At 39.4% G+C, this 536,626-nt stretch overlaps 3 protein-coding genes across 5 annotated transcripts; 1 reads left to right on the top strand and 2 right to left on the bottom strand.

Moving 5' to 3' along the window:
• Positions 1–1,805: 1,805 nt before the first annotated feature.
• On the bottom strand, positions 1,806–3,440 carry SOX21 (SRY-box transcription factor 21). The gene has a single exon (XM_019737190.3). It carries the CDS (start codon positions 2,772–2,774, stop codon positions 1,944–1,946), a length of 831 nt encoding a protein of 276 aa, XP_019592749.1. The 5' UTR covers positions 2,775–3,440; the 3' UTR covers positions 1,806–1,943.
• Positions 3,441–3,577: 137 nt separating this feature from the next.
• Positions 3,578–6,245, top strand: LOC148755123 (uncharacterized). The gene is made up of 2 exons (XM_088792853.1): positions 3,578–4,130; positions 4,365–6,245. Exons 1-2 carry the CDS (start codon positions 3,600–3,602, stop codon positions 4,368–4,370), a joined length of 537 nt encoding a protein of 178 aa, XP_088648979.1. The 5' UTR covers positions 3,578–3,599; the 3' UTR covers positions 4,371–6,245.
• Positions 6,246–238,180: 231,935 nt separating this feature from the next.
• On the bottom strand, positions 238,181–484,302 carry ABCC4 (ATP binding cassette subfamily C member 4 (PEL blood group)). 3 transcript variants are annotated; one of them, XM_074329431.2, is made up of 32 exons: positions 483,808–483,929; positions 481,625–481,716; positions 439,266–439,376; positions 438,612–438,732; positions 424,266–424,490; positions 403,561–403,650; positions 402,367–402,530; positions 401,109–401,234; positions 399,515–399,764; positions 389,385–389,486; positions 385,678–385,767; positions 384,281–384,472; positions 376,085–376,179; positions 375,762–375,848; positions 369,682–369,778; positions 366,125–366,334; positions 364,612–364,752; positions 364,164–364,201; positions 363,667–363,761; positions 361,734–361,880; positions 321,964–322,043; positions 296,879–297,029; positions 291,332–291,451; positions 290,025–290,135; positions 288,994–289,094; positions 287,740–287,931; positions 278,752–278,907; positions 268,381–268,470; positions 262,610–262,782; positions 262,075–262,180; positions 250,257–250,391; positions 238,181–240,066 (listed from the first exon to the last, which is right to left on the bottom strand). In XM_074329431.2, the coding sequence occupies exons 3-32, from the start codon at positions 439,319–439,321 to the stop codon at positions 239,959–239,961; spliced, it is 3,849 nt and encodes a 1,282-aa protein (XP_074185532.2). In that variant the 5' UTR covers positions 439,322–439,376; positions 481,625–481,716; positions 483,808–483,929; the 3' UTR covers positions 238,181–239,958. The 3 variants fall into 3 exon arrangements, with proteins under 3 accessions (XP_074185532.2, XP_019592738.3, XP_074185531.2); XM_019737179.3 differs by lacking the exon at positions 481,625–481,716 and having other exon boundaries at positions 483,808–484,302; XM_074329430.2 differs by lacking the exons at positions 481,625–481,716; positions 483,808–483,929 and adding an exon at positions 451,154–451,290.
• Between the last annotated feature and the right edge of the window lie 52,324 nt (positions 484,303–536,626).

Raw genomic sequence — 536,626 nt, 5'->3', positions numbered from 1 at the left:
GCAACTTTCCCCTCTTAAAATGTTACTGGAAACTAGTGAAATGCTTTGAACGGTCTGGATGTTTTCAATGAGCTCTGTTCTACTGGTTCATGAATGCCTTTTTTTCCCCAAGATAATACAACTACTTGGGTTTTTTTTTATCTTCTTTCCTATTCACGATTAAAAAATGTGATAAATCAGGTTTTTGGCTCTGAATAACAATGGCTTGATTTAGATTTCCTAGTAAATCTATTCAAAAGTGAAACAAAGGCTGCCTTTGGAGGATACCTTACACTTCACCTGGACCAGGCACGTAAGGGCAATTCAGATAAAAATCTTGTTAGGAACTCAACAAGAAATAGAGGATTTTCTCTTTTCCCTGGTTCAGGCTTTATTTAACTCTTTGTTCAAAAAAAATGAACAGAGTGATAGTCGGATTCTAATTTACAGATATAGTTTAGACGTCTAATATTAAATTAGAAGATCACACAAGAAAACCATTTACACATGAAGGTTAAAACCAATACTTAAACTTTTTAAAACTTTATATTACATAAAGCCAAAAGGAAACTAAATACATGTTAGCCAACTTCATTCACAAACATTAGTCAAAATATATACATTTAAAAAAGAAACAAAAAAGCCATAATTGAGGAAGGTTCTTTCCTCTAAAATGTGTTTTATCGTAATTTGCAAATCAATTGCAGATGATCTAAAAAATAAGCTAATTAGGGAGGGAACTCCAAAACACATTTAAACGGTTCAAGTTGTGGAGAAATGCTAGCTGAAAACGAGAGACATCTGTCAAAACAATTCTGTGGGTTTTTTTTTTTCAGTTTTGCTAAATAATAAATATATAATTACCACTCAGACAAAAAAGTCTGATTTAATCTAAGATAAAATTGCGATTCTGAAACAGTCCCGCAATTTTTAGAAGTTAACTTGGACATGTGCTAAAATGCTTTAGAGTCTAAAACTGACTCAAATTTAGGACAACGTAAATAACACATTCTCAGACTCAATGTTTTCACGGACATATACACATTTACAATCTTAAGGTGAATGCAGCCATAAGGGGAAAATAGGAACAGGGCCTTAGCATTTTCTGTAAACTGTGTCAGAAATCCAAGCCAGTGGACTCAGGGTGACTTCTAGCAGTTTTGGGTTTTGTTTTTTTTTAGGGAGAAAATCCAACTGACAACTTTTCATCTTGCACATATTTCTTGTTTGCATTCCTTACTCTTGAGAAAGAGCTCTTGCTCTGATTTGCATATGGCATGATAAACAAAAGAAATCGTCATCATCTCACATACAAAAGGCCAGATTCGAGCAGGTCACTGGTCAAGAATGGATCCAGTCTGGGGGTTCTGCTTGAAAGAACAGAGATTTGCAAAGTTCAAATAGTACAAATAGGGAGCAAGTTTGCTCAGAGCCATCCTGCTCCGAGAAACTAATGACACAGATCAACTTTTCCCCTGTGCCAGCCATTTCAGACCTAACTTTTGAACAGAGTGCATGCAACACAGACCAGGAGAAAAAAAAAAAAAAGGAGAGAGGGAATGAGAAACAAAAACAAAACCGACAATAAACTTCCAACAAACAAAACAGCAGAACCCAACATGTCAAAAAATTACTCCTCCACCTCAGTGGGCCAAAACGCAACAGGTTCCGAAGTGCAAAACAAACACCAACTGCTGCAGGATACAACTGCCCTCTTTAAAGCTGGCTGCCGAAGTGCAGGTCTGAAATGATCCTGTGAATTCACACGCACACTCTCCCGCGCACTCGCGCGCTTGGCCACTCGCGCCCCGACTGGCATCTCTGCCTCTGCCTGATACCTATACATCTTATGTATATACAAACCGGGGCCCCGTCGCGGGAGGGCGTACGCGGAGGCCGCAGACCTCGTACCTATACATATGTACACGTGTGCACACTGGTCCTCGCAAGGCGGCCCCGCGGGGTCATAGAGCGGCGGCGTAAGCCGCGGGGTAGGGGTCCAGTTGCGGCTTGCCCATGCCCGGCAGCAGGATATAGGCGAGTGGCGGCTGCAGCCCGGGGCTGGGCCACGCGCTGCAGTTGCACGGAATCATGTAGCCCGGGTTGCCCGGGCTGGGGTGCGAGTGCGTGTGCCCCCCGGCGGCAGCGGCGGCCGCTGCAGCCGCTGCAGCCGCACCGTGGAAGGCGCCCGCGCCCGCGGTCGGGTACCCCAGCGACGACGCGTATGGGAGGCCGGACGACGACGAGGAGATCTCTGCCATCTTGGAGCCCAGGTCAAGCAGAGAGTAGGGGCTGCCGGCTGCGGCAGCGGCTGCTGCTGCTGCGGCGGCGGCGGCCGACTGCGGGAAGAAAACGCGCGCGGCGGCGGCGGCGGCGGCAGCGGCCGCCTTCTCGGGGTTGGCGAGCAGCGACTCCGGCACCAGGCCGCCGCCCGCGCCCGCGTGCAGCCCGGCGCCCGCCTTGAGCGCCGGATGCTCGGCGTCGGCCACGCCGCCCAGGCCGTAGGGCACCGGGAAGGCGAACTTGTCCTTCTTCAGCAGCGTCTTGGGCTTGCGCCGCGGCCGGTACTTGTAGTCGGGGTGCTCCTTCATGTGCATGGCGCGCAGGCGCTTCGCCTCGTCGATGAACGGCCGCTTCTCCGACTCAGTGAGCAGCTTCCACTCCGCGCCCAAGCGCTTGCTGATCTCCGAGTTGTGCATCTTGGGGTTTTCCTGGGCCATCTTGCGCCGTTGAGCCCGCGACCATACCATGAAAGCGTTCATGGGCCGCTTGACGTGGTCCACCGGCTTGGACATGTTCTCGCCGTGCCGCGGCTGCAGTCCGCCGCCGCCCGGGCCGTCGCCCTCGGTCCGGAGGAAATCAATGTTGGCTGTCCGCGGGGACCCGTTCGGCCCGCCGGCTCTCGCTGTGCCCCACTTCGCGCTCCGGCGTCGCTCCCGCTCGGGAGGAGGGGGCCGGGGGACCAGCCCAGGTCCGCGCCGCGCCCCGGGCCGCCCTGATCTTTCTGGCCGAGCGCTTGGGAAAATCCTCTCCAGAACACGGTAACTTCTAGGGGGTGCCCTCACCCCACGGTAGCAGTTTGCCCTTTTCTTTCTTTTTGTCTTTTCTCTCCGATGGCTTTTGCTTGCGAACTCCCTGCAGGTAGTCGCTACCCGGCAGAGCGCTCGTTCTCCTCGGTCTTTTAACTGCACAGCAGCGCGGAAAGTTGCGTCGCGGAGTCTCCACCAAGTTGATTCCAGGCGCCCGCCGCCGCGTGCTGCCAAGTGCCAAAGGGGGCTCTCGGCGGCAGGAGTGTTTGGGTTCTCGGTGACTTTCTCATTTGACAGTAGCAGATGGGGATGAGGGAGAGAGGGAGGTGGCCCCAGAGGAGGAAGAGGAGGGGGAAGTGGAGGAGGGTCCGGACGCACCACCGGAACGCAGAGCACAGCAATGGGTATCAATACAAATACAGCAGCACCAGCCGGTCTTCCTGACTCGGGGCAGGGTGCGCTGATGGAAATCCCAATCGGCTGGGTTTTGGGGGTGGGGCGGGGAGCTTTCCGCGCCCCCAGCACCTGCCTCGAGGGTCTTCCTCTCCAGCTGACGATTCGGGAAGGATGTTGGATGAGGCTTGATCAACCATGGGGTCGCAGGGCCTCAGAGGAAATTCTCCAGGCTCTCCGAGGCGCCGCGTCTCGCCGTCCCCTGGGCCATGCCAGCTCCGCTCGCTCCTAGCCACTGCAGGCGCGCCCACTCCAGCTGCCCGAGCGCACCGAACGTGGAGGGCGGCGCTGCCTCTGCGTGGCGCGGACCGGCCGCGTCCCCTCCTTGCTCTTCTTGGCCGCCGCCCGGCACTTGCAACTAACTTCGCCCAAGTTTCCTGCACCACCGCCGCCGCGCCCCTGTCGGCGCTTTTGCTTCGCAGCGTGCGCCCGCCTGTGCGCCGAGCCGAGGGCCCCTCTCTCCTGGGTTCTCCCGCCAGAACCCAGCAGGTGCGGAGGCGGAGGGGCTGGAGGAGGGGATTTAAGGAAACCGCGCAGTCACCTCAGTTCGCAGGTCCGCGCTGCGGCTGCTTCCGCTTCCCCGACTCCCGCAGCACAGTGGGCCCCTTCGCGGCCCAGACCGCCACTCTGCAGCTCCTGACTCGGCGGGAGCCCTGTGCACGGTCTCAGGTGAGTGTAGCTACCTGCGTGTGCACAAGCCTGCAGCCGGCGATGGGTGTGCATGTCCAGCCGCGGTTGAGAGTGTATATCTGGGGGCATGCGGAGGAGGTGGAGCCCAGGACTCCAGGAGGGAGGAGGGACCAGAGAAGCCTCCTCCCGCTCCCACACCCTTAGGACCTCGAATTAAACAGGATCCCCACCGCCCCCCTCCATACTCCTCCTCCTCTTTTCTCTTGAGAGCAGGTTTAGGCTAGTGGAGATCATGGAGCGCGTCGCGGAGTCTGCGCACTGCTTCGCGTTGGCAACCTCGGTGTCTTCCGGGCTACCCTGGCCGGCCGGAGCTGCTCTGCTGGTGGCTCTGGGATCCTCTGCCTGAAGGAAGGAAGCGCGCCAGGGAGAGAACCTCGCGAACTACGGAGGAAGAGGGGACGCACCCTAGAAAATGTTGGAGACTTTTCTTTGTAAGAAAGGGCTTATTTTCCTTGGAGGTCCAGATGCTACTTGCAACAGATGCTTCCCGCATTTTCTTGCACTGGTGATGCACCCAGTTAGAGGTAGTGGAGTGAAAAAAAGCTGAGGACGGACTGACTGAGCGTCCTCTTGGCAACCCTTTCGAAAAGGAGCTAGCCCAGGCTGACAGTAGGCATCCTTGGCTGACTATTCCGCTCTTTAAAATTTGTTTTGTTTCTTTTCTGGTCGTCAGAGCCATCTATATGCTGATCTCTTGAGGGTACAGTTAACTTACAGTATCTCAAATAATGAGAGGATGGTGTTCAAAACGAATAAGAAGAGTGAAATGTTTCTCTGAAAGAAAAAAGTGAACTATACCAATCATGCCATACTGGAATATTTCAGTGTTAAGCACAATTTTCTTTAGTAAGAACAGGTTGTTGTTTTTTATAATTGAAATGATGCAAACATCAAACAGCATGATTTTGTTTGCACATTTTTCTCACTTCTTGGTGTGCTGCAGCATACTTATAACATGATCCAGTCTGGAGGTTTTATTCACAAGTTGGCCTGCCCTGCAGGGACGACTTGCTTGCCTTCTTTCTTTGGGAGTTTAGATTTGACCTAGCCATGTGGTGTGTGTGCAAATAGGACGTGCTATAAGCAGTTAACTCTTTAAATCTTCCCTGCTATGTGTGTTTCTCTCTCTCTCTCTCTCTCTCTCTCTCTCTCTCTCTCTCTCTCTCTCTCACACACACACACACAAGCATTGATTGTAGTTATGAACTTAAAAACTGTTTTAGGTCATCAGATTTATTTAAAAGTTAGGCTTGTTTTATTGCTCATTGCAATACAAATTAGTGATTGTTGCTTTAATTTTAGTTGCTGTGATAACGTATAGAAATGTAAATCAGCAGTGAGTCTATTTTTCTTAAGATAGCATCTTTACAAATGTTTACTTTGTATCAGTTATGCCCTTGGATTGCTAAAACAATTGGACTGACTTCTTAGAACGATATTTCTTTTCAGGCTCTATAAAGGCACTGTCATTAACAGACTCTGGGTGGAGAAACATTAAAACACTAGCAAGTGTAATTACGTAGACTAGAATATTAAATATACTGTTTTGTGATGATAAATTACAAAATTATCATTCCTGAGCTTTTAACCTACTAACGTGTATAATAGGTCTGAGACAAAAATATTATACACTGTCATACAAAGAACATACATGTATGGGGGAGCAAGATATGAAAAACTAAAAATTGTCAATAAAGTTGAATCTAATTATAAAAATTATCTTGACATATAAAAAAGGACAAGGATTGAGAAAGATATTTTATATTGATTGGTTAAATTATACTCTTTTCAAATTTAAGTTTAAAACTCTATTGCAGTAAATTAATACCATGGAAAGAAATGTTTGTGTGTGGGATTGAAATGTACGCTTATATATGCAATATAGTATGACAAATAAAATACATAAGCTTCCTTGGATATAGCTTTATAAATTGTGCAATAAATATCACCTGTTTAGTGATAGTAAATAAACAAAATTTGGAAGTTCTTAAGTCCAAGAATGTTAAACTGTGCAAAACAAAGGTGCTTTCCATACCTAAAAAGAAAGTGGCTGTTTGTCTATTCACCAAATAAAATTTTACATATTTCAAAATAGCAGAGATTTGGTTTTTGATTTCACTTTTTAGGGGATCAATATTTTAGGCCTACAAGAGGAGGTAAGGCCCTTACAATAAGCTGTGCGTGTGAAAGGAAGGCAGTGGGTACTGCTGTTTTTAACTATCACATCTCTTGCCTGAATCTGGTTGAATTTTTCACAAAGTAAGTTTTCTTGCCATTCTCCCTCTTCTGTGCCAAAATGTAAAGTCAGTTTTAATTTTCACAGATTTTATGTTTTACTTGATAGAATGTTATATTTTCATTCTTGGGTATTTTTTACCTAAAAATGAAAAATACCAAGATATAGAAAACAGTGTGTGGTGTGTGTAAAGAATGAAGGAAAATAAATTGAAAAAGAATTGTAAGTTCCTTCAGCTATATGTTGTCAACTCTTGATTGTGAGTACCCAGTGAACAGTGTACCTTTATCAGTAGTCTGAGTGGACTGTGTATTTAACCTGTGGTCACAGTAATACCTGTACTCACAAATACGTCTAATCAGAAACTGAGAGACAGGCACTGTCTCAGAAAAAGTTGGTGAGTCTGTGTAAATTCACCCCCCCCCCCTTAAATCCACCCCAGTAAATGATCATTTTCAATTCTAGAACTTTCACTAGGAGGCAGCATTGAGGTTGTTGGGGAATAAAAACTTTGGCAACACCATATTGACTGGCTCTCTTTCTCTTTCTCTCTTTTCTATAAAAGAGGGGAGACTTTTTGGGTCCCAAAGGAAGAAGATAAGGGATCACAGTGAATCAAATCATTTTCCTCCACCCTTCCTGTCTCCACTCTCTCACTGGATTTTTACCCAGATAGCTCACTGTCATATTTTTCTAGAACCATGGAAATGGTCAACTACATGGAAGTGACTGAACAGTAAAGGTGATGCATTCAAAGTCGAGGCCAAGTCATCACACCTGGAGCAGGCACCTATAGTCAGAGAAATTTGGGGTGCTGGCCATAAGCAAATGCAGTGGAAGAATTCATAAGCTTTCATACCGGCAGAGAAAGGTAATACAGCCTGTTTGTCCTGTTAAGGAGGAAATGAATAAACTGTGACAAAAGCCAACCTTAGGCCGTGTCACGGTTCTCTAGTCCTATTTTTCCAGCTCCCTAATTCTATCAGTCCTACTCCCATCAGCCCCCCAAAGGGAAAAAAATTCCAAAGCCAGAGAGAGGAGGCAGAGTTGAATCAGACAGCCATCGCCGGAAGAAACTGCTGCACCAGTGGCTCTTCACTGGTTACTACTAGATTTTCACCTTTGTGACATTTCTATACCTTTATTCTCACTGCTCCATCCATACTTGGAAAGTGGGACTATGCAGATCAATAACAGACACACCTTTCCTCATTCTTTTTTAGGCTGACATTTTCTAAAGGAGCTTTACCTAGATGATAGAGCAAGAAAAACAAAAAAACAGCTTCCTCTCGCCACCTTCTCCCCTCTAAAAAAAAATCCAAGGAAAAAAGATTACAAATAATCCAAGAGAGACAACTTCACCAAATATTGATTTCAGGTTCCAAGAACCCCATAAAAGTAATGCAGAGACTTACTTCTTGAGGGATTGGTACTTTTTTAAGTGGAAGGGAGCTAGCTGTGAACAAACCCAGAAAGGAATGAGGAAGTTTGGACAGTCATCACATCATATGGCCCGTGTAATGAAAAATCCTTCTAACCCATGATTTTCAAGTGAGGAGACTGGGTTCTGGTATGGTGGACTTACTTATGAATTTCACCACTAGACATGCTCTGGTTGATTTTGAGAAGGAATAAACCTGAGCACGGGAGTACCCCTTAAATATTCCAGCAGGGTGGTGAATAAGCCATGATTTCAGCTTTACAATGTCCCTGTGTCTGGCTGTCCACCCTTCCGGCTTCCGGAATGGCCTTCCCTGTGTGCTTCTCCCTCTCAGATTCAGTTTTCTATCTAAGAATGGGTCTCCTTTCAAGCCCATTAGCTGAGCTGGTTCATGATTATTTTAGAGCCATCATTTATTGCATTCTTAAGATACCATATCTTTTACATACATTATCTTATTTAATTTTTCCTCCTTGAGGAAAACTCTCTGAGGTAAGAGTTACCTCAATTTGCAATTGGGGAACTGAGCCTTAGAGCTGATAAATAAGTAATTTGCTCAAAGTCACACAAACAAAAGTAGAAGAAACGGGATTTGAACGAAGCTGATATTCTTTACCACCTCCATTCCAAGACCCTGTCGAAGGCTCAGCCCCTTTCTGGCTTAGATTCTCAATTCCATCTACTTCCTCAAGCCTCTGTGACTCGTTCAGTGACACTCCCTCAGAGAGGGAGTGGCCCAATGATAATCTCTCCAATAACGAGTTCCAAACCCACAACACCCTAATCACCAGAGAGAGTCTCTCAAAGTCCTGTCCGAACTGCTCTGCAGCCAGGCTCCCTCAGCTCCCGTGGTTGTCAGCACAGATTTGGTCTCAGCTGTAATCCACTCTCCCTCAATGCAGTGGGCCTCCCACCACAAACACTGATCAACTGCCAGCCCTGAAGGAACCCTATCCCTCCCCTTTCTCTGATAGCTAAGGGCTGCTAAAAGGAAACCTCCTAACAATGACTTCTAATCTCAGTCTTTCTGTTCCCCCAATACTAGTTGTTCATCCCACCCTTTCGCTTTCCCTCTTCACTTCCCTCCTTCACCCCTCTCTTTCTATCTTTCTTTTCAAAACTCCAAGTGCTCAAAATTGGTTTAATCACAATTCCTGATTCATGATGCACTCTTGTGATTGCTCCATCGGTGGCCTATTTGTTTATTTAATAATGTTGCAAATACCTATGAATCCACTACTCAAAAATAAAGTCTGCTGGTAAACCTATATATATCAAACCAAATGATCTCCCAGTCAACTATATACTTGCCTCCCCTAACCAATGTAATCATTTCCATTCCCTTGATATTTTTATTTAGTCATATAGCTATTATCATCTCCATGTATTCTTTAAAAGTATGTTTTCATTACGTTTTTAACTTATAAAACCTTTTATAAGTTAAAACTTTTGTACATAATCTTTACTGATGAAAAGTTTCATTTAATTATATTGTTTGGACTCAATTTTACTGCATGTCATTGAGTTTATTCATCTTAGGTGCTATCAAATAGTCAATGGCATAAATATACCACTGTCTATTTATTTATACTCTCCTGTTTCCAGTTTTTAACCATGTGTACTGGCTGCTATAGGCATTCTTGTTCATGTCTACTGTTATATATGTGCAAGAGATTTTACAGGCAAAAAGCTTTAACAATGTAGGAAATTCCTCTAGTGCTGTACCCTTTTTCCAAGTGGACCCCCTTGCATTTCTGTTTGCTTTTGATTTTTCTCCAGACATTCAGAGTTGTTTTCTATATTTTGTCCCAAGGTTATTATTATTATCCATAGAAGGGTTGGTCTTAGAGGAGCTATTTCTCCATTTCCAGAATCCATGTGAGATTTATTTTTGTATACCGTATGAGTTTTGATTACTTATCATATGGGTACTCAATTTTCTAAAACCATTAATTGAAAAGAATGCTTTTTATACTGCTCACTAGTGCTATCTTTGCCATATGATGTGGGTTGGTTTCTGAGCTCTATATTATGCTTTATATTTTTCAGTTTTTGCACTCATATTACACTATCCTAATTCTAATGGAGTAATTCAAAAGTGTCTTGGCTACTCTTGGACTTTGCACTTCCATATAAATTTTTAGAACAGATTGTCAAGTTCCAAATAGTCTTGAAAAACACAAATATCTTAATTTTTAATTTTTAATTGAGGTATAATTGACATATAACATTATATTAGTTCCAGGTATACAACATAATGATTTGATATTTGTATACATTGTGAAGTGATCACCACAATAACTTTAGTTAACATCGTCACCACACATAGTTACAAAATTTTTTTCTTGTGATGAGAACTTTTAAAATTTACTAACAGCCAAATATTTTAAAATAGGCTTTTAATTGAGATTGCTATGAATCTCTAGGGAGAATTGACATCTTTACAATATTAACTCTTCTAATCCACGAACCTAGCATCCTTCCATTAATTTTATTGTTTTTTAATTTCTCTGAGTAACAGTATCTTATAGTTTCCTGGTAGAATTCTTACTCATCTATTATTCCTAGGTATTTTAAACTATTTTTTGATACTATTATAAGTAGCATATTTTTTTATTGAAGTTTATTGGGGTGACAATTGTTAGTAAAGTTACATAAATTTCAGGTGTACAATTCTGTATTACATCATCTATAAAACCCATTGTGTGTCCACCACCCAGAGTCAGTTCTTCTTCCATCACCATATAATAAGCAGCATATTTTTAAGATATCTTTTTTAAAATGATAATATCTTTTCACTAATTTTATTTTCTGTTTGTTGCTGGAATATAAAAATACAATTGATTTCTATATATTGATTTTGTAAGTGGCAACCTTGTGAAAACATTTGTAAATTAAGTAATTTATTTGTAGGTTCTCTTGGATTTTCTACATACAAAATCATATCATCTGTGAATATTGAGAGTTTTTTCTTTCTTCCTTTCTAATTCTTAAACATTTTATTTCTTTTTCTTGCTCTACTGCACTGTCTAGACTCTTCAGTTCGTTGTTGAACAAAATTGTAATGGAGAGCATTCTGGGTTTTCCTTACCAATGGATGGCATAGTTACGGGGAGGATCATGGGACTCTTTTCAGAGCTTGGGGCTTTTAATGATCTAGTTCAGCCCTGGTCTCACTGCCACGCAATGACGCACATTGACATATTTTCCTGGAATTCTGTTTGGTTATGCTTTTCTTACTTTAGACAGTTAGTTGACCAACCAAGCCATCCAGTCTTTATCTCTACAGCAAGAACTCAACCTGGTTGGGTCCACAAACTTTGCACTCTAGAAGGAAAACCCCATTGGTATAAATTCCTCCATCTGCCATTACTTGATCAGCCTAGCAGAGGTTTTGTCAAATATAGTTGCTCACCACTTGCCTGGTTATCACGTTAAACTATTTGCCCCAACCAGTTTTTATGCCACTATGCTATTTGCACCTTGCATTGGGAATCGTAGCCTCTGGGCTTGTACCTTTAGGGGCAAGGAAGTGGGGCCTGTTTTCCCTAGTTTCTTACCCTACCTATAGACACAGTGACTACCTGGTCCAGCTTGATGTGTTGAGGACAGACACTCCACACAGTTCATGCCTAAATGAGGACGTTTGTTTTACCCAGCAGCATAATGTTCCCATGAAGGGGCAAGGTAAAATAACCCACGAGCAAGCAAACGCCATCATTCCTTCTTATTTTTGTGACTTGAATGTAATAAGAGGGCACAGGCAGGAATTCAGAAGCATCAGAGTGGTGGCTGATCTGATAGCAATCTTCACTAATCATTCCAGCTGCCTGGAAAGTTGACTCATGACCTCATGGACTTATCACCCCCTCTGGTATTTGGAGGGCCGCATTGTATTTTATGCTTTGTTTGTGCACTAAAGTGTTTCTATACACTAACTTCCTATTTGACGTGTCCTTTTGTTCATTATCAGCCTCCAATTTCACATTCCATTCAGTTGTCAGGAGTGGCCAGACTCTATAATCATAGGCATGCCTGCAGCGCTGCTTTTCAGTGCACTTTTAAAACAGTATTTGACATTTATGCATGTACATTGTCTACTAGCAAATACATCTATTGCTGTCAAACAAAGCACTGTATTTGATAAAATGTGTCTTTGTTTATTTTCTTGAGGCAAGGCGGGGGCTTTCGTTGTGTCACAGGGCTTGCTTTTTAATAAAATTCTGTCTTTACATTTAGGACACATGGGAGTGAGTTAAGAGGCTGGCACCAACCTGCCAAGAAAATATTATCGGATTGATTCATTAATAATAATTTTGAGTTGCTTCTTCTATAAACATATATCCAAGAGGTTGCATTGACTACTCTTTGCTTTATGCTTCTCCATACCCTGGAACAACTACTATTCTAGTGCCAGTACCTCTTGCTTGCAACAATTAACTCATGTGTTTCCCTACTTAACTGTAAACATCCTACGGGCAGAGACTATATCATATTGATCTTTATTATCTCAGCACCTAGTGAGGCTATTGGCATTGAACAGACATTCAATAAATTGTTGAATGAATGAATCAGCCACATGCTCCAAGCCTGTGTATGTACAGGCAAGGAAAGACTGAGGATTTAACTGCATGATTCAGGTACAGGATTATTAAGCTACCTTTAATTAATTATTTAATTAATTAACCTTAATGCAGTCTAGTGGGGTGTTGGAAATGAGCTGACTTAACGATTCTGAGGCCCCTAGTAAAAACTCCCACATTCTTAACCTTCTGTTATCAGGATATTTCACATATAGTCTAGTGCTCCTACCCCTGAATAATTGGTCATTGTTTAAGTCCTTAATCTTAAATTGCTATTTAGGACATGTTTGTAACAAAGACAACAGCTTTTAAATTTCAACTGTAGAACTAGTTTCACCTCTGTTTTTAAAACTCCTTGACTATAAAATTCAACTTTACAGTTGACTTAAATCAACAAATGCTTTTATATTTTAGTGAAATGAATAGAATACTACTTAAAGGACTGCTACATTTTTGCTGGATACATTCTAAAAATCACATTTTTTTTTCAGTGCTTTTACATGAATGATACACTTTCTCCTCTAAGAGTTCTTTGAACTTGGAGCAGTGTCTTGGGCTCTCAGTTGTGCCAAGATTAGTCCCTTTTGAAAAGCTGCATTGGAGTAAAAAAACAGGTGCTTGAGAAGAGGGCAGGTGAAGGAGATTTTGTTCTGAACCTCTGCAACAGACTGCCCTGAGTTGTGACCCCCTCCCCAAATTCATGTATTAAAGCCCTATGCCCCAGTGTGGTTGTATTTGGAGATGGGTCCTCTAAGGAAGTAATTCAAGTTACGCAAGGTCATAAGGGTGGGGCCCTGATCCTACAGGATTAGCATCCTTGTAAGAAGGAACGCTAGAGACCTTGCTCACTCTCTCCCTGTGCAGTCAGAGGAAAGTCCACATGAGGACAAATCCACAGCCTGCAAGCCAGGAAGAGAGAACCCCGCTGAAATCTTGATCTTGGATTTCCCATGCAAGTCTCAGGTATTTTGTTATGGCAACATGAGCTGACTCAGGTTCAATATATATATATGTATACTTCTATAGTATTTTATATTTTACACCAAAAATTTACTTTCGTATTATGTTTAATCACAAGAAAAGTCAATAAATAATACCCTCACCTACTGACAAATTTGCTCCACCTCATTCCAGAAACAAAAGTTTTCATTCTGGGGTAGATAATGTCCTTCATTATTCTCTGAGTATGCTGGTTCTATTTATAAGTACCAAATAGTTTAGTGGCATAAACTGAGAACTGGTATATTTTGGATCTCTTTTCTTAGATAAGCAGGGGTCCGGGATTCTGAGCTGGGACTGAGGAAATCTATGTGGGAGTCTGAGGCAGGGGTCTCTAAGGCAGGACAATACTTAGGCGACTCTACAATGAATAGGGTGATGAACAGAGAGTCAAAACGGGATGGGAGAGGAAAGCTACTGTGAACATTCACACTGCACTACCTTTAAGAAATTACAGAGAGCAAGTCTACATGGATATGGGATGACAGATTGAGGACTAAGTGTGTGAATTTTTCATTTGGGGCTACCATAGACATTGAATTAGCTGTTTTCAGCAACCTGTGCTTAAAGGCGACAGACTTTATGGTAGATTAAAGATTGAGGCAAATTGGTTTTTAATTCACTGAGCGGTGAAGTCTAATAACTTACCTACGAATCTGGGCTTACCTTAGTGACTTGCTTAACCAACAGGACACAGCAAAGTATCATCCTGAGACTTCTGAATCTACGTTGTAAGAAGCCTTGCAGCTTTTACCTGCATCTCTTGGTCTCTGGGACTCATGAGCTGCCATGTCAAAATTCCATCTACTCTGAGACCACCCGTTATGCTTTGATAAACAATCCCAGTTGATTCAAGCCTTCTGGCCATCCCCACCAGCTTGCCGGACACAAGAATAATGCTGTTTCAGATCCCCAGAGCAGCTCATCCACCACCACATGACCTTTGTCATGCCATGGGGACAGAGGAATCTCCCAGCTGACCCCTGCCCTACGAAATCATGAGATATAATAACATATGCTGGTATTGAGCCACTAAGTTCTGAGATAGCTTGTTCTATAGCAGTAGATAACTGGAACAACCATCTGGACATCAAAGTCCAGAGTTATAATAATTAACTAAACAAACCGATCTACTACTTTACAAGTTGATTCTGTGGAAGATTCCTTAGTTTCCTTCAACCTAGAGAAGTCAGATTTAAACAAAGGTGGAAAACACACAGATTGTAAAGCCTGCAGGGGGAAAGTTTTTATTAGTGCAAAAGGAATATCTCAACAGTTGAGAAATTCTGTAGTTGAAAGCCTCCTCCCCTTCCCTTATGAAATTACTGGAAAGATGACATGTTTTAGCAGAGGAGGAGGGAGAAGCTATGAGCCCTTATGCAAAGCTGGACCACTCTGTTGTAAGCATTTCTGGTTCTCAGTAATGGACCTTAATTTTCAATCCTGAAAAAAAATTAGCCTCTTCTCAGTCACTATTTAGATAAAATTAAGTCTTCTCTTCCAGTTTTTCCAGGAGTAGCCAGTCAGGCATAAACACTTTGCTTTTCACGAAGGAAGAAAGACAAACTTTCTATGACCACGTATTTCACTTTTCACTTGTACGATTATAGTTTAAAGGAAATTCTTTAAAAAAATTAATGCTCCAAATTTAGAGTATTAAAATATCTTAATTAAAAAGACACACAGACTTCACATTTTTCTTTGTAATATTTGTCTAGTGTCACTAACCACACCTGAAACCTATGTAACTTTACTAACAATTGTCATTCCAATAAACTTTAATTTAAAAAATAAAAAGAATGAAAAGAGACTAATACAATTGGAAAAACAAGAAGATTCTAGAATCACTAAACATAGCCCTAGTTTTAGAGGCTATGTTCAGGATTACATTTATTTTTGTTTTTGAACTCTTGGTTTTTTCTTTAAAAATATATGTGAATAAATTATCTTCGTTGGACTGAAAAAATAATCTGTTATTTAATGAGTCAATTACACATCTAACAATGGTACTGTTGATAAAAAAGAGAAGCAGCAGAAGACACAAAAACTAGAGGACACAAAATCTTTACTAAAAAATTAACATGTAGCAATACACTTCAATGACATTTATTTGTTGGGATTCCACCCCCTTTGCTCTAGCCATGAGCTTTTCACTTTCATCTCTTTTCGAGGATATGTTCCTTAAGGAAAATATTAGTAATGTCTGCAGAGATGGATTAATGAATTCCATAGCTGACTGGACTCCCACTCAATCTGGTGAATCAGTGGTTTTGTGGTTTCTGACATCAGTAGAGCCCATCAGTTAAAATACATACTGCAATTAATGAGTTTTCATTATAAACACTCTGAATAGGACAGTATCATAGAGATAATCAATATGTATTAAAAAGGCAGGTAGGAACAACACAGCATAAGGAACACTAAACTGGGAATCAAACATTCTGTGTTTGAGTTCCACATGGCTTTGTACCAGCTGCCAGACAAACTTTTGGAGCTTCAGTCTTCTTATTTGTAAAATGAAAATAATAATACCTGTCTTAGCTAACTGATAAGGTTGTTGTGAAGACTGCAACAAAATGAGGCAATGCAAATAAATGGTAAGTGTTAATTTTTCAGATAAAACCCTGTTAACTGGCTAAGCCAAGAGTAGAGTATATCCAGTTGACCTGGGGCCATGGGAAAAGATGGCTGGACATTAGGACTAGTCAGAAGGGTGAGTTGGCTAGAATTGTTAATGCTGTTTCCCTGCACTCAGGAATTTTTAAAAACATTAAGGCACATTATAAGTCTTGTTTACTTTTTCTCTACAACAATCACTCTGATTTTCAATACCGTCTCTTTTACTCATTCAAGAACTCAGTCATCTACCAAAGTAAACTGTTATGCATACGAGGAGGATTGCTATTTATTATAACTTCTTTATTAAGATATAATCTACATACTGTATAATTCACTCATTTAAGGTGTACAAGTCAATGTTTTTTGGTGTAGTCACAGAAATATGCAACCACTACAACAATCAGTTTTAGGCCATTTTCATCACTACAAAAAGAAACTTTATATCCATTAGCAGTTGCGCCCTATTATTCCCTAGCTGCCTCATCGCCATGCTAGACAACTCATAATCGCTATGGATTTTCTTATTCTGGACATATCATGTAAATATAATCACATAATATGTGGTCTTTATGAGAGGCTTCTTTCACTTAGCTCAATGTTTTCAAGGTTCCCGATGTTGTAGCATGTATCAATGCAGTTTTGTTGTTGAATAATATTTCATTGTATGGATATAACACATTTTACTTATCCATTAATCAGTTGATAGACATTTAGGTTTTTTACATAACTTGGTTATTTTAAATAATGTTGCTATGAATATTTATGTAGACGTTTTTATGTGGACATACATTTTTACTCTTCTCTTATAATTTTTTAAATGTTTGGTAGAAGTCAACAGTGAAGACTGGGATTTTCTTTGTGGGAAGTTTTAAAATCATTAATTCAATCTTTTCATTGTTAAAAGTCTACTCAGATTTTCTATTTCTTCCTAGATTAGCTTCTGTCTTTCTAAGACTTTATTTTGTCTTTCTAAATATTTTCCATTTTATCTAAATTGTAGGCATAGAATTGTTCATAGTATTCCTTTATAATCCTTTAACTTTTATATTCCATTATTACTGTGAGACTGGAAATAATGTTCCTGTTTTATTCTTGATTTTAATAATTTTAGTCTCTCTTTTTTTCTTGGTCAGTTTAGGTAAAGGTGTGACAATCTTGTTGATCTTTTTAATGAAATAATTTTTGGTTCTGTTGATGTTATCTATTGTTTTCTAGTCTCTTATTTCACTAGTTTTCATCCTAACCTTTATTATTTTCTTCCTTCTTATTGCTTTAGGATTAGGTTGCTTCCCCCTCACCCAGTATCTTAAGGTGGAAAGTTATGTTATTGATTTGAAATTTTCCTTCTTAATATAGGCATTTACAGCTATGAATTTCCCTCTAAACCCTGCTTTAGCTGCAAGCTATATTTTGTTATGCTGTGCATTTTATGCATTATAAAGTATATTCTAATTTCAATATGTCATTCAATTTCCCCATATTTGTGAATTCCCCAATTTTCATTCTGTTAGTGATTTCTAATTTTACTCCATTGTGGTCTTAGAACATACTTTGGGTGATTGCAGTTCTTTTGAATCTATTGAGAATTGATTTTTGACTCGAACATTTGGTGTCCTGGAGAATATTCCTTATGCACTTGAAAAGAATGTGTATTCTGTTGTATAGATGTCTGTTTGGTCTACTTAGTTTATAGTATCGTTCAAGCTTCCTATTTCTCTGTTGAGCTTCTATTTTTATCCATTAGCAAAAGTGGGGTAGTCTCCAACTACCATTGTTTAATGGTCTATCTCTTCCTTCAATTCTGTCAGTTTTAGCTTAATGTATTTTGGTCATTGTTATTTAGGTGCATATGTATTTATAATAGCTATATATTCCTGATTGATTGACTCTTATCATTATGTAATGTCCATATTTAACTTTTTTCTTTAAATTCTATTTTGTCTGATATTAATAGAGTCACTTCAGTTTTCTCAAGGTTGCTGTTTGCATAATACATCTTTTTCAATCCTTTAACTTTCTACCTATTTGAATATGTGGATATGAAGTGTGTCTCCTATATACAGCATATACTTGGATCTTGTGTTTTATTTTTTAATCTACTCTGACTATCTCTGCCTTTTGATTGGATAACTTAACCAATTAGAATTTAATGTTATTAGTGATATACTTGGATTCATGTCTGCCAATATACTTTTTGTTTTCTTTATGCCTCATATCTTTTCATTCGTCTATTCCTTCTTAACTACTTTTGTACTAACCGAATATTTTCTAGTCTAGACTTTCAATTCCCTATATTAAATTAATTGCCAATTGGGATGGGGCTAAGAAAGGATGATGCATATGTATAAATCTACCACTACTATTGGGTGAATTATTTAGGCACTTTCTATCAATGGGGAAGGAGATACTATTAGGTAAAAAATAAGAGACAGCACTATTATCAGGGCATGAAAGAATACAGAGAGGAAATACAGACCTTATTATATGAGACAAGAAATTGTGCTTGAAGATTAAAAATATTGTGATTGAATGTATTGAGAATTAACTTAAGAAGGACTATTTGTCTGTGGAAAGTTGACATATAATTTATAAAAGCTATAAGAACCCAAGTTACTAGTTGGCATAATTATTATCTTAGAGCTGGGGTAATTTATCAATGTCCATGGAATTCTATGGAATCTCCAAGGATCATATTTCAAAATTAGAGGTAGATTCTAGATATACCTCTGCTATGTTCCCTCACTCGTTTATTTACTCATTATGCTTAATACACTTAGTAACTGTGAGGAACTATGTGAATTTTCTTAAACAAACTATTTAACTTCTTTATTCATAAAATAAAAAGATTGTATTTGGCCATTTTATTTTGGGGGGAGAAGGGGAACAGGACTTTATTGGGGAACAGTGTGTACTTTCAGGCCTTTTTTCCAAGTCAAGTTGTCCTTTCAATCTTAGTTGTGGAGGGTGCCTTGCAGCTTCAAGTTGTTGTCCTTTCAGTCTTAGTTGTGGAGGGCACAGCTCAGCTCCAGGTCCAGTTGCCATTGTTTCTAGTTGCAGGGGGCGGAGCCCACCATCCCTTGTGGGAGTTGAACTGGCAACCTTGTGGTTGAGAGCTCACTGGCCCATGTGGGAATCGAACCGGCAGCCTTCGGAGTTAGGAGCATGGAGCTCTAACCGCCTGAGCCACCAGGCCTGCCCTGGCCATTTCTAAGGATATTTTTTCTTCTCTAAAATCCCATGATTATAAATGACATAGTTGAAGTAATCATTTCTTCATTAATTCATCAAATATTTATTGATTATCTACTAAGTATAAAGCATTTGGTACAGTGAACATGGTAGACATATTTCCTACCTTCATGAAAGTAGCAGATATTTAAACAAATCATAGCAAAAATGGTGGCTTTCATGAAAGATAAAGCATAGGGTACTATAAAGATATAAGTAAGGATCTTCTAACTAACAGTGGTAATATAGGGAATCTTTCAAAAAAGGTTTTCCTGAGGAAATAAAGTTGATGCTGAAACTTGTAGTATAAGAGTTAACTGAAATGAGACAGTTGAAAAGAGGATGATGTAGGAAGAAAGTTCTAGAAAGTAGTAAAAACATATTCAAAGCTCACAGACAAGAGATAGCCTAAGGAGTTTGAGGAACTCATAAAAGTCCAGTATGGCCATAATTCAAAGCAGAAAATGGATAGAAATGAGGTTGGAAACGGAGATCACAGAGAGTCTTCTATCAGCCACTTAAAGAGATTGATACTTCACCAATGGACATTAGCACCTATCTAAAGGTGCTAAACATTTGTCTTTAAAAAATTATTATGGCTGTGGAGCAGAGAGGAAATTGATGGTCTATGAAGTATCCAGATGGTCTGTACTACAGTGTGTGAGGATGGAATGAAGTAGATGGTTTGAAAGATATATACAAAATTAAATGGATAATTTTTGTTAATAGATTGGATGTGGAAGCTAATTAACTAGCTAATAAATTTAAAACTTTATTCTGTGCTTAAAATGATTTAATACAACTTACAAGATGCTTACAACTTAGCTGGACAAAAATATTTACATGCATTCTAAACTGAGGACAAGGGAAAATAAGAATTTAAAAAGTAGCAGCCAGAAGAAAGATTAGTCCTTGAAATGAAAGCCATAAATTCCTATTTTTTTTAGAAATGGATAACAAATTTGGGAAACTTGGGCATATTTGTGATTGGCTGGAGAATTAAGATGCAAGAAAGTGCGTTTGCCTGAAGAGATGGTTTTTAATAATGATATAGTTGGTTTTAATCTCAATTGCTTTCTTTGGTATATAAGAAATACTTCTCTCTGTTTTCTATGAATAAAGTTGTTCTAGGCTTTGAGGGCAGCCAGGGTGGCAGGACATTTAACATTAGTTGGTGTGGGCATTTCATCAAATGTCTGGGTTTTGTGCAATACTATTCATCCCTTCAGATTCAGGGGCTCTCTGTGGTTTCCATGTGTTGGGAGTTAGGAATCTGAGGAAACTATGGGATCTATGCCTGGGACTCAGGAATGTGAGTGAAGTCAGGTCTCATCAGGAAAACAGAAACCCTACTAGGTTTTTCAAATAGAAAGGACTATTGATATGGAATTTGTTACACAGATGATGAAAGACTAAAAGAGCCAATGGGGATCAATGAGTGACCAGAGATACTAACTGCAGGAAGCCACTACCATGCTTACAACTAAAAAAATGAAAGGAAAATGGGGGCTACCAGAATCTAGGAGTCTGGGAGGGGTCCAGCAGAGTTGGTTCTCAGACTTCTAAGTAGGGGGTACCACTGGTCTGCTGCTGGTATCTCTGGAATGATGAGGCTGGTTCTGGTTGCATAAAAAGAAGATAGAAGCTGAAGCCAACTGCTGTTGTTGGGGTCATGCTGACAAGACTAAAAGAAGGGGGGTGAGGGAGATTTTTCTTTCTTCCTTTGATCTTTCAAGCTGCCCCTAGGCCTCCTATTGGAAGACTGTAGCAAGGATGCCAGTGGACAAAGGAGACTGGGAAATGAAATTTGCAGAACCCCTGTTCCAGCATCATAGGTAGAATATAGAAGGGTGATTTAGAACTGAGATGCATTAAGTGAATAACAGCCTTCCTAGGGGACCATGTTCTTGGTGGCCTTGCTGCTGTAGGACGCTTAAGCCTGTCTCCTTCCTACAGTCCATTCTCTCCCCTCCATCTATGATCATTGGTTTCTGTTACTGACTTTTCAAAGTCTATCAAATGCTGCTTCAACTCTGTTCTTCCTTGTGATCATCCAGAACCAGATGTTCATTCAGATGTTCATTAGAACCAGAGCCTGAATCATTCACAAACAAAAGACTAGTTCTTTTCTTGAGGACAGATCCAGGTGAGGGTAAACATTTGCATTCTGTCCTTCTTACACAGAAAAGAAGAAGAAGAAAAACAAGAGGTTACCTTCTGTAATATAGCAGATTAGCCAACAGTGACCACATTCATAATATTGGCTGTTGTAGAATGAATAATGGCCCCAATAATGTCCAAAATCTAATACCTGGACCTGTGGATATGTTAACTTACATGGAAAAAGCGTTTTGCAAATATGATTGCTAGGGACTTTGAGATGAGGAGGTTATCCTGGATTATCTGGGTAGGCCCAGTGTAATCACAACAGTCCTTCTAAGAAGGAAGCCGGAGGGTCAGAGTCAGAGAAGATGTGACCACAGAAGCAGAAGCTGGAGTGATGCCGGGACAAGAGTCAAGGAATGCAAGTGGCCTCTAGAAGCTAGAAAAGGCAAGGAAACACTTCCACAGAACTTCTAGAAGGAAGGCAGCTCTGCTGACACCTTGATTTGAGCCCATAAGACTCATTTCAGACTACTACTATGCAGATAAGATAATAACTTTGTGTTGCTTGTGTAAGTTTGTGGCAATTTGTTACAGCGGAAAGAGGAAACTACTATACCAACCATTTACTGTGTGGCTACAACTGAGCCTCATTCCTTGGGCTGGAAGCTGCACAAGCACCAATTACATTTAATTCACTCAAGAACTCAATGAGTTGGAGATTATTATTCTCATTTCACTGATGAGAAAAATGAGACATAGAGAGATAAAATGAGTAGACCTCATGTTCCATCTGAGCGGTATGGTCAGTATGGATGGAGTTGCCATTTGGAGGCCATTTGGAGACGGCAAAGCCTGCAGTTCTAACCGTTATGAGACCTGCCTATCCACTGCATCTTGTTAACAGAACCTCAGGAGAAGGTCCTCCCACGCATCCTTTAAAGAATAGTAAAGGTAAACAGTTTGGTGTATATATAGACATATTTACATATTAGCAATTAAAGCAGCAAACTGCTAAACATATCAGTTGAAATGGCACCTTGGAATTTTATTTACAATATTAATTTTTGAAGATCTTTTTGAAAAAAGATGTTGGCAGAGGTACATTTTAAGCAGAGTAGTAAATTTTAAGAGGTGGATTTATCTATAAACTCAGAAATAGTAGAATTGGATAACATTTAATTCCATCTTTAATGCACTGATATCATACTTGTTAAGAATGTAAGTTTATGCGGAATATCATTATTTTGAAACTTATAGGAAGTGAAATATTGGTATAAATCAGGAGTTTGATATATATATTTTTGAGGATTACAGGCTTTTTTAAAAAAAAACCTACTGCTTAATCCAAAAATGTGTGGGTGGGTTTAATTACTAAGTCTATGTTCCAAAATTAATACAAGATGAAAGATTTTGAGATTTGTGACAGGGACACAAATTTACTTACTCTATAACATAGATGTATGTCAAAGATATAGTTTCTTTATTCTGTTTAAAATCAATCTAATGATCTCTCACCTCCTAGGATTTCTAATCTGTTTTAGACACTTGACCAATAATTTAAGCAATTCCTTTAGATAATGATCACTCCTCTGAGGTAATTACATAATGTTCCCACTTTCTGTGCTTCTCTGTAGAATGGCAACTGGGTTTATTGGGAAGCAGGGCTCATATGATTTCATAAAAACCAAGTAAAAGGATTCTTCTATCTAAGTGGTCTTTAGTCTTCACTTGGGCAAAGAAACTTGAAGAGATACATCACAAAGGAGGAACTCCAAAAGGCCAATATACATGTGAAGAATGTTCAAAGTCATCAGCACGCAGGAAATACAAGTTAAAAGTGACAATGAGATACCACTGCACACCTACCCCCACTGCTAACATTTAAAAAAACTGACAATTACCAAGTACTGGAGAAGACACCAACTTCTGAAACTCATCCATCTTAGTAAGAGAGTAAATGGATTCAACTACTTGGAAAATTTTTGTAGTATCTACTAAAATTCAGTATCTACCTACCATAGACTCAGCAATTTCTCTTTTAGGTATTTACTCAACAACAACAAAAAATACGTATGTCCACTAAAAGACATATTTATAGCAGCTTTATTTGTAACAGTTCTAAATGGGAACAATTAAAATATTGATCAACAGTAGAATGAATAAATAAATCATGATATATTCATAAAATGGATTCCCACACAGCAATAAAGAGGAATGAACTGCTGCTACAGGCAACAACTTGGATGAACCTTACAGACATAATACAGAGCGAAAGTGTTCAGCCACAAAAGAATTCAAATACAGAAAATTCCATGTTGTTTGTTTCTGTGTAGATGAAATTTAAAAATCTAAGATGTGATGTAAAAAGTCAAGATTGTGGGAGGTGGGAGAACATATTGATTGGAAGGGTACAATGAGGGCTTTTAGTGGTGCTGGTGCTGGTAATGTTTTATTTCTTGAAGTCTATGGTGTTACAGAGGTGTATTTAATTTGTGTAATTTATTAAGTCATGCTTAGGACCGGTGTTCTTTCCTGTATGCTTCCAGGGAAAAAGTTAAGGAAAGAAAAACAATCTGGGATGCTACATGAATGCACAGTGTGCCTTTGGAAAAACAAAAGATAAAAACAATTTCCACCTTCAGAAGCAATAATTCCTGAAACATTGCTTAAAACTGTCCAGCTTACGGTGGCATTTGAATAGTGCAGTCCTTGTTACTTTAAAGATTGCAGCAATAAAGCTACCAGGAAGTGGCAATAGTGTTCACTGAGCATCATTTAAGGACAATTATGTATATATGTATGTATATGAATACACACACACACGCACACACACACCACATACAAGGGTGCCAAACTTTGGTCAAAATTGCTCAAGCAGTTGTTCACCATAATCACAAGTGTCTGGACTCTGATGGTAACCACTTTGAGCACCTCTTGTAATTACAGAAGTCAAACGTGACTTGTATTCATCTTTTGTCATCGGTATATATTGAGCATTACAATTTTAATAGTTTTCCTTTCTTAAAATATATATACATTTTTGGGGGCACCCTCTGTATATATATTACCAATTAGAGCAGCAAAATGCTAACAATAACATTTAAAATGCACCCTGAAATTTTGTCTGAGATGTTAATTTTTGAAGATCTTTGTGAAAAAAGTTGTTGCAGAGGTAAATGTTAAGCAGTTTGGATTGATCTATACTTCAGAATCAGTGGACTCTCATCACATTTGACTAAGCTATGAATGGTATGGTACCATTAGAAGGGTGCTTTTGACAGACTCCATTAAACCTGGAGGGAGTCAGGTTTACAACAACATCGGTACTAATGGCCGTCGAAGACTGATCTCCAAGGGGAACTCATTGTGGTTCAACTGAAGTAATACGGTGGAGTAAGGGGCTGAAACGCACTGAAATAGGGTGTCTTGGGCTCAGACCCCAAGGCAACTTCACAAAATATGGATGAGAATCAAAAAGTGTGTGACAAGGTCAGATGTAGAAAAGCAGGGCCTAATCCCATGAGGGGAGCCACGAAAAAGAGAATGAGTTTTGAGGTTAGAAGGTAGCTTTAAGAACAAATTGGGGTGTAAGGTATGGAGTTGAACTGACAAATAGTTCAGGGCTAAGCCAGGAACAGGGATAGGTGCTCTTAGGTTAGTCCAGTTCTTCTCAGCTAAAAGGGTCTCAGTTCAGTAAGAGGGAAATAGTAAAATTTGAGCTTTGTCCTAATGTACTTGATCATCATGCCGTTTAAATTGTACTCATATATGTAATATAACCTACAGACAATTAGAAAAAGAGAATGCACCCTCCGTAATCACTACGCAATTTGAGAAGTGCTGGCTATTAGAAAGCATTTTTTTAAAGTTCAATCTGTTACACTCACGTGGGTCACAGGAAAGCATTGTGTCACATGTCTGGAAGGGGTGTACAACAGTATTTCCATAGTGATGTGGTACAGAGAAAGGTATCTGATGCAGAGAACATTCACACTCTTTCCCACACAGGAAGAGCGGAGTTTTGTGATTGATTGCAGAATGTGTCAGCACATCTGGCTATTGATAAAAATGACTTGAAAGCTTTTGGCTTCTCTGAAAATTACAATGAAAAAGAAAAAAACGCTGTTGCCATATGTCGTAAGATTTGTTATGATAATTGTGACGTCTGAACCAATTATCTTTCTTATATTTTCTAGATGGTTAAGTTTTTTTGCTTCTTAGAATTTTAAATACCTGATACATATGTATACATATATGTATATATATGAAAATTCATATACATATTCATATATATATTCATCTATAAGAAAGAGACCCAGACTCTGAAAGTCCAGGTAAAAAATTCTAAAATATGGGAGGAAAAACACAGTTCATACTGTTTATATAGTCTAGCTCCAAATTTACCCATTTACCAAAGCCTCAACATTTAGATAATGAGCTACAGCCTTTATTATTTTTTGACTCCTCTGACAGAACTATTGACCAGGGTATGGCCAGACAGACAAACAAGTTGTTAGGACATGAATCAGACAATCTGGGGACATTTTCCTTCCTCAGTGCATAGGGAAGGTGAAAGCAGGCATTAGAGATCAACTCTGTGACACTCTATGACACTTTATTCATAGTGAGTGTACAGGATCTCAGAGAGAAGGTGTGGTTATCTGTCTTCAGCATCATGTGGTGAACATCACAGTTTTCTTCAGTACAGCCCATGGCTCCCACCTTTGAGAGATTGGCAGCCCGACCTTCCATCTTCAAAGAGACAATGATACATACCAAATGCTGCTATGCCCATAAAGGGAGATGCTTTTAAAGACAGAAATACCAACTACATGGGCTGAGAAGTTAAACTGTTTTAAGGAGGGGTATGGAAACCTGTTTTAAGGAGGGGTATGGAAACCTAGAGTGAGGATTGGTAGGCATGGGACAGACTAATCTCATTTTCTATCCACAAGGACTCCACCAGAGTCCTGAGGTGTGGCTGCGTGTGAGAGATCTGCGGCGTGAACGCTCAGTGAAGGTGTTAACCTTTAACCTCACAGCTAGTGTTTGTTCTTGTTCATTATACTGTTTTATCCATTACCAACAAGTTGTCTGGAGAAAGCTTTGGTTGTTCGGAAGCTAAGCAACATGGTCCTGAAGCTGGAGGAATGCTAGAAATGTATCCCATAATGATGTCAGTAGAGGAAGAAGCTGAGCACTTGCCTGAGAAACGGCAGCCATGCAGCCACTGTGCTTCTGTCCTCTAACGATGGACCTGGAAATAATCACCCATCCTACCTTTCCTGCCAGCACCACGGGATTCTACTCCTGGCCTGGAAGATTGACAAGAGTTTTAGCTATTATTTATTTTTAATCTTGTAGTACGAAAATTTTCAAACATGAACAAAAGCAGAGAAAATAGTACAATGAGCCCATCACCCAGCTTCAATAATTATCAACATTCTGCCATCTTTTTAAGTCTAGATTATCCCACTTTTTTTTTTTTTGTCCATTGTATTTTAAAGCAAATCCAAGAGACCATGCAATTTCACTAGTGATATTTTAGGACACATCTCTAAAAAATAGACATTTTTTTAGTTAGCAAAACTATGATATCTTAGCATAGTCAATAACATTAGTAATAATTATTCAGTATAATCTAATGCTAGTCTATATCCATTTTTCTCTCAGAAAACATTTTTTTAAATTGTTGATTTGCCCAAATCAGAATCCCAACAAGGCCTGTTTTTGCATATGATTGCTGTGTCTTTAGTGTCTTTTAATCTAAACAGTGTCCCTCTCTCTTGTTTTCATGTTGCTTGTTGTTTATTTTCATGCTGCTTATTTCTTGGGTGGTTTGCTTGGAGAGGAATTGGGACTGGGGATGACAACCAAGCAATTTGCAGAGATAACTGAATTCATTTCCCATTTTTAATTTTATACCTTTAAATGGCTGATAAATAAAATTATTTTGCCTGTTCACATCTCAAATATTATGTACTTTGTCATCATATAATGACTTTAATTACAGTTCAGTTAATATTGCTGTATTGTTTTGAGACTCAATAACAGCCACTTGAAAGATGTTTTTTACATTTTATGGTTTTTATAAAGTGATTTGCGCGTATCGCCACATCTTGAGTTTATAACCCCCCCTTTTTGTTTCAACTTCCATGTAGGTATTCATATTTTTTAAAACATAATTTATAGAGTTTAATCATGTTACTTTGTATTGATCAAATTCCACCATATCATATTGGTGTATCAGTCGCCATTGTTTTATATTTTCTTAATTATGATGGCATTGAATTCTCTCATTAGATTGCTCAGAATATTATGAGCAAATAAAAGTGCAAGGCAGATGGTCTCTGAAACATGTGTAAAGGTAGCAAATGGAACATCTTCTAAACTCATGGTATATTTTAGATTTGATATGAAGACATTAAAAAATTATCAGGAGTCACTTGTGTACTGAACATAGAACACAGAACATGACCATGATCTGCAGAAACTAAAATCCTTATACATTGCTCCTTTCACCACCATCATAAACACATGCCGTTCTATTCCAATTAGTACTACATATATCTACCCTCCACCCCTGCTTTTACAGCCTGGATCTATTTCTGATGCACTTAACATTTATGATTTTATTCAATTTGAGAAGTTTTCATACCATGAACATTTCCTTCTATTATAGGCAGTACCATTATCCAGTAAATGAAACTAACACAACAGCTTCTATGTTTGACTTTTACATAATCAGTTTTCATTAAGTACAATATTATTGATCAAGTAACTGTAAATATGCAATATAGATGCTACGGGAAACACACATATAAAACATATCCAAACTTCCTTATATATAGGGAGTTAAGAAAGAGATCACAGGAAAGCAAGGAGGTGCAATTCAGAAGCATATTTCTCTTTGGCACTCTATTCTTTATCTACTCTCCATGTTTCCAGTATGTTTGGACACAAGGCAATGCTGTTGAAAGCTAATGAAATAATGCTTGTTACAACTTCATTTAGTTAGGGGGTCAGAGAGGGGCTAAAGGAAGAAAGAGAATAAGGCTAAAAAGAAGAGAGTGAAGAGAGATTATGAGTAAATAATGAGAAAACCAATGGAGACAAGGACTATGAGGAACATAAAGTACTGTTAGCATGGACTTGAATTTCAGGAAGAGTAACTCAAAAGCTCACTAACAAAAGTTTATAAGTTGCAAATGTTGGGTTTGATTAAAAGATAATTTTTGCTAAAATCATAACAGACTTTTCTTTATTTTATGCTCCTGTTTTAAAGTCCCATTGTGTTTACTAGCTCAGCTTTTCATTATTTTTAAGAAAAGAAAAGTCAGAATTTTCATTGGTTACAAGATTATTTTGTTTTGTAGATATTATGTTATAAATGTAACCTTGGCTATCTTTTATTATTATTACTCACATCAAATAATAAACAAAATATTGAGTTATGGGGAAGACATCGAAGATGATGAAGTAGATATACACTGTACCTGCTTTATTCTGTGAACAAATTAAAATTATAACTAAATTACAGAACAGTCAACCTGGAGAACCATCTGAAGTCTAGCCAAACAGAAGTTTTATAACTAAGGATATAAAGGAGAAGCCATGTCAAGACTGCTCTGAAGGGCAGAGACTTGGAACCAGCTAACCCCAAACCTCCATGTGGCAGTTGAGAACCAGGAAACAACCACGCAGTTTCCCCCCAGAGGAGCAAGGGACCCTACCTAGCCTCACACCAGCATCCCCAGCCCAGAGTACAGGTTCTGGGAAGAGGAACCCCCATAACATCTGGCTGTGAAAAACAGTGGGGATTCCAACCATCTGGATAGGACGGAAGATGGCGGGAAACCTACACATCCTCTTAAATGGCCCACGCACATTTAAAAAAAATACAATCACTTGCAGGCACTTACCTTGGGCTCTGGTGGAGGGGCAGTAGCTTGGGGAATGTCGGAGGCATACAGGGGGCAGACTGAGTTATGTTGCTTTGAATTAAGGGCTGGAGGACAGTTACCATTTTCACTGCGAGGGGTCCTTCTCCCATGCAGCCAGCAGGTGGGCACCACCTTTGCTGTGTTGAACCCTCCCCACAAGTCAAATCTGAATCTGATTGGTCTGGAGAGCAATGCTGATCCACCCTGCTGACTCACTGGGACCCTGACCCACCCAACTTCCCCAATGCTGGAGGCACTTTCTTGGCAAGCAGCCAGCCACACCCACATTGCATTCTTTCTTGAAAAACTATCAAAGTCTTCAGGACTCAGGTGGGTGGCAGCTGGCCTCTGTATGCTCTGAGACTTTTATTGTGTAGCTTCAGGCTCAGTATTGGCACCAAACTAGATCTACATTAACTTGTTGACCACAACTTTTCCCACTCTATTGACCCTGCTTCGCCCAACTTGTGTACCATATGAGGCTTTATCAGGGGCTGAAACTTAAGGGAGCCGGCAGTTGGCAGCAGGCATTGGGGTGTCCTGGCTTTTGGAGGAACTACCCCAGGCCTGGTACTGGTGGCAGCTGTCATCAGTTCACAGCGTGGCCTCTGCACATGCCTCCAGGATTAGCACAGGCAGAGAACAACCATGTGTCGGTTTGTAGCTCCTACCAGGTAGTTGCCGGCCAGTCACAGACAGTGAGTGACCTGGGTCTGCACTAGAGCAAAAGGCTCCAGAACCAAGATACTTGGATGTTGGCTTCAGACTACAGGTGAGCACCACTCAATTAGCCCCAGTAGTGGCAAACACAAAGGGCAGTCTCAACAAGCACCAGAGTTCACTGGGGTAAATCCCACTCAGTGGGTTAAGCACCCTGCACAGCAACCTATAAACTGCAGACATAGCCAAACCCCATAGCCAATCAGCCTGAGGGTCAATCCCACCCACTGACATGCCAATAGCAATCAAGTTTCAACTATAATAGGAAGGCACACACAACCCACATAAGGGATACCCCTAAAGCACCCAGAGCAGGTGACCAGGGAGAATGTGCCAGGGCTCCACAGGGCACTACTACATAAGGCCACTCAGCCAACACTGGGAGACGTAGCAGATCTACCTAATACATAGAAACAAACCCAGAGAGGCAGCCAAATGAAGAAACAAAGAAATATATCCCAAATGAAAGAACTGGAGAAAACTCCAGAAAAAGAACTAAACGAAATGGAGGCAAGCAACCTACCAGAGACAGAGTTCAAAACAATGGTTGTAAGGATGCTCAAGGAACTCAGTGAGAACTTCAACAAAGAGATAGGAAGCATAAAAAAGGACATAGAAAATATAAAAAAGAACCACTCAGAAGTGAAGAATACAATAACTAAAATGGAGAATGCACTAGAAGGAATCACCAGCAGACTAGGTGAAGCAGGGGTTACAAATCAGCAATTTGGAAGATAAAGTAGCAGAAAACACCCAACTGGAACAGCAAAAAGAAGAAAGAATCCCCCTACATGAGGATAGCTTAAAAGACCTCTGGGACAACATGAAGTGTAACAATATTAGCATCATAGGAGTGCCAGAAGGAGAAGAAAGCAAGGGATTGAGAATCTATTTGAAGAAATAATGATTGAAAATTTTCCTAACCTGGCAAAGGAAATAAAAATAGAAACTCAGGAAACACAAAGAGTCCCAAACAATATGAAACCAAACAGGCCCACATCAAGACAAATTATAATTAGAATGCAAAGTTTAAAGACAAAGAGAGAATCCTAAAAGCAACAAGAGAAAGGCAACTAGTAACTCATAAGGAGCTCCCATAAGATTGTCAGCTGATTTCTCAACAGAAACTCTGCAGACAAGAAGCGATTGGCAGCAAATATTCAACCTGATGAAGAGCAAGGACCTACAACCAAGATTACTGTACCCAGCAAAGCTATCTAGAATTGAAGGACAGATAAAGAGCTTCCCAGACAAGAAAAATACTAAAGGAGTTCATCACCACCAAACCAGTATTACAAGGAATGTTAGAGGGACTTCTTTAAGATGAAAAAAAAATAAATAAATAAGATCAAAATTATAAATGATAAAATGGTAATATCTATATAATTACTTTCAATGTAAATGGATTAAATGCTTCACTCAAAAAACATATGAGGGCTGAATGGATAAGAAAACAAAACCCTTATATATGCTGCCTACAAGAGAATCACTTCTGATTGAAAGACACACACAGACAAAAGTAAAGGAATGAAAAAAGATATTTCATGAAAAAGGAAACAAACAAACAAAACCCCTCGAAAGCTGGGATAGCAATATTTATACCAGACAAAATATACTTTAAAACAAAGACTATAACAAGAGACAAAGAAAATCCCACTTCCTGATATTTATCTGAAGAAATCCAAATGCTACATCAAGGAGACCTGTGCATCCATATGTTCATTGCAGCATTGTTTATAATGGCCAAACTGTGGAGGCAGCTTGGGTGTCTGTTGATGGAAGAATGGATAAAGAGTAGTTGGTACATATATACAATGGAATATTGCTCGGCCTTCGGAGGGGACAGGTTCTTGCAGCGGCATGGATGGACCTGGAGGGTATTGTGCTGAGTGGAGTATGTCAGACAGTGAAAGAAAGATGCAATGTGATTTTGCTTATATGTGGAATCTAAAGAATAAAATTAACAAACAAAGCAGAAACAGACTCATAGATACAGAGAACATTTTGATGGTTGCCAGAAGGGAGGGTGTTTGGGGTGAGTGAAAATGGGGGCGATTAAGAAGTACTAATTGGTTGCTACATGGTAATCATGGGGATGTAGGGTACAGCATAAGGAATATAGTTGATAATATTGTACTAACTATGTATGGTGTTAAAACAGTACTAGATTTGTTGAGGTGTTAGATGGGAAGGGGTTGGGGGGCAGGGTGAAAAAGGTGAAGGGATTAAGAAGTTCAAACTGATAGTTACAAAATAGTCATGGGGATGTAAAGAAAACAGAGGGAATATAATCAATAATATGGTAATAACTATGTATACTGCCAGGTGGGTACCAGACTAGTCAGGGGGATCACATCTTAAATTATATAAATGTCTAACCTCTATGCTGTACACCTGAAATTAACATAAAATAATATTGAATGCCAACTGTAATTAAAACATTTAAAAGGGGAGAAAAAGTGAAGGGGAAGAAAAGGTCCAAATTTCCAGAGATAAAACAAATAAGTCATGGGGATGTAATGTACAGCATGGGGAATACAGTCAACAATATTGTGATAACGTAGTACAGTGTCAGATGGTTGCTGGACTTACCACGGTGATCACTCTTCAGGTATATAAATGTTGAGTAACTATGGTGTGCCCCTGAAACTAATATAATATTGTATGCTAGCTATTTTTTAATAAAAATCTTTAAAAAAATAAAACAAAATATTTAAAGGGGACTTTTTGCTATTTTACATTATATTTATCCATCTTTACCCTTTGTTAGACAAACACACATGTGCATGCAGATCCTAATGCATGTACAAATCATTTTCACTCTTGCTGACATTAAGAATTTGGTCTGGCATTATTTTTTAATATTATAGGTGATTATTTATAAATATACTCTTAATTAGGTATGATCCATGATTTCTTCTTTATGTAAAAATTAAACAATAATTTGTATAAACTGTAAATTAGAATTGAAGCTATTTAACTTAGCCAAGCCTATAAAGTATAATTTACGCATTCTTGAGCTATCCATAAGCTAGTTTTCAATACCCTGTGTTATAGAAGGATTAAATTATAGCTTTGCAGTAGATTAGGTTTCTTTGTATTATTGTATTTATACATCTGGTTGGTCTCTTATGCATTTTCTTCCTACTATCTTATAAACTGATTAGGACATAACTACCTCTCTATTGTAAGAGGCTACCATAGCAAAGATTTAAAAAGCAAAATTAAATACCCAATATCTCTGGCTTAGAAAATCATTGGTTCTCTATTGCTGCATTGTAATTCTGCCTATAGATCTACCTACCTACATTGAGTTTTAAAAACAAAATGCAGTTAAAGACACAGATTGCCTTGAATGGGGAATTACATTCTATCAACAGTAATGAGTAAACTTTCTCCATTTCTGACCCCGATAGGCCATGTTTGAGGTTTACTATAGAAAGACTTGGATGATACTCTTATATCTTAACACAATACATAATGTATAAGCATGTTCATAGACCAGTTGGCATTTCTTTTGGCTTTAAGAAGCTGAGTCTTTGTCTTAAAATCCTTGAATGTGCTGTGTGGCCAAAAAAAAATGAAGCATGTTCTCTTAGTCTGTTGAAGAGTCAATACACAGTATGAAAGTGATGTGTTTAGTATTTTACTAAGTGATAAAATGTCATTCAAGTTATAATTCCCTTTACCATTTAGCAGTTTCTGACTTTCATATTTAAGAAAAAAACAGACTAGATGGACTGACTAGTTAAATCTAGCTAAAGGTAAGGGAGCTTTGAAAGCTCTTCCTTATAGTGTTGACAATCTGGCTACAGTCTGCTGAACTGGGTATGTCAATTTAGAACTGCAAGCTGGGCAGAAATGGGCACTGGTGGAAGTTTGGGTATGTAGGAAAATATGCCTGGAAATGGGCCTAATTTGTAAAATCCAGGGACATTTTCATTTGCAACAATGAGAAGTGTGACTTTAAATGTTTCTGGTGTCCCTCCCTGGGGCTTCCCACTGCCTCGTGATTGTTTCCTTACTTGCTCCTCTGCCCTGTTACTCTGTGAACTCCTTCAGGGCAACGATCCAGTTTATATCACAGTGGCTGGTTAGTGCCAGGCACTTAGAAGGTGCTTGTATTAGGTTGGCGCAAAAGTCACTGTGGTTTTTGCAATTATTTTTAAACTTTTAAACTGCAATTACTTTTGCACCAACCTAATAAAATGTTTGTTGAATGAAATGAGTGAGTGAATGAATGAATACTACGAGCTTCTTTGGAAATAATCTTTTACATCCACCTATGAGCTCCATGGATCAAGCCTTTCACGGTACCTAGCACATCATATACACTCATAAATTTTTTGCTTGACTCACGGAAGGGAGTATCCAGAGCATTCAGATGGTATTAGACGCATTCAGATTTGTAAAGTGGAAACTAAAAGTGACCAATATTTTACATGCTTTTGCTTTTTATGACTTCAAATATCTAAATATAATTGCCTCAAAGTGTTTTTAGACCATACCCACACACACTTATGTTCTTAGAAAGGACATGTAAGGGCCAAAGTGTTGCCTTATTAGCTTATGCTGCTTTCCTTAGCTGCACAAAAAGCCTGGAAAATTATAATTAGTGTTGAGAGGTATAAAAAGAGAGTTACAGATGAAGTAATAAATAACCCATATTATTTTATTTCTACTCAGTCTTCCTCCTTTACTCTCTCCCCTTCGTTTCCTTTCCCATAACCTCCCATCCCACCCTATGTCTTGTCTGCCTTTGACTGTAGGAGCTCCTCTATCTATGAAAATGCGCATTGGACCGTGATCTGTGCAGTCCCCAGAATTGTTCTCAGGGTGACAAACCTTCATGAGCATTAGAAACAATATTTCCATTTCAACTAGACCCAAAGCTTTGTGAGTGGCAAAGATGTAAATTTATTTTAACTTTAAATCTAAAGTATAATTTTAGTATGTGGGAAACAAGTCGTAGGAGCCTAGTGTGATTGGGAGATACATTTCAATTAATTCTTCCACCAACACCTTATCTCTTCTGAATCAGAACCTTTTATAGTGTTAAAATTAACAATTATGCAGCTGATGGCTGGCTAAATCCACCAAGGGACTCGGAGAGAGCCTCAGATAACATGACACTTATAAATCATTCAGGAGAACAATTCATGAAAGAAAAGTTATCTGTGTTTGGGATGACATTGGAAGAACTAAATAGGAGTCAATTTGAAGAAGGGACATTTAGTTCCATTGTCCAGCTTGCCTTTTTCTTTTTCTTTTTCTAATTGTGTCATAATATACATTTTTAAAATTAATTATCCATTAGTGGCAAGATAAATGTCTCTTCTTGTGCTAAGGAAATAGTGGCCTCATTGGTGAAAGATTATTTCACATGAGTAGCACTCGTAAAGAAAGCTGTTACCGGATAAGGTGGCAACCGTTCTTTGAAGAAGCACAATGAAGGGTGATAGGCAAGCCCATGTTTACCAAACTGAAGAGAGGACTGGCAGATTTCAGCCCACCGATCACTTACAGAAGCAGAGGGAACCAGGTCTGGAATGATGTCACACTAGACCACATAGATCACCAAGTAGTAAATACTTTGGAATGTAACAACCCATGAAACTGGGTCTTAGGGTACCAAGCACTGTTTTCAGGGTTTCTCCCTAGCAAACATGTTTTGTAAGTGTCTCTAGAATTGACTCCGTGCTTAAACCTTCAGTCACCATAATAGATAGCTATTCCAGTTTATTTTATAAATGTATTATTCTTGATGCAGGGAAAATATATACACATACATACATTCTAGAATAAACTGGAATGTAATAAGACCAGTGGCTAAAAACTCCAGTCTTGCAAGTGATCTGTTTTGTTTATTCATATTTTTATTTTTACTTTATTTTTATATACAATTTATTTTTTTGATACTTTAAAAGATCATACCTGTGTGTGCTTGATTCATCTTTCTTAGCTACTGGTTTTGAATTTTAAACTTCACTCATAGTTAACATACATATTTAACTTGCAGTTTCCACATATGGAATAATAACCAGGTTAAAAGCTTTAATAAGCACTGGAGTGACAAAATTGTAATTTTCATTGCTTTAAAGTAATTTATTATTTTCCCCTCACTCCCACACTATGCTACTAATATGCAGAAGAAATAAAAATCATGAGAGGAGAAAAAAAGATATGGGTTTTGACAAGGTTCAATAACTATGTCACAGTTTGGTGAACTTTTTACTATTCGTTATTCTTTAGTGAAGCATGAATTATAGTTGACTTAATATTTATTTGCATCCAAAGTACCTGGGTAAAATTTATTGCTTTGTTTTTCTAATATCTAAAAGTGTTTATGATGACACACAATGTTTTTAATTATTTGCTCTGATGAGCATATCAATTATCATTTCATTCTGGTATTTAGTTCCTTAGGAAGACATAAATGTTTGTGATCAAATGTTGACAATCAATAATGGTGCCAAGATGTCATTGATTTATGTAACACTTTCATTAAAATGTAGAAAATAATGGTTAGGATATAGACATAATGATTCCAGAACATGTGTCATGAAGACACTAACAGTGGGACACATAGAAGAGGATCGACAGAAACAGAGAAGGCAAACAGAACAGAAACTGGCCCTAATTGGGCCTTATAATTCTCCCTATCAGCCTTTCAGTGAAGAGAAACTGAAGGTAAACACCAAAATCCACTCTATAATTTTTAGATGCTAACATATACTTTATATATAAGTATACATATAGATATAACAATATTTTGTACATATAGAGCGACAATATTTTATATGTAATAAAATATTCTTTATCTTCTTTACATACATTGTAGTTTGAGTCATTTACTATTGCTAAACCCTTTTGCTGCCTCCATAATTTCAAGCTTAAAAACTCCTCCAGGTTTTGTCCCTGAAGAAGGGTTAGACTGGGTAGACCCTGCCAGAGTGTTTCTCTACTTCACCCATACCAATTCTGCTGGACCACTTTTCTTTTCTGTAGTTATGTTCCAGACTATTTACACACACACATACTTATATAGTTACATATATATACACACACATTTATATAAACACACACATATATATATACATATATAGATGTATATATACACATATATATGTATATATACATCTATATATAAAATAGTATAGATATATAGTACATTATATATGGGGAATGGTAATAAAATAGATTTCATGAAGATACATGAGAGAAAATGAAACACAAACTATCATTTAGAAACTCATTAAGAAAAACAACAGATAGAAGGTACACATATGTTACTAAGAACAAGATTAAAAATTCTTCCTTAAAGGGAGAGTTTAATTTTAAGTCTCCCAAAAGAGGAAAGGAAGGAAGGAAAAGGAAGAGAAGCAAAAAGGAAGGAAGGGGAAGGAAAGGGAGAAATCATGCATAATATATATATTGTGTATGTTATAGTATATGTTATATATACTGTATATATAATTTATATATAAATATAATATATTTATATATAGCATATATAATTTATATACTATATATGTTACATATAATATATACTATTATATAATATATATTATATATGTGAAATATATAATATATAATAGTATAAATTGTATATGTAATAGTATCTACAGAGGGTGACAAAAATGTATACACATTTTAAGAAAGTAAAAAACTATATCAAAATTGTAATACTCAATATATACCAATAACAAAAGATGAACAAGTCACATTTGACTTCTGCAATTACAAGAGGTGCTCAAAGTGGTTACCAGCAATGATTTTAATACAGTTTTTTCCTTTCTTAAAATGTGTATACATTTTTTGGTACCCTCTGCATATAATAGTATTTATATAATATGCATATCTATAAATATATATAATATATAATTATATAATATGTAAATATATAATTCCTATTATATAATTATGTATTATATAATTACATATTATATAATTACATATTGTAATTATATAATAGCATATATATATAGTATTTATATATAGTATTATATATACTATATATAGTAATTATTTTAATTATATAATAGTATATATAGTATATTTTATATTACTAGACATCCTAAAATTCTACTCTCTTTCATATTGATTTTAAATATTTCATGTTCAAAGGTTGCTTTTAAATTACTCCCAACTCTATCATCATTTTCCAAGACACATATGCAATTCCTTACCATATGTGTGTGTGTCCTAGCACAGACCTGGGTTATAGTAGATGCTTAATTAAGAGATGTTAAATTTGAAATCTGATTCTTTTCTCTTCCCCAATTCTTATTAATGATCTTATATCTTACCTGATCTTACATATTTTTAACACCAACATTTCAACAACTACTTTACCTTCATTTCCTGTACTAAAGTTTACATTGCAGACTTATCTCTATCTTTGAGACATAATTTTTACATAGTATTAATATTAAGATGGATTGCACCTTTAAATTACTCCTTTACCATATTTTGTGATTTCAAACAGCTCTCTTTGCTTTCTTCTTAAAATTAGTCTGGGTATTGCATCTCTTCTCCTTACCTAGCAGTGTGCTATTTCCCGTGTTCTTTCTTTTTCTGGGACTCAGATTTTACTGTATTAGACTTGTTTTGCATGTTCTTTTTTTTCCCCCTTTATTGATGGCTTCCTCCCTTTAACTCCCCTCCCTTCTCTTTTGCTTCTCCTCCTTTTCCTTACTTCCTTTTCTCTTTTTGGAGACTTAAGATTAAACTCTTCCTTTATGGAAGCATTTTTAATCTTGTTCTTAGTAACATGTATGTACTGTCTATCTATCTGTTGTTTTCTTAACTAGTTTCTAAATGATTGCTTGTATTTCATTTTCTCTCCTATCCCTTTATGAAATCTATTTTATTAACATTCCCCACCACTGTACCTCGTGCTCTTCTCCGTTTCCTTCTCTTATATCCAGGGAACTTCCATGTACTTCCTTCGGTTTATGTCACCTGTTTTGGTTTTTCTTCAACATTTTCCTTCTGGGACCTAAGTGCTCGCCTGGCAAACCTGCCTGGGTTTAGCAGTAAACCTGTGTCCTTTTTTATTACAAAGAGCAGACACATCCTCACGCAAAAGCATTCTGGCAGAAGAATTTCTTTATGTGTGGTTTTCTGCATCAACTTTATTCTTTTGCTGACTCTAAAAACTAAACCAAATCAAACAAAACCACAAGACAACAGAAAACTGACAAATTTTTAACAGTCATAGTCCCACTTGCCTCAGTTCTGTTTTGTATCCATATTTCCTTGCTTCAATCAAGTGTTTACTGTTATTTTTACTGTAATTGTTACTGCAACAAAAAATATCTTTTTACTGAGGTCACATTTCCCCATAGCCATAGTTTTGCTCTTGAAGACAATGAATTGCATTCTAAATTTTTAGAAATGTCTTCCCAAAGTACTTATCTTTTTCTCCTAATGTTGCATCCACAATAAATGCTTGTGTTTTTCCTGATTATTTGAATCACCCATTAAACGCTTTCCTTCCTGGGATTTGAATTGTAAAGGTTCTTGCATAAAGTAAAAGCTCAATAAATTTTTGCTGGGGGAATGGCTAAACCTTAATTTATCTCATGGCAGTTGTAATAATTATATCTTCATCTCCACCACTATTACAGCAGCTTTACCACAGCAGCTAACATTTACTAGCACTTGCTATGTACCGGAACTAACCCTTTAGAGGCATTGTCTAATCATAGCAGCTGCACATAACTTTGTTTTTCTTTAGAATCACTTAATCTAGATTTCAAGACCCCGTTCGACCACGATTGTAGATGCTTCATCTTAGATACTTCAGGATTCCGCCTTTCTCTGGGGTCATTTTTAAACTTCAAAGTTGTGACAGATACTGTTATTAACCAATGTAACTCACCCAGCTTCCTTGTTAACAAAATGCTGGTATTATACTGGGCAGCAAGGTGTCCAACTTACTACTTCCTTTTTCTGCCTCCTTTGCAGCTGGGATAACCAATTTTGGCTAATGAGACATAAGAGGAAGCGAGCTGAAACTTTCTACGAAAGCGTTTGCTTCCACTTGGGCTGATGCTAGCTCCTCCCTCCCTCCTTCTTCCTGCTTTCATCTCAGATGTGATGCCTGGAGTGGGAACAGCGATCTGCGACCATGTAGGAAATGTAAAAAATTACAGACAAATTACTGAACTGTAGAACCAGTTTGAGTAATCATCTATTTTTGAATTTCCTAGAAGAAATCCAAAAAAGTAAATGAGAAAAATAAATGCCTATGTTAAAAGTCCCTAAAATTGTCTTTTATGCTACTTGCAGCTGAATGTATTCCTAAGTAACACAGGAGGAGCTATAGAGCGCTATGAGTGTGAGGGTCCTATTACTGTTCAGTCACTAGCACCCCATCTAGTCCTCCCAACTGTCCCATCCCAATCGTCATTTCACGTAGGTATCACTGAGGTCCTTTGTGCCTGGCTACTGATTGTTTTTAAGTCCTGCAACTTTCTGTTCTAGCTCTTTGCCTTGATGGTGTTGTGATTCGTTACAAGGGTCTCATCTGTTTTAGTGCCACTCGGGGATATGAGGATATTTGCGAAGCGGACCAAGTAAAGCAGGAGAACTTGGATAATTGGGGAGGTATTCTAAGAAACTGATAAACTGCCATTGCTGAAACACCATGGAAAGAGTTGGAATTCAAAAATAGCTAATAAGGAATAGTTAAGAGAAAAAAGATGATAGGAAAAATGTTTGAAGTGAAAAATAAATTGGTACTTGAATATGATGCATGCAAAAGGGGGAAAAAAGCCCACAAAAGAGGTCTTAAGGAAATTTGAAAAAGCCCTGGAGATGAAATGTTATATAAATATTGCTAGTCAGTTATAATCAACCATGGCAAAGCCACATGTTTTGTAACTGAAAGAACTGACAAAAGCAAAACGACCAACTCAGCATTGGATAAAGGGAAAAGAGCATTTATTAATTGCAAAAAAAACCCCAAAAAAAGATAGAAAGAAAGAAATAGAGGGGATGGTATTTAGGACAGGTGAGAGAAAATATTGAGAGAAAATATAAGGAAATTGTGGATGGCATATAATGTGGAGAAAGTAGAATAAATGCTAAACCAAAAGAACTGGAAAACAGTAAATTTCTCCATTAGAGTTATGCTGGCATTAAATAAGAACTAATTATAATGAACAGTTATAGCGAAATTCAACAAGACTTAGAAAAAGAAGAGCCTACCAACATGTAAGATCGAAAGAATAGTATCTGTGGCAGGTAGTGGAATACAGATAAAATTCTTAATACCATTTCTATCAGGTCAGTTGCCTGCTTAAAACCCTCAGTGTCTGAGGGTGTCTGTGCTAAATTATCCAGTCCCACCTCCTCCAGGAGCTGTATTTCCACCAACCAGAACCCTCCAAACAGGCAGAACCATGGTCAGCCTGCACTGCTCAGGGCTTCTGCCTTTTGCCTTTTTATCAAGATCTGTCCCTCCACCCTGAATAAATGTCCTCTCCTCATTTCAGTCTTTATATCAAATATATGTCACATCATATTCTCCACTATTAATTTGTTGAGAAAATACATATGGACTGCTTACTATGTACCTGGAACTTTTCTACATTCTGGGACACAACCGTGAAACAACAAATAGAAACCCTTGTTCACACAGAGCATATTTTAGTGAGGGGAGGATGGAGAAGACATCGCATGAATAAATAAAGAAGTAAAATAATGTTCATGAAACTGTTTCCCATGTCACCTGTATTAGTTTCCAGGATTGCTGTAGCAAATTACCAAAAACTGGGTAACTTAAAATAACAGAATTTCATTATCTGACCGTACTGGAAAGTCTGCATGGAGGTGCTGGCAGGACCGCACTCCCTCTGAGGGCTCTTGGGGAGAATCCTTCCTTGCCTCTTCCAGTTTCTGGTGGCGGCCAGCATTCCTTGAGGCCATGGCACTCCAATCTCTGCCTCAGTGATCACGTTGCCTGCTCCTCTCCTGTCTGTGTGAAGCTTTCCCCTGCTTCTCTCTTATAAGGACACTTATCAGTGTATTTAGGACCCACTCTAAGTGAGATCTGGGATGATCTCATGTCAAGATCTTTAACATGATTACACCTGCAAAGGCCCTTTTTCCAAATAAGGTTACTTTCCAGGTTTCAGAGATTTGCAGTGGACATCTTCTGGGGGGAGGGGTGGGCAGTCCATGTTTTGGACCACATCTACTAAGTCTGTGTAGAAGTTTCTAATTTTATTGAAAGTGCGCAATCTACTTATTTCATTTTTTATTTATGGACTTGTTTTTTAAATCACTGCTTCCTTTTTCCTCCCACCACCCTCATGTAATCCAGCAGCAGTTCCTTTCAGTTCTCCCTTCAAAACAGATTGTAATTTCTTTATGTCTTTCTTTGCTGCTCCCACTATGGTCCAAACATCATCGTTTTGTACCCCTATGCTTGTCATAGCCTCCTCTCTGTCCCCCCCCACTCATTTTGCCCCTCTGTAGAGCCACCTCCTCACAGCAGCTGGAATGAAAGCTTTTCCAAGGTTCCAAGAGTACGCCAGAGCCTCTGTGGGTCCCCTGCTCAGATACGCTTTCCCAGAAGACACTAGTTAACCTTCAATATATCATGATGAAAATGATTATATACTTGTGGTTTATAGATTCACTGTCTCCCTGCACTGCACTAGAATGTAAGTGCCACTGGATCACTGTATTTTTGTGTGTGTGAGGAAGTGAGGAAGTTAAGGTGGATATCAGGAGTGTAGGTGTCATGCGGGAGACCCTGCTCGCTGCGCCATTTGTCGTGCCGACCCTGCTCGCTGCGCCATGTGTCGTGCAGGGAGGCCTGCGGGGTCTCTGCTCCCGCTCCCCATACAAGAACGCAGGACATGGTGAGGCCAAAAAGGAACACCCACGGAGCCATAGATAGGGGAGTCATACTTAGTATATTCTCGCCGGCGGCACTGTACTCTCACTGGAGGCTGGATCCACACTGTCCGCAACCAGCCATCCTAACTGCAATCCGCGCTTGCCAGCCCAGCCACCATCTTCTTGCTAGCCCCCATTTTCTTCTCTTCTCTCTCTCCTTCCTCGTAGCCACAGCAGTTATATTGTGGCCAATGGCTCACTGGTTACAGCTGACGGCCAACTAGCCACAGCTGATGGCCATGCAATCACAGTTGGCCATTTACTACCTGAGCCAGCACCTGTCTATGTGAGGCCGAGAGCCTGGAAACTACTCTCTGGGGCTCCGCCCCCACAGTAGGATTTAAAACGAACTTCTCTGGTAGCTCCTGGAATCTGAACAAAAGCAGCCCACGTTCGGGTATCATCTCCATTTACAATTTGATGAAACCCTGGGTGCCTTCAGAAGCATCGCCTGGGCATGTGAAATGCAGGGACTCAGCTCCTGCTCCGCAGGATATGGTGAGGCCAAAAAGGAACAACAACAGAGCCATAGAGAGGGGAGTCATACCACTATATTCTCAATGGCAGCTGGTAGAGACACAAAAGCAAACATCCGCTAGTACCTCAATGAGGGGTCTCCCTGCACCCCAGTTTCGCTGGTGGCCCGGGGCGGGGGCAGGGGCACAGGAAGTAGGAGCAACATGATCCGCAATCCACAATTCACTTGCTAACTGCATTTGCTAGCCCCAATCCATGCTTGCTAGCGTAGCCACTGCAGTTATGTTAGTGGCTAATGGCTAAAGCTGATGGCCATCCGATCACAGCTGGTGGTCATCTACTACCAGAGCCAGCACCTTTCTATGTGAGCTTGAGAGCCTGGAAACTGCTCTCCGGGACTTCGTCGTCCCTATAGCATGGCAAGATCCTCACTCAGCAAAGAAGCCCTCAGTTAGGTTGACAGCACTTCATTTTCTTAGGTGGAAAGGGGATTAACACCTTTTGGAAATATTTCCACAGGGATCAAATAAGGAATTTCTGGCTGACCTTTAATCAACCTAAATTTAAATAATTATGTTATTGGAATCTTTAAGCACTCAGTTAGGTTTTGCTCTACTCTGGTGGTTCCTAAATTGTGGCCCTCAGACCAGTGCTATTAACATCACCTGGGGCTCAATAGAAATGCAAATTTTTGGGTCCCACCCCAAACTAACTGAAAGAGAAGCTTTTGGGGTGAGGTCCACCCTGGCTGCTATGGCTTAACAAGCCCTCCAGTTATTTCTGATTTTTGATAAGTTAGAGAACCACTGCTCTAAATGATTTTAATGACTTGAACCACTCTCATTGTGTTAGGCTTTTTCTTTTTTTCAATTACAGTTGACATATACTATTATTTTATATTAGTTTCAGGTGTAAAGCATAGTGGTTGACCCACTTCTGCATATTTATCTGAAGAAATACAAAACACCAATTTGAAATGGTATATGCACCCCTATGTTCATTGCAGCATTATTTACAATAGCCAAGACTTCTGCAATTACAAGACGTGCTCGAAGTGGTTGCCATCAGCGTCCAGACACTTCTGATTATGGCGAACTACTGCCTAAGCAACGTTGACCAAAGTGTCCACTTGTATACATTTTTTGGCACCTTCGGTATGTATGAATCACGTATACTATATGAATATATGTAATATATTTATTTATATAAGATATAGAAGAAAACACTGGACATATACCAAAGTGTTGTTCATAACACAATTTAGGTGATCTTTTTTTTTCTTTACATTTAGAAAAATGTAATAAATATTAAAAAAACAAAACATTATTTTTCTTTGTACTACAAATTAGTTGACCTGAAGGAGCTCTTTGCTTAAGCTCCCATGGAGTATTCTTTCTTTCTTTAAAATTATATTACTTTTTTAAAAGTTATATGAAAAAATGGAAACTCAAATAGGTGTGATATGATTTTCTTTTCTTTTCTTTTTTAATTAATAAATGTTGCTCGGACCATGGTCTAGCCATCCAAGCAACTTGGATTCTCATGCTTCACAGTGTAGACCTCAAAAAAAATTCAAAAGGACCAAAGATCTACGTTAACAACTGAAGTTATAGAAGTGCTAGAAGAAAACATTCAGAAATTCCTTTATACACTTGTAGTAGGGAACTTCTTACTAATTATGACTCAAACTCCAGAGCCACTAAAAAGAGATGAACAATTTCAACTCCATTTAAAAGAAAACCCCACAACCTACTGCTAGATGTGTTTATATGTGATGTTCCATACAAATAGCAAACCAAAACAAAAAATGCAATTTGCAATTAATAAGACAAAGGGCTAATCTCCCTAGTTTAAAGAAAATTATGGCCATCTCAGTATGAGGAGGTTAGAAAGATCTTATAGGATTCAGGCTTATATTAGGTGATTTTAGGGAGAGTTCAGGATGCTGTCAGGAAGAAGGGACAATTCTATGATTGGAATTTTCTCATCAAAGGTGGCATAAAACATGCAAGACTAAAGCTATTGTTGGCAAAGAAGCAGCAGTCGTTCATATTAGCCAGAACAGAAGATGTTCAGATATTTGTGTGGTTTTGACAATATTCTTGTTTCTGTTTGAGTTCAGACATGATTACAGAGTGGTCTTGTGTTTGTTTTGATCTATCATGGTCACACGGTGGCCTTGAATGACATTGGTGTCCAGTGAAATTGCTTATGTTCAACAGGAGAGCACCGTGGACTCGCTGAGTGTCAGGCCAGCCGGAGTTAACTTGGGGCCTAAGTGATAGTATTAGGCTTGCTCTTACTGGTGGGGGCTGCTTTTCTCTTAGTATGAGCTCTCCCAAAAATGTTACTAATTCACTTTCTCAGTAATTAGCAATATGTGTTTGTTTTTCTATTCAACTAACATTTATGGAGGACCTCCTATGTGTTGGGGGTATAATAGTGGTCAAAGAAGACATTAGATTTTTTGAAAATTGGAGCCACAGGGGCAGACGACAGAGGGAAACAGGAGTTTACATTAATTAAACAATATTAATTAAAAAAACAAATATTTAATTATGAGCTGTGATAGCTATTATGAAGGAAAAGTACAAAGAGTTTTCAAAAGATGTAACCACAGAGATCATCTAAAGAGTCAGAAAATAATGTTTAAGCAGAAATCCAAATAAGTGGGAGTTACCATGTTTCTCTGAAAATAAGACCTAACTAGAAAATAAGCTCTAGCATGATTTTTCAGGATGACATCCCCTGAACATAAGCCCTAATGCGTCTTTTGGAGCAAAAATTAATATAAGATCTGGTCTTCTTTTCAGGGCAACATGGTAGCTAGGTGAAAAAGGTGGGGATGGGAGGTGGGAAGGGCCTCCTGGGGAGACTGAATATCATCTGCAAAGGCCCTGAGGCAGAGAGATTTTGGAAAAACCAAAAGAAGGCCAATATGGCTGGCTCCCTGCTCATCTGAAAGCTATTTCCAAGCCTTCTCTTGGACCAAATAATATTTATTGTAATAGTCTATATTCTAAATAATGAGTTAAAAAACCCAATATCCTGTTTAGAAGCCAACTGACTTTTAACTGAAGAAAACTGCCATAATGGTTTGTAAGAGTTAATATTGCTTCCAAAAGTGGCAGTTTTATTATCTGGGAATTCATCAAAACCTTCCAATTTGAACCTAGAACGTTGGTGTTTTCACACTACTTGGTCCATTCCATCTTCTCTTCTCTTAGATCTTAATTATTTATTTTATTCCATGTTTCTCATTAAATGCCTCGTCCCTCTGAGGGTGGGATTCTATCCTATTCATCTTCTCAAGCTCCCCTAGCACCTTGCTCTAGTAGGTTTCGTCAATTTAACTAACATTTATACTCTTTACTAGGATACAAAATCTAAAAAGATGGATCTCTGCCCTCAGGCAGTTTAGAGCTGTTGCAAGAATCTGATCCATCATCCTAAAAAATTAAAACACAACTTTTTGGCTACTTTATCAAATTATTCAATAAGAATTTTCACAATTGCTTCTCCTATGATAAAATTTTTATTTTATACTTCAGAGTCTAAGAAGCTACTTTTAATCATTTTTGGTATTTTAAAATAAAGTTTGAAGATTACAAGATGGTGTTACTGTTGTTGAGATCAGATGACTTAATTGTGTTCCCATTTATAATTGATGCTTTCACCTCGAGGTATTTGAAAATGAGGTACATTTCCTTTTATCTTTCCAATTGCAGCCCCTTGTAATGCTTGTGTGAGCACAAGACTAAGAATTAGGAACTCTTCATTCTGCCCCTGACTCACCAGGTTACCCAAATTAACCTCACCATTCCTTCATCTGTAAAATGGGGATAATAATACTTACCTCTCTCACTGAGGTGTCATGAGTATTAATTAGTGTTTGTCAAATACTTTGAGATCTTCAGATGAAAGGTCCTGTGGAAGCCCAGTATAATGTATTATTATATAAAAGCCTCCCCACCTCCCACTTTCACTGAGCACTGATTACCAATTATAGCCAACTCTAAATGGCCATAATGCTGCATTCAGACACGACAAGGCAAGTTTTATTGGTCCATTAGGACATACCTATTTGAGGGAATTAGTTTTGTGAAAATGGTTACTATGCCAAGGACTTTTATTTTAAGCAGTTGTTGGTCTTAATAGTTAATAGTTAAAAATTAAGCCATTTGGAAAGGTTAGTTTCACATTTCAATTGGGAAGACAGGCCTTCATGACCATGCCTAAAGAAGTTTAGGCATGTGGTGTGGGAGAACTTACTTCCCATAAAATGAAATTATATTTATAGGGAAGGCCAGCTTCAGTTTCTGAGAAAACAGCTGGATAGTGAAGACAATGTTCCCCACTTAATTAGAAAAGGAAGAAGTGTCTCCCACATATAATTTTCTGGATTCCAATTTCAAAGGATTCATAGCTTGCAAAAAAATTAATTCTCTCATTAGAACCATATTTAATACATGGCAAGGAACTAAATCAATTCTTGGTAACTTTTTTCTCTCTCTCTTGTGGATCAGTGTGGGGACAGAGACAGGAGTGCAGTTTCCAGGCTCTCGGCCTCACGTGAAAGGTACTGGCTCAGGTAGTAAATGGCCATCAACTGTGATTGGATGGCCATCAGCTGTGGCTAGTTGGCCATCAGCTGTAACCAGTGAGCCACTGGCCACTAATATAACTGCTGTGGCTACGCTAGCAGAAAATGGAGGCTAGCAAGAAGATGGTGGCTGAGCTAGCAAGCGCGGACTGCAGTTAGCACAGTGGAGTGTGGGTAGCAGATTGCAGAGAAGTGGACTGCAGGTTGCAGATAGTGTGGCTCCTGCTTCCTGTGTCTCCAACCCAGCTGCCAGCAAGACTATAGTGGTGTGACTCCCCTGTCTATGGCTCCGTGGGTGTTCCTTTTTGGCCTCACCATGTCCTGCGTTCTTATGTGGGGAGCGGGACCAGAGACCCCACATGACACCCTGCATGACAATCAGTATTTGAGAATTAGCAGACTAGTGTTCAACTTCAGAAAGGGGGCACACTTCTTACAGGTGATTGCTCGGTTGAAATAACATATGTTCTTTGAAGAATTAAAGCACCATTAATTTATCTGGTTTATTTGCTTGTTTTTTGATCTACCACCAGGTTTAGCATTTTCCTGGTTCAAAAGTAACTGTTAATTTCTTTTTCAGGAAGCAGGGTATTAGCTAGATAAGTCTATTTTGAAAAGCTACAAGTTGTTAATGTGATGAAGAGCTTATCTAAAGGTTAGATCACACATTCATGTTTTGATGATTATAACATTTCTTTTTAGAATCACAAAATAAACATTCCATAAAGAGCCACAATTCCTCAATCATTGCAAAATTGTGTGTTTTTAAAATTTTCCTGAAAGGCAAGACAGAAAAAAATGAAGTGACAAAATTTTACCAGATTTTTCATAGAGAAAGTAATAAACTATTGTCCTCTTCTGTAGATCACAATGTAACATTTCATCGTGAAATGAATTCATATCATGTTTATAAATGCTGTCTGACCTCATTTGGATTCATTTCTAATTTGTGATAATTTGGGTGTGAAGAGAGAAGTAAAACCACCATTGTGTTACCCATGAAAACAGAACTCCTTAAGCAAACTCATTGTGTAAACAAGGGAAATACTTTCTTTATTTCAGAGTGAGGTCTAACATTGTCTAGGGCCTGAGAAACCAGTTAGTGGCATTGTTGGCATACAAAGAACATGCCAATTACCAATGATTCTTATCTACCTATTAACAGACTTAGCAGACACTCTTTAACACTTATAGTCCATTATCCTGACCATAATTTTGCTATGTTTGCTTACTAAAATACACACACACACAATGTATCTTTTTTAAAAATCACAGATTTAAGTTATCTAATGAGTTTTCCCTTATGTACATTTTGTTATTTTAAAAATCTCTTCATTAACACTGAAAATCATTTATTCAACAAACACCACACCACAGGATGCCATTGTCCTGGAGATGGAAGGGGAGAAAGACTACTACAAAACAATTGTGCAGTGTGACAGGAGGAGAATCTTATTATGCTGGTGAATTCTGGGGAGGGTAGATGGTAGAAAGGGTGATGCCAGACTGCATCTTGCAGGGAAAATAGTATGAAGTTGTGGGGAGAGGGTAGGAAGGAGGCAGGAAGGAAGGAGGATGAAAAGAATTGAAGGGGTGGTTGGAATGCCTGGTGGGAGTGGGAATACAGCACAGATCAAAATATGGCCTCACGGTTCATGCTAACTAGGTTAGATTTTATCCCAAAGATAATTGGATGTCATGGAAGGGTTTTAGTGGTGTGATGTGATGAGATTTCTCAGGCAATCCCTCTCAGACCCTCCCAAACGTGGCCATTATCAGAATGACTGAAAAACACAAAACAAGAAGCATAGTATGGAAAATTCATATTGTCATCAGGATAATATTTTGAAAATTTTCATCCCAGGTGTATTCTATTCCTGATAAGTCAAGTTTCGTGATTACAGCCCCAAAGATGGGGAAAAGGAAGGAGGAGGAGATGAGACAGGAGAACACAGGTAGAGCAAGTACAGGCAGAAAGGGGCTTTGGTCCCGTTTCTCCCAGGTGGCAGGGGAGGACCTGGGTTTGGTCCCCAGGGTGTCTCTCAGTCAACTGTGGAAGCAGGGAAGTTACCCCAAATTCTCCAGGGGCCTGTGGAGGGTTGCACATGTTGGCCGATGGACTGCCTGTAAGCCTCCTTGGCGGTTACTGTGCTAGAGTGATAGGCCCTTGATTTGGTGGTTTCCCACGCAGACCCACCTACAACAGAGACCAATTGCAGCCATGTCTCAGGAATGCCACAGCACACAGAGCTCAGAGGAGGACTTCTCAACGGAAGGAGATCCGGGCCCAGGGTGAGCCACCTGAGCCCCCAGTGCCAGGAATGGACATGGGGTCATTGATAGACCCAAGCTTCTGCTCTTCCGTCACCTTGATATACACACTTAGCTGCCATTTTGGACAGGAGAAGAGGGAAGGACAGAAAATCTGAAAAATCAACATTTATCTAAAAGAGACCTTAAGCATATGCTTAGGTGAGTGCATCAGGCTGAGTTTAATTGTATTGCCAACAGTGAAGAGCAGAATGATTATAGGGGGAGAAAGAAGAATCCATTTTTTCCATACCTAATTAATATAAGTACATTTGCACCTCTACTACAATACTATTTGCGGTTTTTATACTATGTGGGATTTCATGCTTTTCCCAAAACCAGAATATTCAAAGAGGACTAAGAGAGTTTCGCCCAAGGCTCAGAAAAACGCCATTAAAATATGCAGGTCAGAGAAGAACTGAGTTGATTACAGGTATGTTTATTAGCTCCATTTCATAAAGGTGGGAATTAGGAAGGCTCTTAAAGTATTAGAAGGCCAGTAGTAAGATTAGTTTTAGAACTGCCACTCATGAGGTTGGCCATTCTCTCCTTAAGATCTTTCTCTTCTTATTTTACTTATCACTTTTGTGGTGTCTTTTTCCTCCTTTTGTATTTTACTATGAAGGTGTACAGAAAGTTGTTTCATTAATAGCGCTTTGCAAATAGTGGTAGTCCTAGATCCCAAAATGCCAGGGGCAATGAGAATTGGGCAACCTGAATCTCTGCCACCTAGGTGGAGAATTTGCTGCATTGCTGATGACAGATGGCTGACAATTTTTTTTTTTCAAGAAGTGAACTGCTTGCTTTGATTGGCATATTAGAGAAATCATTGTCCCTTTAAGGCTAGAAGAATTCATGCTGCTCTCAACACGGATATGATTCCTTGGTAGAAAATATTGACCCCTGAGAAAATTTACTTTTCAGCATAGCTGGTTTCCTAGACATACTCTTTCCTTCTGAGTGTGATAGCTACAGTGACAATTTCCAGATCAAGGTCCAGAAACCACTCACATATCGTTAAAAAAAAGTCTGATCTGCAGTGTCCCCAAATAGCTTATTTTGTTAAGTGTGGCACAAGATATGGTATAAAGAACAGACAAAAGTTTTTTGCTTCGTCTCTAAAATATTTATGTGGTTCAGAATTTGTCAGTAAATAAGGTGTACCATATAGAGAGTTTGATATAAATTATTTGATCACGAAGTTCATGTGGTTCTTAGGGAAATGGCTTAATTGCATAGTATTTTTTATTAGGTATAGTTGTAAGATTTTGTATTATGTAATTTGGTTGCTGCTGCTGTTCAATAAAGACTTTTAATGTTAATGTAAGCCTTGAGTATGTGGTGATGCCAAAGGCTTTAACCATCAGATGTAAGTATTATTGGACCAATAAAACATGCCCCTAATGTCTCCTAGTACAGACATTACCTTTTTCTGTTTTTTAGGAAAAATAATCTTAAGAAAAATTTTATAAAGAAAAACTCTTTAAAATAACATTTTTAGTGTAGGACAAATAATTCAGAGAAAAAATAAGAGACAATTATGAATTAAACATTTCAAGTGAAGAAGTCAAGAATTTGCTACAGAGAAAAAAGATGGACTAGATAGATGTACTAATAATAATTGTTTAATTTTGAAGTTATTCTTTCTATATAGGTGTTTTTATGTTTTGAGTTCTTTTCTGGAAAAAAATCTGTTTTGTTTCTGAAACCCTCTTACCCTGAGATATCCTTTCACCTTAATGTCAATCTTTCCCTCTTTTTCTAAATACAAAAGCTTTCACAGATGCTAAGTCTGCATTTTCAATTTGTTCCCTGGTAAAGTAAAAACAAACAAACAAAATTTTAGCTATGTAGTGAAAGTTGCCCAGATGCTATGAAAGTTGACATTTTAGGGGGAAAATTATACATTGGTTAGCATTTCAAAAACTTCTCTTAGATTTTCAGTTTTCAAAATGGATTTCTCCTTTTCAGTACACTTTGGAGGCATTTGGGTGGAGATGAGGAAAAACTGAACTACTTGTCAAATTTATTCCCTGCAAGAGACTATGGTGTTTTGGGATCTCTACACCTTGGGCAAGTTTCTACAAGTTGGGCAGAGGCCCATTAATCACACAAGGAAATGGATAAAGTGCTTGCCAATCTTTGTGTGAACTGATTGATATCATAACTAATATTTATTGAGTGACTATTATTTGCCAGATCTGTCACCGGCGTTGAGGACACAGCGGTGGGCGTGGGAATTCTGATGGGATTTTACTCAGAACTGGGCACGTGAAATTCACATTTGATGAATCAGAAAGCAGGTTTTGAACTGGAACCATCAATTCTTTCCCAATCTTTGGGAGAAAAGAAACATAACTTCTTTTTTAAAATGTAATTTGTAACACTTCCAAACTTTCATCTTTTTTTTCTAGCTCACCCATTCAACTGGGTGATAATGGGAAAGCCATTTATTTACTTTGGGCCTTGTTTTCCTCATCTAAATGTAGTGCATCCATTGGAACAAAAGAACTCAAAGGGGTTCTCAAACAGCCATGCACAGTGTCATCATTGGAGGGCCTGATAACAACCGTACCGCTGGACCTACTCCCAGCGTTCCTGATTCAGTCGGTCTGGGATGGAGCTGAGAATTTGTATTTCTAACAAATTCCCAGGTTTTGCCCACCCTGGCACCACACTTTGAGAACCATTGGTCTAGAATACTTCGATCTACCCATAACGCTGACTTTCAATGTGTTTCAATATGACAGGAACATGAACTTTCCCATTTCTAACTTCCTCAGAAGAGTTTTCCTTATGATAATTCCACTTTAGACTGTGCAAACTAGCATCTAGAAAGTTTATTTGATATTCCTTCATCCCAGTGTTGATTTTTGAAATTTCAACCCTGCGAGAGTCAGAGCAGCTTTCTCACATCGAAGAACACATGAAAGTCATTTTCATTTCTGGATCCACGGTTTATTTAAATTAAGTGATAATCCAGCTCTACTCTGCTTCAACTTTTAGCTCCTTCCCCCTCCCACCTTCTTGTCCTGTCCTCCTGTCAGATCACAAGTCTTTGGGGGAGAGGGGAGAGAAAAGTATTTCCTTAGCACATAAAGTTGGGCAGGAACGTTGATAAATTGATAAAGCCAGTACAATTCTGGTCAGATCGAAGAGTTTTTATATAATCTAGCAGGTTTTAAAAGTCAATCTGTGGGCTCTGTATATAGATGTTTTGATTTCTTTGTGGAGCATGGTAACTCTAGAATGAAGCTTTATACATGCCACATGTGAGCAGAAACTGGAGAAATTACTGTGACCAGATCAACGTCCTTTGGCTTGTTTTGTTCTCTGATTTTCATACTCATGTAAAATTTCCCTATATCCAGTCACAATCTCCTGATCAACACCGGGCATGAAAAGTCTTTAGCTGTCTTCATTGGTGGCGCAGAGGAATCTTGAACCCTGAGCAAGTGACAATGTCTTTCCCTTTAACATTAATCCAGTCACATTGCAAAGCATCTGGGCACCTTTCACGAATTTCACTAAGTTCTTAGTCTCCTGGATCAGGACCCAGGAAGCTGTATTAGACTTTGGATGGTGTGGAAGCAGTGGGGCTTCCTCACAGCCTCCAATACACCCAAAGCTGCCAGGAGTCCCAGGTCAGGCTGCATTTTGCTTACCTGTCATGCTCAGTTTGACAGGTACTTCCTTCCTAAGCCACATATTTATCAACTACAGCATACGTGATACTGACATTCACATCTCACCTTCCTCTTGTGATTTTAAACAGGAAGGGAGGGTGTTCCCTTGTAGCCATGGGATCATGAGTTTAGAAATCATCTATTCCAAGGATTTGCAACTTTGTCCAAGAGTACTGCCGTTCAGAGGGTGCCTTTGGGGCCACCACGGATCAGAGTAGGTAGCAGATTGGACAGACCTCCTCACTCAGTTTGGGTTTTCTGTTTTATATTAAGGTTAGGGTTTTATTAAAAAGACATAAGCAGCCTTAACAGCAGCAGTCTGAAAACCACTAATTTGGTAGAAGATACCATCGTACAGTAGAGAAAATAGACTCAGAAATTAGCCCAAGATCATGCAGTTACAGTTAGTTGAGTGGAAGGTATGGCCTCTACAGAGTCAGGTAATCTGCTTCATACGTCTGTCCTTGGGAACCAGGTGGTGTGGCTAAGATTCGTTTTCAGATGCCCAGACTCTTTATTTATTATTATTTTATTTAGGTAAGATTCACATAAAGTTAACCATTTTAAAGTGTATAATTTAGTGACATTCTGTGTCCTCACAATGTTGTGTAACTATCACCTCAATCTAGTTCTAGAATATTTTAATCACCCCAAAAGAAAACTCCAAACCCATTAAATCAATTACTTCTCTTTCCCCCACCATCTCTACCCCCTGACAACCACAAATCTGCCTTCTATCTCTGTGGTCTTACCTGTTCTGGACATTTCATATAAATTAAATCATATAATATGTGGCCTTTGTGTTTGGTTTCTTTCACTTAGCATCATGTTTTCAAGATTCATACACATTGTAGCATGTACCAGCACTGCATTCTTTTTTTATCGTTGAATAATGTTCCACCATATGCATATGCCACCTTTTATTTATTGTATTTTCTTTATTTTTATTTTCTCTTCTAAGACACTCTGTTCTTATTTCTGGAAGTATGTTGCCTATACTACTGAATCTGTGAGTTGGGAACATATGAAGATAACAGCCAAATTGTTGTACTCAAGTCCTTGTACTCAATCCTCCAATGGCCGTTGCTGGTCCCCGTAGCAACTAGCTGGGTACTGACCTTGAAACAGTCACTTAATGTTCCTGTGCTTCAATTTCCTCAGCTATAAAATAGATTTGATGACTACTTGCTACCAACCCAGAAGGAATAATGAGTTAACGCTCCCTTAAAACGTTGAGGTTCTCAGATGTTGGGTACCATGTGTCAGGTGTAAATACAATGTAGCAATATAATAAGCATCCACCATGAGTGCAGTTTGTTTTTTCTAGCTACCTTTTAAAAAATAAATGACAAACATCAGTCAGCTTTCCCAGGCATGCTGTCTATAGTCTTCCTCTTTCCAGAACATGTCTTACTCCTAGGCAGAATAGGGTACCTAAGGGGCTCTTGTCTCTGCTTCCTCCAGGACGTTACCTGCTCATTAATTCTTGAAAGAAGGTAGGGTGCTAAAGGTTACAGAGCACCACCATATGCTAAATGTAAGTCCTTTGGTTCTACAATCTCATTTGATGCTCACAGCAGCCACTGTGATAGACATGTTACTACACTTCGAATATGAGATTTGTGAGAGCCAATGACACGATGGGGCTTGTGCCAAGTCCCAAAGCCAGGAACAAGCGGAGGTAGGATCCAACCATAGTTGTATGAACTCTCTACACTCTGTGCTGCTTCACCTCCTAAATTGACTTCTTCGTTTCCTGAGAAGGTTTGTGTGGCCATGTTGGACCCTGTGCATCTGCAAGGCCTTGGCAGAATTGTACAATGGAATGGGAGAAGCAACTGCACTGGGTTGAATAGTGTTTCCCCCAAATTCATGTCCACCCAGAATCTCAGAATGTGACCTTATTTGGAAAAAGGTTCTTTGCAGATAGAATTGGTTAAGATGAGGGCATACTGTTTTAGGTTGGCCCTACACCCAAGTAACTTGTGTCTTTATAAAAGAAAGGAGAGGGAGATTCAGACACAGAGACGCACAGAAGGAAGATGTCCACACGATGACAGAGGCAGAGATTAGAGTGATACAGTTACAAGCCAAGGAACACCAAGGATTGCTGGCAATCACCTGAAGTTCGGAAGAGGCCAGGAAAGATTCTTCCCTAGAGCCTTCAAAAGAAGCAGCGCCCTGCCGAAACCTTGATTTCAGACTTCCAGCCTCCAGAACTGTGAGCCAATAAATTCCTATTGTTTTAAGCCATCTAGTTTATAGCAATTTGTTACAGCAGCGCTTGGAAACCAATGCACAAACCTTCCTCCATAAATTTGTGTGTGTACTCTTCCAATGGACTATTAATCTCATAAAGTTACAGTTGAATGAAAAGACATTCTGAACTGAACTGCCCAGATGGTTAAATTAATGGAAAATTGAAACTTTGTGGAAAAGAAAATCACGTGCGTGTACATCCTTTAGCTACATGGCTATATGCTTGTCAAGAAAGTTTGATGTAAGTGGAAGAGAAAAAGAAACAAATGCCAAAAATCTGTACGTGTTGGGATTAAAGAGATAGATTAGAAACATAGATTGGGTATCCAGGGAAGTGAAAATTACTAGTGTTTTAAACAGTTTATTCAATAAAGGAGGAGAATAAACTGAAAACAAAATACTCAAGAAATATATTGAAGAACAAAAAAGATGTGAAAGTCTGTCTGAATTTAAAATCTTGATTAGTACATGTTTACCAAGACTAGTTTCTTGGTTAATGAGTCTGGAAATTGAAGGTAAACTGGATTTTTTCTCTTTGGGACAAGTATAGGGATTAATTGAAGGCAAATAAAATTTATCAAAGCAACACAGATTGGCTGTGGGGGCTTCTGGATGATCTCTGCTTGTGTCGCTTTATATTAATCAGTTCATCCTACTTTTTACTGCTGAAGCCTATAGAGAGGCTGGTTGCCAAAATCTCCTAATTTCCAGGCTGAGGGTTGGGGAGTCAGTCATGATTTTCATTCAGTAGAGCAGAATGAACAGAGGATGGTGAGCTGAAGTTCTGATTTCTAGTCTAAATTCACTTCAACTAGCCTGTGGCCTTAGGTAAGACCCCAGTCTCCACAAGTCTCAGTTTTTTCCTCTGTTCCACGGAAGTCCTGAGCAACATGATGTATAAAACACCTGCATACACTAAAATACCGCTTCTAGGTAAATGAAGAAGCCAAGAATGATAAAGTTGCTACAGGATGCACAGGGATGGGGGAGGAGCGAGACCAAAGAGCATGGGCGAATGTGCTCTTCATTCTAAGCAGAATTAAGGATTTAAGATGAGGTTTCATGAAAGCCTAAGTACATATGTCAAATGAATTCTATCAATTAACTTGATGATAGTCTATTCATTGTTGTAAGTGCAGGTCCAAAAGATGTACCATATCCCCTTGATATCCTGCATTAGAAGAAACTGACATAAAGAGTAAAATGGCATTCTTAAAGAAACAGATTAATGCATTGATATTTTGTACCAAAACTTCTGACCTAGACAAAAATTGCTATTCAAAAATAATGAGAATGGGGCTAGACCGATGCATTTAGTAAAAAGTTGTATTATTTTTAGAACCTATGCACAAACACATACACACAAAACTTTCAAACTGACTTGCTTTTGGTAGATGCTCAAAAAAGATTGGTTGGTTGGATGAATACGAGTAGGTACTTCCCTTTTCCGTTACATCAGTCCATTTTTGGTTTGTTCTTATTTTTATTTTTTGGGTTTTGTTTTGTTTCATGTTATAGATTTGGGAGCAGCATTATAAGAAATTGATCACCTAGGCGCCTTCCTGTTCCTTCCTTGACAGTTTCTGTTTAGTGGAAGAGTTCCTAACCCATCCATTCAGCTAAGCTTTTGATGACCCACATGAAACTCTTCCATTAAAGATCCCCAAGACTTCATTCTGAAAATAGAAGTATGTCTGTTCATGCCAATTGCAAACTAATAAAAAAATACCCAATTCAAATTTTCTTTAAGTTAAACCAATACTGAAAATAATTTTTCAGGGCCAAATTTTTGGTGTATTGAAAGTTGAGGGTATCTACAGGTTGGATTTGGGCCAATTAGGACAAAGTTTCATTTCCTTGGCAGAACTGTTTTTATGGGAAACTCTCATAATCAGGGATTTCTTCAGCAATCACTCCTAACACAATTCCTGAATTCCATAGAACTGTCAGCCATTGTCTTTGTCAATTTATAGTATCCTGGCAATCACAGGCCATTCAATGTAATGGAAAACAGAGTTTACAGTTAAAATTTGGTTGGAAAGCTAGAGCTTGTCATTTATTCCTTTTGTGACATCCTATCTTAAACCTGTTAGAATAATGTTATCATCAAAAGTAGTTCAGTTGCTTTTCTGCATACTGTGAATATTCAGCTCACAAGAATGTCATTCATAATGATTATAAAAAGAGTTTTCAGATTCATGGATAAAAGGCATGAGATAAGTATAGAGTATTATGATTATTAATCATGATTATTGTTATTATTATGATTGCTGGTTATTATTATAGTTTTATTGGAACCTCTCAGGAGTAATGGCTATGCTGATGATCTTACAGTTTCTTAAGAACAGGATGTTTAGCTCCCCTTTATCAGTCCTAGTTGATCTATACCTTTGTTTAAACTATTAAGGATTTAAGCCAATTGATTTATTGGAGCTTAGTGAAAATAGCTCTAGCAGAGTTGGAGTATAAACGACATCAGCTTTTGTGAACAAGATGCAAGATAACCCTCAAAAAAAAAAGTGAAAGGTTCTCTTTATGTCTCTCTTATCACTGTGCTGAGACAGAACATTTTTACTCTATGGAAATCAATCATCTTTTAAGGAAAATAATTTGGCAAAAATCTACTCTGTTGACAGTTTATAGGTTTTGATTCTCACTTCTCTAAATTTATATATCCAACTCAATGAGATATTTTTAATGGATATTATCATTTTTCCATATTTCTGTATTTCTAGACTATTTATCAGTCAGTCTGCAGAATGAAAAATAGTTTACGTACATGGAGTTTCTACCCTCAGTAATTCCCACCCTAGTTGGAGAGAAGAAAAATACGCCAACAATTAAAATACTTTATGATAAGTACTGTGGTAGAAAAACACATAGAACACTAATGGAACTCAGAGGAGAAACGCCTAGACTTTGGAGCAGGGGTACCTGTTGCAAAGAGATGATAAGATAGGAAAAGCGAGGGAAGAGGTTCCCAGAGTAGATGAACCGAGAAAAGAAAGATGTGTAAGAGTTAGCTAGGGAAACAAGGGTGCTGACTTTTACGACACAGTTTAAGATATTTGGTGTGTCTGAAGAACAATGAGACTTAAGGGAAATAGTAGTAAATGAGACTGTTCAAACGATATGGGCCAGAACATAAGAGCTTTGTATGCCATGCCAAGGAGCTTGGATTTTATCTTAGAGGTAATAAAACTCATTAAATAATTTTAAGTGGAGATTTAGAGAACACCATTTGAGAAAGATCATTTCAACTGTAAAGGATGGCTTGAAGAGGGTAGGGATAGAGAAAGATTGGAATATAATAATCTTCTTCCACATCTAATATTTAATAATTTTATAGTTTTTTTCAAAATACAAGGTTCCATAGAAGTTAATAACACTGACATCCTAAGTTCAAATCCTGGCGCCACCACTTCTTAGTCAAATGGCTTGGGAAAGTCATTTAACTTCTTGTATCATGGTTTTCTCATCTGGAAATGGAGGTGAAAATAGTAATTACCTCATAAGTTTGCTGTGAGAATGGAATAATTTAAATGTATATAAAGTACTTAGGAAATCAGCTGGTACATAATAAGTTGTGTGAAAATGTTAGCTATCATTATTATCATCATCAACTCTATTTCTCATAAGGAGCACACACTATTAATTGGGTAAATTTAAAAACTTAAGAAGGTTAAACAACTTTTTTTCAGTCAAACATAGTTTAAGCTTTTCGTTGATTAGAAAAACATAATAAAATTTCATAAAAGAACCATGACTTTATTATTTGTGTTCTGAAGTCTCTATCTTCCCCTGAAATCAAATAAGGTTGCGTATGTATCTTGAGGAAAGAATGTAGACTTGAGGGGAAAACTTGTTCCTATCTAAAGTGTATTTAAAAGAAAAAACTTGGCAAAGTACCAGTGAAGGAGTGGTGAGTGATTGTGACATGTGTGAGGTTTTACTTCCTGAAGAGAATACCTCAACATGGCTAAGGATGAGAAATGTGTTTTGAAAGAAAAAATAAAGCCAAGGGAGAAATTGTCATTTGAGTTTTGGAGGTAAGGATTTGTTCACTTAAATATTTATGAAATGTATAAGATGACACAAGCTTTAGGAAGGCAAAGATGAAGAATCAATGGAATGATCAATAATTCCTGTCCTAGTTCTCCAATAGTCCTTTAAAATTCTTTCCATTAATTGCGAATAGTTGTGTTGAGTAGAGTAGCACTCATTTAATAAATAAGAAAACTGAACGTGTATAGATATACAGAGTTGGTTTGAAGGTTTGGATGGTTCCAGTCTGTTCAGGCACACAACTAGTTGATAATAAGTTAGGCTCAACTTAATAAAAATGGCAAAACTAACTATGGGAGATAGAGATGTAGAGTATTAATGAACAGTTGTGTATAGTATGTTCATAATATAGCTAAGAAGGATAATGTACCTTTAACGGCAGCCCCAGAAAATTCCTACAATGTCCCGTCACCAGTTAGAATGTTTAGGAGTTATAAGTTACTGTTTCTATCCTCCTTCTTTACCTTGAGAGCCCTCCCCCAACACCCACTCCCTAGGTTGCGGTCCATATAGTTACCTGCTGGGACAGTTAAATCTTAAACTCAGATTCTAAAAGAAATAAGTAAGGCAGAGATGGCTATTGGTATACCAAAATTCATGTTCTCCTTCCCATAGGGTAATGTTGACACTGGAAAATAGCTGGTGAGCTGGGAACTACATTTTCCAGCTGCGCTTGCAGCTAGATAGAGCCATTGCTCACTCATGGTATGCGAGTGGAAGTGAGGTGTGTTTCTTTTGAGTCAAGGATTTTAAGATGTTGTGCCTCATCCACACTCTTTCCCCTTTGCTGCCTGGATGTCAATGGCAAGGTCCTAGGGTATGGTGGAGTTGCCGAATAGAATAAGACTGTCCCTGAATCACCACATGGAGGAGAGGCACCAGGCACACTCACCTTGGCCTGTATGTGAATGAGAAATAAACTTGCATCGTGTAAAGACACTATAATTTGGGGGCTTATTTTTTTCAGCAGTTAGTGTTTTGTTTTTTAACTATAACAGTAAACATCATTTTCTTTTTAGTAATCATTTGTCTTGTGAAAAATTTTTTTTTAAAGAGCCAAACATAGAGTTTGTATTGTTGGCTGCTTTCTGTATATACTTGGAAGTCACTTAACCTTGCAAGCCGAATGATTTTATCTTCAAAATCGGAATGAAGATAAAATAAAATCATATCTGTTCAAGTGCTTTCAAACTATGAAGAGCAAAAAAAGTAAAATATTAAGATCATGAAAGTATTTCTAAACTGTATGACAACACACATGCTGTTCATTTTGGAATGTCCTCATTCCACTTCTTTTCTTAGAGCTTTCAACTTGATCCATCAATTTCAAATCTTCGCACTGTCTTTTCTCTGAACACTTTTCAACACCTGGTAAAGGCGTTTTCTCTTTCTCCCTTCCTGCCCCAGCAGTAGTTAATTGTTCCCTTCTCCTAAGCATTATGACCATTGTGACTAATTAACTCAACAAATATTTATTAATCACCTACTACGTGCCAGACAGTATTCTAGGAATGGGTGGAAGAGCAATGGATAAAAGAATGAAAGTCCTTGCTTTTATAGCATTTATAATTTGGTAGGGGAAGGCAGACAATAAACCACTAAATCAATTTTTTAAAAATTCTGGGATAGTGAAAAGTGCTGTGAAAAAGATATAGGAATGACATGAGAGACTCAGAGGGAGGAAGGGAGCTGTTTTCCATCATGCGGTCTAAAGCAGCCTCTCGAAGAAGGTGATGTTTGAGTTGAGACCAAAATTAGAAGAAGAAAGGGGCTGGGTGAAGAGCTTGGGCAGCAGGGGGATGGGGGAGGAGGAAGAGGGGAGGGTTCAAGCCAAAGGGATTGAAGCTTCAAAGAAAATCCATACCTCATAGTAGAGAGCATGGGGCGAGTGGTCCAATGGTCCAAGTTGGTATCAGAGGGATAGGCAGAAGCTGGCTCATGTAAAGGCTTGTAAGCCACAGTAATGGTATGGGTTTTGTTCTAGTTGCAATGGGAAGTCATTGTAGAATTTTAAGCAGGGAGAACAGTGCGTCGATATATGTTTGGGGAAGATCAGTTCAGCTAATAAGAGGAAAATTGATGGTAGTGAGTAAGAGCGGAAGAGGTTAAGAGGCTAGTGCAAGCATCTCAGAAAGAGATGATGGTGCCTTGGATAGCATGAGGCAGAGGAGAGAGAATAGTGGCTAACCATGTCATCAGCTACATAAGCAGGTCTTGATTCAAATCCCATCAAGCTTTGTGACTTTGGAGTAAGGGCTCAATGTTTGAGGCTATATTCACATCTGTAATACCTATCTTAAAAGGAAGGTAAGGATTAGAGAAAATAATGTATATGACCTTTATATGGTAGTTATGGACTAAATTGTGCCCCACCCTCCACCTCCCCAGATTCATAGGTGGAAGCCCTAACTCCCAGTGTGACTGTATTTGGAGATAGAGCCTTTAAGGAGGTAATCAAGGTTAAATGAGGTTATAGGCTGGGACTCTAATCCAATATGACTGGTGTCCTTCTAAGAAGAAGAGACACCAAAGAACTCTCCCTCTACATAAGCACAGAGGAAAGGCCGTGTGATAACACAGTGAGAAGGCACGGTCTGCAAGCCAAGGAGAGATGTCTCATCAAAAATCAGTTCTGTAGGTACCTTGATCTTGGATTTCCAGACTCCAAAACTCTGGGCAAACAAATTTCAGTTGTTTATGCCACTTAGTCTGTGGTATTTTATTATGGTACCCTGAACAGACTAATACAATTATCATGATTTTTTCAGAAGCCTTCTCTCTCACAACGTTATGAGCATGCTCAAGGCTGTAATGGTGTCTTAGTCCCTTCTGTACCCAGGAGTCCAGCTGATATTTGTCACGATGGTAGAGTGACCTACTGCCTGTATGTTTAGCTATGCAAAAATCGGTCTATGTAGATTTCAATATGGAACCCAAGACTGTTATTTCAGGCCAAGATAAAAATTTTAAATTGCATCTTTAAAAAATAATTTTAAAAACTATGAAATACTTAGAAGAAAACTTAGGTGTAAATCTTTCTGACTTTGGATTAGATATAATAAAGCATAAGCTATATATATATATATATATATATATATATATATATATATATGTCTGTTCAGGGTACCATTTATAGATCTATACATGTATATATAATTGCATATTATATATTATATATAATGTATATATTATATACATTATATGTATTAAATACAATTGCATATAACATATATATAATATTTGCACTTCTTCAGAATTGAAAGTTTTTGAATAGCAAAGGTTACTATCAAGAAAGTTAAATGACAACTCACAAAATGGAAGAAAATATTTGTAAATCTTATATCTGTTAAGGGTCTAGTATCCAGAACACATAAAAAACTCTTATAACTCAACAATAGAAAGACAACTAACCCAATTTAAAAATTGGCAAAGAATTGGAATAGACCTGTCTCCAAAGAAAAATGGCCAATAAACCCATGAAAAAATGCTCAACATCATTAGTCATTAAGGAAACGTAAATCAAACCACAATGAGATACCACTTCACACCCACTAGGATGGCTATCAAAAAAAAAGAAAAAAAAAAAGAAAGAAAGGACAATAACCAGTGTTGGAAAGCATGTGGAGAAATTGAAGCCCTTATACATTTCTAGTGGGAATGTAAAATGGTACAGCCACTGTGGAAAACAGTATAGTGATTTCCTCCCCAAAATTGAAAATAGAATTACCATGTGATCCAGCAATACTGCTTCTGGGATTATACCTAAAAGAATTAAAAGCAGTAGCTCAAAGAAATATTTGTACACTCATGTTCAAGGCAGCATTATTCACAATAGTCAAAAGATGGAAGTAACCCAAGTTTCCATTGATTGATGAATGGATAAACAAAATGTGGTATATAGTACATAAAATGGAATATTATTCAACCTTAAAAAAGAAGGAAATTCTGATACCCACTACAACATAGATGTACCTTGAAGATATTACGCTAAGTGAAATGAACCAATCGTGAGCGGACAAATATTCTATGATCCTGCTCATATGAGGTACCTAGCGGAGTCAAATATATAGAAATAGATAGTGGAATGGTGGTTACCAGAGTTGTGGGGAAGGTGGAGTTGCTGTTTAATGAGTATAGAGTTTCAATCTTGCAAGATGAAACGAGTTCTGGAAATTGTTGCCCAATGATTTGAAAGTACTTAACACTAGTGAACTACACACTTAAGATGGTGAATTTTATGGTATGTCTATTTTGCCACAATTAAAAAAAAACTTTAAGGGCCTTAGCCATCACATGTGCATGCACAGACACATACGCACATATGTACACACACACACACACACACACACACACACACTTTCCCCCTTTGATTTAATTCATCATCAGTGTGAGGTTCAAAATGGTTCCAAGTAAAACAAAAACACAAAATTAGTCCAAATTCAGGTCCATGTGCAAGTCAAGTCCACTCTTAACCTGCTTTAGATGACAAAAGGAACAAGGTTACAAAACCTCAACTTTTGCACAGGGTTTTTTGTTTTAGAACTCTGGGCCTGAAATATCAGCCAGAAGCAGTCCTTTTTCTTACCCATAATGGATTGTCTTCAGCCTGTCTTCTGCTATAAGTGAAGTTTGACTCAATAGTAACAAATGGTTGGAGTGTTCTGAGGCTGTACTTGACAGGCTATAATTAGAAATACTTTACTTGACCTTTCATAAGCCATGATCCCCAACAAAATTGTGCCAAATCACATTTTAAAAATGCTCTTGCATCTTTTGTGAGTATGGGCGAGATTACAGGATACTTTTATTTTAGAATAATTACATACTGACCTTCAGAGTTATTTGTAAAGGTCATATTCTCTTCACATACCCTTGATTTCTTTTCAGTTTTTCCTTTTGTCCCAGCAGACATAAATTTAGCGAAGGAAGAAGAAAGAGAGAATTTTTTTCTCTGTGGATGAAAACTGAAGAAGATAGTTCAAAGTCCCCACAGGCACTCCGAGGGCTGTGGGCTGATAGGCTATTTTCTACCATTTAGCTCCTGCATTATCACTACTCCTTTTTCTTCATTATTCTCCCCTTATCACATGCAGCATCACTGCAGAGCCCAAATAGAGAGTTGTAATTACCCAGCTGCCACCTGATAGTACCCCTTCTATCATCTTTATCTCACTAGGCCTTGCTGTTTCATCATTGGATAAAACTTGCCCACGGCAATGCCTGTGATAGTGCATCTCAGAGATACATTTAAAGTTTACTCATTTATCGCAGAAAAATGCTGAACCCAGGCAATTATTAGATACACTTGCCAGTTTATTTGTTCCGTGAGGTTACTTTCACTCCCTTTTGTATCAGCCATTTTTTCCTTTTCTTCTTGGAAATACCGAAGTCACAACTGGCTACTGAAATGAAATCGCCCAGCACTGAGAATACCGAGTCTGCCTATGCGTGTTGGGTGTGTGCATGCACACACGTGCACACACTCTGACACCAACAGGCTGGCCGCTGAATTTACGCATTCTTCTTGTCAGGTACACCTCAAGAGGACCGCACACTGCTCTCCAGGGGCTCTTTGGCACTTGGGAAAGTTGCTATGTACCAAGACCTAAGGGAGTGTCACGCTTTTGTGAAAGGTTGGCCTGCTGGTGATTAAAAAAAAATCAAAGCACAGAAAAGGTGATATCTAAAAAAGTACCGTGTTTCCCTGAAAATAAGACTGGGTCTTATGTTAATTTTTGCTCCAAAAGACACATTAGGGCGTATTTTCAGAGGATGTCTTATTTCTTCGTGTACAACAATTTACATTTATTCAAATACAGTCATGTCGTCTTCTGGAACATCGTCATAATGTACTAAATGTGTCTGTCTGGCTGAGGATCTTAACTGCAGCTTATTTTTGCGGTAGGTCTTATTTTCAGGGAAACACAGTATAAAATATCCTGGGCATCTCTTTGACAGATTCCTTGAGCTTTTTGTTTCCTTGCCATCAGGGACTGTTTCAAGAAAAAGGCAAGTTTCAAGAATAAGTGGGGTGTGTGTGTACCTGTGCCGCACATGCATTTTCATTCTGGTTAATGCAGTTAGAGGGATATGCACATTTCTATTTTATATGCCATCATTTATTTCACTGATGGCTAGTGTCCTCATTAAAGTCGACTGGAAATTCAAAAGGCTGTTTTTTTTAAAACAACTTTATTGAAGTATAATCGCTATTAAAGATGTAGATGTTTAATATATACAATTTGACAAGTTTGGCCACATGCCTACACCGTGATACTCCCACCTCAACAAAGTAATACACGTCCATCATCTCCAAAAGGTTTTTTGTGTCCCCCTTTTTTTTCTTGCTTGTGCTAAGAACGCTTAACATGAGAGATACTCTCTCAGTAAATTTTTAAATGCACAATATGTGTTAACTGTGAGCACCGTGTTTTCCAGCAGGTCTCTAGGACACATTCATCTTGCGTAACTGAGACTTTGCACCCATTGAACCAAAAAGGGTATTTTTTACTCTGGCAGAAAGTCCAATTAGGAAGAAAAGAAATTCTAGGGATGATTTTTGTAACACTTTTATATATGCTGAGTGGTAGTAGTGAAACTAGTTAATATTAAATAACGTTCATTTAATAAGTGAAGAACGAAATGAGCAAAAATTATTTAATTCACTTTCAACAATGGCGATTGCATTTAAGTAGACTTTTTTGGGGAAAAAAACACTGAAAGTTTATTTTTATAAATAACAGCTTGAAAAATCCTCCTTTACCTTGCAGACAAGTTTGCAGGCAATTCTGCCCGTTATGGACAAAGCAGGTTTGTGTGTAGTGTTGGACATCAGTGTGGGAGAAAATGTGTCATGCAGGATACTGACAAAAGGTGCACGTTTCCCAAGTGTTGGATTTAAAATGTGGTTTTACAGATGTGGTTTTTAAAATTATATCCTTCATGAATATTTAATCTGGCTTGATTAATTTTCTTTATGGGATGATCTACGTAAAACAACAAACAGTAATTCCTCATAATAACCATTCCCTGTCATCTCCCTGTGAATATATTCTCTCTCTCTCTCTCTCTCTCTCTCTCTCTCTCTCTCTCTCTCTCTCTCTCTCTCGCACACACACACACACACACTCACACACGCGCACATTGACAGCAATGTACCTTTACACAATTTCCCACTTTGTTTAAAAGTTCTTCTGCCCCAGGATTTGGTTTCTGTTTGATATCAAGATAAATTAGAAGGGTGCTCTGCTCGTCTGTAAAACAAGTCTTTCACACAGTATTTCTGAAGGAAGGAGGCATGAGAGAAGTTGTGTGGAAGCACCATCAGAAATAAAAACTACTACAGACCCATGAAGGTTTATTATTTATTTTAAATAATAAATTTTGTTATGATTATTATTTATTCTTTTGGTGGACATAATAGTTATCAGCAAAGAAAGTGGCGGAGACAATTAGAATGGGTGTTCTGTGAAAGGGAGAGGCTACATGTTCTTAAAAAGGAATAAAAGAAAATAATTAGGTCTGGGGGCTCATATAGAATAAGGATAAATTCCATCGAATCCCATTTTTTGATATTTTAACCTTTATTTTTTGTTTCTGTTGCAGTAACTTACTCTATGCTAGTTTTTGGATTGCCTTATACTTCTTTCAGGAAAAAAAAAAAGAAATTGATTTTATGTTTCTCAGTTCAAAAATAATTTAGTCAATGGCAAGATCATTTACTATGACTTAAAAGGAATTTTCTGTAAAGAAAAGAAATAGCAAATTAAAGCCTTCCATAGGGTATGCAAAACATCACTACACATTGGGGATTCTGTTTTTACCTTCTACCAAATAGAAATAGGAAAAGACACAAGGTCCACAGGACTAACACACACCTTATGCCTGTGTTTCTCCATTGGCTAGAAGAGAAGGTCTACTTGGCATCTAGGTCAACTTTCTGTGTAAACCACTGAAAGGTTTTCATCTCCTGTCACTGGAAACCTAGACCAGGGAAAGCATGGGAAAGCAGTAGAGTGATGGCTAAATTTAAGTCATACAACCTCACTTACTGATGTGGGACCTTGAGGAAGTTACTTAACTTCACTAAGCTCAGTTTTCCTCATCTGTATAATAGGCAGAATAGGCAATCTTAACTGGAGGTGGTAGACTGAGTACATTGACGGAAGCTGACAGTAAGCACTCAACAATTTATCACTCTTAACTATTTTCATCTGTTAGTAGAATCATACCCTGGGATGAAGGGGGAATAATATATGGGCCAGTAAAGCCAGTGGGCTTTATGGCTCTGCATTTAATGAGGCTGTGTTCTCCATGGGTGGGGCAGGTTTCCCCGAAGCACAGTTTATTTACTGAATGGCCTACGTCACGTCACAGAAGACTCTGTTTCATGAGGTGATTATGTCACACATGGTGGTGTTTTTGACAGGTAAGAAGAACATCCTGACATTCCATTTGTCCTATTAATCAGAGTTTTGCTGAATATTGTATGTCTATAAGAAGAAGAGGACATTGGCTTTCATATATTAAGAAGCCAAACCAACATCTGATGTTAAGATTAGAAACCTGGATTTTACTTTGGGTTTAAGATTCAACCAGAAAGCTTACATTAAAATTGAAAGAATTTTATTTTAATCTAACACTTCCTCCAGAAAAGCTTCTTTCAGTGAGTAAAACAATTTTACCTAGATACACATGCCCTTTCTTTTCCTTACAATGGACTATGACTGGTTGGGAGCAGGGCAATAGTAGGCAGGCCTCAGAATAAACTTTGTTATGGCCACTGCCTAAAGGTGGGGTAGAGAAATACATAGGACTTCCTCCAGAGTCAGAATACAATTTAGGTGAAGCAACACTTGGCATGCTGACCAGCCAGATAGTTATGAACTCACTCCTCTGTTTAAGCTATGAATCATGAACAAAATACGTTTCAGAGTTAACGCAGGTCTAGAGTAACTTTAAAGGCTTATCCTTTTTCCTCGTTCAATGTTACTGGGGAATATTTGGAGGGGATCTTAACTGGAGGTCTACATGTATTTCAGAGTATTTGTGGATCTCAAAATTTCTACAAAGTTTTTGGGTTTATGCTCATTTTTCTACATAGTTTGGAACAGATTTTCAAAAGGGATTTGTGTCCCAAGAAAAGGTGAAAGATCACTTATCTACAACGAATTTTCCAGGAAGGGAAAGAACAGAAAATCTGATAGGAGCAAGACTGAACAGTATATATAAAAGGGAAGAAAGAACAGGACAGAGGTTTTCAGAGCATGGAAAAGTACATGCCATCTTATTCCTCCTTTTGTGTGACCTTCTCTCACCCCTTGGTTGGCCTTGGCCAACCCTTCCCTGAGCAGGAGTGGCATGCAGAGGTTTTTTGCAAACCCCCACCCACTTCAGAAACAAGAGCCAGGTCATTAGTTTGAATTGGCTCAGATTTTTCTTTCTGTTTCAAAGAGCTATGATTTGTGTTACGTGCACCCTGACACAAAACAACATGTTGTATCATGTGCATTTTAGCTCAAACTTCATTGAGCCTGTATGTGTCATCCCTCCTGACTACCTTTTAGCACTTAGAATAAAAGTATAGGTATTATCATGGCAGCTGCTGAAAGCAAGTCTATTGATCTATTAAAAGAAGCACTTTTAATTAAGCAATAATATGTGGTTGACTCAATTGCCAAGTAGTAAATTTCTATGAATGACTGCCAGGGGAAGACATTGCAGAAACTGATATGAGTTATTTGCCAGATTTGAAAGCTGTTCTTCCAAGAAAACTTTTCTCCTTCATTGGGAAGCCAATCTATTTGCAATTTTTATGTTTTTATGTTTTAAGGACATCAAGCTTGAAATCAGATGCATTTCGAAATGGAAGATCTTGTTTGACTTCTGCTGGGATGTCACCTTACAGATTAGAGCTTGTGCTTAATTTTGAAAGGAATTTCTCTCTAGAAGACAATTTTCCCCTGTACCTTTTCTAAACAGAGACAAGGCTAATAAAGGAACAATTACAATAATCTCATGTTGCCTATTTAAATATTTTAAAATCCTTTACAGTTAGAATGGCAGATCTGCTAGGTATCAAATAAACCCAGAATGAAGCCTTAGAATCATTGGGTTCTATCCTTGTTGCCCGACTCCTTCAGTAGCTTGAGTGTCCCAGTCTGTAAAAATAGGTGTATTTCATTCCATAATATCAAGGTCTTTCTTAATCTTAACTGTCTTATCTTGTAGTTACCTCCCCAGCTGGTAGGATCTTCCATTTCTTTCTTATCTATTTAGATTCTAGCACATCTTTTCCCTCTCAAAACTGTCCCACTTTGATGATAAATGATACAGTCACTTGAATCATTTATTGAGCACTTATTATATACTAGTCATCAATATAATATATTATTTGCTTTGATTTCACAACAACCTTATGAAGCAGGTACTCTTTTTAGCCCCATTTTATAGATGATGAAATTGAGGCAGAGAGTTTAAGAAACTTTTCCATGGAACGCACTTGCACTTGGCAAGCTGGGATTTGAACTCAAGTAGTCTGGCTCCATAACCCAAGATCCTACTACTTCTTACACAGAAAATATGAGGATCTATAGCCCATGATTTCCAAATATCGGGTACATCATATTTTCATTCTACTGGGAATGCGTGGATCCCTCACAGTTTTTATTTTTCCATCCAGGGTCCAGGTGTAGGAAAATGGGAGTCTAGTTAATTGCAGCCATTTTAATCTTTACTTTGTTGTCCATCTCACTAATAAATGAGCTTCTTTTCTTATTAAGAGACTGGCTATAGAATGTTTAATTCAGTTAAATCACAAGAGCCGGATTAAAAAGAACTGAAAAGGCTGCAAATTATTCAAGGTGACTCATGGGAGTCATTTTGCCATACTGCCATCTTTAAACAAACCACCCTTCTGTTAGTCACAGAGGTAAATTGCTTCACACTTGCCTTTAATTGTTGCCCCACTCATAAGGCATATTGTTATCCAAATTTTACAGTTGAAAAAATGTACTGGAGAGCTTAACTGACTTGCCCATGCTCACCTAACTAATAACTTTAAATGCTGGAATTTTCAACCAAGTATCTAACTTCAAAGTCCATGACCTTTTTTTACATTTATTTATTTATTCTCCCCAACTTTACTGAGGAATAATTGACAAATAAGTATACAATGTGATGATTTGATATACATATACATTGTGGAATGATTAACAAGATAAGTTAATCTTGTCTATCTATCACATCTATCACCTCACACAGTTAACTTTTTTGTGTGTGTGGTAAGAAGCTTAACATCTACTTTCAGCAACTTTCAAGTATGCAATACCAAATTATTAGCAATACTTGCCATGCTGTACATTAGATTCTCAAACTTACTCTTCTTATAACTGAAAGTTTGTACCCTTTGACCTACATCTCCTTAATCGCCACCCCCAGCCCCTTGCAACCACCACTCTAGTCTTTGTTTCTATGCAGTCAGCATTTGTTGTTGTTGTTTCTCATATAAGTCATATCATACAATATTTGTCTTTCTCTGTCTGGCTTATTTCACTTAGCATAAGTGGACCTTCCAGGTCCATCCATGCAGTCACAAATACCAGGATTTCCTTCTCTTTATAGCTGAATAATGTTTCATTGTGTGTTTTTGTAGTGTGTGTGTATGTGTGTGTCACATTTCTTTATCCATTCACCTGTGGAAATGATTTTTTGACCTGCTACTGCCTACCATATACTCAATAACTGATTAAATGATATGTGAGTATTATATATACATAAACTTTCTCCTGATGGCTAACACAAAATTACGTACTGCTTGCCTTTATTCATTTACTCATAAAATGTTACTTGAGTACTTTCTAAATGCCAGGTCCCATGCTTGGCATTCATGATTGAATGTACTAAACAAGACCTTCCTTCATGAAGTGTGTATGCTTCAGAAATGGGAGAGACAGACACACAAAATGATCTATTATAATGTGATAAATGCTACGAGGTAATGAAGAAATGAGAACGTAATGATGGAAATGATTACTGTTCTCTGGGAGAGTATGGAAGAGGTGATAGAGAGTGGTGGTGGGAGATGAACCAAAATATAGGTCAAAACTAGATGGTGAGAGAAGTTATATGCCTCATAAAAATTTGTAGATTATGTTCATAGGAAGATACGCAAGGTAATTATGCAGAGGAATCACATAGTTACCTTTGTAATTGGGGGAAATGGCTGGAGTAGGTAGAGAAAAAACAACAACACTGGAAGCAGAAGGTATGGAGGCAGACAGCAATTAAGAGGTTATTGGAGTGGTCCAGTGTGGAGATTATTGGAGCCCTTTCGTAAGATAAGAAAGAAAATGTCTCTTATTTTAGACCAACTTGGAAATATGAATCAAATACTATTAAGAGAGGCGTTTCCTGAAGAAATGGGTTGAAAATTATTTCCGAAGAGGTGATACTCAAAAGTGCAGTAGACAAAGCTTCTACCCTTGTTTGATTGGTGAACATTCCAACATGGCAGGCTAATGAGCCAAAGGCAGCCCCAGGGCTGGTTTGGGTAGCTTGTGTGAGCCTACATACTATTCCTGATTTCGTAGGGACTAACTTCCAGGGGAGAAAATTAGGTTGTTTTGCAGCTGCACTTCCCAGTTGACATCACTTACAAGCTAGAGGTGCAGGTGGTCCTGTTCCAATTCTGAGCCTCTGCAAAGTAAGACTCTAGACTCCAATACATTCAAGGAGAGGCAAGGGCTGATCCAGAAGTCTGTGTCCCATCCAAGTTAGACCTCAATCTCTGAGCTGAACTTCTAAGAATTAGCCAATGCTCTATAAAGTGCATCTAAAGTTGTGAAGGCAGTTTAAGAGCTGTCCTTCCTGACAACACTGCTGAATCATGGATCCCACCAGCAGTTCTAGAGCATTAGGACACTTTCCTTTGTGTCTTCACAAGACAGAAAAGTGTGTGGCCGCTTCAGGTGCCTTGAAACCTGTTGTATACACTCCCTGGAGCCTGCAACTATGGCATCTCCATCGTCCATAGGCCATATCTCCAAATTTGCTCTTTCTAAATATAAAGTGTGGGTGCAGGTTGATTCACGTTAGCCTCTCTATCAGAGGTAGTTTGGCAGAAGGGAAAGGAGGCTAACCGCAATTTTCTGAATCCTGACACTACCATTGATTGTCTCTGGGTTTTAGGCAAGTAGTTTACCTGCTCTGTGCCTGCATTTCCCATATATGAAATGGAGGCAATAATAGCACTTACCTCACAGGATTTCATCAGACAATCTATGTAAAGTGCTTAGAATAATACCAAACACATTGTAAGCATTAGATAAATATCAGCTGTCATTATTTTTTATACAAGGTTTAGATTGTTCCACTGAGTAAAATAGCCAGGCCTGATATTTTTTCAGAGTATCCATTCCGAGGGTTGCAAGATTTCTGTAACTCTGGAGACTCTTCCCATTTTCAGTAGAGATGTGCCTATAGGACAAGTAGGACTTTGGTTGTGTGAGGGCTTTGAAATGACAGGTCAGTGTATTCATTTTTCCAAAGTACTTTAGTTTGGCAATTCCTCTATCACTAAAAGAAGATTAACACTTGACATGATAAGGAAGTTAGATCAACAAAAACCTCTGATTCAGGAGATAGGATAAGATAGAAAGTCACAGAATTCTATGAGCTAGACATGTAACAAGTCTGACTTCCAGCAAAATGCCTGCAGATGACTCAGTTCATCTGTAAAAGATGAATCAGGCAGAGGCTAATCATGAAAGAAATGGATTAATAGTATTAAAGATTAGATAGGAAGGAAAGGCATTAAAGGAAGCGATTGTCCTGGTCAATAAGAATAAGGAATAGGATGACCCCCGCCTGCATAATCTCATCTGATCATTTGGTTGATGGGCTGCTGATGGGAAAAGATTGAAAAGCAAAGAAAAGGAAGTCAAAGGACAGACAAGTCTCCATCTGTCTGGCTTTCAATCTTTCCTTGACAAACTGTGGGGGTTGAACTAAATGACCTCTATGGCTTCTTCCAGTGTTGTCATTGTATAATTGTACAATTGTACCATGGAGAAAAAGAGAAAAGTCCAGGGCTGCTGAATTATTATATATGTACACACACACACACACACACACACACACACACACACACACACAGAATATCTATTCATGCACAACATCACAGCTATTTATTATTTTCTCAATTACTAAATTTCAATTTCATATCCTTTGTCTGTCTATGACCCTTTAGCTTTTTGTTCACTCTCAGCTTTGCTTCTCAGCAGTTATGATTTTAATCAGTTAGAAGCCATAGACTGTGAGACTTCGCTATGTTTGCTATTTTTGTCATTCCCTCTTTGTTTTGCTGTAGCACCTAGAGGGAAGAGCCTGCAAATGAAATGAGACCATGTGCTTGTCTTTAGACGCAGCTAGGCAGTGGGAAACATGGGGGGACTGGCTACCCTGCAGCCTGGTTGGGGGAATCGCACCTTACAGGATGGCTGGATGGTGTTAGTTACCAAGAAGAGAAAAAAGCAAGTTCTGTTGGAGGATCTATGTGTAAGCATTAGAAAAAAAGAAAAAAAAGAGCAAGGACCACTGGCCTGCTCTACAGCAGGGCTCTGGAGCCAAGACCTATGTGTAATGATTCTATATTATAAAAGAGCCCTTTGTAAGCTTTAAAAATATCTGCAGAAAAATTGCCTTTGACATTTTGAGGTGCAGCCACTTAGCAGAGACAGATGTTCTCTGAATTTGTTTTTGTTTCGTTTCATCTCAGACACACTCAGAAATTTCAGCTTTTTTGTGTGCACGGGTTCATCAGTTAACCATTGGATTCTGGAAATTGTCCGCTTCTAATTTTCTATTATTTTGAACTAATTTTTGCTTAAATCTGTCCATTTCTTCAAAAAAGGCCTACACAGATAGGAGAATTTGTACACTGTAAAGCACTCAAAGCTCAGAAGTGAGTATATTTGTTTCCTAATGTAGCTGTAACAAATAGGGGCTAAAACAACACAGATTTATTATATTACAATTCTATAGGTCAGAAGTTTAACTAAGGTCTCACTGGGCTAAAATCAATGCTAGCAGGACTGCATTCCTTTCTGGACACTCTAGGGGAGAATCTGTTTCCACGCCTTTTCCAGCTTCTACTAGCCACCTACACCACTTGTTCCTCTCTCCCTTTCCTCCCTCCATCTTTAAAGTCAGAAACAATGCATCTCTTAGGCCTTCTTTCATCATCACATCTCGCACTGACCACAGGCTGGAGAGGTTCTTCAATTTTAAGATCTCACGTAGTAGGATTGGATCCGCTTGGATAACGCAGGATAATTTCCCCATCTCAAGGCCTTTAATTTAATCACGTCTACAGTGTCTCTTTAAACATGGAATACAAAATCTTTAAATTAGCATGGCTTTATTAAAGTATTTCCTCACGATTCTGTTTTAATTTTCTCACGTCCATGAGTGATTCACCCATCATTATTCCTAATTTTGGTTATTTGTACCTTTTCTTTTTGCTCTTTATCGGGGTACATAGTGATTTATTCATTTTTTTCAGCTTTATTGAGATATTATTGAGATATTTTTTCAGCTATATTGACATATAACATATATAAGTTTAAGGTGTAAAATGTGATGATTAGATACATGTATACATTACAAAATGATTACCACAATACAGTTAAGATAACTAGTGATTTATTAACTTTCTTTTCTTTTCAAATAATTATTTGACGTATTGCATAAAAGGTACAGTATGACGAAATCCAGTCAAACTTACACTCATAATTAGAAGAGTCTTAACAAGGGTGAGATTAGGGAACTAAATAGTCCAAGAAGATATGGTAGGGCTCAAATGGCCCCAATGGGAAAATAGACATTCTGGGCTTAGCTATTTTCTCCAAAAGACAAGTGTATGGTAGGAAAGTCTAGTTTAAAATTGAGTATGGAATTGTGGTTCTTCATGGAGTGAGGTATAAGGGCCAGATTCACTTTGAAATCTCATATTTTCAATCTTTTTTTCCCCCTAACTTGTCTTCCCTGCTCACTTGTCATCTCCCCATCTTCTTTGGCCAAACAATTCATTTTTTTCTTGTATTTAGTCTATCGAAGCTACAAGAAAAGTTTGCAATCAGCTATTTTATAGAATGTCTAGATACTGCTAAACTATATTCAACCTGAAGATTCCATGTAATTAGGGGTCAAATTTGAAACAACATTTTGAGAAATGTCTTTTTAGCTTTCAAAAAGAAACATAAATAACCTGATAACTGTACAGTTTCTTATGTTATGAATATCAACATCAATACGTTTTACACAAATGTGTTAATATTGCTTGATTCAGATATAATATAATATTTCTGAAACAAAACTAATTTTTTAGAGACATGAAAGGAGTTAGTCTTTTGTTCTACTCAAACTTTATTTTTTGGACTGTCAATGAAGTTTGATTTTTGCATGCAAGCCATGCTCTTGGCAAATGTATTCTTCTGACATTTTGCTTTATGTGTACATAAGGGTTTTCTTTTAATCCCTTGTTCATCACATGAATGCTATTTAGATACAAATAAATTTCTTTTCCTGGAAGAGTCCATCTTTACCTACTAAGTTTGGAGTCTATATGGTCTATTATTGAGAAACATGTGTCCCTCAACCCAGCCATTGAGCACAAGATCATTGCCTCTGGTACAAATTCGAAAATCTGTTGGTGATGAAAGTTAAAAACATAAATCTACCATGGCATCCTGAATCAGGACAAGGGACCTATTTAGCAGTAAATGTTCCTGAATCAAAGATCATTTGAGATTTTCTTGATCTAATTACAGGCATACCTCAGAGATACTGCAGGTTTGGTTCCAGACCACTTCAATAAAGAGAATATCACAATAGAGTGAGTCACACAAATTTTTTAGTTTCCCACTGTATAAAAAGTTATGCTGACACTATACTGTACTCTATTAAGTGTGCAATAATAGTGTTATGCCTAAAAAACTACAAACATAATTAAAAAATACTTTATTGCTAAACAATGCTCATCTGAGTCCTCAGCTGGTCATAAACTTTTTGTTGGTGGAGGTTCTTGCCTCAGGGTTGATGGCTGCTGACTGATCAGAGTGATGGTTGCTGAAGGTTGGGGCAGCTGTTGCAATTTCTTAAAATAAGATAACGTAAAGTTAAAATAAGATAAGTAAAGTTTGCCACATCAATTGACTCTTCCTTTCAGAAACTACTTCTCTGTAGCATGTGATGGTGTTTGATAGCATTTGACCAACAGAAGAAACCCTTTTAAAATTGGAGTCAGTCCTCTCAAATCCTGATGCTGCATCACCAATTAAGTTTGTATAATATTCCAAATCCTTTGTTGTCATTTCAATAATCCTCACAGCATCCTCACAAGGAGTAGTTTGCATTTCGAGACACCATTTTCTTTGCTCATGCATAAGGAACAGCTCCTCACCTGTTAAAGTGTGCACAATTCAGTTACAGTTCTCTTGCTATTTCTACTTCATCTGCAGTTACTTCCTCCACTGAAGTTTTGAACCCCTCAAAATCATCCATAAGGGTTGGAATCAACTTCTTCCAAATGCCTGTTAATGTTGATATTTTGACCTCTTCCCATGAATCACAAATGTTCTTAGTGGCGTCTAGCATGGTCAATTCTTTCCAGAAGGCTTTCAATTTACTTTGCCCAGATCCATCAGATGAATCACTATGTATGGCAGCTATAGTCTTATGAAATGTATTTCTTAAATAATAAGACTTGAAAGTTGAAATTACTCCTTGATCCATGGGCTGCAGAATGGACGCTGTGTTAGCAGGCCTGAAAACAACATTAATATCATTGTTCGTCTCCATCAGAGCTCTTGGGCGACCAGGTGTGTTGTCAATGAGCAGTGATACTTCGAAAGGAATCGTTTTTTCTGAGTCATAGGTCTCAACAGTGGGCTGAAAATATTCAGTAAATCATGCAGTAAACAGATGTTCTGTCATCCAGGCTTTGTTGTTCCGTTTATAGAGCAAAGGTACAGTTGATTTAGCATAATTCTTAAGGGCTCTAGGATTTTCAGGATGGTAAATGAGCATTGGCTTCAACTTAAAGTCAGCAGCTGTATTAGCCCCTAAGAAGAGAGTCAGTCTATCCTTTGAAGCTTTGAAGCCAGGCATTGACTTCTCTCTAGCTATGAAATTCCTAGATGGCATCTTCTTCCAACAGAAGGCTGTTTCATCTATATGGAAAATCTGTTGTTCAGTGTAGCCACCTTCATTAATTATCTTAGCTACATCTTGTGGATAACTTGCTGCAGCTTCTGTATCAGTACTTGCTGCTTCACCTTGTACTTTTATGTTATAGAGAGAGCTTCTTTCCATAAACCTTATGAACCAATGTCTGCTAGTTTCAAACTTTCCTTCTACAGCTTCCTCACCTCTCTCAGCCTTCAGAGAATTGAAGAGAGTTAGGGCCTTGCTCTGGATTAGGGTTTGGCTTCAGGGAATATTGTGGCTGGTTTGATCTTCTATCCAGACCACTAAAGCTTTCATCATATCAGCAGTAAGTCTGTGTCCCTTTCTTACCATTCATGTACTCACTGGAGTAGCACTTGTAATTTCCTTCAAGAACTTTTCCTTTGCATTCACAACTTGACTAACTGTTTGGTGCAAGAGGCCTAACTTTCACCCTGTCTTGGCTTTTGACAAGCCTTCCTCACTAAGCTACTCATTTCTAGGTTTTGGTTTATAGTAAGATACGTGTGACTCTTCCTTTCACTTGAACACATAGAGGTTATTGTAAGGTTGTTAATGGGCCTCATTTCAATATTGCTGGATCTCAGGGAATAGGCAGGCTCAAGGAGAGGGAGAGAGATGGGGGAATCATCAGTTGGTGGAGAAGTCAGAACACACACAACATTGATTAAGTTTACCGTCTTTATGGGCACTGTTCGTGGCACTTCAAAACAATTACAATCGTAACATTAAAGATCACTGATCACAGATCACCATAGCAAATATAATACTAATGAAAAAAAGTTTGAAATATTGCGGGAATCATCAAAATGTGAAACAGAGACATAGTGGGCAATTGCTGTTGGAAAAATGGCACTGATAGATTTGCTTGATTCAGGGTTGCCACAAAACTTCAATTTGTAAAAATCACAGTATCGGCAAAGTGCAATAAAGCAAAGCACAGTAAAATGAGCTGTGCTTATATTTCCTTCAATTTGGGGTGAATTTTAATTTTTATAGCACTGTATTTTGTTTATACATTTTCAGTGGTTCACAGATAAGTATACAAGAAACTGTCATGTTGTGCACTTGACCAACAGGCCTTCTTGTCCCACTTATCATCCGTCAATCATCTAACCAGTGTCTGCTGTAACAGATCTCAAATGCCAAAGGCACCCAAGAAGAAGTATTTGCAAATATTCTGTTTCCATTATTCTTGTGCTCAAGCCTAATTCCGGCTTTCTAATAGGTGTTGTTGTAATATTGATAACCATTGATCTAAAATTCAAAATGTCAACAATAATAATAGCTATTGCTTAGTTACATCTACTAATTTCAGGCTCTTTTGAAAGCTTTTTACATATACAACTGGGACAAATACCACATCACACAATCTCACAGCTCCTGCATCCTTAACTGTAGGTCTTTCTAAGCCTGCAAATGTTAGCGACAGTCCTTCAATCATGCAAAACGGTTACTATGTTAATCATGCAAAACTGTCACTTTGTCAGGATTTAAGTTCCGCCTCCAACTCCCACTTTGCCCTCTAGCAGAAAAGCCTTGTCTAGTTATTTCTAGGTAAATTCACCCAATCAGGATTTAAATGTAAGGTTCTGTCCCTCCTTCCTCCCCAGAGTGACATCTAAACTCCGAGGGCTGGTATTATGGTATCTGGGGAAGAGACAGCTGACCAATATTAATTTTCAATCCATCACTGGTGTTAACTTCTTCAGTGTTCTTTGTCAATGGCCACACGGTCACTGTTCAAGGCCAGCAGGCCACCCTGCCTTCTGGCCCATGAACTTCACTCTGCCTTTGCTGCTGCTGTCCCTTCAGCACAACTGCAGGACCTTGCAGTCTAGAACCTCTGCCAGCCTTTGTGGGACCCTTTCTGGGCACAGAACACCCTTGGGTGTGATTCCACAGCTTGCTGGGATTGTGGGAGAGCCCCTCTGCATAGACAGGCCTGGCTGTCACTTGTTCCTAGTCGCTTCCACACTGTCCCTAGCTTTACTTGGAAAGTAAGAATTATGTTCTTGCTGTTCTTGGAACTCCCAAGCCTATTTGAGGTTTTAATCTTCTCCCTCAGGACTTGAATAGTATTACATCTCAGAGTGCCTCCCCAGCATTGAATTATATTATTTTCCTTTTCCATCTCAACTCTTCTTCCTCTACTCAGACCGTCCCAAACTCTACCTCCTTTGGGGAGGAAAAAACTGGCTCTTACACCACTAGGCATCTTTCTAACACTCGTGTTTATGGTACAAACTTTATCTCCCTGAGTTCTTTAGATCCTTTACTGTTTGTTCTTCAAAAAAACATTTCTATTTCCGAAGCAAATAAAAACACATAAAATGTTTTTTATGGGCAAAAACCCTGGCCATCAAAACTTGTTTCTGAAACACACACACACACACACACACACACACACACACACACACACAAACCCCATTGTGGGGTTTCAACATTTATGCTGGGAGTCATATGACTGTTTTGTATTTGGTCTCCAGGAGGCAGTGAGCCTCACCCTCAGGCGTGCAATGAAAGGAAAAGGGCCGATGAGTAGGAGTGGGGTTCCTGTGACTGAGATACCAATGGTTAACAGTTCAAAATATTGTTCTCTCATAAATACAGTGCCTCATTTAATTCTTACTGGGCCAGATAAGTATTACCATTCCTTATTTGTAGATTAGAAAATTTAGGCAACCTGCTTAATTAAGGTAGCCAAATAGATGCAGGTTTTCCTTTTTGTTTCCTTTTGTGCTATGTAGTCTTTCTCCCTGAGATCCAGAAGGGGTTGGTCAGTATTCAAGAAACAGTGGCATCATTCGTCTTGTAAAAAAGGGCCTTTATTAGTCTCTGCAAATGCCATTGACTATTATCAGTGCACAATGGTTTGTTGTCCCTCAGATAGACCCAGTAAGAATTACCTGTAAGTATATGATTCAGGAGCTTTAACTATCCCATGTGTATATATACATACAGTATAGATATGTACTTAGAGTCATGACTGTTAGGTATCATCTACTAGGGAAATTGTTTCTTGACACTTCTCTCCATTCTCACCAGTTTGCCCCACCATAGGACAGATGGAAGCTCCCCCTTCTCTAACAGCACTTCCACATTTTATTATATAATTTTTGGGGTGCCCTTGACTTTAATTCCTACTAGAATAAGAGTAACTAAGTACTTCCATTGCTGTATTTCCACCATTTCACCATTTTCACAGTTCCTGGCACATATTGGAACTGAGTATATATATATATATATTTGCATGGATAAAACACTTCTTTTACATGTTCCAATTACTCTTTGAAATTAAATTGGAAAGACCTAAATTTAGCTTTCTACTTCATGCATTACATATAAAAAATTAACTGAAAATAATCCTTTCACACTAGAGACATTTATGATCATTTACAAACTATAAACCGATTAAGAAGAAATGCAATAATTACTTTTAATTTGGAAAATCCAATCGGCAGAGGAAGACTAATTCAATATGACATAAACGAAAATGTTTGCCAGTTTGGGACCATTTTCCATCCAGATTGTTAGCGTGAATAAGAGCGTCTAAATCCAAAAGCATCTACCAGTTTAGTAAGATCATTTGAATGAACCCTCAGACAGTGAAAGGCCTGACACAAGCTATGCACTGTAATTGCATATCTGCTAAATCTGTGAATGATACAAAATTAACCATCTTTTCCCCACTACTTTGAAATGCCACCTTAGCCAATACCAATTTTCCAGATGTTTTTGAGTCTATTCCTGGACTTTGTTCTGGTCCATTGATTTGTTTATTCATGCTAATTACAGTAGCTTGAAAATATATTTTAATATCTGGTAGGGCTGGTCCCTCTACCTTACTCTTCTTTAAAAACATTTTTTCAGTATTTTTAAACACATACTTTTCTATATGGTATTTGGAAACAGTTTAATTAGTTTAAAAAATCCTGGTGGCTTTTTAAGTGGGGTTGTGATAAGTTTGTAGATAAATTATGGGAGGATGGTTGTATTTAGAATAGTAAACCTTTCTGTACAAAGATTGTTTCTGTCTTTGCATTTATTCAAAACTTCTTCATGACTCTCAGGAGAAATTTTAAGTATATATACTTTAACACACACACACACACACACCTGAACTTACAATGTTGTATTGTTAATTTTTTGTCTGTCATTTTCCTTCAATAGATTGTGAGTTTTTTAATGGTAGCTATTTATTAATTATTGTATTATATTATTACCCAGCACTATGGGCCATGCTAACATATGAGGTCTGACAATTAAGTTCGCAAACTTGTTGCGGCAATTTTGCTAAACTTTTCTGATATCAGAGGGATTATTCATTATGAATTTATACCAACTGGACAAACAGTCAACCAAGTTTACTATTTAGAAGTGCTGAAAAGCCTGAGTGAAAAAGTTAGATGACCTGAACTTTTCACCAACAAATCATGACTCTTGCATCACGACAATGCGCCAGCTCACACAGCACTGTGTTTGTTTTAGCCAGTAAACAAAGAACTATATTGGAACACCCTCCCTACTCACCTGAGCTGGCCCTCAATCACTTCTTTCTTTACCCAAAGATAAAGGAAATATTGAAAAGGAGATATTTTGATGACATTCAGGACATCAAGGGTAATACGATGACAGCTCTGATGGCCATTCCAGAAAAAGAGTTTCAAAATAACTTTGAAGGGTGGAGTAGGTGCTGGTGTCGGTGCATAGCTTCTCTAGGGGAGTATTTCAAAAGTGACCATAGTGATATTCAGCAATGAGGCATGTACTTTTTCTAGGATGAGTTCGCGAATTTAATTGTCTGACCTCATACAGTGGATGTTCAATAAATAAAAGGATGAAATAACTAAAATGAATAGTGAATTTCCTTTGATCATTCCAAGGCATTGAATACGAATGTGAGGAGGAAGAGAAGATAGAAGCTTTTATATAATTACTGTGCACCAGTTCTGAAAACGAAATTTTGTCCCACTTCCTCCTATCCCTCACCCCACGGTTCCCAACCAGAATTGAAAATCCAAACTAACCATTCGAAAGACAAGTGACACTCTATGTAAATAAAAATTTCAAAAGTACTGTAAAGCAGTCCCCCCTTCATATTCCCTTTCCTTTAAGGGACAAAAGAAAATTGACTGCCAGAGACGGGCTCTTTACTAGATGCATTCTTTATAGCAAAGGCAAAGAGATTTTCAACAACGTCCTCAGCTCACTTCTCTTTTGTCTCTGGTGATAGAATGGGGATTCTGTGTTCAAACAGCTCTTTGGGGAAAAACATAAACACTCCAAAATTTAAACTTCACATAGCTGCATTCAAATTAGTAAAAGCTGGAATTGTAGCTGTTTCCAGGATGGGATGGCTATTGTGGAAAATGCCTCCTTAAGCACGTCTGACAACCAGTCTCCTGCACAGAGCAGTCCAGAGAACACCCGTGCCTTCCCAGCTATGGGTTCATGTCTCGGCGGGAGACCAGACGACTCACCAGTGAGTGGCCACAAGGGTTCTCTACCAATGCAAACCTCTTGAGTCTCTGTCTTTGGAAGTTATAGCCACATTATAAGAATTAAAATCAACACTTGGTCCTGCTGGGAAAATGGAATGGACGACCACTGCTTCCAACTTAAGCAAAACTGGAAGAGATCTTTCGAAAGGTATTGGGCTAACTAAACATACATAATGAAATTTTATAGCATACTTTGTTTTGAATTTTTGCAAGCATGTATTGATAACTATATATGTTCAACTTCTTTGTTTTATATATCAAGAAGCTGAGACTCAGAATTGAAATGACTCAGTATTAGGTTGGTGCAAAAGTAATTGTGGTTTTTTTCAATTATTTTCAATCGGAAAAACCACACTTACTTTTGCACCAACCCAATAGTTACATAGCTAGAGACAGAGCTGGAATGAGAGCTTGGGTCTTCAAGCAAATAGCCTAATGATGTCCTTTCCATTCTGTCACATTGCTATTGCTTAATCCCAATACACCTTGCATTTGAAGGCATTTTTTTATTCAAAATTATTTGCTGTTAGATTACTTGGTGAAAATGAATCCAGGCTTCAAAGTTGTACTATAAATCTACTTTTAGAAAAATTACTCTTCCCTAGAATGCTTTCAAAAATGTATTTTAGCATACCTTTTCAGCTTAGAGTATTTTATGTCAGAGTTAAGGGAAATAGCAACTGTTGGTCAACAATATTATTATCCTAGAGAAATTCAAGCTATTAACTGTCACTTTATGCCTAGCACAGGAATATAGTGACAAAAATCACAACTTTAAAATTTTTTCTTAAATCACAAAATGAGTAAAAAATTCTCTTTTTGGCACTTTGAATGGTGATAACACACCTCTCCTCTCAACCACATTCATGAAACTTTTGACAAATTTAGGTTAGTCTGGCAATTCATTTTAGAAGGTTTTGGTGCCTGGACCATGGAAGATTTCATTATGGGAATCTAAAAATCATATTGTAAAATGTTACATAATAAACTTGTTTGCAAAAATTTAGCTTCAGTTTACATTCCCCAAGTTATAAACATTGAACTCAATAACACTACAAATAGAAATGGCCAGTTTTCATATATGCATTCAAGATTTGTTTATTCATGATTTAGTTGTACATTTATTCACTTCAATGTGTCAGATTCGGTGCTAGGGATAAGGATTTAGGGGTGACTAAAATAGACATGATCTCTACCTTCCAAAAGTTTACAGTATGGTAAGCTTGAGAACTGTTGTAATGACCGATTATAATATGCCCTGGGAATGTTACAACAAGGAACTGAGGAGAAGATTTCTTTCAGACTTGAAGGATGGGTAAAAATAGGTAAGGAAGAGGGGTACATGACAGAAGATAGAGTGAATTAATAGGAAGAGTAAAAAAAAGTCTTTCCAAACTAAAAAGTTTTTTTCACAGCAAAGGAAACCATCAACAAAACAAAGAGGCAGCCTAAATGAATGTGAGAAAATATTTGTCAATAATACATATGATAAGGGGTTAATATCCAAAACTTATAAAACACTCATTCAACTCAACACCAAAAAAACAAACAACCCAATTAAAAAATGGGCAGAGGACATGAAGAGACATTTCTCTAAAGAGGATATACAGATAGCCATCAGACATATGAAAAAATGCTCAACCTCACTAATCATTAGAGAAATGCAAATAAAAACCACAGTGAGATACCACCTCACTCTGGTCAGAATGGGTGTCATCAATAAACAAACAACAAGTGCTGGCGAGGATGTGGAGAAAAGGGAACCCTCATGCACTGCTGGTGGGATTGCAGATTGGTGTAGCCACTTGGGAAATCAGTATGGAGGTATCTCAAAAAACTGGAAATGGAACTGCCTTAAGACCCAGCAATTCCACTCTTACTGTGTTTTCCCGAAAATAAGACCTAGCGAACCATCAGCTCTAACACGTCTTTTGGAGCAAAAATTAATATAAGATATTATAAGATTATATTATATTATATTATATTATATTATATTATATTATATTATATTATATTATATTATATTATATTATATTAATTATATTATATTATATTATATTATATTATATTATATTATATTATATTATATTATATTATATTATATTATATTATATTATAAAGACCCGGTCTTATATTATAGTAAAATAAGACCGGGTCTTATATTAATTTTTGCTCCAAAACATGCATTAGAGCTGATGGTCCATCTAGGTCTTATTTTCGGGGAAACACAGTAGGTATCTATCCAGAGAAATCCAAGACGTTGATTCAAAAAAATATATGCACACCTATGTTTATTGCAGCGCTATTCACAATGGCCAAGACATGGAAACAAATGAACTGCCCATCGGTAGATGACTGGATTAAGAAACTATGGTACATTTATACAATGGAGCATTACTCAGTTATCAAGAAGAATGAAACCTTACCAATTGCAGTGATATGGATGGACCTAGAGAACATTATGCTAAGTGAAACAAGTCAGTCTGAGAAAGACAAATACCATATGATCTCACTTGTATGTGGAATTCAAAGAACCGAATAAATGAGCAAAGTAATCAGAAATAGTCTCAGAAATATAGAGGAAAAACTGATGGTTGCTAGAAGGAAGTGGGGTAGGGATGAGAAAGAAGGGGAGGGGATTAGAAAGCACAAATTAGTAACTACAGTATTGCCCTGGGATGTGAAAGACAGTTTGGGGAATACAATCAATAATGTTGTAAAGATTTTGTGGGGTGTCAGATAGGCTCATGTCTTATGAGGGAGACCATTTCATGGACAGTGTAGATGCTTGACCACTGCACTGTACACCTGAAGCTGAAGCTGAATAATACTGTATGTCAACTATAATTATATATATATATATATATATATATATATATATATATATATATGGTCACGGGATATGGAGTACAGCATAGGGAATAGAGTCAATGGAATTGTAACAGCTATATAAGTTGTCAGAGGGGTAGTAGATTGGGAGAGGGAGGTTATCACTTTCTGAGGGGTGAAATGTCTAACTATTACATTGTATTGTACACCTGAAACTAAAAAAAAAAAGAGAGAGAAAGTCTTTTTCTCTCTTTCTATCTGAAGTTTCCTCATATTCATATGCAGTATTTTTCTCCCTTAAGAATGAATAGGCATTGGCTATTTCCAAAATTGTCATGAGAATAATTTCTATAATGAAATTTCTATGTTAAATTAATTGTACATTTTTGGGATAAACTCAGTTTGTTCATGATGCATTTGCATTGTACAGGATTTTTGCATCTGTGTTTATGGATGAGGCAACTGTTTTCCTTTTAAAATTTTATCTTATCTAGGATGTTGTTTATTGAAAGTCTGCTAGCTTAGTCAGATAAGTTGGGCAATAGTTCCTCTTTTCTTTTCCCTGAAAGAATTGTTACAAAATTGAAATAAAACGTGTTAATTTGAACATTTGTGAAACTTACCTGGACTTGATATTTTCTATGTGGAAAAAAAACAAAACCCTAAAGTTATTAATTCATATTCTATAATAATTACTGGGCAATTCGCACTTTCAATTCTACTTGTACCAGCTTTTCCAAGCTATATTTTTCAAAGATGTATATTATTACATTTAAGTTCTCAAATATATTGACATAATTGTTCTTAGTATTCCCTTATTTTCTTTGAAATCTCTTCTTATATCTGTAGTATGTCCCCCTTTCAGTCTTAGTATTTTAATTAATACCTTCTCTCTCTTTTTCTTGAACAATTTTACCGAAGGCCTGTCAATTTTATTACCCTTTCCAAAGTATCAACTTTTGGCTTTATTAATTGTTGTTTTCATTAATATTTGCTCTTACCTTTACTATATACTTTCTTCTACTTTTGGAGGGGGAGGATAAGATACTGTCATTGTCTAACTTAAATTGAATGCTGATAGCTTTATTTTTCAGCCTTTCATTCTAATACATGCATTTAAGACCATAACTAATAGAAAAATATACCTTATCCTTCAATACTACTTTTTTCTGCAGGCTAGATTGTATATGTATGTGTCTTCTATTTCTACCATTTTATTTTCCCTTAAGAAAAACATGGTTTATGAAAAGTTTTAAACTTATAAAAAAGTACAGAGGGTGCCAAAAAATGTATGCACACTTTAAGAAAGGAAAAAATTGTATTGAAATTATGCTGATCATAACCACCTTGAGCACCTCTTGCAATTGCAGAAGTCAACGTGACTTGTATTCATCTCTTGTTATTGGTATAGATGGAGTATTACAATTTTAATACAGTTTTTCCTTTCTGAAAATGTGTGTACATGCTTTTGGCATCCTCTTTCTGTAGAGAGAATAATGTAATGAATCTCTATGTATCTATTAGGTTGGTACAAAAGTAATTGCGGTCTGAAAGGTTAAAAATAATTATAAAAACCACAGTTACCTTTGCACCAATCTAATATCCTGCTTCCAAAAATTATCAACTCATGGCCAATTGTGCTTCATCACTACTTTCCTCACTACTCCCCCACTAAATATTTTGGAGCAAATCCTAGCCATCTTATTATTTCCTGAATACTTGGGTACATTTCTCTAAAATACCAGAATTTCAAAAGTACATATAATTTAAAACCATTATTACATTTAAAAGTTACAATAATTTCTTACATCATTAATTACCCAGTCAGTATTCAAAGTTTCCTGATTATCTTATAACTTACTTTTACAGTTTGTTTATTTAAACCAGGATCCATAAAGACCATACATTGTACCTGGTGATATGTCTTTAAAGTCTCCCCCTCCATCTGTTGTTGGTGGGTTGTTGTTGTTTTTTTTTTCCCTTTACAATTAATTTAGAGAAACTGGATAGCTTGCTTGGTAGAGTTTTCTACAATCTAGATTTTGCTGAGTGGTAACTGTGATGTTGTGAGTTCTTCTGTTGTTTATATATTAAATTGGTAGTTAGAGCTGGAGGCTTGATCACAGTCTCTGGTGATTTTATGGCAAGACTACTTCAGAGGCAGCAGTGTGTACTACCTTTCTTTTTTCTTAAATATATTTTTAATTATAGTTGACATACATATTATGTTAGTTTCAGGTGTACAACATAGTGATTCAACATTTATGTACTTCGTGAAGTGATCACCACAATAAGGCTAGTAGCCATCTGTCATCGTACATATTATTATCATGTTATTGACTATCTTCTCTACGCTGTGCATTATGTCCCCATGACTTATGGCCTCTCTCTTTTTGTAATGTGGCCAATCATTGATAAATATTGCTTAGATTCCTTAACTCGTGAGAGGGTGCAGAAAATTTTAGTATTCTAATTCTATCATTTTGTCTTCATGTGTTAGTTGAAATTCTACTATAAAAAAAAAATTTCCCACACCAGTTATTTCTTTATCCTGAGGTATATATAGTGCATATAGAAAAGCAGGATAAATGCTTGATCCCTTCCCTGTATCTTACCAAATTTCAAAACAATGACATAAACTTTGAATAAGTAACTTTAAAATAAATCATATTTTTATTTCAAAAGATATCCCCCATTATAAATGATAAATATCTAACTATTACATTGTTTTGTTCACCTGAAACTAATAAAAAAATGTTAAGAAAAGATATCCCTCATTGATAAAACTGTTCATAGGGATCTCCTCTTTTGATTTTGTCATCAGAGTAAATTTCTATGACATAAAAATCAATTTTGTTACTTTATATTTGCATTGGTTTTCATTCTTTCCCAATAAAAGGATTAGTCACATTGGTTACCCAACATATTTACTTATGTAATTCTGCATGAGTCTTGCTATTTTCCAAAAAAGCAAATCTGTTGTCCAAAAATGAAGTGTTTTTATATTATCAATGAAACCATTCAAAATGATATACAGAATTAAAATTTCTTTTCCATCCCCAAACTTCCTGTCTCTGTCTCTGTCTCTCTCTGTATGTCTCTCTGTCTCTCTCTCTGTTTCTCTCTCTCTCTCTCTGTCTCTCTCTCTCTCTCCTCCCCTTCCGTCTTCCTTTCTTCTACCTAACACCTACCTATTCTATGTTCATAAGGTCATTAGCACACATTACCTCATCTGCTATGACTCAAACAAGGTGGCCCCTTGTTTTCTGGTGTCAATACATTTACCAATGCCACATGCTAAACCAGTTGAAAACAGGTGCTCCCACAGATGCTATGATGACTCACTCCTTGCAGCAACAATTTCTCAGGAGGTCTTTTCCCAGCAGGTATGTTCACCTGCAGTCATCATCTGACACTTAAGGCTGGACCAAAGCTAGCTTTAAAGTTAAAACTCCTTAATTTAACCCACTCTTTCAGCTGTTGCGGCCAAAACATGCACCTGTATTTGGGGGTGCTGACCAGAGGGGCTTTCAAACTCAGCCCTCGGCTTTTAGAACAAGCGTTCCTGACAAAACAACCCTGGTCCTGCCAAATGTGCCCGCCCCTCTTTGGCCACCTTCCCAACGAGGAATATTGAGAGAGGTCTGCTTTGTCAACATATAAAAATATGGCCTATAATGTCTTTCTTTCCAGGACAACGCACGTCTACTTGCCTTACAGTTCTATAATTAAGAAAAGTCATTAACGTGATTCTTCCCAAAACAAATAATTTCTTCTAGGTGATTAACTGAATCCACCTCTAGATTTAGAAGCAGCTGACAACTTTTAAATTGAGTTTTGCTCCACAGAGTGGATTATTTTTCTTTGTGAGTGTATGTCCTCGCTGCTCAACTAAATGTTAAGTTCTTTAAAGTCTTTAGTGCTTTATACAGAGTAAATGCTCAATAAATAACTAATTATACTAGCAGTATGGGTGGAGAAAAACCACTCAAGACTTAGAAGGGTAGATGAATGGACAGCTCTAGCCCATGGAAATCTCCTCTGTGCTGAGTTCAGATATGATGGACCCCAGGGATCAATAGCACTGCACTCCGCATGGTCTCCAGACCAGCAGCACCAGCACAATCTGGGAAATTATGTGCAATGCAAATTCCTGGGCCCCACCCCACACCTACAGAATCAGTATTTTGGGGCGTGGGAGAGTGGCCAGCAGGATCTGTTTTTACAAGCCCTCTGGGTGATTCTTATAGATGACAAAGTTTGTGAACCACTGGTCTACAGTAGCCCAGCACTGGCAGGGCTGTATCAACACGAGATGAAATGGGGACTACTTCCGCCCAACAGTCCACCAACCATGCTAGTTTTAGGCCAGAGCATGATAGATGCAGGTGATGATTCCTGACCCTGAGTAATCAAGAGATGGGCAAACATGTCTACGAAAACAGACAGGTGTGGTTACCTACAAGTGATTATCGTCCATGGCCCTCCGTCATTGATTAGTAGTATTTGTAGGACCTCAGGCTTAAGATGATGTTTAAAAACAAACCCGTGGTTGTCCATTGTTCTGCAGGCTTTGACAAAGAACCTGGTTTTTCTTCTTCAAAAAAAGTAAGACAGAATAAGCCAGGAAGACACAATGGCTATGCAAAGCCTATCTGCACAGGGCACGTCTACGGGTTTTTTATATGCAAAGTAGGGCCTAGAGACAGCTCCAGAAAACAACAGACTTATCTGACACCCAGGCCTTCTCTGCCGCTCTAGACCAGGGGTGGGCAAATGTTTTCTGCACAGGACCAGATAATAAATATTTTAGGCTTTTCAGGCCATAAGCAGCTGCTCGACTCGTCGTGTGAAAGCAGCCATAGATAATATGGAAACAAATGAGCATAGCTGTGTTCCAATAAAATTTTATTTATGAACAATGACATTTAGAAGTTACATAATTTTCACATGTCACAAAATGTCATCCTCCTTTTGTTTTTTTAACCATTTAAAAATGTAGGAACCATTCTCAGCTTGGTTCATAATTTACCAACCCTGCTCTAGACTAGAGGCTACCAAAGGCTGCAGGAAATATTTTGCATGTGCCCAAGTATGTAGAACAGAATAAATTAGGAGCCAGACAGAAATTATTAATACAAGTCTGGGAGGGAGACAATCTCCACCATCTATACTCACACAGGGAAACCTAGTAGTGAATGTCCACTGATGACCACCATTCCCCTTGAGGTTACAGTCAGCAGCAGAAAACTCTGGGTGGCCCCCCTACTTATAAAGCATGAAAATCAGTAGGGTTATAAACTGAAGTTCCTTCTGAGGATGACAATGAAGATGACAACAATGGCAAAAAATTAGAGGGAAAGAATTGACGAATCTGTTAGTAAGACTCCAAAGCATGAACATAAGAGTCCTATTCGTTCATCCCTTTATATTTCCCAACCTGTCCCTTTTTGTTTCATCTTTCCAGTTCAAAAAAACAAAAAAAGAGGCATAAATATACACACAAAACACAAGTCCTCACTTCTTTGATAAATAGCATACTGTTTATACTTTTTCTACCTTGCTCTTGTCCCCCCTCAATAATGTATCTTGCAGACCAGTCACTCCACAGCAGTAGATAGAAATGTTCTTTATTCCATTTTATGACTGTACATACCCAATCATTATGGTGTGGATTTACCATAGATTATTTAACCAGTCAGTCATCAGTGGACATACGGATTGTTTCCTCTTTTGCTATTACAAATATAGCCATTGCCATTATATATCTGCAGCTGGGTGTGTCAGCTCTGGACATTTTACACGAATCATCCTATTTAATTCTTACAGCAATCTTGTGAGAAGGGGTTGTGATCTCCCATTTACAGGTAAGGAAACCAAGGTTTAGAGAGGTCAAATCACATGCCAAGGGTCCAGCAGCTGTAAGCAGCAGAGCAAGGATACTTGGCCTCCTGACCATGTGTCCGTCCAGGCTCTTGGCCTGCTTGCTCCTCCTGATAGGTCCCTGTGGGGTACCAGTGGAGACCAGAAGCCTCTCTCCCTGACTTGCCACAATCCTTGTGATACCAGTTCACATTTTTTTTTTTTTTGCAAACTGATCAAGACCATGCTTTCTAGCTCTTCTAGCTTCCAGCCCTCAGCTAGGAGTGAATTTGTTAAACTGCTGCACAAGGTTTGGAAAGTTGCCCAGATGTCCCCATCCTGACCAAAAAAAGAAAAAGAAAAAAAAAGAGTCATACTGCACACACAAGAGATTCCTGTCTCATCTTCATTCGTTCTGGGTCTCTAAGGATTGCCCTATATGCCTCAGGCTAACATGTTTCTCCAGAAACATTCATTTTGAAGAGAAAGGAGGAGCATGACGTGCTGGGCCAACCTCTCCCTTCTAAAGCCAAAGGCACGCAATGGTTTTTAAGGCATTGTTGCCTCTTTCTCCTCATCTCTTTCCTAAAATGACCTATTTCCCACCAGCCAATCAGGACAGGGAGATGAGTTTGGGAGACCTGTGAAGCAGGTTGTAAGGAGGATGATTAAAGCTTCTTCCTTTGCCCCTGGCCTGAATGTGGGTAGAGCCAAGAATATCAGCCCAGGGGTACCCACAGAACTGTGGGGGTGTCAGGGGGTTAAACAGCAGCAGCACCTGGGCACAGGTCACAGAGGCCAAGGCTGAAACTTGGGATGGGGACAGAGGGACTGAGGCTGCTACTCTGTGCTTAAAGCAGAGCTACGGCTTATAGTGCCAGGGAAGGAAGCCATATGTCTGTCCTAGATAATGGTCCTTAGTGGTAAACGGGACTAGAAGGAGGAAGAGGGAAATGACACATTTCAGGAGTACATGACTGGTCTTTAAAACTGGGTCAAACTAACATTCCACTTTGGAGCAAAAAAAAAACACCCGTAATGGCTCATGTTTATTGTGCGTAAGCACTGTGATAAAGATTTCACCTACCTCATTTCAGTTAATCCTTATGGTAATCCTAAAAGATACAATTCCCAACTTACAGATGTGAAAATTGAGTCTCAAAGAGCCTAAGTGATTGTCCAAGTTTGCAAACTTAGTCAGTAGTGAATACGATTCAAAGTCAGATCTCCTGATTGCCAAGTCCAGGTACTTAGCCATTTTACTATGCTGGAGTCTTTGCTTCATTTACTCATTCAAGCAATATTTATTTAACATCTACTATGTACTAAACACATGTTATGGGGGTACAATGATAAATGACACAGACATGGTCCTTACCTACATGGAGCTTTCTTCTCGTAGGGGAAAAATAAACAAGTAAAGAATTCAACAACGTGATTACAGCCATGATAATGCTATGGCTCCCATCTAATATTTGAGATTGTTTTAAAATGAAGTCTTTTTTTAAAGTATCTAATAATCAGTGGAAGGGCGGTGGTACTTTATAAACTCTTCTTACATTGAACTTGTCTATTTAATGTGTAGTATTTTAAGAGGGCTCCTTTACACTTAGCCATTTTATTTAATCTGAGTTCCTCCCAGGTTGAGCCAAAACTACCGTTTCACTGTTAGTGTTTTAAAAAATGTTATGAATTCAATGTTTCCAAAGTCCACTTCAAAGGATCTGGGTTGACGTAATCTAACTCTGTGAAATGCTTAGAGGGATGTCCCCGGGAAAGTTAAAATTATACCCTAGGAGGAACGGCAAAAGGAACTACATAAGGTTTTTCAGCAGGAGGAGATGACTGTCTCCTGTACAATATAACTATCTTTACTTCCATGTGTTGGAGCTGTGTGAAAATCTGCCATGAAAGAAGACGGGATATGAATTCAACCCATAATTTGAAAGACAAGCATATCAGATGAAAAGTGATCTAAACAGTATTATTATATTCAACCATTATCATTGTTCTTCCATGTAGTTAGAAGATTTAAATCTGAGCTATCTTTTTTTCTTTATGTTCACAAATACCTAGGAGGAAGGGAGGTGGCAGATGTTAGTATTCCCATCATTTCCTAAACAGCATTTAAATTAAAAATACCTGTCCCTTCCTTGTTTGACAGGGGCCTGGAATTTAATTAGATTAGCATCTCTAAACTGCTTTAGGTTTCCCAGAGATAGGCATTAGGTAAACATAAGGTATTATTATTATTATTATCAGAGTGTCATTATGTTATTGTAATTGTGTGGATTCTCCCATAAAGCTGTACAGGATGGGATCCAAGCCCAGACCATTATTTGTCTAGTGCTTTGAGCCTAGATGAAAGGCAAGTACATGTTGTCTTGTGTTAGCATCATTGCTGTGATTATTGTTGCGTTTATGACTATTGAAGAATGAACCAAATTTTCAATTTCATCTCAAAAACTATCCCCATTTTTTAAAACGTTTCCTGTGTGATTGCAATAGTGTACTCCTCCACATCTGTCTGATGTCCTGGGGTAAGAGAGCTTCTTGGGTTTCTGATACTGCCTAGGGCAAAGGGGAGACAGGCGCAGTCTCCTAGGATGGGGGTTTTTATCCCTGTTGAGCTCGAACATGGTAGAGAGGGTACAGGCCCCGGACCCATTGACAGCCACACTCAGGTAAGTCATTCTGGTTAAAACCAGCTTTGAGTGACTCTTCTGTCACATTTGCTACCTTTAGGAGCCACAAGTGGCTATTCTGAGAAAGATTAAGATGGGATCTATTTCAAAAAGAGGAAGGAAGAAGAGCTATAGAGCCAAAAAGTACACGAGAGAATCATTTTATGAAATTAAAGTAGTTGATTCATTGCTAAATAGACCAGTTGGTAAAGTTGTACAGATTATTTTAGGAGGGTATTAATAAATCCAAAGATTTATGTTACCGGTTATGAGAATTTTATTCTGGAGTTTGTGACTTTGGGACCTGCCTCATTTTATCTTGCTATATTCTGACAATGTCATACTCAAAGGTCATTTCCATTGCATTGTATTGTTTCTTTTCCTCAGTGAATTCTACTCTTATTAATCTCTCAACTGTGTTTACAGCTGTGGCGTAAATTACCGTGTTTCCCTGAAAATAAGACCTAGCCGGAGAATCAGCTCTAATGCATCTTTTGGAGTAAAAATTAATACAAGACCCGGTCTAATTTTACGATAATATAAGACCGGGTCTTATATAAGACTGGGTGTTATATAATATAATATAAGACCCGGTATAATATTATATAATACTGGATATTATATTAATTTTTGCTCCAAAAGACGCATTAGAGCTGATTCTCCGGCTAGCTCTTATTTTCGGGGAAACATGGTACTTACATTAAAGCTTCACCCGTAAGGTTTGCATTTTCTCTGATTTCCTCAACTGAAAATCCAATGTTTTACGAGTATACTACCGGAGAATCTGAAAAACCGCATAATTTATAAGTGTACGATGATGGATCCCTTTATCTATTTCCCATCCCATAGTTGTCGTTCTCTGCAGGGCTGAATATCATCACATTTAAATGAAGAAAAAAACCTCCCCATTGATGAGCCAGCTGTTCACCAAAATTTTTATAACTATTCAGGCCTCAGACTAATACAGTTCTGCATGATTTATTCAACGTGTTTGTAAACAGAGTTATCACTCTCTTAGCATCCGATGATTGGTTCTTGGGCTGGTGTTTCCTGTGGTGCTGAGATTGTCATAGTGGAGGAAGTATTTTGTTCCCTGAGGAGCAATCCCTGCCTGGTTCTATGTGTGGAGAGGCCAGGCTACTAGGGTGCTGAAGAGGGAATATGCGTGGTTATTGGTCAGACCTCAGCTTTGGATGCAAATAAATGGACAAAAAAGTGGCTGTAACTTGAACTGCTATTTCTCATAGAATTTGTGGGAGCATTTCACGCGCAGCCACAGGTTGCAGCTGGTCTGGCTGAGTGCTTAGGCCGGCACTTTATTATCAGAACAGAACAAATCTCGGCTGATGCGCGTGTAAAGAATCCCAGGGCGCCTCAGTGCCTCATTCTCTGGCCATTCTTTCCAGGTTTTCTGCTGTTGCACTCCGGATAATTGCAGTTTAATTGGGTGACATGAAATGAAAACTGTGTCCACATTATCCAGGATTATCTCTTTTTCCTGAAGCCTGCCACCAGTTGAAAGGAGCCCATTTATCAGACCAAAGAGCTGCACTCGGTTGCTTTTACAAGCAGGGAAGAGTGTAAGAACAGGCTGGGAAAGGGAGAAAAGGAGCTGACAGCTAAGAAAAATTATTTCAGTTGTTTATCATGAGGAAAGTTTATCTGATTCTTTACAAAATGATATGGAGGCCAGCGAGTCGAACCATGAGTAACGAACATTCACCAAGTTTGCCTCCTCCACTAGTCGGACCCAGCATTGCCTCTCCTTTGTGTGTGCACAGATCAACTTTAAAAGCTTCTTTCAGGCAGCATGAATGCACTTCATTTTACCAAAAAGAACTTTGTATTGATAGCTAGAAAAAAAGAAGGTTGTTTAAAAAGGAAGGGTAGACAATCGGGACAAAATGAGGAGCTTTCAGTTTCTATTATGAGCATGTCGCTCCATTCTTCTCATCTGTTTATACATTCCCAGCACAATAATGTCTCTTTGCAGTAATATGTTTCCCCTTTTACACTATTCATATTGAAAAAGCCCTCACATCATGACCATGGTAATAAATACCATAGAAATGTGGGTATAATTTCAATTTGCATTTTGTGAGAAGATCAAGGTAAACCTTAGGGCCAGAAGAATATTCTGCTAATGCTCATTCATCATCCTCCAGATCCAGGTAAAAGAAGGACCTTGTCATTCCATTGCAAACCGCTTCTGTTGCTATTGCATTTGTGTGAACATTTTAGCCTAATGCACCAATTGTTAAGTAGAAAGATCAGTCTTTGAAATTGTCTATTGCGCTCAAATCCCTAGCTGCACAAGGTCTGGGCAGGAGGCGTTTCTATTCAGAAAGAAAGAGAAGGCTTTATAGTTCAGTAAGCACAGTGTGGTTGAAGGTTACAGAGGATATTGTATGTTTTTTACATAAAAGGTTTTGAAGGGGGGAAAACATTATCTATAATGGCAACAGTGAATATGGAGACAACATCTGGCGAAACAGTAGGCTCTGTGGCTAAAGTCCTTGCATTTGGTGTTACCCATTGACGGCTAGTTGACATCAGGATGTCCTACATGTGCCAGGTGGAAAGTTTTTCACGTTGTGGAAATAAATAGTCACACGTATTAGTTATTTGGGAGACGTGCATTGTGTTATCACACCCATGGATTCTGTACTGTCTGGTGTTCAATTTGATATTGACCTTCACAACTCAGGAGAGGAAAGGCTGTAAGTTTGTAGGAAAGAGCAAATCACATATTAATTCTATTCATTGATTATGTATTGAGGTCACACAACGCAGCTACCTCTAGAATCTGGCCTTTCCTTTCTCTTGGCTCCAAACAGATATTAAAGTGTCAATAAGAATCCCGAAGCTATGATTTTTCTGTAGGATTTAGATGTTTCTTTGTATTGTCCATACTGACCAGAGAATAAATAAGTCTAGAGAAGCAGGCATTTGAAAGACAGCTGTAATTCCCTGAAGGTTATCTTTTTCTGCTATCTTAAAAAATACATATTATTAGAACAATAATTTGCAAACATTTTGAATGAGAGGTATGGTTTTAAAATTTTTTATTACAATTTGTTATTCTCATTCCATCCAACCCCCTCAGAGAAGTTTAAAGTCAAATCTTTTCTCTTGTGATTTGTTTCCCTTTGTCCTGCATCTATGCTGTATGTAATTAAATATATTCCCAGGGGCCTCTCTGCTTGCATGGATTTGATTTCCATTTGAACTATTATCCTTTTATGTTTATTTTCAATAATGTGTGATTTATTCCAAAAGAAAAATATTATATGTCAATTATATCTCATTAAAACTGAGAAAAAAAGAAAGTTTAAAAGGAAGACATCACATTTAATTTTTGCCAAAAACATGAGCACAAAACTAACTCTATTTTAAATCCCTGAATCTTCCTACATGTAGAAGAACTCAAATAAAATGGAGGCATAGCCTCTTCATGTTTTAAGAGAATTGTCCCCAAAACATATTATCATCTTAATTTAAAATTTTAATTTATTCCCTTGTTCTTAAAAAGGATCTGCTACCCTGTATACCACATTGGCAGCCATCACCCAGAGCAAGAAATTTTGACATTAGGTTATTTTAAAAGGGTTCATTCACTTCTTTCCAGATACAGAAGAAATAATGCCTGTCTGACGCATCTTTGCCCTTCTGGCAGAAATGACAAATACACACACAGACAACAAACCCCACGTCAGACTGATTTATAAAAGCCTGGAGATGAGTGTTGTGGAATCAGAAACCTATTTGTCAAATAACCGTGCCTACTTACGCTGCCTTCCTCCCCTTCAGCAAGGAAGACGTCTCGGATTAGGTTTAGGACGAACACTGGCACGCCTTTCTTTACATTACATACCAGAATTCTGGATGTATGTTCAAATATACTTATCCTCTGAAAAAGAGGTGGGTAATCACAAAAAAGTGAGGATGTCACGCACAGACTGACAGCATCTGTATGAGGCTCGTCCACTGAGGCAGCCAAAAGAATCACGTACATTCAGAGCGCTGACCTGGGTTACATACTGCTGCATGCTAGCACATGGTATGGACATAGAAAGAGAAAAATATGAATGATAGCAAAACAAGACATAACATAGTGAGACAGACAAGCCAACCAACCCAGAAACTCCAGAAAACTCAAAAGGCTGCAGGAGAGGGCCTCGGTGCTCTCCTACTCACTGCTGTATACGTAGGTTTTAGACAAACACTGAGTAGTTTTCTAGTTACTATTTTCACTCAGTTACCCATTCAAAGCTCTACTGGGAACAGAATACAAATATCCTTTTTTGAATCTGGATGAGGAGACAACAAAACAGTGGTGTGTTTTCATGCAACTGCAAGGTAATGCTTATCTAAGAAATTATCTCAGGTCCAGGAAGTTGCTATAAATGGTCCCCCAGAGACTGACCCCATATACAACTGCAATAAAAAAATAGCAAGTGGGACTCTTTCAAAGAAGTACTGAAAATGAAATAAAAACAGGTTCATGATGAGAGCTAACATTTATTGAATGCTGGCTATGCTAAGCGCTTTATTTGCCTATTATCTCACAACAACCTTAAGTCATAGGTATTAGACATTAAGGCATAGAGACATAAAATAATTTGTTCAAGATAATAGAATGTTACGGGTTGAATTGTTTCTCTCTCTCCACCTCTGCCATAGTCCCTTGATTCATAGTTGACATTCTAACCCTCAAGAACCTTAGAATGTGAACTTATTTGGAAATTGGGTCTTTACAGATGTAATTAGTTAAAATGAGGTCAAACTGGCATAGAGTAGGCCTCCACTCCAATATGACTGGGTCATTATAAAATGGGGAAATTTGGACATAGACATATACACACACAGACCATGTGAAGATGAAGGCAGAGATTAGGGTGATGCTCCTTCAAGTCAATGAACAACAAAGATTGTCAGTAAATCACCAGAAGCTAATGGAGAGACATGGAATAAATTCTTCCTCACAACCCTTAGATGAAACCACCACTGCAGACACCTTGATCTTGGATTTTTAGCCTCCAGAACTGTGAGACAGTAATTTTCTGTTGCTTAAGCCACCCAGTTGTGGTACTTTGTTACAGCAAACTAATATACAGAATTAATAGGTGGCGAAGTTGGAACTTGCACTCAGGCTTTCTGACTTAGGCCATACGTAGGCTTGGAATCACACTACTGTATTTCTCCTCTGAAGTTCTGTGTGCAGTTCTGAGCACCTTAGCTAGATAAGCTCTAATAGGACCCTAGGGCATTTCAGCATGAAATCCAATGTGACTCTTGCTCTCCAGAGCAAAAAAAATATTTTTTCCCACTATTACTTGAGATCATGGAATGTTAGACTCAAAGGGACCTTAAAGATATTCTCGAGCAGTGGTTTTTCAAAGTGTCCCATAGAACGCAAAGGGGGTACCACAGGGGCTCCTGCAATGTCAAGGCGGGGATGGGGGCAGGCAACCTCCAGGACTCCCACTCCTATTTCACCCTGACCACTGTGCTTTTACAGACTTTGAACTTTGTACTTACACTTAGATTTTGTTTGAAGAAAGGGTTTTGCAGCTTAAAAAATGACAACCATTGATCTAGTCCAAATTCATCCTTTTCCTGATGAATACACTGAGGTCAGCCAGGAGGGCCTGAATTCCAGCTCTAGTAACCCTGAGGTAGCAGTGGTGTTTTTGGTCAGGGCCAGCAGTAGCAGAGCCCCGGCTTGGCAAAAAACAACTATATTGATTCAATAAAACATGTAAAATGCCACTTGCCAATTAGCAGAAAAGTTTGGAAAAGGGTGAACCCCAAGGAATTGGGGTTCCCACATATGCAGGTAAGGGATTAGAGTTTTGGGAAGTTGGATATTCATGTTGAGATGACTGTATTTGTAATACAGGCCAACGAAGCATGGGGCATTTGGGTTACTATTACTTTTTAATGGGCATGATTACAGAACAACTTATTCCTTAAATAGTAATTTCCAAGACCTCAGTTAGAAGAATGAAATTCGAATTCGCTCTCCCCATAAAGTCTTTGTACTTCTAAAAATGAGTTCTAGCTTCTGTATACAAGATGGCAAAATAAATATATTTATTCTCCTTTCTCCCAAAATACCATTGTGATGACAACAAGGAAAAACAAAAGGGAATAATTGAACTTGAGAGAAAGGAGAAGAAGAAACATCAGCAGACCCAAGAGACTGATGAATTTCTGGAAAATGGGAAGGAAAAGGACTCATACTGAGTGATATCTTGGAGTGGAGTGGGACAGCTCAGCAAGTTCCTGAAGGGCAGTGGGTGTGGGAGGCATTCTCGGTAGGTGAGCGAGAGAGAGGCTCCAAGCACAGGGGTGGAAAGAGATCAGGCGTGAGTGACAAATAGGCACAAATGAAGTGGTTTATTGAAGGAACATTTCTGGAACACTTAGACAAATGCACCCTTTCTCCTCCACCCCCACCCACCCCAAGTGGGGAGGGCCTTTAGTCTCAAATTAAAATCAGCTGGTTGCTCTCTAAAGAAAATGTTGCTTGGGGAGATCTAGGGAGCTGAAAGTGGCTGTGAATGCCCAGAGATAAGACCTCTTTATTTTGGCATAATAAAAAGAGATGTTTTGCCAGCTCCCTGCCAAGATACCCGAAAGAGAACCTGCCAGGCGACATGCCCTACAGGCACACACATTCCTTCCAGTCAGCCCTTTCTTTTTGGGATAAGGGTTGGAGGGAAAACAGGACAATTCACATCTAGAAGCCACCCAATCCACACAAGTTTTTTCTATTAGGCTACTGTGTGAATGAGGGTGGGATAACAAGATGCCTAACATTTATTCAGTGGCTTAAGAAACATAAAAGTTTTTCACTATCTAGCGGCCATCCTGTCAGGAGATGGCTCTTCTCATGAATCACTCTGGGAGGGCAACTCAACTATCATCAACTCATGGTGTCCAGTATCACTTCAGCCTGGAGAAAGAGGGAAAGAGATCATGGAGGAGTCATTCTCATGCTCTTAAAAGCACCCATCTGAAAGAGTCTCATTACCTTGGGTAGCATACTTACCTACAAGCAGATCTGGGAAATAAAGTCTAGCCATGAACCAGGAAGAAGAGCAGATTTTGTTGGACAGAGAGTAGCATCTGCACAGATACAACAAAGGACCCCCAGACATTCAGTGATAAACAATGGCACCAGAAAGAAGGAACAAGATAGAAAGAGAGAATGACCAACCTCAGAGCTTATTCAGTGAACATAAGTGATGCTTCAGGAATTCTGTTTTACAGTTGTGAAAAGATATTGCATCCATTAAAAAAAATTAGGCTGCTATGAAAAAAGAAGAACTCAAAGAACAAGAAAGAGTCATAAATTATGACAACTGAAAATTCCACAGAAAGGTAGATGATAATATCAGTTGTTGGTTTTGAATTTTTAAAATAAACTTATAGAAAAGCCCAGACTTAATTATAGTTAAAGAACAGAATATGAAAGTCATGAACATTGTGGGTAGAGAAGCATTATAGGTAGAGAAGGGACAGGTATGGTCTCTAATTTCCTCACATCACATGGTAGGTGGTCAAGACATACTGTCTAAAGCTAGAGGAATCAAAAAAAAAAAAAAAAAAAAAAAGAGAATGAAGTATGTTCTTTTAATAGATAAAATTAACCAATAGAACTGAAAATAAATTTGAGTTTGAAAGGGAGTGGTGAGAGAGAAGAGAAAGTAATTCAGGTGAGCATTTTTTTCTCAGTTGTTTGATACAGCTCAAAGTTGACAAGTCCAGAAAGACATGTAAAGCAAAAACATCCAGAAGTATGGAGGTAACCACCAGAAAAAAATAAAAGAGAAAAGTAGTTAAAAGTAATTACCTTTGACTAATGGGACCAAAATGCAAAGGAGGTGGAAGATTCGCTTTTTATGTTATATCCTTAGATATTGTAAATTTTATTGTCATATTTTTCTTGTATTGAATAAGTTCTGGAAGAACACGAATGGCTAACAGTGGTTATAGTGAGTTGGAGAGAGAGATGTGTGGTAGGGGTAGGAAATTTTAGTTTTTTTTCATTATTTACTTGTCTATATTATACTTTTACAATAACAATGATTATTTTGTACTAAAATATTATATTAAAATTGTAACTATCACCCTCCCCCATATTTCAGGTAGTTTATGAGAGGAACAGGCTCTTTTGAACTGGAAAGAGCCTCAGTGCACATACCACAAGTCTATAGGCAATCCATCCAAAATTCTATCATGGGATCTCTGAACTTCAACTTTACCACTAACTACATCTATTTTTGTACAGAATGGATTCTCAAAGAATCCTGGGTCTAACTTCTGGTGGGCACATTTTACAACTTTAATTGATTAGTTTTGCCAATATAGCTTATTGCATTATTATGTCCTGTAAAGTCTCTACAGGTGTACACTGTTCTTTTCGGGTGCTATCACCCAAGAGCATGTAGCACAAGATTTTTAAAGAATTTTATTTAAATTGTATTTTACTAATTTTTCAACTGTTAACTTTTAACAATTTATTTCAAGCTGTGATATGCATGAGGAAAATCGAATGCCAGAGAGCTAGCTTTTATGGTTCTTATTTTAATAATTGTATGGTAATATTTTTATCAATACCATCTTTGTAACCAAAGCTGTGACTTTGACTGATTTTTGTTTAATGACCATACAACTTCCACAGATATCAGGACCTATATTAGGCCAGAAAAGATTCGAGAGTTCAGAAAGGAGAAGCTGCAGGAAGCAAAAACACATTTTGTTCACTGAAAAATGTTTCTTGCTTGCTAGCAAATAAATGTGATCTCTATATTATAACTGCCAAAAGTTGATGAGATCATGTGACTCCATTTCACTACAGTGGAAGTCCTCTGAGGACAAGGAGGGGTGGGCCAGGGGTCTGCTAATCTCCCTGGTTCTGGCACTCTGGATGTTCAATAAATATTTGTCGGATGAATACATGTATATATAAATGAGTGGATGATTAACAAATGAGTCATTAGGTGGACTTCGGTTTTCGAAGTATTTGTTTCTTATGCAGAAGTCTACACCACCTCTCTTCCTATCATAGCCGAAAGATCACCAAAGTGAAATCTTAAAAGTTTAAGGCCTCCAACAGCAAAGACTGACCTCAGAAGACTTATTTTCCGGTTTTGATCAGATGAAGCCATAGGGACAGCCTCACCTCCTCCATGAGTGGCATTTATGCCAAATAGATTTCATATACTAGACAGCCCATTCTTAAGTGTGTGAAATTTTTTCAAAGTTTAGACTGTAAATAGGGCACCACGGAAACCATAAAAATGAAGATATGATGATTTACAGGAAGATGTGTGCTTAAATCAGAATATCTCCTTAGGTGAAAACATATCACCAACCAAATAGATTTTATCAAGGGGCAGACTCAGAGGTAATGATGGGCTGACTGGTGTGAGAGATAAACCTGAGTAATGGCTGGCAAATCTATTGAACTTGGACATTCATGAGGATTTCCTTCCAGCAAATCCTTCTAGAACATGCCCCAAAGGGAAAACTGCTCTACCACCATGGTATCTGTGAACCTCTGCAGTTTTGCAATGAAGTTTTTAGAGAGCAGTACTAAAATAAACTTAACTCCTCTGAGGACCCCCATTTCCCCAGCAGTGTTCCAGACCTCTCTTGCTGGGGATGGCAATGGAAATCATTTATTCTAGGGACCCGAAAGCCACAACAAAACTGGAGGCCCCTTTTCCCAAGCTTGGAGGGGAGAGAGGATGCCCTGGAGCTTCATTTGTGGGAGCCTCAAACTTCCCACTGGGCCCCTTCTCTAGGTCTCCAGTGAGAATATGGCAACATGGGCCTTGCCCTGCCAGGGACTCCTTGGTTTGCCTTCCGTAACCTGGGAACCTGGTTACAAAAGATACTATAGTTGGTGGTACATTGTAAAGAGAAATACTAGATGTGTAATAAGCATTTTGAGTTGTATTCTAAGGTGAAACTCCTTCACCCTCCCATCCTTCAATTAATCTGGTAGGGGGGGATCTGACAAGTTTACCTCTACACAGAGGCTCCTTGGCATGCCTCCAAAAGATGCAGGAGGGCACACCCTTAAATATAATGTAGTCAAAGTGCTATTAAACTAATTATAGCATTTATTATAGAACTATTTACAAGGTAAAGTCATACAACGTAAAACATTAAAGAAACATAATTACACAGAAATGGAAGGGAGAGTAGGCTAACAGATACAAGGCACTTGATTAATAAGTTGGCTCTGAGAATGGGTTAGTTAGGCTTACCAGATGAACACAGAGATGGAGCCTACCTCCTTGGGAAAAGGTCAGACATCTTCGGGGTTAGGGGCTTGCTAGATCTTTATTTTCTCTTCATTTTACTGATAAAAGAAATACATATTTTTTTTCCTTTAAAAGAATGGAATCTTCACCTGGAATCATTGCAATTGTCAATCATCTGTATCTCTCCAAATCAAGATGAAAGATACTACTAACTGTTAGCAACGGAGATGGTATCTTAGTGCATAGAATAGATACCAATCTTGTTATCCTTTAATTTAAAGGAAACACTACTGGCTACATTGCAATATTTCCTGTATACAACTTCCAACCATCGGCAGGGTTTGTTTAGAATGACCAAGTGTTTTGTTGCACCATTTATTCTGTCCTATTCAAGTCTCCAAGTCACTGAGGACAAGATGTTTAGACTTTATTAATTTGATTCAGTCACAGAGGGACTATTGTCTCCCTCATTTTTTAAATTAAATTTACTGGGGTGACATTGGTTAATAAAATTATATAGGTTTCAAGTGTCTCCTTCAATTTTTAAGGTTTTTCAAATATGCCTCCAATTCAATATCTTTCTTCCTATTTTGATGTAATTTGTTCACTCAAATTACAGCAACTCATTCTTCTAGTTACACTAAAAATCAGGAATCACCTGACTCCCCCTTTTTGTTACATCCCACATCAACTCCATTAAGAAGTTCTATTGTTTCTACCTTCAGAATATATCCAAAACATGTGTGGGTAAGTTACTTAATTTCTCAGAGCTTCAGTTTTCTTATCTGCAATATTGGAATAATAGTTTTATACCCACCCTCAAAGAACTGTTGGGAAGATTAAATAACATTGTAACAATGCACGGTATCAGATACCTGGTAAATGTTCATTAACTATTAACATCTGTTCTATGACCATTACTGAACTTGCATGACAACTAAAATTATATTGTATGTGTCATATTTCCATGAAATGTTGAAAAATTCAGAGGAATAGCAAGAAAGAGTCATCAATAAAGCATCAACTAATAAAAGAAATGCTAGTTTGGTAAAGAATATGAAAATGATGCAAAGCTATTTAAAGTTCAGAAAATAAAATTAGCCAAGAGAAATACATAGATATTCTTAAAGAGACAAGTAAACAAAACATTAAAAAATAATGTTAGCAGCCAGGTATTTGCAATGTCCAAGCCAGGGACATTCATGGAAAAGCAAAAAACAAAAAACAAAAAAACAAACAAAAAAAACTTATAAACTTCAACAAATTATTATATTTTAAAAGAATATATCCAAAACCTGAGTACTTCTCATCACCTCAGTTAATGAGTTATTCTTAGAAAATTCTACTTCTCCACATTTTCTGAATTTTTTATAAAGAATATATGTAACATTTTCAATCAGAAAAATACGATTAAAAATACTTGATTTACCAAAAAGGTAATAGCAGCCCTATATTTTGTAGTTACAAAGATTCTAATAAAATAATAAAAAACTTCAGGTTTAACCTAGTTTGTGTTTATTATATTAAAGTATGAAGTTTTCAAAGGTTAAAAGCTGAGCCAGTTTCCACCCAAGAAAAATAAATATCAATATACTTGTTACATGAATGTAAGGGAAAAATATCAACTTTGGGGGATTAATAATTTACACTTATTTTTAAGATGAAGCTTATCCATCTATATACAAAATGTTATAGAGGTTTCCAGGGAAAGGGATCTGTTTTTATAGCATGTTTAGTTGTTTGGTTTCGGCTTGTAAGTTATATTATTAAATATGTTTATAAAAGTTTGGGGTATATAAAACTAATAAAAATGATCCTCAGTGTGGGGTTTCCCATAGATTTGCCTTTGAAGTACAGTGCTGTGGTCGAGGTAGTTTCGACGCTATATTTATTCTATAATTTTAAAATATAAAAGTTAATAACTTAATAGTAGCCACTTGAACTATAATTTTAATTGTGAAACTGTTTTTCCTCTTGACATCACAATTCAATATAGTTAGGTTCAAAAATCAGACCACAAAGAAAGGCAAATGCACTCAGATTCTATTCTTAGATACTATTCTATGGCAAATGATTTTCATGCCCTTTGCCCTGAGAACTCTCATCAGGTATGTCGGAAGCCTGAACTTGCTACCAAATATCCCAAAATGAAACAGCAGCCATCCTAGGTGTATACTATGTTGGGTGCTTGCAACTGTGTAGGGATAAGAGAATAAATACGCATTCTCCAAGTTGTTCTTTCCAAAATATTTACTGAGCTCCCACTTTGTGCCAGGGGTCCTGCGGGTTGTTTCTACCCACATTACATCAATACCTGTGAATATTAAATCTGAGAGTAAGGAGTTAAAGTCACCATATTTCTCAGAGGGACAAAGGAAGTGGCACAACCCGGAACTGGACCCCAGTAATCTAAATCTAAGCCCATTGCATACCATTCAAATGCTTGAGTGAAAATGAATTTAGGAAGATGAGACAATGTGACCAAACTATAGGTCACATTTCAAAAGAACACACAACAGAGCAGGACACGCTATCATTCTGAAGATAGCAAAGTAAAACAAATTGAAGTCTTGCAGGCTTGTCTGTAGTGACGCTGGTACATTATGCCAGTAAACGGCTTTGCTCCCAGTTCTCTTTTGGTTATTGGTGGGGCAAGAAGACAACAGTCAGGGAATGGACTACTCTTCTTTGGTCAGTCAGCCACCCCTATTGCAAGACCACTGCTAAGAAGGGAAGGGACATATTTCAGGACCCCAGAGCCTTGCGGAGCCCCTATAGGTGGGAGGCATGGGGAAGCCCATGACCTCAGTGGCCCAGGCATTGGGGTAAATTATATGCAGGATCAGGTTTCAGGGAGCAGAAATGTGAAGTTCAATTGTTTGTGTTTTAGATGTTAGAGCAGATTCAATTTCTCGCTTTCTAACAAGAATCTTGGTGCTGCCAGGGGGCACTTTCCTGGCAGAACTATGAGCAGTAGAAAATGGCCTTTTATTAAAAGAAAGATCCTAATGATGAGACTCATGCTGCGTCTGCTGTGAGGATATTGTCCACTACACTGCACAGAAAACAGCTTTCCTATTTTCCTGGGTAGAATTTTTTTTCCCTTGTCTTAGTATCAGAAATGGTTGGTTGGTTTTTACTATGGACAATGTAAATCATGTAACTTGTCAGGCTTCCCACTTTACTTTGAAACTTAAAAAGTTAGAGCCAGGAACGGCTGGGTGGCTCAGTTGGTTAGAGCAAGTGCCCTGATCAACAGAGTTGCCGGTTCGATTCCCACATGGGCCAGTGAACTGCGCCCTCCACAACTAGATTGAAGGACAACGACTTGGAGCTGCTGGGCCCTGGAGAAACACACTGTCCCCCAATATTCCCCAATAAAATTTATTTTTAAAAAAGTGCCAAATTTAGGGCCTACATTAATTAGCAAGTGTACAGAATTTTTAAATGTTTTGATGTTAGCCTCATTCCTAGCTCCTAATTTTTTTATTTCCCATCTAAATACGTTTTTGTTTATTTTACTGTATTATTGTAATAAAAGGGAACTGGCACCGTAAGGTGCTTAGCCATATTGCTGAGAGGACTATGGATGGAGCTGGGCCCTTTGTTAACGCTCTAGTCCTGACAACCTATTAAACTTTGTGGTAACTTCCGGGGGAGAGATGCGAATAAAGGGGGAAGCCATGTTGGTCTTAGGGCTTTTTCCACAGGGGTGCCCGTTTGGGACACCAGCCCGCAAGTGTGCGTACGCACACTCCTTGGTGGCTTTGTTTCTTTTTCTTTTCCGGAAAAAACATTCTTTGGGTGGATTACCTGGAGAATTATTTGGCCAGTCAACAGTTGGAAAATCCTTAAGTTGCTTAGGATGCCTTTGGAAACAAGACAAGATACAAATGCGTACAGATATGCATACATACAAACATGTTGCTGATCTGAGAAGGTCCATGGGAAGGACTGAGGCTGACTTGTGGCTGACTTCCCCTCACTGGTGTCCCTCCTCATATGCCTTCTAAAGAAGGCTTGGGCATTTGCTCTTACCTTTCTAACACCCTCAGAGGAAGTCATCAATTTGATGATCCAATGAGGTAGTCATGTCCCAACGGGTCATAATATTGGATTTGGAGGCCACTGTGGGGAACATGTGAAATTACAGAGAAGCAGAAGGAAGGCTCCCATCTGGCTTAACTGAATCTCAGCTCTGACACTTCGCATGAGTGTGGCCTTGGGAAATTCCCTAACCTCTACTAGCCTTGGTCTTCTTTCTAGAATAGGACAATAACAGTACTCTGTCTTATAGGATTGAGACAAATGAGATAATATTTATAAAATGCTCACCCCAGTGCCTGGTTCATGGAGAGTAATAAATATGTATTACCATCAGCAGCAGCATCACTAACCCGCGGAAGAAAAATTGATGTTTGCAGAGTTCCAGTGATTTCATTTTATATGTGTGTATGTACACACACACACACACACACACACACACACACACGCACATGTCTCTAGAACAAGTTTATTACAATAGGAAGACCCATCTCTGTCCTCAAGGGTCTCACTGTGATGCAGGGAAACAGATATGCAAACAAGTGTGCTCCGATAAAACAGCTGTGAACAGCTCTGAGAAAGTTGTAAAGGAAGCAAGTCTGGGGAGGCAGGGCTGGGTATAATTAGCTGAGGCAGAAACAGAGGAGAGCCCAGCTTATTTTTTCAGATATGATTTTTTAAAAATGTGGTCATTTACATATATTTGAGACCCACAAGAAGAGAACAGACTAAATGGACCCTCCTACACCCTGATTTTATGCAAGGTCTGGCCCAGGTGAAGCAGGACTTTACTTCCTCCAGCAACCTCTGCTGGCCTCGTTTTCACTGAACCTCACAGATAGGACAGTGTCCTGGTTGCCCAGCTTGCCAGGAAGAAGACTCCAGAATAAGCTGGGCTTCCCAAGCGCTCTTCCAATTACCCTTGTCATTCACCGAGGAGCAAAAGCAACTGAAAGGCGTTTTCAGTTATCAAAATGAGAATGTACCTCTGTGGCATCAGGCTCACATCCTGTAGAACTTTCCTCCCCACGTGTCCTACCCTGCACACCCTCCCCTACTCCCTACCACGTCCCAAATTCCTCTCTCACCAACACATAGAAATATACAACAAAATTATGTCCAGTATCTCGTCCTTGTTGCTCTCGCCATTACATTGAAATAAATAGACATTAGTTAATGCATTCCTGGCACTCCTGAGATATTCTTTTTCTATTTCTTAAAATATAAATCTCAAGTGTATTTTTTCCTATTTTATGGTGCTCAGAAATAGAGAACAGTTAGCCATTTTCTTGTGCCAAAGAGCTTTTTGAACATGGTCACACTGATTTTAGTAAGATCTGCTGAGACTTGAAGTACTTTGAAGGAAAAATTACTACTTGATATCGTAAACTTAAATTTATAAATTTACTTAAAAGGGTAGAGTGGTTTAAAATATCTGATGGGTCTCTATGTTTTATACACACTTACTACATAGGCAGACATATATGTTATAGCTACCCACTTCTAGCAATATCATTGGATTATGGAGTTTAAATGGTTACAATATATAAGAAATTAATATACATTTATCCACATCACCTAGCTGATTTTTAAAATGTAAACTTTTGCTTTATATATTTCCTGGAGAAATTTTATACTTTATGAGAATTTAAAAAGTTAAAAGCAAAAGAGACTGGAAAATGTTGGAGGTAAACCAACAATTTAAAAGTCATTGGAATGTAGATAATTAAGAGTGTTATTATGCAGATATTGCAATAAAACAATATTTGCTTTGGTGACTCATAATAACATTAAGCATTTGAACTGAAACCAGCGAAATGTTATATAATGGGAAAAACAATTCATCTTAGTTTTTATGTGTGCATACTCATTCATTGCCTGGAGTTTGTTCTTGTGAAATAAAGTTCTTTACACCTTTTAAAAAGTTGTGTTGCATCTTGGCAAATTAATAGTTTAAAATAATTATTCCCATCACAAATGTAATATGGCTCTACTGAATAGTACTATGCAATGTTAGCCGTAATAATTGCAAAATATAGCAATATATTTAAGAAAAAATATAGGAGAATCATAAGTAAATTTTCTGAAATTGTTGGGCTATATTAAACTTTTAAAATTGATTAATAGTAATATGATTTTCTTCTTTTTTCTTATGGTTTTGTTTGAAGAACTCTGTTACATTTTATTTTATTTTATTATTTTATTTTATTTAACTCAACTTGGTTTTTACCAGGTCACCATGTGTTAGAAAGAATAGAATTTTATGATTTTAAAGGAACTTATTAATCATGAGGTGGGAACTGAGGGTGAGTTTGCTTAAAGACGAGAAACGAGATCTGTGCCCTCTAACAATTGTGCATATCCAACACTCTTAACCATGGTTTATTAAATGTTTAAGACAATCCATACCATAAAATTTCTATAGACTATTACTTGATATTCTAAAGGATCAAAGTAATATAACAAGAAAACACACATTGTTTCTGCATTCTAGTCTGTGTATAGGTGTGTGTGAAAATACTACTGCAACACAACTTTTGGTGATTTCCTGTAACTAGTAGCTAATAATTTATCAGACCTAACTTTTATAGACTGATACTTATTTTCCATATTAAAAAACATTATTTACTGAAATGTAATTATAACCTTGGAGTTTTGCCCAGTGCAGTTGCCCCAAACGTTGAGGTATGGTGCAGAATAGTTGAGCCTGATCCACCAGTACTTATTGAGTGAACAAACGGAAGAAATTATTCTAGAAACTGGTTAAGCCTGATGAACCACATTTCTGTAGTCAAAGGAAAAGGAAAAGTTAGGTACTTTTTCTAAGCAATTTAAGCAAAAGTGATTGTGGATCGGGAGGAAAGAGGGCACGAGAGAGAAGAGCAGAGTGCTGAGAGAAGGTAATCTGAATGATTTATTCATTCGTTCCTGGTGCTTTACTCTTTGGAAACCTGGCTCTAATATGGCAAATAGGCAGCATGTTAAATATCCTTTTGGACTCTAGGTCCGTTGCAGCTTCCATCAAATTCCACAGCCTCGGGGGAAGCCCCATTCATTCAGGGATTCAACCAATCTTTTCAGTGGGTGCCATTATCCAAGCCCATTCATTCTAGATTCATGACTGGGAGAGAGTCAATATTCATTCAGTATCCTTTCAGTTATGCGGTGAGGGCTACATACCAGAAAATCTTTAAGCCCAGCAGTTTACTGTAGGCAATTTTCATAGCACACCTTACTATCTGTTTATTTATTAACATAAGCTTGGACATTGACTGACCTGATCTATGCCCTGATTGCAGGTGAATACCCATTGTCTAAGTCAGTGCCAGGGGTTATGGGAGAAGTCTGATACATATTTGTTGAAGGAACTGAAAATGAAAATATCGCGGGCTGGGGCACGCACACACACACACACACACACACACACGCACACACACACACACTCACACACGCACACACACACTCACACACACCCTTCTCCTCATCTTCCTCCCTTTCCTTGACTGAGAAACAGCAGCAGGGCACAGTGTCCTCTTAGGGACACATCTTTTGGGGTGTAGCTCAGACATATCTTTAGACTGGACACCTATCTTGAGCCCGTTGTCTCAGGGTCATGAGTCTATGGTGGCAGCTCTTTACTTAAACAACTAAATCCATGTTCAACGATTAATGGGTAATCATGTGTCACCATATTTCCCCCTCTGATATAACCACTGTAATGACAGTAACCCAATTCAAAGTGGCATTCTAAAGCCACTCAGAGCCTGTTGCTTTCTCCACTGAGTTCACTGAATGGGCATAATTCTTGTGCCCCACTGTCTTTGCCACCTAAATTGGGAACTCCTAAAGAAGACACTGTTGTTGTTTTTAAGTTATGTTTGGTCACCTGTGTAAACCCCTAACACAGCTCTTTGTCTATCAGGAAGTAATCTTAAGAAGCCTCTTCCTGAAAGGTTGTGATGTATGTACCTGGCACAGCACATCCATTCTCTAATCCAGACAATAGTACACCCAGGGTGATACTAGTATCTCCATTCCCAGATAAGAAAACTGAGACTCAGAGGGTTTAAACAACTTGCCCAGGGTCGAATAAATGTAAGAGCTAGGACTAAAATCCAGATCTATCCAATCCAAAGCCCTTGCTTTTCCCATTTCTTGGAGGAGTCAACCCTATATCATGGATGCCTCCCCACAGAGTGTTTTTATGACACAGTACATTCTAGGCACTTAGGGAATAAAATAACATTATAACATGGTCATCCTCGGGGAGTTTTGGCCTTGGTATTTTCTGTGATTGGACACTTAAGATACAGGCCAGGGTCTACCAGAATATAAGAACTTGATAAACACTAAATTGCAGAATGACACCCTCACCCTCATTTCTATTGGAGAAAACAGCTGTGTCAGGAACCTAAGCATTATTCAGACTATCCGGATAGAATTGTATTTTGGTAACAAAACAGCAGGCCATGGTTGAAATAAACCTCTAACTCAGGATGACTGTTAAAAGAAGCCAGCCTTGTCTGCTGCTTGCTATTACCAACGCCACAAGGTTCCTTTACCATGGCTGCTGAATGGAAACCACGATAGATTCTACAGTACAGCAGGAGTGCTGTCCCCAGTGAGTAAGGGTGGTTTAAGTCTGTACCATCTATTAACACTTGATCATCACTTCCTGGCTGCTGTAGGGGAATCAAACACTTGTTACTTACTTGCTTTTTGTGACTGAGCATTCATTGGGGAAGAAAGCAAACCTTAAAAATAGATATATATCCAAATTCAACTTCAAGGCGTTTAACTGAGGAACAAGTACAGACATCAAGAACACACTTGTACCCAAATGCTTCTTTTAGAGAGCCAGAAGTTTTTGAACAAACTTTTAATTTTAGAACAGTTGTAGATTACAGAAAAGTAGCAGAGATATTACAGAGAATTCCCACCCACTCGTCCTCCACCTTCCTCTATTGTTAACATCTTACATTGTTGTGTTTCTTTTGTCACAACTGTGGGAAGACTACCCACTTGGTAGCAAAAATATGCCCAAAATAGGGGTTTTATGCAGGAGCAGTGACTAATAGACCCAAGCAGAGCCTCATTCAGGGAGTTTAAATTTAAGGCAGAGAGAAAAGAGTTCAAAATGGACATATGAGAATGACTGAGAAGTAGAGAAGGCGGGAAGTAAAAGGCACAAAGCAAATAAGCCAAGAGTAAGTAGAAATCAAATCAACTGTCTATCTACATGGAAAAATTGAATCTTGGCATCTACCTCAAACCATATACATAAGTCAAGTCCAGTTGATTTTTGGTATAAATGGGAAAATTTAAAAAACTGCTACAAGATAACAAAGAAGAGTATCTTGATTTTGGAGAGGCATAGATTTCTTAAAAGGAACATAAAGGAAAATATTAATAACTTGGATCTCATTGAAATTAAGAACTATTGGTCATCTGAAGACATCACCTTAAGAGTGGGGAGAAAATATTTCCAATTAACATATTTGACAAAAGACTTATATCCAGAATATATAAAAACCTCATGAAAATCTATAAAAACAGGAAAGACAACCCAAATTTCTAGAAAATGGACAAAAGACTTGAATACGTTCTTCACAACATAAGGAGAGCCAAGTAGCAAATAAACATATAAGACAACCTTATTATTCATGAGGGAAATACAAATTAAAGCTACAGTGTGATACTATACCATGTTTCCCTGAAAATAAAACCTAGCTGGACAATTAGCTCTAATGTGTCTTTTGGAGCAAAAATTAAAAACCCAGTCTTATTTTACTACAATATAAGACCAGGTCTTTATCATATCATATCATATCATATCATATCATATCATATCATATCATACCTGGTCTAATATAAGTCCAGGTATTATGTTAGATTTTGGTCTTACATATGACCCAGTATTATATTATATAATATTATATTATATTATATTATATTATATTATATTATATTATATTATATTATATTATATTATATTATATTATATTATATTATATAGACCAGGTCTTATATTAATTTTTGCTCCAAAAGACACATTAGAGCTGATTGTCCAGCTAGGTCTTATTTTTGGAGAAACACGGTATATACCCACCAGAATGAAAAATTGTTTGGAAACTGAGAATTCCAAATGTGGAACATGGATGTGGGGCAAATGGAACTCTCACGGACTTTTTGGGAAAATGTGAATTGGTAAAGCACTTAAAAAAATTGTTAGACCATATCTACTAAAGATGGTTATATGTATAATCTGTGATCCAGCAATTCCACTTCTGGGATTATACCCAACAAAAATGTGTAAACATGTGTATGATAAGAATGTTTAGAAAATTCATAATGACACTATTCCAAAAGTTGAAAATAACCTGAAGTAGGAAATATCCCAAACAATCATCAAAAGTAAAATGGAGAAATTGTGGTTTATTAGCGTAATAAACTAATGAAAATAAAACACAGCTACACACCATAATATGAATGAATCTCACAAACAGTGAAATAAGCCAAACAAAAAAGAGTACACATTGTATGACTCCATTTATATTAAGTTAAAATATATGCAAAACCAATATATTATGGTGGTAGAAGTCAGAATAGTGGTTGCTTTTGGTGAGTAATGACTAAGGGGGACATAAAGGAGACTCTGGAATTCTAGCAGAGTTCTATTTTTTAAATGTAATGGTTACACGGGTGTCTTCACTTTGTACAAATCCATCCAACTGGACACTCATTGATTTGTGCACTTCTTATGTACTTGTAGAACTTGAATGCTAGGATCAAGCTATGACACTAATTTGTGAAAAACCTCCAAATGAAAAGTTTATAAAACTCATTAACCTATGTTAGTGTGATCCAGAAAGCATATATTTATGGTCATACCCTTTAATAACAAAATTAAAATGATAAACAATGGGTCGGACATCTTTTTTTGATAAACACAGAACATTAGGCTGCTAAAAACCTGAAACAGTCACGTCTGATGCACATGCTGCAGTCCCACCCATTAGACCTGAGAGAAGAAAAGATACCATGTCTTGGCTGGGGTAGCTCTTATTCCTAAACCCAGAGGATCCCAATGACTCCCGTGTCTTGTAATCCCTAAGACTCAGAAAAGACAGTCACATGGACACAGAGTCAGAGAGAATCTATGGAAACAAAATAAAACTCCTCTTGTCCCCTGATCTGTTTCCTATGCTTCTTTTCTTCCTTCACAATCAGTGACCATCATCTGAAGTGACCATAGTATGTCATTATTTCCCGAAATCTTAAAGAGCCTCACTGAGACAGAAAGTGATGAAAGAGTTGAAAGAAGAGAGATTCTGAATCAGATTCTGTAGAGGATAAACCTGGGAACCTATTATTTTCATAAGCATTCCTGATCGTCATGGCTCTCATCAACTTCCATACTATAATCTAGGAGGTTCCAATTATTTTCAAGTCAGGGGATTATATTCTCCTTTTCTTCATTGTTGAAAATAATGCTCCACTAAATAGTTTTATATTCATTTTTGTATTCTCTGATTTTTCTTTTAAGACCGAGTCTTATATGATAAAGCAGTGCATATGGCATGAATATTTGCTTTATTAAATGTGTTAATAATATTTATTTTTCCAGATTGTTCACTTAAAAATTGAACTTATAAACATGCAAATATTTAGTGAGTATTCTTATTTCACTACATTTTCACCAGCATTAACATTTTAAATGTTTGCTTATTGGATACCTCAAACGGCATATCATTCCTTTGTTTATGGGTTAAGTAGCACACTTTAAGAAACTTTTTTGATGTTGTTTAAGGAAATAATTGAAACATTATTACATGATGCCCTTGTGAGGAATATTTCAGTTAGAACTGATAGATCAACAAGGATAAACTGGAAGAGGAGACTCATATTTGTATGACACCCATAATTTCAGAAAGAAGATCATTTTATTTACTGAAACTTATTCTTTTTGCCTGGACAATGGCCTCCAGCATCTCTTGGAGGGCATTACAATGAGTCTTTTAAATACTTATTCAGAGTGTTTGCCGGGTTTGCTTAAGTCACGGTGGATATTTTTAAATTCACCTTACAGGGAAACATTGATTCATGCTATTTTCTTTTTCCCCATAATTTCAGGGTTCTGAAATTTATCTGAGAACTCAGAGAACTAGCAAAAATACAAGAAAATGCTTCCCCAAACTGCCATGTACAATTTACTTGTCCATAGAAGACTCTCTTCATAAGACTGTTTGCTCTCGCATTTCAGACAAAGAGAATATAAACAGCTGTTTCTTTTCAGAAATTTATAAAATAAGCCTAAGGAAGAGTTGGCAGTTTCCTAAGTAGTTTATTCATAGAATGTACTCCTAATGGAAAAGCTCACCAACCCATTTTTTAGAGTCATTTCTTTCAGAATTCCATGGACATAAGCTTCATGGAAAGGGTACAAGGCATTCAAGGCCATAACAGCCCACTTGACAGTGAGAAATGGGCTCTGCTGTGCTTGTGGACAGAGAGGTGAGGAGGCTGCTTTCCTGACCACATGTCTACAGCTCTGAAGGTAAATGTGTCCTCTGGCCTGATCTCATACTTGAAGTCCCCCAAAGGATGCTGACCCTGCATGTTAAGTGGAGGCACAGGTTAGGGCAAAAAACAAGTCCCAGAAAACAGGGCTTGGTGTTTCTTCTGCCCCGTTCTCCTGGAGGAAATAGTTACTCATGTCTGAAGCCCCTTTCTCCCAAACACCTTGCCCACAGCAGGACCATGATGTAAGAAGCTAGAACATTGCATATGTATACAGAGAGAAACCCAGAAAGTTCTCTCCCTAGTGCCATGAGCAGTGGTAATCCCACCACCGCCTTGGCCAATAGGATCATTTCACAGGTAGGATTTTTAGAATAAAAACTTTGTCAGTTAGTTGTATATTCTCAAGAAACACACGTACACACATGCATGTTATCTACCACCATTAGAGTGATTGGTTGGCTGCATATGGGGTGGTCCCTATGCATTGAAGACTGTGCAGCTACCTTTGGGGTGTGATTTGAAGACTGAGAAGGACATTCAGTCCCAGTCCCAGAAATAACCCCCATTAGAATAACTTCTGGTGAGGGTGTTGGCTCCTGAGAATCTTCTCCATGTGTCAATGTGCCGGCCAAAAGGAGAGGGCAGTACATTTACTCGTCAGCATCCCACTATCACCACCTTCCCCAGTAACACATTTACATGTTAGTTTGGCTAGCTGCTGCCAGGCATGAGGAAGAACAGGCAACTCCTTCTGGAGCTGGGGCAAACCCTGTAGGTGTATGGGGCACCTGGAGTACCAGTAGGAAAGCTTTGTAGGACCAACATCTCTTTAATGACTTTCTTTGGGCTAATCCCAGATGTCCATTTTAAGTCCATCAAGTAAATAAGGAATAATCGTAATTCGTCCTCTTAAATTCTTCATAGGAAAAGGTGTCTATCTTCTCCATGTTTAATACAGTGAATTATCTAGAAGGCTTTGGAATCTGCTCAAGTATTGAGCACAGCAAGTCTGTGTCCCCGGCTAGTTTATGGGATTCTGGGACACTTCTGCTTTTCCTGTTTTGTCTTCCCACCCCATTCAATAGAGACACATGTTATTGTAAAGTGCACTGTGTGCAAATCTTGTATGTACCTTTACTTATCATGCTAACATGCAAACATGGCCCACTCTCTGTTCCCCATTTCCAACCACAGCCAATCCAGCTGGGGTCCTGCAATCCAGTTCCTGCTCTTGGTGGAGAAGAGAGTAGGGAGACAGGCTGCACCAGGGAACACCAAGGGCCTGACCCTATGGGTCATTTAAGCATTTCATTTGCTCTGGACATAGCCATTAGCACACAGGAACTACTGAACTAAATTCAGAACTATTACTGAATGCAACTAAAGTCATCCTCAATTCTCCAGTCCACCCACATTTAATTATTTTTATTCTTAAGCCCAAGTTGCTTTTCCCCAGAACTCAGTGAGTTTCTGAGTTACCACTGCCTCCTTTCCCAGCCAACATCATTACAGAGAAATGTATACTTGCTTAAAAAAAAAATGTAGTTCAATAATAAAAATTGAAAAGCCAGCTATAACTTTCTTTTGTTATGTGGTTTGGTGGCACATCAACATCAATTTCTAAGAACAACCAAGGACAGACTTGATTAAACCAATGGATTTCAATATTTTCACTTTATGTTTTGTTTTGTTTTTATTTTGCTAATGTGTCAGCCAGTACAGAAATATGGTAATTTGCCAATACGGTAGGCAGGTAAAAAAGTAATCTATGTTGATTCATTCAAAAATGATTTGTTGAATAGCTACAGTAGAGTGTGGGCTGGGTGAGGCCAGGAACTATGCCTGCCTTGATCACTGCTATGGATTTAGCACATAGGACAGTGTCCAGCCTGTAGGGAGGCACTACAATCACTTCTGAATAAACAATACTTTGTAGATGCCAGGGATGAAGAGAGAGATGCTCTCAGGAGGTTCTGAACCTAGAGGCAGAGAAACATGCTTTGAACTAATTTTCCAAACTTTCCTCAGGTAACCCAGAAAACAATATAGAAATCACAAAGATAAGAAGACGTGGATGCCAGAACTGCTTCTCTCACAAACCAGTACTGTGCCATCTGACCTGGTCCGTTAAAAGGGTCCAGTTTTCCCTTTTTTAAAAATAAGAGTGCTAGCTTAGATAAACCCAAAGAACCTTTCTAAACTTTTTCTGACTGCACGAAATGAATCAAGTTGGACTCAAATAGGTTCAGTGACTTTTATGCTTTCTATAGCATTTGGATGGATTTGCAGGATTTGGATGAATTGATGAAATGCTGGCCTGCAAGCAGAGGCACGTGTGTCTCTTGGCTGGGCAATTCAGGGACCAGGGGCTGTGTCCTGAGGAAGTCGCTGGCAGGAAGGCCTGATGTAAGCACTTTGCGGAAATGTTGGTGAAGTGAGATGTTTTCCCTCCTCCTGCAGCTCTGTGTTGCTGGGCAGCAGGTGGCCAGCTGTCCCTGCAGTTATCACACAGGACAAGTACTAGGCTGCCCACCCCCTGCTGCAGCTGCACCAGGGAGAACTGTCCACAGCATCTTTCTCAGCCTTTGGAGTCAGCCCAGGGCTGTTCCCATGAGAGATGCATTTCCCACCTGCATCTTTTCCTTAGCAACTTCCCTTTGCTGCTGCCCCACAGAATAGAGACCCTGCATGCCAGCGGAGGAAGGTGGCAGGCCAGGCTGTCCCCAAGTGCAGGCTACCACGGGATGAGAACTGCATTTTCACTCTCATTAGCATCAAATCACACCAATCTAATTTAAAACAAAAGGCTGAGAGTTTGCCATTCTTGTACCTCTGCCCGACAAATGCCCCATAAAGCTGTATGCAAGGCATATTCCAAAATAAATGGCACTGTGCTTATTAGCAATTCAGCCCTAAATTGTTAGTCAAATGCTGGGTGTGCCACATCATCTGATGCCTAGCACCTCACTTCCAAAATTGAATTTTGCCCCAGCTTGCCAAATGAGCCCATTAATTATAACGTCAGAAAGTCCTGAAATTTCCTGGTTACTAAAGAGGGTACATTAAACAAACAGAACAAATCAGGATGATATCTGGATTTGATTCCTGGCGTGGTTTTTAACATCTCAGTTTCCCCATTGGTAAAATAATAACCAAAGTATCTCAAACACCCAAGCAGAAACCTGCCACAGATGTAGCTATTATTGTCGCGGTGTCATTTCAGCAGGCACCAAAACCATGAAGGAACATCACATTTTCATTCAAACAGGAGTTAGGTTTAGCAATGTCATCACTTAGTTTCTGCTGCAAGATTAAAATGTGATGGCTGCAAAAATATCAAAAAGTGCCACAGAATTAGAGCTAATCAAACATACACAACTGTAACGTACACACACGTACTCGATGCAGTAAACCTGTGGCAGGCAGACAAGACAAGGGAAATGTGTCAAAGGAAGAACCATAGGAAAAACTGCAAGACCAAACTAAGCATCGCACGTTCAGGTTAAACGTGAAAGGAAGGCTTGGTGACGCCATTCCTGAAAAGCCTTCCATCTTAAAAGAGATGAGAGTGATTTTAGTGCTTCTGTGTTGCCAACATTTAATGACACGTTATACAAAGTTCCACGTTACATGGCCTCTGTTGATTTTTAAAACAGAGAAAAGACCCGCGATGCTGGTTTGAATAGCCATCATCACAAATACAGTCATGTGAAGTGGGAGTTAGAAAATGTGGGTACCAGTTAAAGTGATTGCATTCTGTGTTTAATCCACACGGTTGACTTCTGCCAAAGGGCTCCTTGGTGTGCGTGGAAATCTCTTTTCAGAAATAGCACATTGGAGTCTACCTTTACTTCTCTAAGCCTTTGAAATTAAAAACATTTTTCTGGACCTTCCTATTCTTCTTTGTTCCTTTCGTCTGCTGTTTTGCAGTTTTGTTTTATATATAGCAGATCTTAACACATACCAGATAGGTCCCAATAGTGAGGGACGGAGTCCCCTCTGTTCCTCTGGGGTTTTTTTTCTGGAAGATCAACTTTCTTTTTTGTAGCAAGCCTGCCAACTTTCATTCAGTGATGAATCAACATCATGAACTCTCAAGCCTACTCAAAATAAAAACTAAACTTCTTGCATAATTAGAAACTATTAGGTTGGTGCAAAAGTAATTGCCGTTTTTGTAATTCTTTTTAACTGTTTAAACCACAATTACTTTTGCACCAAACTCATACTTCAAAAAACAATTTATATTTGTTCTAGTGTCAGCAGCCACAAGAGAGAAAGTAGGGTCATCTGCCAAAGTCAAGAGGGTTAAGGTATCTAAAGGAGCAGAGCAGAGTGGACCTTCGGTGTGCTTCCTGGAGCCTGTAAGGAACCCTATGAACATTTGTGTTCAGAGCATGACATTGTACTGTCAAGTTCAAGGGCAGGCAGACAGGGGTTGTATTTTGAAAAGTGAAAGCAATCACTTGAATATTATTTAGCTGTCCAGGTGTGAGTGCTCCTTCTCTCTACCCTCTGGTTCTCCTGTGTTTGTTGGTTCTCTGTGCAGCTGCTAAATTTCACCCCAGGCTACCTGTGAATGACATCTCCTCATTTCAGACAAGAGAGCAGACCTCGACCCCATCCTTCCAAGCTCAGAGTACAAGGCAAAAGCAGTAGGCTCTAATTCTAATTTTACAATCCATATAAGATGGCTCACAACTTTCTGTATTACCAAAATAATTCATCTTTTAATTCAGTAATGACTTTTAAAAGTTGAGTTATGGGAAGGCATCTACCCACAGTGACAGGTAAGTCACTTCAATGGATCATTACCTCTTAACCGTCTTCATAGTTGGACAGCAAGAAAAATCAGAAACTAAACACTAATAATATGTATGTTCTCTAAAATCAGTGACTTTTATGATGTTTGAATACAGAACTTTATAAGTTGGAAATAATACATATGCTACTTATTTTATACATGGCACTACAAAATTAGCCAGTCAGCACACTTTGTAAAAATGCATAACATGAAACAGGAAAACCTCTGGGACATGGGGCAGAAGTAGAAACAGATCCTGCCTTTTATGTTCAATGTGAAAATATTTATTTGTGCCAACAAAGCATTACTAGTAAGACAGATTCAGGGCTGTCACATTTGAGATAAATTTCACATCTTGTCCCAGCCTTGCATTTTCCCTCAAGGTGGGATAATTTAAGAATAAACATCCCGAAAACATTGTATGTATTTGGAGAGCCTCTGAAATGAACTGTTAATAATCACGTCCCCTGGATTCTCCTGGATATGTATAATTTTCTTTGCCTGCTCTTACAAATAATTATTCTAAAAATTCACATCAGGAAAAGTTACAGGTACTAAGAGTGTCACAGAGGAAAACATGCTATTCAAACAAAGCTATTGAGAAGTTTCCTGATGAGACACGAAAAGGGGAAGAAAGTGCTGTCTAGCTGTCTGTGAGAGCTCCTTTCTCTCTCCTCTGGTTCTCCCGTGTTTGTTGGTTCTCTGTGCTGCTAAATTCCTCCCCAGGCTATCTGTGAATGATGTCTCTTCATTTCAGACAAGAGAGCAGACCCCAGCCCCATCCCTCCAAGCTCAGAAGGGGACCAAATTTGAGGTGAGATTCAGAGACCATCTGCTGACACTGGCTCACCAGGGCGGCCTCATCTTCTATTTCTCCTAATTTTACTGTGGCAGTACATAGAGGACTGCTCTAACCTCCCAACTCGGCCCCACACAGCAGAGGGGCAGATTAGGTTTGCATAGCACCCTGGGATTATAATCCTGGTTTATGGTAATGACAGTTAGAGAAGGCAGTGGCAGCTTTACTCCCCTGGGTGGCTGCGGTTGGGACATGCAGGCTTATTTGCAGCAGGGGTTTGTGGCAGTAGCTGCTCAGGTGTGTCCCCTTGTCTTTTCTGCGTGTTCTCTGTGTCAGCACCCAAAAGCAAACGGACAGAAATGGTAGCTCTGAGGTTTGTTTGATGTTAGGGTTCTTTGTTTATTTGTTGCTACTGCTGTTGCCGTTTCTAATCTCCATAGGCAGAATTTATTTCCCTTGTGGAGTGTTAATATTGTCTTTAAGTTTGTTTTAATTTCTCTGTGTTTTCTCAGGCTTTCTATTACAGTGTTATTTTTATAACAAAAAACGAAAAGATTTTAGAATAGCTTTTTGTAGACCTAATTTCTGAATCATTAATTAATTTCTTTAATGAATCATTGTTCTAAAAGGAAATGGTAAATCAAGAAGATGTTTCTTGTTATCAATTTGCTGACTTCTAATTGTTAATATAAACTCTGCCCATGATGTATACACAAGCATTCATATGCATACATGTACATACATACATACATCATTTGGCAAGGGTCAAATTGAGTCCTATGATACTGTACTTTCTGCCTCCAAAATGTTCCCTGATTCCTGGGAAGAAAACAATGTACAGCCCTGAAGTGCACCTGAAGCTCTGAATCTAAGTGTCTGATGTAATTTCCTACACAGTCTGTGGACTGTAAACTCCAGAGAAAATTAGCAACATGGTAAAAAAAGTTACATTGGTTTTGTTACCCTGAAGCTTCCTGACTTGAGAAATAGTCTTTTGGGGCAGGGGAAAAATACAAAAAGCAATCCTCTCTTCCAATCTGCACAGACTTTGGATGTAATTGATGTACCAATTCAATTTCACCCAAAAATGCTCTACAAAGAACTTATCTAAATGTAGCTCTTTTGGTTTAATGCCATCTGCATCTTTTTTAAATCACTTAGAAATACTCACCAAGATAATTAACCTCTGCTGTCCTGGAATTTTTTTTTTTATTATTATCCAGCTGAAGCCTGGGAACATATTTTTTAGAGTGTGTGCTTTTTAAAGGGTTAAGGCTGGAAATGTTTGAAGAAAATCAGCTTAAATATGTTGTACAACAAAACATGTTATTGCGGGTATTGGAGTTAGGCTATGATAATGAATTTCAGACTCAAATATTTTCTTTGATTGTCACAAAAATATGTGAAGAGCCAAGGGTTTGCTTTCGTGTTCAGCATGAAGTTGGTTGCATTTCATTACCAGAGGCTAATTGTACAAAAACTGTTTTCACATCCAGAAAGCCTGATATGGTAATGGGGGTTGGGGGTGACAGGGAGACTACTGGGAACCCAGACACCCTGTGTGGGTGATTATTTCAAACAGGAAGGATTAGTAGGGGCCCTTGGTATTTAAACACTTTTTAAGTGTGGCTCAGAGATTAATGCTGGTCCTCAAAATGACACCCATCTGTGGTTAGAGCCCTGCCCATGGGCCACTTGCTTCTAAGTATCTTGATAGGCCTTTACCAGAGGATATGGAAATTTCTTTTGAGGTCCTTAAGAGTTCTCCAGAGATCATTAAGCATGTCAATAATGTTGAATAATAAAACTGGAAGAAAATATGCTATCAGTCCTCTTCTTCCAGAGTGTTTACTTATTGTAATCATTCATCCCCATAAGCCTGCAAGGTTACTTATGCTTTTTAAAACATTGGTTGAGGTGGTGCTATGCCTTGGTTAAACACCACACAGTACGTGAACACAACAAACCTAAGAGAAAGATGGGCAAATTGCCTGATAAAGGATTACAGTGGAAGTGAAAGGCTGACCTACAGTCAGGAAATGTTCATCATTTTTACACCAAAGTGAGTGTAACGTTTCTATAGGGAAATTACTTCAATCTGGTCAGTGCAAGGAGCAGTTTGTATAATCGGATTGCAAATAAGGTTTGATCACATTCCAGCTTAATCTACTCTCTGAGCACCATTTACGACACTAAATCAAACCCAGGGAAGCTGCCGGCACGGTTTTACAGTCATTACACCCAAGGGGCAGGGACTCGGTAATAAACAGCAAATAAATTGAAGCACTGACTTGCCTGCTACAGGGCATTTCTAATTATCCTCTAGTTTAGCTGGAAATTGTCATGCTCTCATCACAGTCTATTTTAACTGCTGCTGAATAAGTGTGATACTTTTAGGCGGAATTAATTGAGAATATGAGGAAGTGCAGATTGTACTCCATCCGCCGACACCCCCCCCCCCAAACCCCACCTCCCAACCCTGACAACTCATTGTAGGCACTTAAGTAGACCTGAGAAACACTATTTATTCGGTCTCTCTCCTTCCTCTGTGAGGGGATCAGAAATGTAATGTAACCAAAGCATACCTCATTTGTTTCATTTACAGCCCGAGGAACCACCAGAATGGACAGCACTAATAAAGATAACCTACAGGTCCTCCCAGATGGGCTGGTAAGCTAATGATGGTTAGTTCCATCTCTGAGCTGATGGGCAAGTAGAGTTACCAATCTGTGGATCACATGATGGAATCTGATTGAGTCAGAAAAAGTAACTGGCCAATGGGGCCCCACAGTGGCCTCTGGTCTACCTCCACCACGGATACACCCAACCGTCCTGGAAGCAGTATCAGAAAAGCTGAGGTTCTGGGGAAGAACAAGCTCATGACTGGGTTTTGAGCATCTTACGAATCGCTTGTTTGGGTAAATTCTGTTGGGAGGTGAGGCTGGGAAAGGTTTATATTCACTTGAAATGTAAGGCATTGAAAGCATCCTTTATGCAAAATGACCATGAGGGTTGAACTATTAAGGTATAAGATCATCATCTCTCCTTCAAGTTCAAGGACTGTGACTCTCAGGTAAATGCTCATTCTTGGCACCCAGGCAGACTTAGTAGTGCAGGGGCAGTCTCTTCCTAAATGGGAGGTGACTTGATGATTCTTTCTAACTGAGCTTTTAAAGTGCCATGAGAGAAGAGGATATGACCTCTTCAGGAAAGCAGAAAGTTCTGAGCTACACAGATCTGTCCCCAGCTTCCGCTCTCCCACCAACCTCTGCCTGCCTTCCTACCTTTAGAGGGAAGTTTTTAAATGGATTTGTTGGCTCCCCTGGGAATCTCAGCCTCAAGGATGAATAACATCCTGTATTTGTGAAGCTCTCTGACTTCGCTCCCTATCAGACAGCACGGGACGCTCTCCAGGTCCACCCCTTCCAGCCCGATACAGCAATTGGACAGCCAGTTAGTAAGGAGAAAATGTCTCTCTTTCCACTCAAACCAGTATAACTTGGAAATAACGAGAAACTTCTCTTCCACCACCCATGCAACCAAGGTAGGGTTTTCCACAGCAGTCATCTTACATTGTAAAATGATCTTCTGCTGATGAATTTCAAAATAACTTTCATTACATTTGTATATTTTCCAAAATGTGAAATACAAAGTATTAAAAGCAGGTATTATCTGGTGTTTTTAAATAGAAAGAATTTCTTCATGGTGTATTCATTCTCTCCCCGCAAATGGCAGGAAAGAGTTGCCCCTATAACTTCTCTCTTTGGGAACTCAGAGGGGCAATTTGACTGTCAGCCTCCCTCCCTCCAAACTGCCTGCCCTTGCAGTGGGAGGTGAGTTCATGACTGGCGAGTCGTCACAATGCACCACCTGTTATCTCCTCACCTTCTACAGGACTGGAACCGTCAAGCACGCAGCCCAGGGCACAAGGGAGAGCCTATTAGAGAAGGGTCCGGGAATCCACAGCGAGAGTGATGCTACTCTCTGTTCTTAAGGGCTGTCACTGTGGCCCTTGGTAATACTAGCAAAATTCTTGGTGATATTTGGGAAAAAATTTCTCGGAGAGGAAAGCAGAACTACCATATTTTGAGGATGGCTGCAAAAATGTACAGTCCACTGGTGGTGTCAAGCAAGGTGACCTCACATTAGGCAAATTAGGACCCTCTGGACCTAGAAAAAGATAAAAGTGTATTGTCTACTCAACAAAAGGATTTTTCTCTTTAGAAAGCTTATTCACAGACTTTCTTTATATTCCTAGAGAGGACACAGTTCCATGGCCTGGTGCTGCCACTCTACCGTCTGAGTCTTCCTGGACAGATTTGTTGACTCAGTTTCCTTATCTCTAGCGTCAGGGGCTGAGCATGCCCATCTCACAGGGTTATTGTGAACAGTAAAACTCAATACAGTTGACCCTGAACAGCATAGGTTTGAACTGTGTAGGTCCACTTATAAATGAAATTTTTTTTTTTCAATAAATACCTGTACTGTTTTCAATCCACAGTTGGAAATCTGCAGATGAGGAAGGCCAACTATATGCATTTATCTATGCCACTAAATATAGGGGACTTGAGCATCTGTGGAATTTGGTACCCATGGGGGCATGTCTTGGAACCAATCCCCTGCAGATACTGAGTGACATCTAAGTTTTTGGGGAGTCAAAAGTTATATGAGGATTTTCAACTATGCAGGCAGACAGCACTCCTAACACACAGGCTGTTCAAGGGTCAACTGCAGATCCAAATCAAAACCACAATGAGATACCACTTCACACCTTTTAGGATGGCTATTAAAAACATAGAAAGGCTGTGGGGAAATCAAATCTCTCATGCATTGCTAATGAGAGTGTAAAATGGTACAGGCACTATGCAAAACAGTTTGTCGGCTCCTCTAAAAATTAAACATAGAATTACGATATGATCAGCAATTCCACTCCTATGCACATACTACCCAAAAGAATCAAAAGCAGGAACTCAAACAGATACTGTACGCAAATGTTCCTAGCAGAATTATTCACATTACCCAAAAGGTGGAAACAACTCACATGTCCGGTGAAATAATGGATAAACAAAATTGGTGTACAAGTACAATGGAATATCATTCTGCCTTAATAAGAAATGAAATTCTGACTCATGTTACAATGTGGATGAACCTTGAAGACATTATGCTCAGTCAAGTAAGCCAGACAAAGAAGGACAAACATAAGTATGACTCCACTTATCTGAGGTATCTAGAGTAGCTAGATTCATAGAGACAAAGTGGAATAACAATTGCCAGTGGCTGGTGGGAGAAGGGAATGAGAAATCATTGCTGAATGGGTACAGAGTTTATATTTAGGGTGATGAAAAAGTTCTGGAAATGGATAGTGGTGATGATTGCACTTTGAATATTTTTACTGCCACTGAATTGTACACTTAAAAATGGTTGAAAGGGTAAATCTATTTCACCACAATAAAAAAAATGCCCCCAAAATACTAAATAGATAAAAAATAACCTTTGGTACATGTTTCCATATATGTTAGTTATATCTGAATAATTTGATTTCTACAAATAATTGCTTGCCCAAATTTTTAAGAGCTCTGCTTACTGCAGGTCCTTCAGTGGGTATCACCCTGGCAACACAGTAGTATTGGGACAACACACTTTTAAAACATACCAGTGTCTAGGCCTCCACCCAGAGGGTGTCCTGTGAGGGCTATCATCTGTTTATCCCAGGGTACTGCACAAGTATTTTCATCTTCTACATGTGCCATGATGTAAAAGCATTGGGAGGCACTGCTTGGGTAAGGTCGACCTCTATAATGAGCCAGGAGGGGCTTTCAGCTTCAAGGCTGCTGGTGGACAGACACGCCGAGACCTAATAAACATTGAGGGGTAAACATGGGAACTAATATTTATGGAGCAATGACAATATGCCTGGGTACACATATTATCCCACTGAATGTTCTAGAACCCCATTTTACAGATAAAGAAACTGAGGCTCAGAAATACTAAGTAGTCTGCCCAGGTTAACTGTTAAAAAGCAAGTACGTGGATTAGCCTGAATCCATCTCCAGGTCTGACTCCAAATCCTTCAGTTTTCCCACTCGTCATCATCAGTTTTCCCACTTGTCTTCTTCAGTGTTCTTTCCTCTGAGTCTGTCTCGTGTAGCAACATGAACTTCAAAGTGGACTAGAACCAAATCCTGAATCACTGTATGGCCAGTAACCAGAAAATGCCACTTTGAGGTCACAGAGAGGAGCCCATGCTCTTCCTTCCAAGGCCCGATATGCTATTTCTTGTGCCTAGGTCACAGGCATAATACCCCATCACAAACGGATGCCACTCCACCCTGGTGCCCTTTCCTCTTACAAAATAATTTAAACGGGGTCACCCTGAAAAATGAAGCCGCACATACCCAAGACCCATGACCTGTAAACCACTGCTTTATCTGACCAATCCCACCTGGCTCCCTTTACTGCCAGGCTGGCTAATGAATATGCTTACTTAGCTCCACTATTAATGATCATTTCCCCCTTGCTGATGACATATACAGTGGCCATTAATTTAGTTATGTTTTAGAAATACACACTCCTGGAGCAGACTGTACACAGAGGCATCGTTTATGTAGGTCTCCTACAGAAGGGAAGTTTGTCCCATGCATTGCTGAGTGCAGGCTGACAGACATAACTACACTACATAACTAACTCCACATCCACTTCCATCAGGTACCTTCCTTTTCTAGGGGTCCAACTTATGGGATTTTGCAAAAACCCAGGATAAATTTTGCAAAAGGGTATGCTGTACCTCTGGGTCAGGAATAGAGGTGACAAATGCATCAAGACGAAAATCCCCAACCCAGTTCTCTGTGGCACAGAAACTCCACTGCAGGAGCCATGCTTATTTTTTATGTGCTGAAGATAATAAGCCTAGACAAAGTCACAGTTGAGCGTCAACGTTCCCAGTGCACTCTTGTCTAAAGTATTTAATTGAAACTAGACAAATTCTGGGTCTCTGACCACGTCATTGTCATCTTCGACTGTTAGCTGTGTTCATTTTCACATCCCCAGTTATAATCTAATGTCATGTTATTTGCTGTATGATGCTACGTGGAACTCCAGAGCTCTGTCTCCTCTTAGTTTCGCAGGCAGCAGTGATTGCTTCTGTCACCTGGCCTAAGCCAGGAATCATTCAGCATTAGCAGGAACATGAACTTTACTTGAAAATGGCATAGACTGACTACTATGGATTGAAATATGTCCCCACCAAAACATATGCTACCATCTTAACCCATGTTATCTATGTATGTGACCTTATTTGGAAATAGGGTTTTTGCACACGTACTCAAGTTAAGATGAGGTTATTGGGATAAGCCCAAATCCAATAGGACAGATCCTAATACGAAGAGGAGAATACTTTGTGAAGACAGAAACACACCGGGAGAACACCATGTGACAACAAAGGCAGCAATTGGAGGGACACAGCTGCAAGCCAAGGAACATCAAGGATGGATGGCCTTCACCAGAAGCTGGAAGAGGCAAGGAAGGATTCTTTCCAGTCTCAGAGGGAATGAGGCCCTGCCAACACCTTGATTTAGGACCTCTCCCCTCTAGCACTGTCAGAGAATAATTTCTGTTGTTTTAAGCCACCCAGTTTGGCATACTTTGTTCCAGCAGCCCTAGAAAACTCACACACTGCCCTTTTCTTAAGAGACTGTTTGGTATGGTTTCTGTATTTATTGTGTCTACATGTTGTGGATGAGCTATGCTGTTCTATACTGTATTCTTCCTTCTGGTTTTGAGGCAAATTAATTAACATGGTACAGAAAAGGGAGAACACAAATGCTGAAGCCCTCACTTTAAGCCCTTATACTCTTTTGTTCTCCATTATTGCACCAAATTATTTAATTGGATCTCTCTGATTGTGCTCAGACACAGAAGAGAACACAGTCTATTATGAGACGCCCCACAACCATAATGCAATATCAAATTCAATTCCCATCCAAAGTGCTTGCTGCTAAAAGCCTGTTCTATGGCTGCAGATTAATGAAGATCTGCATTGAGCAAAGTGGTGGTCATAGAGACATTATTTTCCTCCAATAGAAGTCCTATTCTTGAAGAACAATAAAAGCATAGAGAAGCGTTAGTCTGCTTATGGATAGAAATAAAATGAATAAGAGGCTTGATGGAAATAGTCTGAAAGCAGCAGAGTGGAATTCTGAAAATATTGTTTTTGTTTTGTGAGGACATTTTCTTTCCTTCCCCTCCTCCTCCCGCAGAGACCCTCGTAAAATGCTGCTGGGTGCAGGATCAAAAGCTGTGGAGTGAAGGACAGATCTGGATATTTGAAACCCAGTTATAGATAGTCAACATTTTATAAATGCAAACCGAGCCAGCCTTGTTGTTTGTACCCACAGTGGGGAGACAACGTGAGGGGTTCCAGGCAAGGTGTCAGTTTGAGCTGGGGGAGCCACACCCAACCAGGCAACAGTTGTAATGATGGTGAGCAGTAATTGTGCTGCTTTCAGCTAATTGTACACTGGATCGATTTTTGATTCTCTGCTCCCTTTGTCCTTCGAATGTTGGGGTTTTTTGCTCCTTTCCCTTCTTTTCTCCCTCCCAAACTTTTTTGCCTTGAAATAGCCTATTCTTACCACCCCTCAATCCTAACTTTAAGCCCTATCCTAAATTCCCAAATAATTTCCCAACCTGACAACATCACCCTTCATTCATTTCTGCCCCTTCCCAAGGCACATATTATCTGTATTGCACCTTTGACTCAGGTGCGTCTTGAACTATATATACCTGAGCTGTCCAATATGGTAGCCACCACGTGGCTATTGAGCACCTGAAATGTGGTTAGTCCAAATTGAGGTGTTCTGTAAGTATAAAATGTACACTGGATTTTGAAGACTTATTACAAAAGAAGAGAATGAATTATCTCAATAACTTTTAAAGTTTGATTACATATTGAAATGATATTTTGGTTATAGTGGATTAAATAAAACATATTATCAAAATTAAGTTCCCCTGTTTCGTTTTGCTTTTTAAAATGTATGTACTGGAGAATTTTAAATGGAGTATGTGATTCATATTTGTGAATTGCATTATATTTTTATTGGACAGTGTTGCTATGTACAATTTAAGATGTGGCAATCTAAGGCAATATTATAAATACAGGACGAATTATGTATTCTAACAAGATACCAAGCTTTCCAAATGAAAGTCAGATCCCAAGCATCCTAGCACTCACCTCTCCATGGCGCCTGCTCTTTCTAAGCCCTGCAAAGACTGCTTTTCTAGCCCAGGCAGATGGGCTTGTCCTTGCATTGTCTTTCACACCTGCAGCCTTCCCCTTTGCTCCCCTTTCTTCCTTGGGAAGCATTTCCATGCTCCATCCTTTGATGCCCAATGAACTCTTGCACTATCTCCATTGCATCTTATCAAAGATCCATTCACAGTCAATGTGAATGAATGATTATGCTTAATGTACAGCCTCCTTCAAGCCATCATCTTTTTAGCAAAGGCAGAAACCTCTGAGTTGGCTTAGGCCAAGTGAAGTTCTGACTGAGTGACCACATGCAACAGGCAGCCAATTAGGAAGGCACTGTTTTAAACATGAAATCTCAGGGAGGTCTCTGAAGTCCATGGGGGTTCAGAACGAGTCACCCCAAAATGTGCCTCAGTGGTATACAGATTGTTTTAAACTAAAGGCAATTTTAGCTTTAGCCTCAAGAGAAACTTCTGCCCCTCCCTTTAACTACCTGAAGAACTTGAATTAAAGGGCTTGTCCATAATAAGAGATTATCGACGATAATCTCTTTTTGATCCACCTATGCGGCAGGGCAAACATCTGCTTTCTTATCATCTTGCTATCGATACTTTGAAGCCCCCAAGTTATACCGTGTTTCCCCAAAAATAAGACCTATCCGGACCATCAGCTCTAATGCGTCTTTTGGAGCAAAAATTAATATAAGACCCAGTATTATATTATGTTATATTATATTATGTTATTATATCATATCATATCATATCATATCATATCATATCATATCATATCATATCATATTATAGAGCTGGCTCTTATATTATACTAAAATAAGACCGGGTCTTATATTAATTTTTGCTGCAAAAGACACATTAGAGCTAATGGTCTGGCATTACCTCATCCCTCGCTCAGGATGTCTTTATTCCTAGATTCCCCTTTCTATGACTGAACATCTCATACATGTGGGGTGTCTGCCTCTCCCACGTATGTGGGGTTCCCATACATATGTTGCATTAAATTTGGTGATTTTCTCTTGATAATCTGTCTCATCTATCTGGTTATTACCCCAGCCAAAAAGAACCTGGAGAGTAGAGGAAAGTTTGTTCCTCCCCAACAAGTCCCACCGCCCTTCATTGTCTTAACTGCCCTGTGTACCAAACAAAGGCATTCACAAAAGATTCTGTATGAGCCTTTGCAGGACTCTCCTCTCTGACCAGAGGCTGCTTGCTCTACCACAGCTATTTATTTATTTATTTATTTATTTATTTATTTATTTATTTATTTTTACCACAGCATTTTAAATCACCATTGCTCCCTTATGTCCTCTCTCTGCCTAATTAAAGTGTAAATTGACTCTGCCAAGGTCATATAGCTGCCATTCAAACCCAGAATTTTGGACTTCAAGTCTAGCATTCATTTTAGAATACTATACTGCTTCATTTTGTCTGACAGTTATTTGTGTCCTTGTTGTATCCCAACTAATATACTGTAGGCTCCTTGAAAGCAGGATTATGAGTGTAAAAGTTATCCTTGTTGGAAAGCGTTGAATGTTCTTTGGACAGAGCAGTAAGTAACCACCAGAACTGGATTTACACATACCCTAATTGATCAATGAGAATTTTGCATCAGTAAAGAGGCTTCTGAAAGTCGGCCAGTCCACAACAGCTTCACTCTATTGGGCATATTTCAGGTCAATCAGCAACAGTCTCACTGGAGTATCCACACTTCCACAGCTAAATCTCAAGCAATTCCTAAACACTCTCATTTGGGGAAAATCCACCAATCTCTGAACATCTCTATTCTTCCCAAAGCCCCTTAAAAAAACCAGGCATCAATCTTATAGTCAGGCCATGAATACATTTTCTCAGAAAAGTCCCATAATGTAATATGGATTTTTCACTCCCCCCCCCCTTGCATTTCTACCAGTTTTTGCTTCATATATATGTCAGCTATGTCATTTGGTACAAAAAAGGTTCAAAGTCATTGCATCTTTTGGTTGATTGTACTTATACCATATGAAATATCTCTCTTTGTTCCATTTAATGCTTTCACATTGAATTTGATTTGGTATGATATATAGCTACACCATTTTATTTGTCTTCTCATGGACCTGGTATCATGATTTTATTTTCAATTTCTTCAGGTATTGTTTTAAGAGATGTGTTTCTTATATATAACATGGAGCAAGATTGTGTCTTTTTTTACTCACTCTGAAATCTCTCAGTTAACAGAGAAATTTAATTTATTCATATTTATTGTGATTTCTGATATATTTGGGTTTACTTGTGCCATCTTATTTTATGTTTTTTGTTAAGTGTATTTTCTTGCTATTTCTACCCTTTTCTACTGTTCATTTGATCAAGTTTTATTTTCTTTTTGTTTTTTGTTTTTTTCCTTCCAGCTCCCACAGTGGTTTGTGAGTTTTGAGAGAACAGAGAAAGGAGACTGACTTTGGGTTTAATGGGTGATTAGGGGATGGGGCCAGGAGGAGGTTTCCACATGTGATTTGAACTTCTTGCCAGCCCCAAAGGAGAGTGCACCCATATTTTTTTATCAGCTTTATCAGATGTGAGGTAGAGGGAAGGAAGAAGGAGTGAGGTTTCAAAGCTGTCAGCAGTCCAATAAAAGATGGCGTCAGATTCCATTATATTGGTGCTGCTCTCTTTCTGGGTATGCTCCTTAGAATAAAAGCACTTAATGCCATCATCAAACAAAGCTTAATACTTGCATTCTCTTCTTTTCATCTACCGACCACACTGTGTCTGACCAAGTAGTTTAAACCCTCCTTACTATTCTTGCAAACTCAATCTCAAAATGGTTCCCTGGAAGTGAGTTTCTAGAGTCCACGTCATCTCTACTCTCCAATTCTTCAGCACAGGGCCATTGCTCAAATAACTTGGCTGGAATTCTAGGGTCTGTCATCAGTCCACAGTGCAGAGAGCTACATACTACACAAGGATCCTCAGGAATCCCAGACGAGCCCCCACATGCATGTATCAGGATGACTCAGTCTAGAAACTTAGGAATGCAACACATTAAATTCTATTTTTCTCTATACATTTAATTTCTGTGTTAAGTCCCTATTCCATGGGAGTTATAAAAATCTAATTTCACTCCATTGGGGTCTCTCCCCTTTCCTGAGCTCTGGGAGGCTTACATTGTGCCCAGGCATTGGGGGCGCAGAAGGTGCATGTCAACATCCTTAGCAAAGCCCCTGTTGAAACATTATTTAATGTCTTCTATGTAATAACAAACATCTATCTGTGCTCCCAAGTCATATGCATTCTCTCACTTCATCTTTTTGATGGAAATGGCTAGGGGAAATATAGGGTCTTGTCCAAAACGTTTTTATCACACAAGATGGAAACTTATCCTAACGTGTTTTCATTTTTTCTTTATATTTTGAAATCTCAGAAACAAATTTACTGTCGAATTAGTGAAACAATTTTATTCCACTACAGTGTAATCTCCCTGTGAGCAGGACGATACCACTTTTGTCCCTGAAGGCAAGCACATTGCCTGGCACATAGGTGATCAATAAATATTTGTAGAATAAATAAATAAATACATTTTCTGGTTGGGGTACAATTGTCTTACTCCTAATACTATTTCTGTACTACACTTGTATGTGTTATTGCATCACTTCAAATCCCTTTTTGCAATTAGGTATGAAATAAGGAAGAAAGGAGATGAGAAAATAATGGAGACAGGGAAGTAGGGAATGAAAGTGCAGTGTGAAAACATTCTCTGTGCAACTTCAGTAGTAGACAATTTAACACTTCTCTTTTCTTCTAACTTTTTTAGCTATATCTTTTTTTATATCCTCTTCTACTAATACATTTTTTAAGTGAACCAAAGCATTGAGTATTTGATATATGCAAAACAGATAAAAAAAACAGATTTAGATACAATGGGATTCATCTCCCCACCCAAAAACCATTAACTGGGCAACTATCACTGGAGATACAAGCTGGAATAAATGAGATTCTAGAGGATTCTAGTGCTTACTGTCTTCCTCTAGGTGGGAGAAACATATAAACAATATAGTGACAGGGGTATGTATAGGGTATAGTGAGATACAAAGGAATTGTGGCATTGCAAAGATTATGTGAGCTGAGTCCTGAAATATAAGTAAATGCTTGCCAGGAGGAGAAGGAGAAGGCTAGAGAGCTGCTGGGAAGCAAGCTGCTAGGGAAAGTATGCTTCTTTCCACACCCTTTACAGCAAGGAATATTTGGAAGTTTTAAATTCACACACAAGGCTGATTGGCTTAAAACAAGAATCATTTAAATTTAATTTAGTTTTGTGTTACCCAAAGGTATACTTAGATTTTAAAGATACAAATTCATTTGATCAACAGATTTGCTTCTGAAACTAGGTACACAAAACCCAAACATCTGGAGAAATGGTTTGCTTTTGAAAATTCCTCAGATTGTACTCTAAGTGCTTTGAATTCAACTAACCATGAGAAATCTCCTTTTAAAAATAGTCATTAAAAGTTGGATAGTGTCACTATTTTAAAATATTCTTTATGAAGAAGTTGATTTTTTTGAATAAAATATTCCTTTATTTCCCTTGGGGAAACACTCTTGATAATTGAAACTATTTTTTACAGCAAATAATCTATTGCTTTAAATTCATTTAAATTGATTTGATAATCTGTTTCAACTCCTGTGGCAAATTTCCATTTGGAAAAAAATTTTAATTAGTAATAAAATAAAAAAACAAAAGTAATACATGCATATGACTTTAGAAAATAGTAGAAAGAGCTTACAAGGGAAAGAAGCATTGCTGGCCCAACCCTCCCCATCCTCAGCTACCTCCCTAAAGAGGTAGTAGGGGGCATGGAAATCAAATAATCCCTACTTTTAGTACTTCCAGTGGTTACTTTCATATCTCTGAATAATATACTTCACCTCTTTGGGAAAATTACTTCACCTCCATTTCTTTAAAGATTTGGCTTCATTTATATCCCTAATATCTGTATTTTAATATTACTATGTTTTACATCTGTTTACTTTTGTAAATTAACAAATATGTTTAAATTTGTATTTCTCATTCTGTCACCTGGAGACATCTTAACTCCTAAGTTTGTAAGGTGAGGATATTAACTCCTCTGTCCTTCTCTTTAGCTCTCCTCTGTAACTTTCACCTCCCAATTTATGCTGCTCAGATTGTATTTCTAAAAACTAAAAAATTTAAAAACACGATCAATATGTAAATATTGTTAACTGCAGATTCAAGTGCTGGTATATGATTCCATTTTCTTATCTATAGTTCAAAAGTGATTATGCAGTTTTACTCAACAAATATTGTTAAAATGGAATCATTTTCATTATATTTGATCACATTTTAAAATCTGCTATAGTTTGTTTTCTTTGGAGTCATATCATGCTTTGCACTTATTTTTAATTTTCCATGAGGTTGACTGACGCTTTTGTATGGTTGAGAGAAGAATCATGTGCCTTCTTATAACATCCTTAGTATCTTTAGGCTTCTTACTCATTTTATCTATTACTTAAAATCAGTTTTATTCTTTTTCATGTCTACAGATTTTCTCCACTAATTAAGACCAGTGGCTTCATATTTGGACTATCACTTTCTTTTATATGGCCTTTTTTTCCTCCCATGAAGTTTTTAGGCCCCATTTTATCTCACACATTCTATACCTTTAGTAAATCCTCAAGTTCTTCCACTATCTCAATTTTTCTACCATCCAGTGGAGTCCCTTCATTCCTGGAGATCTCTTTCATGGAGCACTTTATCCACTTGCATCTGGACTGACTATTTTCTAGGCCTCATGCACAACTGTCTTCCTGGAACTTCACTTCTTTGCTCTTCTGGATTAGATCTTCAGTTTCCCGCATTTCCTCTCTTCCCCCTTTTAGGTTTACTTCCTCGTTTTACCAAGTATATCCTCAAATAATTTTCCCAAAGAAGGGTAAAACTTCGCATATGTCTGACAGTACATATATTCTGTTCTTATCCTTGATGAATACTTTGGCCAGGTATAGAAATTCATTAAAATGCATTCTTTTTCAAAACTTTGAAGGCACTGTTATTTCCTCTTAGCATTCAGATTGATGATACGTCTGATGATAGTTTGCTAGTCTTTTGTAAGTGATCCATTTATTTTTGTCACTAGAAGTTTTAAATATACACTGTTATTCTCATTCTGTAATTTTATAATGATAGTCTAGGCGTGGGATTTTTTAATGCAAACGATTTAGATCTCAGTAGTCCCCTTCAATGTGAAGATTTATGCCCTCATTAGCTCTGGGAAATTCCATTGTGTTTTTGTTGTTATTGTTTTTTTGCTAATTTCCTCATCTGTGATTTATCTGTACATTCTTCTTTGGAACTCTTATGAACTGTATATTGTCTCACCTGACTTGATTCTCTATATTTTTATCCTTTTTTTCCCCTTATTTCTTGGTTCTACCTTTTTTCTTCAATTTTTAATTCTTCAAATATCCTTCAGATGTCCAATTAGTATTTTTAGTTCAACAATCAACAGTTTAATTTGTAAGAGTACCCTTTTTTCATGATATATTAGTATACTTTTCTAGATGTATTATCTTCTATTTTTTCTGGTCAGTTTTTCTGTTTGTTTACAATTTTCTTTTTAGGCTTTCTTCAAATATCTAGTGATTCGTATTTAAGAATGAAGCCACAGGACAGCTTGGGGGAACTCTGTATGGATGCACAGTACTTGTCAGCTAGGAGACTTCTTGAGTAAAGTGGACATATACCAATAATTAATTCCTTGTTGTAACTCACATCTCGCAATGGTCCGCTTCTATAACTGTGTTCCCCCGAAAATAAGACCTAACTGGAAAAAAGCCCTCGCATGATTTTTCTGGATGACATCTCCTGAACATAAGCCCTAATGTGTCTTTTGGAGAAAAACTTAATATAAGACCCAGTTTTATTTTCAGGGAAACACGGTACCAGCTTGCTTCATTCCCTCCTTGCTGTTGTGTCCTCCACACATAGTATGGACAGCAGCCCGCTCTGTGTTATGTCTTGGTCAGTACTTTCCACTTACTCTCTTTCATTCAGAAATGTTTTCAATCCTTTATTCACTTACAAACCCCTTCAGTTTCTCTTCATTCCATGGAATTATACTTTTAAAAAAATTATTTTCATTTTAAAGGAATCTGGGAAATACATGTGCTTAGTTCAAAATCTATTAAAATCATTAAAAATTTTTAATCTGTGCTCATATTGGGTGTGGACTCATTAAGAAAAGAAGATGGGTTTCTTTTTATATTTTATTAGCTTGAGAGTATATCTGTTAGGAAAGTCTTTGATCTTAAGTAGTAAAAACTCAATTAACATTGACTTAAACGAGTAAAGGGTTATTTTTTTTTTTTTTCCATGAAAAGAAGTTTGGAGGTAGGTAACTGAGGTGTCCATTCAACTTTCCAATGATGTTATGGGGAAACCAGTCCGTTTCTGACTTTCTGCTTTACCTTCTCTACCAGTTGCTTTTGTTCTCATGCTTGTCACCTCAGGCAAATGGCTCCTGCAGTTCCAAGTACCACATAAATATCTAAAGCAGGAAAAAGCAAAAGATGTCCTGCTCCTCCCCCATCAGACATACAATCACGTCTAATTGGGCAAAACTGTTATACGGCCACACTTACATTGGTGGGATCTGGAAAACTGAACACTCTCCTTAATTAGCAGATCATTATATTGTACAAAACTGGAGCTAGCAAGGAAGGAAATGGAATAGATTTTGGATAGCAGCTTACAGTGTCTGTAGCAGGGAGCAAAAGATTTATTTTTTAAATAAAATTTTGCCCAAAAAAAAGCTATACAATTAAATGTAAATTATAAGATGTAATATAAGTGATCACCAATAAAATTCCAAGAGTACGCATGCAAATAACATACGATGCAACTTAAAACATTTTTACATTTTTAAATCAAGATTTCTGTGTTTGTGGAAACCATCTGGCAATCCAGAGTGCAGTATGAAAACTTGCTAATGTTAACATGTTTCTGAGTTATGATCAAATTGCAGAATGGTCATTGATGGACCATAGACTTCTTCCTCCTCACACATTCGAAAACAATATTTTCTGTGGAAGAAATGGTCTCAATTTTTCTCGAAGGTTGCTACCCCTTCCAGCTTGCCAGTCAGTGTCTCCAGGGTCAGGGCTATCCTACAGGTGAATGAAGGACCCATGGCAATCAACACTTTTTTTAAAAGCTTAAAATAAAACTCAAGGATTGTTTTTGACTTATAAATGCCTGGCATGTTAAATATTTTTTTTATAACTTAATATATAAATGTCTCTCTCAGCCAAGGCCTTGGTTTTTTTGTTTGTTTGTTTTGTTTTTTGAGGTATCTGACACAGCAGACATTCCTGGAACTACAATATCTTCTTCAGCAAACTCTTTTTCCACTTCAAAACATTTTTTAGAGAACATTTATTTTCAAAAATGTTTTACGGCATATGATAAAAACCTGAAATAATAGTGGCTTGAACAGTGGCTTATGTTTCTCCACTATAAAAGAACACCAAAGATAGGAAGTCCAGGGCTAGTAAAAGCAGTTTCATAAAGTTGTCCTGATCCCAGGGCTCCTCTTATGCACTGCTTTACTCAGCATGTATCTCCCCCTGATGGTCCAAAATGGCTGCTTGAGCTCCAGTCATTACAGCCACATTCTAAATGCCAGAAAGGAGTAAGGAACACTCTCAGAACACTTTCTGGAAGTTGCACATGACATTTCCTATAAACTATTGGCCCAACACATGGCCACGCTTAGATGTAAAGGAGGCTGGGAAAATAGTCCTGATTTCACGTGGCCAGTTAAACACCAGGTGTTCTTTTAGAAAGGAAGAACACACATTGGGGTCAACCATCTTTGTTACAACAGGAAACTGACCACAATTAACAATGCTTTTTGTCCTGTTGCGCATAATGTCCTAAGTGTTCTCTGCATATATTAACTTATTTAATTCTCATAACAACTCTGCAAAGTAAATGTTGCCATCTTTATCTGTAGCTGAGAAAATGAGGTGTACAGAAATTCTTCTATTTGTTTGATACCTAGTATAGAGCCTATCTTGCCCTTAAATACTAATTAATGCCTTTTGATGACCTTGACTGACAGGGAAAATGTACAGGTCTGTGAGAGTCTGATTTAAAACCTGTTACTTTGGGTAATTATGTTTGCAAAGGGATATAAATTATAGATATTTATTTTCTAAGGTTCCTGCTGGGAAGCATGTATTGCAAAGCTGTGTGCTTGAATGAAGAGCCTTCGTGATTAGACTTGGCTAAATATCGCAAGGGGACTGGAATCTCCAGCTGATGATTTAAATTGCTGGGCCTTGGGGTGCAGCATGTCCTGACTATATGTGCAGTTGATTATTAGTGATCTCGCAGAGCTTGGAAAATGGATCTAGAGCTGGGAAAGACCAGAATTTAGAGGTGAGGCAGGAAAGGATACCTGAGGACTATACATGCCAGAGTGGCTAGTAGAAGGCGGGCTGGTTGTCATCTTTTTGTGTTAGTGTTTTCCTGTTATTTTCTAGGGGAGAGGGGAGTCCTTTTAATTCCTGGAAGTATAATATGACAAATAGCCTTTTATTACTAGGGCAATTTGACTGAGAAATATATAAGCAAAATCTACATTTCCAAAAGGCACGATCATTTATATTTATTCATTTTCTAATTGCTCTTTCTATGGGTTACTCTCATTACTACTTTCACATTACACAATGATGACAGGTCATGGGGCTTTTCTGATCGTTTTGCTGTGAATTTTTAAATAGTTTGTGTAAACCATGGACTGTAATGCTTATTATAGTTTCCTCATCCTATCGGATGTTTGCCAAATAAAATATCAGGAAGAAAAGTCTGAAAGATTTTTATGTGTAGACCTTTCTTAAAAAATATATTTCCTCCCTAAGCAACAAAGGCCTTAGAAAGCTTTGTACTGTGTTATAACTTTCATATTACCCTTTCCACGGCCATTTTTCTTTGGCTGCATGGTGTATATCATTCATTGCAAGTTTACTTCATTCCCCTGGATTCCTAGCTGATGCTCTGTGGACCATAAAATTTCAGCTGCAAAACCAGAACATCTCATTATTTCTGAAATATCAAGCTTGTATCTTCCTGATAAATAATTCCTACTAGTATAATGTATCAGACTAAAACATATTTTCTGAGGCCAGTGAGGTTAAAGCGGCAATCTCACCTTTTTTAATTTTTTTGCCCTGAAGACAGTGATTTCCATATATAGAGTGACCCCGGTTTGTGTTGAACACGGGGAATGAGGATGAAGCATGAAACGACACATATTGCTGTCAGAGATTTGAAATGAGGCCTGCTAACCTGTAGGCAGCCTTCCAGACTCATCAGCCCCTCGCATTACCAATGTATTCAGATAGCTGCATACTTTAAGCGGTCTATGGGCTGGGACGTTTTCCCTTTCTTCTTTTTCTCCTTTTTTTTTTTTTTTTAATCACAGCCATTGACAAACATTACATTTTAATGCAATTCTTCCATCTCTCTTCTACTCTACTGCAAAAAAAGAGACAGTATCCATTGACACCATATCTCTGAGACACTTGTCTCATCTGGCTTCCCTGATGCTTGAAAAGTGGGTGCAACTGTTTGGATTTGCTTTTGAATATACATCAGTCAGCAGTGCTTAAACAGGTGATAACATTTTTACTCTTTCGGTTGACAACAGTCAGCGCTCTGGAATTCAGCCACTTACTAAAGTTGGCTGCCTGTTCTAACACAAGAAGTTTTTTAAGGAAATCATGTCACCACTCAGAGTTTTGTTTGTTGTACATGCAGGGTAGCAACACTGGAAATGGGAAGAGGTTTTTTTAAAAAGACTACTTTGTTTTCTCCTTCCTGAAGTCCTCTCTTTTAGTATCTGTTTCATAAATAAGAAAATCTGCCAAAGTCTTGCCAAGAAATATCTCTGTCCAGGTCTGCTACTGAATGATGATAGAATTATGCACACACACACACACACACACACACACATATAAATTTAACATATGTATATATCTAATATGTGTAGATATGTATACACACACACACATATAAACACAACTCAAGTGACTTAAAGTAAGTTATTTCAATGTCAACTATTCCACTATTTATTAGTTGGGGCTGTTAGCCGTTCTTATAGCCGTTGAGGATGTCAGGAAGCACCATCACGATTTCCTGCTTTGGTCAGAACTCATTTTCTATGCTGAAACTATAAGCAGTAATAGCTACAATAATGGTTCCAACCTGTGGGCCTTGGCCCTTGGTGGACCAGGAATTATTTCAAGTGGTCTTTGCATCTATATGCATACCAAACATTTTCAAAAGACTGAATCAGCAATATGTATATGTATAAGGACTATTTTATAAAAACATACAAGTACTATTATGATGATTAAAATTCTAAACTCACTTAATAGCATTACTGAATGTATGGTATCTATGTGAGCATATATTTCTCCATTTAAAGCACAATTATCTTTCAAGTAAGGGATCTGATATTTTGCTCTTGAAAAAACAGCTTCATACAAACAAAAGCCTAGAAACCAATGAGCCAATTCAGTGAGTTACCTAGATTCATATCCACAGAGGTGTGGCCTGCAGGAAGCAGGGGTTGGAATCAGAGGACAACTACCCCCAGCTGACAAACAGTTACATTGACGTTTGACTCCTAGGGCCTCCATGGAGTGAAAGCTCCATCGTATGCACCCCTAATAGAGTAAAAATGTCAGGTGATCAAATCATCCAATAAATAACAGCTTTTTATAGTTAGATTCTGGGCAGCCATGTTTTCTTGACAGGCTTTGTCATCACCTACTTCAGTGGAAAACATGTCAGCTTACTGAAGAAGAACTTAGATTAGTACTTTCAAGCTTAAATATGTAGAGACTTTTTAAGAGGAAAACTATATCATCAAGGGTTGACACGTGATTTTGATTATTAATGTTTTTAAAAATCTGCAAACATAAAACTAGGTATAACTTCCTAATGCTAATGGTCTTGTTATAAATCAAGTATCATAAAAAAATAAAATTCCAATTAGCAACATTAATCCATGATGTTATTTTTCTAAAATACTATTGAAAACTTGTAATAAGAAAATAAGCTGACTGCCACAACACAGATTTTTTTTTTTTTTTTTAAGTTTGGCTTCTAAAGCCTACCATATGCTATTTGATAATTCAATTTTCCACCATTTTTCTCCTTTTAAGCTTAAGCTATTTTAATTTTACAGTACATTCAGTTATAATTTTTTTAAAAGACTATAAAATCGTTATGGAGTACACCCAGACCTCCAAGAATACACCTCCATGCATCTGAGGACCCCAGAGACAGAAACACTATTTTAGTTACATAACATGCAATTGAATGAAGGAAACTTTGGAGCAACACCTTGAGCAAATATTTTAGGCAGAACGTCATCCAAGATAGCAACATCTATTAAAAACAAAATTCACTATTGGAGATGCAGTGACAGAGTTCAGCATTAACACCTAAAAGTTAGTAAAAGCAAATCAACCTTTAAAATAAAGAAGACAGTTTTATTTTTTTTGGGGATATGAGATAGGAATTTGTGACAATTTTATGAAAATTTTTCTAAATAATAACTTTTCCCATTTACCAGAAAGCTTGCTCAGTCTGACATTTGCATTTTTTTTAATTTAAAAGTTAGGAACAAAAATTTCATAGGAAAGAATATTTCAGTTCCTTCCTTTTATACCCCTGAACTCCTTCCTTTCTAAATTATGAAAAGCGTGATGCAAAGCATCTGTCCTTTGTTCAAACCAACTCATACAATGTTCTGTAATAGGCGCAATTCATTCCCAGTGTGTTAAGCAGCCACAGTCTCTGCAGCTGGCAGCTAGTCCAGTTTACTTACAATATTTGGGGTGATTCGGCTTGAATACGATCTATAAATTGCCAAGGATTTATATGTTCACTGTTTTACATTCCCAGAGAATTGCTAGCCAAACACGGCTACCTGTATTGCTCAATAATCATGTAAACTGATTTTGACTTTTTGACAGCTGTTTATTTTATTTGCTTTTCACTGGGGAAATTTTTTTTGGATGCTTTCAGTAATAATCTCGAACTCAAGCGCACAAATACTCAAGGAATTTCCATCTTTTGTTGCTTTCAAGAGTTTTTTTGTGTGTTTTTTTCCCCTCTCCCTTAGATTTTTACTGGCATTTTTCTGGAGTTAATTCCACAAGGAAGAAATACCTCCAGGGATCCAGAATTGCAGTCATAAAAGATGTGGGCTTTCTTTCTCATTTCAGGTGTTTTTTAAAACATACTCAGATTGGTCATTTAGTCTAACAAATTGGGTGATTGTATTAATAATCTAGAAGGCATTCTGAATATGTGATGAACTACCAATTTACTTATATTTAAGACAGCTGGGTTAACTTAATGACATTGAGTTTATACAATTGTCCCTATAATTTGTTTGGTATTTTTTTCATGTTTTATTTCTAATTCTACCTATAATCCCCTGGGAAAGATTTTTGTAAACATATTTAAGGAGAGAAAGCAAACTCAAAAAGATAAATTTGTTCAGCTTATGTCATTTCATAATTGCTGAGCCAAAATTCAAACTGGAGCAGGATTCTCCAGTAATCCCACTGTACCTCACAGAATACGGACTGTCATTACTGCAGATTCTGATGCTCTGAGCAAAGGTGCAGAGTAAAGGTACAAATAGAAGAACATAAATAATTTTGTGACATTGCATTCATTCTTTCAACAAATATTTACGGACCAACTATAACAGAATACCCTGATCTAACTGTTGCAATTAAATGAGGCATCTATGCTGAGCTACAAATCAAGTCAGAAAATTTCACATAATGGATGTAGGATGTACATAGAACATACAGTATATTTTCTGATAACAGTAGCGTTGAGCTAAAACTCAAGAATCTAACTATGAAACACTGAAATATTTGGAAATTACTAAATACACTTCAGTTAGACATTTTCTTCAGTGAATTGCCTGATTGTATCCTTTGCCTAATTTTCAATATTTCACTAATCTTTTAAACATCAATTTGTGCAGAATTTTTATATATTCAGAATATTATTTTCCATATATAAGGAAAATAATTTATCTCAGTTTGTGATTTTTATTTTAGCTTTATTTTCTTTTGTCATTCAGAAGGTTTTCACTTTTATATAGCCAACTTTGTCATTTTTCTCATGATTTTTATTTTTATACCTTATTTAATAAACCATCTTCCTTGAAATCTTAAAATTATTCTTCTATAATTTAATATTTAACTTTTTGAAGATTCAGGTCACTAATATATCTGAGGTTCATAATGTATGGAGTGGAAACCAAATTTTTATTTTTGGTTCCAGGTTCAACACAGGCAGCAATCAATTGCACATATTAATAGCTTTGTAGCTCCTACTAGGTAGCCCCGAGCCTGTCACAGACAAAGCTGAAATTGGCCTGCATGGCAGCCCCTCTCAAGAAGCACAAGAAACGACACACCCAGAGGCTGACCTCAGATCACACCAGAGCACTACCCGATTAGCCCCACAAGTGGCATATCAAAAGGGTGGTATTAACAGGCACAAGAGCCCACTAGGGCAAATCTCTCTCCGAGGGGTCAGCCCCCACACAGCAGCTCATACACTGTGGGCATAGCCAGTCCTCACAGCCAGTCAGCCTGAAAGTTAATCCCATCCACGGCATCCAAATTGGGAAGGAAGAAGTAAAACTGTCAATATTTCAGATGACATGATACTATACAGAGAGAACCCCAAACATTCCACCAAAAAGCTATTAGAACTGATAAATGAATTTAGTAAAGTAGCAGGATACAAAATTAACATTCAAGAATCAGTTGCATTTTTATACACCAAAAATGAACTATCAGAAAGAGAAATTAAGAAAACAATCCCATTTACAATTGCATCAATAAAATAAAATAAAATACCTAGCAATAAATTTAACCAAGGAAATAAAAGACCTGTACTAAGAAAATTATAAGATACTGAACAGAGAAAGTAAAGAAGATACAAATAAATAGAAGCATATATCACGCTTATGATAGAAAGAATTAATAAAGTTAAAATGTCCGTACTACCCAAAGCAATCATAGATTTAATGCAATCCCTATCAGAATACCCTATCAAAATGGCATTTTTTTTCACAGAACTAGAACAAATAATCCTAAAATTTACATGGAACCATAAAAGACCCCAAATAGCCATGGCAATTTTGAGAAAAAAACAAAGCTGGAGGTATCATGCTGTCTGATAGCAAATTATACTGCAAGGCCGTAGTAATCAAAACAGCATGGTGTTGGCATAAGAACAAACACATAAATCAATGAAACAGAATACAGAGCTCAGAAATAAATCCATGCCTATATATGGTCACTTAATCTATGACAACGGAAGCAAGAATACACATGGGGGTAAAGACAGTATGTTCAATAAATGGTGCAGGGAAAACTGAACAGATACATGCAAAAAAATGAAACTAGACCATCTTCGTATTCCATATACAAAAATACACTCAAAATGGATTAAAGACTTAAATGTAAGACCCCAAAACATAAAACTTCTAGAAGAAAACATAGGCAGTAAACTCTCAGACATTACCCTTAGTAATATTTTTACTGATATATCTCCTCAAGAAAGGGAAACACACGAAAAATAAACAAATGGGACTAAGTCAAACTAAAAGTTTTTGCACAGCAAAGGAAACCATCAACAAGACAAAAAAACATCCTACTGAATTGGAGAAGATATTCACCAATGACACATCTGATAAGGGGTTAATATCCAAAAATCTATATAAAAAAACACACATACATCTCAACACCAAAAAAAAAACCCAAATAATCCAATTAAAAAATGGGGCAGAGGACCTGAATAGACATTTCTCCAGAGTACATGCGCATGGCCAATAGACACATGAAAAGATGCTCAATGTCACTAATCATCAGAGAAATGCAAATTAAAACCGCAATGAGATATCATCTAACACCTGTCAGAATGGCCATTATCAATAAATCAATAAACAATAAGTGTTGGTGAGGATGTACAGAAAAGGAAATCCTCGTGTCCTGTTGGTAGGATTTCAGATCGGTGCAGCCACTATGGAAAACAGTATGGCGGTTCCTCAAAAAATTAAAAATAGAACTACCTTATGACTCAGCAATTCCATTCCTCGGTATTATCCAAAGAAATCCAAAACACTAATTTGAAAAGATACGTGCACCCCGATGTTCACTGCAGCACTATTTACAATAGCCAAGATATGGAAACAAACAAAATAGCCATCAATAGACGATTGGATAAAGAAGTTGTGGTACAGGGGAGATCCAAGATGGCGGAGTAGATGAACATTGTGCTTGCCTCATCCCACGAACACATCAAAATTACAACTAAATTATAGAACAATCATCCTGGAGAACCAACTGAAGTCTAACTGAACAGAAATTTTATAACTCAGGATATAAAGAAGCCATGCCAAGACTAGTAGGAGGGGTGAAGATGTGAAACAGGCTGACCCCATATCCCCGTGTAGCAGTTGAAAATTGGGATGTCTCAGCCACAAAGGTTCCCAACGAAAGAGTGAAGGACCCCAGCCCCGCACACCAAGCTCGCCAGCCTGGAGTTCTGGTGCTGGGAAAAGGAGCTCCCACAACTTCTGGCTGTGAAAAACAGTGGAGATTTTGACCAACCGAGTGGGACGGAAGGCTGTGGGAAATGCAGACGTCCTCTTAAAATGCTCGCGCAGGCACTTACCTTGGTCTCCAGCGGAGGGATGTTGACTTTGGTGTAGGAAACATATGAGGAAAGACTGAGTTGTGTAACTTCAGAGTGAGGACTGGAGGGACAGTCCACATTTTCCCCTATGTTGGGCCCTCATTCTCTGCAGCCAGCAGGCAGGTGCCATCTTTCTTGCGTTGAGCCCGCCCCCACAGGCCAAATCTGAATCTGATTGGTCTTGTGAGCTATACTTGCTCCACCTGCTGACTCACTGTGACCCTGCCTCACCCAAATTGCCTACTGCAGGAGGCTTTATCAGCGGCTGAAACTTGCAGAAGCTGTCAGGTGGCAGCAGGCAGGCCTCGGGAGTGTCCTGGCTTTTTGCAGAGCTACTGCAGACCCGGTACTGGTAGCAGCTGTCCTCTGTTCATGGCAGCAAGAGAAAGGAAACTAGTAATTTATAAGGGAGCACCCATAAGATTGTCAGTTGATTTCTCAACAGAAAGTTTGCAGGCCAGAAGGGATTGGCACAAAATATTTAACATGATGACAAGTAAGGACCTACAAAGAGCTTCCTAGACAAGAAAAAGCTAAATAAAGGAGTTCATCACCACCAAACCAGTGTTACAATGAATCTTAGAGGGACTTCTTTGAGATGGAAAAACAAAAGATCAAAAATATGAATAATAAAATGGCAATAACCATATACCTATCAACAATTGCTATCAATGTAAGTGGATTAAATGTTCCAATCAAAAACAGTTGTGGCTGAATGGATAAGAAAACAAAACCTTTACATATGCTGCCTATAAGAGACTCACTTCAGATTGAAAGACACACACACAGACAAAAAGTGAAGGGATGGAAAAAGATATTTCATGAAAATGGAAACAAACAAAAAGCTGGGGCAGCAATACTTACATCAAAATAGACTAAAACAAAGGCTATAACAAGAGACAAAGAAGAACCCAGTAATCCCACTTCCTGGTATTTATCCACAGAAGCCAAAATTCTACTTCAAGGGGACGTGTGCATCCGTATGTTCACTGCAGCATTGTTTACAACAGCCAAGATGTGGAGGCAGCCTGGGTGTCTGTCAATGGAAGAATGAATAAAGAGTAGGTGGTACATATATACAATGGAATATTGCTCGGCCAGGGAAGAGAATGGATTCTTGCCATCTGTGGCATCATGGGTGGACCTGGAGGGTATTGTGCTGAGTGGAGTATGTCAGACAGTGGAAGACAGATGCAATGTGATTTTGCTTATATGTGCAATTTAAAGAACAAATTTAACAAACAAAACAGAAACAAACTCGTAGACATGGAAAACATTTTGATGGTTGCCAGATGAGAGGATGTTTGGGGGGTGAGTGAAAATGGGGATGATTAAAAAGTACAAATTGGTTGTTACACAGTAATCATGGGGCTGTAGGGTATAGCATAAGAAATTTAGTCAATACTCTTGTAATAACTATGCATGGTGTCAGATGGGTACTAGATTTGTTGGGGTAATAGATTGGAGGGAGTTGGGGGCAGGGTAAAAAGAAGGGATTAAGAAGTACAAACTAGTTATTAAATAGTCATGGGGATGTAAAGTAAAACACAGGGAATATAGTCAATACTATTTTAACTATGTATGGTGTCAGTTAAGAAGGGATCACTTCTTAAATTATATAAATGTCTAACCATATGCGGTACATCTGAAATAATATAAAGTAATATTGATTGTCAACTGTAACTGAAAAATTTAAAAGGGGGGAAAAGGTGAAGGGCAATAAGTCATCTAAATTTCCAACTATAAAACAAATAAGTCCTGGGGATGTAATGTACAGCATAGAGAATATAGTCAATAATATTGTGATAGTGTGGTATGGTGTCAGATGGTTGCTGGACTTATCATAGTGACCACTTCTTTAGGTGTATAAATGTTGAATAACTATTGTGTATACCTGAAACTAATATAATATTGTAGGCTAACTATATTTTTAATAAAAATCTTTTAAAACTTGTGTTACATATATACAATGGAATATTACTCTGCCATAAAAAGAATAAAATATTACCATTTGTGTCAATATGGATGGACTTAGAGAGTATTATGCTAAGTGAAATGAGTCAGACTGAGAACGACAAATACCGTATAATCTCACTTATATGTGGAATCTAAAGAACAGAATAAACGAACAAATAAAACAGAAACAGACTCACAGATACGGAGAACAAACTAATGGTTATTAGATGGAAGGATGTTGGGGGGCTGGGTGAGAAAGGTGAAGGGAGTAAGAAGTACAAATTGGTAGTTACAGGAGAGTCACGGGGATGTAAAGTACAGTATGGGAACCATAGCCAATAAGCTTGTAAAAACTACGTATAGTGTCAGATGGGTACTAGACTTATTGGGGGATCATTTCATAAATTATATAAATGTCTAACAACTATGCTGTATACCCAAAACTAATATAATACTGAATGTCAGTTATAATTTAAAAAATAGTCACAGGGATGTATAGTGCAGCATGGGCAATATAGTCAATAATGTTTTAATAACTATGTACAGTGTTGAGTGGTAGTAGACTTGTTGGGGTTATCACTTTGTAAGTTATGTAAATATCTGATCGTTGTTCTGTATACCTGAAACTATTGAAAAAAAAAAAGATGAAAAGATTACTAACATATAGTAAAGCCCTCAGTAAATGTTATCTGTTATTGTCATTATTATTATCAGCCAAGTGGGGACTGTGGTAGTGCCCACTTCATTGGATTGGGGCAGACCTGAACAAGTCAGCACATGTGAAATGCTTGGCCCCTTGCTAAGCACCTCCCAGGGGCTCCACAGGTGTTGCCAGAATATGGAGGCCATAGGAAAAGTAAGTTTGTTGTGGTTATTGTTTGTTTGTTTGTTTACAATAGTTAAATAGCTCCTTTACCTTCCAAGTACTTTGATGGATAGTAGCTATTTTTAGTGTCCCACTAGTCCAGTGAAGTAGATCCAGACAGGGATACATATTACAGCTAGGTCACCATAGGTGCACTACTGAGTTTTGTTCCCAGGCCCTGGTTTCTCCTTATAAGAAGCAATGTTGACTCCTCTCCAAAGTGCTTACTGAAGATCTACTGTTTCTGGGTACTGTGGGGGCACAGAGGTATGGACTCTACTGCGGACTTTAAGAGAATTTAGCTGCATTGAGGTGACATGCCACATACTTCAATCGTGTACTTACCAGCATTTATCCTGTGCCAGGCGTGAGCGTTTCTCACTTAATCCTCAGAACAACCTTACAGATAGGCAGGAGAAGGAGGAGGAGGAACAGAAGGAGTAGTCCCATTTTATAAACAAAGGAGATGTTGATCTCCAACCCAGAATCCTAAAACCCTTCTGCTCGAAAGCTGGTCCCCTAACTCCCACCTCCTCTGTAAGGCATTGTTAAGCTGGGTTCCTGACCAAGGAGCCTTGGAGGGAGCACGTGGAGCGGCATTATCTGTGTGAAAGGCTTTGGTGACAAGAATAGCACTTTGTCCAGCACAGTCTCAGGAAAGTGGCAGTGTCCTTGGTAGGATGGGCAGAGCAGTTCACAGGGAGGGTCCTGAGCCAGCCCTGGGGGGAGCTGTGGCAGGCCCCGCATGGGTGGGTGAAGGTGCCATGAAGTCAACAGTCAATAATGTTTTAATAACTATGTACAGTGTTGGGTGGGTAGTAGACTTGTTGGGGTTATCATGTTGTAAGTTATATAAATATCAGGTCTTCTGAGAGCAAAGGAAAGAGAATCTTTAGCAAATTTATTCTCATTATTTTTGTCTATGCAAGTGGTAGGTACTCCTGTTGGCGTTTTGCCTCTTGGCCCCTTTTAGATTTAATTTCTAATCCCTCAGTGTCCTTAATCACATCTTTAGGTGTTTCTGGTAATCATTAAATGTTCATTTCAGGTTATAATTTTCTATTTATTACAAAATGTTAAATGTTTAGCATCTAATGTAATGTAGGGGAAGATCTATATGATTAAGCTCTCAAAGCGGATTATGACCAGACTGAGAGGTTATGTAAACTGCTGTGTGAGGCAGTGAAACAGAATTTGGGTATTGAAACATAACTTGACAGGTAAAAAATTGTTTAAAACAAAAGAATTTTACTCCCGCTAAGGCCTCACTTACCAAGATGGGAAATTGCTCACCTTTGAGAGTTGCAATAATATCTTTTTACCTGCATACTCATATATGAAGGTACCATTTCCTCTACTACATGGCTCTCATCTGTAAAGTGGGGTGAATTCTGTCTACTGCACCTACTTCACAGAGATGTCGTGAGGATCCAATGAGATCATACTCATTGGAGCGCTTTGAAAAAGAGAAAACAAAATAGAAAAATAAGATGGCATTACTATTGTTGACTTGAAGAACAATGGTAAAGAAGATTATGCTTTTTTTCTTTCTTTTTCCAGGATGAACAATCTGCCATACGGTCTGCCTGCTGGCTGGATACTGACAGTTCATTATTGGAGTGTGATTCCTTCTCTTCAATGTTTTTAGTTTTAATTTAAACATCATCTTTAGCAGGTGGTCAGACTTAGCCTATTCTTAGCTATTTCTGTCTCTGTAAAGATGAAATGTGGAGGGGGCTTTCCTGGTCCACATTTTATTCCCCCTCTGGGGAATCACAGATAAGTGGAGAGGATGGCATAAACAGAAGTGTCATCAGAACCTACATTTTAATTTAGGTGGTTTGACGCATCGAGTAAAACCTTCAGAAAAATCCTTTTTTTTTTTTGGTTAGGATTTTTTTTGGTCATCTCTCAGTTTCAGAGAGAGACTAGGTATGATGTTCCAAATTTCTAAAAATTCCCTTCCATAATAATTATGTGCCAGGTAACAGTTACAACACCCGCCAAAGAAGTTTTTCTCACCTCCATTTATAAATAGGGAAACAGATCAGAAAAGCCAAGTGATTTGCCCAAAGTTCATGTAGAAGTATCAGGTGCCAAAGCCAAGTCTTCTACCTTTGGTTTCTGTGGAGGATGGAATTGGTCCACCATGTTAGCCCACATGTCCTTACCTACTGCATTCACAGCTTCCCTGCAGCCGTGGTTCTCACCTCGTTTGCATATTAGAATCACCTACAGGGCTTCCTAAAAATACTGATGCCTCAAAACCATAGTGAGATACCACCTCACGCTTATTGGGATGGCTACTATTAATACAACAACAATAAAAAACAAATAGAAAATAACAAGTGTTGATGAGGATGTAAAGAAATGGGATACTTTGTGCCCAATTGGTGGAAATGTAAAATGGTGTGCCTTCCAACATGAAAAATAGGATGGAGGTTCCTCAAGAAATTAAACTATATGTTCCAGCAATTCTCCTTCTAGGGATATACACAAAAGGATTGAGAGCAGGATCTCAAATACATATTTGTACACCCATGTTCATTGCAGCATTATTCACAATAGCTGAAAGGTGGAAGCAACCTAAATGTCTAGCCACAAGACGAATGGATGAACAAAATGTGGTCTGTCCATACAACTGAATATTATTCAGCCTTACAAGCAAAGGAAATTCTGACATATGCTATAGCATGGATGAACTTTGAGAACATTATGCTAAATGAAACAAGCCAATCGCAAAAGGACAGATACTGTACGATTCACTTATATGAAGTACCAAGAGTTAGTCAGATGCATAGAGAGAGCGCCTCTGGATGCAAGGGGTTGGGAGGAGAGGTTATAGGGAAGTTACTGTTAATGGGTATAGAGCCTCAGTTTTGCAAAATGAGAAGGATGGTGGTGATGGTCGCACAATGTGAGTGTACTCAATGCCGCTGAACTGCACACTTCAACATGGCTAAAGGTTTTGCTCTAGAACCACGGGCCCCTGCACCTGCCCCTGCCCTACTTTCTGGGAACACTTGCCTTTGGGACCAAAATGTCATTTGCTACTTTAAGCCAAAATAAAACAAAAATCATTGGCATCACTTCCTGCGAATATTCTCTTGAGCATATTCTTCTTGGAGAAAAGAAAAGCAGCTTCTGTCTTGGGTTTGCCAACAAGAAAGAGTCTTCTGTGTGCTTATTCTATTCTGAAACAAACCTCAGTCTGAATTCTCTGACCCAGGAAAAAAAGCACTGGTATCTGGAGAAAGCAAATGGATCCCAGGCTCCAATCAAGGGCAGAATGCCTGGGGAATCAGACGAACATGATGGTGTTGTATAAATTTCTGGTGAGGTTTCAGCCTGAAGCATTGTCCTGAATTCTATGCAAAACACCAGGGATGCTGGTGAATTGGAAGGTGACTTGGATAATCACGGGCCTCGGGCCTTACTGTGATGATGAAGTTAGGGGGGAAAAAATAGGTTTACAGTCAGAGGAAAAGAGAAAATGAAGGCAGAGGAGGTTTACGGAGGGTGCTAGAGGAGAAGAGAGTTTGTTGCAAAGCATCTGAGAAGATGATGCTACACTCTAAAACAATTAAGTGTGCATTTCCTTTTGCAAAGAAGTAGCATGGAATTTGGTTTAGGTCTGAGAAAGGGAAGGACTGATGGGGAGACTACAGCCCTTGAAGTCTTTTATCTTTCCTACCAAGGTGGGTGTGGGGTGTCTCATTCTCATTCTGGATTTTTTTTTGGTTTTTCCACACTGGTAAGTCGGTGCATTGTTTGGGGCATTACTGTCCAATAGAACTTCCTGTGATGATGGAAATATTTCATGGTGTGGGGGAACAGGTTTTTACTGGCTTGTGGAGTTGTTTCATTTTCTGGAATTTTGTGATCTAGTTGTTAATCATTGTCATTATTTCAAAGTTAAATTGTATAACATCACTAAATATTATATTTAAAATAAAGGTAGTAAATACTCAAAACGTATTGCTTCTTAATTATTTTACTACATTTTACTATTATGTATGCACTGAGGTTTGCACAGTCCAACATGGTAGCCGCTAACCACATATCACCATTGAGTACTTGAAACTGACTAGTGTGACTGGAGAATTTTAAATTTGATTTCATATAAATTAATTTACATTTAAATAGCCACGTGGGGCTAATGACTACTGTGATGGAGAGTGCAGGTTTGGGGCCTTTGCAAAAAGCCATATATCTCCTTGATGACTGCTATGAGAAGAGCATTTATTTCGGTTGTTTACTGAGTATCTTCTCTTTCATGACAATGATTTTTGTTCTTATTATCAGATCATTTGGACCTGAAGTTACTTGGGAGGGCAGGGATAGAGGGTAGTGGCGATTGACGGAGAGAGAAAGAATTCATTCTGTTTGGATTTTTGATGCCTTGTGAGATTGCATGCTAATGCCAGCAGAAATGCTTTCGCTCGCTATTGTGTGAGGCCATGAGCAGAAGCCAGTAGTACATACTGCCTGGTCCAGAGCTGACTTTGGATGCTGGATGACAGGTATTTGTGGGGTTCACTTAGAGGTCAGGAACAATCCTAGACTGCTCAGATTGAGAGGGGATTCCAACTGGGATCCCCTACTTCCAATACTACCACAATTTGACTCAGTTTGCAAGTGAGTGACCTCGGCTTTCCCAAGCTAAGGGCATCCTGGTCATACTGCGAAGTTCTGGACAATTAGCACTTAAAGCTATTGCCTCAGATGTACCCAACCCATTTCCCTGTCCCATTCCCCCCAGGTAGCTCCCTGCTTTAATTTCCATTCAGGTTTCAGAAAGGATGCATTTAAATTATAATCACTAGCTGTTTTGTGAGCAGCCTTTTGTGACCTATAATGACTGCAAATGAGAGACAAGAAAAGGGGAAAGTGGGATGATTGAAGCTCCCTGGGACGTTTTTGCTCAGCTGTTTGTAAAGCAACACAAACAGACAAATGGGGCCCTTTTTTGCCCATTAATTTGTATCTGTGTTTTCATTTGTGACTGAAAGGTGAGCCTGTTAGGCGTCTGCTAGACAACAGAGAACATGTCACTTAACCTAAGGTGGGATCTTAGAGACAGCAAGAGTCACATGACTCTACCTGCTGCAGCACTGACTTTGTGCGCCCTGCTATTTGATTAATCTAAATCTGGGACTCTTTCCATTAAATCTTTGACTTCCTGATAAAGCTGTCCCTTCCTTCTTAGCCCTAGAGCTCCAGGCTCTTTGTGCTCATTGGACCATTGAAACAGCTCCTAATATCTTCCTTAAAAGGTAGCGCTCTAATGGTCTTACTCCTATGGTCTAAAATCTTCAGTGGTTCCCCACTACTTGGAAGCAACTGAAAATGACCTTCAAGGACCTTTGCTGGGCAGACTTCAGGTAACTATGTAATTTGATCGTGAGTTCTCTGAGAGCAGAGACTATGTTGCTCAGTTTTTTAATCATAAGAGCACATAGCAAAGAGCCTGGACTTAAGAGATCCGTAAAATCTGTTGGATGAGATTGACTCTAAAGCAAAAACAAAAAGAAATTCTCTTTTCATTAGGTGCAGTTACCTAAATATATAGACTTAAAAAAAGTAAGAAACACACAAAAGTTTGCATCCTTTCCTAGAGGAATCATTTTCAATTTTTTAAAAATAGCATTAACATTATAAATTGTTGATGCCTGCTATCAAAAGTTGTATGTCAGAAATTCTGTATCTTGGACCAACACAGTTTCCTGAGGTACCTCGGAGACCACACCAATGCCAGCAGAGGAATTTTTATCTGAAAACTGACTTAGAGTAAGAAAGAGAACTGGGCTGGAAGGAAGGCAATCAGATTTTCCTCCTTGCTCTGCATTAACTAGCAGTATGAGCTTAGATGAGTTTTCATTCTCTGGATCCTATTTTCTCTTCTGCAAAATGGAAATGGGGCTTAATGGTCACCAGTGTCTCTCAGCTCTAATATTCTATGATTTTAAAAGCTGAAATAAAGTTTTCCAAGGACACAGAAACCCCAAATACATTTCTTTCCATTTGTTTGCCTGTGATTCTTACAGATTAAAGGTTTCAGCACAAGTTCCATTAGGGTTTATTCACTACCCATCGGCTAATCCATAGACTTTGAAGGGTGATCCTGTGTCATTGCTGATAACTCTGCTAACTTCTTGGTGGCCTCCTGTTCTTCATCCCAGGCTTTCAAGCCCCCTTGTGGCACAATACTAGGAAAGTTGCTTAGACAAACATTTGTCAATCCTTTTTCCTCCCCAAGATACAATCCAATGTTAACTGCTGATTGGAACTTATTCTGAAGAATATACATCACTGTTTCTGCAGTGGACACTGTGATGCATCAGCAGGTCCCCTCTTTAGATGGCACATGCAACCCCCAGCTCCTGGGAAGATCAGCTGCTGATGCTTTACAGCTGCATCTCTCACTGGTGATTCTCCAATGCCGTAGGGAGTTGCTTCATCCACAGCTGTGCCGTGTGGTAGAGCTAAATATGGTGGCAAATTTTGTGTTACTCCTCCCAGTGTGAAGTGTAGTTGAATCCCACCCCATGCCCACCTTGAAATCTGGGCAGGTTCTGCAATTGCTCTAATCAATAGAATTCAGCAGAAGTGATGTTCTGCCAGTGTCTTGGCTCCCGACATAAGAGACCAGCAACTTCCTCTTTGTTATTTGAAAGACTCCCTAGGAGCCGAGAGCTACTATGTAAAAAGCTCAGCTACTCTGAGACCACCAGGCTGGGGAACCACGTGTGAGTGATCTAGCTGACAGTCTCAGATCAGCCTGGCTTTCTAGTCACCCCTGCCAAGGGGACAGACATGTAAGTGAAGTTGTATCGGACCCTCCACACCAGCCTATCTGTTAGTTTAAGACCACAGAGAAACTCCTGTCGATGATATGTAGATCAGAAAAATCAACCAGCCAAGCCCTGTCTGATTTCCTAACCCACACATTTGTAAGATATAATAGCATGTTTGTTGTTTTAAATTATCAAGTTTAGAGTAGTTGTTGCATAGCAATAGATAACTGGAATGCGTTCCCCTTCTGCAGGAACAGTTCACCGTCAATGAGTAGGTGATGAGAGATACTAAAGCCAGACCCCTTGCCTTGCCTCAATCTTGGAGACCCTGAAGGACTGTCTCAGCTCCAGAGCTTCATGGATTGGCTGAGGCCTCATATGCAACCGCCCTGTGAGTCAACATCTCTTCAGCCTAAGCCTGTCTTCCTTCCTTCTCCACAAGTGTATCTCCCCAGAAAATCTTGAACACAATACTCCATCTCAGCATCTCTTCCCAGGGAACCCAGTCTAAGACACCTCCACATTTTGCTTTCTTCAAGTGAATTTTCTCAGTTCCTCTTTCTTTTCTCTTCTCCATTTGGGTTTGAGTTGTGTTACTAGAACAAGAACTCTAACTGCTCTAATATTTGGTGTCTTTGGGATATTATCCAGTGAATTAATATTTGTTGAATAAATTTTGGTTGAATAGAAGAATCAGGGGGAGTTAGTAAAAATAGTAAATTACTTACTTTTTCATGGTTGCTTGTGGGGTAGGTTGAGAGAATTCTAACTCCCCACAATCCCATTCATGTCCATGAATCTTTCATTTACCTAATAACTTCAAATGTTGGTTGGGGGCTGTAGAAATCAGTGTCTTATTGATTGAAATAAATGCAAAAAGAAATGTGGGGTTTTCAGAGTAGAGAGTTCCAAGTAGGGTAACCAGACTGTCCAACTGAGCAGAATTAAACATCAGTTTAGCAGAGCAATTAAGAAATTCATAGACAAGCATTTGGGCGAGGCTACTTTGTTCCTTTCTGCACCCTGAGCTAGAGCACACACTACCAGGAGACCCCAAATTCAAGTAAGAGGTAAGATCTTTGTTTCCAAAGCTTTCCTCTAAATGCACAAAGCAAGAAGAGAGTAGTTATAGAGTAGCACATTATCCAAGGAAAGAAAAGAAAATACAAACACTTGACAGAAACTTGAAAACAAAGGAAGGGTATATAATCAGCATTGTGTCACACACAATGCTTATAGAATTTACTCAAATTCTGTACAAATTCTTACAGAATTTGAGTAAAGTCTACCTACTGCTTTACTTCATATAGTCACAGTGTCCATGTACTGAAATGATTTCCTGAATCTACTTTTTAACTCTTCCCTTCTTTAGCCTCCTGCTCACTATTGCTTAGGAAACACCTAGGATGTGATGGGTACCACATAAATTCCTAGCAGAGAGACCACAGAGTAAATTGCCCCCAATCAGCTCTGCTGCCTTCAGGCAAAATATTTTTCTTTTTTTTCCCCCTGTAATTTTGTATGTTCCCATAATATCAACAACTTAAGACTAGAAAAATTCCTAGGCATAAAAATAAAATTTAAAAGTTGATGCTGTCTTTCTACTTGGATACTTTACCCAAAGGTTTGAGAACGCATATTTGGTCCTTGAACAATGAAAAATAATGTAAAATATAAAACTTTTCATCTTACATTGAGGGGAAGATGCTAAGAAAATAAGTCATTGAAGAATGACTGTAACCTAGTCTTCTTGGGCCTCCCCAATAATCTGGGTTAAACAAAGTCACTAGGTTGGGAGGTAGAAAAATTCTCAGGGCAGCTCTTTGTCCAAGGAGCTAAATATGAGGTAACAACTTTCATGGCATTTTTAGGATGGCGAGTGTCACTGTTCTAGCTGCTACCACATTTCATTTTACCTCTAATGAAAGTTTATTTAGTCTCCATCCTGGGTTGAGTTTTCTTTTCTTTTTTTTCTAGGTTTCAGGCTAACTCTTCGTTCAGAGATTACTAGAACTAACTCCAGCCACACCCACAGTTTTCTTGGTGATGGGTGAAGGGAGAACATCTGGCAGAACTCGGTATAATCCTGACCTGTACCAGGCTCTGGTTCCTTCTCTCTGGCTACACTGTTGTTCAAGGACATTGAGTTTCCAGAACAGGCATCAAGAGTCGAAAGTCCCAAAGACCCTACAATAACGTGATGCTCTCGAGGCCCCCTGAGAAACCCAAAAGTCTGCCTCCCAAACATCTTTAAGAGAAGCCCTCCCGAAGTACAAGCTCGCTGAAGCTCCAAGGTAGGATTTCCCAGCTCTCCTTATGTGACCTCTCTGGGTGTGTCTCAGTGTGCCTACCAAGGCACTACATATATTTCAAAGCTAAGGTTATTTTTAGTCCCTTGAATTTCTATAAATACGTATGCTCTATGATACAATTTGGGGAAGATATGGCCTAACAGATAATACCAAGTTTCAAAGAGTCCTGGAATCAATGTCACAGATTTTTTCTCTCCTCTGCACAGACTTCCTTAATCCCTTAATCCCACTTTCCTAGAAAACAAAGGAAGGGAGGGAAACAGGTCTGGGTTGGGTGGGTGGGGTGGCGGGGCAGGACCCAAATGCCTGGGAGACAACCACAAGTGTTTTCTCAGGAATAAGGAAGTTAGCAGTCTTGATCAAACCAGACCAAGCACCTGCCCAGAAGTTACTTTGCAGCATCTTCTGCTAGAACCCTGAGATGTACCAGTTCACACCCATTCACCGGGGTTATCTCTGATGAGTTCCTTGGTGAACAGAGTGGCCTTTCTAGGCTGTGCACACTCCATATGGCCTTACTGCTCAAAGTGCGGTCCAGGATGGGCAGCATGGCGTCACCTGGGAGCCTTGCAAACAGGCACAATCTCCGTGGCCACACACCCCTCCTGAATCAGAATCCTCATTCTCACAAGTGCCCTGGATGAATCTCGTGCACCGTAAAGCTTGAAAAGCACTGGCGTATAGGATCTCTCCTTACAAATCACTCCTGTGCTACTTAGAAGCCTGCAGTACCTCCTGCCGTTGCTGTATTGTGGCCTCTACGCCCGCCCTGCCTTCTCTATGCAGCAACCTACACAACTTTCTGCCACCTGATATTACCATTCACCTTCATCACTAGTATCACACATTAAAGTCCCATTATGTCTCCTGAGCCTGGCACGCGGGGTCCTCTGAGATCTTCATCCCACTCCACCTCCAGCCTCTCTGCCATCACTCCCAGAATGACTGACTGTAGCTTTGTGGCCATGCACATTCCAGGTTGATGCTGCCCTTTGTGATTAGCTTAAAAATGCCTTTCCTGCCCACCCTGCCCATCCTTTAAGACTCAGCTGAGATCTCACTTATCTTAGGAAGACATCACTGGCCGCTCTCTGCCTAATCACCGGCACACGCACATTCACAGGCACACCAAGCTGGGTCAGGCGCCCCTCCCCGTGGTTCCATATTGATGCCCGGAGCACGGTGCTGTCACTGCATTCCATACTGTTTTATAATGGTCCATCTCTGCCACGAGACTCTGAGGCCCTGGAACAATGCTACAGTTTTAGAGTCAGTGTAGTGTAGTGAAGAATATGCACGCTGAAGCCGGCTCTCTGGGTTCTCAGCTCTGCCACTAACTATGTTACTTAACCTTGGACAAGTTACTTAACCTCTCTGTGCTTTAGCTGTAAAAAGGAATAATTTGAGGCACTTGCTCCATGAGGTTGCTGTGAGGGTGAAATGAGTTGGTACACAATATATGTACGATGTAATCATTTGCACTCATTTTTAATTATTCAGTGATTGGCGGAGTGCCTGACATAAAGTAGGTGCTCCATAAAAAAAACATTGACTGACTGAATGTACTACAGTGCTTATTTAGGTTTCACCTTATTTAACTAACCAAATCCAGTACCTCCGTGATGTCCCTAACGTTTGTATTATTAGTCCATGTAATAAATGAGTAAGGGGCCTAGACAGGTGCCCTTGCCTAATACCTCATAACTAATTCAAAGCAGGGGCAGGGCCAGAGCTAGAGCTCTTGCCACTTGTGTGGGATCAATACCCCGATGTTAAATCTGCCTCACAGGAACATTTTAAGGGCGGGCATTTAGTCATAAAAACTTTTCTCCTAAATTTCTTATTGCCAAAGACCAGTGACCATGTCCACTTATCCGAAGAGCAACAGTTCACTCCATCCTATCACTTAGAGGAGTCTTCTGCCAATTTCCATTCCAATTTCATAGCGTCTGGCAGTCAAAATCCTGAGGACGCACATGCCAACTTAGCAATTATTTATTCAAATGCTAGGGATAAAAAAAATAACTATAGACTGATAAAAACTGCATTTTCTAAATATTAATGGTGTGCATTTTCAATGTTGCCAAGAAAATTCTTCTCACAAGCACAATGTCTAAAATAACACAGACCTTATTAGTTTATTCACCTTAAATTCATTTTTGTTCCGAGTATGAAAATGAACAGTCATACAATATGACAACAGCAGTAAATACTTTGTTTTGTTTTTACTGAAAGGGAAAAAAAATCAACTTTAATTTGAATACTAAACCATCCAGAATATCTAGCTGAAAACATGTTTTTATTATTTGCATTCTTAGGTTTGGCTTGTTATGCTTTTGGCATATCTACTGATATCACTCACAATATTTTTTTCATTTCATATATTAATATTTAATATTCTTTAAACATTGTTCAACCTTAATGGTTGTCTAATTTCTGTTTTTCATCCACAGAAAAGCTATTAATTTATGAGCATATAGGGCAGTAAGTAATAATTTGCATGAATGCCTTGAGCAGATATGCTTCCATAGGCGGCCCATAGCATAGACTCTGGAAAGGATGATACCATCTATTGGCTAAGCTCCAATGAACATTGCTTTACAAGAAACAGAAAAAAAGTTTTTTAATCCATAAAGAAGTCTACTAAGTGAAAAATCAACAGAGTTGACAGGAGCCAGTTTGTTTCTGCTCCTTTTTTTCTTTCGTGTGCACTCTGCATTTCCCTGTTGGGAGAGATTAATAAAATGGCAAGGCAAGAAGCCGAAGTGCTTTGAAGATCTGGAGACCAGCTCCTCCTTAATCTGTGTCCAGAACTTCTCGCTTCTCCCGATAACTGAACTCCGTGTACGTACATTGCCAGCTGAGCTAACCCAAAATGAGGTCATTTGGGTCAAAAAAATTCATTGATGAGTCAGTCAAACCAATGGCTTAGCAATATCTAGACAGCTGAAATCTGCTCAATGCCCCACTGCATTGGTGATGATATTTCACATTGTGTAGGTTTGACACATGGTTGGGGGCAGCACAATAGTGCCAGTGTTAAATGTTAATCTTGGAGTGGGAGATACAATTGCACATTCAGAGGTGAGATGACACTTCATATTTGAAAAGGCATTAGGTTAATTGTCCTCAAAGCAATCTCAATAGTTTTCCTCCTCCAAATAGGTGTGGGGTTAGTTCCCCTTGGGCTAGGAAGTCAACAATGAAGTCAATCACGGTTCCCATACGTTCTGAACTAATACTCACTGGTGCTGATGTTAGTCTTCTAGTGTTACTTTTCCTAAAATCTGAGATTTACAGTCATCTTAGGACTGACGCCTGGCTGGCCCCCTAAGGAAGATAATTAAGGTAGTTACCCAGACAGTTTAGAACAGACAAAATAATTTTTCCTCAATTATCTGCATATTACAGTTAGTCTTTTCTTTTCAAGTAGCTACGTGATTGTTATAATTCTCTTAAAAAAATTTTTTTCCCCACTTTGAATAGCATTACAGGTAATAGCAGAAGTTTAATAAGATTTAGGATTAGTGCCCACACTAATAAAGACTCATCTTGTAATCTAGTATTTTGACATTCAGAAAACATTTAACTGAAGCAACGATTTTCTTAGCTGTTCAGGAAGTTATAGTACCTATTCTGATGCAGGGAAACCCAAGCCCCTGTGTTTTAAACCGCGCTCTAAAAAGTCATCCCTGATCTTTATTTTTCTTGGTGCTGAATTTACACCATGGCTACAGACTTTCCAGGTGTGTTTTTCCTTATTAAAATACTGAAACAAAATTAGCAGTCTTAAATTCTGAGCATACATTTTTAAAGCCTCATTATTTTGGATTGGGAGGGGTGGTGGTGGTGATTTTTGTTGGTTAGTTGCTTTAGGCTAAAATTTTTATGAACCAAGAAAGCATATGCAGGTATAAATTTATCTCTGAATGAACTGCATGTTGCTGAATATACAGTAAACTGTGACATTACTGTCTCAACCCCATGCTGATTTATTAATAAAGAAAATTTTGCCACTTGCCATTATGTAACATAAGTAGCTGAATTTCAGACTTATTAAAGATTTAGGGTTCTGTTACTGAAAACATAATTATTAACCTATTATATTAATTTAACATAATTTATATAAAGTGAGCATGCTTCCCTTCCTATAACTAATAAAAACTTAAATCAGCTTTTTTATACCATGGGCTTTGACTGCAACACAAGCCACTGTTATGATGCTTCCAGCCACAGATTTAGAAGCCACAGCACTAAAGAGCCTGCCTTAAAAATAAGCTCATTTGTCACTCCTTCAACTCAGGATGGTAGCATCTTGGGCTTTGCTTAGAGTAGGGATTGTCACACAGAGTCATGACACACCAGGATGTCAGGGTTGGGATTGTTGCTAAATAATAACAGACAGTTGGGAAATTATTTTTTCCTGGGATTTCTTGTTTCGGGGAAGGGCAAAAGGGTAATCAAAGCAGAGTTTAGACCGTTCCGTAATAGCTTCCCTGTCTCCAACATTCTGAAGCTGCCTGAGTGGCATCCCAGCTAAGTGTCCAAGGACTTGCAAAGGGGGCAAAAAATGACACACAGCCTGCAGCCCAGGTCACCCTGTTATGGGGCCAGGCCTGGGGCTGCGTGCAGTCAGTGGTTGGGGCCCCTGTGTATGGCTGTAAGCTGTGTGTCCTGATTTTAAAGTTATATTCATTTTACTGATGGATAAAAGTTTAACAAGGAAGAAGCCCAAGTCAGACGAAAAGACACAAATAGTAATCTGCACTGTGTTATGATCAAGAAAGATGCCATCAACATTTCTCTTGGTATTAAAAGCAATGTGATAATCTAAACTGGTTTGTAACCATCCTCTGAGTTTTAATAAAAACACGTGAGAACAATAAATCCTGTATATTATTTTAGCAATTAAGTATAAGTCATCTGTGCTTGTTTTCCAATAGTATATACCACATGTCCTATGAATCTCACCTGGAAAGGGAAAGTCTGCGGGGAAAAAAAAAATCAAGATTCCTTTCATAAAGTGAGGATCGACGTTTAAAATTTTTGGTTAGGTTATTTATTTCTAACTCGCAGTGTGACTGGATTTTTCATTTGAGATATTAAAATTGGTTAACTTTATGACAAATACTTTTATAAATAGCAGATCAGGGGGCTATGCTGCGGCTTTATTTGGGAATTTCAAAATCTGGATACACCTATAGAAGCATGAGGGTGAACTGGCAAGGGCAAAAATATGAAAGGATCCCTGACATCGGCAAAGTGGTCAAACTACAATTAATGGTGCTGATTCCATGCAGTCAACCTAGTTCTTCTGCATGTTTCGAAATAAATCAGAATTTCCAACCATGGCAAGTGACAGCGATAACTGAAACAACCTACATGTACACACTATTTGCCAGGTGTCAAGCATGTTATTATCTGCATTAGTACATTCAATCCTCACAGCAGTGTTGAAGTGGATTTTTAATATTCCCACTTTTTAACATTAAAAAAAAACACACCAAAAATATAAATAAATAAACTGATCACACCGATGGTAAAAGTCAGAGCTGCGAGGAAAACTCAAGCTGTCTGGCTTCTGCACTGTGCTCTTATTCCGGGTATCCCATTCAGTTTGATCCATCAGCCCAGTTAACCTAAGGTCAGGGATTGACAAATCATGGCCATGGGTCACATCCAACCCACCCACTGTTTGGGCACAGCCTATGAGCTAAGAACAATTTTGTGCATTTTTAAATGTATTTTTTAAAAATCAAAAGAAGTATAATATTTTGTGACGTAAAAATTATGTAACATGTAAACTTCAGTGTCCATCAAATTTTATTGGAACACCTTGTTTATTTATTTACAGATTATTTAAGGCTGCTTTCACATTGAAATGGCAGAGTCCTGTAGTTGCAACAGAGACTGTATGCCCTGCAAAGCTAAAATATTGACTACTTGGCTCTTTACAAAAAAAAAAGTTTGTCTGAAGTCATTGTTAAGCCACTAAGGAGAACACGCAAGAATCACTAGAAATAACACAGGCGCTGTCAGGATGGGTCAAATTAGAAATTTTGATCCCAAATTCATCCATCTACCTCAACTACAGGTATAGAAATTACCACTTACAGCCTCCAGCGATGCTGGTCTGTTCCAGGACATTCTGCAATTCCAGAGTCCTCTGTGGCAGCTTCTTTATTACAAGAAAGAAAAGAAACTACAGGTTGAGGAGGGGACAATATGGCGAAAAGGTGACTTCATGTAACATTTTCCAACACTTTATAAAATCATTTTTTGTAATAAACCTACCTTCAGAGAGTGGGAAATAATCCACTTCCAACAACATTCCTATCAGGTAGTAGTTGAAGGAAGGGTAGTGTTACTTGAAAATTTTAAGATTTCCAAATAAAACTAAAACACAAACAAGCAAGCAAAAAAACAAAAAAACCTCTTTCTAAGTAAGAAAAAGGGTTCCATGGTTAAATTTTTCAAAGTGTAACAAAACTTTACTAAATTGTATTTGCTGACAATACCAGAGTAGTTTATGCTTTTTCTTTTTTTGTGTTTTTTTTTTTATTTAACAGTTTTTTGAATGAAGTTATCTATTTTCAGGTACAAACTGTATTTTAATAATTTAGAATTAACTATATATTGCCTCAAGGCACCAAATGTTAGGAGTAGATATACTATATGCCTATTTTGGAAGCAAGAGTGAATAAAACCATTTGTTTTTCAAAATATTTTTAATATTTGCTCTGGAATAACAGTTATACTACTATTTTACATAATTACAATAAAATGGATTTGTTCAGCAGAGAGAAATTTAAAGTTAAGATATACCAAATCTGAATTAGCGATTTTTAAATAAGTCTCAACAACCAATCCTTCAGCCACCACCCAAAGGAAATGACATACACATAGCCAGGCAGCTCCTGGATTTTACAGACCAGAATTGAGAAGCGCTGAATAGCAAATAAAGCAGGAGAGTAAACGCTGTTCCATTTGTTCCATAAATTTGTCCACAACATTTATCAAGTCCTTCCCTCGTAGTGCCAGGCTCTCTGTTAGATCCTGGAGCTACAAAGATGACAGCGACAGAGTTACTGCCCTTACTTAGCTTCTCAGCTACAATTCTCAATTTTTCTTTATTTCTGTTCCAGAGGGGTTTTTCTCCAATTCTCTGATTATTTTTTCCCACCTGGTTATGTCAATCACTCCCACTGACAGTCTTACATTCACAAGAGAATTTTTAGGGCATCATTCCATATATCCTTCCTGGTCTCCTGAATAGATATTTGCATCCTGCTGACATAGCAGCAGGTATATCAGTTATCTATTGCTGCACAATGAACAATCATAACACTTCATTAGATTATCTCAAAACACATTTATTCAGCTCATGAGTGTATGAGGTTAAGTTGATCTGGCTGCACTCAGCTGAGGCCTGGCTACAGCTTGGTACATAGATTTGCTGTTTTGGGCTGGTCTTTCTCATGTATCTGGGGGTCTGCTGGCTATTGGCCAATCCAGGATGGTCCAGCTCATCCACCTGTAGGCAAGCATGTTCTTCTTTTGGAGATGAAAGAGCTCAAAAGTCAGCAAGTCCAATAAGGCAAGGTGCTTTTCAAGTGTCTACCTGTATCATCAGCTGACATCCCACAGACCAAAGTAAGTCACATTGCCACACCCAGTCTCAGAATGGAAGGGCCATACAAAGTGACATGGCAAACGGTATGAATGAAGGGACTGGTAAAGGTTTGGGGCCATTTTTTGTAATCTACCACATGTGTGAGCAAAACTAAGAACCCCAAATGTAAATTATTTTTATTATAAAATATGTAAATGGAAATACATGTAAATCAATGAGCAAGAATCATATTGTGCAACAATTTCAAAACATTACCCTATGTTATAAGTGATAAACTCCACCTGCTGAATTTAGTCCTGGTTAGTCCTTTCGTGATCCCTCCCGAAATTCAGGAGATACTCAAAGACAGGGACAGCTTGAAAGCCAAAGTGGGTCCCAGGATGATGATTCCAATAGGAAGAAAAATAAAGAACAGCAGGAGATTCTTACTTGTTTTTTGGAAGCAGGTCAAAGGTAAATACCTCCAATAACCAATTAAGTTAAAAGAACGTTCACATTGATTAACCTGCAGAAAAATACTATACTTCCTATCCTAGCACTGGAGCATGCCCAGTAAGGGTAATACCACCTGCCCCACCTATGATGGATATAGTTGCATATAACTCCTATCCTCTGGGTAAGGTAAACTGAGACCAACCAAAACTGGACTGAAGTAATCTAGACTAACTCACATTCACATTGAGTGTGTGAATGTTTATCATGAGGAAACAGAGACATCAGAGTATACCACAAACAAAAAACAGTGGACAGGCAAATGGGCATAACTTATATGGTCCTTGGTTATAGGAATTGACTCTGCTTTCTTTTTCAATTGTGGCAAAAATACATAACATGAGATCTACCCTCAAGAAAATTTTAAGTATGCAGTACAATATTGTTAACACAATGTTGTACAGCATATCTCTAGAACATTTCTATCTTGCATGACTGAAACTTTATACCCATTGAATGGCAACTCCCCATTTCCCCCTCCCACAGCCCCCTAGCAGCCACCATTCTACTTTCTGTTTCTATGACTTTGACTGTTTCAGGTACCTCATATGAGTGGAATCATGTAGAGTTTGTCCTTCTGTGACTTGATTTTTTCACTTAGTATAATATTCTCCAGGTTTATCTGTGTTGTAGATTATAAAAGAATTTCCCTTTTTATGGCTGAATAATATTCTGTTGTAGGGATACACCACATTTTCTTTATTCATTCATCCATCAATGGACATTTGGGTCATTTACACCTCTTGGCTATTGTGAATAGTGCTTCAATGAACATGGAAGTGCTAATAGCTCTTTGAGCTCGTGATTTTAGTTCTTTTGGATATGTATCCAGAAGTAGGATGGCTGGATCACATGGTAATTCTATGTTTAATTTTTTGAGGAACTATCATATTGTTTGCATAGCAGTTGTAGCATTTTACATTCCCACTAACAGTGCACTAGGATTCCAATTTCTCCACATCATTGCAACAGTTGTTGGGTTTTTTTTTAAATAATGACAATCCTAATAGTGTGAGGATATACCTCGTTGTGGTTTTGATTTGCATTTCCCTGATGATTAGTGACATTGAGAATCTTTTCATACACCAGGTTTATCTGTATAATGGGTAGCCATCACATTTATTTTACATTATTGAAAAAAGAATAGGTTCTTTTGGTATATGTTCCTGGGATACCCACATATAAAAAAGCAATTTCACTCTTTCACATTTTGATAATGATAAACACTTAGAACAACAAAACTGCATAAACTACTCATCAGAAAAGTTCAAAAATTTCTAATCCTCCTCCTATAATAGAAAGTCTGCTTTTACTTAAGGAATTTTGCACCCATTAGAAGCAAAATTAATCTTCAGTATTTAACCTGCCATCATTCCTCATAGACATGAAAAGTGCTATCACAAGCATTTTTCCATTATTGCAAGAAGGAGGGGAAACAAATAAATTCACACTATGGGAGAAACAGTCATTCCACACTTAGACTTTGATTTGTGCAGTTGGGTTGTGCTTATTGAAGAAACAGGATCACTTTAACATAGTAACGTATGCCAGGCACCAGCTCTCCACTCAGAACAAGCTACATAACTTGTGGACCAAGTGCAAAATGAAAACGCATGATCCCTTGTTCAAAAACTATTAGGAATTTCAAGACAGCAACTGCAGAGCATTAGACCAAGTGCCAGGACCTTCTAAGAAGAGGAAGTTATACACCCATGGAGTCAGCACCTGTTACATGTCAGAAAAATATGCATAACCAACCCTGTGCTCCCAAAGTAACAGTAGGAGAGATAGTAAAGGCCCTTTAAATCTAATGAGGAAATGGAGTTCACAAATTGTACCTATTGATATCAAAGTTTATTTTCTAGAAAATTCCAAGGAATCACATAATTTCAACACCCAGACATTCACTTCGAGGCTGGAGTTTTTCATTCAGCCAGAGCCAGGCTACAGAGCAGAGAGTTACTTCCCTGATTGTCATAATTAATTTCTTAACAATCATTGTCATGGGAGAGAAAAATTTCTGATAATTAGACAAGCACACAATATCCCCAGTCAATATAAACACATAGTTCAGGGGAGACATCAGGGACACTGAAATTAAGCCTGGCTTTACCACGCTCTATATAACTTGTTAACCTTAAGCAATGAAATGGTTATGAGCATGAGAAAGGAATTTAAATTAACAATGGGAACTCATCTTTCCTAAATATTTGAAATTAGCAATGATCCTAAGAATTTTACAGTATGAAAAGGGACATTTTGAGAAACCAGCTTTCCAGCACTCATCACTTACTTAAATAATCAGAGGAAGTTTCCTTTAGCTAGTGGTGATTTATAAAGTGAGCAGTTGGCTTTTTCATCTATTATTGTTGTCAAAGATTTATTTCCTCTAAAAATGTTTGTATTTATTCAAAAAACATAACTAGCAATACAGTCAGAACCTGAGTAATTTCTTCTTGATTCTGCAAATTACATTAATGACATAATTAATAATTTTAATATAAAAACTATAGCTTGTCAGGTGGACATATCATGCAATCAATGGAAACAAATCATTTTCTCTTATGTTTAATGATTCTCTCAAGAAGTAAATCTTAGAAAACGGTAGTCAATCAATGAGGAGGTTGCATATATTGCCTCTCTTATCAGTAGAATTGAAAACAAAGGTTTCCTTTATTGTGTAAATTTCAAGCATTGGAAATCAATTTTTGTACAAAGAGGGAGAGGGATGTATGAGGTGGACACCAATGTCTGACTTTTATATTGTAAAATCCCAGAAGAACCTACAATTATTGCTTACTGTGGCTTTTTATGATTGTCCAAATACTCTGCAAATCAAGATTAACTTACTTCAAGAAAATTCTGATTCCTTAAACCATATCATATGCTATAGAAAACTCAGAGAGTGAGACTCTACTACAGCCCTGTCCTAACTTTGTCTTGTGTCAGTTGCGTTCTTGGAAAGCCTGGCAACACTATGTGGGACACAGGCACGCAGTGCAATGAAGATGTGATGTCTGCAGATTTAGAGCCTGTCCCTGGTTTGAACCAGTCTACACAGCTGTGGAAGACTTCTTTAAACTTAGAACTACCCAAGAAGAACATGATACGAAACCACTAGTTAGCTCTTACTGCTCTTTTTAGATGAAGCCTGGACATAAATGTTGTAATGCCACCTGCACTGTTGCCACCAGCTTAGGAGGCATCAGAAGAGTGACGAAGCAAAAGACAGAAGCAGCAGCATCTTAAATAGGAGGCTAATGTCCCATATTCACTCAATAAAGACATGGTCTTCCTTCTTAACTTCCTCTTCTCTTTAAGCCCACTTCCAACTTATAAAATGCCCTTATTGCTATTTATGGTGTGAGAACCACTCCCTAAATTCAGTCTTAACTTTTTCTATTTGCAATGTCATTTGTTTTTGCCACTCCTTCAGCACCCCTTACACCCTGAGAAAAGAATTTTGTTGACTTCGTGCTTGTCCCCACCCTCCCTATACCATAACCAGGTTAATCATCCTAAAACACAGTCACCAGCATTCCCTTCCCCTTCAAACATCCCAGAATGGCTCTCAGGGTCAACTGTCTACAAGTACTTCTCCCCATTTCCACTGCCCTTTTCCTCATTCAGGTGCCCAAGGGAGGATGGGTTCAGGGTCAGGACTTCAGCTTTGCATTTCCAGGAATTTCATTTGATCAGTTCACTCAAGGTTCATTCACACTAACCAAATTCATGAGGCTGAGTCATAAAAAACCAAGTCAAGTTTCTAAGTTGGAACAAGTCTGATTCTAGCTAGTTTCTGGACCCAGTCAAAAAGGAGAAAAGCCCAGATAAAATCTGAAAGTCCATAATGCAAAAGATACAGAGCTAGGATCCAGGACCTGAGAGGGACTATCCACCATCTTCAGAGGCAGTGAGAAAGCAGCAAACCAAAAGGCTTAACAGCTAAGGAAACTGACACTGAGGGAGGTTAAGTCCCCAAGTCCTGCATAAGGACACACAAGTTAAGTGGCAGAGCTGGGTTTTCCTTCAGTAGTCCAACTTTACATTTCAAGCTCTAATCATTATGTTCCTGGATATCCAGTACTTCATAACACAGTTTCAAGAACTAAGAAGTTGAGAGGAATCCAAGATGGCCAAGTGGTAAACACTGTGTTTGCCTCCACCTGTGACCACATTAAAATTACAACTAAATTATAGAACAATCAACCTGGAGAACCATCTGAAGTCTAGCTGAACAGAAGTCCTATAACTAAGGATATAAAGAAGAAGCCATGTCGAGACTGGTAGGAGGGGCAAAGATGTGAAACAGGCTGGCCCCACACCTGTGTGTGGCAGTTGAGAATTGGGAGGGATATCTCAGCCATGGAGGTTCCCCTCAGGAGTGAGATACCCCAGTCCCATACCCAGCCGGGGGTACTGGTGTAGGAAGAGGAGGCCCCACATCATCTGGCTGTGAAAAAAGGAGGGATTCCTACTATCTGGGTGAGAGAGAAGGCTGTGGGAAACCCAGATGTCCTTTTAAATGGCCCGGGAATAGATTCACTCGCTCACAGGCACTCACCCTGGGCTCCGGTGGAGGGATGGTGACTCGGGAGGCGTCAGAGACATACAGGGAGAAACTGAGTTGTGTGGCTTCAGGATGAGGGCTGGAGGGACAGTCGCTATTTGCCCTGTGTAGTCCTACCTTCATGCAGTCAGAAGGCAGATGCCATCTTTCCTGTGTTGAGCCCTCCCCCATATGGCCAAATCTGAAACTGCATTGGCTTGATGAATGTCACTCACTCTACCTGGGACTCCACCCCATGTATCTCACGCAATGCCCATAACTCACTCAACACCAGAGGCATTGTCTCAGCCAGCAGCCCGTCCCGCCCATGCTGTACTTTTTCTTAGACAATTCTTGGAAGTCTGTGGCCCTAGGCAGGTGGCAGCTTGCCTCGGTGAGCTCTGAGACTTTTGCTGAGTAACTCCAGGATCAGCACTGGCACCAAACCAGAATCTTCATTAACTTGGTGAATATCACTCATTTCACACTGGTGATTCCCTGAGACCCTACCTCACCAAACTAGCATACAGCTGATATTCTATCAGTGGATGAGCCTTACAGGAGATGGCAGGTGGCAGCAGGCCTCGGGATGCCCCAAGGCTTTTTGTGGAACTACCCTAGGCCCATTTCTGGGGGCAGCCATCCTTGTTTTGCAGTGTGGCCTCTCCCAAGTACCTCCTGGTCCAGCACAAGCAGAGGGAAAAACACAGACCACTTTGTAGCTCCTACTAGGTCTTCCCTGGTCACAAGCAGTGGCTGACCTGGGCCTGCACCAGAGCCCCTCCCAAGAAGTCCCACAACTAACATACTTGGAGGTTGGCTTCAGACTGCAACAGAGGACCACCTCATTAGCCCCACAAGCAGCACACCCAAAGGGCAGTCTAAGCAGGTACCAGAGCCCACTTGGGCCAGTCTGGCTCCACAGGGTCAGTCCTCCACATGGCAGCCTGTAAGCTGTGGATGTACCCACAAACAAAAGGATTGAGAATCTATTTGAAGAAATAATGACTGAAAACTTTCCTAATCTGGTGAAGGAAATAGACAAACAAGCACAGGAAGCACAGAGAGTCCCAAACAAGATGAACCCAAACAGATTCACACCAAGACACATTATAATTAAAATGGCAAAGGTTAAAGACAAGGAGAGAATCCTAAAAGCAGCAAGAGAAAGACAGCTAGTAATTATAAGGGAGCTCCCGTAAGATTATCAGCTGATTTCTCAACAGGAACTTTGCAGGCAAAAAGGGATTGACAGCAAATATTCAAAGTGATGAAAAACAAGGACCTGCAACCAAGGCTACTCCACCCAATAAGACTATCATTTAAAATTAAAGGAAAGATAAAGAGCTACCAGATAAGAAAAAGATAAAGGACTTCATCACCACCAAATCAGTATTTACCAAGAAATGATAAAGGGACTTCTTTAAGAAGAAGGGGGAAAAAACATTAATATGAGTAATAAAATGGCAATAACTATGTATCTATAAATAATCATTTTAAATATAATTGGACTATGCTTCAATCACAAGACACCCACTCAGGGTAGCTGAGTGGACAGGAAAACAAGACCCATATATACGCTGTGTGCAACAGACTCACTTTACATTGAGTGTTGAGACAAAAGCTAAAAGCATTCTCCTTAAGATCAGGAAGGAAGAGAAGGATGCCCACTTTTACAAGTTTCATTCAACACAGGATTGGAAGTCCTAATCATAGCAATCAGACAACAAAAGAAATAAAAAGCATCTAAATCGGAAAGGAAGAAGTAAAATTATCATTATTTGCAGACAATTAAGTTCGTGAATTTGTCCAAGAAAACATGCTACATACTTCATTGCTGAATATCACTATGTTCACCTTCAAGTACTCCCCTTGGGAAGCTATGCACCAACACCAGTGCCTAGTCCACCCTTCAAAGCATTTTGGAACTCTTTTTCTGGAATGGCCGTCAGAGCTGTCGTTATATTACCCTTGATGTCCTGAATGTCATCAAAATGTCCTCCTTTCAATATATCCTTTATCTTCAGGTAAAGAAAGAAGTTATTGGGGGCCAGATCAGGTGAGTGGGGAGGATGTTCCAATACAGTGATTTGTTTACTGGCTAAAAACTCCCTCACAGACAGTGCCATGTGAGCTGGTGCATTGTTGTGATGCAAGAGCCGTGAATTGTTGGCGAAAAGTTCAGGTCATCTAACTTTTTCACACAGCCTTTTCAGCACTTCCAAATACTAATAAATTGGTTAACTGTTTGTCCAGTTGGTACAAATTCATAATGAATAATCCCTCTGATATCAAAAAAAGGTTAGCAACATTGTTACAAGTTTGCAAACTTAATTGTCAGACATTATACATACTGTTCTGCCTGGCTTTTTTTTTTTTTTTCACTGAAGCATGTATGTAACTTGGGCATTGTTTCAAACCAGCATTTATAAAACTACCCGACTCTTTGTAATGGCTGTACAATATTATATTGTATGCATATACTGTGATGTAATTCACCTATCCCTTATTGATGGACATTTTTTAAGGTTAAAATAGACAACTCTCTAAATAACAGCAGTAAAAAAGTGAACACAAATGTAGCACTTACTATGTGCTTGCTGTTCAGAAACTCATTTATTCCTCACAACATTGCAATAAGCAGATAGTATTATTATCTCGTTTCCAGATGAGGGTACTGATGTATAGAGGGGTCAAGTAACTTGCTAAAGGTCACACAGCCCCATGATAAATCCAGTCTATACAACTTCTCTATTTCTATATACCTCATGGGACTATATTTACAGGATAAAATCCTCGATAAAATTGTTGGATCAAAGAGCATGCGCATTTTAAACCTTAATTGATAATTTCAAGTTGCTTTCCACAGAAGTGGTACCAATTTATAAATTTATAATATGAGAGGGCTTCTCTCCACGTGCTCTTAACAACATTGCATACAGTCAAATTTTTTAATCTTCACTAAGCTGATAGATGAAGAATGGCCTCTCATCTGTGTTTTAATTTTCAACTCGAATTATGAATTAAAATTTTTTAAATTGAACATTTCTTCCTGTGTTACTTGGCCATTGGTGTGTGTGTATGTGCCTATTCATGTATCGTGCCTATTTTATTTTGTTATTCATCTTTTTTTAATTAACTCAGGCGAGTTCTTGGTATATTAATGAAATTAACTCTTTATCATATATGTTTCAGATAGTTTTCCCAGCTTTTTACTTAAGCGTTTTTTTCTATGTGAACATTTAACAAATTGATCTTTTTTAAAATTTTATTTTATGGTTCCTGTTCTTACTGATTCTCTTAGTCAGAACTTCAAAGAACTTCTTTTCCCTGTGTAAAGGGATGTTGAACTAAAATGGCAATCTCAATTTTCATTTCCAAAGAAATTTTATTCAAAATGAGTTGCATATTTTGACATCCAAAATGATATCATTTCAAAAACATCATTCATGATGTATCTATGGCCAAGTGTGATGGATGGCATTATGGTTTGATGGGTTCACAATTAGTTAGAATATTTTATTTTATTAATATTAATTATGATCAATGCAACCTAGAAGGAAAAGATGGTCTCTAGTGGCATACCACTAGTCTCTGTGTTTAATTCCATCCTGCTCAACATTTTGATTAAATATTTGAATTAGAATAAAACAGACATGCTTACTAGATTTAGTAATGGCACAAAGTTGGAAGGTTTGTTAACATACTAAATGTCAGATACATATTCAAATTGATTTTGACAGCTTGGAACAGTCAGCAACACTAATACGATGAAACTTAATAGGGATAAATATAAAATTCTGCAATAAGGTTAAAAAAATGCCTGACCATTTATAAGAAGAGAGACACCTGAGTCATTGGCAATTCAAATAAAATTGTTTAGGGGGTTTAATTTAATGAAAATTGCAACATTGGCCAATAAACAGAATTGCCTGAAGAGCTAATGAGATCTTGAATTACATTAATAGAAATATTTCATCCAGAATAAAAACAATAATAGTCCCAGATGTGTACTTTCCTACACTAAGAGAACTGTTTTAGTTTTGAGTGTCACATTTTAAGAGATACATTGACAAAATGGAATTCCCCCAAGAATGAAAACCATGTCATTGGGATATTTAAACTAGAAAAAGAAAACCGTTATTGAGAATAATCATCTTTAGATATTTAAAGGAGTGTTATGTGGCAGCATGACTATATTTATCCTATGTAAGCACAGAGAGTGGGATTGGGATAAATGAAGTCATAGAAAGAGCGGTGTCTATTCTATTTAAGGAAGAAGCATGTAATATTTGGAGCTGTCCATGAATTGAGTTGATTGCCTTATAAGAGAGTGAGAATCAGGGGTGTTGTAAGAGGAGTCAAGCATTGGTTGAAATCAAATGTAAGATCAATCACAGGGAATTTGTTACATGTCGTTGAAACAGAGCCAATATTTGCAGCTTCAGTGTTAGTCCTATAATAATGTCACTTTGAATTACTAGCATTCCATTAAGTGTTAGTTGAATTGGACAGAGAGAAACAGAATTTCAGCTGCTCTTACTTTTGCTACAGCCAATGATCTGAGTGCACCGTTGAAAGTATGTCTTGCAGGAGAAAATCATCCATCATGCTTGTTCATACAAAAAAAAAAGATGAAAACCCACTGGTCCCATGATCTGAAAGCGTTCCTCATCTCCTGAGACTCTAAGATTCTACATCTGGAAAAGGTGGTGTAGCTTCAGTTGAGAGCAGTTGGTTGGAGACTGTTGGCAGGGTTTAGGAAAGGAGTAGCTGGTATCTGCAGTGAGGAGTGGTCTGGCTACATGCAAGTTCTCAAGAGGGGACTGTGGGAACTGGGTTAGTAAACAAATGAACTGAGATAGAAATTGAAGGTAGAGTTTGGTCCCATGGGAGACACAGAGAGTAACTTTTGGAAGTAGAATTACAAGAAACCAAGACCTCTCATGGCCTTGACCCAGCCCTCCATTCCAAGTGCCATTCCCCACCCTTGCCCTGTGAACAGCTTGTAGTGTCTGGAACATGTAAAACCCTCTCATTGCCTTTCCTGTACCCTCTGCCTGGAAAGCCACTCCCTCCCTTACCTACCGGGGATCAGTCAGTCTTCCCTCCAGAGGTCACTCACACATCAGCTCCTCTGTGACGCATTTCCAAGCCTCTCTAGGCAGGGGTAGGCACTTCATCCTTGGTGTTCTAAAAGCATCCTCCACACATAAGAATTACATTGGTATAATTTTTCTTAATATGTCTGACTCCCTCACTAGACTCAAAGCTAGGAACCATGTTCTATTTTTCTGTGGCTAGAGTTTAAATTGTGCCAGTTACATACTTGTGGCTCAGTAGGTATTTGAAAATTGAACAAATGAATGCGTGCATGAGTCAAAGAATAGCCGCCCAGCTGAGTCCATGCTATGGATGCAGGTGTCCTGTTCCTTTACTTATCCATGAAAAGGAGTGAGCCCTCATGTCTCCAGCTGTGGAGACCGAAATATTTCTGTGATAGGGAGCCAGACATGCCATTATAAGGATTCTCAACTTTTCCTGAAATCCCCTAGAGGCCGTAGCACAGTGTTTAGCCTAATAAACATGATGGGTAGCAGTGCTACATATATGTATTTGTAAAGATGAATTAATTGTATGAATAAATGAATGTAAATCCCTTTCCTCAAATGCAGGTTGTATTTCCTGAGTCTGGATGCCTACAATAATTTGCCCCTGCTCCTGCCTTCCTTCCCTTCCTTCCTAAGACATCGTCTATCTGCTGCTCAGGCTGGTCAGTTGGTGGCTAATTCCAATGCAAGGACCATCAGCTTTGACTCTACTCATTTGCTCATTTGTTCTGGCGGCACCCCCTTCTCCCTCACTGACTGATCTACCACCCACATTGCTGCTCATCCCCAACCAGAGGAAAACTGCTATTCAGAGAAAGGTCCTTCCTTCAGGACGCCACGGCTAGAGGTTCAGGTCCTACCACCAAAGTTCATTCTTGCCACCATTGCCTTAGCTATTTCTACCCTTTAATGACTCCTCTTTCCTTTCTCTCTCTCTCTGTCTCTCTCTGTCTGTCTGTCTCTCTCTGTCTGTCTCTCTCTGTCTCTCTCTCTGTTTCTCTCTCTCTCTCTCTCTCTCTCTCTCTCTATATATATATATATATATATATATATATATATATATATATATATTCCTTGCAGCAACAGATCTATCTAAATGCAGCGGACACTTTCCCAGCACCTGGCATATGCAACCCCATGTGCTCAGGCCAAAAGACACAAGAGCGAATGTTATAGAGCCCTGTGCTCGTAGTATTCCAGTTCCCACTGGCTACCCTGCCTCCAGACTTGGGCTTATCATGACCCTGCCTCACTAGTACTGAATTATCCCTGATTTCTTTTTAATATTACTTTTCCCCCAAGAGACTGCAAACTCTACTTTTTGGAAACCTACCACAGCCACTAGCTCCATACTAGATTCATACGCGGCACAATAAATATTTGTCTTCCAAATTGGAGGGGGTGGTTTTTCATGGGTTGACATGACTCATCTTAGAAAAATAACTTCCAGATCCTTTGAAAAGCAGCTCTCCTGCTTTCTTGAACTGAAGATGAATTGGGGGATTTTACTCTTCTACTTCAACTTTTTCATTAAAGAAAAGAACTAAATTTTCAGAATTTTTAACAGCAATTGAATCATTCCATTATGCCAGTAGTTTTCAATGTAATAATGCACTTTTTCTCTTCCTGAAACGTTGGACTCTGACATTTTTAAGCTGTGGTACCTGGTTTCCTTTTCCTTCTTTGTGCCTGGGTTCAGTTTTACATTGGGATGGTTTTTTGTCAAGGAGTAGAAAAAGGAAAGAAACAAGCTGGACCCATAATTCAGAAACACGTTTTCCATACGGAAAGATGTGTACCATCAGCTAAGAGGAAAGTCTTTCCTTTTCTGTGCACCTGACTGTTTTTGTCTGGGAAACACTTCTCAAAGGAAAAAAAAATAAGCTAAAATATAAGCCACCATTAGGGGTATAAAAAAGATGGCAGATAGCTGGAAAACGGATTACGCAGCGCAACAGTATGAAATAACCCACAGCACCAAAAGTCAGGGCTGCTGGGGATCAATTACCACTGAGCCCGTAATGATCTTCTTACATCAAAAGCCCTTTCAAGACATAGCAACATACCTGCCCTGCAAAGACTCCTGAACCAGAGGATAATGTAATCATCAATACTATATCCTTTCTCTTTTGTGAGCACTTTAGAAAAAGCCCTGCAGAGTAGTGACTCTGGTATTATGTGTCATTTTAAACAATACCTTGAAACCATAATGCAATCTTACTCCTGAAATGTGAAGTATTTGCTGCCACAGTGGGTACACCTGGCACGTCTGGTTGCTAATAAAATAAATCTGTGATTTTCTTTTCCCTTGCTTTCTCACCTCTTGCCTGGCTGAGTCAGTTGCAAATCAGTTGAACTTACCCTTCTTTTCTGTTTTGTTTCAGGATCTGGTATTTGTTTGTGCTTTATCTTCCCCTACCTCTTAATAAAAAGAGTAAACCAGTCTGCCTGTGAGCGTATTGACTGGGCTAAGAATGCGGGATTGTGTTGCAAAGGAGCTCAGGCCTGCAATGTTATCACTCAGCAGGACCGGGTCCCATCAGACGGCACATGGTGTGCCATGACGTAGCTGGTCTTCGACCACAAAAGCAGACTTTTCTCTGTGAATTAGACAAACCACACAAAAGGCAACAATAGCTAGCATAAACACCATTTAATACTATTCACAGGCTATTGAAGAGATGGGCGTTGACTAAGAATTGCAGCAAAGCCAGGACATTGTGGTCAGATGAAAGGAGGCCTAGTGAACAGGAAGCATCATTGGAGCAGGCTGACAGTAACCATATAACGGCGGGATTGTGGGGCTGGCATTTACCCCAAGGGTTTTTACAGTCAGAAAAATAAAGAGAAATTAAAGCATAAGGAATCCTCTTTGTGGGCACTTAAAGCCCATGAAGCAACACAAGAAGCTATACAATTGTCTTTTCAAGACTCGTCTGTGCTTTAGATAATTATGAAAAGGAAACATTTGGGATGTGCTTACTTATAGGATTCTATATCAGCCATTGGGAAAACTCATCTATAAAAACAGATGAAATTTTCACAGCAAAATGAATAGTTGTATAAGCTTTCGCCTCATTTTAAAACAGGAAGAGCTAACTGCAGCTGGATTCATCAAGCCATTGCCCATTTCTGGCAGTCTCTTTTTGGTACATGAGGTGTCTGTGGCAGGACACCCCTCTTTTTTCACCAGGTGCATCAAGAAAAGGAAAATTAAATAACTTATTAAATTAAATAAACCCTTGGAAATATAATGCCTAGCTTTAAAATATCCAGCCCTCTGTCTAAGAGAAAATAATTTAGATGGACATTTAAAAATAGGAATGTAAAGTACTTTAATTTTGAAGCATGTCTGTAATATATTTATTCTTTGATGTATACTGAGCTAATTTTTTGTTGTTTGTTTGTTTGTTTGTTTGTTTGTTTGAAGCATGATAGTGTACCAAATACCCTGAGGAAGATTACTGGTGAAAGCACATGAAGGTTTTAGAAGGGACCCTGGAATGTTCTTGAATGTCATTTTCATTGAGGAAGAAATGAGAGCCAGGGAGGTAAGTGACCAGCCATAGTCACATAACTGTAACAATAGCTCAGGCTAGACCCCAGGTGCCCTTTCTACTATTTTGAATATAGAAAAATAGAAAATACATAAAATATAAAATATAGAAAAAAATTTCTTGAATGTAGAAATAATTATCTTCGATGTAAAATAAACTCTTCAGCTGCTTATTTAGCTATTGAACTTTGAGTGGTTGCATAACCTCCCAGGCCTCAGTTTTACTGTCTCAACAATGGGGTAGCCTACCTCATAGAGCTGTTGAGAGGGATTACATAGGGTATGTAAAGCACTTAGAATAGTACCTGGCACCAAGTAAGCACTACATAAATGTTGGCCGTTCTTATTGTTTGCTTATAAAACAGCAGAGGACTCGGAAGACCACAGCCTCATTGAATTCTGGGGCCTCAGGAACATGTGGATCATTCAAGGTCAGCCAACAGCTCCTATGGCAGATGACAGGTCAGCAGACCAAAGAGGTTGGGTTGGCCCGAAGCAGAAGCTTTGACAGGACCAGTTCTAGGGCCTTCTAGTTGCAGACCAGAGCTCTTTCTCTAACACTCCTATGATGTCTCTTAAGATATTAAAAAACATTCTGTAAGAACAGTGAAACTGCCCAATGTAGACTAAAAGTTGATGACTATATACATTAAATTTCTCTTTTCTTCAGAGTACTGATTCCCACATTTTAGAAGAAGCAGGAGGAGAAAAAGTAGTGTGGAGAGGTCTTTTCCCAACATATTCTAAATCCATAGATCTTATGTGGGGCCCAGGAAACTGTATTTATAAAAAGTACAGCCCTACCCACACTCCAGGTGATTCTCAGGTAAGTTATCCAAACACCACACTTTGAAAAAAATTACCTTAAAGTGCAGATTCCTTTCATTCTTCCCACCTCCACCTTCTGGTGGGTCTCCATTTAATTTTCTTATTTGTAGTCTGGGTTGCTACTGCCAGCTAACTTGGTTTGCTAGCAGTGATGCTAATGAACAGAAGAATTCTTTCACACCAGGAAACGAGCTAGCAAAAGCTAGTTCTATTGGAGCCAAACCCATTTAGCCATCTCAAAGCCCAAAATTCTGACTCTGACTCTAGCCAATCATCTTGCCAACATGAGCACAATATTACAGAAGAGTGTCACAGATCATTGCCAATACCTCACCACAGTAGGCAAAGCTCCATAAAACACATGCTCCACTGAATGGTAGGTTTATCAACATCAGACATTCATTTATTATCTATTGATAATCTACGTCAAGAACTATGGTTCTGGAAAAGAGAGATTTTAAACTAACCAATCCACAATACCTTCAACCCTCAGGCAAGTTGTAATCTAGTAAGGAAAGTAAAACATATACACACTTATCTTTGAATAAAAGGTGCTTTATATCATCCAGGCTGTTCTGCTTCTAGTTCAGCTGCTGATTTCTATTTCTTGTTTCCTGAAGCCGCTGAAAGTTAACACAGGGATCAGATAATGGGAGAAAAGCCAGAGCAAAGAAGATAAAGCAGGAAGAGGCCATCTACTGGCAGTTTTCTTTTTGTCCACTCTCTTTCTTCCTTAGTCATGTTTGCTTGACACCTCTGTGCATCCAGAAAAGTTTGTGTGCATACATGTTTCCTATATCACTTTAGTCCCATCCAAAAATGTACCGAGCAAGTGTTCTGTGAAAGGCACTGTGAGCAGCCCCAGTTATGGGAAAGGGATGAAATGGGGCCTCTGGTGTCAAGCAGTCAGAGAAAACTCTTTATATGATGGTTTGTTAATGTTTTCTTCCTGCCTCAAACCGTGCATAAGACCTTTCAAATAATGGCATCGTTTAATCTGGCCCAAAAGCCTAATAGCATTATTAACCCCTTTACAATTAAGACACTGAGGCTTGGGGAGGTTAAATAATGTTCCAGCATCACACACCTGGCCCAGTCTGATTCTGAAGTTCTCAGTCTTCAATTCTCTACATGTTTGAATTCACATTTTCTGTGCAATTACTGTATGCCAACTACAGTGCTAGACAGAGATTACGTTAATACCGTGTAATGACTTATGTAATGCCAACACATTCACTGATAATAAAACAGTGGTTCTCAACCAGAGGCAATTCTGTGACCCTTCTTCACCCATTGGGGATATTTGTCAATGTTTGGAAACATTTTGGTGAGCAGCAGAGGCTGCGTGGACACAGAGGGGGACAAGGAGCCTGGAGAGGGGGTGAGGATCAGGACGAAGAGCAAACTTGTGTGCGAGGCTCAGTGTGCTTTCCTCCCATCAAGGGAAGTTGCAAAGGCAGGAATCAGAGTGGGGAAGGGACTGGCAGAAGAGACCATTCTAACAAGGGCAACCTGGAGAGAGGGACTGACCACCCCAATGGAGAGGGGAAGATGCACAAGATATCGCCAATGTGGAAGCAATTCGCTTTGGGCACTTAGTGGGGTGGAAAAGAGGGAGGGGCCCAGGCCCCAGTTCACAGTGTGGGGGACTGGGAGGTGTTGAACTGAGAGAAGAAACTGTTGGAGCAGGTAGGCTGGTTCCTCAGGATGAGTCTCATGTCGGCCTCTGTACTGTTTCATTCAACCAACATTGGGTAATGATGAGTGTGATACACAAGCCCTATTCCCATAGATCCAGAAATAGAAAGTACAAGTTTATCGACAAATAAAAGTCAAGTTTCCCTCATTCTTGGGGCTATGGCAGTTCACGGGGAAGGGGAATGCAGAATTATCCCCAGAAATCGGACCTACACCTACTCTTTGAGAGTGAACACATAAGAATCAGGAGACAGGGCCCGCCGGGTGGCTCAGGTGGTTGGAGCTCTGTGCTCCTAACGCCAAAGGCTACCGGTTCAATTCCCACATGGCCAGTGGGCTCTCAACCACAAGGTTGCCGGTTCGACTCCTCGACTCCCACAAGGGATGGTGGGCTCTGCCCCCTGCATCTAAGATTGAACACGGCACCTTGAGCTGAGCTGCTGCTGAGCTCCCGGATGGCTCAGTTGGTTGGAGCACGTCCTCTCAACCACAAGGTTGCCAGTTTGACTCCCGCAAGGGATGGTGGGCTGCACCCCCTGCACCTAACAATTGGACCTGGAGCTGAACCACGCCCTCCACAACTACAATTGAAAGGACAACAACTTGACTTGGGAAAAAAAGTCCTGGAAGTACACACTGTTCCCCAATAAAGTCCTGTTCCCCTTCCCCAATAAAATTTGTAAAAAAAAAAAAAAAAAAAAAAAGACAGAATCAGGAGACAATGAGCTTGTCCAAGGAGGCTAAGAGACAGACAATCAAGTGCGACTCAGAGGTATGATTGAAGCTACATCTGAAGTTGTCATCTCAGCACTTTAGTCTATACATAATACATCAGCCTTTCATGAATCTTGTTTGCATGACTAAATCCTACTATACTTGTCCAACTCCGGTTCTCCTGGCAAGATTCTTTGGGTTTGCCAAAAACATATTTTATAGGCTATACAAAAATACATTTTATAGCTCAGTTCCTGCTTAAGTCATTGTAATTTTTGAATTATTGGTATAAAACAAATAAAAGTCAATTAGACTTTAAAATGCATGATTATACCCAGAGTTTTAATAATCTTAAAAGTTATAGATAATGGTAGACAGTAGAATTAACTATTATTGTCTCGTTTTTGTTCTCGTAATATGAGAGGCCATTAAAACTCTAAATCAAAAATAATTCTAACCTCATAAATTTTGAAATCAACTCAATGAACTTAATATAATTATATTCACATGACATAAAGGATGTATTTTAAATACAATTGGAAACTAAATACATGCACAAATTTAGATGATATTCATGATTAATAGCTAATTAAAGAAGATTAATAAAATATTCCAGCAACATTTTAAAGAATATGAGCCTTAAATGATTACTTGGCTTGTTCTTGGCATTTAAATAATTATTGAATGCAAAATCTTGACTGAGTTTATCCTTGTCATTGGCACCCATTAGACACTCAGGTTTTCATTTTGTCGGTGAAATTACCCCAATTTTGATTACAAATCATTATAGCATCACACAGTTAACCCTGACTGTCCAGTTGGTAAAATTGGCACATGCCCCTTTATCTGAGTCTTATAACAGCCAGCGGCCCTGAATAAGAGGATGTTTGCTTTTTCCCTGCCTATGCTGAAGAAGGAAGCTGTAAGCTGAGGAATGGAGGCAGAAGCTACGGCACTCACTCCTTTGGGAAGTTTTTCATGACAGTGGCCTCCAGATGGGCAGAGCTGGCAGCTTTCTTGCAGCCTGTGTGAACTGTATGATCTCATGCCTTTTCTGAGCCCAGGGACAGCACTGAGGGGCTTTATTTGCACTGCACCTGCCCTGTAAGCAACAGCATTGATTTCTGCTCCCAGAAACCCTCAATAAGTGGAACTATTCACTGGGTATGTTGCCCTGTTTATCACCCAGGAAGAAGGGTCTAGTCTAGGTTCTCTGCCTCTCAGGCCTGTAAGTGATGGAAATTTTATCTTTATTTTCCAGTGTATTTAGTTTTGTAAGATACTGCAGAGACCAGAAACCCAAAGACAGCCTTAGCTCTGGATCTATGAGAAATGACACAACATAATATTTCATTATTAAAAAATAAAATAAAGTATTATAATCTGCTCCTCTGTAAATTTCTCATAACCAAAAGAAGTCAAAGGAAGGCATTAAAATGACACTTTCTCCTCTATTCTTTACTGGAATTTTTTTCTTAAATTTTTTTTTGTGTGTGTGGTTTTAGTTAATTAACCATAGCAGATGGTCATAACAATCCATAGAACAGAGAGACAGAAGGGACTTTATAAGATCACCTTACCCTTCACTTAGTTAAGTTCAGGACTTCCCAGAGGAACACTTTTTTTTTTCCTCTGCAAAGATATCTAAGAGAAGGATCTTCCCAAACTCAATTCATACAATGCTTCATGAATGGTTGTCTCAATTGTTTCTGTGCCCAGTTGAAGTTGGATTTCTTCCTGTAGTTCTGGACACGTGTAACTTCCCTTCAATTTCTGCCTCCTACACAACCTTCACACTTTCAAGAGCAGCCAATATGTCTCTTTGTGGCAAAGAGATTCCAAGTGACTGGCCTTCTGGATGATTGCTCTTTAATATTATAAATCACAAACTTAAGAATTGAAAGTCACATAGAGATTGTCTGCTCCAACTTCCTTGCTATGCAGGAATCTATTTGCGTATTTCCAACAGTTCCGACCCCTACTAACTTAGGTAGCAGTGGAGATGGAGGATTCATTACATCAAAGGACAACCATCTGCTGTAGGAAAGCCTGTGTTGTCAACAAATTCGTAAATTAAAATGTCCTTCACTGAGCAAAGTTTGCATCCCAACAACTACCACTGGGTTCCAAATGGGCTTTCTAGAAAGAGACAGAACAAAGGGGAACCCCTTTGTCATAGACCTTCCGGTCGTTGACAATACTTCTGCCCTCCTCCTCTCTCTGCCCTAATACCAGCCTCATCTAAAGAGACATTCTGATGACACACACTGCATCGCTCTTTGCTGCCTATCAGAGTGCTGGATTACACTTTAGTCTTTAATGTTGTGGTCCTCATTTGCATTTACATTGCAATAAAACTACATAAATATAAAAAGTCACAGTTAAAACACTATATATGTAACTGAAGTACTTGAACAATAAAGTATAAATACGTTAAATAAAGCACACACACACACACACACACACACACACACACAAAAAAAAAAAAACTCTTGAAAAGTAGAAACTTACAACAGTTTGCATCAGTTGTCTCCCAGATGATATATATCTCAAATAACCTTTTGAGGTGCAGGAAGAAAAAAATATCATCTACTGATATTTCCTACTCTGAAAGGTAGGAAAGGAACTAAGCCCTACTGATATGAAGTAGTACATGTGTATATTTCATAAACATGCATAGATTGGGAGTACGTGCTCAGATTTCCTTAATTATAATGAAACACTATCAAAAATATCTGGGCACCTCTGGTTTAAACTATGTTCATTACCTATTAATTCACTAATCTAAGTTGGAAATTTTTGGAAAGAAAGTAGAACACTTTCTCATCAGATGTGTAAAGAGAGTTTAGAAGCTAAAAACATCTTTTCACTGTTCCCTTCTATCTTCTCAGTAAGCGGAAGCTCCTTCTTTTCACCTTGAGTTTAATATAAAATCTTTTTGAACATGAGGATTTTTTGTTATTGTTGTTAGTGATGGTTATGGATTTGCCACAAATCTGTACTAAAGAATTGTGGCTACTACATAGGAAAGATATTTTACAAGGTAGCCTAAGGTCATGTCAACAACAAACCAAATCAAAATGTATTTCAATGTGTTTTAAATTGCATTCACTGTTTTAATAACTAAATTAAATACATATAGTTTGTCTAAAGCTCTCCAAAATAAGACAAATGGAAACAAAATGTAATCTCCTTACAAAAATAGAAATAGTCAAAGGTGTACTCTATTACCAGTTTAATCAAATTAGAAATCATTTATTTAACTTTTATTTTAATGTTGTTGCTATTATAAAAGTTACCTGAGTCAAAATAATATTTCTTTTAGAAATTGTTGGTGATGATTATTCGGAACCACTTTTATCTTTTCTGGGGCAATGTACATAAAGGAGACACAGACTATGGTTCATAGATATTATAAATACATGCCATGAGATTTTTCTTTGTCCTTTTGAATGAAGTGCTAATGTTTTATTACTTTCTTCATCTTTAAGCTGGGGATAGTGACATGAAGGTACAAAGAAACATGTGGTTTAAAAGAACAAAGCAATAAAACCCAAAAACTTAGGAAAGAAATGAAATGAACTTAAAAAGTCTCAGATAAAGCCCTTATGGAGACATGGGCCAGATGTAGTTATTTGAAAAATGTTCATACTCTCAATTTGCCAGCAATATTTACACACAGCAGTAGCAGTAATATCGTAGTAAATCATCCTCAAAATAGGGCAGTTCACGGTAGTATGAAGGAAAAAGAAATAGTTCAGAACCACATTATTTAACTATTTAGTGAATTTGCAGCACTTCTTAAACACACACACACTCACACACCACACACACACACACCACACACACGCACACACCATACACAGAGTAACTCAAAAATCCAAAGCGCTGAACAGCTAGCTGTATGTTAGTTTTTCTCTGATTTTAAAAGACAAGCTGTTGTTATTGGAACTGAGGAGTAATGGGTGATAATTACCCCTATTTAATATGTCTTTAATAAGTGGTCAGCAACTTCCTTTTTCTACGTGATTATGGGAGCTGTATTGCTTCTCCATTTTCCTTCTCTATTTCACAGAGTGGTGATGTAAGCAGAGTAGCAGAGCCCACAGACAAAGCAGAATCCTGAAGATGCCAACATGCTCAAGAGTATTAGTGGTCTTTGCCATCCTCCTCTTTTCCCATTGCCCTCCAAGTCTGACCAACAAGCATCGCCCAGCACCAATGCACTGGCTGCCCAGAAATTCTCTGGCAAAGCTGCCTGATTTGAATCCTAACTAGAAAAACCAAAGGACTCCAGCTCAGACTCCAGAGGAAGATGAATAACATAAATGGCCTTCTCTCTGGGAAAAAAAAAATCTAATTATATGTGTATAGATTTTTTTTAAAGGTTGGCACTGAATACTCAGAAATATGTTAAAATCATCTTTACCCTCAATAGGAAAATTGAAAAGGAAATAATATTCTGAGACAAAAGGCAAACTCTAAAACTAGGGAGATGGCAACAGTTACAAAATCCAGACATGTGATGAAAGTGTATCCATAAAATGCTGACTACAGCTTTCTCATCAGATGTGTAAGGAGAGTTTAGAAGCTAAAAACATCTTTTCACTGTTCCCTTCTATCTTCTCAGTAAGCGGAAGCGCCTTCTTTTCACCTTGAGTTTAATATAAAATCTTTTTGAACATGAGGATTTTTTGTTATTGTTGTTAGTGATGGTTATGGATTTGCCACAAATCTGTACTAAAGAATTCAACAATTGCTAACATACTGTCATTAGTAAAACTAATATTAATAATAACACAGGAAAGCAATAACACATGGTACTAGGAGTACAAACTTTAGAAAGGCCTACTGGCTTTCAGTCCTGGATCCATTATTATGAGTTGCCTGATCTGGACAAATTATTTAAATCCTGTAAACCTCAATATTACACCCATGAAATGGGATAATAATACCTATCATTCAAATTCAATCTAAAGGGAGGTTTGAATTAGATATGAAAATGTGTGTGTAAATCACATACGTTCTCAGTCAACAGTTGCTGTTACTATTGTCATAAATGCACAGCTATTGTTTAAAATTCAGGTTAAAATGATAAGGGATGTATCTCATATTCAAACTTGAATTGATTTCTAGTTCTCTACTCTGAACAAACGTATTTTATTCATTCTATCAAAATCCCAAACCAATTGCATATTTGTGAATATTTGTTATATTGTAGGTTTTTGGTGAATTTAAAAGGAGAAATAGTCTTTTGAACAATATGAAGGATTGCACTTATAACCACAGTACTTCCTCTGGTCCCATATGCATCTATTGCCCTGATTTTCAAAGTGTGGTACAAAATAAGTGAACTAGTATTCATGAATATCTTAGAGTTTTTCCTGTTTTTATTCTAACTGTAAGTTTATTGGATACATGCACAATTTTTTTAAATTGACCAGAGAAAAAGTTCATCGATCTGGATACAATCTCTATGAGATTTTATAAATGTGGGCCCCAGCAAGGATCAACTTAAATATTAGAGGCATAATGTCAAGAAGACATTTTGCTACAAACTTTAAAAGCAATCCTGATTGCACAACCTCCATAGCTTACATTCCACAGCTTAGAATATTTAGACTGACATCTAGGCAGGCAGAAAAGGTTCATTAAAAAGAAAAAGGATTTCTGAAGATGTGCAATTGATATCACACGATGGTGAAATAAAACTCTTGATTCCTACATTTTGATATGCTGGTCTTGCTGTGTAACTAACAAATTATGCCAAACTTGGCACCTTGAAACAACAAATATATATGATCTCACAGTTTCTGTAGGCAGAAATCTGGGAGCAGCTAATTGGGTGATTCTGGCTTAAGAATCCCCTCTCTTGAGGCTGCAGTCAAGCTGTTGACCCGACTGTTGTATCATCTGAAGGCTTGACCGGGAGAAGGTCTGCTTCCAAGCTCTCTCATGGAGTTGCTGGTAGGCCTCAGGTCCTCACTGGCCGTTAGCAGGGATTTCAGTTTTCCATTTTGTGAGACTCTTCCTAGGTTCCTGAATGTCTTTATGACATGGCAGCTGGCTTCTCCAGCTCTCTGTGGGCTGTTGAACTGAGAGCTGCTGTGCCTTGCCATATAGGCCTCTCCATAGGCTACCTTACAACATGGCAACTGGCTTTTCCCCTAAGGCAAATGGGAAAGGGAGAGAGAGAGAGAGAGAGAGAGAGAGAGAGAGAGAGAGAGAGAGAGAGAGAGATTGAATGAGCCTAACTCTGAAGCCACAGTCTTTTATAACCTAGTCTAGGAAGTGGCATGTCATCACTTCTCTGTATTCTGTGGATCACATAGATAATTCTGGCTCAATATGGGAGGGGATGATGCAAAGAGGTGAAGCCCAGGAAGTGGGGACTATTGCAGGTCATCCTGGGGGCTGGGTACCACAATACCCATAGCTGTTAACAGCAGAATGAACTCTTCTCTACTCTAAGGCTATGGGCTTTTTCTGACTGAAAGAAGACTAACAGACCTCATGGTTGTGCGGAGGGTCTTTGTTAGAGTAAAATCAAAGAGAAAGATGTACTCACAGCCATGTGAATATGAAGTCACTCAGGAAGATACGTATTATAGTTATTTTCTATAAAGAAAACATGGTTTTCTACATGGTATGAAATAAATTATAATTTGGAAAACTCTTCTTTCATCCCAAGGCTTTTTTACATGGAATGAAAGAAAAGGTGACTTACAAAACTCCACTTGCACCTATAACTGCTGCAGCCTCCTAAAATGTTTAGTTTGTGAACGAATCTAGCAGGAGCTAAATAGTCAAGAAAAATAACTATGATTCATAGAATTTTAAATCTGGGAACTACCTGGAGTCATGCCCTTGTTTTATAGATGACGAAAAGGGGATCCTGATTAGTAACTGCCTTCCCAAGAGGACACTGCGACAGAAGCAGAATTTGGATTGGAACTCTCACAGAGATGCCGTTTATAGTTACTTTTTAACCAAGAACAGCTCAGAATAAGATTTTGCCAGCATACCACACAGGCTTATTTTAATTCATTCAACAGACACTTAGTGAGGTCTCTCTGTGTCAAGGAGAGGGGACACAAAGATAGAATTTGGTTCCTGCTTTCAAAGATCTCACCATCTCAAAGGGGAGAAAAAAAGATAAATATGAAGACAACACAGCAAGACAACATGGTAAGTGAGTGGAGCCAAGTATATGGTCGGTAGTGGTTGGAACTAACAGTGTCTGCAAGGCAATCAGTTGTCCTTTATTGGGTATCTAAGTAGGTAGAAATTGCTTAAGCTGAGTGTCTACAAGGCTGTTTCATTTACTAAGTTACTGCTTCTGTCTTCCGAGTTATTTGGAAGAGTCATGAACTTTTAGATAGAGTATAGCTAGGGAATGCTGCAAGCACTGAGAGTGTTGGCCTTTCATAACTTAAACATTTGAGGTCTAGATTATCAATGATACTTAAAATCAAATCTGACAGTTTCTCAAACTCTTGCTCTTTCTGTATATTCATTCATTCATTAGGCAAACAATTCATATCTACCATGTTCCAGGCATTGTGCTAGAGACTGGTGACAGAATAATCAATAACTCAGATTTGTCCCCAAGTGGGTTTTAAGAAGCCCACAGTTTATGCCTCACCATCACTCTACGGAAATTGTCACTCCTCTTTTTGCATCATTACTAGCTTTATTTTCTAGTTCTTGCTGCCAAGATTATAGCTAATGCTACAAGGAAGTACAGACTTTAAAAGTTAACCAGGGCTGGCCCAGTGGCTCAGGCGGTTAGAGCTCCATGCTCCTAACTCCGAGGGCTGCTGGTTCAATTCCCACATGGGTCAGTTGGCTCTCAACCACAAGGTTGCCAGTTCAATTCCTCGAATCCCACAAGGGATGGTGGGCTGCACCCCCTGCAACTAGCAACGGCAACTGGACCTGGAGCTGAGCTGCGCCCTCCACAACTAAGACTGAAAGGACAACAACTTGAAGCTGAATGGCACCCTCCATGGCTGGGATTGAAAGGACAACAAGTTGACTTGAAAAAAAGTCCTTGAAGTGCACACTGTTCCCCAATAAAGTCCTGTTCCCCTTCCCCAATAATAATAAAAAAAAAAATTAAAAAAAAAAGTTCACCAAAAAAACTTCTGGCTTCTAGAGGTAAAAGAAAATTCACAAAAGTAGTTGGTGCTGTAATGCTGGGTCTGGTAGAGCCACCATTCCTGGAAGAAACCCTTTTTGGAGTTTGTTTCCTTAACACAAAGTACACAAGAGACATTAGTCAACCTAGTGGTGCCCTAGAATGAACTTTAACTTCCAGAGTCTGAGATAAGTATGTTTTCTTTCTTTACCGAATCACAAGAAACTGGCATTGGAAGGAATGCTTGAGTCACCTACAGGAAGTAATAGCTACTCATTTGTGTGTGTGGTTCATTGGAACATTTAGGTTTTCCCAGGACTGGTTTGTTAATGGTTGAACGAACTAAATGCCAATCAGGAGCAAACCGTTTGTTTTCCATGAATACTTCTACTTCTTGTAACCTAGAGCTCTCCCTCAAATCCCATCTATTTAGGGAGAATTCGGGGACAATGGCTTAATGGCATTAATATTTCCCTCTTCACCTCCTGGAGAGCTCTCATTTTTCAGGAGAAGGTGACATCAGTGTGAAACTCACCCTTCTTAAGCCTTCAGAAACATGTCTCCTTATTTAAAGATTAGATTATCCTTCTTCCATTGTTTTCCATTAGATTTTGTTTCCTTTCTCCTTTTTGGGGAAGGCCAGCTCACTATTTTTAAAAGGTGATGGACCATGTCAGGATTTAGAAAATGAAAGGAAAGAGATTGGTTTGGATTTTCTCACTCTCTTTGTGTGCGCTAAAGCTCAATAAACTTCGAATGGTGACTGCAGGTACAGGGGTAGAGGACGGCTTTTGTATCCTCAGAAAACCTAGGTTTCAGTTGGATTATAGAGGTAGTCAAGAGACTGGGGGGAAAAAGTTCAAATAGCACTTTGACTACTTTCCATGTCAATGGATATGTATCAGCCATATTCCATGGCTATAAGAATCAGCATGTTTAAGTATTGATAAAAAAAATCTTAAGGGACACAATACAAGTTATCAAAAAATTGGATGAGTTTGTTGTAATGAAGACAGGACTGTATGTAGTTTATATTCAGGTTTATGGATTTTTCTGAATACTGAATAAATTGTCAAAATGGTACTAAACCTCTATGTGAAAGAACCAGTGCAAACTGTTAATCTGCTAGATAGATCTTTTTGTAATTTTTAAAAAAGACTCTAAGCAAAAATGTTAAGTGCATGCCAGCACTACTATAAAGATTCTTTGGGATGTGACTATATTCATTCATTGTGGAGATCTAATGTCACCTTTCTTTAGAGCAATTTACAAAATAACACAGCGTATAGCATATCTAAAGCAAGCAGTAAAACTGACATGTGCAGGTGTATATAACACAAGGGAATTTCTTTAGTTTATGCTTAAAATAGGAAACTAAGCAACAGTCGTCAGTCAATATTTCTCAGCCAGATATGCCTCCCCTGTTTCTTTACACAGTAAATAAGTGTTATAAGAGCAGAGTTGCCTGTGGCCATTCAAGGGTTAGAGTGTTAACTTATTAAAACTTTTCCAATTTCCACCACTCCATTCTGGAGAAGTCAGGGATTTTTCTGAGGGACTTGACTCAGGGAGTGAACAGTTCTGAATTCACAGCCAGTCCTGGAGCTCATTTACCTTTTCCACAGTTATTTCGCACACTTGACTTCTGAGTACTTAGCCTAGCACTCCCTTTCCTCTACCAGAGAGTTGTGTCTATCAGACATGACTGAGGAAAAATAAAGTTATTAAGTGCATTAGGCACTGAATGCAGCCCATCTGGCCCAGGTTAGGGACGATTAAATGAGGCATGGCACTAGCGCTTTCTTCTTGTGACTACTGTCCCATTTGGAGTAATACATGCTGTGTAATAATCTATGATCAGATAGGCAGTGCTGCCCATCATTCTTTCTCTTCATGTCTCTTTATTTGGGTCCACGTATGTATAAAGGGAGGATAAGATAATTAACTATGCATAATTACTGAATTCTCCCAACACACACAGACTTTACCCAGAGGAAGCAAAAGTAGGCTGGACATTGCAAGTTGTTGGTGTAGATGGTGGATAGCTATCATCTATTGTGAATCTATTCCCATAGCAGGATTAAGTGAATTCAAATTCAAATGATGCATCCATAATATGTTGTCTAATGTGAAGCATTATAAATTTCCTCATTGCAAAAAATGGAATAATGCTTTCAATATAGGGTGCTTGTCAGAACTATGCTAAGCACAAAGTGCATTTAAATTTCAAAAGATAATGAATTTCGAGACTATCGTATTTACGTAAATTTAAAACTTTGTGATTGCCTGTTTGTTATTTGGCTAGAGGTATTAATTTAATTAAACGTACAAGAGGACTTTCTCCCAATAACCAGAGAAGACTATTTGCATTAAATGTGTATATATATATACATACATATACACACACATATATACACACATACATATATACATATATGTGTGTGTGTGTGTGTGTGTATATATATATATATATATATATATATATATATATATATATCTGAGCTTGTTATATAACAAGGGGGCTGGATGCCTTTAACAATGCCCCCTAGTTTTATTCTCTCTACTGCTTCTCTAATGATAATACACTTTCCCTTCAAAGTTCCCCAGCATATTGCCTTCTGTAACTCACATCTTCCTAAAAGAAGCAAGTTTGTTGGCTCATTAATACAAAACTTACAGAGAGGGTTCACTACGTATTGATCTAATTAAACATTTTTTGAGTCAGGACAACAATTATAATGGGATTAATTATTGTAATTTGTGCAGCCGAAGTATATACATAAATAGGTAATCTTTATTTTTCAATATTGCTGGTGGAAAATGAATTTCAGACATGAGGACCTGGGAGAGCGAGAGCTACAGCTGCTGAGTGAGTGCCCCTCCCGTGGTTCTGGCCAGCAGCCCCGACATCCTTGCACAAAGTAATCACAGATCACAGCATTTAATCACTGAAAACAAGCACTCCAGAGGACAGCAGTGTCAATATCCCACTCTCTCATTATCTGTTTGGATTGCACATCCACACTGTCAGATAAACAGAGTGGAAAATTAAGATTAAAAATATGGTAATTTCATTTCAGGCAGCAGGCACCACTCACTGCCCCTATTATGCTATTGATTACCTCTGAATTCAATTTTTCTTTCAATGCAAACTTTAATCTGTTTGCTACCCAGCAATTCAACTCCCCAAGGGCTATTTGAGAGTAAGTAACCATTTAATCTGATGCTAACTGAAAAATCACCGTCCTTAATGAATTGTGTAAATCATTCAGCTCTAAAGCACCTTTGACTTCTATTTCATTTTTTATTTTCTACTCAATATAGGGAAGGATCGGCTTGTGAATAATTACAAAGTAGCAAGTATTTTTACATAGAGCAAATATGATAAAAACCCTATTATAGTGGGGCATGTGTAATGAACAGTACTTTTTAATTTCAAAATAGCTATTCATTATAAAAGAATGGAAGATTAAAAAGAGAGGCTCAAAGCTCAAGGTAAAAGTTGATAGACATTGTAATTACATGGTTAATTTCAAAGATTTATATGCTGTTATGATTTAAAAGGAATTTTTATGACCTGACATTTTCATTTGAGAAGATTTTTTTATTTAAAATTAATCTTCGAGCTCCTATTCTTAATTATTTCTTGGCAAGCGATAAATGAGAATACAAAAAAAAATGCCCTATATCAAATTTTAAACAGAATAAATGCATGCGAATTTTTGAACAGCAATAAAGTGGTTTTTACTTATTTGAATTGCTTTACATTGAAATCCCCGGTTGGAGGAATTTGTGCAAGAGAGCTGGAAATTATTGGCCCATTTAAGAGAGCAGCAATCTTATTGCATTGCAGCGTTTATGACATTTCAAAATATCAAACTGGAGACAGGGTTTAGCTCTGGCTATTTGATTGTCTCTCAAGTTGGCGTTAAGAGTTTTCAACAGGTCTCTTTCCCAGCTCTTCCCAGACACCGAGTCCATACTCGGAAGGTGGAGGACACGGGGAGGATGGTAGGGACCACTTGGCCTCCCTCTTCCACCCCGCGAGCAACATCAGTAAACCAGGAGCCGGAGTCGGCAACCGCCTGCGCTTGGTGGCAGTTCGGCCTGCTCTGCGGGCGCCCGGCCGGGCTGCGCTGCCCAGACTGGGGCGCCAGGGCGGCCGAGCGCTCAGTCATTTGGCCGCTCCTTGCAGACTGATGACACTGCGCTTTCCAATGGCGAGCCGCACAAAGTGAAAGGCTGCGGGGACAACATGGCGGGGCGCCTAATTACCCGGCCCAGTGGCCACAGATTGGAGGCGCATGGTGGCACCGGGGAGTGAGCGTGGGCTGGGGTCTCTGCCTCCCATCCAACCGCTGCCTCCATGGGGTCGCAGCCAGGGCGCCCTCCACATCTTCATCCTCCCTGGGGGCGATAGTAGCTGCCAGCGGGGCAAGCCCCAAATTTTGGGAATGAAGGCAGACAGGAGGATGTCATTCCCTCCTCTCTTTTAGGTGTTTTAGCGCTCCATGGGGGCAGGGGAACTTTGCAGGCCTCGCTTCCCCTTCTTCACCTCTCCACTCTCTTCCTCTGCAGAGTGTGGGCACGGTCCCTGGCTCCCCCTTCTGTCCTCACCCCAGCACCGCGAGGGGCTTCTCACAAAGGCAAGGGACCCGGGCTCTTTGGGGGGCTACATGGAGGGGGACCGCTATTGGAGAGCGGAGAGAAGCTAGGAGCAGGTAGCGACTTAAATCCTCGAGTCCCAGGAGAAGCGAAGTTGCCCCATCCCGAGGCGAAGGGGTGGACCCTGGCGGGAGCTCCCGCAGCCAGGCCCCGCAACTCCAGGCGCGCCGCAACGGGGTGTGGGCAGCGCCGGGTGCACGCCAGCTTTCTGGATTCTAACCATCACGCAGGGACTTGGGTTATTGCCCTCGCGGATCCCGCTCCGCCGCCCTTTGCTTTAGCACAGAGCTCACGGCTGCTGCGGCCGCGGCCGTGCTCCCGAGGGCTGCTCTGTAACCCATCTAGAGACGTGTTTCATAGTTTCTCCTCCCGGCTCTCTGAGCGCCTGGGAGCGCCCGCTCCGGCCCGCACACAGTTGTCAAATCCCGGCTCTGCGGGTCTGCATTCGCTCACCCCACATCTTCATCCCCAGAATTTCCTTCTCAGCATTTCACTTCCCCAGGGAAGGAAGACAGAGGGAGAAATGAAAGATACCCTTTTGCTCTTAACTCCCAGTAACTTAAGAAGAGTCTGCACAAAGCTCGGGGCTCAGGGAGGACTCCTGGGGTGGAATGTACAAAAGTCAGTTGTGCTGGCCAAAAACTGAGGTTGAAATTCTATCTTGCACCCAGCCCTTGCTCTGAAATTCTGAACTTGAGCTGGTGGGTGTTATTTCAGGTCAGCCACGGTTCTGAGAAGGCAGGAGGGCAAACTTCTTGCTTTGTGCACTTCACCTCTTCAACCTTAGGTACAAACCATTTTAGCCTACAGGACAATCAGAGCCCCAGATCAAGTTCGTTTGCTCTATGGATTTCCACTTGCTCGGAGGTGCAAAAACTCTGTAGGCTTCATTTTAATTTTTTTTAAAAAATGAACGTTAGCAAAAACTTATTCATTAGATATTTATTGAGCATCTGACACCAGGCTAGGCAGAACTGGTCACGGCTCAGGAAGTTTTTAAAAGCATTTTATTTTGTTGAAAGCAATGAATGGCTGCATAACAGTACTGAATGTATTTTAAATACATGTATGACTTCTCCAACTGGCATAATATCTTCCTTAAACTCATCTGAACTATACTGTTAATGATGGTTTCAAGACAATGAATCCTACAAATTATCAACACTAGGTACTGCCCTGAAGATGATCTCAGCTCAGTACTTGGAGCTATGACCTTGTGAATGTATTTAAAACTGTAACCCTTAATAGATCATAATGCTGGAGATTCTTACAGGTTTGTATGTAGAGCATATTTTGCCTACATAGTCATTCCTATATTGCACACCTACATTTTAAGAAAAAGTTTTATTTTCTTTCTCCAAAATTTCCAAAGGCCAAGATCTCAGTGTGTCCATGAGGCAGCACATTTTTCAATTTTAAAATATTGAATTAAATGCAAACCTCAAAGGGAAAAAAAGAAAAAGCAAATTTTTTTTCTGATCTTTGCTCTAAAAATGCCTGAACCAATTTATTTTTTAGCTGTTGATTTTTAAAGGAACTCTTTCACCAAGAGGGAGGTGGAATGTCAAGAAGCTGAGCCCATTAGGTTTGCATTTTCTCAATCTGACAGTACATGCAAAGCAGCAACACTTGTAAGTGCAGACCTATGACATTATATGTAAATAGAATACCTAATAATTACAAAACTCCTTTATAATATTAATAAATAGCCTGATATGTGTCATACAATATGACAAAAATGCATATTTATGCTCTTCAGTCTCTCTTCCCTGATGTCTAGTGAATTGTACTGAAGTCTTATAATGATGAAGATACATACACTATAAGCACTAAAAAAACCTGAAGATTTCCTACCATCATTCTACACTTCCCTGATTTTTTTTCGAAATTTTGTTTTGTGGTTTAAATAGTCATTTCTTCTGGTTTGGATATTGGGTGGCAGGAATCAGAGAACATGTTATTAGGAATACTAAAAATAATCAATAAAGTGGTTGCTACACTGAATGTAAGGCATAATTCCTTAAAACTAGTGGAGTTTTTCCCCCATCTGTACCTCAAATGCGTTTTAAAAACAACCATGTGCATGAGTACATTTAAAATCTAACACTGGGAAACAGGAAGTGGCATTAAAGGAGCTGTCACTTCCAGTGTAACTGTTAGAGTTAATTTGGAAAATAGGCCCAACTGTTCTCCTGGTAAAACATTTCTGAGTTAAAAACTAGACTGACCATCAACCATCTGGACCAGGAAGCAAGAAGCACTTAGGTTCTCCATCAAGGAAGGACTGTGTAAGAGGAAGGAGGGACTCCATCAGGGGGATTGTGTCAGAAACTGCACAGGGAATCCCATGTGTCAAAGCTCCCAAGGGCAGGAGACCAGGCAGCTTGCTGAATGTTGATTTCTAGAGAGCAGTTGTTCTGCACTGAGAAAATCTACAGAAAATTAAATGACAAACCTGTTCATTTTAGTCTAGACAAGGAATTCTCTCAACCTTTTGCAAGGTTGTAGAAAAATCCATGAAAAAATATTTTTAAGGTATAGGTATAAATGATAGGAATGCTCAAAACTGGACAAAAGGAGTAGGGAAGAGAAAAAATATCAGAGATTGGGAGGCATTTATTCATTCATTTGCTCAACAAATGTGTATTGAACACCTGCTGGCTTCAGGCACTGATCAGACATTGGGCATACAGACCCTTCCTGAATGGTGTGTCCATTGCATTTATTAAAATTAATACCTGCCATTAGTTGCACTCTAGTAGAGAGAAAAAGCAATTCATAATTTATTACTTGGTGCTAACTCTATACTTTGCTTTAGGACTGTAGTATCCCTCTGGTCAATGAAATCAAAGAAATTCCAGATGGAGTTTTGCCCATTGTTTCATTCAAATTTAGTTCCCAAAGGCCGTCCAAACTCATCAACTTTCACATAGGGAGAAGAAAATTAACATTGCAAGCACCTACACCTGTGCTGGAAGTATTAGAAACATTAGCCCATTTCATCCACAAAATGATATCCCAAGGCTGTTATTATCACCTTCTCACAGATGAAGAAACTGAGGCTCAGAGATGTTAAATGCCTTACTCAAGCCATACAGCTGTGTAGCGGGGGAAGTAGATTTTGGATGTAAGTCATTCATTCTAAGCCTGTCCTCCTGCATGAGAATCTTTATGAACAGCAAGGTGTTACATAAATGTAGGTACTTCTATTAACTCTTAGTTTATTTTAAAATATCAATTCTTATAGTGGTGAAGTAACAAGACATGACTATCATTTCGTTATTGTTAGTGATATGATTCCTAAGCATCTTCCTCTGGTATGATTTTTTTTTCATTGGAATTAATGGTATAGAAAAAGGTCAAAATAATAATTTACCTTTCTATCCATAGATATCGGTCATAGTATGGTTCCTGCCCTGAGAAAGTCTATTTTAAAGACTGTATTCTCAAGCTAAAACCGCTGATCCAGGCTCTGCGTGTGCTAGTTTACTATGTTAAAATTGGGTTTCTTCTAATTAAGGCCCTCCTCCAAAAAGAACTCAATTAGAATGAAAACATCAGCTACGTACCACGTGCACCTTCTACACAACCCCACAGCTACTAAATGTTCTAAATAATCACTTTCTGTAACTTTCAGAATAGTCAAGCATTATCTGAATGTCAAGGAGCATCCTTGGGACAGAAGGGATCTTTGCAATTGAATTATCACACTCTAGAAAAATACAAAGGACTCTTTGGAACATGGGCAAAGATACTGATGTGGGAAATGTCTCCGCTGTTCATTGATTAATGGAGCAGACAGTGAGTGACATCACAGCCTTCCCAGAATAAATGCTGAGCTCCTTGAAACTTATTTTGTTGCTACCTTTTTCTGAGGAGGTTGGAATCAACCAAATTGAAATAATCAACTGTAGAGATATTCCATTATATATAATGAACAGTTCGTTAAGGAGAATCAAATATCTCATAGGTAATCTGAAAGTAAGGCAGATGCAATATTAAATGATTCACTTAAGTTGACCAGGCATTAAATACGTAAAAGTAAGTGTTCAAATATTTATTCTCTTCTGAAGTTTCCTTGCCAATTACATTTCCTTCCTGTGTACCTGCTGTATGCAGTTGTGTCCATAGTGAAAGTGATGGTTCTTAATCACTGTTGTTGAGCTTCATTTTGTCTGTGCTTCCAAAACCACTGTTTTCCTTTTTCAACATCCCTCCAAGAAGCTAAGAGTTTTCTGTCAGCCTGACAGTATGTTTTCGAGGAAGCCCTTCATTTGTACAGTGTTTTGCAACTTACAGAGCACTTCCACAAATGTTCTCTTATTTTGGTCTTCACAACACCATTAGGAGGTGAGAAGAACTGCTGGTGTTTTCTTCAATTTGCCAGTGGAGACGGAAGGCACCTGAGAGGCAGAGAGATGCCCTGACTATTCCACAGCCAGACACAGCTGGAGAGTGCCGGAGTCAATGCACCCATCTCCTCCCAATGCCAGCTGTCTTTCCACTAACCACCTACCTCTGCCAGGAAACCAGTTTGGGTTCCACATTGAGCTGTCAAATTTTCCATTTAAAAGTTCCAAGACCTTCTCAGACATGGAAATGATGGCATTATCAAGGTTTATTAACAGAAAGAGAGAAAACTTCGACTCTCCATTTCCCAAGAGACTTTTAAAAGAGGCTTTTAATGCTTCAAGTCATCTTTTTATTTCTGACCAGATGCCAGACTAGATAATCTTTGCCTGATGGAACCATGTTTATTTGCAGTCAGTTTAAACTCCTGCTTCTACTCTCTGGGATATTTCAGGTTCACTTTCAAAAGCTGCTTAGCTGTCCAGCTCATGGTCTATTGGTCAATGGGGGTGAGTGAATTATGCTAAAATAGTGCCAGCTTAGCTGAATTTTATGGAGTTATTCACAGGAACAAAATGGAGCTTGCATTCTACCAGGCGTGTCTATCTGATGCTAGGTGCTGACTTTTTTTTTTTTTTTTTGGTTACTTAAGAAGCTTCTCCTTTTTTCTCCCCTTAAATATGCATCGTTAGCGGGTCTGTCTCCATCAATTTAACACTTTTGAAGGATATCCCACATCCCTGCCATAAGATGATGGGCACTGCTGATCCTGTATCCAGCTGCATCTGTAGCATCTCAGCCTCCACCCAGGGTGTTAACCAGATTATTTTTCTATCACTCTTGCCCACACTGAATATGCTGAATACTGTATCTCTAAACTGGCTAGCCCACTCTCACAGCCTGAGTCTCTATTATCGGCAGCCACAGCATGCATATTTTTACTTAGTTTCCAGTCCTTAGGGAATCCTCTCTCTGTGTCCTTCCTTGAGAAACAAAATCTGAATTTTCCCTTTTCTGTTCCATCTCCGGAAATACTCGTCTTTGAGTGTGTATTCGGAATGGTTACAGACCGCTTTCCCACAATAGTAACGTGCCCCTGCCTGCTTTGAATTCTGGCACACAGCGACAATGCGATTATTTTATGCATGCTTGCCTTGTGTCTTCTGGCTGGTTTTAGTCCCAGTGCCTCTCTTGCTGCAGTTTCCATAAGCACCGCTCACAGAGCGGCTCACAAGCTCTTCTAAAACAGGAACGCTTCTTCATTCCAAATCCTCTTCTGTTCGCTTTGGATGTGCATTTCTATACCAATCTCTTGTTAAGGCTATTAACCAATCTCTCTGTTAAGGCTACTATACCAATCTCTCTGATAACTATTCCTAAACTGCCAATATAGGACAGTTCTGTAAACTATCTTATACGAAATAGCAGATTTATATGTGTATGCTGAGCCCTATAGTATAGACAATAACAGAGGTGCTAAAATGCCATTCAGAATTATGACTTGGCTCTCCTGTAAACATACACTTCATCACAGGAACAAACTTGGGATTAGGAAAGAAGGGCAAGAGTGGCGTTACTGGCCCAAATGCCCCTAGAATGACACATCTTTCTTTCCTGTTGAATCTGTAAGATGACCAATTTATTCCAGTGTTGTTCAAAAATAATTGTTCTTTATTCCTATTTATGTTTTTCAGACTACAGTAAAATTGCTAAAGGCACACGTATAATCTACTCTATTTATCCTGATGATTTTGATCCTTTGAAAGAGAGTAGTTGATGAGGTAGGGATCTGAGATATGATTGCATGTACTTTCTAGATAAAGTTTCTTAGGAATAAACCAGACTTTCGCCAGCTATGATGTACCCAGGAGAAAGCGTGTCTTAAAAGCATCTCAAGAACAAGAAGCTTTCTCTCACTGAAAGTGGAAATAGGCTTGCCACTCCCCAGTAGCAGACTCACTCCTGTATCTAGTCTTATACTTACTCTTAATTAGGTATAATTTGCACTTAGACTTGGGAAAGAAGGATGTCAAAGCCATTGACAAAACATTACCAGGATTCCCATTTTAGAGGCAGAGCAAAGGAGGCACAAAAAAGTCAAGCGATTTGCCGAAGGTCACAGCGAAAGCGTATCTTTTCATCAGAGTGTTTCCAGAGGGCCTGGTGTGTTCCCACACCAGTGTGTTCCCACAGAGCTATTACCAGGAGGAAAGGGCAGAGGAAGAGGTATGCCATATGATACAGAGAAATAGCCAAAGCAACTTGATACCAGAAAAAGGAGTATAAGTAGAGCCTGCCCTTAATTGAACAATGGGATTGACCAGTAACCAACCATCCATGTTGACTCACAGAGAGGGAATAACAGAAATAGTCACCCAATTACTGAATATATTTTTACCAAGGGGCTGCTATGTAAATGGCATTGTTTCCTACAAGGTACTTTCCTTTGTACCTTGTAGGAAAGTACAAAGAAATATTCCTTTGGTCTTCTAGGAGCTCTCCATATAAATTGGGAAACAAGGCATATAAGTGTAACTAAATACAGGCATGGCTCCCAACCAGAAAGTTCCAGTACCTAGCGTAATCACTGGGGCATAGTAGATGCTCAGTAAATGTTTGTTGACCTAATAGTTATCTACTCACTCCCAAGCCCAAACTTACACTCTGCCAAGGTGGTTGTATGCGTGATCTGACTGCCTTACGTTCATATAGCAAGTTTTAGAGAGAGAAGATTTAAATCCATTGTCAAGAGTAAGCTTTTTGTGAATGTTTAACCTCTAATTTTCAAATAATTTCTGACTTTCAAAAAAGTTGCAAATGCAGTAAGAAAATTCATGTATAGCCTTCACTCATAGTCTTTAAATGTTAATATCTTAAGTAACTACAGAACAATTATCAAAGCCAGAAAATTAACATTGTTATAATACTATTAACTGATCTATAGACCTTATTCAAATTTCACCAGTTGTTCCACTGTAGGACATTATCTAATCTAGCATCCAATCATGGATCACACATTGTATTTAGTTGTAATGTTTCCTTACTCACTTCTAATCTAAAACAGCTCCTCAGTCTTTCTTTGTCTGTTGTGACAATTTTTGAAGAGCACTGGGCAGTTATTTTGTAGGATGTCCCTGAATTCGAATGTGTCTGATGTATCCTCTTGATTAAAATTAGGTTATGTTTTTTGGGGGATAAGAATTCCACGGAAGTGCTGGTGTGCCCTTCTCAGGCACCTGATGTCACTATGTTTCATTATGGGTGGCGTTAGCTTTGATCATTTGGCTATGGTGGTATCTGATAGGTTTCTTCACTAACAGGTAACTATTTTCCCTTTGTAATTCATAAGTTTCTTAGGGGAAGACACTTTAAGACTGTGCAAATATCCTGTTTCTCATACTTTTGCCCACACTGCTTTTATCATCCATGCATGTCCCTTGCCTCTGACCACTATTACTGTTGTGTTTGCCAAATGGTAATTTTCTATTTCCACCATTCTCCTACATTTATGAATCAGAATTCTGCTATAAAGAAGCTTTCTCTTATCCCCCTTATTTATTTATTGAACTGTTTTTAAACAAAGAAGAGGATTTCATGAAGCCAGGGTGCTAGGCAGTAATTCTTAGGGAGCAAATAGTGAGCCCTGGGTGAGAAATAATAACCATGTTGAGTGAAACAAAGAACAGAAGCTGGGCCTGCTGAGGGTAGAAAATAAAAGTCTTTTAACAGGTTCTGAAAAGGCAGGAGCTCAAAGAGATAGTCAAAAGTGGTAAATTGATGGCAGAGTCTAGGTAAAATTGATGGCAGAAGGCTGGCAATGTGGTACAAGGCACTTAAGAACAGGTGAGACATGAGCAAGATGAGTTAATTCATAAAAGAAGAACAAGAAGATTCTGCAGACAAATCAGTGCAAGAAGGGTAGGTATTCCTGATGCTAACTGGATGGGTGCAAAGCATTGAGGATTTTGTAGGAAAATACAAAGAATACCCCTTGAGTTACGATTATCTCCAACTGCATTAACCCCAAAGCATCCATAGGATGTCCTGCAATCTGAGAAATGACGGCGTGTGAGCAACCAGCGTTGCAGGGCAGGACGTTCCACAGCCAACCTGGGAGACACTGACCTTTAATATGTTGATGCCACCTCAGCCAGAGTGAAACATGGTCTCTTGACTAGGTCATGTTGGGCAGGACCAAACCACTCCTGGGAGTATTTAGCTAACTTTCTGCATTACTTTAAAAGAAAAAAGGAAACCTCCAGGGTCTCCTGGAATACTCTGTTCCCCACCTCCCCACCGCTAATGAGCCTAGCACATGGGCTCTGCTCTGTGTATACCATCCTCCCCAGAAGTGAGTAGTGAACTTGGTGAGTTGGAGGGTCCACATAAAGTTATTCTCATTCCATCTTCTCTGCCAGCCTCTCCCCGAAGAAATCTGGTGGGAGCTCCACTTCAGGCCTTCAGTCTGTCTCTCCTAGGGTCTTGACTGGGCCAGCCCTTGTCTCCCATGTGAAATATAGTTTTGGGGACAGTGGGAACGTGAACAAACTAAAAGCACTTTGTATTCTTCCTTTGACTGCTGAGGGCAGTGATCACTTCTGCAGTCCCTGTCCTTGTAACATCATCAGAGCATTAGCCCATTTTCACCTTGAGCTCTTACAAGGTGGCTAAGCCTGTCTCATGGGCAGCAGTAGTCTGGAATGGCCTCTCCCTCCTTCCTCTAACCCTTAATTGAGGGCTGTCCCTATCCGAGAGGCAGTAGGAGAACCCATCTCTCAAACTGGCATTGCAGGAGCAAGGAGATACTCCAGAAAAAAAACAACAACAAACTATGGAAAACCCACATTTCCTTGCTGGGACACGGAGCTCTGAGTCACTGGCAGTACTTCTGTGTGGCAGGGAGGGTGAGGGCATGGGCCTAAAACTCTCAGCAGAAGACAGACAGGCAGCCCCAGCACCATTTTGCAGAGCCCCCAGCCTTGCAGAGGCTGAATTTTCATTTTCCTACTGAGGGAGAGTAATGCTGTTGGTTAACAGCAAAGCTGATTCAGACCTATCTGTGTTCACATCTCATCTGCACCAATTACTCTGTGACCTCAGATAAGACATCTCTTCTACACCTGTTTCCTCCACAACAAAACGGCACTTCGGTAGCACTCAATGAATGGCAGCCACGATTAATATTATTGGTGAAACTAGATATCCCATGGCTGTGTTCCCATGCTTCTTGGCTTCTAGTTCAGTAATGTACAGTTTTTTTCTCATGATTCCCGATTGCCTTTTTGTACAACTGCCATCTAGTTTCATTCTGTTATTCTCAGGAAATTGGATGTCGATTAGCCAGAATGTTATGCATATGGGTACAAGATTACTAAGATCTATTAAAGATGTCATAATATTATATTTAAATATCAGTGAAGAAAAATCAAAGCCAAGTTCAACAAATCAAAACTACTTCTTGCAACAGGCGACTGAGACCGTTCTTGACTCTCAGTTTCTCATTTTATTCATTTCACCCTTTTCTAATTCACCCCTCAGTCTGGGAGAACCATCCTGCACAGACAGCCACACCACAATATGTACTTTGTTCCTTTATTTTTACAAGTGTAGTTTAGTTTCAATTATTTGTGATAATTCTTAATAGCATATATTATCCAAATAATGATGGCCTAGTATTATGAGACCTTACTGTTATTAAGTCTTGCTGAGAAGTGGGGCGCGACTGCCAAACTTTTTATAAGAACTACAGGGTGATGGGGCTCAAAGCAAGCAAGGCAGGACGCAGCAGTGCAAGACAAATACATAAGACTCTTGGAGCCAGTGGAGGCTAGAGGCAGGTCTGACTGAGGAAGAAAGTTAGTGGATGGAAAGTATTGTTAAAGGGGCTGAGTACAAAGCATCTCATAGAATGGCTGTGAAAGAAGCACTTGCATTAATTGTGTACTGTGATTCCCTCAAGAAGTCTTTGCCTACTACAAATATATGTCTAGATTGAATAAATGTGTGTGTGTGTGTGTGTGTGTGTGTGTGTGTGTGTTTCCTCAATTACAAATGGAAGATCAAGACAAAGATAGAAAATCAGAGGCATTGCATTGAAGAAGCATCACCAATGAGTGGCGCTTTTAAAAGCCATGTGTGGAGTTTGGAACCTTGCTCTGAATATTTTTCAGTATTCTTCTGAAATATCCTTATTGCCAGTGAGTTTCTCTTACAGCCTAGAGAAGGAATTTATAGGCATGGTTTTTAGGATAGTTAATATCCAGAATGGCTCTGGGTGAAAAATGGCATCATCTGTGCTCATCTCTACAGTTTCTCCCTAAAAAACAATCTGTGGCAATGGACTTTTGCCTCGCTTCTGAACATGTGTCCACTGAGCCCTTGGAGAATAACAACTTATGTCAGGCAAGTAGAAAACAATATAGCTTTCGTTATGTTATTACATGTGAACCTTTTGGTGGGTGTCAGGGTGGTTAAAACTTTCTATGGCCTGATTTATTTTCCTACTGATTTGCAAGGCTACCTTAGCACTTCCACATTCCTTATAATTTAGGTGTTTATTACATGCTTTACAAGGTACTTATGCAATATAATATCAAACTTAAAAGTGGTATTGTATATACAGAAACTCTATTAATAAAAATTACTAAGTAGTGCTATTTGTTTATTGTAAAAGGCAACTCGCTTGCAAGCACGATGGAAGATCCCTCAATGCATAATGACTTAATTAGCAATTTGGAGGTAGTTTGTCTTGTTTAGCTATCTAAGGACTGATTTCCACAAAGTTCCTTGGACAAACTCATTTCAATTATTCATCTGTCGTTCCTAAATCAGGTATTTTTGATTTGGACAAGTGAAAGAGCCTCTATATGAGTTTTACAAAGCTTGCATCAAGGTATGTTGTAAAATTATTGTCCCACAGAATGTAGACCTGGTCAATGCAAGCGTGTTGACTGTGAGAACTGTATCTCTTATCCCATTGATAAACCGAAGGGATTAAGATGAGCCCTGGTTGCCTCTCCAACGGTGCATCCATCTCAAAGCCTCAGGTTCCATCAAAGAGCTTTTAACATCCCTGTCAGACCCCAAATTCTGTAAAATAATGGGAACCTAAAGCAATCTCCTCATTTGACTCTATCCACAAGCAATCCAAATTACCATCCTTACCTTTAACCCATTACTGTTGCAGACACTAGATTAGAAAGAAATGCTGAGTGGAGTTTACCATAGCCAGTGAAGTGACCAGGCACAAGTACAACCTGGCTATGAAGGCCAGAAACATTTATTCAGGACATAGTTTCTCATTATTACCTGCATTAAGTCCTCTTTGCAAAGAGAAGGACCTAAAATATTGATTCTCAAAGTTTGGTTCTCAGACCAGCAGCTGTAGCATCCTGTTTTAGAAATGCAAATTCTCAGATTCCACACCAGACCTCCAGAATTAGAATTCCTGGGTTTTTGGGGCTCCTCAGTGTCTGTGTAATTCAGATTCACCCTGAAGTTGGAGAACAACTGATTCAGAGAAATACTCCGCGTACAATTGTTTGGGCCTTTTCTGATGGCTTCTTTTTTTAGAGGGTATTTTGCCTTCAAAATTTCTTTTTAACTGCAAACTAACCCTGCATTCAAACACTAAGATCCCAGGATTTTCAAAAATTTCAAAAGAGATTTCATTCATTTGTACATGTTTTATTCTGATACTCGACTAATCACGCCTAATTCAAATCTAGAGTGAATTCAGTTTGGCCAGTTCCCATATTTTTTAGTTTAAATTCCAGAGAAATCTTTACCTAACTCTTTTTTTCTCAGACAATTACAAAAACTCATTACTCCTCTGACTAATACAACTCATTTTCCATCCTCAGAGGAAATAAAAAAAATCAAATCAAAGAAAAAAATGACAGGAAAATGTCAGAGACCACATACATACAATACCCTAGTCTAAGTACCTGATGTATTTACCTATGCTTCTCCATGGGGTTGCTTGCCATCCTGCCAGCTGTTTCACATGTTTATGTATAATATATTAAAATTAAGTATTTAGTTGTTACATGGTTCAGCCCTGATCAGAGCACTAAGGTTATTTGAAGAAACAAAGAATCTTACAAACTAGTATCATAATCCTATTTTTCTCAGATCAGGAAACTGAGTCACCAAAAGGTTAATTGGATATAAACCTTAACCAAAATTCTCTCTTGGTAAGCTCAAAATGAAAATCTCTTTAAGACATATTTCCAACTCAAATACATGATAATCAAATAAATTTGAGAATTTATCGCTTGTATTTATGAATAAAATTCAGATTAGTCATGGGCACAGCTTGAGATTTGAATGTAATCATTATTATCACAAGTACTTATTAAGCAGGGAGATAGAAAAAGCACTTACCTTTAGTTTATGGGAGTGACAAAGGAAGCAAGAGTTTTGATCTGTTACCTGGAAAAGGCTAGAGGAAATGGGGGCAAATCAAAATTTCACACACAGACACACACACACCACACACACACATAGAGGGAGGGAGGGAGGGAGGAAAAGAGGGAGGAAGGGAGGGAGAGAGAGAGAGAGAGAGAGAGAGAGAGAGAGAGAGAGAGAGAGAGAGAGAGAGAGAGAGAAGTGATATGCAAATAAACACAGACTTGAGTGGCAGAGAGGTTGTACTCACCAAATATTCTGTCCTTCCCCGTGTTCCCAGGCTCCCTTGCAGTTAGATTGGTCGCATGATTAGTTCTAATTGAGTGCGTGCAAAGACCAAGGCAGTTAAGACCCAGGATGGCTCCTCCATCCGTTTCTTCCCCTGCCATAGCAACCTTGGAGGCCATGTGTTGACCTAAGAGGGAAATAAAACCTTATTGTATAAGCCTTTGATATGTAGGGATATTTCTTTTGCAGCACCTTTTGTTAATGACCTTGACTAATTCAACCTGGAAATGTGAAGCTGTGCTATGCACCTGCGCGTCCCCTTCAGTGCACATTTCCCTGATCAGGAACAACCCCCACCCCCTTCCCAGTCCATGTAACTGAATCCTAATCCTTTACCACCTAAGTCGAATGCCAAGTCATTCATTCATTAGACAAATGAGTAGTTTTGCGTACCTACTACACCTAGTATGTGTCAGGTATGTATTCATTCTTCAGGATTCAACTAAGACAGACACACTTGTGCTCTGATTTCACAGAGCTTACACTACAGCCGGGAAGGAAGAAAACCTAACGAGTAATTACAATCCCGCCCCCAAACAGAAATAATTCCTTTCTCCTCTGAGCTTTGGCAGGCCCTCTTATACACCTCGCACTTTCTACCCCCTATTGCTGTTATTATTAGTAACATCTCCTCCCTTTGCCACCGGTTGGTAAGTGCTTTGATGGTAAGATATTTATCTTATTTGTCTATGAATCTTTCACAGCTTTTTGTACATAAGACGCTCTCGGTAATCAATTATTGATGACATATATAGAGGGGTATGTTATGTGCATGAAAGCAATTGCTCAAATTATTTCTGAAAATTAAAAGAAGGGGGTGTGTCCAGGAAGGCTTTATGGTGACTTTTCAGGAGCATCTGATTGTGATCTAAGAATTCATAATTAAATATTTTCCTCCTGTGTGCCCAGCGCATAGGAAGAGCTCCATACATATGTTGAATGAATGAACTGAACGAATGGATTTTCCTCTTTCTTATTGATCAGTGGCTCTCCTGATTGAATAAATTCTTACCCTAAGGTACCTTCAATAATTGAATGAGACAGGCCATGCATTTTTGTAGCAAATAAAGACATTTCCAAGTTCACAGAGCAGCAGGAATATTTAAATTTTTTTCTTTTTAACATCCTGAAAAATCAATAGACTTACATTGTTTCTGGTCATTTAAACCAATGTGAATGGAATTTTCTTTATAAATTAGAACTCAATTGGCAAAGTTAAGAAGGTTCTTGTTTAAAGTTTAGTGAACTTATATAAAATATGAATTGGTGATCTTCTTAAGATCCTGCTAATTTAAACATTTTCCAGTATTGAAAGAAAGTGTATAGACTTTCATAGTAACTTTGTGAGTTCAATTTTCCAAAACTTGGATCTTTGATAAAAAGCAAATTGAAGAGTAACAGAAAATAAGGTGATTGTATTTTTATACTAAATTTAATTCTACTTTAGAAAACAGTTTGCTAAAATGTTTTATTAAACATTATAAAACAATTGGGGAAGATGTGTTTTTACTTTGTTTTCCACCATCTCTCTTTTTTTTTTCTATGGAGTACCACTGAGGACATGCATCATTTTGTATCTGTTATATTCTTTTTGTTCTTATTGTTCTAGCTATGATGAGATCTTTTAGGTGAGTTTTCAACCACTAGATAGCAATATCACTTTGGAGTATTGGATAAATTGCCATTTGCATGTATTGATATATATTTCTAAGCACTGATGTTTTTGCTTTTGAAGCATTTTTTCTCTGCATCTCAAATTTCTATAAGTAGTGATTAAATTATTAAGGTTGGATTTATTCTCATATAGAAATTAAAGAGATTACTCTCACTACATAATAATACTATATTCAGTAGATATAAAATAGAAACTGCTGGTTAAAAAAAAAAAAGAAAGGCTCAGAAGAAGCAGAAAGTTTAACCTGGCATAATGAAGCAAACATAAGTTACATTAAAGAGAAGTATAGAGTAATAGTAGTAACATATGCTAACGACTTGCACCTTTTAATTAATGGGGTTGTTTATCGGGCTCCAGACAGTCAGGCAGGAGTCTCTCCTATTATTTTTGGAGGCGTACAGTCTCGCAAATTTAAAGTTGTTACATATGGAACAAATCCAGTGATCTCCATGTAATTCAGAGGAACCTTTCCAAGCCTGAATATTCCTTTTAATTGCAGATGTTAATAAGATGTATATTTTTGCCCGTATCCTTTTTTACCTGGTCTTTTATGTTACCTGATTTCTATGTCCCTGTTGAAATTGAGACGTGTTGTGTTCATTTGGGTCATTCTCAATGATGTGACATGAAATGAATTAGAACTATCCTAAGTGACTATACAGGAAACAAGTCAGATCTTACAACACACTTATTTCTATAAATGAAGAAATTAAAATAGTCTTTTTCTCCTATTGAGGTCTATTGGACTGAAGGTCTATTAAAGGTCTTTTGAGCTCAAATGAACTTAAATGACTTCAATTCAATTCAATATAAAATATTCACTTCAATATGAAATAACTCATTAAGCACCTACTATCTTTCAGGTAGATGAAGAATGAATGGATTGGTAAGAAACCTGGATGGCTAAAATCAGACATTTTGGTTTAGCAGAGTAAATCAAAGAATCCCAGAATCTAATAACTGGAAGGAACCTTAAAATGCTACATGAATGTATTAATGGCACATGTTCAAGGTCACCAGCTAATAAATCAGCTCGAACCAAAGTGAGACCTACCCCATCCAGAGATCTTTCACCCATCAGGCTTCCTCCTTCTATATCGTCAGTGAAATCCAACTGTCTTGTATGAAATCACCATCTAATTGTGTTTCAAACTCTCTGAAAATAAGGTCATGGTTAACAAGTAGCATATCTACTCAATGAAATATTATGTATCCATTAAAGGTAATATTTATGAAGTCTGTGTAATAGCACAGAAACGTGGCCAGGACATAACGATAAAGGAAGAAGCAGGAACTGAAGCTGTATATATAGCGTAATGTCTGTCAATTCATTTTTAAAAGCCTTTAAATAGAAAAAGAGTGGAAAAAAATGAAAGTCATTTGCATGTATATTTACATGGCAGGACTAGCCAGAAATATTTTCCCTTATTCCCACTTTGCAATACTTTTCAACTTCCAATTTTATATCTCCTATTTTAAAGCAGAAAAGTGAAAACAATTGTTCTGCTCTGTTCAAAGATAGCTAAGGCGAAGTCCTTTCACAGGACCTAAAGATTTCTGGAGCGGAATAAACACTCAAACACAGACAAGAGCACCCACTCAGGAAGTTGGAGTGAGGCACTCGTAGCTCTCTTCCAGGCTTTCTTTCACAGGGAGACCCAGGCCTTTCACAGGGAAAGCAATCCACACCCCATGCTCAGCCTGAGCCTTGGAAGAGAAGAGTAATTGACAGCAGTATCAGAGGAGTCTCTCCCTCAAAGGGCAAACCATTAACAAAAATTCTCTCCTGGCACCAGGGAGCAGACTTGAGCAACACCCAGGAAGTCTCCTGACCCCGAGAAATGACAGCCTAATTGAAACAGGAAAATCCTGTGCTTCATCGCACTGCTCAGTTACTCATTTAAATCATTGTTATAAGACAGCATGAAACGTCAGCTTTCACTATTCCTCTGCTTATGCTGATCCAGAACACTTTTCCTTCTATCATTCCTTTCAATCAATTCTAAAATTTTCTCAAATGTCCCCTCTGAATATTCTGAGAAAGGGCAGTCCTCACCTGTCTGAACGGTTGAGGAAATAAATTCCAGAAAGTTTGAATGGACACTTACCAAGCGACTCTGCATTGTAACCCTGTCATCAAATGCCCTGTGGGTAGAGGGTGTGACCTGGAAAAAAATTTACACATCATAATTTTTTATTCAGTCATCATAATAAGTACAATTCCCATAGTCAGTTGATTTGGGTTGCTTGGGCCATCACAGAACTGATTGGAATGCCATATACTGATCTGATTTAGTTATTAAGAAGGCCAAAAGCAAGGGAAACTAGTATTTCAGAGACCAGTGATTTGGGCCAAACTTATGACAGTTGATGCCTGTGAAGGGTTCCAAATGACTGTTAAGGTATCAGACTTTATAATGCCCAGAAGTCACTGATCAACTGGGCAAATTAGCATAATTTGTCTTCATTGATCACAAACTATCGCTGTTTATCCACTTTATTGGACTTTCAAGAGTGTTAGCCCAACGTCTTTTAAGTACCTATTTTGGGGAAACACATTGTTTCCAGGGATCAATGAATATTAACAAACTGTGGCCACTGCCTTTGGGAATTTCATAGTCTTTATGAAGAACACACTAGTGCTTACTGATGGAGCTCAAATAAAGAACAAAATGTAGGACAAGCTCTTTCTTTGGGTGTCCTGAGAGGAAGTAAAGCATCAGTGGAGAGCAAGCATCAGTGCTCCCACCCTCCGGTGGGCCAACTGTTGGATGCCATCAATAGATGAAGGGAACCAGTCTCACAGAGGATGAAAACAGAAGCGAGAATAATGGCACATGGTAGGTACTAAATACATGTTGCCAAATTATAATATTAAGGCACTGCGGTATGACTCAGGGAGCGTCAAAATCCCCACTCAAAACTAATTAAACAAAAAAGGGGATAGGAAATTTATTAATGTTTCTGAAAAATTCAGAGTTGTAAACAGGTTTTGCTGGATACAGGTACTCAAGTGATATACTTAAGTTGCAATCTGTCTCTCATCTCTTGAATATGATTTTTATTAGCATCGGTTAGGTATTCTGTAACAAATTTTTAGACCTGAGAGAGACTTTAGAGATTACTTGTCAACCACTCCAAATTCCTCTTCAGGTGTTTCCCTGAACAACATAAGCTAAACATGGCTCATTGATTCAACTTTGGGTCAGGTCCCCATTCCTGTACCAAACATTGTGGCAGGAGGGATGAAACATTTTCATTGGCCAGGCCTGATCACAAGCCACTCCCGTCCCATACGCATGGTGGTTATTCATGGAAAATATGGTCTGTGTCCAGAAGAAGTAATGGATGTAAGGTCGCAATAGAAAATAAATCTCCACTATAAATACCATGCACTGTGTATTTACTATATGCTAGGAAATGTGCAAAAAGCTTCATAAGTGGTAAATCATTTTATCTACCCAACAATCCCATGAAGGTGGGATGATAGTCAAAATATTTACAGAGTCACCTATGAGTCAGAACAAATGTTGGAAGGTCCTTACAGATCTGGAGCAGGATCCTGGAGACCTATACTGTAATAGGCATTAACCCCTTATTTGCTGGATTATGAGGGCTTCTGGAGAAGGGAGTCTTAGGGGAGAGACCAAGGCAGCTGAGTGGTGGGGTCTTTCTGCAACTTTTGAGATTAAGAATAATTTCATTCCTTCCCTCACATTGTAGTAGTCACCAAAGAAGCATGGATGAGTAAAATAAGTCCTTAGACTATAATTGTGTGGTGAAAACATGTACAAAAAAACAAGAATTACAACAAATTTTCAGTGTTTGCTAAATTTGAAGCGGTTTTACATGATGGCCTTTAACGTCATGTTGCCTGGGTTAGAATCCCAGCTCCACTACTTACTGGCTGTACTCGTATGAACTCGGACCTGCCACTTAAACATGCTGAGGTTTAGTTTCCTAATCTGTGACATGGGGATATAATAGCATCTCCTTCATATGGCTGTTGTGAGGATTCATAAAATCAACCGTGTAAAGCAGTTAGTATAGCATCTGGTGTATTCTCTACCAAGTGCTGTAAGAATAATCATAGTACAGGGAACTGTAAAGCAGACCACAGAACTGGCAAAGGCGTCCTGGAGGAAATACTGCCTGAATGAATTCTGAAGGCTAAAGAAGAGTTGACTAGAGGGTGGAGGAGCAGGATCATTAAGACTAGGAGTGTCAGGTAAGAGCATCAGTACAATAAGGTAAGGAACAGACAGTTAAGAAGGCAACGGTTAGACGTCTGGTATAACAACATTAATAAAGGCATAAGCCAGGCTGAGTTCTTGTCTGGGGGATCTAGGAAAGACTCTGCTTCCAAGCTCATGCAGATTATTGGCAGAATCCAATCGCTTGTGGTTGTACGACTGAGGTCCCTGTTTCCTTGCTGGCTGTCAGCTAGACGTTACTCCCAGCTCCCAGAGGAGGCCTGTATATCACGCCATATGGCTCCACCATCTCTCTCACAGCCAGGTCCTCTCATGCTCCAAATTTCTCTGATTTCCCTCTTTCTGACTTCTAGACACAGAGGTCGTATCTACCAGTTAATCTCCCTATCTTAAGGTCAACTGATTTGGGACATTAATTACATCTGCAACATCCTTTTATAGCAACACCTAGATTAGTGTTCTATTGAATACCTAGGAATGAATGTGTATACACCAGGGGTCAAGAATATGGGGACCATTTTAGAATTCTGCCTACTGCAGAAAGAGGGAGGGAGAGGTAGAGAAAGAGTGAGAGAAAGGAGGGTGAGACAAAGAGAATCATGAAGCAAAATCATTTTGTTTTCATCGGTTTGCTCTTTGTTAATACTTCTGTATTTCTTTACCTTTTCTCTCAGTCTCTCCTTTAATCAAAATGTTATCCACATTGAGTTTTATATTGTAAGTAAAACTGAATTATAAAATTGAAATGCCCTTTAATTTATCTAGCCCAGGGATTTTTTTCAAACTTTTTGTGAACAGTGGGGATCTTAATCTGCATAAAAAATGTAAGAGTGGAGTCAGCTACTTGCTGCCTTTGTTCTTCCTATTAGGAATTCCAGCAAACCATTGGAAGGAACCCACAGTACCAGCCAAGGAACACAGCCCACAAAGGACCCAATCTACTAGGTGGGGATCTCCAAGCTATTCCTTGCCGTTTGGATCTGAAGAGGTCATGTGATTTAAATACATATAAGGCCATACAGCCCATTGTGTTAGGTAAAGGTATGGAACCCAAATCTTCTCACTCTAGGCTCGCATGTGTTCAACTAGACCCTAGGGTTTGTACTTCATATCCAGGGTCAATGTGTATAATAAACTGTTAAACTCTTTTTGTTTTAGTTAGATTTCTTGTTGTTACATGATCCTTGAATTATACCTTTTTTTCCTGTGTGTTACTAGTCTAAATTTTATTTTAATTCCCCTGTATTAGAAGAAAGCCCTATCAGAAAATTTAACAATCCTAGTTGGGGACAACTGAGGGCATTATGTACTGTTTCTCAAAGCTTAACAAACTCCCGGGGAGCCCCTACCCAGACCAGTGGACTCACGACTTCTGTGGGGATTGCAATGGGAACCCGCATTGTAACAAGCCATTTCCCTAGGTGACAATGACACATGCTAAAGTTTGGTTTCAACTGATGTACAGTTAAATAAAATTTAGTGAAGTAATGAATGAATCTGCTTGGTACAGGACTTCTCAGACTTTTCCATGCCATGAAGAGGCAATTCTTCAAATAATAATTGTATGCGAGGATATATCTTCTAAAATATATTTTAAAAACATATATGTAAGACCAATATTAAATATATTTATACAGAGGTTTTTAGTGAAATAGGATAATCTCCCTTTTATAATGGTACAATACACCTGGGTAGACCAGGAAGTAAGTTCAGCTAATGGAAGAATGTGTGATGTCTGTGGATATGTAAGCACATTTGTCAATTCATTGTGGTATGTTGTGTATTCAATAACTACCAGCCTGTTATGATTCTTATACTCTCCGCACGTATTTGCGATAGTATTCAAGGTTCATTAAATAATAAAACATTTATTATACTCAACTTTTCTCATGTATATATCTGAAAGATAGCAGTTTTGAACAAAAAGCTGATCTTGTAGCTCTGAACAAACAAAAAGTTGAACAATTCAGAATGGCAATGAATAATTTCATCCTCCAGATCTTGAAAAACTGGAAGGTAAGCTATCCAAGATGAAATAATTAATGATTTTTGGAGCAGCCCAATGCAAAGATATCCAAATATTGCAAAACATGCAATTTGTGTTCTTCTTCCCTTTGCTACAACACCCTCTGTGCTCCAACAAAAATAAATAAATGAATAGACTTGATGTTGCACCTGATATGAAGTTCTGACTCAGCCCCATTGTTCCAAATGCTAATACCTGATAAAGAGAGAGTTGTCAAATAGAGTTCATTAACAATCTATTCAGTATATTGTGTTTCATAATATAAAATGTAAACCATAAGATGCTTCATTTCAGGTGAAGGGGAATAAGAGGTTCAAATTTCCAGGTATAAAACAAATAAGTCATGGGGATGTAATGTACAGCATAGGGAATGTAGTCAATAATATTGGGATAGCGTGGTACAGTAGCAGATGGTTGCTGGACTTACAGTGATTACTTCTTTAGGTATGTAAATGTTGAACAACTATTGTGTACACCTGAAATTAATATAATATTGTGTTTTAATACAAATCTTTTTTTGAAGATGCTTCATTTTATGCTTTATGTAGTTTGGTAAATAATTGTTCAATAAAATAAAGTTATATTTGTATGTTGTCAGTTATAGTGCATATTAAAAGCATATAAATTATCATTAATTAAATGATAATTCAATAAAAGAGGAACAAAAGATTTGAACAGACCTCTCACCAAAGAAAATCTACATGGCAAACAAACAAATGCAAAGATATTCAACATTGCTAGCTGGGAAGAACATGCAAATTAAAACCAAATGAGATGCCACTACACATCCTTTAGAATGGCTAAAATTTTTAAAACTAATAATACTAAGTGTTGGTGAGGATGTGGAGAAGCTGAAATTTTTATTCATTGCTTAACACAACAGAAATTTGTTGTCTTACACATCTGAAGGTGAGAAGTCCAAAATCAAGGTGTGGGCAGGACAGCACTCCCTCAGGAGGCTGTAGCAGAGACTCTTTCCTTTTCCAGTTTCTGGTGGCTGTTAGCGTTCCTTGCTTCGTAGCTGTACCTCTCTCCACTCTATAGTTGTATCATCTCCCCTCCCCGTGTCTATCTCTAAACTCCTTCTGCCTCTCTCTTATAAGGATACATGTGTGGCACTTAGGACCCAATTAGATAATTCAGGATAAATTCCTCCTCTCGATCCTTAACTAAACCACATCTTTTGCCACTAAGATAATTTTCACAGTTTCCAGGGATTCAGATACAGATGCATCTTCAGTCCATGACATAACTCAAATGTCTAACTGCTGAGTGGATAAACAAATTGTAATAAATCCAAACAGTGTGACAACCTGGATGCATTTCAAAAACACTTTGTTAAGTGAAAGAATTCAATCCGTAGCCAGATTCAAAAGGCTACAGACTCTATGATTCCATTTATATAATATTCTAGAAATGGCAACACTATAGGGGTAGAACCTGGTCAGTGATTGCCAAGAGTTGGATGTGCAAGAAGGAATTTGACTTGAAGGGATATGAGGGAACTTTCTGGGGTGGTGAGAATGTTACATATATTAATTATGGTGTGGGTCCCATGACTACGTACATTTCAAAACTCATCAAACTGCACATCTAAAATTGGTGAATTTTATTTTCTACAGTCTACTTCAAATAAACCCACTTTTAAATAAGCATACTAAATTTTGATAATTTCAGGCATTTAATCTGAAATGATTTTTTGATAATGTTGTCAATGTGTTATAATTGTTCATTGTTCTGTGGTTTTTAAAACGTTTGAAAACTTTCCTTCTGTCTTTCCTCTTTAGAATGCATTATCAGCCACTGTGAAGAAGGTAAGGAAGAAGTAGAATTCTATACCAAGATCACATTTGTCACAGTGACATGGAAGTCCTTGAAATTTTTGGTATGTCTTATAACTCCCTAGCCCTACAAAATTTCTTCCCCAGCCCATTGCATCCATCTCCTAATCAGTTTCTGGCCCTCATCTCTCTCCATTTAAATCCCTTTTCCATAGTGACACCAAAATTACCTTCCTAAAAACCAAATCAGATCATGTAAATTTTAGGCTGAAATATTACTTTTGTTTTTTCCCCGTGAAAGAGAAATTCACATGCTGTGCCAGTTAGAACTCTTAATAATAAGCTCTTAAACCTGTCTTCCAGCCTCATCACCGACCCCCGTTGGTAAGCGTACACTCTGTGTTTCTGGCTTCTGAACATCTTACTGTTTCTTACATATAGTGCATTTCATACTTCTGTGTTTTTGCTTATATTCTTTCTGGCTTCCCATAGTCCCTCCTTACCACTCACCTCAGCATATGCTGATTGGCTTCGGCCTCAGGCCACTGCCCATCTCTGAACCAATCATTCTGGCAAGGGGCGGAGAGTCCTCTGAAGGTTTGGACCAGCCCTTCTCATTGCCAACTGCATATTAGAATCGCCCTTCAGAACTCCAGAGGTCCCTATTCAATTGTCATCGGAGTGGCTGGGCATCAGAGAAGCTTCCCAGGTGATTCTGATGTGTAGCCAGGTCAGTGAACCATTGGCTCTGGCCAATCCAAGACAATAAAAGAGGCTACCACTCATTGGGGGTGGGTAGACGGATGCTGGGAAGGCAACCACAACGCCCTCTACCAGCACATTTATAGTTGCATAACTGTGCTGTTGATAGGTCAAATGCCCTTTGAGGAGAGCTACCCTGAATTGAGTTACATTGAAAAAAAAAAATTAATCCTATTCCCTACATAAATTTGAAAAAGAACAATATATATTTTCTAGACATTCTGTTTGGTTTGGTCTATGGGTAATGCTTGGTGAGCATACGGACTCAGGAATTGCCTCACAACAGTTCTTATGGCCTCTGACCACTGGATGGGAACCCCTGCATTCATACACCAGATACCAGCTTTCCTATACTTCCTGTAGAGGGGATAAGGGACTGAACAGTTATGGTAGGTATAGGGGCCATTGGTACAGGTGAAGAGTGCTAGGCACTTGCTTCCTTGCAGGGCCTAGAGTCTGGAAAGGTTACCTGTACCATGTGTACACATACACACACACACACACACACACACACACACACACACGACTGCCCCGAGTGCCTGCAGGTAGAGTAACATGAGGGAAGGCAGCTCGGGTACCCACCTACAGCTCGCAGGTGAGGAGTGGCGGACCAGGTGAGACACTGGGCATCATCACACCCACTTTCCTTTGTGGGAAGGATCGGATCCCTTTAAACTAGATCCAAGCCAGCCTTGCCCATTTCATGTGCACTTCATTCTTTCTTTTCTTGTGGCCAGGAAACTAACAGCGTGCAGATTCCTTAAAAAAACATTCTAGAAAAGCCCATCCTCAGCACGCCTGTGGTTGAGTCCATATTCGGTGGCTACCGACTGGCCGTGACTGCAGTGCGTGTACACAGTCCCTCCTGGGGCCGCTTAGCACTGGCCTCCCTTTCGTCCAAGAGGCGGAAAGACACCCCTTTCTTCCCCGCGCAACCTTCCCACCGGCAGTGGACGCCCCGAGGGACAGCTAGAAGAAGCTCTCACTCAGCCCTGGACCTCCCCGTGGGAACGCATCCCGATTGCTCTCCCCGGGGGCCGAGCGGCACCCCTCCCCGCCCCAGGGGCCGGGAGGCCTGGCCTGTGATCGCGTTCCAAGGAGCAGGCGGGCTCCCGGGACGGCCGGGCGGAGGGCGGGCGCCTCTGATCTGTGGCCAGGGAGCGCGCGCGCTGAGCGTCCTGGGGCTCCCGCGCCGCGCCCGCCTGTGATCACCAGCCAAACGCCGCTGGGAGCCCGCGCCCCATGTACCCGCCGGAAGTGGCCCGTGACAAAGGGATCAGGGATCCGAGCTCAGGCTGGAGGCCTTGGTCTGTTGCGGAGGCCCAAGGCCCACTGCTCCCACCTGCACCCCGCCATTGACCGAGTCCAGTGAAGCTCCCCCAAATCTTCCAGGCAGGGTTCCCTAATGTCCACTCATTTCCGGGCAGAGACAGAGCTGGTACCCAGTCACAAGCCACAGGACGAGGTCCTTCGGCTGCTCGTCATGTGTGCAAGAAAAGAGTAAAAGTGAGTTAGTGCCTCCTCGCTGCCAGCAGTGCCTCTGCCTTACTGAGCATGTGTCCAGTTAGAGAAAGCCTTCTCTGGCATGGTATTTTAGTTCAACGGGTGGTTATCAGTACAGGTGTGAATCGTTTAGCAAGAAAGAAACATTTCTCTCTTAAGACTCCCTGTGCAATCTCAAAGCAGACAAAAGCCTCACATTAGCATAGGTTGTGCAAAGCCACCTGTTCAAATAACTCAGGCAAATAGTGAAAAAGAGCCTTGGAAAGAAGAAAAGAACTCAAAACCACTGCAAATACTTGAACACAAGTCGAAGGATTAAGCTTCATCTCAATAAGAGGCAGGGAGGGGGAGAGGTGTTTCCCTGCTGTAACACAAACTTGCAGGGGTTATTTTTAGCAGCCTATGTGATTCTATTAGATGGTGAGATAGCAACTTTCATAGCCTTGTCAAACTAAAAATATGGGAGAAAAATCCAGTCTGCTCTAATCTAGCAAGCATCTATGTTTGGAAATCCTGATTTCAGGTAATGGTTAAGCAGATAGGATTTTGGTCACAAACAATAGCTGGGCATGGGAGAGGCTTTATCTATGATTGTTGTCACTGCCTGCTTACATCCCAGGAAAACAAAAACAAGATTTCATCAGCATTAATTTTCAATATTTTTGAAATGTTATTTTTACATTTGTTTTGTGGCGTAAGAGAAAAGCGGGGGAAGGAGTGGGAATGGCTGCAGAGAAAGGAGCCAAGAGAAACCTGACTTGGGGAGAGTGGGTGGGAGATCAAAGGCTGGAGGTGGCGGCGCTAGTGGGGGAGGACGGGGGCTGGGAAATGTGGGAACAGAGCCCATGGCTGCAATGGGGACATAGCAAAAGGGCCAGAACCATCCTTAAACCAGGGCAAGAGACCTCTGTCCTGAGCCTCATACGTTAGAGGACTCCACTCCAACCCTGCACTGACCTGGCCAGTCCTGATGGTGTGAAGGGTCCAGAGGCAAGGGGACACACCAATCTAGAGCCCATCCTTCAGGTGCTCGCTATGCAAAGTGTGGTCCACAAACCAGCAGCGGCAGCATCGCCTGGAGACTTGTTAGAAATGCAAGTGCTCAGCCCTACCCTCTGACCTATTGCATGTTAACAAGAGTCTGAATTTTATCAAGATCCCCAGGTGGATTCTATGCACATTAAAGACCCAGAAGGACTGATCTAGACCACTCAGTGTAGCCAGGATCATGGAATGGCCTGTTCAAATGGCCCCAGCCCACTTCAAGAACCTGCAGGGACCTATTGCTCAAGTCCATCCTCCTAAGGGCTACAGTACCAGGCAACACCACCGGTATGTGTAGTCCTTGGCCTGGGAGGGCCCATTTGTGAGGGTAAGAAGGGGTGGACAGAACTTGCCTGTGCCGTCTGGGATGTCCTTACTTGTGCATGAGGCTCTTTTAGGTGTGGGCTGTGGGCATGGGCCAGCTCTCCCCACATCTCCGTGTTTTAGCAAGAACTTTGAGAATCCAAGAATTCTAAGTTGGAACCAGTCCTTCCAGGTAGTTCTGAATGATTGAAAAGATGGGAGGGCAACACATTTTATTGAACACTTTGTTAGCTTGATTTATAGCTTTACCTATTTAGACATGTGAAGTGTAGACTTCTATGTGTGCTCTTACGCTGGGCCTGAAAATATTAGCAGTGGGCCCAGCTAGTAGTAGATTTTACATTAAAGCAGAGGAAAAAAAAAACAGACAGAAATAATTGTTATAACATAGCACACTTAGCACATAAATACATTGTCTCCAATCAGTTGCCTAAAAGTTTAAACCACATCTAAATTTTTTGATATTGAGATTGAAGGTGAGTTGTTTGCCTGAAACAAGGATCAACTTGTTCAACTAATACTCAGTATGAAAGCCATTCATTCTTTCCGCCAACACTGATTATTCTTCTATGGTCCAGATGCCATGTTTAGCCAGGCTCTGAACAAAGAGACCTGGCTGCCATCAAAAACTCCCTTGGCACCTTAAACAAGCTAAACCTCTCTTTACTAAGCAGGCCTGGTTCTTCCAAGTTCCTTCTGTCCAAAATGATGAACACCAAGTCAAGTCCTACAAGATCCTTCAACCAACTCTAACCCAGAGTGGATCTCAGGGATAATTCGGCTTACTAGGCAAGACTGGCAGGTGTGCGGTGCTCAAATTTATATATCTGGCCGCACAAAGTGAAGCCAAATTTAATTGCCTATGTTTTATCCGAATATTAGCAATTTCCTTATTGTGACTTGATACTCTTATGGAAACTAGTTGTTGAAATATCATTACTGGTAAAGTTTCTGTCATGCTTACCAAGGATGAGTGCTTCCCTTCCAGATGGGTCACAAATACTCCTCCAATCATATGTGGTGTCCATTGCTTCTTTTATTAGGGTGAAAGCACTATGGTAAACTCTTATTAAAGGGTTAGTGACTTAATGTTTTACACCTTCCCAAGAATACAGTATCTTGTTTTTAGGAAACTCCACAAAGTAATCAATCATCAATGATGGCCCCTCAAGCATCAGTGGGGAGCATTTTTTGTGTAGAGGATTTTCCCCGGGCTCCTTAAACCACAATATATGGATGGCTACCTGGTGTACCTACTCAAAAACCTAGCCTTGAAGCTTCTGGCACTGAGGAAGGCAATATAGTGACATCTTTATCAGGTAGGGATAACTATTGCTGACTCTAATATAAAACTTGTTCTCAAAAGAATTTCTTCCCAAAGACTAATCATCAGGAAATCCTTTAAGCTGGAGTCATGTTCTAATTAGGTGGAGAGGGAACAAAGGTGAGAAAGCAAAGAGGAGAACCCCAAGCTACCTATAGACAGCTAACCTGTCTTCCTCTGTGGCCTGGAATTGTGGACATTATGGTTGGGCTGGCTTGTTGATGCAGTCTACCTACCTCACCTCTGGAACCCAGCTGCTTGAGAAAGACTTCAAAGTCCAAATTCTACTGAAACAATTAATGTCTCAGGTTCCTGGTTGTCATCTGCATTTTTGCTCCCACACATGCAAATCAGAAGCTTAAACATTATTATAATATGGGGAAACACCAGGTTTCTCAGGGAAATTTGCCTAAACATTACTCTTTGCACGATAACTGATTTTAGGTGCCTCCCAAAAGACATGTGGCAGCAAATCTAGACTCACTGTATAATTTAAAGTCAAAATTTCAGTAAAAACTATATCTGATATAGAGCAGACCATTACTGTTGCTGTTTGGAAGTTGCATTAACAAACTAGGTTGTGTTAATCACTGTTAACTTGGTTTTCTTCTTAACGAAAGCGTTAAAGAGGCAATGATATTTATGTATTTACAAAAAAAGAGTTCAGAGATTTAGAAAAGATTATTCATCTGTCCTAAAAGTGTTATTCAAAAATTGTTTTTTGAATACAGAGCTTTACAACTTCCAATATTCACATGGCCTGTATTTTTAATGGGAATACAGTGGAATTTTCAAACCGGCCAGAAATTGCTAGAGAAGAGGAATACTGGAAAGGTATGAAGACTACAATACAAGTCTCTTCTGAAGACCTGTACAACTCATAAGCTAATGGGAGGATCTAATGTAAAGATAGTGAAGCTAGGAGCTTCTGTGTGGACAGACATGACATGATTCATAAATAAAATATAAACTCTGTTTTCATATGAAGAAAATGCATACCAGGATAAACTTGATTGGCACAACTCCAGATAAAGTTTATCCTTACTGAAAGACGCACTAGGACTTTTCTTTACATATTTTGTGAAACTTAGAATTAAGCCGTGCTCACTGTACGTAATTTGGAAAATTCAGAAAACCTAGAAAAACCAAAACCACCGATAATCAAACCACTCAGAAATAACTAGTGTCAACATCTTGATTATTTAATTTCAGAGTTTTAAAAATACAAATGTATTTTGCAAAATGTTTAAAAATTTAGGTAGTTTTTCTCACTTAATATTATAAAATGAGTATTTACCCACATCATTAAATTATCTTTGGAAAGACTATCTTATTGGCTGCTTAATACTTTATTGCACGAGCATACCAAATTTGGTCTCTTTTTGGAATTTAGCTTACTTCCATTTTTGATATTATAATATTGTAACAAATATCTCTGAATGTATTATTCTCTGTTGTAATTTATAGGTGTATCCTTTTGGGTAGTTCCTAAAAGAGAAATTTCTGAACCAAAATTTAGGAACCTTTTAAGGACCTTCATGTGTGTTACTCTGGGACACTTCAGAAAGTTTGTACAAGTCACAACTCCACCAGCATGTTTGAAAGTGCTCGGTTTGCTGTATCCTTGCCAACATAAGTATTGTCTGTTTCAACCCTTGTGAATTGGAGAACACGATGTGTCCTCCTTATTTTCACTGTATTCTCTATAAAACCGCACAGAAGAAACACTGGAAGTATTTTGTAAAAGAAATCAGCAAATTTCAGTAGATCAGAGCTGTTCATCCGTTTCGTGAAATCAGACATCCCTATTTCTCAGCATTATTTCAAATGGCCAAGGGGAACTTTCTTGAAAATGATTTCCTATTTGGAGGGAAGAATTCTAGCATCAATATCCTTCTCCTGTGTGCTGGTGTGTAGGCTTGGTTACTACCTTTCCAAGTAACCTCAAAACAGTGTTGATGCTTTCTGATAAAGAGAGGTGGTGGCAGAGTCAGGTCAGTTAAACCAGGTCTTTAAGAAAACAAATGAAAAGGAATCAGTTGTTTTTCATATCTAGAAAATGCACACCAGAATAAACTGGATTGTCACAACTCCAGACAGAAATATAGAGGGTGCCAACAAAAGGTATACACATTTTAAGAAAAGAAAAAAAGAAACTATTAAAATTGTAGTACTCAATATATACCGATACCAAAAGATGAATATAAGTCATGTGTACTTGTATATATTTTTTGGCACCCCGGGTATCTATGTATCTTAGGAAAAGAGAGAGCTTTATGGATAAAATGAATTTACACTGGCACACATCGTTTGGGATCATCTATGTGCTTCCATTAGGCAGCACTTAGTGTTTCAACTGCCCGTGGAGGCCCTCAGCATCCACTGCTAACCACAGCTTTACTGACAGAACCTCCACTCTGAACACAGGGGCATCCCATGGGTGGCTACTCCCTCTAACAACAATGAGTGAATGACACAGTTCTGGAAATTTGGCCCATCGGTGATTTTTTTTTCCCCAAGAACGAAGATCAAGACTTAGATACACTAAGAATGTTTTACAGAAAGCTTACATTGGACTGTTCTGACCAAATTCAGTCTCTCACTTAGCAACTATGCTCCTAAAACTAGTTAACTCACAATAATCCATCCTAGCAGATGTAAGCTTTGGTTATTCCAAAACACTGTTTGATCCAAAAGTTAATCATATGTAGTTTGGAGGGCATTATGTGCAAAACATTTTTAAAATTAAATTTTGCAGCCTACCTAGACAAAAATTAAAATGAGTCTCTATGAGACAGAGTTTATATCACATTAGGAGTGTTGTATGTAAGAAAGGAACAGTCAACAGAAGGTTTTAAAACTTTCCATTTTATAACAAATCCTCGAGTCCATATTGATTCTAATAAGATGATAGAAAGGACAAGTCTCTTTTGCTGTACAATGCCAACTAATACATGTAGAAAGACTGACAGAAAAAGTACCATGTTGTAGCCATCATTGTCATAAATCAGACACAATTCAACATTGGCTACTAAATAGACATACAGTGAATGTTGGGGAGGAGAGACAGAGCATGTTCATGGACTGAAAGTACACCACCCTCACCAGATGACCAGTTAACATCAGCAATAATGGACCGACTGATGTCCTTGCCTCTGATGTGAAGCAATGACAACACATCATGTCTGTGGTAATCCTGCCTACTTGAAAACAACAACAAACATAACCTAAATGAAATCAACAGTCAAATTTGAATAGAGGACATTCTCAAAACAACCAAACCATACTCTTTAAAAATATCAGTGACAAAGGAGGAAGTGTTTCAGACTAAATGGAAAATGAAAAGACAGGACAACTGAATGCACTGTGCGATCCTGGATCCAAAAAAAATGCAATAAGAACAGTATCGAGACAATTAGTAAAATCTGGATGAGAATTATATAATAAATAATAGAGCTGTATCAATATTAAATTCCTGAGTTTACTCATTATACCACGGTTATGTAAGAGAAGGTTCCTATTTTTAGGAAATACAGTCTGATGTATATAGCAGTGAAAGGTTATGATATCTGCAACTTACTCTGAAACGGTTCAGTGAAAATGATTATATGTTAACATATAATGTATAACACATAATAACATAATCTTATTGTATATGATCCTGGATCAGAAACAATTGATCTATCTATCTATCAAGAAAGCAAATATAGGAAAAATATTGTGAGTGAACCTAAATGACGGATACACAGGAGTTCATTGTTCTGGTACTGCAACTTTTATGTAGATTGAAAAGTTTTCCAAAATAAAAAGTCAAAAATAAATAAATAAATAAATAAATAAATAAATAAACCCTTTCCACAGCTCAACAACAGAGTGAAGAGTCCACATCGAGATAAGCAAGAGATGACTCCGCGGTCTATAAAAATCATCAAACAAACTCTAGTTTTGTGAGTATGGTTCACACAGCTCCCTCGAAGCTGCAGTGCTCCAATCTAGCTGGAGGCAAAAACACACCTTCACCAGGAGCATGTGCAGTCAAGGTACCTCCTGCTTACAAAATTATTTTCACACAGGCAAGCTAGAGCATTGTGTGATCTCCTAAGGATATAAGAATGCCAAATGCAGAATCACCGATGGGCCGAGTTTCCAGCACTGTGTCATTCACTCACTGTTGTTAGAGGGAGTGGCCACCTGTGGGATGGCCCTGTGTTCAGAGTGGAGGTTCTGTCAGAATCAGCTGTGGTTAGCAGTGGACGCCGAGGGCCTCCATGGGCAGTTGAAACACGAAGTGCTGCCCACTGCTGCCCAATGGAAGCACATGGACGATCCCAAACTACGTGTGCCAGTGTAAATTCATTTTATTCAGAAAACTCTCTTTTCCTGAGATAAATAGATACCCGGGGTGCCAAAAAAATGACTACAAGTACACATGACTTGTATTCATCTTTTGGTATCGGTATATATTGAGTGTTACAATTTTAATAGCTTTTCCTTTCTTAAAATGTGTATACCTTTTATTGGCACCCTCTGTATTTCTGTCTGGAGTTGTGACAATCCAGTTTATTCTGGTGTGCATTTTCTAGATATGAAAAACAACTGATTCCTTTTCATTTGTTTTCTTAAAGACCTGGTTTAACTGACCTGACTCTGCCACCACCTCTCTTTATCAGAAAGCATCAACACTGTTTTGAGGTTACTCGGAAAGGTAGTAACCAAGCCTACACACCAGCACACAGGAGAAGGATATTGATGCTAGAATTCTTCCCTCCAAATAGGAAATCATTTTCAAGAAAGTTCCCCTTGGCAATTTGAAATAATGCTGAGAAATAGGGATGTCTGATTTCACGAAACAGATGAACAGCTCTGATCTACTGAAATTTGCTGATTTCTTTTACAAAATACTTCCAGTGTTTCTTCTGTGCGGTTTTATAGAGAATACAGTGAAAATAAGGAGGATACATTGTGTTCTCCAATTCACAAGGGTTGAAACAGACAATACTTACTGTTGGCAAGGATACAGCGAACCGAGCACTTTCAAACATGCTGGTGGAGGTGTGACTTGTACAAACTTTCTGAAGTGTCCCAGAGTAACACACATGAAGGTCCTTAAAACGTTCCTAAATTTTGGTTCAGAAATTTCTCTTCTAGGAACTACCCAAAAGGATACACCTATAAATTACAACAAAGAAAAATACATTCAGAGATATTTGTTACAATATTATAATATCAAAAATGGAAGTAAGCTAAATTCCAAAAAGAGACCAAATTTGGTATGCTCGTGCAATAAAGTATTAAGCAGCCAATAAGATAGTCTTTCCAAAGATAATTTAATGATGTGGGGTAAATACTCGTTTTATAATATTAAGTGAGAAAAACTACCTAAATTTTTAAACATTTTGTAAAATACGTTTGTATTTTTAAAACTCTGAAATTAAATAATCAAGATGTTGACACTAGTTATTTCTGAGTGGTTTGATCATCGGTGGTTTTGGTTTTTCTAGGTTTTCTGAATTTTCCAAATTACCTACAGTGAGCACGGCTTAATTCTGTTTCACAAAATATGTAAAGAGAAGTCCTAGTGCCTCTTTCAGTAAGGATAAACTTTATCTGGAGTTGTGCCAATCAAGTTTATCCTGGTATGCATTTTCTTCATATAAAAACAAAGAGTTTATATTTTATTTATGAATCATGTCATGTCTGTCCACACAGAAGCTCCTAGTTTGAAAATTCCACTGTATTCCCATTAAAAATACATGTCATGTGAATATTGGATGTTGTAAAGCTCTACGTTCAAAAACAATTTTTGAACACTTTTTGGATAATCATTTCTAAAACTCTGAATCTTTTTTTGTATACATGTAATTATCATTGCCTCTTTAACTTTTTAGTTAAGAAGAAAACCAAGTTACCAGTGATGAACATAACCTATTTTGTTAAGTTCTAAATTCAAATAAACATTTCCCTCGGCTTTTCAACACACAGTGCTATTCTAGTTTTTGAAAAAAAATAAGGTTATTTTCCTTAGAACATTATTTAAAAAGCAAAAGGTGTTAATGCATATTCTTTCTGTTTTGAAAAGAAAATCCGTAACTTACACATGAAACCTTGCTTTCCAAAGGGTTTTTAAAGTGGCCTGATGTGTCCCCAGGTCCCTTCTCCAACAAGACCATGCTGTAGATTCAAGAATATAGTGGGTATAAACATATGCAGAGTATTGTTTTGTTTTTTTAAATACCTCTTTAGACTTCAGGAAAAAAGATCCTCTAACATTGGGCATTTTTTTTAACTTTTTAATGCTATTAAAATACTGCTAATTTATAGTACAGCCACTTGAAAACCTATGTGGTCTAATTTTAAACATAAATATCAGAGAATAATTTTTGCCTGGTATGGTAACAATTAATAAAGATGCTAATGTTTATGGAGCGCTCACTACACATTCAGCATTGTTCTAAGGCAGAGCTTCTCAACTGTCTGGGATTAAGAACTGGATTTAAAATTATTAAAAAATGTCAATCCATTGAAAACGAATAAATGATTCTACTGCACATGGCTAACGTGCAGCTCAAGCCACAATTGCGTCACCATGCAAATTCAACACTCAAACTGATCTCTAGCCCGACCGACAAGATTCCATCGCTCCTGAGTTTGGATATCATGGCAATGTCATGTGGCTAAAGAGTTTCTAGACTTCTTGAAATTCCTAATTACAAACATTTCATGGACTGTATACTAGCTGACAGACTATATACAGTGTCACTGTCCTATTTAATCTTTGCAACAGCCCTCTAAGAAAATTACTATCCCTATCTCAATTTGACGAAGCCGAAGCATGGTGTTACTTCCCAACCGGAACAGCCCACAATTAGAAGGTAGTAGAACTCATACCTAAGCCCATATAGACAATGCACTGAGGAGCAGTATTTGAACCTGGAAGACTGACTCCAGAGCGTGTGCTTGTTTTATTTTAACTATGTATGAATACCAGTTTGTTTTAAGCCATCAGATCAGGACCTCCTCCACTCCACCTTCTACAGTCTACAAACCTACCTTCATCCACCTATCTTGGTGGAAGAGGGGAACTTCTTCTTGTCCAAGGTTAGTGATTCCATCCTTTCTGTTTCTTTGGATTCTCTTAGTCAATCAATCATCCCAACCAAAGCAACTGTGCAAGGGCAGGAATTATATCCATTTCTGAGGTTCAGAGAGGTTGAGACACTTACGCAAGCACATAACTGAGGCTATTTGCTTATAGGGTGACCACATCCCATTTTGTGAAGGATGGTGCCAGTTTATTGCCCTGGCACCTCAAGCTGCTTGGTGTTTTCTTTTCACTCTCAAGTGTTCCAATATGGACAATACATTCTTTGGTAACCCACATTACTACAAGCAAGTGGCAAGGACAGAACTGGCATGCAGATCTGGGTGACTGACTCCAAAACCAGGGCTTTCTATCATCCCAGGTTACCTCTTAAAATTTGAATATTATAAAGTTTAGAAGAAAGATATTTTCTCAGTCATTATTCATTCAGTACATATTTACTGAGCACCCACTATGTGACATTGTGCTACATATAATTTAAAAACGCATAGGGCACAGTTCAAATCTTTAGAAGCTCATGGTTTAGTGAGGAAACAGACCACCTATAAATACTTATAACCAGGCCAGGCTACAAAGTTTACAGGGCCGAGTGCAAAATGGAAAAAGCCAATCCTTTGTTTAAAAATTAAGTATTTCAAGATGGCAACAACAGGACATTAAACCAAGTATGGTTCAGTTTAACAAATGAGGGGTGGTCAGCGTATTATAGAAATACATAGGAATTACCTGGTATAGAGATTGATTTTAGATGGCTTCCTAGAAGAGATGAAAACTAGGCTGACCCTAGAGCATGAGGCTATCTCCCCTACATGACCTTCTCCTGTTTTTCAGACCACAGAGTATTGTGGACACTTAGTCATTTTTACTTAGACGTCAATCACCAATAGTTTTCTGCCACCGTACATCCTAATTATCTCCCTTTGGAGCTGTGGCACATACTGTGGCGGACACAGAGATGTGCTGCCCAGATCTCCCTTTCAGGATTTGTTGTCCCAGCTGCTGGAAGTGCTCTTAGTGGGCAACTTTCAGCCACCAGCATTGCTTGGGGCAGCCTGTAGGCAACAATCGATCAAGGTGAAGGTATAAAGGCCTGGCCATTGGCAGGACAACCCTCATGGGCCGTCTTAGCTCCAGAGCTCCCAGTGTGGTCAGCTAAGGTTGTCGGGCCAGTATTCTAGCTTGATTTCTCCCTCTGCTCTACCCTACTTCTTCCCTCTTGGTTCCATAAGTGTTGGTCGCAAGGGCACTCCCTAATAAACATACTAAACATTAAACTCAGATTGAGGAGTCTGTCCCAGAGAACCACACTACATCACGCATCAAAAACAAGAAAACATTCCAGTACTTGGGGAGGATTTTTATTTGAAAAGTATTGGTTATACACATTCTTATAACATTTATTTCTAAATCCCAAAATAGAATATAAGATGATAGAAAGAAGGATTCTTTGTGTGTGAATGTGGTCACCTTTGGTTTAAAATCCTTAATTTGATAAGGATCGACATGCCCATTAAAACACATACACCACATTGTGTAGAAATTAATCAATGAATTTATTTGCAGTTCTTGAGGAAACCTATAACTATTACATTTTTCAATCTGTACTTGCGGAATAATGTAGTTTGTAACTCTTATTTTTGGAGTACAATGAAATTTCATTTTTTTGACACACTCAATTTTCAATAAATGAATTTTTCAGAATGAGGTCATTTGGTGACTAAACTGGGTTGATCATAAACATGGCTTTTAGAACTTTTTGTTTTAATTTGAACTTTCTTCGTGTTCTTCGTTCCAAGTGAAAGATTCCTTTCTCTTTCCTTTTAGTCAAATATAAATTTGTAAATTCCCTGAACCCTATTAGCAGAATTGTAAGGAAGTTGTTTTCTTGAGATATGGTGTCCAAAATGTCATAGTTTTCTAGGTACGGTGTATCTTGAAAACACTCCAAAACAGAACAATTATGGGAAGAGACTTATACATTCGGGTGCTAAATCTGACACACTTCAGGGCATCAGATTCTGAACATCATTAAACTTTTCAGAATTAGAAATGAAACAAACACTCAGTTTTGAGGAGAAGGGCTTCTAGTATCTTCAAACCATCAGAAACACACAGATATCATCAGTTTCCATAGGGACAAGTTAATCTGCTGATGAATTAAAAATTAACTCACCAAATTGTCACAATACTTAGTAACTCTAAGTCACTGCCTCATTACATTAGCTGAAGCTGTTTCTTCATAGTTAAGGCACCAACCATTTATGATGGTATCAAAAGTATTTAGCATTAGATCAATTTTTATTTGTTTGTATCTCATTCATACTAATGGAGATTATAAATAAAGACCGCAGGAGGAAAGTTTTGGAGGTGATGGATAAGTGTATGGCATAGATTATGGTGGTTTCATGAGTGTATACTTATCTCCAAACTGAACAAGTTGTATGCATTAAATACATACAGCTTTTTATATGTCAATCATACCTCAATAAAGTGATTTAAAAAATAGAACCCAGAAAATCCTTAGAGTTCCTTATTTTTCTACTTACCCTGGAAATGGAGAGAAGTTTGATGTATCTTATTCATTGGTTAGAGAAAACACAGACCTTGATCTCATGTGTCAAAAGCTTCAAATGAGGCCATTTCCTATGGCCACAAGACAACCCCCAACGGGCTTCATATTTTAAGCAGAAATAATTTCCCAGGTGCAGATTAGTCACCGTTAGACAATTTAGCCACTGAATTTGAATAAGATTCTAAAAGAGTATCAGGCTGAGAACTTTTTTTTTAAGTTAACTCAATTGTGAAATATGACATGAAATAGAAAAGTGCAGCAAATAAATGAAGAGCCCAATACTGATCTAAGTACCATCCAGCACCCCCCCCCCCAGTCATTTTTAAGCATCCCCAGTTCTCCTTTTATTTCTCCCAATTACCAACACCTTCCATCTACCCAAAGTGAAGCACTGTTCTGACTTTGAAAACTATAGTCATGACTATATTTGAACTTTGTATTAATATAAATGGAATCATAAAGTCCGGCTTACTTTTGTGAGGTTCACCTGTATTACTGATGTAGTTTAATTTGCTGTGGAGTACTCCATCACATCACAGTTCATTTTCCTTCTACGGTTGATGAGCGTTTGGATTATTTCTAGCTTGGGGCTATTAGGAATTATGTCGCACACATCTCTTGGAGCACATGTGTATATGTTTGGAGTAGAATTAATGGATCACATGATGTGCAGCTTGAGTAAATGCTGTCCAACTATTTCCTAAAGTCATTTTTTCCAGTCATTTTTTATACACACAGTAGTACATGAGAGTTCCCACTGCTCCAATGGCACTTGACTGGTATTCTCAGCCTTTTTAATTTCAGCCATTCTAGTGGGTGTTTAGTGGTATCTCATCGTGGTTTTAATTTGCATTTCCCTGGTAATTAACAAGAGTGAGCACTTTTCCAGTTATTGGCCTTTTGGATATTCTCTCTTGTGAAATGCCTATTCAAGTTCCTGTGTCCATTTCTCTAAGTGGGCTTTCTGTGTTTTTCTTAGTGAGTTTTAGGAGTTCTCTATGTTCGATGGTACTGGTTCTCAGGCTTCCGTTGGCATCAGCGTCGCCTCTAAGGGCTTGTTAAGACATAGATTACTGATCCCACCATCAGATTTCCTGATTCTGTAGGAGTGAGACACAGAACTTGCATTTCTAACAAGTTCCTAGGTGACACTGATGCTTCTGGTCCAGGGACCCCACTTTGAGAACCAATGTTCTATAGTGTTTTAAATGTAGCAGCAGTAGATGTTTGTTAGTTTAGGGCAAAAAAACAAAACCTCAACAATTTAATACTTCTTTAAGCGTGGGGCATAATTAATACTTTCTCTTCCTTGGAAGTGGTGCAACTGGGTTTCCTTCAAAAGCAACTATTTCAATCTGTCTGAAACCCACCTATCTGCTTAGAATATACATCTAATTAGCCAAGAGAACCAGTCAGTAATGGAAGATATTTTTTGATCTCAGGAAAACTCATTGGTGTTCAACAGCAAGGACATAAGTAATCCTTCTAAGAACAAAAATACAGATCTCTAAATGGAGATGAAAACTGTCATTTATTTCAACTGAATTTTGTTTCATTGAAAACTCTATGATGACAATAAAACAGAAATAAAATAGAAACATTTCTTAATCGCCTTTAACCTCTAAAGACAAACATTTCAAATATTTCCACTGTTTTAACAAACCTAATTGTTGCATTGCTATCATTTCAGTCTCCTGAAATACCAATCTTGTCTATTAAACAACTTACTAGTTTACTGGACTAAACATTAATCATATTATTTCTAAATACAAAGAGTTCAACAGTAGTGTACTCAGTGCATTTTGGTAGTTTACTGTGTGTGTGCTTTTTAAGGCTTGATTCTATAAAAACATCTGTTTCTCTCTCTTGAAGAGTCCAACAACCTGTGATACAAAGGCATACATGTTAATACATGCAACTTGAGGGCAGTTATACCTTATTCTGAGAGGTCATGAGAGTCTACTTAAAATCATGACAGTAAAACCTTTAGTATTATAACTCGAACTCAACATACCATAGCCACCACCATCAAGAAAAAAACTAAACACCCACAGTAAAATAAAGTACAGCAGTCCCTAGGAAATAATGTGGACCTAAACAAACTGCTATTAGTGATCAGAAGTAAACTAACCTGGGCAGGTTCATAAAAGTGAACCTCTGGATGCATCCTGAGAACATACTGTGTAATTACAGTCAATGTTTGCAATGATTTTTGGGTTTTCTCACCAACTCAGGAGAAGCTATACATGTAATTTAGAAGGGATTTAAATAAATGCCAAACCAGAAGGCTTATAGTCAACAGAGGGTTAGCCATCAGTAAACTAGAAATCCAAACAAGAATACTACTACATATTCAGGAATTACTGTTAGCAGATTGACCTTTTTTGAAACTGTCACCACACTGAGTTTAAAATTGCAGTGGTTCCTGGGGTGGCCGGTTAGCTCGGTTGGTTAGAGCTTGGTGCTAATAACACCAAGGTTGCCAGTTCGATCCCTGTATGGGCCACTGTAAGTGGTACCCTCCTTAAAAAATAAAATAAAATAAAATTGCAATGGTTCCCATGTCAAAGTCATGCAAATGTAAAAGACGACTGATAATCACACTTTATGTCCTTCATTATCAAATCACCTGGAAGGGCTCCTATTTTGAGAAAGCATTATTTTCTCTTCCTTCTCTTTTAGAACACATAATTAAATATTGGCTTTCTATATTTTAACTATATACTCATTTGGGGGGGAGAGTAGACTCTCCCTACTATGCCACTTATACTAAAGTATATTGTTATGTTTTGCCTATTAGTTTTATAAGTACTGTTTTAACCAGAGGCCTGTGGGAAGAAATAATGGATCCTAGTTACCTTAAATAAAGTGGTGAGACAAAATGGCAACTTCACACAGTTTTCAAGTAAATAGAATCCCTGATATAACCGGAGAGTAACATGTAATTTAGGGATAGTACAAAAAAAAGAAAAAAACATCTGTTACAACTTTGTCTCATACTTTACAAAAATGAGCTTTGGATCCGGAGTCTTTTAAGGCACAAACCTGATAGATAGCTTTTATTGGTGGCCTGCACCTCTGATGTGGATTAAAAACAAACAAACAAACAAAAAAACTATTAACATAAATAAAAATAATAATTTTGTGAGAGCTTGAAATCATTGGGTGAAGTGGGAGGAAAAAATCCAAATAAACTAACATCTTGTATGTGTAAATCCTTGCTGCTAGTATAAAAAAGCAAGTGGAGTAGAGTAAAATGCTTTCAGAATAGACCCGACATTGTGGTAGCATCACAGTGAAGTCTCAAAAATAGTCAAGGCTGAGGGCTGTCCATTGGAAGCATTCATCACCATGTGGCCATTCTGAGTGATATCTGGATAATTCCTTTTGAAGTACACCTGTTTCAAAAAAAAAAGAGAGGCAGAAAAAGAACATGTTTGAAGTTTTAAAGTCTTCCTCCCCAAGGCAATGCATTTCTCTGCCCACTTCTTCATGTGAAGCAAATCATGTCACTAGTGGAGGCACAATAAAAAAAAAAAAATACTTATTCTATAAAGGAAGTGGTCCCATTAAAACCCTCTGTAGGGCTTGGCTTAGTGCCAAACAACCTGTAGATCCACGTGAGTTCTGATCATTCTGATTCACAGATATGTTTTATCACCACATTAAATTGATAAGCGAAAAATCATTTGACTGACTCAAAACCTGGAGATAAATTAAAAACAGGGTGACAAAGAGGCTGGGAAATCTAGCGTCTGCATGAGGGTTTCTCATTTTCACACATAAAATGAGCACAATAGATTTGGATGTTAATATCAGGTTGTAATCCCTGTATTTTATAAACTGATTGACAAGCATTGAAATGCTGGCGTATATATGTATGAACTATCCTGGCATTTAATTTGTGCGGCCAAGCAGTTATAGGGCCTATAGAAATGTGATCTGTGGATAGTGGGCCACAATGAAAAGAGAAGCAAAAGCATTAACAATGACTCAACCAAGCAACTTCTCTAAAATGTAAGATGACACCACATAATAGGACAGTTCTTTGCCAAGCCTTTGAGTTCTTGAATTCTACCAATTTCTAGCTGAACTAGAAGAGATACAGGTTTTCTGATAAATGTATAATCAGAACATAAAGGAAATGAAATTCTGTCAAGTTTCTCTGTTCCACAATCATCAGTTTTTAGTAGCTGTATCATATCTCAGTTCCTTGACAGATGCGCATAACAAAATGAAATAATGTCAAGACTTGTGAGCTCTTATCGCAAAATGTGTTTGGGTGAAAAAGGACTTCAAATGTAATTTTTTTTTTTTCAAAGAAGAATGTGAAAAGTTTTGTTTGAGTCTTTAAAACAGAAAATGTACCATCTATCTGAGGCTGACACGTGTCATGAGCTGGGTCTCTAGTCATATGATTCCGGGTCCAGTTTATAAAACTTGGCTCCAAATATATTTGTGGGTGCTGTCAACAAAGTTATCACTGGAGATAATGGACTTCACATACAAAAAAGAAAAGTGCTGAGACAGCCGCCCTCATATTAAATATACTTTTTCTCTTGTTGCTTGCATACTTGATATTCTAAAAACATCAATACATATGAAATACTACACATTGTCACTTAAGGAGGAAAAGAAATTCTTCAGTAGTATTTAGACCCCACTGGCTGAAATCTGAGGCTATTTCTATTATAATGCAAGTATTTAAAAATAAGGCCTGTGTTAGGGGCTAATTTCATATCATCTCCCTCCTCCATTTTTTAAAGCTAGCCATATTTTGTGTGGTTAAATATTTATAGACTTCAAAAAATCTATTTCTTGGCGAAACTATTAATACTAACAGCCTAAAGAACAAATGGAAATAATTTCATTTTCTACTGCTTGATAGTCCTCCCAAAATAAGCCAGGTCCTTTCCTCATAACCCTCTCAATGTAATTTATTTTTAATAAAGAAAATATTATTAGCACCTTGTAACTAAAATGGTCTTAGCTTCATGGTCTGAAATACTTGAGACTAAATACTGAAAACATGCTTCCCGTGTATAAAATCTTTAATTTGACCTTTCTTTTTCTCATTTATTTTCAAGTTTCATAATACACTCTGCCTAAACAGCAGAAGAGTGAGGAGGCATCATTTTCACAGTGTGGGTTGTGAAGGTAGTTGAGATGACTGAACACTTGTTAGCAGAGACCCTGTGCATAGGCTAAGCCTGGGATGGAGAGGTCCAATCTCAGCTCTCTCTTCTGGAACTCACTGCTGATTCTGGAAAAACCTCGCTCCATACTGGCTGCCTCATTTGTGAAATGAGACAACGACTTAGCTCATAGGAACTAATTAATGGCTACAAACTGCAGGTTGAAAATATGTCGAGTTAAGTGTTGGGTGTGGTTCCGATGCTGCTCAGAGGAGTGGCTCCTTCGTCCACGGAAAGGAGCAGCATCACCCAGCTTGAATGATGAAAACAATACACCTGGCAGGCCCTTATGATTTTTATCTTTACAGAACCCCAGAGTTATAGTGGAGACACTTTAACTTAGTGAATATGGTAACCTGGGAGGCAGAAAGGTAGTTAAAAGATTACAGAAGTTGGAGTACTAACATTTACTACTAACTAGGGACTTTGAGCAGTTACTTGGGCTCTTCTGCTTTAGCTTCTCTATTTGTCAAAAAGGAGTAATGCCAACTCAGAATGGTTTCATAATGATTAAAGGAGACAATGCCATGAAAGTTCAAGTCCGGGGCAAAAAGAATATTAGACCAGTGAGTGCTGGGTTTCTTTCCCTCTTCCCCTCCTTCTCTTGGGTTTAGGTCATTATCATTTCTCTAATATAGGTTGAAACTAAGTTGAGTATTTAAACTCTACCTTGTCAATAAAGCTACTATCATGGAATTAGATCTTATTAAATGCAACAGAGCAATAAAAGCTCCCATGCATGGATAATGGTGAGCATTTATTTACACTGTATTCAGAAGGCATTGTTCAATATGTTTAATTCTAGCTCAAGACTGTCAGTTCATACTCCCCGAACTGTATGGCCTAAGGTCAATGCCAGTGACTCTCAAACTCATCTTTAAAGCAGGTCTAATTTTGGTGTACATACTGGCATGAGTACTGTCAAAGTTAGAGTACTGGAGAGTTAGAGAGGATTTCTGCTTTTAAGGTAATGGAAGTGGATTTTCTCTCCCCATCCTCTCAGAAATCACCCTAAACAGGAAGGATGTTGTGAAATAAAAAAGTCCATCTTTGATGAAATCAGGAGTCATCTGAAATCCCAAATGGCAAAATATCTGGAAGGGCTGCCCTATGCAAATGGATCCAATGGGGCTGTGGCAAGACAGAGATAGGGTACCCATGGATACAGATCTCAGCAGTCGAGGGACAGTACAGTTTTCCAGCTAACGGTCAAATTCTAAGGTGTGTCAATGAGGAATCATATAGAATAACTATATTTCTCTGCAACACGTATATTGGTGAAGTTCTAGGAGGAGAGATTCTGAAATGCAAGTAGCATTGTAACTGCCCATCTCTGCAGGCTAGGGAGGAGTGCAGGCTAAATGAATATACATTCTCAATTTTTCTCTCACGTATACGCATACACACACATATTCTTTCTCTGGGTCATAAGGAGCTCCTATGTTAAGAGATAATTCTATTTAGCCTGAAATGATGCCCTAGCCACAGCTATCATGCAAATATATGGTCTAGGAAAAACTCAATTTAAAGGTCAGTAGTAGGAATAATAATAATAATAAAGAAGTAGTACAGGATCTGTAAGATAGACAAACAAAAAGTTAGGAAAAGGAACAAAATAAGCACATGATGGATGAATAAATAGTCACTGAAAAGGTGAAAATTATGAAAATATATAATGCAATACATTCAAAGAAAATGTAGTGGAATAATCAACCTGTGGACAAGAGATCTGACAATACAGGAAAACAGGGCATGGCAACAGAAGATAATGAAACACGAATTGACCAAAGGTGAAATGGAAGAGAAAAATGAAAACATCAACGAAATGAGTTTTACTGAAGGCAAGTACAAAGGAGATTAGCAACTGCCGAAAAAAGAAAGATAAGACATGGATTGAGAAGGCAAGCAAAATAACTGGAAATTAATAAAGGATCAAGGAGAAAGTAGCTTTATAAAATAATCAAAGGACAGCATATACATGATAAAAAGGAGAATCCAGTCAAAGAAAAAAATTCAAAGATACAATTCAAGTAAACTTCCAGAAATAAAGGAAGACTTGAATCTAGAGAGCAAAAGTGTACCTGATATCCTAAGAAAAATTAATTACCTTCAAAATGGAGAAAAAAAAATCCTTGGGAATCCCAGAAAGAAGATCAAGTTATATCTAACTTGGCCTTCCACTTTTTCTTATGAGTAAACAATGCTAGAAGACCTTAGAGCAAAGATAACATAATAAGTGAAAAAAAGTATGACCCCGAAATTTTATAACCAGAAAATTTAAATTAGAGCTACAGCAGACAAATATTTCATAAATACATGAAAGTCAAGGTAAGTCAAAGATTATAACTCCAGTGAACCCTCCTTTAAAATGGTATAGAACATTGTTTTTCAACCTTTTATTTTCACTGCCACCCACAATATAACTACATTACATTTTACATTGAGACTCAGAATACATTCACTATCTATAACTATATTTGTCTATACTGAAAGGAATTTCATGAAATGTTTGCTATTACTATGAAAGACACAGTGTTATTTTTCTTCCATTCCATTCTTTTCTATTTCATTTGTTAACACATCCTGGTCACCACTGACTAAATAGATTTCACAGCCCCACTTATGGATCACAACCCAAAGTTTAGACAACTAAGAGATGAGAAAGCATCATTTAAAACAAGTAAAATAACAGAGATTTAAGCATTTTTAAAGATTTGAAGGTAAATAGTAGCTGGAGAACTACTTAAACAATGAAAATTTGGCAGTAGAATGTTGAGGGAAGGTATATTGTTGTTTATAATAGGGAGTTAAATAATAATAAAGCAACAAAGTATTCCTAGAAGAAATGAACACAGAAAGCAATGAGCAAAGAAACAAAAATCACAGGCTACAAATTAAAGGTTAAAAAAAACAAACACTAAAAATTAAAAGCATAAATAAACCAACACAACTAAGACAGAACATACCCATAATCTCAATAAATGTAAATAGACTAAACACATCTGTTGAAAAACAAGGGCTAAGATTAAATCTCAGAGTTAAGCCTAACTACATGCCATTTACAGGAGACACATCTATAATCTGATATTAAAAGACAATGAAAGACATACCTGGCAAGTGAAAAAAAGTGAAAGCAGGGGACTCAATTTTAGTTTTGAACTAGCTTAGATTCAGGGCCAGGAGCATTGACTGAATTTAAAAAAGGTACTTTAAAATAGTACAAATAGAAATCATAGTGAAAACACAAGACATGAATGAATACCTATGGACTGAAAAGTCCATAGCATCAAAATTACCAAGACACAAGTGACAAGAACTACAAAGTGGAACTTGTTACAGCATACTAATTCTCCTGTCTAAGCCAAGTCACATCAAATGGACTAAAATAAATAAGGACAGAGAAGAACTAAAAACTGTAATTAAAGATACAGATCTAATTAAGTTATTAAACTCTAAACCTTAAACAGATAACAGTCCATCTTTTTAAATGCCCAAAGAATATTCACAAAAAATTGTCTATATACTAGAACACAAAAAAAGTATTAATAAATACTGTTTCTGAGTGGAAATAATACTGACATTTTTTTTATCACAAAGCAATGAAAGTCAACACTGAAAAATAAAATAGACAACAAATATAAAAACAAACCCCTATCACCAGGAAGTTTTAAAGACCTCCTTCTTGAATAATTCTTGGGCCAAAGGGCAAATCAAAATCAAAATCACAGAATCTATGTATAAAAACTTAATTAGTAATAAAAGTACTACACACCAGAACCCATAAGACATAGCAAGAATAATATTCAGAGAAAAGTTCACAGCCTTAAAATATTTATATTAATAAACAAAGAATGAAAACAAATGCACTCAAGAAGAAGCCACACACACACACAAATAATAAACCAAAGAAGGAAGGAATTAAAGACAAAAGCAGAAATTGATCTATTGTAAAACAGAATTCAAGAACAGGTAAGTAAATCTGACAGCTCCTTCTTTGGGGGAAAAACTTAAAACTCTAATAGCTTAATTAGGAAAAAGGGGGAGTAGAGAATGGAGAGAGAAATACCACGTAACCATTGAAAAGAGTGAGACAACTATATGCATTGATATAACCTAAGATATAATATTAAGTGGAAAAACAAGGGACAGCTACCATTTGTACCTAAAACCCAGAAAGGCCATATATGTACAAGTTCTTGTTGGTACACAGGGTATGTCAACACAACAGTCAAAAATGGTGCCCGGGCTCCATCCTGGGGGAAAGGCTGTGTGATGACAGGAGTGGTAGAGTGACCTACTTTTTATTTATAAATTTTAAAAAACTATTAAAAGTAAAGTTTTTGAATTTTGTAGCATTAAATGTATTATTTATTACGAACTATTAAAATTAATTTTAATTATTTAGAGTCTCTAAAGCTACTCAGAAGAACTTTGGATATTTCTTGTTATTACTGAGAGGAAAGGGTTCAATTTACAGCCTTTTAAAAAAATGATCCAACTTTTATCAACAGGTGGAATGCTTTTATATCTGTGTGATGCTTGATATTCTTCAAAGCATTTAAGCATATATTCTCTCATCTGATCCTTGTAATAACAGTGTGAAGAAGTTGGGCAGTGCCATAGTTGCCACACTACAGGTAAGGACTCAGGCTCAGAGACCTTGGGTGACAAATAAGTCCACATGGCTGCTAAGTGCTTCTTCCATTTATTCAAACTGGCCCAGGCTCCTAGAATCTAGGCTATTAGGATTTCGTAACTTTTGGGTTGCAGCTGGTAATTTCATGAATAGACAAAACAGCACCTCTGTTATGCACTTGAAACAAAGGAACTTCTAAAACCTCAGTTAGGTCGGCTTCATCATGGAACAGAATGAATGACAGGCATTTAACCTTTGTTATGGGCTGAACTGTGTCCCCTTGAAATTTATATGTTGAAGTTCCAACCCTCCAATACCTCAGAATGTAACTGTATTTGGAGACAGGGTCAATTAAGTTAAAATGAGGTCTTAGGGGTGGGCCCTAATCTAATCTGACTCGTGTCCTTCCTTATAAGAGGAGGAGATTAGGAAGCAGACACAGAGAGCAGACCATGTGAAGACACAGAGAGCGACATTTATAAGCCAAGGACAGCGCCTTAGAAGAAACCAACCCTGCTGATATCTTGACCTCAGAATTCCAGCCTCCAGAATTGTGAGGTAATACATTTCTGTTGTTTAAGCCATCTATTCAGTGGTACTTCGTTATGGCAGCCCCAGCAAATGAACGCATTTAACTCTACGGCTCTACAATTTCATGGATCATCTAAAGCAGGGGTGTGCCAACTGCGGCCCATGATCCATTGTTAATTGGCCCGCAGCAAATTCCAAAAATATATTTAGTTTACTTAAATAAACCAGGTAAGGCAAACGTACTTCACCTCGAGTGAGTGGCCCGGCTGTTTGTGTATTTTACCGCATATGGCCCTTGGTAAAAAACGTTGAAAAAAGTTTGGACACCCCTGATCTAAAGGGTCAGTTGGAGTGTGATTCAGCTTGCCTGCACCAACATTTTCAGAAAAGCAACTACGTGGTCAAGAAAACTTGGAAGTACCCTTCCTTTCCCAGATGTTGAGTTTTCAAACAAATGAATTCTAATCTGTTAGAATGAAAAGCTTGTTGGTTTAGCTAATCCTCCTGATGTTACAGTTTTGAATGATACACTGATATTTGATGCGTGCATATTTAAAAAGATGACAGTCCGACAGTTTGTTCGCCTAAGCAGGACTGAGCAGATACAAAAATAATGTCAAGACTCAACTGGGACAAGAAACAAGATATGTTATTTCCTTATGTCTTTCTGTACAGGTGACCTGAGCCAAGGGTAGGAGCGAAATCCAAGAGTGATGATGTTCTACCACCATGTGAACTCAAGGGACTGGCCCTACCTTGGACACCACCTGAAACAAGGAGTAGCAGTACCTAGGGCTGCACCTGATAATCTACCTGCTGCTCTCCACTGACCAGCTCTGTGACCTTAGGTGGGTCCTTGACCCAATCTCCTCATCCATGAAGTGGGATAAAAAAGAACCGCCAGGAGGATGAAGTAAAATCGTATCTGTGAGAACCATGTAAAATAAATGATAAAGAACTACACAAATGTTATTCACTATTAATATTGTTAAATAAGCTGCAAGATGACTGGACCAGGAATCATGAGATTCCTAATTCTACGACTTACATGCTTTCCTATATGTATGTTATACTTGAATGAAAACATTTACTAAAGGAAGATTTCTAATTTTGAGTCTGCTATAAACTAGTGTAGCACTAGTTAACTATGTATAGGGCCACCGTCCTTATAATGGGCCTTAGTTTCCTCATCTGTAAAATGACAATCTTGAACTATATTATCTGGACCTATCTAAAATTCTACGATCTTTCCTCTTGACTTAATGCCTTGATAATATATAACACATTTTTTAAGTGGAGGCTTTGACACTTAGGTGGGGACACATCTCTTTGATGTGAAATGCCTGATGCCCAAGAACAAAAGGGTTTGCGAGATTCCTGGCTGTGTTGTGACTCGATTATACAGGGAACCCCAAATGATTGAGCAGATCTTATGAGAGCAGCTTTGACTGGGAGACAATGTAGTAGATGAACGCACTCTGTAGATTTCAGGCATAAAAATGAATAGTGCTCCAAGTGTAGCTTTCCTACATACGATATAAGTACTTAGGAAAAGTTTTGAACACAGACTTCATCATTCCTAAACCTAGGGTTGAACTCAACTCTGCCAATTATTCAGCTAGCTACGAGCTCCTGGGCAATTTCCCTTCCCTCTCGAAGACTCAGCCCTTGAATAGGCACAATGATAAGAGAAGCTGTATCACAGCACTGTGCATGGCACATAACGTGTCTGAGCCTCCTCCTCACTCCTCATCAACTGCTCCATATAAAAAGGGAGCATCTCTGCTCTTCTCAGTTTTTCAGTTTATATTGTCAATGATTAGGAGCATGCCTACTATGTCTATTCATATCCAGCTTAACACTGTGCATGCGTGCGCGCACACACGCACATTTACTGAACAGTTTTAAAGATGGAAGCAGGACTCCAAGAAATACCCTACGAACAATGGAAGGTATAGCTCTTCATTTCTGAGGAGGAGGAATGAAATGAAACAGTGACAGAAGAGAACTTAGGCTATGTTTGGGATAAACTTTTCATACAGAAGTACTGTTAGATACTGGGACATGTTTTGTTAGTCTGCTGTTTTTAATAGATATTTAAAATATTACACAATTTTGTTCTATTTACAGTGAAGATCAGGGAAATGCATAAAAGTATGAAAAGAAAAAACATGCCTATAAATATAACGCCCAGAGATAAACAGTTCTGAGGGGAGCCTTACCACGTACTGTTGGAAGTCTCATTCCACCCCAAGCCATGCATCTCAAGTAGCTAGATCACCACCTCCCTTCCGTCCCTCCATCCTTCAATCAATCTGACTCCTACTTTGTTCCAGAAAGTATTATAGGTACCTGCATGACATTGCCTAAATTCCTTACACCAGACCTCAGTTATCACGTCTGTAGAATGAGACACTCCGTCACCATTGTTGCAAAGATATCATATCATCTAAATGTTATTCATTGCGCACCTTTCTCATGCCACATACACTGTCAAATTCTCATATATCATCTCTGTGAAAATGCTTTGTAAACTTTCAAAAACCATTCAGACTATAACATTAAGGCATTATAAATTATTGATCTGTCCTCATGACGATTTCATCTTCTAGAAGGCAAAGGAAGCATAAGGGGAATAAGTACACCTAATGCTAAACCACAAAGAATTAGGGGGAAGCGTAGGGAGAAAGTGACAGTTATTAGTAGGTGCTTTCCTTACAAAGTACAAAACAGAAAACAAAAGCAATCTTCACATTTCTGTGATAGATTTTTCTAGACCCAATGAACAATATTTTGCATTTTTTTCCTCAAAGTCTCAAATTTCCTGGATGTGTCTTGAAAGCATTTGTATCTCAAATGTGCTGAGCACCAATTAGAATGAAATGCGATGGACCTGCAAAATGTGAGTATTACGTGCTCTATGAGAATCTGAACTCAGAGTCCAACTGGGTGAAAAGTCCAATCTGAAATCTCTCTTAGGCACACACGCATGCTTGCACACGTGCGCATACACACATCCTACACCCCACCCCACCATGTCTGCTGATTCTTAGCAGACCTGACTTCAACCTGGGACGTGTTGTTAAGACCCAGTAATGAAGCTTTGTCTCTGGAGGCTTATAATTGAAAAGGGCACAGAGTGCTTGTTACCGAACCCCCGGTGCCAGATTGCGAGGAGTGGACTGTTGAGACGAACGTTAATTACAACTCCTTGTGGCGCGCTCACCTGTTTTGCTGTTTCAGTGAGGGCAGCAGCTTCTGCCTTGCCTAGTTGTTGCACCATCTTGTAAAATAGGCTCTCTTTATCTTGCAGCAAAACATATGGCTCATCATATTCTTTCAATCTTCCTGAATCCAAAACCTGTTAATCAGCAGAAAGAAACCCATTAGCCTACAATGTTTTGCAGTAACATATTATAACTCAGACAATATTTCGGAAAGGGGCAGGAGAGAAAGAATAGAGAAAATCTATTTGGGTGGTAGGCCTGACGGGTGTTTAAATGGTTTGATTACCCTGTTTTACTAGGCAGACAAAGGCCTAACCCGACCTTTTATTATTATAATGTTATAGGAAAGGAAGAAAACGAAAGTTTTAGACTATGATTATGGGCACTCAGCAGTCCTGTGGCATTTTATATTCTGCCAAGGGCATTCTGCGTTATCATTAGTTAGTGCTTTTAGCTCTCAGACTCTGAGCATTTAGGGCTATTTATACATACATTCAGAGTTGGGAAATTTCTTGATTTAAGAAAATCAAACCCAATTTATCTAAAAAGTAAGGCGATGTCATACAAACCAGATGGCAATGACCTGACAGCAAATTAATTGCTGAGCTGGTTTGACAGAATCTGAGCAATATTTGGAAAAGAAGTAAACGCTTCCGGAATTTCTTTAGGGTCCTGGAATATGTCACGGGGTAAGGGGGACAAAATCCTCGTCAGTGAGATTAAAGTGCATCTTGAAGTTGGCTTTGGTTGTGGTTTATTATTCTGAGAGTGAAAGGCTGGCTGAAAAAGCTGCTACCTAAGCAGATTTAGCATAATTGCTCGGCACAGAAGAAATCTCTAGAAAACCAATTTTCTCTTTGGATAAGACTAAAGAAGCAATTAAGAAATTGAGCTCCAAATTCCATTGATCACGGCCGGCACAGCATACAGGGGCAGCCCAATCTGAATCACTGAGGATCTGAATATCTATTTTCACAATTATCTTTCCTTGCTCCTTTTTCCTCTTTCTTCAGCTGCCTGACTTCCAGCCATTTTATTGCTCATTAATATGTCCACTGGAAATTGAAAGGGAAAAGAAGGGGCTCTTAACTCTGCATTTTTACTTATTAGTGGCTTTGGTTAATGGCTTCAGAGAGAAAAAATGAATCTGAAACAATTGGCTCAAATGATGCACCTAGACAAACAGTTCTGATGTTAAGTGGTACTTAGTTCTTCATTTAGGCCATATTAAAAGTAAATTTATCTTAAGAGAATGTGCTGAAAAATCTAAACAGAACACAGGTTGTTTTTCCACGTCTAGGTATTACAGTTAATTCTGTCCCATGGTATTTAATCTGAAACATTTATTGAGTCTCTCATAAAGGGCATTTTCTGGTTAATCTTTTGTTTACTACCGTGGATCACTGCTAAGGGCAGTTTTCTCAAAAGAGTTGAAGAATAATTGAATCTGTCACATCCACATAATAATTAAAATGTCCTATAATTTGGCATGACAATTTAGATGCCCTGAATGTGTAATTTTACTTAAGCATAGCATTATAGAGCATAACCACTCCTGATGTTGAAGAAAAAGAGAAAATGCAATTTTAAAATACAGGTCTCTCCCATGCTGAAAGCTAAGTAAATAAGTGAATCAAATGACTCCATACAATGAAAAACTTTATATGCTGCAAAGCGACAAGTAAACTTTTAAAAATTACCACTTCAGCGTTGGTGAAAAAGGGGTTCTCTGACTACAGAGACTTTACATAATTTTTAATGGAGGTATTACTAATATTTTGTTCTGTCCAACTTTCTATCTATTCAAATTTGAGTGAGTAACAAAGCTGTCAATTTTCTTGCATTATTGCCTGAAAACACGTGAATGCATTGAGATGAGTAGTTCTCAGAATTGACCAGTATCTAAAAAGGTAGAGCAGAAGAAAATGAATGTTCTCAAGAAGCAATAGGATTAACAATATAAATGACAGATAATTTTGGTCGAAGTATTTTGAACCTTGTAAGAATTAGCAATGTAATGGCTGTGCATTATATTTTGTAAGGGTTTTTTTCAATTCGGGGTGGGGGGGCAGTGAGAACTGTGGTAATTTAATTTGCTATAACGTTTGATAATTTATTAGAAGTTAAATTTTAACTTCTGTAAGATAACACTTTAAAATGTAAATAAATATACCTCTTTAATACTCTTTTGACTTGCATTAAAACAAAATACAGTATATTAAAATAAACTACATTAGTATAGCCCAACATGGATGAATTCACAGGATTTGAGAGATGAGAAGCCCTGACATACAGATGCCATGTAACAAGAGTACAGTTACCATAAGGTCCATAAAAATCACCCCATAATGAAACAAGCAGTCTTCTGAATTTGAAAAGGAAAAATAAAAATAGCTATGGGTTGAGCATTCACTGTGCCATATGCTTTATAGTCATAATTATTGATTCTCAAGCTAGAGTAGACACAGTACATAATCTCCATCCATCCATCCATCCATCCATCCATCCATCCATCCATCCATCCATCCAACCATCCAGTAAGTATTAAGTGAATATCTATTACCAAAGCACTGTTCTAGGAATGGGAGATTCAAAGATGAGCAAGACACAGTCTGTCAAGAAACTCACAGCCAGAGATGAAAACTGTTAAATAACTTGACTGAGGCTGCAGAATCAGTGGATGGAAGAGCTGAGATTCGAACCCAGGTATGAACCCATATTGTTTCCACTCCATGTGAGTACCCAGAAAAAGATACTGTTTATTATCAGGAGTAAAATAAGGGAGATGAGAATTTTAACATTTAATTTTCTAAAAGACCTTTCCATATGGGTACTATCTCATATTAACTTTGTATAATTTAAGAAAATATGCCTAGAAGCACAAACATTTCCTCTGTCTGCTTTCCACTGCAATTTTATTATACTTGAGGCTCAAATTATTTACTGTGTGCCTGGAATATACTCACAGAAAAAGAAAACCGATTTTGTTAAACTACCAAGATTAATCAAGAGCAAGTAACACATGGCCAAAACACATTTGAGGGAAATTTAAGAAAACTTTCATTAATTCTTGAATTTATTCAGCAACCATTTATTGCATACTTAACTGCATTCATGTCATTATGCTAGATGCTGTGGAATGGGCAAAGATATGTAAGTCATAGCCTCTGCCTTTAAGGAGCCGACACTAAAAGAAGAGAGAGAAAAAAATCCTCAAGTGTCTACAATGCAAGAAAAACAGCACAACAAGGAGAAGGTTAGCAGCGGGAGAGATGGCTTCTGGCCACAGGTTCTGAAGACGAACTTCAAGAAAGAGAGAGAGCAGTGAACTGGGCCTTAAAGAATGGATGACTTGAACATACAGAAATAGAGGTAGGCGGGTGGAGTGGTCATTCCAGATACAGGGAATAACACGGGCCAAGAGGGCTGAAGGCGAGCCTGTCAACTCCTTACAGGCAGAGTCACATGGTTTCCCTGGGTCACTGTGGCACCTCTAGGCTCTGACATGGTACATGACATTGCACCCAAAACATGTTGGCTGAAAGTTAAATACAAAGGAAACTAAATTCAGGGCATGATTGGGTGACTGCTTGGTGTACAGTCAGGTAAGACGACAGGTTGAGATCAAGGAGGGAACAAGTCTAGTTGGCTGAAACAGTGGGATGTAGGAATTATAGGATCAGGAATACCGACGTGGAGGACTACGTGCCTCAGGATGATGGCTGTGGGCAAGAGGGAGAGGAAACATGAGGAAGAGAGAGACCAGGGCTGAGTATGGAGGCTTGAAACTCATGTATATCAAATACCAGAAAAGAGAAAGAAGAGAAGGGACAGTCAGAGAGGAGGCCATGCTGGGAGGAGTGAGGTACAGTGCGGCCGACACTAAAGCCAGGTGTACAAGGGCTGCGTTGGGATGCAGACTGAAAAAAGGCCAGGAATAGCATTTTACCCACTTAGTCTCTACGTGTACTGATTTGATCAAAGATTCTAGATCTTTTAGAATAAGCAAACTTAAAGCAACTCCTAGTTTTCCTTTTGTACACATAAGTAGGCATAATCTTGAATTTGTATTTTAATATCCTTTATATCTAAGAAGAGCCTCCTGAAATCTCCTGTTATGCCTCATTTCTTCCTACAACCCACGTTAAACTGTAGACTGAACCACACATTGAAACCAATGTGATTACATTCCCTTGGCCCCAGGATCTGTCCAGGAACGTCCTCAAATCACTTGCTGCTCTCTAGTAGGTGAAGGAAAAATACATTATGTTGGATGAGTCAGTCAGTTACATAAGCTAATGAAGGTGTGTTTATCCGGCCTGTATATCTGCAAATATTCCAGGTAGCTGTCCTAGATATAAAAAATAAATGGATGCATTGCAAAATGATTTAATCCTTTTTAATTGTTTGATGGGATGCCAACAGTGATAGTTGGGTGGCTGCAAGGAAAGGTGGGGACAGTTCAGGGTGGAGGAAAAGCCTGACAATAAAAAAGAGATACCTGGAACAGCTTTCAATATGGTGACCAGCAATAAAGGTAGGTCCCACTTACCACCCAGCAGAGTGGGAAGGGGCAAGATCTGAGTGTCAGAGGTCTGCTTTTGGCTGCCAGGTGACAAAGGGGCACAGGAACGTTATCCAATCTTGGAAGTTGGGCCCCTCGATTGGTAAAATGGGTGCCTGTGATTTTTCCCTGTGGCAAGATACTGGGGCAAGTATTCTCAAAATTCTTTCTTAGGTACTGAAGTGGTAAGTCACTCTTCTCACCTGGGGAGGATGAAGACTAGGTCACAATGACCTCCACGGCTCCTCCCCTAAAGCTCCTACTACTGTAGATAAGCCTCCCCCCCCCCCCATAAAATATTTCTTCTCTCAGATTGTGCTTTCTACATATTAGTTATTTTTCCCTCCTGAACGTGAATAAAATCTCTTGGCCTATTTTTGAAGGAGCTTTTCTCTTCTGCAACGTTCTAACTGTGGCTATGTAGGCTTATTAAAGAAAAGTTCCATGAAGGTGAAAAACAGAATTTAAATAAAACTCTAGTTAGCTTTGAGTTGTTTTTGTGCTTTTCCAGGTAGGTATGTTAAAACAGTTTTTAGTTTTGATTTCTCTGGGTAAAAACTCGACTAAAAAGAGGTTTGAGTTTAGGGAGAAAGGTAAAGGTTATGAAGTCATAAGATTACCTATAAAACAGAAGAGGTGGAATCTGAGTTTCTTAGCCCTGGTTTCGGTTCTCCAGAACTCATTCCTAAAGAATTCTCTAAATGCTGATAGTGGAAACTTTGAACACAGGCAACGATATTGTTAGGGAAGCTACAGATTTTCACAAGCTTCTTTTGCTCACGCTACTAGGGAAGGTCCAGGGTGTTATAAAGACTGGAGTGTGCAGGGATTGGAGGAAAAAGCGGTGCAATTGGCTGAAAACAGGTCACAAGTAACCAGCTAATCCTAAAAACTACAGGGAAGAAGCTGTCTTTAATACAGAGATATGGTGAGTATTAGAGAAAGGATTTCTAATGTGTCTGTCTTGCTCCACTGTTTTGTGGCAACTGAGCAAACGAGGAAGATTCAATTAGCTGTCATTACAACTACATCATGTTTAATAAAGTTAAAATTGAGAGAACATCTTTGTAAAATAGAATCCTAAGCCTAACACATTAATGACGCTTAATGAACCAAAACTGGATAAATCCCTTTGGAGAGCCAACACATAAACAAAGCTATTAATTAGGTCACAGTTGTTTCCCAACAAGCCTTTTGTTTGACTTACTTACAGTAAACACAACCATATCCATCGTCTTTATGCAGAAGTATTAACCAGTGCAACAAAATGTAATTATTACACCTTAAGCACTTGCATTTACACGATTTTATGATGACAACACTGTTGGTTATGCCCTTCATTAGCATCCGTCACTTCCCCAGACACTCCCCAGGCTGGGCCACCCACCCTCTAGAGTATTGGGCATTGGAGCTGATTGACTTGTCTTTATGCCCTTAAAGCCTTCAGAGTAACAGAACAAATCATTTATTTCCTGGAAAGGAAATAAGTATTTCTAAAGCAAGCAAGAAAAACAAATTTCTTCAAAAGTTCAAAGTTTGAGAAAGAACATTATTTATGGCATTTTGCCAAACTGAAAGCCAATTATTCATCAGAAGCGCTAAAATAAAATACAAGGTTTATACCTGGGGTGTAACTCAGCTCTGAAGGTAGGGAATATATGTATGTCTCTCGAGTCCCATGATGTCTGATTCTGCCATTCCCTATAAAGAAGTCAGTGCAGAAACCAACTCCGACCAAGATGAAAATAAGTGGCCAAGTTTACATCTCTTGATGGGACCTCCCTGTGACACCACCCATGACCTCATAGTCAGGGAGTTCTACAATGAAGGTCTCCCAAGACAGGAGTTGGAATTAGGAAGGCAGCTCCATGTTGAAATGCAAGGTCCACCCCAGAAAACAAGGTCAGTCATTGCAAAGGTAACACAATCTAAAGAGAACCCTTGCATTTCTCTTTTCTAACCCGACTTCTCGCTCAGTCTTCCCCATTCACCCAGATGCTCTACACCTAGAAACCAGTACTGACTCCTCTCTCTTCCCGCGTATCCCATGTTCAATCCATCACACAGTCTGCTTGGCTCTACTTCAATATCTACCCCAAATCCAACCATCTCACTACCTCCACTGCTAGCACCTCAGTCTAAGCCACCAACAACCAGTGGGGAGAGAGGGCACAATTGTAAAAGTGAGTGAATACCGCCTTTGGAGAACTGGAAGACGATCAACGCAGTTTTTAACTACAGAGGAAAGAGAGTGGGACAAGGCTAGAAAGGTGGGAGGGGCCGGGCTATAAATTACTTTGTAAAACCACATTAAGGATTTGAACAAAGACACTGATCAAGAGAGAAAAATTTGAGGTTCTCAAAATTTACTAGGAAATACTGATAAGTATAGCATTAAACAAATGAACACACTTTGATAACAGCAACAAAACTGATTGGTTAAGGGGATACTCATGAACTGGACATCCAGGATAAGATTTAGGAGTGACCAGCTGACAATTTTGCCAAATTTTGTCCTTCCTTGCTGTTCCCCTAACTTACCATACATTCCAAGGTAACAGAATTTCTAAGTATTATACTGGGGTGCCCAAAAAATGTATACACATAACTTGTATTCATCATTTGTTATCGGTATATATTGAGTATTACAATTTTAAGACAGTTTTTTTCTTTCTTAAAATGTGTATATATGATTAAAACACTTAATAAAATAGGTATAGAAAGAAAATACCTTAACATAATAAAGGCCATATATGACAAGCCCTCAGCTAATCTCATAATTAATGGTGAAAAACTGAAGCCCTTTGCTCTACGTTCAGGAACACGACAGGGCTGTCCCCTATCACCTCTGCTTTTCAACAGTGTTGGAAGTCCTCGCCAGAGCAATCAGGCAAGAGAAAGAAATAAAAGGCATCCAGATTGGGAATGAAGAAGTTAAATTATCACTCTTTGCAGATGACATGATGCTATATATAGAAAACCCTAAAGACTCCACCAAAAAGCTATTAGAAACAATCAACGAATAGAGTAAAGGTGCTGGCTACAAAATCAACGTACAAAAGTCCATTGCATTCCTATATACTAACAATGAAATCTCAGAAAAAGAAATACAAAAAACAATTCCCTTTGCAATTGCAGCAAAAAGAATAAAATACCTAGGAATAAACTTAACCAAGGATGTGAAAGACCTATATGCTGAAAACTACAAGACATTTTTAAAAGAAATTGAAGAAGACACAAAGAAATGGAAAGATATTCCGTGCTCATGGATTGGAAGAATCAACATAGTTAAAATGGCCACATTATCCAAAGCAATATACAGATTTGATGCAATCCCCATCAAAATCCCAATAGCATTTTTTAAAGAAATAGAACAAAAAATCATCAGATTTGTTTGGAACCACAAAAGACCCCAAATAGCCAAAGCAATCTTAAGAAAAAAGAATACTGGAGGTATCACACTCCCTGACTTTAGCTTGTACTACAGGGCAACAGACACATAGACCAATGGAATTGAATTGAGAACTCAGAAATAAAACCACATAAATATGGACAGATAATTTTTGACAAAGAAGCAAAAAACATACAATGGAGAAAAGACAGCCTCTTCAATAAATGGTGCTGGGGGAATTGGATAGCCACGTGCAAAAGAATGAAACTGGACTGCTATCTGTCACCATGTACCAAAATTAATTCAAAACTGATCAAAGATTTAAGAATAAGACCTGAAACAATAAACTGCATAGAAGAAAACATAGGTACTAAACTCATGGACCCTGGGTTCAAAGAGCATTTTATGAATTTGACTCCCAAGGTAAGGGAAGTAAAAGCTAAAATAAATGAATGGGACTATATCAAACTTAAAAGCTTCTGCACAGCAAAAGAAACCATCGACAAAATAATAAATAAATAAAAATTTAAAAAAAGAAAAAAAGAAACCATCGACAAAATAAAGAGGCAATCAACTGAATGAGAGAAGATTTTTGCAAACAGCGTGTCCGATAGGGGGCTAATATCCAAAATAAACAAGGAACTCATGCAACTCAAGAACAAAAAAACAAACAACCCGATTGAAAAATGGACAGAGGACATGAAGAAACATTTCTCCAAAGAGGACATACAAATGGCAAATAGACATATGAAAAAATGCTCAACATCACTAATCATCAGAGAAATGCAAATAAAAACCACAATGAGATATCACCTCACCCCACTTAGAATGGCTGTCATCAACAAGACAAATAGTAACAAGTGTTGGAGAGGCTGTGGAGAAAAAGGAACCCTCATACATTGTTGGTGGGAATGCAGACTGGTGCAGCCGCTATGGAAGGCAGTGTGGAGGTTCCTCAAAAAATTACAAATAGAATTATCGTATGACCCAGCAATCCCTCTCCTGGGTGTCTACCCAAAAAATCTGAAAACATTTATCCATAAAGACACGTGTGCTCCAATGTTCACTGTGGCTTTATTTATGGTGGCCAAGACATGGAAACAACTAAAATGTCCTTCGATAGATGAATGGATAAAGAAGTTGTGGTATATATACACAATGGAATACTATTCGGTGGTAAGAAAAGATGAAATAGGACCATTTGTGACAACATGGATGGATCTTGAGATTATAATGCTAAGCTATGAAATAAGTCAGACAGAAAAAGCAGAGAACCATATGATTTCACTGATACGTGGTATATAAACCAAAAACAACAAAAGAACAAGAGAAACAAATGAGAAACAAAAACTCATAGACACAGACAATAGTTTAGTGGTTACCAGAGGTTAAGGGGGAAGAGGGTCGTAGATGAGGGTAAAGGGGATCAAATATATGGTGATGGAAGGAGAACTGACTCTGGGTGGTGAACACACAATGGGATTTATAGATGATGTAATACAGAACTGTACACCTGAAATCAATGTAACTTTACTAACAATTGTCACCCCAATAAACTTTTATTTAAAAAAATGTGTATTTTTTTTGGCACCCTCTGTATAATAAAAGGAAGCTTCTACCACCAGTGTTGCAATACCAAAAACCAAACAGAAATCTATATGGTACATTTAGGAGCAAAGCTTTTATTTGAACGGACCCCCAACTAGGCTGGAGACGAAGCCATCTTTCTGTTGCGGCATCTAAAGCCAGCCAACGTGCTTGAAACAGGTAAACTTCTTAGCATCATTCATTTATCGTGGAAGTAGGATGGTCTGGTGGACAGTCTATGAAACACAACACTAGACATGAGAACAAAGTAACAGGTGAAAAGCAGAAATGAAGGGTTATCTTCCAATTCAAGAACACAACATGAAGGACTAAGAATGCTTGATGCCAAACTATGTTATGGAATCCAGTAAGAGTCACTGTCCTGTAATCTTGGAAAGTCACAAAGTCACTCACAAAAGTCTGCTGGAGTGGTCTGTCTCCTGCTGCAATGCGCTTGTCCAGATGACCAGAGGCACTGCTTGAAGCTTAAAGCATCATTTTGGGTGGAAATGCCCCACTCCTATGGTATGCCTCACCAGAGCTCATTTCTGTACATGTGCAGCTCTGGGGAGTGACAAGGCTAAAGGCACTACTTCAATGCTGACAGTCTAGCGTCTTCTCAATGACCCTATTGGTGATCCCTCTAACAATGCATGTGCGTTAGGGCTGGAGGTAATATTCCAGAAATCACCCAAGAAATCAAAAGTGACAGCTCCATTACCACTGGACTCAAGGAAGTTTGGATATTAGTGATCGTTTATTACTGATCGTTTAACCTGTTTTGTATGACCATAAAAAAATCACTGGTTAACTCCATTTGTGGCCTGTCATGTACCACACAGGCCTTCTTTATCTACCAGTATTTACTTCTTCATTACTAATCAGAGCATCACTGGATACTGTGCTGTCTAGTGACAACAGTTAGCATCCACAAGATGGATGAAAATCTGTCCATTGCCACAGGCTGGGGTTAGCCTGAAAAAAATTACATTCTTTGGGCTTATCTGCAGCCAAAGATTTTTCCTTTGAGGGATGATTTCCTTTTCATTTTATAAAACCACATTCTAAGATTTACTGAAACTGAGCAAGTAACAGAGGAAAAAGAAAAAGAGAGGAGGAATGAGAAGAGAGGGAGAAAAGGGAGGGAAGGAGAAGGGAAATAAAGGAAGGAAAAGACTGAATTGCTAAGGGAGAAAGAGCCAATCAAACCTGGACAGAGATACTAGACATATGCCGAGTCGTAACCAAAGTTTAGAATCTGCCATGTGTGCACTACTTGGATCTACTGTGTAAGAGACTTGCTGGCTGTTTATCTACCATCTCTCGGTCCCAGATCTACCTTTCTTCCTACACTCTCATCTGTGATGCTGGGACTGGGTCTCTACAAACCACATTTCAGAGGCTCTTTGGCCAGTTGGCTGTTACGTTCTTCCAGTAGGGGGCACCAGGGGCGACTGAAGGCAGGACACATCAAATGGTCTACCTGGTTTCTGTCAGCCATACCAACATCACCCCAGCAGTGGGACTTGGCTCCAGCCTCCATCTTCTGTTAGCACATTGAAAACCAGCATCATCCTGTTCCCTCCATCACATATGACCATTAGCTGGGCAGTGTCCCCCCCACCCGCCCTTTGGAGGTCTGAACACTGACTCTTTAGGAGCTTTCCTTAGAGTTCCTAGGCCTGGAGATATGTCCCAGGGCACGGTAACTGCTTCCTAAAATTATTACCCCAGTGTTTCGTTTCACTTTCCCAGCCCTCCAAGTCTATGTAACAAATTTCCTATATCAAATCCTTTCTGTTGAAATGCATAGTTTTTCTGACTAGGCCCTTTCTTCTCATAGACTCCCTCTGAAACGCATCTTGTGAATGTTCCAACAGCTGAGAAATTTTGCAACCTTACCCAACAACCTCCTGGCAGTCCAAATGGAAGAGTAAATTTTTGATTATGGGAATCCAAAATGCTAAGACAACTGTGACACAGAAAAAATGACTATGTTCTATCACCCTGTAATATGAAGCCTTAGATTGGATTTGGAATATTTTCATGGTTGACCATCTTAAAGCTATTAATATGAAAATATGGAATTACTGGATATATTATTTAATACCACATTCTGAATATGTAGTGAAGTATCTGAGTTATTGTAAGGAACGCAAAGAAATTTAACAGAATATTAACTTATTAGAGGTTTCTATCAAGCTTCCCAAGACAGCATAAGTTGAAAATAGAACATAAATGGAAACAACTGGAATTCCACAGGTGAAGTTCTTACCATAATCTTGTCGCTGTCGATAATGGTGTTCAACCTGTGTGCAATGGTTAGCACAGTGCACTGGGCAAATTTCTCACGGATTTTTTTTTGTATTAACTCATCAGTTCTGGAATCACAGAAGGTGAGTTTAGTTCAGTGAAGACAAACAAGACTTAAAAAGATCACATGTTATTTTTATAATGTTTTTAAAAATCAGTACTTTAAGCCTGGTCTTGTTCTTTAAAAACTAAGTATAAAGTCTATTTAGACATTTACTATTTTTCATAAAACAATGGAACATAGTCTTCCCTTTAAATTGCTTGAAACTATCAGGAGTTAAATTTAGGAATCTAGTTCTCTTAGGATGCCTAATAGTATCATAATTAACGCTGTACAACATGTTTTGGTTTCTTCCTGTTTGCCAGAATTAATGTTATCAACAGGTATCTTTGGAGCACAGAGAGCACTTAGAAAAAATTTTCAGCTTCACTAAATGTTTCTTATTTTACCACATTTAAAACTTGGATTCAGGATTACATGGAACTCAGCTCTGTACCTTGGATCCACATTTGCTGTTGCTTCATCAATTATCAATATCCGATTTTTCTTGAGAATAGCCCTGGCAAGGCATACCAGCTGTCTCTGTCCAACACTGAAGTTTGATCCGGATTCTGCTAATTCAGTATCCATTTTACCGGGAAGATCTTCGATGGCTTCTTTAAGTTGTACCTATGTATGTAGAAAGAAGATTTTTTTTTTTTTCCCCCTAAACAAACTACTGCAGTAGACAAGCTTCCTATACGTTAGAGCTTTGAAATCCTTGGAACCTCTGTATTTTCCGTGGATGGTCACACACCAGGGAGAGTTACTTCTAGTTAGTGTTCACGGAGAAGGATGGTCGAGTTAATTCAGGGTAGAAATATTGACTTAAGAGCAGAAACTTAATGGGAATCAAGACTCCTCTTGGTTGCCATCAGTAGGCACAGTCTATTCATGTCGTGCCAATTTCATTATGACATATACAGTATGTTAACTAAAATTATTCTCAAGGTAAAATATTTAAAAAAAGTAAAATGTTCCTTCTTAATTTTAAGTTGAAAGTTACCTACAGGAATTTATAGAGACAAAAAGCAGGACAGTGGTTGTCTAGCGACTGGAAGGTTAACTGAGAATGGACATGAAAATTTTGGGGGAGACAAATGTTCTAAAGTTGGACTGTGGTGATTTATCAACATCACTGAATCACTTACAAGGGGGGAACTTTCTGGTATGTAAATTATACCTCAATAAAGTTGGTGAAAAGAAATCATCTCAGTGTGCCCCCTTTGATGGCACATATATCTACTAGGAACCCCCCCGAGGGATTAGTTAAGTAAGTCTCTCAAAAAATGAAGCCATATCTCCCAATGAAGTCTAAACAGAAAAGTTAAAAGGAGCTTTATGGTTGAATCAAGTTTCCCAAAAATATATTTTGCAAAGTAGTTAATACACTAAAAGGAAACTTTTTTTTTTTTTCTTTTTAATGATTGCAGGAAGTATGGCTCTCTAAAAATAAACTTATCAGTACCTTGCCCTTTTGGAAGGTTTTAAAGTAAAAAAAAAGTACAAATTCATACATTGGCAAACTACATTTCATATATTAGTAAATTTGGAGTCGATTTTAGTGATGGTTCTTTCCCAAATTTAATCCCATATTGCTTGACCAGTCAAGTGTATTTACTTCAATCTCATAAATATTTTTTAGTGAATAAAAACTCATGAAAAACAGGGCACAACATAACATTTTATTTCCCCCAGACTGTGGTGATAGACGGTGCTTATAGTAACCTCTGTTCAAAAAATTATAATCATTGTACATTAAAAAACAAAAACTCTTAATCACCAAAGATAATCTGAAACTATACAGGATGGTAGAGCTTAGTTCAATGACTATTGTGGGGAGATTTTATGGAGCAAGAACCAAACTGAGGCTATACTTGAGAGTTAAAGAAGAAAAAGTAAATACATTTCAAATTAAGAAATGAACAGATTGATGAGTGAGTGATGACCGATAAGCACGGACACAGAATTACGATGTTAAATAACAAAACACCAAAGGTAAGTAGGCAATATTTTCATGGTATCCTAAACGCTGAAGCACTTCTTATGAATGTGATCTCGAGTTGTGTTCGTGATGGAAGTCAAATCCTAACAAACTAAAATTCTGAGTCAGGATTAAATACGGTATTGGTACTTAGCATTAGCATGAAAGGTATACAACATCTAAAGTGTAAGATCTAAATTGTGGTGCAAGTCCTTGTACTGAAAATTCTAAAATGGAGTATGTCAACTTAGTCAACGCCCCCTCCAGGACAAGGAAGAGGACTTACTAAGTATTCTTTTTATGGCACATATTCATAGCTCTATGCCCCAGGTGATGGGACTGATCAAAAGTATGATAGTGGCAAGGTCTTGATCAGCTTTTCCTGCGGAGCTGACTTTTGTAACACTTCTGTACGCAAACTGGTCTATCTGAAGACTGACAGCCAGGCTTTGAAAAAATGATCTCACATCTGCCTAACTCAGATGATATATCTCATCAGTAATTTGGTTTTGACCCTCGTTCAGGTTGTCCATATCTGCCTGATGAGAAGGGTTGTGAGATGAAGAACAATGAACATGTGTTCTGGAAAACACTGTTTTCTGAGACTCTGTCTTCATTTAAAAATCAGGGATGGTTGAGAATGAAACAAATGTGAAGGCCCCCTGTAGTGTTATTCTACATTCATGTTATAATTAAGTGTTGGAGCTGAGAAAAAGAGACTGGAGGCAATATAACATAGTAAGTAGGAATAACAACTGGAGAATTTGAAAACATTAGATAGCAGCATAATATTACTAGTAAATTTCTTGAGTGAGATAACTGTATAATGTAGGAGAATGTCCTTGTTTCTGTAAGGTACATATTTACATATATAAGGGTGAATAGCAAATTTAATAAAAATTTCTGCAACTTACTTTCAAACAGTTCAGCACAATACAGATTGTAGAAGAGAGGAAGCAAATGTGGCAAAATATTAACAATTAATGGATCTAGGTAAAGGGCATATGTGTGTTCAGTCAGACTGTTTGACTTTCCTGTGATCTGAAAATTTTTAAATAAAAAATTGGGACCTTGAAGCTAGATTGCCTGGGCATGAGTCCCATCTGGCTCTGCCAAGTGGGCAAGTTCCTGAACTTTCTCTATCTTAGCTGCCTAACCTGTAAATAAGACTATAATATTATAATAATAAAGATGCCTCCCTCCCAAAATTGTTGGAGTATGAGTCAGTATGTGTAGAGTTTCCAACCGTGTTTGATATAAAGCAAGAGATCCATAGATATTGTCTATTATTGATAATGCTGTCAGCTAGTCTGTCTCTCTCCATGTTCTGCTGTATTTTTATTCTTTGAATTTATCAGTTCTGAGACTATATACATATAGATATGATAGTCTTGCATCTTTGACCTTTTACTGATAAATTGATTTATGTTTAGCCATTAGTTATGTAATATTTATAGAGCTGCCATTGCTTTTTAGGTTCCCCAATCAGCACTGATTTCTAATGAACTTCCTTTAGTTTATAGCTGGCTATTTCTGAGTACATTAGAAAAAAGCATTTTCAGCATATTTTTAAAAATACCAAGAAGAGGCGAGCAACATTCATAGATCTGTCTCCCTTCTGAAAGCCCATCTCTGGGAGAAGGAGGCAGCAGAACTAAGAGGAATTTTTTTTTTTTTTTTTTAAGATTTTATTGGGGAAGGGGAACAGGACTTTATTGGGGAACACTGTGTATGTACTTCCGGGACTTTTTTCCAAGTCAAATTGCTGTCCTTTCAATTTTAGTTGTGGAGGCTGCTGTCCAGCTTCAAGTTGTCCTCTCAGTCTTAGTTGTGGAGGGCGCAGCTCAGTTCCAGGTCCAGTTGCCGTTGTTAGTTGCAGGGGGCGCAGCCCACCATCCCTTGCGGGAGTCGAACCGGCAACCTTGTGGTTGAGAGGATGCACTCCAACCAACTGAGCTATCCGGGAGCTCAGCAGCAGCTCAGCTCAAGGTGCCATGTTCAATCTTAGTTGCAGGGGGCGGAGCCCACCATCCCTTGCGGGACTCAAGGAATCGAACTGGGAACCTTGTGGTTGAGAGCCCACTGGGCCATGTGGGAATCGAACCGGCAGCCTTCGGAGTTAGGAGCATGGAGCTCTAACCGCCTGAGCCACCGTGCAGGCCCGGAATTTTTTTTTTTTTAAAGTATCTTTTCCTTTAATTTGAACTTCATGAAAGGAAAAATGCAGTGCTCTCTTACTGAATGTTAAGCCAACCTATGAGTCTGGGCTCCCATTTCCATTTTGGCATCATTTATAAACCAGCTGACTAGGGATTTTAGTCCACCTAAAATTTTACCTCATTGCTTTCTATGTTTTTCAGTGAAATATTTGGTAAATTTTCTAAAAATTAGGATACCAAATCTTTCATTGAAAAACAAAACATACAAAAGGCATAAATAAATAATTCATGGAGAAACACAATGATGGGATGACTTCCCACGCGAAGAAGTATCACTGAGGCAACAAGGTCAATTCCAGAAGCAACACATGGAAACCACTGACTTCACTTGTGAAATAAATTCAAGTTTATTTCTATTCACAGGAAGTTCCAAATGTAGTTTAAATAAAGGTAGATCTTAATATCATCTACCAATTTCACCATCTCATCATTTTTAGAATTCTGGGAGGCTTCTAAATTTTAATTTTGGCTACTACAGATGAATTAAGTACAAGTTACAGAGAAGTTCTAAGATAGTTTTTGACAGGATGCGTCTCCCAATTAACATTTCTTCACTGTCCATGGAGCAATATGTTTCTAGAGTAATTTTACTATCTGAATCTGAAAAGAGCAATCTCAAGCTCTGAAACAAATAGAAAAATAATTTACCAGTAATTCCTGTTTTTCAAAGGTCTGTCACAATTTCACCATTAAATGGGCCCTGAAAGTTCAAGAGCAGTGGACCATCCTATCTTTCTTCATATTTAATGGTTAACTGTTCTCCCACCTCTTCTAGAATTTCACTGTAGAAAGACCTCCCACCTTAAATGAAATTAGCGGTCCACTGCTTTTCAAGTAAGAGAAGATGAAGTAGTCAGCCTGATTTAGGAAAATAAAATCCCCACAGTTGCTGGAAAGCAGGTGGGTGTGGGAAGACTCAGTACTGACATGCCTTCAGAAACCAGAATTACTGGCAGGAAATTGTTGGGCCTCCAAATCTGCTTGTTCACAGTCAGAGCTCATTTATAAATTCAAGATTTCAGAGCTATCTCTGGAAGGGTGACGTGATATGACAAACGCAGATTCAAAACAACAACAATGTGAGCAATTGATCATTGAAATTGTGCCTTATTTTTTCTTTTTAAAGAAATGAGCCACACCTCTCTGAAATGAAGAGAATGTTAATCAACATTCAGTACAGGTTTATAAGTGCTCACTTTTTAAAAGCGAAAGATTGAGCTAAGTCCTGTGAGGGATGAGAAGTCTGTCAGTGATTTAGAAGTCTAGATATGGTTTGTGCCATTCCAGTAGCTTAGAATCAATTTGCAGAACTAGGGCAAACAGACAAAATAATGAGTATTAAAATATACAAACCAATAGCGCCTTAACAGCCAAAATCCTTCTCATACCAAGGGAGAAAAAATTCAAAGACGGGGTCCAAAGGAAAACACAACACAAATAATAGAAAATACTCTAGAAATTAATGTACAAAAATGAAGCAAAAGTTCCAGGGTTCTTTTACCTGCATTCTCTCTGCAGCATTAAAACATGTTTACCAATAAATATTATCACATTTTAACTGTATAATTTACCTTCATAAACAATTTCTTATAAAACTTCAGAGTATTTTATTAGTATGACCTCATTCATCTTTTAGTTAATAATGAAAAGAACTATTAATGTCCCCTAAAGACCAGAAGAGTAAAATGAATGCTGTAGGGTAATTAATTAGCCACTAGGTCACTAGTAGAATTTGAACCCATAATTATAACTTCTAGTTTAGTGCTCTGCTAAGGGCAAATAAGATAATGTATCTAATTGCTTTGGGTTCTAGGAAAAAAGTTAAAATGAGAACATCAGGCACTACATTTTTGGTTTTCAACATCATCAATATACACATTTTAAGTATAGCCGTGTCATCAATGTTCTCCTAAGGGGTGAATAAAGTCAGTTAAACCAAAAAGCTCCCTCTTAATTACTCGCAATGCTATAAATGTACATACACACCTACGGATGCTAAAAAGTTCATTACATTTTATAAATTACCTCTTTTAAGGCATTCCACAGTTCCTCATCCGTATGCTCATTAAAAGGATCCAGGTTTTTCCTCATTGTTCCAGCGAATAAAACAGGTTCCTAAATACCCCAAAATAGTGAATGTTATTACTGTAGCATCTTTTCCTTTTATTCCAAAGCTAACTTTCAGAACAAAATTAAATTAAAAAAATAAAAATCGCTATAATCATGATTTATAAAGTTGCAAATGCCTGTTTACAAAATAACCTATTAATTTCCATTATACAGAGTGAAGTGCAATATCTATTCTGCACCACTGAACATTAACAAAAGAAGCTGTTGAAGTGTGTCATCTTAAGAAGAAACTGAAGAAGAAAAAGGGTTGGTTTTTTAAAATGCTTTCCTAATAGTGATATATCTGCTTAAACAGAAAAAACGAGGATATAATTATTTGAGGAAGTTTACATCAAGAGAGTTACATAATTTTCAATCCTGGTGTGACACTGGGAAAAATACTATGAGCATGGTTAGTTGAAGTTTGGGCCACAAAGCAAAATTGTTAAATATTTCCACACTGCACTAAAGAATACATTAGGCTATCACCTCCATTGGTAAAACAGTCTGCCAGGACTGGGAATCTCTCCACACGTTTGAAAGGGACAACCTGTATGTCTTTGTCCAAAAAGAATATAAACTAATGGGGCCAGTGGCACCTCTATTCATGAAGAGATTCCCTCTGATTTGCATCATCTAATCCCCATATTATCTTGTCTGTGCATCAGGATTACAGGACTGACAGAACCTTGTTATTAACTGCAAGGGCTGCATAACCTGAAATCCTTTTGTGACATGTGTCATAATAAAATTATTTTCATTTAAATAGCTCTTCCTATTCATCTGCTTTGGGAGGGGCCGCAACTAAATTCCTCTTGAAATATATGCCTCCTTTTGGGTTTCAAGAGAGAATCTTGTACCTAAGCTTAAGTAGGCCGTTTACGTTTCCTTCTGGAAGGCTCTAGTAACCCAGGCCTCAAGAATATGCGCAGCAGAAAAGAACCCAATTGATTACTTTCAATAAAGGTGGTAGAACAATGAAAAGCATAGCTATGGGAGCAAGACGAAATTCGACTTTTCTAGTAGTGCTGGACTCGAGGGAATCACCAGCCTCAAATTTCGCCTGGCCTTAGGGCTAGACTGTTCTTCTTCACTTCTCAAAAGCCTCAGAAGAAAAATTGAGAAGGTAGACTTTTCTCTTCTCTAGTCATGAAGAAGAAAGACACTCAATACCTTCGTGCCCTAGTGTCTCAGTTTGAAGACTGGTGAGGGAGAAATGGCTGCAGAAGACAGATGATGTGCCAGCAAAAAATACGTATCGCTAAGCAAAAGTTAAGTTAAAGGTATTAAAAAGTGCACTTTATTTGCACAAAGTTGATTAAGTGGCCAATATGCCCCCAAAAGCATTGAAAATCACTGGTCCTGTATGATGTTTAAAAATGATTACTGAATTGAACTGAAAAATCCCGAGACCCAAATTTAAGGTCTCCCTTAAATCTACTGAATTTAGGATCAAAGACTAAACCATCTAGGCCACAGTGAGTTCTTTGTCAGGGGAATAACCATCATTCTACTTCAGATTTAAAGGAACAAAACAAAACACAAAAACTTCTCTTGCTCTGTAATTATCAACTCTTAAGATTCCAACAACCTAGGCGATATCTCTTCTTTTAGTTGTTTCCCTGAGGTTTACAGAAATATGTGGTCAGGTGAGGGGAGGCTGCTGCCCATTATTCCTCAGTCTTCTCTAACTCTACTCCCGCTTTCCCCACAAGGCTCTTGACTACAGGCAGTATTCTACTCTGGGGCCCAAACTGAGAGATTCTTTGAGGACTGGTGTTTGAAGAGATAAAGGGGCTGAAAGAGGACAGGTTAAGAAATAAGTTTTCAGCCCGGTGACGGATGGTCTCTTCACTTATATGAAAGACATGGACTGTTTCTTTGTCCCTCTCGGCTTTTATGACCCCAACATCTTTTCCTTCGGGTTCCTCTCACAGAGCCAATTCATATTTGGTAAGAGGTCTAGAGTTTGATAAAGTCCCTGGTTTTCAAAGGACACGTCAGAAAGACATTACTTAAGCTAACTACCAAAAAAAATTGCTTTGTTTTCAAAAGACGAATGGTTCTTCTTTCCCTAAGTGATGACAGGGCTCCCAGTACTAGAGAGAGCATTTGGGAATGGTGGTTTTGGTGGTTTAAGAGAACCGGTACAGGGACAGCCATTTAAAATTCAGTCATCTATTTCATAATCAGGGCCTCTCGTCACTTTCCTCACCTTGTCCTCTGTAGGAAACTCCCTGAAGTGGATGACTCTCCCCAGAGAGGGAAACTAAAGTGGGCTTCTTTGCAGATAGAGGAGTTGCTCACTCTGAGCCCGGCCAATGCCAGCACTTGCTTTATGCTGAGCTTAAAACAGAGACCTTAGATGCTCGGTAGGCCTTAAGGAGGTTCTGCTAATTATCACCAAATCACTGCTGATTATCATCAAGAGAAAAAAATTAAGTTTAATTCTTTTCCATTGCACAAGGGTCCCTACTAAAATCTCTACTGCAGATCTGAAAGGATATATTAGGCAAGTACTCATGTTTATTTAGTAGTATGAGATGGAGGAAAATAGTTTAGTAAGTAAGAATACTTTTCTTTGTTAAGACATGCCGAATATATATTTCAAAATGAGTAAAATGTCAATTAAAAAAACTTGTTGAATGAAAAAAGTAATTTACTAAAACATGAACTGATTGAAGCTATACTTTCTTCAAAACTAGCAGTCAATTTGTTAACAATGCCTATTTTAATATGCCAATGTGTTTTATGCCTGGTATTCATTTTGGTTTCTCCTCATTCTACTTTCATCCACTTGCCAAATAATAAATTATTATATTATCTTCAAAAGGTAGTAAAAGTGCTCACACTAGACACACACTGCAAGAGCAGATAAGGGTCAAATTAATTATCGTTTCTGATAGATATTATTATTTAAAGTACCCACTTCCAAACAATGAAGTTAATAATCTAATCTTATAAATAAATGTTATAAAAATGGTTGTAGGCAGAATATTTCAGTGTAGACAATTACTGTAGGGCACACAACCTGCATGTAAATATACAGTAAATTTATTAGCCTGAGTGCTATGTTTTTTCTGAAGGCACACAATTAAACCTCATTTAATAAGAGCTGGCACGGTCCAGTTAGGGAAACAAATGCTCTTGTTCAATGTCATATTTTAAATGGAGCAGTAGTATCAAATCTGCTTTTCATCATGGTTTAATGTGTGTAGTTCTTTGCTATCCTTTGAGCCATACTCAGTAATAATTTTTTCCTTTGTTACTAACATAACACAAGTTCATATTAGGCGTGTGACCCAAAAATGGCCACTCTGAATCAAAGCATTTAGTGCAGTAAATTGATAATCCCTCAACACAACTGCAAGACTGAACACTACAGTCTTACTAGACCTTTTGTATAGACCACTGGAAGACAAACCTTTCATTATCCTAAAAAGAAACCCTACCTGCTAACCTTCAGATACTTAAAACGACCCGGGATCAAGACAAAAACTGTACAAGTGGTTACAAACTAAGTAGATAAAGCACAAACACTTTACTTTTTACCCTAATCATTTCGGTCCTAAACCAGGAAACTCCCCTCTATGAAAATATATTGTCAGGAGTAGCTACTGCCACTGTTTCTTTGAGTCGTAAGAGCTGCATTTTCATTTCTAATCTGAAGACCTTTATGGCAGCTCATCTCCCTGTTTCAAGAATGAGAGAATCACCTGAAGTGGCTTGAAATCTTGGTTTCCTTTTTTTTTTAAATCCTGTAGCCTCTGAATGAACCGATCATCATCCATATTCAGAAGAAAAGAACATTGTTCACCAACAAAGGAAAAAGAATTTAAGTCGTGTAAAGTCCTCTTTCGATACAAAAAGGTCAGGAGCTCCGGGGAGCAGTTCCACAGGCTTTAATGAAGACCTTCAGTGTCAGAAACAAAGGCCCGACTGCATTAGGCTGGAATCCAGTTGTATTTCTTTACTAGTAACAGCATACCCACCTCTTCTCTCTTTGAGTTTTGTTCTCAAGAAGAAAAAAATAGGGAAAGAAAATCAGGTAATAAAGAAGTCTTAAAGAGACAGCTCTGGTTAACCTTTCTCAACCTTCTGAAGACAACCCCAAGGAATGGAAATACCAAAAAAGGAGAGTGGAGTGTTTAAAAAAATACCTAACTTTTGCTTTGATTTTAAAAGTCTATTAAATATTTTAGAAAATGAATCTGTTTAATCATATAAAGATGATAGCTGTTGGTCTGTGCCAACCCTTGGGGTGCAATAATAAATATTGCATTTCCATGGAATCCCTCTTCAATTGAAAACATTTTCTTTGTGCCAATAGAATAGGGGCTCTAGGTGTAGAGAATCCATCCAAAGAAGTTTTGAAATCCATCTTTCTAGATCCTTTCAGATAAGCAAGCTATTCCCTGAATTATAATCTCACCTTGGTGTTCTGTTTGGGGAATACATTTAACTATTTCCAGTCATGAGCACAAAAGACACATACATTTCAGATACCTGTTCTGTTTAAAAAAAATTTATTTAGGAAGTGCTGTTATTTTTTGCTTATTCCTGACATTTGGAACTCAAATTGAGGTGTACATTTTTAAGAATACAGTATTTGTTTTGGAAAGTTCCCTCCAGGACTGGCCCGATTATATATGTCACCACTCCCTTGCCTCTGTTCCTATGCAGGTCTCTGCTGCTATCACATCTCCCCCAGATCCGACCTGCTTATAGTAGGGTCAAGAGTATCGGGGATGAGACCGGAACAGACCGCCATGGAAGCTCACTGCTGCACCCAGGACCACAGGAAGCAGGGAGCCAGGGGAGATGACGCGAGCCGGGTTCAACAAATTTGAGAACTGAAGGACACAGCACTGGGTTCCCCCTTTGCAGAGTCTGCTCTAAACTTCTGAGGGCCCCTAAGTCAGGGTGTGGAGACACAAGCAACACTGCTGCCTAATTCATGTTGAGGGAGGAGAGAGCAGCATAGACAAGTAACCAAGTAAGCAGGCCAACAGACTTTCTCCACCTCTGTAGCCAGCAAGACTGCAAAGAGAAGGGCTCTTAGCTCTGGCAAGGTAACACATTGAGTATCTGACTAGCCAATGACACGTAAGTGAATAAACCCATTTCTAAAATGATTTTTCTTTTAGTGCTGAATGTGACTTGAGTTTTCTGGCAAAAGTAACAAACAGTTCAGTTTTTCAAAACCAACAAACTGGGCAAATGAAGGACACAGCAATAGGAGAGATATCTTTCAACTTTGTTCTATATTCAGTTTTGTTATGGTTTTAGGGAATTCTTGAGTAGAGTGCTAGAAAAAAAAATGGGTAAAATATCCAGTGAGAACATCATTCAGTTTAACAAGCATTTATTTGGGAAAAAATAGATATAGATGATACACCGCATTTTGCCGAGTATAATGCATACGTTTTTGCCCAAATTTATGAGGGAAAAATAAGGATGCACATTATATGTGGATAGTACTAATTCTGTATCTATATAAATGATTTTAATTCTTTTATTTATGCTTATGAGTTAAAAGTGTAACTCTAGAAATCAATGACGATATCTGTATGCAAAATAATACCCTGGAATACGATAATTGGTTTTGTTGAACTTACACGGACTTGCAACAACGAAGAGTTCTTGGCCTTCTATAATTCGTAAATATCGTAAATGTATTACCGGTACATAAAATTTCTTGTACCTTGTATCTGTTTCTGTGTTTTGTAATTATTGGTGACATCAAATTTCTTGTACCATAATGTGTTAATAAATGCTATAATTCCTTTATAATACAATAAAACAAGTACCTAAACGTAATCAAATAAAAATTTGAATCAAAAGATTAAAACGAAAGATATTTTTCACTGAAACTTTAGGCCAAAAACGTGAGTGTGCAGCATGCACATTGTATATGGCAAAATATGGTGGTCATGGAATCAGACAGTCTTAAGTTCTCATTCTACTGCTTATTAGCTGTTTGACTCAGGGTAAGTTATTAATCTCCCCAAGCCTCAGTTTCCTTACTGGAAAATGGGGTTAACCTTGCAAGGGCAGCTGTGAGAATCCAGAACGTAAATGAAGCTACTGGTGAGGTAGAAACACGGACCTGGAGCCCCGCCAAACGGGCACAGTGAGGGGAGGGGCAGCGTTTGTCAAACTGCAGGTCTAACCAATGTATCATGAAATCAATTTTGTGTCTCATAATCATCATTCTGTCTTTTATATGAACTAGAATAGAATGGATATAATAGAAAAAGAGTACAGAGCACAGTAAGTGTGTTCTGTCAAACTTCTGTTTTGTGTGTGCCTGCATGCACGTGCACGAAATGATACAAAGCAGTTCTTCTGTGGATCACAGTCACGCACGTTCAAGGCCCTGTCAGAGTGGTTGGCCGCTCAGGCTCTGGAGTTGGGAATCTCCCTGCAATAAATTTGAATCCTGGCCCTGTCACTTACTTAGTTAAGTGGGTTAAGCTCACTGTGCCTGTTTTTAAATCTGCCAGATAAGGAGAGAGGCTAAAATGTGTTAAGGATTCCACAGATGTTAGGAATTATTATTAATACTTGTGTAACTTGTTAGGGATGGCAATAAGCACCAGAGCAATGGAAATGAGACACACAGCCTGTCCTCAAGGAGAGGTAGAAAATAGGTGGGAACCTGGGGAGGGCTGAGAAAAAAATGTCAGTGGTCTTCACAGGGGACTGCAGTGTATTAGTGGTGTACAGGTCGGGGATCAGCAAAGAATCCTGGTGGGAGGGAACCAGAAAACAAAAGAAAAGAACAAGTGCCACTCTTTCCTGTTGGGACCAACGGTGGATAGATTTCTCTGCTATGCTTATGCTTTTCCCCAGAACTCCTATTGCACTCATTTTCTTTTTTGCTTCACTCTTTACATTTATATAAACAATTTGGTCTATGGTATCAGGAATCAATGTAAAGAGAATCACCATGGACTACATAAGTAGAAATTAAAGAGCAAAGTCCTTCTAGAATGCGTTACTATTTTTACTTAAGTAGAAATAATACCAGAAAAGCCAGTGTCCCACTCCTTAATAATCATAGTTACTCTTTAGTGGGCATTCATTCATTCCTAAGAACCAGGCATGGGGCCACAAACATTTTCTCACCCAGTTCAATCTTCACAATAATTCCGCGAGGCAGTTAATTACTAGACCTGGTTTGAGGACCAAGAAACTGAAGCTTGGAGGCTGACTTCATCAGGTTGCACACTCACATGAGGCAGAGCCCGGTCGTGTTGACACTCGGTCTACGCTCTTAAAGATTCTGAGTGATTTCCTGGGACCCTTTCCACATTGCACGGTCTCTCCTGACTCTTGTTCTTTAATCAACAAATATTGTGCCTTGGAGACAAAGGCATATAAAGTGAAAAAATAAAGGTTCTGTGTTTACAATGGTTGGTGATCATTATCTACATGGATACAAAGCTCAGCACTGTTTTGTAAGCACGCTCTCTGGAGTATGTATACAGAGCATGCTCAAAACTAGGGTGGAAACTGATGGAACAGAACCAAAACCTGGTGATGTCAAGGTATATTTAGTCTTCGCTCAGATGTGCTTCCAAAACATTACTGGCAGAGCCAAGAATCATCTAACGTTATTTCTATATTTATACAGTTCTTTTATGTACACAAGCATACAACCATTTCTTATTAAGGAGCATTAGAAGTAATGCAGGACACGTTTCTAGATCCTTTCATCCAAGGATATGAAAGTACTTAACAGACACCCACTATTTTTGCTAAGTAAATCTCTTTAGCCCATTTCAGAGATGGGTACAACCAAAATGTAAACTTTTGGAATTTAAACTCATATTTCATACGGTGATTACTACATCATGAATCTAATAACTAGGGGGAATCTTTTGGTACAAGGATTATATGTGCTGAAAATTTCTTTCCATGTTTTCCTGAAAGGAATATCTTTAAAACAAGTTTTTTGTTTTTTTTTTAAATTCTGGTAAAATACATGTAAAATGTACTACCTTAAGCATTTCTGAGTATACAATTCAGAGAGATTAAATACATTCAACATTGTTGGACAGCCATCACCACCATCCAGTCACAGAGCTCCTTTCATCAACAAAACTGAAACTGTACTCATTAAACAATTCCCCATTCTCTACCTCCTCAAAGCCCCTGGCAACCATCATTCCACTTCCTGTCTCTATGAATTTGACTCCCATATAGATACCTCATATAAGTGGACTCATACAGTATTATCCTTTGGTCACTGGCTTATCTCACTTATCATAATGTCCTCAAGGCTCTCCATATTGTAGCATTATGTCCAAATTTCCTTCCCTTTTAACGCTGAATTATATTCCACTGTATGGACAGCCCACATTTTGTGTATCCATTCGTCCATCAATGAACATGTGGGTTGCTTCTATTATGAACAATGCATGGGTGTATAGATATCTCTTTAAGACCCTGCTTTCAATTCTTTGGGGTTCCTACCTAGAAGTAAAATTGCTGGATCGTATAAGTCTATGTTTAATTTTCTGAGGAACATCCATCCTGTTTTTCACAGTGGCTGTACCATTTTATATTCCCACTAGTGATGCACAAGGGTTCCAATTGCTCTACATATTGCCAACGCTTGTTATTATTATTATTTTTAATATACCAGCTATCCCAATGGGCGTGAGGTGGCATATCATTGTGGTTCTGAAAGGGATACCTTGATTTCAAAATTACTAGTGAAGTGATTCCAATTATTTTAGAGATAAGTGGTAGGTAGCAATCGCTGTACTAAACCCTAAGATACAGGGCTACATTCTCCTTCTCTTTGGGTAACGTGTTCTATATGCTTCCCCACAAACAGGCATTTAAGAGTTCTTTATATCCACATGCCAGGAAGCACATTTGCCTGGCTCTTTTTGTCTCATCTCGTCTCTGTGTTTCTCTTCTCAAGAGGATATGTGTGTTTTTCCTCAGCTTCCTTTGATGTCCAGATGATTGTAGAGTGTAAAACCAAATAAACCAAACCAAAAAAACTAAATTAAAAAAAAACTTTCAGCACGTCTACAGCTGAATATGTGTGTCAAAGCAGCGGGCAGGATAAAAGATGGGAGGCCCCAGGCCAGTGGGCCCGTGGCTACATACTATAGTCACTTCTCAATAAATATTTTCTGAATTTATGTTGAGTGAATCACAAGGGATGACAGGAGCTCTTACTGTGCATACGAGTATACCCCAATCTCTAGAACACTCTCTGAAAGTCATATTTCTACTAAGAAGCAGAATACAAGAAAACAGACTCAGGGCCCAGGAAGAGATCATCAGCCCAAACCTCCACCATCACAGCAACCATGTGTTAGGGTCTGCATGAAGCACTCCACCTGTACTCACACAGGTAGTCCTCACAACAGCTCCAGGAGTTGGTACTGCTAGCTGCTCTGCACTGCAAAGAAAACTGAGGTGCAGAGAGATGGAATTCCTTGTCTGATATTCTTCCTCACTGTTCTGGACTGCCTCCCTAGTTTATATCATTTACTAATGACTGAGATCTAAAAGTCGCCCCAAAGCATCTGCTAAGGTATACAAGTGGACACTCTGGTCAACGTTACTCAAGCAATAGTTCGCCATAATCAGAAGTGTCTGGACGCTGATGGTAACCACTTTGAGCACCTCTTGTAATTGCAGAAGTCAAACGTGACTTGTATTCATCCTTTGTTATCAGTATATATTATTACAATTTCAATAGTTTTTTTCCTTTCTTAAAATGTGTATACGTTTTTTTGGCACCCTCTGTCTATACTTCAATTCTCAAAGCCCCACAGTTTTATAAAAAAAGACTTCCCCGGAGATAACCACCTTTGAAAGACAGCTTTATTTCCTACAGCAAAATTCCATCAAGACATTTAAAATCCATGTTTTCCTATTGAAACCTCTTGAGTGCTAAACACACCATTTATCATTTTATTCTCAGAATTATGTGGTTATCAGTAGATAAAACTGGGTACTTGGGGAAGTTTGAGTCCAGAAATCTATCTGGGTAAGTTATTGAATCTTTCTATCTTTCCCTCTCTCTCTCCTCCCTCCCCCACCCCACTCCCCACCAAATGAATAAACAAACAAACAAAACCTGGTATCTGATTAAAATATCTACTGCAAATCCCTGTTGTTAAAAATATGCCCTACTAAGGGGGATTGGTAATCAACCCTTTAATTCAGTTTTTTTTAAAAGCAATAAAATTAAAAGCAATTAAACTTAGGTGCCCTTGTAAAAAAGAATATGTGAGAATGCTCTCACTTGCATACCTGAGGTATGATTGACATTTTCTTCCTTAAATCGTGAAGTCCAATTTCAGTTGTCAAGATCTTATCAATCCAAATTTTACCTTCGGGTTCTGATAATCTAAAAAGGGCTGAGATGAGGGAACTTTTTCCAGCTCCTGTTCTTCCCACAATGCCAACCTGTAAAGAGATCCAGGGGAGATTAGGAAAAAAACAATATGCAACAATCCTAGGAGAAACCTTGATTGTTGAAGATGAATTAAGGAAGTTCTATATTGAACGTAGTCTGAGTTTTGCAACATTGACACTGTTGACATTTTGAGCCAAACAACTCTTTGTTATGTATGTCTGAGGTCCGTCCTATGCCTTGTACCCATGTTCACCAGTATCCCAGCGTTCTACCCAGCAGACACCTTAGCACCCCCAAAATTGTGGTCACCAAAAATGTCAGACATTGACAAATGTACCTTCAGGTGGCAAACTGCCCCTGGTTGAAATTCACTGGTCTAAAGAAGAGTTAAAAATAGAGACGCAATCTACCGGCAGTGAAAAGCCAGCCATCTTCTGTTGATGAGACGTCAGCTTTTAAATTAGCATTAGCTTTATTCCTGTGTCTAGGTATTTTGAACATTGAGAATTTCTTGGATAATTGTATAGTGATGTCAACAAGTCAATAGTGGTATACATAAACAAGTATTCATGTTCCCAGAGTTCTATCTTTTAAGAGGAATTACTATTTGGTAGAGAAACCAAATCACTTCTGTATATTAAATATCTGGTTCTGTTCTGTCTTGAAAGGAAACATCTTAAAAACTCTAAATGCAGGTCTCAGCATCTTAAAAGACAGTAGTGAGTAGCCAAAATATACATAATGAGATCAACAAAAACAACAACACAGGTAATATTTGCTATTTATATGGGCCTTTCATCTGAGCAGTTCAAAAGGCATTTTACAAACCAATTAATAGTTATAAATTGCCCCTTGGGAAAGATATGTGTCAAGTATCAGTCTAGTTATTAAAACCAAAGCTGAGAGAAATTAAGTGCACTGACAATAAGATCAAAGAATCAATATAATCAGGTGAAATGCTGGTCAAGAATGAGACTGTATTGTAAAAACTGGTTTTTAGCTGTGTGTATTTAAATCTCTATGCAGAAACTGGTTTTTTTTTTCCCCCCCAACCAATGAGCTTCCCGACTGAAAATTCCCTGATGGGAGCTTCCCAAGAGATGATATCTTTATTTAGGAATCTGGAATCAATGAGGGGCATAAGACATGCTTTCAATCCTTTGTAAATTAATTCAGTAGATTTAAAAAACTCACGGCTTTAAACACAGACCAACTAAACCTTTCTGAGCATTGCTTGTATGGTGGGAACTTGACATATTTTCTCATTTGAATACCTCCAAAGTTTTAAAGCTTCATCTGTAAAATCCACAATGGCATTTCAAAAAGAATTCATCTGTCTTATATGCAAATGAGGCAGCAAGTAATGAGGGACATGCAGGAGGGCAAATATCCTCTGTTCACAAGCATGCTCCATTGTCCCATCAGACTTAACAAAACACAAGTTCAAAGATAAAATTAATAAGAACTTCAAGATTCTGTCAGCAGGGCTTTTAAACTAAACACAGACCCTTCTTAGCAGGACTCTGTCAATGGCACTTTTTGCACACCAAGACGCCAGCCCTGCCTTTAATTCTTAAGTGGTAGTGTCAGGATTTGACCCAAGACCTTGATTCTAGAGTCTAAGCTCTGAACCACTTTAACTACACAATCCCTCTTGACTATATTGCTTTTCCTACTGTATTCATTTAGCTTTTCATCTTCACCACTACGTCCATGTCAAAATTACTGGTAATAATCACATGACGAGCTGAGTGGAATCTGTAGGCTACTTGGCATTCCTTTTCTCAGACCTCGCAAGCTCCCTTCCTGGCTCCACGGAAGCTATTGTAAACCATTTTCAAACCTCTTTCCTAGATTTGGGTCTCCTCATTCCCACTAAATCACCATTTTTCTATATTGATACATCATTTTCTTAATGCTGTATTTTGTCCAAATGACACATCAGAATTTACTCAGCTATTTACCTATTGCTGTAAATTTATTTTTAACGTTCCTACCACTACAACACTGCAGTGATTAGCATGCATTCCTTACTCTTATGAACTGACCTTGCCTCTAATTTTACAGAATAGAACATATCAAGTATGAAATCTTTCTTCCCCAAATTTATATATATCCTCATCTAAGTTCTGTCCCTGGTGGTTTCCCAGGGAAACACACTTTGAGAAGGAGCTTCATTCAGCAAGTTCTGTAGGGAGCACTCTTAGGAACAACATCTGTGTGGGGAGGGAAGCTATCTTTTTCTCTCAAAAAAAGAATTTATCTTTATAGAGATTAAATGTGAGAAAAATGGTTTTAGCTAATTTTATTATCTTTGTAGCCATTTTGTACTTTATGGTAAATCCTCATTTGTATTTTACAGGTGGGTCATTTTCTATATATAGGTGGGTCCTAGTACATAGATGCATGGCTCAGGTGTGTTTCGATGTATTTCTGGGTGTTCTCATATGTAAATCAACACACAGCAAGACACAGGCAAGAGCCATGTCTCTGAGAATGTGTGGATATTCCCTTGCTATCAGCGCTATTGAAACTGATCCATCTGGCAAACTGGAGCATTTGTAGACTTTGGGTAAATGGCTAGTATATGGCAGGAAGGACTGAGAGCTGCTCACGACCACAAGACTGTGAGCTCCAAAGTCAAGTGAGGATAATAAGAAAAAGCCAACCCAGAGAAAACCTGGCTCTATTTCTCTCTGCTGTTCAGTCAGCAAAACTATAGTCTGAGTTTTTCACAGTTTGCCGATGGTTTTTACTAGCTGCCCATGGAGAATATCATCAATATCAGTAAGTTTACATTCATAACACCAAAGAGACACTTTGAGATACTTTCATTTTAGCTACTCTGCAACTGCCCCTTTATGTTTTCCCAACAAGGCCAAGGTTGGCCTCTGACAACCACACCAACGTGTTAGACATTTGCACCTGAATCTCTCTTCAGACGTCAAATTCAACATAACCATTATCCAATGCCCCACTCACAACAGCTGCTTTTTCTGATTCTCCCACTTTAATCTCATAACTTCTTTGCCAGGCTCACGGGCTCAAAGCATTCACTTTATCAAGCCTTTTCCAACTCTAGCATGGCACTGAAGAGTCTACTTTTGCAATGTTTCACGACCCAATCCCCTCATTTTAATGCCCATAGTCATCGCGCCTGTGCAAGGATGCATTACCTTTTAAAAAACAACACATACCCTTTTCTTAATCATAATCAGGACACGCAAATTTGAAAAGTAAATAAATACTAGCAGTAACTCCAGCACTCTGATAAAATCAGTCTTGAAATGTGGATGTATTTTCTTTCTGGCGTGCGCGCACTAGCGCGTGTGTGTTTTCTTAAACGTACTAGCTCATATATTTAAACAAAATGGGATTAATATGAATATAGTTATAATCTGATTTCATTTACTATTTCATAAAAACATTTATTTTAATGGCTATGTAATATTACAATATGTGATCACTTATTTAACAAACCCCCTATTTGTAGATATTTTGCTATTATAAATAACTCTGCTAAATATCCTTGAAGTCTCTGAAAACAACCTTAATTATTTCCTTAAGATAAATTCTTAGATGTGGAATTGCTGAGAAACAGGTACAAACATTTTCAAAGGAGGCTGTTAAGTACTGCCAAACTACCCTCCAGAAATATGCCATCAATTTCTACTCCCACCCATTTCCTTGCACATTCACAAACCTGGGTGTTATAACTTTGTTTTAATCGCCATCGGTTTGATTCCAAAAAGTGGAATCACTTTCCCCATGACGTGCTGCTAGGAGTATGCACTAGCTAGTGGCTTCCTGGCTCTCGCATCTTCCCACTCACTTCTCAGATCAAACTCCCGAAGGACAGCTCTATGCCTGCTCGTGCCCTGGGAAGTCTTTTCTACAAAACTGCCCCAACTCACATCTCTCTCCATTCTTAATCTCCACGAATCCACTTGCTTGGGATGACTAGCTAGTGGTGAGGATCAAGCATGAAAATGTGTGTTATAAACCTGGCAGTTCATTTCCCTGTGGGCTCTGCAGGTACCCAATTCTTCATTCATTGAATCAAGGCATAGTGCAGTTGCTTATTTTGATCCCAGCACCTGGAATGCCTCTCACGTGCATTTCTACCTGCTGAAATCCTATCACAAAGTCTGTCTCGAATGCCTAATTGTTCAGAAATGCTCTACCTGTCCCCTCATATGGACTTCTCCCACCCCAACAGATGTTAAAACATTTTTCTAAACTTCCGTAAAAATTGTGACCTCCTTCTTTCTTATATAGTAGCCATTTTTATACTACCTCGTTGCTTCTACTGGACTGTATGTGTTGACAACAGGATCTGTATTAGATTCACCTTTGTATTATGTGTATTACCTGTGGTGTCCTGCACAAAAGAGGCATTTCATAGAGAGTTGAGGCGTCTATCGCAGCCTGGAGAAGTTTATGGAAAATCTATTACATATTGTTTAGGTATACAGTAAGCTGGAAAGACAGACGTGGCAGATGGATTCTATAACCATAAATACAATTGTAAATAGCCAACTCCTCATGTTCATGGGGCAGACAATAATTTATGCAGTGTAAGAGGTTATGATCATTTTACAGCCCATGATCACGATAGCTATCTTTTTCTAAACATTTACTCTGTCCAGGTCTCAATGCTAGGTACTTTTCATGTTTTATCTTGTTAAAGTTGTACAATAACCCTAGAGGTTACATCTTATTACTTCCATTTTGCAAGATAGGAGAGCAAGGCTTAGTAAGATTAATTAGCCTGCCCGAAATAATAGAGCCCAGAAGTAGCAGGATGAGACTCAAACCCAGGTCTATCTGTTTCTTATCCATTCTGCTCATGGCCTCCTTATCACTTGGATGATGTGACACCTTATTATGTCCTTCTGTCTAGCTAGAGAAAGTGAGGAGAGGTGTAGCTATAGTTAAAGAACTGGTCTACCATATGAATCTTATTGCCAGGTAGTTAAAGCATAATATGGATATGGGTGAGTATAATGTGGTGGGTGGGACTAGACAGCAGACATCTCTGAGCAAAGAGGGTACCCAAGGTCAGGTGGGCTAGCTATTAACAGGAATAAATAGCACTCACAGCTGGGGCTAGGAGAGAAACCTGCAGCCACTTGGGGCACACAGTACCTGGGAAACAGGCCAGACAGACATAGTACCCAGCTTGGGGCAGTGAGACTAATTTTTGATGCCATCAGGTGAGAAAAGGCCTCAAGTACATTGCTATGCTTGGTTGTCTCTGCCTCCTGGTCCAGGCGGGGCCCAGCCCAGCAGATGGTGAAATACCTCTAGTTCCTGCAAGAGACTGGTATGGGGAAGGCTGAACAACAAGATGCCCGTAATAAAGATAGACTATATTGAAAAGAAAGTTGGGATCACACACAATTAGATTAAAATATAAATTCACGATTTGAAGAACATAAAAGTAAATAAATCTGTAGGGTGATAAATGGCAAAGAACTTTCTAGAGCATCATGCTCAGTCGTAGGGGTTGGGTTAATTCATGAGCTCAATTTCAAATTATCAAAGGACATTTCTTGGAAATCATGGGTTATCAGTCATGAAAAACTGCCTACGGGAGAGATAACTTTACCAGAGGGTATTGTTCCAGTGTGATTCTGAGTCAAGAGGTCTGGGGGCTTGAGATCCTGTACTCTAAGAAGCTCCCAGGTGACAGAGGTGCTGCTGGCCCTGGCACCAGTTTGAGCAGTAGAGAATTAGAAAGCCGGCAAGGGAAGCAAAACAATCTGGTAGTGAGGGGAGGGATTTCTAAGAAAGTATTATGTAAAAAAGGAGAAAATGTGGGAAACTAATATTTTTGCACATTATAGCAAGGTCTAGTACACATCTATAAAAATGTATTATCCAAGTAATAGCTCTGAGCAAGAAAAAAATAATGATAAACCAAAATCAATCTACCTCTAAAGCTGGAACATGCTTTAAAATGGCCCAGTACTCTTCTAAAATGATTAAATCAACCACAAAATCATCTAAATGAAAAATGCAGCCAGTGTTTAGAATCTAACCAGAAAGCCAAAGGTACTTTTTACCTCATTTTGGTTCTTTATTTTTACTGGGTATTTCTTCTATGAATTAGTATCCTGCTTAGTACCTATTAGATTTTGTTTACTATAACTTCCAGGAATCTGGACACAGAGGAAATAAATGAAAGAGAATAAAACACCATTTCTGCTGTGTTGGTACATTTCCATATCCTCCCCCTCACAGCCTCTCTATCAAATCCAAGACCGAAGGGGTGTCCCGGAATCACGGGAGCTGGCACAGGTACGGAGGAGATGAAACCTGGGGTCTCCACAGGCAGAGTGAAATCATTTCATGACTACACTGTCTGAATACAATCTCTGAATACATAAATGAAACTAAAGGTGATACTGTGAGTGGGCCAAGATACAAATCAAAAGTTAAGTTATTGAAGTTACCATAATTCAGTCTTCAAATTCAATTTTTCCTCAAACCTTTTAGAATCTCAGATAATCCTATATGCCCTGGGGGGTTTCAAGATTGAAGAATACAAATCTGTTATGTTTCTAAGTTGTACATCAGTTTCGTAGATAATTCATATTTTATGGTTTCAAGGGAAATTTAACGTGTACAAATTAACAGAATTATGTTTAGAATGTGAAATGTGACAGACATATTATCTGACAGTCAAGAAACAGCCCGTACAGTGCTCACAGGGACAGAATTTCATCAAGAGCTGCAGTTCATGTTTTCCCGACACAGCAGCCCTCACCTTCTTCCCGACCTTCAATAAAACTGGAAATAATTAGGAGCCAGCTTTTGCCACATGACTCACTAAAGCTGCTCCATGGGTATCATTTGGGCACTAAGTTGAACATTTATTCTTTCATGTCACAAGGGTATCATTCATTAAATTATGGCTATAGTCCACTAAATGGGTCTGTGGTGAAAAGAGAGCTTAAAAGACCAGTTCTTAACGTAGTTAACACATCTAGGTAATGGGTTGTTTACAGGAGTTGTCTTGTGTGTATGTTTTGTCACTGGTTGCTTCATACCTGCATATTACTCACTCACTCTCCCAGCACCCTGTGTGCCCTTCAATATGCCATTTTCTGGGGGAACAAAAACAAAAATAAACGCTCCCTGACCTTAAGAAGGCTCAGGGGACTGTTAGATACAGACCCAAAATTACAAAGCATGCCACAAGTGCTAGCTTTTATTCTTTAAGTGTGGCAAAATACACATAACATAAAATTTACCAACTTAACCAATTTTTAAGTGTACAGTTCAATAGTGTTAAGTACATCCACATTCTGGTACAAGAAACCTCCAGAATTCTTTTTGCTTTGCAACACAAAACTCTACCCATTAAACACTAACTCCCCATTCATTGGCACTCCCAGCCCCTGGCAACCACATTCTATTAGGTTGCTGCAAAAGGAATTGCGGTTTTTGCAGTTATTTTTAACACTTTAAACCACAATTCCTTTTGCACCAACCTAATACTTCCTGTCTCTATGAATCTGACTATTCTAGTAACCCCTTATAAGTGGAATCATATAGCATTTGTCCTTTTGTGCCTGGATTATTTTATTTAGCATAATGTCCTCAAGGTATCATCTATGTGTCAGAATTTCTTTCATTTTTAAGGCTGAATAATATTCCATTGTATGGCTGTGCCACATTTTGTTTATTCATTCATCGTTTGATGGACACTTGGGCTGCTTCCAATTTTTGGCCACTGTGACTATTCCTGCTATGAACATACGTGTAATATAAATCCTGTCTTAAAAGTATATATAAGATGCTTTGGAAGAACTTAGTCTCACAGAGGGCGTTGACTCTGAAAACAAGGAAGCTTTCTCCAGCCACACAATGAAAGTGAAGTGTCTCTGAGGTAAAGGGGCAGTGTGCTTGCTGGGAGCTGGAAGAACAGGATACTTTGGGTGTAGGGGTTGTTACATTTTAGAATTGAGGCTGGAGAGGTAGGTGGGAGAAGAGCTTCCTATAGTCTCCTCTGTTATAGTTTAGTCACTCTTCAAGGGCCTGCTCTGGTCCCAGCTGAGGGCCCCAAGTGGAATTATACACTGGCAAGACTAGGTCACAAAGCTCTTGTCAGTCTCCCTCGTGCTTCACGCTCTGCACCCTTGCATTCCTTTCATTGACTTTGAGTGAGTCTCTGGGCCCTTTACTGCCTCCAGCTGTGAGCTCTGGTTCCTGAGCCCTGGCTGGGTCATGGATGCCGGAGTCTTCTCTGGTGGCTGAGAACTGGCCACACAGCCCCTGCTGGAGGGGATATGAGGCCTCGCTATGGTTCCAGCAGCAGCTCTCCCAGCCCAGGAGCTAGCAGGGAGTCCCTAAGGATCAGATCTGTGTTTCAGAAAGAAGCAGTGTACAGGTAGGAGGGCAGGAGAAGAACAGCAAAGTATAGGTTAGAAGAGGGCAAGTCTCCGGCATGGGCCAAGGGATGGAGGAGGTTTGCAGATGGAGGGCGCCATGGGGAGGAAGCGAAGGATTAGAGAAACACAAAGAAAGTAAGACTCCTCGGTATTGGAGAGTTAGTGACAAGGGGCCAGAGCTGACTTCCAACACTTAGGCATGAAAAATTAGATGTTGGATTGAGTATCCTGAGTGAGGTCAAGTTCCAGCCCTGCGACCCAGGGCTCACCAAGCACCATGACGCAGCTCACAACAGGAGGAAAGAAACGTTGGTATCCACATTCATGGTCAGTTTCCAAGAGACGTACCTATTACCACGGATCTAATTTGTATTTGCAGAGGAACAAAGAGTCCCTTTGACACAGTCACAAGGAAGCTCGCAAGCAGATGTGGCACTGAATCTTTAGCTGAAATTTTAGAGAGGCATGAGCATTTCAACACACCTTTTCTCTTGATTTAATGAGCGCTGTCAGGTGTTTTAATACCAGAGGCCCGTCTAAACTGTACGTGAAGTTCACATTGTCAAAAACAATCACTCCTTCGTGGGGCCAGGCCGGCGGTGGGCGTTTTGGGTATTCCCAAGGAGCTTCCTTCTCCAGGTCTGTGTATTCCATCACCCTTTCTACTGAAATCATCTGAAAGACATATGATATTGCATGGGTTAGGAACGGAGGGTTTTGTTTATGGATGTTAAGAGATAATACATGAAACGTCCTGCTTTTGTACCTGGTTGGTTAAGGACATGTCAGGTCTTAACATCCCCAAAGGAGAGAAGTAGGAGTTTAATGAAGATTTTGTTGGTTTACAAACTTGGTCATCGTCTTGAGACACTTTTACTTATGGCTACTTCCCTCAAGATTGAATTAAAACTAAAAGAGCTGGAGAAATGGATGCTAAGATTTAATTTATCCACTTTCCACGCATAAAAAATTAGAGAATTTTGTCAAATAAAAGAATACTGCAGCCACCAATCAGTAATTTATGCTGCATAAGGGTCATCTGTTACAGGAGAATTAAACTGAATGGTCATCAAACCTCCTTTTAACAATCACTTTCTGCTCTATTAGGAGAGTAAGATTAAAAGATTTTCCGTTTATTGGTTTTTTACCTTTAGGAGAAGGTGCAAATATTCAAAAGAGGAGATAACTTACATATTGACCAAGCCCTCCTAAACAGCTATAATTCCACGTCTCTAACTAGCACATTCCGAGAGGGAGCTTATCGTACCAGAAAGAAGGGACACCAGCAAATTCAGGTGTTCAATACATACAAGAATAAATAATAAAATGAGAGGATCCTTATTAATTAAACAAACAACCTCAAAATACTAATTTTTTTTTTTTTTTTTTACCAGGAACAAGGAATTAACCATTAAAAAACAAAAATAAAGAGGCCTCTAAAAAATGAGCTTATATCCTCTCCAGGATTTCAGAACCTCCCTCCTACAGAGACATTTATTACATTTGAAGACAGCTTGTGATGAATATAAAACCTGCTGACATAGCATACATAAGACTGAGAAAAAGATGTATATATTTGATTTTACATTAACTTTAAACAGATGGAAGAAGGATCTAAAAAGCTCTGTTAGCTACGATGTAAAAATAACAGTTTTAATATTTTACATAAGAAGTACTTTTATGCTATTTAATGGCAAGGAGACTTGAAAAGGCTAAGAATGTTAAGATAAACATTACCATATTCTCAACTTCAGCACTTTGCCTAACACACCACTGGAACATCCCCATGAGGGTAAGGGCGTAGGACAATGCCAGGCCAACCTGTCCAGCATTCAAAGCTACATGAGGAAAAAGAAGACGAAGAAAGTCAGTTCCATTCTTAACCCCGAGCCTGGCTTCTTCTGTCACTTTACCAAGATTCCTTTATAACATTTAAACACTTTGCATATAATTATAGTAATAGTTATACTTTTTACTATCTATTGATTGACACCATAATTGATACACACACACACACACACACACACAACCAAAACACACACTATGAATTCAGAAAGACTATTAAATGAGTTTATTAACCCCAACAGGATTGACATACACTTGGCAGTATTATAGATGAGTAAGTCATTACTTAGACTTTCATCATTATGGTTTCAAGGACCATTATGTAATTTCACTTTCTACAGCCAATGCAACTACAGGTAAAAATGACTAAAAACAAGGCAATGGGTACTAAAAGCCAGTGCTTTACTAAACTCCCACTCTCACTGTTCCATTATTAAATATTGTGATTTGGTGTTGTCACTAAGGAATAGTTAGGGATGGTGAGTTCATGCCATACACACCAACACCTGCTCACGTGGCAGTGAAGATAACATTCTTTCCTGCTGAGAATCTTTCTCAACCCAGTGCACCAGGCACCAAAACCTAAACCCTTAAGCTGGACAAAATGATCAGTAGTAAATTTGTCCTCTGCTCACCATATCAGACACTACCAGAATGTTCAGAAGGTCAGCTTGCTGCATTTGCATAGGTCCCAACCCATTCAAGAAAGATGAAAGGAACTCATCCAGACCCAAATGACTCCTGTACGTGGGCCACATTGCGGGGTCTGACCCAACCTGACATGCTGCAAGCGCTTTAATACAATTCATGAGAACCAAACAGTCTGTGATTTAGACAAGGTGGCAAGAGTTTAATTTAAAAAATTGTAAATGCAGCTATAAATTGTAATCATACCACAAATAGTTTTTCACATCTGTACTTACTTTGTGCCAGAATCAGGGACCCAAAGGCAACAACAATGACAAAGATGGCACAGATGGCATCCAGACGTAAGGCGAACCATCGGGACGTCGTCAAAAACAAGAACCAAGCCTCTGGATTTGTGAACCATAATAAGCACAGTGAATAAGTAGAAAAACCACGTTAACTGCTTTGAACAAGGGGGAGCGTTTTGCTCAGTTGAGTTACAGAAGATTTTTACACAAAGTAGGACAGCAAAGTTGCACATCCAGGGAATCTGAAGATTCCAGAAAGCTAAGTGTGAATCAGGACAGTGGCTTTATGAGAAGCATGCACTGAAAAATTCAACCCACAACTTAAAAACTGAAATGCGATCAAACCACAGAACATGGAAACATGGTCTCATCAGTGCATTTCGCGCGGTGCTGTCTCAGTGTGAAGCTCATCCTGTCATATGGCTGACTATACCCCGTTCTCCAGGAGCTGAGCGTGTAGTTCCTAGTTTGTTTCCAGCACCCTCCATATTTACTATAAGGCCCTGTACAATGTTTATTCCTTAGAAGCCTGTGTCTAAATGACCATCTCGCTAAAAGGATCTCCATGTAGCTTTCAAAGTGAAACTTTATCTTCAAAATACAATGGCGACTGGAAAGATGGGTCAGGACTTTGCAGACTTAGAGTAAATTCTGAAATTTCTACATAGGAAAAGCTTCACTGACACAAAGAATAGTATACATCAAATGGGTGGCAAACCTGATAATCAGGAATTTGACTTCCTCAGTCACTTCCGGCACCCTGCATGCTCTGAAAAAAGAGCTGGCAAACTACGTCCTGTGGGCCAAGAATGGACCATCACCAATTTTAGTAAACAAAGTTGGACTGGAACACAGCTGCTGCCATTTGCTGATGTATTATCTTTGCCTGCATTCATGCTATGTCGACAACGTTTAGTAGTTGCAACAGAGACAGTATGGTGCACAAAACATGAAATATTTACTCTCTGGACCTTTACAAATAAGTTTGCTGAGCCCTGCCCTAAAGGAAGGGAAAGCCACAGGGCATGGTGCTGGAAGGACAACGCAAACCAGTCGGGGGAGAAAAGCAGTGGTGTGACTGGGGAAGAGGAGAGCTGAGAGGAAGCTGAGAGGACTCATGGCCAAGGGGAAGGGGAAGGGGAAAAGGAAGGGGGAGAGAAAGGGGGTGCAGACAGGAGGTGGGGCTGGGCCTGAGGGGGAAACAGAAGAGGTGCCAGCCAACAAGGCCACCTGACAGGGAGGTCAAGCAAGTAGCCTATCCCATCCTTTGAAATTGTTTCCAGAAACTTACAGACCTGAATGCAAATCCTGGTGGGCATCAAACAGTTCCTGAAATCTCTCTTCAGTTTTGTACGCCCGGATGGTCCAGAGTCCCTGGAGAGAAGACGATAGGTGGGAAAACACTGGGCTCCGTGCTGGGGAAGCAGAGAAAAACAAATGACAGAGAAAGTCAGTGAGACTGGATGAAAAAAAAAAAAAAAAAAAAGCCTCCTGTGCCCTGTGGTTACACATCCACCAAACAGCACACCCAGAACTTCCCAGTGGGTTACCTGGGCGAGAAGGGACTATGTCCCTCCTGGAGAGGTCTCTCTATGTCAACCCTCAAACTCCTGATAACCCCATGCTTCACTTTCATGACCTGGAAATAAAAGCTTCTCTTTGAACCTATCTTTGACCACATTCAAACCATAGCTAGATTTAGATTTTTTTCTTTACTAACTCGTTCATCAAGGTCTTCCTCAACATGGCCTCTCTCCATATTCTTCCCTCACATCCCTCCTGGTAGAAAGTATTGCTAATTTTTGAGTCAGTAGCGTTTTTAAATTTAATTGTGTTAGAGCACTCACCACACTGAATCATGATAAGCGATCTACTGGTAGACACCACTAAGATGGTGTTTGTCTGCATCTTAGATTATTAATTTCTTAAGGGTTGGCATAAAGTCAGTAGCATATCCCCCCAAACTGGAACAGTGCCGGGCACAGGACAGGTGCATGGTAAATAAGGTGAATGGGCAGTCAGCTATCTCCCTGCATCCTGAGAAACCTACCTGTGCCTGTTGGGGAATTAAACTTTCTGTATGGGTCAGTGCACACCTGGGCATTACACTCCCCTGGTGCCCACAGGACCTGCATCACCAAGGTGTCTCTGAATAGTCTTAATTCCAGCACCAGGAGCCAGAGGCATAATTTTATAACTGCCCTGCTCGCTGCTTGTCCTGGTGTTTGGAAGTCACTATGGCATGTGACAAGGACATCGTCCTTTCAGAATCTGACTGCGGTCTTAGTAGCCATTCTCTTTTGAGTAATTTTACATTGGTTTGGGGACTGATGCCACATGACTGGCCACTGGTTTCCCTCTGCCTTCTCCGAGCACACTGTGTCTGAGTGCCAGGGTCTGCCTCTTGCACACTGGGGGTCACACGGACTGCATGCTGCTGGGCAGGGATGATCCCTTACAGTTTTCATTCATTCCCCACCATGAATAAGACTGTAACTAGCTATTGTCAGAGGCAGATCGTGAGCCTGTGACCTCTGTCTGGAATAAGTAATAATCTGTGCTTTATCAGAAGTACTGACTTATCATTTTGTTACCTGCAAATCTCCTAGAGAAGACCAGTTAGTAAAACCTGGGTGTTTAGGGGATATTAAGATCACTTATCTTACAGGAGACTGCAGAGATTTTATATAATGACGGGGAAAAAGAGTCAAGGGAAAAACTCAAACTGATATTCAGGGCATGACTCTCTAGTCTGACATCTGAATACCTATCTGTGTGTCAGTTCAGTCAATACTGATGTTATGTGGGACTGTGCGTGTGTATGTGTGTGAGTGCGGTGCACGTGCGTACGTGTGTGTGTGTGTGTGTGTAGGAGGGATCCTGGGGGACAAATGTGCAGACACAGAACCTCCTCTTATGCTTAATAGTCACAGTTCTACAAGCAGGAAAGGAGTAGGCTTCCATGTGTGACGGGTTCAGAGAAGGTGGGAAGCCCTGGGCTGTGGGAGGACAGCCTGGCTGCGGGCCAGCTGAATATCCACTCAGCCTTGGGGCTTTTTTCTAACTGGGGCCATTAACCATTAGGGACCCTCACCTGGGATAGTGCTTTAGGGAAAAAAGAAAACCTCTGAACTGGGACATGATCTAATAACATTTTCCCTTGTATCCTATTTAAGCAAAGAGCCATAAGTGATTCTGGGATGGTCTGACCAACCAGTTGGATGTTTGCGATTTTACCGTAGCATCTTTACTGTTCTCCCTCTTCATTATATTGAGTCATCTTTACCTTGTATTTATTTTAGTTTCCTTTGACTTTGTACTGTAAGGACAGCAATATGAACACAGACTGAACTCATGCTTCAAATACGAAAGACCGGGAGCTCTGTATAAGGCCTTTTCTGCACTCCCCAGCAGACCTCCCAGCCTGTCCCCAGAGCGTAGTCAATCTGGATACTGGGGGTCTGTAGGGACGGTCCAGGAGAATTCCAGGGCCTATTATTCTATCCAGATAGTGCTAAGAGTCCAGCTCCAGATAGTGCAGAAAACTCACTAGAACCATGCTCTCATGTCCAGAGCAAATGTGACAAAATATTTCATCACAGGCAATTCTTCTGAGAAAAAAGTAGATGTGCTGTTCACCCAAGGAGAGTCTTTGAATGAAATTCTTCATCTTGGACATCTGCACTTGCTTCCTTCATCAGAAAAGCAAAATGGCAGCTGATTATCTGGCAGGGTCAACTTTAGAAATCAGGTGTCTGCCATCCAGCCTTGAACACCAGGGCACCCAAAGAACATATCACCTACTTTACCTCATACCCAAGAGCTATAGCAGTATAGCAGGAATCTGGACCTGTGGAAAGCTATCCTGTTTCTTTCGCACTCCACTTAGGGCTGAGTGGGATGCCAGGAGGAGTGAATTGGAGGGTCTGTAAATAAAATTAACTAGTACAAAAGGGAGAGGGAATGCCAAGGCTCCAGTATTATCCTAACCAATGTAATATCCTTTCCCACAGACTGGGCTGGCTATCCTGAAGTAGGCCTATGCAACAGCCGTTAACAGGCGTTAGTCAGCAGTCACAGACGAATGTAACCCTACATTACACAAGATTGGCAGGTGTGTTTTCCATGACCCTGAGGACTCTTCGTAACATACCCGCCGAGGACGGCGACTCTTCCCTGGGGAGGGGAAGGGCAGAGAACTGGAAAGCCCCTGGGTTGACAGTCTTGCTACAGGTTATCATTAATGCTCTGCAAGGCCTGCTAGGTGTTATTATGTTCTTAAATGCCTCGTGGTCAAGGGTCTAGTGCTCGCAAACACTTTTCAAGCATCAATTGAAGAAATCCTCACAAGAAACCCAGAGGGCAGGTATATTATATCCTTGACAGAGGGAAAAACAGACTGAGAGATTTAAGAGCATTGCCCAAGATTAAGTAAATTAACACGAGTAAGTGGTAGAGCTGAGTGTCAGACCCAACTCTGGTTTATTCCCAAGGCTGTGCTTTTAATGACAAGCCAGTATCTCAGACAGAGAATAATCAGGGGTTAAAGATGCCCCTGTGTGACTAAATGCATTTTTCTCCAGATTTTGTATCTTTAGAAAACCCTAAAATCAGCTAATATTCAATAGCCTTACCCCATTATTGTACATCTTAAGTACATCTTGATCACAGAGCTCTTACAGACAGAATTTGGATACGGCTTCATAATTCATACACTGCCAAATGAATAGAGTTGGCTAGAGAAATACAACCAAATGCCATCCTGGTTTTATGCACTTCTCTATGACTGAGTGTCGCTACACTCATTTTGCAAAAATACAAAACCATTATGATCCACTACAGATTTTTCATTAAGATGGCTTAAATGTAAGCCTAAAGTTTGAGAGGCAGCTAGGCTGTATGATCTGAAAATAAACCTTGGGACTTCAGTAGTACTTCAAAGCACAAGGATGAAGCAGGTTTATGTCTTCTAGCCATGGCTATTAGGTGTCTTTCTTTTTGCTGGTGATTCCAGCAGTAGCCTCAAGAGGTATTCTCAATCACTGTTTAGAGGAAACAGTGGAATTGTTATTTATGGCCCAGACCACCCAGATACATAACAATAAACAGTTCTAGTCAATTGGCCACCACATTTGATTATCTGGGGGTGTGGAGGAGGGAGCTTCCAGATTTAACTTACTGTCTCAGCCTACTGAGATGCAGGAAAACCCAACTATTCCACAAAGGACCATGTCAAAGTTCTCAAAGTCTCCAGATCAAACAATGAGAAAATCCTAAAATGCTGCTTGAAAAACGTCTCAGGGGGTCCCCTTCTCTCCACTTCCACATGGATGGGAAGTGGCCCATGCCCCAGGAAGAAATCTCTGTCGACCTCTTCTAGAACACAACCCTTTGTTGACTATACCTTTGCAACAAGATGGTTGAATGACTCCATTTCATGAGTGGCCTCAAATCATAAAACGTCTGAAGCTTTGTCTACACAAAAGACTGGTTGGGGCTTATCACTTATTCTGCCTTCTCCAAGTCCTGTCATCATAACACGTCAACATGCTCCACATCCCATAGAAACACCTCAGAAAACCAAACCTCACAGTGGTTTAACTGGTTCTCTTGACAACTGAAAATTTTTTCTGTACCTTTTATGAAACTGTCACCCACTAACCTTTATGCAAATACTTAGGATAAATGCCACTCCAGAGATTATTATTTAAAAACAAAAAACAAAACAAACACACATTTGCCAGAACAAAAAAAATCCTTTATCCTGATGAACCTGTATTTTTCCACGTGGTAGATAGGGAAAACCATGGAAATCATAGTTTCTCTCCTTAGCTTGGCTCCCAGAAAGCAGTAACTATCCATAGTTCAGGTTTTGGATACAAATATCTTCCTTCTTTACGTTTTGGCTATCATCCTTGTATTCTTTTTAAAAAATTAAAAAATCTGTTTTCCTTATAACTTTTTGTTTTAACAATTCATGAAATATGTTTGTGCATTAATGAGATAAGCTCGGAATGATTCCATCCTCTATGATTACCTGTAGAATAGAATGATTAATCTTAAAATGCTTTCTCCATTATTCCAAAACTAGAAAGCTGAATAGAGTAATAGACTAAACGCATACTAAACCGATCCCTCTCCTGTGTCCTCCTAAGGGGATTATTTTTAGCAATCATTTATATGAACAGCCCAGGGGGAAAGAAAACCTCAAACAGTATGGCACTATCCCAAATACTGGTGATAATAAAGAGCGAAACTGAAAATAACAGTGCTTATCTTTTCAAAACATTTAACAATCACAACTTATTTGCCATTTTTTGAGTATGTAAAAGTAATACATTTTTCAAATGTATCCCTTCTGTCCTGTGAGTACATTTTCTGACACCTCCTTTCCTTTCTCTAACCTTTTCTTTCCTTTTGTCATTTCTAGTATACTCGGGTAGAAAAATTCTCTATTTTCCTTCTTTATGAGTTAAAACATGGTGAAATATTCTATAGCTCAGAAAACTGTTTATTGCTTTCCTGTTCTGTATTAGGAAGCACGCTATGAACAGGACAAAAACGGTCCCTGTACTCATGGTGCTCAGAGTTCTGTGGAGGATTATTCCACATGCATCCTCCATTCCTTCCTTGTGCTAAATTGAAAGCTGCACCTGGCATCCCATTAGATCTATTTGCCTTAAAGGCCACACTGACAGTGGCTGTAATACTCAATTAACTAATATTTACTTCATGAGAAATTTTGAAATATGGAGTCGGTAGAACTTCAGGGGTCTCCTTTATTATGGCATGAAGCGAAGCTAGCTTGCATGCCATCCCAACTCGAGAGTCTCGGTACTCACTTGTAGATTCCAGGCGTTTGACATCTCTTGATGTTTGTAAGAAATAGCCACGAAGAACAAAGAAAATGATGCCAAGGGGAACCAGGGGTATTGCAATCCAAGGAATCACGGCCACCGCCACGCCTACCACACCGATCACTTGTAGAAATGTCTGAAATAGTGAAAACAGATACAGAGGCCTCCTATGATGTTGTGATTCATAACAATAAATAACTATTTGGTCTTCATCCCCATTTCTGGCACTGTGCTCCCAAAACGCTTGGAATTTCCTAAGTGATCAAGGTGTCTTTTGTTATGTTGATAAAGGAACTTTTGGAAACCCCCACAGGATCTGAGCTGGTTGTCAGGGGAGCCATTCTGTGGTTAGAGGATTGAAACTTTCAGTCCCACCCCGATTTCCGGGGACTGGATTGGAGCTTGAGGTTGAATCAATGGCCAATGACTTAGTCAACCATTACTACATAAGGAAGCCTCCATAAAAACCCAAAAGGACGGATCCTTGCCTTTTTTCCAGAGAGCTTCCAAAATGGAAAACCTGAACTCTTTGCCACCTTGATGGGCCCTGAGCTCCCCAAGGACAGAAGCTCCTTGAGCTTGGTTCCTATGTATCCCTTCACCTAGCTATTGATTCATAGCCTTTACTACCCTTAACAATAAATCAGTAGTCTAGTGAGTAAATGAGTTTTCCTGAGTTCTGTGAGCTGTTCAGGAAATTAATTGAACCCAAGGAGGGGGTCTTAGGATCCTCTGAATCATGGCCAGTAGGTCAGAAGTACAGGTAACTACCTGGCCTTGTGACTGGAATCTGAAGTGGAGGGCAGTCTTGTGGGACTAAACCCTCTACCTGTGAAATCTGATTCAATCTCTGGGTAGATAGTGCCCAGAATTGAGTTGAATTCTCGAACACCCTTCTGGTGTCCTAGAGAATTACATGTTGGTGCGGCGGAAGCTGCCACACACATTCATTTGAATTGGATCTGGAAACCTTCTTTATCTCCTTATCAAGAATTCTTTTCAAAAACAGACTTTAATGTGTTGTTTTATTATGATTAAACTCCTCACTTCGCAAGCCTTGTTGGAATGGCAGGGAACGCTTTCCCATTCAGTGAAATAACAAAATCATACATGGTCCTGATGATATTTTTCACATGCTTACTATGTTCCAAACACAACAGTAAGACCTTCCTAGGTATTAGCTCTTTTGAAACACTCAGTAGCTCTATGTGTTGGCAACACTATTTTCTTTAACAGATGGGAAAATTTGAGACTCAGAGAAGGTAAGATTTGAGTCCCAAACTATCATTAGTCAGTAGGTATTACTATGGAAATTAGCAAGCAGGAACCACAGATGAGGAATCTAGAAGACACAACTATAAATATAGGGATAAAGAAATGGTTAATTACAAATTCAGAAAGGAGGGAAAAACTTAAATGTTTACCTTTGGAAGTGTGGATTCCGCTTTCTTGGTTTTCTATTCGTAGTTAACATTTCTGACTGTGTACTTGGCTGCACATTAACTACTTCACATGTACCGTGTTTCCCCGAAAATAAGACCTAGCCAGACAATCAGCTCTAATGACTCTTTTGGAGCAAAAACTAACATAAGACCTGGTATATTATATTATATTATATTATATTATATTATATTATATTATATTATATTATATTATATTATATTATATTATATTATATTATATTATACCGGGTCTTACAGCAAAATAAGACCGGTCTTATATTAATTTTTGCTCCAAAATACGCATTAGAGCTGATTGTCCGGCTAGGTCTTATTTTCGGGGAAACGGTATTAACACATTTAATTCTCACAATAGCTCTATCAAGTAGTAGCATTATCTCATTTTATAGATGGAGACATTGAGGTACAGAGAGAGGAAAGGTAACTTGATCCAGACTACAAAGCATGTCAGGAAGCTCATGATGTTAGCTATTTGGATATCTTTCAACTTCAACCCAATATACAGCCAACTTTTTATTGTCCAGGGAAAATTTTTTGACTTAACTGAGCCTAATTTGTCATTAATTTTTCCTTTAAATGCCCTTACTCAAAGAATTCAGAGTTCATCAGTATGCCCAATAAAGAACAGACAAGAAAAATATGATGAAATAAACTGTTGACATTCGTAGAGGTCTAAGAGTTTTGATATGAAGGAAACAACTTACAATGTCTAAAAGGTGTTTTTTTTAATCATCTGGATATACATTAATTTTTCCAACATTAGAATAAATATTTAAAATGTCTTTCAAAGGTTAAAAATGATAATATCAAAGGCAATTTGTCAAGTATTTACTATACGGAAGGCACTGATTTAAGAGGTCTACGAATGTTCACTTAATCATCACCTCATCTCTTGAGGTGCTTTTATTTTGGGAAATGGCCTTGGTCTAAAAACAGCAGATAGAATAAAACCCAAGTTAATGGATGATGGTGATTTAAATACCCATCTTAATTAGAAAAAGTATGATATCATGGTGTACGACTTCAGGTGATATGAATGAAATTCAACACATAGTGTCTGCCTGCTATGAAAGAGGGTTCAAACAGTGGGGACATGAAGATTCACATGGCATAGGCCAAGCCCTCCGAAGTTTACCATCTTAGATGGATACAAATCCATGACTGTCTGCACATGGCACAGAGTGCTGTAGAAACACAGGGAAGAATACTGACCACTATTTAGAGTTCTAAGAAAGTTACAACTGAATTTCACAGGCAGGTTTAACAAACAGAAAGAGTAGCATGAATAATTTGCAGGTAGTAATCACAGTTAATGGAAATTTTGACCAAGAGGGAGCCGGGCAAAAAAAGTTAAGTTGCTTGCCTGCATGAACATGGGTTATTCTATGTTCTCTCAGCACCGGTACCTGTATCCTCTATCTGCCAGCCCAGGGAATACTCCACCATGCCACCCAGGGCAGCAGGCCCAAGGCACGTCTCTAAAGAAGGATTAACAGGGTAATGCCTTACATAGACTTAGGTTATCATTTCATAGCTCTGCCAAATCAGTTTTCTCACAGGAACCTCATAACCATCTTGTGAATGAGAAAAGAAAGATATGTCATTTCCATTTACAGATAAGGAGCCGTGAAGCTGGGAGGTTAAGTGGTCGTCCCAAGTTCTCCCAAGAAGTTACTGGTTATTATGGAGAAAGCCAGGAGCACTTTGTACTGAGGAAATCCATGTCCACAACCACTGAGAGAAGCATGGAAGGAGGACACTTCTAGAACTGTAACTTGGTGGCCAGGAACTCCTGTGAATCAAACTGCATTATCCTACATGCTTGTAGGATACGTGATGTAGACCTACGTGCTTTTACTGTTTCTCCCATTCTCTACTGTGGTATCAATAGAAAACTCAAAGTAAAGAGGAATGGAATTCTGAAGGAACAAATTCCAATCATAAATGGAAGAAAATAGGGCTGTCCAGCGTATCTCTTTTTATACCTACAGACGAACAATTTCTTACAACTCCTTGATTAACTGCCGCATCCCACCCTGCTACACTGATTAGGAAACCAAGATTCTTCCTTCATGTTCATAGGGAGGAGTCTTCCAGCTTCTTCTATGTCTGGTCCTCAGTAAAGTCACTAGCTTTGCCATCATTAGTTGCCAGAAAAAAAGTGACTGTGGCTTTTCTCTGGCTATTGTTTCTTAGGTCTATTATATTTGAATATACAAATCTGAAATAAGATGGCCAATAAAGCTCATGCCTACTACAATTTTCCCCTAACTCTAGGCTACCCTCCCAAAGATTGATAACCTCAGGTAAATGAAGGCAACTCAACATTTTTTGAGATGTTACCTTTTTTTTTTTTTTTTTTTTTTTTGCCATTTTATTATTCATATTTGTTAGTTTTTTTCCTCTTCTTCTTAAAGAAGTCCTTTTAAAATTTCTTATTATAATGCTGGTTTGATAGTGATAAACTCCTGTAGCTTTTTCTTGTCTGGGAAGCTCTTTATCTCTCCTTCGATTTGAAATGATAGCTCTGCTGACTAGAATAATCTTGGTTGTAGGTCCTATTTCATGTCAATTCCTTCTGGACTGCAAAGTTTTTGTTGATAAATCAACTGACAGTCTTACGGGAGTTCCCCTGTGGGTAACTAGCTGCTTTTCTCTTGGTGCTTTTAAGGTTCTCTGTCTTTAACCTTTGGTGTTTTAGTTATGATGCCTCTTGATGTGGGCCTCTTTGGGTTCATCTTTTTTGGGACTCTGCACTTACTGGACTTGTATGTCTATTTCCTTCGCCAGGTTAGTTTTCTGTCATTATTTCTTCAAGTAGGTTTTCAATTCCTTGCTCTCTCTCTACACCTTCTGGTATCCCTATGATGCAAACATTGGTATGATTAATATTGTCCCAGAGGACCCTAAAAGTAGCCTCAATTTTTTTTATTTTTATTTTTTATTTTTGCTGTTGATTGCTTTCAAATCGCTGATTTGATCTTCTGCTTCATCTAATCTGCTGTTGATTCCTTCAAGTGTGTCCTTCTTTTTAGTTATTGTATTCACTTCTGTCTAGCTCTATTTTTACGGTTTCTATGTCCTTTATTATGTTTACTATCTCTTTGCTGAAGTTCTCAATGAGTTTATCTATTCTTCCCCTAAGTTCATTGAGCATCCTTATAACCAGTGTTTTGGACTCTGTATCTGGTAGATTGCTTGCCTCTATTTCATTTAGTTCTTTTTCTAGAATTTTCTCCTGTTTTTTCATTTGGGACATGTCTGTCTCTCCATTTTGGCTGCCTCTCTGTCTTTGTTTCTATGTATTAGGTAGATCTGCTACATCTCTCAGTCTTGGCAGGGTGACCTTTATGTGTTAGGTGTCCTGTGATGCCCAGTGGCTGTCTCCTTGGTCACCTGAGCTGGAGCTGGGTGCTCCAAGAGTGTCTCTTGTGTGAGTTGTGTGTGCCCTCCTGTTGTAGTTGACTCCTGATTGCTGCTGGCAGTCAGCGGATGGTGTTGATCCTCTGGCTGACTGGCCACAACTACAGTGGGTGAGCTGTTGTGCAGGGTCTGATCACACAGAGCAAGATTTACCCGAGTGGGGCTCTGGTGCCTGCCGAGACCACCCTTTGGGTATGTTGTTTGTGGAGCAAATCAGATGGTGCTCTGTTGTGGTCTGAAGTCAGTCACAGGGTGTGTTGGTTCTGGGGCCTCTTGGGAGGGGCTCCAGTGCAGACCAAGATCAGTCACTGCCTGTGCCTGGCCTAGGGCCACTTGGTAGGAGCTACAAAGTGATCCGCAGTTAGTAGCTATTTGTGCTGGGCCCAGAGGCATGTGGGAGAGGCTACGCTGCCAACTGAGGATGGCTGCCACAAGTGCCAGGCCTGGGGCCACTCAGCAGAGGCACAGAGCATGCTGAGGCCAGCCAGTGCCTGCCTGGGGATCTGTGGACCTTTGATTGAGAGTTTTTAGGAAAATCTGCAGCATGGGCTGCCTGTGAGGAACAGCTGCTGAAAGAGGCTCAGGTAGTGCACGAGTTGGGTGGGATAGGGTCTCAGGGAGTCACCAGTGTGGGGTGAATGGTGTTCACTAGGTCAATGCAGATTCATATTTGGTGCCCACCTGAGCTTGCAGGCTGTGTGTGTGTGGGGGGGGGGGGGGGGGGTTTCAACACAGGAAAAATAGCACCCACCTGTGTCTGTAGGCTATGTGGGAGAAGGGCTCAATACAGGAATAATGGCAGCTGCCCCCTCCAGCCCTTGCCCTGGGGCCACATAATTCAGTTTCTCCCCATATGTCCCTGGCACTTTTCAAGTTGCTGGACCTTTGCTGGACCTCATGGTGAGTGTGATCAAGTGAGTCTGTGTGCAGCTGCTTTAAGAGGATGCCTGGGTTCCAGCAGCCCTCCATCTCACCCGAATGGAATACCTGCTGATTTTCCAACCAGATGTTGTGGGGACTCTTCTTCCTGGTATTCACTGGTGCTTCTGGCTAGGGAGCACAGTGTGAGACTAGGAGCCCTAGACCTTCGGGGGGAAGCTCCACAGCTGAGATATTCCTCCCAATTCTCAACTGCTACTCATGGGTTTGGGATCAGCCTGGTTTGCATCTCCTCCTACCAGTCCCAATGTGGCTTCTTCTTTATATCCTTAGCTATAGGTGTTCTGTTCAGCTAGTCTTCAGATGGTTCTCCAGGGTGAATGTTCTATAATGTAGTCATAATTTTGATGTGGTCATAAAAGGAGTTGAGCAGAGCACTGACCTACTCCACCAATTTTACTGGAAGTTCTCAAGATGCTACTTTTCTTATTCCATGTGCTTTTTCAATCGCAAGCTTTGCTTCTTCTTCATGAAGACTTATTTGTTCTGAAATTGCTGAGAATTCAGAGAGACTTAAGAAAAAATGTGGACCTCTAAATCAATAAAACTAAACCAAATAATTCCTTACCAGATTATTCAATATTTTCAAAAGAGAAAGTCAATTTGACATATTTTATTTTGTGCATCCTGAACTGGTATTGACTTTGAGGGAAATACAAAAGGTAGATTTTGTATACCAGTGAATCCCAGGAAATTCAACTATGTCCACTCCAGGTTGGCTTTCTTGGTGAGCAAGCATCCTGATTTGGATGTCGAGATGACTAAGATAGAAGACCAGGTACCACTATATATGAAAGAGATGTCTAATGTGCATCTCTCATTCTCAGAAAGGATGCTGTCCTGTGAGCAGCTGCTTCTGACAAACCACACTGGCACCTAAATGAATATTAATGAGGTATACAAAAGAAATAAAGAGGGAATATGCTTATGAAAAATGTTAATGATTTTGTTTAAAAACCTGCCCAATAAAATAATTTGAAAAATAAGACATTGCTTTATTGCTAGTGCCTAATGGATAATTTCCTCATTATACTGAAGAAATTCCACTATTCTCTGGATTTAGTTGACAACCAAAAAAATATTGGTTACTCCAGCCTACCAAATACCAATAATGGATAATATTTCATGAGGTTTGCCATGTGTCCAACCTCCTAAGTATTTCACATGCATTATTTAGTTTCTCACATCAAATTTCAGTAGGCGATCCCTCCATTTATCAAGCAGAAAACTGATGCTCAAGAAAGGTTTAGTAATTTGCCCAAAGTTAGATAATTACGTCATTTTGACCTCAAGCCTGTTTTGTAAATCTCTGCATGATACTATATCCCATATACATATAAAATTCACATTTGAAAAAAATTAATATGTTATTTTATATTATTTTCCCTTTTGTCTAAATTTTCTAATTTTGTTGGGGTTCTTGTGGTGTTACCTGGTCTCTCCCATGAAGTGACCAGTGCTAGACTTCCAGCTAATTAGGGAATAGCCTACTCAGCTCACAGGGCAGAACTGATCATTAAAAGGTCTTAAAAATGTTAGCTAACAGATCACACTAACACAGATTGATGTAAAAATTATTGTTTAAATAATAATTTTAAAAAAAACCAGTTTCATAAGAAAGATGAGTTCTAAGCCCAGAAAGCAAAATGACTTGAAGGGGAAAAAAAAGAGCCAAATTTAATTTTAATAAATGTATAAAACCCAAGGACACAAAATGAGGCTTAGTATTTTACATGTTCAGTATCTGTATTTAGATGGTGGTAAATACATTAAAATTTCCCTCAGAAGTCTCTTCCTCTAGAATTAACATTGTATTTTAATATTAAAAATTTTAACATATTCCTTTCACAAGCACAATTTTAAGTGCAAGGACCTGTTTGCCAGTTTATCATTTAACTACCAAACTGCTTATAGTCCTGTAGGAATTCCTAGGTATCTACCCACAATTTACTTTAAACTTAATTTCATAAGATTCTGTTCCTGCTAGTCTTTGTGAAGCTTGTGCCAAAGAACATGTTTTCTATAAACAGCAGTAAAAATGTATTCTTCTTATTCTATGCAAATAAATATGTAATCCATACTTTTGGCTCACTCATTATTTGAACTCTCACTCGCTTGCATACTTATATTAGGTTATGCATAAAATGAAATATGTATTTAATCATAAGGTCACTTAATCAGCAGACAGTACTTTCATTATTTGTTTACAGTATTAAAAAACAAAATCAGTATCATTAAGATTGCTAAAACCTCAAAGGCATTTGAAAGCTTTTAATTCTGCTGTCAGTCAGACTCTAAAGAATTCTGTTCCAAGTTGTGATAAGTACAAATCATCCAGATTGCCTTAAACTATTACCGATTTTGCAGATGATATGACTTAAGTGCAATAAACAAAGCAAGACTCACTTCTTGGCAAGAAAACATGGCAAGATTTTCTTCTGATTTAGAGAGAGAGAGAGAAAATGATGCCTAGTTTTTGATCAGTAAGCTGTTTACCGATGTGGGTGTAGGAGTGTCTTCTACCTATTTATTCTGGAAACACATGAGATAAAAAAATAATTTTTCAATGAAATGACTATAACATAGTGCTGTTAGCTAATACAGGATTCTTGTGGAGACAGTAAAATTATGACGAGGCTATCTAAAATTCTGAAAGTATTAAGAAATAAAAATGTAATTCCTGTCAAATAATACTCATGACTCTTTCATTACAGGATAAACAGAAGCAAAGGGGAAAAGATGAAAGACTCTTAAAGGTAAGCTCTTGAACCTTAATACCAACCTCGAGTTAGTATTAAATCTCCAGGGGTAAGTTATATGCTGTTATGGCACCTTGCATATCTTAGGGAGTTCAGAGATCAACTCTGGTCCCCAGATCCCTCCTTGACCACCTGTTTCTTTGGACCTCACCCAACTCAGTTAACTTAAATCAGAACTTTACAGAATGTTGGTGTGTCTTATTTGCATTAAGAGATCTATACAAATTCTAAGACTAACTTTTTCTAAACTTGTCCTTTACTTGGGATACACTCATCACTCCTTTCATCTCTCATTTGGCTGCCTCAGATCTTTTCACGTCCACACCAGCTCTAGGACCTATGTAGCCTTCAGTTAGCTCTTACTCCTGAGACCTAGCTAACATCACTGAAGAGCAGAATAGCAGTGTTTGGCTTACAATTTGTTAACCAACATAGTAGAAAACATTAGGGAATGAAGTATACTTCTTCCTTCCTTTGTTTTCAGCATATTTTATTGATTGATGGCTTCCTTTCTACCTTTTCTAAGTGTTAGAGCTTATTACAAAATTCAAGGCTGGATTTTATCTACATGCTATTTTTAAAAGGCACACATTAAAAATAAGGGCACATAAAAATGGAAATAAAAGTGTGGAAAAGGGTATGCCATGAAAATACTAATCAAAAGAAAGCTGGAGCTTCTATCTATGCCACTATAAACATAGAAGCTTTAAGTTAGGAAGGATTCCTAGAAATAAAGGAAAACATTTCATAAGAATAAAGGATCCAGAAGACATTAAAAAATCTAAATTTATATAAGCCTAATAACATAGCTTCAAAACGCACAAAGCAAAATCTAACAGAACCTGGGAGTAACAGACAAATCCGTACTCATAGTGGGAGAGTCTAACCCATTTATCTCAATAACGAATTGAGCAAGCAGATAAATATCAAGAGATATAAAATATTTGAAGACATGATAACAGACTTAATCTAATTAAGAAATACATAATACTACAGCCAATAACTGAATACATTCTTTTCATCTGCATGTATACTATGCTATAAAGTAAGTATCAACAAACTTCAGGGGACAGAAATTGTACAGAATATATTTTGACCTCAGTGGATTTAACAAGAAATCAATAACAAAAAGGTAACTAGAATGTCATTAAATGTTTGGAAATTCTGTAATACATTTCTAAATAACACCTGGTTCAAAAAAATTACAACAAATTTAGAACGTATTCTGACAGAAAAGAAAATGAAATCTAGTATTAAATTTAAGGGCTACAATTAAAACTGTGTTTAGAGGTATTTATAGCTTTATTTACTTATCATTGTTTTAAAGAAAGGCTACTGGGAATACATGAGAAATCTCTGTATCTTCCTCCTAATTTTACTGTGAACTTAAAACTGCTCTTAAAAAAAAGTCTTATTAAAAAAGGGCTGTAAGTCAAGGGTCTAAAAATCCATCTTAAGATATTAAAAGGACAGCATATTAAACTAAATTATGCAGAAGAATGGAAATAAAAGTAGATATTAATGAAATAGAAAAGTAAATGAAAGAGAAAAATCAATAAAGCCAAAGCTTGGTTCTTTGAAAGCACTAATGAAAGTGATAAACTCCTGCCAAGACTGATTGAGAAGAAAAGGGGGGGAAATTACCATTATCATGAATTAAAAGGGGAGAACATAAGAGATACTACAGGCATTAAAAAGAGCACATAATAAATAACATTGTGCTGATAAATTTAAATTTTTTAATGAAAGACAAATTTCCTGAAAAATGATGTACGAAGACTGACAAAAGAAACAGAAAATCTGAACAAGTCCATATCAATTTAAGAATTTGAATCCATATTTTTAAAATTTCCCACAGAACCTAATAAAACAATTTGATGGGGGAAAAACTTCCCACAGAAAGGACTTTAAAGGCCCAGGTGACTTTACAAGTAGACTGTCCAAAGAAAGTTTTACCAAATTTTCCCAGAGAACTTGACTCCAGCATTATCATGATATAAAAACCAAACAAAACATTAAAAGAAAGCAAAATTACAAACCATACTGTTTTAGGAACATTAAACATTATCAGTAAACTGAATCCAACAATGAAAAAGGATAATACTTCACAACTGAACTTGACAAGGCAAGTCCAAAATCTACATGGCAGGCTGTCAGAAAGGGCAGGCAGGGTGGAACTCTTGGGTGAGACCTGACACTGTAATCCATAAGCAGGACGTCTTTTTTCCAGGGAATCCTAACTGTTAAGGCCTTCCAACTAACTAAATCAGACCCACCCAAATTATCTAGGATAATATTCCATAAAGTCAACTGATTATGCACTTTAACCACATCTACAAAACAGCAACACCTACATTACTTTTAGAGTGAATAAGTGAGGAATGTACTCGAGCCAACTTTGTACATAAAACTGACCATCACAAGGAGGAAACACTTCCCCATTTTTTAGGATGCCAGCATAACTCTGACAACAAAAGCTGACAAAGTATTTCTAGAAAAGCAAATTATGGACCAATATCCTTCATGAACAACAGATACAAAAATTCTTGACAGAATATTAATAAATTGAACACAGCGATAAAAAAAAGATGCTACATCATGAGCAAATGGAGTTTATTCCAGGAATATTAATCTGCAAATAATTATCAGTGTAAGTCACCATATTAAAAGAATAATGGTAAATAATCATATGACTATCTGAAGAGATGTGGAAAAAAATATTTGTCAAAACTCAATACCTATTCTTGAGTTTTTAAAAAAGTAAAAACTCTCAGCAAATTAGGAATTAAAGGAAACTTTTTCAATTTCATAACAGATATCTACCCCCAAAGTAGCAGTTAACATCATTCTTAATGTTCCAAAATGTGGAGCAACTGGAACTCTCGTATATTGCTTGGTGGGTGTGTAAAATGGTGCAACTACTTCTAAAAACTTTATGGTAATTTTTTAATTTAACATACACCTACCATATGAAGCAGCAATTCCAATTCTAAGTATTTGATCCGAGAAGAATGAAAATACATGTCCACATAAACACTTGTGCAACAAGGTTCATTGCTAAAAACTGTCAACATCCCAAAAGTCCATTTACTGGAGAACAGATGAATAAAGAGTGGTATCTTCATGCAATGGAATATCACTCAGGAAAAAAGAAACAAACAAACAAAGAAACATAACACACTGAAACATCCAACAACATGGGTGGATCTCAAAAACATGCTGACCAAAAGAAGGCAGCTACAGAAAAACATTCTGTATTGATTCCATTTATATACATGTAACCCAAGAACAGGAAAACTCATCTATGTTGACAGAAATCTGGGAGAAGTGTGAGAGTGTGGAAAGTGACTACAAAGGAGCAAGAGAGACTTTCCAAGGTGATAAGAATGCTCTATATCTTGTTTTGGGCGGTAGTCACAGGGATGTATACAATTATCAAAACTCATTAAATGAAAAAAGTTTATTTTACTGTATATAAACTATACCTCAATATAGCAATAGGTTACAAAAATAATGGTACCATTCCTATTCCTTAGGTCGTGATCAGACAAGTGTTGGCAATGTCACACAGCCATAATGTCACACGGTGATGTTCTCGGGTACCTGGGGGCAGGGAAGAGTGCAGAGTACATGTGAGGGCTAACAGCAACTAGCCTGTGTGCCTGCAACAAATCTGGCTACTGAGTCACTTTTGACATATCTACAATGCTAGAATTAGAACGTACTATCTGCTTGGAGACTCAATGCAGACAATAACCAGTGAATATTAAATCAATGAACCCAGAGAAATGCTACAAGAAACATGTCAGTCATGAAATTCACAAGCAGAAGGCAGCTACAAGACAGTATAGATTATAGTTAAGTATGTTCCACATCAGATTTAAGATGGATACAGCCATACACAAAATAGTTAAGTGCAAGATTTTACTAAAATTGAAGTTGTCCAGCCCACCCCTTTCTTGTTCATCTTATGAGAAAACTCCTAGAGTAGACAGAATTCAACGAATGTAATCAAGAATAGCATATACAGACTCTAAAGGTCCTGAAAGTAAGTAAATATTTAGCCATTTTCCTCTCCCCAGCAACAACTGTCAATTTTATCCTTACTAAAGGTACAAGATGGCAAGGAAAGAAAGCCCCTTGAGTGGCCACTATTGTTTTCCAGTGGACATCATCCAATAACACCATAATGTAAAGTTCTATGCTCTGCACAATACCACCAAGCTTGATAAAAATGAGATATTTATCTTTTTTTCCTTTAGATCTTAATTAGCTTCTTATTAAACTACAAACATTATCATTGGAGCACACATGCTGGGACAGACAAATTGGAACACTGGTTGCCAGCCTGGGAGGGTCCCCAGCGATTAACTGTCACCGTGATGATGTGGATGGTGAGTGTGCTACAACCATCACACTAGAAAAACCCAACCGTCTCATCTTTCACTAAAAAACAGGTAAAACAATCATATGAGTGTGCCTGTGTGAACCATATCACCCTGATCTCACAATCCCGAGGGTCAAGTGTTTGTAAATATTTCCAGTAACCCATATCATCAATTCTCCTTTCTATTAACAAACAAACCCACTTTAACTTGGCAGTTTGCATGAATCATTATCTCTGGGACTGGCATTTTCACAGAATATTCCATCCTTGCAAATGCTCTGACTAAAACGCTTTTGTTGATTTTAAAAGCGTGAAAACACTGTGATTCAGTTAAAATGGATGAGTTTACTTTTAAAGAGTCAGTAAAACAGAGATCTTTCAAACGAGGGCAAGGCAGCCTAACTAACAATCTCTTTTGTCCAAGGGGGATTTGAGGGAGGGAGTGGGGGAAGGGGTCAACACACCATAGAAATCTCAAAATGACAAAGTCATTGTTCAGTGAAAGAGGCTGGAATGCTTTCTACACACTTTCTCTGACATCTCCACACAATGAAATGCAAGGGTCAGTGGTACTGAGACAAGCAAAGGCAGTTCCACTCTTTTGCTTCTATAAAAGCAAGTGACCCAACCTATTATACCCAAGTCTTAGGCTTGCTTTGTTCTCGATATCCAGATGCAGCAGCTTTTTCTTTGGCGCTCCCCCTCTGGAAAGAAATAACTGAGGACACCTCCTTCACATTTTCTTTTTCTTGGGTATTTTCACTTCATAAAGCTGCAGTCAATGTGTTTTGTGTGTGGTGAGGAGGGAATGACACGTTCCATGGTGGTCCCCATCACTGCCTGCATTGGTGGCTCAAGTAGCCTCAGGATTAGCCCTTTGTGTTCCATGAAAGAATATGAAAAGTCAGTTATTTAAGCTCAGTCAAGCTGTTGATTTTTTTGGGGGGGGATGATGGGTGTGTGGGGAAGAAAGGTTTTGCAATTCAGTTTTCCTCAATAAATTACAGCGTTTTGCTGAGGGCAGCTGTGTGCAAGTTCACATGTTCAGAGCAGTCCCAAATTTAAAAAAAAAAAAAAAAAAGGAATGCCTCCATCCAACTTCCTCATTTTTAACCTTTATTTACACTTGTTTTGCTAGTAGGAAGACTTCTTGGAAGTGATGATTTTAACGGCAAGAATTCTAAATAGTTGAGACTCCTTATTCAATGTTATCTGGGACCTTGAAAGTTTTAGAAATTTAAGGAAATTTCATTAACTTGAAATACTGGGGGTGCCCAAAAATGTATACAAGTGGACACTGGTCAATGCTGCTCAAGCAGTAGTTCACCATCATCAGAAGTGTCTGGATGCTGCTGATAACCACTGTGGGCACCTCTTGTAATTGCAGAAGTCAAACGTGACGTGTACTCATCTTTTGTTATCGGTATATATTGATATTACAATTTTAATACAGTTTCTCTTTCTTAAAATGTGTATACATTTTTTTGGCACCCTCTGTATTTAGTGCTCAATGGTCCGTATTGAAAACGATTGATTTTCATTCAGTGACTCTACGTGGGAATGTCCATTAAAATCTTCAGGAATAATAAACCTGGAATCCCTGTGATGCAAACTCATGCAGAATTTATGGGCCATAAAGCTACGACATTAGGGACATCAGTGGTTTCACTAGCTTATTCCAATAATCTCCTGAAAACAGAAAGCATCCTAGAATGAATCAGATCATCAAACACTGTCGGGTTGCCAATAAACCTGGGTGCCCTGGCATTGCCCCAGGCAGTCAAAAGCCCAGCAAAGCCACACTAAAGCCCAACACAGAAAAAGGAAGCCTGCTCCCCAACCCTGAGAGGCTGAAGCCAATGCTGGCTGGAATCAGCCAGGGAAAACGAGGAAGACCTCTCCAACAAAGACTCTTTCAGGTGACCACAAATAGAAGACAGAACTCTAAATACGCTAAGATCCTTTTCAGGAAGCAACCACGGGCACAATTCAGAGGCAACCCCCAATGTGCGAGTTAACAAACCAGATTATCAGCCTTGCTGATTTTCATTTAAGTCCACCAACTGGGAATAACGATGACATCTTCAGAAGAGAGGCACGCACACACATTCTTGTTTTCCCTTAAAAGTACATGGTGAGCAGCCATTTACCTGCTCAAAGACCTTGGCCAACTGTCTATAAGTTTATAAATTCCGTAGACAAGTTTTCAAGGGCATGTAAAATGTGAACCTTGATTTACCTCGAGCCCCATATAAACCATACGTTCCAGCCACATGGCTTACAGTTTAAGATGGGCATCAAGCTACTTGATTTGAAAGGATTACAGATCAACAATGTAACAGGTTCTTTAAGTGTATGTGTGTGTTTATGTCTACTTACACACGCACACACATGGACATATAATAAAGCGTCAACAAGCTCTGTTGTCTGAAATCAGATATACCAGAACTCCGATCCTCACTTCACAGAAAAGAATGCTATCACCTACAATATACATAGGTGATACAATGTACGTAAAACCTTGGAATTGGGAGTTTAGATACTCTATTGGTAGTATTTCAGAGTATTCAAATTTCAAACTACTACTTGGACATTCTGTTTAATTCAACCATCAGGTGTGTTTTTTGCATAGAAATGATAGGTTTATTATATGCAGCTTGTACATTATTTCTAGTGAAGAACAATTTAACTTTAGTACAGGTAAGCTATTTTTTATAAGGAATGCATTTCCAATTACTAGTATTAGTACAACATAAAAATCACCCAATGTTCATAAAGTTTTAAAGTTATGTTTCTATTTTTAAACAAAACCTCAAGAAACATGCATTTACTTTCGTCACAGCCACTTCTTCTTGTTTACACTATGTTACTACAGAGCCATATAGGTCGCACCTCAAACAGATGTGCACCGAATTATGTGGACATACAGTATCCTCTACTTCCGGAGCTTCCTGATGTTCGTCCCTCAAAAACAGTCACAATTTCTCTGGTGCTAGGGTTTGAGACCAGGTTTCTCATAAAACCAAGGATGAAAGTTCTTGAAAGTAGTAGTTCATAGACTAAATTTTACCAACCAGCAAAAATTTCCAAAAGCATTTTTAGAGAAGTAGGCTTGCACTGAATGAATTCTAAAGCCAGAAAAAAAAAAAACTTCAAAGGCTAGTACCACAATTTCAGAAAGGTTTATAGCTCAAATACCATGAGGTCACATTATATGAGCACTTCTATGACTTTTGCTAGGGATGAGGTATAGACACCAGATGATAAATAATTTAAATATTATTAGAGATTCCGCCTGGGATCTCCCTCAAGGAGAATACTCAAATCAAAACATGGGAAGGAGCAGTTTGCTTCTCTCTCATGGGCAGAATGAGTAAGGTATAAAAATAAAAATCTCCAATTGACCACTTACTAGCTGTGTGATACTGGAAAAATTACATAACTTCTCTGGGCCTCATTTCCCTCACCTGTGAAACCAGCACGATAACTGTAAGCACCTCATCCGGTTTTTGGGAAGATAAAACGAGAGGTTATACAAATAAAGGATTTTACAGTGAGGCTTGACATCCAGAGAGCAATCTCTAAATGTTAGCTAGGATTGCTGTTACGTATGGATAATGGGGACCACAAAAGACTTTCAGCTTCTGCACTAACTTTGGAACTCCCGTGTTTCCCCGAAAATAAGACCTAGCAGGACAATCAGCTCTAATGCGTCTTTTGGAGTAAAAATTAATATAAGACTGGGTATTATATATTATATTATATTATATTATATTATATTATATTATATTATATTATATTATATTATATTATATTATATTATATAAGACCCGGTCCTATATTATAGTAAAATAAGAGCAGGTCTTATATTAATTTTTGCTCCAAAAGACGCCTTAGAGCTGATTGGTCCGGTTAGGTCTTATTTTCGGGAAAACACGGTCCTAAGTAAGAGCAATTCCACTGTATTTGGAAAGTCAAGACATCTAAAGAGAAAAATTGAGTAAATTGAGCTTTGTGAAAAAATCTTACATCACCCTTGTTTTCATATTACCTCAGCTAGGTATAACCTGGTGTTTGGGAGCCACTGCCCTAAAAGATGCCCACCCTGACTGCAGAGAACCATTTCCCCATCTGTGGACTGACTCAATACCGTTTGCATGATCTCAGTGACTGAAAAGCTAAGTACTTATCTGCCTCAGTTTACAACATTGTGCTATGGATGAGGGTATACCACAGAATGCAGCCTGGGTCTTGCTTTCAAGGGATTATGTATTATTGGCGATATAAGATATTAAAAATTTATTTATTAGGTTGGTGCAAAAGTAATTGTGGTTTTCGCAATTATTTTTAACCATTTAAACCGCAATTACTTTTGCACCAACCTAACAAAAACAACTCTATGAGAAGTGTCCAAGTAAGTATTACATTTTTTTTCAATCTAAAACATGAACATGATATTCTTCCTCTGCTTGAGATGTTCCAGTGGTTTCCTAGTGCACCCAGAATAGAACCCAAACCCCTTATGCTCAATCTGGGAAGCCCAGGGGTCCAGTCCCGCCTGCCTATGTCTAGAGCGCACTCTTCCTCCTCTCCACTTGGTCTCCTCTCCCTGGGAACATGTCACTTGGTTCCCATCTTGAGTCCTTGCACTTGTTCCTACTCCTCAGAAAGCACCCCCGCCGCCACCCACCTGTCCCAAGATCTCTTTTGCATGGCTGTTTCCTTCTTTTTCTCAGACTCAAATGTCACCTCTTCTTTGACCACCATGTTTTAAGCAATCACCACAAACACTTTCCTTTCCTTTACGTACTAGCAGTCTACTGGAATTACCATATAAATTTACAAGTTTACTGTCTTTTACACAGGAATGCAAATTCCTAGAAACCACTATCTAGTTCACTGCTCTACACGCTGAGTCCTAGAAAAATGCCTGGCACATAGAAAGTGCTCAATAAACACTAACTGACTATAAGTGAGGCTGAAATGAAATATATTCAGCCCAAAACTTGGTCCACTGTTATAGGAACCCTTTCTTTCTTTTTTTTTCTTTTTTTTGTAGGGCATAGAGATTTTTTTTTTTTATTGCACAATATAGTGATCAAGAAAAGCTTCACTAATGGGGAAGAGAGATGTTTGCTGGTCCTTAAAGGATGAAGAATTAATAAAGTCCATTTGAGGAGGGGCTAAAGGTATGCAAACACACACACACACACACACACACACACGAGCACATCAACATTCAGTCTAGTGGGCATGTAAAGTTTCTTCCCAGGAGTTGTAGTGAGATTAGATTTAAGGGCTAAGAAATTTGAATTTTACTCTCTAGGCATGGGCTCCTTTGTAACACAAATCGCCAGCCAACGAAGCAAAACAAATCCATTTAGATATAGATTCTAAGATAGTATTGCATTGTGAGAAATGGCTTTGAGTCCCTGGTCCAGTGTTATGGGACTGCTCCACAGCCAGTCTCACAGAAAGTTAGAGTCTGATGATCTCTTGAAGGGTCTCACCCTTCTATGTCATATTAGTCTCTGGTTCTGGGAAGAAAATATACTGAAGTTCCAAAATAAGCAAATATACTGGCATTTGCAGGCAAAGAACAAAGGCATCTCAGAGGACCGTGGGCAGGTTAATTTATGTACCATGGTATTCATAAGGCAAAGACAGAGGAAACAAAGAAATAAAAGGCAGGTCCTTTCTAACAGTTATAAAACGTTAAAGGAATGGGAAGGAATAAGGGAATGGGAAGAAATAAGCTGAGGAAAAGTACGCAGAATAAATACTTCAGAAGTATCATAAAAATAAAATGGTCAGGTATCTTTTAAGGTTTACCAAATAATTCCAAGGATAAGCAGAATCATCACAAATGAGTTAAAAGACACTACCGTACCCTTTTAAACAAAACTGAACAACTCCCTTCAAGCTCTTTCCCCTTCCCATTCCACTCTCAGCTGATGACAGAAGAGAGTGGATCCCAAGTGGAAACTTGGCTTCTGGAAGCACTTCCTGACGCACCATAGTGGCCTTTTCCCCCTCACCTTGGATCAAAGGTCACTTCCTAGAAGCTTTGCGGTCTTGGACCAGGCTCCCTAACTGCCTTTAGCTCCTACCCGCTGTTCACCTTCCAGGACTTCCTCTGTGGTCCTCTAGCATTCCAAATTCAGCAAGAGATGAATTTCTGGATGTTTCCCTCTCCTTGAGAAGCTTGAGGAGATCCATGAGGGGAGGGCTTCATGCCTTACTCACCACTGTGTCTCAGGATCTCAACTCTAAGGCTTGTTTAGAGTTGGGAGAGAAGGCCATACCACCTACCACCACCATCATACACATAAACTAAGAAACCCAATGACCCAGCGACACCTCCCCAAACGCTACATTCCAAACAGGCCATCCTCTTGGGTCACACTCCTTCAAAGAGTAGTCTGCCCTCATCTCAACTTCCTCCACTCGTCTTTGATTTGCAGCCTTTGTAACCTGGCCTCCTTCTAGTCTAAACCTGCTCTGGATCAGACACCTTCTAATTGCCAAATCCAACTGACAACTTCCTGCGTACTGCCTCCTTTGCATGGAACATATCTGTCCTCCTTTGGTTTCCCCAGCACTGATTTTCCTCCCCTCTTCCTTGCTGTTCATTCTGTCTCCTCTACCTGGCTTCTGTCTCTGTTTTCTCCGTAAATACTGAGGTTTCTGTAAAGTTCTTATCCTGGCCCCTAAAAATGCTTCATTCTCTCTGAGCAATTGTATCCATCCTCACAATTCAACTACTACCTGTTCAATGAAGAACGCGCAGGCTCTACTCTCATCCCAGGATCCTCTCTCTACAACACCAGACCCATACTTCCAACTACCTATAGGGACTCTCCACCTGGAGGTCCCATAACTTCTCAAGATAGCTGAACGGCAGAGCTGGGGTTGGAAATTAGATTTGTCTCACACTAAAGCCTTATCCATTCTCCTATACAATATCCTCCCTATTATAACTTATCACACGACATTGTAATTGCTGACTTTCTATCTGTCTCTCCCAGGAGAGAGTGCCTCATGGAAGATGGGAATTAAATTTCATTCAACTCCACATCCCGAAGCCCATCATGATACCTAGCACACAGGACACAATAAATGCTTGTCAGATGAAGAAAGATAAAAGCTTCATCTTTTTCATCCCTATATCCCAGCACATACTAAGAGTTCAATAAGAGATTGGTGGATTAAAAAAAAAAAGGAAGATGCTATAGGAATGAGAAATTGAAAAAATTAAAAATCCATATATCACAAAAGAATAATAAAAATAAGTTTTGGGGGGAGGGAGAAACTTCAAGATTTTCCATTATATAGCTAGTTGCAAATTTGTTCACAAAACAACATATCTGCCCATCAAATACTGTAATTATATCTGTCCTGTTAAAATTATTAATCATTAAATTAATTTTAGTCACTAGTACAATTAAATTTAAAACTTATATTATGAAAACACTACAAATACTACATATGTGTGTCACCATTATTAATTAAATCAATCATTCTTTAGAAAATCAACACTAGATTTATGCTGCTGGCATTTGTGCTACGGTATTAGGAAATCAAACACTTAAAAATGTGAATTTTAATTGCTGCTTCTATATTTTGTTTGTTTGTTTGCTTACCCAAACACACTATAGTTTGAAGGCTACAATCTAGAAAAAGAATTCCTCCTCACTGATTTCTCATGTGTGAGGTCTAGATGAAGATCTTTATATTAATTGTATTTTAATCCCTATTTTCATAAAGATATTTAGTTTTAATGTGTGAAAAACTATGTTCTAACTTATGACTTGGTTTTCAAAAATATTGTTAATATTCAAAGTTTTATGATTTTTGAAAAGCAAACAAACAAAACGTGTTTGAACAATACTTTGATAAGCCAGATGTGTACTGCCAGCCGTTAGCTAACTTATCTGATAAGCCCAGAGCTACCCTGAGGTAACCTGCAGACTGTTGTTATTTTGTATTGTGTAAATTATTTATTTCTTATGCTATATTAAAAAACTTCCCTCACTTCTGACCTACCTTTCCAAAATGCATCTTCATTCACTACAGCTCCACACCTGTGTCCAAAATCCCACACATTAGCCCCACTATTCCTGTGAATTTCTCACTCTAATGCAGGACAACAGTAAAGACACACATTTTCAAAATTAGCTGTGTCACTGTATCACATTAGCATGGATATGAATAGCTAACTATCCAAACAAAACAAAACTAAACTAAACAAAAATAAACAAACCCCACAAATGTCCACAAAAATACAAATCTTCTGTTGAAGTCCAAGGAACAAAGTTAGGTAAATAATCTCTACCTGGCCTGCACATTAGCTCACATTTGAAACAGAATTTTCTTATCTCAGTCATTTAGTCAGTGTAGTAATAAAATCTGTCCCTGATTTCTGACTTGCTTCTACAGAGTATACCAACTCTAGCCGTTACGGCACGAATGGAGGGTTGGGTTCTCAGGTCTCTCTCCATAATTCCTCAGCATCAGACACAACTGGAAACACAATTAAGTTCTAACCCAATGTTCCACACTTCTGAACTTTTACTTACAAAACCAACAAAACTATCATTGTCTTACAGAAAAAGGAATCAAACATACATGCTCTGGATCAAAAAGTTCACACAGATAAATGCAATTACATTAGCTCTACCTATTTGGTTTAAATTCTCCAGAAAAGCATGAGTTTATACGTTATCGAGAAAAAAAACATGAAACAGGACAGTCTTAGGTTGAATATTATGATAAATGGAAAGCTTAATACCCTACTCATGAAAGTATCTAAGCTCTGGATTTCGGTTTGCATCCTATTTGTTACCGTAAATCCTGCCACGTTCTTTCTGGCTCAATAACACTAGATGATGCATAGATCGGTAAGGACCACATCTCCTGCGAGATAACACCAAGGGTAACACCAATTTCACAAGGAAATTCCCAGTCCTTTCAAAGCTCAATTGTTTCCATTAACTCAGCTGTTAGGTTTAGAAATACTCACGTTCTGTGAGCTTCTCTGAGCACAGGAGGAGCTGCTGGTCATGAGGATTGTTACCCAAAGAATGATGAGAGACATTAAAATTGGGGGCCTCCTGGTGTCAGCAGCAGCTTTTGCTAATGACATTAAAAGCAAAGGCAGACAGGCAATTTTTTTCTCTCTCAATTCTGAGAGGGCCTAACAAAACTCTTTACAAGAGTTGATGAGCTAGAGAAGAGGCCTAAAAGTCATTTCCATTTCAGATTCCCATACAATTTAGAGGGTGTTACTGCTCACGCAGATAATATTCATATTACCTGCATCTTTTACCCGACTAGTACTTCAACTTTGAAAATGTATTAGAGGATTCAGTCAAAGTAGATCAAATTTCCTTTAAAACACTAATACCCCTTGCCCCCCACAAAAAACCTCTGAAACTAGATCAACTACATAAGCACAGCCATGAGGTGAGTCAGGTTGATTGTCATTTTGACCTTGCTTTGCTTTAATTCAGGAATCTGTTTAGAAATGTAACGAGCAATCCTCTTCATTCGGCTCAGCTAGCAGAGCTAATAGGCTTCTAATTAATTTCCAGAAGATGGCTGTTATAACTAACAGGTTTTAAACATTTGGTTGATTGGGGAAAATGAATTGAATATAATGTATTTGATTTGGAAAATTAGTTTTCATTCTATGTGCTTACCATAATAGTGTTTATTTTAAGTTTACATGATTCCATTAAGAGTCCCAGAACACCACCAAGTTGTTTTCATCCTTACAGAGTCCTATCCAACTTTAAAAAAAAAAAAAAAAAATCAATTTACATTTTGATTTTTGTTGGCCTTTATTTGAGAGCCGGTTAAATTCATTTTTGTGGCTTTAATAAAAATCTTTGCTTGCTAATACAGCAACAGGCCCAAATACTTCAAAATGATCCCTGTGATACCTCAGTCAAAAGCCCCACTCATCGAATGCAAATCCTCTGGAGAAAGGCTTCTGCACACAAAGTAAGATGAACCAGTTACTTCATTGTTTATGAAGTTTCACTTGATTCCTCCTGACAACCATTTAAACAATGAATGTTGGGAAATGTCCCTCAAAGAATCAACAACAATGGCAGGGATCAGAGCTTTTATATTTAGCTAATACTATTTTTAAAAGGAGAAAATATTTCTTCCTGAAGGGATTATGGGAAGCCTTATTAAAGACACCTGCACACAAAACAAGTGACAATAGATCTTTATCATAATTGATAACTGAGTTATCCTTTATTACAAAACTCCTTTCTTGGAGACAATAACATTGAGATTTACCTTTGCTATTAGATTCAAGAAATCAGCTAATTGGGACTACTGGTATTCAACAATGATAAGATCCACCAAGATTAAATGAGAGGATAATAAAAAAACAAAAAAAAACCCTTGTCTCTCAGGTTAAAGAACAGCAAGACTAGAATTTTCTTTCCTCAGGCTGAGGATACTTTATACTGAAATCAGGTAGCATCTACCACTGTCTCTCCGTCGGTCATGCAAAAATATGAGGGATTCTAATTATGAGGGCGAACTATGTGCTAAGCACAGGCCAGCCAGCTTTGGAAACTCAACCTTGGCCTAGCTGGCAGTTGCACAGAAAGAGAACATTTCACAAAATCTCAAACTGATTAACAATCACATCAAATGTGACACTTTTAATGAAAGACTGCTTCTAGGGGATAAATCACATAGCTAAATGCAGCAGGACACATTTATAAAATACGTTTGCGAAAGAGAAAAGAAAATCAGACATCTTAAGTTTGCGGTAAGAGTACTGTACCTGAGTCTCAGCTTACTTCCTGTTGGTAACATTGGATGCCTTTGCCCACGAGCTACACTGTTTGCAGTCAGATTTTCATTGCTGCATTTCTGTGTGACTAAGAGGAATGCCTGTAATCATCTCAGGCCTATTACTGATTTTTCTGACATAGCTAATTTTCCAAATTAAGTAATTCTGGCTCCTTTTATAACAGTGGCTCCAGGAGCAATGAAAAAAAAAAAAAAAAAAAGAGGGTGAGCCCATCGAGGTCAAGCTATAATTGCACCCCAACTATAGCATTTCTACTTCCTGGCCTTAAAATGAGTTCATGATTAGACTACTGTAAACCGGCACTTAGGAAAAGTCAAAAAGGTTCATGAAGTATTAGCAACAGCAGCTGCAGTTTTAGAATATGGGCAGCTTTTGATGAACGCATTTCACTTCCAAAATAAACACTTAGAAATGAAGAAGTCCTCCAGCCTGAAACACTAAAAAGTAGACAGAACAACAGAAAAAACATCCCACATGAACAACAATACTGAATGAGGAGATGAGAGATGAGACGACCCATCGATATTCTTTAAAACCTCAAGTTCACAGACAAAACAAGTGCTTTATAGAAGGTATTTCTGTGGGATTGTTGGTTTTCCTTAAAAAAGACACCTTAAGACTTAGAGCAATCAACGTGTGAAAGAAAAGCTGCCTAGAAAAACAAAAAGGACATTTTCTAAGATGACTTTGATCCTGTACTTAAATTATTGGCTTAAACGGACTTGCCTTTAAAAGCTTTGCATCTTCAATAACTGCTCTCTATTGTCCTTGTTAACAAAGTATTATTTTCACCTTATTATTACTAATCTTTTCTTTGTAAGTAACCACACCTGGTTTTTATCCACAAAAAAAAAAATGGTGTGGTAAATATTTTTCCTTTGTGGTAATACAATGCATAATTTAGTTAATCTAGGCTATCTTTCCGTGAGAGGTGATTGTTTCAGTATTATGAAATGTGCTCACAGTAAAGTGAACTCCTCGCCAGATACCTGGAAGGCAGATGGAGAACCACTTACCAAGCATGTAGCTGCTTCGAACCAACCTTGACATGACTGTGTAGCCACTCCTACACACGAGGTATTACTCATGTTAACTTAGCCTCCGAATCATTGCCACACCTTCCTTTGACAAACATGGCCTTTTATTAAGATAACATGACACATTGCCAGGCTGAAAGGCCCACCCTTAGCCCCCATGAGAGCCCTTGGAAAACAAGGAACTTCCGTTTTCTGTTTGAGAAATTGACATTACTATTAGGTTACCTGGATGAAATCTACAAATGTCAGGGGCAGCAGGTCATCCATGTGTCCAATGTCTTTGGAGAAACGATTTAAAATTCTTCCTGTAATAAGAAAGGATATGAGAAATTACTCATTTCCCCAGACAAACCCTTAAGAGAAACAAATCACAAACAAATCAAAACAATATTTTAAATGCATATGTATCTAATATGTTACACATTCATATGAAATAAGCCAATGTCAGTGGTAAAGTAAAAGAAAATACGATGATGTTAAAGAGAAACAAAAATATCACCAAGTAGCAGTGGACAGAGAACTGAAATTTGGTCCTGATTTTTTTAAAGAATGGGGGAAAAAAGTCTTGTGACAAAATCTGGAAATGTTGGTCTATTTTAGAAGTTCCCTCCTTTTAGACCCCATCTGAAACTTCAATCCAAGTGCTAAATAGGTAAATAAACAATTGCAAAATACATAAATTAATCCTAATTGTTACACTAATTGTTTTAGTTATCAGAAATTAATTTTGCTAAGTAGTACTTTTTAAATAAATGTAATTACAACATCTATTTTTTTCTCCCCATAGGATGGTTCACAGAACCTCACATTTTGGAAAAATTTGGAATCCTGCCATTTTCAAGTTGTGAGTTAAGTCGTTATTTTCAGAGGTGCACAGGGAATGACAAACACAGACTTACTCCTAAAACAGCCAAGAAGAGAAATATAGGCAGGAAAACAGAAATATTATTTAACGATTAAAGATCATTTCTTATCATTGATTTCACTGATTTTATGTCCCCTCTTAGAATCCAAGAAAACAGCATATCTAAAGGCTTCAGAATTGGAAGATCAGAACTAATTTCTAATAAATACTGTCTTTCAAATGATTTAATTCAAAAAAATTAAAGCCACAGAGAGAGAGAGAGAGCTCATTTGGGTACAGGCAACTCCTGAGAAACGTGTTTATCTAGGCCCTGTATTTCTGTTAACTGAAGCTTCAAGAAACCAGACTGACTGCAGGTGAGATACATGTGGGGCCTCTAGGGGCTCTTTCCAACACTTGTCAGAGATGACTTCCTCCTAGGCCCTTAACACAAAGCCACAACTGGAACATGAACGGCCAGAGGCTGAGCTTCCACTTCTGGAGAAATGCTGCCTCTGCAATCCTCCCACAAGGCACCTGGGCTGGGCTAGGAGGCACAGGTGTGCCAAGCAAGGAGCTGGAGCAACTGGAGGTTCTCATGCTTGGCCAGGCCACGCCACTACACGCTGGGCCTCAATTTTCCTGTCTCAGGCTTAGAAAACTAAGACTCCAGAAACCACCTTTTAAGTGACACCTTTGGCAGGCCTGCAACAACTTTTCTGAGCCTCCAATAATACCTCCTTTAGAGGGTAATTCTGAGGATTAAATGGGCTCATGCATATGAAAGAACCTAGTCACAATGCCAGACACATAAACAGGAGCTCAAAACAAGCCAAATAAACAAACAAAAACCCCAAGGTGAAATAATACTGTTGCCCACAGCTTCTGCAGCATATCAACCTGAGACAGTCTACTGGGTACTGTCCTGTCGGGTGGTCGACTGGTTAAAACGCAGATTCTCACTCAGTAGCGTTGGCGGGGAGCTTGAGATTCTATGCTTCTAGCAAGCTCTCAGGTGATGCGCTTCTTGCTGTTTCCCAAGAAGTTCAGTTATTATTTAACCAGTTGTAATTTAGGAACATTAACATCAGATGGACCATTTTTCACATATTCTTATGGATTCTGTGGCCTACCTAGTTATTTTTTAACTTCTCAAAGTATCAATAGCAAAATAAGGAAAATATATGTTAAAAAAATGTTAAATACAGTTTAAGTACGTTATTTCTTCAACAGAAAAGTACAACTTTTTGACATAGGCAGGATTCAGAAGTGCTGCAACTATGGTTCAGCTTTAAAAATGTTGAAAGCAATCTTCAAATTAAAAAAATAAAACATGAAGAAAGCTACACAGAGATAACAGCATTTGAAACCACCCCTTTACCTTTTACCAGAACGGGAATCTTAAGGTCTGAGATACCCATGGCTGGGAAACAGTGTAAAATACAAGGAAACACAACTGAGAAAAACCATCTCCCTGCACAGCTACTACAATTACTGAACTGAATGTCAAAGATGGTCAAAAACTAAACTTTTATTCACCAATGAGCTGAATGTAGAAAATGTGAGATTAGAAGGTTCATTAGTTACCTCCTTGCTCTAAGAAACAATTAAGAGAATGAATGGTGTTTGCAGAATATTTCATCTGGTTTTGTGATAGTCTGTTGTAATCAGAGCTGTGATTTCAAGTTCATGGCCCTGTAGTCAGTTTTCTCAAAGGTCTCCAAATCAAATCCTTATGGTGAATTCCCTTCACACATATGTCATGCTTCTTTACCCAAATGACATTTGGTCCCTGCTGGAACATCTCCAGGGATGTAGAAGGAAAGGGAATTCACTGGGAACAGCAGGACCTAGCTCATTTTCAGACTGTTCTGTTAGACAGGGCTTTCTTACAGTAAGCAGAATCTTGCCTTCCTGGAACTTTCAACCTCTACTGCTTATTCTGTCCGTAGAACCATACGGACTAAATCTAATTTCTCTTGACATGACAGCCCTTCCTGTGCTTGAAGAAAGCTAATCATAGCCTTTCCCCAGATTTCTCACAATCAACTAGTCCTTGGTACCTCAATTATCCCTCATAAGGCACAGTGTCCAATCTTAGCCATTGCCTCCTGCCCAGACTCAGATGGCCAGTCTCAGTTAATGCTTTGTAAAATCAATACCCCAGGTATTGTTTGATTGTCTCAGGGTAAAGTGGTAACACCATCTTTCCATTCTGCATAGGATATAGCCAGTCACCAAGCCAACAGTTGCAGTAAATTCTGGCAGCCAGATCACTTTTTGGATACGAACAACAAGTCTGCAACAAGTCTATAATGTAGTACGTGCAATTGTAATTTTTTCTGTCTGTTCTTGTTTTTCTACAATGACTATGTATTATAACTTGTGTTTAAAAAAAGAACAAGTGTAGAAAGGGAAGAAAGAGGGAGGAGTGAGGTGAAGGGAGGGGGGTGGAGGGGTAATGGAAACAAGAGAGGGAGGAGGTAAGAGGAAGGAGAGGGAGAAAAGAGAGGGAGGTACTTCCCTTGAAGTCCATTCGGTCAGAGAACCACTCAGGGTCCTCCTAACTGCTCTGGTTCAGTTTTCTATCTTGTTTGCAAGATAGAACATCATGAAACATGTCATCACACATCTTGTCAAAATACAAATTCATTAGCGATTCTATTTTAAGAACTGATTCTACAATCTAAGCTGGAGTTAGTCACCTCTAGAATTCTGACACCTCTCCCATATCTAGGATTCCTCAGCTTACTTATAATCAGACTATAATTTAAAACTTGGAAGTTCCCATATCTAGTTTGGACTCTATTCCTTTTTTTTTCCCCAACAAAAAGGGAGGTATATTTACACATCAAAATAGTGAAGCATATTTATATTGAGGTATATTTTACAACTTAAATTTACCCATTTCAGGTGTACAATTCTCTGAATTTTAGTAACTTAACTGAGTGATGCAACCATCACCAAAAATCAATTTTAAGACATTTTTCTCCCCCCATAAGATTCCCCATGCCATTTATAGTAACTCCTTTTTTTCTACCCCCAACCCTAATCTACTTGCTTTCTCTATAAATTTGCCTTTTCGGGACACATCATACACATGGATTTGTACCATACCCACGTGTTATATTGTCTCTGTGTCTAGCTTCTTTCGCTTAGCCTAATGTTTTTGAGGTTCATCCATGATATAGCATGTGTCAGTAGTTCCTTCCTTTTGCGTCCCACTCTCGAGCATGGAATTAATCTTAGGTATCGGCAAAAAAGACTCCACATCAGGCCATGCCACATCTGACCTTAGGGTAAGAGCAGATGTGTTTTGTGAACTCTTCAATATTGTGAACTTCTTTATATGTGCCCACATGTAGCATCGCTGATTGTTCTAGAACCCAATGCTTTTGGTAAGAATGGGCCATTGGTGTGATAGCCCTACAGAGTCCAAAGCCAGGAGTGCTGGGTTGGAGCCGGGTTCTGAGTCTGGAGGAGTGTGCAAGGGTGGCTGGGGAAGATCAGTAAAAAAATCACTGTCCTGGTGAAAGGTGAACTCTAACTCCAGGCAGCATATTAAAAAAAAAAAGACAGAGTCCCTCCAAAAGGGCAAAGAGAATGACCTGTACCTTCCAGACACAATGCCATGTGATAGGGCAAAACTGGTCCGAAGGAGAGGGTGCTCAGTAGAGTCTGGAGACGGCCACCGGGCTGAAAGGGAGCTGAGCTGTTAAGCGACCCGAGGAAACCTGAACTTGCTACAAGATTCTATACAAATTAATTCCGCTTGGACCACAGTAAGAAGAGGAACAGGAGCTGAAGAAGTCTGGGAGGTCAACATTTCTATCTTTTCTACCTTTGAGGTTAGAGTAGGTCATCAATATGGTGGCTGCTCAAAGAATGCCATGAAACAGAACAGCAGGAATTAGGAAACCATCCTAAACAGCAGGAATTAGGACACCATCACTGGAAAACCCAGAGAGAGCCCCTGTTGTCCTCGGGCACTCAGGAGCAACAGACTGTTAGGCAACTTAGCCAACCTCCACTGAGATGAAAATCCCTTATCTGTAAAACAGGGATGATACTACTTGCCTCCACTACTTCACAGGATAAAAGATTGTAAGAATAAAAGAGATCATGCTTATGAAGACACCTTCTAAATTGTCAAGTAGCACACGTGCAAGGTGTTATTCATATTATCATGGGATTTTAGAGCTTTGAGGGGCATGAAAGGTTATTAGGGCTAGTAATTTCCAAGTTTTGTCTTGTGAAGATTGAGATGTTACAGGGGTGCCTCGAAGAATGAGGCAGAGGAGGAAATGGAGACCAAATTCACCAGCTCCCATCCCAACAGCCCCCTCCTGAACAGAGCCCCTTACATCCATCTGGACATTTGAATACAGATGGCCTTCGAAGAAAGGGTTCTCAGCTAATAGAAATGTTCAAATCCATTTGTAGACTAAGCTCCTTGTGACAGAGATGAGAATATAAGGTCCACCCTTGCTCAGGGTGACACTATATTTCATAGTGGGGTGGGTGCTACTGCCAAGCCATCCTGGGATTTCCAACACAGCAGAGAGAAGACACCCCAGAAACCCCACTTTTCAGGACAACTTCCTTCAATATCCTCTGCTAGCTCTTATTTTTTTCTAAAGATAGAGCCATTGAACATTTTTTCTTTCTCTGGTTCTCCTAATCTTTGCTCACGTTCATTACAATGATTTTCTTATTTGCTTATGCATCCCAAATCTTATCTCCACTCCCCATCTGCCAGGGCCTCCTTGGGCACTTGGCTGTCCTACAAAACATCTTCAGTTCAACACATCTAAGCTGAACAGAATCCTTTGAAGTTGACCTACAACTACCCACGCTCAACTTCTCAAACTTTGCCTTAGACCTCTGCCCAAACACCCAGCATGAAATCTTTTAAGTCACTTTTGACTTATCTTTATGTCACATAATTATTGGCAGGCCTTAACTTGTCCTTTAAATTGATCTTATTTACATTCTCGTCGCTTTGTCTATCAAATCAAACCTATCAAGTTTTTTAGGAATGGTGAGGAGAAAAGAGACAGAAGAGATACCTATCTAACCTCCTTTGCATCATTCCTGACCCTGTATCCTTATTCCAATGGGGGCCTACTCTCTCTAATTTACTTGCCAGAACTGTCCTCCGTCCCTGCTCTGCACCGTCTGTCCAGATCTCAGTTTTACCCCTTCCTCCTCTGTGAAACTTCGGCTGACAAATGTAGCTCCCAGGTATCTGCCACTCACTTTAACGTCTCTATCTGTATCGGTCAGGCTTGGGATAATTGTGCTATCCTCTCCGGAAGCCTCCACAATCTTGGCCACAGCTAACTGACCAAAGGTGCCGAGGGGGAGCTAAACCACTGACTAGCTGCCACGTCTTTCAGATTCCCCCATGAGGCCATGAGAGAAGCAGGAGAGTGGAGAAGACTCACCATCCCAAGCAAAGATGAGAGGCAAAGGGGTCTGGGTACATGCACGAGCCCTGTATGACAGCGGCGCCAACTCCAGTTACCAGGAAAGTCAGCATTGCTTCAGCTCCACGAGCTCTCGTATCCTCTCAGTCAAGCCCTCCTCCTTTCAACTAACACAGGTAGATTCTGCCCCTAGCAACCCAAAAGCCCTCATCAGAAGAATTACCACATGTCTAATAAAAGATCGCTTACTAAAATTAGAGGGATTTGATCAAGTAAAATTTCCAAATTACTAATTATCCTTTTCAGTAACAAAATCTTTATTTTAATCATTTTGGCAGAAACTTTTTCATGTGGATTACAGACTTCTATCTTCTTAAACAAAAGTACAGAACATAATAAATACACCCTTTCTTGATAACCTCAACTAATATTTTGAGCATCAATGGTTTAACTGTTTTTAAACATGGCGATGTCCTTTGGGGCTACTTAAGGTTTCGTAAGAAGGCACTCCTACACCCCCAGACACCTTGGTTTATATTACTACGCTTTCTGCTGACACATTTTCTGTTGCCCAAAGCCTGCCCCCAACCTCGTTTTAGTTTTAGTGATGAGGACTGAGGAGGCCCTGCCACCAAGAAGGGCCTAAAATAAGACTCGATACACTCTCAGCAAAGACATACGCAATTTTCATATTTAAAAGCACAGTTTTTCTGACACTTTGATGAAAGGCTGTTTCAGCTTGCTTCCAGATTCCCCCTGGAGTCTGAGTCTATCTCAGAATAAATCAGAGTAGAATCTATTTCGTGGTTTAACCACTTTTCATGTATATTTGTCTTGAATTTACATCTAGATTATACACCCTTTGTAAACATGGACCACATTCCATACACAACCTATAACAAACTGCAAAGTGCCTGGGGTGAGGGGGCCTCAAACAGAATTTGTTAAATACTATCAACCAGTGGCTTTCCAACTTTTTCTTTTTTTAAAACATGGGAAACCTTCTGTGCAGATGGACTCGCCTTACACAAAAACAAAACAAATTTATAAAATAAATAAATAAAAAAGCAGCTCTCGCTGAAGAGAGACTATGAGACCCGTAGCCCACTCAACAACCACCTTTCTACATGTCAATCAAGGGGATACAACTGGATAGATTAATTCTGATCACTACAGATTCCACCAATGCTCTAGTCTTCGATTTGTAAAGACCTTAGCAAACTTACCAGGACATTGAGGGCCCCTGAGTACCCCAACGGAGTTAGATCAGAAATAGCCCAATACTCGTAAGAACAATAAATGCTTCCCAAACTTGAATCTGTACATGAGTCTCCCGAGGATCTGGTTCAAATGTATTATTTCTAACAGCTTCCTAATGATACTCATGCTGCTGGTCAAGGGACCAAACTTCGAGTAACAAGGTAGAATCTGGAAATGTCTGATGCTATTCCTTCAGTCCTAAGAACCTATAAGATAACCTTGTCACGCTTGTATGTGTAATTACTGTCCTTTTAAATTCCCTCCTTTGCTTCCAGGAGCTAAAGACCACTGGTATCCTTTTTATTTTCACAAATTAAATTAGAGTATAGGCATTATTAGGGCAGGAGGTTCTCCTGTTTCATTCATTGCTGTTTCTCCAGTGCCCAGAATAATGTCTAGTACAGTGAAGGCGGCAGAGCATATTCTGAATAAAACAAGCCCTTCTGCTGTAAATAACAAATGGTTTGTTTTCAAATTTCAGTCTCTATTTCCAATGCTTGATATTTCATGCAGACTTTCTTTGGCAGTTGTTTTCCGATCTGGGAAAATTCATGTTGCAACATGAAGTGTGTCTGGTTCGTCCTACTTGTCACTTTCCTTGTGTTTTGTTGATCCAATTTGTGCTCCTTCAAAGGGCATTTGAAGTTTCTGGTTACAGACTAAGTTTGGGTACAGCAATTTATAGAAGCTGGCACAACGGCAGGAAAACACTCTAGAAAGTAAGGAAGCCAGAATCTCAAAGAGGGGAAAGGGGGTCAAGGCAACAGGAGTCCCTAGGTGCTGGGTGGGGAGCAGCTGATAGAAAGGAAGCAAGGGATGGGTGTGGAGCAGACACAAATCACGTGGGGATTGGGGGGGAGGCAACAAGAGCAGGGCAGATAAGAAGGATAGAAGAAACAGAAAGGAGAGGAAACGCAAGGCACAGATAATGTTATAGGTAGCCAGATATTGAGGAAAAGTTCTGGCCCACCCATGGCCTAGGCTTATAGAAATCCTCTAAAGCCAGGAACTCCTCTGAGAACTTAAAAGTCAAACCACCTAAGAGATGGCATTTGATTGAAACGGTAGCCTTCAAAAGGTACATCCTCACCCAAACCATTTTCTGACAGCACTAAATTTGGTACCCAGGCCGGAGAGGGCGAGCTTAACCCCATGCTGAGGAAGAAGCCCACTGTGCCTTCTAGACAGCACTGAGAGGGCGGTTCTTCCTTGGCACAGCAAATAGGAGATAGATGTGCCTGCCATTGTTGATTTTCCTCTGGCTACCCCACCTACCTGCTTACACGCTGGGGAGGAAAGCCAGAACTGAAGCCCAGGGGCAGGTCCCAGGCACATCACCTGCTTGTTCCAGTGGCAGCAGTTTGATGGTGGAAAGAGTAGGGGAAAGCCACAGGTAGACTGACCTGAGGGATATACCAGTAGAGTGGTCCCGATGGTGGCGGTAGCAGGTGGACACCTAGCACTGTGGGATTTTCATATCGTCTGGGAGTTAAGATAAAATCAGGACAGCAGTATATCAGTGAGGGCTTGCGGGTTCTCTGCTAGCAATGGGAAACAATGCCTTTCTAGGACAGTTATTCTGTGTTTTCAAAGTCTGTACTGTCTTGCCTTTTCATATAATTAAGATATGCTAAAAAAGTAGTTTCAAGGTTTCATTATACTCGCATAACATGACAGATCAGAGGAAATGAGTTTGAAAAAGACTTACGTGCTTTTTCCTTGTGGAATAGCTTTCTCATTTTTTTCCCTACCTGGAAGATACCAGGTGGGACTGTCTAGACTAGATGACTTGAGAAATCTCAAGTGTCTCCAAGACAAAGGGCATCTCAATCTCTTCTCTCTATCTAGCTTCATGTCCTCCTTCCTCTAGGTCACGACATTCTCTTCCTCTGTACCCTTTCTTTCTGCTCACCCATCAGGCAGAACATGTCTAACCCCTTGTCAGTGCTTGCTATTTATATTTAAAATTTGACTTGTTGTTTGGTGTCTACCAAGGCATTTTGTAACCTAGTGCTGGTGGCAGAATCATAAGATACACATAAGTGAATACAGTCCATACAGTGACACAGCGTCACAGAAAACTGTGAGCACACACCCAAGTGGCATGGAGCAGGCACAAGGCAGGTGGTGATGAGAGAGTAGTGGGTGTCACCAGACGGTGTGAGTTACAGGGTTAGGTAGGGTTAGCGTATCAAGTTTTTAAGGCGGAAACATGGTCTGAGACTTTGGAAGGAGGGCAGAGCATGGGTTGATGGAGGGTGGTGAGGTGGGTCAGGTGAGAGGAATGACATCTGTGAGGACGAAGAGGTGAGAAAGGGTAAAAGAATGACAAATATTTGCCTAGTTGATGGAAAGAGCATAACCTAAGCTGTGCTAAGATGTGTAGAATGGAAGTGGAAAAGGTCTCCACTGAAAATTCTCTTTAGTCGAAAGAGGTCTAGTGTCTCTTCAAAGCCATGGTTGTAAGGAGGAAGTACTGAGGAGGGGGCCAAGTGGAGAAAGGACAGAGGGACATCTTACATATCTTACCTAGGCTGAAGAAAGTCTGAAGAGCTCTACAGAAGACAGCCAAGGACCAATTCTATCCCAGCCTCTGTGAGCACAGACAAACCCGCACACTATCTCATCACTGTGCCTGCACTACACACCAGAGATTTGGACAGGATTTTTTTCTCACGGTTGTTTTGGTTCACTCATGTCTGATTTTCAGAATACCACCAGTACCACATGAGCACCAACTGTGCCAGAAACTGGTAAGCACAGTGTACACATCATCTAAAAACTATGAGTATAAAATGTTCCCATTTTACAGAAGAAGCAGCTGAGGCTTAGAGACAGTAAGAAATTAATTCAAGGATACTTGACTGTACAGTGGCCAAGCCGGGACTACCACCCAGCATGATACAGATTCAGAAAGTTCATGTCAACACATCTATGACATGGAACCAGTTCTCCGGACACATCTGAAAGCTCTAGTATCAACTCATAAGGATAAGCCAATAAAGTTACAGGCAGGGCTGGAGTTAAGCTGGTATGAATGATGATGGTTAAACCAACTGTTGACGCCGGCCCCTTCTGATTGGCTAATGCCTGCTCCACTGGATGCTAAATACTTTGAATATCACTCCTGGTTAGAAGAGTTCCAGGAATTCTCTCTTGGCTAACCATAATTAAAGTAAAATATTTAAAGTAACTCCACCTCAAAATTAAATTACATAAGTTACTGTAGGTTGAATGAATAGATTAACAAGTGAACAAATGAATGAAAGAAGGAATGAGGACATATGGTCTAATAAAAGGCATAATTGCCTAGGAAAGTCCAGGGGCTTAAGATCCACCTCACTCTGGGCCTTCACCTGTGGCATAACCCAGGGCAAGTCAAAGCACCTACTAAGTATGGTAGGGCATTAACCTTGAAAGACTGGATACACTTCACAAAGTGCCCCAGGAAACCACTTTATTGCAGCAGCCACAAATGCTTTGCTAGAGTAAGCGATCATTACTTTATATTTCCTAAGCATTAAAAAGAAAAAAGTTGGAAAGCGAGACCAAGCTATTGCCTTTACCCCTGGATCTCATGGATAAATCACACAGTTTATCACACAGCAGTCTGGCTCGTGGCTCACATATGGTCAGGGATGTACAGACCAGTGGACATCAACAAGTAGAAGAATCTCTAGGATGGTGGCTGTGAAACATCGTGGGTCTGACGAAATCAATGGAGCTTTTCCATTGGAAAAAAAACCCACACATACAGTTTGCATATGATTTCAGGGGATTCCTAAACCTTGAACCACAGGAAGTAGAGTGGCCACAGAGTTAAGTGGCCCAGTTAAGAACCTCTGATTCTAAAAGAAGAGGAAACCACCAAACACTTGACTTCTCTCGCCACAGGAATGCACCACTTTGTCTCCAAGAAACATTTTTTTTCCTGGCCTAGTGTACCTTGACTGTCTTTCAAGGTTAAATACACAGTCTCTATTTCATATCTCCAGACGCATGAGCATTGGGGGTTTAAAATATAGAGCAGTCTCACCTCAGGAATGGGTTCAGAGATGGCGGCAGCAATGTCTATTTATAAAGCATTCATCTAAGTAAAGAATTTCCACTTCCACAAAGGCAAGTATCAGACTCAATAATTCAGAAAACGTTGATTGGAATTACCATTTGGCATGCAAAATCAACTCTTCCTATCTCCAATACACATACAAGTTACATGTAATGCTCAAAAATAGGACAGCAAAACATTTGGTGTGAGAACGTGACTAAACTTGAAGACAATGGGCCCTCCCACTACCCACCCTATGTAAAGTAACTGAAGGTGTACTGGAGACAGATCAACCAACACCCAAATCTGATCGTCAGTTCTATCTCCAGCATATCATTTTAATATCTGGGAACCGCCAACAGGTGTTACACAAAACTAGCTAGGCTGTGTTACGTGTAAATCCATGGACCTTTGTTGAAAAATAAAAATAAAACACCACTACAAAAGGGGGGGAGAATCATTTCCACCTACTACCGTTTCTGCTTTTAAAAATTCAGAAAAAAATTGTAAGAATGGGAAATATTTCTCTAAGTGTTATAATTCGACGTGTCTTGTGAATTATAAAAAACATACACATAACCTCTTAGCCAAACCATTGTCTTTTTCTCACATGGAATCACGGCCTATTCAAATACCTGACCATCCTCCCCAGTCCAGTTTCTGTCCTCTTCATACCACTGGATACTATACACCAGTCACCTAGTTTCTAAAACCAAAAGCCAGCTTTCCCCCATCCTCATTCTTGGTGAATTTTTCTGTAGCATCTCACACTTCTAGTAACACTCTTCTTGAAATATTCAGGTATGCTGGTTTCCAGGATCTAATCATGTTTCCTTTTTGCATTCCTGCTACCTTGCGCATTCCCTAAATACCTTGTATTTCCAGGTTCTCATCTCTTAGAACTCTACACCCCCAGTGGTCATCTCATCCCCTCTCACACTGCTGGCTATTATCTAAGGACAGACACCCAAACAGAACCTGCACTCACTGGGTTCTGTCTCCCTTCACTCTTCCTTGTCAATGCATCCAGCTGGTGGGCCTCTCCCCCTGGACATCTGATATGCATGCAAATGGGTAACATGTTTTAACTATAAACTGAGGAAGCCAATACCCTGGCTAAAAATGTTTAATAGGGCAATAAATAACTTAAAAAGAATTTCAACATAGTAGAAAAGCTTTATAAACGTCAGCTGTATGTTTGAGCCCCAAAACAATTGTGTATATTAAAAAAGTTAAAAATTCACATTCTTTCTGGGTTTTTGATACTTTAGGATGTTCCATGAGCTTTGAGCAACCACTGAAGTTGACCTGTCCGTAGCAAGGTGTAGCGAGAACTGAACTGACTTCCACAGTGCCAGGCCTGTTTTTTCTATCAAATCACTTAATCAGAACACAAACTGTTCTTAGATTTCTGCAGGGGTAATTAAATAACAATTCAATGCCAATTAATCACCATCAAATAAGAGTCTGTCAGAACAGAACTCTATACAGATTGGAGGCTATTTAATGGTCAAATACTTGGCAGGATCTTAGTTAAACAATGATTCATTAAACCTCCTCTGCCACACAATGGCCAAGCTGATCTCGAAGCGAAAGAATCGAAACTCTTTTGTTCACCCATAAAAAGACATCAAATCTCTGTGCGTGATATTCTTTCCTTCCTCACTTAGCAGACTGCTCAGCTGCATGACTGAGAAAGTGTTCAGCTGCTCCTAGGCACACGGGCATGTGCCAACCCTTCTTGGTTCTCAATACTGTAGCTAGGCAACTCATTTCTTCCCAACTGAGAAAGTAAAGAGCTGGACAGTTGGCCCCACTTACTTAAAGTGTTTATTCACTCAGAGCAGGGACAAGAATGACAGACTCAGAACCTCCCTTCCACCCCAAGGAAAGGCAAGCTACGGCCATTTCTCTAGCAACAGGTGATTGCCACGCTAAAATCCCTGATCCGCACAACTGTCAGTCCAGCAAAAACCTGCTCAACATTTTTGGTTTCCTGCACCTACCTTATCAACTTGGTTCCTTTAAATTAACTGTGCCTTTATAACACAACTCCCCATGAAAACCCAGAAGTCCATTTTAAGTGTGGCTGATAATTCCCAAAGACTTTTCATCATGTTTCTCAGAAGAACTCTATTACCCTCCTGCAAGTTCATTTCTTTCTATGGAAAAAAGTATCAAGAAAAACGACACAGCTCTGTATTTGCTGTTTTTTTTGGGTGTTTTTTTTTTGCCTACACTAGCACTATACGGACTTCCACCGTTTCACTAATGTTGCTATTTTTAAAATGCATGATTTTTGCACTTCACTGTTGATTCAAATCTGAATTAAAGATCGTAGAGTTGGCTGCAAATGGGCTTTATGGTGTTATATTGCAGATGCTGCTGACAATTTTATTTGCCTCTCTTTAGAGAGGGGTTCCTAGCCTGGCTTTGTTAAATGCTAGACCAGCACTAGTTTTATTATACATTTTAAAATAAAAATTAAAAATAAGTGAATAAAATTAATTGTATTTCTCTTAAGAACAAAATGTGTACTGGGTAACATTTTTAGAAGGGGAAGTTATTTTCCACGGAAATATTTTTTTTAAAGATGAGATACATATAGATTATCTTCCCCCAAATTAAATTTATAATTGATCTAAGCTAAGTATATGTGACATTGTTTTCATGAGAAAAAATTCATGAAAAACTTATTAACAAAGTGTATATCAACTATGCTCATAAATTGGGCCATAGGAAATAAAGATCCACTTTATTGGGTTTCTTTGGATATAAAATATTAAATTCATATGCAAACCATAATAACAGTAAATGTAGGATAAATTGTATATTTGTTACTTCAAAAACACATAAACTATGAATCAAAAACTGCAAAGTCTTAATACCACAGCAAAAAATAAAGCATTAAATAGCTGACTTGAATTACAAATATTAAATCTATTTTTGTGACCCCTCAGACATAAAACCCACATTTTGTTTTATGCTGCTTTAACAGTACATACACATTGATAACAGCCCTACATATGTCTATTTCTCAGCTAAACTATGACAGATGATGATTTTGAGATTGGGGTGGGGGAAGTCACACTGCATCTGTACACAAACATACCATAGCAAAACAAATTTTCCTGCAAATATAAGCAGTTTTACAGTCTATCAAAGTGATGCCAAAAAGTAGATTTATTCGCATTAAGTGCTGACAGGAATGAAACATTTCAGCAGTAAATAAAGTACATTGTAACCCAATCGTCAAATCAATAAAGTCATTAAAAATAGACTGCATTCTTCAAGGAAATGGTAAATTTAAGGGAAATAAAAAATCTCTGGTCGCAACAGAGAATGTGTCTCCAACACAGCTGACAGTTACTGATCTGGACCCTCACTTCTCCCATGTGCCTACAAAGAAACGTCTTTGGGTTTCTTATCTTTCTTCATGTGTATTTAGCCATGTACACTGCCACGCAGCATTTCCAGCTTCTCCACAGGCATCCTATAAATACAAAATATGCCCTGGTTTCTTTTTTTTTTATTTCTTCTTCGTCTAGGCCCCAAACTGACAGACTATTATCACTTTTGTAGACTCTTGCAAATCGGCACAGTAGCATTGAGGAGCAATGTGCTGAGATTATAATATCCATTTATCTAACCTGCCAGCATGTAACAAAATTCAGGTGGGGTGCTTGCCACCTAAATTAATTTACTACTTGAAAAAGACTTCATATGCCAAGCCTGTCAAAAGGAAAACAGGAAAGGAGTTAAGAAACTGTAAATAAATTTAAACACAGTTTGTGTTTGATCTAATTTTCAAGTGTAGGATTAAAAAAGAGGAAGCATGCCAAGGAAATGCGACAAGAAGAGGCTAGCGACAAAAACACCCTACACTCTGAGCACAGGACCCATACGGCCAGCCTGTTTTCAGGGCAGTGTTGCCCAACTGTTCCAAGGGATCTAGTACTTGCTGCCACTAAGGACTGGTGCCTGAAGCCACCGCCTATGATTTACTCAAGAACAATGGATTCAACCACCTCGCACCCACTGGGATGGCTACTATCAAAACAAAACAAAATAAACAAACAAACAAAAAGAAACAGAAACGAGTGTTGGCAAGGATGTGGAGAAACTGGAAAACTTGTGCACTGCTGGGGAGAAGGTAAAATGGTGTAGCCACTGTGGAAGATAGTGTGGCAGTTCCTCAGAAAATTAAACATAGAATTACCATATGACCCTGGAATTCCACTTCTGGGTAAATATCCAAAGGAATTGAAAGCAGGGTCTTGAAGAGATACTTGTACACCCACATTCATAGCAACATTATTCATAATCACCAAAAAGTAGAAGCAATCCCACATGTCCACTGATAGATGAGTGGGGAGATAAGACACATGCACGTACGTGCACGCATGTACACACATGCGCGCGCGCACACACACACACACACACACACAAAATGGAGTATTAGTCATCCTCAAGAAAGGTAATTCTGACAAATACTAGAACATAGACGAATCTTGAGGACATTATGCTATGTGAAATAAGTCAGTCACAAAAGGACAAATACTGTAAGATTCTACTTACATAAGGTACCTAGAATAGTCAGAGTCATAGAGACAGAAGGTAGAATGGAGGTTGTCAAAGGCGGGGCTCTGCGTAGGCATGAGGAGTTACTGTCTAATGGGTACAGAGTTTTAGTTCAGGGAGATGAAAAATTCTGGAGATGGATGGTGGTGATGGCTGCACAACAGTGTGAATATACTTATGCCATTTGAACATACCCTTAAAAATGGTTAAGGCAGTACATTTTATAGTATGTGTATTTTACCACAATATTTAAGAAAGAAAAGAAAGGATTCAAACTCGATAGCTATTCTTCTCTCAGAACCCATTCCACTTGTCATACACATCTAATTCCTGGTGACCTTATTAAAATGGTTAGCTCCATGTGTACACTTAGCACCCATGTGTCAAGGGCAAAGAGGAGGTGCTGGTTATGGCAGCCACCTCTGTCAGAATCCTGGTGTGGAAGATGAGACCTGTACACTTGTGGGGACCAAGAGGTTGCAGAGTCCTACCCAGCACCTCAGCAGAGGAGAACTTCCTCTCTGTGGGATAAGCAGAACAGAATGAAGATGAGCAACATCCGCTGGGGTGGAAATAAGCAAAGGCAGAGTCTGTCTGTTGATGGCAGACAGTGGTGCCAAAGAGACACAAATGCCGCCCGTCACACAGTGAAGAAAAGGAGAGAGAGCAGAATGCGTTAACATTTCAGTCTGCAAAGCATTGGGTTGACCTTTAGAAAATGCTATAGTAATTTACCTTTCTCAAAAATATTTTACACAATCAATATTCTTGACCCCCCCTCTTGTCCACTCCCCAACACCTTGCAAAAATTTTCAAGTTAAGATGCAAAAGATCAATAAAAATGGAATTCAGCCCTAATGGATGACGTGGCTAAATCAACACAACTCAGATTCATTAAAGGACTCCCATTCTCTACAATTTCAAGTCAAAGACAGCCCCATCAGAACCCAATAAATAGTGCCTTGGTGGATCTTCAACACCCAATTAAGAGCCTTTTAGATGTGCTCGTAACAGCCTTTGCCCTCTGTGAGTACATATAACCTAAGAAACAGGAAGCTAAGGGGAAACACCAAAATAAAACAAAAGTAGATATGACTGGAAGACAACGAAGTGCAGCTGTTTGGGTTACGCAAGTTGAAAATGTCATAAGTGGAAAATGCATTTCACACACCTAACCTACCGACTACGGTAGTTAGCCTAACCTACCTTAAACACGCTCAGGACACTTACCTTAACCTACAGTTGGGCAACTATCTTGAGTTTTAGTTCAAGAGTTATTGCCTTCTTCTTCTCACCAGAAGCTGGAGAGACAGATGAGTATTTTGGAGACATGATAGGATGGCAAAACACAATACACAATTCCAAAAACTGATAGCAACACAGCGCACTGTAGAGTATTAGTGGTTTACCCCTCTTGATCGCATGGCTGACTGGGAGCGGCGGCTCACTGCCACTGTCCAGAGTATCGTACCGCATATCACTAGCCCAGGGAAAGATCAAAATTTGAAGTATGTTTTCAACTGAATGTGGCTCACTTTCACACCACTGTAAAGTTGAAAAATTGTGAGTTGAACCGCAGTTTAGTCGAGGACCACCTACCTGTATGTACCTTCTCTGCACTTCTATGGGATGTGTATCTTGGAATGAAAAGCAAAGATAAATATATCATTGGATCTAGGGAGGTGGAGATGAGCTAGACTTCAGTTTAAAGAAGAAAAATACCACAGAATATTCTAGAAAAGATACAGAAACGTATATTAAAGGAAGTGTGATCCTAAGAACTATTTAAATGATAAAAAAGAGGCTTGAAGCTTGGTGGGCAGGAGGAGAGGAAAGGACTCTTCAAGCAAATGTGGGGGTGTATGTGTGGTGTAGGAGGGGGGCAGATGGATGGAGGACGAAGGGCTAGGGAAGCAGCACGAAATGCCAAAGGGAATGTCCTGCAGGGATTACTTCCAGGACCTTGGGGCCTCTTTTTCAGAATATATCTAAGTGATCTGGTTATGTCTAAACTTTTTTATATGTAACTGATCTGGTTATGGCTATTTTTTTTAAAGCAAAATCATTAGCTAATGTGTTTTTTACCACAATGAAAAAAATTAGCTATTTTCTCCTTTATGCAAAACCTATTTAGAAATCTTTGAATAAACCTTAGTGGAAGTTAGGAGAGATCAGATCAAGAAACTCATTCTTTCACTGACTTCCTTCACCACTAGACACTAACGTGATTCTGAACATGATGCTATTTTCAACTGCTTCTGTTTTGCTCATATGACATTTACTTTAGACCCTTAGCTAAAAATCCGAAGTAAAAGGAAACAGTGGTGTTAGAATAAAACAAAAAAGTTAAATGACGAGCATAGAAATTATAGTTTCACAAACTCAACCCAAGTTACTTTCCCTGAACCTTATCTTTCAGGATCAGGTAAAAGCCTAATAATATCCATAATTCTCACATAGAAAATCAAGACGTTGCTACCATTCTAAATGCCAGTGTTAGAAAGAGAACATATTTTGACAATTACATTCAATTTAGCTTTCCATTTATAAGGCATAAAAACAATCCATACCTACTGGGTGTACTTACAGAGATAAAATGGTGAATTTCATCTGAAGCTATTACTCATCTCATAGATATAAAATATAAAAATTATTATTTAAAAAAATACCCAACTAGTTTTCAGGGCTGAAAACAGCTTCTATCTCTAATTAAATTTCATCTTGTGTTTTAAAATACGTTTAACAAAATCGAAACACAATGGATTCTTTAAAAGTTGGTAAATCATGATTTTTTTCAGACATGATTAAATGCAAAATTCATCAAGTAGAAAAATGATTTGATTATTTTATATTTAAGAGATAGTAAGACTTTTATTCTTGGGAAAGGAGATCTCAAATCAAAATCAAACAAACAAACAAAAAAGCTGGGTAACTCTAGTTTGGGCAGACAGTAACGTTTCTGAGCATATTCCTAGCATGAATGGGCAGCACAGGAAGCGTAAGCCAAGTTATATTCTTCAAATCACTGATTAGAAAGCTGGACTCCTCAGAGGAGATCCAGCTCTAAACTGAAGACAAAAGGTTCCTCTCCACACGCTCACTTAGAGAAGACAGCGAATTCCATAGCCCTTTCAGCTACATTCACCTAGCTTGAGTGTAAGTCCTTTCAAACCTCTCATCTCAGGGTGGTCAACATGCTGGGGAGAATAGAGGGGGTGGAGAATCAAACACCTTAAAATGTAATGAGTCATGGGGAGTGTCCCAGAGCAAGCCTGCCAAATGCCCACGACCTGCAAACACTGTACCAGATTAATACCGTAGATCACTAACATGGTGTGCTGCTATTGCAAAAAGGTTCCCGCAGTGGTGCGGAAAGCACCACATAGTTCTGCGTAGGTAAACCCCAGAGGTGGGCCTGGGGTGAAGGAAAGCACTTTGCATGGTTCGCTCTCTGGAGAAACTGTGTGCATCATTCAGGGTAGTCAAAAAGGTAGGAGAGAGGGTTTCTTGTGAAAGCTGTCACTTCCCACACCTACCTGCCCTGCCTTCCCCCTACTCCTTTCACCTGACTCCCAGCCAGAAGAAGAGGTCTGCCGTACGGAGGTGAAGCAACAACACATCTACTGATTTCTTTTCTAACATTTATCAATGATTTGATACACCAAATCCACAATCCTCAGAACAAATCAGGTAGGAACTTCAAAGAAGGCCAATTGTATGTAAGACTTTCTTACTCAGAACAGAAGAATGCTTCTGCGGAGGCCGGCCCCTGGCTGATTCTCTGTCAGGCCTCCACCGCTAAGGGCACTTCCTCTTTCAGAGATATTAGTCACAGTGGCATATACTGGTTACGACAAAAAGTCTTGCTGTTTTCCATTTAGATGGTAGATATTACATTATTTTAAAAATAATATAGAAAATGAAACCCATATTTTTAATGAGCAGTCTTTAAAGTTCTATGTGGTAGGATTAATAATCTTCAAGGAGGGTGGAGAAATAAAGAATTCCTGTGTTTTACAGGAAGAAATAACAGAAACACCAACAATAAAATGTGGAAATATAAGAGACCCGAGATGTCCCAGTGAGCTAACTGACGTCCTTGTGCTATAGGAGTGTTTCAGAGCGATGCGCACATTCAGCAGAGAGGAAGAACTCCAATTTAGACGGGTTCTTCACCAGGTTCTTCGGTCCCCATCCAGAACATTCCTCAAAAACACACTCTGGACAGTACAAGCTTTTACTCAGTTGTTTTAATATAAATCATTTTAGGGAATGGCCTAAAGTGCTGCAAAGAGTTCATAAGACACAGGTCTTTGATCTCTGTGGCTTTGCCATGTATGTTTTTTAAATTTATGGAATGCACCCAGGGAGGCAAATTGCTTGACAGAAAACACTATAAATATCCAAATAAATAAATACATACAAACATCTGGAACCCTGATTAAGTACCAAAGTTTTATTTTTTTCAGGGAAGGAGAGGGGGGGACACCACTGAACAGCATTTTTATTTTTACAGAAAAATGTCCTATTCTTTCCTTATGATAAACCCCCTCTGACAATAATAAAACTTTTAGAAAGCTCAAGTCTCTTAGTGGCATGGAAACTGGATCCGCTAATGTTCTATAGCTGTCTCTCCACAGAGGCAACATAAATGCCATTCCAGAGTCAAAACTTTACTGCAACTCACTTTTTAAATAACTAGTGGTAGATGAGTATTTATGAAAGATTGGCCATTATTTATAACTACAAAAACAAATCCAGGCAATATATTAATCTGTCCTGGAGTTTCAAGTTAAGCATACACAAGTACAGACTTTAAGTCACTACGCAGGAATTTTCTGGGTTAAAGGTATAATAAAATATGTTGGCTTTTCTCATTTTTGCGAGGCACTTTGAACAGTAATAAACAGTGAGAAGACAGAATTTGCAATGGTTATGCCCGATGCAATTAAATTAAAACTGAAGAATCAAATGGCCACAAACCAAGTGGATAAGTGTGAACCAGGCGCCAGAGAGTTACCAAACTTTGTGATGTGTTAAAATACCTTTAAGCTTAAAAAGAAAATCCCCCGAATATCCCATTGTACCCCATTATGAGGTTCTCCGATGAGACGAAGTTTCGCCAAGTGCAGAAAGTTGAGATCAGGCATCTTACCAGACAGAAAGATTCCCTCCTGTTCGCTCTAGTGACAGAGTTACCAATCCTGCCCACAGCCTGCACAATCCCACCCCGAATAGTCCTGCTAAGCCCCTCCCATCACTCTGGCCCGCACTCACTCCACATACTCCTGCACAGGTAAACCGCAGAGGTGGGCCTCGGGTGAAGGAAAGCAGAGTCAAGATTACATTTTGCATAGTCAAGGCCTTTGCATAGCCAAGGCCTTCTTTCCCTGGTTGGGAGGCCCAGCGTCACCCCAACCACACCTTTCCACTTCCTGGATCACTCCAATGCATTCTCTGGTCATTTTCATCAGAGAAACTCCAACAGCAGCCCCTCCTCAAACCTGCTTCGGTCACCCTGCACACTCTTGCGGTCCGGTCCCCTAGGCCTCTTCTGCCACAAGGCCAATCACAACCACACTTCCTATGGATACAAATGTGGTGTCTAGTAGAAGACACACAGGTTTGGGTGACACCATGCCTGACTCATGGAAAAGGCTCGGTAAGTGTATCTCAACAGATGGATAGAAGGTTAAGTGAATGTGTTTAGAAACTGGCATTTTCAGTATTTGCCCTGTTTAGAAAAGAGACAGTATGGGAACTTCATTCTGAGAACTGAGGCCAATGTTGAGACAGGCTGGCACTGCCCACCTGAAAGAGTGATGAAAGAGGCTTCCAAAGATTGGTGTCGATAAAAGGTGGCAGGGGGCGAGAGGGTGGGGGCGGGATAACCACCGGTCAAATTCAAAACAAGGAATGTTCTAGCGTGTTCCTGTAGCAGCTGCAACCCAGAAACTTGGCCCTGAGACAAAAGCATGAGGGCAAACTGTGTGGGGGGTGAGCAAAAATACCCCGAGCTCCAGGAGCCTTCCCTGCCTGGACACCCCCATAGCCCACACCGAGTGGGGCTGTGAGAGCTTAGAAACAATACAGACATTTATATGCCTGTATTGTTCCTAGTCTGCATCCACCTCAAGAAGGCAGGCTTTACGGAAATTGTTTAAATTCAAGAAATAGAAAAAATTCATTTTTCTCTTCATTCTGAGTTCCTTCTTTGCAGCTTCAAGTTATTTAACCATCCGTGTCATATTCAGTTGCACTTGCCCATTCAGTTCGTACCTAGACAACTCCCTGCTCGGTAGCTGTTCTATACGGGAAAGATTTTGGTGCTGAATATCTGAGTGGTTAATCACATCTCTACCAATATAAACTTCTATAATGGCCACTGCAGCCCTTGGCACGAAGCTGGCAACATCGCAGATGGAAAACTTCATTGACTCTCTGCGGACTTCCTGGCCTCTAGTGCTCATCCTGACCTTTCTATTCTCCACTGCTAGAATTGGATTCTGTGCATTGCCTCCACTACCCCCACACCCTCTCTCTCCCAACTGCACTCAAAACAGTTCCACTTCCTTAGCCTTGCCTCAGCTTCTTCTTCCCAAGTCTCTCCGCACCATAACGCCAACCACCTCAACCACCGCAAATCCGACACATCATCACTAGCCCAGCGCAGTCCCACTAGGTTCCGTATGTCCTCAACTGTGGGGAGGGGTTGTCTCTATTCTCCTGTCTCCCTCAGAGGGGAGAGCAGTCCATGGATCTTCCACAACCTCTAAAGGAGAAACAACAAAGACAGTCTAATAACAAGCTATAGATTGCCTGGGGAATTTGCAGGTGTATTAAAACCTGATGCGGAACTAAAACTTTTCTCCTTGCACAAGTACACAAAATGAACAGCAAACCTTCTCAGTAATCCAGGCTTCCGAAGACTATACCAGGGTAGCGGCCCTGAGAATCAATATGCATTTCTTTACGGATGGTTAAAAAGACATCCACAGGATAACTCCCTTTCATGAGTCTTGTCAACACAAAAATCTAGGAACGAAGTAGACATTTCTTAAAAGGGAAAAAGAGCTTGAAGAGGGTGTGAAATCTGGAAGGAAATTATTTAGCTGAACTTTTAAGACAATCAGAAATTTCTGGCAGAATCTGCAGAAGTGTCTGTCAGTCATTCCTGGTAAACTGCAGCTGACACATTTGCAGGGATACTCTTGGCCTGGTATTCATGGATTTCCATGGCTAATTTTTGCACACTAGCTCTTCCCCCTTTTTCTTCCAAATGCATATTCTGCCCGCATTACCATCATGCTCAGGATATGTCTGCTATTGTAACCTACAGGAACAAATATTCATCTGCTAACAGCTATACCGCACAAGGTTTTCATGCATATTAGGGGGAAATCGGGCTTCTGCAGGACATCAAAGTCCTTTCAGACCATGACCTTAACTGTGTTCCTTACCAGCATGCGAAACTTGGTGCCATTAAATACCAGTGGAGGCTTGTAATGAAGCAAAACTACTGCAGCATGCCAATTTCTGGGACAGTCCGGGACTCCACAGGCCTGGTGAAAAGTCCTACTGCTCCTTCTGGGAAGGTTTCCTTAGAGCTGCATACATCCACTCAGCACAAACCTGAAATTGCTAGTATTTTCCTCAGAAAAGAGTAAGATAGGTTTAACTCACCAAGACATTACAAGTTGAAGACAGCAAGCCAGCTCAAGGCTGAATGGGTAGAGCTACCAAGTGCCTGAAATGTCATCAAAACATGAATGGAGAAGCAAGTCCAGCACTTTTCTTTTCTCAGATCAAAACACATTATTCCCTAGCCTCAAACTCTTCTGGTTAATTCCCTTTTTACCTAGGTCTCACATTGTTTCTCTAATTTTTTGTCCAGATGAATTCTTTATCACCCAGTCTTTTTTTTTTTTTTTTTTTTTTTTTTTTGCACAGCCTGTGTCTTCAAAGCTCCACATACAATCTCTCTGACTAAATTGCATATAACACAGTTGGGGAGGGAGGGCGAATAACAACATTTTTGATAAACAATCCTTAATATGTTTTAGCCAATTTGATAAGAAGCTTAGAAGTGAGATTGGGTGGGGGAGGGTAATAGCGGGGAGACCCCAGGTTGTGTTATTTTAACCCAACAAAGGAGAAGCTGGTCCGTCATCCAGGGAGCTAACCATACCCCCAACAGCAAATGGCAGGTTTTATTCAGGAAGCCTATTTCTGCATTTCTGACTCTTTAAACACACCATCAAAACATAAAAAAAACACTGGAAAGAGGTTTTTCCAGGAGCAAAGGATATCTCTTTCCTCCTGGATGTAGGTGTATACATCTACGTTATACACCTAAGTTTACAACACGGAACAAAAAGGTGGCTACAATTAGGATTAGATCCTATCCTTACACTGTTTGTGAAAAAGCAAATAAGCAAAATTAAGTATCTCACTATAAAATACCGAGCCTCGTAAACACATTAGATTTCCTAGACACCATTTTTCCTGCAAATTTCCAAATATTGTTTGATTTCTACAGAGGACAGTAAAACAAGGAAGAAAGCAAAATTCTAATGTTACTGCAAAAAAAAAAAAAAAAAATTAAGACAGGCAGTAAAACAGATGATGGAAGAATCTCTGATTTTTCCATTACCCTAATTTGTGAGGGGGAGGAGGGTAAGTAGCTGAAAAGTGAACCAGGTACCAAAGCATGAATGAATGAATGAATGAATGAATGAATGAATGAATGATTGAGGAGAAATAGTATTTTCAAGTGGAATGCCATCTGGATTGATATACCTGTGGCTCCGGGCTGCCATTTTCATAAACTTTAGTCCCATGACAAGTTGGGAACTGAACCACCAGACATTAGTAACATGACTCATCTGAACTAGACCAACAAGAGAATTTACCCAATCTTCTATTGCCCCCATTTCTTTAGATCTATAAACAGCTGGATGGGATTCTTACAATATTGGATGTCATTCTGCTGTGTTCCCAACAGGAACCTTCTCAGCGTTCCATCCTGACTACTCCAATCACTAAGACTTATAACCATGTTATTCTCCCAAAGTCTATAGACCAATTAGACATTGAACAGCATTTCCAAAAGAACCCACACAAAGGCAGTTTTGTCTTTATGCAAATGATTAAAGACATCTTAAAATGGTTAACAGTATTTCTAATTAGATAGGATTTGAGAGATCGCTTTCTCTCCTTCTCCCTCTGTCCCTCTCTCTAGGTTATAAAGAAAGTTGAGAAGGACTGTGTTGTTTTCAGTCCCAGGAAGGACCTGAATGCTAAAGAAGCAGCTCGCTGTGATACCATGACCCCACATTATCTCTTATAATACCAAATACTGCGAGTTTCAGAGCTAAGATTGTCCTAACATATTATAAAATTTTTAAAACCTTATTTAAGAAGTCATAAAATGCACTGGTGAAAATTTTATTAAAAATTTAGGGCCATGAGAAGAGGCTAAAGTAATCATGTAATTTTCAAAAACCAGAAAAAAATTCTACCCTGTTCTGGGACTAATTCATTTTCAAATACTAAAACTTTCTAGAAATTGATAAAAGCAAGAAAGCTCATGTAAAAACTGGGTAAAGAGGAGGAGGAAGGTGAAGATCAAAGAATTTGAAATATTTGTTACTCTCATATTTGTAACTCAAATTAGAGTTTATGTATCAACACACTTATCCATCCATTACTCACATTGTAACACCTGTTTTGTATGATGAATTGTCCAGGTCATACAAATTTTTCTCAATTTTTGAAAATATTTCTGATTAATATGATGTCCACATTAATATAGGAAATATTATGCTAACCATAATTTAACCTTTACCTGAAAAGTCACCATTATTGTATAAAATATTATAATACGCAGGAATGGGTAGCATATCTTTAGAATATGCCTATGGAGAACTCAGAATACATTATCTGGGTACCTTATGCGAAATTCCCAGCACACTAGCAAATGGAGATGTGTAATAAATGTTTAGTTATCATCTGTATGCTGATTAATGATAAGGGGCGATCTGGTTCTTTCATTTTCAACTACAGGTATCATATCACTATGGTTCCCACATAAAAAATGATGAGAATAACAAGAGGATTGGGCAAGGAGGCGACAAAGAGCATGGATCTGCTGCACTCAAGCTCTAGAGCAGGGGTGTCCAAACTTTTCTCAACGGTTTTCACCAAGGGCCATATGCAGTAAAATACACAAACAGCCGGGCCACTCACTCAAGGTGAAGTACGTATTGCCTCACCTGGTTTATTTAAGTAAACTAAATATATTTTTGGAATTTGCTGCGGGCCAATTAACAACGGATTGCGAGCCGCAGTTGGCCCGCAGGCTGCAGTTTGGATACCCCTGCTCTAGAGGAATAAGAGATTGTAGCAGATTTCTTGTTGCTTTGTTGCCATTGAAGATGAAATGAGACAATGGAAAGGACAGTATTTTGATAAGTTTAAATTGTCAAATAAATTTATGATGTTGTTATAATATGACAAGACATGGGAAAATATTGCAAATTACAATTCAAGCTGATATTCAGTTTGTCAGGGAATGAGATTATAACTGCCAACAGATGAAATCTCTGTCATGCAATAGATCTCTAGAGGGTGTACAGAAACTAGTATCATAAAAATCTTCTGATGTCCTCACAAACAACCTGTTTTTGTTTTTCTTAAGCTTTTATCAAATTATTTCTAAGAGCATTCTGCAGGATGACAGAATCACTGAATTTCAGAGGAAGGCCTCTCAGACATTATTGAGGTTGAATATTGGCTCAGGACTAGTTAGGTGCTCCCTGCCTAACTACTAACACAACTACCTGGCAGGTGTTCAACTAGTAGGCACTCTGTCTTCATTTAGGTCTCTCCACCCAAAACTATGTATTTCTTCATATACCTCAGTGCTATTACACCCAGCCAATAATTTATGGCATTTAAATTGTTAGTTTATTAATGTTAATTGGGCAGTATATACAGGAGAGCTGGATTTATTCTGTCGGGTTTATTATTCCTTTAACTGCTTTAAAAATATAATCTATAATTTCTAGGAACTAACCAGGAATTTCATTTTCTTCCTAGGCTGCTTTTAACCATATTTCGCGCAAAGGAAGTTGTAAGTAGTATCAGAATGTCCATCTGATAGAAATGCAGAAGGATTGCCTGGAATTAACTGAAGTGAACAAACCACGAAATGTCTCTAAAAACATCCCATGAATAAAATTTGAAGGCTCGACAATCTAAAACTGCCTTAGGTCAACTTTAACTTTCGCTTGTGAAATTTGTCATTTTTCATGCTTTTTGAAAAAGGTGAATACATAGAAGTTCTACATTTTGACCAGTTATATCACATTTAAAAAAAATAATAATGATAAGTTCCTGCTACTCCTAAGAAGTACAACCACTTCCCTGGAATAATTCCAATGTTGCATTAAAGAAAACTTATTTTATAAAATTTCAAACTGTCTTTCCTTAATTACACAATAGACCTGTAATAAACTTCAGCCGTATCATTTTCAAACAAAAAGTAAACCAGATGTTTTGTACTTATATGCAAAATTGCGCTCTCGTTGTACAACCAAATTAAATTAAAATGAACTCTGGAATGAAGCAAAGCCCAGATGAAAACAAAAACAAAACAAGCAAACAAAAACACGCTGTTGATTTTGTTTTGTGGCTTGTTAGTCTTAGTTATTTATCTATTTTTCCTTGCATCTGAGAAAACATACAGGCCCTTCCACACTCCTTGCTATTTTAAATGGCATATTCATTTGGATTTTGTAAAGAAAAAAAAGGAGGGGACAAAAAACCCCAAATTTTATCATGTCATTTAATTAAAATCAATCAATGTCAGCTCTTTGCTAAGCACTGTTTTCAAATGCTTTACATACGTTAATTCTCAGACACATTAAAATGGTTAGGACTGTTACTGTACTATCATCCCCATTGTGCAGGTAGAGTTGAGGCAGAGAGAGGTTAAATAACTCAGCAAAGGTCTGTCTGTCATGGCAGGGCTGGAATTCACATTCAGGAGGAGTTGATTCCAAAGTGTTCTCTTTACCACAGAGCACCACGGACCCCCAAATCACATGGTGGTTCAAAACCACTATTGGAAAATAAAGGAAAAGTATTAGATTTGGTGGTGGGCAAAGTCAAAGCTCATTTTATTGGCTGGTTCATTTTCTAACTCTAAATTTCACATCTCTTTACAAAATAATCCATTAATTATTTTCGTGTGACGATCTAATAAAAAGAAGTTTCTCTCACTCTCACACACACTCCCCACCCCAGCCCACACCAATGCTGCTTAAGATAATTGTGCTTCACTCAAGAGGATCACGACTGCGCCAGGGAAATGACAGGCACAGCTATTCCAAAGCCATGTTCCTAGCAGAACTGGAACTGCACAACATCTTGACCTGCATCTCAACTCCCTATCCAGTAATAGTTTTGAAATGGCTACTGATGACAACCAAAGTTCTCTGCAGATATCAAATAAAAAATGGATACGAGGATAAAGGGGAGAGAAAAGATGAGCTATGTCTTTAAAAAATATCCAGTGTTGATCAAAAACTTATAGAGTACTCACTCATTTGGTCACCTACAACTTCCTAATCTCATCTAGAAAATTTAGCTACTTTGATATAGGAAGAACCAAGAAAAGACGACCTACGTGAAAGGCCAGGTCAAATAAGGATTAAAATCCTACAGTGTCTCATTTGCGAAAGGAGATGTGAGTGGTTAGGAAATTTGGCATCAAGGGGAATTAAAGCTTCTGAACTCAATTTTTAGAATTCCCTAATGCATGAGTTAAATCTATTAACCTGGTTTAAGACTTGACAATTCATTCATTACTAAACAGCAGCCTATCTGAGTGTACGATAAACCAATGAGTTTCTGGATTACACAGGTGCTCCCTTTTATTACTCTGGCTATTTATGTCAACAACTATTTAATCTTGAAGTGAAGGAAGAACAATTTTCTAGTAACACTGACTACTCATCATCTTGAAATATGTGTTTATTTTCCTTTCATTTACAGGGCTATGTCAAAACTAACATATAAAAGCTGGCACTAGTGAGAATACTTCTTTCTGTCCACAATATCACTCATTCATTGGTGGAACTTACTAAACCATTTTGACTTCTTTTTTCATTTTAATGCTAAGTAAAAGGAAAACTACAGAGAAGATTTATTTTTGCATGAGATATAAGATGTTCCTACCATTTTGTTCTCTAAAAAGTGACGAATCATGACTTTATAGTTCCCCCGAAAGAAATTTTATGAACCCAGGCCATTCTGACACCAACAGGGAAACAAACAAATTCTAAAAATAACTACACACAAGAAAGCAAACATTTCCTTCTTAATCTATTTTTAAATATTTAAAGGTAATGAAAAATATTAATCCATGATTCTGACTACGTCTCAAAGCACCAGTGCTGATATAGACAGACGGAATTATATTGTGAGAAAATATACTTAAGGACAAATCCGTATACATTGCGGTGTCTTTTCAAATATCTTTGTGTAGAACACAAAGTGGGTGCATTGTTTTTCTCAACCACACCCTCAAAATAGCTTTACTTTTTGATTCCATGCCTCAAACATAGTAAAAGATGGATTAGTCACTCAATCAAAAGAACACGTCTAGAAACTTCCACTTGAAGTGCAGAGAAAAAAATCATTAACTAATCATTGACTTAAACATCCCCAATCAGGGATTTAGGCAGAAAATCAACCAGGGCAGAAACACTGGATTCCACTGGTGTTAGCAACAAGGTGCTCTGTAGTAGCACCACTCTCTACCAACAGCCGACCTAGAGGCGGGATTTTCCTATGAGGGAATGACTGTATTTGGAATAATGTCTGGATAAAGAGTCTAAAACACATAACAAGTCTAAAATAGACTTTCCAGGTGTTCAAGAGGTTGAAACATTTCCCCATGTGATACAATCTATTAAAATGCAAATGCAAAAAAAGAAATGAAAGGAAAATATTTCCAGAACAGAGAATTTGATTTTATGATAGCTTTTTATTTAACCACAATATTTAAATAAACTTCCACTCAAAGTATACTTTGAAGCTGGTCATCTTTTTTCTCGATATTAAAGACTTTCTACCTAAATGAGGGGGGAGTTTCTAAGAGATTAATGCTGGTTACCAAGAATGAGAAGCACACTCGACAGATCAGAGTTGATTTCATGATAACATTACTTACCAAAAAAATGTCATTGCTTATGTTCTACCTACTATCAAAGCATTTGTAACACACTTCTAAAGGGCCCAAAGAGAAGTGTGTGTAGATATTTATAAAGAGCAACGATGGAAGTCCTGGATTCCCTCTCCTTTCCCTAGCACACTTTTCGGAGACGAGCTCTAGCTCCCAGACAGTCCCTCATGGGTCAGGAAAGTACCCGAGTCTAGTCAAGGGTCAAGATTGAGTTTGCTGTAAGCTTAGACCTTATGATCTCTAAAAAAAGGAATCACTTACTTTTGTTTCGTAAATTCTTCTCACACTCCCACTGGTGTGGTTTCATTTTGAAAACAATTAGTCTTCAAGTTCCAGGAGAACACTGTTTGGAAATTTTATGAGATCAAGGCCAACCACTTATATAATTGATTATGGAAAAAAAAGTATTCCATAGGGTTATGTCTGTAAGTGTGTGTGTGCTGTGTGTATACTTGAATCGAGATCTCCATTCTACAGTTGTATTAAATATTGAATCTGTATCTTTACCATATGGAATCGCAAAATATTGACACTCTTTTTTTTAAACAATCCGGTGTCTGCAATTATTTAAGTCTGCAAATGTGTTGATAAGAGAGAACTTTTTGTCCCAATGTTTGGGACCACAACTAACAACTAGTAGATGACCAATGAATACCTGAGTGAAAAAGCCCCCTCTTTTTACCTGTTAGAAACCTGAGGCCAAGAGAAAGGAAGTGGCGGGCCCAGCTATTTTTCAAAGCTATATTCTTAGCAGAGCTGGGACATCGCAACATCTCAACCTACGATCTCAACCTACATCTCAACTCACAATCCAATAAGTTTTAAAAAGAATACTGGTGTTTTAAAATGGATGACTTCTTCCTCTTTACTTCTTAAGGGCATGTAGTTTATAAGGTAAAACTATAAGGTACCAAATATTTAACCCACAAACTGCCAACATTCACCTTCAATGCACAACTAAACCCCAAGCAAATGTATTAGGTGTTTGATGGTTTCATTTCCTTGATTGGTAGATAACAGAACTTGGAACCTTGTATAGTCTAGTTCCATGAACTGCAGCTTCCAAGAACCAATATATATGGTTTTCTCTTCATGCCGTCACATGTAGAAACAAAGTCCACCATAATCTTTTACAAATTCTACTTTTAAAAATAAATCATAGGGAAGAGTTCAATATAAAAACCAACCGTAAGACCAAAAGGCTCCATCTAATTCTATTTCCATTGTTCTTTATGGGCGGGGCAGGGAGAGATGTGAATACATTCCTGAAACCATCCCTTCTTCTATCTAGCCTGCAAATACTTACTAATCAGCTACCAATGTATCCAATCCTGGGCTCAGAGATTATTGTAGTAACATAACAGACATGCTCTGTTAAGGGCTGAGAGCCCAAGGCTAAGAGAAGAGACAGTCAACACATAATTACCTAAATTATAATTTAACTGTAATTGTGACAAGTACTATAAAGATGTGATTAAAAACAACACCAAACTTTAAACTTTATGTAAAATGAAATGTCACAGGCTCAGTGTTGTAGATATCTAGATTTTGTTCCATTTTCTTTATGGCAAAATAAGTAATAATGTTTAAAATAACAGGAACAGGGAAGAAATGATAACAGATTAGACTCCAGTTTTAAAATGAAAATAAGAATTCACCCCATGGTCTCATAAGAGTGCTTTCAAAATACAATATTTTAGGGGAGCACTTGGCACTACAGCAAAATTGTACAGAATTTCAATCCAGCAAATCTGCATCAACTCCTACTTTGTGTCAGAAGACTGTGCTTTATACATATTAGGCTCTCAGTAATATACTTCTCAATATTTATTCATGTTACAACTGGCCCAAAAAATTATTCCAGTTTCTCTTGAAATGGGTATACAAAAGCAATGAACTATGTCATGAAGAGACTAATACATTTTCTGACTGTCACAAAAAGCTAAAATGTTGAAGTAATGGGGGGGTGACTTTTAAATGACAGTATTGGAATTACTGGAAATTAAATTATTTATAAAACATAAATTATTTATAAAATTTAATTTATAAATTACCATAAATTACATATCCCATGTAATGCCAAATTACTGAGCATACTAATACCAGAAACTGAGATACACCAGGGAAGTCCTGAGTACCAAAGACTGCCTAGCTCTAAGTTCTAAGGTATCCAACCAATAAAAACCTAGGAGTTTGGAGGTATTAACATCATAGCCACAAATATTAAAGTAGTGAACTTATACATGTTATGAGAGATATATATGTATCAATATAGTTACTATTAAAAATTAAAAAACACACGTAAAATATCGTCCTTACATTTTCCTGAGCTATTACATGATAACCACTTTGAACAAGGCACAAGCTTCCCAAATGTTACCTTTTTAAAATTTTATTAGACAACCAACCACACAGGGCTTTCCCTGTTACTAAGTTGTCAGTATTTCCATGTATGATTATTGTGGAGAAAAGAAACATGAATAAAGAATAATCAGAACATTCTAACAGATTAAAAGTGTACACCAAAATGGTGCAATATTTACCAACTGTAGACAAGTGCTATAATAATCACCTTTATGGAGCTTACTGACAAAATAACAATAGTAATCAAATATATGTAACTAAGTAACTATTTAAACTCGTAACAAAGGCTTTTATGATACTACTAGCAGTAAATGAGCAACTCCCATAAAATATGACTTAGTATCACCCTGATAAGAGTTTAAGTACATATAACCATTGTTATGTGAAAAAACATTATTTTTAATATGTGACAACCCAACAGGATTTAATTACCACACCTACTTCAAACTATTAGCTGTTTCAGTCAAACCTGAAAAAATAATATTTATGCGGCTATTGAGAATCATTATGATTGATGCAATCTTTTGTGTTATTCCCTTTACAGTCACTTACTTCCATTTGTTATTATTAACAAGGAAAAATGAGAGGGGAAATGTGTGTTTTTGTTTTGCAACAAAGCTTTTCTGATGATGACTAACTTCTTCCTTTGAACACAAAAAGCCTGTTAAACTAACTAATGTACTTATAAATACATTCTTTACAATGTGCGCTAAGCAAGAAAAGGAAGAAGGGGGGCAGCGGGGAGAGGGGGAAGCCTGTAGTACTTAAGCTAGAATTAAAAGCAACCCAGGCAAGATGAGTACATGAAAGCTGTCAGGGTAGTTGTTATTCTTATTCTCAATTTCTTACAGCTCATCTGCTCTCAAGGAAGAAAAATCATAGTTTCTTTTAACCATATCCACAAACAGATCTCACTTGAAAGGAAACACAGCGAGTGATTTGGCATGAATGGGCATATTACCAATTTTCCAGCATCACTACTGAATATTTATGTCGGTGACGAATGATGACACTGGTGAAATATTTTAACACGAAGCCTTGCCTTGTAAATTGTCTGAATGATGCTGTGTCAAAACAACACCTACCATAAATCAGAGGTTTTAGGGCCAGTATTTCTTGTTGTAACATGCTACCTGCTCAGCAGAATCTCTTGTGTGAACAGGCATAGATTAATGTGTGCTAAGCAGAGCCATCTTACCTCCTAACTTATAGAACTGTAATTTAACAGGCCTATTACCGTCAAGGTAATTTTGACAGTGCTGAAATATTATACTTGTTAAAAATATGCACTTAGCACTAACTCCAGTGGTCATTTTAACGGAACAGACAGATAGGTTTCCCTACAATTATCTTTCTTCTCTACTGATGACTTTTTTTTCTGTTAAGGCAGCAGTATGTTGACAATTGATTTTATAATGGTATATAGCAAGACAGAGTCTCTGATAGTACAAAAAGCTCACCAGGTTGCTTCCAGTTCATTTTTCACTTCCCCACAGTTATAGTATTTATTTAGCAACTTGTAGTGGATTCTAAGGAGTCCCTTTCCTGGTTCAAGAAACAGAACAATAGTTCAAACCCCTAACACCCTCTTCCCTACAACCCTCAGCTCCTAATCCAGGACATTTGGGAAATCACCTACAGAGAGAGTCTCATTTCCCACTCGGTCAAATTGGAAATCTTAATCCTTAGGGCAATTCTAGATCTTTCATTAGGGAGACTACAACAATATGTTTCTCTTAAACATTACTGCAATCATTCCTGTTCCATACCTCACTGGGTACAAGTACCTTCCACCAGAAGAATAAAAATGGCAACAACAAAAAAAACTTGGCATGTTTCTTTGTCTTTTTATAGTATATAAAGCCCTAATTTAACTTGTTCTGTAAAGAAAAAGAATAATATAAATTTGTACTTTTTTTTTTATACCGGATGCATAAATAACACACACATACACACACACTCTACTGCAGAACCATCAGTCGAGTGAAATGAACATACTGGCCACAGCCCAATATTAACTTTGCACTTCCCTGAGAGAATAAACAAACATAACATCTACTGACACCAGCAGTTCAGTTTCTTAAAGACAAATTAACAAATTGAAATCAAATAAATAAATATTTATCTGGAATCCATTATAGTCAACACACTCAGCCAAGTGTTATGTCACCATAATTAGGCATGAAAAAAACAAGACAACTATCCACTCATCTTGTCTCCAAAACAAAGGGTGAAATTCTAGAGACTTGATAAGAATAAAATGTCTCTGCTGACTCTGACGGCGTGGAACAAAACTGAAGAAACTGTGTGCTCATATTTCTCCCTGAACTCATGTTTGACTCAAGTCCCACAAACGACCATATTCTACCCTTTAGAATTAAAATATATCCAGTAAAGATGTCCATGGCTGCCTATTCCAGTTACTAGGCAAGAAGGTATCAATTAAGAAATCCAAATAACCTTGCTTGAAATACTAGATATTCCGGGACAACACCATAATTTTTTGTAAACATAAGGAGTTTACATAATAAACCATGACAACGCTTTTAAAATTCCATATCAACACTACAAAATACAAAGACCCAAGCTATAAAAATGGAATTTCCAAGAAAGCTTTAAAATAAAAACCACCCAGTTTTGCAATAAGATGCTCTTATATTCCATCCTTGAAATAATGTAGATCATGCTGCCCTCTTGTGCTAGATGTAAAAAATAAAATGAATTCTGCCCATGCAAGGAAAATATGATTTACATTTAAAATAGAAATCATCTCTTAATTTCTGAATGACTTACTGCTGACCCGGGATTTGTGTTACCCATGTATTAACATTTGATAGAACTGAAATGGGGCTACGATGATAGAAGACAAATGTTGACCAGGAAGAGGCAGATGCAGGAAACAGCACGTGGACACAGGTCACATCTGTAAGACACTATTCAACTCCAGTTTCAATCAAAATGAGTCGGAAATGTCGGGGCAGCTAAAAATGTACAGCTCTTTAACAGACACACACAATACCATTACCGAAATACATCTTAGGAAGACAGGATGAAAAATAAAGATGGGTGAGAGGAAGGAAGGTAAAAAGAAGAAAATTAGCTGGACAAATAAATGATGTAAATTTCATGCTACCATACATTGGTTCAAAATGGAGAGCAACTTAGTCATGGAGCTGGGAAAGGGAACTTTCTTAAAAATCAGCTCTCGGGAATGGTTAAACTGCGCCAGAGAGACTTTGTTACTGAGAAGAAATATGCGCTCTCCAGGTTTACCTTGCCCTCCTCCTTAAATCCAAGTAAGTGAAATTGGGACTTCGGTGGGGCAACCAGTGTTTCAGGACCCTCTACTACAGGCCTGGTTAACTGCGTAGCTGCAAAGTGTCCCCACTGATTAATAAAATGCATGAGGATCTGGGAGGAAACACGAGAAGACAGACAACACATCTGGGGTGGGAGCACCCATGAATGAGTGTAAAAGACATTTCTATAAGCCATATCAGGGTCACTGAGAATATTCTGGCACCCACGGGAACTGGAGAAGGGTACAGAAGGGAACTTGGGCAAGACCTCCACAAATCCCAGCTGGGCTGTGGTTCAGGCAGATGCAGTGGGACTCTGCCTGGAGCTTCTGGGAGCTGTACCAGCTACCACCCAAGTCTAGTTTGCTAGAAATTGTAGATGGTCTCCAACTTACAATGGCTGGACTTAATGATTTTTGGACTTAGAATCTTTCAACTTTACGATGGTGCAACAAAGTGATACACATTCAGAAGAAATCATACACCCAATTTCATATTTTGCTCTTTTTCCAGGCTATTGATATGCAACGTAACACTCTCTCGTGATCCTGGGCAGAGCAAGGAGATGATTTTGCCCTATTATAGGCTGATGTAAGTATGCTGAGCACATTTAAAGTAGGCGAGGCTAGCTACAACGTTTGGTAGCTTAGTTGTATTAAATGCATTTTCAATGTAGTGTCTTCAATTTATCACGGGTTTATTGGTACGTAACCCCATCCTAAGTTGAGGAGCTTCTGTATACTCTGGCAAAAGGCCTATCTGTCCCCTCAGTTTTCTAAAATTGGGGAGGCCGGCAGGATCCTGAGCTCATAGAAAATGTACCATTTATCCCCGAAAATAAGACCGGGCCTTATACCGTATTTCCCCGAAAATAAGACCAGGTCTTGTATTAATTTTTGCTGCAAAGACACATTAGGGCATGTTTTCAGGGGATGGTTTATTTTTCTCATGTAGAACAATCTACATTTATTCAAATACAGTCATCTCATCTTTTTCTGGAACATCGTCGTAACGTACTAAATGCATCCGTCTGGCTAATGATCTTAACTGGGGCTTATTTTTGGGGTAGGTTTTTATTTTGGGGGAAACACAGTACTTGCCATGGGGTCTCCCTGAATAAAAAAGTATTGGGAAGAGAAAGATGTGCTTCCTGATCTCTCCGTGCTGCTCAGAGAACATGCTCTGTAACTCTGGGGCAGCAACTGTATGCGGGGCACTTGCAGACATTTAACGGAACTTCGAGCGCGTCTACCTCTCTACTCTAGAGGGAAGTTCTGATTTTTGGGTTTGTTTTTTTTTAATATAATATAACCATTAAAGTACGTACAGTCAGTAATATCAACTGTGAAGCATCACTCTAGCTCTGGCTTGTTCTTCCCACAATAAAAAGTGCAAAAGTTTTATCCAAATGGAAATTTAAAATCTACCATACAAAAATGTCTTTAATTAAAAGCACCTTTTCATCTACCACTCAAAGAGTAAACACCTCATGGCCTCTAAATATTCCGGACAAAGTAGGCCTACCTTTGGAGTCCTTACCTGGGCTTCTATTTTCTTGAAGGAATAAAGTCCTGCCAATAGATACAGGAAGGGGAGGCAAGATAAGCGCTCCTGTGCGGCTCTAAGATTAGCAACCTCGAAGATTTAGACATGGTCTAAATCCTTGAATAATAAATAAATCAGCACATGGAGAAGCCTACAGGACTTGAACATGCAGAGTCCGGTTAACTGTGGTCACAGCATTCAGCGGCTGTGATAACAGAAATTCAGTCCCACTTTACGCTCCAAACTTTTTACTGTAGTTTTCTAATTAACTGGCAAAGTGGAGCGACTTTATAGCCGTAATCGTACATAAGTCCTCCAATCACTTTCTAACTACAGCTGTAATAAGACTGTAAATTTTAGGGGCCTCTGCAGTGTACAATTCCTTGTGCTTTGCACAGTGCCTGGGCTGAACATGTGTAGATAAATCTACACAAGGTGCTTTTGAGAAGAGTCTTATTTCATCCTCACAACAGTCTTTTGAAACAGGAAGGGCAGCAGCAGTTATTTCCATTTCACAGGTGAGTAAGTTCTGAGGTATCGCCATTGTTGCTCAGATTCATTAGGCACAGGCCATGTCGTAAGCATTGCTCTAAGCACTGTGAATGTGTTAACCTGCTTAATTCCCACAATATCTTAATAAGGCAGGTATGAACAGTATCCCCAATTTACAGATAAGAAAACCGAGGCACAGAGAAATTAAGTAACTAGCACATAAGTATTAATATAACTATAACCAGCTAGTACTTAGTAACTAGCACCAGGACTGAAGCCAGGCAGCTGACTCAAGTCCATACTTTTAACCACAACAACATCCTGCTTTGCGATTTGCCTGCCTAATAGCATCTACACGCTTTGGCTTGGGTCACATGGTGAGTCAATGGCCAGTTCAAAGCTACTCCTGAGCTCCCTCTAACCCATCTCCCTGCCTCCACAGGTTCTATCAATTATTACCTGCAAAAACAAAGCCACCCTGGGGCTCACCACAAACCTAAGCAACTGAACAGAGTGGGGATGTATGTTGATGAACTAACTCTTCACAGGAGCCCGGGTCAGGAGGCTACCTTCAGAAGCAAGACAAGCCAAAGGCCTCAGAGAGAAGGTACCGTATTTTGCTGTGTATAATGTGTTCCTGTGCATAATGTGCACCAAAGTTTTTGGCCCAAACTTTCAGGGGAAACTCTTGCGTTTTAATTTTTTAATTCAAACTTTTATTTTCTTACATTCAGATAGTACTTGTTTTTCGTATTACGAAGGAATTTTCACATTTATTTTTTAACATATTATGGTACAAGAAATTGTATGCAACAAATAAGTACTAAACACAAGAACAGATACAAGGTACAAGAAATTTTATGTACCAGTAACAAATTTACGATATCTATATACCATAGAAGGCCGAGAACTATTCATCATTGCAAGTTTGTCCTAAGTTCAACAAAACCAATTATCGTAGTCGAGGGTATTATTTTGCATACAGATATGGTTATTGATTTCTAGAATTAAACTTTTAACTCATAAATACACTTATTTAACTCATAAATAAAAGAATTAAAAACATTTATATAGATATGGAGTTAGTACTACTAATGAATAATGCGTATCCTTATTTTTCCCTCACGAATTTGGGCAAAAATGTGTACATTATACACAGCAAACTACAGTATTAATCACTTAGAAATCATTGGGTATACTCATATCATGACCTTACTAGTGATGACCCACCTAGCAGATACAAGCAAGCCTCTAATATGTAACCAGAAGTTTACTTTAAAACTATAGAGTTAATAACATATTGAAGAGGATGTTTGCATTTTATCCATCTTGGATTTTAATTAATTTTTCATTATCATTTTAGGTAAACCTCATACAGCACATCCAAGAGCCCTGTGGTTCCAGAAATGGATGGACAATGAAAAAAAAAAAGAAAGAAACACACAGCCTGTCTCATGTAGAGAGATTCCTTGTAAGAGGGTCCTTCCTAAAAGATAGCCTAGCTTACTTAACACTACCTGATACAGCCAATGTTTAAGCAACTAGTCAACTACATTTAAACATGTTTGCACTGAATTTAGGGTATTTTGTATGCCACACAACAAATGGATTCCTCAACCATTCTGCCAAGTGAACCTTCGTTTATTTTTTTCCACGCACACACACATAAATTGGAATAAAAGCTTGTATGCCCCCTCTATTCAAATTTTCTCTGGTCGAAGAAAAATGTCAGTGAAGCTTTTTGTAGAAAATAAATCAACACGCATAGTGATTTTCTTCCAAGCATCACGAGCATCACCTCCACTTTCAAATACTGAAATGCAATCAGACGCTAAATATGTTAATAAGACATATTTACTGAGACACTTGGTGTCTGACTTACCTATTGGATTTCTATCAAAAAACAATACTGGAGCTTTCAAAATGGACTCAAACATTCTGTTGTGTAGAGCTTGTGAAGAATTAACAAGGACGTAGAATACCAACAGAGATCTTGCTATGCCAAAAATGACGGTAACTATCGTTAAACCTGAAAGAAAGAAACATCATTCAGAGCACAGGATCTCTGCCTTTTCTCCCACGATGCTAAAGCATTTCAAGCAGTTTATAAAGGTACTATGTATTTTATTCCATAAAGGATCTGGATTATATTAAGAGTTTAATGCATTCACAAGATACATTTATAAAGAAGAACGTAAAATGATTTCTTTTTCTCTCATTAAATAGAAACTACCTGGGGAAAAAAAAAATCAGGTGTAAAGTAAATTTCCTTCCATTCTTTCCTAATTCAATTACAAGTTCTATTAAAACCTCAGAAGACAATTATAAAAAGTAGTTGATCTTCCCTTCGCCATATCCCAAATCTTACTATTTACAACAGGTCTCTCGCTCTAAAACTGGTACCAGCATGTGACATTAACAGGGAACAGGAGAAATGAGTGACCATTTCCTTGTAAAAAATGCCCAAGTAGCTTTAAAGAATATGAAAATACCCTATTAAGTTGCAAGTAGAAAACCTCCTAGTTGAATTGCAAAAAAAATATAAATTATATTTTAACATGAGATAATCAATCTAAATGAGAAACTAATGTCTCGTTAAGTGTTTTATATAACACAAAGCATTTTCGAATGAACATAATCATTTATCTATTTTATTAATGACATAAATGAATACCTCCTATTCATATAAAAATTTAAACATCTCCCCTAACGTCTCTCGAACTCACAATGCTACACACAGTGGGGATAACTCATAATAAATATTCCATCAAGTACTTTTTTTCCCTTCAGATGACATATCACCCTTTTTAAAACTCTGAAGGCTGCTCAAATTCCTAAATTCCATCAATAGGCAGGCATTGTCTTTAGCCCACATGAATATATAACAGAACCATTTTCCTTGTTTCTTTAGGTCTCCCATAGTCCACCAATTCAGAGGGTAAACAGCTAATGGATTTAGATTTCTTAGCAAGTGATCAACGCAATAAATACCAAATTTCAGTGAGGAGGCTCTTACGAAGATAACTTGTTCTATCTTCAAGGAAAGCTTGTATGAGCATTTCCTGGGGGGATATTTAAAATTTCAGATGAGGATTTCCTTTAAAAAGTACGTAATGCTACATATATTCTAAGCACTCTCGTGAAAACAGAGTACTGTGTTACTATTAGTCTGGCAAGCCAAATGTTAAATTACTCACACAGTTGGGAAGGCGATAACATTGTGATCTCTAGGTAAGAAAGAGAAGGAAGCCTAATTCCCAGACACTGGATTTTGCCCTGCTTAGCTTCCCTCTTAAGTAATTAGTGAAGCCCAAGAGATGAGCAATATGGTGAAGGGAGCTTTGCATACCTGCGAAGGAATAATGCTTTTATTTGGGGGGCCTTGCTGCCAGAGGATTTCATCCAAGTTCAACAAAAGCCAGGGTTTATTCAAACAGAATTGGAACAATCCGAACTAGAGGGTGGGGATCCGTTTCTAATCCCCTTGCCCATCCATATAATAATATAAGATTTAGCAAAAGCAACCTATTAGAATAGACAATAGCCACATATTTCCAGTGGCTGATTTTTTGAATGCTCAATCCCGGTTTAACTTCCAAAATCCAGTACAGAGCAAATTAAGATTCTTCATTGAACCTCTTTCTTCCAGTAGATTTTAAAAAATAATTATTCTAATTAATTCACAGAGTAAATGCAACTCAGACTCTTAATCTGTTAAGACATTACTGAATTACTCCTGGAAGCCTAGTTACTCACACAGGCTCATTGTAAGCACCTCAGACTCTCATATAATAGACCAAATGATTACACTTTACCTGAATAAATTCCTAAGTACCAGTTAAGATCGAGCTTCTCAGTTACATTTCCTTTTCCATTTACAGTGACGTTCAGGGCACTCTGTTCATTTGCCCTACGGACCGGGGAAGAAAAAATATTAAGCTGTAGATGGAATTTAGATAAATACAAAAGGAGAAAATAAACTTAACCTCCACTTGGGAGATACGTTTTATACTGGAAGATGACTTCCAGCTCACAGGGGCCTGTGTATGTCTGCTTCATAAAAATTCAATGTGAATCACGACTGTGAGTTCTCAAAAACTGTCTGAGAAGATGCTGCTGAGGATGAGACAGGAGTAGAGACCATGGGAGGGTCACACATCACCAGCAAGAACTTGAATTTTTCTTCAAGGAAACCAAGTGAGGATTAGAAGAGCAGGCTGAACAAACCCTACCCCACCCCCAAGACTCTGTGAGAAAGGGAGGCTTCATTTCAATTGTATAGCATCTTGCGGTCAGACCAGAAATAACTCACCAGTGTGAAAGCCACCAATCCTGAAGAATGTAGACAACCTAGAGTAGGGAAAAAAACAAACACAAAAATCAAACGCTAACGTCACTTACCGACACAAAACTCTCACTTACTAAAATGGAGAATCGAAAGGCTCCAGAAAAGGCAGATGGTCCTTCCGACTCAGGTCAAGGCTGTGCCAAGCCCAACACCCCAGAGAACAACAGGTCAAGGAAGGGCATATTACATTTTAAAATCTCTAAAAGACATTCCTTTTTTTCCTTGAAGCCCTTTGTGATGCACGCTCAACACTGGTACACATCACTTATTTCGTTCCCCACAGAGAGCCTATTTCATGGCAAATACAGGGGGACTGCAAAATACAGTAACATAGTATAAATACAGTACAAACGTAAATGCTCCTGTAGATTTCAAGCTAACAGCACAAAATAAAGCCAATGTCCTTACTTACCTGGGATGCGGTGTTCAGCAGGATGAGGAAGATGATGATAAACCAGTGAGTACCAGCTGTGAAGTAATTCTTGTAGGCCTTAAGACCAATTTTTCCTTCAGAACGGCTCTCCTCGGTTACTGCAACCGGTGTATTCTCATTCTGGGAAGGAAAAAAGGCACTGAGAGACAAAATTTTAAATAATGAACCCCAAAATTTCAAAAGTTCAGTAATGCACTCCATTGACAAAGCCATGGGAAAACACACACATTTCGTACACTGACAGGAGCGCAAAATGGTACATCTCCTATGGACAAGGGTGTAGGAATATCTAGCCATACCATATATGCATTTACCCACGGACCCAGCCATGCACTTCTAGGAATCTTTAGAAATAAGGAAATATCGTTTGCACAAGGCGATTGCTGCTGTGTGGCTTTGCTGAACATAGAACATCATGATTTCCAACACAGGCACAACAAACCCGATTCAAGTATAAATGCAGAAACTAGTTCCGAAATAATATACAAGGATATGTAGCTAATGTATCACTCTAAATTATTTGTTTCACTCAATGATGGAAACATAAAATAAAGTAGGGGCTCATAATATTATCAAATACATACAGTAAACTGAGTTTAAGCAGTAAAATGGAGTGGTAAGAGTTTGGATAGAGCTAGGAGAGCGTATGTTCGGAACCAATTTGGTTTCTGAATTTTAGAGAGTGATTCACGAGTTTGAAATGTGAGAGACTAATCCGAATACTTATCAGAATCATCCAGGCTCCTGGATTTGGCTACTGAGGAATACCTGTGTATATATTTAAGGAAGAGTTAGTGCATTTCTGCACTTCTGTCTGGAGGACTTAGAATGTATTAGAGATTCACACGAGCCAAGGATGTCCTGGTCCCTGTGCTGGCCACTGGGGAGTCAAAGATGGATCAGGTGTGGGTCTCAGTCTTGCAGGGTAAGAAAGGAAGATGGGAACTAACTCTCAAGTGTCTACTGTGACCAGGTCCTTTACACACGCTACTTCTGGCCTACCACAAACCATCTGACAGTGGGGCAAAATAATACTATCAGTCATCTGTGGTGCCAGGACATTCCCACATATAGGAAAAGTAGCTGATTCAATGTGGGCTACAGCAGGACGCAGTCTGAAGGAGTCTTTCAATGAAGCCTCTGGGTGCAAAAGGAAAGCCTGGGGCCACCAGAGCAAGTAGGATTTATCTATGAAAAATTCAAGAGTTCTAGGATGCTATCGGTGTGAGCCACCTATACCTACAAGTGTGTAGCAGTACACGCCCTCACTACTGATCTCCGTAAGATTCTCCATCCGATACCCAAAGGAGAACCCCAATCAGGCCTGCTCCCTTTGTTCGGTTTTAATTCTACAAATTCCATGGAATAAAGCCTGGGAACCTTAGGATCTGCTTTGGGACCAAAGAAGATGTCATGAGCAGAGCAGACTGAAGACCCATGAGATCACCAGGAGCGGCGAGAACCAGGGCATGTTGCCAGATGAGAAACTCACAGCTTGGGTCTCTGGAGCACCATCTTTCAGTGAGGGTCTAGAAGACTGTTGAGACCAAACCGAAGATTCCGAGAAAGTCCGATTCCTCAGCGTGGGACTTTCTGGCATGGACGATTGTTCAGCCTCCTCATTTTCCTTCTTTAAAAGGGAACCAAAATCTACCCCGGATTTCAGAAACTCAGTGTATGTCCCCTTTTGCACCATTTTACCCTAAAATAAAAATAATTTCAGAAAAATACATTTGCGTTTGATAATACCAATCTAATTTAACACTAATCAATAAAAGTTAAATGACCTTCAATTATGATTTTCACAAGGAACATTATCCTTAGGTCTGAAATGCTGGCTGACTAATCTAGTTCAATTTCACTGGACGCAGAACTGAGCATTCCGTTCTCTGCCAAACCCTATGTTAGGTGCTGGGAGAATACAAAAGAAATGTGTAATCATATATTAAAAATGGAGATCATTGACATAACTACTATGGTCATGTAAGGAAGTAAAAAGTATAGACGTTGGTGGGAATATCAGTAGTTTTTTTAGACAACATGAAAATTGAGATGAGTCTCATGTAACAAGCAGAATTTAAAAGGGAGTCAATTGGGAAGGATATTCTGGGGGTGGGGGGAGACTTAAAATTGACACGGAGGTATGCTCATGCACTTCTGTGTAGGTAAAAGTCACTTATCACATCTTTCTGACCATTGTCATATATCATGTGCACCAATAGGACAACTTGTGTAGGAACTAGCCCTGCATACATAGAACCCATCAGCTGCTTCTTCATGGTCTTTATTCTAAAACTGCCCGCAAAACTCAGAAAGTTCCCAATTCAAAATTCAATATTCCGTGTGTTGAAGTAACTAAACAAGGAGGTCATTAGACAGGGGCGGCTCTAATGCCTTGGTAGCCTATGCAAGGAAACCAAAACCTAAGCCAGAGTCAATGCACTCAAATCTGAGAAGATGAAACTTAAGAATACCCACGAGCACCCAACCCAACCAGGCTTTCCCAATCAGGCAACCACTGAGGTGATAGCCAATCAAATAATTTTTCTTTTTAATGTATGTGACACCTCATTTCATAGTTTCCCCTCCTTACCAAGTTATATAAAATAATGTGCAGATGTTTTCACTATTTTCTTACCCTATGAAACGAGACTCAGCCTATTTACTCAGTGGTAAACATAGTATTAGGCAAAATCCCAGGATGCAAAACAAATCAAAGGACAGCCCTGGTTACGGCGGGTCAGGAGGAAGGGGGCCCAAGCCCACTGTACCCCTCTCATCCCACCCCCACAGGGGGTCCACTAAGTAAAACCCAATGAAGCTGTTGGGAACCATTTGATACTACTATTGAATTAGAAAATTATTCATGATATATTGTGTCTTGTTCCACTTGGGAGGCAAAATTCATACACCTCATTTAATGAAATTACCGCTTTCCAGTTAAGTATCTGTAAAATGCACAAGAAAATGACTACGGTGTAGAGATAGCAGTTTTATTCAGCAGCCAAGCAAGAATTATCCCAAGAAGGGAAGAGGAGGCAGCCAAGCCCTCTCTGCTGTTAGAGGGGGACCAAACAAACAGTAAGGATGAATCATAACTCATCCATGGGTGCTCACCAGTGGACAAATGGTTGTTTTGATAGTACTAAAATCGGGGGTGATATCCTCAAAAGCAATAAGGGGACCCCCAAAACATCTAGGGCCTGGCTCAACAGGTTATTCTCCTGCCTGCTGATTCTGTACTCATCACACTGCCAGCACTGGGGTCCTGGGACACTAGTCTCACCCCTCTGCACACGAACCTAATTGTCCCCAAGTTTAAGGACTCTGAGCTCCCTAACCCCAGAGGAGAAGGGAAGCATCAACATATGAAGTGCTTTTACAGAGGTAGCGACTCTGCCTTTTTATAATCTTTTATAGGGCAGAAATTCAATTGGTGAAGTTAGGCATTTGACCGAGGGCCTGTTGCAACTGACAAGGGTTAATGATGGAGGTACTGAGACACAGAGGCAAACAAGCCCAGGAGAGATGCAAGCAACCACTAAGCCTTAGAAATCCTCGCTAACCTCCAGCCCTGCAACCACACTAGCTGTTGTGGGGTGAATGGTAGCCCCCGCCAAGAAATATGGTCAACTCCTGGACATGGTACCTGTGAATGTGACCTTGTATGGAAATAGGGTCTTTGCAGATGTAATCAAGTTAAGATGAAGTCATATTGGAGTAAGGTGGGCCCTAAATCCAATGACTGGTGTCCTTATAAAGATCAGAGACCCATACAGACACAGGGACAATGCCATGTGACAATGGAGGCAGAGATGGAAGTGTAGCAGCTACAAGCCAAGGAACACGAAGGATTGCTGGAGAACACCAGAAGCTTGGAAGAGGCCAGGAAGAACCCTCCCCTAGAACCTTCAGTGACAGCATGGCCCTATCACCACCTTGATTTTGAACTTGTAGCCTCCACAATAATGAGAATATATTTCTGTAGTTTTAAGCCACCCAGTTTGTGGTACTTTGTTATGGCAGCTCTAGAAACTGATGCAACACTAGCCTAAGCCCTTACTTCTGTCTCCTGAACTTTAGTAAAACTTCTCATTGTTTCTGCTATGGCCCCTCCAATGACCATCAAGAGGGATCTTTTAAAATCACGCACCAGATCACGTCACTCCTGTGCTCTGGACCATCCAGTGGTTTCCATCCTACTTCGGGTGCCGCTGGGCACCAGGCTCAGCCCATCGCCCTCCGTGCTCCCCCTGCTCACCCTGCCTCAGCCACACTGGCCTTCCTGCTATCCCTGCAACGTGCCAGGTCAGCTCCTTCCTCAGCACGCTGCCACTGGACCCCTGCCAGTGCCCCTGCCCCAGGTTACTGCACGGCCAGCGTCTTCATGTCACTCAGGTCATGTGAGGCATCACCTCCTCAGGGAGGAAGGCATTTCAGCTCCCACCCCTCTATCCATTTCGTCACATCTATTCCCATAAGGATGGAAGCCCCATGATGGCAGGGACTTGTCTTACAGCTGCATAGGCTCTCACATATCAGGCATGCAAAAAGCCCTGTGCAGTGAGACTAGCAACAGTGGGTGTCCCTGAGCAGGGGTGCATGGCTGTCCAATCATGCTCCTGTAATTAATGCAAGACACTCGTTAGGGAAACCCCACATGACAATCCAACGGATACAAGCATGTCTTTGTAGCTCTAATTTCCAAATAACACTTTGGCTTAAGTCATGGAACAGGAAAACAAAAGGTTCTAAATAAAGTAGCATAATTATCCTTAACAATTTCACTAGAATAGTTTTGATTTAGTAACTCTGAGGGAGCAATTTTATATACAGTAGGGTACGGGCCTTAGGATGCAATAGTAACATTGCTACATGTCTTTGTATTCTTCCTCAAAGGATGGATAGCAGCTCTGAGAAGAAAGGAATGGAAAGCTGAGGAGGAAGAGGGAGTTTACAACTAACGCAAGGAGAGTGACCTGCCAGGAGGCCTTGCCTTCAACACACCTGAGAGCTAGCAAGCTCCATACACTTCTAGAAATTACTTACATCTTTCAATATCAGAATCTGAGTGGCAGCTTTTAGGTACTGCAACTGATGAGTCACTAAGATTGTGATCTTCTCATGCAAGGTTTGACAAATACACCTATAAATGTAAGAGGTACAGTATGCAAAAACACATTAATGGGGGGCTCCAAATTGAAAAACGTACATCTTGCAAACATAAGGAGACAAAGACAACACAGTAGTCAAAGATCTGTAGTTTAAATACCAGTATAAATACAAATTAAATACAAATGTAAATCAATGAAGCTGACGAGGTCCTCAAATTCACCGGCAGCAAACTTGAGTCTAGCTCTGCTAAGAAATTCTAGAAGGTAGTCTAAGGCACGAGGTAGCGACTACTAAGTTTGTTGTGTAAACTCAGCTTAACAATTATTTATATATTTCACATTGAAAAACAATTGAGCAATGCTGACATTTCAAAGCCTGACTGAACTGAAATATCAATTATTTTATCGCTGTGTAGGAATGGGAGAAGAAGGGAGCTATGTCATATAAAAATGTGTACATATTTCTTAGACAGTTTCATAGGTGATTATCATTTATGATGTACATATTAAGCAAAAGAGAAAAAAGTCTTAGATTCTCAGTAACCTTTGCCAGAGTGCATTTTTAGACGTTTCTTCCTAAATACGATTAGACAGAAAATAAATACGAGTGCAGCCTCGATCAGTCCCAACCAGGAAGCACATCTTGTTTCATTAGGACTGAAAACCTGCAGAACATGGAGAACAGAACCCAAATGGCCAAAATCAGTGGAAATCACCCAGTGGCTCAAAGGAAACGCCAATTCTCTTAGGGAAGACCCATCTTATTATTCAACCTTAGAGGGTTTTTGTTGCTGTTGCTTGTTTTGTTTTTTTACTGTAACTCCTCAAAGTACTCCTACATATTAAATGCAGACCCCTAGAAAACCAGCCGCAGCTGCAACCCACAATGGTCTGCAACCCCTCCAGGTCAATGAGTAGCTGGTACCGGGCCCCAGAGACCACAGGCAGGGCTCCGCGTATACACTCTGGTCGCCTGAGTCTCACACTGAGCACATCTCAGGAACATGGCCACAACTCAACCTGCTGAGGTGGGTGAGATCAAGAGTTGTGGAGACCCTCGGACTGGAGTTCAAATCTATGCCCTGCTCTGCCTCTTACTAGCCCAATAACGTCAGGTAGCTACTAAACCTCTTTGAACCTCAGCTTCTTCAACTCAAAATAAGGCTAATGTCAACTCATAGGCATGTTTTAAGAAATAAAAGCACTAATCCATTTGGTAAATGTTAGCTCCATTCTCTACTCTTCCTGCAACCCATAAAAAGCCATATGTTTTGCAGTCAGGATAGAAAAGCCTAAGGGGACACCTTTGAGACTGGGCCCACGGCCAAAAGCAAGACCCCAGGAGGTAGATGCACATACTATCACATCGCTCTTTAAGTCTAAAAGGATTACGTTTTCCCTTTAGACTTCATACCGAAGTTTCTTGACTAAGTAAATTAAACCCCTCGTCAGGCATAGTATAAAAAGCTTTTAATGGAATTGTTTCTCCTTAATTCAAAATGACCTGCCATTAATCCCTGAAGACACATTTTAATCCAATCTGAGGGGTTGTTATGTCCAAGATGGGCCAACTCAAAAGTTTGAAAATATTTTCTTCCTAACATTCCATCACAGATAAGGTAATATAATTTCAATGATATTACCAGTTGATGGCTTTTAACTTTTCCTAAGTTATGCTTTTCATCAAAATCTCCAGGAAAATACTCTATTTTCCAAATTTTTAAGAGTAAAATTTTCCTTTCCAAGGCAGGCCATAAGAAAATGATTGAAATCTATGTAATTTTACTAACAACTGTCACCTCAATAAATTTAATTAAAAAAAAAAAAAAAAAAAAAAAAAAAAAAAGAAAATGATTGATTCCGCAACAAGTTGTTTAACTTATCCTATATAAGACCTGTGTTAAGAGGTATCACATACCATGGTGGAGGTGATACAGAGAAGACAGCCACAACCTTCATATTCATTCAATCAACAAACATTTGTTGAGGTGCCAGGCACTGTTCTAAGGACACATCCACTGGTCAAGAAAACAGGCAATACTCTGCATCGTGCAGAGGGAGACACACTAAACGAATACAGAGAATGTACTACAGGGTCGTGACATGTGCTGAGGAAAAAGCAAGGTGAGGATTGCTATCTCAGGTGGAGGTGACACGTGAGCCAGGAAACATCCCTGGAAGAAGGCATAGCAGGTGCAGAGGTTCTGAGACAGAAACATGTTGTGCAAAACACCTTCATGAATTCACAATTTAGTGGGGGGTGGGGGACGTGTAATGATGAAGTACAACCCATCAAGGGCTGTGGGAAGACAAGAAGGTGCACATTTCCCCCTGGAGAGACAAGGAGGGAAGGTGGTGGCGATGTCCCTCATCTTTCCTCTTTGCCCTGGCACATTGTCCCCTGGCTCTAGGACAGAAGGAACAATATCTGTACAGAGAGACAGATATGTGAAAGGGCTTGCCTCATTCAGGGCACTACACAAAAGCCGGCATGGCTGGAATACGTACTGAGGCTGTGCAAGGAAGTGTTGGAAAGGAGAATCGGGGCCGAATGCAAAGCACCTTGTTTGCCATTTCAGGACTTTGAGCTGCATCCTGAACTTGAAGGGGGCTCTGTGAAGGCCTGAGCAGGAAGGGCGAACTGAGATGGCAGCAGTGTGGAAGGTCTGATTAGGACAAACCCAAAGAACTAATTGCACAGGAGTCTGGGGTCTGGTGACATGGGGCTTTCTAAACTACAGCAGGGATCCATGGCTGGAAACAGATTCCACTGACATTAATTAATCTAAGGGCCCCTACCCTTCTTTACGTGATAGAATCCACTTAACATTTACAACATACAGTTGTAAAACTCACAAACCTTAATAACCTTGGATATATATTCACGACTGAAGTAAACTGTTAATAGCAAGTAAAAGTGTACTTCATTCACTTTTAATACAAAACACTTCGCATTACTAAGCTTCAACACAACCTCCATCTTTCATAGTATATTGTTCAATCCAATTTTCTAACTCGTTGAGAACATTCTCCAGTTGCTGCTGAGCGATTTCCTAAATTGCATTCGTGCTTCCTGCCCTAAGTTTCCCTAAAGAACGTGGTTCTGATTAGCAAACAACAGTTTTAACAAGCTTGCTTCTATCAAGTGTATATCCAAAGTCATTAAACCCGAAAGGTGCGAGAGGACTTTATAAACACCTGTGTTCGAAGAAGAACTTGGGAGAGCCTTTGTGATAAGCACACTGATACTTCGCAATTAAAAATCCTCCTCTTTCCTCCTACTAGTGACATAAATGCAATAACCAGCCGAAACTGTTCTTGGAGCGGTAGGTTACTTGTGCAGACTCACAAAAGACGGAATGACAGATGTGTGGGGGGTTCAAGGTTAAGCGTTGGGACCAGGGAGGCTGAGCTGAGCTACTCACAATGCCAGAGGACAGGGGAGTGGGGAATCTCTGTGTGGGCGCTAGCACCCGTCACTGAACTCAGGACAGCCTACCGGGCACTTCTCTGCCTCGGGAAAATTCATCACGTCACAATCAGGATGGGGTGGGAAAGAGAGGTCAGATCATACAACGGGAGGTCATGCCAAGTGTCAGCTGGCCCTACTCTCTGCATTCTCAAAGATTCCTTGCACTGTGCACTTTTTTTTTTATTGTGATAAAATTTATGTCAAACAAAATTGACTACCATTTTAACTATCACCGCCATCCATCTCCAGACCTTTCCATCCCCCTCATACAGAAGCACATTGTACATACACACTCTGGTGGACTGATTTTAGGGGACCCACCCCGTGACCCATGCTTAGTGGATGACCTCAAATCCCGGCTCAGGGCTGCCTCTCACTGTCTCACTCTCACCCAGTTGACTGTTCGAATCGCCTTACTGCGTTATTTAGGACCTGTTATGAATGAATGGTGCCCCCCACCCAATTTACATGTTGATATCTTAAGGAGCTCTACCTTAAAATTTGGTGATCGGGCCTTTAAAGATGTAATTAAGTTGAAGTGAGGCCATTAGGGTGGCCCTAATCCAATCTGACTGGTGTCCTTAGAAGGAGAGCAGAGTAGGACATAAGAAGAAAGACACCAGGGGTGCAGGTGAACAGAAAGACCCCATGAGCGCAGAGCAGGAAGACAGCCATCTACAAACTAAGGAGAGAGGCCTTAGGAGAAACCAAACCTGGGGACATGTTGGTCTTGGACCTCCAGCCTCCAGACTGTGGGAAAATAAGTGTGTCGTTTAATTAAGCCATCCAATCTGTGGTACTCGATTATGGCTGCCTGCTATAGACTGAATGTTTGTGTTCCCTCCCAAAATTCACACGGTTAAAATCTAATCCCCAACGTGATGGCATTTGGAGTTGGAACCTTTGGGAGGTGATTAGGTCATGAGAGTGGAGCCCTCAGGAACGGGATCTGTGCCCTTAGAAAGACCTCCTCAGAGAGCTGCCTTTTCCCTTCTACCACGTGCGGAACAGAGAGAGGAACCAGGAAGCATGTTGTCACCAGACTTCGAATCTGCCTTGATTTAGACTTCCCAGCCTCCAGAACTGAGAGAAATAAATTTGTTACTTATAAGCCACCCAGTCTCTGGTATTGTTATAGCAGCCTAAACAGACACAGCTCTGGCAAATCACACGGGACCTCACAGCAAGCCTTTCCAAGTAGCTTTCCTTCTGCAGTACAACCTGCATCTTCTACTAGAGAATGTGCCTACGGTTCTTTCCCACGACCTGCTTCTCCCCACCTCCATACCTTTGCTTCTACTGTTCCCTTTCAGCAAAGGAACTGAATCCTATTCTCAGCCTCCACACACCCTTCCCAGACTGCAGGACCACAGGGCACTTCCTGCCAGGAAGCTTTCCAGTCTAAGCTGAATGCCGAGAGCTGCCACTTCCACTCCCATTTAGCATGTGTTATCCTTTATCAAAAGCCCTTTAAGCCCTGAGTAAACTCTTCCCGTGTGTTAGTCTTGACCAACTCCATGTAGAGACAAATTCTTTAGGGCCCGAAACAAGAGCTAAACTTCTTGATCTCCCTTCTTCTGTCCAGTATAGGTCCTTACCCTCTCAGGCTTACTGTCCTCCTCTATAAACTAAGACGTTTTGCACAATAACATTTGTAAGAGCATCTACCTCAGTGCGCACAGCTGTACTTCAATAGGAGCAACTGAAAGGGCTCACTGGCTTTAATAAGGTATAAAATACAGCAAGGTAACCGTAGGGTAGACGTGGAGGCTATTTTAGCAAAAGTAAGGTCACAACAGTTAGAAAAGGACAGCCCAGACTACATAGGAAGCGTCAGTCAGTGCACAGTAGGTTACAGTATACACAGAAAATAGATTCAGACTGTTCTAGTTCAAAAGCTCAGTGGCTCAGCAAAAGCCAAAGAAAACAAATGCCAGAAACAAAGTGAGAGGGTGGAGTTAAGCCAGACTCTAGATACCTAGTTTCAAATTCAAGTTAACCCTACATTTATGGGTCTGACTTATTAATTCTAGGAAGAATCCAGGAAGCAGTATCAAATGATTGAAGCCATATTCTGCTAGAGAACAAATCATTCTTAAACTCTGAACTTTACTAAGTATTTCCAACCTACAGAATAATAAGCATAAACCAACAAGGTCTTTCCAGGGAAGATCTGTATTGGTAATGAAACTGCTTCTAACATGCCACAAATGATGAAGGAAAAGAACTGACAACCAAGTATCAGGGTACTGACCCACGTGTAGATTTAAAAACTGTACATCATCTTTCTTATTCCTAGAGTCCAGATCCATCAATTGTGTCTTGGTTATCAACTGCAACTTGGGGCAGGGGACTTGGAAAATGTGCCACTAATTTCTCAACTCCCTAAATTTCTCTAAAACGGATTGTCTGTGGAAGCGAGGGAGGGGAAAGAGGGACATCAAAGCAGAACAAGCTCAATCTTCTGAGGCACAAAGCCTTTCCTAAGCCCAAGCCCTGGGTTCCTGGAAAGCAGAAATGGCATAAAACATGAGCAAACTCACTGTTGGAACAAGTGCTTGCCAACTTCTGCATCCACAGCACTGAGAGGGTCGTCCAAAAGGTAGATGTCTGCATCCTGATATACTGCTCTAGAAAACACATGGCGATATCAGACAGACGAAAGCTTCACGCTCCCTGGATCTCATCTCTGAATTATGACAGCGTTCAACAACTCACGTGATGGTCATTCCAAGAGCCAATGGAATAATCCAAGACTAGTGCTTTACACAGCGCCCACACACAGAGTAAGTGGGGTCAGCATGTAAATCACACCTATACGCAGCCTAAGAGGCATGTGCAGAATGGCAACTAAAATGCAATGTACCTTGCGAGGTTGACCCGAGCTTTCTGCCCTCCACTCAGCGTGCTTCCCCGATCTCCTATCACAGTTAGATCTCCATCCTCAAAAAGCTGCAAATCCTACATGGAGATAGAAAAAAAGACTGAAAATGTGTTCTACTGTCACCCTAAAACTTTTAAGCATTAGTTCTTCATACATATATATGATCACCAGCAATGGATACATTTCATAGTGACTAAATTGTAACCTTGAACCTCTCATGGATTTTGTTTTCACCCTGTGGTTTTTCACAGCATTTATGCATTTAACCATTTTAAGAGATGTTTATTGAACACTGACCTTGTCAGGCATTGTTCTAGGCACAATGATTTCAGTGAAACATAGTCTCTAGAGTTTCTATGGTGGGAGGCTGACAATATGAAAACTGAACATGAGCACAAGTACTAAGCACTAAGAAAAAAGGGGTCAGCTTAGGGGGATAGAGTGAAGGAGGAAAAGTCCATCTTATATGAAGGTCAGGAAGGGCTCTAATCAGAGGGCGTTTAAGCAGAAAGATACCTGTTGGAAGGGGGAGCATGCCTGCACAGATCTGCAGAAAAAGTGTTCCATGTAGAAGAATGAGCAAGTGCAAAGGCCATGGGACAAATATACCCACAAGGTGTTGGGAGGCTAGCGAAGAAGCCAGTACAGCTGGAGCCGAGTGAGTAAAGAATGTGGGGATGGGGAGAGACATAAGCAGGAGGGGCCCTGGTTTCACTCCAAGTGAAACGGGAAGGGGGCAGAGGGGGAGACTGACATTATCCGGCTTAGGTTTTTAAGAAATCACTCCTGTCTCTTTGTGGAAAACAGATGGTAAAGGGGCAGGGAAAAGGCAGAATACAAGCCAGAAGGCTACCACAATAATCCAGGCAAAAGATGACAGCAGCAGGGACCAAAGTAGGAGCAGGGGGAATGAAGAGAAGTTGTCACCGTCTGGACAAATTTCAAAGGTAGAGCCTATAAGACCTGCTGCTGGGATGGGTGTGGGTTGAGGGAGAGGAGGACGGCATTGTTTGGGGCATGAAAACAGGGGAAGAACAGGGTCACCATTTACTGAGTGAAGGAAGACAATGGATACAGATTTAGGGGATAAAAATCAAAATTTTGGTTATGGGCAAGCTGAGATGACTACTGGTGATGTCCAGTTGCAGCTGGATATGCATGTCTGAAGGTCTGTGCTGGTGACACACACACAGCTTGTAAAGGCACAGAACTGATTCCTTCAAGGAATAAGTGTGTCGTAACTAGCCATTCTGTGATCTCGGTCTCAGCTTCCTACCTTCAGACAAGGGATGATCACTTCACCGTGATATTTAAGACATAGGGCTAGAGCAACAGGCAGGATCTGTACCCGAAATAAGAGGGGAAAGAGCAGTCTGGGCAGGAGAAACCAAAGAAAAACCAGTGTATTTGAGGTACTCTGAGCAGGTCAGTTGAAGTAATTAAGGCTTGTCCCATGCGAGCCAGGAAAAACTCAAAGTTAAGAAGGATAAGAAGTTCTGATTTGAGGATCTGGGAATCTATCAAAAGTTACATTTGACTATTATTTAAGAAATAAATGGACGAACCATAGTACCTAGAAAGGAAAAAAAAAGATGACAAGATCATGTCCAAAATGACAAGATAATAATCAAGTAAGTTACACATTACTATATTAGAAATCTTTACTTAAAGGGGACCACATATACGATGATGGAAGGAGAACTGACTCTGGATGGTGAACACACAATGGGACTTACAGATGATGTAATACAGAACTGTACCCCTGAAAGCTATGTAACTTTACTAACAACTGTCACTCCAATAAACTTAAAAATACAAAAAATAAATCTTTATTTAGATTGTCTATATCACTAAACAGATCCTAGCATGGATAAGCAGAGTTTGGGAGTTCTTTCTCTACTAAACTTCTCAAGCGTCAACCAAGGATACACGGCAATACTTTTCTGCAAATGAAGCCCTCATGTCTACTTTGGCAAATTTGGAAAAGAAAGCAAATGACACCTTGGGATCCCCATGATAAACAAGTCCTTTGATCTCCCTGAGTCTCATTCTCCTCTTCTACAAAATGTGCTGGAGAAACAAGAATTACTAAACTCAAGGATGCCGTGAGAATCAAGAGTAATGTCTGAACACGCTCTAGAATGGAAAAAGGACATGAAAAATTAACGTGCATGAATTTGCAATAGCCAATTTTGCTATTGGTGACTGGTGTATTCTTTTGATCAAACCAACACTGGGATCCCACTCCCATTCTGACTCAGTGGGAGTCACAATATGCAAAGCACACCACCAAAGGAAAAGAGGAAGGGAGTCTCTCCATCATAACCCATTCCCTGACAGCCCACAAAGACACACAGGCACACGGCGTGCCCTGCATACTCAAAGCTTAACAGGGCTGCATCAAAAGAAAGTCAGCAATGGCTCTATCGTGAAAGTTCATTATTATTTCGTGTCATTTGTTTGTTGAGCTCAGAAGTTAGTACCACCTCTTGCTTTTTTGGTTTTCATAAAAAGCAATAAGCCATTTTAAGATAGGTTCCCAAACTCCAGGGAACACACATACACACACATACACACACACACACACACACACACACTTGACTTGGTCTCCAGTTCACTGTTGACAGTCCTTCTGCTTAGTTTTTATGCCTTGATTTTATGTTGTTTTGTTCCGTTTCAAAAATCGCACCACACTGTATGTAGCTCAGCAATCTTAGCCATTTTCTAGAAAAGGCACTTAAAACCTACTCGTGCATTTAGCACAGTTAGGAAATTAAGAAATGGGCTCTCGCTCCAAGTCTGGTAGAAGGACTTCAAGTGTGTTTTGTTGACTCTGCAAACTATTTATAGACAAGCTTCAGATGGGAAAAACTTTTCAAAGGATTTGAAGAAACACCCAAGTCAGATTAATTTCCTAACCATAATTTTCTGATTTGGTTAGCAGGAAAAGCCTGAGTTGAGCATATATTACAATTCCTCCCAATAGCAGGAGGATATTATTACCTTGATAGCATTGATAAATTCTAGTTTAATATTTTCGCACATGGATCAGTTGAATTTACAAATCCCTTCGGGGTGCCCACAAGCTTATAATTTCTTCTCATATTTACCACATTCCTGTCAACTGGGATATTTTCTTTTCAGACTGCTTTAACAACGAGAATAATTACTGTTATATAGAAGTTAAACTAATTATTTCATCTCCAATAGCTCTCACTGAAAATCACACACACAAACCACAGGAAAACCAGGAAATGGCTATACGAGTTTGATGCCATCAGGCCAGAAACATATCAAGTGCCCTTCAGTGATGCTAGAAACTTACAGTAGAAATATCATTGAACAACAGACTGCTGAAATAGTGAGGGCCAGACGTGAGGCCCTGGCAATGGAGGGCTGGATTCCAGAGTCTTAACAGCAGGAATCCCGTGAGCGTCTGTTCATAGCTTTTCCTCCACTTGGAACTGCCCTTCCTGTCATGGCCTGTCAATAGCCTACCTATCTTTGCAGGTTCCAGCTCAAACACTCTCTTCCATGAAACCATCCCTGAGTTTCCCCAGTCAGAAGTCATCTCTCTGTCTACTGGGTTCCTGAGGCTTTGTTTATAGTTCTCATGAAGGACCCATCTTATTCTGCTTCATAATGTGTATGCATGCACACGGCTTCTCTCCCCAGTAGTCAGCTCCTGGGGTAAGACCTATGCACCCAGCACTGTTCTGGATGCCTTATATTGGTCATCTCTACTTCTCCAAGCAAGCTGCCCAGAGCACACTTGGGCCTCTGTGTCCATGGGCTTCTCATCTAAAGATTCAACCAACCCTGGATGGGAAACAGAATTTTCCAAACGTGGTTGGGAAGCGCCAATGCAGAGAACTGACTATATGCTTGTTCTACGCCATTTTATGTAAGGGACTTGAGCATCCATGGATTTTGGTATCTGAGGGGTACCCTGGAACCAATCCCCCATAGATACTAAGGGACGACTATAATAGACCCATTTCACAGATGAGGAAACTGAAACTAAGTGAGATTACGAGCACATACATGGTCTGAGGACTGTTAAATAGAATGGCTGAAATCTATACCAAACTCACCTCAATTCATAGGCTTTTACTCTCTCTTTCACATCATGCTGCCCCCAGTAGTTACTGAAAAATTACATTTGAAATGAAGGTGACGGAAGTAATTCTAGATTTGAAAGTCGCTATACCTAGACATAGAAGTATCAATAAACTAACTCTCCATATTTACATTAGCTTCATGTATCCCTTTTCTAGTCATGATTTCTTATTTTCTATTATGTCATGGGTGAGTGATATAGTTATCCCAATTCAGAGATGAAAAACTAAAGATATAACAATAGTCATTCTCATTGTTAAAGCAATCTGAAAAGAAAATGTCCAAGTTGGCAGGAATACGGTAAATATGAGAAGAAATTATAAGCTTGTGGGCACCCGAAAGGGGTTTGTAAATTTAAGTGATTTATGTGGGAAAATACTAGAATTTATCAATGCTATACCTTTGAACACGTATTGCCCAAAATTTAAAAAGTCTTCACGTGGTAAAAGATAACGTGCAGACAAATGTTATATAACATATTGCTTATGGTAACACATATTTCTTGTTGATTTATGTAATGTACTATGTGTACAGCACCTATGTGAAAAAATAAGTTACATATTCAAATACCTTCTTTCTAACATGTCACATTTTATGGATGTGATTTTACCCCAAAATTGGCTGCTCTTACAATTAAGAGCTATTTTAAACATTATTCTAACATGTATAGAGTGCTTCTTATGTCCCTAGCAATCAGACACTTTAAAATCATTACTGCATTTCACCCTCAAAATAACCTTATGAGACAGACTGTGTTATTATCCCCACTTTACAGGTAAAGAAACTGAGGTTTTGTAAAGTCCAGACAATTAGCCAAAATCACACACCTAATAGAGAAACTGAGACTCAACCCCAGAGCTGTCTGACTCCAGGGCCCTGGAGTTCAAACACCATCCCTACAGTGCCTGACATTGTTACGTTGTTTCCTAAGGTTTGTACCATAACGTACTACAGTGTCACTCTGAATACCAGTATGTCATTAACCTAAATCAATGTTGTTAGATATGATTACTTTTTATGTCCCTATTTTATTATAGAAATGTTTTCAGCTCAATGAACTTAAAAGTTTACTTCAATCAGATCTAGTATAATACATCTAGTTGTTATTAATATATGTAATATAAGAAATGTTCTGTTCTTTTTCCTCCAGAATTTGGGGGAGGGGGAGGGCCTAAGGAGAAATCTTTATTTATGTATATGTATAGATGTATGGTTGCATATATTTTGAGAAAAGGGCTATAATAGTAATAATAGCTGCCATTTACTAAAAACCTGGGATGTTTGCATTTTACAGGCATTATCTATAGTCTTTACAAAAATCCCATACCTCCTCCATTTAATAAGAAAAGAATCTGAGACAAACACCTAGAGTAACTCTGTAGGACTGTTTCTCCAAAGGCCAAGCCTTTGCTACTACTTAAGCAGTCTCTGTTATCTACAGGCTAAATAATTCCAGAATGCCCCAATTATCTATGGCCATCTTATGCCCACCCTCTGACACATGGATTCCAAAAGGAGATAAGCAAAGGACCTCATAACTCATGAAGTGATTCCCTGGTGTCTCAAAAACCTTGCGACTCCCTGCTAACCAGAGTCATAGATGGCATTTCAGAACAGCAGCAAAACCTCTTGGAAACCTTCTGATCCAATATTCTCATTTTGTGGCAGAAACGTCAGAGGCCATGCAGGTAACAGGACAGGTCCAAAGTGACAGTGGGCAAGTGACGAAGCTCTTTACTACTTCTCCACCCTGGATCTCCGTTCCGGCCAAGGCCCTGACTCCACTTCCCCACGTCATGCAGCAGAACAAGATTATAGTCCATGTTTATAGGTGAACTCATGTACAGAAAAATCAGTGTGCACCCCAACACTGCCGGGGCCCCCTGTGCCACACCGACACCGAAGGTGGGCGAAGCCTCAGAACATTGCCCCCATTACTGGTCCAGTCATCTCACAGGGCTCTGGCAAAGGCACCGGTCCCTGGGGAAAATGCTGACTGGCAGCCACTGTCCCAACACCTGCTTTTGTCCAGAGATGTTCAAATGTAAGGGAGTAGAAAATTCAGGGCTGAGCTATCCTGTTTCCCCGAAAATAAGACCTAGCCAGACAATCAACTCTAATGCGTCTTTTGGAGCAAAAATTAATATAAGCCCGGGTATTATATTATATTATACTATATTATATTATATAAGACCCGGTCTTATAGTAAAATAACACCGAGTCTTATATTATATTATAGTAAAATAAGACCGGGTCTTATATTAATTGTTGCTCCAAAAGACCCAGTAGAGCTAATTGTCCGGCTAGGTCTTATTTTCGGGGAAACACGGTATCACCAGAAAGGCAAGGTCTGCTACTGGCCCAGGTCTTTGGAGTCTGATCTGGGCATCAGCCAGGACTTGAACATAAGGTAAAGAGGAAATGCCTCAGATCTGTTCATTCCACATCCCACATTCCACCTTCATGTACCACCCAATTTTTAAAATAGGTCTTCCTTATAAACTGTCTCAATTGAGAAGCAGTGAGGCACCATGCAAAAGCATCATCCAGAAACGGATCTGAACCTGAGCTGCAAATGTTTAGGTGAGTTGTTTCATCTCTCTAAGCCCCAGTTTTATCAACTATAAAAGGAGGATAGAACATCGAAGACACTGGTCAAGAATAAAAGCTCAAAACCTTTGTGTGTGCGCATGTGTGTGTGTAAGAGAGAAATAATTAGCACGTGGACTCTGAATAAATAGGAGTTATTATTATTACTGCGTTACATTTTTTTCCTTCTTTTCTTATACAGTATATATACTATTTAATAAAAATCTAGCTTGTAACTGTTAACTTGATGTCATTTCTAAAAACACATAACCTCTTATTAACAATAACCCAGGGAAAAAAAAAATAAAAGCCCACTAAACAAGCAATTATGTTTTGTTCACAACCTCACAAAATGCTACTCACCTGATTCCGTCTATGATGTTCAAGCCATTGTTCAGGCAAAATTACTATTTCCTCACAAAGCTGCTTTGGAGCCTTGCACATAACACCTCTGAATGCCTGTCCCAGCCTTTCCCACACAGCATAAAAGAACAGTCGGATGTGCAGACTGCACTGAACACACCCCAGGGAGAGCCCTTTAACGCTATTATCCACTGATTGTTATAACCCAGTGAGAGTAACAGTGTTTATCAGTATCGGTTAAGTTCAGTTTTCATCATTCATTCACTAGTTTTACTTAAATTTCAATGTACAATTAAACATTTCATCCTGTCATTTTGTGCGAAGCTCAATGTTATTTCTGAAAACAACCTTTCCCCTGTGAAATGATGCAGTATTAAAAAGAAATCTAAAACATTCCATTTTCTTTAAATAATAAATTACAAGTCAAAAACAAAGTGGCAAGGAAAACCACAGAACAAAGAAACTTAGAAGATGAACCAACCGAGTGCAAAGTGCAGACCTTATTTGGAGTCTAATTTAAGCCAGTGGATAAGATTTCTTGGTGAGATAATCAATGAAATATAAACACTGACTAGTACATTGACGATATTAAGGAATTTTGGTCATTTTTCAGGTGTCATAACGTGGTGTTTTTTCAAAGGCTTCCTTATATTTTAGAAATAGCCAATGAAATATTTACAGATGAACTAATGAGGTTTAGGATCTGCTTCAGAATATTTGGGATGGGGATGGGACTAGCTGAGAGCAGCAGCAGAGAGGAAACGGGGCTAGGTACATGTGGGTTCATTACACTATTCTGTCTACTTTGGCAAACTTCTACAATTGTCTATTTAAAAAAAGGTTAAAAGTGAATAAAAACTTCACAAAATAAAACAAAACACAAAGGTAAAGGAAAGCATTCTGCAAATGCCATCATCACATCAGAATTAAAACAGTGTATATGTAGGCACATGTGTATTTACACAGAAGACAAGTTTAAAGGACTAAAGAGTATTCAATCATCTTTCACGTTGAAAAATAAAACTTTTAACGAATCTTGTCGTTTAAACCAACACTATTACTATTATTTGAAATTCGAGTGTATGCAACTTAAAAGTCATCACTCACCTTTTTCAAAGCACAAGCCTTTATCACTTGTTCATATCGTTCCTTTTCATATTTCTTCCCAAATAAAATATTACTCCTCACAGTTCCTGAAAACACCCAGGGCTGCTGAGAAACATAGGCGATTCTTCCATGCGCACTGACCAGGCCCTGGCTCGGGGGCAGTTCCCTCAGCACAGCACTTAAAAGTGATGACTGAAACAGATCGCAAACAAACGTGTGTAGGCAACACGCAGGACAGAACAAGCCACTGCCTTTCCCGGGCCTGTGGTTTGATAAACGTTATAGCCCTTTCGTTTCAAATAGGATAAAGTACAGTCCTGGAAATTGTAATTAAAAAACTGAAAAATAACCTCATTGGTCATTGTAAACTAATGGTTGATAAAGAATCGTAATACAATGGAGTATAACAATCTACTCCAACCAAGTTTTCCCCCAAATGAACTGCTTTACTCAACGAGGACTAATTAAGAATGGTTAGCATTCTTAACTAACAGTCGCCCTGCACGATATATTATTTCATATGTCTGATGTTTGATGCAGTACCAGCAACCAGGTACCCTTTACTTGACAAAGGCTTGATCCTGAAAAGCTACGTGTACATATTTATAGCCAATGCACCAGAAAAGATTATTTAAAGAAACTCTGAAGTCAGTCATGTTTCCAAAGAGCAAAAATCCATTAGAGAAATAATCCCTCTATCATTTATACAGACTATGCTTAGATTTCTATATTTTGTTGTTTCAGAACATGTGAGATGAAATGCACAAGCACATTTCCTTTAAATCTGTTACAATACACAGACATGATGTCTACATGACCAGAATGATGGTAACACAGAGCTGATCTAGTCTGTTTGAGTGTCTGTCTCGCCTCAGAAACTCGTTGCTTCTGGAGGGCAGAGGCATCTGGGTCTATGCTTGTATCTGTCTCTTTTGCACAGGGCCACACGCGGTGCACACTTACTGAATGTGTGTTGACATGATTTGGATAAGGCCTATGAGGAAATGTTGAAAGCTTTCTGGAAGAGACTTTACAATGTCCAGACTCCTGTAGGGTATGCTCTGATAAAAAGAAGTGCCCATTTTCTCAGTCATTCCATCCTGAGCAGCTGTCACTTAAATAATGTCCTTCACTGAGAGGGCCAACTTTCAGACAAGCTGTTCCCAACTGTGCAACTTGAATCAATAAGAAGTAAAACATCATAATGTGTCTTATCCAGAGTTACTTAGCCATGCAATTTTCTTTCAAAACTAACATTCCACGGGACACTGTTTCAGAAATGCCATTCTAGAAACACCCAATTCAGATCTATGTCACATATAGCTTGGGGCTCAACCCCAAGAATTTAAGATGGAATGTGGCATTACATCAAGCTGCCAAAAGGCATTACAACTTACCTTTCCTGCTCCCACAGGTCCGACCACAGCTAACAATTCACCGGGTCTGACAGTAAAGGAAAGACCTTGTAGGGTTGGGGTTTCTGATGCCTACAAATTAAAGTTTACAAAAATGTACCCATTTTAATAACATCACGCACATCACTTCAAAAAGTGGAGAAAACAATGAAACAGTCACTGATACATGAATATAACGCACATCTTTCTCCTTCCTATTTTAAGATACTGTGTCCTGGAGTCCTTTTCATCCAATCATAGCTTTTTGGGGGTTTGAAGCAGCTTCAGTTCCCTTTAAGAAGGCCCATTCTTTTACCAGATTTTTATACAGACACAGCTCTCAACACAAATTTTAAGTAGTGGAAATGACAAGGCATCCACTTGATGCTCGCTAACTTATTTAAGATAATATACTTAATAAAACATTCAGTGTGGGTGCTTTTTAATAACATGTTTTTATTATAACCCTTGGTTCTAATCTCCCATTTCATTCATCTCCACAAGGTGGCAGCATATGTACATGGTTTGCTAGTCCTTTACTAAGAATTTGAAATCACTCTTCTCCCTATTTTCACTTGATAAAGGATGAATCTCAGAAATGCTCAGCAAGCAAGAAGCCCCTTCAAAATAAAGTCACTCGTGGTAAATAAACTCCTGTAAACAGTGGTCAAGGCTGTAACCAGAGATCTAATTTAACAACGAGAAAAATGGGGAATAAAGAAATAAAGTGTCATATCAGGATGATAGAGTCTCAATTTTTTACGTGGAGCATGCATTACTTGCCCTGGCTAAACAGGGACAACCAAGTACTTCTACTGTAAAAGCACAGAGGTATCGGCAACAGCATACACTCCAACGCAAGGAAGAAGGATAAAGTACGCATCAGGCCGATGATAAGTCATGTTCCAGAACAAACGATAAATTCTAAGATAAAGAGAGGCAGGGAAATGCATGTTTTTACATATACTAAGTGTGAAGAAACTCTCAATAACTGCTGTTAAAAAAAAAACACACAAAAACTGATAACGTTTAAAAAAAAAAGAGTGGGTATGTGTGATTACCAAAATGCCCCCAAGACTAAAAGCACGTGGCAATAAAAGGTCTGAATAATCTTCAAAATGAACAATTTCTTTGGACATAACTGAACTGATTCAAGGATGATCACATACTAAAATAGTGACAATTATTTTTAATCACAAGAAAACTCGCCCCCAGCCCTTACAGGAATTGCTAAAAACTATCAATAAGAGTCTGGACTTTAATACATGAGAAACATTTTTTTAAGCTTCTCCGCTTTCTTCATGCCTAATAACCAGTTCCTATTTTACTATTTTCAGTCAGTTTTGACTGCAATATAATGACCCACATACAAACATCAGCTTCCTGTTCCGACATCACTGTTTCTTGGGCAAGACAGGCAGTTCCTTCCCTGTGCAGGTTTCAGGATCAGACACTGCTCTATCTAGCGTGACCAGAAGGGGGCAGCATTCAATAGGTCAGGGGTGCTAGGGCCCCTTGACCTGGTTTAGCTGTGGCTCCTGCAACCAAGATCACAGACTGAGCCCTCCCTCTCTGTGTCAGACATCCTCTAGGCCCTGTGGATGCAGCAGTAAACCACACAGGCAAAACCCCCAGCCCCGTGGAGATTTAGAGGCTCCCAGGCTCCCACTGGACTATAAATTTTAAAGCTTAGAGATTAACACCAACTACTTTATTTTATGAATGAGAAGCCAGTCGGTGAGAACTTCCCTCATCCCCACCTACCTGCCTGGCTGTCTAGTAGACAGCTACTTAGAGTCCATGTCTTTCTCCTACATCGCAACCCAGCATGTATTTCATCTTGCCTCAGCTTCTCTCTGTGCCTCTGCCCCACCTGAGGGCTGGCGCGCTCTCGCTCTCTCTCTCTCTCTCTCTCTCTCTCTCCCCCCCCTTATCCATGACCTAATGTGACACCCCCCGCCCAATTACCCCCTTAGCATGGTGCACAATCCTCCCATAGGCAAGGACAGCACGTAATAGGTTGTTCTGTACAACAATGCAAGCTGCAAAAAAGTCTAAGAACATGTTATTAAGTTCTTGGAAGAAGACCAAGACAGCTCATTTTACAATGTTGCATAGTTTGGTACAAAAGAAATCTGGTCAAGGGGCATACAAAGTATGTGTTGGCTACCTCAGTGCTTCATCTCTCTCAAAGCATTCAATAGAATAAATACATCTTTATAATCGAATTTTAATGGTGCTGTCTATACATGCTTACCACGTATCATGATGAGCATTCGAAGCAGGAGGTAGGTACATCTGCCTACTAAGGTAGGGCAGGTTAGGTAAGGCACCTGTGTGAGCTTCCATGTGCATAAGATGCAATGATGTGGTTTTATGTATCTGGGAATCCACTATTGTTTTGATGGAGATGGCAGGCACATTGCAGGTGGCACAATACTTAGGGTCACAGGCATGAAAACACAGGGAATGTAGAGTTTGGACACTTGTACCCCTGGAGAAGGGGCAACAAAGTGAAGGTGGGAAGGAGCGCGGGTGAAGAACGTGTTTGCCCCAGGCTCCATTTCCGACCCTTTCCCTGCTATGCTCAGAACTGCCAGATCCTGCAAACTTCCAAGTTATTAACTCCAGTTCAGCCCTAGAGAGCACTGTCGGAGGCCAGGAGGCAGGAGAGGGAGAAGCTGGTACCCACCAGGACCTCCACCTGCTTCTAGCAAGCCTTTCCGCTGTGGTCACATCACCTCTCTGCAGTGCCAGCACCAACGTGACAACCCTTCACACGGTAGTCCCCACTCCAGGCAGGCAGGCTCCTGGGTTCTGCTCCCAACAGACAACCCCCCTGCTAATAAATGCCACTTCCTCCCTGCATCTCTCTGGCCCTAGAGTGGGAGGAGCTTCCTGCCATTGCTAATCTCTCGGTTACCTCACCCACCACCTATGTAACTAATTCCCTAATTCCCCTCACGCAATTCTCTCCTGTGGTGTGAGTTCTGTTTTCCTGATTCATCCAGACTGATACAGAAGGTTGTGTGCAGAGGACCATGGAACCAGAAGAGAAAAGCATTATGGATGTCAAAAAAAGAGGGCTGCACTGAGTTTGCAAGTTTGAGAACTTCTTGAAAGTGGTCCCTGTTTTTCTTTTTCCCCATTTGCTTAAATGTCATAAATAAACCAAATGTTGGAAAAATCCTTGCGATCTCACCAGTTCTACCTGTCAGCTTGCCACATAGTGAAACGCATGGGACTCACTGGTGTTTACTATGCCCGCCTGCTGCCTCCTCCCTGCTCTTGGTTACCACCAAAGTAGCCAGCACCATTCAGAAGCTTAAAATAGGGGAGCTGCCACCCTACCACACAGCAAAGCTCCAAGTCATGGTTCCATTCAATATGTGGTAGAGTGTCTGATAATATCAAGGTAAAAAAATGTACATTCTAATCCTGTATATTCTAACATTACAAACTTATCTACTTTAAGTTCAAATGTGGTAACATTTGGAAAGTGCTCTTAAAAATGAGATAAAACATGTCAAACACCTTAGGCTGATTTTACACTTAATCTCGTATTCCTAATTCTGAGAATTGTTATCATGTACTGTCACTAAATGAGCAAGTCACATTTTATACCATGGGTAAAAATCTCCCAATTCTATTAAATCTGTGTCACCAGTTGTCTTTTAGCAGTAGTGATCTTATAATGGAGGATATGTTACCTTATCCCAAAAAGCAGTAAAATCTTGCACATGCACTATTGCTTTACCGTCTGATGGCAGCTCAGCGTTGCACTCTGTTATCTCATCAAGCAACAGAAAGTTCTACAGAAAAAGAAAAAACACAGATTGTTTAAACTGCAGGAACAAAAAGCACAAACAAAAATAATTGCTTTCCTAAACTTTGCGGTATAAAACTTTACACAGCCTACATATCAATTTACCTGTATTTAAAGTGGTGGTTCACACCAGAACATACTATATAACAAATAGGACACTTGACCCTTGAACAACATGGGTTTGAACTGCATGGGTCCACTTACACGTGGATTTTTTTTTTTTCAATAAATACTGTAAATGTATTTATTTTCCTCTTCTGTATGATTTTCTTAATAACATTTTCTTTAGCTTACTTTATTGTAAGAATACAGTATGTAATATATATGACATATAAAGTGTGTGTTAATCAACTGTTTATGTCATTGGCAAGGCTTTCAATCAGCCTTCTAGGCTGCCAGTAGTTAATTTTTGGGGAAGTCAAGTTCTATGTGGATTTTCAACTGTGCGGAGGCTCAATGGCTCTAACCCCTGTGTTGTTCAAGGGTCAACTGTATATCTTATAGTACATATTTCATATATTTATATTTTATAGTATATAATTACATATAGTATTATATATATACTGTATATGTAGTAGAGTATTCATGGCTACGACGTTATCTTTGTAACTTTCTCAACAAGTGTACTTCTTAGTTCCTCCCTAAAGAGAAAATATGGCTCCACACTTGAACACATTTAGAACCTGCATATTTTTATTGTTTTACTTTTGTGTTACTAACAATAAACACAGGAGCTGGTAGGAAATGATTCCCTAAATATTTACTGAATCCCACGATGTGCCAGGCACCCATGGGACATGCTGGAACACAAAGACGAAGGCCACTCCCGGGCCGTCAGGAATCAAGCAGGCACAGGAGCCCAGGTAGGGCTAACGGCAGGGACTCCAAATGAAAGCCCTGGCTTTGCTGTGTATTTGTTGTGACCTTTCACTGGGCATTTAAGCACACTCTACCTCCGCCTGCGTGTAATATCAATGTATCGACTTGTCATTAACTATCACTCAAGTCACTGTTCTAAAAAGAAGACATATGTAACTTTCTAGCTCTTAAAAAAAATATTTTGTAAGCATCTTTTCGCAATCACTTGTCTTTTCTCCTTAGTAAATGCGCTCTCCTCTCCTCGACAGAAGGAATGGCCGTATCTTCCGCTTCTTGCTATTTTCCACACTAGTTAGGGACTATTCAATACCACTGAGCTGAATAAAACAGTCCAACTAACCCTTACAAATCTAACATAATGATATATAGGAAAACTTCCTCTTGCTCTGCAAATGTTAGACGTAATCCAATGAGGAAAGCTATAATGGCGCAGAAACTGAATAAACAACTGAGACCACCCCCACACCCCAAAACACTTTGAACATGTGGCAGAGACTATTGGCTGTCCTCAAAATCTGCTCTCATTCCTCTGTGGTAACAAAACCCTGATTTTTAGCTGGCACATGGCAGTGTAGAGAGAGGACCTCTCTCCCCTGCCTCCCATGCAGCTAAGCGTAGCCATGTGGAAAGTGACAATGTCTGTGAACCTTCCTCTACCTCACAGCCCCAGCCTTGGAGGCTGCCAGTTTGCTCAAGGCCACACACAGTGGAATAATAAGAAAGAGTGTGAGTCCCTAACACCATAAAGATCACACTAGCCATGGAACTTATGAGGTGAATTGTCCCCCACAAAAGACATGCTGAAGTCCTAACCCCAGTTAACTCAAAATGTGACTTTATTTAGAAAGAGGGTCACTGCAGATGTAATTAATTAAGGTGAGGTCACACTGGAATAAGATGGGCCCTAAATCCACGGTGACTGGTGTCCTTATAAGAAGAGAAGAGAGTCACAAAGATGGACACACAGGAAGTAAACAGTCATGTGATGGTGAAGACTGGAGTGATGTGCAGTTATAAGTCAAGGAACGCCAAGGTTTGCCAGCAATGACCAGAAACTAGAAGAGGCAAGGAATAACCCTCCCCTACAGGTTTCAGAGAGGTCACGGCATACTGACATCTTGATTTCAGTCTTCCAGCCTCTAAAACGGTGAAACAATAAATTTCTGTTGTTTTAAACCACCCAAGTTTGTGGCACTTGGTTACAGCTGCCCTAGGAAACCAATGCAGAATCTTACAAGGATTTTTGCAAGAGAGAAAAATAAACTCCATTGTGTAAGCAGCTTTAATATGGGTGTTCTAGAATCCACAGGCAAACCTAATCCTAACCAATATAGGAGGCAACTGAAATAAGCATGTGAAAATGTTTGAAAAGGAGAAAACAGCACATAAGTTAAGTCACCTGCTACTCTAAAAATCATAAACACTCTTCAAAATTCTTGTCTATCACTCTACCATGCTATAAATTTTATTGTAATGTTCTACTTAAAAAGAACTACTGCTAAAAACTGAAAATGAAAACTGTAGGCAATGGAATACTACTCTGAAATAGTGCCGTTTGCGACAACATGGATGGGTCTTGAGATCATTATGCTGAGCGAAATAAGTCTGACAGAAAAAGTAGAGAACCATATTATTTCACTGATATGTGATATATAAAACTGAAAAACAAAAGAAGGAGACAAACAAATGAAGAAACAAAAACTCATAGACACAGACAATAGTTTAGTGGTTACCAGAGGGTAAGGGGGGAGGGGGATGGTAGAGGAGGGTAAGGGGGATCCAATATACGGTGATGGAAGGAGAATTGACTCTGGGTGATGAATACACAATGTGATATATATAGGTGATGTATTACAGAATTGTACACCTGAAATCTATGTAACTTTACTAACCATTGTCACCCCAATAAACAAAAAAAAAAAAGAACTGTAGGAAAAAGAAATTGTGTTCCTACATGTTGCTCTCCAAAACCCAGCTAGCGTGAGACACGATCTGTCCATGCATCCGTTCACTCACCCACCCATCCAGGCTCGGTGAGAACCTAGTTAAGATTGGGCACTGCTATTCTGACCTGCCCGAAGCCCATGTCTAGGCAAGGAGGCCGAATGGACAGACTGTGGTCTGAGGAAACCTCTGCAGGTTTTAACCCACCACAGCCTGATTTCTCCACCATTCCCATAGTCAACCAGGTACCAACTCTAGCCCATCTTACCACACTTCATCACTCTTCCCAATTCTCCATTCTTCTGGAAACATAATTTCAGAATCTCATTTACTACCAATTTTTGAAAATATTGACATAGCTTTTTTGCTGCCTCCCTACACTTCCTGGTTCCTTCCCCGGCACTCCCCAACACCACCGAACCTATTCCAAACACCACTCCTTACTGATCTCCTTAAAACACCTCTCTCTGAGAGTGTCTACCTTCCTTAAAACCCTTCACGAGCCATCCACACTCCCAAAAAGGCCTTATTCTGAGTACTAATCCCACCTACCCTTCTAAGTCAATCTCAAATGCTAATCCCACTGGGAACCAGATCAGGATGGCCCCCAGCTAGCACCGCCCTCCCTACCTCAGAATCTCCACAGGGACTTTAAGTCACATTAAGGCTAGAGACTTTGCCATCGTGTCCTTTACAAACACAGTCCCAATTCCAACTAACACCAAGCCTCACATAGAATCAGCATGTCAAAGAGATCTGCTAAAGGAATAAACAGACTATATGGTTGGTTCAAATGAGTCAACCCACTGAATACATCGCTACAGCCTTACATAGTTAACATAAAACATATATAAGCAAAAGGTTCTACATGTTATAAATCTTGTCTAGACAGAATAAAATTCTGATTTTAGTTTAAGCGTATAACCAACACATGAAATTCAATATTCAGTGTGTGCATATTACAATAGACATATCCCACCTTCAAAAAAGAAAAGAAAAGCAATGCACAAAGTGAGGAAGTAAATGTGCTGAGTATTTGTCCGTAAACAATAGGTCTGGGCAGAGAAAGAAGTCACAATCTTCCAGCTTTGAAAGCTCACAGAGTGCCGGGTGGATTTTTCTCTAGCACTCAGGCTGATGAAAAAGCTGAAATTAAATTGCCATTAGAGCCACGAAGCGCATACCCAGAACAGGTCATGCAGGAAAGTATCAGACGCTGGAGCCAAAAAGATTGACTTCAGAGTGGTTGGTAGGCAAAAACCTAAGCAGCTTTGTGAACAATATAACCTCAGAAACAAATTTTACTGACTGCAGAAGCCGCTGAAGACTTTCAGTGCTTTGAAGTTAAGACAAGATTTTTAATAATCCTATTGAACTCATTCAGTGCCGAGACCATCAGTCTACTCTCTTGCTAAAAGAAAAATAGAGGGAACTTCTCGAGCCTTTAACTTCATAATAAATCCTTCCTTTTCTGTACATGAAAAAGCATATTGAAAAGAATGTATAAAAAAAGAAGACACTACACTGTAAAGCCCACATGTAGGTTGGCCCTATGGGCAGGGACCACAGCACCATCTCAAAGGTAGGATTTTCTTCCCAGGCTTCCCAAATATGATCTTACTGGAAATCTCTCAAGATGGCCCAATCTACTGAGTCCCAGGCTATAGAAGACAATGTTGGAGCAAACTTTTAAGAAGACAATGTTTTCTAAACTCTACGTGCCCACCAGGTTTCCAAGCCCATCTATGGCCAAACATCACCCAGTTCTGATGACTGATCAGTACACTCAGCAGACCTTTTCTTCCTCTCCTGCTGCCATTTTCACCTTCTAGTTGCACATTAACACATCTAACTGAGAGATGAGGGAAGGAAGAAGTACACTTTGAATCAGTTAATTATACAACATCCCCGCTTATCCGAGGTTTCCCTTTCCATGGTTTCAGTTACCCGCAGCCAAATGCGGCCCAAAAATATTAAACAGAAAATTCCAGAAATAAACAATTCATAAGTTTTAAATGTTGCTTCATCCCACCCAACACGTGAATCATCCGTTTTTCAGCATATCCACCTCACTCCATCTCATCCCACAGCCAACTACGTCATCTCACATCATCACAAGAAGAGTGACTACAGTACTACAGATATTTTGAGAAACCACATTCATATAACTTTTATTACAGTATGTTGTTCAATTGTTCCACTTTATTATTAGTTATTACCATTCATCTCTTACTGTGCCTAATTTATAAATTAAACTTTATTATAGGTATGTGTAGGAAAAAGCATAGTATACATAAAAGTTCAGTACTCTCCCCAGTTTCAGGCATTCACTGGGGGTCTTGGAAAGTATCCCCCTCAGATAAGGGGGGACTACTGTATTCATTACCTATTACCTTTGTTAGATATATAGGAAAGGAGGCTGAATGGGGCTTATGGCCCATTAGTGGGCCTTAGTCACCTGGGTATTTGAAAAGCATCTTAGACTTCAAAACCAAATCCATGCTCTTCTCCCCAAACTTGGTCATCTTCTGATATCCCATATTGCAATGAACACAGGTGATTTTGCAGCCAAAACCCAAAGCAGCCCATGATTCCCTCCTTTTAATGAACGTCTCCCTTCCCTCCATACCCAACTCAAGCGTGATCCCGAATAGATGTAAAATCTGGCAAAGTCTCTATTCCACCCTAATCCAATCTACATCATCTTGTTCCTGGACTACCCACGCCTCTTTACATCTCCCTGCCTTACTCTGGATCCCCACCCCCACCTCCCTGACCCATTGCCCAGGCTGCAGCCAGGAGAGCTCTGAAAAAGCTAAAAACCTTAATGCTGTCAGTAGAGTACAGTATGGTCCCCTGCTCAGGCCTCCAGCGCTGTCTACTGTGCAGCTTCAGACATATTTGGTTCCTCAAATATATGATCTCCTTCTTGTGAACTAAGAGTTTTTGTCTCATAACTATCCCCATGAAAATGCAAAGCATATGCAAAGCATCAGCCTCCTACCTCCCTCAACTCTCCTGCCGTTACCAACCCTCATACATGTCATTGTCTAGGTAACTACTTTAGCCTTCCCAGGATGCACAGCTTCCAAAATTACTTCAGTATCAATGCCAAAGCACTTCCCTAAGGCCTTTCCTTCCAAGGACTGTGGACACACAAATGCACAACAACCGTGAGTTTCATTACTTGCTTCTTTATGAATTTCCCATCACTTGATGATACATAAATTCCAAGCAGGAAGGACTTCTGTACATTTGCTTGCCATTGTATACGACACATCTAACACAGCACCAGGCTTAAGGCAGGTGCTCAATTCTATTGTGGAGTAAGTGACTGACTGACTGAATGAATGAATGAATGAATGAATGAATGAATGAATGAACGAACAAACGAATGAATTCCAAATCTGTCCCCCAAAAGTCTAGCATATACCAAGACAGGTGTTTGTTTTTCCTCTCAAGTGATTTAGCCTTAATGTGATCTTGATGTCTTTTATATTTGCTAAGTACATTTAGACTGTGTGCTTTCTTCCACAATCAGGGCAGTTTCCCAAATGTGGCCTATTTTCAGGTACATGGGGGCACTTACTAAAGATACAGATACCTTGGGCCCTAGCCAAAACCTAGTGAATTAGAATCTCACCAAGGTGTGATAATTTAGTTTTAATAAGAATTTCAAGTGATTCTGACGAACTAGAGAACTAAATTTTAAAAAGGGTTTAGAAACCATAGGGACAGAAAAAGAGTCTAAGACCTAAAAGAAAAATTTTTTCAATTATTACTTCAACATCACCATGAAGCCGTCAGCCATGCTAACTCCAACGCTTTCTCACCACTCTTATTCTCTGCCATTTGTCTCGCCTTTGCTGAAAGCAGCTCCTGCTGACCAGACCTGTAAACTCACAGGCCCTTCTTCCTGCCAGAAACTTTCTGTATGTGAGGGAGAATTGAGGTTTCCTGCCCAAATCCAACATACTTTGTTTATCAGGACACAAACTAGCTTGACAAAGTTAGCTCCTGGAAAATTCAAAGTTTTCAGCAGGTTATAATTTTAATGTTACTACACATATCTACATGGGAAGGAATTTCAAGCATTAGCTACAGTTCAGGTGCATTTTGGTAGAAAAGAAATAAAAAGTCCTACCCAAACATCTGACCACAATTCCCTGAAAGCCTTCTGTAGGATCGCTTTCATGCTATACCCTTTGATGTATTACATAACGGATCAGAGAATGAGAGTTATCGCTTTCCACTAATTAATACTCAATTGTTAGGCATTTGCAGAATCCCACAGACCTGAGAGAGCTGGACATTTCCTTCAGGTGCACATTTTTTGAGCACCTGCTACCTGTGAGGAATACGAAGATGAACAAGGCACTATTATCAGCCCTTTAGAAGCATGGAGTTCAGAGGCAGAAAGAAATCCACAGAGACGGCTTCAATATTTGGTGTAAGTGGAGACAGCATCATATCTGGGGAGCTCAAAGGAAGAGATGGGGATTCAAGAGAGTGTGATGGTTAATTTTATGTGTTAGCTGGGCTAGGCCACAGTCCCCAGACATTTGCTCAAACACCTCTGGATGTTACTATGAACGCATCTTTCAGATAAGATTATCATTTAAATCAGTAGACTTTGAGAAAAGCATATTATCCTCCACAATGTGGGTGGGCCCCATCCAATCTATGGAGGACCTTAGGAGAAAAAAGACTAACCTCTTCCAAAGAGGGAATTCTGTCTCCACACTGCCTTCCAACTTGAGATGCATTTTAGCACAAAGCCCCATGATTTTAATCTTCTTTTATCTCATGATGGCCAGTAAGACTGTCAGACTAATTCTGTTAACCAAGTAAGACTGAATGTTTCTATTTATCTACAAGGTCCAAGGAAAGCCCAGCTGTCTGCACAGCCCAGGAGCCAGGCCAGCACAATCTGAATTAGCACCAGGCTGTGGGGCACAGCCTCTCTCTTTAGAGAACAGGTCCACCAAGTCCAGACAGGCTAGTTTGAGATACACAGATGGACATACAGAACAAGGGAAAGACCTAGATCCAGCCACCAAGGTTGAGACCCACAAGACCAAATGTTCTAGGAATGCCTAACTCGAATCTGCTCCCTCCCTGTGCATTTCTCTGGCTTCTAAGATAGGTTGGGCCATGTTGGGCCTCTGTTCAGTGCCAGTCTTTTCCTGTGACTGTTATTTCAGTCAATCCAGTATTTATTTGATGCACTTCATGTGTCCAACATGGGGCCACACACTACGCAAAAGAACTATCAGACATGGTCTGCGGTTGAGTGGCTTAGAATGCTTCTGGGGAGTCAGAATCACCCCACTTGAAATGATGCTGAGTGGTGTGTTACTGGCCTTGCATGTAAAGGGAAGCCCAAGATCAGCATGAACGCAAGTGCTGGGAGAGGGTCATGGGAGCTGGCCGGAGGGCTCAGCAGCATTTGCTTAAATCAAGGACAGAAGAGAAGGCAAGCCAGGGGGCTGAACAGAGGGGAACAAAGACCCCAAAATGGGGATGAATGTGGTGTGTAATAGAAACAAGCCTCCCCACCAGACTGGAGGGTGGTGTGCTGGAAAATACACAGTGCGACCAGTTAAGCCTAAACCTAGAGGTTACAATTTTTATTCTACAACAGACAAGGAACCTTTGTAGGTCTTTGGAATTAGACTAGATGATTGAAATAACACTCAAGGAAAACACATGCCAGAAGGGGCTAAGAAGTCAATGTAACAAGAGCTAAGAAAGCGGGGCTCCTAGTTCTGAGCAGATCCCAGTTCTATCATTTACAAGCTATTTCATCTCTTACAGGAACCTGTTTATCTGTAAAGTGGGGACACTAATGCTTATCTCATTCAATCATTGTCAGGATTAAAGGAGATCATGTGTAAAGGCTTTAAGAGTGCCTAGCCCTTAGTAAGCAGTGGCAGTCGCAATCAAAGACAGTGGAGGCAGCAGCAGCAAAAACAAAATTATGGCAGCACAACACATAGCAAAGCCACCATCCTGGAAAAGCTACGTACACTTAGACCATCACTGTGGTCGAAGTATATTCCTAAATGTCTTCTTTCAAATGAGGAAGCTACATCAAAGAAATTTTACTGAATTGCATGGACCATCTTTTAACCAAGTTGTTTGAAAGAATGAGAAACAGGGGAACCAGACCTGACACTGTTCCTATGGAAAATACTTTTCTTATAGTATAGAAACTTCAACATAAAAAAAAACAAAAAAAACAACTCAGCTTTTATGACAAGACTGCCGCCCTCCAACCCCCCCCCCCACAAAAAAATTACACCCAATGCTATCTGATTTCACTAAAGATTAATTAATGGGCATCCATCACTGTAGAGAAGCAGGAACAAAACCAGCTAGGTTTCTGGTCAAGCCCAGGCCCTCAGGTTCAGGCCCAGACCCTCTCAGAGCCAGCTCATCTTCATTTTAGACCTATTCATAACACAGATCCTTGAGCACCTACTGTGTCCCAGGCCCTTATCTTGGTGATGTAAATTATTTGCCCCTAGCAATTTAAGGAGAGCTAGTTGGGAAAAGGCAATACTGGGTACGATGGAAATTAAAAAAAAAAAAAAAAAAATTGAAGGGAAGAGGCCTGCTAGAGATAGGCTGAGGCCGGAAGAAAAAGTGAAAAGAGGAAGGGCAGAGAGACAAAAAGACAGAGATCCAAAAGGTATACTCAATAATCACAAGCAAAGCATCTATGGAGGATAGAACCCATATTTAAACAGAGGATTAAGTGAAGTCAAGGTCACTCTTCCTGCCGAAGAAGCAGAGACCTTCCAGCAACTCTTTCCTTCCTGGTCCAGAGAGGAATCCTACTCATCCCAGGACTGCATGCAGTTCCTACCTAGTCATTCGAGTTAGCAGAGGAGATGAAATCTGTTTCCTTCTCCTGCTTTTAGACATTTTAATAGCCCTGCAGTTATGACTCGGACATCAAGAGCCTGTGCCACTATTTATGTTGCTGCCCATAAGTGATCAGCAATTCTGATGTTGTTTGTAATGCTCTCCACCTCAGGGGAGTACGTACAACATTTTGGAATGACTACAGATTTGGCACTGAAAGAGTTAACCCTCACCTAACTGGACCACAGTGACACTAAGTAAAAGGAGGCATGATTTCGCTAAAATCCGCCTTCAACTTTAAAAAGTTATTTGTCACCAAACCTTGATTCTTCGGATGCTGACGACTGTCTCTGACACCTTCTCGATGGCCGAAGGGAAGAAGAGCGTGACCGTCAAACGCACAGCCCCATACAGTGTCACGGCCACGAACACGCGCCTGGCTGTGATCACGTGGCCAAGGAGCACATAGGTAGTGAAGGTCACAAAAACGATGATTTTGCTTGCAACCAAAAACGACGCTAAATTCATTCCTCTAAGGTAGGAACTTCTCAGAATCTTGGAAATTTCCTTCCTGGAAAAAACAGTAGGATATGTTTGAAAGGAAGCCTCAACATCAAACTTATGAATTCAAGCACCTTTTGCATTTGGCCCCTTTCTAAGGAGTGGCCATGCATTAAAATAAACAGTCATTAATTATCCAGCTCACACCCTGGGGCCGGCTCCCACACCGGGACCACCCACTCCATAACCACTTTACTCATCCAACTAAATGAACGCTTCAAGTCACATAATATTTGGGGTCAATAAGACTGGGTTTGAACATTCATTCAGCAAGCATTCGTGAACACAAGTCCTGTGCCGGGTACCTCACTGATGACAGAAAGACACAGCCTTTCCCCTCTAGGAGCTCATGAACTCATGGGAGAAGAGAATGAGCCACCCAAAACTTGTGTGACACCAAGACATTAGACAGACGCAGCCAGCACGGGCCCCACACGGGCACAGAGAAGAGGCATCTTAACTGGCAATAGTGGAGTCAGGGCAAGTCACACATACATGGGAGCAGAGACGATGAGCCTGAGTTAGTCAGGATTCAAGGGGGCCAGGGGAAAACGAGGATGAGAGTGCTTTTGCAGCAGTGAGGAGTGCGCCTGCAAAGGTGCAGCAGTGAGAGGAGGCAGGACGCGATCAGAGAATTATAAGTACCATGTGCTGGAGCGTAAGTACTCATCAAACATTTAAGTGAAAGATTAAAAAAATTTCTACAAACATAAAGCAAGGCAAAAAGAAACAGGATTTCCATAGCTCTGTCTGGAATACATAATACTGGTTCATTATAGCTTGGACCAATACAGGTATAACCAAATCTCTAGAACCTTCCTGTATGTGCTACATTAACATAAGTTATAGTTACAGTTTAAATGTCAGATCAAATACTAACATTGTAGAATCATTGCTTGTTTGGTATTTGAGGTATTAAGAAATATTTGGAATTTCATTTGTGTCTAAAAAATAAGTATATATGTGTATACACACACACACACACACACACATATGTATGTATATATGCATTTTTTTAAGAAGATTGTAAATGGAAGAGCAGGTTAAAGTGATGTACCACGCTATCCTGCTTAACCCTACTGCCTCACGCGGGAGTTGGGTGGTGGTATTTAAGTAAGCTCACCTTAATGTGAAAACTTAGTAAGACTTCTAAAACTATGCAGTAAAAAATTAAAAAAATAAAATTTTGTAACAATGTACGGTGATGGACACTAACTAGGCTGATTGTGCTCATCGCTTCAGTGGCTACAAACATCATTATGTTGTATGCCTAAGACTAATACAATGTTATAGGTCAATTATACCTCAATTTTTAAAAAAGAAAAAAAAATTGGTGATATATACAAAAACTTACCTTCTCAAATTGGTAATAAGGTCTGCAAATGACTTTTCCCAAGCATACATTTTTATTATTCTTATGCCAGTTATAACTTCATTCATGGTCCTGATCCTGACGTCTGTGAAAGCTGCGGTCTTGCTCCTAAGGGGACAGGCATGAAAGGTGAGCAATGGGGACCACACCCCAACTTCCCTCCTCTGCAGTGGACACAGGCGGAGAACAGAGGTCCACTGATTCCTTACAGCTTTTTTGCACTGACAACAGAGGCAGGTCCTGCTCGAAACACAAATAGAGCAAGACTTCAAGTAGGAAGCCAACAAGTCATCCCAGTTCAAGGAGTAATTTGAAGAACTTGCAGTAGCTGCTAAGGAACAGATGAAATGAGTCGGACACAAACCATCTGCTCAAGGAGGTCACGGATGCATAGAAGGCAGAACGGCACCCAAATTGAACAAGAACACAATTGGCTGTGGTGTAATAAAACAGGACAACAGTGCTAGGGAGCAGAAAAGGGCAGGCTGTTGATTCTGCTGGGAAAGGAGAGCGCAATGAAGCTTCAGAATTCTGGTAGCACTGGAACAGGCCTCGCAGGATAAGAAACATTTCCCCAGAGCAAAGAGGGAAAGGAAATTCCAAGGAGAGGAAAATACCAAGTATGGAGGCACAACAGAAAGAACTCAGTGTGCTTCAAACAGCCCATCTCCATCCACCTGACAACCTTGACAATGACCCACTTCCAACCCTCTGGGATCTGCTTCGGGTCTAATTCATCATCATTAGGTGCTTCATCACCAGCCACTTTTCTATCACATTCCCGGCTAAGGGCTGTGGAACATTGTAAGGACTTAATTAACACTGACCTTGTCCTTGAGGAGCTGATTACTTAATGGAAACACTGAACTATAAAAACAACACACACACTGCAAAGGGCTCTAACACAAGCATAACAAAAGCAAATGCAGCTAGAATTGGGACTATATCTAAATGTATTACTATTTAATAATGTTTAAATAACTGTGAGCTATGTAAATTCTGCTAAGGACACTACTTATTGAGGGACGGTGCCAGGAGGAACCAGCGAATGTCTTCCCCTTTCCTGCTTTTAGATGAGCCTTCAGCTTACAGCACGTGTCCCCAAGGGCTAAGCCTGAAGAGTATGTAACACACGCGCAGAAGAGATCATAAAAGGCACTTGTTCACTTTTGAAAAAAGCATCAGGCAGACAATGGATGTTAACAAATACCTCTTTTTTAAAACCAGTGTTTTCTCTTACCGGAGTGATGAGAACAACTTCCCAATGCAGCTTTGCAAAGGCAGAAGAATAATCAGAACTGCCATCCCGGCAAGACATGATATTCCTATTTCCATCCAGAGCAGGGCAGTTACTGCGATAGCCTGCAGTGGGCCTGCCCACAGAAAGTGCAAGAATATTGTTACCTTAGAAGAAAAAGACAAAGCCTTTTTAGGACTGTATAAAAACAAAACCAGTAAAGGACACAGGATAGAAATAATCTGCTCTGAACGAACAGACGGGAACTTAAACAGAAATAATCACAGTGGGTTTTAAGCCTGCTGAAGTAAAAAGTACCTATCATTCCAGGGCCACACAGGGCAGGATTCAGGGATTTCCAGGGGAACCTGATCAACAGCACTGGAAGGAAGATTGCCATTTTGTCTTCCCCACAAATGAGCTCAGGGCTTCCCCAAACTCTGCCATAAAATTCAGCCCCACCTCCCCTAGGCTCTCCAGCACTCCAGGAAAGCCTATATTATGGCACCTACCACACTCTCCAGTAATTACTTGTATCAATATCTCCCTGATAGGCTGTGGCTTCTCCAGAGCAAAAGTCTTATTCATCCCTGAAACTGAGTAGGAGCTTTAGTTCTCGTTTGATAAATGAATAATTGAAAGAGACGTGGCCAAGAACAATACAGATCCGACCAGCAGCTACAATGCCCTAGATGTGTGATATATCCACAGGGTAAGCATAAAAAAACAGTGCGGTGGGGATAGAGGAGAGTAGGTTGCTTCCCGTTAGGGACCACCCATTTGTCATGGTTAACCAATGGCTTCCAACATAGCAGCCACTGTACAGGGCACAGGGAAGGAACAATCCCTACCCATAGGAGTTCATCCTCCTGACAGAAGGACAATTCCTCCAGTGCTAAGAAGGGCCACTCAGGAGGATTATTGGGTACATTTAACCAAGCTGGGCGAGAACACCTGTGTGTGCCTATGTACGACTGAAGTAGTTGTCAGCTACATTAGAAAAATAGAACTCTCACCTACAGGACAGCACGTCTTACCTGGAAGCTGCACACAGAAGAAATGAGAGTTGGATAAAAAGAACCCTTATGTCCTCAACAGAATCCTGGCCTGTGCCAAAAGTGGCACCAGACATTCCCATAAGGTAAACTACAAAAAGGAGGGTGGAAAATGAAAAAAGATGGCTCAGGTGCAGCTTACCTGATCAAACTTGTTCACGTCATTGGACAGCAGATTGACAATCTGGCCTGTAGTGGTCTTACCCAAGGCCACGTTACTAAGGCGAAGTGCCTGGAATAGAGAGAAAGAGAAAATTATATTCTGACACTGATATCAAGCCACACTTAGAAAATAGCAAACAGAATGCATTTCATGGGGTTTTGCGTGATGTCAAGGCAAGCAGGGTGACCATGACCCGGGTTCAGCCTTCTACTCCTCAGTGTGGCAGCAACCAGAGCCCACAAAGGACAGCAAAGGGAGGAACGAGAAGCAGAGCAAAATCCCCCACTTCATGTTTTGATCAATTTCTACATCCCCAAGTATAAAAACAATTAGATGAGTGGAGAAGCTGCCTAAGGAGAAAAAATGTAGGGGTTTGGACTATAAATCTGGAATAGGTCATTAATTCTGATGTCATTTAAACAATTTGGGTCCTGGTTTCCTATGCTGTGAATGGAAATAACTCCTCACCCTGCCTAGATCATAGAGTCCCTATGAGAATGAAACGACAAGTATTTATTATCTACTGTGTAAAGAACACCAGTTGCTCCAGGAAATAGGATGACAGAGGAGTCCTGTTTTCTTGTCTTCACAGATGGGACAAGAAATGTACAAGCACCTATAATTCAAGTGTGAACTTGGCAGCAAGTACAGAAGCACAGCGAACTGGGGAAGGTTTCACCTGAGTGACACTGCTGGGAGGGGTACAGGGTTGGATCTTGGACGATGAAGAGGAGAAACTAAATGGAGAGAAGAGAAGGACACTGTGGATTAAAGGGAACAGCATGCACAGAAGCCAGGGAAGGGAAAATGTGGGAGCAGCTGAGTGAAGAATACCCAAGATTTGGCTTGAAAGGTGGACTGGGAAACAGCTAAAGAGTTTGGCAGACAACAAGGAACAGTGAATTTTTTTAATATTAGAGTGAGAAATTCAACTTTAGGAAGATTAAACGGTGGAAGTGACTGGCCAAGAGATTCTTACCAGGATTAGCTCAGGCAAGAGGTAACAAGACTGCGCACGAGGATTGCATGTAAAAAAAGGAAGGGCCAGGCACATAATTGAGAACACTTTGAAAAGCAGAAAGTGCTAGGCAAATATAAGTGAATCAGTCACAAGAAAAAGAGAAGAGGGAGGGAGAAAGACAGAGGCAGGGAGGGAGGGAGCAGGAGAAGAAGGGAAGGGAGGAGAGGGGAGAAATGTAACATTGTGCCTTAATTACTGAGAGCTAGCTTGAAAATATTTTTAAAGCCAATTTTATGTACAAATACATGTTAATCCCTCATGCAGAAAATACATGACATATTTTAAAGGAGTAGATATTTGATACCTAATTTTAACAATTAAAATAAGGCCAAACTGCACACCAAACTCTTATTCTAAACTGCTCATGTTTTTTTAAATCTCAAGACAACTATACCCAGCTAGAATTGTCATTTACAGATTACCACTGCTGCTGACAATGAGAATTACAGGGTAAGATGGTGCAGACGACAATTTATGCAAAAGACAAAGTTTCTCTGGGTACACCATTAGGGCTACTTGTAATTCAGTTGTGTCTGTGACCAGGTATAGGGACGGACTAAAAGACTGGTTCTGGAACAAAAGTTAACGTAAGTTCATGTTCATACTGCAGCCAACACAGAAATTAAGGATCTGCCAAAAGAAAATCAGTCATATTCCACATAGGATAAAAACAAAACAAAAAAAGATAAAAAAACAACAAAAAAACAACAACAGTGATGTGTCAATATTATCAATGAGGAAGACATAGTTTACAAGCAAACTGCCAGAATTCTGCTTCCAACCACGAAAAAGTAAGTGATACTGGACTTGCCCTCCATTGTGAAACTATAAAATTGTACAAAATATGTTAAGCAGCTGTTTTCAGGCACTGAACCACCACAGGCAGTGCAGGACTGTGAGCCTCAAGGGAAGGGCTTTCGGGGGTTGGGGGTGGGGGTTCTACCCAAGTAGAACTGCAGTTCCACTGAGTCAAAGAGGAAGAGATGGCTGCTCCAAATTGCAGAAACATCTGTAATTTGCAGGCCAGAATAGCAGAGGATAGGCCCCAAACGTTTTTGTGGAGATTTACCAGAGGTACTTTGCCAGGCCTTCACTGTCCTTAGGGCCTAGGAGAGAGAAGTAACTGTGCAGCAGAGTGCTGACAGGAGACTCCAGAGGTCATGCTAGGAGATGCTGTACTAGGAGACACTGGAGTTCGTGCCCAGCTAGAAGAAAGAGATCTTCATAATTGCCTCAGATAATCAGCTTAGATGCCAGGAGGGCCATGACTTAATAATAAAGATCACACTCGAGAGTAAAAGCCATGCACAAAGTGGAAAAGTCGGCTCCAAACAGATTAGATTAGATTATATGATTAGATTGGCAGGCAGGAGGGCAGACAGATAAAAAGAACTAATGAACCAACCAGTTCTGCCAGGAATTGCCTATCAGAACAAATATCAATGCCCTTTAATCCAGACTCCCTATAACGTATCCCTTATAACTTCCAAAATAGTAAAACGATTGTTAGATATGCAAAGAAAATGTGACCCACAATGAAGAGGAAAAAATACAGGAAATAGAAATATATACTGAGATGATTCAGGAATTAGTAGATGAAAACTATAAAACAACTACAGTAAGTCTCACTTAACATCATCGATAGGTTCTGCAACTTGAGAAAAAACTGTGTCTAAAGAAAACAGTGTTACCACTAATTAATATAAAGAAGAGTTAAGTTCCTACGTTGTAATGAAATAACACTGAATGAAATGACGTTAATGAGGCCCTGCTGTGTTGCAGTATATTCTCGGAGTTACAGGAAAATATGGTTATAACATTATAACAAGTGAATAGATGGGTAATTTCAGGAAAGAGGTGAACACTATCAAAACAACAACAAAAACATATGGGAATTCTAGAACTAAAAGGTACAAGATAGAAAAGTCACTAGATATGTTTAATAGCAGAAAATTTCCATTGATCTGTTCCCAGATCCATTAACCCTCTCTTCTATAGTGCACATCTGAAGAACGAACAGGAAAAAAGAGAGAGATTGAAAAAAAAAAAACAAAGCCTAAGGGTTCAGTGGAACAATATCAAGCATCGAAATACACATGGAATTAGAGACCTGGAAGATGACATACTCATATGGGGGGGTAAAATCATTTAAGAAATAAAGGCTAAAATGTTTCCAAGTCTGGTAGAACATATTAATCTACATACCTAAGAATCTTGGCAAACCCATGAAGAATCAAAACAAAAAGACTTATGCCTAGGCACATCACAGCCAAACTGCTGAAACCCAAAAAGAGTAAGTCTTCAAAGCAGCCCAAGAAAAACGACACATTATATACAGAGGAACAACAACACAACTGGTAGCTGACTTATCAGAAACAGTGGAGAGAAGAGTACTTAGTATAATCAATTATGTCTGTTGCCCTCGGGAACTACCAGTTAGGAAAGTACACAGATCCTGACATACTCATTTTTGTCATCATGATCATAAAAACAGCTACCATTTATTGAGCACCTACTGCAAGCCAGACACTGAATAGGAAACAACCTTACAAAGTAAGAATTATTCCTATTTTGCAGATGAGAAAATAAAGTATTCTATGCCTGACAGAGAATAAGCATTCAGTCTGTTTTCTTTCAATGAAGCAATGTTACCACGGTCCCCTCATTAACACAGAAAATTAAAGTTTATTTCTAATAAAGTGTATACGTCATAGTTAAAAACAGTTCACATCCAGTGTAGATAAAACCAATGGGCAAATTAATGCGTCAGCTTTCTGCTAAGGTTTTGGTTCTACATTTCCTTAAACTGACACGTTATAAATGGATACTGTTTGGTTAAATCTGTTTTCCTTGTGAAAACAACAGTCCCACCATGAGAACAATAAAATGCAAACAAAACAAACTGGAATCAAGACTTGCACTATACGTGCCAGATGCAGGGGTAATATCTTTAATAAATCAAGAGCACCTAAATATCAAAAAGAATTATAAGAGCTTACCAATTAAAGGGGGTACGCGTCACACGCAAAGAACATGTGCAGGAAATTAAGGAAAACACAAATGGCTAATGCAAATTTCAGGATTCATTATTACTCAAAGACAGGTAAATTAAAATAAAGCAGTATTATTTTTCAACCAAGAACTTGTGAAACTGGCAGATTTTAAAAAATACAACATCTGAACTTGGTAAGAACTTGGCAAGAACGTGGGCCATCTCATTTCATTGGAGAGAATGTAAATGAATAGATGGGTAACTTCAGGAAAGAATTTAACAATTCTTTGGGAGGAAATCTGGCATATCAAAAGCCTTGAAATGTATATACTCTAAGAAATTAAGGCGGTCTTCAAGGCTCTAGCTTTAATCATATTGATGGCACTGCTGTTTATTAATATACAAAAACTGGAAAGCAAATCTAAATATCTAATTATTGGTTATACTATAATCTAGGTGGCCACTAAGAACAAGACTGTGAACTATGGAATGCAAACTCTATCAGAGCAGGGATCCATTTATGGTTGGTTCCTATTGTGGGTGGGCATGAAAACAGAATACATCTGGAGTTATAAGAGAACTCTATAATGTAGGCCAGAGCACTCATCTTGTACAATTTTTTTAAATAAATGCAAGTAATATTTTTCACTCACTTGAAAAATAAACTGTTTCTCCTTTCTCAATTATTTTAATCAGAAGTAAAACACAAAACCCAAGTACAGACATATAAAATACCATCACCAAAGGAATGGGGAAAAAGAATGCTCTTTCCACAGAAGTGAGTTTTCCAGACTAGTGAGATGTATTATCCCTTTAAAAGTCCAATCTTTATTTTAATGGAAATCCTCCTCAAATCCTTCTCTAGTAGTCCTTGGAAACAGAAGACACAAACTGTGGGTTTCACCGTCTTCATGATGCAGATTCCTCATCACCAAAATGACCCTTACCTCATGTCAAGGACCCTCAGGTGTGTGTAAACACCCCTCCCACAGAGTACCCCAAATGGCCAGGCTTTTTAGACTTGGCATGTGTTAAATATCCATTTTGTCCCTTGCTGTCAGATCATCTCTTCGAAAGACTATCTCACCATTACATACCACTGTTTCTAAACTAAGATATTACTTCATAACATTCTAAGAAAAGTCACAGTAAATAGGCTCTGAGTTAGAACCTACAGGATTTTCAGAACAAAACACCAGCACTTGTGTCACCTATTTTGCATTTTTGGCTTACTTCCTGATTCCTGGTCCAGAGTTGGGTTTGTCAGATAATGTGGTTTCCAGGTACACTGGACATTATTGCAGCAAGCAACTATGATGAGTATGTTTCACTCACTTGAAGCAGAAAATTACCTGTATTTTTCCAATATTGTTGCCCAGAGTTGCCTAGCAATGCTGCCACACCTACTTTCATGACTGCGTAATCAAAAGCTATTAATCTCTGTTTTTGAGGGTAGGGCCGTGGGATTGCCTAATATCCTCCATGCCCATGATGGGTGACAGCTCCACAAAGTTAACTAGATCCCTGCTACAGTTCTATAGAAAAGATTCAAAGAAATGAAAAACAAAATCCATACAAAATCAACTGCCACTCTCTGCAATCTGACAGCACGGATTTTTTTTTTTGCCTGTTCTTCCATGGCTGGCATACAACCAAGCACAGCTGTACAGAAAGCTCTCGGCAAGTTTTGATAGATTTGGCACTTCCCTCCTGTGGGGACCATTAGCTTTCTTTAAACTCCACTGGCCACCTTTTACCCTTCCACCACTATGACCTACTAGAGTCAAGAGGCCAGAAAGATACGTATAGGGTTGACAAGTGAGTCTCTGAGCACGAGGCGGATAATGCAGACTCCAAGAACTACTTGGGTGGCTTGGAGGAGCTGTTCTACTTGCTCTGAGGTCAGACTCAGGACTTGAATTCCCCAGGAGGAGTTTCTCCACATTCCCTGACCTCATCACCTCTGAGAGTCACGAGTCCCTGAGGCCTGCCTCTCCAACGCCCTGGGAAACCTAGGGCCCTGCAGCAACTGCAGGATGAGGCAGAGGGTGGCTGGGCCCTCATGCTGGTGACCGCTACACAAAGTGCCCAACAGTCTGCTGCTGTTCATGCTACATGTAAAACTCTGCTCTCCACTGCGGGGGACGGGGGCTGACGTGCCCCCCAGAACCCAGGGAACATTTCAGAACCTCTCATTGCTGAACTGAAATAGGTGCCTTGAGGAGTGAGTGGGTAGTCAACATACATTGTGTCAGGTAAATGACTACAACTTAAAGTCTACTACGGTAATACCGACGCAAAGACTAAGGCAATTTGATGGTAGTATGTTCAAAGGGAGATCACATCCAGTTAATGCAAGATCTCTCATACCCAGACCCTTCCATCACCAATTTCTTTGAAAGAGAAACCCTATCTGACCGGCTTACCAAACAGGAGAGAGGAACAGAGAAATGCGCAGCAATGAAGAGCTGGCAAAGGTGAGCTGGTGAGGCAACAAGAAGAAGGAACAACAGTGAAAAAGCCCATGAGAGGGAGAGAAAGGCAAGAGAGAACACACACAGGTACAAATATATATTTTAGGATTAGGTAAGAGAAGATCATCTTAATGAGAAAATATGTGAAGTATGCCTCCACCCCCCAAAAAAAACAAACTTCTATCAATATTTCAAAAAATATTTTTATCATGTATTTCTGTTTCTAGAATAAAAAGTGAAAAACATGTGTTTATAATCTATCATCTCAAAAATGCCTTGCTAAGTCATAAAAATTTATACATGAGACCATATTCTAAGTCTTTTATAGCAACTATACTTAGAACTATTTTGTCTATAAAGAAGTTTCTAATTATTTTGTTTATGATGTGCCTTCCTTCAGACCAAGAGTAAAAAGGAAAGCAATATGCCCTCTACAAACTCACCCATTATAATTTTAGTGAGAATTATCCAAAATGAGAGTATTTTACAAATGGGATTTTCCTGTTTCCTAATGTTTTATATTTATCAAAGTACTGAACTTGAAGAGGTTGGGTATGCAACAAACCTAAAGTAATTGCACACTTTGGTAAAATCGCAAACTGAGTTGTATTACCATCGCCTTTTAAACACCATCTTCGAAGCTTTCAGAAAATGAGGAAATCTGTGCAACAGAAAAATAATGACAAAAGGAGATGCTGTCTAAATGATTTATTCATAACATGCAGCTTTAGAACCATACTTATCAAAAGCAGCAATGCCTTGTTTTCTATCATCAGTATGTATAAGGGACTGAAGAGAAAAGTACACAGAGCATTGAGGAAAACTACCTCCCACAAAGCAACCTGGCACACTCTTTACCAAATCCCATCTTTCTAAATCCCACATTCTCCTTCTCAGTGGAGCGGAGCATACCAAAAAGCAGCTGGGTCCCAACAGCCGTTAGGACACAGAGATACCAAACAAGGAAATGTCAGCTAATGAGCCCCAGAGGGAAGAGAAAGGAGGAGATGAGGACTTGAAAACATAACCAAGATAGAGCTGCTTGCGCAGAACAGGGAGCCAGAAAGGGTAGAGTCCTCTTTGAAATACCTGCCTTTTCCTCCATAATTAACTGAAAGTTCATCACCACAGTTGAGAGTCAAGGTGACTTTTTCAATGAATACTGATGAAATGTATGGCCTATGCCTATTCAAAAAATTACATTAACCTTGACACTGCTAAGTGAAATAAGGCAGTCACCCATGGACAAACCCTGTATGATTCCACTTATATGAGGCACCTAGAATAGGCAAATTCAGAGACAGAAGTGGAATGGGGACTGGTAGGGGGATGGGGCATTGTTGTTTAATGGGCACAGAGTTTCAGTTTTACAAGATAAAAGAGTTCTGGAGTTGGATGGTGGTGATGGCTGCACAATGATTGAATGTACTTAACGCCCCTGAGCTGTATGCTCAAAAATGGTAAATGGGGTCAATTTCACATTACGTGCATTTCACCACAACTGAAAATAACAAAAAATGTATAAATTTAAAATACAAAATTATTCTTTCTAAATCTGAAAGGAAATAGCCAGCAACCCAAAATTCTAAACCTAGAGAAATGTCTTAAAAGAATGAAGGAGAAATAAAAACATTTTCAGACAAACAAAAAACTTTAATTAATCAAAATTTTAAAAAAATAAATGTGTCACAATTTCAGCATAAATCCCAGGGAAAAGAATGCACATGTTCAAACTGTCCTTTCACTTTCCAAGGAGGCCACATCTACTTCTGCCCCCCGCACAGTCTGTTGTTCCTTCACCATTCTCTTATCTGGTACAGAGTTTCCTCAACTTGCCTGATAAGAATCCTTGGGTCACAGATTAAATAGATAGATTTCCAGGCCTCTTCCTTAGAATTCTGAGGGAGTAGGTCTGGGATTAGACCCAGCTTCTAAGTTTTAAATAAGCACAAAGATGACTCTTGACAAAACCTGGTGAACCTCAGCCTGACATATGCCCTCATCTGTGATCTGTTCATCAAGGAAGTTGAACGGCTATGCCTTACAGCGCATACCACCACGCCCTGTACTGTACACACAGAGCTCCCCCATAAACACCCAGCTATGAAAAGCAGTGAAGAGACTGCTGTTCTGACAAATGGCTGAGTAACTGATAGTGAACTAGCCGTCGCCTCCACCTCTGCCATAAGCAACCGTGTAATGGGACAAAATTATGTCTTCAGGTATCAAGTAACGGGAAGGGCAAGGATGGTCTCAAGGTGACTGCCACTATGGCCCTTGCTCTCTGCCAGCGGACCCTTTTCCAATTGTGGCAGTGAGCTGGAATCCAAACAGCACAGCAGCCCTACTGAGCGGACGAGGCAGAGGTCGGAAGTTTGAGTCAGGCGAAGCAGCTGGCATCTTGGAGGCAAAGCACAGGGCAACAAAAAGGAAGGGTCTCCAAAGTCTCCGGAAGGGGCAGGAGAAGGTGTTGCAAGGCCCCAGCTGAGGAGCGGGCTGCAAAGGCCTCCATCAAGACTGCCCAGGGCCCACCAGAGAGCTGGTGCTACAGAGTAGCAAGCAGAATACAGATACTGAAGGTCAAGCAGCGTTGGGACACTGGAGTTCTTGCACAACCAAAGTGGAGAAACCTTGATAATACATCGTTAACAAGCCTGGCATAACGTTGAATCACCCCCAGAAAGCCCATCCCTTAGAATTCAAGACTTTTCTCTAGGCAGCTATTCTCAACTGGGGTGATGGTGCCCCAACCCCAACATTAGTCACCAATGAAGTAAAAATCAGGAACTCATGTATCATCGGTGGGAACCTAATATAGTACAATCGCTTTGAAAACTCAGTGGCAATTTCTTCTAAAGTTAAACATTTACTATATATCCCAGCAAGTCTACTGCTAGGGGTTTATCTACAAGAAAGACATACATCCACAGAAAGACGTGTATATGAATGTTCATAGCAGCTGTATGTGAAACAGCCAAAACCTGGAAACATAAGTCTATCAACAGGTGAACAGATAAACAAATTGTAGTGTTTTCATATAACAGAATCCTACATTTGGCAACAGAAAAAAGAAAAAAAGAAAACTACTGAAAAATGCAATAGCACGGAATAATCTCAAAAACATTATGCTGAGGGAAAGAAGCTCATCACAAAAGTACACAGTACATGATTCCATTTATGTGAGGTTATAAAGGAACATTCTGAGTGATAAAATTGATCAATATATTGACTGCTATGTACTTAACCCAGGTACATAAATTTGTGAAACTCAAACACTTAAGATGTGTGCATCTTATTTATGTAAATTACACTGCTGAGTTGATGAAAGAGAAGTAGTGAAGAGAAACAGAATTTTAGTTATATGAAAACAGAAGGCACTCAGTATTAAATGGTATATCATACATCCCACATTTAGGAATGTTTTAGGTATACTAACGTTTGATGGACGTGTGCAAAAATGTTTTCCTATTGTTGGGGCATTTTTAAAAGAAAGCAATTATTATCAATTTGCTTTGAGACTGGCTAGTGTAAACACTTACTACACTAATCACACACAGCCCACCTCCAAGGGCACCACTCACATCGTCGCATGAGACCTACACAGCTGGAGTGACACAGTGCCCTGCCTTGCTCAGCCACCATTAACAATAACGATGAAAAAATCCATCTGAAGAGAATTTTTGACATATACAGCCCAAAACATGGCCCAAAGAGGCAAAACAAACCATGTAAGTAAAAGTAAAGTAATGAAAATAGACACCTTTCACCCCTAGATAGTGAATATAGGCAATCCATTAAACAGACTATCAATGTAGCCAGTGAAAGGGTAACACAGAAGCCAATTCAGTGACAAAACTATATACAAACTGTGGACATAATGAGATTTTTTTAAATTTATTGGAGTGACAATTGTTAGTAAAGTTATATAGATTTCAGGTGTACAATTCTGTATTACATCATCTATAAATCCCATTGTGTGTTTACCACCCAGAGTCAGTTCTCCTTCCATCACCATATACTTGATCCCCCTTTACCCTCATCTCCCACCCTCCACCCCTCTTACCCTCTGGTAACCACTAAACTATTGTCTGTGTCTAAGATTTTTTAACTGTACAAATATGTGTCGCTAGACAAAGAATGGAAGAGAATCTGCAAAAATTATATTTGCCATTTTATAATGCTGACGTTTGGGATACTTCCTCCCAAATTTTTGACAACAGTAAGCAAAACCAGCAATGCTTACGAAAGTGCTCAAGTGTCAAGACTGACTGGCTTTGCAGATCCCTATCAGAACTATGATTTCCTAACCGTGACTTTGCCCCTTTAGTAGAATAGAAAGGGCGGGTTCCTTTCTACTCTTTCTTTCTCGGTCTCGCGTGAATATTACAATACATTAAAAGATCTACATAATAATTCATTTTGCTAATTTATTTCTGCACATCATTTTATGAGATCAGTTCACCTGTCTTAGATGAAATAAGACAATTATTATCTTCTTACAATGACCCACAACTCTCATTGGCTGGACATCAGGAGTTCATGAGAACCAAATGCTTTACCAAATGGGTAAAGCAGTAAAAGTGAACGAATGAATGGCCAGTGAGATACTCAGACTATACCTCCCAGATCTGACTTCTCCTTTCCGATTCTATGGTTATTATCTCCACGTGGGACCCTTATTGCTTCACGAGTAGCCACATGCCGCAGGCCATCAGAAGACGCGTTTCTCTAAATCACTGCTCTGATCAGTTAGTTCCTTACTCAAAAAGGCCCAGTGGCTCACCTCTGCCAACTAAGTAAACCCAAGTGGCTGAAGCTCGTGATCAAAAAGGCCTCTATCACCTGGTCCCGATGTGCCTTCTTAGTTTGCCTCCTAGTTCTCTCCTAAATTCTTCAGCCAACTGTGCTACCATTCTCTGAAGAAACCCTTTTTGCTTTTCCATCTCTACATTGTTCAAGGCATGGCATGTCCTCCCTCCCACGTACACCTCCACCAATCAGTGGGGCCCTTTCCTAAACCATTAGCTCCGTGCACTCGTGCACTTCTTGGCATCCATGCTGCCGTTTCATCCCATTACATGTATTTGAGCCTTCGGTGACTAAGCACCAATAATCAAGATAGTAAGACCGTTTCAACAGTAACTAAATGCCAGGCACTATGTTAAATGCTTCACAGAGACTGAATGATTTCATCCTCACCACGACCACGAGAGTTGGGTGCTATTATCTTCATTTTCCAAATGAGGAAATTTAAACTTAGAGCTGTTGCCTAAGGCAAATAGGTAGAAAGAAGAGAACTAAGATCCACACAAAAGCAGTCCAAACCCAGGGCCTTATGTTTACGACCCCTCCATCTTCCTAAACTTAATAAATGTCTTCTGTACCCAGGTCTTCATAAGAATTATTTTATCCAGCACTAACAACAATGCCATGAAGCAGATATTCTTTATCCCGAGTTTAAAGATCAGGAAACTGAGGCACTGAGAAGTGAATTCACTTCTCTAAGATTTTACAGTTTAGCAAATGGGGCGAAATCCAATTTGCACTCAGGTCCAAATGCCCTCAGAGCCCATGGAAATAGCCCAACCTCGGTATTATAAAATGGCAAATATCGTTTTTGAAGATTCTCTTACAGTCTTTGTCTAGCTACACATATTTGTACAGTTAAAATCTTATGTCCACAGTTTGTATCCAGTTTTGTCACTGCATTGACTTCTGTCTTACTCTTTCACAGGCTACGTGATTTGACTCTTCCCTATGCGACCAGCCACAGTGTCTTCCATGAAGTCCCCATGCACCTGGCAGACACCTGAGCACGCGGTGCATGTGAGATTCCCAGCCCAGACTCTAAGGCACTAGGGACTGATGAAAGGTTACCATGCTTGAGGTTTACACCTGCAATTTCTAAAGGGTTATTCACCACTGGGAAGGGTTAAACTTGCAACCCATAGGCTTACCCCTATGTATTGGAAGGTCTTGAGAGATAAAGAATAAAATAAAATTAAGCTGAACATATATCTGAGGCCCATTTGTATTATCTGGCATCTTCCAAAACTCCTCAAGGGGGGCCATGCATCAATGTGGTTTTCAAGATTCCCCCCACAGGAATCTGACGTGAAGCACAGTTTGGAAAGCACTGAGCTCAATCGTTCCCTTCCAGTTTGCACCTCACCCATTCCGGGAGAGCAGATAAAGTTACCAGATGGCAGAATGCAATGGATACTCATAACTCTCCAGCAGCAGCAATTTCCTTTTGGAAGAAAGCTAAACCTCTCCTTCCTTAAATTGCGTTGTTACTCCAGCTCCTAACTACAGAGCATTAAACCTGCACTCAATGGCTCCTCTCATTGCCTCCCTAGCAAACTAAAACATTGACAAATTGCCCCTGGATGAGATCAACTTGTCACTAACTGCACAGATTAGATTCAAGTTTATGTCAGAAATAAAACAGAAATATGGAGGAAAGAATATGTATTTAAAAGAAAGATTTTAAAGTGTTAAACAGTGTAAGATGTGTTGCTACTTCATTCTAATTTTGTCAGAAGGTCAGAAAATACCATTGGAAGAAGAAGTCCAACCAAAGTATCACATGCTTCCTAGGAGACACTGTATTTCCATAAATACCACACAGTTTCACTGTGACAGTACTCTCAAGATGCTAGTTCCTCGACATTTTCAAAAAGGAAACATAACCACAGACTAATAGGCAAAATATTGGATTGGTCTCCTAAGCCCAAATCAGTTGAGTATCTGCAATTTCATATTGTCCAACCTAAATACAAAGCAAGAGAGTCTACACTGCAATAAAATAAGCTTTAAATAAAAATAAAGTTCTGTTTGAGAACTATCAACATAATATCATACGGCTGAGAAGCAAACAAAACTTTCAATCAATTGCCTTTCTACCATCCACAAAGATAATTCCGTGGGAGATGAAGGGGGAGGGGTGGGGTGGAGATGAAGGGATGGAAGGGAGGTAAAATAAACCCTTCCCTGCTCACAATGTGCACGCTCCATGCAGAGAATGTTTACACTTAGGCTCAGGAGAAGTCAGCAAGCTTAGCCTCTCTCTGCGTCCTGGAAGGGCTCCTCCTGCTTCCTTCTCAGTCTGTGATAAAGGATGCCTGCTGTCTTGAGAATGATCTTAAAATGTAACTGAGCTGGAGAACTGTCTGGAAAGGAGAAGTAAAATGGTCAAGAGAAGACGGGTCTTAAGAGAAAGAATTAAAGGAGAGGGGAAGAGTCCTTCACTCAGAAAGACAAAGAATCCTAAAAATGTAAAATCTAAATGGTGTAGACACAAGGAGAATGCATTTTCCTCCAAATTAGAATTCTAAAATTAGAACCACAGATGCTCCATACGATGGTGTTGCATCCCAATAAACCTATGGTAAGTTGAAAAAAATCATTAGTCAAAAATGCATTTACTATGCCTAACTTACCAAACATCATAGCTTAGATGTTCTTGGAACATTTACACTAGCCTACAGTTGGGCAATTATCTTGTTTCCTTTCAAGAGTAATTGCCTTCCTCTTCTACTCACCAGAATCAGAAGACACAGATGGGCATTCCGTAGACATGGCAGAATAAAAAAACACAAAACAATACCCCAAAACCACTGGCAACCCAGCACACTATAGAGGATTGGTTGTTTAGCCTAGTGACCTTCTGGCTGACTGGGAGCTGCTTGCTGCGGCTGCCCAGCATCATAAAGAGTATATAGTATGGCATTTCGCTGGCCCTGGGAAAGATCAAAATTCAAACTTCAAAGTACATCTTCTCCTGAATTTGTATTGCTTTCACACCATCGTAAAGTCAAAAAATTGTTAAGTCGAAACATCATAAGTTGGGGCCATACGTATATAACTTAAATGATTAAAAATACACTTACGGTAAGTAAAAATATTTCTCTAAACAGGATATTGATCTATAGAAGTCATCCCCTTGAGATGAACTGCATAAATATCAGTAGTCTATTCTCATATTCGCGGTAGTTAGGTTCTATGAAGTTACGGTGAACATGAATGAGTGACTACTAATTGCTCCGAGGGGAAATACAGGGCTAGGTTGCTGCCAGACATTTGGTAACAACGTTTTCATCAGCTGATCGATACACACATAATAACCTTGTTTCTGTTTAAAGACAACTTATTTAATATCGATTGTTGATTAACGCTGGACTCACAGAAACTCATACCTGAACCAAGCTTATCTAATGCACGTATTTTCTCCATAAAGTACATCATAGCACTAGACAGCACTTCAGCACTCTGTGTGAGGCCGTTTTCAACAGCAAAATCACCAGCAAAAAGCACAAAAATGCAGAAAACAGGCACTAAGTAGTCCATGAAAAGGACACCCACTCACACAATGAGAGCTGGAACAAGGCAGAGTGTCATTTCGTTCAATCCCAGCTGGGAATATGCATGTCAGGTGACTCAAAATGGCAGCCTCTGTGTGCACACCCACAGATGACTGCGAAACAGCCTCAAGTATTGATTCTTGGGGTTACAAATACATGAGGATTGACTATACATAAATGTTTGTAAGGCAGATCTACAATAAAGGATAAAAGGAAACTAAAATGTTCACAGGGAATCCATTCATCTTAGAACCTGAATTAATAAAGAAACACAAATACTCTTCCACACACTATCCTTTAGATAATTCGAAAGGGAATGCAGACCTTTTAGCCAGAATAAGAAGTCTGCCCAAACTGATCCGATTGTGCAAGGAAACAAGTAGCAGAGAACAGCATCCGTGAGCTCAGGCACTGACTGCTCTGGCTTTACCTGGCATTCAGAGCAAGCCAACCTATTGTCAGGATCCACTATGGGAACCGCCACAGTTCGTCAAACTGGACACCAAGTCAGGAAACTAAGAGCCGGAAAAATCTGTGTTGTATGCATTCTGTATGCAAAAAAAATCTCTGGGACATTTGACAAGACCACCCTGATTATTGAGATCGTCATCCAGCTCTAGAGACCTGTAACACTCAAGCTCACTTCCACCCAAGGCCCAAAGCCAAGGTCAGGGCTAGCAGATGGGAGTTCCACCCCCACCAGTGACGAGGCTGGAGACTGTCAGCTATCTTCCGTCCAGGCTCACCTTACCTGAAGCTACCATCTTCCATCAGCCTGGCCCCACCTCCTTGCTCGAAACTAGTGAAGTATCCCCCTTGAGATTTGAAGCGGAGCATGTCCTCCTTTTTCTGTGTCCCAGACAAGAATAAGGAAAAGAAGTAAGCCACTGGTCCCACTAAAGCAACCCACGCTAGGACTATGACGTTTTTAAATGAGCAAGTATAATGTTCAAAACACTATTACGTGAGGACCTTGTGTTCTTAATGCAAATCTGTTGACTTTTACAAAAAACACAGCCTATGTTGCACAATACCTTTATTTGGTAAAATGTTCTGAAAAATGCCCTAAATATTTGAGGAACCTGAACAGAACGTCAACTGTCTGAACAGACTGCCAACTGGAATCACTGATTCAAACAAAATGTCATACTTCATAAAAACTCTTCCTTTAGTCCTCAAGTTAAACAGAAAAATCAGTGATCTAGTGGGAATGTAAAATGATATAGCCACTGTGGAAGACAATATGGCAATTTCTCAAAAAATTACCGTGTATTCCAGCAATTCCACTTTTGGAGGCTTACCCAAAAGAACTGAAAGCACAAACATCAAGAGAGATTTGCTCATAGCAGCATGATTCACAATAGCCGAAAGGCAGAATGGATAAACAATACGTGGTATCTACCTACAGTGGACTAATATGCAAGCCTTAAAAAGGAGATAAATTCTAACAAATGGTACAATATGAATGAACCTTGAAGACCTTATGCGATATGACATACGAAGTCTGACAAGTTCGCGAACTTGCCACCATGTGTTTACATTGGCAGCACTGCACAAACAGCTCACTAAGGTTTCATAACCTTAATATATCAGTGTCTCACTGATGTGTTCGTGTCAAAGTGTGGTGCTGTCTTGCTAAGAGGCATTCATTATTATTGTGTGTTTTTGTGTGCCATCAAAAGAATGTCTGAGCTTGAAAATTAGAGCAACAAACTACGAGTAATTTCTCGTTAAACTTGGCAACAGTGGAAGTGAAATCAGGGACAAGTTAGTCCAAGTTTACGGGGCCAATGCCGTGAAGAAAATGGCAGTGTACAAATGGATTAAACATTTTTCTGAGGGGAGAGAATGTGTCACTGATGAAGAGAGGTCAGGGCGGCCAGTAACAAGAAGTGACGAAAACGTTGCAAAACTTCATCGCATTGTGCACCAAATTGTCAGCTAACTGTGAGAAGCATAGCAAGCCAAGTAAACATTGGTAGCGAAACAGTTAGGAAAATCTTGGCATGAGAAAGGTATGTACAAAAATGGTCCCAAAGGAACTCACTGATGAAAAAAAGCAAAGGAGAGTCAAAGTTTGCCAAGACCTTTTGAAGAAGTAAGATGATGTTTTGGCCTGTGTTATCAAAACTGGTGATGAAACATGGGTGTACCAATACAACCCTGAAACAAAGCATAGAGTGCACAATGGAAGTCAGCCAATTCTCCACGACCAAAAAAGTTTCTGCAGTCCAAATCAAGAGTCAAAGCGATGTTGCTAAACTCTTTTGATATCAGAGGGATTATTCATTATGAACTTGTACCAACTGGACAAACAGTTAACCAAGTTTACTATTTAGATGTGCTGAAAAGGCTGTGTGAAAAAGTTAGACAAAAACGACCTAAACTTTTCACCAACAATTCATGGCTCTTGCATCATAACAATGCATCAGCTCACACGGCACTGTCTGAGATAGAGTTTTTAGCCCGTAAACAAATAACTGTATTGCAATGCCCTCCCTACTCACCTGATCTGGCCCCCAAAGATAAAGGAAATATTGAAAGAAAGATTTTTTGATGACATTCAGGACATCAAAGGTAACACAACAGCTCTGATGGCCATTCCAGAAAAAGACTTCCAAAATTGCTTTGAAGGGTGGACTAGGCACTGGCATTGGTGCATGGCTTCCCAAGGGGAGTACTTCAAAAGTGACCATAGTGAAATTCAGCAATGAGGTAGATAGCACTTTTTCTAGGGGTGAGTTCGCGAAGTTAATTGTCACACTTCATAAGCCAGATAGAAAATGACACTTATAGAAGGTACCCAGAGTAAGCAAATTCATAGACAGGAAGTGGAAAGGTGATGCTTGTGAGGAGCCAGGGACCAGGGAGCTGTTGTTTAATGGGTACAGTTTCAGTTTGGGAAGATGAGAAAGATCTGGAGACGCATTCACAACATGAATGTCCTCAATGCTACTGAATGACACACTTAAAAAGAGTTAAAATGGTAAAATTTTATGTTATGCATATTTTACAATTTAAAAAAATGATCAAAAGCCAAAAGTAATTTTATCAAAGCTATTCAAAGGTAAACAAAGGACACGTCATTTTTATTTAGGATACATCCCACAAGGTCATTCAATATTACAAACTACGACCATGAGCTTAGCCATCATTCCATTTATACCACCCAACCTGATTCTCTCCCAGGACAGGAAATTGGAGGTGGGCCCTGAGCATAAACTGCATATGTTCACAGAGGGGACATTCAGAGCTACACTGTGGCGCCAGCTTTTGCCCTAAAGAATCAGCCTACCTGTGATAAAGAAATATCTTATTTCTTCACATCAGCAGGATTCTAGATACAAGGCAATGCATGAGGAAATCTGTCTTTCCCACGTTTCTGGAATTTCAGGTTACACCTATGGTTTAACCCAAGCAATTCTTGACTTCATAAAGGGTCAATTATTTAAAGCTAATCAAGTGGCAAATTAATACCTTTGGGAGATGTTTACATGTGCCAAGTCAGATCAGATTTCCCAAAGGCAACGTTCCAAAGTGTTGGTGAGAAGGGGAAGAAAAACAGGTGGACAGTAACTCACCTGAGCTGCAAAGAGCTTTGTCTGAACTGTCACCTCAAATCTGACCACCATGTTTAAGGATTTCAGAGTGGAGTGCTAGCAAAATTTCCTATTTATTTGTGGGCGATAAACATGATCTGGAGACATAAAAATCAGCTAATATATAGAGAAATCTGAGTATTCTTCTCCTACATGGCAGAAGGGAGTACAACAGAATAACAAAAATGTTGATGATGATGACAATAACGAAAACAACGAAGGTCCACGGACTGAGAGTACAGGCATTGCTACCATGTCACAGAAGAGGAAATCGGGCTTACGAATTGTAGCCTACCAGACGGTGAGATGCCAGACCTTCAGAATTCACACAATTCCAAGATTAATAAGACTCTGCTCAAAGGAAGATGTGGAGAAGGCCATCTTGCATTGTACAAAAAAAAGTATTCACAAGAAATAGACACTCTACCTAAGTAGCAATAATTAAAAGAAACAATACTTAAAGTGTTGGGTTTTACCTTTCAATGAGGATTTTTATTGTTTTAATAAAAATTGTAAATATTTAAGGTATACAACATGGTATTTTGATATTCATATACACTGGGAAATGATTACCATAGTCAAGCTAATTATCATATCCATCTCTTCATATTGTGTGTGTGTGTGTGTGTGTGTGTGTGTGTGTGTGTGTGTGTGTTGGGAACAGTTAAGATCTGCTCTCTCAGCAAATTTCAAGTATACAATTAAATGAGGGGTTTTTGTTATTGTTTTGTGTTTTTTTTTTAAAGCAAACAGCCCAAGGCAATGAGATATCCAGGATCAAGTTTATAAAGAGCTCTTCAGCTCCTGACACTGCTACCGTGTTTGCCCGAAAATAAGACCTAGCCGGACAATCACCTCTAATGCGTCTTTTGGAGCAAAAATTAATATAAGACCTGGTCTTATTTTACTTTAATATAAGACCAGTATATGATATGTGATGTGATGTGATGTGATGTGATGTGATGTGATGTGATGTGATGTGATGTGATGTGATGTGAAATATAGTGTAAAATATAATATAATATAACAGCGGGGTCTTGTATTAATTTTCGCTCCAAAAGACGCGTTAGAGCTGATTGTCCAGCTAGGTCTTATTTTCGGGAAAACAGGGTATACATGTGGCAACTCCTTTGTAAAAACACTTGAAATCCTTACTCCTTTTATTAGTAGTTAAGAACATGGTAAAATAGGGGATAATTGTATGGCATTTCTCAATACAAAAACAATGAACCCATCAAATCAGTCTTATCACTACAATTGCTACCTTTCACGCTAAAGGAAAAGGAAGTACCGTGTTTCCCCAAAAATAAGACCCAGCCGGACCTTCAGCTCTAATGCATCTTTTGGAGCAAAAATTAATATAAGACCCGGTCTTATATTATATTATGTTAGGTAAGACCCGGTCTTATATTATAGTAAAATAAGACTGGGTCTTATATTAATTTTTGCTCCAAAAGATGCCTTAGAGATGAAGGTCCAGCTAGGTCTTATTTTGGGGGAAACACGGTATGGTATAATAACTTGAATGAAAAGCAACATACAATAGATGAAGCCATAAGTTCTCTCTAAAATTACTAAAAACAATGTAAAACTTAAAGCTTTATCCCAACTATCCAATTTTTTAATATTATTAAAAATAACCATAACTATAGAATATAGTGAGTGAATGTATTTGGCTTCCATTTATATTTTCCTTTAGTTAACAAAATTATATGTAACATAATTAAATGGTCATTTAAAAATTATCATCATTCCCTTTCTCAAAGACAATTCTTTCTCCTAGATTTAGTTTTATAGATCCAATCTCTGAAGGTCACTTTTAAATACAACTTTGATGTAAATTAAGGTTTCAATGAACAACCAACAAAACTTCTATAAATATACCTATCAGATTTAGGCATGATAACACTGAAAATTTTTCATGCCTAAATCAATTTGATAGTTATTTTTTGATACTTATGTTTTAATTCGATTCCAATATAAATTTAGTATTTTGCAACGGCCTGTGGCCAAATGTTATCAAAGGCCGCCTTGACATGATCTCAATAGAAAACTCATTATACATTGGTAAAGTTTGCTTAAAGAGAAAAAAAAATTAGCCTGATGCAAATAGCAAGCTTCTCAAGTAAAGTTTAAATGGTTCTATTTATAAAACTATTAGGTAACGTAGAATTTTCTGGAAAGGTTTCTGATGCTTTAGGTGAGGCGCCCATTTTGATACCAAATGACACTTACCTTGCGGTAAATCATATGGCACATGGCTACTCTTAACCTCATCCCAGCACACTGGACGTGATAGAAGTAGAGATGGTGCAGTACGGCAAAAATAAGCGTGAAAGTAGTCAGCAACGTGGCATAGATGTAGGCTTCGTGCAGAGCCACAGAATCCGTGGGATCATAGTTTTCAAAATAAGCAATAATCTTTCCCAAAAATAAGGGCTGGATTACTTTGATGCCTTCCTGAAAAAAAAAAAAGAAAAAAAAAAAGCCTAAATTACACATGAAAGTCAGACCAGTTTACCAGTTTTCCTTAACATAGCATCACTTTCATTATTAGCATATAGAAAAGGCATTATGATCAAGCTACATTCATCACTGATCTAAAAGAAAAAATTAGAACTACTTCTTCTTTATGACAAGCACATAGTAGTTTTAACTTGAAGCCAAAATTGTAAGTTAGTTCAAAGACAATAAAGCTTTAGTATGTGGTGGTTGGTACACTGTGGATGGTAATAAATATTACAACCAGTGCTTTAGAATGCATTTGGCAAAATATCCAGTAAGTCTTGGCCTAAGAGAATAAGGAAAAAAGTGGCAAAAGAAGGGTAAGGAATTTGCTTACATATGAATAGCCCGTTTTCTCTGTGCTCTCAATGTCCCAGCCCAAAAGAAAGTCAAGAATTTACGGGACGCACACTCTTGACACCTTCTTCTGCTTTAAGAGCCTTTATGAGATATTGACACAAACACAGATCAAAAGGGAAGAACTTCCAATCATTCCCAACCCAAATTCAACACGTCTGTAGATCAAGAAAACAGAGTCCAGCTTCTTTTGGAATATTAAAAAGGAAGTTTTATTAAAGTATTAAAGGAACCAGGCTTGGGAAGTTCTCAGGCCCAGGGAGTGTTGCTTTAATATGTCTCCACCCCCTCAAAGCTGGGATGTGCCCTGAAGTACTGCCTCCCTGGAGTCAAAAATTAAGCATAATTTAATAATTAAAAAAAAAAAATTAAGCACGACAGAAGCCAAGCTAAAAAATAACGTCATCAGTGGCTCTTGATCAGCCATACATTGCAAGTGCTTGCTACAACCCAAGGCAAAAATTAAAAATCCTACATCCATGAGTTGGGAGTCATTGGGCTTACCTCCTGAATAAGACTAGGGGAAAGTATTTTTCTTCCCAGCAAAGAGACACAAAAACTTGCCCCTCCCTGGCAAATGGCCACTCCACCCTACAAACTACTGGTTTGGTAGGAAAAGCAGGGTAAAGAAGGGTACGGTTTGTTGCTCAGATTTAAGTCTTCTGAAAGACTTCTCCATTGATAAGATTCGCTAGCGATTTAAAACCATCCTTCTCTTGGTACAGAGACGGGGACACTTACAAATGGAGATTTCCTTTATAAACGCAAATGTCCCTTACCAAAGAAGAGTTAACTTCTACTATGTTTTCAGAGCTTCTCCAGTGTCTACCATTTCTCAAAAACAATCAGCTCAAAATAATCTTTATACCAAAGATGCATATTCTAGGGTGGCATACTCTGCTACCCTTCAATCCTATTCTATTTTTGTATTTTTGAAATATTCTTAAAAACATATACGAAAACAAAAAACAATGCATGAAGCAGTTGACAGAGGAGCACAGAGCTGTTGATGGAAAAAAACACCTAGTCTTGGCTCTCTGACCAGTCAGTGGGGGCTGTGGCAGGAGAGAAAGCATCAGGACAGAATGCCAAGTAGGAATCAAAATGTTTTGCTTCAGAAAACAGGTGTGCCACTTGCAAGCCACATGACCCTAAGCCTGTCACATCCTTATCCTTGGAAACACCTGCCTTGTCTCAAGTCCTGGGACAGCTAAACTACCATGTTTTCCCGAAAATAGGACCTAGCCAGACAATCAGCTCTAATATGTCTCTTGGAGCAAAACTTAATATAAGACCCGGTCTTATTTTACTATAAGACCGGGTCTTATATAATATACTATTATATACTATAAGACCTGGTCTTATATAAGACTGGGTATAACATATTATAATACCGGGTATAACATAATATAAGACAAGACCAGGTCTTGTATTAATTTTTGCTCCAAAAGATGCATTAGAGCTGATTGTCTGGCTAGGTCTTATTTTCAGGGAAACACGGTAGCTATGACAGCAAAAAGTGCTCAGAAGAAATCAGCATGAAAATAAGCTTAAGCTATGATCAATTTTATTATACAGAAGTTCTGGGAAGAAACCTATTCCATTCTTAATGGCAGAGGCTGGTTTCACAAAGGGTTTGGAAGCTCACTGTTATTTACAGGAGATCATGGCAGAACAAAAAATCTTGACAGACGTCAGTCCTAAAAGCCAACTTTTCTAGACAGTAATTACAAGTTTCACTTCTAAGCAGACTTTTTTTTTTTAACCATTGTGGATGCAATCCTTTTAAAATGAGTCACCTAATTCCTGAACTTCTTAAATCAAATGGACTGGGAAGCATTACCCTTATTGATGGCTCAGTCATCACTGTCGCTATTACTACGCTCATCTCCGTGCTGAGAACCAGCAGGCCGGCTCTGCAGGTCTCCTGCACACTTTCCTAGATACTTCCTCCAGCTCTCCTTTGCTGTGTACTCCTCAGTGGGTGCTCCTAGCCCAGTTTCTTCAGCAGCCACTCCTCAGCCTCCTGGGTTGAGCGGAAGTGAGGGACACTTGGAAGAAAGAGCTGGGAAATAAATGCAAAGGCCCAGTACAGCTGTCCAGGAATCAGCCCTAAATCAAGGCACAAACTCTATTCAGCGAGTTTTGTCTGTTCACTTCTTGCTCATCAGCTGAGTTCCAACATGAAGATTTACACAAACATTTGCCTTCCTACAGCCTCCCCATGGACCAAAGACAATCAGCAAAAGTGGCCTCAGACAAAGGCCAAGTCATGGACAAGGCCGGCAGCCACCTGGGCCATTTCTAACGGCCACTGGAATAGGACCTAACCCCAGTCCACTCCTCCCCCCTCAAAAGGACATGGAAAACCCACACAGTCTCAATGGGTACACCCCACTAACACACCAGCAGACAGGGACCTCATCTCTCAAAGAAAAGGCCCTGTGACTGGGAAGGTGGCCTCTGTCAATGATTGGCCCTTCAAGAGGCTTGAGGCTCTATCTCTCCACCCTGAGGGCTCTGGGCCAGCAGAGACTTGCCACCCGCCCTTCCCCCACAGTCCCTGTGGAGGAGCACACAGCAGCCAGGCGTGCTGGGCACTTACTGGCTGTTCCCTTCCAATTAGTGTTGGCCTGCACGAGCACCGCATTCATCACCAGCCTGGTACTGGTTTCTCCCAGCATGACAACCATTCCTCAATTTTCATAGGACAGAGGTTTTCACTACTTTGAAATCTCAATCTCAAAAGCCTCGCTCTGGACTGGTGTCACCTTGCCTCTTCCAGCTGGTGCTGCCAGGAGGGCCCAGGGAAGCCCCTGCCCACACTTTGGTTGGTAACAGAACACTGCTTGGAAATCATGGATAATCCACGAACCTGAGCTTTTTAGAAAATCCTAGGTTGAGTTCAGATCGTCCACTATCCAAAATACATAGACCAATAAGCAGCATAGATACAAGATCACAAAATGAGAAGCTGCCGAATCACTAAACTAACTTCATCTCATCTAACTCAGTGACGAGTTTTAATGACTGAAAACCCAAAAAAACACCTAAAATGATTGAAATGTAACAGATCCTTACTAATTTTACCCTAAGAAATCATTTCTCTCTAACTTCTCCAAAACAGCAGTGTTAACAGGCAAGCCTAGGAAAACAAGAGTAACTGTATTGGATTTCAGGCTTCTTTTGGCTGCCAGAAAAAAAAAGTCAAGGTTTACCTCCAGTTGAGCCCTAATAACCCTTAGAAGTCCCTGAACGTCAATGCATTAGAACTGAGAGTTATGCCATCTAGAGAGTGAGCATGATATGCTCGTCCAGGAAATCTAGGCCATTGTCTAATTTTATACCATAAACCACGCAGATACGGGCCTGAACACAGCACGAGCAAGCAAGCACCTTCCTGGGAAAAAGCCCACCTCCTCCTCACATCTGATTTGTCTGCTACCAGCAGTGTCGGGTCACACCCAGCTGTCATCATTATACCCCGGACCTGGTGCACACCCTGAGAACGGGAAAGTGTGTTCAGGCATCGGAACAGGAGACCTGCTCCCCACTCTAGGGACTGACCTGGGTGCCCATCCTCGTTGAGCACAAGCAAGCACATCCACTCCGAGCTTCACATCACAGAGACACCAGCTCGCAGCAGGGAACCAGGTGCTCTGGCTAAGTAACAACGCAGAGAAGTTGGCGTCTGCCCAGATCACCTGAGTCCCATGCAAAACCACTGCCTCTCCCTGGTCTGTCTCCAGGAGCCAATCTGAAATGGTGTCTTAAGCGTGCGAATGGATGTTTAGGAACTTAGGTCACCAGGGTAGCCACAACTGTACCCACTTGGAGATAGTACTGAATGAAGGTGGCTTTCTGTAAGTCTCCTTGCCCAACGGAATGCACCATGCTGCTAATGTCAACACCAGTGGCACTTCCAGGACCCACGGGACGTGGCCACCTGGATCTGACCCCAATTTACAATCCCCAATCTGTCTTCCTGCTCCAGGCAGTTCTTAGAATCTTACTTCTTATTCCTAGGCCAAGGTCAAGATGCATGTGTCTGAGACCCTGAAGACACAGGACGAGCTGCCAGTCATAGAGATGGCCAGGCTCGTGAAGTCCAAGTGCCCAAGGTGGAATCTCAAATCTGTCCTTAATGTTTCGAGTGACCCTGAGCACAATATTTAACTACGTGTCACTGTGTGTCCTCTTTTCTAAAATGGGAATGATAATAATAATACTTTCCATTTCGTTTGAGTTGGCCAAAGAAATAAGATACTATTACATGTAAAGTGCTTCCAGTAGCTCGTGATACACATTTTTCAGGTACTTCCTATCCTTACTACACTAATAGTGCTGCTAAGGCTCCCATCCACAGTACCACCAGGTATGAGCCCCCACTGAAACTTCAACTAGGACTTCTACTACTGCCACTGAGTATGAACCACGACGACTATTGCTATTATTACTACTGAGGAGTACTACTATTACTACTATTACTATTACTACTACTACTGAGTATCCCTCTACTGCTGCTGCTACTCATACTAATAGTAATACTAATACTACTGAGTGTGAGCCCCCATGTCGTCCAGGTACTCTATTCCCCACTTTTTGGCCATGACTAACTAACCTCCTAAAAGACAGGCCAGCGCTCTACAGGCTATACCATCATTCAGCCCCCCAATCTTAGCCATCCTGGATGGCCCAGCAATAAGTATTACCAGGGCTGGACAACTTTGAAATCCCAGCACTACAGTGGAGCCAATCCTTTATCAGGAAGAACCCCAGCTCCTGTGGCCTCTGTGTCTACTTCTCCCTAATCTTTCCCAGCAAAGACCCAAAGCTCATTTTGAAATCTAGTCACTACCTGGGGTGAGACCCCACCCCAAGGAGCCAGCAGTCCATGACAGTGAGGAAAACCAGCTCAGTTTAAATTCAGCAACGTGGGCCACTCTTTGAGATCTGCCTGTCTTCAGCTTCTTCAGCACCTGGTAGCAAACGGAAAGTAGAGAACCAAAGACAATACCGAGCCCTGCTCCAAGATACGATCCCACACTAAGCCTGAGGCCACTCATCCCTGTCTACCCACTACCAGGCACCTGGCATGGGCCACAGGCACATACCAAGGATTCCTGGCAAGCAAAAGTCATGAGAGCTCTGCTCTGTGAGGTCAGCAAACACATTTTGTCAGGAAATGCTACATACTCAGGCCACAATGACACCAGCTTGCCACCCTGCTTATTTTAAACTGAGACTTATTGTAACAATGTAGAAACAGTATCATTGGGACACCTGTGCACAGGTCAAAGACAGGCTGGACATCCTCTCCTGCATCCTCTCCCACCCTTGAGTCAGTCCCACTGGTTTACATCTCTACCCTGCCCTTCACAAGGCCACAGCAGGACCCAGGTGGTGGTTGGTGCCCTCTCAAAAAAGGCACTCTGTCCATATACCTGTCCCCACCCTCTGTCTCTGGCACACTGGCCAACCCACCTTTGTCACCAACAAGAACTTCAATCTCCCAGGACTATCTGTTAGCTAACAGATTCCCTGTTTTTCTCCTGTTGTGTAGGACAGAATTCACCTAACTAGCTACCCACTGCCCACAGTACCCTCCAGTACAAGAGCCTTTTAACATACAAATCAACTGGCCTACCCATCTCACCCCAACAAAATGTACTATGACAACTCACCGCCCTTCTGAAGCTAAATCAACCCTTTCACAGCAACTGCAACTTCCATCTCCACTAATCTCATACATGGACAGGGCTACCAATGTCCCTAAGGTAGCACTAAGTTACCACAGGGAGCACGAGCCATCCGGGCAGGTTTTCAGGACCTACCCAGAACAGGCAGGCTAACTGGCACTAGGTTCCCAAGGAGAACTGTGTCTTACTGGAGGATCACGACCAAGGCCCTTCAGGGTCATGGAGGTCATTAGCTTTCTGTCTTTGATTCTCTATTGCCTGTCCTCTCTGATACTCTGCAAAACCAGACTACCAGACTCCACCTTCCAACCAGCAATGTATTCCAACAACCAGGGACAAGAAACCAGAATGGGTGGTGCATATTCTCCAGAATTCATGATGAAGCCAGAGCTCCTCCAAAGAGAGGGCTTTGGCTCGTGGTCCCCAGCCCACTCAAAGTGGGTAGACTGGAGACATACATGTGTGCTCTGGCCAGCTCGAGCCCTGACACAGGGCCCTGGGTTCTGTTTCCCTGGAAGCGGAAAGGTGACAATACCTACTTTGGAAAGAATGCATCAGATTTGGCCTGGTCAAGTTAATAATTATTTGAGCACCTGCAAAATGTCTTACGTTACTCTGGGCTCTAATCCAAATTTACTTCCTTCAAACCACACGGTACATATTCCTTGATGTTGTGGGATCTTTTGGTCAAGGATCACATATAGCACTTATAATATTTACGAGTACCAACAATGTCCTAATATGGTATAACATGTCTTTTCTTTTCAGTACTGTCCTCCCACAATACTCTATTTTAATTGGTTAAAAGAAAAATAGTAATCCCCAAGGTCCAGTCATTTCAGTATTCAGCCATTCTAACAGTGAATACCACCGCTGAGCTACATCATGTTTCCTAGACATGTTTTATCCTCAGGCCTTAAACACTTGCCCGACCCCAGCAGTCCCCTCCATCTCACTACCGATCCACATATACAGTAAGACAAGTCACTGTAGGTAAAAGCTTTTACCGCCACGTCACAGAAGTGGCGGTGTGAGGGGGGCCTCTTGAAATCTCCCCTGGAACTTACCACAAACTGAACATCTATAATCCATCCAAGGACTGTCTTCTCATTACACAGAACAGCTAAAAGACATGCACGAGACTACCTGAAGGTGGGCAAATGGTGTGTGTGGGGGTGGGGGGGTGGAGAGGAAAGGGCAAGTGGGGAGACGCAGCCCACAGCTGCAGAGCTGCGGGGGCCCAGGACGCAGACCGGAGATCACACAGCCAGGCTGTGGGCTCGCTCCCTGCGCCCCACAGTCCTGCCAAGGGATCAGCATAGAGGATGGTGGTGCCCAGCATTCAAGGCAGAGCCCTTAGCTGAGAACTGCGGCTCTCACAATCAAGCAGAAAACGGAAAAAGCACAGTGCCTGGATGACTCCCCCCATCCTCCCAGAGCTCTCCCCACTCCCACCCTTCCAGAGTTTTGAGCAGGTCCCAGAAGTGGAAGGAATAGTGTCAGATTACAGAAGAACTGCGGCCCTCAAAAACTGGAAAAATTGGTTTGACAACTGAGGCTCACGTTGGGGAAGAGGCTGGGACAAGTGTGATACTGCTGGGCTGGCCAGGGAGACAAAAGCACCTGCCTACCCAGCCCCCACCTTTTCTGGGTGGCTCCTGGCTGGACAATTAGAGCTGCTGAGACATATGCAGGTCTTAGCAGTGGGTTGCAGAGGCAGCTCTGGGCTTTAAGAAGCTCAGAAATCTCATGCCCTTCACATCACCTAATGGAAGAAGTGCTCAAAGACCCAGGTGACCTGATCACAGAGAAACCCACCTTCAGGTGGCCAGCTATGGTGTTCTCAGAGCGCTCTTGTGCAGGCAAGAGCAGAAACTGCACTGACTTTGTAAAAACTACCAACCACACCGCATAGCCCCGCCCACCTAGAACTGCATTGGCAGGGGTACTCTGGGTGCCAGGTGGCTGGCTCCGCCTTCACAAGACACAGAGGAGATTTTCTACAGCAGAGGACAACCCGGAGATAGCTGGTGGGCATAAGCCAAGACAGGCACTGTTTTTTATTTTATTATCATTTTTAGATATATATGTTTCTTTTCCTTCTTTTTTTGCCTTCTTTTCTTTTTTCTTTTCCTTGCTCTACTTTTCCTTCTTTTTGCTGTTTTTCCATATGGTTTTTTGTTGTTTTTGTTTTGTTTTGTTTTTTTGTATTTTTGATATTTTTGTTTGCACTGATTGTTGATATGAGTGAATTTGTTTTTTTTGCTGTGCTTGCTTGTTTGTTTTATTCTGAAATTGCCCTGCACAACAGCCCCGCCCAAGAGACACAAGAATCAACACATCCGGAGGCCAGCTTCAGACCAAACCACACCATTACATGACTTAACCCACAAGTGACACACCCAAAGGGAATTCTCAACAGGCACAAGAGCCTGCAGGGCAAAGCCTCCGCTGAGGGGTCAGCCCTCACACAACAGCTCACACACTGTGGGTATTACCAGTCTTCAAGGCTCCTCAGCCCGGGAGCCAATCTCACCCACTAACAAGCCAAAAGCAATCAAGGCTCCACTACAAAAGGAGAACAACCACAACACAAGGGACACCTGTGGAACACAGGCACCGGAGATTAGGGAAACTGAGCAAGTTGACTACAAAGGTCACATACTTCATAAGGTCAACCAACGAAGACAGAGAGACATAGGTGATCTACCTAATACAATAGAAACACACAAAAAGTGACAGGCAGAATGAGGAAACAAAGAAACACGTCCCAAATAAAAGAACAGAAGAAACCTCCAGAAATGGGACTAAATGAAATGCAAGCAATCAAACTACCAGTTACAGAGTTTAAAATAATGTTGATGAGAATGATGAAAGAACTTAGTGAGAATTTCAACAAAGAGATAGCAAGCATAAAGAAGGATATAGAAACCATTCAAATCAATGAAGTCAGAAATAAAGAATACAATAACTGCAGTGAAGAATATACTAGAAGGAATCACCAGATTAGATGAAGCAGAGGATCGAATCAGGGATTTAGAAGATAAAAGCAAAATCCACCCAACTGGAACAACAAAAAGAAAAAAGAATCAAAACAAATGAAAATAGTTTAAGTGACCTGTGGGACAACATCAAGTGCAACAACATGCGCATCATAGGAATACCAGAAGTAGAAGAGAGGGAGCAAGGGATTGAGAACATATTTGAAGACATAATGATCAAAAGCTTCCTTAACCTGATGAAGGAAATCGACATACAAGCCTAAGAAGCGCAGAGAGCTCCAAACAAGATGAACCCAAACAGGCCCACACCTAGACACATCACAGTTAAAATGGCAAAGGTTAAAGACAAAGAGAGAATCCTAAAAGCACCAAGAGATAGACAGCGAGTTACTTACAAGGGAGTTCCCATAAGACTATCAGCTGACTTTTCTACAGAACCTTTGCAGGCCAGAAGGGAGTGGCAGAAAACATTCAAAGTGATGAAAAACAAAGCCCTACAACCTAGATTGCTCTATCCAGCAAGGCTATCATTTAAAATTGAAGGAGAGATAAAGAGCTTCCCAGAAAATAAGCTAAAGGAATTCATTACCACCAAACCATTATTGCAAGAAATGTTAAAAAGGCTTCTTTAAGCAGAAGAAAGATGAAAACAAACTAACAAAGACCAGAAGTACGAATAACAAAATGACAATGACTATGTACCTACCAATAATCACTTTAAATGTTAAGTGGATTAAATGCTCCAATCAAAAGACATAAGGTGGCTGAGTGGATAAAAAAACAAGACCCATACATATGCTGTATACAAGAGACTCACCTCAGATTAACAGACACACACAGGCTGAAAGTAAAGGAATGGAAAAAGATATTTCATGCAAATGGAAATGAGAAAAAAGTTGGAGTAGCAATACTTATATTGGACAAAATAGACTATAAAATGAAGACTATAATAAAAGACGAAGAAGGGTATTACATAATAATAAAGGGATCGATCCCAAAAGAGGACATAACCCTAGTAAACATCTATGCACCCAACATAGGAGCACCTAAATATATAAAACAGGTATTGACTGACATAATGACAGAGATCAACAGTAACACTATCATAGTAGGAGACTTCAACACACCTATGACAACAAGGGACAGATCCTCCAGACTGAAAATCAATATGGAAACAGTGGCCTTAATTAGACCAGTTGGATTTAATTGATATTTTTTAGAGCATTTTACCCCCAAAGCTGCAGAATACACATTCTTCTCAAGCACACATGGTACATTTTCCAAGATAGACCACATGTTAGGCCACAAAACAAGTCTCAGTAAATTTACGAAAACTGAAATCACATCAAGCATCTTCTCCAACCACAGTGCTATGAAATTAGAAATCAATTACAAGAAAAAAACTGGAAAACACACAAATACATGGAGGCTGAATAAAATGTTACTAAATAATGAATGGGTCAACAATTAGCTCAAGGAAGAAATTAAAAGATACCTCGAGACAAACAAAAATGAAAACAACCCAAAATCTATGGGATGCAGCAAAAGCAGTCCTAACAGGGAAATTCATAGCAATGCAGGCCTATCTAAAGAAACTAGAAAAATCTGAAATCAACAGCCTATCATTACATCTAAGGGAACTGGAAAAAGAATAGCAAAATAAGCGCAAAGGGAGTACAAGGAAGGAAATAATAAAGATCAGCACAGAAATAACAAAATAGAGAGCAAAAAAAAAGAATACGAAAGATGAAGCCAAGAGCAGGTTTTTTGAAAAGGTAAACAAAATTGACGAACCTTTAGCCAGACTCATCAAGAAAAAGAGACTACCCAAATTAATAAAATCAGAAATGAAAGAGGAGAAGTGACAACAGACACCACAGAAATACAAAATATTTTAAGAAAATACTACAAGCAACTATACACCAACAAATAAGACAATGTGGAAGAAATGGATAATTTTCTGGAAACATATAACCTTCCAAGGCTGAATCAAGAAGAAATGGAAAATCTGAACACATTGATTACTACTAGTGAAATTGAATCAGTAAACAAGTTCCCAACAAACAAAAGCCCTGGACCAGATGGCTTTACAGGTCAATTTTACCAAACATTCAAAAAAGAATTATCACCTATTCTCTTCAAACTATTCCAAAAAATCTAAAAAGAGAGAAGGCTCCCAAACTCTTTCTATGAGGCCACTATCAACCTGACCCCAAAAACAGACAAAGACATTACAAAAAAAGGAAACTACAGGCCAATATCCCTAATAAACACAGATGCAAAAATCCTCAACAAATACTAGCAAACCAAAGTCAGCAATACATTAAAAAGATCATACACCATGATCAAGTGTGATTCATTCCTGGTGTGCAAGGTTGATTCAATATCCGCAAATCAATTAATGTGATACACCACATTAACAAAACGAAACCTAAAAATCATATGGTCATATCAATAGATGCAGAAAAAGCATTTGACAAAATCCAGCAGCAATTTATGATAAAGACTCTTAGCAAAGTGTGACTAGAGAGATCGTATCTCAACATAATAAAGGCCATATATGATAAACCCACAGCTAACATCATACTCAATGGGGAAAAGCTAAAACCATTCCCCTTAAGATCAGGAACAAGACAAGGTTGCCCACTTTCTCCACTTCTATTCAACGTAGTGCTGGAAGTTCTAGCCACAGCAATCAGACAAGAAAAAGCAATAAAAGGTATCCAAATTGGAAAGGGGGGAGTAAATTGTCATTACATGCAGATGACATGATACTATATAGAGAGAACACCAAAGACTCCACCAAAAAACTATTAGAACTGATAAATGAATTTAGCAGGATACAAAATTAATATTGTAGCAGAATACAAAATTAATATTCAGAAATCATTTGCATTTCTATACACCAATAATAAACTATCAGAAAGAGAAAATAAGAAAACAATCCCACTTACAATTGCTGCTAAAACAATAAAATATTTAGGAATAAATTTAACCAAAGAAGTAAAAGATCTGCACTCAGAAAATTACAAGACACTGAAGAGAGTAATTAAAGAAAATACAAATAAATGGAAACACATATCATGCTCATGGATAGGAAGAATTAATATAGTTAAAATGTCCATACTACCTACGGGAATATATATTCAACACAATATCCATCAAACTACCAATGAAATTTTTCATAGAAATAGAGCATATAATCCTAAAATTTATAACGGAACCATAAAAGACCCTGAATATCCATGGCAATCTTGAGAAATAAGAACAAAGTGGGAGTTATTATGCTACCTGACACCAAATCATACTACGAGGCTATAGTAATCAAAACAGCATGGTACTGGCATAAAAGCAGACACAAAGATCAATGGAACAGAATAGAGAGCCTAGAAATCAATCCATACCTATATGGTCATTTAATCTACGACAAGGGAAGCAAGAACTTGTATTGGGGTAAAGACAGTCTATTCAATAAATGGTGATGGGGAAAATTGAACAGACACATGCAAAAAATTGAAGCTGGACCACCTCCTTACGCCATGAATGAGAATGAATTCAAAATGGATTAGACTTAAACGTAAGATCCGAAATCATAAAACGCCTAGAAGAAAACGTAGGAAGTAAATTTGCAGACATTACCCTTAGTAATATTTTTACTGATATATCCCGTCGGGCAAGGGAAGTAAAAGAAAAAATATACATATGGGATTACATCAAACTAAAAAGGTTTTTCACGGCAAAGGAAACCATCAATAAAACAAAAAGGGATCCTACTGAATGGGAGAAGATATTTGTCAATAATACATCTGATAAGGGGTTAATATGCAAAATCTATTTAAAAAAAACTCATTCAACTCAACACCAAAAAAACAAACAATCCAATTTAGAAATGAGCAGAGGACACGAAAGAGACATTTTCCTGAAGAGGACATACAGATGGCAAACAGACACATGAAGAAATGCTCAACCTCATTAACCATTAGAGAAATGCAAATAAAAACCACAATAAGATACCACCTCACTCCGGTCAGAATGGCTATCATTAATAAATCAACAAACAACAAATGCTGGCAAGGAAGTGGAGAAAAGGGAACCCTTGTGCACGCTTGGTGGAATTGCAGATTGGTGCAGCCACTATGGGAATCAGTTGGAGGTATCTCAAAAAATTGAAGATGGCATTACCTTACGACCCAGCAATTCCACTCTTAGGTACCTATCCAGAAAAATCCAAAATGCTAATTCGAAAAAATATATACACCCCTATGTTTATTGCAGTGCTATTCACAATAGCCAAAACATGGAAATGATCGAAATGCCCATCAGTAGACAACTGGATTAAGAAACTGTGGTACATTTATACAATGGACTATTACTCGGCCATAAAGAAGAATGAAATCCTACCATTTGCAATGATATGGATGGACCTCGAGAATGTTATGCGAAGTGAAATAAGTCAGACGGAGAAAAACAAATACCATATGATCTCACTTATATCTGGAATCTAAAGAACAGAGTAAGCAACCAAACTAAACAGAAATAGTCTCAGAGATACAGAGAAAAAACTGATGGTTACTATAATCAATAATGTTGTAAAGATTTTGTAGGGAATCAGATGGGCACTTGTCTTATTAGGAAGACCATTTCATGGACGGTAATAGATGACTGACCACTGTGCTTTACACGTGAAGCTGAACAATATTGAATGTCAACTATAATATTATATATATATGTGTGTGTGTGTGTGTGTGTGTGTGTGTGTGTGTGTGTGTGTGTGTAGATAGATAGATAGATAGATAGATAGATAGATAGATAGATAGATAGATAGATAGATAGGTCACAGGATGTGGAGTACAGCATAGGCAATAGAGTCAATGGAATTGTAATAGCTATATACGATGCCAGAGGGGTAGTAGATTGGGGAATGAGGGTTATCACTTTATAGGGGTGTAAATGTCTAGTACATTGTTTTGTACACTTGAAACTAATTTAAAAAAAAAAAAAAAAAAAAAAGCTTTTACCTCAATCAACGTAAAAATTCCCAGAACTACATAGGGTTTCCAGTAACACTTTATGATTGCTTTTGTTAAAGAAGGCTTCTGTGAGTTTTTCTCAGCTCTCAAAACTTCTTTATCCCAGTACCTGCAATGAGAAACAAAGCACAGTGAAGAAAAGCACGCCCTGCCATAGGGCAACCCGGGTGAGCTGGCAAAGTGAAACATAAGTGTTTATTACAGGGCATTTCATGGCCGTCCCATAAATGCTGGCTAATTGTTTGCAGGGCTCCTGCAAGATGTGTGGTGCAATATCTGAAAAACAGGCCTGGAAGGAAAGAATCCCCATCTCAGGAAACAAGTTACTGCCAAGCTCTGCTGGATTTACAGCACCGTGGGCAGCCCAAGAAGGCAGACAGGAGTATGACAACCCTCCAGTAATTTCTCCTCCTGGGACAGATCTCAGCGTCCAGGGCCATTGCAGTGAGCTCCTTCCACGCTCACAAATGCACGGGAAACACAGGTTTTTCCCCCAGCTGTCAAAGTGGGCTAACGAGGGGAGGTGAATGTGCAATGTTAGGGGAAGTAGGCTCCAGAAGGGCCCAAAAGAAGGCCAAACCATTAGCCACACACTTAAAAGGTCTTGCTTTCTTACCCTCCTCCTTCCTGCCTGTTGCTTACCCTTGCAACTCTTCTCCAAGATGCTTTGAGCGATCTCCAGGAAGCACTGAATACATATCATCTTCTTCTAATCTCCGTTTGTGACCAATTTTAAACAAGGGATTTAGCCACCTATTAAAAATTAAGAGAAAAAATAAAGTCTACATTTTAATTATACAGATATGGGAAAAATTAAACTTTTAGATAATGTTCTCTCTCTCTCTCTCTCTCTCTCTCTCTCTCTCTCTCTCTCTCTCTCTCTCTCTCTCTCTCTCCCCCCTCTCATCTCTCTCCTGTCCGCTGGGAGGGCCTGAAAACAATGACACAGCATTATCAAAGAACACTCCAGAGCCCAGATGTTGGTTTACTACTTGTCTTCCGTAAAGGAGCCAGGGCTCTTTGAAGAAATGACTACTCCAAGGTTGAGGCAGTATAGTAGTATCAACACCTGACAATTAGTATTTTTATTGTCATGTAAGTGCCTGACATTAAGCTTTTGATTGCGGAGGTATCCACTTCAAAGACATTCAACTCAAACACATAGCAGGCTACAGGACTAGATAAAGCCAGGCCACCCATCTACGAAATTCCCTTTTTCTTTTCCAGAAAACTGTTTGACCTAGATAACTAACCATTTGACCACTTGCTTTTCCCTTCCTGCACTTTAATTCCTACTGTTAGGTTTTAAATACACCATGAAGAGTGAAGCTGCAAAATCGTAGGCACCCCACCCTCAACCTCAGAAGGGCAGAACCCCAGGTGCATGTCCTCACACTTCTCAATCTCTCCTCCAGCTCCCCAGGACCTCCCTGTGGGGCCCCAGGCATGCCATGTACCCTCCAGGACCTGTGAATCATAAACTTTGTCTTTTCTCCAAGTTCCCTATTAATCATAGCTGACATGTGGCTTGTATTCTTAAGGACCACAAGGGCCGGTACAGCCACAACACTGAATCCTAAGGGAAAATGTCTGTGAGCACTTGCCCCAAGTAGTAGTGGCCCGGGTGAGTAGTGACCCAAGCATTCTTAGCAATGGCATCACTAGGGATGAGACCAACACAAAACAGGCAGAGAAAGTACAAAATGGGCCTGAAGCATCTTAAAATAAGGAAACACTCAAGAAATCACGAGGGTATGTCCAAAGGACAGAGAAGCCAGTCTGAAGGGCTCTCACTAGACAAGTCTGGGATACTCTGAGCATCAATATAATAATAAAAGTGAACTGGCATCTTAAGATGACTAACCATAGAACTGGGAGGTCTATGGGTGGAGCTGGGCTCCCTGTTACTCTCTAGTCCTGACTTCCTGTTAAAACTTTATATATCCAACTTCCGGAAGAGGGATTTATTTAAAAAGGGGGGCCATCTTTGGCAAAGGCCACTGTTTGGGATGTGGGCGGCCGGCCAGAGGTGCGCAGCTGGAGGTGTGCATCTTCACTCTGCTGTGATGGTTTTGTTTCTTTTTCTGTCCCGAATAAACCCTCTTGTGGTGGACTACCTGGAGAATTATTTTGTCGACAATAAATAAATGGCAATGAATCATAACCCATTAAATAACAAGAATCCATGAATCCTTACTTATACATAAATGCAGGGGGAGGGGAAGGAAAGCACTTCCATTCTAGAATGCAAATAAACATTTAAGGAACAACGGAGTTAGAAAATTATCAATGGAAGTGAATACCAGTGAGTGAAAGTTTGATGTGAAAAAGGATATTCACATAATCTCAAATTATCTCTACTAATTAGTTATTAATTGTGAAAGGAAAAACTATAACTTTATAGAGAACTCCAAGAAAAACCCCATTCAAATAAACTGTCATTATCCATTATACTCATAAATGGATACTATTTAAATGATTATTAATACACACATCGTTTTACTGATTTCGACAGCGTAAGGAAATTTCTGAAGCCAGACAATAACCGGTGAAAGCAGAGATTACATGTCTCTTGTTTACTGCTTTATCCCTAGCACAGTACAGGTACAGAGCAGTTACTCAATCATTTGTTGAATAAGTGAGCATGAATAAATTGTTAAGGAAGCTGTAAGAGAAACTGAACTCCAGATTTCGCTAACCCTGGTAAGCTTGGCACCTCTCAAGAACCCTGGTCCACGAGCCAGAAGACTGGATTCCACGAGCCAGAAGACTGGATTCCAGCCCCAGAAATGGTACTGAGGACCCCAGAGTTTTCAGGGCCTCAACCATTCCCCCTTCATTTCTACAAGCTCCAGATGTTGCACCTCGATGACCCTTTGGCAGTCACTTAATATCCTAGGTCTCAATTTCCTTCCAAAGCAAAAGTATAAATCTGTGAGCTTTACCATTAAACAGGTTTGAAATGTGCTGGGCCATTTATTCTACGGTTATTCTCTGAATAAAACGCTCAGGAAATTAGCACTGGAACTAACCCAGATGACGATACTGAACTTTAAAGGCCCTCTTTAAAATTCTGCTTGCACAGGAAAACATGCTCAATATCACCAATCTTTAGGGAAATGCAAATCAAAACCACAGTGAAATACCATCTCACACATATTTAAATGGCTACCATCCAAAAGTGTTGGATAGATATGGAGAAACTGGAACCCTTGCACAATGCTGGTGGGAATGTGAAATGGTGCAGTAACAAAAGGACAAATAATGTATGATCCCAATTGCATGAGGTACTTAGAGTGGTCAAATTCAGAGAGACAAAAGGATGGACAATTAAGTTCACGAACTTTCCACCATTCATTCACACGGTGGAAAGTTCTTGAATTTAATTGTCCAACCTTCGTAGAAAGGGTGGTTACCAGAGGCTGGGAGGGAAATAAGTGAGGAGTTTCTGTTTAATGAAACATTAAAGCAAGATGAAAAGAATTCTGGAGTTTGGTTGCACAACAATGTGCAAATACTTAACACTACTGAACTGTACCCTTTAAAATGGTTAAGATGGTAAATTTTACGTTATGTACATTTTATCAAAATATTTAAGTTTAATGAGTAAAATAAATACTGCTTAATGTGTTTCAGGTGGAAATCCTCCTGCATTAGAGTTTAAGACTTTGCCACTTTCTGGTTGTATGACCTTGAACTAGCCTTACTTCTGAGTATTGGCATCCAGCAAATACCTCCCAAGGCTGCTGAGAGGATGACTGGGGTTGCTTTGAACACTGCAAAGTCCCACCAGACAAATACAGTGCTTCCCCGAAAATAAGACCGGGTCTTATATTAAGGTTTGTTCCAAAACACATTAGGGCTTACATTCAGGGGATGTCATCCCAAAAAATCATGCTAGGGCTTATTTTCCGGTAAGGTCTTATTTTTGGGGTACCACCCATTACCACAACAGAGCTCTTAAGTAATCACATTTGGATCCCATGAGAAAGCCTCTAATAACTTTGACAGACGAGATTACTCAATTCAGCAAATTTCTTTTGTTGACTTACAGACCCTCCCAATTTCCTTCACTGCCTAAAACTTTAAAAGCTGAGCCCTATGGGTACCAGCAAAGGTTTTCATTTCCACCTGATGGCAAGCCTCCTTTCACAAGAGCCTAAATTATCTGTCACCACCTAAGTAAGGAATTAGACATGGACGGACAACTGAGACAATTGCAATTTATCCCTGAAGGGTTCCTCAACAATTCCAGACTACTGCCGAAGGAACCCTCCCTCAACCCAGCTGCCCCCAGGGATCCTTCTCAGGGATCCTTCTCTCAATGGTGTTGTAGTCTCCTTCCCCTCTTCTTCCACAACACTTAATACACAGGTCCCTCTTGCTTCACCATGGAGCATAATTCCTTCAGGGCAATGACTACTCACAAAAAAACTTGGACACTCCATGACCAAAGATAGTGTCTGGTTGTCTCCGTGCCTGGTCACTGGGATTCATCCAGTACAAGATAAGAACACCCACACTGCAGACGAGCTATGTCAAAAAGCAAATTAAATGCAGAGGCAACTCTGAAGCTAGAATCTTCTTTCCTCAATCCTCTGCAACTTTTCTCCATTCCTAAAATTGGGTCAAAATATTTCCTCATCCCTTCCCCCTCCATCTACTACCTGTTTTTTCCTCATCAAAATAAGCCAAGCAGCAGGGCAGGCTGTGTCATCCTCCTTCCCCAATGTTCCCCAGCCCCCTCCACTCCTTCTGCTCTGGGGTCCACGTGTGTCCTCCCAGGCTGTGAGCACTGCAGCAATCTCTGGTTCATCCCTGGCCTACCTGTCTCCCTTTTCTTCCACCAGCTAAGCCATGCCTTTTCCATCTTCATAGTGCCCATTGTCTTATCACCACACGTCTTCCCAATACTTTTCCCACACTACGACCAACACTAAGAATCTACAACTATTTGTGCATGGATAACTGTCCTAATTGCCTTCTTAAACACACACACACACACAGTAACCGTGAGAACAAAACGAGGAATCATGGATAAGACACTATTTCTGCTGCCCAACGTACATGGCTGTGAGGGGATTAAAGCACCATTGGTTGGAACTAGTAAGAAAGAAATCTTAAAACCAGCAGTTGACATCCTAACCTAGTCAGCACCGCCCACGGGGCCACCGCTCTGTAAAGGACTCAGTCCCTGCCAAGACCCCTTCTGAGCCTCTCAGTGCCTACAGGCTTGTGGTCCTCTGAAGATGTGCTCAACAGCACCTGTTCCAATCAAACGCTTTCTTCCAGACTATCTAACCTCATCCCCTGTAAAGGATGACATGAGATGTGATCGAAAAATACGGTGAATGCTAAAATTTAATTTAAAAAAATGCATTACAGTAAATGACACATTACCATTAATCCTCTTCAAAATACTCCCCCTCGCTTCAAACAAACTTATCCCATCATTCTTGCCACTTTCTGAAGCAGGTCTGGAAGTCCTCTTTCGTGAACGTCTTTACTTGCGCTGCCGTGACTGCCTCAATGTCCTGACTCAAAACGTTTACCTTTCATGGTCATTTTGACTTTGGGGAAGTCGCATGGTGCCAGATCCGGTGAATAAGGTGGATGAGGACACACCGTAATGTTTTTGTTTGACAGAAATTGCTGTATGCCAGAAGCGATGTGTGACATGGAGCCTTTCCGTTGTGATCAACAAATACGGTGAAGGCTGCTGCCAAGCGTCATCCAATGGAAAGGCAGGGATCTTCAATATGGGAAGTGGCCCGTTGAACCTTAGTAACAGTGTGTGACAAGTTTCAACTTGTTCAGTGCAGTCAGTCGGGTGTGAGTTATGATTGAGAGAAGGTGTGTTTTAAAGTGTGCCCTAAATCACCCCCTCATCATGACAATGTTCTGTGTCACACATCACTTTTGATATATGGCAATTTCTGTCCAATAAAAACATTATAGTGTGTCATCATCCATCTTATGCACTGGATCTGGCACCATGTGACTTCTGGCTCTTCTCCAAAGTAAAAACGATTCAGGACATTGAGGCAGCCACAACAACATAACTAAAGACACTCACGAAAGAGGACTTCCAAACTGCTTCAGAAAGTGGCGAGAATGATGGGGTAACTGTGTTTGAAGTGGGAGGGGGGTATTTTTAGGGGGATAATTGGCAATGTGTCTTTTACTGTAATAATTTTTTTTATTTAAACATTGTTTAATCATACCTGATAGCTCTTGCTTCCAAGCTCAAGATACCCCTCCTGAGTAAGGAATATGACTGCCTAACAAAGCAAGCCTTTGATGTCATTCACTGGAATTAGGGAACCACAAAGCACAGAAAGTACTTTACTTGGGTCAAAGAATTGCTCCAGAAGCTTTAATCACATGCATGTGAATATGTAATTCATATTGTCTTAATTAAAAGGATACCTTCTCAAGGCTAAAGAACTGATATAATTTAGTCAGTTATTGTGATGCTTAAAGTTTATCAGTCCATGGGACATAAACATCTGGGAAGTTAGGTTAATTTAGGAGATATGTCATCTCATGAAGCCTGCAAAGCCATACCTTGGTACACGCACCACCGTCGTGTCTGCATATTTGCAGTAGCTTTTCCAGTCACATATCCCACTGTCCCAACAGGAACCCTTTCTCACAACCAGACGGTTGCCCACTTAAGCCCTGAACACACACTGGCACTGCTACCTCCATTCCTCCGACCTGATAGGCCTTCATCATTTAAAAAAAGTTTTAATAGACTTTATTTTTTACAAAGTTTCAGGTTCACAGCAAAACTGAGCAGAAAGTACAGAGTTCGCAATCACCCCTGCCCCACACTGTCACACAACCTCAGCCATTATCAAAATCCCCCCAGAGTGGTACATCTGTTACAGTCAATGAACCTATGTTGACATGTCATTATCACCCAAAGTTCATAGTTTACACTAGGGTTCACTCATTGTGTTGAACAACCTATGGGTTTTGATCCATGTATAAGTTAACATGTATCCAGCATTACTGTATCATACAGAATAGTTTCGCCCTAAAAATCCTCTGAGCTCCACCTGTTCATCTCTCCCTGCCCCTAAACCCCTTAACTTTTTACTGTCTCCGTGGTTTTGCCTTTTCCAGAATCGTCATACAGTTGAAATTGCACAGTATCTAGCCTTTTCATACTGGCTTCTTTCGCTTAATAATATGCACTTAAGGTTCCTTCATGTCTTTTCATAGCTTGGTAGCTTATTTCTTTTGTGTTGAATAATAGTCCATTGTCTGAATGGACCACAGTTTAGTTATCCATTCACCAACTTAAGGACATCATGGTTGCTTCCAAGTTTTGGCAATTATAAATAAAGCTTCTATAAACATCCAAGTACAGGTTTTTGTGTGGACATAAGTTTTCAACTCCTTTGGCTAAATGCCAAGGAGCGTGATTGCTGAATCATATGGTAAGAGAACGTTTAATTTTGTGAGAGCTTCCTAAACCGCCTTCCAAAGTCACTGTACCATTTTGCGTTCCCACCTGCAACAAACGCGAGTTTCTACATCCCTTTTTTTTAAATCTGATTTAATTGATCCCTGCTTCAAATTCTAGCTCTTTCAAAGGGCCCTCTCTGACCTCTTTCTCCAGCAAACCTCTCCTTCCTTGGATCCATGGCAACTTATGTGGCATTTATCAGAAATCCTTACACATAATCTCTCCTGCCTGTCGTCACCCACTGAGGCCCACATATAAGATCTCAGCAACAAAGATGTTTGATGTGGTACACATTATTTTGAAAACTGACATCTAAAAAAGTGACATTTCCCATAAAAATCCAGATTACTAAGTGCCCTTTAACACCCAGAAAGTCTGCCTACACTATGTCCACATTTCCCCATACTAGTCTGATAATTTCTACCTACTTCATTAAAAAGAAGTGCCAGTCATTGTATGCCCATGATCATATGTTAGTCACAACAGCCAAAAGGTGGAAGCAACCCAAGTGTCCATCAACGGAGTAATGAATAAACCAAGTGTGGTATATATACATACACTGAAACATTATTCGGCCTTAAAAAGGAAGGAAATTCTGACACATGCTACAACATGGATGAATCCTGAGGATATTATACTATGTGAAATAAGCCAGTCACAAAGGGACAGCCACAGAATAATACCCTTAAAAAGGACTGAGATGGTAAATTTTTGTATTGATATATATACACAATGGAATATTATTCAGCCATAAAAAAGGAAATCTTGCCATTTGCGACAACGTATGTGGAACTTGAGGGCATTATGCTAAGCGAAGTAAGTCAGACAAAGACAAATACTGTTATGATCTTACTTATATGTGGAATCTTCAAAAAGGAAAAAAAAGCTCACAGAGAACAGATTGGTGGTTGGCAGAGATGGGGGGGTGGATGAAATGGGTAAAGGAGGTCAAAAGGTACAAACCTCCAATTATAAAATAAATAAGTCATGGGGATGTAATGTAATGCACTGTATGGTGACCATAGTTAATAATACTGTGTTGCATATTTGAAAAGTGCTGAGTAAATTTTAAAAGTTCTTACCACAACAACAAAAATTTTTGTAACTATGTAGGGTGACGAATGTTACTGTGGTGATTACTTCACAATATATATATACATATTGAATCATTATTACAGATCTGAAATTAATATGTCAATCATACCTCAATTTTTTTAAAACATGGTAAATTTTATTTATCCGTATTTCATCACAATTTGGGGTTTTTTTTTGGTTTTTTAATTTATTTTTCAGTTACAGTTGATATAAAATATTATATTACTTTCAGGTGTACAATATAGCGATTAGGCATTTATATACCTTATGAAGTGACCACCCCAATAAGTGATCACCCATTTGACACCATACATAATGATTACAATGTTACTGACTACATTCCTTATGCTGTACTTTACATGCCCATACCACAATTTTTTAATTTTAATAAAGAAACACCTGTTGAAATCCACTACATTGATTTCCTGACACACTAATGGCTCCGCTGTGTGTACACTGCCCTTAGCACCATAAACTCCATAACAGACGAGGGGGTCCTTACAGGGCAGGATGATCTCTTGGCCATTTTTGCGTACTCCATTCCCAGCACAGTTCCTGGGACAGTGAAGCTCAGTGACTATTTCAGCCATATGGAAATGACCCTTCATGATAAATTGGCATTTGGGGCTACAATGAGGCTTCTGTTGAGGGTTTCCTCCCCGCATAGCTCACACTTGGCTGTCACTCCTGCATCACTTCCTGTTTCCCATACAATGAGAAGGAAGTGAAAGGTAGAATAACTAAAATAATACACATAGTTCCCAGTGCTGAAGAGGCTAAGTACCCCCAACAGAGCAGTGCGCTTGACTGAGGGAGCCCATGCCCCAAGGCGTGTTCCCTAGTGTCCCGGTAATACACAAAGCCACAGAAACACTTGGCATATCTTCCTGAAAGCTTCAGTAAATTGTGGAATTGAAATAAATCAACACTGAATAAATGGAAACACTGGCAAGGAAATGCCATGCTTGCAGGGAGCTGCTTTGGCAAACAACTTCTATACTTCCTAAGGGTGTTCCTCCAACCTCTTCTCCCTTCAGGGATCCCTGGGGGGGCGGAGGCAGACAAACTATGGCTTCACTGTTATACTTTCTTAACACCAGTGGGTACAGCTTTCCAATAATGGAGACCCTTGAAGGGTTTGGTTCCTTAGACCCCACCTCCAAGCTTCAGCCACAAGCTGCCACATGCTGTGGCCCAAGAGAACATTCGCCATTAAGCTCCAGGATTAGACCACCCACTGAGGACAACACTGACGGCTCCTCTGTAAATCACAACCCAATCACCTGCACTAGACGAGCTAACTAGCCCCCCTGGTTCACCTCCATCACCCAGTCTGACCCTGCCTCCCAGGCCTCTCATGGAATTCCCTGAAACTCCCCTATTATCAGCAAACACCCTTAAGCTCTCAGCCCCTTGTTCTTAGCAGGGGCCTAGTTGGCCCCCGGAGACACAGCTGGACTCTGGAGACATGGCTTCCCTGCAGCCTCAAGGTGGCCCTCCAGTTTCCCCAATTCCATTTTCTAGCCCGATGCCCCTCCTAGCAGTAAACATCTCTGTACCTCCAAAGGCCCTGGCAGCTAGCTACTCATTGCTGCGTCTAGAAAATTCCCTGCCACTGCCTATCATTCATTGTTCAGCAACTCTAGCTGCTGGATCAAGCTTCCCCCTTACCCCTAACTCCCAGCATCACTATGAATGATTTCTACACCCCATACAAAGGGCACCCCAAACTCCAGCTGCTCACTTTTTTGTTCTCATCTCTTCTGGAATGTTCCTTCCTCTTTATTCTATTGCACATACCAAACATGGGCTTTCAGACCTCCACGATGCCTGCTAATGGCTGTGACCTTCCACCTGCCATGCTCACATTTACTCAGCCAGTCTGGCCTCTGAGCTGACCGAGTAGAGCCTCGCACTGCCCTAGGGGACACTCTCCATCCCCTCCCCACCTTCAGATACCATCTAAATGTCAAGAGCCAAGCTTCTCCTCCAAACTCCAGACTCCAGTAGCTAAGTGCTTACCTGTCATCTCACAGATGTCTAACAGGCCCTAAGGTCTAGGATGGAACTCCTGATTTTCCCTGCCCAAACTGTTCTTTCCCATCTTAGTAAACGGGCAACCCCATAGAGCCCAGCACTCAAACCAGAAACCTGGCTGTCACCCTTAATGCCTCACTTCCCCTTGCCCCCTCAGCTGCTACCTCCAAAGTGCAGCCTGACCCCATCCACTTCCCTGCACCTACTTCCCCCCACCAAGGCCCAAGCGGCCATGGGTTCTCGGTGCTCCCACAGCCTGCTAACTGAAAGCCCGCCTGCTTTCACTCTTGGTTTCCCTACAATCTTTGTACACAAAAGCCAGAATGACTTCTTTAAAAATGCAAGACCATGCTGTCATCTGGCAGCAGAATGACACCTAAGCTCCTGCAGGAGTGTCATGTGTAAACAGGTCCCTCCTAGCTCACCAGCCCCATCCCTCTCGCTCAGTGTTCCAGCCACGATGGCTGACTGTGGTTCTAAGTTCCTGTTTTCTAATCCCTTTGCTGGGAGCAAATACTCTTCCCTGCTTCCTCCCATGACTTCACCATCTCTCCCCTCCAGGTCTTAACTGAACTGTCACGTCCATAGCAAAGCCTGGACTTGCCTTACCTAAAAAAAAAAAAAAAAAGCCACACCCTGACTCTCTACCTTATTTCACTATTCTACCTTTCTTTACCCGTTTACTACAATCTATTTGTTGAGAGAAAAAAATAATCCCCTTCTTTATGTTGTCTATCTCCCCTCTAGGATAAGAACTACATGAGCGCGGGACCCAGTCTTTGCGGTGTTCATTCACTGAGCCTGGAACATAGCAAGTCACTCAAAACTCTGCCAAATAAATGAATGACTCTCCCCTGGTTGAGACGCACTCACACAAACCTCTCTACCTCCTGTAGAAAGGGAATATGCAGGTCAGTTGAGGTCAGTAAATCATTCAACAAACGCCCTAGCCCCCCTCAAATAAGTCATTTATTACTGCAAGAATAATGTATCTTAAAGCCCTTCTAGCTGTGGCAAATTATTAATCTTCGGTTAGTTCTCCCTGGAGATTTTGCCAGCCCTGGATACTGGAGGCTCCTGTGGCCCAGCCGGGGGTCTCCATCAGGGCAGGGCCGGGGTGGGGATGAGAGGGACAGAAGCAGGTAGGGGGGGTCAGGGAGTCCAAGAACAAAGACTGGGGTGAGAGACAAATGAGAAGCAGGCAGACAAATCTCACAGTAAGACCAACCCTACCTCACTGGAACCCCTTCCCCTAAGGCAGGATTTCTCAAGCTCAGTACTACTGACATTTCAGGCCACATGCTTCTTTGTTGTTGGGGGGCTGCCCTGGGCACTGCAGGATGGTTAGCAGCATCCCTGCACTCAATCCTCAAGATGCCAGTAGCATCTCCCCACCCCAAGTTGTGACAATGAAAAATGTCTCTGGATTTTGCCAGGGTGGCAAAATCTCCTTAATCAGAACCACTGCCCTCAATCTTCTTGTCTGTCTTTCTGGAAAAGCTATAAACTATACTTCAAACGTTGGCCCCAGAAAGTAGCCACGAAACACTGGCAGCAGTCCCTTAGCCACCAAAGCAAGGATAATGGTATAAACCCATTACTATTCACTGGTTCAGATGCCCTCCAGGAGCTCACAGTCCAGTGAGCAAGGGATCTGTGTTACAAAGAATTATAATATGATGTGGTTGTGAGCTATGCACAGGATCTGCTTCTCAGCTTTCTTCGGATTTCTGTAGGGGTAAAGGATCAATATCCCAGCTCGCCAATGACCCATCTTCTGTACAACAGAGGTTCTCAAAGTCTGGTCCCCAGACCAGTAACATCAGCATACCCTAACTTGTTAGAAATGCAAATTTTCTGGCCCCACCCAGACCTACAAATTACAAACTCTGAGAGTAAAGCCCAGCAATCTGTATCTTACCAAGTTGCAGCTGAAGCTGATGCAGGCTCAAGTACAGTGTGCTTTGGCATGCTTCATCGGGTGTTTACACCAATAGTCCCAACCCTGGCTAGACATCAAAATCCCATCCTCAACCTGGGAGTCTTAAAACAAACACCAAAAGGTATCCAGAGCCCCATCTCAAATGACTGAGTTGGAGTAAGCCAAACTGGAATCCAACTGGTGGTAGCCTTTTAAACCCCCTTCCTCTAGTCAGCTCTGGTCATCAGCCAGGTCTGGGATCCATTTGTACACTGAAAAGAGGAAAATGTGCGCAGCTGCCTGGGGGGGCCTCCCGGTGTGTGGGGGGGGAGGTGTGGTTAGGAAGGGTTTCCATTAAGAGACAAAGCTTGAGCAAAGTCCAGAGAACTTTTTTGGCATTCACTGACGAGACAAGGGAGGAAGAGCTTTCCAGAAAAACAAAACTATACATGCAAAGACAAATTGCCTGAGATAGCAGGTTCAACTGCATGAGGTTTGATGTAGTAACAGGGCAACCAAAGGTCTTGTATTCAAAATTAGTAATTTGGATTTTATCCTGAAAGTAAAAGGGAAAGAGCGCAAGTTTTTAAGCCACGTTGAAGGTGATGGCCTGTGGGAGGCAATGAAACCAGTTAAAATTGAATCAGAAACATTTACAAAGGTGTGACCAGTTCAATTAACCACATTCCTTCATGCAAGTAAACTAGATATAATTCACTCTCCCAGCCTTACTTCCTACTAGTTATACAAATCTCACCTCCCTGTGTTGGTCCTAACTCTGCGATAAAAGTAAGCCCAAGTGAACCAGAAATCAGAGTTTAAAATTCAACATCCTATTACTAATTTACTCTAGGAAGTCAAAACAAGAAAATGCATTGCAACTCAATTCATCCTTTAAGAAAATGCTTCTTATAATCCTATTTAATAAAAACTGAAGAAGCAACTCTAGATCAAATCTATTCTTAAATTTCTTAAAATTAGCATGGGAGTAATATATATATTAAAAAACTCTGTAACATATATTTTATATACTAAATATATAAAAAACAATATCCATGAGCAATTTTGCACATTAAATTCATTCCCATTAAAATAAGATACCAGAAATGGACGGCTCATTGACATGCTAGTAATGATGGACAGCTATCAAAGGGGGAAAAAAAATTGAGATAAAGAAAGTAATAAAATTTGTATACAGATAGTTTTACAAAATTAGAAAGTCTGACTCAAAATTACTAAGGGCAATAAATTAGTACATCAGATTTGTAAGATGTGTAATAAATAGAAATCAACTGCATTACTATATTCTTATTAAACTGAGGAGCAGGGGTGGCTTCGGTTGATAAAATACAGGCATACCTTGGAGATGTTGCAGGTTAGCTTCCAGACCACCTGAATAAAGCAAGTACTGCGATAAAGTGAGTCATAATCAACTTCAAAGAGTCAAAAAAAAATTTTTTAATTTAGTAATTAACTTTAGAATGAACAAACGTAACAGACATCCCCTTAACCAAGAGATAAAAGTTACCACTAGTATTAATGAGACATGTGGTATCAGGTGCATATGATGCACTAAGCATTTACTTCTTGGTATTCCTGCTATGAGGAAACATCAGACAAACCCAAACTGAAGAACGTTTTCCAGAGTAATGATCCACATATTCTTCAAAAATATCAAGGACATGAAAGACTGCGGAGCTAGTCCATACTGAAGGGCACTAAGGAGATATGAACACTAAATATAAGACATGATCCTGGGCCTAAAACAAGCAATATAGGGAAATCGGTCAAGCAATCAAGGATTAAATGGTAGAAATGTATCAATGTTCATTTCTGCATTTTGATGGGAATACAGTGATTATGCCAAAAAGGGTCCTTATTTTCAGGAAACATACATGTACGGTGAAACGTTAAGGGGTAATGATGCAGCATGTCTACAATCAACTTTCAAACACCTCAGATGAAACAGGAATAATATGCATAAATAGAGAGAATGGCAATATAGTAGAATCTAACGTTAGGGAATCTGGGTGAAGGGTATATTGGAGTTCTGTGCACCATTCACAACTTTTCTGTCAAGTTGAAATTACATCAAAAGACACAACCAGATTTTAAAACATTTTAAATACAATAATAAAAACTCTATGCTATTGGTTTAAAAGTATGATTCTATTCATGAAAAAATATCACAGAAATAGATAAAGTATCAAAATAAAATATAAAGGTAAAATACAAAAAAAATAAAAATGTGAGAATCTTGAAAACAATAGAAAAGCAACTTTTTACATACAAGGAAACTACCATAAGGCTATGAGCAGATTTTTTCAGCAGCAACTTTGCAGATGAGAAGGGAGTAGCATGATATATTCAAAGTGCTGAAAGCAAAAACTGCCAACCAAGAATATTCTATGAGGCAACTGCCCTTCACAATTGAAGGAGTTTTCAAGACAAACAAAAGCTAAAGGAGTTCATTATCACTAAACCAGTCTTACCAGAAATGAAGAGGGTTCTTAAAGGTGAAATAAAAGATGCTAATTAGTAACAGGAAAACATATGAAATTATAAAACTCACTGGAAAAGGTAAATATGGTAGAATCTAATGTTAAATTCAGAATAATGTTGTAGTGCTAGTGGGTAAATCACTTATAACTCTTGTACGAAGGTTAAGACAGAAGTATTAAAATTGTTATTGTATTAAAATTTATATTACAATGTAGAGTATTAAAACTTGTTAATGTACATAGTGTAAAATAAGTCAATTGTTAATATAAAAAAACATGAAATGTGAAGGAGTACAAAAATGTACAGCTTTTGTATGTGTTCAAAGTTAAGTTGTTATCAGCTTAAAATAAACTGTTTTGAACGTTTTATGTAAGCTGCATGGTAACCACAAAGCAAGTCTATAGTAGATACACAAAAGATAAAGAAATCAAAGCATACTGCTACAGAAAAGCGTCAAATCACAAAGGAAGTGAGCAAGAGACGAAGAAAGGAACAAAAGAATTACAACCAGAAAATAATTAACAAAACTGCAATAAGTCCATAACTATAGTTACTTTAAGTGTAAATAGACTATATTCTCTCCAACCCAAAGACAGAGTGGTTGAATGGAGAAAAAACAAGCCCCATATATATATGCTGCCTACAACTGACTCACTTCAGCTTCAAGGACACACACAGACTGAAAGTGAAGGAATGGAAAAAGATATTCTATGCAACTGGAAACCCAAAGAAAGCAGGAGTGGCTATATTTATATCAGACTAAACAGACTTTAAGCCAAAGACTGTAAAAGACAAAGGTCATTACATAATGATAAACAGATCAACTTATGAAGAGAATCTATTTGTATACATTTATGCACACAACATAGGAGCACCTAAATATATAAAGCAAATATTAAGAAGTCTGAAAGGAGAAATAGGCAGGAATATAATAATAGCAGGGAAGTTCACTAACCCACTTTCAACAATGGATAGATCATCCAGACAGAAAATCAATAAAGAAACAGTGGACGTAAACTACACAATAGACCAGATGAATCTAACAGACAGTCATGCATTGCTTAACAACGGGAATACGCTTAACAACGGGAATTGCTTAACAACGAGAAATATGTATTAGGTGACTTTGTCATTGTGCAAACATCAGAGCACACATACACAAACCTATATAGTAAGCCTACAACACACCTATGGTGTACGTTATAACCTACTGCTCATAGGCTACAAACCTGTAGAGTATGTTACTATAGTAAATACTGTAGGCAATTGTAACACAATGGTTAAGTATTTATGCATCTAAACATAGAAAAGGTAAAATATGGTATAAAAGATATTTTACGGGGTAGCCGGTTAGCTCAGTTGGTTAGGGCATGGTGCTGGTAGCACCAAGGTTGCCAATTCGATCCCCACATGGGCCACTGTGAGCTGTGCCTTCCTTAAAAAAATAAAATAAAATAATAATAATAATGATAATAAAAAGCATTATTTTTGAAAGATTTTTTTTTAAATCTGGTATAAAAGATTTTATACCAGATATGGTATAAAAGATGTGTGTGTTTTTTGGGCCGGCCCGGTGGCTCAGGCGGTTAGAGCTCCGTGCTCCTAACTCCGAAGGCTGCCGGTTCGATTCCCACATGGGCCAGTGGGCTCTCAACCACAAGGTTGCCAGTTCAATTCCTCGACTCCCGCAAGGGATGGTGGGCAGCGCCCCCTGCAACTAAAATTGAACACGGCACCTTGAGCTGAGCTGCCGCTGAGCTCCCGGATGGCTCAGTTGGTTGGAGCCTGTCCTCTCAACCACAAGGTTGCCGGTTCGACTCCCGCAAGGGATGGTGGGCTGTGCCCCCTGCAACTAGCAACGGCAACTGGACCTGGAGCTGAGCTGCGCCCTCCACAACTAAAACTGAAAGAACAACAACTTGAAGCTGAACAGAACCCTCCACAACTAAGACTGAAAGGACAACAATTTGACCATTGTTCCCCAATAAAGTCCTGTTCCCCTTCCCCCAATAAAAAAAAAAAAAAGATGTGTTTTTTTTTGTTTTTTTGTTTGTTTTTTTTAAAGATTTTTGTTTTAATTGGGAAGGGAGAAGAGGACTTTATTGAGGAACAGTGTGTACTTCCAGGACTTTTTTCCAAGTCAAGTTGCTGTCCTTTCAATCTTAGTTGTGGAGAGCGCAGCTCAGTTCCAGGTCCAGTTGCTAGTTGCTAGTTGCAGGGGGCGCAGCCCACCATCCCTTGCGGGAGTCGAACCCAGCAACCTTGTGGTTGAGAGGACGCGCTCCAACCAACTGAGCCAGCCGGGAGCTCAGCAGCAGCTCAGCTCAAGGTGCCGTGTTCAATCTTAGTTGCAGGGGGCGCTGCCCACCATCCCTTGTGGGACTCGAGGAGTTGAACCGGCAACCTTGTGGTTGAGAGCCCACTGGCCCATGTGGAAATCAAACCAGCAGCCTTCGGAGTTAGGAGCACGGAGGCCTAACCACCTGAGCCACCAGGCCGGCCCCTAAAAGATATTTTTTTAATGGTACATCTGTATACGGCACTTATCATGAATGGAGCTTACAGGACTGGAAGTTGCCCTGGGTGAGTCAATGAGTGATTGGTGAGTGAATGTGAAAGCCCAGGACATTATTGTACACTACTGTAGACTTTATAACCACTGTTCACTTAAGGGTACACTAAATGTATTTTTTTGTTTCCTTTCTTTAAAAATAAATGAACAGGTTACTGAAGCTCTTTTACTTTATAAACTTTTTAATTTTGTTTAAGTTTTCAACTTTTTTTGTAATAACACAACTTAAAACAGAAATATATTGCACAGCTGTACAAAATATTTTGTCTTTATATCTTATAAAGATATAAAGTTTTTTCTATTAAAATTTTTTTAAATTTTATTTTAAACTTTATTCAAAACTAAGACACACACACACACACACACGTTAGTCTAGGTCCCACTGGAAGGTCTTCAGGGGCAATTAACAGGCATGGAGCTGTCAGTCCTACAATAAAAATGGCTTCTGGAATACTTCCTGAAGGAACTGCCGGAGGCTCTTCTTGAGGAGGTGTCACTCTTCTCAAAAAAATGTACAGGGCGGTTTGCTTTCTTTTTTTCATCATAGATTTGCCTGTAAGCAGATAATATACGATGACCATCTCTATTAATGAAAACCTTTCAATATTGGAGGTCCATGTTTCGAACATTTTAATGAGCTTGTTGAAGTCTGCAAAAGCTTCTACTAAACGATTCACTATGAATTTTCTTGGGGGAGGGGTCTTCTTTTTCTTCTATCATTTCTTTTTCTCTTGCCTCTTCTTCAGCTACGTGTTCCTGTTCCAGTTCTAACAATTCCTCATTAGTCAATTACTCCGGAACCACCTTGAGAAGCTCCTCAGGGGCACCCTCATCCACACCCAGGTTAAAGTTATTTGCCATCTCAACCACAGCCTTGTTGATTTTTGCACCCTCCTCATCCTTGGAAAATCCTTTGCAGTCAAGGACGAACCACTTGACTGTCTTCTTCCAGATGCCATTCATATACTCTTTGGTGACATCCCAAGTCCAAGCAAAGTTCTTCATGCAGTCATGGATTTTGTAATCCTTCCAGAATTGCATCAGTGTCTTCTCAATGTCTTCTTCAGTCACAGTAATAGCCTGGGCAAAGTTCTCCTCAGGTAGCAGGCCTTAAAAGCTGCTATAACTCCTTGATCCATTGTATGGATCAAAGAGGTGATGTTTGGAGAAAGAAATAAAAGGAGGATGTCCAGGAGTATTATCAATAAGCAAAATCTTGAAAGGTGTGTTTTTCTCCAACAGTACTTCTCCATTTCACTGTCATAGGAACTCAGGAGGGAATCTTGGAAGAGGAACTGAGTCACCCATGACGTTTTATTGCTCCTGTAGTACCCTGGCAGTGTGTGCTTATTGATATGCTTGACAACCCTGGGATTCTCACTGTGTCAGATCACAAGAGGTTTCCATTTGTAGCCTGCAACATTGCCCCCAAGCAAGACTGTACCCTGTCCTTAAAAGACCTGAAGGTTGGCATTGACTTGGCCTCCTTATGGATGAAAGTCCTTTCAGGCATGTGTTTCCAGAATAAAGAGGTTTCATCCATACTGAATATTTGCTCTGCCAAGTAATTTTCCTCCACAATCAGATTACCTGGAGTTTCCAAAAATTCTTCAGCTGTCTTCACTGTAGCACTTGCCAACTCACCACTCACTTTCATATTATGTAATGAATAACAATTCTTGAATTGTTTGAACCACCTGAAGCTAACAGTAAATTCAACATTGTAGTCAGGTCCAGCCTTTTCTTTCAACATTGCAAGCAAACTCTTTGCTCTAGCCATGATCATCATGGTGCTGAGGAATACACTTCTTGTCTGGTCTTCAATTCAGGTCATTAGAAGTTTCTCCACATCCGATATAGGCCCTTCTCAAAATTTTGTTAGTCTCATTGCCTTCAACGAATTAGGTCCTTTAACAACTTCCATCGTTTTGTTCTTGTTCCTCAAGATTGTACCTATGGTAGAATGGGACAGGCCTGACTGGTGAGCAGTTAACTATCACTGATTTTCTACCTTGGCAGTCCTTAATTATTTTTAAGTTTGTTTCCAACTTAATTACTTGATGTGGCCCTCTTCCTGGCAGCATTGGCCGTGAATTTTGTACTTAGGGGTTATGATAAACAAAACAACACAAGACTAAATTGAGCACAAGAGAAAATGATGCAACCAAGAAACACAGTAAATATGAAAGGTACAAGGCTCCTGCCAACGTTAACATGGCATGCTGTTTTACAGCAAACATTTTTTTATAAGTAGAAAGCATACATGATAATGTACTGAAATAATGATAAAAAGTATAGTAAATACATAAGCCAGTAACATAGCTTCTGTTATCATTATAAAGTATTATGCACTGTACAGAATTGCATGTGCTATATTTTTGTACGACTGGCAGTGCAGTAGGTTTGCCTACATCAGCATCACCACAAACACGTGGGTATTGCATTGCACTGTAACGTTATGACATCACTATGTGATAGGAATTTTCCGGCTATATTATAATCTTATAATTTTATGGAACCACCATCACATATGCAGTCCTTCGTTAACCAAAACATTGTTATGCCACACATGACTGTATATAGAACAGTCCATCCAACAGCAGCTGATACACATTCTTCTGAAGTGCACAAGGAACATTCTCCAGGATGGACTATATGTTAGGCCAAAAAACAAGTCTTAATAAATTTAAGAAGATTAAAATCATATCAAACATCTTTACCAACCACAATGGTATGAAACTAGACATCAATGACAAAAAGTAAACTGGAAAATTCACAACTATGTAAAGATTAAACAACATGCTCATGAATAACCAATGGGTCAAAGAAGAAATTAAAAAATATCTTGAGACAAATAAAAATTGGAACAATATATCAAAACTTGTGGGATGCAGCAAAAGCAGTTCAAAGAGGGGCGTTCATAGTGATAAACACTTACATTAAGAAAAAAGAAAGATGTCAAACAATCTAACTTTACACCTCCAGGAACTAGAAACTAGAAAAAGAACAAACTAAGCCCAAAGTTAATAAAAGGAAGACAATAACAAAGATCAGAGCAGAAATAAATGAAAAAGAAACTAAAAAGTCAATAGAAATGATCAATAAAAGCTGGTGTTTTGAAAACATAAGCAAAATAGACAAACCTTTAGCTGGAATTACCAAGGGAAAAAAGAGAGGACTCAAATAAAATTATAAATTAAAAAGGAAACATATCAACCAATATCACACAGATACAAAGGACCATAAGAGACCACTATGAACAATTATATGCCAACAAATTGGACAACCCAGAAGAAATGGATAAATTCCTAGAAACATAAACCTACCAGGATTGAATCATAAAGAAATATAAAATATAAACAGACTGATTACTAGTAAAGAGCGTAAATCAGAAATTAAAAACCTTCCAGCAAACAAAAGTCTAGAACTAGAAGTCTTGACCGATAAATTCTACCAAACATTCAAAGAATACCAATCCTTCTCAAACTCTCCCAAAAAACAGAAGAGGAGGGAACACTTCCAATCTTGTATGAGTGCAACACAAACCAAATTACAGTCTTGCTGATTTTATATGTAAACTGGTACAGCCACTACAAAACAACAGTATGGCGGTTCCTCAAGAAATTAAAACTAGAACTACAATATGGTCTAGCAATCCCAATTCTGAGCATATATCCAAAGGAAATAAAATCATTATCTCAAAGATATAACTGTATTCCCATGTTCACTGCAGCATTATTCACAATAATCAAGGTAAGGAAACAACCTATGTGTCCATCAACAAATAAATGGATGAAGAAAATGTGATAGATGACAGATAGATAGATAGATAGATAGATAGATAGATAGATAGATAGATAGATGGACATGTATATATAAATGTATGTATATAACTATCTATCTACACACACACACACACACACACACACACACAGTCAATTATTATTCAACCTTAAAAAAGAAGGAAATCCTGTCATTTGTAGCAACACGGATGAACCTGGAAGGCAGTATGCTATGTGAAATGAAATAAGACAGACAAGTACTGCATAGTATCACTTATATGTGGAATCTTAAAAAAAAAAAAAAAAAAAAAAAGTTAAAGTCACAGAAAGATCAAAAAAGTGGTTGCCAGTACATGGGGGAGATGGGGAAAATAGGGAGAATTTAGGAAAAGGGTTCATACTTTCAGCTATAAGATGAATCAAATTTAAGGATTTAATGTGTAACAGGGTAACTACAGTTGATAATACCATATTTCATAATTGAAATCTGCTAAGAGAGTAGAAATTAATGTTCTCACCCCTAAGAAAAGGGTAAATAAGTGAGGTGATGAATATGCTAAGCTGATGGGGAAAATCATTTCACAATGTATACATGTATCAAATCATCAGATTGTACATGTCAAATACCTTACAATTCTGTCAACCATACCTCAATGCAGCTGGGATGTAAAAAAAAAAACAAAAAAAAAAAACACTGGCGAGTATTTGTCCCTAGTTCCTGGACTTTGCCCCAGTTCCCCTAAATCTTTGGAATTTCCCAAATGAGTGTGGGCCACGATGGTTTATGCTAATGAGGTGACTCATAGTGTCCCCGACAAAGTTTATGCCAACAGATGACTCAGGATGGAGGCTGGCCACACCAGAAAGACCAATCACGCGATTAGAAGACTGGGTTTTTGAACCGTGTGAAATCAGCCTGAATTCCATGGAGGCAGGGCTGGAGATCGAGATCAATCACATGGCCGAGTCAGTCGATCATGGCTACATAATGAATCCCCAATAGAACCTCCGGACACCAAAACTTGGAGAAGTTTACCTGGTTGGCAACATTCTGAGTACTGTCACACACTAATATTCCAGGAGTGTGACATATCCTGAATCCCCGGGGATAAGACAAGAAAGTTTCTGAAACAGAACCTCCCAAACCTCACCATATGCAACTCTCCTTTTGTTTCTGATCTATGCGTACATCTGTTTGCTAAAATAAAACTGTAATTGTGTTCTATGTGTGGTCCTAGTGAATTATTGAATCTGTGGGGGTCGTGGGAACCCCCAAATGTGTAGCCTTCTGAGTGAAGGTGGCCTGGACACCCCGAACCTGCAGCTGGGGTCTAAAGAGAGGGCAGTCTAATGGAGGACAGAGCCTGTGAGGTTTGGATCAAGGTAGTTAAGGCCAGAAGTCAATGCAGGGGGGCTCTCCTGAGAGCTCAAGAACAGTCACTCACATCTCAGGATACCAACTCCTTAACTTCTGCTGTCCTTGTAGTCAACTCACCTTTCTCTCCTGCTGACTGCTTCCTTCCCCCACAGCCTCCCTGTCCTCACCTCAGGTAATATAAAACTCCAGTCCTAGACCCGGAGCCCACCAGCCTATCACTGTCACTATGAACACTTCTGCCAGCACTGAAGGAAAAGACTAGGAATGTCTTAAAAGCTCCCTCCCTCCTCTTCTTGCCTTGTGGCCACAGGCTCTAGCTCTAGGATGGCGGAGTTCTCACAGTTTAATCTGCAATGAAAATCACATAAGAAGTTCATTAAAAATAATCCCAGTCCCCACCGTTATGGTTCTGATTCTGCTGATCTGAGGCTAGAGACTAAGAATCTGCATTTTAAACAAGCACTCCTGATAGATTTGTATGGGAAACAATCAGCCTTGCTAGGAATCTGAATTTAAATAACTTAAAAGTATCATGCCAGCCCCAGGATTTATTTATATATATATATATACACATGTATATATATATATATATATATATATATATATATATATATATATATATATAAATATCACACACAAATACATATGTGTGTGTGTGTGTATGTGTGTGTGTGTGTGTCTCTCTCTTTGGGTGATTTTCATTTCAATATTGGCCAGGCTAGGAGTTAGCACAGACACATTTATAATATTAGCGTATTTCAAACTGATCCAATTTTGCTTTAAAATCCAGGAATATTTCATTAAACGTGCAAAGCTGGTGTGTATCCTTTGTCTCAGATATTTAACTTTTAGAACTCTACTCCACAGAATCAAGCTTTAAATCTTGTGAAAAAAGACACTACTTTCTCTCCCCAGTGCCTAGCCCAGTGCCTGGGGCAGAGATGGTGCTGAATATGTTATTTTCAAGATGATTATATGGTTCAGAATTGAAGAATCAGTCCAGAGAGTTTGATGATTATATTCAAAATATGACTTTAAAAAGTAGTCAAACTGCAAATGCCCCATAAAACCGATAAATGGCTAAAATATATTGACATGACAGAATATTTTAGAGCTGTTTTAAAAGACAAACATAGGACCTGGGTTACCAAAAGGTATTGTTTATATTAAATAATACTGCATTTTAGAAAGCAGAGTGTGAGTTCATCTGAATATGCACAGACTAATTAAAACTAAAAAAAAATAAATATACTACAGGTATACCAGTGAAGATTTAAAAGAAATACAGACCATGACAAGTTTAAAGTTGATTATCAGTTCTTTTTGAGGGAAAGGAGGGACTTGTGATTGGGACAGGACACTTTTGGGGAGGGGGTTCCTGGCAAAATCTTATTTCATGACCTGGCTGCTGGTTAAAAGGGTGTTAACCTTGTAATAATTCTCTAAGCTATGCCTTTGTTTTGCATAATATTCTATGCCTGTTTTATAATATAAAGGTTAAAAAATTGTGACACTAAATGAGAGGTACAACAGATAATTTAACTGTGTATATGCACATATTCCTACAGTAACCATTTCTTAGAAATACTTGTGAAAATTACATTAATAACAAATGTGTATGGTGACTTTTAAAAAGTGCATTTTGTTACCCTCCATTGAAAAAAAAAAAACAGCAATGAAATACCATTTGTATTCATTTGTTAGGGCTGCCACAACACAATACCACAGACTGAGTGGCGTAAACAACAAATTTATTTTCTCCTAGTTTTGAAGGCCGGAAGTCCAAGATCAAGGTGTCAGCAGGGTTGGTTTCTCCTGAGGCCTCTCTCCTTAGCTTGCAGATGCTTCCCTGTCTTCTGTGTGTGTACACCCCTGGTGTCTGTGTGTCCGAATCTTCTCTTCAGTCATATTGGATTACGGCCCATGTGAACAGCCTCATTTTAACTTAACCACATCTTTGAAGGCCCAATCTCCAAATAGAGTCACATTCTGAAGTGCTGGGCATTGGGGTTTTAACACGAATTGTGGAGGGACACGAGCCCATCACATTATTTATTCTTCACTCATCAGACTTGGACACTTCACATCCAGGATAGGAAGTGAGTAGGAATGGAATTGAGGCAAGATTGGCCATGAGTTGGTAACTGTTGACACTCACAGATGGGTCATCAGGGGTTCATTATACCATATGTATAATAGTGGGGGTGCCAAAAAAATGTATAAAAGTGGACACTTGGGTCAACGTTGCTCAAGCAGTAGTTCACCATAATCAGAAGTGTCTGGACGCTGATGGTAACCACTTTGAGCACCTCTTGTAATTGCAGAAGTCACACATGACTTGTATTCATCTTTTGTTATTGGTATATATTGTGTATTACAATTTTAATTGTTTCTTTTTTCTTAATATGTGTATACATTTTTTTGGCACCCTCTGGATGTACATACGCATATGCTTGTCATTTTCCGTCATAAAAGGGAAGGGAGGAAGGGAGGAAAGGAGCAAGACTGGGGTGAAATCCACACCTGTGTAGGTCTCAGATGTTGGGTATTTGATAAGCATGTTGGGTATTTTCTCTTCAAGAGTGGACAGTTACCCAACCATTAATAATGGTGTTATCCATTGTTAGAAATAAAATTAGTATCTTTTCCTCTAGTCAGCAATGAGTAACATTTTTAATCCTTAAATTAATATAGTGATTAAGAAAAATAAACTGAAAAGGAGTAGGGAAAGGAAAGGCAGGCATAAGACTGACTGCTGATCTACACCCACAGCTTAGCTCACTTAATCCATTCCTTGGCCCATTTGTGAGTCCGGTTCTTCCTTCTCCCTTATTCCTGGCACATGGTTTGACTGTTTCCTAGATCCCTTGCAGTTAGGTGAGACCATGTTGCACTGAAGAAGGGATATGTGCCACTCATGTGGAAGGCCCAGGCCTTAGAACTATGAGCACACGTCCCCCACATGCTCCTCTTCCCACCCTCAGGACCTAGAAGACGTAGCAACCCAACCCAGCTTCAACCAAGCACATCGCAACAGGAGGACGTGCCTAGGTCCATGCATATGAATCACCTGGAGATTTTGTTAAAATACAAATTCTGGGGCGGGGACTGAGACTCCACATTTCTCCCATGCTGTAGGCAATGGTAGTGTGGCTGGTCTGCAGACCACAGTTGGGGTATCAAGTCTCTAGGCAAAGCCACCCACTAAAGAGGTTCTCATTTCTGATTCCTCAGCGATCGCGGTCATATGATGAGCAGTGGAAAGACACACCAAAAAAGACCCAACCAGAAATAGCCAGCTGGCTTTTCTCTCTTGACCCATAACAAACTTTAACTAAGACCTATGACTAATTCCAGTCCTAAAGCGCAGCTAGCAAATGAATCCGCAGACAGCTGCACACAGATTACATGAGTGTGTGCAATGTGATATGAGTTGGCTGGGTTCTATCAAAAACAGTACCTTCCACCCTGAGTCAGGATGGAGCTGTAAACAGAGAGATCTCCAAAGGCAGTGGTCACTGCCACATCACGAGAACAGCGACCACTGGCCTAGGAGTAGAAGGCAAGAAGGTCACACGTGGGTCTTGGGTCCACACAGGCCCTCACCCACCATGCTGTGCTTCCTTCCGTAGGAGCCCACGTGGAGGTTGTTTACTCTCCAAGACCACAGCTATGATTAACAAATCATGAGTCTATAAAACCTCAGCAAATATTTGCATCACCTTAGCCCTCAACATCCTAACAGTGTGTTTATAAAACCTGCATACAAACAGCACCATGTCTGTCCCAAACTTATAGGAAGCAGATGAGAACTTGACAGTGACCCCCAAGGACACTGAGGTGCTCTTGTTTGCAGTGAAACTTTCCTGGGTTTAAGTTTACTTTAACGGTATGTTCCTTTTCTATTTACATAACAGACATTGAGCCTAAAAGAAACAGAGCACACAATGTGACACAGCTTGGCATGAAACTGGAGGAGGGAACACACTTGAAGAAGGCAGTTGATTACACTGTTATGGTTTAAGTTCAAGTAAATAACTATTAAAGCTGTGGAGCCTAATTTTAATTTAATTTTAATAATGTTGCTGGCTACATTCTTGGGAGAAAAAGCAAAAGGGTTAAATTAATAAGCACTGATTTGACTCCATATTTCTGGTAATTATCCATGATCTAATAACTGAAACTACTTCAGCTCCATCAACAAAACACACAAGGCCCTCGCAGTCCTGAGGCAGAGTGAACGTGTGACAAAAAAATCCCTCATGCCCCTGCTGGTTTGAACATGAAACCACTCTTCCACACCAAATTAGTCCCTCTCTCTGACTGTCCCTTTCAGTCTATTCTAGGCAACTCTCGTTACTCTTGGCGAGATTTGGAACATGGAATTTGTCGGCCACATTCTGACAAGCAAAAACAATTTATACCAAAAAAAAAAAAAAAAAAAGTAAGACCAGGGTACCAAATTGTACATACATTATTGAGGACAGCTGTCTAAAATGATAATACCAATTTAAAATGTAATAACATTTCTGCCTGTTATCCGGAGTTCAGAAGGAAAAACTAATTATAAATCATACACTTTTCTATTTGGGCAATACTATGTCAATGGGACAATTTTTAGGAAAATTCCAGCTGAACTATTTCATTCTTTGAAGCATTAGGTCAATTATGCACATAGTACCAATCCTCAGCTTGAATAGCGGCATATTCAGACAGAACAAAAACATTCTTTGAAAAGCCTCTGTACAAGGTCTTTTAAAGGGTTTACTTGGTAGGAATTAAATCAAGAGAGGGAAAACTCCATAGTGAATCTTAGGAGCCGCTCAAATAGCGCTCTTAATAATCTTGCAATCTTCTCGCATTCACTTTGAAAAATATTTCCTAAAAGCTCAGAGAGATTGGGAAAAAAAAAAAACTGAAAACTACACAAACAGGTTTTGTAGGACAGCAAAGAGAATGTTCTATAGACACAATTAACAGCTAGCCTGTCACTCCCAGCTCTGCACCTGTCCTCTAGCACCCCAGTGCTAAACCACTCCCGCGGTTCTGGATGCCGTTTTCAAGCTAACCCAATTCCCTCCCAAAAGCCTCTTTTCTCCTCGCCCCTCCATGGAGCTCACCCCATCAGAAGACAGGAGGAGATGAAGGGAAGACAGACCACCCTCACACACACAAGGGTCAAGAATGGTGAAAAAGAAACCCTTCAATCCCCAGCTGTGTAACCCAACAGCCACCTCTTCTTTCTGCCTCCAAAGAGGCCACAGCCAAGTGGGGTCTTCCCCCCTCACCCTCACGAAGCAGCCCTCAAAGCATAGCATGTGCTTTAACACCTCTATTAATAAAAAAGGATGCAACCTACAATTCACTTGTCTTGTACCAGGAACTTCAACAACAGGACTGTAGGAAAAAAGGAATTAATTACAACATTCACTAATACAAATTAACTCTTAAGCACTTGCCCACCATATAACCAGCACTCTTCTAAATTCTAAGCCACAGATACGGTGTCTTATGGAGCTCACATTCAGGAAGGGAAGACAACCAAACGAAAATGACAGGTTCAAAACAATGATATCAACCAGACAGAAAATAAAATAGGGACACATGGCAGAGGGTGGGGGCGACTCCTTTAGATGGGATGACACGGACAAGCTCATGGAGGAGGCCAGGTGTGGCCAAGACTCAAAAGACAGGAGCAGGTTCAGCGTGTTCCAAGAAAAGAGAAGGGCAAGTGCAGAGCCCCAAGGCCTGAAGCACTTAGAGAAAAATCCTGAAATACTAAATATTTGCCTCTAATTCAGCGGAGATCATAAAGAATGCCCTGTAGATGGGAGTGAACCGGAGAACCAGGGAGAGGTAGCTGGGCTTCAGGTTAATGGAGAAAAACAGCAAGTGTGGCTCATCTTCTTCCATCCACATTAATACTAACATGGTCAATTGATGAAAATAACTGGCTCAGATTGGAACTGGGCCGAGATCACACCGCTGTTCATCAGCAAGGCAGTCACCATACAGTATGAACTCACCCTCGCTAGGATCTGGCTTCGTCAGCTTCTGCCCGTCTCAGCAGACCCCAAGGGTACAGAGCCACCCAGGCCTCTCTCATAGCCCTCGCCACTCCTTCCCCCAGCCCACCCCAAAAGCACTGGAAGCAGCTTATCAGCTAGGCTAGCTAACACAGTGAAGGTCCGCGCCGTCTTGGGAGCCTTCCATCCTCTCCACCCAGGACTTCCCTGCTTCCCGGAAAGCTCACCATGGTCCCCTGGTCTTGGCTTTCTGTTCAGCCCCCTCACCCTGCCTCACACCTTCGAAGCTAAGTGCTCATTTACAACTGCCTTCACTAGCTGGACTCACACACATCTTCAGTAGACCCTTTTAGGTATGGTCCCTCCAACTGCACAAACTGGACCACAAGTGAGAGACGTTCCAGTAACCGTCAATATTCTCCCAGCTCCCAGCAGACCAACCACACCACACTCCCACCACCTGGCCCGCCAGCTATCACCTCAAGAACCATACACTCTCCCAATAGCTTTCACAGTCGTCATTCTTCCATACCAAAGCCCAGGTCAGGGGTTATTTTCTCAGGACACCCACTCAGATGGGGATAGTAATAGTTTTCACTAATCATTACTCTTAGTAAAAGTTTAATAAATATTGACATCCCCCTGTCCACAGTTCCTACCTGTGCTTCACAGCTGTGGGAAGAGGCATATTTTATGGAATATGAACTTCGGCTCAGTTGGAGTGATATTACTTATCATCCAACCTAAGATACTCTTAGGAATAAAATGGGGTACCAATAATAATTGCAATATGATATGGGGTGTAAACCAGGATAGTCTGAGCAAACCTAGAGTTACAGCTACCTGGTACAGGTGAAAAGAAAAAAAAACTCACAAGAGCTCTATGACCTTAGAAAATCAAAAATTTTACCATGAGGGCCGGCCCGGTGGCTCAGGCGGTTAGAGCTCCGTGCTCCTAACTCCGAACGCTGCCGGTTCGATTCCCACATGGGCCAGTGGGCTCTCAATCACAAGGTTGCCAGTTCAATTCCTTGAGTCCCGCAAGGGATGGTGGGCTCCGCCCCCTGCAACTAAGACTGAACACAGCACCTTGAGCTGAGCTGCCGCTGAGCTCCCGGATGGCTCAGTTGGTTGGAGCACATCCTCTCAACCACAAGTTGCCGGTTTGAATCCCACAAGGGATGGTGGGCTGCGCCCCCTGCAACTGGCAACAGCAACTGGACCTGGAGCTGAGCTGTGCTCTCCACAACTAAGACTGAAAGGACAACAACTTGAAGCTGAACTAAGATTGAAAGGACAACAACTTGCCTTGGAAAAAAAAAAGCCCTGGAAGTACACACTGTTCCCCAATAAAGTCCTGTTCTCCTTCCCCAATAAAAGCTTTAAAAAAAAAATTTTTTTTACCATGAATCTGATTTCATATCAAATCAAGATGTGTTTTTTCTTTCCTTTTTTGTTCGGGTGGGGAGGACACAGAACCACAGCCTGTTAGGAGAACCCAGATATAAGAAACACAAACCCTTTCCTCTACAATCTAACCAAATGCTAAAATCTGTTAGGAACCAGGGGACACTTCAGAAATAAAGACTGGGCGTGAACATTGACACCAGATTGCTAAGCCTAGCAAAAGAAGTCATCACCTGCAGTGCGATATGCTTTTGGAGGTGCACTTCTTAAGGACGGGAAAGAGAATTTCCGCACAAACTAAAACATGATATAGTTTTACAAGCAGCAACTGTTCCATGAAGCCTTTCCTGAATTACACCGGCTCCTCCAGCAAACATTCATCTGAATGTAACTCACCTCTCTCTGCCTTCCAAGGACCTTTAAATGGGCCTTTCAACATTTGAAGCTGGGAATTAGACAGCCCGGGCCCACCCCCCACCACTTCCCCACCCCACACCCCTCCATACACACACACACACACACACACACACACACACACACAGTTACTAAGTTGTGTTGCTTTGAACCCGGAATTTAACCTTTCCACACCTCAGTTTCCTCAGCTAGAGGCAATGAAAGTGGCCACACTTGGTAAAGCATTTACAAATGTTAAATTTAACATTCTACCTTGTGTTATAGGAATTGCGTAATAAGGTCGAAAACTGTTCATGAAAGTCTCAGTGGTTAGAATAGCAAGAGGGGACACTGTCTTTTACTTCAGAGAGGAAGTGGAGGTGAGAGAGAAAGATGGAGGGGACAGGGGCAAGGCCCACCCCCACCGATAATCAACCAAAATCTTCAAAAATCCCCAAACCTCAATGCGCATGGATTTTTGTGGAAACAAGTACATGGAGCTGACTTTCTGAGCGGGGGAGTAGGGAGAGAAGAGAGAGTTCAAGATAACACAGGAGAAGGCGTGAGCATGAGGTCTAAAAAGCACAGAACCGGCAGGAAGCACTGACCGGGACCTCCAGCCAAGCTCCCAGGGAGCCACAGAGCCCCGCTGAGGCGGCGGCTGTGTTTCCTGCCCCGCGACTACCACCCTGGAAAGACACACTGGCCTCACTCACGTCTACATTCTCCACATGCTTGGCATGGTCAGTCCTTCAACATACAAGGTGCTGCATCAGTTTTCATGTTCACCTCTTCCTTCCTTGAAATTCTTGCCAGGAATTCCATCTAAATATTTGAGAGGGAGGAAACTACATACTGGATTTGAACCAGACCTTCTGTCTGTGTGACCCTGGGATAGTTTCCGTCAACCTGCCTAGGCCTCTGTTTTACACATGTCACCAACTTCTCCAAGTAAAACTTTCCAAGAGAATTAGCCTGAGATGACAGGGAATCAGAATGGCTAAGCCTGTCTCCGGTTATGTCACCAATCGTCACCCAGTGCCTTTTCCACAGACTAATACATTCAGTGGTAGCTGCTGTTTAAACACTTTGTTCTGCCCTCTATAAAAAACCACCAATTCCCAGAAATCAAAGGCGATTAATTCCCTTTTTTATGTTTGTAACTGGGCTGCTCTGTGGGATTCCTTCCTGCTGCACCTCATCCTTCCTGGAAGGGTTTCTTAGAAAATATGCTTCCCTGTTACAAGAAAGGCATCCCTCCCGAACTGTGGAGAAGAGGCAGCCCTGTGGAATTTCCCTTCCCAAGACTTCAATTCACGTTCTGAGTGACTCCTGGAAGAAATGACCAAAATCCACTGATGGAGGGGGTGGGCGTTCTAACTTGGCTTACTCAAAGGGACTAATTTTCTCTTTAAAATGTTTGTCTTAAGGAAAAACTTGCAATACATCATATTCTAAAGGGGAAAAGGAAAGTTTTGAGTTTGTCTGAGAGAACAATAAAGCCACCTCCTTTTCTGGCTATTAAGATTGGATACACTAAGGACTTACATGGGATTTTCCCAAAAGCAAAATAATTTGGTAAATTTGCATGTAGATTGTAAAAGAGCAAGTTCAGAGCATGAGTCTGGGTTACCTCACAGCCCGAAAGAACAGAATTTACACTGGATAGCCTTATGCCAAAGATGCAACCACCCGGTGATGGGGAACTAGCAGCAACAATGAGTAATCTGTTTTCAAGAGCAATAATTGTACCTGGAACACCCACACTGCCTGTCCAGGGACAGAACGTGTTCTCCTATGCAAAGCACTCTGAAGGGTTTATGGGGAATGGCTTCACATTTGAAGAGTTTTAGGGATTTTACCTGAATTCAACTCAAAAAACATGAGGCAGGTCTATAATGAGCAGGTCGAGTCGAGGGCAAGGCTGTGGGGTCAGACTCCTTGGCGAGTTCAGTCTAACAGGGGACAAACTACCACAATACAAAGCAGCTCTGATCAATGACAACCAATGGCACTAACCAAGGCCTCTATGGGGCACGGGGACCCTTTAGTCTGCTCAGGATACCATAACAAAGCGCACAGATGGGGGCGCTTAAATAACAGAAATTTATTCTCCGAGTTCTGGCAGCTAAAAGTCTGGAGATCAAGGCGTCTGGGGCCTAATGGAAAGAGGGAAGCTGCAGGAGAAGCTGACAAGCAATTTCAGCCAAATGGCTCTACTGTGAAACTGCTTTCCAGAAGATTTCTGGCAGATGCAGTAACACCACCTTATAATCTCCAAAGTGCTTCCACCAGTAACTACCCAGTTCTTAGGATAAATTACATTTCCCTTTGTTGCTTTCTTTTTAATAGATCTTAATTTCTTAATTTCTCCGGAGCAGTTACTAACAGGTCACTTTTCCATTCATCAGAGATGGACATTACACATCTTACACCTCCCTGCTGACTTGCCCTGCTTGATTTAAGTGAGGGAGAAAACTAGTGGATAGAATTTTATTAGCTTATTACACTTATATAATTTTTGGAACACACCATGAGGTTTAATTTTTTTCAGCTTGTACAAGAGGATAACATAGCCTGGAGTAGGTAAGCGTCTTCTTGCCTAAGGACAGAGCTAACAAGTGCAAGAACATGGAACAGGACCTGGTCTTCTGGCTCCAGTCTGATGCTCTCCAAAATACCCAGCTTGCTCCTATCTAAGATAGAGGTGTCAGCAATTCCAAATTAGAAAGGAGTCACTAGCTTCTCCCAGATCCCTGCACACAGCAAGTCCCGTTCCTCCCCCATCACTTGCTGAGTCCCCATAGGGATAAATAAGACCCACTGTGCCAGCTGTTCTCATGCTTTGAGAGGAACCTGAAAAGACTCAAGTAATAACTTATTCAATCTCTGGATAAGCCTAGTAAGTGTGAGATGTTCAGCTAGGCATGGAGAGAGAAAGATGTAAAAGACATTGGTTTCTGCCCTCAAAGAGCTAGCAATTTATTTTTTTTTTAAAGTCACATGAATAAAGACTTAAATAACATTTGACCATTTAAAACAATAAAAAAAAAAAAAAACATGCTGATAAAAGGATGAACTTTGGAGTACTACCCAACGTACTCAATTACTGATAGCCTAATATGCAGCAGTTATTTACAGGTACTACACCAGATAACATCTATTAAAAATGCATTATCCTTTTTTACAGGTGAACAAGCTGTGTTGCTCAATGAACACTCAGAATTCATATAAATGCCACCTCTGGATTCTGTGACACTCAGACGCCTCCAGGCCAAGCTTAAAGTTTTAGGCTATGGATGAATCTCCCTTCTACTAATTTAAAACAAGACAGAAACATTTCACACCATGGAGAGAAAAACTGCGCAAGAGCACACTGCCTAACTGGGGAAGGGTCACGTGATGTCAGCAGGAAAAATTAAAAGTAGTAGCCAGTTGGATTTATCACATAATCTTAGTCACATCCAGACCAATAAACCCACCAATAAAAGTCTGGAGATGAAAGCAGTTTATTATTTTATATTCATGAGCTTTTGATTGGCAAGTGTGATTTCTACCCAGTGACCCCCGTAAACTCAATCAATCCAGGCATTCTTCTGTGACCAGGGAAGGGCATAAACAGCAACACGGAGATCTCAGCTCATGCTCTGGAATGTGTCAGACCTGACTCAACTCGGAGTTTCAGGATGTCTATACCCGGGTAAACTGAGGACAAGGCCAGCTGCAACAAGAGAAGACTATAAGAACCCAAGGACCAAGGGCCTCTAAGATCTCTGCACACAGCAAGTCCCCTTCTCCCCTCATCACTTGCTGAGTCCCCATAGGTATGAATAAGCCCTACTGTGCCAGTTCTTATGCTTTGAGAGGAACCTCATTAGGGTGGGAATAAGGGTAGTTCGAACCCCTTGGCCAGAAAAATGAAAATATGCACAGAAATGTGTGTATGAACCTTTGGGAAGCTGTTAATCGGTGGTTCTTAGTCTTCACTGTCCGTCTCATAGGGAACCTTTTAAAAATACTGATGCCTGCATTCTACCCCCAGAGGTGATTCAAACAGGCCTACGGAGGGACCAGGCATTTGAATTTGATGGAAAAACCGCTGTGTAATAACCTAGACAAAATACTAGAGCTAGCAAGATTAATAGAAATCATAGAGTCAGTAGTTTGAAGAAGGCAATTTGCAAGTATATTTAGGAAAGACAGCACCAAAAGCCAGCCTGTGCTCATGAAGAGGAAATCTTGCCAATCTAACCTCAATTCTTTTCTTTGTAGGGGTTCAGAATGACTGGCCAGTAGATACAATACCCTGGACAGATGGCACAACCTCTCCCAGCCCCTGTGGCCAAGGAAATCTATTGCCCAAGGTATTCATTAGCAGACTGGCCACACGCTGGAGGACAGTTCCAGGAACTGCCCTTTCTGGTGTTCAGACTACAGACGTTTTCAAATAACTTTCAATGGACAACAATGAGGTGCCAAACTTTGGCATCAAAAACGTGAACTTAAATAGGGATGAAAGAGCAGTTTGTGTGAGGACAAACCCCACGGACGCGAGGTCAATTAACTGTGCAAGCCTTACCACTGATGCCCAAATTTTATCTCCAGCCCAGACTTCTTCCCTGAGCCCGACTCGTGACCAAGCAATTGCATGACCCATTGAGTCGCAGGCATCTCAAACTTAACATGGTCAAAACCAAACTCCTGGTCTTTTCCAACTCGTTCCGCCTGCAGGTTTTAGCATCTTATCTAATGGTGACTCCATCCTTTCAAGCGCGGCCAAAACCGTGGAGGCAAATTTGACTCTCTCTTCCTCTCAAATCCCAGTGTCTAGCATCCAAGATCCCCAGCTCCATTTTCCAACAAGCTCTTCCCTGAATCCAACGACTCACCACGGCCACTCCTACCTTCCTGCTCAAAGCCACTGCCATCTCCTGCCAGCCTCCCTGCATCCATCTGCCCAGGACTTGCTTTAGTCTATCCACAACACAACAGCCAAAATGATCTTACTAAATCCTGGGCAGACAATGTCCTATCTCTTCTCAAAACTTTTCAGTGGTCCCCACTTCCTTGCAGGTAAAGCCCACGTCCTCCAATGGCCAGCAGAGTCCTCAAGATATCTCTGCTCTTGCACTGGCCGTTCCCCCAGCATGTGCATGACTCGTTCCCTCACCTCTGTGAGGCTTTTCCTGGGCACCCTGCCTACAAGTGTCATCTCCGTTCCCTATACACACACTCCTAACCCCTTTCCCTGCCTTATCTTTCTCCTTAACACTTATAACTAACACACTATATTGTACTTATTTGTCTTATTTAGTGTTTGTTCTCTCACTAGAATTTAAGTCCCAAGAAGGGAGGGACTGTTAGCTATTTTGCTCACTGCTATATCCCAAATGTCTAGAACAGGGGTAGGCAAAGATTTTCTGTGAAGAGCTAGATCATAAACATTTTAGGCTTTGCAGGTCATACAGTCTCTGTTGCAACTACTCAACGCTACTGTTGTAACCCACAGATAATATACAAATGAATGAACAAGGCTGTGTTCCAATAAAACTTTATTTACAAAAACAGACAGTAGGATGGATTTGTCCAGGGGGTCATAGTTTGCCAACTCCTGGTCTAGTACATTACCTGGAATGCAGCAAGCATTCAAAACTGTTAAATTGTCAAAATAGTAGTTAGTTAAAACATCACCTCTGGCCAGATCAAATGTGGAATACCATGTCTAGTTAGAGATGCCACATTACAAAAATGATATTGATAAACAAAAGAGCATTCAGTTCAATCAAACGGAAGAGGGTCTAAAAACCTTGTCATTTAAAGGCAGAATGGAACTGGAGACAACTCTCTGAAAGACAAGATTTAACGGGTCCATGTTAGCTGTCTTTAAATACCAAAAGGGCATCATATAATGTATCCTGCTGTGTGTTGACAAAAAATAAAAAAGGAGATACAGATGGATAGAAATTGCCTGGAAAGAAAACTGGCTCAATACAAAATACTTCTGGTATTCTAATATGAAGACATAAGAATAGTCAATTTCCCCATTCCATAATGTCTACAAGGGATTCCTATTGAGTATGAACTAAAAGATCCCTCCCTTCCGACCCTATAATTCCATGATATTGGACATAGGATGGACAGGACCTAGCCCTGGGAGAAGCAGACAGGGACTAGCCCCACAAAGAGGCTAGCGCAGAATTGGCTGTGAAACTAGGAAACAGAATAAGGAGCTAATCCAGAAACCACAGAAGGGCTACAGGTGTTAAGTAGAGTATAGTTTGGGGAGAAGAGATAAAAGAGGTCTGAAAGTCGGCATATTCATTTATACAAAATACGGGAGGACTATGACCTTGAATGACTGTATCAAACACCACCAGCTGGCAGGGAGGGAGGGGCATGATGACCCAGGGGCGTCCACATTTCTCACTGCTCTCAAGACACATGACCCCTTTTCACAATTCTGTCCTACACATGGGGAGTTATCCTATGGAGGGGTCCATTCCCCTACCCAGGATAACTCCCCACCTTCTCCATCCAACTGCTCCTCAAAACCCTCCATTGTGCAGACCTTATTCATACCTCCACTACAGCACACACCCCAACGTGTTAATTCTTTCAGCAGACTAATGGACACATGGACCACATTTTCTAGCCCCCCTCCCCTTATAGCCAGAGGTGACCAAGGGCTGACCAACAGGATGTGAATGTAAGTGATGTGTGTTACTTCCACGTCTGGAACATATACAACCCCTTTGCAGCTGAATAAAGATGAATCGATGGAGATGACCCAAGGACCAAGGCACAAGATAGTAAAAATCTGAATAAATGTGTGGTGTAGTTCCCCATCCCAACTTACCCAAAATGCACTACAACATGAGAATAAATGTGCTTGTGTTTTTTTTTAAACCACTAAGATCTGGGGCTTGTTTTTTTCAGCAGCTAGCATTATTTACAGAACTAATACACTGACTGCCTTCCTCACCAGACTATGAGATCTTTGAAAAGAATGATATTTTTAAGTATTTAAACCTGGCAACAAAGAAGGCACTCAAATGTTTGCTGGATGAATAATCTAAACAAAGGGGTCAAAATAGCACCCTTGGCCTCCCATTGTGCTCTCAAATAGAAACGCACTTTCAGGACTGAGAAAAGTGGTTTCCATATCTTATCACCGGAATCAACCAGGAAGTATTTTTAAAACTTCACATTTCGGGATGTCACCTCCTGCCCTCCCCCTCAACCCCCAGAGATTATGATCCCATGGGTTAGGAATAAGACTCAGAATTTTACATTTTTAACCTGTCTGGGAGATGTTATAATAGCTTACACTTGCTAAGTAACAAGAAGAAGGTGGCATAGCTCTCTTTTCATGTTTATTTACTGCTTATTATCTGCCAGACACTATTCTAAATGTCTCACCAGTGTTTGGTTCATTTAATGCTCTCAACAACACTAAGAGGTGGGTACAAAGATTACTGCCTGTGGTAAAGTAAGTAGCAGCACTCAGATTTATACCCAGGCAATCTAGCTTCAGATTGGGCTCCACTGCAGCAAACCTCGGTTAGGGTTCAGTGTAGTAGAAATGTGTCTCTGGCAATGGTGCTGGAGAAGAGATAAGGGCATCCACTGCTTGCTACACTTACTCCCACGCCCGTGGGAACCTAGGGGGCTCACTCACAGGCAGCTGCCTTGCATCAGTCGGCACTCCAATCCTGGCTTGGATGGCCCTGCAAAGGCAGGACAGTTACAAGATTTGCCTCACCTAATCAGAAAAGACTACCTAGTAGCTTGAGAAAGGAGGGAAGATGAAGCTTGGAAAGCAGATGCTGAAGGATCCTGAACGCGACACTGAAGAACTGCTCTTGAAAGCAGCGAGGAGGCAGCAGAGGTTTTTAAGCATGAGGATGCCATGAACTTGTTTTAGGGGGAAAAGTGGTCGCAGGAAGACCCTCTAGGAGGAAGAGACACCAAGAGCGTGAGCTGAGGTCGGAGCAGGGGTGGGGAGGGACACAAGCCCCAGGAGGGCAGATATCTTTGTGTGTTTCCTTCTCTGTGGATCCCACACACTTAAGTTCAGGAAACCTCTGCTGAATGAATGAATGACTTCTAGAGTATGTTTAAAGTTGACTCAACAGGATGTGATGTCAGCAAACGAGGGTGAAGAAGAACTGACAGGTTCACACCTTAAGAACTATACGGATAATGATGCTAACAAACTACATGGCAATTCAGGAGGCAGCATGATGAAGAGAAGGTAGGAAAACATGCTTCGGAGGCATGCATAGGTAAAGAGCATATGCATTCAATAACATGCCTTTTAAGTGTCTGCTGGATAAAGTCAGCACCTTCATTTTTTCATTCGGTCAAACATTTACCTGTGGGAGACAGAGCCAGGCAGACAGGAGCCTGAGCACTGCCAGCTTCCAAGTGTACTGAGGATGTCGGTGAAATCCCAGCTGGGCCTGAGCCCGCCTAGGTATGCGGCTCCTGACAAAATGCCCAACCTCTCTGGACCTGGATTTCTTCATTTGTGAAACAAGTATTCACAGGATGTCTGCCTCATAGGATTGCATGAGGATTAAACGAGACATTAAATGTAAAACGGCAAAATTCTGAGCCCATAGGAAGCATTCAACAGATGCTAGTATCAGCATTGTTATCTAAATGGATCCCTCTATGAGGACTAACTGCCTGCACAAGTGCCTGAAGTAACTTAAAATGCAGATCCCCAGGTCCCACCCAGACCTGCCACCACCAGAATGTCTAAGGGGAGGGAGGAAGAAGGCCCTGCGTCTGCATTTTTAATAATATATCAAAAAATACTGATGAAATAGGTAGACAGGGGTTTAACATCTTAAGAAAATATTAAGCTTACCCTTGCTGACGTCCATATTCAGTTATCTCTATGAATGTACATAATACAGGCATACCTTGGAGATAACGTGGGCCGTTCCAGACCACCAAGATAAAGTGAGCTGTAATCTTTTTGCTGGTGTACAGTCCGGCCTTCAATTTGCAAAAAACCCAACACCTGTAAAGCTCAATAAAGGGAAGTGCAATAAAAGAAAGTATTTCTGTATAGATAAAGAGATCTCATCGGGATTAATCTCTAAATGGGTCTAACACTTATCTTCCTGTCTTCAGGCATCCTCTGGCCATAATAACCCGCGGCCTTAACTCTGGGCTGGGTGAGCAGCATTTACTATCATCTCCAGTCTCCCAACTTTCAGGCTCAGAGGTCACTGGCAGGTAGCCACACAGAACTTGCAGGGCCGGAGATAAGACCTGAGTCCATGTATTTCCAAAGCCCAGATCTTCCCACTGCATTACTAGCACCTCATCAACACAGAAAACCACTGCAAGGGACTGAGAGCTCAACAAAGAGGGAACCCAGGAAGCATCCTCATAGTAAAAGGGACAGGGTTCCCTGGCCTCATCAACAGGTGACAGGTGAGACATACAATGGAAGCTCATGTTGTAGACGGTGCCCCTATGCTCCACACCCCATACAGCAGGTGTCCCCTGGGAGATACACAGGAGGGGGGAGTCCCCTGGGAGGGTCAGAAAGGCAAATTATCCACTTGACACATCTGAATGGACAACAGTTAATACCTCTCACGCTGACCAAATTCAGGACTATAAGAATAAACACACATATATACACATACCGAAGAATAAACTATAGAAGATAAATATAAAATTTTACACCGTTTATTTCACTGCAGGAACTTAGCAGTAAATTGTACTACACCTTTGGGGTGTTCTACATCTTGCTTTGGGCTACAGTTATTGTATAGAACCGCCAAAACTCATCAAACTAAACCTTAAGAAAAGGGAACAGGTTAAGTCCAGAGAAAGAGCCATGGAAAGCTCCCCCAGCCTCCATCGACAACATTTGGATTTCCAGCTGTTAATGAAGAACAACGAGATGAATATAAGAGGTATTCCAGAAACGATTCAAAAATCCTAGTTTAAAATGAAACATTTCTATGCATTCGTAATCAATATTTACTGAGAGCCTAATACAACCAACCTCTCTTTTTTTCTTATTAAAATTTATTGGTTTGACAATCGTTAGTAAAATTACATAGGTTTCAAATGTACAACTATGTAATACATCATTTATATATCACATTGTGTGTTCACCACCCAGAGTCAATTCTCCTTCCATCACCATATATTTGATCCCTTTTGGCCTCATCTCCCACCCCCCCAACCCCCTGACTCTCTGATAAACACTAAACTATTGTCTGTGTCTATGAGTTTTTTTTCTTTATTTGTCTTGTCCCTTTGTTGCTTTCAGTTTTGTATCCCACATATCAGTGAAATCATATGGTTCTCAACTTTAACTCAAAATGGATCAAAGACCTAAACACAAGACCTGAAACAATAAACTGCACAGAATTAAACATAGGTACTAAACTTACAGACCTTGGGTTCAAAGAGGAGTTTATGAATTTAACCTCAAAGGCAAAGGAAGTAAAAGCTAAAATAAATGAATGGACTATATCAAACTAAAAAATGTCTGCAGAGCAAAAGAAACCATCGACAAAATAAAGAATGGGAGAACCAACCAAACAGGAGAAGATATTTGCAAACAACACCTCCGGTAAGGGGCTAATATCCAAAATACATAAGGAACTCATACAACTCAATAACAAAAAAACAATCCAATCAAAAAATGGGCAGAGGACCTGAACAGACATTTCCCCAATGAGAACCAACCTCTCTAAGCCACCGCAGCATTCAGCCATTTACATTTCCCCCTTGTGTCATCAGCTTTCTCTGAGAAGTATCTCCAGAGAGTGTCATGACACCAGTGGCGGTCTCCACAACAGCATTTGCTTTTGAGCCATCGTTAGGGGAGCGAGGATTTAACCACTCTCTGATGAGCCTAATGCATCTGGCCCAAATGGTCCTCAACCCCATCTCTGGGGACACATCCTGCATTGCTAACCCCCCTCAACCTACTGACCTCCCCCACCTCCAGATGAGGGTGGGCAGAGGAATGCAGAACACATAACACACACCACCACCACCACCATCCCCCATGGGGCGCAACAGGGAAGAAGGACATCACCAAGGAGAGTCTCAGGGGATTGGGCAATCTAGTGACTCAGCTGGACAGGGTTCACAAGCTTTGCCACTTATTTCCAATAATGGAGAAGAGAAGAATTATTCAATAAGCCATGAAAGGAAAATGGGCTGATTTGGAAAAAAAAATGGGGCCTATCATATATCAAATACTAAAAGAAATTCTAGCTGCCTTTATTGTTAGAAATAAAAAGAGAAAAGAACTAAAAGAAAATGCTTATGGAGATGTAGAAGATGCTGGGATTTAAGAAAGATATATTACAAAAGCAACAGGAGAAACCAAAAAGAAAAGCTCAGTATAATTAATGGCATATAAATTTAAAACCTCTGAACTACATTAAGAGACAAATAAGAATCTGGAAAAATGCTATTAAGCACTATTACAAGTTATTTCAAATATATAAATGCCTCATAGGAGAAAAAAAATCTATTAATAGACAATTCAAAGAAATACAAATAGTCAATAGACATAAAAAGTTCCGTCTCTATAAATCAAATACATTCAAATTAAAACTGGTATTATTTTTAACCTTAGGAAAACAAAATTTTATTCAGGTACTCCAAGTTTAGAATGAAATAAGCACACGAACCCCTGTTAAAAGGGCAAATTTATCCAATCCTGTTGGAAATAATTTGGCCTTTCATCAATTATTCTACTTCTGGGAACATAGAAAAAGGAAAGATGCACCAAAATATATGGGCTTGGATACACATTACGTCATAATACACAGAAACAAACTGTGTTCAACAAAAGTGAAAGACTGCATAAATTGCAATCATTAAATATGTTTTGAAGAGTATTTTATGCGATAAACGTATGTTAACCATAGGAAATTAAGAAGGAATCAGGATTCAAAACTAGTTTTATAGAAAAGATGCATGTGTGCACAAAGAGGTTTCAAGGGGAAGATTAAGAAACCACCAAAGACCAGCAGGTGTACTTGGCTAATAGAAATAAATCATCCTTATCCTTTTCTTCTTTTGCTATGGTTTTAAATTTCTTACAGAAGTAGAAAACATATATATTATTTTCAAAAATCCAAGCTAATTACCAATAGCTATAATGTACAACCCCTTGTAAACCCCCAAGTCCAAAATGTGCTGTGAAAAGACCAAAAACCCGGTGAGCTCACTTGTATTAGATCGGTGCAAAAGTAACAGCAGTTTAACAGGTTAAAAATAATTGCAAACACCGCAATTACTTTTGCACCACCCTAATATAAAAGTCAATAAGCTAGTTATTGGCATCATGAAGGTAGGTAGCTAGCAGTTCAAAAGTTTATAAAGCAGATGAAATTTGAAAAGAAAAGCAAATACTCAATGAGCAGTTGAAAACTGGGTTTCTCTCTACACGCTTGACCTTGTGCCCAGGCAGCACTTCCTGGCGGGGCTCATTTCAGCTTTCCCGCCTGCAACCAGAGGGGTACACAAGAAAATCATTAAAGTGCCTCAGACTTTAAAATTTCTCAAACTGCACAAGGTAAATAAACACAGGATGGAAATTATGGTCTACAACTGACTTCACAAAGGTTTGCCCCTTTTTTAAAACTATAATACTGGATTATGACAATAGTAGGAGTGGCTTAAAGCAGTGAGCCAGTCTCAACCTTCCATCAGAATTACCTTGAGAGCTAGTTCAAACCCCACCCCACACGCCCAGAGTTTCTAATTTTACAGAATTGATCCAGAAAGAGTGCCAGAGAATTTGCATTGCTAAAAAGCTCTCAGGTGATATGGACGCTGCAGGTGTGAGCGCCATACTTTGAAAACAGTTGCCCTAAAGCATGCTAACAGATGTTTCACGTACACCATCTTCAACAGCAAGAACTTTAACAAAGATATGTGTGGAAGAGCGTTCTCCAAGCATTTAAAACCAAGTGTCCCAACAGGAGCAGTTCAGTACATCGCTTTCGAACATAAGTCCAGACACCAGAGTGCCTGGTTTGAGATCCTGCCTCACCACTTACTGCGTAGTTGTGTGATCCTAGGCAATTTACTCAAACTCTCTCTGCTTCAGGGCCTTCAAGTGTAAAACAGAGATAATAAATCCTTTCCCTCCCCCCACTCCCTGGAAACCGGAAGTGGATACCTACTCAAGTCATTAATGATAAGGCCTCACCTTCACATCTCCAAGTACAAACATTTCCAAAATCCACAAACAGAAGGTGCTTCCAGCATTCCTTGCCCTGCCTGAAGTTAAGGAGATGTTTGCCTACTTCATTATAATTTATGGTAACCACAGCCAATATTCTTCGCCCCTTTCTTTAAGGGCCAAACAGTCAAAAGATGTTCCCACAAATACTGAATACACACAAGCAAAGCAAGTGTAGGCGCACTCATCCCCTTGGGATCCCTTAAGCTGTCCCATTTAAAAGAAAATATCAGAATATGTGGGAACGATTAGGGTTGGGAAACAAAAGATCTAACAATCAACCAAGCGTGATCGAAGTCTGAAGGTTCACGCCTGCCCAGTTAGTCGTCCCAGCTGCTAGATAGAAAACTTCAGTTAAAAGCTTCGCCTCTGAGGGCTATTTTTCACCTGTGTGTGTTTCCTCCCAGTACAGGGTCTCTTCGGTGGTTTTAGGACCACAGGACTCCTGGGCAAGACTACCTGCATCAAGACCCTGGATGATTCTCTAAAGGCTAGAGATCCATGTAAGACCTAGCCCCAGAATAGTCCTCAAAGGTGTAAGTAGAAATATTCTCAATAGGAAAGGAGCTGGTCAAAGACGTACTCCAGTCATGGCTGTGTGTCCCAGGCAAACGCAAACCGTGTTCAAGAACAGTGTCCTCATTCATTAAATAATAATTTTTCACCCATTTGAAATTTGCCACAACTAGGTACTAGGACATACATGAAGAGAGAGCGCTAGGGGGACAGAGACATGGTCGGTTACAGAGGCAGGCACAGGGGAAGCCCATTAGAGTTCAAATTCAGCTGTAATATGAGAAATAGAGGAAGAAGTGGGGACACTACCGGGAGATGGCAATGGTCCAGGGCATTAATTAGACTTTGGCTGAAATTAGATAAAGAAAGCTGTCCATATGCTGCTTGCTTAGAAAGAAAGGGGTACAGCTTTAGTTCAAAACTGCGAATCCCTGAGCAGTAGGGGGAAAGAAGACCAAGAGGGGCTGGGGGAGGGGGGGGACAGTCCGTTTTCCTGTTGGGCAGATTGCCCCGAAACAGCCTCCGTTCTCCTCCTTCTCCGCGTCTCGGGCACTGAAGGCTCGCGGGGCCGCGAGTGGCAAGGCACCGAGACCCTGCGCCCCCCCAACCAGATAGCCGGGTCCCCCTCCCCGCCCTGCTCCCGCCCACCCCGCGCGCGGGGCGCAGGCGGGGACCACACAGCCAGCGTGGGGCAGCCCCACCCACGGAAAGAAACGCCGGGGAGAAGCTATCCCTGGTCCAGACCCTCGATCCCCCACCCCAAAAGACGCCGGCAGCGTCAGGCTCCCACGCGGCAGCGGCGTGGTGTTGCAGGTTGGGCCTGGGCGCTCACCAGAATAGCACGCGCGAGCAGAGATTCGCGCCCTGCAGCGGGTTGGGCTTCAACTCCGGATACACCGGCAGCATCTTGCCAGCCAGGGCGGCAGAGAGTCGGGATCACGCTGCTCCGGCAGCGGTACCGTTTCCGCTGCTCCTGGAGGCGCCGGCGGGGGATGCTAGAGCTCTCGCTGCCGCGCCGGTCCGCACAGCTGGAGCAGGAGAACCACCGGCTTCCGGGAGTGGAGCTCTGGCGGCTCGCCCAGTCCCCGCCTCCCGGGCGGTGCAGCCTGTGGGGCGCCCGCTACGCGCCGCTGCTGCTGCTGCTGCTCCTGCGGCCGTTGCCTGGAGCCGGGAGCCCAGAGCCGCGAGGCCGTGGGGTCCACGCTGCGGCGAGCCACGCGCAGGTGCGTAGCAAGGCAGCCGGCGCAGTTGGATGGAGCGAACCACGCAGTTTACGGGGCCCGGTGGTGCGGCTCCCAAGTGCTCGCTTCTGGCTGCGAACTTGACCGAAGTTTGTGCTTCGGTACAAACCCAGAAATAGAGATGGGAGGCGCCGGCTCTGCCCGCCACTCGGTGCTGCCCAGCAACGCCCCCTCGGCTACTACTTTAGAAGACCGGGACAAAGCTGCCAGACTGCGTTAGCAGCCAGCCTTCTGGGCTCGCTGCCCTCATCAGGACCAGTGTGGGAGGTTCTCCAACCTGCACGCAAACATTTGACCTCGACAACAGCAGAGTTTAGCACAGATTATCTTTGTAGAGCCGCAAGACCTGAAGAAAGACAACCTAAGATTAGAACTCAAATGAATTTGGAAGATGAAAGCTTGCTGTCACTGGGGGCAGACTTTTGGCATCTCACATGTTGCATTCTTCGGAGGACCTCTGTGAGCTTTTTGCTGCCCACTTAAATTGGAAAAGGAATATGGAGGGAGAGGCTGGCTTATGATTTCTTTCATTATGCTCTCGGAACCTAGCGGAATAACAGTGGCAAACAGAACATATATTAAAGAACACCGATTATGCACATTTGTGGGGACCTTACCTCACTTTTAATTGTAACAATGCCCAAGTCAAGAAGGTATTATTGTTATTTTACAGATGAGAAAGATAATGCTCAAGGACAAAACTTGTCCAAGGTCTTAGAGTCAGTAAACGGTGAAGCCGGATTAGGACTCAAGTCTGTGGCCAGCATGGTCTGCCTCACTGGTGCATGGTCAGTGTCCGCGAGAAGTGCCCAGAATACGCTGATTGAATGATTGTGGGACTGAATGAATAAAATCTTAAATCCTACTGAAAAGTCTTCAGTTATTTTGTGGCTTCAGTTGCTTTTCTTCCCTTTAGCCATAAATGAAGAAAAATCAAAAGTTACAAGTTCCTGGTGCTTACAAGATTACTTTATGATTCTTTAATAATTAATTACCCATGTACCTTGGCTTAAATGGCATTATTAATAATGGCTTTTAGTGACTATATTTGACAATGCTGTGTGTTTGAAATTTGCTAGGAGTAAATCTTGGGTATTGTCAACATAGAAAGGAAAATCGTTAGGAGGTAAAGTGATGAATATATTGACTGGCTTGGTTGTGAATACATACATATATATGGAGGCATCTTAAATATATAGTTTTTGATTGTCAGTTATATCTCAATAAAGCTGTGGGGGGGGGAAATGCCTTTTAAAGAAAGCCTGACTATATTCAAACATATAAGAATGACAAAATGTCGATAATTTTTCATTGATGGGGGGTTTATTGTACTATATTCTTCACATTTTATGTATGTTAGAGACTTTCTATTACAAAAAAGAAGACAATTAGAATTGAATATTGCTAAGAAAACTATGATTATTACATATCTTTCTATATTAGCTCTTTCTCAGGTAATGCAATCTATAAACCTAAATAATAAGCCCTCACCTGATTTACAGTTCACTTTGAACCTCCCTAAATTTTCTAGCCCTGTAAGTTCTCAGTTACCCGTTCTACTTCAAAGATGACGAATTTGCTTCCAAAAGTTGTATCTAGTGACTTCCTTCGTCAGACTGCCCTAGACCATTCTCTAGTCCCTACAGACGTCTCTCAGAATCATAGTTAGCAGTCTCCAAACTACCAAAAACATGCAGCCCCTTCAGCTGCTGCTGAGTTGTTTGTTTTAACTAAGATCTTTGAAACTTATGAACATTCTTTTCTATACATTAACTAATATGGTATTTCAAAGATTTACTGAGAACCAGTGTTGAATTATAGAGAGAAGAGTGGATTTGGAGCCAGGGGACCAATGATCTAGATTTTTCACTTATTACCTAATCTTTCTGATTCTTATTTTTCTCAGGTCAAAAATGAGAATCAGAATTCCACTCTCCCTACTTCCTACAGGATTGTTGTGAGCCTTACAACTTCTGAGTGCACTTGTAAAACATAAGGCAACATACACATAAAAGGGTTTTATTGTTTGTTTGTTTTTTCACTCGTTCAACAAATGTTTAATGAATGCCTTCTAGGTACTTGACCACTAGGACAGGCAAAGAACTTGCAAAGCTCTACTACTCTTGTTTATTGATCTTAAATAGTTCAATACCATAACTAAAAAGACAATAAAAAATGTTGGAAAGGATGTGGAGAAATTGGAACCCTCATACATTGCTGGTGGAAATGTGAAATGGTACAGCAGCAGTTATCAGATGACCCAGCAATTCCACTCCTAGGTATCTACTAAAGATAAATGAAAACATATATTCACACAAAAACTTACACACATGTCATAACAGCACTTTTCATAAAGTCCAAAAAGTGGGGTAAGGGATGGGAACCAAGAATCTATCAACTGATGATTGGATAAATATAATGTGGTATTACATATAATGAAATATTATTTGGCATTTTATTAAAAGGAATGAAATACTGATGCATGCTATAACATGGATGAACATTGAAAATATTATGCTGAGCAAATGAAAACAGTCATTGACTCTAGTAAGGATGAGGGGAGAGCATCTAGGGAAAGATTCAATTTTGTTGTACTTGACGATTCCTTCCCAAAGAATTGGGGCATGTGATACAAATTTGGCCTTTGCAAAGTATACAAAGGGTGCCAAAAAAAAAAGTATACACATTTTAAGAAAGGAAAACTATTAAAATTGTAATACTCAATATATACCGATAACAAAACATGAATACAAGTCATGTTTGACTTCTGCAATTACAAGAGGTGCTCAAAGTGGTTACCATCAGTGTCCAAACACTTCTGAACTACTGCTTGAACAACGTTGACCGAAGTGTCTACTTGTATACTTTTTTTTTTTGGCACCCCTGGTATGTTACTAGATCTACAGGATCCCTGTCAGAAAGTCAAAGCATCAAGTATTAAATCTGCAGTAGGTACAAGAGCTGATGATACAGTACTAAATGGTTCAGCTAAGACAGTGCTGGTCTTCAAGCATGTTTCCACTAAGGCATAGAGGACAAATGGCATTCACAATTAAAGCATGCTCCAATGGGTACTCTTAGTTCCAAATATGCTGACACTTACGTTGTCACTCTACATTCTAGTAATAGTCTCCACCTTTGTCACTTCAGGGGTGGGCACCCAACTTAACCTAGCCAAGCATAACATGCCGTGGCTGTGTCCAAAGGAACTGACCAAGAGATAAGCTGGCCCAAGCCAGGCCAACTGGCTTTCCTTCTTGAGAATTTTTTTGCTGGAACTAGAAAGGGAAAATCTCACTTTCCTTTCTTATCAGGGAGTTATAAGGCTATGATCCATGACTGCTACTAGTCATGTCTTCCACGTACATAAGAGGCCTGAAAGAATAAAGCAGGTACCCAAAGGAAAGTCAGTCAACAACTCTTAAACACCTATTGTAGGCCAAGAACTGTTCCAGAAACGAGGGATACAGAAGTGAACAAGATGGGTGGTGTGAAAGAAGAGTCTTGGTGGCAATCGAGTTTCTAGGGTTCCTGAAGTTAATAGGATTTCTACTTCGATTGTGTGACCTGCTACTGTAGTCCAAGCTATCACTTTCCAGTTCATATCTCCTAGGCACGTCTCCAGGTCTAAGGCAGCTTACTGCTTACCTGAAACTCTCTGCTTAAGGGCCTTTTTTCCCCGTTATGGAAGCACATTGAGCACATATGCAAGGCAAGCCAAAACCCTGTAATCAATCCTCAACCAATGATGGATGGGGAGTTGGTAAATAAATGCCCCAGTCTCCTTACCTGTCAGCTGGAATAATTCTATCACAGTATTACTCAGCAGAATGGAGCCCAACTGTCTAAGCAGAGCTTGCTAGCTGACACACCCTTTGTTGGTTTCCTTCCTTTCTCTGTCTTACGTCTCCACTCCCTAAAGTGTTTTCCTGGGATTACCTCCAAAATAAACTACTTTCACCCAAATCCTTGGCTCAGGGTTTGCTGCAGCAAACCCTGGGAATCCAAACTAAGATACATACCAGGAACAGCCTTCCAATGACTGAAAAATATAATCATTGCCTTGCACTCAAAAAAGTCCTAACTAATAATGCAAACCCTGGATTGTCCAATAGAGTAGGACTATTCTCATGAGAATTTTGAGGACTTGAAATGCATTTGGTCCAAACTGGAATGTGCTGTAAATATAAAATATGCAATGAATTTCAAAGACAGCACAAAATTTTTTTTAGTATGTCAATGAATTTTTACATTGATTACATGTTGAAGTGATAATATTTGGACACATTGGTTTAAAAATATCTTGCTATTAATTTCCATTTCACTTGTTCTTTTTTACTTTTTAACATGGCTACTACAAAATTGAAAATTACAAATGTGGCTCACTTTATACTTCTGTGGACAATACTATTGTACCAGTGGAGAGGCTCTAACACCACTAATTTCTCTCCCACTCAAGAAAGCAAATAAATAATGTTCATCTTATTATACAAATAACCTTAAATGGGCTCTAATTTGTGTAAAGAAGTCAACCTCAGGTTTCAGAACTTTGTTATTAGTAATGAATTACTTGTGTCACTTTCCATTGGACCTCAGCCATATCTGTGTTATGACAATATCATAAAAAGCCACTGGTGTAAAAAATTAAGCAAAACTACTTACAATGCTCAGTAGGGTCAATAGATTTCATTTGGTCATTCTTGTATGGTGATAATATTAGAAACTCAAGTTATTTTGTTTTCTTCCTTTGGGAAAACTCATCCATTATTGAAATGAGTTGTCCAGAAACTGTTAAAAGTTGATTAAAATGTCCTCAGAAAAGCAACACCTAAAAAGATGAAATCCCTGTTTTCAGAAGGCTACACTCTAGAAAAAGAATAGGTAAAAAGCAAACTATAGCAAAATAACACAAATAATAAAATAAATATAAATATACAAATATATTCATTTTCACATCTCAAATTAAGAAAGATTTTCTGAAAACAGAATATTCCACTTTAATGAAGGCAAACTGTGATAGGCACTGCAAGAGATATTGGTAAAATGTAAATTAGAAGAGCCTTTCAAAAGTTCCTATAATTCATCATGTCTGGATATCAAGAAAAAATTAATTACAAGGCATACCAAAAGGCAAAAAACACAATTTGGAGAGACAGAGCAAGCATCTGAACCAAACATGGCAGGGATGTTGGAATTATCAGACCAGGAATTTAAAACAACTATGATCAATATACTAAGGACCCTATTGGATAAAGTAGACAGCATGCAAGAACAAATGAGCAATGTAAGCAAAGAGAAGGAATTCCTAAGAATGAACCAAAAAGAAATGCTAGAGATAAAAAGCACTGTAACAGAAATGAAGACTATCTTTGACTGACTTATTAGTAAACTGGACAAAGGAAGGAGTCTCTGAGCTTAAGGATATATCAGTACGATCCACCCACAAACTAAAGAGTACAAAGACTGAAAGAAACCAATGAGAATCCAAGGACTGTGGGACAACTACAAAAGGTGTAATGTGTGCATAATGGGAGTACCAGAAAGAGAAGAAAGATAGAAAGGAACAGAAGAAATATTTGAAACAATAATGACAGAATTTCTACAAATTAATATCAAACACCAAACCACAGACCCAGGAAGCTTAGAGAACACCAAGCAAGATAAATGCAAAACTAAAATAAAAACAACAACAAAAATCCTACACTTAGGCACATCATTTTCAAACTACAGAAAAAGACCTTGCCTATAGAGGAACAAAGATAAGAATTATATCCAACTTCTCAGAAACCATGCAAGCAAGAGAATGAAGTGAAAGTTTAAAGTGTTAAAAGAGAAAGAAACCACCAGCCTAGAATTCTGTACCCCATGAAATGATCAGTGAAGGAGAAATACTTTCTCAGACAAACAAAAATTGAGGGAATTTGTTATAGACCTGCCTTGCAAAAACTATTGCATTGCAAAAAATGTAAAAAAAAGTTCTTTAGCAAGAAAGAAAATAATACAGGTCAGAAGCTCAGATCTACTTAAACTAAGGAAGAGTATCGAAGGAGTAAGTGAAGGGTCAGTTGTGCAAGAACAGATGAAATGGTGTTACAAGCTTTGAACAGTGGCCAGAATGGAAGCGGAAGAACTTACAAAAGTCCTATCTTGAGAGTATAGTAATAAAAGCAACAGAGAAGTCATGAGGTAGTCTAGCAGAGAGGGGAGAGGGTATATGACTACCTGCCATTTCTATTCTTTCACTTGTCTTTCATGACAACCACATGTTGCCTGTCACATCACCGGCGGACCCAGAGTCAGGCAACTATTTATTTGACATATATTGACTCATTTTTACTGCACTGATGTCTAATACCTTTTAGTGACACAACTGTAGGTTCTTTCAGGATTCCTAACATTTGACTATGCCAGAGCTCTAGTAACTAAGAATATTATTCTTTGTTACTGTCTGTAATGGGTTTCGCTGGATTCTGCCTGGTAACCATATTTCATTACTAACCTCAGTCTACCAGATGGAGGAACCAAGATAAGGTGGCAGGTTTGGATAAGAAGCAAGTGGGAAAGTGCAGCTGGCCTTAGGCCCAAAGCTGGGAGTTTTGGTCAGAAAGTATGATGTGTCACGTCTTTAAATGAGCTAGTCTATAAGGACACATTTAATTCCATGTCATGTATCTATGCAAAGTTTCGAATCAAACTATGTGGTATAGCTTGCCAGTATCCAGTGAGAGATTCCACTCTCTCTAAATTGAAACCAAATTCTGGACCCAAAATGTCTGTACCTTCACCAACTGGTGTTCGTGTGTGTGTAATTTTTCATTTTTCGACAGCCAGGCTACTTAAGTCTTTACTCATTAATCAAAACAGATAGGCAGGTTATTTCTAGTACTACATATCTGTGTGTCCCATAGGACCTCAACCTTTATTCTGCTACCTTCAAACCACTTTTCTTATTTCAGATTTAGACTTTCATCCAGCAACTGAATATCAAGTATTGCCATCCATCTCTGCCTACCAGTCATCTTGTTCAGTTTCCATAAAACAACCATCTCTTTACTATACTGACACTTGTTTGTAGATCCATTTGAGTGTTGTATTACACTTTCCTGCATTGTTTAAAACAAATAAATAGAAGATAAAGAAAATTAATATGCTAATATTAGCAGTAATGCAATTAATGCAAAGATGAAGAAAGAATGAAATGGACCAAAGGAGGTGCTTTTCATTCTGGTTTGGATGCATATTGGAAGCAAGCTAGTCGATTTTATATTTCATTCTCAAAGAAGATAACTTTGTAAAAAAAAAAATGTATGAAATATTTATAGCAAATTTATTCACAATTGCCAAAACTTGGAAGCAACCAAGACATCCTTCAGTAGGGTTAATAAATAAACGGATAAACTGTGGCATATCCAGGCAATGAAATATTATTCAGAACTAAAATTAGAGCTACCAAGCCATGAAATGACATAGAGGAAACTTAAATGCATATTACTAAGTGCAAGACATCGACCTGAAAAGGCTACTTACTACATGACCCTAACTATATGACATTCTCAAAAACGCAAAACTATGGATACGGTAAAAAGATCAGTGGTGGCCAGAGGGTGGAGGTGAAGGGATGAAGGATGAATAGGAGGAGTTTTAGGACAATGAAAATACACTGTATGATAACATAATGATGGAAACATCATTATACATTTGTCCAGACCCATAGAATGCACAACACCAAGAGTGAACCCTAATGTAAACTATGAACTTTAGGTGAGTATGATGTGTCAGTGTAGGTTCATCAATTGTTACAAATGTACCTACCACTCTACTACAGGATGTTGACAGTGTCCCAGCAGAGGGTATATGGGAAATCTCTGTTCCTTCCCCTCAAAAAGAAGGGAGGGAGGGAGGGAGGGAGGGAGGGAGGGAGGAAGGAAGGAAGGAAGGAAGGAAGGAAGGAAGGAAGGAAGGAAGGAAGGAAGGAAGGAAAGAAAGAAGATGAAATATGGGTACAATATTGGAGAAGACTATATATCCAAAAGGTGAAGTGTTAAGTGTTATACAGAGGAAATGGAGAGATTTTTTTAAAGTTATAGATTAAGATTCCATATTAATAAAATATCCCATTGATCCCTTAGAGAATTTTATAGTCTTATTCATTATCTGATAGAAAAAAACATCTTTCTTCTGCTTAATCAGGATAATTATAAGGCCAGACGCAATCTTTTGCCTGTCAATTTTTTAAAAATAATTTATAAAACACTACCAAAGCTATCATTATAATCTCCTTTCCATCCCTTGCAAATTAACCATTAGCAGGTCCATTTTTTTCTTCATTAAAATATATTTTTTTCTGTTTATGAACTGTGACTTCAATTAAACTAATAGAAATATAATTTGAGGTGTTGACCCAAAAACAAATATACCTATTAGAAAGGACTCCTTGTGGTTAACTGGGCCCAAATTTATAATCAGAGTCTAACAGCCATTGTTTACAAGACTGGGGACTCCTGTTGGCATTGGATTGGTAGCAGTGATCTTTGGTTGACAGAGGTAAAAAATAAATTTATAAAGTTAATTTGCATTGCATATTATTAATGTGTAATCTTTATTTTGGATATTCATAGATAGATTGTATGATATTCAGGGGTTAAAAAGCTGAAGTACTCTTCTGTACGTAAAGAATTTGGAATTCTTTTTTGTTTTCTGAAAAGAGATGTCTCCTTATCCCCTTTAGATATTTTACTTTCAGTTGCACTCTCAGGAAGCTGTATGTATAAAAATAGCAAATTGAAACATGCATCTATTCTAAGTGACATATGTTTCACAGACTTGCAAGCTTACACTGTGTCTTCAGTTCCCATCCTTACACTCACACGTTTGAGTTAAGGCTTTTATTATAATATGGACAACAGAAATGAAGTATATTGTGTTTCAATACTAACACAAAAAATGTTAACTCAGGGGTGTCCAAACTGCGGCCCGCGGGCCAACTGCGGCCCGCAATCCATTTTTAATTGGTCCACAGCAAATTCCAAAAATATATTTAGTTTACTTAAATAAACCAGGTGAGGCAATACGTACTTCACCTCGAGTGAGTGGCCCGGGTTATTTTACTGCATATGGTCCTTGGTGAAAAACGTTGAAAAAAGTTTGGACACCCCTGTGTTAACTCTTTTGATGGGTACTTTTCTAAAATGTATTGCTGATGTCCCTCCATTCTTAAGAATACGCAGAACTTAATGACAAATGTTATTTTTAATAATTATTTGGTACCATTACCAGCATATATTATTGTGCCATTTGGTACAATACTCTTAGGGCCTGATGAAAAATAGGTGTAGGGTTTTATGGATTTACTTATCTATATTGAGTAGCAAACACTTAACTTTTTCAAATTGCATATATGTTTTTCATATATTTTTATTTCTTTCTCTTCCCTTTTCTAATAATAATTTACTTTTTACTACTTTTAAAGAGGCTTCTAAAATAAGATTTAATAGGCTTTAAGCATGGATGTGAAGATCTCCGTTAGGAATAATAATTAGGAGTCTGTATATACAATTTTGGCAACTTTGATGCCTCTTGGTCTCAGTTGTCTTCTCTGAGACTGAAATTGCCCAAAGAATGACAGCTGGAGAAGTGAATGTTATCATAACATGCTTTGGTTTACTAATGACTGTATAAGTGTTCCTACATGACGAGGAAACCCTCTTTTTTTAATATGAAATATTTCAAGAATGCGAAAAATACCCCTAAATTTTTATTATAAAAATGTACTTATAACCCAAACAGACTGTATAAAATGTTGACATTCTCCTATATTTACCTAGGAATTTTCATTAAAGAAATAAGATGTAGGGAAACAAACAACAAAAATAGAGATAGAAAGGGAACTAGAGAGCTAGAGAAACAGAGCAAAAGCAGCCAAAGACTGAGAGCCATAAGGACCTCTGACATTTCTAGGTAGAGACACCAACCACCTAAGGAGACTATAGTGGGAGAAGATTTGGAGTGAAGAGAGTGTTTCTAAAAGGAAACACAGCAGTCTATGCTTCTGAGGGGCATGTAACTTAAAGGCAGAAAAGCAGTGATTGGATTTGGCAAGGTGGGGCTTTTTGGTGAATTAAAGCAGTATTGTAAAGAGAGGGAGATAGAAACCCTATAAAAAAATGTGTTGAGGAGAGAATGGTATGTGAAGGTATGCAGACAGTGATTCTGTATAACTCTTTTAAGAAATTTTGCTGGGAAGAGGAACAGAAAAAGAAATAATTGTAAGAGTGCAATGCTTGAGAAGTTATTCATCCTCGCTGTAGACTCTTCTCTAGCCAGTTTTTGATAACATGGGTGTAGTAGATAGTCAGTGCCTGCCCATAGTCCTGGGCCCTTAACCATTTCACATTAACCCAACTTCCCACAATTCTGCCTGAAGGCTTTCTCTACCCAGAGTCAGCTCTGCCCAAGTACAAAACAGGACAGTAATACCAGGAGATTAATGTCTCCCTCTGCTTCTCCCCGACCCCCAGCAGCCTTCCATCAACAGACTGACAGGACCTGGTGTATGAACACCCCAAACTCACTCACTGCTCAGAGAACTTAACTGTGAAGTTTGTGTTCCTCATTGTCACCTAAATTTCCCCACAGGACTATGCCCCAGTAGTCCATACTGGAACGTGCCTGATAATGTATCTTTACTGGCTTCATTTCCCTTCCTGTCTCACTTCCCTATTCCATTACCAGTGTAGTTCTTGTTTTAGAACCCAAATTAAAACAACAGAAAATATTCATAGCATGACATGAAACCATTATACCAATTAGACACAAGAATGGATGAAACTAAGAAACAGGAAGAAAATATTACAAAATGATAACTGATTATTTATTTATGTATGGTGGGATTTGGGGTGATTAAAAGCAAAACAAGCCTTCGTTTCTCCAACAAAAAAAGTTTTTTAAAAAGGATATATACTACAATAAACAGATTAAAGAGGTTTTGTGAATTTCAGACATCAGTCTTGAAAGATCAAAAACTTACTAAATAAAATCATCACTTATATTGGCTTTCTCATCAACACATAGGAAATGAAATACCAATATTCATATGAAAAACATAGCAAAAATCCAATCTTCTAAAAAATTTAGATTCAGTTTAGAATTATGCTTCAGACCAAATATTATGTCATATAAGGCAAATATTTGGCAAAACATGATACACGTTTCATTCAGTAACAACAGCTACCCTTAATTTAATGTGTAACTGTACCCTTTTATCATTCCACTAAATCCTTGAAATACTACTCTTACATATGTATTACTATCTTTTTACAGATAATAAAGTTTAGAGAAGTGTAGAGGAAGGTAAAGTGAATCCTCTAAAGTGGAAAAAAAATGCAAGATTTGAACCCAGATACTGGTAACAAAGTCCGTGAACTTTCTGTCACTTTGGGCTGCCTCTCTCTCAATCTTCAGATTTCTTTTAGAGTCACCAACAGAAAGTCAAGGAATAAATACTGCACCAACATTTCTGATGTGCTTGATGTAATTTAGAATCACCAGTCTTGACGTGCATACAGACGAGTGGCCAGAGCAAACAGTTGCCTCAGAGCACGTTGAAATGGGTTCACCAGAGCAGTGTTGAGCAGAATGATTGGAACACTCCAAGCCCTGGCACACGCAAAGGATGGCAGACAAATCCACTTGTCCAACTGAGACATGGATTTTTTACAAGACCAGTGCTCTAATCCCTGAGCTATGGAGCCTACCGAGACATGGATTTTTTAAAACTTGCCCAGTCCAAGTCAGAACTTAAAGGGCATCAGAACTTAAAGGGCTAAAAATGGCACGTATTATATAATTAGTTATTACAGAATAAATTTTTGGTCACAATTAAAGTCTTCATTCACACTTATTACATGAGAAAAACAGCTCTTAGTTACGTATCACCAGTATTTGCTGAATACGGTATATACCAGATGCCATCACTCATTGTTTATTTACATGTAAAACATAAATTAATCTTCAGGAGATAAGAGAGAAATAATCTTTTTGGTTCAATTTGCAGCCTTAAAAAAAATAAAATGAAAAATGGATTATTCTCAGCACAACACCCAGTTAATATCTAGAGAGTCGGAGAATTGGTTGGTATGGGAAAAAATTTGGTGGCCAGAAGCATAAAAGTCACAAAAAGAAATACTGTGATTCCAGTTATATGAGGTACCAGAGTAATCAAATTCAAAGAGACAGAAAGTAGAATGATGGTACCAGGGGTTGGGATGGGGTAATGGGTAAAATTGACCTTAAACAAATAGCGTGTTACGTATATTTTACCACGTAGGGGAGAGAAAATAAATCCTTTTTCTTCTACCCTTCTCAACCATTATAAGACAGATCAACTAGAGAAAAACAGTTTAGTAACACATGCAGTATGCATATATATGGGAGAAATTCAGTGATGAGTAATTCAAAGGGTTGTTAGAACTTGGGGTATATATCGTTTCTTCACAATGAAAAATAAATTGCAGAGAAGTGACAAAACAAAGGAAAAGGGTATTCGGATTTTAGGCATGGCAAACTGGAAAAGTAACTGTACTGGGGAAACTACTTGAAGATTAAGTGTTATTTGTCTTATCAGGAAATGTCCAAGAAAGCTTCTTCCTACATCTATTGATTCTTATTTACTTCCAGCTCAAAATAACCCTTATGTAAATGTGGCATAGTTTGGGGTGGTATATTTTGACCCCTTATAACCACAATTCTTTTTAAAAGCATTATTTCTGAAGGCAAGTGAAAGGATTGCCTCCACCTGTTTCTTAGAGTCGCAATGCCAAGGCTGTTTTACACGCTCTCAGTGTGTAATATTTAATGGAGCAGTGGGGGTTGTTTCTCTACCATTTGCCGTGTAATGTGTCCAGTCATCTCCAGAGTGCTCTAAAAGGAGAGATCCAGGCTCTCCCCTGCCTGGGACCCCTGCTTTTCGTGTACCAAGAATCCTCCAGTAAAGCTCAAGGTTGAGCTCACTAGGTGGAGGGCCCATTTCTGCTCAGACCTCCATTCCAGCTTGGACTGGCCCAGAAGTTCTCTGGCTGCTGAGGGGAAACTGGTGCTAGCAAACCTATCTAAAATGTAGAAAATTACAGAGATTTTGGCTCTAGGGAGTCAGTGTCACTGAGTATTCTAAAACAGGTTCTGTCTTGAGAATGATGGAGGAGGCCTGATCCTCTGCTTCTAGGTCTACATGCAGAGCTGGGTGGAGCCCAGCGCTGGCTGGTCTAAGAGATTTTGGTTCAAGGCTTTCCTCCAAGTCAAGTAGGCCTCACAATAGGCCTGGGTCCACAGCACAGCATAAAAACCTCAGGTATTAACTACCTTACCTTACAATCCCAACTGTTTGCCATAATACCAACCAGCTTCTGAGGGCTGGGTCTGGAATGTTCTAGAGTTTGTTGCCTCTCAGACTAGACCTACACTCTCCCCTTCCTCCACAGCAGAGATTTGAAGCCACTCAAAAGAGAAAAAGTCTAGTTAAACTTCACTCCCTGCAATGTGGGAGTCACCGTATATATAACAACTTATGTGGTTCTAAACAGAGCAATCAAGGTTACTACAGGATAAATTGTGTTACAGGACTCAGAAGCCTACTCGCCACACGTTTATATAATTAAGAGACACTAGTCATGCAATTCTTCCCTGTACAATGGAAATAATTCTAAGCCAAATACCCATTCTCCCAGGACAACGCAGCTTACCCATTTACCTAAGGAGTAGCCTTGCCATGCTGGGTCAACCCTCAACAGAAATCACTGACAGCACATATCAGTTATCTAGAATGAAATTTAGGGGAATTAACTCATCTATTAAATCAAATATGGCCTGTCTGAAACAAAAGCTCCAAGAAGAAATTCAAGGGCTTCAGAATAAACATACTTAAAGATAAAACAAACAGTAAGGGACTAAAAGTGACTTGACACCTCAGAGAAGAAATGCAAAAACCTATGCTAAAATATCCAAAGTGGTTTGGCACCAACAGAGTAATGAAATACAATAAACTCCAATTTTGGATAATAGTACATGAAGGAATTTAGTGCACGAAAAAGGAAGCAATTCAAACTATTGAAGAATGAATACATTTTTCAATAAATGGTGTTGAGGTAACAGGCTAACTATTTGGAAAAAACAAAATTTGATACATACATCACACTGACACCAAAAAATATACCTATATACTTGCATATGGATCTGTTGGGGAGGAAGAAATTTTATTCTACCATTCTAGGTTCTTCTGGCTGGTCTAAGAATTAAATTGAAAAAAAAAGACTGATTAACAAAGAATATCCAAATTTAATTACTTACATACAGGAATTCCATAATAATATGGGGCCCAAAGGCAAAGTGGGCAGTTGAGGCTTATATGTATATGCCATCTTGAGCTAAGGAGGAGGTAATGGTTTGGAACTTCCAAAAGGAGGAAGGCAATGAAAATGGAAAACCAATATTTGGTAAACAAATGTTTGCTGGGCCACCAGAGACAATGGGACAGAGTGGACTTTCGTCTCTAGGCCCTCCTGAGTCTCCCCGACCACACGTAGTTCATATTAAACTATAGTTATCTATGGTGATAGCTTGCTTCCTGGAATAGGCCCTCTCTAAATTCTTTTAGGCAGTAAGGGGGAAGGTCAAAGTTTCTTCCTGAGTCTTTTGTTTCTTAAAATAAAATAATCCTCATTGCAGAAAGACACATTTTGGGGTGGCAAGTTTGCTTCCTACAGAACAAAGATTTAAATTTAAAAAATCAATCTATAGGGGTGGCCAGATGGCTCAGTTGGTTAGAGGGAGAGCGCTCAACAACAAGGTTGCGGGTTCAATTCGCGCATGGGATGGTGGGCTGTGCTCCCTGCAACTAAAGATTGAAAACGGCAACTGGACTTGGAGCTGAGCTGTGCCCTCCACGACTAGATTGAAGGATAATGACTTGGAGCTGATGGGCCCTGGAAAAACACACTGTCTCCCAATATTCCCCAACAAAATTTAAAAAAATAAAATAAAAAACACTTAAAAAAAAAATCAATCTATAAAAGACCTAGAAATAAACATAGGTGATTTCTTTCTAATAATATTGGCTCAGTGAAGACTTTCTAAAAAAGGCATAAACCCAGAAACTATGTATAACAAGACGGTTAAAATGGATTCACTAAAACAAGTTTGTTGCAGGACAAAAATCACATGAAAAAATCAAAATGTAAATGAAAATCCACAAAAAAGTGACTGCAAGCTTTGCTGCAGATAAAAGAAGTTATTCCTTTAATTTACAATGATATGATAAAAAATCAATAAGAAAAACACTAACCACCCAGTTGAAAATTGAACAAAAGATCCAGAAGTCTGTTTATAGGGGGAGAAAAATGCAAATCACTAATTACCTAGAGAAAAAAAAAAAAGCTGAATCTTACTCATAATTAAGGAAATGCAAATTAAAACAACAATGGGATATAATTTTTCACCTCACTGAGTGCAAAAGACCAAAAATGCATAGTGTTGACTAGGGTGTGGAAACAGACACCTTTATAAGTCTTGGAGAAATTTTTTGAAAAGAAATTACCCAACTTTTAATGGAGATGTGTTTCAACACAACAATCTACTTCAGGCATACAGCCTAAAGATATAGTCATGTATGTGTGTCAACATTGCTGAAGAAAGATATTAACACAAAATTGATTGTAATAGCAAAGACTGAAAATAATATGTGTGCTCATCACATATTGTTGGAGTGTTGATTAAATAAATATGGGGCATTAATATAGTGGAATACCAGGGAAACAAAAAGAATGAGGTAGATCACTGTGTGATGATACAGAAGGCTGTCCAAAATACATCATGAAATTTAAAAAGCAAGAGGGAGAACATATTTGTATATATATCCCCTTTGTGAAAAATCAAAAAGGGTGGCATAGCTATCCATGCATGTGTATAACAAAGGACTTTACAACACACAGTTGCTGCCCCTGGAGAGGTTCATTAGGGGTCTAGGATGGGAGGGAAATTTACCTTTCCTTCAATTGTTTCCTTTGATGCATTCAGAAAGTCTAAAGTAAATAATCTTTTTAATTTAGAAAGGATAGGAAACATGGTTTTTTTGTAACCATCTAGTAGCAACTACACAAATAAGTTTATTTTGATCATGGCTTTACCAAAAATGTGTGTGTGGAGGAGGCTAGTGCAGGTGAGGTGGGGTGGAGTGGGAACATATACCAAGCATACAAAAAAAAATTGGAATAACTATTTTGTTCCAAAATAGATGCAGATAACAAGATACCAGATAACTCCTGATAAATACAGTTTAACTGCATTCCACGAGATTTGATATGTAATATTTTCATTTTTATTCAGATCTTATTTTAGGGATAAAATACATTTTGTATGCTATGACTATTACTTTCTTTTAGGTAGTATTAATTGGTATGTAACTATCGTTTTCTTTTTCTTTCAACCTTATGGGTCCTTATGGTTTAGTTTTGTCTCTTGTACACAGTATACATCTGGTTTTTGTTATTCATCCAACATGACAATTTCTTTTATTTGGTAAAATTTATCAAATTAATTTATTATGATAACTGATGTATTTGGACTTATTTCAACCATCTTATTTTTTTATTTTTCTTTATCCTGATTGTGCCGTGCCATTTAAGAGAAAAAAGGAACCAAAATTATACATGTACAATATAAGTATGTATTGTACACAATGCATATAAAAATAAACAATATTGTGGAAAAGAGACCAGAAGGGAATATATCCAAGTATTAATGATGTCATGGTTTTTCTTAAAGAAGTGGAATTATGGGTGGTTGCTTCAATGTTTTCTGTATTTTTAAAATTTTCGTTGATGAGTAGATATTATTTTTAGAATAAAAAAAAGTCAGCAAATTAAAATAAATTTTATTTAAATAATAAGACTGATGAGGAAGATGATGGACACCATTCCCACTGGCTATCCTTCTATTCCTCCTGTCTAGAGAGCACTGGAAACTTCTAGGGTGTGTGTGCCCACTCACCAATCCCTAGATTGAGCTTTCCTTTTATGTCTACAATTGGCAATGTCCTTACCTGTCCCTTGACTCCTTAGGGTGTGGGAGGAAAGGGGAGGGTCAAGTGTTGGTGTGTGCTGAACCCCCAAACACTCAGGACCTTATCCTGCCATTGAATCTCCTAGGATATCAGCAGGATGTGGCCCAAAGGTTTTTCCTCCCCTGGTTTCCCCAATCAGAAAATGCTGTCGTTTACCTAGACAGAACTTTGATGGATTGTAGATACAACTATTTTAAAACTTTGTCTGAACTAGATGAAAATGTCTGCAGCCACTTAAAATATAATTTGTGGAGATAATGTTTATTCACTCTTGGTTCCTAGCCTAGATGCAATTTGGCTTCCAATACCTTTTGAAATGCTTAGCCTGAATTTGATTATTGAAGTACTCTTTGTTTTTTCATAAATACTTGGCACTGTTCGTAATGCCTAATGACGTTGGTCTATATCTTTGGTTAAGAGGAGTTGTTAATCTAAAACTAAACAGCCAAAATGAGAGGCAACAAGCACTTATTTGAGATAAAGAAGAATTGCAACTTGGGGAGTACACATTTTGGGAACCACCCGAACAGTGTCCTGATAAAAGAGTAAAGGCTGGGAAGGGGTTTTCATAAGAGAAAGAAGGAAAATAATTATATAAATAGAAGAAAGAAATTTCTACTGGTGCTAACAAGCTGAGTTTCTTTTTAGCTATACTCGACTGGTTACTGATTCTGTCTTCCAAAAGAGAGTCTATAATGTAATCATCAGTCCTTGTGGTCAGGATGTCTGCTTTTATATTAACTTTGCAAACGGTTGTTTATAAGACAATGTTGGTTTGGCCCAGTCCAAAGGTTATTTTGCTCAGTTCTGTCATCCTACAGACTCAAGAAGCAAGATATGCAAATCATTTTCTCTGGAATGGCTGCTCTGGCTTGATTTTAAAATGGCTCTACTTATGTCAACTTTTCAGAGTTTTGTGTTTTCATGTAGTATAATGCTTCCCCAACTTTTAAAATCTAGGCTACCCTGTACAAAATACAAAAATCTCATACATTTTTCACATCAATTAAACATAGGACCTAAAAACAAGCCAAAGCAAAAGGAAGCAATAGCTTTAATGTTTTAACTCCACTCAAGTCTGTTTTAAAATTGTATTAAGTTCTGGACAGGACCAGCTATATAATTTGTAGGGCCCAGTAAAAACTGAAAATGTGGGGCTCATTGTTCAACTATTATTAAGATTTCCAAGAAGACAACAGCAGAGCATTAAACCAATTGCTGGGCCCTTCTAAACATGGGGTCCTGTGCTATGCACAGGTTGTATGCCCACAAAGCTGCATGCTTTCAATGGGTTCCCCCCCACATTAGAGCATGTGTCAAAATGTACTTACATCCTACATAAAATATGGTTTTTGTTTCCACCATTTGTTGAAAGGATTTTGCTTTTGAAATTACCAAGGTCTGACTATTGTGTTCACAAACTTGTTGCAACTATGTTGCTAACCTTTTTTTGATATCAGAGGGATTATTCATTATGAATTTGCACCAACTGGACAACCAGTTAATCAAGTTTACTCTTTGGAAGTGCTGAAAAGGCTGCGTGAAAAAGTTAGACAAAAACGACCTGAATTTTTCACCAACAATTCAGGCTCTTGCATCACAACAATGCACCAGCTCACACAGCACTGTCTGTGAGGGAGTTTTTAGCCAGTAAACAAATAACTGTATTGGAACACTCTCCCTACTCACCTGATCTGGCCCCCAATGACTTCTTTCTTTACCTCAAGATAAAGGAAATATTGAAAGGAAGACATTTTGATGACATTCAGGACATCAAAGGTAATACGATGACAACTCTGATGGCCATTCCAGAAAGAGTTCCAAAATTGCTTTGAATGGTGGACTAGGCACTGGCATTGGTGCATAGCTTTCTAAGGGGAATACTTTGAAGGAGACCGTTGTGATCTTCAGCAATGAGATATGTAGCACTTTTTCTAGGATGAGTTCTCGACCTTAATTGTCAGATCTTGTATGTGGTTATAAGTAACTCATTTATTTTATGATTAGCTCTGATATCTCTATATATAGCTCTACAAATAGTGCATATGTTTAGGAATTCTTGTGCAGTGAGAAAATCAGGCCTATTGCTTTCAATAACAAAACTTATATGAATACTAAAATTAGCAATGAATGGAGTTGCCACTGGTTATATTGTATGAATATTTAATTAAACAATCATAAACTTCCATATCATAGTTTTCTTTTGATATTTTGAAACTTAAAATGATTTTTTTAGACCCAAATATTGGCACAGGCCCTGAAGATACTCAAGGCTTTATGTGACTAGACTGCTTAATGGGGAGAAAATGGTGCTAAGCACCTCACCCCTATTCTGATATGTCCACTTACATCCTCCACCACACATACACACACACACACACACAGACACACACACACACACACAGACACACACACACAGACACACACAGGGTCATGGATAAAACACACAAGACTACAAAAGCTGTATTTGGCACAGAGGGCATTTAGGACCTTGTTTCTTTTGTTTACCTTGTAACTTTAGAACTGAGTGGATTGTTATCTAAGAGAGGCTCTCGGTGAAGGAAATTTTGCTTTATTTTGTGGTATAAAGTTTTGAAGGTTGAAATCGTTTTACCATTTAACATACTGAAACGCAATGTTACGCATATAAAGCGCCACGTAGACACACCTGGATGGCCTACCTATGCTCATATGAAAGTCTTCTCATCAGTTGGTCCTACTAGAATCTCATCCAGGGCTGGTCGGGGAGTAAGGACTTGTCATCACCAGTGCTATCCCTCCTTGGCTTCTGAACAGATCTAGGCAACATACCTGGAAACAATACTGTAGACTAGAAAATGTATGGCCTTGGAGCCAAAGGGATATGTTTTTAAATTCCAACTTTACTACTTTATTTGGTTTTCATGGTTAGCTTGCTCTCTCAGAGAATATTTCCTAACCTATTAAATGGAGATGTTAATATGTCCCTCACAAGATTCTTATGGGGATTAAAAATTATATATATACAGAGGGTGCCAAAAAAAGGTATACACATTTTAAGAAAGGAAAAAACTATTAAAATTGTAATACTCAATATATACCAATAACAAAAAGATGAATACGAGTCACGTTTGACTTCTGCAATTACAAGAGGTGCTCAAAGTGGTTACCATCAGCATCTAGATACTTCTGACTATGGCAAACTACTGCTTGAGCAACATTGACCAAAATGTCCACTTATATACATTTTTTTGGTACCCGCGGTATACGTAAGTAGATTTATATGTGTGTGTATAAACATCTACATGTTTATCTATACATATGTGTGTAACTATATGTAAGTTTGGCCAATAGGCATTAAATAAACAGCAATTTCTACTACCACTGTTGTTATAATTTTATTATTTTTAATCACATAGAGCATGAATTTATGGTAGCCTCCCTAAAAAGGAAAAAAGGACTCTGCAGAGAATTTGTAATTACTTATATTATCCTCAGAAAATTAGATTATTAATGTGTCAGTACCATCCAAACTTGGTCATGTGTCAATCAATTTTTCTTATCTAGATCAAGCATTTATTCTGTATCCTAATGCCTTGTGAGGCCAGACGAGCTATAGACATGCCCTCAAAGAGCTTTTTTTCTAGTTGGGGACAAAGGTGAACATTTGAAAAAATCATTAGAGAATAAAATGTGGCGCAGGGTATAACTGAATACTAGGCAGCACAGTGCAGGTGCTAACTACTATTGGATTTCAACAAAGTAGATGACTGGCAGCGGCTCAGATTCTCCTAGAAGATTTAATAAAGAAGGCATGCACACACCACTACTGAAGGGGTAAACTTTCTTTGCATTAAAATAAAATTTTATGTGATTTTCAGAAGTTACAGAACCCAGTTCAGCCAGTTTTCTGTCTGCAAAGTGGAGATGATGAGTCTTCCTATATCAGAGATAATGCTGAAAATTACTTTAACTCAATTAATTGGCTTAAACAAAATGGAATCTTATTATCTTGAAAGGCACAGTTGTTACAGGCATTGTTCAATAATATCTCTGGGGACCCAGTTCCTTTCTGCTTTTCTGCTTTGCCATCCTCGGAATGTCAGTTATCTTGCCCCTTGTTCACAAGGAGCCTGCAAAAGCTCCAAGTCCTACATCCTGTCACACCAACACATAGAGGCAGAAAAGGGAAGGTAAAGGAAGGGAAGGGAAAAACAGAGAAGGAAAGGGAGAGGAGGGAAGGGGAGGGGACGGGAGGGGAGGGAATGGAAGGGAAGGGAAGGGAAGGGAAGGGAAGGGAAGGGAAGGGAAGGGAAGGGAGAGGAGAGGAGGAAAAGAGAGGAGAGGAGGGGAGAGGCGAGGAGAGGAGAGAGGAGAGGAGAGGAGAAGACATACTATCTCTGATTTGTGTGTCTTTTCAAGAACAATAAAGAAATTTCTCAGAAGTGCCTGCTGTTAATATTCTTGTCCTCACATCTCATTGGTTAAAATTGGATCACATGTCCCTTCCTAAGCCAATCACTGGCAAGAGAATAGAATTCCTGAAAGGCCTAGATTCACTCCCAAGGTGGTTGTGTTCACCTTTTCTGAATCACCGAACTGGATGGAGTGTAGACACCAGAACAAAGTTGGAGCTGGGTCAGAAGGGAAGAGACCCCAGCAGGGTCTTCTCACCTGCTCATTTTGCCAGATACCTGCCCAGGCTCTGCCAATTGGACTTACCACACAAGATTTTGACTCAGGAACTAATGATGCAAAGAGTTAGTCCTGGGTAGGATCTATTCTGGTGCAGGTAGCGCTACTACAGCCAGTTTCCAGAGATGTGGAGGTAATGGTTCTAACAACAGGGTTCAGGGTCCAGGACTGGTGCCAGGAGCCATGTCTGTGTCCAGTGGCAGCTGCAAGGGCATCGCCCCAAGCCCAGGTGGGCTGCAATTTCGGACATATTTTTTGTGTGGACATAGCCTCTAATCTGCTTATCCCTGCTTCTGGACACATCCCTGCTTCTGAACTATTCACATGCTTCTAATAATTTTTTTCCTGCTTAAGATAGTGGGTTGGATTCTGTCTCTTGTAACTCAGAAACTGATTATCAGTCCCTGTCTGAGGGGCTAAGTCAGACTGCTGTGCATGAAATGACCACACAGAATTTAGATGTGCAAGTGAAGGACTTCATTTCAGTGATGTAATTTTACAGCTTAATTGTACAGGAAATCCTTAGTTTGAGCTTTAACTTTTTCACTTGGATAACCAAATGCTGAACTCAGAAGCTTTAATTCTGCTTTCAAGGGAGTTTTACTTTAAATCCTGCAAAGGAAGGTGTGGCCTTGTGCGCTGAGCAAAACAACTGCTTCTTCAAGTTTTGTAATGCCTCTCTCTTTCCCTCGTTGCGGGTAGCGTCAGGGGAGCTTTCTTGGAAGGAGAAAAGGGGAGGTTTCATACTGAAAGATAAAGTTCCAAAATAGCCAAAGACCAGCTTCCTATTTCATAATAAAGCCAAGTTCCCCTTGATTGCATTGCCCTAACACATGGGCTATTTGGGGCATCTCAGAATCTGATGAACCTGTGTATTTGTCAGTGTTTGGATGCTGTTGAGGAACATGTTACAGTACATACAGACTGAAGATAACGGATTAATAACAGAACAGGACAGAGGTTTCTACAGGTCACTGGCACTTATTCATGAGTATTATGGGCTGCAATGTTGACGTGGCATCCTCAGGTGATCTTGACTGAACTTCATATGAGTATGAGGCAACCACACATCCGTGAAGAAATACCATGCAGAACAGTCACAGGGACCGTTAGAAAGTTTAGAGCATCTTAAAGGGCGTATGCTAGAGGAACAGTGGCTAGAGTCTGCAGATTCCTCCTGCAACTCCTTCTTGGCTCAGGCCCCTTTCCCCATGGCAGGGACTAGACTTTCCATGGAAGTTACTTTCAGTTACAGCTCAAATCCATGAAGTCCAACATCTTTTTCTACCTTGGCTGACCTGGTGATCATAACAAAGACTGAACTTTGTCTCAGTTCTCCTTCCACTCCAGAGGAACTACATGGAAAAACATAGTTCCTAAAACTCAAGGCATCACAAGACCACCCCTTGAATAAACTGTTCAGATTTGTTATCAGGTAGGGACACCTGGCAAAGATTCATTTGGAATTCTGCGTGAAGTACAGAAGCTCCTCAACTTACGATGGGGTTACACCCCAATAAACCCATTGTAGGTTGAAAATGCATTTAGTACACATAAGCTACAGAACATCATAGCTTAGCCTGGCCTTCCTAAAATGTGCTCAGAACACTTACACTAGCCTACAGTTGGGCAATTATCGTGAGTTGCATCACAAGAGTAATTGCCTTCCTCTTCTCAACAGAAGCAGGAAACACAGATAAGTACTTTATAGACCAGATATCATGCAAAAATACAAATCACAATATCCAAGAAACACTGGCAACACACTGCTCTGCAGAGTATCGGATGTTTATCTTTCTGATTGCATGGCCGAGTGGGAGCTGTGGCTTGCTGCCACTGCCCAGCATCACGAGACAGTATTGTGCTGCATATGCCTCGCTTGGGAAAAGATCAAAATTCAAAATTCGAAATATGGTTTCTACTGAATGCATATCGCTTTCACACCTTCGTAAAGTTGAAAAAGTGAAAGTTGAACCACCATAAGTGGGGCACTGTCTGTACTCAATCTTGCTCTTTAAATTTGTGGTAACAGCCATGTCTTCCTGTGGGCAAGGACATATGACGTGAGAGGTACAGCCAGAGACCATGAGGCATTTGTGTTGTTTGAATGGTCTGGCTCTCCTACAGAGTAAGCCCAACATCTTTCTTTCCCGAATCCTTTTCTTCCCCACCTGAGCCCAATGTCTGGTATACAACCTTCATTACACCCTCACGTCCTTGAATCACTGTTGGAGTTAGTTTTCAACACCTTCATGATTTTTGGTTTTACTCTCAAGTAAAGAAAAAAAAGCAGCATTTTAATTTTTCTTCAAATTGAAGATCTAAAAATTAAAAGTGACTTGCCTTTGCCAATTTTCCCAAAACATAAATGATTCCAAACTAAAAGGAAATGTTTATCTTGAAAATCTAAACTATGCAAGATTTTAGGAGAACAATTTTGTAATAGTTACAAGCAACCTATATCGTATAGGAAATATTATCTTAACATATGAATCTCATTGTTCCAAAGACTTCAGTTGTCATCGTGAACAAGTATGTATCTTTATTATTTATAATAATTTTAAAGTTGCATAGACCAGTGCTTTGCAAGCTTTTAATGTTCACACAGGTCACCTGGGAATCTTGTTAAAATGTTGATTCTGATTAAATAAGTCTGGGTTGGGGCCTGAGAATCTGCATTTCTTACCCTTTCCCAGGTGATGGGCCACACAGGGGAGAGAGCATTTTATCTACCTTAATCATTATTTCAATTTAATTTTTTAAAAAGCTCTCCCAAAATTAAAATAGTGACTATTAATGTTTTCTTCTTGCTACTAGGGTGTCTTATTTTGTTTAGAATGTATTAAATATTTTTGTCTCTGTAGTTATCAATCTCTTGCTTAGATTAATAGTACTTATTAGGACAGGAGTCTGGGAACTTTATCCAGTAAAGAAAATCTTTGTTTACCTGATGTCATTCAGGGTCTCAGCTCCCACTCCCCGCACAAGAACGCAGGACACGGTGAGGCCAAAAAGGAACAACAACAGAGCCATACATAGTAGAGTCATACCACTATATTCTCGCTGGCGGCTGGTCAAGAACACAAAAGCAAACATCCGCCAGTACCCCAATGAGGGGTCTGCCTGCACCCCAGTCTCGCTGGTGGCTGGGTGAGACACAGGAAGTAGGATCAACATGATCTGCAATCCACAATCCACTTCTCTGCCCTCCACTTCTCTGCCAACCAACCAACCCCCTAACGTAGCCACTGCAGTTATATCAGTGGCTAATGGCTAACCGGTAACAGCTGATGGCCACCCAGCCACAGCGGATGGCCATCTGACTACAGCTGATGGCCATTTACTACCTGAGCCAGCACCTTTCCACATGAGGCTGAGAGCCTGGAAACTGCACTCCTGGCTCTGTCCCTACACTTGATCTCCAGAAATTAGGCCAGGGGTCAGCATTTGAAGAGCTGATTTAGGTCTCCATAGTGACCGATGAAAACATTACAGTCACTTGCTTGATCCCAGAAAACCACCATAGCAATCGACACCTAATAAGCTACTCAGGGCATTGCCATTCCGCTGAGTGTTAACTACAGCTTCGGTTCTGTGATGTATTTTTGGAAGAATGATGACATTTCACAGGAAGTACAGTGTGTTGCTCATGATCCAGCATGCAAGAGGACATCATCAATTGCTTTGGCTTCCTGTATCCCAGATGATCATTCAAGGCATAGATATGCACTTATACCAGCAGTTGGACAAGTAGCAATAGGTGTTGTTCCATTTGTAAAAGGTTTTCTGAAATGTGGAAGAAACAAAGGACCAACTCCAGTTGATTAATAGAAGATGGAATCAAATCCTTACTTAAGTTATTTAACTGACTTTAGAAAACACCCCTGACTCACCATTCAAGTATTACATCATCTTTGAGGAAGTTTGAAAGTCTTACTGGAGGTGATCCTTCATCAGAGGTTATGTTTTTAGAAGAAACATCAACAAATGAAGAAAAAGCATTAATGTTTGCCTGGTCACCTGGAACTTTATATGACTAGGTCCTCCTTTCATGGCCTCTTATTTTTTTATCATAAAATTTGCCCCAAAGGGGTATAAACTTTTATAGGTAAATGCATATATGTACATAAAAAAAGAAAAGTATTTGTTTCTTAAATATAAATGTAGTCTGCATTGTTCCCTTGAAAAGTGATGTCTATTCTTGGAAACTTGTGGTTCACTTCCTGATAGAAGCCAGGTGAGTTTTATACACCTATTTGTTCTATCAGGTCAAAGACAAAGAAATAGACCCTCAAGAACCTCTCAGAGGTGGGATTCTTAAAGGAAGCACATCATCCTGGAGACCCATACCCACACTAGACCCAGGAGCCAACAGCATCAGAGCATTTTCTTTTTCAGATGCCCCTACCCTACTTATCTGTGCCCCAAGGAATGCCATCACTGTAGACTGACTGATTTAGACTTGAGACTTGCAGGACTATCTAGGGAAATGGAGAGTGATTCGGGTGAAGAGACCTTCATGGGAATTAAGCTTCCCTTTTAGGATAGGTTTCCCAAAGGTGATGTGTAGAGTTTCATGTGAACAGCATTGAAAGAAGGCCCTCAATAAAATACCAAGAGCAAAGGTAATGTCAGCACTGGAGAGTCCCCAAAAGGAGACCTTTTTGCAAATGGCCCAATTCTTTAAGTGATTTCCCTTTTAGAATCTGGCAAAAGACAAACTGTCAAAAACTTTAGCCATTCCCTTCCTACACTGAAATACCCTTTTGAATTTATTCCAATTCTGTTAACTAAATTAGAAGATCCCTGCCCAGTGTGGCGTTACAGTTTTAAGGAAGCTGATAGGACAGGATGGCGAAATGGTAAAGGGAAACAGTTTCCCTCCCATCTACTCACTGACCTGCTGGGAAGACAGCATCATCCTTTCAAGTGGACCGTGACTCAGAAACTCAGGTCTTGACCAACAGTCCTGTGAAATGTAACAGAGCATGGAGGTAAAGGGAAAATTCCACACAATATCAGAGAGCTCAAGAATTCCAGTAAGAACGAAGCAGTTGTCTATTACTATATAGTAATCCACCCCAAGACGTAGGTGGCTTAAAGCAATATTTATTTATTTAGTATAATTGTGAGGGCTGATTGAGCAGTTATGTTGCTGATCTCACCTCACTTGGGCTCACTCATATGTCTGCTGACAGCTGGGTGCCCAAGAAGACCTTACTTATACTTTAGGCATGAGCTTGTTTGTGTTGCAAAGTACTCACAGCATGGTGGGCCTGGAGGGATTGTCTGGTGAGATGAAGTCTTCTGAAGGATTAGAAGGCAGTGGTAAATACGCGAAAGGGGAAGAGACTAGAAAGAGGGAAGGCAGTGACTTACTTATAAGAGGGAATAATACATGCTAAGACACTGTGAGGTATGAGGTAGTATGATGCTAGAAAAACGAAGAAATAAAGTCAGTTTGGTTATTGCACAGGCTACAAGAAAAGAGGGAGAGTGGATGTCATATCATTCAGGTTCAAGGAACTAAAGATTTTTTTGTGATTGTTGTTAATCTTCATACTAAGAATAATGGGAGACCATTGAAAGGTTTTAACCAATGGAGTGATATGATCCAATTTGCTCTTTAAAGAAAGAGCATGGTTCTATACTGAAGGCATTGCAGGGGGACTAGAAGCTGGGTTTCTCAACCTCAACATGATTGACATTTTGGGCAAGATAATTCTTTGTTGGTGGGTGGAGTTGTCCTGCACATTGCAGGATGTTGAACAGTATCCCTCCACTGACCTCTGCTCCCTAGATGCCTGTAAAGCCTTCACCCTTTCTTGGTTGTGACTACCCAAAATATGTCCAGACATAGCTAGATGTCTCCTGGGGAACCAAATTGCCCCTGGTTGAGGACTACTGGGCTAGAGTGAATGCAGGTTTTCTCTGGTCGCTATTACTGTCATCCAGGAGAGAAATATTTATCACATGGACCATCACGACCATCTAGTCCTCAACTCTCCTCTCTACTTGCCTCTTTCCATGACTCTCAAAAAAGAACAGTCCACCCACTCTGAAAAAAAAAAAAAGAAAAATCTGGTCTTGTTTGTGCTGCAAAATACTCATAGTCAGATGGCAAAAAGATGATGTGGAATATAGAGTTCATATTCACCCACTGGTAGTTTGTTAATGCAAGTCTCACATAGGATCAAAGTCCGATGAAGGAACGGATTGAAGGTCAACAAGGCAGGACATTCTGCAGGCTTATTTTTGAATGAGAGAAGGCCAGAGATATAGTTAACAAAGTCTGGGCAGTGACAGCAATGGAATAAAATGGTGTGAGTCTTCCTTGGTGACAAACCTTACCATTGAGGGCTGCAATTGTCCAAGGTCCTGGTCACCAGTCCTGCAGAGGCTGGCTTGTTCTCTGTTATTACCATAGTGGCCTTTTCCCCTTTGTTTATACACAAAGACTAATAATTTTCTATCCCTTGCCTGCCTGTGAGGAAGTATTGTGAGGAATGGCGAGTTCCCAGTCCTAAACAACTTGGAATTCATCTGATAAAACTCCTGCCTTTATTTCTCTCCCTATAGAGTGCAGTTTTCTGTAAGAGAGGAAAGGTTGTGTTTGTTGCTCCTAGGAAGAAAAAGTACAAACCCAAACCCCTTTCAAAGCAAAGTTTTGTTCTTGAGTCAAAGGCGCCTCCCTAGCCTCCAGCCAAGCCCAATGAAAAGGCTTTGTTAGATTATCTAAAGCTGTCAGAGTTCAGCCGGATCATCGCTCATTCATGCTGAGCTTGAGAAGTGTGTCCTTTCTCTGCTTCCGCCTTGCAGGGGAAATTTAATGCAAAATTTCATTTCATTTCTACGCTACCCTCATTTTCCTTTTCCTGACTTAATGAATGTAGTCACCCAGAAGGTAGTCAGTCATATTATGGTCTGTGTGTACTGTGAACGTGTTAACATTAAACTCATGGCGATGTAATTGCATAGAAATATAGAGAACAAAATGAAAAGCTGAAAGTCAATTCTTTTCTTGAAGGTCAGAAGGTCTAAGCCTTTCCACCAACCTCCCAATTTTTCTCCTGGAGAAAGGTGACCGTGAATCATCACCACAAGCAAGACAGCCAGCAGCAGTAACACAATCTGACCCATTCTCACTTAAAAGTAAGCTGCAGACTTTTTTCCCCCGCATGTCACTCAGTCTTTTATTTTATTTTTTTTTACATTTATATAAATTTATCTGACATATAAAATATAACAAACACACTTATTCATCACCAAATAAAAAAGAATGATAACCATCTAATTTACGCTTTTGCTGCTGTGCACTCTTTCGGAGCTTGTATTTATAACTATCTTGGTCCACTGCCTACTAAATATTCCCTTTGCTCTTCACAAGCACCTGAGCTGGTTGTGGTTTTTGCTTGGATGACCCTAGAGCCATCAGTAATCATGCCTAGATTTGTTTCTTATAAATTTTCATTCACTTTCATCACAGGCCATGGAAATACTAAGAAAGCCGTAAGGAATCTCTTGTATTCTGTAAGTCCATTGTGGACCAGCCGTCCAATTTTCCTGTGGTAATGAGGGTCAGTGACCCCAGACAGTATGGAAACTCCTTTCATTGCCTGTTGATTCAGTCATGAGGAGCTGTATGTGGTCAGGTGGCAGCCTTCATGCCCAGTCCAGTGAAATCAGTATGTTTCCTGGTTGACGTTTTCCTCCCCTTGAAATGAAGACCCCTACTCCTGCTGACCGTGAGGTCACACGGGCATACAGCATACATTATGCTTGAGGATCGCTAGCGGTAACAGCGGTGATAGTGAATGGTGCCACATCCATTTTCACCCTTAATTGCTGAACTTGTAAATTCTAGCTATGGGAAAATCAGGGCTGTATAATGGACACTGGCTTAGAGTTTAAGAAGCCTCCTGGGGAGCCTTGCTCCAGCCCTGCGAAGTATTGTCACCTAGGTAGTGCTAGTAACTCAGAGAAGACTCCTTTCTTTATAGTAAATCCCAATTAATAAATGCACAAATGATGGCAGAAATTTAAAAATCACCATGTGGCAGACATCATAGTAATCAGAGTTGCAGGCAAGAATAAATTCTAAAATTAGTAGGCAGAAATATGATGAGAAACAGGATATCTGTATAGACTCAAAGTATATCCTCACAACACCCTTACTAAGTTCAAAAGGACAACAGTAAATTTACAGTGGAGAAAACTGTGATTGAGTTAATATCACCAGTATTGAAACATATCTACATCATGTTTCTTCGAATATGAAATCAACTTGACTGGCCGGGTGTGCCCAGATGAACTATTGCTTCTGGGCGTGTCTGTGAGGGTGTTTCAGGATGAGGTTAGCATTTGAATCAGGGGATTCAGCAAAGTAGACTGCCCTCCCCAATGTGGGTGAGCATCAACCAACCCATTAAGGGCTAGAGCTGAGGAAGAGGCAGAGAGTGCACGAATTCACTCCTTTTTTTTCCTGCTTCGGCTCCTGTGGAGCCAAATATCTGAATATCTCGTCTCATCTCCTGCCCTTGGTCTGGGATTTATACTGTTAACCTAAAAATAAAAGGCCAAAGTAGAGTCAACAAGCATTTATTTGCAATCTAAAAGAATACCTATTCAGGGAGCCTGATTCGGGTGGAAACCCCATCAGTGTTTGGATTAAGAGGTGAAGGAAGGGGTATTTGTGAGAAAGGGAAGGGATATCATCATTACAGGAAAAGAAGGAAGGAATTTCTATGGGTGTTAATAAGCTAAGGCAGGAATTTCTATAGATGCAGATAAGCTAACACAGTGATGCTAATTCTAAAGAATGTCTTTAATTTTCAGTCAGGTAGTCATGATGTCTGCTTTCCTGTTGGCTTTGCAAATAGTTGTTCAGAAAGGCAGTGCCAACTCCATTTAGACGTGGCTCTGTTTATATTAATTTTTACAACTGTATTGGCTCCCTTGGTTCCCAGGCCCTCAAACTTGGACTGAATTTTGCGATTGGCTTTCCTGGGTTTCTAGCTTACAGATGACAGATGGTGGGACTTCTCAGCCTCTATAATCACATAAGGCAATTCATAATAAATCTTCTTTTATGTATGTTTATATATCCTATTGTTTCTGTTCCTCTGAAGAATCCTGACTACATATATGATATACAGCGAATGACACAATATGATTTCCATGGTATTCTTGCGAAAAACACATAACCAGAATATAAGCATGAGAACACGTTAGATAAACCCAGAAAGGCACCAGAGACCTTCATGTTGCCAAATTCAATAATCATTTCTCATTCCAGGTTTTTGTTTTTTTTTAATTGGGGAACAGTGGATTTTCCCAGGACCCATCATCTCCAAGTCACGCAGTTGTTTTCAAGCTAATTGTGGAGGGCGCAGCTCACTGGCCCATGTGGGACTTGAACCGGTGACCTTGGTGTTACCGACCACTGTGCTCTAGTCAACTGAGACAACCAGCCGCCCTCTCATTCCAGGTTTTACTCAACCTGTCAGCATTACCGTGTTTCCCTGGTAGTAAGACCTAACCAGAAAATAAGCCCTAGCATGATTTTTCAGGATGACATCCCCTGAACATAAGCCCTAATGCGTCTTTTGGAGCAAAACTTAATATAAAACCTGGTCTTATTTTCGGGGAAACACGGTACCTAATATTGTTGAACATCAATTTCTAAATCACTTTCTTCTCTTGCTCTCTAGGGCATAACTTTCTTTTGGTTCTCCTCTTACATTGTATAGTTCGTCACCTCTTCTGATTGCTTTTCATCTTCCTAATCACGGAACTTTTCATTATCCCGACCCCCAAGGTGATCTCATCCACTCCCATGACTTTCCAGTTGCAGGACTGCCAATAAGAACATTCTTATTCCAGTCAGCAAGATCAGAAAGGGAAGGATAAGCCCCTCTTCACCCCCAGAAACACCCTTAAATATGAGTACATAACTCTTCTACTTATATTCCATTAGCCAGAATTTAGTCACATGGTCACTCTTACCTGTAAAGGAGTGCGGCCATGAGCCAAGCTGCAAACAAGGGTTCTATTATTATGAAATAAGAGAAGAACAGACACTGGGAAATAACTAATAGATTCTTCTACATGTGGCAAATCTTATTACACCCCCAGTTTAGCCAGCACATAAGCCACATGGATCTAGAGTGCAAATAGTGGATTATTGTAAACTTAATCAGGTGACGACTCTAATTACAGCTGCAGTTTTAGTTAGAATTCTTTCTTAGAGACAATCAACACAACATCTTGTACCCTGATATGTAGCTATTGAGCTGGCAATTTCTTTCCTCTAACTCAATAAACAGGGAACAAAAGACAGTTGGCTCTTACCTTGATATAGGATGACACAAATTTCTGGCGTTGTGCCACAGTTTAGTCTGCAGTGATATTTAATATCTCATTATTACACAGAATATCAGTGTAAAGCGTGGTACTTCCTACTCTATAGGTCTGTTCTGCACGATGTTATCACTATATTGATGCTTATCTCAGGGAGAAGCACAAAATGCTTATCTCAGGGAGAAGCAAACTACTTTGGTGTATCAGCCATGCTTAGGGATAGAGCTGAATGAGTTGATGGGAAATCTTCCTTGAGGTCAGAAATATGAGTGGTACAAAGATATCATTACCTACTTTGCCTAGAAGGCATGGCCTGAGAAAGCTGACCTGAGATAAAGGTCTATGCCACGTCTCCTCTTTCCTTCCTTTTTTTCCCCTTCCTCTTTTCCTCCCTCCCTCCTTTCTTCCTTTTCCTCCCTTCCTCCCTTCCTTCCTTCCTTCCTTCCTTCCTTCCTTCCTTCCTTCCTTCCTTCTTTCCTTCCTTCATCTCCTTCTTTCTTTCTATCTGCCTATTATCTATCTATCTATCTATCTATCTATCTATCTATCTATCTATCTATCTATCCATCCATCTGTCCATCTATCTATTAGGGATGAAACTTTAATAGTTGGAAGATTTGTAACACATTATAGGGAATATACATGGATGGATAGACGGATGGATGGATGGATGGGTGGATGGATTTTTTTGGCATAATCCCACAGTAAGACGATAATTTTGTCCCATGTGAGTGCCCAGTGGAAGTCCCTCATGGTTGAGGACGTATTCAAATCAGGTATTTCCACTCCACAACAGCTCTTTGCTCAGCTTCTTCTAGACTTGCTCAATGAGTTCATGAACAAAGTGGCAGAGGTGCTGGGGATTGAAGCCATGCCTGGACTCAGTAACACAGACTTCCTCTCACCAAGCTAAATTGGCTGCTGTCACTTGTGAGTGTCCAGGCTGTCTGTAGCAGGAGCAGCCAACCCTGAGATCTCAGTATGTTACCATACCTTGGGTATGCAAAACCATCCCAGCCACCTCACGGCATGTTGACACCTTGGAACTTTCTATTATAGCTGGGGCAGCAATTTGTCCTCTGTGGAACAGACACGTTCTGGATTTGATTTTGATTCCTCTTTGCACCATACTTGTGCCAGTTCCATTATCTATGGGATTTACTGAATGCCTTATTTAAGGTCATGTATTCTATTCCAAAGTTGATTCTGGTCAAGAAATTCATTGATAGCAAAAGAAGGAATGCAATGAACTGAAGGCCATTGGATTCGCTGGTCTTACCATGTACTCCACACCATGTGGCAGCGGGCCTTAACAGACTGTTGCAAACTCAATTTGTCCTCCGCTGGGAGATGTCTTACCCAATTCTGTTGCACGATGTGCATGAGCATTGGGATGCAAATTCTCTATATGAGTTTCACTAGATTATATCCAATTGCCCCAGGGTCCTGACTTCCTTACTACATACTTTCTTCCAGTTTTACCCCACCATCACCCAGACCTTTTTTTTTCTTACCTGGTGGCTTTGCTTTCTCCTGCAAGGAAGCACCTTCATCTATATTTCTACTCCTCACTTGCCCTCCCCCGTGCTGCTTCTAGCCTCCTGAACTGCAATTTTTTTATATGAGTGGTTATTGCACGCCACCCACTTTGTGGTAATTTATTATGGCAGCCGTAAGAAACTAATATAGCCTTATTTATTCATTCAATTCAGAAATGTTTATTTAGTACTTATTCTCTTAAAGACACTGGGGATACAGAAATAAACAAGCTACATAGGATCCTTGCTCTTTCAAGTTTCTAACTTAGTAGAGGAAGACAGATATAAGCTATTAAACAAACAATAATTTCAGGTACCGGGGAAAGTTACGAAATAAGTACAATAAATAGGACAGAGTCTCTCTTGATAAGGCCACAAGTCATTGGATTTAGGGCCCACCCACCCTAATCAAGTATGACCTCCACTTGATTACATCTGCAAAGACCCTATTTCCAAATAACTTCATATTCACAGGAGGGGGTGGGGGTGTTTGAACTTCAATATATTTTTTAGGGAGCACAGTTCAACTCACAACTGTGTGGGATGGCATCTCTCTAAAGATAATTAGTAAACTAAGACCCAAATGATAAGCCATGTTACACAATACTACTGTAGTTTAGAAACCAAGTTCTAATAGTTCTCGTAAACAAATCCAGTATGAACTAATGAGTTTTCACTGGTGAAATAAACATCTTATAATTGGCATATTGAGTGCTAGAAATAGACTCTCATTGATGAATCTGTGGTATTTGAATTATATGAGTAGACTAACATGTATTAGACAGCATCATGTAAACCACATCTTACATGAGCAGGGTGTAAGACGTTGAAAGACTTCCTCCTCTCTTCTTTTGGAATGGCTCCCAAGGCATGGTTCTGTGTGTTCAGCCATTATTTCAGAGAATTTTGATTGCCATTGGGTTGACTACACCTGCTTCTTAGAAGACTGTGTCTGTCTCAAATCAGTCTTTCAATTAAGGGGTAGTCAGAGCACATATAAGGACAGAGAGCTGGGACTTCCTGGAGTTTATAGAACAAGTTAGGTGAATGGTTTTTATGCTTGCTTGCTCATAAATGTTTGCCTAATAAGTGACTCTATTTGTGGCAGAATTCCATCTGAAATCAGCTGTCGTTAAAATTCAATATCAAGGTTGTAGGAGAGTAGTTAGCCTTCCTCTACTTCTTATCTTTTGGCATCTACAGAATCTACCAAAAAGAATCTAATAGCTGTGCACAACCAAGCTGCGTTGGTCAGTTCTCAGTACCATGGGAACAGTGAAAGGCAAGTCACTGACAATCACTGGGGCTACATTCTAGGGGCTCAGAGGATCTCCACTGGCCCTGACCCCAGCTTTCATTCCGAACTCTCTTATGTGGGCCTGATTTTGACCTCACCCTGGATCTGCACTTTCTTCTTTTCTTATGGCCCCTTTGACTGATGCCTTGGATTGAATTGTCTTCCCTTTTTTCTATTTCAGTTTCTTTCCAGATGTTGCCTCCTGGTGCATCCTTAGCTCCAGACGCTGTTGCTGAAATCAAGTCTTATCCACCAAGGAGCTCAACCCAGGTCCCAGGAACCCCACCTGTACCAGTGCCCCTACTTCACTTTACTGGGCAGATCATCAAAACATTTTTCACAGAGTCATAGGAAACATTCGAGCCAGCTCCATCGGAGCTGTTATATATCCCACCTTAGCAGCCAGCATATAATGACACATTCATTAACTTGCCTTTCAGATTGAACTGAGAAAACCGAGAGGGACTGACTTTAAATTGCAGGCATCAAAAGCTTACTGAGGAGGGACAGAGATTGAATGGCCGTGACCTGTGGCTACACATTGGGATCTGAATAGTTACTTTAATCTGGGCCAAGTGCTTACTCTCTGAGCCACAAGACTTTATATTTGCCCTGGAGCTCACCCCACTTGGAATTTGGAACCAAACTAAGTCAGAAATTCCAGAAAAGAGGTTACTCCAGCAAGATGTACTTTGTGTTTCTCTTTGAAAATTCAAAGGTAAGGATGACTTAGCAAAAACATTTTGATGACAGAGGAGTTTTTAGGGGTAAGTGATCAGGATTTATTGATTTAGAGTACATTTGTAGATTTAAATCAGTGTCTTCTATAAAATACCAGCAGAAAGCCAACAGCATTCAAAGAAGACAAATCATGGCCCAATATAAAATATGTAAATAAGGATATAAAGTAGAAACAACATTGCTAAGATGTAGGCAAAACTACCGTGTTTCCCCCAAAATAAGACCTAGCCAGACAATCAGCTCTATTGTGTCTTTTGGAGCAAAAATTAATATAAAACCTGATCTTATTTTACTATAAGATTGGGTACAGTATAATAGAATAGAACAGAACAGAACAGAACAGAACAGAATAGACTACAATACAATACAATACAATACAATACAATACAATACAATACAATACAATACAATACAATGTAATACCAGGTATAATATAATGTAATATAATATAACACTGGGTCTTATATTAATTTTTGCTCCAAAAGATGCATTAGAGCTGATTGTCCGGCTAGGTCTTATTTTGGGGGAAACACGGTATCTTGCAGGTTCTATTAACTGTGAATTTTTCAGTACCTGAACATAGAACAAGATGGTCCTGTGTCACTAAGGGGACCAAAAAGAGGTCCCCAAGGCTGGGATTAACCTTGGACTAGGGACTAAGGAACTGCTCACAAGGTCCACAAAGTGAAGCCTGAATCCTCTTGCTGTTTGGAAAAGCCTTGTGCAATCCTCCCTCAGGGAGGTTCAAAGACTTGTCCTCCAAGTCATATTGGGTGTTTGCATTTCTACCACCTCTCCCTGGTAAAATCAAGGACAGCCCCAGAAGTGCCAAGACTTTATAAGAAGGCAGTTTGAGGGAGGATTTAGAGGGGAGAGAGGTGACCTATATTTTGCCTGGGCAACAGTTGGAGGGTTTATGGAATTATTGTTGCATTAAGGGTCCCAAAGAGAGTAACCACATGGGGTCCCATCTGAGAACTGAGTTATGCCCTGGAATGTCCAGGTGGAGGTGGAGGAGGTGGTGGGAGAGGTCTGAAGGGTATAGAACAGAGTGGGAAACACTGATCGCTGGCCCCAGAGCTAAAACATTGAGGGACAAAGGTCATCCCTTAGTTTCCTATGCAGAGTAATTCAACAGGGAAGTTTGCTCTTCTGGGAGAGAGAATCCAGGTGTACAAGCTTTGTCTAGATAAAAAGAGGGGTGTGGACAGCAGCACGGTGAGGCGGTGCAATGCAGCTGGTATACTGGCTCACCTATTAGGACCTCTGTCTGGTTCCTAGGAAGCTACATTGACCTGGAAAATAAAGTGCTACAATGACTGATAGCACCAGGCAACCACCTCCTCCTGAGTGACTTCTGGCAGTGCTAGTGTGTCAACAGAAGTGTGGTTCTCTCTAACACTAAGTGACTTTTTCCTGGAACTGTTGTCCTTAAAACTGTTGTTCATGTTTTCCATAAAACATATTTATGGCAAGAGGCAAGACACCAACTCAACACCCCTGCGAGGCAGGAACTGACTCTTTCCTACAGGGAGAGAGCCAAGGCCATTCATGCTGCCCTGGAATACCCACTGAACCTTGGAGAAGGTAGGGTTCCATTGATTTTACAAATGGGGGCCAGGCCAGGGCTGTTACCAGGTTTCCATCACCTAACTTTATCCCTAAGCCAACGTAGTAGGAAAAACAGCTAAGTGAGTCTGGGGTTCCCCTGCACCTTTTCCCCCCTCTTAGTTTGGCATCCATAGCTCTGTGACAGCAATGACTCCAGCCTGTGATACTGGAGGAACAACTCTGGGAAGTGTGCAAGGAAAATTGCTTCCAAAGCAGATCCTGGCATTTGGGCATTGTTTTTCCCTAAACTCAGTACACCTATAAGAATCCCACCTGTAGGGCAAGACCATGTGGTTAACTTTCTAGAAAATACAGCTGTCATTTCTTTTGGACTTTACAATTCACACTATGAGGGCAATTTTGGACATTTCCTTCACTGTTCTAAACATCTCAAACTCCTGAACTGGTTTTCCTACTGCCAAGCTGGAGGCCATTCTTGACAAACCTCTCTTTCTCTTTCTTTTTTCTTTTCTTTCCATTGTTGAGCTGGTCTCTTAATAACTGAGATTCTACAGCAGTCATCTTTGACACATACTTTTCCCTTCTCCCTCAGGCATAAGCAGGTAGTCTGCTTATTTCCTCTTGGCAAATCTTTACATTTAACTGCCTGGCCACCACTGTATTTTAAGCTCTTGCAACTGGATTTAACTAACAGTCTACACACCAACTACCGTGTTCAGTGTTAGAGATAAAAGGAAATACAAATTTTAGACCTTGTGATCAAGTGGTCATTGTGTTGGGGGCACCATGTAAAGATGGGGAAACCTGCATTGTTCTGGTAAAATAGACTCTGAATGTGTTGCCTGGAAAGTTTTTGTTTTTGCTTGGTCTGGTTTTAATTTTTGTATAGTCAAAAACAGACAATCTCTATACAGTCATGCACTGCTTCACAACGGGGATAATTCTGAGAAATGGGTCCTCAGGTAATTCTGCCTTTTGTGAACATCATAGAGTGCAATTATACAAACCTAGATGGTGTAGCCTACTTCTGTAATTATATGTGCTCTATTTTTATATGACTGGCAGCATGGTAGGTTTGTTTACACCAGCATCACCAAAAACATAAGAATAACTGTAGTACATGTCCGGACAGTTGGTTTTTCTTCTTGTGATGCAGTTGCCTAACCACCTTTGATTGTGTAGACAGCCACTTCAAAGAAGTGTTTGCTTCAACGATGGCTATCTCCAATAAACACAATGCCAGCCAGGACTAGACAAAGAGCCAGGCCGACTCTCCGCACTGAGGTTCATTTGTTTTAGAGATCTTGGTTGATTTTAATACTGACCATTTGGTCCACTTGTTTTTTCCTCTTCCCACACTTTAAATTTCCATTCTTACGTTTTAAGTTCATCAGTGAAGAGTGAGCCCGGGAAAGTTCAGGTCCCCAACCTTGACCTTAATAAAAGCAGAACCTTGGGCCCAGGCCCATTCTCTCTCCCTCTCTCTCTTTCTCTGCCTCTCTCTACCCCTCTCTCTCTCTCCCTCTTTCTCCCTCTCTCCAACCCTCCCTCCCCATTACCTCATTGTGTGCCCCCGGTGTGCCTTGTATACTTTAGAGCCTGTAAGTAATAAACAATTTTTTTTTCTTTAAAATTTCCTACTGGTTATTGCCGAAGAGCATCTTGCAATCATACTAATAAGAACCACAAGGGTTGCTCCAGTTGTCCATTGGTTTAGAAAGGGGAAATGTCTGCGGGAAGCTCACTGGTGCCCAGGTAAGTGCCCCTAGGCAATTCTAGCCAAATGCATCACTATAGATAGACTAAGAATAGCACAGTAATGCATTGGACTAAGAGCTTACCATGGCTACAGTTGTGTCACTAAGTAATGGGAATTTTTCAGCTCCATTATCATCTTATGGGACCCCCATTGTATATGCAATATGTCATTGACCAAAACATCACTATGCAGCACGTGACTCTTTGTAGTTCAGTTACTTTATCTCAGGTAATGATCTAAGTGCTTAACAAAAAATTAGCTCAGGTTATAAATATAGCTCCCAACCCTTTCAGGTAATTACTGTGATTGTTCCCAGGTGAGAAAATCGAGGCACAGAGAACTTAAGCAAATTCCCCAAAACTTTCATAACATATAAGTGGCAAAACTAGCATTCAGATCTATGTGGATTCCTGACTCCAGGTTCTAGGCTCCACTATCCAACTTATTTGACTGGGACCCATAGTAAAAAACATATTTTACATTGCGACCCAGTATTACCTTGACTTGTCATATGATGAAACTAAAGCACGGAAGGTTTAAGGAAATTTCTTAAGTAAAGGGCAGAGCTAGGACTTGAACACAGAAATCCGGCTTCAGAATCTATGCTTTTATATCACACTGTGGCATAGCATGAGCTTAACAGATATTTTTAATACTCATCTTAGCTTGGATTACAGGATATTTGCTTTAGCTTTGCCATTTGTAGTTTTCTGGGATGGGAAACAACACCTGAAATCTTCAGGAAGTTGGTTTGGCATCATAAAAACAAAATGGGCACACTCTGCACTCAAATATTTCCATTTTCCTCTTTGTTGAACTAGCTGTGGATTCTAACAGAATGGCCAATAAATAATTTGCCTTAATATCAAGTTCCTACAATTTTGAATTACTAATTTATAGAGTTAAGCACAGCACCACAGCATAATAGATATTTAGAAATAATTTTGTAGTCATAGCTTGATTAGTTTTTCACAAAATTATTTTATTGGACCTCAGAACCATTGATAACATACTGGAAAGAGTATGCAGGAATGATATTTGGCTGGAGCTTTAACAATTTCATTGATCTTCTTGAAGAGCCAGCTTTGATTTCCTTTTCATTATTGTTTTTCTGTTTGCTATGTCATCAATTCACACTCTGATCTTTATTATTTCCTTTCCTGCTTGCTCTGGGTTTGATCACTTTACCTTTGCTAGTTTCTTGAAGGAAAAGTTGAAGCTGAGACCTTTTTCCCCCTTTCCTGATGTAGGCATTTAGCGCTATAAACGTCTCCCTAAGGAATGCTTCACTGCCTGCCATTCCACAAAATCCATTATGGTTTGTATTCATTTTCATTCAGCTCAACATCATTTCTAATTTCCCTTTTGGTTTCTTCTTTGGCCCATGGGTTATTTAAAAGTGTATTATTTAGTTTCCAAATATTTTGGGATTTTCTAGATATCTTTCTGTTACTGATTTCTAATTTAATTGAGTTGTGCTCAGAGAATATTTTTAATATAACTGAACCCTTTCTAATTTATTGAGACTTGTTTTATGGTTTAGGATATGGTCTGTCTTGGTAAATGTTCTGTGGGGTTCTCTCAATTTGTCAATTAGGTTGAGTTGGCTATTTGTGTTGTTCAAATCTAGTATATCCTTGCTGATCGCCCACTTGTCCTATGAATTACTAGGAGAGGGGTTTGAAATCTCTGACAATAATTATGAATTTATCTAATTTTCTTTGAAATTCTATCAAGTTTTGCTTCATGGATTTTGAAACTCTATCATCCAGGGCATAAATGCTCAAGATTATTAGGTCCTTTTGATTAGTTGACCCTCTTGTCTTTAGTCCTGGTAATATTCTTTGCTCTAATATAATATAGCTGCCCCAGCTTTCATTTGACTAGTATTAGCATGGTATATCCTTTTGTACCCTTTTATTTTTATTTAACCAGTTTGTATCTTTATAGATAAAGTGCATTTGTTTTTCTTATAGGGAATAGATAGTTGCTTTTTAAAAATCCAGTCTAAAAATCTCTGGCTTTCCCACCCCCCAGCTTTATCGAAGTATAATTCACAAATACAATTGTAAAAATTCAAAGTGTACATCGTACAATTTCTGGCTTTTAATTGAGGATGTGTAGACTTTTTGCATTTAGTATAATTATTGATATAATTAGGTTTGAGTATAATCATCTTGTTATTTATTTCTACTTATCCCATCTTTGTTTTCCATTTCCTAATTTTCTGTCTTGTTTTTTACTGAGTATTTTTTATAATTCTACTTTGCTTTATTGGATTATATGCAATAACTCTGTTATTTCTGTGGTTATTTAAGGGTTGATAGTATAAACCATTAACTTATCATTGTCTATCTTCAAGTGATATTATACCACTTGACATATAGTATAAAAATATTTCCATCGTATATTTCTATTTCTTCTCTCCCAAACTTTTTGCTATTGTCACACATTTTACTTATACATGTTATAAATCCCATAATACATTGATATTATATTTGTTTAAACAGTAAACTGTTTTTTAAAGAGATCTAAACACTAAGGAAAAATCAGTATTTATTACTTAGTATTATTTAGTACTTAGTGTATATTTACTCAAATGGTAGTTACCATTTCCAGTCCTTTTCATGTCTTTGTGTAGATTCAGATTTCCATCTGATAACATCTTCCGTATGTATGAAGGAATTTCTGTAACATTTTTGTAGTGTGAGTCTGCTGGTGATTCTTTCTGCTTTTGTATGTATGCAAAAGTATTTTGCCTTCTTGTCATCTTGATCTTTGTTCCAGTGTTTTTCTCTTTTTTCCTCAGGATGCATGTAAGTTTTCCTCTTTGTCACTGGTTTTGAGCTGTTTGATTATGATTCACTTTGGTATAATTTTCTTCATATTTCTTGTGGTTGGGGTTAATTGTATATCCATTATGATCCAAGGATTTTAAACTTTTGTCAAATTTAGAAAAATTTTTCTTTAATTATTTTCCCCGTTTTCCCACTTACAGACTACAAGTACACATATATTATGTTGTTTGAAGTTGTTCCACAGGTTATTTATGTTCGTTATTTTAAAAATTTTTAATTTCCTTTTCTCTATGTGCTTTATTTTGAATAGTTCATATTACTATGTCTTCAAGTTTACAATCTTTTCTTTTACAATGTTTAATCTGCCAAACCTCGTTATTTTTCACCTCAGAAATTGTAGTTTAATCATTGGAGTTCAATTTGAGTCTTTTTAAAAACCTATGTCTCTAACCTTTTGAACATATGGGAAATAGTTATAATAACTGCTTTAATGTCTTTGTCTAATTCTAATGTGTTAGTTTTAGATATGTTTCAACTAATTGATTATTCTTCTTAATATAGGTAGTATTTTATACATCTTTGAATGTATTTTTCTATAATCTTTCATCGAATGCCAGCCATTGTGAAATTTACCGTGTTGCAGGCTGCATATTTTTGTAATCCTCTAAATATTCTTGAGCTTTATTCTGTGATGTATGTCTTGGAAATCTGATTCTTTAGGGTCTTACCTTTATAATTGATTAAGAAGTTCTAGAGGAGTGCTTAGTCTCGAGCTAATTATTCCCTATCTCTGAGGCAAGATCTTCCTGAGTACTCTACCTAATGCCTATGAAGTATGAGTTTTTCAACCTGACTGGTGATGACAGATGTGATTCCTGGCCTTGTGTGAGTGTCGGGACTTGTTCTACCTCCTCCTTTCAGATGATTCTTACTCAAGGCCCGGGTTTCCTCACATGCATGTGCTGATCAGTATTCTGGTGAATTCTTGAAGGATTCTCTCTGCGGAGATCTAGTCACCATGGTCTCCCTGGACCCTGGGCTCCATCTCCTAGTCTCAGAGAGTCCGATGGGCTCTGCAGGGTGTCCACTCCCTGCATGGCCTGGAAACTATTTCAAGGCAGTACGCTGGGTCAGTTGTTGGGCTCACCTTGTCAGTTTTCTGTCTCTCAGAGGTCATTGCCCTTCATTGCCTGATGTCTAGTGTCTTTTAAGTTTCACACGTATTTTTCTGATTTGTTGTTTTTCTTCTCTCTAGTGGGAGCGTAAATCCAGTTCCTGTTATTCTGTTTTGACTGGAAGCAGAAATCTGTCAAAGTTCACAGTTGTTTTTTTTTAATTAAATTTTATTCAAAGGCAATAATAGACAAAAATTAGATAAATATTCCCCAGAACTCTTTTGGGTTTCTTTTTTAGAACAGCCTCCATCAACACCTGTTTCTCTAGTGTTAAAGTAACTTTTTACTATGGCTAGGGATCTGGATAGAAATAAATGACACTAAAAGGTAAATAGTAAAATAGTTTGCCCAACTAAGGATCTTGTTTCATTAAATTCTCCACTTTTGCTAGGGTGCCTGCAGTATATAACACAACTCCCAGATACATAGAATTGCACCCATACATACTCCAGTATGCATCTCTAAGAGACACAGACTTTAAAAAGATAACCACAGTATCACTATTACATTTAACAATCCCCCTAACATTATCTAATATCCAGTCATCCTGGAGCTGACTTGAGTAGAGGCCAGTATATATATTCAGTACTATATTCTCAAGACTATCATGGTAAAGTTTGTCAGATGCCTGCTAAATTCTTAATGCAGGATCTTGCTACAGTTTCCTTTTACTCCATCAACCTTTAGAAGCAAATGCATTTATTTTGGCGTTAGATTTCTTTATTTACTGAACACAAGAAGTTGTCCCAATGACCACTGCTTCCTTTTCTAAATCTTCAAAAGCCATTAGTTTAATAATGCACTTTGGAATTTTACTTGATGGCAACTTCTGGAATGATTCATTTCTTTTCTTTGAAACATTGACTAAATAGCTTCAGTCTTATCTTTATACCATTCCTTGTTTGAGTCATTATTACGCAATAACATAATCAGATAGCTTTTTACCAACATCTGAAATCAGAAATTAAAAATAATTTTGAAGAGAAGTGTGAATATACCAAAGGCCTGGAGTGGAGGGAGAGGATATTAAATGGAGGTCACGTACGCTGTCAAAAGCTACTTTTCCCACCTGTCACAATTGTAGGGGTTCTGGTTCTGGTGCAAACGCTAGTATGCTTACTTTTGCCGAATGTTATATGCTCCATACCCCAGTTTAAAAGCTGAAAGAGTAACGAATCAACACGTCAGACCCTAGTGACACTTACTAGGTCTTCCTCCCCCCACCCATTCTTGCTCTTGTGAGCAAAGCCACTCAAATATCAAGGGATGTCTGTTTAAACACTGTATAAGTTAGCAAGGGGAGGACCTGCTGTGGGGCCGGAGGACACTCATTCAGACTCTTTTCATCATCTTCCTTATCTCTTAGTCATGAGATCACTCAAAAATCAGGGGGCTGGTTATGTAGACATGGCAAGCTTTCTCTTGGCCTCAGTTCTGCTCTTCTGGGGACAATGAGTGAAGAATTCACTTTGTCTCTTTTGGGAAAGCCTGCTCACAAAGTGTATGTAGTGATGTCTTCCTCGAAGTTAGACATAGCTCTTGGCCAGGTCTGTAGAGAGAGTATCTTTTCTCCATTCTAGGTCTGGGAAGCATTTTGCTGCACCTACCAGCAATTTCCCCTGTGACCTCTAGGGCAAGTTCTTAACTCAGTTGATCTGCTTCCCCTGGGAGCTCCTCTGTGCAGCTATTTGTTTAGTCTGAGTTCTCCATGAGATGTCCCTCTACCTTGACAAACTGTCCTGGAGCCAACTTAGGCAAAGGCCAAAGGGGACTCAATAAATTCCACTCTTTCTGTGTTCTGAGTTTATCATTGAAATCAAGACTTCTTTTCTGCCTCCCCCCCCCCTTTTTTTTTAAAAAAAGATTTTATTGGGGAAGGGGAACAGGACTTTATTGGGGAACAGTGTGTACTTCCAGGACTTTTTTCCAAGTCAAGTTGTTGTCCTTTCAATCTTAGTTGTGGAGGGTGCCGTTCAGCTTCAAGTTGTTGTCCTTTCAGTCTTAGTTGTGGAGGGCGCAGCTCAGCTCCAGGTCCAGTTGCCATTGCTACTTGCAGGGGCCGCAGCCCAGCATCCCTTGCGGGAGTCGAACTGGCAACCTTGTGGTTGAGAGGACGCGCTCCAACCAACTGAGCCATCCAGGAGCTCAGTGGCAGCTCAGCTCAAGGTGCCATGTTCAATTTTAGTTGCAGGGGGCACTGTCCACCATCCCTTGTAGGAGTCAAGGAATTGAACTGGCAACCTTGTGGTTGAGAGCCTGCGCTCCAACCAACTGAGCCATTCGGGAGGCAGCTCAGCTCAAGGTGCCGTGTTCAATCTTAGTTACAGGGGGCGGAGCCCAGCATCCCTTGCGGGACTCGAGGAATCGAACTGGCAACCTTGTGGTTGAGAGTTCACTGGCTCATGTGAGCCCACTGGCCCTTGTGGGACTCGAACCAGCAGCCTTTGGAGTTAGGAGCATGGAGCTCCAACTGCCTGAGCCACCAGGCCAGCCCGCATTTTCTTTTTTTTTAAGTTCAAATTTATTGGGGTGACAATTGTTAGTAAAGTTACATAGGTTTCAAGTGTACAATTGTGTAATACATCATCTATATATCACATTGTGTGTTCACTACCCAGAGTCAGTTCTTCCATCACCATATATTTGATCCCCTTTACCCTCATCTCCCACCCCCCTCCCCCCTTACCCTTTGTTGACCACTAAACTATTGTCTGTGTCTATGAGTTTTTGTTTCTTTATTTGTTTGTCTTGTTCCTTTGTTGCTTTCAGTTTTATATCCCACATATCAATGAAGTCATATGGTTCTCGACTTTTTCTGTCTGATTTATTTCACTTAGCATAATAATCTCAAGATCCATCCATGTTGTCGCAAATGGCACTATTTCATCTTTTCTTATGGCAGAGTAGTATTCTATTGTATATATACCACATCTTCCTGATGAAGTGCATTTCCTTATTCAGCTAAAGCCATCAAATGACACAAGGATAGATTTACCATTATTCCTGAAGTGGGTGGAACTCAGCATGAATCAAAAGAGCAGGATTTGGTGAGACTCTTTAGCAATTCTTTGGAGATCCTGATAATCTCTTTGGGGTTTCTTCTGGTATCTACCACTGGGGTAAACCGTTCCTTACAGTTGTGAGGATCAGACCCAGGGAGAGAGTTATAGACCTACTGAACATCTAGATAAAATGGATAATGATATTATGGAACAATTAAGCTCTGTATCATTTAGCAATTATTTAAAAATGTACCAAATATAATCTGTGGAAAACTTTCCATTGGGGTGTTATTAAATGTTATCATGGAGCTCCAGAATACTAGGACAAATATGAGCTTCTGTTTCTTGAATTATGCCAGTCAAGTCCATGTAGAAACTGGTGAGTGGTGCTGCTGGAGCAGGGTCCGTGGAGGCTCTGATCTCTCCGGGATGCCACCTGCACGTCTTCACACTAAGATTGGGGTCCCAGCCTGGCCCTCACAAAGGAAGCAATCCTACTTTTAAACAATGCCAAAACTTCAAACTAATGGACATGCTATGTTCTTCTTTACAAGTCATAATCCTTCTTTAATGTCAATTCATTAGAAAATGCTACCTTATTTAGGGCAGTGGAAGGAAGACTGCCATCAAAATATTTTTATTTTAAAACTGATGGATGTAAAGGCTCAGCTGTGATAGACAGTCCTTTGAATCACACTTGTAAAGCATTTATCACATTCTAAGTGTGCACTTTTCAGAGACTTATGAACATATATTTAATAAAGAAATTGCATTTAAAAAATATCAACATTTAATAAATCTGCAGTATTGTTAATTATTACCCATGTTTTGCAATAGAAACCTTCTATTTTTGTTGCTGATAAAGGGTTGTAGAACTCAAAAACAAGAGTCCAGTCCAGGGTGTCTAGTATTATATTAGAAAGAGCCATACTCCAAGCAAAACCACAACAAATCTTATGTTGTCCCTATCTTAGTCCAAAACTGACCCTTTACTTATTAATATATTGGATGTCAAGAAATGGATTTTTATTGGCAAAACTATTGGCCTGTTAATTAGAGTGATTGATGTTAAAAAGGGGCTACTTCTTGGGGACATTAAAGGTATTTGAGTTGTGTGGACCAGTTAAAATACCTCACATATATATACACCTCCCTGTCTTCCATAAATACAGGAAAATTATCCACTGAGGCCTCCAGCCTGTACCTCTTACAGATGGGACTCATGGCTTCTATCTCACATCTATTTGATTATTAGACCAGCCAAAAGAACCTTGAAGGTGGAGGAAATTTTATTCCTCACACACACAATTTTCCAGTCTTCATATGTTGGCTTTTCATGGCATTCAGCACTATAGTCTATGGGGTCTACTGAAACACACTCTTCTTCTAGCTTCCTTGATAAGACCCTCTGCTAGTTTTTCCTCTCACTTCCGGTCAGTCCCTTCAGAAGAAAGCCCTAACATCCTTTCTGAGCTCTGCACATTTATATCCAACTAATCATTTGACCTGTCCACTGGGACATGGCACAAGCATTTCAGACTTCTTAGGTCCAAATTTGAGTCTTTGATCTCCCCTCCAAAATTTGTTCTCTGCCTCTCTTCCTCTTATCAGTAAGTAGTACTGTCACATGCCCAGATAAACATCCCCAAAACGTTGTAATTCTTATTGACAGTCTTCTCTCTCCCTATCTTCTCTAGCCCATTTCCAAGTCCAAAGTTTCCACCCACAGCAATTTCTTGACTCGACTGTCTCTTGCCACCACATAGCCTAGGCTGCCATCATCTTTTGCCTACAAAACTACAACAGCCTTATCAAAAAAAGGCTGGTTTCATTATCAGTGAAAGAGGATTTTGAAAACCCAAAAAGATTTGTTTTAGACAGATTTTGAAGAGTGTACAATAATATCACTATTTGGAATTTGTGATTTGAAGGAAGAAAGGGTTAAATACAGTTGTGCTTTATTCAACAATTCCTAGTTAAGCTCCTTTACAACATATTATGAACACACATACACTCCCAAAGCCACATAGACACAGCAGTGTATTACAGATATGGTTTTCATTGAATCAACTCTTGAAGAGGGGGAATTCTGGGTGGGCTGGACCGAAAGGGAGAGGAAGCAGCTCTGGGTTTCCCCAGGTGATCTAGGGGTCCCACACTCACCCCAGCAGGGGCCTTGGGATTCTGGCTTTAGGTAGCCCCCTGACCCCAGAGAAAACTGGAGAATGGAGTTTTTGCCATCCACCTGTGCCCTGACCTCCAGGCAATTATTGAATAAAACCCAGAGTACCCTTGGAGATGATGGTGAAGTGTAGAAGGGTAAGATTTATGTTTCTTCCTACATAAATTATTGTAATTTGATATCACTTTTCTATTGCCTCCACCAGACAGATAAGAAAGTATCAAGCACTCTAGTCAGTATTGTGGTATTTACAATCAAGTAAATAAGAATCTTGAAATATAAAAATTAGTACCTTTTTTATTTTTGAAGGAATGTAAGTCTTTCCTAAACCATAGCTTTCATTCGAAATGAATGACAAATCAGCATGTCAACCAAATCATAGTTAAGATTCATTTTTCTTATGAATCTTTATTTCTGATTATTATTAGAGCCTATGATACTGTTAATTGTTAATGGTAAACAAAAATATTTTTAAATTAATTTTTAAATGGGAATCTATAGATGATCCACACTGCGAGGCCAATTGCTTCTTTGCTTTTATATACATATATTAAGAAAGAAAAACAAGAAAGAAAATTGATGTCATGCCAGGTATGACTCATGAGCTTTCTTTTCCTTCTTTTCCTCCCTTTTCTTCAAAATAAATAAATCATTAAGCTGATAACCTGAAACAACCTCCCTCAAGCAATTCCCTATTCTCTTTGATAAGAGATTAATCAGTGTAGCGTGTTGATTGAGGAGAGGGGAGAAAAAACCCACTCCTCAGCAACCTAGGTTGTTCCTGGGAGATGAGCACCTCATCTTGGCAATACTTTCTCCAGTAGTGTTGCTGACAGATGGAGAGACAGAGAGACAGAGACAGACAGAGAGAGAGAGAACAAGGAAAAAGGGATACATTTCAGGGGCTTTATGAACTAGCTATGGATAAATCAGTTTAATGGATTAGGCTTTCATTTCCCCTTTGAACAAAATGAGAAATATTAGAGATAACGGAGTTAAAAAGTCATTTGTATACACAAAGTCTCACTGGTGTCTCCCCATCAACAAACATAATACAGTCTTGAACTTCTACCATGTTCCAGGCCTCAGGTGAGTACTGTGTGCCTAGTGAGTTCAGGGTGCTGTGCTTGGTGTTCAACAGCATCATTTCATTTATTTCTCACCAAAGACACCCTGAGCAAGTCCTCTTACTTTCTCGATAAGAAAGCTAAAGGTAAAGTGGCTAAGGCCACGGAGCTGGAAGGCAGTAGAGCTGGGATTGGAAAGAAGCTATTTGATCCCCAAATCTACATTCGTAACCTCTACTCTATGCTACCGGCTTGTTGTCAGCCTTCATTCGCTTCCTCAGGTTCATCATTCTGTCGGCATTCCTTCTCAGGGTCACCAACCCTCCACCTGATCCATCTGCAGCGCACCAGAGCTTGCAGAACCGCCTGACTCAGCAGGCAGACAGTGTCTTACTGGTGCATGGTGCCATCTCGTGGCCAAATTTGGCAGCTGCAGGGCTCCACATTACATTTATTTGGGACACATCAGTGCTTGATTTTGGGTGACAACAGAGCTCTCTCGCTGGTTTTTTTTTTCTTTCTTCCTTTTCTTTAAACAGAGTAACATTAATTCACATCTGCTTAAGCAAATTCGTGTTCCTATTTTAACTGACTCATATGGCAGGAACAAGAAGTGCACGTGTCAATAGAAATAGAAAAGGGGAGGATCGCAGGAACAAGAATGGGTTGCAAGGAACATTTTATTATTAATAGAGAACAGACGTCTCTTTTTCTAGTATTATTCAAAGACATGGACGTACAACCATACATGAAGTATTGTGATAGTAGCACTTTTCAGAAGTACATAGCATTGTGATAACAGAGCTCTCCATAGTCCCCATTTCAATAAATGTCCAATGGAAGACAGTAATATCAAAACCTGGTTACATATTTGTTCATCCTTACTTGAACATCTGATAGTGTTCTGCGACTTCTCTTTTGAAGTTATGACTGGCTTTCCCGCTCAGGATGAATTCAGGATAATATGAAGGTACTTTGTTCTCCGAAAACTTCTGCTACGTGATTGTGAATGCTGGGAATTTCATTGATAGAGACCAAAGCCTGCCTATCAAGTATTATCATGTGTGTTTGTGGTATAATTTGGCAATAGTAAGTTCTGCTATAGAAGACAGAAAACTAGGCAGGATGGATGAAATGCATAGGTGTTATTGTTTGCTCTGCCCAAGGAAAGGGAGATAAAGCTCAGAGCTGTTCAGCAGGCTGACTGCAAAGCTCCGGCTGTGGTCAGGTAGGCATGGCCCTGTGCGTCTCCGTAGAGCATGTGGTGTGTTGGCCTTCTGTTGGGTCCCTTTGTTTGAACTGCAACACTGGTCCTCACTTCTGTGCTGCCAGGAGGCCTATGTAGCAGAGAGAGAGAAAGAGGGAGACAGAGATTAGATAGATAGATAGATAGATAGATAGATAGATAGATAGATAGATAGATAGATAGGCAACATATGTATTTTGCATGATTCAGGCAGTGTGGTCCTTATATACCCCTTATATCCTGTCTTAAGCCTGTGTACCTTTTGGACTGTGAGTCTTTCTGTTTGATGACCCCAGGGGTAGCTTGCCTCAGGGGTGCTCTTAGGGGCTAACGTTGCATTCAAGTAACTTACTACACAAGTACATAAGGGTTAAGCCATTGAGATGCCATAATTTCTATATAGGAGGCTCTGAGAGGTAACAATTTGTTGGAAAAGATGTTAGGGGTCTGTCTTGAAGTGGCATTTACTTAGCAAAACACTTTATCTAGTGTGGTCTCCAGTGGTCTTAAAATGAGAGGCAGCTTTAAACCATCAGTCATTGGCTGAAAAACATTTATCCCTGGGAGGTGTACACAAAGACTTCAATCCACACTGACCTACAGATAATAGCAGCCTCCTCCTGAGAGCAGCTTGGAGTTTGTGGGAAGGGGAGAAGGGATTGTGGGAGGGACGCTGATGACTGGGGAAGCCACCAACAAAAAGGGAGGGGCAAGGAAAAGATGGCCATGGTTAGGTTGGGAACCCAGCAAAGGCAAAAATCACAACCTAAATCATATCCTGGACTCATGTGGGTCCTGATATGCATCTGGCAAATTTTATTTAAAAAAAAAAAAAAAAAAAAAGTGTTCTGGGCCTCCCAGCTAGAAGTTTAAAGATTTACAGTTTCTCTCAGGTTGTAATGGACATCAAACATAGTTGTGATGGACACCCTGATACATATCACATTCCCCAAGTTCCTGGGGGTGGGGGGGTGTCTGCAGCACTCACCCTGGACTCCAATGTGTGCCAGGTGCCCAGCACAATCTGTCTGCAGAGGTCGAACAAATTTTCCTGCAAATGATCCACATTGGTTAAAAATCCAGCACTCCTTGGCTCTGCCGTCAGCCGTGAGGAGTGTGAGGTACCAGTGTTTGAAAGAGAGAGGAATCTCCCAGAGAGCAATTCTGAAGCCCTTCCATGCTCCTGGGGAAAGTACACATGCAGACTAGACATTTGTTCATATCTGGCCCCCACAGAATGCGGCTGGTATGCGACTTGGACATTTATCAGATGAGAGATTTGCCTGGATTGCTCTGTGTTCATTGGACCCTGGTGGCATCTCTTATCTACCAGCCAGATAGGGACCAATTTGAAGGCAGAGATGAGGTTGCTTATATGATACAACTAGGGCTAGGTTAGGGAGGTCAGAGAGCAAACAATGAGCAATTATTTGATATCAATTACATGCCAAGCACCATGCTTGCTTTTCACATGTACTTATTAATTGTACTGCATGAGAGAGTTTATCTTTCCTAGCTCCCTGCGCATAGTAGGCCCTCCATCAATATCTGCTGAATGAATCATCTCAACAACCCTGAAAAGTTTGTATTTTCATCCCCACTTTAAAAAATTTAAATACTCTTTGACAATGAAACTGATCTGTGTATTAGAAGTTGGGAGAATGGCGATTAATGGTGTGGAGTAGAAACTGGAGAGCATGGTAGGTGGTGCTTGTGTGGTGCTTGTTGTGTTCTGCTTGGATGGCTCAGTTTGTGGAAACTCAACAAACAGTACACTGTGTTGATTTTCTGATAGTATCTACACATCAGTAAAAAGCTAAAAATATCCTCAAAAATTTAAACATAGAATTACCATATGATCAGCAATTCCACTTCTAGGTATTTACCCAA

This window comes from Rhinolophus sinicus, chromosome 16, assembly GCF_057876585.1.
Source record: "Rhinolophus sinicus isolate RSI-liver-muscle chromosome 16, RSI-T2T, whole genome shotgun sequence".
In the NCBI taxonomy this organism is placed as follows: Eukaryota; Metazoa; Chordata; class Mammalia; order Chiroptera; family Rhinolophidae; genus Rhinolophus; species Rhinolophus sinicus.
Note: the sequence above shows the minus strand (reverse complement) of the source record. Positions and strands in the feature narration are given on the sequence as shown.

What these genes read in the sequence shown, in the direction of transcription:
- SOX21 (XM_019737190.3), bottom strand. Translation starts at nt 2,774, where the DNA reads ATGTCCAAGCCGGTGGACCACGTCAAGCGGCCCATGAACGCTTTCATG.
- LOC148755123 (XM_088792853.1), top strand. Translation starts at nt 3,600, where the DNA reads ATGGGGTCGCAGGGCCTCAGAGGAAATTCTCCAGGCTCTCCGAGGCGC.
- ABCC4 (XM_019737179.3), bottom strand. Translation starts at nt 483,881, where the DNA reads ATGCTGCCGGTGTATCCGGAGTTGAAGCCCAACCCGCTGCAGGGCGCG. An exon ending in ACGTGAACAAGTTTGATCAG is followed by an intron (nt 402,531 to 403,560) that starts GTAAGCTGCACC and finishes TTTTCTTCTAAG; the next exon opens with GTAACAATATTCTTGCACTT. An exon ending in TTACTGCTTTTTGGGATAAG is followed by an intron (nt 385,768 to 389,384) that starts GTAACATATCCT and finishes TTTAATTTGTAG; the next exon opens with GCATCAGAAACCCCAACCCT.